The sequence below is a fragment of the Eschrichtius robustus genome, chromosome 3 (assembly GCF_028021215.1).
Source record: "Eschrichtius robustus isolate mEscRob2 chromosome 3, mEscRob2.pri, whole genome shotgun sequence".
Classification (NCBI taxonomy): domain Eukaryota; kingdom Metazoa; phylum Chordata; class Mammalia; order Artiodactyla; family Eschrichtiidae; genus Eschrichtius; species Eschrichtius robustus.
The window spans coordinates 53,024,873-53,601,588 of NC_090826.1; the positions used below are offsets into that span (position 1 = coordinate 53,024,873).

The 576,716-nt window shown below is 40.4% G+C and overlaps 3 protein-coding genes, 2 long non-coding RNA genes, 1 other non-coding gene and 2 pseudogenes across 15 annotated transcripts; 5 read left to right on the top strand and 3 right to left on the bottom strand.

The window, feature by feature from the left end:
• The first annotated feature begins 4,884 nt into the window (after nucleotides 1–4,884).
• PATJ (PATJ crumbs cell polarity complex component) lies at nucleotides 4,885–358,080 on the top strand. Of its 8 annotated transcripts, none has more exons than XM_068540005.1 (46): nucleotides 4,885–5,005; nucleotides 16,352–16,408; nucleotides 16,507–16,673; nucleotides 18,325–18,519; nucleotides 19,844–19,983; nucleotides 25,266–25,461; nucleotides 27,465–27,593; nucleotides 39,213–39,431; nucleotides 41,637–41,739; nucleotides 44,061–44,152; nucleotides 46,082–46,223; nucleotides 50,230–50,373; nucleotides 53,410–53,486; nucleotides 55,517–55,573; nucleotides 73,929–74,063; nucleotides 78,702–78,863; nucleotides 82,092–82,223; nucleotides 103,278–103,487; nucleotides 112,964–113,080; nucleotides 114,842–115,237; nucleotides 121,148–121,271; nucleotides 126,726–126,900; nucleotides 137,044–137,115; nucleotides 138,381–138,558; nucleotides 151,601–151,711; nucleotides 156,550–156,627; nucleotides 165,729–165,828; nucleotides 215,852–216,048; nucleotides 242,523–242,614; nucleotides 260,195–260,267; nucleotides 269,290–269,370; nucleotides 284,896–284,970; nucleotides 289,851–289,965; nucleotides 293,029–293,162; nucleotides 312,433–312,516; nucleotides 317,157–317,350; nucleotides 319,925–320,072; nucleotides 321,181–321,267; nucleotides 324,684–324,798; nucleotides 325,545–325,582; nucleotides 328,668–328,790; nucleotides 329,538–329,642; nucleotides 348,939–349,045; nucleotides 352,255–352,378; nucleotides 356,107–356,164; nucleotides 356,611–358,080. In XM_068540005.1, the coding sequence occupies exons 2-46, from the start codon at nucleotides 16,387–16,389 to the stop codon at nucleotides 356,613–356,615; spliced, it is 5,628 nt and encodes a 1,875-aa protein (XP_068396106.1). In that variant the 5' UTR covers nucleotides 4,885–5,005; nucleotides 16,352–16,386; the 3' UTR covers nucleotides 356,616–358,080. The 8 variants fall into 8 exon arrangements, with proteins under 8 accessions (XP_068396106.1, XP_068396104.1, XP_068396107.1 ...); XM_068540003.1 differs by having other exon boundaries at nucleotides 356,620–358,080; XM_068540006.1 differs by having other exon boundaries at nucleotides 356,107–356,140.
• LOC137761699 (ATP synthase subunit epsilon, mitochondrial-like) lies at nucleotides 47,248–47,532 on the top strand (annotated as a pseudogene).
• A 13,430-nt stretch (nucleotides 358,081–371,510) lies between the features above and the next one.
• Nucleotides 371,511–377,665, top strand: LOC137760582 (endogenous retrovirus group PABLB member 1 Env polyprotein-like). The gene is given in 3 exon segments (XM_068537544.1): nucleotides 371,511–371,754; nucleotides 372,231–372,454; nucleotides 376,916–377,665. Coding segments are annotated over 3 exon segments (1,218 nt in total).
• Nucleotides 377,666–433,123: 55,458 nt separating this feature from the next.
• On the top strand, nucleotides 433,124–433,505 carry LOC137761088 (phosphatidylinositol N-acetylglucosaminyltransferase subunit P-like; annotated as a pseudogene).
• Nucleotides 433,506–435,127: 1,622 nt separating this feature from the next.
• Nucleotides 435,128–447,713, top strand: LOC137762304 (uncharacterized). Its single transcript, XR_011073536.1, has 3 exons — nucleotides 435,128–435,214; nucleotides 435,781–435,861; nucleotides 445,230–447,713. It is a non-coding gene; the product is annotated as an uncharacterized lncRNA (long non-coding RNA).
• On the bottom strand, nucleotides 442,211–442,885 carry LOC137762303 (uncharacterized). The gene is made up of 3 exons (XR_011073535.1): nucleotides 442,649–442,885; nucleotides 442,471–442,572; nucleotides 442,211–442,367 (listed from the first exon to the last, which is right to left on the bottom strand). It is a non-coding gene; the product is annotated as an uncharacterized lncRNA (long non-coding RNA).
• Nucleotides 447,714–481,201: 33,488 nt separating the features above from the next.
• Nucleotides 481,202–549,257, bottom strand: KANK4 (KN motif and ankyrin repeat domains 4). 3 transcript variants are annotated; one of them, XM_068540011.1, is made up of 11 exons: nucleotides 549,113–549,257; nucleotides 519,389–519,554; nucleotides 513,783–513,870; nucleotides 505,777–507,702; nucleotides 504,380–504,491; nucleotides 500,860–501,078; nucleotides 499,305–499,392; nucleotides 496,998–497,217; nucleotides 491,639–491,781; nucleotides 488,211–488,411; nucleotides 481,202–483,092 (listed from the first exon to the last, which is right to left on the bottom strand). In XM_068540011.1, the coding sequence occupies exons 3-11, from the start codon at nucleotides 513,796–513,798 to the stop codon at nucleotides 482,988–482,990; spliced, it is 3,030 nt and encodes a 1,009-aa protein (XP_068396112.1). In that variant the 5' UTR covers nucleotides 513,799–513,870; nucleotides 519,389–519,554; nucleotides 549,113–549,257; the 3' UTR covers nucleotides 481,202–482,987. The 3 variants fall into 3 exon arrangements, with proteins under 3 accessions (XP_068396112.1, XP_068396111.1, XP_068396113.1); XM_068540010.1 differs by having other exon boundaries at nucleotides 519,385–519,554; XM_068540012.1 differs by lacking the exon at nucleotides 519,389–519,554.
• A 12,432-nt stretch (nucleotides 549,258–561,689) lies between these two features.
• LOC137763269 (U6 spliceosomal RNA) lies at nucleotides 561,690–561,795 on the bottom strand. The gene has a single exon (XR_011073811.1). It is a non-coding gene; the product is annotated as a U6 spliceosomal RNA (small nuclear RNA).
• Between the last annotated feature and the right edge of the window lie 14,921 nt (nucleotides 561,796–576,716).

The window sequence follows — 576,716 nt, forward strand, 5'->3', positions numbered from 1 at the left end:
AGAAAATTAACCATTAACTTTGAGTTTTAAAAATTACCAATAATGTGTATAACATACAGCTCAACACCATCCCTCATCCTCATCCTGAGATGAAATTTAGGAAAGGGGTTGGGGCCAAGGATTGGGTAAAACCCAGGGATAAGGACTGGAATATCTGTTACACAGAGTATCTGGTGATAAAAGATAGTGACTTTGCATTTTGACTACCATTTTGACGCTTTCAAAAAGTTCTGGTTTGATTTTCAAAATACAATCTAAAGGAAATCAGAAGGTGAAAGGAAGCAACTTTCTAGTTTGAGTTTATTGAAATTATGACAAAATTAGGTATTTTCCTGCTGACTGCAGGAATATTGCTGATATTTGTGTCGTTTTTCATATAGATTTTGAACAATTAACTATTTGAAAATGCTTGTGCTTTGCTGATTAATCCCACTACAAAATCTGTTTTTATGGTTCTATTGATTATCTTTGTTCTCTCCTACAATGTATAAACTGAAAAGAACAAGAGTCTTCCCGTGAAAGTAAAGAAATACAAAATTTTTGACTCTTGAAGTGATTCTGGTTCACTTTCTCTTCTTACTGCCCCTTAATCTATTTTCTCATGGCTCAGTAAAATATATTACTTTATATCTTTGCAAGTATAGTCTCTGATAACAAGATACTACATTGTCTAATTTTAGTAAGAACGTTAAATCTCAATCTTAGGCATGTTTTCAATGCAAAATTTCTTTGTCTCATAAAAATTCTATAGGATTCTATGGAAATCCTATAGAAAGTAAAGGATATGAATAACACAGCCCAATACGGAAATTGCTATGTAGAAACATTAGAAAGAGGTTTGCCAGTGAAGCTTGAAGCAAAGCTTCCTCTGGGATTCAAAGGCTCTGAACATTGGATCTTTTGATTCCTAAAATTCTAGTATACACCTAATTACATTAATAGATAGTTTTGCCCTGAGCAACCCGATCCCTGTTTCCATGATTAGAACAGAATCATTAAGAGATAAAAGATGGTTACTCTCCCCAAATTTATTTTTTATTTGAGATGGGCATTTTTTTTCCTCTGGTGGTAAATTCATAATATCAGGTCCTGGTAAATCTTTATTATAGTCTTCTGCACATTAGGAATTTTTCTACATCCATGCTGTCTCTCAGGTATTTCTGTGTCCTCTCTTTGGTGCACCAGTCTAACTGCCATCCAATTCAATTAACTTTGACTCATCACTTAATAAGGCCTACTCTATGCCAAGTATATTTCATCGTGAATGTCAAATGTAGGATCTAAAACTGACTTTAGCAGAGTCCTACTTCTCAAAAAAACAAAACAGAATAAATTGGCTTTTCTAAGTTTCAACACCAACATCCATTTTATCAGTTTCAGAGCTTAGAATCATCTTTGTACTTCAGTTTTCTCCTTGTTCTTCTTTATCCCTTTTTCTAATCAGTAAGCAACTGATATTTTTAAGTGCTCAGTTTTTTAATCCTCTATTTTCACCCTATTTCAGGTGTACGTCATTTCCTATGTACCTTGCTATAGCAACTTCTTCCTTCCTCTTTTTGATTCTAGGCCTTCTCCCCAACTTTGTCAATCTATTCTTCACACTGCTTCCAGATTAATCTTTCATTTAGGAAAACATAAAACCTATATCATATTCAAAATCTTATTCAAAATCCTATAAGCTCCTTGTATTTCACCCAAAGGAGTTAAAAATGTTTGTCCAGATAAAACCTGTACACATGGTCATAACAGCTTTATTCATAATTGACCAGACTTGGAAGCATAAGATGTCTTTCAGTAGGTGAACAGATAAGTAATCTGTGGTACGTCCAGAAAATGGAATATTATTCAGTGCTAAAAGAATTGAGCTCTTAAACCGTGAGAAGACATGGCGGAAACTTAAATGCATCTTACTAAAAAGCCAATCTGAAAAAGCTACATACTGTATGATTCCAACTATCTGACCTTCTGGAAAAGATGAAAATATGGAGTTAACAAAAAATCAGTGGTTGCCAGGAGTTGGGGAGGGAGGGCAGTAGCAGGGGTATGCATAGGCAGAGCACAGATGATTTTTAGGGCAGTGAAAGTATTCTGCATGATACTATAATGGTGAATACATGTCATTATACATTTATCCAAACCCATAGAATGTACAACACCAAGAGTGAACCATAATGTAAACCATGGACTTTGGGTGATTATGTGTCAATATAGGTTCATCAGTTGTAAGAGAGGTACCACTCTGGTGGGGAATGTTGGTAAAGAGGGGGGCTATGAATGTGTGGGAGAAGGGGGTACCTAGGAAATCTGTAACTTCTGTTCAATATAGACCCTAAAACTGCTCTAAAGAAATCAAGCATTTTAAAAAATAAACACCAATCATTAAATGTTTTTTAAAAAAGCAAAAAATAAAAATCTTATTCAGAAATTTTCAGTGGCTCTTTAATTTCTTAGAGATGAAGGATAAAGTCTTATAACCTAAAGTTCTCCGTAGTATTTTCAGGTCCTCCAACATCTGCTCTGGCCTCACTTTATTTACTACTACTCTTGGCTTTCTCTTTGCTGTCACAAGTATCTGTCATGTTCATGCCCATCTATGTGCTGCTTCATTTATTCAGTACTTTCTATGTGCCAGGTGTATGCAATACATGTAATTTCTTCATTTAACCTTCAAAACTACCATATGAAGTATTGTAAGTATTGGTACTGAAATTTCACTAATGGGAGTTAGAAGGTTTAAGTAACTTGTCAAAGTCGCATATTTTAGGAAATGGTGGAATCAGGATTCAAGCTCAGATCTTCTGACTTCAGAGATGTGTTCTTAAAACTGTGTTCATCTTCATCATTCTGTGAATAAAACACTCTTGAGGGTTCGCAGAGGTTGAAAAAACAAAAAAACAAAAAAACTCTGTGCCAGAAAATGTTTACCACAGAGTATGTGCCTTAAAAAATGTATTGAATAAGTCAAACATTTTTTAAAATTCCAGGTAAGAGCCAGAGGAAAGCAGAAATTAAAATAACCACACTAAAATATGGAGAAAACGGGATTAAATGTGGTGGAGATGGATGTTTTCTGGGAATGATCACTGAGGCCCTGGGGGAAGGGTAGGGCTCATAGGACATTCCAAGCATGGAAAAGGGGATGAGTAACAAACGGAAAAGTCATGGTGTGGTTATTCCAAGGGCATAGAGTAGACCAGATCATTTGGCCAGCGTCAGATCTTGGAGGGTGAAATGGAAGAGTAGGTTGAAGAGGCAACAAGGAGAGAGCTTAGAGGGCCTTGGATACTAAGAAAAGGAGTTTGAACTTTATTTCACAGTCAATTAAAAGTCACATCGTTCTTGTTGTTATTATTTTTGCCCAAGCCACTTAGCCTGTGGGATCTTAGTTCCCCAACCAGGGATCAAACTGGGCCACTGCAGTGAAAGTGCCAAGTCCTAACCACTGGACCGCCAGGGAATTCCCCAAAGTCACATTATTTTTTGAGAAAGGGGGAATATGTTCATGACCATCATCAAATGTTAGAGTAAGAAGAGACCTTACTCTATGTTTGCAAGGTGATGCTTTGAGATAATTGGTCTCCACCTGTATGCTGCCCCTCTTCCCCCCCCAACCCCAATTCAGGAAGCATTTCCTTCTCCATTTTACCTTAAGCAAATCCCAAACACCTGTTAGACCTGTTTAAATCCTAAGAGGTGCTTTCAACAAGCATAATAGATCTCTTTGTTTTCTGAAAGTTCTGGCTTCATTATACATATTTGGTAATTTAAGTTGTTGTATAAGTTTATTTCCTTCGATAGTTTGTTCATTCTTAAGAGGCAGAGACCATGCTGAAATTTTGTATCCTGTGTATCCTTTTACCAGGCCTAACAAGTGATAATTTCTTAAAAACAAGCAAACAAAAAAACAACTAACGATACACTAAGAGGTGTCAAGTGCATGATCTTACAACAGATGTCCTTACATTGCAGCTGTCTTGTACATACCATCTTCCTTGAGGACAGGTATCCCCCATATTTAACATTTTACAAAGTCAATCACAGTGCTTAACAAATACTAGATTTATTTAATGAACACATACCTGAAGATTGATTCTGTTTACCGTTAATGTGTGGACTGTATTAGACAAAATAAAACGCCTATCATCAAAATTCTAGTTAGTTACATTAGAGAGAGTCGAATAAAGCTGTTGTAGGTTCTACACAATCTTTCTCAAAGTCAAGTTACGATATCAAGAACAAAAATGTTAAAACATATAGGGAAGTCAACACTGGACTTATAGTCATAAGATCCCATCTGGGTCCCAAATTTTGGGCAAATTACTTAACCCGTAGGTGCGCAGTTTCTTCATCGGTTTTTTCACAGGGCAAATGAGGTAATGTATATAAGCTAGCGCCCGGCATATCGCAGGCAAATACTGCTAGATTGGTTTCTTTCCTTTCCTCAACTAAATGAGCAAAAAATAACCCCCAGTTATACTTAGAATTTAGTGTGGGGTCAGCGGATGAAGACAACACAAGGAGGGATGACAGAACGGGAAAGGTAAGGGACAAAGAGGGACCAAGCAGATTTGACGAAATCCTTTCATCAATGTCCTCCTTCAATTTCCATGATTTCAGGTCTCCTCTCAGCCCAGCCAGCCTACACCTGTCTAGCCGGATCTCCCCACCACCTGGCTTTTCGTCTGCCCACTTGGCCCTCAGATCCCACCTTTTTCTGGCTCTTTAACCCTCCCTCGCCCAGTAGAACTTTACCTGCATAAAGTAGAGAAGCCCACCGCCCCCGGGTTCCCCCCCAGAGTCGGCGTCCCGCGGCCCCAGGCTACCCCGCCCGCCCCTCCCGCGCCACCTCTGCGCCCCGCCCAGGCGGAGAGGGTAGGAGGGAGGGGAGGGCCTGCCAGGTGAGGCGCGGTCCTTCTGGGCCTCTCACTTCCGCCCAGGTGAGGGAGGGCTGACGCCGAGTCCGCCCGCCCGCTCCGGGCTCCCACCGGCGCCGCCGCCGGACCAGGTAAAGCAGGGGTCGGGCGTGCGGGCGTGCGCTGCGCGGCGGGGACCCCTCGCCCCGCGTCCGGAGCCTCCGCCGCTGCTCCGGCGCGCTCTCCGCCCGCCCTCCGGGAGGAGTGGGCACGGGAGACCCAGGACGCCGCCGGGCGCTCTGCCGGGCCCGCGGAGGGTGGGGGGCGCCGTTCGTCTGCGTCGGGCCCGGTGACCCCGCCGTGGTCCGCGCCCCTCGGTGCAGGGCTTGCCGGAGGCCGCGGGCCGCGGAGCCGCCCCTCCCCGGCAGGCCCTGGCGGCACTCAGATCTCGGCCCGGGTCTGTACCGGGAGTGGCCGGGATCAAACTTTGCACTCAAGTGGGTGCCTGTGCTTCGCCCCTAGAGCTGGGCGGAGTCTTTCCCCAACTGGTGACGGTGAAAGGAGTGAACAGGTGGTGGCCTGTTCGGGGTCCCGGAGGAGGGGGTACTCAGATCCCAGCTGAGGGGCCACTTGGCCCCGACCCCATCTGGGAGCCTGGCGGTCACGTAGACGAGTTCCCAGGCCGACGGTCAGGCCTGGGCTCTGCTAGCCTCACTTTATAGATGGGGAGGACCAGGCGGAGAGTGCTCTGGCTCCAGGCTTTGGGGAAATCGCTGGATTCCTGCTTTATGTCAAGCTCAGGAAAGCGTTTTCAAATCCTTTCCCCCCACCCCCTCCAAAGCGCCTCAGCCCTCCTGGGACACCTAGCAGGCCGAATTAATCTCCCCCTGGAGTGTTCTTTTGGCAGTTTGACATTATCTCCAGATGGCTCTTATCACTTTGGATTCGAATTAGTTGTTTACTGGCTTGCGCGATTGAGAGGGTGGCCTTTAAGGACAATATTTCCCTAGGTTGCTTCTCAACTGCATTGAGAGTCTGGCCATGGGTAGGTGCGCAATAAACAAGTGTTTCTTGAAAGAACGAAGAAGCCTTCTGGAGATCTAGAAGAAAAATCTGTTACACCGAGGATGGTAATACTACTTCTAGGCCGTCTAAGCTCCTATTGGTTGCCAATTCATTTGCGCATAACTTTTTAAAAGTAAAGCTAGGGAGGAATGGAGGTAAAAACTCAAATTGGTTCATTTTGCAGCATCAGAAAAAGGTGAGGTCGGGGCTTTTAGCTAAAATGAGCTTGACGTTTCTAGGCCCCTAACAACCTTTATAAGGAGAGTTCAAAATTTAAAATAATTAGAAAGTTAATAAATAACGGAGCTGGAAGGTACTTTACAGATAGAATTTGTAAACTGAGTTCTGAAGACATTTGCCCTTTGCTAATTGAGGTCCTATTAACGGTCACATAAGGTGAGCTTGGTATATCAATAGTAGTTGTGTTTAAGGTTGAAGGTAAATTGTATTAATCCCTCATTTGTGTTTAAAGATGCTTTAATAAGTTCAAGTCATGTATTAATATTTTTTATAACTATAAAACTAATATATTCATTGTAGAAAAATTGGAGAGAATTTCCAGAAAAGGAACTAAAAGCACACCCAGACCCACCTATCATTGAAATAATCACTAATAAAATTATGGTATCTTGCCTTTCAGTTAGTATTCTTAAAAAGAAAAACCTGTATATTTTCCCATGATGAGTTCACTTTTAGAACCTTGTGATTGAGACAGAGGCTCAGCATTCAGTAATCCTTGTAATTACATATTTATTTAAAAGCACGTAATAATTATCCTTAAACTAAACAACCAAGCAGTCTGAATTTCCTTGCTTTGTTAAACTTTAACAAAATTACATTAGTTTGGGGAAACTAAAGTGGGGTTTAATTTGTTTACTTAAGATTTTGCTCACCTTGGTAGTAGAGTAAAATTTTGGGAAACAGGACTCTTCCACCTTAATTTTTGGGATCGCTTGACCATTGCTCTGTTTTTTTTCCCGTACTCTGATGTTTTTTAGTAGACTTGGATGCCTTTTTTCAAAGTGTTCATTCTAGGTTCTGGTGCAAATGGAGAGAAAAGATGGAAAGCCTGCTTATTTTTTGCATTTGTACAACTGTGTAGCCTGTGGAGTTTGGAGACATGGGATTGGGTCCACCTACTGTGTAGCTCTTGGCAAGTCACTTGACTCTGCTTCTTGTTTCCCATTTGTAAATGATCTACCTCACTGAGTTTGGGGAAGTCGAAATGAAATAATGTTCAAGGATGAGTCTTGTAAACTGTAAGCCACTCTTTGCCCACTTTTTGCTGGTTCACTGAGATGTTTAATTCTGATAAAACTAAGGAGCTTTGCTGTTTTTATTGGGAAGAACTCAGATTTGGGAACGGTCTCATACTGATAGTTACTTTGATAAAAGGTATAGAGGCTGCATTAGCTGATAAACAGGAGTCTTTGCTAAAAACACTGTACAGGGCTCTTTTTGAAAAGGCCTAGGTTAAAACTGCACTGTCAACATGGTTAGCCAGCCGCCCCTGTGACTAGGCATTTGAAATAGTGCTAGTTGGGATTGAGATGTGCTGTAAATGTAAATACATATCAAATTTTGAAGATTTAGTGTAAAAACCCAAATACCTTGTTATTTTTTATATTACTTACATATTGAAATGATAGTTTATATAAGGGTAATTAAAATATATTATTTAAATTAATTTTACTTGTTTCTTTTTACTTTTCATGTGGCTACTAGAAACATTTTAAATTACATATGTGGCTCACATTTTATTTCTGTTGAATAGCACTGGGTTAGGATTCAGTGTATGTTTATCCTTAAGAGGGTTTGGTTTACTGAAGCCCTTACATTTCTATTTATAAACCAATTTTTTTTTTTTTTAAACTCTCAGCTATAGGCCTCCCCACTGCCACCTCCCTTGTATTCATTGCACTGGTGACATTTTTTGTTGTTCAGTCTTTTGAGAAGCAACCACTATTGATTACAAAGGAAAAATCTCAGCTAAAATAATTATTAGCTTTTTTGAAGCCCCCAAATATCTTAAATAATTTTGATTGAAAAGAGTTATTAATGATAATAGTAGCTACCATTTATTGAATGTTCACTGTGTGCCAGGCTGCTTTATAATATCTTATTTAGTCCTTTCAACTGTAAACATTTAATATTTTTTATTAGCTATTTTATAAATGAGGTAACTAAAATATAGAGAGATTTAAACAATTGACTGCAACAGCACAGAGCTGGTCCCAGGAGTAGAACCCAGCTCTCTATGATTTCAAAGCTCGTAAGCTATGGATTCTCCCATATTTCGAGAATTGGTTATTGAACCAACTGGAAGAAAGTTGGTTATCAAAGTAGATATTTAGTTCTAATCCCGTTTTTGTGTTAGTTACCAATAGGAAATGCTCATCAACAGGAGATTAGCTGTGTATGTCATCATGACTAAATCTTTAAAATGTAAAGTTGAGTTAAAAAAAAATTGCTGAAGGATAAATATACAGTATAATTACCATTTATATAAACACCTGCCAAACAATAATACTGTAAACAAAGATAGTGTGTTTTAAGAATTTCAGATTTGGATTCTGTCTATATTGATTGCATGCATTTGTGAAGCTTCCTTGTGATTGAATGAAGTTAGTAAAATCTCTGTGAAATGAGCATTCTCTAATGTTGATCTTACTCTTAAAAGAACAAAACCAAACTGGTTCTTTGCTTTGATGCTGTGCCCACAGTGTCTGGTTGGTAGATAGCTTTGAAGCCCAGGTCTGCAGCCTTTCAGGGACTGTCCTGTTTTCATTTAGCTTTAGCCTTTAATTGATGGGCGTGACTTTGATAATTGGGGCTGGGTAAGGCTTCTGCCTTGAGAAAGGCAGTCCCTCTCCGTATTATTTTCTGGAACTTGAAGCTCCAGGGCAGAGTGTGGTAGAAGAGGAAGATGAGTTAAGTAGATGCTGACAGTCAGGTTTACAAACTTTCATTCCCTCTCTATTGAAAATTTGTAATATCTGACTCTCAGTTTTAAAGTAGTTACCTACTAAAAATGTCTTTAACCGTTGACCGTCCCTCCCCCCAAGGTGAAATTAATTTCACTCAGTTGCACTGTCTTCCTGTCATTACCATTTTCAAAGTGCTTTCCCCCTTGTTTTTTTGAAATTGTAAGAAGTTTAATGCATTTGTGAAATGGAGATTATACATTTGTTAAGAAGATAAATGAGATATTATACAGAATGATCCTGCAATGCTCACAGTAGACACCAAAAAACTAGTTACTTGAATTAGTGACAGATAAAATGGATTTTGGGAAAAGACCAAGAGAAGGAAGAATGGTGAACATTAGTGGGAAGGGTGTCCAAAGCATAGTTTGGCCTAGTTTGCAATTTGTTAGGATTGTTTTGAATATCACAAGCATGCCAAAAGTGGCATGACTCTATTTCTGGAGAGAAGCTAAGGGCACACAGTCTGCAATGTGGGGAGAATTGAACAGAATATCTGAGGTGGAAACTAATCATTAGTGAGGAGCATGAATGCCTGGTTCTTTCAGTGAGTGACTGGCTACACATCAGAGATCCCTAAGTGTGAAAATTGCCCAGATTTGTATTTTTTGCTGATCATTGGAGAAAACTGCCACCAACAGGAATACAAGAGCACATCATAAAACAGTTTAACTTTGTTCATACACAGTGGCCAAGTTACAGGCAGAAACTGATATGCATTGGTTAACTTTGAATAGTTCAATGAGAAAAATTAGTATATAGCTAATTGGATTATTCTGATGAAGTGACTCAATTTTCAGTTCTGATTCTGAGTTTAACATGGTATCTTTCAGCTTTCATGTCCTAAATATCCAACATTAAGTGGACTTAAAATTTGCCTATGGCTTAGGCACATGGCCCCAAAATATCAGGATGGTTTTGGAATTTATATATATCTTTTTCCAAAATTCCAGGAGTACAGTGTTTTGGCAGCAGCCAAAAATATAGTATTTTTTTACATCTAAGGGGTTTAGAAAAGGCCTTGCCATTTGATAGGGACACAAGGCCAGGACACCTGTCTTGACTATACATTAGGATGACAGCAGATGTGTTTATGTGTAGTTTGAGTGAAGAGCCGCCATTACTCTCTGGCAAGGTGGGTTTGTGTTCCATTTAATCAGTACCTCATAAATGCTGAGCTTTGAGGACAAAGCCATGGTAACTAAACACAATCTGAGCTTTGCACTCCAAAGGAAGCAAAGGAAATTTAAAGTTGTTCATAGACTTCAATTTTTGAATAACTTCTGAAATCATGACTTCATCTACAGTTAATAGCATTTAGATTGTTCAGAGTCTCTAGTTCCCTTGAGCTCTGGGGAATTGCCATTGAGGAGTTACATGCAGTCTAATTGTGATCTATCCAATTCACACCTGCAGTTACAGGCTGACTACCTGTACTTCCCCAAACAGATTGCCAGTAATCTTTTCTCTCAGTTTTTTAAGATAGAAGTATAAGATGTCTTGTTAAACCAAGTTTTCAAGGTATAAGGTATCTTGTTCAGTTCAAGAAAGAAACATAAGATGTCTTAGGGAGTTACATTTTTGTGTGCTGCTGGGAGTCAGGAGAGTGTGTTTCTCAGGGTCCTTAATTGGCCTACATTCTTGAACTGAGGAGGTTAATAAATCTTTTCAATAAGTTTCCTCCACCTAGAAATTTGAATCAAATTAAATTTCTAACTCTGCATCAGCTTTTCTCAAATATTGCATTAATTGGTGATGGCTAAGGGCATGGGTATTTTTTAAAAGCCACAATATTATAATAATTTCCTTCAGTCAAATACCACAGTGAACCAGACATGAAAAATTCATGGCACAAACTCTCTTGATCAGTGATGGAGTGGAAGCTGTTAAACATAATAAACTACTGGTTCTCTGGAGGCTGTGCAACTATGAGGACAGCGGCACACTGTGGCATTTTAATGTCTAGGCTCTGACTGATTGTAGGTAGCCTATCTATGACAAGGTAGACTCAGCTTTACCATGTTTAAACAAACTTGAAATTCCTTGCTGTAAGCCCTGTTAGTTTCTTAGCCAGGCCAAACAGGTCAGAATTGTTTGGTTGAAGATTTCCTACGACCATAAAATGAGTGAATCGTAGGTTCCATTTAGTGTACGTGCGACTTCCTGGATGTTCAGCTATAGAGTTAATTGCATTTCTTCTTCTGTCCTCATATACTCTGAAGGCCTTAGTGCCCTTCCCTATATATTACCCAACGCCATGAAATTGTAGTACTTTTCCAGGCCTGCTTTGTGAACATAGTTTAGCTTTTATTAAATATGAGTCATAGGGTTGGATGGCCAACCAGTTGCTAACCTTAACCCTTGCCGAGAGATATCTACTACCATGGTTTCCAAAATGTGCAGGACAATCTACTGGGAGAGTAGGAGAATGACAATAAAATCTTGCTTTTTAGTTTTTACCTTACTCTCATGATATTTCTATTTTATATATGTTTTAAAACACATATGACATATAAATATATTAATATGTTTATAATTATAAAAAACAAGGTGAGTGGTCAACATACATTTTTATTGATAGGAATGTGTGTTTAAAAATGTTTGAAGACCACTAGTCTATCCTGTTACCAGAATCACCTTTTTAAATAGCAATCTGGACTCAATACTTCCCTACTTAAAAGCCTTTGATTACTTCCTGCTGTTTACAGGATAAAGACCAGTCTACTTAGCGTTATTTATAAGAACCCTCTCAAAATAGTCTATCTAAACCAGTGTTTCTCAAACTATCGGTGGTAAAAGATTATGGTTCCCCTCCCTCAGTCTTTCAAGGACTGACATTTTTATAAAATTATTACAAAAATGAATTGTTGGAAAAATGAAATTACAAAAATAAGTACAATGTAAGTTGTGTTTTGTATTACTAAATTTAATAGATCTACATGACTCTGCCGCATTCCACGATTTCTAAATGCTTATTCCCAGTTTTGGTACTTACCTCTGTGTGGGTCAAGCATCAATCCACAGTCCACACTTGTAGTAACACTGGTCTAAATTACTTTTTTGCCCTTTCTGTTGCTTTTAGAGACCTTATAACAGTTCATTTAGAGCTAGTTACTAGTTTCACTGACAGTCGTGCACTTTCACACCTTTATGCAGCAGTTCTCAAATTGTGGTCTCTAGACTAGCTGCACCGGGATCACAGGGGAACTCTGTTAGAGACGAGGTTCTCAGGGTTCACCTTAGACGTACAGAATAAGAAACATTGGGAGTGGGCCCTGCAATTTGTGTTTTAGCAAGCCCTCAAGGTGATTCTGATGCACACTAAAATTTGAGAAGCACTAACTTAGGGCAGCCCTATATGTCATTCAAACTAGAACACTTTGAGAGTGAAGTGGACCACTATTAATAATGATGCTGGGTAATCTGAGACTATTTTAGGCAAATGAGGCCAAATGGTCACTCTGCTTTTACACTCCATTCTTTTTCTTTTACGAGAGAGGTCTCTACTGTGTTCTCATTCCAGCATTCCCAAACTTCCCCAGGCCGGGGAGTCACTCTGCTTTTATGATTTCTCTGAGCACATGGTACACACCTTTGCCATTGTATATATGTGCCTTACAATATAATTATCCTATTGTGTTGTCATTATCTTGCTGTGTATCTGTCTTGCTCTCTCATTAGGCCATCTTAGCCATTATCTTTTTGTCCCTTTTACCTTTCAAGTTATAAACATAATACATGCTTTTTAAATAAAATTCAAACAACGCTAGTCTCTACCAAGTAAAACTCTAATTTTTTATGTCCCCATCCCCACTTTTCCTTCCTGTAAGTTAGCAGTATTATTAAATTGACTATTTTTCTAAATCTAGAAACCTATGCACCCACAAATATGTATTTTTTTTCCTTACAAAAAGGGGCAAATAATGCATATATCATGAAACTTGCTGTCTTCCCTGTTGGGTTGTATATATTAGATAATGTCCCTGTGTTAACACAAAGGTTTGAATTGCCAAAGCATCCTCCTGTAAATGAGAGCTCTTACCCAACACCATCCTTAGTCATGACTTGAATGTTACAGGCAGGAGGCTAACACAGGAGCTAGGCACCAACATTCCTTGCCGGAGGGGCCCCCAGCCAGTAGACACAGCTTCCAAAGAATGTCACTTTCTCATATTAGGACATATTATCAGCATGCTTAAAATACCTACTTATATATAGACTGATGTGACGTCACTTATACACATATTCATAACAGACTTTTACTGTGATTTTTAGTGTGTTTACAGGAGCAAAATTCAACCTTGGGACACATTTTTGTTTGTTTGTTTTGGGTTATCAGACAAGTTGTGAACAATATATACAGAAACATTTTCTTAAAGGAAACCTCTTCTGTTTGGGGAATCCCAAGGTTTGTACTCCATTAGTTACCCAAATAGAAAATGTCTTTGTGATTACCTCCCATGTTCCAGCCAGCCAAGCTCTATAAATCCATATGTTCTCAGATTATTTACAAAAGCAATTAAGATAGATCAGGTATTTCCTGACATTTTAAAATGAGGACTCTGTTATCTATTAAAAACCTTTAGCTTGTTTGCATGGAGGTCTGGTATCAAGCTGGGAATCCCCAGCTGAAGGATTGAGCCACAGGCTTGCTGTTAACCGTTTCCTACCCATTCCTGTTTCAGTACTTTCCGACCAACTTTATTATTTTAATGGCTGATTACGTTTGATAGTTGAATTTTTCTAGGAGTTTTGTTACCGAAAACAATGCAGTAAATATGCTTGTACACACATCTGTGTGCCTTTTTGCAAATACTTCTTTAGGAGAGACACTCAGAAGAGAGATTCTGGCTAGAAGAGAATATAAATTTAATATATTGATAGGTATTGCTCAGTTGCTCTCCTAAAAGAATGTGCAAGTTTATAGTCCCACCTGTTTTTCTGTGATATCTGGAATACAGTCTATTATTGAAAAAAATGCCAATCTAACAATAAAAAATAGCACCTCATAGTTTTAGCTTACCTTCTTTGATTTAGAGAGGCTGATGTATTAATGATCACAAAACTGCTCTTGTCAGTCCTTTTAGGCTAGTGCTGCTACAGAAAAGGACAGTGCCATTGTGACTGCCCTTCCGTTATTCACAGTTACCTGTCAATGGGTGGTTTTAAGGGTTTCACAGTTGAGATGCTGAGCACGTCAGAAGTGTTTCTGTGATGCTCTATTCAGCAGTTCTTTTGGTAGTTCTCATGGAATCCCGTGAATATTTTGATGGAATACATGAACCTTTTATCAACGCCAAAGGCATTCCTTACTGGTTTTTAATATGCTTTCTTACTTAATGACCTTGAATTAGAAGATAAAGATTGTGTTTAGCAACTGTATCCAGGGATGATGTAAGAACATTTTGACTGTATAGTGCTCATATTTCTTAGATGGTTTATTATAACAGTGTACCACTAGTGAAAATGACCACTGTGAAAGTGCCAGTTTTGACACAGCAAAGGGTTTGCTAGCTTTTTGAGGGTTTTTTAAAATGAATTTATTTATTTATATATTTTTGGCTGTGTTGGGTCTTTGTTGCTGCATGCAAGCTTTAGTTGCGGCGAGCGGGGGCTACTCTTCATTGTGGTGCGCAGGCTTCTCATTGCGGTGGCTTCTCTTGTTGTGGAGCACGGGCTCTAGGCACGTGAGCTCGAGTGCAGGCTCAGCAGCTGTGGTGCACGGGCTTAGTTGCTCCGTGGCATGTGGGATCTTCCCGGACCAGGGCTTGAACCTGTGTCCCCTGCATTGGCAGGTGGATTCTTAACCACTGCGCCACCAGGGAAGTCCCAGCTTTTTGAGTTTTGATTACATGTTAGGCTAGTTTTCAGCAAATCACTGGAATTAAAAAAAAATTATCCATGGAAAATGCCATATTGGGATTACCTTTTGGAGACTCTCTCAGATGACTAGTTTGAGGGTTTTTTCCCCTAATCTCTCTAATATCTTCTTGATCCCTTGTATCCCTTTTTTGTATATTCCTTTCCAGTCTAGAGTCTTTTTTTTAAAAAAATTAACTTTATTAAAGTATAACTTACATACGATAAAACAATTAAAAATATAGAGTTCAATGAACTTTGACAAATGTATACATCTGTGTAAACAATACTCCTTTCAATGCATAACATTCCCATCACCCCCAAAAAATCTCCCTCAAATGTCTTCCCAGTCAGCTCCTTTCCACCCTGCCCAGGTAAACTAATCTATAACTGTAGATTCAACTTCATATGAATGGAATCATACAACTTACATCCATTTTGTCTGTTTTCTTTCCCTCAACATACTGTTTTTGAGAGTCACCCATATTCTGTGTGTCAGTAATGTTTTCCCTTTTTATTTCTGGGTATTTTATTATGCTTACATACCATAACTGATTTATCCATTCATCTATTATTAGACATTTGGGTTTTTCTAGTTTGGGCTTTTATAAATAAAAATTCTGTGAACATTCTTTTTTGTTTTTTTTTTTGTTCCTTTTGTTTTTTTGGCCAAACCCTGTGGCTTACTGGATCTTAGTTCCCTGACCAGAGATTGGACTCAGGCCCTCGGCAGTGAAAGCACCGAGTCCTAACCACTGGACCTCCAGGGAATTCCCTGAACGTTCTTTTATAAGTCTTTTGCAGGCATACATTTTCATTTCTCTTGGGTAAGTATTTAGGAGTGGAAGTGCTGGGTCATATAGTAAGTGTAGTTTTAACTTTCAAAAAACTGCCAAACAATTATTCAAAGTGTTTGTGCCATTTTACATTCCTACTAGCAATGTATCAGAGTTCCAGTTGCTTCACATCTTTGTCAATGCTTAGTATTATCTGTTGTTTTGGTTTGCTTCACATCTTTGTCAATGCTTAGTATTATCTGTTGTTTTGGTTTTTAGCCATCTTAGTGGCTGTGTAGTGGCTTTTAATCTGAATTTCCTGAATGAAGTTTCTTGTTTTTTTTTGGGTGGCTGCGTTGGGTCCTTGTTGCTGTGCCCAGCCTTTCTCTGGTTGCAGTGAGCGGAGGCAACTCTTTGTTGTGGTACAGGGGCTTCTCATTGCAGTGGCTTCTCTTGTTGCAGAGCACGGGCTCTAGGCGCACGGGCTTCAGTAGTTGCAGCACATGGGCTTCAGTAGTTGCAGCACATGGGCTTCAGTAGTTGTGGCTCACAGGCTCTAGAGCGTAGGCTCAGTAGTTGTGGCGCACAGGCTTAGTTGCTCCGCGGCATGTGGGATCTTCCCGGATCAGGGCTCAAACCCGTGTGCCCTGTATTGGCAGGCGGATTCTTAACCAGTGTGGCACCAGGGAAGCCCTGAGTGAAGTCTGTTGATGGAGAATGTTCTTGAGGTTTTCTTTAATTTTTCTATAGGGCTATAGACTTGTATACACTAATGGTAAATCTTTTTTTTTTTTATTTAAAATTTTTTCTTTAGGTTTCTTTAAAAGTGATTGAAGACAATAATTCACAATGCCTGAAAATCTTGCTACAGGTAAACTAGATATATACTTCTATCACTAAATTACTTATTCAAAAGTGGAATATAAGATGGGATTTAACTTGTACTCTTATTATCCTTCTTCAAACAAGATAAATTGCAGGTCCTGCAAGTTCTTGATCGCTTGAAAATAAAATTGCAGGAGAAGGGTGACACTTCGCAGAATGAGAAGCTCTCTATGTTTTATGAGACACTAAAGAGCCCTCTTTTCAACCAGATACTCACTCTTCAACAGTCCATCAAGCAACTGAAGGGGCAAGTAAGTTACCCATCAGGGTTTTACATGTTGATATATTCAAACCAGCAAAGAAATATAGAAGGAGATAGGTGCAAACTGTCTACTCTTAATTCAGCAAAGAGACTGTATTGGGACTTGTGACCTGTGGGTTGCATTGGCATGGATAGTTTAAAAATTTTGGTAATAAATTTTGTGTTTGGCTTTGGAATATGGTTTTTGTACTTATTTATGTAATGGTCAGATGCTTTGAGAATTCTCAACATTTTCTTCAAAATTACAGGACTCATAGCACCTCTGCTTAGAGTGACGTAAATTAAGAGCTTTAACTGTCCTCTTGGTTGTTCTCTTTTGGGGTCAGGGATGGCAAATTGATTTTAAATCATCTATTCTAGAAGCTGAACTTGAATAGTAGCTATCTCATAGATTAAATTTGGGCAGAATTTTAAATGTAATTGAAGATAATGTAGCAGAGTTGTTATGTGAAAATTAAAATTTGGAAAAAAATGCTTTTTGCTGATAAACCAAGATGCCTATCCATAAGTATTTAGCAAGTGATTTTTGTATAACTAAGGATTAAATTCTGCACATATGTCTTACTGTGAATTTCTGTCTTTAGATCAAAATTTATACCAGAATTTTAGCACTCCCCATATTGAAGGTTAGATTTCTGTATTCTCTGATCATGGAATGAGTACATCACAGCAGTGAATGCTGTTGGTAGGAATAGAAATTAGGAAAGGTCACTACAAATCAATCACCGTTACTGGACTAAGAGTGGACTTAACCAGCCTCTTCATCATAATAACAATCTTTTATATTTATATAGTTTGCAGTTGTTATATAAATAATCATATCGTATTCATTCAACTATGAAATCCCCGTGATTTTTTTCCTGTCATTGTTTTCGTAGAGTTTCTACGGGTGCTGATTTTTTCTATGAAGTCCTTTTGACATTTGTTCTTGATGTTACCTTTGTTCCATTGTGTTGGCACTCATTTCAGCCAATGATATTTTAAAAATTAACTTCTGTTTTCCTTTTTCCATAATTACTGGATGCTCCCCCAATTTTTTTTTTTTTTAATTAGTGTTTAAGTGACTCTGAAATTCATCTGCTACTAATCTTGGGCAAGTTACTTAATCCCTGTGTGCCTCAGTTCTTATGTTCACAAAAAGAAATAAGGATATCTCCTAGGGCTATTGTAAGGATTAAATGAGATATTACGTAAGAGTTTTGGTATAGTACTTTGCTTATAGCGAGCACTTAATAAATACTGAGTTATTTTTGTTATATACCACCTGCAGATCTTTTGTGCCTCTCCACATGGAAATGTATAGATAAGTGCAAAAGGGCTCAGTGTCTTACATGCATGTTTATATGACTGAATGTGTCTGTGTATCTGAAGTGTAATAAGCTGTTGAACATGCTATTAACTTGAGGTAATCGTAGAAGGCAGGAAATGAGAACAAATTAAACATTTTGTGTAATACTAAATAAAAAATTTATAGCCTTATAAACACAGATTCATGTATCTGTATCTTATTTCTTTTGTGTGTATGTATTTAGCGTGCCATTATTCATGTGATGGACAAAAATAATATTTAATAAATAGAAATATTTTTTGTCTATAGGTTTCTGTTGATAATTTTCTCTCTCTTTTTTTTTCTCCAACAGCTCAGCCATCTACCCTCAGATTGTTCAGCCAACTTTGATTTTTCTAGGAAAGGTTTATTGGTGTTCACGGATGGTGCCATTACTAATGGGAATGCCCATAGGTCCTCTAATAACTTGACTGTATCTGGGTTGTTTCCTTGGACCCCAAAGTTGGGAAATGAAGATTTTAACTCAGTCATGCAACAGATGGCTCAGGTAAAGTTATATCTTGTCATGGGAATATTTAGTTTTATTTCTCCTATTATAGGTTAAAAAAGAAACCTACACTCACTCTTTTTGCCTTTAAAATGTGTTAGTCTGTGTTTTGTTTGCTTGTGGTTTTATATTGTTAGGAGGAATTGATACTATTTTCTAATATGTGTGTTGGAAATTTATTTGTATAAAATTACATAAGGAAAATATCCATGTGTGGTGAGGAGAGTTTTCAAGACACTGACTCCAATTTGACACATCTGTACACTTGTAAGGAAAAAGATTCTTATGGTTTTGCTCATAGGAGGAAAATTAATATGTCTACCAGAAGTGATGTAACTCCTTTGAAACTATTTTAAATTTTATGTAAAAAAGAATTCATGGGAGTTAGAACTAACATACTTTGGAAAATCTAGGGAAACATTTGAAAGAGTAATCCATTTTATTCTTAATACCTATTAAAAATTAAATAATAGACAGTTGAATTTTTGGATGTTAGTTTTCTGTTTGTTCACCATACCTTCTAACAAGTATCCTAAAAAATGAAACTTGAGTTTGAAAGTTAAAAAGAATCTGTTTAAGGTGTAATAGTTAAATAATGTTCTATACCTAATTCCTTGTTTGATCTTACTGCTCTATACCCTTAATTTGACTAATAGTTATTTTTATGTGATGCTTTTATTAGTTGATTACATTTATGATGTTTTCATGTCATAAGTGCAATTATTAGCCAAAGTAATAAACTACTTGTTTGTCACAGGTAAACCCATTTGAATGGTGGCCTTTCCATAATCTTTTGAATTAACCTAATAAAATGGAATATTAATTTATCATGATAGAATTAAAAACAGAACCCTAAAAAAATGCAGCTTTTTCTGACTTAGGGCTCAACACTAGTATATTTTTGATAAATCTAATTTATTTTCCTCGTTTAAAAATTTATTTTGCTTCAAGAGAATTTGAGAAATTCCGTGTACAAAGTAATTTAGAATTTACTGTGGGAAAAGACATTTTTCTCAGGAATTTTCATCCAGCTAGGAATTCACCTCATACTGTGAATGAAGTGTGAAAATACCTCTCCAATTCCCTGAGGTTGCAGAACACTGCCCATGTCCTCTTGTGTTCTCCTGAAAATAATCAAGTGAGAGGATTTCCATAAATAATTTATTACTGAAATGCTGAGTTTATTTGGTTTTCTAGAAATGACTTAGGAGAAGTTATTTTGGGGCTATTCACAAGTAGAAACTTCAGTTCTTCGGAAAGGGTGTGTTGGTTAAATGTAAACTTCACTGACTTTTTTTTTTTTTTTTAAATCCCCCTTCATTAGGGCCGGCAAATTGAATATATAGATATAGAACGGCCCTCAACTGGAGGCCTTGGATTCAGTGTGGTGGCCTTCAGAGGTCAAAATCTGGGAGAAGTCGACATTTTCGTGAAGGAAGTGCAGCCAGGGAGTATAGCTAGCAGGTGAGGAAGGATGTTCATTTTGTGTTTTGCTAATTTTTTTTCTGACAATTCTGAAAACATTATTATAAAGAGAATAAGAAACAAGTCATACAGAACAGTTAACAATAGCAGCTAACATTTTCTCTTCCTATGCAGTTTTTAGGCCTTTTGCAGGTATTCTCACATATACTTGTGGCAGCAGTCTAGCTAGTAGTATCATTAGTCCATTTTATAGATGAGAATGCTGAGTTTCAGAGTTTCAATGGTTTACCTATAGTCACAGAGCTATTAATGCTGGAACCATGATGTGATTCCAAGACTGTCCAATGGCAAAGCTAGTGTTCTTTCTACTCCATCACACGCTCTCACAATTGAACATGATATTTTAGCTATGGTCTGATCAATAAGATAGGCATATTGAAATTCACATTCTGCATACTATATTGTTTATTTATTTATTTAAAAAAATTTTTTTTTAAATTTATTTATTATTTATTTATTTTTGGCTGTGTTGGGTCTTCATTGCTGCGCACGGGCTTTCTCTAGTTGCAGCGAGCGGGGGCTACTCTTCATTGTAGTGCGCGGGCTTCTCATTGTGGTGGCTTCTCTTGTTGTGAAGCATGGGCTCTAGGCCCGCAGGTTTCAGTAGTTGTGGTGCGCAGGCTCAGTAGTTGTGGCGCACGGGCTTAGTTGCTCCGCAGAATGTGGGATCTTCCCGGGCTAGGGCTTGAACCCACGTCCCTTGCATTGGCAGGCGGATACTTCATCACTGCGCCACCAGGGAAGTCCTATATTGTTTATTAAACTTGATATTACAACAGCTTTTTTGGTGGTCATAACACACTGTTGATTATTTCACTTATTGTCAATGAAAATCCCTCTCAAGTCTATGTGACATGCCCACCCCCTCACCCCCACCCCTAGCCCATTGCACTTGTGCCTGGGCTGTATTTTTTTAAGGGTTGTGTGCAAGACTTGTATTTTGTTTCTATTTGATTTCAGATCTTTAGTTTATTACTCATTTAAAAAGCACAGTATTCATTATATTCCTGTTGCCTGTTAGAAAACTAGCAGCAGTAGCATAACTACTACAAAAAATTTCTCAGTTAATAATATATTTTTGAATTCACATTATCCATTCTTGGGGATCAGAGTTATAGTCTCCCCAACTGAAAGTTCAGAAATAATGGATTTCTATGACTTTGTATTATTCTACCACCTAATGTAGCATTTCCTCAAGTTTGTTCTGAGGAGCCATAGCAATGGTCAACTATATTTGAGAAACTCCTGTTCTTGGAGATTGGTTATACATACTTAGGGTAATCATATAATTTATTGTCCAAGTTGGGACAGTTTTAGGGGTGAGAGGGTGTGCTATTAATAATGACACTAAGACAGCAGGTATAAACTAGGACTATTCTGGCAAACCTAGACAATCCAGGGTAAACCTGGACTTAGAGTCACTTAATATTAGCTTCTTTAATACTATGAAGTCCCTTGCCAAAAGCCTATTTAACTTTGATTGGCCCAAATTTTCTTTTTAATTTTTTTAACTTAAAAATCATTATTGAGATATAATTCACATGACATAAATGTCACCATTTTAAGGTGTACAGTTCAGTAGTTTTTAGTGTATTTTCAATGTTTCAACATTTTTGTGGTCCATTCTTATATCTCAGTTACTCTGTACTAATAGTTCTGTAAGTACAAATTGAGATGAGCACTTCCAAAAAGAGGAGTTTCATATTTGAGTATGTAAAGATCCTTGCCCAAGGTTAAGGAGTCAGGTGGCTTCCCATAGGCAGTGGTGCTTGAAGGGGCATTTGAGAGGTGATACTGGAGTCCGCAGAGGGCAGAAGGTGTCAGGGAGAGGAATAGACGCTTTACTGGTAGCCCTGGTAAACTCCATGTTTGGAGTATGTCTGGTATTTACCTGGTGTGGGAGCTTAGTGCAAGGCTGTGTAAGAAGGGGCTGGAGAGAGGAAGGGGCCAGCCATGCAGGACCTTCCAGATCATCTTAAATGGTCTTCCTTTCTTCTGAGGACTTTCCACATAGAACTGTGTTATTTTATGAGCTTGCCTAGCCCCTGTTGGCTCTCATAGTCATGGAAATCCATCATTTCTGAATGTTGCAATGGAGAGACAAGAGCTGGTTTCCCCTTGAATGGAAAGTGTGAATTCAATTATATATATAGTATGAGAGAGTTAAATTAGAAGTAATATTAGCAGTAAAATGAATACTATTCAACTTTAGAATGCATCAAAATCATATTTTCCAGGAGACTTCTCCTCTGCAGCTTGTTTATTTTGGGTTGAGTTTATATTTCCTAGGCAGATACTAACTGGAAAGAAATGAGATGTTCTAGAAGTCTACTGGGTAGAGGGAAAGGTAGATTAAAATAGATTGATTCCCAGAAAATAGAAAATTTGAGTGTGAGTAAATTAAGGACTGACTTATGCAAAATGAGTTATATCAAGGTTAAAAAGTTTTTTAAGAGTAACTTATTCATTTGGGATTAATTAAGAAATTTCCCTTAATGAACAAGCTGTGAATAGGAATTTAGGTGATGAAGTTAGAGAAAGGACAATGTAGGAGATGGGAGAATGGAAGGTATTCCTGGATATTGTCCTGTAGTGGTCACATTTAAAAATAAATGTTTCTTGGCACAGTTTTTGAAGGTGCTAGCCTCCTGTGTTCCCTCTTTGCCTGGCAAAGAATACAACTACTCTTTCTCTTTCCTCCTTTAAAAGAATAATGTTTCTTAAAAAAAAAAAAAAAAAAAAAAGCAGTTTCTTTAGGACTAGGGAAAAGTTCACAAGCAACTTTCGCAATTTTAAAAATATATATTTCAAAATGATGAAAATCATTATGAAAATAATATATTCCTATAATATAAAATATAGAAATATAATTACCCCGTCCCCCCCCCCCCCAAAAAAAAAAGCTCTTGGACTTTGACCGCCCTGAGACAACTATAGGAAATACATTAGAAAGGTTTTTTTTTTGTTTGTTCATTTGGTTGCGTCAGGTCTTAGTCACAGCAGGTGGGTTCCTTAGTTGTGGCATGTGAACTCTTAGTTGCGGCATGCATGTGGGATCTAGTTCCCATACCAGGGATCGAACCCGGGCCCCCTGCATTGGGAGCGTGGAGTCTTAACCACTGTGCCACCAGGGAAGTCCCTAGAAAGTTTTCTTTTCTTTTCTTCTTCTTTTGTTTTTGGCCGTGCTGTGCAGCTTGTGAGATCTTAATTCCCCAACCAGGAATTGAACCCGGGCCACAGCAGTGAAAGCGTGGAGTCCTAAGCACTAGACAGCCAGGGAATTCCCTAGAATGTTTTCTTTTTATAAAGACAATGTCTTAGAATATATGCAATTTTATATCATTCTTATTTTCTAATATAACATAAGCCTTTCCTAATAGTCATAAAAAAATATATGAGCAACATTTTTAATGCAACATGATCTATTGTGAGAGCCACCCACAATTTTGGCATAAAAAATTGAAATATCCAACTTGTTAGTTCCAAAGGAGAATCTGAAATGTCTGAATCCCTGTCCTCAGAAAACTTAAAATCTAACAGAGAAGGATATAGTTAGCTCTGTGGACAGCATGCTTAGTATAAATGGATGGTCAGTGAGTGATAAACAAGTGGCTCAGCGCACCATGATAATGAGGTAAGTGATGAAGGGAGAGAGAGACAGAGACGAGACACTCAGTTGCAACGTGGAGGGTGGATTGAATTTGGCTGAGCAGAGTGGAAGGGCATTAGAGATGGAGAAAACCATTTACACAAAAGCAGGAAATACCAGACATGTTTGAGAGGGAAAGGGTAAATCAGGATAGTTGGAAAAGAGGTTTATATAGGGAGGAAGCCAAGTTGGAAGAGTACTTTGGGGCCAAATGTAGAGACCTTTGAATACCAACCAAGTTTACATTGTGTCCTAGAGGTCAGAAGTTAACCAAATTCTGGTCCATGATAAAGTTTTGCTGAATCTGCTGTGACCTGAGAAAAAATAAGGGCAATATAATGGAATTTTCATAATTCTAAATTTATGAGTTAGACTTCCCTGTTCTGAGATGAATCCCTTCTCAGGGAGATTTTTTTATATTGAAGGTTAAAGATATTCTTTTATAAAATAGTCATGACAAGAGTTTGTTTTCTTTCCTTTGACTCTCTCCTTATTGGTCAACAACTATAGATAATCATTATATACTTTCCAGTTGGGGAATACTAGCATGAAGAGAGCCTAGAAAAATAAACCTTGAGGAATTTTACAAGTTAGGTTTTAGGTATTCGATAAGGATCTCAATTGGATGGTTGACATTGGGAATGGAAAGGAGGAGATGGGTGGTGCAAGAGAGATAAAGAAAGATAAGAAAGAATTGTGGTGATAATGAAGAAACAGGAAGAGCAGGAGGGGTGTATAGGAGATAATGAAGTCAAATACAGCAAACCAGAGTAAATCCTACTCTTAGTATGCACTTTAAGAAGTTAAAGAGTCAGACTACTGTCAGGTAGTTGGGTTTAGAGTCAGACTACTTAGATAAGATGCTAAGCTTGCTTTAATTTCCTGCACATCAAATTTAACTAAGTACTTTAAAAGGTGATTGTGAGGAATAAAGGAGATGATGCCTATAAAGCATTTAGCACAGTTCCTAGCTCATAATAAGTGCTCAGTAAATATTAACTATAATAGTACTTTTTTTCTTAAGATTTTGCTAATTTCTTTTAAAAATTTCTTTTAAAAAATCCTTTTTACTTTGGTTAGCAGTTGGGAAATTTGTGATTGGGACAGAGAGAAGGGCTCAGATACAGATTTGGAAATCATCTCTATTGATTTTCATAGAGAGTTTGGCCTCTGTTGACAAATGTTGGAGAAGTAAAGGACAATGGGGATGGGATGAATCTGTTAGAGAGGAGGTTATTGATGAACATATAGCCCTGTATGGTACATGCAGAAGTCAGATTGGAAGGGTTTCAGGAGTACAGGTTTGGTGCCACAATGAGGACAATGTCCATACTTGTAAAACCTTAGCAATGGGGCCCTATACATTGTTTTTGCTTATTTTTCTAGCCATATGGCTTTTAAAATGTGTGTGTGTAGGGATGCACTACTTAATTGGTTAATTAGTTAATAAGTGCTTTAATGAAAAGCAGTCTGAAGAGCTCTTTTATATTATACAATTAAATATTTCAGTAAATGTACTAAGTGAAGTAGTACCATAACATATAAACTACCTGAATAGTAGATTTTAAGAATCAGGCTATTATGTCACTTAAAATTTTCTTATTTCATCAAGGGATCAAAGGTTAAAGGAAAATGACCAAATATTGGCTATTAATCACACACCACTGGATCAGAACATTTCCCACCAGCAAGCAATTGCATTGTTACAACAAACCACTGGATCTTTGCATCTGGTTGTGGCCAGGGAACCAGTCCACACAAAAAGCAGCACTTCTACCAGCCTAACTGATGCAAATCTGCCTGAAACAGTGAGTTGCAAATTTGGAAAAACACTTAATTTTGAGTTACGCCTTTGATTTTAAGAAGTGTAAAGACATTTAGAAAATGTCGTTTTATTTGTCGTAGTTCAAGAAAGATGATTATATCTCCAAATGCAGCGTTAGCATGTTAAACAAGATATTTCGTGGGGGGTTTTGTTTTGTTTTTTCAATGTCCTATGATTCTCCTTGTTTAAGATTATTATTTAATATAGAGGGCAAATTGTAGTATTGGGTGTAATTTGGTGATGGAAGGAATTCCCTGGTGATGTAACCACTTAATTAAGCTGGGAGTTTTTATTAGAGATTTACTATTGAGTTTTTAAATTAAGATTTGGTTATTTGTTTCAAAAACATTTTTTAAAATTATATTGGGTGTTTATGACTAGATTATGGATACTGCACAATTATAGAAGTTTTTCTTCTTTTCATGTAAGGATGTATACTGAACAATTTAAAAGAATAAAAGTTTATGTTCCTTTGGGAGTCTTTAAACTTGCTTTGTAACATTTACAGATTTTGGCCTGCATCTTCAAAATGCAAGCTAATAAATCTTATTTTCTTATAACACTAAGTGCTAGCTGATTTATTTAATTTCCATTCATTGGACAAAAGAAAAAATAGACTGGGTACAGTACAAGGTCACAACACTAATGTATAGACATTTTCCCGGTTGTAATCAGTAATATTTATATAGCACAATTTACATAATAAATAGAATGAACAAAGTGGGAAGTTGCTTGGCATAGTGGTTAAGAACAAGGACTCTGGAGTCAGGCTAAGGTGGGTTCAGGTCCACTTCTTACTTTGTAGCTGAGTCTTACTGGGCAGATGCCTTGACTTCTCCATACCTCAGTTTTCTCATCTGTTGCTTGGAACTGATAACAGTGTCTAGTTCACAGAGATGTTGTGAGGATTAAGTGAGAATGCATGTGAAGAGCAAAACACAGTGCCTAGGGCAGAATAAATACTCTATGAATATTAATTGCTGTCCCTAATTTAGGCATTTTTAGCAAACATTGTTGCTTCCTGGATACTAGGTATTGTTCCAGGTGTGAATTTATTAAATAGTCCCAATATCTCTGGTTATTTTAACATTGCATAGTAACTTTCCAATTTAGTGTAATAGAAGAACTAAGTAATAAGTATGCCCTGATGTCTTGAGGGGGAGACTTTTGCTCTGCAGGCGCATTATGTGAATTTAATGCGTACTTCTGATGGAGCCTGCTAGTAGAGGAAAAACGCTTATGTCTCTTAGTCTGATTTGTATAATCCTATTGCTAATATCTTCAGTTAGGCCTACCTTTCCTCTCCTTCATCAGAGTCTCTTCAATTATTCTGGTCACTCTGTGTCCTCACAATCGCATGCTTCACGTTGCTGCTAGATTAATCTTTCTAAACCACTGCTTTGTTCCTGTTGTTCCCTCTTCTAAAACCTTCAGTTATGCCCACTTATCTGAGCCTAGCTTTGCTCTTAAATTTCCCTTTTGCTTGAATGTCTTTTTTCTCTGTAGAGCAATTAAAATGCTACCTTTTCCTTGAAGCTGTCCGTAAGTTTTCATTGGATTTGACCTCTTGTCTCTACATTCCTCCCATCTTTATAATATTTTATGATTCTCTTTTAATTCAGATAAACACATATTTATTGGTTTCTACTAGGTGCTTGGCACTGTGCTAGGTATCAGGCATAGATTGGGGAATGAGACAGTGTGTTTCTGTCCTCTTAGAGCTACAGTGTCCCATGGTCCAATATTCTGTCTTACATTTTAATTGTTTATGTTTTAGTTTATCTCTCTATCGGATTACAAAATCTGTAAAGGCAGGGACCATATGATCATCTTTACGTATCTCTGAGCCTCTAGAAAGTTGACTTGATTAATTGTATGAATATTAAATTTTTTGTCTACCTGTTACCTTAGTAATTACTGTATTGGTAAGCGATGAATGTATGTGCTTTGCTAACACTTTGCTTCTTACTTGCTATAAATTTGTAGGTTCGTTGGGGCCGTATTGAAGATGTTGAGCTCATTAATGATGGCTCTGGATTAGGTTTTGGAATAGTTGGAGGAAAATCGAGTGGTGTAGTTGTGAGGACTATAGTTCCTGGAGGATTAGCAGATCGAGTAAGTTGACCTTCTTTGATTTAATTTTGGTTTTTTACAATTTAAATTGTATGGCTTGAAATGTAATTTTATAACATGGGTTACTAGGATATATGTTTCCATGACCAGAATTTAAGTATAGCTAAATATGTTTTTTTCTATAAGTGTTAATATACACTCACTCTGCTTTATTTTAAAAAGCTCCTAAATCAACGTTTTTGGGGGTGGTTTTTTTTTTTTTTGGCCTGTGATTGACAGTCATCTTGATTTTTTCAAAAGACAATATTTTTTATTGAAAGGAATCATTAATGGGTATTGTATTCTGAATATCTATATTATTTTCTCCCAGTGTATCTTTCAAGGTCCTAAATGTTAAAATCAGATGGTACAGCGATTACAAACTTTTACCTCAATATTGTTTGTGGTAAATTTCACTAGAATTACAAATTTCTGGCATTATAAGTAAAAATACTACCCTTCATTATTTAGCAGTGTTCAAACTGAAAGTGGGCCATTTTAAAACTTATCAACTGTTTCTGCTTAGTTTTATGTTGAAGAAAATGTTAAATACTACATTGAGTTTTTAAAAAGTAGTTTAGAAGTTTGAAGCTACTTAATACAGTAATGAGTTCATATTATATAGACTGTCCATGATAATCAGAATGATTTGTAAATTTTAATGATTAATGTCTAGTCACATGTAAAAATTTATCCCTTCTAAAAAACATATAAAGTAAAAATGAACTTGCTGTGCACATGCAGCTTTGAGGCAAGTTCCTCAGCTCTCTATTTCTAGTCAAGATTGCTCCACCTTGGGTTAGGACTCCGTGCTTCCATTGCAGGGAGCACAGGTTCGATCCCTGGTCAGGGAACTAAGATTCCTCAAGGCATGCGGCCAGGCCAAGAAAAAAAAAAAAAAAGGTTGCTCTACCTTATACAAATTGTGGAGCTATTAATATTCCTATTATCCTTTCAGCAGCTAAGTGTATTTATTTAGCATAATGGCTCTCAGAGTTTTGTCTGTGGGTCCCTGAGTCTTTTGCAGGGGGTGTACAAGATCAAAACAACTTACATAATAATAGTAAGATGTATTAGCCCTTTCACCATGTTGACGTTTGCACTGATGACACGCAAGCAGTGGTAGGCTAAACCTGCTGGTGCCTTTCTGTGACACAGGGCAGTGGCACACAACTGTGCTAGTAGTCATTGCATTCTTCTCCACATGTGCTTGCCACTGCAACAGCAACAATGCCAGTCTCACTTAAGAAAGTGCAATAAAAACGAATTTAAGTAGATATGACCTTTGAGCGCATGTCTTTTTAATACCATGTGACAAAATCGGATGTACTGTATAGCACTTCTGTCATGTACTGAAGTATGGCGGTTTTCTTGAGGGAAAACATTCGTGAGACAAACTAGCCATGTTTTAATATGGAACAGCATTTTAATTTTTTAAATTTATTTTTTAATTTTTTGCTTTTTTCCCACAAGTTTCTGAGATCTAATTTTTTGGAAATGCATTATTTTAGTTTCAGGATTACAGCATAATGATTTGATATTTCCATATATTATGAAATGATCACCACAACGCGTCTAGTTAACATCCATTTCCTCATAGTTAGAAATTTTTTTTTCTTGTGATAAGAACTTTTTTTTTTTTTTGGCTGGTTGGGTCTTGGTTTCTGTGCGAGGGCTTTCTCTAGTTGCGGCGAGCGGGGGCCACTCTTCATCGCGGTGCGCAGGCCTCTCACTATCGCGGCCTCTCTTGTTGCGGAGCACAGGCTCCAGACGCGCAGGCTCAGTAGTTGTGGCTCACGGGCCCAGTTGCTCCGCGGCATGTGGGATCTTCCCAGACCAGGGCTCGAACCCGTGTCCCCTGCATTGGCAGGCGGATTCTCAACCGCTGCACCACCAGGGAAGCCCCGTGATAAGAACTTTTGAGATCTACTCTCTTAGCAACTTTCAGGTATACAGTACAGTACTGTTAACTACAGTCACCATGCTGTGGTTTATATCCCTATGATTTACTTATTTTATAGCTGAAAATTTGTACCTTTTGATCTTCTTCACCCATTTTGCCCTCCCGCCACCCCCCTGCCTCTGGCAGCCACCAATCTAGAATACCATTTTTATTTTTGAAAGGATAACTGACAGAAAAATTATGATTATTCAGACTTGGTTATTTGGTAGACAGTTCCTTGAAACGAATGAAGTGAGCCTGTTACCTCAAGGAAAAACAACTGACAGCATTTGTTGCTGATGATAAAATTTGAACTTTCAAGCAAAAATTAGAATTTTGGAAAAGTTTGTGTTTTACCATAAGCTTGAAATTATCCAATATTTAAATACTTCTCTGATTAGATTGTTGGTGATATTAATAAATATGATTTTTTTTGATATTGTATAATGTTATATGTCAGTATTTAGAAAATCTGCATAACTCTAGGAATCAGTATTTTCTGAAGATCAATGTGTAGTATGGCAAAATAATATATAGGTAAAAAAATCCATTCAGAATTCAAGATTGATCAATAGATTTTAATGAAACAGTATCTGAAAGTTTGTTGATGTTGTTTCAGATTCCACATTGCAACTGATTTTTAAGAAATCAGTTTTTAACTGATCTTTAAGAAATCACCACTTGTCATGTTTTGGTGTGTTATCAAAGAATGGGCTGAAAGGGCTATTGAAATACTCCCCCATTTTCCAAATATATATCTGATTGAGACCAGATTTTCTTTATATACTTCAACCAAAGCAACATATTGCAATATACTGAATGCTGAAGCAGATATGAAAATTCAGCTGTCTTCTTTTAAGTCAGATATTAAAGAGATTTGTAACAATTTCTTTAAGAATACCACTCTTCTCACAATTTTTTTGTTTTAGAAAACATAACTTTTTAAAATTAAAAAAAAATCAACATGTAAAAAGTATATATTAATATATTACATATCTTAAATATTTAAAAAGTTTCTCAGTGCTGTTTCCCAATTCAGTTGATATCAGCAGATATCAACAGAGAGAACTACATAAACAAAAGCTCTGAGATTTCAGTAATTTTTGAGATATAATTGACAGACAATAAATTGCACATATGTAAAGTATACAATTTGGCGTGTTTGCTGGCGAGTCTGAAATCTGTAGGGCAGACCAGCAGGCTGGAAACTCAGGCAAGAGTTGACATTAAAGTCTGGACTCTGAAATTTGTAGGGCAAGTTGGCAGGGTTTCTGTTATAGTTTTAAGGCAGAATTCCTTTTCCAGGAAACCTCAGTTTTTGCTCATAAAGTCTTCAGCTGATTAGATGGAGCCTATCCATGTTATCAAGGGTAACATTCTTTACTTAAAGTCAACTGATTGTAGATATTAATTACATCGACAGAGTACCTTCACAGTAACATCTAAACTAGTGTTTGACCAAACAACTGGGCACCAGAGCTTACCCAAGGTGACACATAAAATTTAACCATGATACCATCTGTCACTACAGTCAAGAACATATCCATGACCCACAAAGATTTCCTGTGCCCTTTTGTAATCCCTATTCCTCCATCCTCAATTATTTTTAAGAATGTAAAGGAGTTCTGAGACCAAAAAGGTTGAGAATGCTCGTTATGGGGTCTTCAAAAGACATCTGCAGCACAAAACAAGTAATAATCTTTAAGGATTTTTTTGAAAATTTTTGAAACCTGGAAAGGGATGAGATATTGTGGAGTATTTTGGCGTTTTTTCTCACCCCAACCCCCCTCCTTTAGCAATTGTAATAGACTTATTTGCTATAGTAGCATTTTCCAAGATGCAAAGTGGAGTAGTAATTATTAAGAACAAAGGGTCAAATAAATTTGGAAAGCACCAAGTTAAACAAAATCAAATAGATTTCTTTACCTGTACATTAATGTACATTATGAATTTTCACAAGAAGAATATGATGTGCAGAGTTTCCCTTTGTGGCACTGTTGGTAAAAGCCCAGGTCTGATTTTCACCCTTTCCTGGAAGGGATTGTCACTGTTTCAGGTCTTCAGGATGGGGGGCATGTGCCTGTCAGGGTCATAATGGAGAAGTGAGTGTTTATGCCAGATATGGTCATCTGCCTAATACACATTATTCTCGTGTAATCCTCAGAACAGTCATAAATTTTATTCACAAATCATAGATATGGAAACTTAAGAAATTGCCCAAGGCTACGCAACTAAGAAATGACAAAGTCAGGATTGAGCCCACATCTGTTAGATTTACTGCTTAAATCTACTTATACAAAGTTGATCCTGATGTTTTCATTTTCCTGGTGTACACCTGTCCAGGGTTGGTCAAGCCTATGAGGGAATTGCCAGCTCTAACAGCAACATTGCTATTGGTCCTTTCCTGTAGGGAATATGATGAGACCTAAACATAGGGGACAGAGCAGTATTCACTTCTCTCTTCCCCTCATCCCAGCCAAATGGCAGATAAAATCTCTTCAACTAACTCTGCTTTGTTGCTAAATCTTTAGAGTTGTTGCTCACGTAGCCTGATCATAGCTTTAAAATTATTAAAGGGAATATTGCTTTTCATTAAAATGTACTCATATTTTGACTGTTAATGCTCACTGTTGACCATAGCAATCTTCATGGTAAGGGAATATGGATGTCTTAGGTCATTAGTTAGATGTGATTAAGATTGATCATAAAGTGATACCTACATTCTGCTAAAGGGGTTAACTAATACTACTTTCTTTAAAGACTATAAAATTGTATAACAGAAAGTTAGAAAAGCAAGTCAGTATTTCTTATTTAAAAGGGTTTCATAAAATAGCCCCTTCTATTTCCTTTTGTGTACAGATAAGTCAATATGGGGTAGAGTTGAGGGGGCAAAGAATACCTAACTGAGCCTAAAGAAGTATCAGAAATGGATGCATTTGAGGACTTGCTGTAAGGAAGGCACTAGGCTAAAGCTTTTATATATAGTATTTTTTTAAGCTATTTATTTATTATATTTATGGACTTTATTTTTTTTTTAATTAATTTATTTATTTATTCTTGGCTGTGCTGGGTCCTCGCTTCCGCGCGAGGGCCCTCTCCAGCCGCGGCAAGCGGGGGCCACTCCCCATCGCGGCGCGCGGGCCTCCCACCACCACGGCCCCTGTTGCCGCGGAGCACAGGCTCCAGACGCGCAGGCTCAGCAGCTGTGGCCCACGGGCCCAGCCGCTCCGCGGCACGCGGGATCCTCCCAGACCAGGGCTCGAACCCGCACCCCCTGCACGGGCAGGCAGACCCCCAACCACTGCGCCACCAGGGAAGCCCCTATGGACTTTATTTTTGACTGCATTCGGTCTTTGTTGCTGCACGTGGGCTTTCTCTAGTTGCGGCGAGCAGGGGCTACTCTTCCTTGCGGTGAGTGGGCTTCTCATTGTGGTGGCTTCTCTTGTGGAGCATGGGTTCTAGGTACGTGAGCTTCAGTAGTTGTGGCTCGTGGGCTTCAGTAGTTGTGGCTCGCGGGCTCTAGAGCGCAGGCTCAGTAGTTGTGGCGCACGGGCTTAGTTGCTCCGCGGCCTGTGGGATCTTCCCGGACCGGGGCTCGAACCTGTGTTCCCTGCATTGGCAGGTGGATTCTTAACCACTGTGCCACCAGGGAAGTCCCAAACATATAGTATTGAGTTTAGTGCTCACAACTCAATGAGAGAGGAATTTATCCCCATCTTACTTAAGAGGGATCTGAGATTTAGGTAGGATCAGTAACTGACCTGTGGCCCTACAGCTTGATCAAAGTAGTGCCAGGATTTGAACTTGGGTGTGTCTGACTCCAAAGCCTTTACTTGTCTTTCTGCTGTCTACTGCCTCTACTGTTGTAAAGTAAATGAAGTGGAAAAATATTGACTTATATGGGTTTTTTAGAAATGTTTATTGAGACCTAATTACAGTGAGCAATCAGTAAATGTAATCAGGGCCAATTTCCTGAATAGGGAAATTATATGGTATCGTGTAAGGGGAGCTAAAAGACCTATCTACCTGTAATCCTTAGGTACTCTCCAAAATTCACAGTGCCTGAAACATCTTCTGAGAATTCTGTTCAGCTATGGCAAAAATTTCAGAATTTTTCAGCAGTTAGAAGTTTTGTTTTGTTTTTGGTTTTTTGTTTGTTTGTTTTTAAATAAATTGATATGGGCAGTGTAAAACTTTTTTGTTTTGCAGAAATCTCTTTTATGTGGTCTGGAGGAATTCTAGGGAAATCAGTTACATTGAGTTACCCCGTTGTCTCCCAAAGGTGATTATTAAAGCACAACCTACTTAAAAGTTGTCATGAATTATTGACTTTTTGGTATCAGGCAATTATAATATGAGTCCTATTACCTATCTAGTAACCTTTAATACTAAGAAGGAATGGAACCAACCAAGGATTGGAGAGTAGGCGTGGACTATGAGGAATTTTTAGTCTAGAATAATAAAGGCCCAGCTTGAGGCCACTGAACAGTTGGTTATTCCCAGTAATTTTGCTTTGAGTGTGTCTATAAACTGGTATTTTCCTTATCCTTAAAAATCATTGATGAGGGCTCTGGAAATATGAGAAGGATAGGATAGATGTACTTATACTTAGTACCTTTAATTCCTTGAGGGAAAGAGCATTTTTTTATGGTTCTAGTAATATAAGTTATACCTTTATAAAAGCCTTGCAATATTCTTACTAGAAGTCAAGATAAAAGAATACCAAATCAAACTAGCCAAGGATCTAAGTTATCCATCTACTGATTTTTGGTCAAAATACAGGATTAGGATTATTATCCTTTGGAGATTCAAACCTGAGACACTTGCCATGAGGTTGACATTTATTTATTTTTTTCTTTTCTTTTTTTTTTTTTTTTAATAGCTACTTTATTTATTTATTTATTTATTTATTTATAGCTGTGTTGGGTCTTCGTTTCGTGCGAGGGCTTTCTCTAGTTGCGGCAAGCGGGGGCCACTCTTCATCGTGGTGCGGGGGCCACTCTTCATCGCGGTGCGCGGGCCTCTCACTATCGCGGCCCCTCCCGTTGCGGGGCACAGGCTCCAGACGCGCAGGCTCAGCAGTTGTGGCTCACACCCAGCTGCTCCGCGGCATGTGGGATCTTCCCAGACCAGGGCTCGAACCCGTGTTCCCTGCATTAGCAGGCAGATTCTCAACCACTGCGCCACCAGGGAAGCCCTTTTCTTTTTTTTTTTAATGTGCATTCTTATTATTTGTTTATTTATTTATTTAACATCATTATTGGAGTATAATTGCTTTACAAGTGGTGTGTTAGTTTCTGCTGTATAACAAAGTGAATCAGCTATACATATACATATATCCCCACATCCCCTCCCTCTTGCATCTCCCTCCCACCCTCCCTATCCCACCCCTCTAGGTGGTCACAAAGCACCAAGCTGATCTCCACCTGCAATGCAGCTGCTCCCCACTAGCTATCTATTTTACATTTGGTAGTGTATATATGTCAATGCTACTCTCTCACTTCATCCCAGTTTACCCTTCCCCCTCCCCATGTCCTCAAGTCCATTCTCTACATCTGAGTCTTTATTCCTGTCCTGCCCCTAGGTTCATCAGAACCATTTTTTTATTTTTTATTTTTTTTTAGATTCCATATATATGTGTTAGCATACAGTATTTGTTTTTCTCTTTTGCCTTTTGATTAAAGACCAATGATAGAAATGGCCTGGAATCAGAAGTGGTAATAATTTCATTTTCTGAGTTGTGGAAGTATTTGGTGCCATTTTTTAATTTTCAGAGAAACAAATTAGATTTCTTTCTTTTGTAGCTCAAGCCTGAAATCCTTTAGGTTTTCAAATATTTTTTGAATTGAAATTATCATCTACAACAGCCTATCAGAGAACTTAAAAGTGCAGAGTAATAAATGCTTTTTTAGCCAATAACTGCTAACTTGGATTAAAGTATTTTTTCTTTAAAAAAAAAAACTATATGAATGATACTGTTAGTGTTTTCACTGTAATAGTGTGTTACCCTGTTACATCAGCTATTTTAAATTTTTGCCTTCCATACTATCTTTTCCCGTATGCATAATTTTTTCTCTCTTTTGAAAGAATCTATGGGTTAATAAACTTTTATATTTCACTGTTTGATTAGCATGCTATGACTTTGAATCTTGGCATAGCTATTTGTTGGCTATCTACTTATGATTTCTATTAAAGAACAAAAAGGACTCTATACCTTTTAGTTTCCTTCCAGAGTAGACAGGTTATGAAAGGAGAATATTGATCAGAAAGTATCAGTAAAATGCAATGTTTGGGGCTGCTGGACTTTTAAAAGTTAGCTGTCATTTTGGTGTCTTTCCTATCAATCTGATTATGATTGTTTTGCACTTATGAATTCCTTAGAACACCTGTTTTTCTGGAATAAGAAAATGTTTGACTTTCAGTGACAGGTGCAAATTATCTACATCATTTTAAATCGAGTTGAGGTAATATAGGAAAAAAATAGTGCTTAGGAGGTGACTCTGTACTTACAGTGAAATGTCCTTTGTCCAAGCCAAGTATGAAAACACTCGCCATATTCTTTATTCTGTGGTCAGGCCAAAATTCTGTTCAAGAATGGTTTATTCACAGAGGCATCTTACCCTTATTTTTCATCATGAACACTTGACTGTCTCTTAAGTAGTTGTTTGTTTTGTTTCAAGTTTGTTGCATTGATAAAAATAGAACATCAAATTATCAATGCTTAAAGTAGAAATCTAGCAATTCTTTGTTCCTTTTTCCACAATAATTTCTTCCTTGCATCTTTCTAAGTCTTTCCAAATGTTTCTGACTTGAATTGCATTTCTGTTTCACCGCTCCTCTTTGCTTGCAGTAGCTTCTAGTGCCTTCTGCAGAATTCACAACAAAGCATATAGTTTTCTACTGGCTGTTTTGATCTAACACCTTCTTTCATACAGGTTTCTGCAAAATTGGAGAAAAGGAAGGATGGGGAATAGACTTTTAGTTTTAAGGCCCTCTCCCTTTTGCTCCTTTCCCTCCCTCCCTCCCTTCCTTTCCACTTTTTTTCTTCTGAGTTCCATCTGGAACTTACAGATGGTGCCTCCTGAAGCCAGGAGTATGAAGCTTAGAACTGTACTAACCCAGTGGTCATGGCTCTATTCTCAGGTTGTCCTTTTCTCCCAGGTGCAAAATATCTATTTTCATCTTCATTTTATTTCAGGCTTTTTGACAGTTATAGGAAATTTCTTGGAGAATAGGAAACAGGTTATTATCTACTGATATTACTTTGGAGATATCAAAGTATAAGACAAATGACTAAATAAGAACAGGTCTTCAGTGACACAACTTGGGTTGAACTTTGGCTCTGCCACTTACTAGCTTTGTGATCTTGGTCAATTCAGTCAACCTTTTTGAATCTCGGTTTTCTCATTTTAAAGCTGTTCTTCACTGAAAGAGATGATATATGAAAAGTGATTTTTTCATCCTGTAAAGTGCTCTGGTGGTGTAATTTTTCATAACTGGCTCTGTTTACATTTTGGAATCTTTAATATATTGTAGTAAAGATAAGTAAAGAGAATTCAGACTTTCTGATGAAACAAATTTAGTGAAAATGCAGTGGATCAGCTATTCAAAAATTTCACAAACAAAGGTAGAATGGAACTGATATACTTTTTGATGTATTATGTTTTAAACTTTTCCATGAGTGAAATATACAAACATATAAAAGTGTATATAATGTCTGTGCACATTTTAAATAATAATAATAATAATCACCAATGTACCTATAATCCAGTTTAAGAAATAGACCGTTTTAAATAATAATAATAATAGTAATGATTACCCATATATATATCACCAGCTTAAGAAACAGAAGATAGCATATCCTTCCTCTAAACTCATCCAGAGTCATGATGTTAAATACCTTCTATATGCTCATGACTCCCAAATTTAAATGTGTAGTCTGGACTTCTCTCCTGAACTCCAGACTTGTATATCCAGCTGTGTATCTGATATATCCACTTGCAATGTCTAATAGGCATCTCAGTCTAGACATCTCTAAAACTGAACTCCTGATTTCTGTTGCCACACACCTGTTCCTCTGTAGTCTTTTTTTTTTTTTTTTAATCTCAATAGCAACTCTATCTTTCCAGCTGCTTAGGCTAAAACCTTAGAGTTTTGATTCCATTTTCCCCTCACACCCCATGTAGAAGCTATCAGCAGAGCCTGTTGACCGTTCATTAGAAATACATCTAGAATCTCACTTCTCAACACCCCAACTGCTAACCTAGTCCAGGCTCTTGTTGTCTCTTTCTAGATTATTGCATTAGCCTCCCAACTGGTATCTCTGCTTCTGTTGTTTTCTCTCCTTTAGTCTATTTTCAGCACAGAGGCTGGAGTGATCTTGTTAAAAATAAGTCAGATCATGTCACTCCACTGCTCAAAATCCTCCAATGACTTCCCTTCCCCCTGGCTCAGAGCAGGTGCTCTATACTGCTGACCCCCTGGTAATGCTCCCATCGGTTCTTTTTTTAAAAATAAATTTATTTATTTATTTATTTTTGGCTGTGTTGGGTCTTCGTTGCTGTGCACAGGCTTTCTCTAGTTGCGGTGAGCGGGGGCTACTCTTCGTTGCAGTGCGCGGGCTTCTCATTGTCATGGCTTCTCTTGTTGTGGAGCACGGGCTCTAGGCACGCAGGCTTCAGTAGTTGTGGCACGTGGGCTCAGTAGTTGTGGCTCATGGGCTCTAGAGCTCAAGCTCAGTAGTTTTGATGCACGGGCTTAGTTGCTCCGAGGCACGTGGGATCTTCCCGGGACAGGGTACGAACCTGTGTCCCTTGCATTGGCAGGCAGATTCTTAACCACTGTGCCAGCAGGGAAGCCCTCCCATTGGTTCTTGACTGCTCTCCTCTTTGCTCATTCTCTTCCAGCCACACTGACATCTTGCTGTTCCTCAAATATGTCACTGGGCTTGTTGGCCCTTAAGGTTCTTCACTTTTTGTCGGTGGCCTCTGATCTGACTTTCTTCCTTTCCTGATGCCCAGGACTTTCAGGTCTCTTCCTTATGTACGTGGCTATTTTTACCTGGCTCTAGGCCATTAGGCATGAAGTGATACCCTCAAGCAAATGGCCATTTTAAAAATCTGGTTACTCTTTTTTTTTTTTTTAATTAATTAATTAATTTATTTATGGCTGTGTTGGGTCTTCGCTTCTGTGCGAGGGCTTTCTCTAGTTGCGGCAAGTGGGGGCCACTCTTCATCACGGTGCGCTGGCCTCTCATTATCGCGGCCTCTCTTGTTGCGGAGCACAGGCTCTAGACGCGCAGGCTCAGTAATTGTGGCTCATGGGCCTAGTTGCTCCGCGGCATGTGGGATCTTCCCAGACCAGGGCTCGAACCCGTGTCCCCTGCATTGGCAGGCAGATTCTCAACCACTGTGCCACCAGGGAATCCCAATCTGGTTACTCTTTTCCTTTTGAACTCTCTTCCTTTTCCCCCCACCCCTCCCCTTCTTTTTTTGTCTTTCTTTTCTCTGTTGCCAATTCAACTGTTCGTTAAAAGTATTATATTTTATTCAGCATTTTTTGATGGCTTCTTTATCAACCATTTTGCCACGACTCAAAGTCTGATGAATTGTTATTAACTAGTGAAGTTAGACCAATGATTTCTCATAATAATTTTCTTTTGTTTTTTTCTTGGATTAAAGGATGGAAGACTCCAGACAGGAGATCACATCTTGAAGATTGGTAGCACAAATGTGCAGGGAATGACCAGTGAGCAAGTTGCTCAAGTGCTGAGAAACTGTGGGAATTCTGTCAGGATGCTTGTTGCAAGAGACCCAGTTGGTGAAATTTCCATAGCCCCTCCTACCCCTGCAGCCTTACCTGTTGCCCTGCCTGCTGTGGCCAACAGGAGCCCTAGTTCTGTGAGTATACAAATTGCTCTTTCATCATAAATTCAGTACTGGGTGTGATTTACTGCAGGATTAGAAATGTTTTCCACTCCAAGTGTCGCATGGGTGTGAGTTGTGTCTCAGTGCTCAACAGGGAAGCAGAGGAGAGCCCAATTTGTAGACACTAGACAAGTTTGATTTTCTTTTTTTTGTCATTTCTCAGGGTTAAGTCGTTCAACTTCCCTGAGCCTCAGCTACTCATCTGTAAATTGGAGAATAATAATACCTGCATTTCTATTTCATAAGATTGGTGAACAGATATCCAGATCGTGGAGGGGAAACTGTAAATACTGGTCAATGTATGTGTGTTATCACTGATAAGAATAGACTGGCCAAAGGGAATAGACATTAATAATAATAATATTTATTTTGATTATTAACAATCATTACAGTTATATAATAATCATTACTATTAATCATTATCAAGCACCTGGAATTGTCTAAGTCATCTGAATTTTTCATAAGAATTCTGCAAGGTAGGTTTTATCATCCACTTAATAGATGAGGAAATGGAAGTCCAAATAACTTGTTTTAAAGGTCATATAGGTAGTAGGTTGCAAAGCTGGGGTTTGAATTTAGATCTTTCTGGTCCATTCCAAGTTCTTTTTTTGGTTTTTGTCTTTCAGTCTTATTAAGATAAAATCGACATACAGCACTTTATAAGTTTAAGGTGTACAGCCTAGTGATTTAATTTACATACGTCATGAAGTGATTATCAGAATAAGTTTAGTGAACATCCATCACATCATATACAGTTAAAGAAATAGAAAAAAATTTTTTCTTGTGATGAGAACCCAGGATTTACTCTCTTAACTTCCATCCATAACATACAGTGCTAATTATATTTATCATGTTGTATATTACATCCCTAGTACATATTCATCTTATAATACAAGGTACAAATGGAAATTTGTACCTTTTGACTGCCTCAATCTGGTCCCCCCATCCCTCAGTCCCAAGTTCTTTCCAGCCATCTCACAGGCTCTGAATCAAGAGATAATAAGGCAAAAGGAAAAGAAATAGTTTTTAAAAGGACGAGCCAGGAAGAAGAAAAGACAAGTGATTATGGTGAGAAGGGGGTGGGAAACCACCTTTCACATTCATTTGAGGAACCATTCGATGTCTTCTGGAAAGCCTTTCCCTACTTGGAACCATGTGAGTGGAAGTTTTCTGTCAGAGGTATTAGAATCATTTTTGTTTTCTTCTCCAAACTAGTTAGAACCATTTTCTTTTCCATCCATTATTCTGGTTTTCTGAAGCCTTCTACTTTGTAGTGAGGGAACAGTGTAGCTGTGTGATAAGTGAGAATTTGATGCAATCAGTTATTTACTTTCTATTATTAATGTTTTGAATTGAAAGCAAGGTATTATGTTTTTAGACACCTTACTCTTTTACAGAAATATTTTAAATTAGAAGACAAGAATGATAATCAGTTTTAGGTCAATATTTTTTGCTTACAATAGTTAGTCTTACCATTTGTTTCTAACTTTCTTTACAGTAAATTCTTTCAGATACAGATTTATGCTGAGTTTTTTCTAAGTGGCTGTATTAGTCTTCTCTTGTTGTATAACAAATGATCACAAACGTAGTGGTTTGAAGCAGTACCCTTAGTTGGTCCACAGTTCTGTAGGTCTGAAGTCTGGGTGAGCTTTGGTGGGCTCTTCTTAGAGTCTTACAAAGCTTAAATCAAGGTGTTGGCCTGGCTGGGCTCTTATCTGGATGCTCTGGGTACAGTCCATTTCCAAGCTCTATCATATTGTTGGCAGAATAGTTTCTTATAGCCATAGGACTGAAGTCTCTGTATTAATGGCTGTCAGCTAAGGACCTCTTTCAGCTCCTTAAGTCCCCCTGTGTTACTTCTCACATGACCCCTCCTTCTTCAAACCACAAGTCCAGTCCTTATGCTTCAAATCTTTTTCACTTCCCTTTCTGCCATCAATAGGAGAAAACTCTGCTTTTGAAGGGTGCCTGCTTAGATTAGGCTTACCTGGATAATCTCCCTTTTCCATGATATAAACACAGGAATGGCACCAGGGATCAAAAGTCATAGAGATAATCTTAAAATTCTGTGTACCACAGGTGCTCAGAAAATACTTGACAAACCATGCACAAATTGACTATGTACACAAGCTAGATAACTAAACGTTGTATATAATTAAAATTATTTTTTCCTTTCAGGACAATTCTACTCTTTTTGAAACTTATGATGTTGAACTCATTAAAAAAGATGGACAAAGTCTTGGAATTAGAATTGTTGGTTATGTTGGAACCGCTCAGACAGGTAAATGAATCATTTCTATTTTACATTTGGAAATAATTGTAAAGGATGTTAAGGTTTCTAGAGAGTAAAATTAAATATCTGCAGATTTTAGTTTAAACATTGAACAATAAAACCATGAATCTGTAATAGCAACCAATTACAAAAAATGATTAGAGAATCACAGTTTTATCTCAGTAGTTTTATAGCTGGCTCGATAGTCATTAACAAAAGAATTTAATTTATCCAACATAGTGTATAACATTTGAATTGTACCTCCTCTTGTTTCTAAGATAGATATATTTTGAATATTGACACTGTTGCATATTATGACATTTTACATGTGATAAAGTAAAATGATTACTGCATATATTTCATATTGTGAATGTCAAAAAAGTATTACTATTATGTTTAATTATCAAAAGAAGGTAAAACAAATGCTTTAATTAGAATTATTTTTCTTTCATATAAAGGGAATACATTGTAAGGATAAATGCATGGCCCAAGTATCTCTGAATAATACTCCCTGAACTCCGACATGCAAAGCTTTGGTAACTTTCACTGTAAGAGTTACTCTATTATGATAAGAAATCACTACAGTAAGGAAAAATAAATCTTTTTCACAAATATTTGCTAGTAAGATGAAAAGTTAAAGTTATGAAATGTTCTGGTTTTTTAAAAATTGCAAGGTTAGAGAGTTAATTTTTTTAAAAGTTATTATTTTGCATATTTACAGCAGGTGGAAAGATTAAAAGTGCTAATGTATTCAAAGTCCTGAATGAAATTCATGTCAGACCACCTTGTGCTATTTTAGCCTAATGAAATAACTGTTTTCAAACCTTTAGATTTTTCTAAGTGCCACCATTTTTACGTTCAGAATTTAAATGAGTTCTAAAGAGCTAAGTATGGATTGTATACTAATGTTGCAAAAAAACCCTGTACTGAGTAGCTCTTAATATGCTGTCTGGTTAGAGAAATCATAAACTTGTGGTTTATGAACCTTTATTACATTAAGTTTTCAAGTTGTAAACCTAGTGATATACATGCAGAGTAAAATGAAGTGAATGATAGATAACTGAGAAAATTTGATGTTTATGTTACTGAATAAGAAAAGAATCATTTTACTTCTTTACCCTCAAAAGAAGCTTTTGGGACTGGAGCAAGGGCTGGGGGAGCAGTGTTGAATCCAAACACTAGAACGTTTTATAACTCAATATGCTTTTTAAACATGTAGTCTTTCAAAATAGTTTTCGCTTTATTCCATTCATTGGAACTTTTGAGCAGTTGCTTTGCTTAGTTTTGGAGGGAGTAGAAAAATGAATATAAGAAAAGTCTATTCAGGGAGATAAACATGTAAATAACTCAGTTGTTTGAGGATAAATGAAATGTATGTTTTATCAGAAATGCAAGCAAACTATCATCATATGGCAGATGAAAGACTCATTATGACAGAGGGAAATGGAGAGTTCACAAAGAAAGAGGCATTTGTACTAAGCATGGAAAAGGAGAAGGATTTAGATAGAAGGGGTTGAGATCGACAGGAATAAAAAATGAGAAAGGGGATAAAATATAGAAAATACTTGGTGTTTTGGTGGAACATCATGAGTCTTGTTTGTCTGGACTTTTGTCTTATTGGAGCGGTAGTTGGAAGATGAAGTAAAACAAGAAGTTTGGGGCAAATTATGGAGGTCCTTGAATGTGATTCTATGAAATTTACATTTTATCATGTAGGCTATAGGAATCCATTGTTGTTTATATTCCTTCTACAGACAGTATTTTAAGTTCATTTGAAATTGAGATAAAAATATAAAATCATCCAGAGCTATGGTCTTTCTTTTTCTAACTTTTCTTCCAGCCCTTGCCCATAGGCATACATACTTTTTATATAGTTGTAATTTTTATATACATTTTATGATATATATAGAAGCTAACATGAGTAGTGAACTAAATGTAGGAAGACCTGTTAGGACCCTCTTGTCTTAGTGCTGCTGAGAAATGATGAAGGTTTATGGCAAGTCAGCAGTGAGAAGGGAGATGGACCAAGAGAAGAGAGTAAGACTTAACCTGAGCTCTCCTGAATTCCAGCTGATACTGGTATGCATTTCATCAAGGTTCCATTACTGATTATTTTTCCAAAAATAGGCATCAATCAAATCATTTCAAATTTGGGTCACTTGTTATGGTGACAGTTTGAAATAATCCATCAATTTCTCTGCTTGCATTCAGAATAGTATTTATCAAGCCTTCAGTCAGCCCCTTTAGCTAATTAACCACTTGATATGAATTTTGCAATCAAGGCCTAATTAGAGCCTTCTTCCTTTTTCCATATGTTTTGTGCACCTTAGGAGAAGCTTCAGGGATTTATGTGAAAAGTATAATACCTGGCAGCGCTGCATACCACAATGGTCAAATTCAAGTGAATGACCAAATAGTTGCTGTAAGTAACTGCCCTCTGTTTTAGAATTGAATCAAGTTGGGGGAAAAAAGTTATCATTATTATAATATATATGCAATGGGAATGGCTTAATATAGTCTCATAATGTTTTAAAAAAATTAAGTTTGTTAGTACAGTGAAATCTCATTAATTTGGACTCTCATGGTCCTAAATTTTTTTTAATTAAAAAGAAAAATTTTTTAATTGAAGTATAAGTTGATTTACAACGTTGTGCCAATCTCTGCCGTACAGTAAAGTGACTCAGTTTTACACATATATACCTTCATTTTTTAGTATTCTTTTCCATTATGGTTTATTCCAGGAGATTGGATATAGTTCCCTGTGCCATGCAGCAGGACCTTGTTGTTTGTCCATTCTAATTCCTTTTTTTTTAACTGCCTGTGAAGAAGGGAGTCACTAATGATACTGGCAGGAAAAAAATACTGTATACATATGTATATTATAATATACATACACATATATTTGAAAGATGCTCTAGCATTCTCTTACAAAACATTTCAAGCACCTCTTTGTGTTCTTTAATTTCATCAATTTTATATGCAATTAATAGGCCATTTACTAGAACTATTTATCTCTTTGTGAAAGTAGTTTTTCTATTAATAGTAATTTTGAGTATATACAAAATTGAGATATTTTTTGTTTTTGAGAATGCAGTCATTGCCTTTTCTCAATTCGGATTGTAATTGGTATTTCCTCCATTTAGTAGAAATTAGTTAAATTTTGCAGTTTATTTTCTTTTTCTTTTATAAATTTATTTTATTTATTTTATTTTTGGCTCTGTTGGGTCTTCGTTGCTGTGCACGGGCTTTCCTCTGGTTGCGGCGAGCGGGGGCTACTCTTTGTTGTGGTGCGTGGGCTTCTCATTGTGGTGGCTTCTCTTGTTGCGGAGCACGGGCTCTAGGCGTGCGGGCTTCAGTAGTTGTGGCTCGCAGGCTCAGTAGTTGTGGCTCGCAGGCTCTAGAGCGCAGGCTCAGTAGTTGTGGTGCATGGGCTTAGTTGCTCTGCAGCATGTGGGATCTTCCCGGACCAGGGCTTGAACCCGTGTCCCCTGCATTGGCAGGCGGATTCTTAACCACTGCGCCAGCAGGGAAGCCCTACAGTTTATTTTCATAATTTTGAAGCATGTATACACACACATACACACACATTTAATTTATTGATTTATACAGAAACAAATGTTTGTTGGTATAATTTGAATGTTTGTCCTTCAAGTCCATCTAAGGAAGCACCTTTCATGACCCTTGGCTTTTCCATTATTGGGCTTAGGAAATGTCTTGTGATTGGCAGTTTGGAGATGAGTGATAAAACTTTGGAGAAGATATTAGGGGGAAAGCTAAAGCAGTGGTTTGGCTAGCTTGAAGATTGAGTGAGGAGGCCTGCTGGTCATGTTGCACTTAAGAATGTGTGATTGGACTTGACTGAGATTAGTAAATACCTTTCTTGCATGTGCTTTTTCAGAATACTAGAAAACCTAATGGAGGGAGATCAGTTTCTTCTGGAAAATATCACATAGTGATGTATGGTAGAGGGGTGAAGTATTGGATGGCCTCTTCACTTTTAGTAATAATGGCTTCTAGTAATACGTCTTGAGAGCTCTGTATAACAACTGACCACCTTTTATGGCACTTTGAATTTTGAATAGCATCAGAGATTAAGACCCTCTACCTTTCTCAGGCTATAAGTTAAATGTATGACTTAGGAATACAAGTTTCAGTTTTCTTTCTAGTTTCTCAGGAAATCTGTCAGCATGTTTTACTACTAATTTTTCATCCTTATTCAAAAATACTTTCTTAGGCCTAATACAAATTATTTTGGGGATGAAATGAATTGCCTAATTTTATACTGCCTTGCCAGAATTAAAAGTGGTAGCTAACTTGGAACTTCTGTTTAATGTATCTTTTAATGTTTTAGGTCGATGGTGTGAATATCCAGGGTTTTGCCAACCAGGATGTTGTTGAAGTGTTAAGAAACGCAGGGCAAGTGGTACACCTAACCCTAGTTCGAAGGAAGACATCCTCATCTGCTTCTCCACATGAAGGGCCCTCCGACAGAGGTAATTAATTCCTCTGTCCCTCCCCCTACCTTGTATGGGTTTGGAAGATCAGCTCATTTATGGAAGTTGTTCTATAAGTCTGGGAAGGAAAAACTGCCCACCTTGTGAAACGCAGCAGTGGAGAAGTGAATCAATTCATTTATGCCTTGAAGAGTTTCCTTTGCCTATTATAACATGCCAGTCCAAATTTTAGAATGTGAACCCTGACATGCATTAAGCTTTGAGAGCTTCTCTAAATGGAGATGGAAGTCATTTTCCCAAAAACCTTCCAAATTTCATTTATTTCTTATATTTGAATAATAAAGCTTTGCCACATTTTGTTCCAGGGGCTCTCAGTTGTCTAATGCTTTGACATTTTGCAAACCGCAGGTTTCATATTACTTCTAATGATGTATTTGATTCTAATATTTCTTGATTTACTTTGTGAACTATAGCAAGAGAAAATAAAACATGGACTTCTATCAAGGACACTTTTATTTATAAAATAATATTTGTTACTTTGATTATAGGAATAGTAAATTTTCATTATGGAACAAATGCATAATTGTATGCATGACAATTTTTAATTATCAACTTATAAATGTAGATAGAGCAACAAAATTTGGCAATCATGGGAACACATTCAGTTTAAAATGAATGACTGGGGCTTCCTTGGTGGCGCAGTGGTTAAGAATCCGCCTGCCAATTCAGGGGACATGGGTTTGAGCCCTGGTCTGGGAAGATCCCGCATGCCGCGGAGCGGCTGGGCCCGTGTGCAACAACTACTGAGCCTGCACTCTAGAGCCCTTGAGGCACAATTACTGATCCCATGTGCCACAACTACTGAGGCCCGTGCACCTGGAGCCTGTGCTCCGCAACAAGAGAAGCCACCTTAATGAGAGGCTTGCATACCGCGGTGAAGAGTAGCTCCCGCTCACCGCAACTAAAAAGAAAGCCCGTGCACAGCAACGAGGACCCAACGTAGCCAAAAATAAGTAAATAAATAAATAAATTTATTTTAAAAAAATAAAAATAAATAAAATGAATGACTGGCAGGTCTGGGGCCCCGCCCCTTACACTTCTCAGGCCTGACCTTCTGGCAGCCGGGCTGCACGCTGAGCCGACATTGACAGGTCCTCGCGATGTGGCCGGACGTGCCCCCTCTCGTGACATCACGGTGGCATACTGGCGACAAGCTGGACTCAGCTACATCCGATACTCCCAGATCTGTACAAAAGCAGTGAGGGATGCATTGAAGACAGGATTCAAAGCAAATGCCGAGAAGACTTCTGGCAGCAGCATAAAAATTGTGAAAGTGTAAAAGGAATAATTTACCCTGACTACAGCTTGAAATGCTGCATGTTCAAGGTGAAGATGCGTGGGCACGTGTTATGGCAGATTGAAAACGATCTCCCTTCATGGAAAGAAAAAAACCTGTCTTGTTCATAGATTGAGAATGCCAATAAATTAAAGTACGGTTCAAAAAAAAAATAAAATGGATGACTAATTATATAACTAGTGGGTAAGAAATAATTCCATTAGAATTTGTCAAAAGTTGAATACATTTTTTTCCCCTCCTCTGAAGATATAATGAGCCTAGAAATGTTTGCTTTCAACTGATATTAAATTGTATTTACATTGGAACTTTTTTTTTTAATTTTATTTTTCATTTATTTATTTATTTATTTATTTATTTGGTTGCACAAGGTCTTAGTTGCAGCAGGCGGGCTCCTCAGTTGCAGCTCGTGGGATCCTTAGCTACGGCTCATCGGTTCCTTAGTTGTGGTATGCGAACTCTTAGTCGCGGCGTTCATGTGGGATCTAGTTCCCCAACCAGGGATCAAACCTGGGCGCCCTGCATTGGGACCACGGAGTCTTAACCACTGCACCACCAGGGAAGTCCCTATGTTGGAACTTTTTAAGTTTTATGTGGTAGTGGAAATTCTGCTGCTGAAAGATAGATGCCCTGTCAACTTCATTGTGTGTATGAAATTTAAAATTGCCTAAATAGTACAGAATGTACAAATGCTATATTGACCTTAAAGGTTTACATAAATATTTATACCATTATAATGGTTTTTAGTAGCTCTCATAGAGCCTTTGGCTTTAGTCTGCTGTATCAAATGAACTATGTCATCTGCGAATTAGCAGTTCTTTGCTGGGCGTGCCTACATTTTAAATTTGTATTGGGATAGGTTTTGACTCTAAATCTGCACTTCTTCTTCCATGGTTTGGGTGTCCTTCCTGTGTGTTTCACTAGCACCCTTTGAAGAGCGCTTTACTGTAGCATTTATCACACCGTGTTGTAATCACCTGTTTTGTGTGTGGTCACTATAATGTAGGGGAGTGGTTATGCCTGTGTCCCCTGCCCCATTGAACACATCTCTGTGTGCCTTCCTCATAGTCAGCATTTAAGTTTGTTTTACTGAAACAAACTGCACAGCTTCTAGCTCTTGTGCAGTACCTTCCTCTGCCATTCAAAATCTTACTGTCTTTTTCTCCTCTAAACTCTTATTTGCATACCTTGTATATACTTATTTGTGTACCAATTTGTATACTACTTGTAGCGTACAACCAATCATGTATTGCTTTGTACTCTGCACACTGTTTAGTGTGTAACTCTTCTCCCCAGGCTACATTAGCAGCTTCTGGCTGGCATTTGTTTTGCTGGCACTGGGCTGTGCATTTAGTGTGTATCAAGAGATTAATGTTCTAAAAAATCCTGTGTGGTTTAAAATGTCATGTTAAGATCATAGGAACTTTTAACTGGTTATATTTTTAAACTTTTTATTATAAAATTTTTTGAACATACAGGAAAATTGAAAACTAATGTAACATACCCACAAACCCACCATTTAGATTCAGCAGTTAACATTTTGCCATGTTTGCATCATCTGTTTACCTTTTTCTGAACCATTTTAGAGTTAGTAGTAGATATCATGACAATTTAGCCCTACATACTTCAGTTATAGCTTCTAAAAATAGTCATGAGATCATTATCACACCAAAGAAGATTAATAGTAATTCCCTAATATCAAATACCCAACACATACTTAAATTTTCCCAATTGCTCCCAAATGTCTTTTGTAACTCCTTTTTCCACTTCCCTTTCTTCCCCTCAAAAACCTCATAAAATCAAGATCATTGATTTTTATGCATTGAGCCTATTGCATTGTATTATGCTTCTTTGTTTTCTTAATCTCTAAGAATCCCTTGCCCCTGCCTCCATGGCATAGACTTTTTGAAGGGATTTGCCCATTTGTCACTAGAATGGTACATTCAGAATTTGATTGTTTCCTTGTGGTGTCATTTGACTTGTTCCTCTGTCCCCTATGTTTCTTGTGAGCTAGGAGCTAGAGCTAAAGCCTTAAATTCAGGTTCAATATTTTTGATAAGAATACTTTATAAATTACATGTGGTTATTTAAAAATAACCTAAAATGATTCTTGTTCAACCTTTCTTATGTTTAAGAGATACATAGTGACTGGCATGCTTGAGATTGAAAGCTTACTTAACTCAGTTTAGCTAAGGAAGGAAACTCTGCAACCAGGGGAATACTCTCCCTTTTCCTTCCCATTCACAAGGTTACTTATGTAGAGTTGTTTGTAAAACTCATGATGATGTCATGCCAGAACCTAGGATTGCCCAGAGCAACGGAACCGGTTTCTTCTGCATATCTTGTTCCCTGCCCACCACAGCAGCAAGAACATATGGCCCCCAGTGTTCTCCTCCTTCCCCCCACCCCCCAAGGCTATATTGAAAAGCATCTCCTCCTGCTTTGTCATTGACTTTACCTTGCTTTTCTCTTCCCATTGCCTAGTTCCTTATTCTTTTCAATACTACTACAAGTGTATTTTTTAATAAAGTGAGTGGTTATCACAAGTGGCATTTTAAATAAAGGAATCATATGTGTAAGTTACCTGAAAAGTTTGTAAGGAGGTTGTGAAATGGGACAATAGAGTGGAATTAGCTTACTTAAATATGGCCTTCATCTGATAGTGATTCAAATTAACAATTCTTACTTTAGGAACGGTGGTAGAAGCACCGAAAACACCAGCCCTCTTTCTGACTGGAGCAGTGGAAAAGGAAACTAATTTCAGTGAAGATGAGGAAACTGAAGAAAGAATGGATAATCTAAAAAATGACAATATACAAGCCTTAGAAAAACTGGGTAGGCACAAAGCATTCAATTCAAAGCTTTCTCTCTTTATAGTTAATATAATATGATGAATTTTAGAGGCATTTTTAGAGATATAAAATAAGATATTCTTAATATCAACATCTTAACGCTTGTGGCAGTTGAGAATCGAGCATATTGTTGATTAATCATTGTTTAATTATGTTGATTTTGAATATATTTTATTAGTGTGATAACTTTTAATCTTGTCGGCGTTTTTAATTACTGCATACTTTAGCTTGTATTATTATCATCGATATAGCTATAGATATACAGCTGTCTGTATACATATAGCAGTATTTCCTTCTTTACCATGTATAACAATAATGTATACATTTTTATATATTTCATCAAATTTCCAGGTTGCTATATATTTATTGTTTAATTTTCTTTTTAATTGATGTGCACCTTTGTCCTTGTGCTTTGTTCTTTGATACCTCATCTACTCTAGTTGACTGTATTCTGTAAGCATGTTGAGTAACAGTCTCACACAGTTTCCTGTACAAAGGCACTCAGGGAAGCCTTGCCAATTCAATGAAATGGACTACTTAAACTTCATCCATGTCCACGTTGGCTTTTGGCTTTGATTGCCTTCTCTTGGGAAAGAATGGCCTGAAGGAAGGAGTAAACCCCTCATTCAAGTTTTAAAATTTCCTATAGTTTGGAAATTTAACTTGTTTTTTTTGACCCAAGTAGATTGCCGTTAATTTTTGCTCTTTAAATTCATGTGAACCCAGAGAGATGTACAGTGAACTGTCAGGTGAAAATCCAATACATTCTAAAGTTAGAAATATTTTTAGAAATATCTGCTCTTTTTGGATCAACCTCACTACTTTTTTTTTTTTTTTTTTTCATGAGTATGTATAATTTCAGCTAGAGAGTTAGACCAAATTCTTTCAACTGTTATGAAGTTAACTCTCTTTTTGCTGTAGGGGCAAAACTGTTTTCCCTTCTTCTCTTCTAGTTTTTTTGGCTGGTCTAATAATTAAATTGACATAAGACAGATTAACACAGGAGAAAAACTAATTTCCTATGTGTAAGAGTCCCACAAAAATATGAGCCCCAAGGGCAAGTTGGGCAACTGAGACTTCTATGCTATCCTGAGTTAAGGAATGGGATAGGGGCCTGGGCCTTCCAAGGGGAGGAGAGTAATTTACAGGATGATAAGAAGAGCAGATGTTTGGTAATTAGAAGTTTGCCCAGACATGCAGATAGGTCTTTCAAATAAAAAAGTTATCTCTGGTAATAGCTGTCTTTCTGGTACAGGTTCCCTATCTAAATTCTTTTAGGTAGTTAAGGGAGAGGTGAAAGTTTTTCCTGAGTCTGCTGGGTCTTGATTGCCTTCAGCTGAAAATAATCCACATGCCAAAGTGGCAATATTTGGGGGTGGCATATTCTGCTCCCCTTCATTGCCATTGGAATAATCGTTTCAGAGCATCATAATATTCATTTTTTTGTGTGATCATTTTGTGTAGCCAAGGATTTATTGAGCTGCTTAAATAAATCTCTTTCCTCTGGTACTTAGGCCTTTGTGCTGTGCTTTAAAACTCATGACTATGATTTCACTGTATGACTGAAAGGTAAAAATATAGTCAAAAGAATTGTGAAATATCAACATTATTTTATATGTGTATAAAATATCTTTAAATATCATGTTTTTAAGCTTACAGTTCAACCAATGCATTGCAAATTTTATTCAAATTAGCCTACCACATAGGAAACTGCTGCCTGTAAGAAATTTAATAGAACTCTTAATGTAATTTCTTATGGAAATGTTAACAGAGTAGGCACAAAGGTGCAGAGCCTACATGAATGATATTTTGTTTTTAATAGGATCTTTAGTTAGTTATCCTCGAAATGTAATCTAGCATATCAGTTAATATAGTTACTTTATGGATATGCTTTTGTAAATCTAGTAATTTTAAGTTCTTTAGTGTTCATTAGTCTTAGTCTCTGATTTTTGAGGTTAGCCTGTTTTACTTAATGATTTGTATTATGTAATTAAGCATGATATGCATCCGAGATTAGATGTCTGCTGAAGGCTTGAAAAAACTGATATTGCAAGTTATGTTTGATTTTAGGCAGATGGTTATATCAGTTGTGGTGTTTTGCGACTTGTCCAATCTTGTGACAAAATTGAGTTTTTCTTAAAGAAAAAAGGTGGAGGTTTGTTTATTTTCTGCTGCTACTGTGGATCTAAATTGAAATTACAGTTTTAGTACTTTGATTTTTGTCTATTAGGCATTATTCAGACTACAGACTGCACAGAGCTTCTGGCTAAGATCATACGGAGGACAGGCAGGACACTTAAAATCTGTCTGCGCTCTTTAAAATCATCTGACCCATGCAAAAAAGGCAATATTACCCTTAAGTAAGAAAGTTATAAAGATATGATAACCACGTAGCCACAAAAGACCAAAGTAAAACAAAGTTTCTATTATATTAAAGCTCATGCAACTCACTGGTTGAATTAAACCAGAAAAGCTTTTATATCTGCCCAAGTGAAAAGTTTGATTGGGTCATGTTGATATGCCTTATTTATAGTAAAGATATTTTGATAAGTTTTTACTTTTCCTATGGGTGAGTGGAAGGTACTACTCTGAAGTGATTAACATTCACCTTAAATCCTTGTTTGTCCTAACATAGCATAAACCAAAGCCAGATGCATTTTACTTGTAAGCCACAGGATGTTTGTATACAAACTATATAATTCAAATTTCATTTATAACTCATCATTTCCTCTTCCCTTTAAAATATTCCTTAACAGCAAAAGCCCCTTTATAATTTGGTCACAGACCAAATTTACATTTTACATTTTTACATTAGTAAAATGTAAAATTTTACATTTTACATTAGTCTTACAAGTCACCTCTGATTTACTTTACCTAATAGACCTAAGTTAATGCACTTTCCTTTTTATTTATTTCCCTTTTACTTACTGAAGCTGTGCTGTTATGGAAGAATTTAGTAGTTTAGTGTGTTTAGCTCACAGTAGTTTCAATGTTTTGTTTATTTATTTTTTTAATCCAGAAGGAGTCCCAGTCTCTTTAGAAAATGAGCTGAAATCCAGATGGGAAAACCTACTGGGCCCTGATTATGAAGTAATGGTATGTTAAAATCTTCTAATAAAAAACACTCATGTCTCATCTCATGTCAATGAAATGTAGCTCTGAATGCTACAATTGAAAGAAATGGGAGAGTCCAAGAATAGCCGGCCGGCCTTTATTTTTTCCTCCTGTGTTTCTTCCGTACTGGATCAATTAATTGATTTTTTTTTTTTTTTTTCATTTTAAACTGCAAGGACAGTTAAGGACTGCACATAAGTTTCAGTTACAATTAGCAGACACTCAGTGCATGTGGAAACAATTTAAGTCAACAATAGGCAGAAAAATGTTAGGAGAGAAAGGACTTGCCTTTAAATTTATAACCTGTATCAGCTGCTTAAAATTGCTGGCATTTTTATGATTGCTTTTATGATCTGTTTGTTTTATTGTACACTGAAAGGGCTGTGGATATTAGTCCTATGTTTCACAAAGAATCTTACAGTTTTATGAGAAAAATGAAAGAATGATTATCAAATGTATTTGGGAGAACAGGAAGTAATTTAGGTTAGGTATAAGTTTATGTGCCAGTGGTCCATTAGGCTTCCTTTCACCTGTTATTAGATTCACTGAGTAAGGGATTGATTACATTTCCCCATATGAATCCACATGAAAACAGAAAGCTGCACTTAGAAAAGCCTCTACAGTGTTCACTAAATGTGTTAGTAATAAAGTATTCTATTAAATTTCTTTTGTCTTTCACGTTTTCTTACATATGTTTGTCATTAGTACTTGTTGGCTGGTTGGATATTTTTTTTTTCTCTTCTAGCCACTATCTCTTGTTAGACATTTTCCAGTGTCATTAAGATGAGTCAAAACAGTCCATACTTCCTCTTCTTACTCGTTTTGTACTTGCATGTCGGTCCTCATGAACTGCTGCTGCTTTACTTCATAGATTTCAAAGCTGTTTTTTCATTAGGTTATCACCTAGCAAGTGACCTTTTCTGCTATCCTGAGTGGTTGATATTTAAAGTAGTTTGGTGTACCAGTATTTTTAAATGGTCTGTTTTGCGATGATCTCTTTTCAGTTAAAAATTTATCCTCTTTATAACCACCTTTCCAAATTTTATTTATCATGTGGTGAGGTCATAACAGAGGGGCTAGAAAGAGGAGACAGAATTTGAAGTTGGAAATTTTAAGTGACAGTTTATTCATTAAGAGTTGTAACATGTTCTGAGGGACGAGGCGACAAAAGGAGAAGCCAGGCAAGACGGATGAATGAATGCATACGTGCAAATATGCGTACATACATTCATGCATGTGCTCCAGTGTTTCTTACTTTATTTTCTTCCAGAATCTACTTATCTGAAGTGCAGTACTTTTAGAAGCCTTAGTTGGACCACTGTTTAACTTATCCCCTCCCTCCAGATGAACCATATTCTATTAACAACTTACAGATGCAAATCATCAGTGCAGTATTTTGCTTGCACGGAATTCACTTCTGTGGATGTCCACCATTGAAGCTCAGAACAATAGTTTTAGGCCAGGATTTAAAGCTTTCAGTATTCCACGATCTTTCCACCAGTCCAGGTCTTTTGTTTGTGTCCTTGCCAGCTCTTTCTCCTAGGGAAATGGTTTGAGCTTGCTGTAGAAAGTCAGATGCTTCAGTTTTTCCAAACTTGTCTGATTTTTCTGACCTTGCAAACTTTGTTTCAAGGCCTGGGTTTAGAAGTAAAAATGACCATACTCTTAGTTTTGTCAAAAGAATAAAAATTTTATGGCTTTAATACAATGGAGGATTATATTAAAATTATAGGGGTCATGGATTTTTAAAAATAGTACATGTATTTGCCCATCACCTTCTAGTTCAACTTTTGCGTAATTTATGAAAAAAGATTGCTGTGGAGAACAATAACAACAAAAAAGCGAATATTCTCTGAAATTTTACATTATGTATTATGGATTTCAGAAACGTGGAAAAGAGTTTAGATGGAGTTATCAATGTATAGGTTTTATAAAGATTTTTTCAGAAAGCCTAGGAAGAAATAAAGTTATGCTTTTACAAATATTGGAAATATTTTTTCTTATGAATTTAGATTGCTATTTTGGACACACAGATTGCAGACGATGCTGAGTTACAGAAATATTCAAAGGTAAGCATTATTTTTTATTTTTATTTTTTATAAATTTATTTATTTATTTTTGGCTGTGTTTTGTCTTTGTTGCTGCACGCGGGCTTTCTCTAGTTGTGGCGAGCGGGGGCTACTCTTCCTTGTGCTGCGCATGCTTCTGATTGCGGTGGCTTCTCTTGCTGCGGAGCACGGGCTCTAGGCACACGGGCTTCAGTAGTTGTGGCAGCCGAGCTCAGTAGTTGTAGCTCGTGGGCTCTAGAGCACAGGCTCAGTAGTTGTGGCGCATGGGCTTAGTTGCTCTGAAGCACGTGGTATCTTCCCGGACCAGGGCTCCAACCCGTGTCCCCTGCATTGGCAGGCGGATTCTTAACCACTGCGCCACAAGGGAAGTCCCTATTTTTTAAACTGTTGCCAGTTTTTTGTTGTTTGAAGAACTTTCTCTAAGTTCTTGTCAAAGAAACTAGATTAGTGCTGTGATCTAAAGTTTTCAGAATTTAGTTTTAGAGGTTTTCTGGACATGTAGTAGGTTCTGACTGTTATGAAACGTGATGGTTAGATATGCCTGGGAAGAAGGTGGGCCACTTCCAGAAGCCAAAATCCTTGGTTTGATTGCTTTGCCCACCTTAAAGGTAGTATGCAGAGCGGCCTTGTGCAGAGCGTGTTAGCTTTTCAGATACTGTATGTCCTTTTTAAATGTTTCCTAAAATTCAAGACCATGATATAGACTTAAAAAAAAAATCTTCCTGGTCCAGATGTTTAAGAACAAAAAAGTGGCTTATCTTTTGAGATAGGCAATGCCTTTTCTTGGACTTAAAAAATTTTGTATTGAGACCTTTATTTCTAATGGCAAAATGCCAGAAGGTAACTTTCACAGTTTTTCCTAACATTTTTAGTGACCTCTCACTACAAATTAATTTCATAGTCCCCACTCTGGATAATCAAAGGCCAGGGTAATTGAAACTTAGAGAAGCCTTCCAGGTGGCTTTCTCAATAAATGATGAGAAAGGAAAGGTTTTCTTGTCCTAACAGTTTCAAAAGTTATACTGTAATCCCACCTGAGGTATACGAGCTGAAACCAGCTTAAACTCTGCTGTCATATGCAGTATTCAGAATGAGTTTTCTGTGTCCCATGTGGGTTTTGTAAGAAGTCATCTCTTTAGATAGTTCTACCATTTCCTTCTTTGGGTATTTGTGATGAATATTTTCCTTCTAAAATTTTATGTTACATGTGCTGTTATTTTTAGTTTGGAATTTTCACAGCCGATGCCATGGAGAGTATTTCTTTCCTTGTAAGCTAGCCTACATTTGGAGTCACTTCCTTGCTGGGCTGTGTGGGCCAACTGACCAGGCTTTCCTCAGATGTGCAATATGAAAGAACACGCACAGCTTGTACTTAATTTCAAATTATTTACAATATCATATTTAGGTTAGATTAGTCACTGATTACTAATTCCATCTAAATTTGTTGAGAGGAGTTTAATTCAAAATAAGAGTAAGAAATATAAATACCTCATCAAACTTCACATGTTATTAATTACTGCAGTATAGTTTACTGGTGACATGGACTCTGGAGTCAAACTGCCTGGGTTCAGATTCTGGCTTATCCATTTACTAGCTTGTAAAATTATCTAGACTCTATGTTTCAGTTTTGTTGTCTGTACAAGGAAGATATTAATAGATTAGTACGTATCTCATGGGTTGTATAGGAATTAAATTTAATGTGCCTAGAATAGTTGCAAGCACATAGGATATTGTTAATATTTTTACTATCATTCATAAAAATCAATGATGCTTTTCCTGAAAATTGTTCTTTAATTTACACTAAACTCTTAGATAATAGATATTTTCTATTTACCAGTCTTCCACTTTACTACATTTCCTGTACCTAATCTGCCCGTCTATTGAGTCCTTAATTTTAGTTGTTACATTTTTCTATTCTAGAATTTATTTTATCCCTTTTTAGATCATAATTCTTTTGGAGGAGTTCTCAATTTTAAAAAATCTGTAGTTGCCATCTTTTTCTCTATTTCTTGAACATATTAATCATAGCTTATAAGGACTTAAAATAATTAATTCCAATATGTGGATCAACTTTAGATGTGTTTCTGTGGTTTGATGTTTTTCTCTCGTTATAGTTATTTGGTTGTATATCTCGTCATGCCATAATTTGACTGAATGTTCGATATTATGTACGCCAGCTACAAAAGGCTTCAGGTGATGTCATCTCCATCCAGAAGAGCCACTGTTTCTTCTAATAAGGAGATACTCTGTGTGTGTGTGTGTGGTGGGGGGGGGTACAGGTGGGCGATCATCTCTGAGGCGAGGCAGAGGTACCTTTCGGGTAAGGTTCAGACTCTCTTGTTGCCTTTGCTCCTAACACATGGCCTTCCAGGTATTCCAGTGAGTCTGGGGTGTTTACCAATCCCTTCTCCCTGGTGGGACCTGAACTCCAATTCTCCCTTAGTACTTTGGGACTGTAGAAATCTTTGCTTAGCTCTTCAGAGGTTTCCTGAGGAACTTTTAGCCTCCTTGCCCGTTAGAACTCAAGAGACGTCCTTGGAGGAAAACATGCCCTTGCTCGGGCTCAGTTCATCGTGCAGTTCAGCTTTAGTTGTCCTTACATGTTCAAAGCCGTAAGACCCTGTATCATCATATTCTATAATAAGAAAAAAGGGTCATAACCACACTTGGTACATCTTAAAGAATGTCATTGTCTTTCTCCAGGCAGAACATGTTCTCTTTCACCTTCATCCCTAGTTCCTTGCCACCAGTCTAACTTTATCTTCTTCCTGATCAACTTCTATGAATTATGCCTACTTGTACTCAGTTACTCTGGTATAATGATATGGAAAGTCTTCGAGTCAAACAGACCTTCAGGACCACCTCACCAGTACATTCAACTGTTCATTCATTCATCAATTAAATATTGATATCTACTCAGTGCCAAGTCCTCTACTGGGTGCTGGGGTTTCAGAAGAGAACAGAAAAAAAAAAAAATCGCTGTCCTGTAGAATTTACATTTTAGTAGGGGGAGATACAAAATAAGTAATAATTTCTATAGTATAGATGATGTGTGCCATGCAGGGAAGATGGATAAGGAATTCAGGAGAGAGTGTGGGTTTGCAATTTTAGATAGGTTGACCAGGAAAAGCCTCCTTAAGAAGGTAACATTTGAGGAAATACTTTAGGAGGTGAAATAAGCAGCCTAATTTTTCTTCTACATAATATGAACAATAATACCTATGTGGTAGAAGGTTAAATATAAATATATTTAATACATGCCCTAATTAATATACCTCAATGCCAACACGTAAGAACCGTTTGATAAATGGTGGTTTTGTTTCCCAGTTGTATACTTCTAGTACTTTTAGTCTCTGACCTTCTAAAGGCTCCTTTAAAAAAAAAAAAAAAAAAAGCTATTTTAAAACATTTAATTATTTAATTGAAATTTTGTTATAGCAAAAAGGTTTTTTTTTTTTTGCACTAGAAGAGTCAGCCATAATTGCACTATTCTCTTTTCATATTTAGTTGTTGCCTGTATATGTTTACATATCTGTAGTTGGTATACCCATTCTTTTGTGTAATATACATGTCAGAGAAGGGATGTATGCTTATTCTATGTAAAATTATCACACATATTTACTCTTTTGTACATTGATTTCTTAATTACAAATGTCCACAGATTGATTTTGTTGTTTTTTTTTTTTTGAGCCATGCTGTGCAGCTTGTGGGATCTTAGTTCCCCAACAAGGGATTGAAACCAGGCCATGGCAGTGAAAGTGCCAAGTCCTAACCACTGGACTGCACAGATTGATTGTTTTGATGAACTATAATTTTTAAAAATCCTCTTAAAATTGGAAGTTTAGTTCTTAATTCAGTAGCTTCTAATTTCTCCCTACAATATATAAAGAAGACTGGCCTGTCCAAACCCATTTCACACATGAGGATGCTAAAGTTTGCATAGGTCGAATGAATCACCTTAAATTACACAACTGGATAGTAGCAGAGGCAGCTTGCAGCTTAGAGTGCTTTCTTTCCTTCCTGAAATATTTACAGAGCTCCTACTCTACGCCAGACACTGCACTACCAACTGTGGGAAGCAAAATAGAAAAGGTCCTTCCTCTCCTAGAGTCTGGGTTCTGGGCTTCGGTCAGGGCATGATAATAAACAAGTAAAAAATAACCTGAGAAGATAGTTATAAACTGTAAAAAGTGATGCAAAGAAGTGCTTGTAAGAAGTGATGATGATTCAAGAAGCATAAACAGGGGGATGAGTATATAACTGGGGGGCACCTTAGAGAGCTGGGGAAAGCCTTTCCGAGTTCAGACTTGCAGGATAAGAATGTGGTGAACGGCAGGTACAGGTGGAAAAGAGCTGTCCTGTGGGAGGAATGGAAGTTGTTTGTTCAGAGTGTCTCAGTCAAACTAAATGAAGAGTAGGATGTTGTTAGGTGAGGAAGACCAGGTGCTTACAGGGCCTCAAGATCCACGCTGGTAAGCCTGGGTTTTATTCTCAGTGCCAGGTAATACTGGTGGAAGGTTCTAAGCAGGGTAGTGCCATGCTCTGAGGTCAAGGCTGTAGGGTTTTTGTTTGTTTGTTTGCCTTAAAATATTTATCTATTTGGTTGCTCCAGGTCTTAGTTGCGGCTTCTGGGCTCCTTAGTTGCGGCATGCACGTGGGATCTAGTTCCCTGACCAGGGATCGAACCCGGGCCCCCAGCATTGGGAGTGTGGAGTCTTAACCACTGCGCCACCAGGGAAGTCCCAAGGCTGTAGGTTTTTCCTCTATCCCGACAGCTTTCTGATTAGGAAAATCATGTCTCACAGCTATAGCTGGTGTTTCTAAGGGTTTAACTGTCTTTAGTTGGTCACTCCAGTTCCCACCTCATAGCCGCTTCTCTTGAAGGGATGCTGCTTCAAGAAGCATCTTCCTATATTACAAGCCAGTGTTAATAGACCAGATTTTCTTTTGAGGTGGATGGAGTTGTACGGAAAGAGAGAGGTGAAAGCAATTTACAGTGGTTTGAACATTAGCTGTACTGCTTCTAGGAAGCTGTTAATCATGACACAAGAAGTTTTTCCGCATCTGGGGAGACTTGCACTTTTAGGGATGGCTTTCTTGGCAAGTGTTTACTGTTAAGATAATCACAGCACTATGAGGGAGAAGCATTATGCTCATGCCAGCGACCTTTCTGCTGGCCATCAACTGTAATATGAAGTGAGCATTAATAAGATCCATGGTGTGGGAAACAAAAGACCAGGCCCTGTTCTCTGGTTTTGACAAGACAGACTGACAAATTTCACTTTATTTCCTTCCTGAATTACATTCTCTGAGCCAAAGGGCATTAAGATGTGAGTCCGCCTCTCACTCTGTTTCAGCAAGTAGAACTGTGAAGGCAGTGGGATGTACTGGGCCCCCACTCAGCGACCAGGGTCAGTGCTTTGCATTAAAGACATGTTCTCCTTTACTTCCCACAATAACCCTATTGGTCAGCAGCTATTTCCAACTCTCCATTTTTAATATGTGAAAACTGAGTGTCAGGTAGGTAAAGTGACTTGCCCAAGATCATACACAGCTAGTAAGTGACAAAATTTAGGAAGCAAATCAGGGTTATCTGACTCTTAAGTCTGTGCCAGTCTTTATGTTTTTCCTTTTGAATAGATAATATATGGACAAGACACAAAATTTAAAAGTTACAGAAGGAAGTACTGCAAAAAATAAGTTTCCCTCTCACCCCAGTCCCTTTGTTCTCCTTCCCAGTGGCAACCAACCACAGTCACCAGTTCTTCAGTGTGTAATTTTATACTTTTCTGGTCTCTCTTTTGAGTGGAGGACATAAGATACAGAATCAAATAACTGTAGTGACAGTGGTTATCCACTAGGGCAGATGGCTTTTCAGAAATATCAGAGGAGCCTTTTCAAAATACACATGCCCTATTTTGTTCCTCCTGACTAATATTCTGATTTTGTAGGTTTGGGGTGAGGTCTCTAAAGGAAACTGTGATTCCTTCCTTGCCTCGCTTCATTGAGAATTACTGTTCTGGTATTGCTAACATGCCTTATATGTACAGTTGACCCTTGAACAACATGGGTTTGGACTGCATGGGTGCACTTATACACAGATTTTTTTCAGTAGTAAATACTACAGTACTACACCATCCTCAGATACGGAGGAACCTCAGATATGGAGGGCTGACTGTAAGTTATACCCAGATTTTTGACTGTGGAGGGTCAGTGCCTCTAACCCTGAATTACTTCCTCAAGACAGATGAAGGAGGCTTATTGGAGAAATAAGAACAGTGGATATTCCAGGAGGAGGAAATACAATGAGCAAAGGTAGAGAAAGAGTCATAAATGCAAAGTGTTAGATTAGGTGTCAAAAGCTCAAATAGGGATCTCAGTAGCTCTCAGGGAGCCGGCAGGGGAATCCTGGAAAAAGAAAGTCAGGGCTGCCGTCGCTGCCCACATCCCGGGGTCTCAGAGTTCTCTGTGATGAGTGTGGCTCACGTCACCTATCAAGCAAACCCCAAACCTCCTCAGTGTGACGCCAGTCCCCCTACCTTCCCTGCTCAGAGTCACAGTGAAGCGGCACCTAGCTCCAGAGGCCTGGCCAGGTTGGGGAATGGAGCTCTGGCCCAAAGGCTGTGGAGGGGTCCGATGTCTTGAACCTTAAGGTAGTTTATTCTGATTTCTGCCTGAAGGCTCTTTCATCAGCCACCTGCCAAAGATTGAGTATCGCACAAAGGAGACTGTCTCAGAGCCCCACGGAAAAGGACTATACCAGGATGTTTCCTTAGCAATACCTGAAGATGCTTCTGTGTAGAAACAAGAGACGTGAAGTGATCTAAAAGGTTGTTATTAATTTTCATTTGATGGAGATAATGCCCACCTTTGTGAATGAAGAGGATAGAATTTTAATGGGAAGAATGAGAAAATGAAAATGCTGTACTCAGAGAAACCTGAGGATTATTCAACAGGTTTGTAAGGTGCCTCTGCTTCAGTAATCCTTGCAGTGCTATAAGTCTGTGATGATGCTAGAGGCTTGCGTCAGCTTCTCTTAAAGGACTGTTGTTACCCTACCCAGCTATCTCCATTCCTTTTCTCCTCATTCTCAGGTTGACTCCTAAAATTTGTGAACATCTCCCATGCCGTGTGGCTGACAGGGTCTTGGTGCTCCAGCCGGGTGTCAGGCCTGAGCCTCTGACGTGGGAGAGGTGAGTTCAGGACATTGCTCCACCAGAGACCTCCCAGCCCCATGTAATATCAAATGGTGAAAGCTCTCCCAGAGATCTCCATCTCAACGCTAAGACCCAGCTCCTCTCAATGACCAGCAAGCCACAGTGCTGGACACCCTATGACAAACAACTAGCAAGAAAGGAACACAACCCCACCCATTAGCAGAGAGGCTGCCTAAAATCATAATAAGTTCACAGACACTCCAAAACACACCACCGGCCGCGGTCCTGCCCACCAGAAAGACAAGATCCAGCCTCATCCAGAACACAGGCACCAGTCCCCTCCACCAGGAAGGCTACACAACCCACTGAACCAACCTTACCCACTGGGGGCAGACACCAAAAACAATAGGAACTATGAACCTTGCAGCCTGTGAAAAGGAGACCCCAAATACATTAAGTCAAGCAAAATGAGAAGATAGAGAAACACACAGCAGATGAAGGAGCAAGGTAAAAACCCACCAGACCAAACAAATGAAGAGGAAATAGGCAGTCTACCTGAAAAAGAATTCAGAGTAATGATAGTAAAGATGGTCCAAAATCTTGGAAATAGAATGGAGAAAATACAAGAAACGTTTAACAAGGAGCTAGAAGAACTAAAGAGCAAACAAACAATGATGAACAACACAATAAATGAAATTAAAAATTCTCTAGAAGGAATCAATAGCAGAATAACTGAGGCAGAAGAACGGATAAGTGACCTGGAAGATGAAATAGTGGAAATAACTACTGCAGAGCAGAATAAAGAAAAAAGAATGAAAAGAATTGAGGACAGTCTCAGAGAACTCTGGGACAACATTAAAAGCACCCACATTTGAACTATAGGAGTCCCAGAAGAAGAAGATAAAAAAAAGGGACTGAGAAAATATTTGAAGAGATTATAGTTGAAAACTTCCCTAATATGGGAGAGGAAATAGTCAATCAAGTCCAGGAAGCTCAGAGAGTCCCACACAGGATAAATCCAAGGGGAAGCATGCCAAGACACACATTAAGCAAACTATCAAAAATTAAATACAAAGAAAAAATATTAAAAGCAGCAAGGGAAAAGCAACAAATAACATACAAGGGAATCCCCATAAGGTTAACAGCTGATCTTTCAGCAGAAACTCTGCAAGCCAGAAGGGAGTGGCAGGACATATTTAAAGTGATGAAAGGGAAAGACCTACAACCAAGATTACTCTACCCAGCAAGGATCTCATTCAGATTCGACAGAGAAATTAAAACCTTTACAGACAAGCAAAAGCTAAGAGAATTCAGCACCACCAAACCAGCTTTACAACAAATGCTAAAGGAACTTCTCTAGGCAGGAAACACAAGAGAAGGAAAAGATCTACAACAACAAACCCAAAATAATTAAGAAAATGGTAATATGAAAATGCATATTGATAATTACTTTAAATGTAAATGGATTAAATGTTCCAGCCAAAAGACATAGACTGGCTGAATGGATACAAAAACAAGACCCATATATATGCTGTCTACAAGAGACCCACTTCAGACCTAGGGACACATACAGACTGAGAGTGAGGGGATGGAAAAAGGTATTCCATGCAAATGGAAATCAAAAGAAAGCTGGAGTAGCAATTCTCATATCAGACAAAATAGACTTCAAAATAAAGACTATTACAAGAGACAAAGAAGGACGATACATAATGATCAAGGGATTAATTCAAGAAGAAGATATAACAATTGTAAATATTTATGCACCCAACATAGGAGTACCTCAATACATAAGGCCAATGCTGAAAGCCATGGAAGGGGAGATTGACAGTAACAATCATAGCAGGGGACTTTAACACCCCACTTTCACAAATGGACAGATCATCCAAAATGAAAATAAATAAGGAAATGCAAGCTTTAAATGACACATTAAACAGTTGGACTTAATTGATATTTATAGGACATTCCATCCAAAAACAACAGAATACACTTTCTTAACAAGTGCTCATGGAACATTCTCCAGGATAGACCATATCTTGGGTCACAAATCAAACCTCGGTAAATTTAAGAAAATTGAAATCGTATCAAGTATCTTTTCTGACCACAACGCTATGAGACTAGATATCAATTACAGGAAAAAAACTGTAAAAAATACAAACACATGGAGGTTAAATAATGCACTAATAACCAAGAGATCATTGAAGGAATCAAAGAGGAAATCAAAAAACAACTAGAAACAAATTACAGTGAAAACACGACAACCCAAAACCTATGGGATGGAGCAAAAGCAGTTCTAAGGGAAGTTTATAGCAATACAATCCTACCTCAAGAAAGAAGAAACATCTCAAATAAACAACCTAACCTTACACCTGAAGCAATTTGAGAAAGAAGAACAAAAAATCCCAAAGTTAGCAGAAGAAATCATAAAGATCAGATCAGAAATAAATGAAAAAGAAATGAAGGAAACGATAGCAAAGATCAATAAAACTAAAAGCTGGTTCTTTGAGAAGATAAACAAAATTGATAAACCATTAGCCAGACTTATCAAGAAAAAAAGGGAGAAGACTCAAATCAATAGAATTAGAACTGAAAAAGGAGAAGTAACAACTGACACTGCAGAAATACAAAGGATCATGAGCGATTACTACAAGCAGCTATATGTTTATTGGACAACCAGGAAGAAATGCACAAATTCTTAGGAAAGCACAACCTTCTGAGACTGAACCAGGAAGAAATAGAAAATATAAACAGACCAATCACAAGCACTGAAATTGAAACTGTGATTAAAAATCTTCCAACAAACAAAAGCCCAGGACTAGATGGCTTCACAGGCGAATTCTATCAAACATTTAGAGAAGAGCTAACACCTATCCTTCTCAAACTCTTCCAAAATATAGCAGAGGGAGGAACACTCCCAAACTCAACCTACGAGGCCACCATCACCCTGATACCAAAAATACACAAAGATGTCACAGAACAAGAAAACTACAAGCCAGTATCACTGATGAACATAGATGCAAAAATCCTCAACAAAATACTAGCAAACAGAATCCAACAGCACATTAAAAGGATCATACACCATGATCAAGTGGGATTTATCCCAGGGATGCAAGGATTCTTCAATATACGCAAATCAATCAATGTGATATACCATATTAACAAACTGAAGGATAAAAACCATATGATCATCTCAATAGATGCAGAAAAAGCTTTTGACAAAATTCAACACCCATGTATGATAAAAACCCTCCAGAAAGTAGGCATAGAGGGAACTTACCTCAACATAATAAAGGCCATATATGACAAACCCACAGCCAACATCATTCTCAATGGTGAAAAACTGAAACCATTTCCAGTAAGATCAGGAACAAGACAAGGGTGTCCACTCTCACCACTGTTATGCGAGATAGATTTGGAAGTTTTATCCACAGCAATCAGAGAAGAAAAGAAATAAAAGGAATCCAAATTGGAAAAGAAGAAGCAAAGCTGTCACTGTTTGCAGATGACATGATACTATACATAGAGAATCCTAAAGATGCTACCAGAAAACTACTAGAGCTAATCAATGAATTTGGTAAAGTTGCAGGATACAAAATTAATGCACAGAAATCTCTTGCATTCTTATACACTAATGATGAAAAATCTGAAAGAGAAATTAAGGAAACACTCCCATTTACCACTGCAACAAAAAGAATAAAATACCTAGGAATAAACCTATCTAAGGAGACAAAAGACCTGAATGCAGAAAAGTATAAGACACTGATGAAAGAAATTAAAGGTGATACAAACAGACGGAGAGATATACCATGTTCTTGGATTGGAAGAATCAACATTGTGAAAATGACTATATTACCCAAAGCAATCTATAGATTCAGTGCAATCCCTATGAAACTACCAGTGGCATTTTTCACAGAACTAGAACAAAAAATTGCCTAGTTTGTATGGAGACAGACCCAAAAGATCCCGAATAGCCAAAGCAATCGTGAGAAAGAAAAACGGAGCTGGAGGAATCGGGCTGCCTGACTTCAGACTATATCACAAAGCTACAGTAATCAAGACAGCATTGTACTGGCACAAAAACAGAACTGTAGATCAATGGAACAGGATAGAAAGCCCAGAGATAAACCCACGCACCTATGGTCACCTACTCTTTGATAAAGGAGGCAAGAATATACAATGGAGAAAAGACGGCCTCTTCAATAAGTGATGCTGGGAAAACTGGACAGCTACATGTAAAAGAATGAAATTAGAACACTCTTTAACACCATACACAAAAATAAACTCAAAATGGATTAAAGACCTAAATGTTAAGCCAGACACTATCAAACTCTTAGAGGAAAACATAGGCAGAACACTGTATGACATAAATCACAGCAAGATCTTTTTTGACCCACCTCCTAGAGAAATGGAAATAAAAACAAAAATAAACAAATGGAACTAATGAAACTTAAAAGCTTTTGCACAGCAAAGGAAACCATAAACAAGATGAAAAGACAACCCTCAGAATGGCAGAAAATATTTGCAAACGAAGCAGCTGATAAAGGATTAATCTCCAAAATATACAAGCAGCTCATGCCGCTCAATATCAAAAAAACAAACAACCCAATCCAAAAATGGGCAGAAGACCTAAATAGACATTTCTCCAAAGAAGATATGTAGATTGCCAACAAACACATGAAAGGATGCTCAACATCACTAATCATTAGAGAAATGCAAATCAAAACTACAATGAGGTATCACCTCAGGCTTCCCTGGTGGCACAGTGGTTAAGAATCTGCCTGCCAATGCAGGGGACACGGGTTCGAGCCCTGGTCTGGGAAGATCCCACATGCCTCGGAGCAGCTAAGCCCGTGCACCACAACTACTGAGCCTGTGCTCTAGAGCCTGCGATCCACAACTACTGAGCCGGCGTGCCACAACTACTGAAGCCCGTGCACCTAGAACCCGTGATCCACAACAAGAGAAGCCACAGCAGTGAGAAGCCCATGCACCGCAATGAAGAGTAGCCCCCGCTCGCTGCAAGTAGAGAAAGCCTGCGTGCAGCAACGAAGACCCAATGCAGCAAAAAATGAATAAATAAAATAAATAAATTAAAAAAAAGAATGAGGTATCACCTCACACCAGTCAGAATGGCCATCATCAAGAAATATACAAACAGTAAATGCTGGAGAGGGTGTGGAGAAAACGGAATCCTCTTGCACTGTTGGTGGGAATGTAAATTGCTACAGTCACTGTGGAGAACAGTATGGAGTTTCCTTAAAAAACTAAAAATAGAACTACCATACGACCCAGCAATCCCACTACTGGGCATATACCCTGAGAAAACCGTAATTCATAAAGAGTCATGTAACACAGTTTTCATTGCAGCACTATTTACGATAGCCAGGACATGGAAGCAACCTAAGTGTCCATCGACAGATGAATGGATAAAAAGATGTGGCACATATATACAATGGAATATTACTCAGCCATAAAAAGAAACGAAATTGAGTTATTTGTAGTGAGGTGGATGGACCTAGAGACTGTTATACAGAGTGAAGTAAGTCCGAAAGAGAAGAACAAATACCATATGCTAACACATATGTATGGAATCTAAAAAAAAAAAAAGTTCTGAGGAACCTAAGGGTAGGACAGGAATAAAGATGCAGATGTAGAGAATGGACTTGAGGACACAGGAAGGGGGAAGGGTAAGCTGGGACGAAGTGAGAGAGTGGCATGGACATAATATACACTCTCAAAGGCAAAATAGATAACTAGTGGGAAGCAGCTGCATAGCACAAGGAGTTTAGCTGGGTGCTTTGTGACCACCTAGAAGGGTGGGATAGGGAGGGTGGGAGGGAGACGAAAGAGGGAGACATGGGGATATATGTATACGTATAGCTGATTCACTTTGTTATACAGCGGAAACTAACACACCATTGTAAAGCAATTATACTCCAATAAAGACGTTAAAGAAAAAAAAAAGCTCAAATATCACATGGGCCAGACAGGTAACATCAATGATATCTGAAATGAAAAAATGGCAACTGATGCTTGACCTTGGTGTTAGGTAGCTGAAGAGATCCTTCAATATATTTCTGTACAACGGCGTGTAATGTGTGTTTTTTAAACGTTCAGAGTTAAAATTTTATTTTTTATTTCAATTTTTTTTTTTTTTTTGGATGCGCCTTGAGGCTTGTGGGATCTCAGTTCCCCCACCAGGAATTGAACCTGGGCCCTCAGCAGTGAAAGCATGGAGTCCTAAGCACTGGACCATCAGGGAATTCCCCAGAATTAAAATTTTAGATGGGTGAGAAAAACTAATATAAATCCAAGCTTTACTAGATTGTTTGATTGTCTTGCATAACCTGTGCGTGAACATAGCTAACTTTTGAGGGTATTATCCTGTGTCTCACCATTGGTTTAAAAGTTGTAGCCTCATTCTTGGAAAGTTTGCTTTTCATTTGTGGTAAATTTAGTAACTCTTTGTACCTGATCTTTAAACATAAATGGTTATTTAATATCTGCACTGACAGAGAGAGAGAGAGGGAGGGAGGATGTGTGTCTGTGTGTGTGTGTGTGTGTGTGTGTGTGTGTGTGTGTTATAAGCACCAGTCATAGGGTTCTTTCTGTTGTGTTTTATTTTTTGTTCAGATTTTTTGGAAACATCATCCCGCATCCCACTGACATAGCTATTCCTCTGCGGAAGGTTTTTTTCCCCCTGAAGCAACATCATTTATATTCCTACTTGAGCATTTTGATATCTTGTTTGAGGGACCTAAAAGTAGAGCTTCTAGTGAAATGAATGAGCTGCAGCTTGTTTCCTGACAGCTGTCTCCACTCATAGGGTCAGGGCCTCTAGCTTTCTTTCTTTTCTAAAAAAAAATAAATAAATAAATTTATTTATTTTGGCTGCGTTGAGTCTTCGCTGCTGCACGCGGGCCATCTCTAGTTGTGGCGAATGGGGGCTGCTCTTCCTTGCGCCGTGCGTGCTTCTCGTTGCAGTGGCCTCTCTTGTTGCAGAGCACGGGCTCTAGGCGCGTGGGCTTCAGTAGTTGTGGTGCACGGGCTTAGTTGCTCTGAGGCATGTGGGATCTTCCCGGACCAGGGCTCGAACCTGTGTCCCCTGCTATTGGCAGGCAGATTTTTAACCACTGTGCCGTCAGGGAAGTCCTCCTCTAGCTTTCTTGATCTCATTTGATCTTCATCATTGTAGTGCTGATAGTAAATCACACAGTGGTCACACTTTACTTGGATATATTTCCTTGTATCCTTTACTTGTCATATCAGGATCATGAAAATCCCGCTGCTCATTAACTTTGTAGATTTAAATAGGACCCCTTGCAAAGCGCATTGAATAAGCATCGAAAAGCATTAACGTGCTCTGTGTGTGAAGGCATCAATCATCTGTCTGTTGCACCCACTCCTGTCATTTTAGCCCTTTCTGCTCTCAGAATTCCGAAAGGGTGGAAAACCGAAAGAGACAGATGAAACGGTTGATTTGTTTAGTTGCAAAATGCAGCTGGGACAGGTAATTAAACAGTCCTGCTCCCACAGAGAAACCTGCAGCCATGTAACATGAAGTCTCAGAAACCCAGCTGTACTCAGATTTAGATGCAGAATGAATATTAGGTAGGCGTCTTTTAGATTGACAGATTCTGTAAACATCGTTTCTGGTTTCTTTGTTCAGTGTGATGGAAGATGGGGCACGTGTGTTCTGTTCATGGCGCACATTTCTAGGCAGCATGTGGTGTTTATAGATGTCGGGGGGAATAGCCTAGAAGGGCACAGTCCTGTATCTGGTGGGCAAGGGATTCCGTGGGTGAGCCTCTGTGGCTCTTCAGTGCTCCAACCTGTTCCTGACATCAGCTGCTCCATAGATGTGGGGAATAGAGCAGGATTGATTAGTAAGGGGCTGGCAGGGGAGACTGGAATCAGTTCCCTCCTTAATCCTTTTATTTTTTTATGAGGGCATGCTACTATATAAGTAGCAAATTGTGTGTACAGCAATGTCTTTTAATTTGGGCACTTATATCTATGCAGAAATTGCTACCACCATCTACTCAGTTGCTCAAACCAAAAATTTTGCAATTACCTTTTTCACTAACCTCCCACAAGCAGTCCCCAAGCAGGCTCTTTGTAGGGCTGACTCATTCTTTTTTTTTCTTTTTTTTTTCTTCATCTTTGTTCACCTTTATATCAGTTGAGATGAACTTCTTCCCCTTAATTTAAAAAAAATTTTTTTTATTATTATTATTTTTCATATGCTTATTTTCCATCTGCATATCTTTTTTTTTTAACATTTTTATTGGAGTATAATTGCTTTACAATGGTGTGTTAGTTTCTGCTTTATAACAAAGTGAATCAGTTATACATATACATATATCCCCATATCTCTTCCCTCTTGTGTCTCCCTCCCTCCCACCCTCCCTATCCCACCCCTCTAGGTGGTCACAAAGCACCGAGCTGATCTCCCTGTGCTATGCAGCTGCTTCCCACTAGCTATCTATTTTACATTTGGTAGTGTATATATATGTCCATGCCACTCTCTCACTTTGTCCCAGCTTACCCTTCCCCCTCCCCGTATCCTCAAGTCCATTAGGTCTGCGTCTTTATTCCCGTCTTGCCCCTAGGTTCTTCATGACCATTTTTTTTTCTTTTATATTCCATATATATGTGTTCTCACCTTAAATGTCCCCATCTCTGTGAAACCTACTCTGACCAACTTTTCAAACAGCCTCCACAGTTGTGTCTGATGTCCTGACCCTGATTAGCTCCTTCATAGCACTTATCACAGTTGGTAACTTGGGGTTTATCTTTCACTTGTTTGTTGTTGCATTGTTTATTGGCTTACTTGTTTTGCTTGTCTCTGCTCGCTCTCTTGCTTGTTTATATTGTCTGTCTTCCATCCTAGGTGTTAGTTCCAGAGGGTAGAAACTGTTTCTTTTGTTCATCCTGTAATTCCAGCCCAAAGCTCAAATCCTTGCACACAGTTTACACTCTATAAATATATGCTGGATATCATGTCCAAACTAGATTGTAGATCAGTGATATGCTGGGAAATGTCTAGCCCTCAAAAAAAAAAAAAAAGGCAACCCTGATTTGTAGCATTTACCAATACCTGTGGTATAAATAGTTCCACCGTGGCAGATTTCAAGCAACCAAAATGACAGCAGTGAACACTGAGTTAGGTAACGATTCACAGTAGCACTTCATTGATGCAGGTTTCTCCATGGGAGCAGGACTATATTGTTACCTGACCTACCTGCATTTAGCGCTAGACAAATCAACCATTTCATCTGTCTTTTTCAGTTGTTCATCCCTTTGGTATTCCCTAAATTCTTAGATAGAGAGTGTTTCCACCATACATGTATAACAGATAGAAGTCACTTCAAGAACATAGATAAAATGTGGTCAAAATAATTAGGAAGTGATGGATTTTGAGTACTTACTACATTTATTTTTAATATTATTTATTTAATTGTAATCTTATAATTTCATATTTAATAATGGCTGTCATTAACAACTGGCTTGCAGGATTTGGTACAATGACTAAACAGAATGAGGTGGCAGCAGTGAGAAATAGAGAGATCACAGAGAGGGAACAAGAGTAAAAGCAGTCTTACCCTCACATTGCTAGAATATCTTATTGCCAGAGATGGCTGTAGATCCTGAAGTGCTTGGTGGTCAAGAGCACTTAATTTTCAGAAAATTAGCCCAAGGCCAGGAATCCCTCCTGCCTGTTTTAAGCCATTGAGGCCTTAGTCAGCTGGACGCCTTGCCACTTCACATTTGTCTGTTTGTAGTGGGATGGAAATGAGCCCCAGGTGGTGTCTGAAGCAAGGCCTGTGGAACTCTGAGGACTCAGAGCAGATGACTAAGGGGAGGTGACAAGGATAAGTGATCACAGAGGAAAGGAAGTAGGGAAAGAGCCATGTTGTGGATGCATTGCCACCTTGTGTAGGGTTTTCTCCTTAGCAAATATACAGTTAGAGATGGGCCTGGTATTTTGGATAAACAGACTATTGTAGTACCATTTACCACGTTTGAGTTTATATATCCACAATGAGAAATCATTAGTTCCAATTTTGAAAGTCAGGGGAATGGAGTTTGGTGAATGCCTTTGACCTTTAGAGCCAACAACACTAAGACACATCTTTTTACCTTGACATTGGCTGGAGTTTCTTAATGCTTGGCTCATATCTGAACCCATATGAATCCTTCTAAGTCAACAGAACCAATCCTAGAGTGGAATAATGATTGCCTTCCTTATCACACACCCGTACCTCCCCCAAATCAGAAATTGTTCTCTCTTAAGCTGGTGAGATGGAAAAAGACATCTTGAAAGAGGTACCATCTTTCATGGATTAGTTCAGATAACATGTAATGAGCCCATGTTCAGATGCCCGGTACTATTCTAGGGCCTGAGGTTATAGAGAGAAAAGATACCCTCAAGCAGTGGGGGGGCAGTTAAGAAAATAGGAATTTTTTTTTTACATACATATATAATATATTTATTCCTTTTCAGATTCTTTTCCATTATTGGTTATTACAAGATATTGAATGTAGGTCCCTGTGCTATACAGTAGGTCCTTGTTGTTTATCTATTTTATATATAGTAGTTTGTATCTGCTATACAAACTAAATCCCAAAGTCCTAATTTATCCCCCTTTTCCCATTGGTAACCATAAATTTGTTTTCTATGTCTATGAGTCTATTTCTAAGGAAAATAGGAATTTTAAAAGCAGTGTATTGTGAGCTGTGATGGAGATGTGTACAGGGTGATCTTGGACCCCAGATGGAAGCAGATTAGCTCAGATATCAGGAAGGGCTTCCTGGAAGTGATACTGCTTTAGTATTGAAGTGTGAGTGGAACTTAGGTAACATAAAGGAGCTAGATGTCCTGAGGGATGGGAAGCCCTGCAGAAAAGTGAAACACAGAATACATACTGGGAACTATAGGAAGTTTGGAGCTTAGAACTGGAGACTTTGTACGTCTGTCTCTCCATTCCCAAGGAATCTGAGAGGACAAGAGTGAGAACAAGATGACAAATGACTTCATGTTTTACTTGAGGCTAGTTTTCCCCTTATTGTCTCTTTTGGGATTTTGGTGATCTGATTCCGGGGATGGGGCTTCTGTGTCAAAAAAAATACTTGATAGAGGATTAACAGCCAGATGTGTCCTTGCCGTGTTTATATTACTGTTCTGTGTTTTGTTTCAGCTGCTGCCCATTCACACTCTGAGGCTCGGCATGGAAGTGGATTCCTTTGATGGGCACCATTATATCTCTTCGATTGCTCCAGGTGGTCCTCTTGATACACTGAACCTCCTACAGCCAGAAGATGAGCTTCTTGAGGTAAAATTTTTGAGAGGAAAAAGACACAGGGCAGGAATTTTTAAGTTGTAGGAGAGTGTGTTCTCACCAGAAATCCACAGAGTTACATCATCAATACCAATGTAATGTGAGCTACTTAGATTGAAAAATAATTGGTGACTGTACTTAACAAAATTGTGTTGTGTACTTGAAAGTTGCTGAAAGAGTAGATCTTAAGTGTTCTTACCACACACATAGACAGACACACACACACACACAAAATATGGTAACTATGTGAGGTGATAGATGTTAACTAACCTCACTGTGGTAATGATTTCACAATATATATATATCAAATCATTACATTGTACACCTTAAACTTTTACATGTTATATGTCAATTATATTTCAATAAAGCTGGGAAAAATAAAATAAAGATGAAGAAAAATACTAACAACTTATGTAATGATAAATGAAGTAGATAACATACTTTCAGTTCATTTTCCCCGTCTTTTGGGACTCCTGAGATGTCCTTTTGAGTGCTTATTTAAATGATTAACTAAGAAAGAAGCTAATGTCCTGTTTTAGTTTGATAGCATAATTAGTATTTTTTTTTTTCAAAATTCTTTTTAAGAATCTAACCCCTGACCCTTGTTTGGAACATGTAGTCACATTTATTTGCAGGTTTTGTTGATTATTTCTCATAAGGATTAGAGCTGGGTAACCTCAGGCTTATGTGTTACTGACTAGCTTTCAGATTGTCTCCTTGGGACTCCCTCCCCGCCATGGTGGCAGCCTCTACTGGGCTCACTCAGGCTTCTCAGCCTCTCTTCAGTCAGAGCAATTCTAGAGCACTTCTGCTGTGACATGACGGCCTTGAGAGATTTTGTTAGATTGGAAAGTTCTATAGCCAACACAGCAGACAAACCAAGCAACAACCCTTAATTTTACAGATAAGAAAACAAGGCATTGATTTCCCCTAACTTTATACACTGGTAGAGTGATGACTTTAGTTTATGTTTTCTAACTCCCATTTCACTGGTTTTTCAATATATCACACTACTTTCTAAGCTTCTAAAAAAAGATACGGGGAATGGTCAAACTTTGAGAAGGCCGTGTAGAAGAGGGTTCTCCCAAGTGTTAGATCCACAGGAAGTCCTAGGTTGGGTTTAATAGAGTCAACCTAGTTGCTTTAGCCAAGATTAGAATCCCATGGGCCTTGAAGTGGAGATTTCTCTCTAAAATTTATATTTGCTTAAAGTGGGATGGCAAGAATAGCAAATAGGTTTCTTGCTGGGTTTTTTAAGTAGTGTTCAGTCACCTGGAGGGGTATGTTGAGAACTCCGAGTTGAATTTTGAGGTCGGAGAGAAAAGTGCTGTGACTACTGGCAAATTTTATCATAAGCGTGGGAGGCCAGGTCCTGTTTTAAGATGTAGTAAATGGCTTATTTTTAGAGGTGTTCAAGGAATGATATTGGGATGCTTATTGTGGATTAATGCCCTAGACTTTACTCTGTCGCTTATGAGTTTTTGGTGCTGAATCATGTCTTTCTCTTCTGATTTGCAGAGTATATGACATAACTTTGTGGTGTCACACATGATAATATGCAGATTGGAGACCATTTGGAAAACATTGCCATAATATGTAGTTATTAGGTATTGAGAAATGAGATATATTTATTTGAGAGATATGGAAATATGAGTAAAAACCAGTTTAGTTTACTTTTTTGTGGTAAATAAACATAACATAAACTGTATCATTCAAAGCATTTTTAGTCTACAGCTCAGTAGCATTAAGTATAATTCACTACTAGTACCTGGTAGGTGATAAAGAAATGTTGGCTGGATCTGAGTAGAGCAAGTGTAGGTGATCTCAGCCATCAACTGAGTCCTTTGTGCCTTAGCCGAGATTGGAATTCCATGGGCCTTCTCCCTTGTAATAGAATGTGATGTAATGAGGTAGCATGAAGACTGGTTGAATTCCTAAGTATAGATTTCTAGTGAAAGAACTTGGGATAGGGAAAGAAGCACAGGTTTGCAAGTCAGAGAGCTGCTTTTGGTTCTGAGTTTGCCACAGCTGAACCGTATGTCCTAGCATGTCACTTTTTTTGAGAATCATTTTCTTCATCAATAAATGCCTACTTCACTCTATGTTTGTGAGGATCTAATGGAATATTGTCCATGTAAAGATAATGCTTTATACATTATCTCACTGTGAGATACTGGCAACATGACCACCGTGAAAAGACATAAGCAACCTTTATAGGATAGGGTTGAATGGGGATTGAATGAAGTAGTGGGACAATACTTGTCCAGTATTATGTACTCTGCAGATGAATACATGTGTATGTGTTTTCTAGTCTCTAGAATAATTGAGACTTGACAGTACTTAAGAGGTTTGAAGAGTCTAGAAAAATATTGTGAACTCTAAAATAAAAATTGGCTTCTTCCAGCTGCATAGCACAGGGAGATCAGCTTGGTGCTTTGTGACCACCTAGAGGGGTGGCATAGGGAGGGAGGGAGGGAGACGCAAGAGGGAGGGGATATGGGGATATATGTATATGTATAGCTGATTCACTTTGTTCTACAGCAGAAACTAACACAACAATGTAAAGCAATTATATTCCAATAAAGATGTAAAAAAAAAATTGGCTGCTTCTGAGCAACTGAATACAGAAATTAAAAAGTCTCTGTAAAGTTAGCCAAATAAACTCCTGAACTGTACGTACGTGTGTGTGTGTGTGTGTGTGTGTGTGTGTGTGTGTCTGTCTGTCCAGTGTACTCCTTACAGCTTAAAACTAGGAACACAAATATGCTTCAGGGTTAGAACACTGTGCCAAGTCTCAGCCCAGAGCAGCTATTTACAGCAGCCATAAATCCCCTTAGATAGGAGTTGCTAATGGGAAATGTGACCAATCCCTTTAGCCATATAGAGTGGTGAGGAGGACTACCAGGCATTGCTATAATAATTGGAGACAATTCAAATGAATAAATAATGAGCTAAATAAATATTTAAATGTACACCAAGATAAAAACCTGAAAAGTGATTTTCAAATTTGTTGAAGTAATGTGAAACACAAGCTAAAATATTTGTGCATGAGTAGCATTCCTGCTTTGATTGTATCTATCCGCTTGCTTTATTTTCAGTATGTTACTCGCCATTTGGTTGATTTTAGAACTTTCTGTGCTTACGGCACTGGTTGGCACCATGGACATGGTGTGACCAGTGGCAAGTACCTCCCTCCCCATTTTTGTGTGAAGATTGACTTGCAGTTCTTCCAGGAAAAACCTTTCATGTGCTGCTGAACTTGCTATCCTCTGGACCCCTTCCTCAGTCATAAAGTCCTGGGAGACAATGTTTACTTTTTAGGACTAGCTCCCTGAAACACATGTGGGCCTCTTTACTATGTGGTGATTTCTTTGTAAATAATTAAAAGGCAGGGAGATTATGTCTTGTCTGATGGCTAAGTGCTGGGTATGTTACAGGTGAGAGTGGTTCCAAGGGATGAATGACTCTGGGCTCAGACCACCGTTGATGGGATGCTTCCAAAAACCCACTGTGCTCTTATTCTCTGAGCAATTTTGACAGATTTAGTGGAAAGGTTCCTCCCAGGAAAGTCAACCCTGCCAGTTATCTGGACATTAGCACTGCACCTGTCAGAAATTAAGGCCAGACCAGAAATACTTTTAAAACAAATAATGCTGCTGAACCCTGGCAGGAAGGTAGGAGTCAGATGTGAAAAGATTATATGTTGCCTGGATTGTGTTTATGCCTCAGCTTTTTGGGAGTGGCAGACAGATGAGCGAGCTCCTTGAGCTAAAGTCATATATATGAAAAATTAGAATAGACTTATGCTTCTAAATCATCTTTGGTGCAAAGAATTGTTACTATGCACTATATATAATATGAAATTTAGATAATCTTTTGGTGATAAGCATTAATCATTAATAAGGAATAGTTGATTATCTTTTTGTTCTTCTAAACACGTGGGACCCTTGTATAAAACAATTTGAAAATCTGACACACTTCTTACCCTTGATGGCTGTGTCAGCAGAGTACGTAAGAATGGATCTGAGGCAAAGTTATGTGTATTTCTTTCCTACAGAGGTGATTTTTCTAGGATGGTATTAAGGGTTTATGGCTGTGAAAGAAAATTGTGAACTGCTGCTAAATTTTGACGGCCAAGTATCCTAGATTTTGTTACCTACACATTGTAAGTTGAGCAGTTTTTAACAGTCTTAAAAATGTGTTAATATCTCTATTGATATGCTTACAAAATGAAAAAGCAAAAGGAAGCGGTCTCAGGAAGGCTATCATTGATATTTAGTGTGTTTAAGGAGAGATGGGGAGTAGATGAGAGAATACAACATTGTAGTATAGAAAGGAGAAAGCAGGGAGGTGTGAAAAATTAGGCAAATCACATACCCAGTAATAGTTGTACTCTGAGCACATTTTATACTTTATTCACCCAAGTTCAGAAAAACTTTAGCCTTAATTTTTATAAATTTTAGGGATTTCTGTTTCTTTGTACTACTAAAATGATTAAATTTAGGCCGTTTGTTTACAGGGAAAATAAAACGATTATCCTGTTTTCACTTTGATAGATTGACGTAAGAAAGAGATTTTTGTTTTTTTTCATTTGGGGGCTCCTCAATTCTGACTTATCCCTTATCTTTCTAGGTCAATGGCGTGCAGCTCTATGGGAAATCTCGCCGAGAAGCAGTCTCCTTTCTTAAAGAAGTGCCGCCCCCCTTCACCTTGGTTTGCTGTCGACGGTTGTTTGATGATGAAGCCTCTGTAGATGAACCAAGGACCACTGACACCTCTCTTCCTGAAATGGAGGTACTAAATGAATACTCGCACTGTGGTTCCCATAGGCATGCCCCTTCATCAGGGATGTCCCGAGAGTGTATTGTGACATGAAGGGGGAGGGGAAAACCTTCCTCTTTTGTTTGACAACAGTAGCTCTCAAAGGAAACAATGCATAGCTTTTCAAATTGTTACTTTTCTTTAATGTCATGAAACTTTACTCTTTTTTTTGGTAACTTGAAAAGTTGGTAACATTAATGTGCATGCACTTTGATTTTAGAAAACCTTTTTTTAGTAATTACCTGAGCTCGTTACTTTTGGCTCCCAGTTCAAGTCAGTTCATCTTAACAAGTTTAAGATGTTGGGAAGTATTGAATATCTAATGGGCTTCCCTTTTTCAGAGCTTTAAAAACACGAAGATCTATGACCAATTTTGAAATGAGTCTAAAAATTGCTGTAAAAGCCTTCAGAAGGTCAGAGAATAACACTTTCTGTGCCCCTGGTAGTCTTTTTTTTTTTTTAAAGAACATTGTAATTATGAAAACAGTTTTAAGCACATGCTTTTCCAAATTATGTTTTTGTCACTTTTATGTCACTTTTCCCCTTTCCAGACTCTTTTAGATTATAATTCCATTAACACCAGTTTTGATCCACAGGGCCTTCCCTTTTACCTGCCTACGGTCTGATTTTCAAGATACGTAGACCCTAATGTTGCCTCTACTACTTAATGATTTGAATGATTGAGCAAATAACTTGACTTTCTGTTGATCTTCTTCCTCTGAAAAACGAAGATACTTATTGTACTTACCTCCTCTGTGGTGAGAGAAGGAAATGAAGTAATGTGTGCAAAGTTCTTAGCACAATGCCTTGCATAAGGACAGTGCTCAGTAAAAATTAGCTATGGCTGTTCTCAACTTCTCCTGTCCACCTGTCCTTTTTTGTGATTTCCTAAAATACAAGAGTGTAGCACTGTCCTGTAGTCACAGATACTTCAGTGTATATTAAGTTTGTTTTTTCAAGAAGACTGTCAGCTCCTGTGGGCAGAGGTCAAATCTTACAATTATTTTGTATCTCTTGGTGTTTTTATTCTTTACTGCACATATACGAGGTGCTTGGTAAATTATTGATTGTTGATTGATAATTTTTTTAATACTTATCTTTGGTAAACATATTTCAAGGAAGGGACACAAATGCCACACTTTTATGATTCTTGCAATCTTTACTAAAATTAAATGTGGGTGATAGCTTACCTCTATTGATAAAAATGCCGTTAATCTAATCTTACAGGGTGTGTAAATCACCAACTCCGCTTGCTGACTCTGTGCTCCCATCTGTCATACTTTACCACAATGGGTAAACAACAGCTTTGAATTATGCTCAATATCATCCTTGCTGCCCATTAGTTGATTGCTTTCTATTCTGTAAATACAGGAGTTATGCAGAATTAATTGTATCAAAGTGATATATTTCTGGTTGGAGTATAATATCTTATATATGTTGGATGCCTTGAAATTTCTATAAACTTGGGTTTTAAAATTATATGTGGTTTCTTAAAATCCCGGCTCTCTTTTCTGTCTCTCTTTTTCATTTATCTCAATACCATCTTAGGTTCTTAAACCCTGTATTGTTAAGCAGCTCAGACAAAATTCTAATGCTTATTAATCAGTAGAGGTATTAAATGCCTCAGTAAAACATCAATCGTATTGTATTACCATTGTAACTTTACTTTTTATTGGAAAGTATAAGTGTTTTCTTTTTAAATCTATCAGTTCCTCACATCAGACTGATATAAACAGATGTTTATTGATCCAGAACGTTCCCACTAATTTCAAGTTCTGTAATTCAAGAACCAAGAAATCGTTCCCATGTTTAGATTTAATCCACCATGTCCTGCAGGGACAGTTCGAGATCTGGTCCAGCCCTAATTTTAAGATGTTTTTGTATTAGCTATGGTGCCTTACTCTTCCGTAATAGAGGGGTCCCTCTGCCTGCCACATCTGCCAGCTTTGATTCCGTTAAATGGATTTTCTTACACAGGTCACTCAAAATTATATTCATAGGAAGTACATCATTTTATTTTATTTACTTCCATTTTATTTACTAAGATCATTCAAAGTTTTTAGAAGTAGACTTCTTAAAGACTATTATTTAGTCTATAGCTTTATTTAAAAAGAGTTTCAAGGGAAGGCCACTCAAAGATGGGTGATTGATTCATTATGTATTGAACAAACATTTATGGAGTGCCTACTATAAGCCGCGCACTGTTGCAGGTTGAGGGGATAACCATGGTAAACTCTATGACAGCCCGCACCATTCTAGCCTAGAAGCCAGGCATTTTGTTAATTGCTAGGACCACAAAGAAAAAGAAGATAATTCTTGAGCCTCAGATAGAAGTTCAGAGTATTTGGGGAAGATAAATCACATGAATATAATCTAATTCTATAAATAGTATAAAAGCAGAAGGTTGGAGCAGCTATTCTCCTTCTGCGTAGTTGACTCATTGACCGTCTGTCATTTAGCTTCCTAGAATTCCATGTGGCAGTGACTCTTTTCCCTGAAAGGAGGGAGCTTGGAATAGGGGATGTGCGGGTGTGGAGTCAGGGAAAGCAGCTGAGGATCTGTGTACTGAGTAGTTGTGTTGACCTCCTTCCTCCAAGATCAGGTTTTCATTATTTCAACTCTGATTTTTACCTGTTTTTAGACTTAGATGATTCCCAAAGACTTGGATTTTTTTTCACCTTATTTTTCTAGTAAAGTTTTTCTTAAAAACTAGGAGCCAACAGAAGTGGTATCTCTGTGTCCTGTCCTGGCCTCTGTGTTGGTGTCTTTCTCTCTGTCTCTCACTGTAATTATGAATTCAGGTATTGCTACTTAAATATCTTAAAAGCTTTGATTTTGTGTGATGTTTTCATATCTTCTTAAATTGCATATTTTTCCTTTTATGCTTCTACTGGGATGACAGAACTCATTTTAGTATAAGAGGTCAGTGTTAATGCTTTGAATGAAACAGACACTTTAACATAAAAAAAACCACAACTATATGAACAACCTGTTTTTTTAAGTGCTTGAATTTTCATGAAGGTTTTATACTAAAGTATATGTGCCCCAGTGCATGCCCCTTTTAAAAGATTAAAAAGAAAACCTATGCATGCCAAAGAGTATCCTCATTTTGAGAAGAAGCTATGAGATTCCTGATACGTTAATTCTTTTCAAACTTGAAAGGACAGTATATTGAAGCATTTATGTTCTTTGGTATTTCAGGCTGACCACAATATAGATGTCAATACTGAAGAAGATGATGATGGGGAATTAGCCCTGTGGTCTCCTGAAGTCAAGATTGTTGAACTAGTAAAAGATCATAAAGGCTTGGGATTCAGCATTTTGGATTACCAGGTATAAGAACCTATACAGAGCTTTTTGGAGCAATTAATTTGTATTAAAGTTATATGAAGTAGCAATTGTTTAAGGCATCCACTGACTTAGGCAAAACTGAATTATTTGATGTATAATGCTACTTTCCAAAGGTGGGGTGTTATAATTTCCATTGTTACCATTACAATTGATAGCTCCCTTAGTGAATAAAATGGTAGATGATATAATAAGTGGACATAAGGGAAGCAATAGTTTTATACCCATGGATGCTTTTAGAGACTGGAACTTGATGAATTTTTTTTATATGGAGGATTTTTTCCTCCAGCTTTATTGAGATATATTTCACATACCATAAAGTTCACCCATTTAAAGCATACAGTTTGGTTGTTTTTAGTATATTTGGAGTTGTGCAACCATCACCACAGTCTAATTTAAGAACATTTTCATCACCCCAAAAAGAAACCCCATACATATTAGCAGTCATTCCCAATTCTCACTCTCCTCTCCCTTCCCTTCACACGAAGGTTTTTATAGTTTTGCTTACCTATTAATCTCAATGAGCGTAACTGAGTAGAAATGTTCTTGGTGAAGTTTATATTTATATTTAATATAGAACATATAATATTTATGTATTTATATGTACCCCAATTATAACTACGGTAAAGTGACTGATGCATTTGGTTTGGAGGTGGCAATGTGAAAGGTCACAATATGACATCTATATGTTATACCAGTTTACCAGTTAAAGTATTTTTAGACCATCTGACTATCATGGGGAATTAAAACTGTTGGCAAGAAATCTCTTCACTTTTAAGATGCATATTTTAATACATTAGTGCTGCCTAAAGACATTGTGGTTTAATAAAGCAAAATGTACTCTATCAAAGTACATAAAATGCCAAGTGATATAAAAATCAATTCTTCTTTTTTTTTTTTTTTTTTTTTAATAAGGCAATCGGGAATAGATTGAAAGAAAAATACTTTGAGCATTATGTAAGAACATTAAATTCCATATTTTGGCAGTGTGCTTTAAGATTACTGAAATAGATTATATCTATTTTATTTTTGCTGGCATATTTCTGTGCCAGATAACCCTCTTCGTTATTGGAAGTTCTCTTTGGAATATTATTGAATTATGAGTTGTTGATTCCAAAAAATGCATATTTTTGGAAATATCTTTTTCAAGAAATATTAATACTGTAAGATTCTGGAAGTTTATATATTGATTAATTATTAGGGCATATAAATATAAAGCAAATGGCACGTATTGATACTTTTTCTTTCCTCTCCAGTGTTGCTCTATTACCTAGCACAAGGTAGGTGATTGATAAATATTTACAGAATGATTGAATAAAGTTTAGGTTAGCCAAAATTAATTGGGACTAAATGAACATATTCAATGGCTTTTTTTTGTTAACATGTTGATAATTGGGATTTAGTTTAGAAAACACTTTTCAGATGTTGTTTTAGATATTCAGCTACATTTTCATTATCATTGGAATCTATATGTTTTTGCATTCTTATAAATATATCATAATGATTGCTCTTCCCCTCTTAAAAAACATCTGCAAGTGTTATATTTTGAATATTGCACATGTTAGAGAAGTGCTTCAAAAATTAAAAAGAAAAATAAAAAGTTCAGTAAAAGATGGAAAGAAAAACTTGATAGTCTTTAACAGTGTAATCCCTGGTTAAGAGAAAAATTCCTCTATCAGTTCTGAGTTTTACACTTAAAAAAATATATATATATATACATGTACACACACACACACACACGTATATATATATATATATATATATATATATATATATATATATATATATATATATATATATGCATTGTAACATACCTTTGGGTTTTTTTGGATCTTATTTTTATTTGTAAATTTCTAGATATCCCCCATCCCATCTTCCTCACAATCACCATTACACATACTGATGTTTATTTCTGCACAAATTATATGAAGTAATTTTGCTGCAAAAGAAGTGTTAGATATTCTTGCTTTTGTGCTTATTGGAGAACTGATAGAAAAAAACTTCATTTTCTAAATGCTACTTTGATTCACATTAAGGGGCTCAGCTTATTTATTTCTGCAACTAAACCTTGGAAGAAAAAACATTCAGTCTTAAACTGAATGTTTTTCTTAAGTCAATCTTAAATATACTTATAGTTGTACACAGCACGTTCTCACCATTTGTCAGTGGTATGTAGAACTGTTAGCCCCATGACATTTAGATGACGCGTAAACACAATTTAAAATTTGGTTTTGGGCAAGTTAATTAATTGGTTATACCATCTCTTGTTGTAATTAGGTAATAAATTCTAAAGTTCAGAAATATTTTTTGCGAGGCCAGATGAAGTTTTAGCAGAAGGCATGAAAGGCCACGTTCCTGGTTATTATTGAATTTGATGCTTCTTGTATGAATTTATTAGGCAGCTGAATAGGGCTGATGCAGACCTTCAGGCTCACCCCCAAGCTTAGAATAGTTTGTATAAGAAGTGCTGTAGAAACATCTTAGCCACAGTGAAAAGATTTTAGTATAGTGGGAGAGTTTCCAGGTTATAAAGGACCTGTATTAGCAGTATTGAAGAGATTGAAAATTTACTTTGGTATTTTAATTTCAGTTAACCACTTTTCTCACTACTGAGTTTTTCTCTAGAAAAATAAGAACTCTGTCAAAAGCCTGACAAAATTATATACGATATATATTTTGTAGGTGCTTTTACAATCTCTTCATCTATAAAATGGGGATAATAATGTTTAGCTCAAAGGATTATTATGGTTTAAGTAAATTTACATGTAAAGAAGTGGGAAATGTTAGATTATTATGGAAATGTATTATTAGTAATAATCTAATTTAGAAAATTAACACAAAGTCTTGATATTGTCCTCAAAGATGGAGCCATACTACAATATGTTTGTGTTCTATCAATTTTTAACTAGTTAGATTAGGAAAATTAATAAGTAGATGCTTTTGTTTAGTGAAGTCTAAATTTAATTGTAAAATTACGTTCTAGAATGCAGCCAGCTCTTGATGAGGCATATGTGAATTACCCATTTGTGGATTATTGGCCAGAAATTTGCTTTTTACGTAAATTGAGCCAAGCTTTAGGAAGAGATGAGTGAGAACATAAAGGATCTTGAATTGGCCACGGAACGATGGGATGGCAGTCTGGATAGGGGATTCAGTGATTCACCAGTGATAGAAATTGTGTAGTTGAGCAGAGAAAATAAGCAGGTCTTTGTACCTGCAATGAAAGAGCTGAATCTGATATACAGTTCTACAGCTCAGTCATATGGCCAAAGAGGAATGTGTGGCAATTCATTTTCATGAAAGGCATTTTAAATAAATTGGGGCAAAGAAAGAGGAGAAAGCAATAGGGAAGACTTAGTAAATATGATTCAGGTTGTTAGGGTGAAGTGATTGTAGCTTTTTTGGCTGTGATTTGAAAGGAGGTAGCATATTTGTTAGTCTCAACTGTGCCTAGGCATTGCTTCATGTCATGGCTAGTTAAAATCTGGCCCTGTAAGTATACCATATTAGAAGAGTCGTTGGTCACTGTAACGTCATGCCTTATAAGATCATGTCATAGAAAACAGCGATGTGCATAGTTTGTCAAAAGCATGAATATTATGGCTTAATTGTGTACTCTTGTTTCTAAGCAATATAGAACTCTTCAGAAATTTGGTTATAAGTTTTTATAGTATAGTTTTTTGCCAGTTTCTAGGTATGATTACATACTGTGCCCTAGTTATCTTTGTCTTGATTCCCCATTATTTATGTGTAATGTCTTTATTCCTTGGAATATCACTAATGGTCATATTGATACTAATCCTAATATTAATCCAAATAATTAATACAAATCCAATAATAATAGCTAACATATAATGAGTGTCTGCTGTTTGCTAGGCACTGTTCTAATTACTTAATGTTTTCCTCACAAGAACCATGTGAAATATGTATTATCATTATCCTCATTTTAGAAGTGAGGAACCTGAGGCACAGAGAGGTTAAGTAACTCGTCCAAATTCACACAGCTAGTATATGGCAGAAATAGAGTTTGAACTCAAGCAGTCAGCTGCCAGAATCTAGGCTTTTAATCACCACACATACTGCTTCTTTACTTATGAGTGGTATTTCCGTGGGTATTTTATTACAGGGAGTCCCTGTAATAAACTTATTGCAGCAGATCTTCCTGTTTTTTCAGCTTGCAAAACATTTCATGTCTTAAAGACAAGCTGCTAGATACTATCTCATTTTCAATGCTTATATGAAAGTTTAGTAAGTATTAAAAATTAATATAGTTTGCTTATATGCACTGTGTAAGAGCTAGTGTTTATTGCTTCAAACAAAAATAATTACAAATTATTGTCCTAAATTAGTGCAAGTAATTTGTTGTGGGATAATGTTCAGTAATGAAGCAATTATTAGGTAGTCTGAGAGTCTGTAATTTTTAATTTCTACCAAAAAGCTTGAAATAAATTTGTAACACTGTGGATTTTACCTTCATTTGACCTTATAAGTTAAACATCGCAAGTGGATATTTTCTGGTGTTTTGATTTATGTTGAACTTTGAATAACCCCTCATGATTATAATTCACTGAAAATGTTTGACATTAGCCAATTTTTGAACATTAGCCATGATATTGCCATTCTTGATACTTTTGAATTTCAGTGATTTAGCAGGTAAAATTTATTAACCAGTAATTCTCCTCCCTCTGACATCCCATTCCTCAGTTCTCTCCCTTCCCGATATGGGGACTGAACTCAATTTTTGCCAAAGTAGATATTTTTGAAAGGCTTTGGGTTTATCTCGGACACTGAGAGAGGTAAAAATAGAAAGCATAATAGCACAGCCATTGAGAGGTGATTCATGTATAAATACTCTTAGTAACACTTTAAAAAGCTGTTTGAAAGACCAAAGGCAAAAGATGGCTGATTAAAAATAATAGTGAAAATATTCCTCCCTGTAAAAACTAACAGTGAGGGCTTCCCTGGTGGCGCAGTGGTTGAGAGTCTGCCTGCCGGTGCAGGGGACACGGGTTCGAGCCCTGGTCTGGGAGGATCCCGCATGCCGCGGAGCAGCTAGGCCCGTGAGCCGCGGCTGCTGAGCCTGCGCGTCTGGAGCCTGTGCTCCGCAATGGGAGAGGCCGCGACGGTGAGAGGCCCGTGCACCGCGGTGAGGAGTGGCCCCCGCTCGCCGCGGCTGGAGGGGGCCCTCGCACAGAGACGAAGACCCAACACAGCCATACATACATACATACATACATACATACATACATACATACATACATACATACATACATACAATTAGTAAAACTAATAAATGTATACAGATAGCAAAATAAAATATAACATGCAAAGTCTGGTGTATTTAAAAAAAAAACAAAAAACAGTGATTCATTTTTCTGAGAAGAAATGGGTTATAAAACTTAAATAGTATAAATATAAAAAATTGCAGTATTGCTGAGTCTTGGATATGTTATGCCTTAGTATTTGTGAGAAGAACCCAGTGTGCAGTTTCTGCCTGACTACTCTGTTAAATGGAATTCTCCTTAAAAGATTTTTAAAAATTATATGATGGGAGTGTATACATTTCATGCATGTGGTTTAAGTTGGCTTTTTTCTTATCATATGTGCAACAGAATGACTTTCTGTGCACATTAGAAATATTTTAAAAATAAGTAATATATACATAGGGCATAAAAATTCAAAGGTACATAATGGTACCCTGTGATGAGTATATTTACTTCTGACCATAATCCCTCATTTTTTATCTCCCAGATTAAAACTCCTGTTTTTCTTGTCTATCCTCCCAGAGATATTTTATACAGACACGATTATATAAGCGGTAGTTTGCTGGTTGTTTATTTTTTAATACATAAATGGAATATGTCGTACACGCTTTCAGCATATTGCTTTTTTCCCCTCAATTATATGTTCTTTCATTTTGGTATTTATAGAGCCATCTAATTCTTTTTAATGAGTGCATAGTATAGTATTGTTGTTGTACAATAATTTATTTAACCAAGCTCCTGTACCCAGTTGGTGGGTATTTCAAATGAGCCTGTATTGGATATCCTTGTCATATTCTTTTATAAAAAGGTGCGAATAAATCTTGTGATAAATTCCTAGAAGAGGAATTGCTCATCAAAAGAGCATTTATCTTTTAAATTTTGGTACATTTTTACCAAACTGCTTGCACATAAATGTTTGTGAGACTCATGTATTTAGACCACTTAAAATTGTTGCCTTCTTATGTAATTTCCTTGTTTAGATAATTCTCCTGAAAAATAAAGTGTAAGTAAGTGCATAATTCATGGATTTGCTAATGGTTTTCCATGATATAGACAGATTAAGTGATAGCAATATACAACTATCAACTTTGTTTCAACTTTATATTGTCAGTAATTAATTTATTGACCTTTATAGTTAAGAGAGGGCATAAACTATTTATATTCAGACTATGATATTAGTGCCCCAAAATCTATTCCTATTTTTTCCACCAGTTTTAATCTTCTTTATCAGAAGATTGAGTTTAAAAATGGAAGAAGTTAAGGACTCTAATTTTGCCACAAGATTTGAGATTTTGGGTGAATGCTACTATCAGTATATATTCTTTAGTAACTTGTGGAAGCCCAGTATCTTTACGTTCATTCCAACTGATTAGTTTATAGAATCTGGGATATAGAATTTGATAGGTATTGATATAATTTTAACATGTAGTAGTACCTATATTATTAACATTATTAAGTTGGGTTCAGAATCTAAGATCTACAGGACAGTAATATATTGTAACTTATTATATAGTTCCACTTTAATGCTCATGGGATCTCATAACATGGCCACCAGTATCTGTTTTTTGGGTTTTTTTCTTTTGTTGCTGTTTTTATCTTCTTCTTTTTCATCTTTTTTGTTTTAAAGGAGCTCTGGTTCCAGTTCATCCGTGTATGATTAAGATATTGGTACTGAGCAAAATGCAGTCAGTCTGCTACTAATGGCAGTATCCGTGTTCTTGGAAATATATTCTGTAGCCTACTGTTGAACAAACCACACAGCTGCATTTAAAGGTCACTTTTGCTTAATGGAACTTGGGACTGATAAAGTCCCAATCTTTGCCCATCCCTGAATCCTATCCACATTTATTTTTATTAACATCAAAGTACTGTAAGCTCCAGTGCCAACTGGGCTGAAGATTTCTTTTCACAGAGGATTTGCTTCCTTTCCCTCTATGGGAAAGTTCTGTATCCTTTAAATCATTTTAAGCTGCTTCATTTGAAAAATAATTCTTAGTAGTGTGTTCATGGAGTGGATTGATTGTGGCTACTGGGGAAATTCTCTCATGGCTTAAAGATTGCTTTTCAAGCCTGCGAAGTGGGTGAATGAAGGGGGCCCACTCCTGGTGTGTGGAGTTTGTAGTGTGCTCAGGATGATGACTGACTTCCAAACACCGCAGTGCAGCAAGACTAAAGGCATCAGGAGACCAGAAGCCACTTAATAAGAGATCAAAGAGGCTGTGTGTATATCAGCTTGAAATCCAGATAGTACAGATCAAAAGCTCGCCTTAGCGAGGCAGCTGCAGGGGGATGAAATTAGCAGGAGGCCTCAAAGATCTTAAGTCAGGCCTGATGTTGAACTTTGAGGGAATTTCATGGCTCCTCTGGAATACGAATTTGGCAAAAAATCCCATTGTGTCTAATGGGGGAGAGAGAGAATAGAGGGCAAGCAGCAAATGCTTGTCAACTGGATGCTGCTTTCTCCTAGGGTAGCTCTCCTTTTCACAAATGTTTCATAAGGACTGTTTCTGTGTCACACTAGAAGGCATTGCTGAGGAGGAGGAGATTCTGAAAATGATATATTTGTTATATTAACTTTAGTGAGTATTCCAGAGATGGCCAACCGTTTATATTAGTGTTTATGAAACGACCATGGAGAGCTAAAATATAGGCATAAAGGTGCTCAGGTTTACTGCAATACTGGTACTTCTGTCTCTCCTATGAAATGCTCAAGATATTCCAGGAAGTTAGTGAATGTCCAGCTATGCATCTGTCTCCCATGTAATTAAAAACAGAAAAATAACTTTTTTTTTTTTTTTTTTAAAAGGAATTGGTCTAAAGAGGAAACAGTCTCCAGAGGTGTTTCATGGCCAGTGTTCCTCTATCTCTAGGTGTGGGTGTGTTTTGAAAGTTCCCACTGGATTCTGGTGTCAGCGTTGAGAACCGTACTAGTAAATGAAAGACATAGCCCTTCCTAGAGTATGGCAGAAAGATGGAATCAGATCCACCAGCAGGTGCTGAGAACCTGTTTTCCTAAGGCGTGGTCCTCTGTACTGCTCTGACCTGTCTGTGGGTGTCATTTGGAGGCAGGCGGTGATCCAGAGGAGCCTTGCTTTCCCCAGTGAGGGCCAGGAAGTGGTGTTGCCTCCTTCCGGTACCAAAGGCCTAATTTGTTAATGATGCATGAAAGGAGATTGGCTGCCCGATCTGGACACACCACTTTCTAGGGCTCAGGTTCCCCTTTCAGCTCTTCCCTCTGTGTTTTATTTTAATCAGATATTTTGTTCACCAGTATGGCACTTTGAACATAGAGTCAGAAAGGACCAGGATTTGCCTTCTGGCTATGACACCCTACTAGGACTTTGGACAAGCCTGTTAGTCTTTCTTATATAATAATCTCTAAAATAGAAATAATATTTTCCTTATAAAGTTATAAAGACTAAATAAAAGATGTATATAAATGCCCACACTTTTCTGGGCATAAAATAATGTGTTACTAGTTACTGAAAAATGATGATGGTGATGGTGATGATGATTTTTAAAAATAGAATCTGAGCACAGACTTGCTATACCTGTTATTCATTATCTCCTTCCAAAAAATTATTGTTCACTTATGAGCTAGTATGCGGGATTAAAGATGAAAAGATATACTTCCTTTCAAGTGTATATTTAACAAATGTACATTGGGCATCTTCTGTGTCAGGCACTGTTCCAGACACTGGGAATATAGCAATAAACAAAATAGACAATAGATCCTGTGTCCTCATGGAATTTAAATTCAATTGGGAGTAGAGAGACAGTGGATAAATAAGCATATGTTAAAATATAATAGATGAAACAGACTCGGGAACAACTCTCTATAATACATTATGATTTTAGCAGTGGTAGAAGTAAGACTAAGAGATTTCGTGATGATTGTTTCTTAAGACCCAGAGAGGCCTGATGGGGAACTGAGGCATGACTTGCACACAAACAGGTAGTGGACATTCCAGAAACAGAAGTGTCCTGGAATTGATAACTTGGCCCTGATTTTATGTCTTGATTTTCTTTAGTAACTGTGAGCTGTTTAATATCTATCTAAGCTTTCATATTTTATTCCTTTTAATGAAAAATCCTTTGAGAAATTTTCTGTTCTAACATTTATAAAATATGACCACCATTTCCCATTTTAATAATAGCTAGTAATTATGTACTGCTCACACACAATGGTTTAATTATCTCTACAACCTCATGAGGTAGGTCCTGTAATCATCTTCATTTTATAGATGAGGAACCTGATGATAAGAGGTTAAAGAATTTGTTCAGGATTATCCAATTGTTAAGTAGTGGAGCTGGGCTCCTAAGTCTGTGGTCAAGTAGAGTGAAAGTACAGTCTTTAGACCAGAAACAACACTGATTCTTCATACTTGTGGCTCTAGTGAAAGATGATAAAAATTTCTGATTATCTTTCCAGAGAGGAACACTTACTACTAAAAAATTTACTTCATATTCTCCTGAATCCTTGTGGTCCCTTGCCTTAACCGCACCCCCCCCCCCCCCCACCAGTCAAAGCTCTTTAGAGACCTGATGGCCTTTTCACTGCCAGAGAGTAGAAACTATGTGTGTTTTACCTGATATTTCCCAGCAGGACTCCTTAGCCTTTTTCCTGTGCAGTTTCAAAGTTGGAAAAGTTTTGTTCTGCATTTTGTGTGCTACATATCACAGAGTATTGCTTGCCCTTTCAAGGATTGAAAAGAAAAAAAAAATCACAGAATCTTTTCAGAAGAATGAAGTTCGTCCTATGTCCTTGATGTGGCAGTGGTTGTCAGAGGAGTTTCCGGTGTAGAGATGGCTCCTGTCCCTTAGTGTCGGCTTTTAGGGGGAGTGAGAACTGAGGACACCATGCTTCTCTGAGCCTCTCTTCAGGTGCAGAGGTCCATGTATCTGGAGAGTAGAAGGTCAGCACTTCATTGTCATGTGTTAACACTTAAGTGTAATATCAGGGATGGTTTAGCAATTGATAGCACTGTTGGTCTAAATTACACATGCTCAGTTGAATTGTTAACTCCTCAAACACATATGTCCTATCAAATTCTTTTCCATTATCTTCATAGTAACAGAAACAGGAGTAATAGTAAGAATGAGAGTAAAAGCACGTATGGAGTGATTACTATGGGCTTTCCAAGCACTTAATAATGCCTTATCTCATTTAATGCTTTTAACAACTACACAATCTGTATTATTGTTATTTCCACTTACAATGAGAAACTCGAGTCTCAGAGATTAAACAACTTGAACAGTACCACTCAGCTGGTATTTTTTTTTTTTTAATTCATTTTTGGCTGCGTTGGGTCTTGGTTGCTGTGCGTGGGCTTTCTCTAGTTGCGGCGAGCAGGGGCCACTCTTCATTACAGTGCGTGTGGTTCTTATTGCGGTGGCTTCTCTTGTTGTGGAGCATGGGTTCTAGGCACGCAGGCTTCAGTAGTTGTGGCACGAGGGCTCAGTAGTTGTGGCTCGCAGGCTCTAGAGCACAGGCTCAGTAGTTGTGGCACACTGGCTTAGTTGCTCCACGGCATGTGAGATCTTCCCGGACCAGGGCTTGAACCCGTGTCCCCTGCGTTGGCAAGCAGATTCTTAACCACTGCTCCACCAGGGAAGTCGCTCAGCTGGTACTTGTAACTGTTTAGCTTAAGTTGAGAGTGATTTCTTTGGAAAATTAAAATAAATTCCAAAACTAATACTTAAAAAGCTTTTAAAAGTTTTGTGTGTCTGTACTTTCCTTGCATCATCAAAATAACTTTCAACTAATATAGTTTTTTTCTGGAAGATAATGGGGTATTTCTTATTTATAAATTCATTTTCTTCGTAAAATTTTTTTGGATAAAATACACATAACACAAAATTTACCACCTTAATTTTTAAGTGTATAGTTTGGTCGTGTTAGGTATATTCACATTTCAACTAATGTAATTTTAATAGAGGGTGTGACTTTGTCCTTGAATACTACCATCAACCTGGTGGAACCCCAGCCATTTCAGCCAGGAGATGGGACTTTGAGATAAAGGACAGTTGTGTGGTTTGGTTTGTTTTGTTTGCCTCACAACTAGCAAAAGTCCTGGGCCAGGAGTGAACAGTAGGTACGTGAACAATTACAGCATGACGTAAAATTTTCAAGAGATGAAATATGCAAAGATAATGTTTAGTGTCCAAGGAGAATGTCAACTAGGAGACTAGAAGGGGATGAGAGAAAGTCGTGGACCTCTGCTTGAACCAATTGAATTATTATGATGTTTAAAATAGATTTTTAAAGTATGAAATTATACAGAATAAAATTATGTGCAAGCTTATGTATTTTTTCCTCCATTTTAGACTATATTTTGATCTTTTAGCAAGTTTCTCTGTGCACCTCTTTTGCATTGCACTTTTTAAAATTTATTTATTTAAATTTATTTATTTTTGTTTGCGTTGGGTCTTCATTGCTGCGCATGGGCTTTTCTAGTTGCGGCGAGCGGGGGCTACTCTGTTGTGGTGCGCAGGCTTCTCATTGCAGTGGCTTCTCTTGTTGTGGAGCACGGGCTCCAAGCGTGCAGGCTTCAGTAGTTGTGGCATGCAGGCTCAGTAGTTGTGGCTCATGGGCTCTAAAGCACAGGCTCAGTAGTTGTGGCACAGGCTTAGTTGCTCCACGGCATGTGGGATCTTCCCGGACCAGGGCTCGAACCTGTGTCCCCTGCATTGGCAGGCAGATTCTTAACAACTCTGCTACCAAGGAAGCCCTCCATTGCACTTTTAATTGCCTTGTGTGCTGTGCTTACTGTGCTACTCAGAGACTGTTTTGTTCTATGTATGATGCGTGAAAAAATCTATTCTTAATGTCTAATAGTATTAAGGAAGTAATATGACACAAGGAGCCAGGAACCATATCAGTTTAATTTATCTTGAGTGCACTGAAAGTATTTTGTGGGCACTTACTTTTTGAACGTGATGGTGTTGTGGTAATTGGTATGATTCGTGTAAAACTTGGCTATATTATAAAATAGTAAAAAATGGGGTTAGATTCTGATAAGATAGCTTAGTCATTATTCATTAGAATCATTTACTTATTGCCTTGCATTAACTATAAATACATTTATTTCTCTTTCCTAAAAGTAAATGCTTAGGTTGTTGGTCAAATCAGAAGATGCTGTTTTAGTATAATTAATTACATCCTGCATTCTTAAACCAGAACTATTCTAGTGATTTTAATTCAAGTAATAGTCTCTGACATGTCTTTGTTGCTATCTAAAAATGGCAAAAAAAGGTGTTTTAATATTCCTTTTATAAAAAAGAGTACATGTATATATTTTGTTATATCTTTTGTTTTGATGGTAGAATACTCAGAAGTTAGATATTACGTAGTTAGTGGCATTTTTATGAGTTCTTAAAAGACATCACTAACTACAATTATACCATGTTTGTGACCAAAGTGTAGTCTTTTTCATTGCTGATGCTGTGTTTTGAATTAACTTCTGTCATTCCCTACTTTTTATAGTGGTTTTGTGAATGTTTTGGTAGAAATTAATGACAAATTTGACTCAAGATATTCTGTCAAATTTAGTTATAGAATTTTGAAGTTAGGGGAACAGATCACAACTGTCATGTATCCAACTTTCTCATTTTGCCATTGAAGAAACTGACTCAGAAAAATGAAGAACTTGTGAAACTGTACACAGTCAGGCTGGGGGCTCAAAACTTGTTCCTTGACTTCTAATCGACACCCATCCTACCACTAGTGGATTGAATGGCTGTCTTCCTTGTCTCTCTCTCCTATGTATATTTTCTTCTTTTTAGAAAAATCTTTGGATTCCTGTTTTCTGACTGACATCGTTCACAGTGGACATTTTAATTCATGCCAGCTGTGCATCAGAACTTCTGCAGATCATTGTTTTTTCCTTAAGATGTGTACGTCTGTGTGTGTGTGTAAAAGAACATTTGCTTTGCCCTTCTTTGTACCCAATTCCTTTTTCTGCCTACCTCCAGGATGAAATAGCTAGCTGTCTCCCTTTTAAACTTAATGGTTTCTTTCTGTGTTCTCCATTTCAGTAACTTCCTTGGGATCTTATTTTAAAAATTATTTAGCTGTTAATTCATTTAGATTTTAACTTACTACTCTTTAGTTCAAAAAATAATTGCCACATTTAAGAGTATACTCTTCAAACCTAGAACAAATTCATAGAGACAGAAAGCAAAATAGTTGTTACCAGGAACTGGGTGTTGGGGGGAAATGGGGACTCACTTAATGGATATAGAGTTTCAGTATGGGAAGATGAAAAATTTCTGGAGATGAATAGTGAAGATGGGGGAATTCCCTGGCAGTCCAGCAGTTAGGACTTAGCGCTTTCATTGCGTGGCCTGGGTTCAATCCCTGGTCGGGGAACTAAGATCCTGCAAGCTGCGCAGTGCAGCCAAAAAAAAAAAAAAAAAGTGGTGACGGTAGTACAACAATGTGAAGGTACTTGCCACTGAGCTGTACGCTTAAAAATGGTTAAAATGTAATAAGAACCTGCTGTATAAAAAAATAAATAAAATTCAAAAATTCAAAAAAAAATGGTTAAAATGGTAAATTTTGTTATATTGGGCTCTTTGCTGCTTTCATAGTCTTCTCTCAGTTGACCATTATTAAGTTGGAGCAATTCTCTTATTAAGTAGTATGTGCTAGCTGCCTCATGTTATCCAGAAATTTATGTAGGTCCTTTCAAATTATCTTTGAAACATAATTCCTCACACTAATGTGAATAACTATTTGTAGAGTGAAGCTCAGTAGCCCAATTCTGTAATAATGTCACCACAACATTGAATTCATTGGTTAGGAGATCTGATTTGTAGAGCGCTTTCTGTTTCACAGTTGTTTGAAGTTGTTTTTCTAGTCATTCTTTGGAATCATTTCATTTGGGGAAAGGACTCCTGCAATACAGGAGAGCAGGTATTTTGGTGTGGTGAGCTGTCTAACAGCGCAGAACTTTAATGACATAGAATTAAGGCTGTATGAATGAACCGTATTTCCTCTCATGAGTTTACTGTAGGCCAACTTTATGTTTTATTGTACTCACTTGTCAATAAGTGTCAACATTATCAAAGGTAAATAATTTATACCCAAGTTTTTATCTGTAATAAACTATTGTCTATCTCTTTGCCATCCTATTGTGGTCACTACATTCTTATTCCATTATTTTTTTTTTAAGTGAAAGTAAGCCTTTTTAAAAACTTAATTCATTCATTAAAAAAATTTTTTTTGGTTGCATTGGGTCTTCATTGCTGCATGCGGGCTTTCTCTATTTGCAGCAGGCGGGGGCTACTCTTCGTTGTGGTGCGTGGGTTTCTCATTGTGGTGGCTTCTCTTGTTGTGGAGCACGGGCTCTTGGCACTTGGGCTTCAGTAGTTGTGGCACGCAGGCTCAGTAGTTGTGGCTCATGGGCTCTAGAGTGCAGGCTCTGTAGTTGTGGTGCACGGGCTTAGTTGCTCCGAGGCATGTGGGATCTTCCTGGACCAGGGATCGAACCCATGTCCCCTGCATTGGCAGGTGGATTCTTAACCACTGCGCCACCAGGGAAGTCCTCTTATTCCATTATTTAACGTTTTTAAAAGTTTGGGTGATAGAATAGATTTTTAAAACAAGAACAACCCAAAAGTTATCCTTTATTTTATTTTTTGTCTTTACTTTTTAAATTTTAGTTTAAAAAATTTTTTATCTTTATTTTTATTTTTTGGCTGTGCCACGCAGCATGCGGGATCTTAGTTCCCTGACCAGGGATCGAACCCACACCCCCCCGTAGTGGAAGCGTGGAGTCTTAACCACCAGACCACCAGGGAAGTCCCAGTTATCCTTTATTTTGAATCCATGTAGTCAAGTCCTTGTAACACCTTGATTTTTGTTTTCCTTCATTGGAGTAATACTGCAAACATATAAATGTTTGGTGTATGTCTCATATTCCTCTTATTTTAAAAAATGCCTTTTACTGAGGCATTGGCCAGTTTATTAAATGTGAGCACTTTTCTTCATGTTCATTTCCTCTGTCTCCTCTTTATGTAACATTTTCTGCTTCATGCCTTTCCACTGAGTTTGCCATGGTTGCTTACCTGTATTTATAGTTTTAGTTTTGGAGCAGCTTTAAGACTAGAGCTCTCTACATCTTCTGGTTGATATCCTTGTCTCTGAGAGAGCCCAGTTTCAATTGAACCACCTCTCTGCCCCAGGTGACACCGCTGTACAGTGCTTTAGTTTATGTGAACCCTCGTCTCTTTGATCTGTGGGAATGTACACAAATATTCATATAATACATTTTATAGACACTTCTGAACTTTGAATTCCATCCATTTGGGAATAAGGATTGTCACATGTTTGTATGTGTTCATGTGAAGGTGTCCAAAGGACACCAAAGGAATGGATTCTTGAGAACGTAAGTGTAAATTAAAATCTGGCAAACAAATGCATGTTTTAGCTGTCCATGGAGGCACGCTGCACATTCTGTGCTAACTTTCATCAACTAGGTACCAACATATAAACCTCTAGTGGCCAAGTGTGGTACTTTAGGGACTCAGTTTTATACACTTTGGCAAGGTAATAAATATATATTCTAACAATTTGCCTTCTTTCAACATTCATTCATTTAGCAAATACTTACCTTAAGAAGCTGCATGACATAGTGGATAACAGCATGAACTCTGGGGCTTGACTGGCTGGTTTAAATTCTGGTTCTACTACTTATCAACTGTGTGTTTTGGTTAAGTTATTTAATTTTCCTCTGCCTTAGTTTTCTCATCTGGAAAGTAGGGATAATAATGGAACCTACCTCATGTTGGTGTGAGGATGAATTAAATAGGTTCAATGAAGTAAGATATTTAGATCATGCCTGGCATGGCAAGACCTCAGTAAGTGTTAACAGTTGTTGTTATTCACATATGACGGGATGTAGCCTTTGCCTTATAGCTGTACTTATAGTCCAGCAAGGAGAGAGAGCCTAAACAGATTCAGTCATTTGATATTTCAGCTATTATTCAGTCCCTTCTCTGTGGCAGGCACTGTAGTCGGCCCTGGAAATAAAGTAGCAAATAAGCAAACATATCCTTGCTCTCATGAAGCTTATTTTTAGTAGGGAAGATGGTTAAAATAATTTCAGCAGAACGTCAAAAGAGTTGTAATAGGAAAAATGCAACATGCTGTGTATACATCTAGCAGGAGGGTCTAACTTATTCTAAAAGGTCAAGGACAGTGAGGAAACTATATTATGACAAATGCTATAATGAGGGGTCTTTTTTTAGGTTTAGAGATAACCACAGAGTAGGAAGTGCTTGAGTCTTCTTCGGGAAGTCAGGGAAAGCTTCTCATTGGAGGAAATATGTGAGTTGACTCTGGTGGCAAAGATACAGATAAGTGGCAGTGTGGCAGGAAAAACATTCCTGGCAGATGGAATGGTTTGTAGAATATCGTGAAGCATACCAAAGCCTTCCACAGTCCTGAACTTCAGTAGTTCTGGATTGTTGGGACAATGTGTGGGGCAGATTGGGGGTGAGCAGTGGTACATTGGGAAGAGCAAGGGGAGATGAGACTAAACTGCAGATCTGAAGGAATTTTTCTGCCAAAGAGCACTTTATCGTGAAGGCAGTGGGTGTCACTGAAATATTTTATGCAGGGGAGGAATTGCAATCCCATTTTTATCTTTAAAAATCATTATTTTCTCTCTGTTGACAGTAGACTGAAGAGGGTAAGATTGGAGACAGGTAGACCTTTGGGAAGACTGAAGCAGTTGCATAGGCGAGGAATAATGAGAAGCTGCACCAAGGTAGTGCAGCAGAAATGGAGAGAAAGGATCGGATAGAAGAGACAGAAGGCCAATTGACGTGCCTTAGCCAGCAACCCAGTGAAAAGGTGAGAGAGAGCGAGTGAGTGCTTGGGTGTATGGCAGTGCCACTCAGGGACTATGGGAGGAGAGAAATCTGTTTGTCACCTTGGATTTCCCCCGACATTGAAACTTCCTGTGTTTGTAATAACTATCAAACATTAGGATCACTTCAAGAGACCTCAGAAATCCTCATATGAGCTTTTCTTCAGGCACTTTTATTCACCTGTGAGACAGAGCAGTTAGATTGGTTCTCTTCGGATTTCATAGCTAAGTAGTAAGGAGAATTCAGGTTTAGAGCTCCTGTCTTCCCACGTAGCATTCTGATGAAAGTTGGCTGTGCCTAATTGATTGTAGGAGTTTTTAAGAGCTGTAGGGAATGACTTTCATAAATGGTTGAGTTAAAGCAGACATACGAGATACTGTTAGAACATGTGTAAGAATATAAGGATTTTGCATAAATAGGAAAAAACATCTTTCAGAAGAGGAGAATGGCTTGCATAGTAAAAGATGATGTATCTTGTGTTCTGTGGCTGGTATTTAGTACCCCCTATTGGCTGTTTAGTCTAAAACAACATCTTGATTCTTGAATACAATGTTCCTTACAGTGTTGTTTACCAAAACAAGAAAAATTAGAGATTTTAAAATTATGATAAAAGGTGATAAAAACTGATGGGGACTTGAAAAAATCCGGATAGGGTCTAGAAGTTGGGTAGAGGTCTTGAGAAATATCTTTATAACATTTTGTTGGACTTAACATGGGTATGATATTGTAGACTACATTTTCAGAAAACAGACTTTTCTGATGAGAAGCAGCCTGGTTTTTAAGCATATCGTATGTGGCAAAGCCTCAAGAATAGTAGCCGCCCTGGTAGGCAGTAGCAGCTGCTGTTCTTCCATAGGGTGGCTACTACATGTGATGACCATGAAAGGAAATGACTGTTACTCATTAAAGCAACTCCATTTAGCTACGTGAGAGATCACCTGGTCAGAAAAGTCATCATAGAAAATGCAGTGGTGATTATCCATAATGGGGTATCTTCAGTAGTGGGTGGTTTGTCTTTTTTTAAGTGACAAAGAAGCTGCTCTTGGCTTCTGTCCTCCAGGAATAGGAGTGGTAGATTGGATTTAGTGTTTAGAATAACTAGGAAACCCAAGCCTGAATAAATTTTAGTAAGCAGGCACACCTGGTACTAGTTTGTGGTCTAAAGAAGGTTGCATTTTGTATAAATAAGTGCTCACCATGATTTTTCTATAATAAGGGAAATCTATTAATCTATTTTCTATTTCCATTATTTCCTGGTAGTCTTTCTTTGAAATGTTTCTAATTTTCATTTCAACTGGTTGCATTTTGAAAACCAATTCACTATTTATTTGGGTAGAAAATAGTACTTTTTGATTAGGTGTTATATGAAACTGCAGAGATGGCTCACACCCACCCAGTGAAATCATTTATTTGCTTTTGGTGTATTTTACTGTTGCAGTTTTCTCTAAGAAAGTTTAGTAATTACTAATATGAAGTAATGCTAGCTGCTTTCTGTGCATTTCATGAGGGGAATAAGCTATTTTATAGTTTCCCTTCTCCCCCAATAAAAAAGCCTTCCATCAGAAACTGACAACCTAAATGAAGGACATAATTGTACAGCTTATTTATTAGTGTGTCAAACTTAAAATGTAATGGTTTCATATTTCAGAATGAAAAAGTGTGTTGTGATTCATGGTTGCTGGTGACAAAATAGACAGCTCTTTTATATTACTGCACTGATCGCTGCTGATATCCCACAGTACTTTTTTCTTTTTTTTAGGGGTTCCTTTCTGTTCTCTTCCTATGCAATAGCTCCCTCTACTTGAAAATATTGGTGTAATTATAGTTTAACACTGTACTTTATTAGTGAGTTACCATGACTATTTTTACTTTCAATCCTCTTTATTAGTGTGTGGTGTTATTACAACAGAGCATGTTAGAAATTTACCAAGAATCTCTTGACTTGGTAGTGGAAAAGCAAGATTTAGTTAAGAAAAGTAAAATAAGTTGTTTGAAGGCATTTTTCAAGGAATTTGCTCTATAGCCTTTGTTGATTTAAATATGGTATATTTGATTAAGATTCCATGCAGTATTGAAAATAAGCCTTGATGTCTACAACAGAGAGGTATAGAAAACTGCAGCAGAAACCTTCAAAAGAACCATCAGCCACTTCAAACAGAAATAGCCTGGAACTTGGCAAATTCTCACTTTACTAATTCCGAAGTCTTACCATTCTAACACAAAACGTGGTAGTTTCTACTTTCTCAGGAAGGGTTTAATAGAAACTAACAGTAGTAGAATTTCATGTTACTACATCTTGCCTTTATGGAACAGTATGTACATAATGAAACAGTAGGAGCAAAATAGACAAACCAAGCAAGTGATGTTAAGAGTGAGATTTATTTTTTTTCTCTCCCTTATGAAGTTTGAGGTTTAGTAATTGTATCATATACCTCCACCATTAGGACGAATAAGAGATTCTACTCAACCATAAGATTTCCACGTGAATGTTTCTTTTCCATTCATAACTCTTTATTTCCAATTTGTTCTGATTATTATTATGGTGTAGAGCACAGTGGTTAAGAGAAGGGCTTAGGCGCCAGACTGTTTGAGTTTGAATCCTGGCTCTGCCACTCACCAGCTGGGTGATCTTGGCAAGTTTCCTTAACTTTCTGACCTTCAGTTTCCTCATTTGTAAAATACAGACAATAAATCTACCCACATCCTGGAATTTGTTGTAAGGATTAGCTGAATTAATGATTGTCAAGCACTTAGAACAGAGCCTGACACATAGTAAGTGCTATATACCAGTATTTGTTGAATAACATAAAAAATAATAGTGTGGCTATAAATTGGTTTTTATTAGCCAAATGTATTTATAGAGTGTCAGTGTTATCTTCTGTGCTTAATGAAAAGAAATATGGGGCCCTCCCAGTGGATGAGAGAGATTTGCACAATGGTTTTGTTCATGAAATGATATTCAGTTCCTCTGTATTAGAATAATTCTCACCTAGGGGTACCTATACCATGTCATAATTTTAGGTTATGTTATTTTTAAACATACTTTTTAAATGCAGTGGTATATGCCATGGTTTCCATGTCTTTTTGGAACTTAAGTGATTTAGCAAGAAGGTTTTATACTGGTGGAATGCCTAAGAATGCAGTATCATTTCCCATAGTACACTACTTTTGGAGCCTACTTATTGCCCAAGAGCAGTAATAGATGGGCTTGTCTTTGGTCCACAGTATGACTATGCTTAAGGATGTCAGAGATTCTTTTCCAACTCTCCCCAGATCTCTTGTGGTCCAACAAAATGTCAATCATCAAAACTTTAGAAAAGAAATTTATATGTATTGAGCACTCAGACATGCAGCTGAAGTTGTTAAGGTTATGTCTTTACCTTGATACAAGCTGATATTTGTGTGGATGTATAGAGTGATATTTTAATAGATTTTGTTTTTGGAAGAATACCACCAGAATACTGGACACATAAAGTAAATAGTCAAATGAGATTCATGAGTCAGATGTACCCTTTTCTATTGTGCTTAGCTTTATTTGCACTTTCCAGATATTGCATTTTTTTACATATTGAAGGTTTGTAGCAACCCTGTATCATTTAGATGATGGTTAGCATTTTTTAGTAATAAGGTATTTTTAAATTAAGGTATGACATTGTTTTTTTAGACATAATGTTATTGCACACTTTGTAGACTACAGTATAGTGTAAACATAACTTTTATATGCACTGGGGAAACCAAAAAACTTATGTGACTCACTTTATTGTGATTTCGCTTTATTGTAGTTGTCTGGAACCAAACCCACAATATCGCTGAGGTATAACTGTCCACATACTTGTCTTAAGGCTATATATTTGTTTTTAGGGAACTGACTCATCTTTCTTTTTTGCTTGATCCTTAGGACCCCTTAGATCCCACAAGATCAGTGATTGTGATTCGCTCCCTGGTGGCAGATGGTGTGGCAGAAAGAGGCAGAGAACTATTACCTGGAGACCGCCTGGTCTCAGTCAATGAATACTGTTTGGACAACACCACACTTGCTGAAGCTGTGGAAGTGTTGAAAGCTGTGCCACCAGGCACTGTACACCTTGGCATCTGTAAGCCTTTGGTGGTAAGTGTCGAATTTTGTTAATATAGGAAATGATAATACTATATTATTATAGGATATTGATAATATCAAGAGTTGAGAACATGGATTTTGCAGACAAATACACCTGGCTTTGAATCCCTGTTCCGCTGCTTACTATACATGTGTCTTTGTGCAAGTTTCTTAACGTCCTTGACTTAATTTTCAGAAAAAAATGTCTACCTCATAGGATTTTGAGGATTAAAGATATCTGTTAAGTGCTTATTAGCACATTACTACATCAGTGCTAGCTGCCAGCATTACTAGTCCTACTGTTACTACTTTTATCTTTATACTTTTAGCACAGACTTCTAAGTTTTCATTACATTCCTTATGTTATAAATTAAAATAAGTATGTTTATGTGTTTTAACTTTCATTTGGGCATGATGTCGAGATGGGTTGGTAAGTTGAAATCTAGTTAACCATATCTCAGTAAGATTTTAATATGCTTTTCTGACCATCAGTGTGCCTTGTAACCCCTAGCATCTAAACTCCGATATGGTCAAGCCATCCTGAAGTCATCTTATTGTTTTTTGTTTTTTTTTTTTTAATGTCTGAAACATTTATATTAACATATTTCCATACATATTTCCATACAAATACAAATATAAGATTTTTAGAAATTTCATGTAATGTCTGAAACATTTATATTAACATATTTCCATACAAATAACCCAATGAAAGTTTAGTATTAGTTGTTTTGTTTGTTTTTTTATACTGCAGGTTCTTATTAGGCATCAATTTTATACACATCAGTGTATACATGTCAATCCCAATCGCCCAATTCAGCACACCACCATCCCCACCTCACCGCAGTTTTCCCCCCTTGGTGTCCATATGTCCATTCTCTACATCTGTGTCTCAACTTCTGCCCTGCAAACTGGCTCATCTGTACCATTTTTCTAGGTTCCACATACATGCATTAATATACGATATTTGTTTTTCTTTTTCTGACTTACTTCACTCTGTATGACAGTCTCTAGATCCATCCACGTCTCAACAAATGACTCAATTTCGTTCCTTTTTATGGCTGAGTAATATTCCATTGTATATATGTACCACATCTTCTTTATCCATTCGTCTGCTGATGGGCATTTTGGTTGCTTCCATGACTTGGCTATTGTAAATAGTGCTGCAATGAACATTAGGGTGCATGTGTCTTTTTGAATTACGGTTTTCTCTGGGTATATGCCCAGTAGTGGGATTGCTGGGTCATATGGTAATTCTATTTTTAGTTTTTTAAGGAACCTCCATATTGTTCTCCATAGTGGCTGTATCAATTTACATTCCCACCAACAGTGCAAGAGGGTTCCCTTTTCTCCACACCCTCTCCAGCATTTGTTGTTTGTAGATTTTCTGATGATGCCCATTCTAACAGGAGTGAGGTGATACCTCATTGTAGTTTTGATTTGCATTTCTCTAATAATTAGTGATGTTGAGCATCTTTTCATGTGCTTCGTGGCCGTCTGTATGTCTTCTTTGGAGAAATGTCTATTTAGGTCTTCTGCCCATTTTTGGATTGGGGTGTTTGTTTCTTTAATATTGAGCTGAATGAGCTGTTTATATATTTTGGAGATTAATCCTTTGTCCGTTGATTCATTTGCAAATATTTTCTCCCATTCTGAGGGTTGTCTTTTCGTCTTGTTTATGGTTTCCTTTGCTGTGCAAAAGCTTTTAAGTTTCATTAGGTCTCATTTGTTTACTTTTGTTTTTATTTCCATTACTCTAGGAGGTGGGTCAAAAAAGATCTTGCTGTGATTTATGTCAAAGAGTGTTCTTCCTATGTTTTCCTCTAAGAGTTTTATAGTGTCCAGTCTTATATTTAGGTCTCTAATCCATTTTGAGTTTATTTTTGTGTATGGTGTTAGGGATTATTCTCATTTCATTCTTTTACATGTAGCTGTCCAGTTTTCCCAGCACCACTTATTGAAGAGACTGTCTTTTCTCCATTGTATATCTTTGCCTCCTTTGTCATAGATTAGTTGACCATAGGTGCGTGGGTTAATCTCTGGGCTTTCTATCTTGTTCCATTGATCTATGTTTCTGTTTTTGGGCCAGTACCATATTGTCTTGATTACTGTAGCTTTGTAGTATAGTCTGAAGTCAGGGAGTCTGATTCCTCCAGCTCCATTTTTTTGCCTCAAGACTGCTTTGGCTATTCGGGGTCTTTTGTGTCTCCATACAAATTTTAAGATGATTTGTTCTAGCTCCGTAAAAAATGCCATTGGTAATTTGATAGGGATTGCATTGAATCTGTAGATTGCTTTGGGTAGTATAGTCATTTTCACAATGTTGATTCTTCCAATCCAAGAACATGGTATATCTCTCCATCTGTTGGTATCATCTTTAATTTCTTTCATCAGTGTCTTATAGTTTTCTGCATACAGGTCTTTTGTCTCCCTAGGTAGGTTTATTCCTAGGTATTTTATTCTTTTTGTTGCAATGGTAAATGGGAGTGTTTCCATAATTTCTCTTTCAGACTTTTCATCATTAGTGTATAGGAATGCAAGAGATTTCTGTGCATTAATTTTGTATCCTGCAACTTTACCATATTCATTAATTAGCTCTAGCAGTTTTCTGGTGGCAGTTTTAGGATTCTCTATGTATAGTATCATGTCATCCGCAAACAGTGACAGTTTTACTTCTTCTTTTCCAATTTGTATTCCTTTTATTTCTTTTTCTTCTCTGATTGCCGTGGCTAGGACTTCCAGAACTATGTTGAATAATAGTGGTGAGAGTGGACATCCTTGTCTCGTTCCTGATCTTAGAGGAAATGCTTTCAGTTTTTCACCATTGAGAATGATGTTGGCTGTGGGTTTGTCATATATGGCCTTTATTATGTTGAGGTAGGTTCCCTCTATGCCCACTTTCTGGAGAGTTTTTATCAGAAATGGGTGTTGAATTTTGTCAAAAGCTTTTTCTGCATCTATTGAGATGATCCTATGGTTTTTATTCTTCAATTTGTTAATATGGTGTATCACATTGATTGATTTGCGTATATTGAAGAATCCTTGCATCCCTGGGATAAATCCCACTTGATTGTGGTGTATGATCCTTTTAATGTGTTGTTGGATTCTGTTTGCTAGTATTTTGTTGAGGATTTTTGCATCTATATTCATCAGTGATATTGGTCTGTAATTTTCTTTTTTTGTAGTGTCTTTGTCTGGTTTTGGTATCAGGGTGATGGTGGCCTCATAGAATGAGTTTGGGAGTGTTCCTTCCTCTGCAATTTTTTGGAAGAGTTTGAGAAGGATGGGTGTTAGCTCTTCTCTAAATGTTTGATAGAATTGACCTGTGAAGCCATCTGGTCCTGGACTTTTGTTTGTTGGAAGATTTTTAATCACAGTTTCAATTTCATTACTTGTGATTGGTCTGTTCATATTTTCTGTTTCTTCCTGGTTCAGTCTTGGAAGGTTATACCTTTCTAAGAATTTGTCCATTTCTTCCAGGTTGTCCATTTTATTGGCATAAAGTTGCTTGTAGTAGTCTCTTAGGATGCTTTGTATTTCTGCAGTGTCTGTTGTAACTTCTCCTTTTTCATTTCTGATTTCATTGATTTGAGTCCTCTCCCTCTTTTTCTTGATGAGTCTGGCTAATGGCTTATCAATTTTGTTTATCTTCTCAAAGAACCAACTTTTAGTTTTATTGATCTTTGCTATTGTTTTCTTTGTTTCTATTTCATTTATTTCTGCTCTGATCTTTATGATTTCTTTCCTTCTGCTAACTTTGGGTTTTGTTTGTTCTTTTTTCTCTAGTTTCTTTAGGTGTAAGGTTAGATTGTTTACTTGAGATTTTTCTTGTTTCTTTAGGTAGGCTTGTATAGCTATAAACTTCCCTCTTAGAACCGCTTTTGCTGCATCCCATAGGTTTTGGGTCGTTGTGTTTTCATTGTCATTTGTCTCTAGCTATTTTTTGATTTCCTCTTTGATTTCTTCAGTGATCTCTTGGTTATTTAGTAACGTATTGTTTAGCCTCCATGTGTTTGTCTTTTTTACGTTTTTTTCCCTGTAATTCATTTCTAATCTCATAGCGTTGTGGTCAGAAAAGATGCTTGATATGATTTCAATTTTCTTAAATTTACTGAGGCTTGACTTGTGACCCAAGATGTGATCTATCCTGGAGAATGTTCCGTGCGCACTTGAGAAGAACGTGTAATCTGCTGTTTTTGGATGGAATGTCCTATATATATCAATTAAATCTATCTGGTCTATTGTGTCATTTAAAGCTTCTGTTTCCTTATTTATTTTCATTTTGGATGATCTGTCCATTGGTGAAAGTGAAGTGTTAAAGTCCCCCACTATTATTGTGTTACTGTCGATTTCCTCTTTTATAGCTGTTAGCAGTTGCCTTATGTATTGAGGTGCTCCTATGTTGGGTGCATATATATTTATAATTGTTATATCTTCTTCTTGGATTGATCCCTGGATCATTATGTAGTGTCCTTCCTTGTCTCTTGTAACATTCTTTATTTTAAAGTCTATTTTATCTGATATGAGTATAGCTACTCCAGCTTTCTTTTGATTTCCATTTGCATGGAATATCTTTTTCCATCCCCTCACTTTCAGTCTGTATGTGTCCCTAGGTCTAAAGTGGGTCTCTTGTAGACAGCATATATATGGGTCTTGTTTTTGTATCCATTCAGCCAGTCTATGTCTTTTGGTTGGGGCATTTAATCCATTCACGTTTAAGGTAATTATCGATATGTATGTTCCTATGACCATTTTCTTAATTGTTTTGGGTTTGTTTTTGTAGGTCCTTTTCTTCTCTTGTGTTTCCCACTTAGAGAAGTTCCTTTAGCATTTGTTGTAGAGCTGGTTTGGTGGTGCTGAATTCTCTTAGCTTTTGCTTGTCTGTGAAGCTTTTGATTTCTCCATCAAATCTAAATGAGGTCCTTGCCAGGTAGAGTAATCTTGGTTGTAGGTTCTTCCCTTTCATCACTTTAAGTATATCATGCCACTCCCTTCTGGCTTGTAGAGTTTCTGCCGAGAAATCAGCTGTTAACCTTATGGGAGTTCCCTTGTATGTTATTTGTCGTTTTTCCCTTGCTGCTTTCAATAATTTTTCTTTGTCTTTAATTTTTGCCACTTTGATTACTATGTGTCTCGGCGTGTTTCTCCTTGGGTTTATTCTGTATGGGACTCTCTGCGCTTCCTGGACTTGGGTGGCTATTTCCTTTCCCATGTTAGGGAAGTTTTCGACTATAATCTCTTCAAATATTTTCTCTGGTCCTTTCTCTCTCTCTTCTCCTTCTGGGACCCCTATAATGCGAATGTTGTTGCGTTTAATGTTGTCCCAGAGGTCTCTTAGGCTGTCTTCATTTCTTTTCATTCTTTTTTCTTTAGTCTGTTCCGCAGCAGTGAATTCCACCATTCTGTCTTCCAGGTCACTTATCCGTTCTTCTGCCTCAGTTATTCTGCTATTGATTCCTTCTAGTGTAGTTTTCATTTCAGTTATTGTATTGGTCATCTCTGTTTGTTTGTTCTTTAATTCTTCTAGATCTTTGTTAAACATTTCTTGCATCTTCTCGGTCTTTGCCTCCATTCTTTTTCCGAGGTCCTGGATCATCTTCACTATCATTATTCTGAATTCTTTTTCTGGAAGGTTGCCTATCTCCACTTCATTTCATTGTTTTTCTGGGGTTTTTTCTTGTTCCTTCATCTGGTACATAGCCCTCTGCCTTTTCATCTTCTCTATCTTTCTGTAACTGTGGTTTTTGGTCCACAGGCTGCAGGATTGTAGTTTTTCTTGCTTCTGCTGTCTGCCCTCTGGTGGTTGAGGCTATCTCCATCTTATTGTTTAATCTCATGCACTATGTCAGATCACTGTTTGTTTTTCTTCTTCTTTCTCTTTTTTTTTTTTCCTGCAACTTCCCTAGATCACTGTTTCTGACTGAAGTATTATTAGCTATGGTGCTCTTGTGGTTCCCCAATGTAAAAAAAATACTTGATGATAATTTTCAAGCGGCATTAAAGTATTATTGAATGTTTACTATATGCCACTCAGTATTTTAAACTCTTTACGTGCACTAATTTAATCATCACAGAAACTTTAAGAGGAGGTAATCCTCTTATTACCACTACTGTGTATTGAGTTAGTCAAGACACAGAGCTGAGTAACTTATGCAACGTGATATAACTAGTAAAAGGGAGAGTTGGAATATAAACTCAGCAGAGTGGCTTCAGACCCTGTACTCTTAGCCACAATGCTATATGTTCCTATTCTAATTTGTTGTCACAAGTTTAGTTTCATGCCGAATGTCTGAAACAGCATGGTTGTAGTAGAGTGTTGGACTGGATTTCAAGAAATCGGGGCTCTGTTTCTAACTTTGCTACAAGTCAGCCCAGTGGGTCTCAAATTCAGTGATATGTGATAGACATAAGAATCACCTTGGAGATGGTTAAAATGCAGTTTCCCAGGTCCTACTCTTGGAGATTCTGATTTAGTGATTCTCGTCTGCTGTTCAGGAATCTGCCTCTTCAGTGAGTCACCGGCGTAGTTCTGATGCAGAATTTTTGCACTTTGAGAAACACTATACCACTAATTCGATCATAGGTACAGCACTTTTCTGAGCCTACTTTTTCATTTCTGAAAAGACTAAAAAAGACTAGAGAATTCATAAGATCTTTGTTAACTCTGAAATTCTTTTATTCTGTGAAATATATTAGCACACTACAAGTGTTCATATAGATAAATAGGTATATAGATAGAGATCTGTCTATATAGATATCATTACATATGTTCATTTATAGACATAGAGTCATGTATTACACATAGTATTTTTGCATTGGGGAACCTCACATGACCTTCATATATTACTTTATTATTCTTCTTCACATATTATACATCAAGATGCCTATATATTACACCTATCAGATACTTTAAACATTTTGAAATGGAATATAGCACATAGCTAAGTCAAATTCTTGACTTTATATTGTGTATTTGGTGTGTGAGCGTTGCCATAGTCAGTATATACCATGAGATACCCAGTTTGATTTTTGGACAAATTAAGGAGGGGAAACTTAATAATTTTATGGGGACCTCATCTTGGTATTTTGGATTGTGACAAGAACTTTGTCTAGATTTTCCCTGATGATTATTTGCCTGATTATTTGGGTTACCAGAGAAAGTCCCAACTATTTATGATCTATAGGACCTAAACAGTGTGATTTTACTTTGAAGCAATTGAAGGAAGTCTCAGGCAGTGTAAAGAACAGAACTTAGTAACAACTGGCTGTGGATTACTGTGCTATTTCTGGAAGAGGTAGAGCTGCACAAACCTCGGGACCTTGGAGCCTTGCTCTGAGAGGATTTTGGAACACAGTAATTGTGAGGTGGACCTTTGCCTAGGCTTCCCTCAGTGAGTAGAAGGCTGCCGGGATGGTGGGGAGTGGGAGGCCAGTGAAGGAATGAGAGAAGGTCACTTTCAAGACTTAGAAATATTTAGTGGAATCACCACTAAGTAATTCCTTCTTTAACATCTGGATTCTTTTAGCACAACTGTCTGTGAGCTGTAAATAGTAATGCATGGATCTTCTCTGAGGTCTCTCTGTCTCTCTGTCTCTCTCTCTCATGGTCCGGTTGGTGGCCACTTATCTCATCACTTAATGTTTGCTGAGCATTTGCTCAGTCCTCAGGAGAACCGGAGAGAGAGTATGAATAAGAAGGTCCAAAGTCAAGTTGGAGCAGAAAGACTATGAATATGTAACAGGAGAATAGGATTATTTTTTATTAAGTCTTGTACCATATAGATATGTACTATCTATATAATATAGGTGTTATATAATCTTGCATTATAGTCTTATATAGAAACTTATTATCTTATATAGTTTCATGTTAAGCAGAAACGTGACTTACTTTCTCTTTCCTACAAAGTCACCTCAGATGTCACAGATAAAAACTGACTTTAAAAAGTTCATTGTAGGGCTTCCCTGGTGGCGCAGTGGTTGAGAATCTGCCTGCCAGTGCAGGGGACACGGGTTCGAGCCCTGGTCTGGGAAGATCCCACATGCCGCGGGAAGATCCCACATGCCGCGGAGCAACTAGGCCCATGAGCCACAACTACTGAGCCTGCGCGTCTGGAGCCTGTGCTCCGCAACAGGAGAGGCCGCAATAGTGAGAGGCCCGCGCACCGCGATGAAGAGTGGCCCCCACTTGCCGCAACTAGAGAAAGCCCTCGCACAGAAACGAAGACCCAACACAGCCATAAATAAATAAATAAATAAATTTAAAAAAAAAAAACGTTCATTGTATCTTCAGAACTCACAGGACAGAGCTGGCAGTGGAGTTCTTGAGCCAGACATCTGTGGGATTTTGCTTAGTTCTGTGATTTGCAAAGCTGTATGTCCTTGGGCCAGTTATTTAACCTCACCAGCTCCCACTTGGGATCACAAATCACGGTAGCTGAGATCACAGGCTCTAGAGCCAGACAGCCAGGGCTCAAATTCTGGGTGTGTAACTGACTAGTTATGTACCTTTGAGCAAATTACTGTGCCTGTGTTACTCATCTGTAAAATGAGGTTAATAAGAGCACCTACTTCTTAGAATATGTATTAATATATTAATAAATATATTAAATGAATTGATATATTTAAAGTGCTAAAACCTGTGCCTGTGAGATATATATCTATTTGATGTTATTTTCATGTAAGTATAAAAATTCTGACCTAATAGAATTGCTGTAAAGATTAAGCTGAGACAAAGCACGTGAAAGTGTTTACCATAGATTTTGATGTATAGCTAGGACTTGATAAATTGTAGCTGTGTTATTACCTGGGACTGATGCTGAGCTGGGGAGCATCATGATGATTGTTCCTCTTCTGATGGAGAGTGGCTACCCTGTACCATTGTTAAATATTTTGAGTATCACCCTGTATAAACTTAGGTGTTTCTTAATATTAAGGTCTCTTCCTGGGAAAGTGATTTTTTCTTTAAGGAATACCTAAAAAGAATAAAAAGTTTGAGAAGCTTTGACCTGAACATGGCTTTTTTTGGTTATTAAAGAAAAATTTGGTCTCATAAAACAATTTACATAAATTTTATTGTGTACTTGCATTTAATGGAAAGATGAGAATTAATTTGAAAAGCGTTTGAAACTAAGATATTTTCTTCATTACAAAAGTACTTCTTTGGTTGCCAGAGTTGGGGGCTGGGGGTGGGCAAAATAGGTGAAGGTGGTCAAAAGATACAAATCTCCAGTTATAAGTCCTAAGGATGTAAGGTATAGCATGGTGACTATAGTTAACAACACTGTAGTGTATATTTGAAATTTGAAATGTTAACTAAACTTATCGTGGTGATTATTTTGCAACATATACATCTACCAAATCATTATGTTGTACACTTAAAACTAATATAATGTTATATGTCAATTAGAACTCAATAAAAGTTTCATGGTTGACAAAAACAGTTCTTCAGTCATGCTAAAATAATTAAAAATTAAAAGTGCTTCTATTTTCAGGAAGGTGATAAAGAGGAAGAAAATCGTATTTTACATTCAAACAATAATGAAGACAAGACTGAAATTTCAGGAACAGTTCATGATATAAATTCATCTTTAATACTTGAAGCACCCAAGGTATTTAGTACATTTATTTCCCAAGTAAACAGTTGCTATTATAAAGAAGACAAAAGCTTGTTCTCACTCTCTTGGCTAAATAGATACAAATTAAATAATATCCCCCTTATTAATTTTTTTTATTGCAGATATTTATTTATTTATTTTTGGCTGCAGTGCGTGACATGCGGGATCTTAGATCCCCGACCGGGGTCAAACCTGTGTCCCCTGCAGTGGAAGCGCAGATTCTTAACCCCTGGACCTCCAGGGAAGTCCCTATTAATTTTTTTAAAACTGAAATCTTTTCTCTCTTGTATCACATTGCCTCCATAAATGACATAGCCCAGGTATAAGGCATTTTCAAAGAACAACCATACCTCATTTTTTATCACTAATATACTCTTAAAATTTTGAGGGTAGAACATATTTTTGAAAATAGACCTGCATTTAAAAAAAAATGCCGTAGAATAAGAGCTATACAGATCTTCTTATTGAATACTTTGTAAAGAAAAGAGTTATTTAGTCAAACCTTACTTTATGCTTTAATATTAGAAAGTATATTTTGAAGCTTTTCCCTTTTTATTCTTAAAATGAATTGTGTTTATTTTGCTTCTTGCAGTTAGAGTATGGTTTTGCTTTACTTGGTAACAACTGTCTTGATATTCTTTACATAGTTTGTTGACAGTGTCTAAAGCTGATATGTAGTCCCGTAATGTCCATTATATTTTTTTAGTTTAAACATTTTTTGTTACAATTTCATAACTGTGTGACATGTTTAAATATGCCTTCTAAATGCAGTTTTTTCTTTTTTTGAAATAACTAGGTTACAGTATTTGGTATAGTATATTAATTTAAAAGTGTCACTGCAATGATGTCTAGCTGAAAGTGAGGAAGCATTGGGAAGGAGTAGATTCATTTCAGGAATTTACATTTATTGATACTTAATGAATAGGACTTAAAATAGGAAATGTCATTGATCCCTTAGAGGGAATTGGGCCTCATTGTGCCCAGCACCCTAAGGTGCCTTGGAGTTATGTCAAAGTCTCAGCAGATCCATATATTCCTCAAGCGTTACCTAGGAACTCAACAAAGTTTCTGCTCATGCATGACTATCTAGCTTCAGTTTTATGTACTTGCTCTTCTGATTAGTGAAGTATGAATTAATTGAAGAGCATACTGTATTCATTCCTTTTGTTTTATTTTATTAACGCAGATGCAAAAATAAATTTCTATTAAGTGGTATATTATAAAAGAGTCATACTCAAAGTAGTTGAGACATATTCCCCATATCTTTAGTTTATAGAGAATGTTTTGTAAACGTTCAAATAACCATTAATTTCTTTTGAGTTACATAAACCTGAAAATCCTGACCTTTTAAGTCTTTGCTTTCTTAAGTGATAGTATGAAGCGCATCCATATTTATGTATTATTTTTTATATGAGATGCAGGAGTTAAATATTCAATGTAGCAATTTAACAAAATTCCTATTTCTGACTGAGAATTTTAAGGCAGTTGATGTATAGTGAACCTTTCAGACTAGTCAGTCACCTTGCCAAAGGCAGATTTTTGCCTCTTGTTGTTTGTTTCTTTTCAGGGTTGAGGCTCGTGTGGCAGTGAGATTGTATTTCTTCTCATTTGTAATGGAGAGCTGTCAGGTTAACCATGCATTGTCATGTAATACCGTCATTGCAGTTACGTCAGGGGTTAATTTTCCAGTTAATGTGTAGGGTGCAGCTTTAATACAGACGTAGTTTAAAGTTTTTTTGCAATTTTTATTCACAGGGATTTAGAGATGAGCCCTATTTTAAAGAAGAGCTTGTGGATGAGCCATTTCTAGATTTGGGAAAGGCTTTCCAGTCCCAACAAAAAGTGGTAGACAATAGTAAGGAGGCCTGGGAAATGCTTGAATTTATGGCGCCTAGATTGCAGGAAATGGGTGAAGAAAGAGAAATGCTTGTTGATGAAGAATATGAGCTCTATCAAAACCGCTTTCAGTCCATGGAATCGTATCCCTCATCGCACATTCAAGAGGCTGCTCCTGTTCCATCCATGAAGCAGCTGCACTTTGGTGCACAGTGGTACCAGGATTGTGAACTGCCTGAGCCTCAAGAAGCCAGGTCCACGATGCGCGCGTATTCCCAGGAGATGCAGCAGTGTGGCTGTAGCACTGAAAAGATGGTAAGGGATTAGAGCACATCTTCCACATCCTCCCTGACTCCTCCCTCCCAATCTCTGTCCACAAGTCATACAGCTTTCAAACAAATGAACAAAATTCAATGGGTCTTTTTATCATAAATCATTTTTTCCAAAATGTACCATACAGTGTGTTGCTTTAAGTAAACCTCATCATTTCTGTGTTATGTAACTTCTGGCTGGAGTTAATAAACTGTAGTTGCCTTGCTTTTATGGTGGGTTTTATTTTTTTTTACCTTGCTTTTTTAGTGATGTTTTTCTCCTAATGACCGATTTCAAGGAAGAGTTCTTTTGCCATTTGTGATTTTCTTTTAAAAAATTCTGTCAGGGAGACACAGCTCTGTATTTCTCACATAATGTATTTGTCAAGGAAAATCAAGGCAAAATTGTTTAAAGATTATTCTTGTTTCTGTCTTGCTTATCCACACTGTTCTCTGTATTATATATGATACTAAATAGAAAGTCACTGAACTCTAGAAGATTATCTTTACATTTGTGATACTACCTGTTGACAACTTGGCAGGAAAGCATTATATTTTAATAGGTTTGCCCTTGCTATTAAATCACCAGTAAGTTTTTTTAAAAATCAAATTAGAGTTAACTGGTCACCAATTGGAATCTTTCATTAGGGATATTTTTAATGTTTTATTTTTGTTTGTTTATTTCTTTCCCCAAATTAACTTCCAAGCAAATGAAAAGAAAGTTTTTGTATGGGGTGCATAGCAGTGTGTTCAGGTGCAGTACAGTGCCCTCCTCACTGAGGTCAGCAACTTCCCTGCAGTGATGTGCAAAGTAGCCTTCATTTGCTCTCTCACAGGCAGATAGAGCTGGGTTTTTTCCTTGCCTCCCTTAGATCTTCCTACATTTATCCTTTTTGCAAATGCTTGTGGGTCCCTCTGCTATGCAAGATGCTGTATTTCTGTATTTAAGGAACCCCAGAGGATTACCCCTGGTAGTGGACTCTGGGCAGTCTACCAGCGAACAGATTTTTGGGATTATGTGACTAATGTGGGAAGAGGTGACATCGAATCACCTGGTATGTTGCCACTGACATTGGTTCTTTCTATCTCTGCCAGTCCCACTCCTATGTCTGTAAGTGCTTGACCTCAAACAGAATAGTCAGTTATATGGAGCAAGTTAGTAATTGCAGGTTATTGAATATTCATAAATACTGTCTTGTTGTGGCTGTTTTCTTCCATAAAAATAAATTTTTCTAAATACCCCAATATAAGGCAACCTAAAATATAGGCCCATTTTAATATACAAACTTTTAGGGATATAGATGAAATAGTCAAATGTATATTAGTAATATTTACTTTATAAATTTAGTTAAGGATTCCTGTTTTAAAACCTATAAAATATCAATTTTTTAGCCTGTTCTCACATTTAATGATAGAATTTTATTCAAATTCTTTCAATGCATATTAATGCCAGAATCTATATTATTACTAGAATCACTTTTTGATCTTTCAACACTGTTCTTCAACTATACCATCTTCATTTTCATCTAGGTTGTTTCAGATACAGTAATTTTTGAACCCATATTGTCAGTCAAAATTTTATTCTGATCTCAAGCATCATTTGCATAATATTAGGTTTTTTAAAAATTCCTCTTCTAAGTTTTTATTGATGATTTTCACAGGGTAACCACTGCCTCTATTGTTTATCAAAGTGCTCAGCTTGTTTAAACAGCATTCAGTGCTCACGGTTTGAAGGACATGCATCTTAATTACTAACTCTGTTAAATTTCCCAGCTTTCTTATTCTGTGAGGTAACATGTATAGGCTCCCTAAACTGGCATTGATTAAGATTGTTTCAGCCCTAATGTGTCTTACCTAAACAGTATTTTATTTTCTTTAAATAATTATATGTTCTTGCTTTGAGCATTAACTCTTTTTTTAATTTTTAATTTTCACTGAAGTATAGTTGATTTACAATGTGTTAATTACTGCAGTATAGCAAAGTGATTCAGCTATACATATATATATATATACACATTTTTAAATATTCTTTTCCATTATAGAAAATATAAAATATCACCATAAGATATTGAATCTAGTTCTCTGTGCTATACAGTAGGACCTTGTTGTTTATCCATTCCATATATAAAAGCTTACATCTGCTAACCCCAGCCTTCCACTCCATCTCTCCCCCAAACCCCTCCCCTTTGGCAACCACCAGTCTGTTCTCTATGTCCGTGATTCTGTTTCTGTTTCATAGATAGGTTCATTTGTTTCATATTTTAGATTCCACATATAAGTGATATCATGCAGTATTTGTCTTTCTCTTTCTGACTTAGTTCACTTAGTATGATAATCTCTAGGTCCATCCATGTTGCTGTAGATGGCATTATTTCATTCTTTTTTATGGCTGACTAATATTCCATTGTATATATGTGCCACATTTTCTCTATCCATTCATCTGTTGATAGACATTTAGGTTGTTTCCATGTCTTGGCTACTGTGAATAGTGCTGCTGTGAACATAGGGGTTCATGCATCTTTTTGAATTAGAGTTTTGCCCGGATATATGGGCATTAGCTCTTTTCCTCCCTTCCCCACACCCAGCAGTGATGACAGTGTATGGGAGGAAAAGCCCTTTTTCCTCTACCCTCCTAGGTTCCTCTGGCTGGGGCCCTGGAAATCAAACTGACAAAAGACAGATTAAGAAAAGAAAAACCATTTATTAACACCTGCATCATGCATATACACAGGAGAAACTCAGTGATGATTCACTCAAAGGAGGGGTTAGAACTTGGGCTTATACAGCATCTTAACAAAGAACAGTGAACTTGTAGAGAAGTGACAAGACAAAGGAAAAGGGATTTAGGCTTTTAGGGTCAGCATACTGTGGGAAGGTAAATATATGGGGGGAATTGATGGAAGATAAGGATTGTTTTAGTAAGGTTTGGCATGTACATCTCTCTTAGTGCCATCTCTGAGCTGAAGAGTCTAGAGTCGTCTCTGGTGATTGAGAATCAGGGGGGGATAGGAGGCTTTTCTGAGTTCACTCTTTTTCTTCAGTTCAAAATAATCCTTATGCCAAAGTGGCATATTTCTGGGTGGAATATTCTGATCCCCTGTAACAGTTGTACCCACATGATCAGGATGGGCTTGGATCTTTATTTGCCTTTCTCTCATTATGGTGGATCCAGTGACGATACTTTAATATAATAAGCCCTGAGTGGGTAGATTTTAAAAACACAGTCAAATACCTTACAAATATGTAATTCCCAATACTCTTCTATTTAGAGGATGCCCTCCAAAAAGGTAGAGGAACATTATCACTTCTGTCTTCATTGTAATATCCATTTTGGGTTACAGATATAGCTATATTTGTGGAGTGCAAATAGTACCCAACTACTTATAAGTTTATCATTCTCTACCACCCTGTTACTCCATTTTAGTTGAAGGGTGAAGCCATCAAGATTTATAGATCTGGTTCTTTATTTTTAATTGTGATAAAATACACATTACATAAAGTTGACCTTTTAAGCATTTTTAGGCTTATAGTTCCTGTGGCATTAATACACTCACATTATTGTACAACCATTACCACCATCCGTCTCCAGAACTTTTTCATCTTCCCAAATTGAAACTCTGTATACACTAAGCAATAACTGCTCATTCTCACCTTCCCTCATCCTCTGGCAACCAACCACAATTCTACTTTCTGTCTCTAAGAATTTGACTACTCAAAGCACCTCATGTAAGTGGAATCATACAATATTTAGCCTTTTGTGTCTGGCTTATTTCACTTAGCATGATGTCTTCAAGGTTCATACATGTACTGTGTCAGCGTTTTCTTACTTTTTGAGGCTGAGTAACATTCCACTGAAGGTATATATACCACCTTTTGTTTACTCATTCATCAGCTGATGGACATCTGGACTGTTTCTATCTTTGGCTATTGTGAACAATGCTGCTGTGGACACTGGTATACAAGTATTTGTTCAAAAACCAAATTTTGGGTGCTCTACACCCAGAAGTGAAATTGCAGGATCATATGGTAATTCTGTTTAATTTTTTTAGGAATCATCATACTGTTTTCCATAGAAGCTGTGCCATTTTCATTTCTGCCGGCAATGCATAAGTTTCTAATTTCTCTACATGCTCACCAACACTTGTTTTCTGTTTTTTAAATAGGTGTGAAGTGGTAGCTCACTGTGGTTTTGATTTGTATTTCTCTGTTAGTGACCTTGAGCAGCTTTTCATGTGCTTATTGGCGATCTTCAAATATCCTTTGGAGAAATGTCTAAGTCCTTTGCCCTTTTTTAAAATATCTGATTCTTTTTGCCTGAGGATTAGTTACCTGAGAATAATTTTATGTTTTTATTTTCTTCTCTATTTAGAAAAAAACTGAATTGATTTTTTTTTTAAATTTTATTTATTTATTTATTTATTTATTTATTTATTTATTTATGGCTGTGTTGGGTCTTCGTTTCTGTGCGAGGGCTTTCTCTAGTTGCGGCGAGCGGGGGCCACTCTTCATCGCGGTGCGCGGGCCTCTCACTATCGCGGCCTCTCTTGTTGCGGAGCACAGGCTCCAGACGCGCAGGCTCAGCAATTGTGGCTCACAGGCCTAGTCGCTCCGTGGCATGTGGGATCTTCCCAGACCAGGGCTCGAACCCGTGTCCCCTGCATTGGCAGGTAGATTCTCAACCACTGCGCCACCAGGGAAGCCCCCTGAATTGATTTTTCTAAAGATTTAACCTTTCATACCCACTGTATTGAAATCTCAGATTTAGGCATCAATTCTTATTCCTCAGTTACATAATTGCCATTCACTTAAGAAAAAAAAATCCAGACAGTTCAAAAATTGTTGTAAAATTTCTTCTTTTTAAGTACTCAGTGGCTGCCATCTCCTCCTGACTCCCTTCTCTAATAAGTTCTTCTTGCTTATTTTATTCTAGGCAACTAAGTAGTCATATTTCCTTTCTCACCTCTTTTTAATATTTGAGTTGAATTCTATGTACTGTAGCCTCCTTTGGGTATCTGATACAGTTATATACTCAATTATATTCATAATCTATTTGATAAAATCTAGCAGTATTTGGTACATCAGTTTATGAGAGGTTCTTTTCTTATCATTGAAGTATGACCAGTTTAACCATGAAAAAACATGGACTGTTGTAAAAAATATAATTCATTTTTTTGTTTAGAACAACCTAAATTTCCAACAATAGAGAATAACATAGTGTTATTCACCTTAAATGAGTTAAGGTAAATGCCTATGGTGGCCATAATGTTGTCATTTAATTTCATGCATATAAATGTTTTTAAATATCATAATAAAATACATCAATGAAAATTGTATGCTCTGGAAGATTGTAACTTTGGAAAACCATAAAAAACCTGTGTAAAAGGAAGACAAGGAAAGTGTAATAACTTTTGACTGTGCTTACCTGTAGGTTTTAGGTTCGGGGAACAGGTTGTTCACTAGGCAGATAAGTGTGTCAGGGAGGGCATAGCAAAGGCTTAGAACTATGAAAATTCCCCAGGTGTTTCCAGATCAACAGTGAAGCTATTTAAGTTGTGATCCAGCATGATCCAGGACATAATGAGTATCAACCATTGACCTTGCTTGACTTGATAGATTTTTATTCCTCTGCCTTGGTGAATGTTTATTTAAATCTACTTATTCATGTTTATAAAACAATTTTTTTTGTTGTTAAAAAATCCAGTGTTTGGAAAAAACAGATTTTACTAGCCTGTACTCTTGCAGATATTAGGTTACTAACATTTGTTACTGCTTACCACAGTATAAACCGTTACTTGAGAAGGCTTGTTTGCAGGGCCAGTTTTCCGCTATCATTATGATCTGGATTGAACAACATTATGGTGTTCCACATTTTATCATAAAGTACTAATGCATTTCTGTTTTTCTTCCTCTTGAGATGAAAGAAAACTTTGGCATCGATTCCCTATCCTCCATACCCTCAACTGAAGGAAACAGTCAACAAAGCAGATTTGATGATCTGGAAAATCTTAATTCGTTAACGAAAAGTAGTCTGGATTTAGGTTTGTGATTTTCGTTTCTCATAAACACAAATCACATTATTTTGCAATCTCTCAGTTTTATTTGTATATATGATGAATTTTACTGTCACATTTTCACTCATTATAATGTTTTGAATTGAAATCTGCTTATTAATCTGCTTCAAAATATCCGGAAAAATAATGTGAATCATATTTCAACTTAGAGCTTTCAGATTCTGTTTTCTGAGAGAGCTGCATTTTCCCTGCCTCATTTTGCTTTTTATTAGCTTTATGGATTAAAACTAAAACTACGGCCTAATGCCGAATCTGAAATAGGTCTCTACTAATATATATTAAAATCTCTGATACTATTAAGTGATACTGTTAGCTCATTGAATGGGGTTGTTAAATATTAATAAAGAGACATATTTTAAACATTTATGAAACATTTTTATAGCCATATATTACAGTCAATTTTGGTACATTAATAACTTAGTTTCCATTAAAGAATCCTAAAAGTATAGTGCTTCTCCTTGCCTCTTCCCATATTGATTCTTATATATTTTTGAAAACTTGACTTTAAAAAATAATCTTTCCTCATCTAACACTGCAATATTTAATGTCGTAATATTAAGATCCTTAGGTGAGCCTGGTAAGTTCTTTCATAGCATTGGGATTTATAGAGCCATTGTTCAGGATTTATGCTGTCCTTCACCTGTTTTGACTCTACTTATAGGAAAAGTCTTTCTCTGTGGGCAGTTCTTGTGTTGTATGGTAATATGCTGTTAGGAGAGAGAGATAGCTATAGAAAAGTTATGTAACCGTTTTTTATGAATTCAACATTCTGTCAAATAAAAATCTAAAGAATGGAATTCTTAATGTGGTTAAAGATTGAAGGCATCTGTGCGATGATAACAATTGCCAGTTCCCTGTAGGTCAGAACACATCATGAATTATTAATTTAAAAAGAAAATTAGGATAGTCAATTTTGAATATCTAAGATTAAATAAGTCTATTCAATTTTTCTTAATGTATAACTGATTGTGACTAGGAGAAAAATGGGATTTTTCACCAAAACTCTCCTGGTATACTATTTTTTTTTTTTTTTAAATTCACCACATTTCTGTATCCTCTGACTATTAAATACTTAGAGAAGATTTATGGCACAAATGAATTCATAAATGAATTAATGGTCCATATCTGTTTGATTACCGTTGATACTTTATAGCCATATAAGCACTATTTTGGACCAGATAATTCTGTTGTAGAGGGCTTACCTGTGCATTGTAAGATGTTCGCAGCCTCCCTGCCTTCTAACCCTAGATTCAGTGGTATTCCCAGTCATGATCAAAATCAGAATGTCTTCAGACATTGCCAAATGTCTCTTGGGAGACAAAATTGCCCTGGTTGAGAATCATTCACTGTTTTATACTGTCAGGATTGAAAGGAATAGACTAGAAATATGGAGTGGGTGTTTGTGAGGAAGGGCAGTGGAGTTGGGAAAAACATAGGGAAAGGGATTTTGTCCTCATGGGATGATCCAGTCTTCCTCTGAGCCCTGCTCTGGGTATCATCTAAGTGCCTCCAAAGTTACTTCCTCTGCCTTCTGCTGCCTGTATGAGTTTCCTAGGGCTGCTGTAACAAAGAGCCACAAACTTGGTGGCTTGAAACAACAGAAGTTAATTCTCTCACTGTTCTGGAGTCCAGAAGTCCTAAATTAAGATGCTGTGCTCCTTCTGAGAGCTCTAGGGAAGAATCTGTTCTTTGCCTTGTCCAGCTTCAGGTGGCCCCAGCGTCCTTTGGCTTGCGGCTGCATCATTCTGATCTCTGCCTCCGTCCTCACGTGGCCCTCTCCTCTTCTCCCTATCCATGTCTTCTCTTCTTCTCTCTCTTATAAGGACACCTGCTGTTGGATTTAGGGCCCACTTGGATAATCCAGGATGGTCTCATTTCAAGATACTTAATTTAATTACATCTGCAAAGCCCTTTTTTCCATATAAGTTCTCATTTATAGGTTCTGTGGCAGGGATATATATATTTTAGGTGGGCCATCATTCAACCCACCATACTGCCTTAATCTAATATTTGACAAGGCCCTGGGAATTTATTTTTGGAGATTATAGCTTTAGGAATTAAGCTACGCTTGTATACCTTAGGCCTGTCCTCACTAGAAGAGTGTTCATAACCACATGCTTTTTGGAAAAATTTTTGAGAGCTGCCAGAATGCTGTGTGGCAGGTGTGAGTACTTGGGTTTGTGCTAACCATGGGTGGACTAAGAAATTATTGGTACAGAGGCAATATAGTTTCAGTCCCAGGTCCCTCAGTACTAAGCCATTAACTTGCTGTGTCACCAGGCAAGCTGCCCAGTTCTCCAAGCCCCTCCACTTCTTCAGCTGTAAAATGATGGAATTGGGCTAAGTGTTCTGTAAGGCCTCTTTCAAATCTGTAGCCCTTTGACCACTCTGTTAGTAACAGACAATTTTAGATTTACTTATGAGCAATTACATTAAAAATTATTTTTGAGAACCTATGTGTAAAGGGCTATTTTTGACCCTGTACTTAATCTAAAAGTAGGTTTCCTCAAAGAGCCTATGCTCTTCACGGGCTGTGAAACTAAACCTAGAAATTAGCATAATTAATAATGTAAAGCATACAAGATAAATGTCAAATTAGTAATATATTTAGTGTTAAGAGATTTCAGAAGATTTCAGACAGAAAGTAGTTCTGTTTCCCAGTCTTTGACTGGCCCAGCCTGGAATGGGCCTCCAGTGAACCTGGATGAATTTCTGTCATTGCACACAGAGTCAGGCACACTCGCGTATTTGCATGCCTGTCTGTTACCATAAGCTTCTGGAGGGCAAGGCTTATACCTGATTATGTTACCATAGTGGGTGCTCAAGAAATATTTCTTGAATGAGAAGGTGATGTGCTGCTCCTGGGTGGTGATTTAACAGCATACCGATTCCCTACTTTTTTTTTTCCAGTTGCTAAGTTGTGCAGTAACACCCTCTCTTCTCTACTTGGATTCTTCTTGCCTTTATTTTGTTTATATTTCTATTCGTGCACCTCACTAAGTATAAACCTTTTGGAAATTCCCCCCATTTCTCTCCTATAAGCTTTAACTTCCATTTATCTAGGAACCTTTTTTTTAAACTTCCCTGCGGACTTCTCTGGTGGTTCCGTGGTTAAGAATCCACTTTCCAAAGCAGGGGACGCAGGTTCAATCCCTGGTTGGGGAACTAAGATCTCTTATGCCGCGAGGCAACTAAGCCTGCACGCTCTAGAGCCCGCGCACCACAACTAGAAAGGAGCCCGTGTGCCGCAATGAAAGATAGCGCATACCGCAATGAAGATCCCGCAACTAAGACCCGATGCAGTCAAATAAATAAATAAATATTTTAAAAAATAAATAAATAAACTTCCCAGTTTTCCTAACCTGTGTGCTTCTATTGTGGCTGTTACCTAACAACTGCATAGACCCCGAAGGATGCGATTTATTTTATGGGCTCCCAGGTACCGTGGTGCACTTGATGAACAGCACTGTAAGTCTGCCTGTGTCAAGCACGGTGAGAGAGGAGAGATGTGTACCTGAACACTGCCAAGGTGTCTGTGGAGGAGGAGTGGGCAAAGGGTATGGGCAGCCTTGTGTGGAGCAGGTAATGAAAAGTTTTAAACAAACTGAAGCAACCTATGAAACCCAGTGCCGTAATTTAATAGGCTGCTTTACCAGCATAGCTGGATGGGAAATAGCTCTGCAAATAGAGCCGGTTCTCTGTTCTTTCAACTCCTGTTTTAGGCCATTCGTGCCAGAATTTCCATCCCGTCCCTGGCCCCTTCTCAAGGGGGAGAAGATAGACACAGGCAAAGCTAGAGCAGTGCGGCACTGGTATGGATTTGACTGCATGCAGGAATGTAGGCCCAGGGGATGGGAGTGAAGCATGTCTGAGGTACCGGAGACTTCCTTTAATACCACCTGAGCATTACAGTTACTTTCACCCCCTCTTCAGATTCTCTGCTGATTAGATCCTGATTCCAATGTGTCTAGACAAGACAAAAAGCAGAAGTAGAAGTGAGTTTACTAGAAAATTTGTTCAATATGAAGAAATGGAAAGTTTAGGTGATGCTTATAGGAAAAGTTTTAGAAGAGTGTCTGTATCTCTTAGTGATCATTGGTAATTTTCTGATAAGCCAAGTCTCAAAGATATACCATAAATGTATGGATTTAAGGGAGGCATTTGATTCACTATTCATCATATTTGTATAACATGATGAAGAAAGATTGGCTGGGAATTTATAGTGGATGAGATATGATGGATACTGAGGTATATCTTAAGAGTAATTAATGGGTTTATGCCAGTCTGGGTGCAGGTCTCTAAACATGTGCTGGAGGACTGCATGCACAGCTCTGCCCCTGTTACTCCTTTTTTCAGTAAATGGGAAAATGACACAGATGACGTGTCAGGTAAATTTGTACATTCTTTTTTGTTTTGCCCATGCCGCGTGGCATGCGGGATCTTAGTTCCCTGACCAGGGATCAAACCCATGCCCCCTGCAGTGGAAGCACGGAGTCTTAACCATTGGACCTCCAGGGAAGTCCCAATTTGTTCATTCTAATTGGCAAAAATTCCTTGACCTGGAATTCCCCACCTATAAAATATGGTTGCTATTATCTTTTCTAACTCATAGTTTAATGTGAGAATTAAATAAGGTAACAAATGTAAAAGAATCCTGGAATTTATAGACAAAGCCCCTTTAAAAATGTAAGTGTTTTTATTTGGTTATTTGTTATTCTGTGGAATTATTTTTTTTTAATCAGTGAAATGTCAGTATGCCTGTAATTGAGACAGCCTAGGTTGATAAAGGGAAAATTTGTAGTAAGGTAAGAATACCACCGTAGAGGGGATTCTTCTTCTTTTATTTTTTTAATTGAATGAAAGATTCTTTAAATTCTACAGTGCTTTATGGTTTTCAGAAGTTTCACATACATGATTTCATATAATCCCATAATAACTTTTTTTTCTCCCTACCCCTATATTACCCTTCCCCACTTCCCTCTCCCCACTGGTAACCACTAGATTGTTCTCTGTATCTGTAAGTCTGTTTCTTTTTTGTTTTATTCACTGGTTTGTTGTATTTTTTAGATTCCACATATAAGTGATATCATATAGTATTTGTCTTTCTCTTTCTGACTTATAAAGGGGATTCTTTTGATAAAAGATTCATATTGCTAAAATAACATCTTTTCAGTGAGACCATGCTTAAAATTGTAACCCTCTTTCACTGAGCAACCCCTATCCCCCTTCTTTGCAGAATCATTTTTACCATAGTACTGTCACCATCTGACATATTAAATGTTTTACTTAGTTAGTTTAATATAAATAAGTCTTCTATCTGGAAGGGGCCTGCCTGTAGTAGATATCCATAACTATTTATTGAATTAATGAAGAATGAATGAGTGTATCGTGTGCTCACTATCATCTGGGTTTGCTCTTTAGGCATGATGATTCCAAGTGATGTCCAAGGTCCTGGCTTGCTTGTTGAACTTCCTGCTGTGGCTCAAACAAGGGAGCAAGAAGACTTGCCTCTATACCAACTCCCCAGGGCTCTAGCTGTTTCCAAGGCCTCGGCACACACAGGAATGTTGTCTTCTAGATATGCCACTGATGCATGGTATGATATTATTTCTCTTTGTTTTCGCATTATAAAATAGCTTTCTTTTTGCTTCTATTAAAAAAAAAAAAACCATTGTAAAGCAATTATACTCCAATAAAGATGTTTAAAAACAAAACAAAACAAAACAAAACAAAAACGAAAACGACCGGGCATGATTATGGTGGAACATTTGGAAAATGCAAGGAAATATTATGAATAAAACCCACCATACTAAACAATTACTGTGAGAATTTCACATACTTAAAATTGTACCATATATATAATTTTTTTTATATATATACAATTTTGTATTCTTGCAGTTGTCTGCAAAATAGATTATGGGAGTATTTACTTAGAGAATGGAAGGTTAATTAAGAATTTAACAACTCAAGCAAGAAGTACTCGAGGACAAATTAAGGAGGGACTGGACTTAAGAGTTAGAGAAGCTGTAGGAATTGGTGACTGTAACATGTTGGGAGTGAGAAGGAGTAGGAGGATGACCTGTGTTTCTGAATGGGGCAACTAGATGGATAGCAGGACCATTAATTCCTTGGCATAAGATTATAGGAGCATGAACAGGTTGAAGAGGAAAATGATGAGTTCGGTTTGGGACATGTTGAGGGTTCAGGTATCCATAGGACAATAAAGTGAAATGGAGTTAATTAAATACATGACTCTGGGGATTAGTGCTGAGGTCTATCCTGATGTGGATAATTGGGAACAAGATCAAGTGTAGGTGAAACTCCTGGATTTGAATAGTCATCCAGGGGAGGCTCAAGTGATAAAAGAACAGGGCCAAAATTGGAGTCCTGTAAAGCAGCAATATTAAGGGCATGAACTGAGGAAGAAAATAATGAAGTGGAATGAACAAAAAGTAAAAGGAAATTGATGAACTAGAGGTTGATATAGAAACCAAGGGAAGAGAGCATTTTAACAAAAGGATCATTACAGACTATTGTTACATGCTACGGAGAGGTCAAGGTAGATAAAATGGAAGAGTTTTCATGGGGCTTGATCACATGGATGCCCTTGGTAAGCTTAGAACAGTTTCATTAGCATGGAAATCAGAGAGTAGTGGGTTGAGAATTGAACAGAAGATCAGATATTGGACAAAGTAAGAGCAGACTAGTGTTTTGAGGAACTTGATCATGAAAAGAGGCAGAAAGAACACATGTTACCTAGACAACTGAAGGGCATTGTGGAAATGGGACAAGGGGGCAGATATATAGATATATAGATATATATATATATAGATATATATAGACATACACACACACATAGATTGTGAGTGTGAAAGATCCAGAAAAGGAATATGTAGATGTTAGAAAGTGGCTGATTAAGTGTAGTCCCTGGAGAGGGTGGAGGGAGAGGAGGACACTGCACACCTAGAGAGATTAACTTCTAATAGTTTGATAGGAGGAAGCTCATCTCCTCCATGGACACAGGTGCCAGGAATGAAAGGAAGGTACAAATGCAGTACTATTAGTACCTTGAGGACTGGAATCCAAGGAGATTCTTGCCCAATGACCTTGATTTTTTTTTTTTCTGTCATTTAGGAGAAAGGTTATTTACTCAGAATGATGGGGGTGCTAGTAAAGTGGGCCATAAAAAGAGAGGTGTGAGAGTAGAGATTAGCTTTTGAAACAAGGGTAGGAGAGTAATGGCCTAGTGGTGGGAAGGAATTTAGAAAAATATTGACTCCATTTTCCCAGCTTGCCAGGGAGTGAGAGAGGGAGTGTCACCCACTCAAGTGTGGCATCCATGGCAGAGAAGCGGAAGCTGTTGAGAGAACAGAGGAGGTGGAGAGAACACTGAGCGAAGAAGTTAGGGTGTGGGGTGGTTTCTTTACAATTCAAGGAGATTCCTTGGAGTGTGACAGGTAGTTTGGCTGGGGGGCGGGGGCCTTGGGGATGGGGCATGGGAACAGAAGCACCTCTGAAAGAAAAACCAGAGCTGTGTAGCACTGTGAGTACAGGACAGGAGAGGCGAACAAAGGAGTTGGAGGTGTTGCAAAGCATAACAGAGATGAGAAAGGGGTGGGATTAATCAGCCTTAATGCTTTATTTATTTATTTATTTTTATTGGAGTATAGTTCACTTACAATGTTGTGTTAGTTTCAGGTGTACAACAGGTGAATCAGTTATACATATATAGATGTATATCATCCTAAGTGAAGTAAGTCAGACAGAGAAAGACAAATATCATAGGATATCACTTACATGTGGAATCTAATTAAAAAAATGATACAAATGAACTTATTTACAAAACAGAAACAGACTCACGGATCTTGAAATCAAATTTATGGTTACCAAAGGGGAAACGTGGGGGGAAGTGATAAATTGGGAGACTGGGATTAACATATGCATAGAATAGATAACTAATAGGGACCTACTGTGTAGCCCAGGAAACTCTACTCAGTGTTCTGTAATAACCTATATGGGAAAAGAATCTTAATGCTTTTATTGAAACCTTAGTCCAGGAAAGATTTTGTGTTATATGAAGTGTCTCAGACTTATATCACTTCTCTGTTCAGCGACCTGTGGCCTTTGCCTAGAGTTTTAGATAGAACCTTAGTAAAAAGTTGTCTGGCTTCTGTGTAGCTCGTCTCTGAGTGGAAAGGGAAGACCCATAGGCCCAACTAGTTGGAGGAATCTGGTGGCTTTTCACTCAGCAGACCTGGACCAGGGTGTAGAGGGGAGGAAGCTGACAGGCCCAGGGTCCTCGTGCGAGGGATCTAAGCAGCGCCCAGAGGAACGGAACGCAGTGTCAAACGGCCAGGGTTTGTTTTTTTAAGAGAGATGCTTGGCAGTGGAAGTGCTGGAGGAGTCAGGAACATGTTTCAAATTTTTTATGTGATCAAATTACTTTTCAAACGAGATACTTTTTTTTTTTTTTTTTAGAAATTCACGTTCTTTTATTTATTTATTTATTTATTTATTTATGACTGTGTTGGGTCTTCGTTTCTGTGCAAGGGCTTTCTCTAGTTGCGGCAAGTGGGGGCCACTCTTCATCGCGGTGTGCGGGCCTCTCACCATCGTGGCCTCTCTTGTTGCGGAGCACAGGCTCCAGACGCGCAGGCTCAGTAATTGTGGCTCACGGGCCCAGTTGCTCCGTGGCATGTGGGATCTTCCCAGACCAGGGCTCGAACCCGTGTCCCCTGCATTGGCAGGCAGATTCTCAACCACTGCGCCACCAGGGAAGCCCACAAACGAGATACTTTTATTTTTTAAATTTCTTTTGTGCTGAGTGTTAATAATTGAATCTGGCCAAAGAATTCAGAAATGAGGCTGCTTTTCAGGCTATAGAACGGTAATTGTAGATTGGAAAAGATTTAAACAAATTTCCAAGCCCACCCTTCCTTCCTTCTGCAGAAGGTGAAACATTCTGTCAGTTGTGTCTTACTCAAGTCTCCCAGCTTCAGAGAGAGGAGATAACGCTTTACTCCTGAAGTGAGTACTTTGACAAGCTGTTTTCTTGTGCTGGCACAGACATTTAAGGGCTCCAGCCTAATCTTTGTCTTGGGAGATCAGTCTGGCATTTGAATGCTGTTTTTTTGGCTTGCCGTCATAGATTTAAGATATATTTAAATCTCAGCAGGCTCCAGAACAGTTCCTGTAAATCATACTACCCCTTTTAATCTTTCAGGGTATGCCCCATGGAGTTAGGTTCATAGGTGAATATTTATTGCTACTCAGGAGACTTCCTGAGTAATGCATAGATCCTTTTCAGAATATAGTCTTTCAGATCATCAGGGTGTCATCTAGTGCTAAATGCTATATGCTATTTTACAGTTTCTTCTTTGTGTTAATTTTTGTGTAGGGCCCAGCGGAGTTATTCAGTGTGCACTGTGCTTTTGCATCAAGCCAACTTCACCTTACCTTTGGAGGCAGGACTGATATTAAGAGGTTAGATGCACCCTGAAACTGGTGATCTCTAGGAAGGGAGGACGGTAGGCAGGTGGAGCACGGTAACTCTGAAAGGGATCGAAGTGATCTTGTTCTGAGTATCCTTCTTTCTTCATAAAGTCACTTGAGATCAAGTTTTCAGAATTCACCTTGTTTTAGTCTTTTTCTAACTCACTACTGTCATCACCTGCTGCCTGAAGACATGGGTGTGCCCATCAGTGGGAGGCATGGCATTTCTCAGACTAATAGGAGATTTGCAGTATAGATATATTTTGTTGCTGTTCAAATATGCTCTTTGTTATTTATGACTTCATGACCCTGAGAGGGTTTCCCTTGTGTCTGTATTTCCTCACTTGTGAAGTAGGTAGTTCTAAGGTTCAATAAGAGTGAATGTAAAGGGCTTCGTATAATGCCTTGAACATAGTAAATGTTTAATGAAAGGCGGCTGGCAATGATGCTGGATGGCAGTGATAGGATCATGGGCCCTGAGGTGTAACTAGGGTATTCATTGTTGCTGAGTTTATTAAAACACTCAAGGAGATTGTAGAGTTTTTTGTTTTTTTTTTTAAGAAATAAAATAGAATCAAATCACAGTAAGTAAAACAAGGAAGGTGTCAGAGGCTAAAGCCTGGTAGGATGATGAACTTGAGGTGAAAGGCATATTCTAAATTGAAAAAAAAAAATCATGTTGTAGGTATAATAGAATGCAAACGAAAAGAAATACTTTCAGGTATTGGATACTTTGTTTTGAATAGTGGGAGGTGAAATAGGAGGCAGAGTGTCATAGCTGGGGAAAGGATTAAGTGAGTGAATGTGATATTTTAAGTCCCCAGCACTGCCTGGCATTTAGTGCCTTCTAAGTAAATGGTGAGTATCTAATAGTTTTACCTTTGAGTTCCAGTGCCAAAAATTATGTGTAAATTCAGAATACTGGTAGAAGACTGAGGGTAAGGGAGAGAATAAATGTGTACATTTGAGAGAGGACTACTCTGGAATGTTTGAGATGGGAGTAAAAAGGGGGAGTTTCCAAGGAGTTTGTGGCCTCATGTATATGACACTTTCCTGTTTTTACCATGCTGTTGCATGCTGTTGCAGATGCCAGTCACTGCAGGTGAAGATGAATGTGAGAAATTAGGACAAGAGGCACATAGGAATATTACATGAATGCCTATGAAAATATAATTAGATATTTGATTGCTAACCCAGGCTCTACAGAAGGTCAGAAGAGAAAAGGGAGAGACCTAAGGAAGCAACTTACCCTTTATGGCTTAAACTTCTGTTTCTTAACAGATGTCTTAAATGCAATCTTACAGGACAATTTTCTTAATTTTGATAAATGTATACATTCATGTTACCAACACCCCAATCAAGATATTGAACATTTCCATCCACCCAGAAAGTTCCCCCTTGCCCCTGACTTCTAATACTGTAAATTATTTTTTCTGTTCTAGAACTCATGTAAATGTTATCATGCAGTAGGTACTTTTTTGTATATGGCTTCTTTTACTGAACACCATGTCTGTGTCATTTTAAACTTTCATGTACAAGAATGCCTAATTTTTTATGTATACTGGTATCAGGTAATAATTTGCTTTGTAACTTCAAAGTCATAGTGTAACATTTGTATAACTAGCCCTACTGGTTTGGAAAACACTAGTGCCTGTTCTGCCTGGTTCCAAATACTCATATTCCCTGTGGTGTGTCACAGAAAATTGCCATATAGAATCTATATTTTAAGAGGAAAAAGAAATCTTGAGATAGGTACAGCCATAACCCTTCCTGCTTACATCATTTTGGGTGCCGAGTTTGCTTGACCCTCATATGGTTTAGTATATAGAAGTTTCACATGAAAAAAAGGTATATTCTTGCCATCATTTTGAAATTGTTAGACTGGGCATAGTTCAGAAAGCAAACCTGATGCCTTTATGGGAGATGGAGCCACATTCGTGCTCTGGGTGGGATCACCTCTGCAGGAGAACAGTACATTTTCTCATAAAGGCAGAATGCTTGTAGGTTTTGCCTCTTTACTTTGTATTTACTTTTAAAGTTGCACTTGTTCACCTACCAGTGTTTACGAAATCTTATATTTGGGATGCTTTTTCTATAATAAAATATTATCATTTGTGGAAAAAAAAAAAGTCACCTTGGCCATCTAGATTCATCTGATTTTTTTATGATGTTGAAAATTTTATTCTCAAAGACATTGTATATTATGATGAAGTCTTACTATTAATATCCACTTGTTCATTAATGGGGCACTCCATCTTTCATCCCAAATCTGTAAAGAATTATAACTTTGGGCATTTGTTATAAAGGACTGAACTAAAAATAAAAAGCATTGTTTCTATTAGATGGTTAATTCCTTTAGGGAAAAAGTGGTTATAAAACTCTGGTTAAATGTAAAAGGCAAAAGTTCAGTTATTTTAAGATTTGAGATTCTAACTGATTGAGCTATTGACCATGTTTAATCAAAGTGCAAATTATAAAATTAGAGGTTAGAATTCTCTTGTGAAAGATTCAAGTACATTTGTGCGAATTTACACCTTAATATGTGCAGTAAAAGTATTTTACTTTCTCAGTTAAATTTTAATTTGGGTTGAAAGGTATATGCATTTATCAGTGTAAAGTGACTACATTATTTTGTATAGTTGCTTGTATCCTGTGACTGTATTTCTAAAACTAATCACACTATGTTTTTGAAAGTTTTATCCCTCTTTAGGTATGAAGTAATGTGAACAAAATATGTGTTTATCAATTTCCTGAAAAAGGATAATATGCTTTGAAAAAGTCTCTTCTAACAGAATAAATCCTTTTGTCATACATTTTCTTAAAGAAAACTAAAATTGTCCATATTTTAGACAAAATTTTTCCCCCTTTGCTTAATATTGTATGTGAAAGCCAGCAGTTTAGGATACTTTTTATTTTAATTTTTTTTTAATAGAAAAGCATATAGCCCATACTAATGTTAAAGCTTGGTTTCCATTCTATTTTAGGTAATTTTAAATTTAAGAATTTAATTCTTATAATGATATTATACATGTGCCATAATAAAAACACATACTTTTTTTTTCTTAATACCTATCATGAACTGTTTTTGCTCACAAACTGTTGACACCAAATGTGTGAGTTTTTTCCTCCACCCAACAACCAATTCTCTGATTCTCTGGACACTGTGTATCCTAAAATTCATTTCAATTCTGACATTAACTACCTGGAGTTAGTGCAGTCCCCACAGGTTAAGGGCTAAGTCCCGTAAGACCGCCCCAAGTTCAGATGCCAGTCACAAATTCCAGGTTGCCAACTCTACTTCTGACCAACTGGCTATAAGTTGAGGGTTCCCATAACACCGTCCTAAGATTTGATAATTTGCTAGGATGGCTCACAGAACTCAGGAAAGTACTTCACTATTACTGGTTTATTACAAAGGGTGCAACTCTGGACTAGCCAAGTGGAAGAGATGCATAAGCCAGGGAAGGGGGTGTGTGGGATGCAAGAGCTGCCATGCTCTCTTGGGCCACATCACCCTCCCAGCACTTTAATGTGTCCTCCAACCTGCAGGCTCTCTCTCAACCCTGTTGTTTGGAGGGGGTGGGGTGGGAGAGTGGTTTATGGCGGCTCCATTATGCAGCCATGATTGATTACATCATTGGCCATTGGTGACTGAGCTCCATCTCTAGCCCCTTTTCCCTTCCCAGAGGTGGGGGTAGGGCTGAAAGTTCTAACTCTAATCACATAGCTGCTTGTCTGGCAATCAGCCCCCATCCTGAAACTGTCTGTAGTCCTACCTGGAGACACCTTATTAACATCAACTCAGGTGTGGTTGAGAGGGACTTGTTATGAATAACAAAAAATGCTCCTGTCACCCCTATCATTTGGAAAATTCCAAGGGTTTTAGAAGCTCTGTGGCAGGAACCAGGGACAAGGACCAAATATTTATTTCATATTATCACACCTGTCACAATTAGGGTACAGGAAAGTGGAAAACGGAGAGGAGGAAGGTTTCAGTGTTGGTTTGGTTTTTAGCTTTCAATCTTACTTCAATTAATATCTACTTAAAGGAGAATACTAAAATACAGCAGAGCATGAAGATATTCCTTGCATTAATGTCTATATTCCATATAAACAAGACATAATCTAAGTGCATTATATTTTGGGATAGCAGACAAATTAAATTACATCAATACCATGGACTATTAAGATGCTATTAAATAAGAAATGATGAAGCTTATGATAATCTTGGGGAAAATTTTGATATAAATTCAAGTGAAAAAATTGTAAAGGAAATGCATATTGGTTGAGCCTCAGTTAAATGCCAGTCATATCTCATTTAATCCTTGTTACTATTATAGGATAATCAAAATATGAAAGTTTATGCTATGATTACAATTATCCAATGAACGTATATGCATACGTGCCAAGAATAATAATGTGATATGATAAAGTGAAGACTTCACTTAAATTGGTGGAATCATGTGTGTATCATTTAGTGATTGCATTTAGCTGCTTATAAACTGAATCTCCCGCCCCCCTCTCCCCACACACACTTTTAGTGTGGCGTAACTCAACTAGGGCTTAATTTTTTTCATGTAAAAAAGTCCTGAAGAAGTCCTGTTAGGGCCTTAGACATCTTCTTCTTTCTGCTCTGCTGTCATCAATGTATTGCTTTAGTCCTCATGGTTTCTTCATGATTTTAAGATGGATGCTTCACCACCAATAATCACCTCTGCCTTCTAGGCAAGAAGAAGGGGAAGAGCATAGAGCAAAAGGCTCCTGTCAGCTGATTCTCCCTCCATTTAGTGAGTTTCCCAGGAAATCTCATCTGGGGACTTTTGCTTCCTTGTTGCTGATCAGAACTATGGCACACAGTTACCATTAGCTGAAGGGAAGTCCAGAAAATTTATTTTTTTAAAGCTAGGCATAGTGCCACCTGGAATAAAGGGAGGTTATGTTGTTGGGTAAGGAAGATGGGGAGAGAAGACATTAGATAAGTAACTGGCAAGTATCTGCCAAGTTGTTTTTCCTTGAATTCTACGATGCTTTTAATCATAAAAAATAGACTGGCTAAGGCAAGAAGGCTGTCTGCAGTGGGCGAGATGTCAGTGATCCCTAATGATCTCAATTCCTTAACTGGTTTTTAGATTGTCCAAATTTTTTCACTTTCTCCTTTTCACACAGCCTTAAACCATTATATCCTAGAAAGTTGTAGAGTGGCAAGTAGCTGGAGTTTTATACTTTTTATAGGACTTATTTGAGAGTTCAGAGGAGAATGGAGCATTGAAACTTCATGCTGAAAGAGAGATTTGGATACTGTGGAGAGATTGTGTAGTACATCTGAGCCTTCTCTGAGCCTCATGGGGAAAATATAGTAATATGACCTGCTGTGCTTACTTCACAGGGTTTTTGTGAAAATGAAATGGAAGAGGTCGTCCCTACATTTTTGTGTAGAGTAATACAACTGACAATATCACATAAGTTATTTCATTTGGTGGTCCAAAGGCACACACCTATTTTGTGGTACAGGTTAGACTGGAGCTTAGAAATCCTGACTCCTCTTCCAGATAATAGATGGTAGTGTCTCTACCCTATTAGATAACATTACTTTTATAACTACTCTGTAATTCAGCATTTTACAGTATCCCGCTAGGCAGTTCCATATTAACATAACTTGATGGGTGAAAGTATGGTGGTGGTAGGTGGGAGAATCACATTGTTTAAGAAATTTCTCTGTAAACTGAAAAGTGCTGTGTAACTACACAAAATATTTATGGGATACAAATGACAGGGAAATTATTTAGGGTTAGACAGAAAAATCTAGAAAGAACGATCATGTTTACTGACTGTTTAATCATTTCAGCTGTTTGTGTAAGTTTATACTAGACTGTTAGCTGGTCAATCACACCAAATTTTAAGAAATATATTTTATAATATTTAAATGCTGTTATAGAAACAAATGTGAAATCATACAAATTCAAACACAGATTTTTAGAACATAACATCTAGAGTGTCATCAATAAAAGTGTTTATAATCAATGATTTTCTGGTGCTGGGTGGATAATTGTTAAGTTGAATGCTAAAGCAATATATCTTTGTTTTGTGTGGATAGTTAACTATTGATGTAAATACTTTTAAAGCTTAGAAATTAAGAACAATTTAACTACATATAGATTGTGTAATGTAAAACTTTTCAAGAACCTTTAATAGTAAGAGTGTGTTGTAAGTTATATGTGTGTGTGTTTTTGCCTTTCTTTCTCCTCAGTGAATTACCTGAGAGAGAAGAAGGTGAAGGAGAAGAAACTCCAAACTTCAGCCACTGGGGACCACCAAGAATGTATGTTGATGACATTATTGGCTTTCTCAATAGGACAATGCAATTAGTTGCTCTTTTCTTTAACTTCATAGTGTCATTCAGTCGTTCTCTAATGATTGCCATAGTTCACACGTACGCTGGCCTAAATTTTAGTTTCATTTTGTCTTATCTAGAGATTTTTAGCCAGGCAAAATGGCCGTAACCAATATTAGGAAAATCTTTGTCATACTCTTTCAGAGAAAGCAACTTACAAATGTCCATCTGTGATGGACTAAGTATACTTTCTCACTGTATCACTAAGCAAAGCAGGTAGGGCTGCCTTGAATGCAGTAAAGAAGCTCTTTTTTCCAAACAACAACAATAGTTAAGGCTTCTATCACATAGCACCCTCCTCCTCTTGTGTTAGTCCAAGTTTATGCCTCGTTTGCACTAACAGAGTGTGTTGGGCCCATGCTCCCTTGGATACTCTCATGGTTTTAGGTAGTCACCAGGGCTGCGCTTTATTAAGGTTATAAAAGTCTTCCTTTAGCTGCTGTCTATCTTCATGCATTATTCCACCATGCCACCCAAATTGTTTTTTTTTTTTTGTACTTTTGAGTTTTGTCTTAAAAACTCTTAGGAGCTGTTTTCTGAGCTACTTTTTGGAATTAATTATTGGCCATGTCTGTGCAGTTTGAACAAAATTCATAATATTTTGAGGGGCAAGTTTTATTCTATACTTTATGAAAATGATGTGGATGTAGGAAGAAGAGAAAACCTTTCCAGCCTTTGGAGCTATAAAATCTGTCCTCTACGTAAAGAACCACAGGTTAAAACGGCTGACTGGGAAAAGCAGTATGGGCAGTGAGCCTGTTAGTGGCAAGTTTATTTTATTCTGAAGGTTTCTGCTTTTTGCCATAATGATACATGTGACTTTCTTGATTTTTTTTTTCCACCCATTAGTTATTTCCTTAATTCATTCTTTGCTAATGTTATGATATAGATGAAAGGGACTCATCACAGAAAATATATGGTGATGGGAGATGAGAACATTAAGTCCTTGCTAAATCTCTCAATATTAAGAGTTGTATTTGTTTTGGAAATCTTTTTCAGAATTTACACTTTCACATATGCCATGAATTATTGATAGAATCTTATAATTTTGGAGCTAGGTATAACTTCTATAACATTTGTGAAAATATATTTATATAGAATATGAGTCACAAGGGGATGGTACACATTAAACACAGTGACAGTACAACAAATTACCTTGTTCATGAGTGAATTTTGTTTTTTTGTTTTTACAGTGTTGAGATTTTTAGAGAACCGGATGTATCTCTTGGTATTAGTATTGTTGGTGGACAAACTGTGATAAAACGCCTGAAGAATGGAGAGGAGCTTAAGGGTATATTTATCAAACAAGTTTTGGAAGACAGTCCAGCAGGAAAAACAAATGCTCTTAAAACTGGAGATAAAATACTTGAGGTAAATAGTGTTAAAATTTTGTTTTTGTTTGAAATGTACTGTAAGACAGTAAAATGATCATTTAACCAGAAGTCCTTCCTTTATGTGTTGGGGTGTATGTGTGTACAATTGGTGTATTTTATTCAGATGCTTTAGTTTGCATGTTTGCACAATTTTATGAGATTCTAAAGCTGAGCTGATAGCATATAAAATGATAAAACAAAAAGCCTCAGCTGACTGAAAAAACACAATTTGACAGAATGAGGCAGATGGTGGACATCATGCTTCTCCCACAGTCTTTAACAAACTCTGAATTGTATATGTCAGTGGGATAGCCGTGCTGTCCTCCCAGGGTCAAGACTGTATTGGGGGAGAGGTGAGTCCATCCTTTATACATGGCAGGCTTTGCAGAGTGGAGTTTGAAGGGCACATCAAGGCACTAAGAGGTCTGAATCTGATACATTTCTTTGCATTAGGTTTATTGGATGACATCATATTGAATATTTTTAATCCCAGAATCTGCTTGTTGATTCATGCTTTATGATGCTAAACATCAGCTGTGGTGTTTTAGCTCTGAAACAATGAAAAGAGCTCTGGAGATCATGGGTTGAAGTCTAGATTGTCCTGCTTGTTTTTTCTTTGCTCTTGGACAAATTATGAAACCTATTTTATTTTCAGTTTCCAAATAAAATGGAAATGAGATTTCAAAATCCATAGAATCATTGTGAGAATTAAATCAAAGAATTGCATAAAACTACTCTGTGTATACAAATTTGAGGTTATATTTATGTTTGTGAAATTAAAAAAAAAACATTTTTAAACATACTAGGGATATGGCAATGAAGAAAATGACCAAAAATCCCTTCTCTTATGGCGTTTATATGATAGCGGGGTAGATAGACAATGCACAAAATAAGTAATACATAGAATGTTAGATTGTTATAAGTAACTATGGAGAAAAATAACAGGGAGGAGGATAAGGAATGATGTGTGGTGACAGCAGTAGTTGCAATGAATAGATTTCTTATGGAAGATGATATTGGGACAAATATAAGAAATGAGAGAGTGAGCAATATGGACACATGGGGGAAGAGGGCTCCAGACAGAGTGAACTGAAGTGTGAAAGCTCTGAGGTGGGAGTTTGCCTGGATGTGTTGAAGGAACAGAAAGAAATCCAGCACTGCTAATATCCGTAGAGTGAACAAGAGAGAGGGTGAAAGAGAAAAGGTCTGAGAGGTAATGGGAAGCCACATCATGTAGAGATTGGAAGGTTGTCTACTCTGAATGCATGAGAGTCCATTAGAGAATTCTGAACACGTACACATTTTTTAGAAGGATTATTCTGGCTTCTGGGGCAGGTGTGGTTTCTTAGCATTTGCATAGTACATTGTTTTTTTTTCTTTCCTTCATTTTCACCCTTATTTGTGATTTTGTTTTAGTTGTATTTTAAGCAACATAATAACTGGATACTGCCTTTTAAAAATCTAAATTGATAATCTTCATCTAATAAATAAGAATCATTTATTGTTTATTTTGATTACTGACACATTTGAACTTCGAACAAAATACAAAAGACATTTAAAATTATATTTTTTTCTTTATATTTTGAAATAGTTATAGGTTCATAGGAAGTTGCAAACAAATGTACAAGGAAGTCCCGCTTACCCTTCCCTCAGCGTCACCCAATGTTAACATCTTATACAACTATAGTTCAATAGCAAAATCAAAATACGGATATTGGCACAATTCATAGACCTTATTAAGATTTCACGAGTTATACATGTACCATTTGTGTGTGTGTGTTTATAGCTCTACACAGTTTTATCATATGTATAGCCTTGCATAACCCACACAGCAATCACGAAACTCAGTTGAATCATCACCATAAGACTCCCTTGTCTGACCCCTTTACAGCCACTCCTCTCCCATCCCCTCCACCCCCATCCCTAGCCTCTGGCCACCACTATTCTGTTTCTCCATGTTTATACTTATGTTATTTTACAAATTGTTACATAAATGGAATTATGCATTTTGTATCTTTTTTGAGATTGGTTTTCTTCACTCAGCGTAATTTCATTGAAGTTCATTCAATTTCTTGTGTCTATCAATTGTTCATCCCTTTTTAAAAATTTATTTATTTTTAACATCTTTATTGGAGTATAATTGCTTTAAAATGGTATGTTAGTTTCTGCTGTATGACAAAGTGAATCAGCTATATGTATACATATATCCCCATATCTCCTCCCTCATGCATATCCCTCCCACCCTCCCTATCCCACTCCTCTAGGTGGTCACAAGCACTGAGCTGATCTTCCGGTGCTATGTGGCTGCTTCCCACTGGCTACCTATTTTACATTTGGTAGTGTATATATGTCCATGCCACTCTCTCACTTTGTCCCAGCCTACCCTTCCCCCTCCTCGTGTCCTGAAGTCCATTCTATATGTCTGCGTCTTTATTCCTGTCCTGCCCCTAGGTTCTTCAGAACCATTGTTTTTTTTTTTTTTTAGATTCCATATATATGTGTTAGCATACGGTATTTGTTTTTCTCTTTCTGACTTACTTCACTCTGTATAACAGTCTCTAGGTCCATCCACCTCACTACAAATAACTCAGTTTCATTTCTTTTTGTGGCTGAGTAATATTCCATTGTATATATGTGCCACATCTTCTTTATCCATTCATCTGTTGATGGACACTTAGGTTGCTTCCATGTCCTGGCTATTGTAAATAGTGCTGCAATGAACATAGTGGTACGTGACTCTTTTTGACTTATGGTTGTCTTAGGGCATATGCCCAGTAGTGGGATTGCTGGGTCATATGGTAGTTATACTATTTTTAAAAAAATTAGCTAATTAATTTTATTTATTTTTGGCTGTGTTGGCTCTTTGTTGCTGCACGTGGGCTTTCTCTAGTTGCAGTGAGTGGGGGCTACTCTTCACTGCAGTGCGCAGCCTTCTCATTGCAGTGGCTTCTCTTGTTGCAGAGCACAGACTGTAGGGCACACGGGCTTCAGTAGTTGTGGCACATGGGCTCAGTAGTTGTGGCTCGCGGGCTCTAGATTGCAGGCTCAGTAGCTGTGGTGCATGGGCTTAGTTGCTGTGCGTCATGTGGGATCTTCCCGGACCAAGCTCGAACCCGTGTCTCCTGCATTGCAGGTGGATTCTTAACAACTGCGCCACCAGAGAAGCCCTATTTTTAGTTTTTTAAGGAACCTCCATACTGTTCTCCATAGTGGCTATATCAGTTTACATTCCCACCAACAGTGCAAGAGGGTTCCGTTTTCTCCACACCCTCTCCAGCATTTATTGTTTGTAGATTTTTTGATAATGGCCATTCTGACCAGTGTGAGGTGATACCTCATTGTAGTTTTGATTTGCATTTCTCTAATGATTAGTGATGTTGAGCATCCTTTCATGTGTTTGTTGGCAATCTACATATCTTCTTTGGAGAAATGTCTATTTAGGTCTTCTGCCCATTTTTGGATTGGGTTGTTTGTTTCTTTGATATTGAGCTGCATGAGCTGCTTGTATATTTTAGAGACTAATACTTTGTCAGTGGCTCCGTTTGCAAATATTTTATCTCATTCTAAGGGTTGTCTTTTCGTCTTGTTTATGGTTTCCTTTGCTGTGCAAAAGCTTTTAAGTTTCATTAGGTCCCATTTGTTTACTTTTATTTTTACTTCCACTTCTCTAGGAGGTGGGTCAAAAAGGATCTTGCTGTGATTTATGTCATAGAGTGTTCTGCCTATGTTTTCCTCTAAGAGTTTTATAGTGTCTGGCCTTACATTTAGGTCTTTAATCCATTTCGAGTTTATTTTTGTGTATGGTGTTAAGGAGTGTTCTAATTTTATTCTTTTACATGTAGCTGTCCAGTTTTCCCAGCATCACTTATTGAAGAGGCTGTCTTTTCTCCATTGTATATTGTTGCCTCCTTTATGAAAGAGTAGGTGACCATATGTGCGTGGGTTTATCTCTGGGCTTTCTATCATGTTCCATTGATCTATATTTCTGTTTTTGTGCCAGTACAATGCTGTCTTGATTACTGTAGCTTTGTAGTATAGTCTGAAGTCAGGAAGCCTGATTCCTCCAGCTCCGTTTTTCTTTCTCAAGATTGCTTTGGCTATTTGGGGTCTTTTGTGTTTCCATACAAATTGTGAAATTTTTTGTTCTAGTTCTGTGAAAAATGGCATTGGTAGTTTGATAGGGATTGCACTGAATCTGTAAATTGCTTTGGGTAGTATAGTCATTTTCACAATGTTGATTCTTCCAATCCAAGAACATGATATATCTCTCCATCTGTTGGTATCATCTTTAATTTCTTTCATCAGTGTCTTATAGTTTTGTGCATACAGGTCTTTTGTCTCCTTAGGTAGATTTATTCCTAGGTATTTTATTCTTTTTGTTGCAATGGTAAATGGGAGTGTTTCCTTAATTTCTCTTTCAGAATTTTCATCTTTAGTGTATAGGAATGCAGGAGATTTCTGTGCATTAATTTTGTATCCTGCTACTTTACCAAATTCATTGATTAGCTCTAGTAGTTTTCTGGTAGCATCTTTAGGATTCTCTATGTATAGTATCATGTCATCTGCAAACAGTGACAGTTTTACTTCTTCTTTTCCAATTTGGATTCCTTTTATTTCTTTTCTTCTCTGATTGCTGTGGATAAAACTTCCAAATCTATGTTGCATAACAGTGGTGAGAGTGGGCACCATTGTCTTGTTCCTGATCTTAATGGAAATGGTTTCAGTTTTTCACCATTGAGAATGATGTTGGCTGTGGGTTTCTCATATATGGGCCTTATTATGTTGAGGTAAGTTCCCCCTATGCCTACTTTGTAGAGGGTTTTTTATCATAAATGTGTGTTGAATTTTGTCAAAAGCATTTTCTGCATCTATTGAGGTGATCATATGGTTTTTATCCTTCAATTTGTTAATATGGTGTATCACATTGATTGATTTGCATATATTGAAGAATCCTTGCATTCTTGGGATAAACCCCACTTGATCATGGTGTATGATCCTTTTAATGTGCTGTTGGATTCTGTTTGCTAGTATTCTGTTGAGGATTTTTGCATCTGTTCATCAGTGATCCTGGCTTATAGTTTTCTTGTTTTGTGACACCTTTGTCTGGTTTTGGTATCAGGGTGATGGTGGCCTCGTAGGTTGAGTTTGGAAGTGTTCCTTCCTCTGCTATAGTTTGGAAGAGTTTGAGAAGGATAGGTGTTAGCTCTTCTCTAAATGTTTGATAGAATTCACCTGTGAAGCCATCTGGTCCTGGGCTTTTGTTTTTTGGAAGATTTTTAATCACAGTTTCAGTTTCAGTGCTTGTGATTAGTCTGTTTGTATTTGCTATTTCTCCCTGGTTCAGTCTCGGAAGGTTGTACTTTCCTAAGAATTTGTCCATTTTTTCCTGGTTGTCCAATAAGCACATAGTTGCTTGTAGTAATCGCTCATGATCCTTTATATTTCTGCTGTGTCAGTTGTAACTTCTCCTTTTTCAGTTTTAATTCTATTGATGTGAGTCTTCTCCCTTTTTTTCTTGATGAGTCTGGCTAATGGTTTATCAATTTTGTTTATCTTCTCAAAGAACCAGCTTTTAGTTTTATTGATCTTTGCTATCGTTTCCCTCATTTCTTTTTCATTTATTTCTGATCTGATCTTAATGATTTCTTCTGCTAACTTTGGGTTTTTTTTGTTCTTCTTTCTCTCTCTAATTGCTTTAGGTGTAAGTTTAGGTTGTTTATTTGAGATGTTTCTTGTTTCTTGAGGTAGGATTGTATTGCTATAAACTTCCCTCTTAGAACTGCTTTTGCTGCTTCCCGTAGGTTTTGGGTGGTCGTGTTTTCATTGTCATTTGTTTCTAGGTATTTTTTGATTTCCCCTTTGATTTCTTCAGTGATCCCTTGGTTATTTAGTAGTGTATTGTTTAGCCTCCATGTGTTTGTATTTTTTAGAGGTTTTTTCCTGTAATTGATATCTACTCTCATAGCATTGTGGTCCGAAAAGATACTTGATACGATTTCAATTTTCTTAAATTTACCAAGGCTTGATTTGTGACCCAAGATAGGATCTATCCTGGAGAATGTTCCATGAGCACTTGAGAAGAAAGTGTGTTCTGTTGTTTTTGGATGGAATGTCCTGTAAATATCAATTAAGTCCATGTTGTTTAATGTATCATTTAAAGCTTGTGTTTCCTTATTTATTTTCATTTTGGATGATCTGTCTATTGGTGAAAGTGGGGTGTTAAAGTCCCCTACTATGACTCTGTTATTGTTGATTTCCCCTTTTATGGCTGTTAGCATTTGCCTTATGTATTGTGGTGCTCCTGTGTTGGGTGCATAAATATTTACAATTGTTATATCTTCTTCTTGGATTGATCCCTTGATCATTATGTAGTGTCCTTCTTTGTCTCTTGTAATAGTCTTTATTTTAAAGTCTATTTTGTCTGATATGAGTATTGCTATTCCAGCTTTCTTTTGATTTCCATTTGCATGGAACATCTTTTTCCATCCCCTCACTTTCAGACTGTATGTGTCCCTAGGTCTGAAGTGGGTCTCTTGTAGGCAGAATATATATGGGTCTTGTTTTTGTATCCATTCAGCCAGTCTGTGTCTTTTGGTTGGAGCATTTAATCCATTTACATTTAAGGCAGTTATCGATATGTTTGTTCCTATTACCATTTTCTTAATTGCTTTGGGTTTGTTATTGTAGATCTTTTCCTTCTCTTGTGTTTCCTGCCTAGAGAAGTTCCTTTAGTGTTTGTTGTAAAGATCGTTTGGTGGTGCTGAATTCTTGTAGTTTTTGCTTGTCTGTAAATGTTTTAATTTCTCCATCAAATCTGAATGAGATCCTTGCTGGGTAGAGTAATCTTGGTTGTAGGTTTTTCCCTTTCATGACTTTAAATATGTCCTGCCACTCCCTTCTGGCTTGGAGAGTTTCTGCTGAAAGATCAGCTCTTAACCTTATGGGGATTCCCTTGTATGTTATTTGTTGCTTTTCCCTTGCTGCTTTTAATATTTTTTCTTTGTATTTAATTTTTGATAGTTTGATTAATATGTGTCTTGGCACGTTTCTCCTTGGATTTATTCTGTATGGGACTCTCTGTGCTTCCTGGACTTGACTGACTCTTTCCTTTCCCATATCAGAGAAATTTTCAACTATAATCTCTTCAAATATTTTCTCAGTTCCTTTTTTTTCTCTTCTTTTTCTGGGAGCCCTATAATTCGAATATTGGTGAGTTTAATGTTGTCCCAGTGGTCTCTGAGACTGTCCTCAATTCTTTTCATTCTTTTTTCTTTATTCTGCTCTGCAGTAGTTATTTCCACTGTTTAATCTTCCAGGTCACTTATCCGTTCTTCTGCCTCAGTTATTCTGCTATTGATTCCTTCTAGAGAATTTTTAATTTCATTTATTGTGTTGTTCATCATTGTTTGTTTGCTCTTTAGTTCTTCTAGGTCTTTGTTAAACGTTTCTTGTGTTTTCTCCATTCTGTTTCCAAGGTTTTGAATCATCTTTACTATCATTACTCTGAATTCTTTTTCATGTAGAGTGCCTCTTTCCTCTTCATTTATTTTGGTCCAGTGGGTTTTTACCTTGCTCCTTCATCTGCTGTGTGTTTTTCTGTCGTCTCATTTTGCTTATCTTACTGTGTTTGGGGTCTCCTTTTTACAGGCTGCAGGTTCGTAGTTCCCGTTGTTTTTGGTATCTGTCCCCAGTGGCTAAGGTTTGTTCAGTGGGTTGTGTAGGCTTCCTGGTAGAGGGGACTGGTGCCTGTGTTCTGGTGGATGAGGCTGGATCTTGTCTTTTTGGTGGGCAGGACCGTGTCTGGTGGTGTGTTTTGGGTTGTCTGTGACCTTATTATGATTTTAGCTGCCTCTCTGCAAATGGGTGGGGTTGTGTTCCTGTCTTGCTAGTTGTTTGACATAGGGTGTCCAGCACTGTAGCTTGCTGGTCGTTGAGTGGGGCTGGGTCTTAGTGTTGAGATGGAGATCTCTGGGAGCGCTTTCGCCATTTGATATTATGTGGGGCCGGGAGGTCTCTGGTGAACCAATGTCCTGAACTCAGCTCTCCCACCTCAGAGGCTCAGGCCTGACACCTGGCCAGAGTACCAAGACCCTGTCAGCCACGTGGCTCAGAAGAAAAGGGAGGGAAAAAAAGAAAGAAAGAAAGAAAAGAAAAAGAAAATATAGTTATTAAAATAAAAATTATTAAAAATAAAAAAATTTAAAAGTAATTAAAAAAGAAAGATAAAAAGAGAGCAACCAAACCAAAAAGAAATCCACCAATGATAACAAGCGCTAAACACTATACTAACAAAAAAACCCAAAAAAACAAAAAAACGGACAGACAGAACCCTAGGCAAATGGCAAAAGCAAAGCTATACACACAAAATCACACAAAGAAGCATACACATACACACTCACAAAAAGAAAAAGGAAAAAATAAAAAATATATATATATATAAAAAAAGGAAGAGAGCAACCCAATCAATAAAAGAAATCTACTATTGGTCATTAACTCTAAACACTGAACCAAGATAAACATAAAACCAGAAACAAAGTAGATGTAGAAAGCAAACCCTAAGTCTACAGTTGCTCCTAACGTCCACTGCCTCAATTTTGGGATGATTCTTTGTGTATTCAGATATTCCAGTGATGAAGGGTACGTCACGTTGATTGTGGAGATTTAGTCTGCTGCTCCTGAGGCTTCTGGGAGAATTTTCCCTTACCCTTCCTTGTTTGCACAGCTCCTGGTGTTCAGCTTTGGATTTGACCCCTCCTCTGTGTGTAGGTCACCTGAGGGCATCTGTTCCCTGCCCAGACAGGATGGGGTTAAAGTAGCAGTTGATTGGGGGGCTCTGGCTCACTCAGTTGGGGGAACAGAGGGGTACGGGATGCGGGGCGAGCCTGCCGTGGCAGAGGCCGAGGTGATGTTGCAACAGTCTGTGGCGCTCTGTGTGTTCTACCTTGGAAGTTGTCCCTGGATCACAGGACTCTGGCAGTGGTGGGCGGCACAGGCTCCCAGGAGGGGCGGTGTGGAGAGTGGCCTGTGCTCGCACACAGGCTTCTTGGTGGCGGCAGCAGCAGCCTTAGCATCCCGTGCCCGTCTCTGGGGTCTGCGCTGATAGCCACAGCTCGTGCCCATCTCTGGAGCTCGTTTAGGTGGTGCTCTGAATCCCGTCTCCTCGTGCACCCTGAAACAATAGTCTCTTGCCTCTTAGGCAGTTCCAGACTTTTTCCTGGGCTCCCTCCCGTCTAGCTGTGGTGCACTAGCCCCCTTCAGGCTGTCTTCTCGCAGCCAACCCCAGTCCTCTCCCTGGGATCTGACCCCCGAAACCCGAGCCTCAGCTCCCAGCCCCCACCTGCCCTGGCGGGTGAGCAGACAAGCCTCTCGGGCTGGTGAGTGCTGGTCGGCACTATTCCTCTGTGTAGGAATCTCTCTGCTTTGCCCTCTGCACCCCTGTTGGTGCACTCTCCTCCTTGGCTCTGAAGCTTCCCCTCCGCCCAGCCCCCATATCCACCAGTGAAGGAGCTTCCTAGTGTGTGGAAACTTTTCCTCCTTCACAGCTCCTTCTCATTGGTGCAGGTCCCATCCCTATTCTTTTGTCTCTGTTTTTTCTTTTTTCTTTTGCCCTACCCAGGTACGCGGGGAGTTTCTTGCCTTTTGGGAAGTCTGAGGTCTTCTGCCAGCGTTCAGTAGGTGTTCTGTAAGAGTTGTTCCACATGTAGATGTAGTTTTGATGTATTTGTGGGGAGGAAGTTGATCTCCACATCTTACTCCTCTGCCATCTTGAAGGCACCTCCTCATTCATCCCTTTTTATGGATGAGTAGTATTCCATGGTATGGAGGTACCACCGTTTAACCATTCAGCCACTGAAAGACACTTTGGTGGTTTCCAGTTCTTGGCTATTATGAATAAAGCTCCTATAAACATTTGTATACAAGTTCCTGAGTGAAAATAAGTCTTTGTCTCTCTGGGATAGATGCCCAAGAGTGTAATTGCTGGGTTGTATGTTAAGTTCCTTTGTAAGAAACTGTCAAACTATTTTCCAGAATGGCTGTACTATTTTGTATTTCCACCAGCAATGTATGAGTGATTCAGTTTCTCTGCATCCTCATCAACATTTGGTGTTGTCACTGTTTTTCATTTTAGCCATTCTTGCTAGGTATATAGTGATATCATTGTTGTTTTAATTTGTGGTTCCCTAATGGCTAATGAGAAAGAACTTTTCATGTGCTTGATTGCCATCCAATACCCTCTTTGGTGAAATGTTTGTTTGTGTTTTTGCCTGTTTGCTAATCGGATTGTTTACTTTTTTAATCTTTTTGAATTTTGTTTCTTTTTCTCATCTTTCTCTGTTCTCAGTTGAATATAAAGTATTCTCTCATTTAATCGTCATCACTCATACACATACTAATAAGAATCCACTGTTTTATCTCTTATTTAATAATTATATTTCTTCAAATTCACAACAGCCCTGAAATGTTGCACTCTAATATATATTTTGTGAAGCATAATGAGTCATTTGTTTATTTTTTTCTATGAAGAGCATTACTTGTTTGTTTTGTTAGTGAAGTTTAATAATCATTTCTCTTTGTCTTGAAACAATTGCCTGAAAGGTTTAGGTCCATATAAAGAAGAGTTTTTTAAAGTAGGAAGTTAGAATTTAATGTAATTTTTAGAAATGGGTCTTCATCTGTGTGAATGAACATACTCTTAAGTTATAATTTTAAAGCTGAGAAAAACTAAGATTATTTTTGTGTTGTAATATGACAGAATACTGTTTTTTTCCTAACTTCCCGACTTCGGTGATTCCCATTTAACAATGTGGAAATCTCTGTTAGGGAAACAAAAACTGATTATTACTAGAGGAGGAAGTAGTTCTCATATAGCCTCTACTTCTCTTACTGTTGAATATTTTGGGGATCAGGTTATTTGAAAGAAGCTTCATCAAACTGTTGTGACAGCTTTTATGTGTCACTTTAATTTTTGTCTGTATTTTTTTCATTTACTATTATTCGTATCCTTCCTCAACTCATATGGGAAAAGAGCTTTTACAGAGCATTAAAATCTTCATTGATACCTATTAGAATAAAAAGCCAAAGTTCTTGCCATGGCCTTTTGGATTTTGCATGAGGTGGCTTCAGCTGCCTCCCTGACCTCACCTCTTTCCGTTCTCTCCTCTTTCTCTGTACTTTAGACTCACCTGGCTTTAAACCCTTCTAACACACTGGGCTCCTATCTCCTACCTTAGGACCCTCGCTTCTCTGTGTCTCAGCTTCTGGCATGCTCACTTTCTTCCTCACTCTGCTCAGATTCAGTGACTTATCATCCTATCACTCCCTTGTATATACTTCCAACTCCTTTGATCCTCTTTCCTTTCACCGAACTTGCCTGGGAGAACCACATCCTAGTTAAGTGCAACTTTTTGCTTATTTCAGATCTCTAGCACGACTGGAGAAAATAACCACCCATGCTGTCTGGTCTCATTTTAAATTCATGACCACCCCCTCAAGTGGGTCTTTAATTCTGCCCTGTAGCCCTGTAATATTTCCCGAGTTGTTTCATTCTTCTACTTTCATAGGTAACTACTTCAAATCTCCTATACCTCCTGCTGCAGTCTTAATCTCTGTTTATGGTCCTTGTTTCTTATTTCGTTGAGAACATAGAAGCAGTCAAAAGAGAGTTTCCCCTTGCTCCCACTGCATACCAAAGCTTTTTTCTGACTGTATTTGTCACAGCAAATGAACTATTTGTGTTTCTTCTATCTAGAGCCAGTCTAACTTGTACAGTGGAAGACATTCCCTCTTCACTGTCCAAGGATTTGCTTCCACAGTCATCACTCCTCTCTACCCTTCATTTTTCCTCTCCACTGCATCATTATTACTGTAATCTATCCCATCTTAAAAACAAAAACCACACTTGATCCCACATCCCTCTTCACTTACATTCCTATTTCTTTGATCCCCTTATGGCAAAACAATATTCACAAATTGTCTCTATCAACTGACTGTAAACCACCTCAACTTTTACCAAGGCTTCCTTACATTATCAGTTTCAAAAATTGGTTCTTGTAAATATGTTTGATAAATTCAGAATGCTCTTTGAGATTATGGGCATGTTCACAAGTTATGTTCTCTCAGATTTATATAATAAGGAGATGTTTACACTTGCCCCAGCTTTTTAAATTAATTTTTATTGGAGTATAGTTGCTTTACAATGTTGGTTAGTTTCTTGGCTATACAGCAAAGTGAATCAGTTATATGTATACATATATCCACTCTTTTTTAGATTTCCTTCCCATTTAGATCACCACAGAGCATTGAGTAGAGTTCCCTGTGTTATACAGTAGGTTCTCATTAGTTATCTATTTTATACATAGTAGTGTATATATGTCAGTCCCAATATCCCAATTCTTCCAACCCCCCCTCCCCCCTTGGTAACTGTAAATTTGTTCTCTACATCTGTGACTCTATTTCTGCTTTGCAAATAAGTTCATCTCTACCATTTTTCTAGATTCCACATACTCAAATTTGTTGAACACAGAACTCTTTTAGAAAGAACCTATGGGTGTTTTCATACTTCATTTTTGATATAATTTGAGAAATGTTCAGCTTCTCAACTGTGATAATGGGCAATTTGCTTAAAATGTCATTCTTCTCAGTTTACTTGAGAGAAGGTGAGTCCAGAGAGATCCCCAACCCCTGCCCTCACTCAGAATTGTGTACTGTGATGGTGGCAGAGGTGACATTACAAGCTCAGAAGCTTTTTAAGGTTCTGTTACTGACTGAGCTGCCTATTTTGGATAATTATATTTAACCAGGGCCATTGTTATTAAGATATTTACCTTATTTACTTTTCTTGAAGGTGAAACATTAATATCCTTAAACATAATCTAAAACAGCAAAGCTTTTTTCGGTCAATCTTATTTTTTTCTGGCTTTGGTATAATTCATTCGACTCTGTCTGTTCTCATAACTAGATAATACGCATGAACTTTGAATTAACCTATCCACAAGATCTGCTGCCCTTCTAATTGAAATAAATTGCTTCTGTGTTTTTAGGTGTCTGGAGTAGATTTGCAGAATGCCTCTCACAGAGAAGCAGTTGAGGCCATAAAGAATGCAGGAAACCCCGTGGTGTTTGTTGTTCAGAGCTTGTCATCCACTCCAAGAGTAAGCTGTAGTTTATATTTTCAAAAACTTAAAAAATATTCTCTATATCTGTAGACCAAGCTTTTGCCTCAAAGTATTTCTCAATATATTTTTACTGTTATTCTACTATTACTTAAAGGAAGCATTAACTTCATTAAAATTTAGTTATTAACCTCAATTTTCCCTTTTTTCCTCTGATTTTGATTTCCTGGTCAAATTTGAGTTATTCCGGTGTTCAGTGGACTCTAACAGACCCATTTTTGATTCCTTGATTCCCTATTTACCAGTTTTGCTAATTTGGAGGCAAGTTACCTAACCTTTCTGAACCAGTTACTTTGTTTATAAAATACTTTGAATACAGAGTAGGTCAGGGTTAAAAACATTCTAGAGGGACCACCAAATGGTCGGTATTTTTACAGGCATGTAAAAATTCAAACGTGTTGCATTGTTGTATGTTCTGTTGGAGATTCTGAATTCGCAAAGAGCAGTATTTAATCATAGAATTTTTTTTCTGTAATAAATTACTTGTTTGGTATGGAATTAGAACTCTGATACACAGATGTTAGTGGCAGGATGTGTATTTTATATTGTAATATGCAGCCCCGTAAGCCCTGTACCTGGAAGCAATGTTTATTTTTCTTTATTTTATAATGGAAGACAACTGTTCAAAACATAGACACTTCTGAACAGTAGAAAAACTCTGCATATTTTTTAAAAATTTGCTTTTCAATTCTCTAATGCAGTGCTTTTCAACCTTTTTTTATGTCAAGGAATACAGAAAATAATATTTGTATGGCAAACTGTGTAAACAGATGTCTGGCTGTCCCAAGGGCGAAGGCATCAACATGCTATTTCAGCACGCTTGTAGCCTGCCTGCACACAGTGGGCTGCAGCCTCACCCCACCTGGGCAGCTCTGCTGTGGTGCACGGCAGCACAGTCCCTTCCAGTCTTAGTGCTCCGTTTACACCATCAAGACTAATTGAGAGAGGTAAACTGAATAAGGTCTTCACATTTTTTTTTTTTAATATTTTATTTATTTATTTATTTATTTATTTTTTGGCTGTGTTGGGTCTTCGTTTCTGTGCGAGGGCTTTCTCCAGTTGCGGCAAGTGGGGGCCACTCTTCATCGCGGTGCGCGGGCCTCTCACTATCATGGCCTCTCTTGCTGTGGAGCACAGGCTCCAGACGCGCAGGCTCAGTAGTTGTGGCTCACGGGCCTAGTCGCTCCGCGGCATGTGGGATCTTCCCAGACCAGGGCTCGAACCCGTGTCCCCTGCATTAGCAGGCAGATTCTCAACCACTGCGCCACCAGGGAAGCCCAAGGTCTTCACATTTTTATACAATTTGAAATTCTAGATTTATTGGAATCCAGCTTTTAACTCTTTTAATATTGAGAAAGTCGTTGAGGCCATCACTTTTATTTCTGGAAACTGAATTCTGTAGGAAAATTGGCCAGATTATTCCCTGCCAAATGATACTTCCAGAGAAACAGTTTTGAGCGAGAATGAGCCAATCAGATTATACATTTATGTGGCCACTTGCAAATGCCCTGCTGAAAAATATTCAAAGTATTTTAATAGGTTATAAAGTCAGCCAAAATAGCCAAGATTTTAATCCAGCCTTTGTTGGTGAACTGAGGTCGAAATTTTCATTTGGATGACATAAACAGTACAGTTTCTTTCAACTGTTCAAAAAAAGGGAAAATGTCTTCAGCATCGCCCCATGTTCAAGTTACTTAACCCTCAGGCAGCATCACAGACTGTTACATTGTGCATTGGGTTCATCAAGCATTGAACTCTCTGTGATGCTAGCCAAGGGATGGCGATGATATTAATGTCCATGATTTGTTCCTTTTTTTTTTTTTTTTAAGCACAAAGTGATTCCAGTTGAATAAGGAAATGAAAGGAATCAAGTTTCAAATCTTTGCCAAATTGTGCTCTCTTCGGCTTACTTATTCTTGCAAGTTATATTGGTCATCACAGGAATAGAAAATATAGCCAAATTCTTCATCATTTTTGATCAGTTTACATTAAACTTTGAGACTTTCTTCAAAACCCCCAAATAAGTCATTTCCATCAAGACTCTGTGTCTAAACATGCCTTGGTTACATGGAAATTCTTATCAACACCATGAATTGAGCAGTGGTGTTTATATTTGTACCTTTTTTTTGAGTTGTATTTTATTTTTTTATATTTGTGCTTTTAGCAGGTGGTTTAGGAGGATCAACAACACATTACTTTTTTAAGCTTTTCCTCCTGAATTTCTCAACTATTTTTTCAGCCTGCTAGAAAGAAATGTATGTATCCGCTTAGATTTACTTGGTAAATGCTTATTTGAGAGCAAAACTCATGATTTATACTGTACACCTCTATAGAAAGTTTTTATGCCAAGGTAACTTTTTCCAGTTAAAATTGCATTTCACAGTAGCATTAGGGTTTTTTTTTATATATTAAAAAACAAACCCTTTTGAAATTGGCATCATGCCTTCAGTTCATTAAATTTATTATCATGTGTTGTTTTATTTTTTCCTGTATTCCATTTGTATTTCCCTAATATCATTGTTTCATAATGGCACCTAAATTTCTTGGACACGTGTACCTTTTGTGTATTAGTCATATAGAAATATATTTTTTACTTTCATAAGAAACGTGCTGTCCTACTTTTCTTAAAGATGTAGTCTTTTTGGTGGGCCTTTTGTCTTCCAAATTTTGCTAATGATATGCATACAGAAAGATATTTCTCTACTCTTTGAAAAGCAAACAATGTAAACTTTGTGAATGGCAGCTAACATTTTGTCCCATCACGAAGCTTCTGCCATTCAGTTTCAGCTGGTTTTTTCAGAGGAGAAAGTAGGTCCAGTGTAGGCAGATATTATAACTTTCTAGAGAGACAAAATATTTGTTTTAAAATTCTATTTATTTATTTATTTATCTATGGCTGCGTTGGGTCTTCATTGCTGCACGTGGGCTTGCTCTAGTTGCTGTGAGCGGGGGCTACTCATCGTTGTGGTGTGTGGGCTTCTCATTGCATTGGCTTCTCTTGTTGCGGAGCACAGGCTCTAGGCGCGTGGGCTTCAGTAGTTGTGGCTCGTGGGCTCTAGAGTGCAGGCTCAGTAGTTGTGGCACACAGGCTTAGTTGCTCCACAGCATGTGAGATCTTCCCGGACCAGGGCTCGAACCCGTGTCCCCTGCATTGGCAGGCGGATTCTTAACCACTGCGCCACAAGGGAAGCTCCTGGTTTAAAATTCTTTAGGACAAGAAACATATACCTGTAGACCCACTAGTTTTTGAACTCTGACTTAGGTTGTTGTATATATTAAATAGAGAACTTCCCTGGTGGTCCAGTGGCTAAGACTCCGCTCTCCCGGTGCAGGGGGCCCAGGTTCGATCCCTGGTCGGGAAACTAGATCTGTCTTGCTGCAACTAAAGGAGTCCGCATGCCACAACTAAAGATCCCGCATGCTGCATAGAAGATCCCGTGTGCCGCAACTAAGACCTGGCGCAGCCAAATAAATATTAAAAATAAATAAATAAAGAAATAAATATTAAGTACAGTGTCTATTCACATAGGAAGCACCAAAAACATTTTGCTGTGTCACTACTATTGTTTTTTACCTAAGTGAAACATTTCTGAGACCTTCTCATTTATTCCAAAATTAATTTCCTTAGACTCTAAGTTAAAAGTAAAGAAGAATTAATCTTAAATTGCCTTTATTTTTTATTTTTTTTAAAGATTTTTTTTTTTTGATGTAGACCATATTTAAAGTCTTTATTGAATTTGTTACAATATTGCTTCTGTTTTTTGTTTTGATTTTTTGGCCATGAAGCATGTTGGATCTTAGCTCCCTGACCAGGGACTGAACCCACACCCCCTGCATTGGAAGGTGAAGTCTTAACCACTGGACTGCCAGGAAAGTCCCTTAAATTGCCTTTAGAGAGAAGTGTTTTTTTGGTTTTGTTTTTTAAATTATCCCTAGGCAGGAAGTTCCTTTAATTTTCTGAGAAAAGATATTTATTTTTCCTTTTAATTTGCATGTCTGTCATCAGATTTCATGCCAACATTATTTGTGTTAGCTATTTAAGGATCCTTTTAAAAAAATCACTAACGGTTTTGTATTTTCCTAAGATGTTTTATAGATAGTTTTACAAAAAGAAATGAGTCAAAAAGTAATCTATGATGTTGGCACCATTAAGAATTAAAATTATTTCTATGAAATTGAACTGTTTGACTCATTTATAAACATTTATTCAACACTACTATGTATTAGGCTTTTTCTGAACAACAGGGTTATAGTGATAAATAACACTAAATTCCCGCTCTCATTGACCTTTCATCCAGGAGTGTAAATAGCTTTGTAATTTATTTATATGCTAGCAGTGATAGTGAAATATTTATTGAATGTGCACAGCGTGCTAGATATCATACTTGAACTGGGGTACAATGATAAATAAGGTAGATCTATGAAATAAATGTTGCATTCAGCGTTCTAGGAATTAACTTTGCTTACCCTTAAAAGTGTATTTTGCAAAATGAGATGTTTAGATGACAGTAAGTATGGTGGTCTTCTTAGTCTTCATCTTCACTTTCTGGATCTACACAAGCCTGTGAATTTATTGCCCCTTGATGCTACACACACACACACACACACACACACACACACATTTTGGGTTTTATAGCTTGTTAGATTTCCCAAGTTGTATTGTTTGCCTTGAATTGTACTTCTCGTGTCTTTACTTTTTAGGTGAAGTTAGAGAGTTAAGTAGGATTTTAATTGTTTTTTAAAAAAATTAAAGCCACGTAATGATTGTGACATTTAAATGTTTTCCTTCTCCCCCTTCCTTGCTTTTGTGGTGGTAGGTCATTCCTAGTGCACATAACAAGGCCAAAAAAATCACTAATAACCAGGACCAAGACACCCAAGAAGAAAAAGAAAAGGTAACCTAACCTCGCAAGCTTTTAAAAAATGTTTTTGGTTTCTTTTTGCATATCTGAGCTGCAATTAATAAGTGGTTTTTTGATGAATATCAGGATAGAAGTACTGTCGTTATAATATTTCCCTTCTGTGAACATGACTGATTCTGGCCTGGATGAAGGCCTAGTGGAGTATAGGTGTAAAAATGTCATGACGCACCAATCAGCCATCATCATCGTTCTCTGTCTTTCCTGTTCAGCTGGGCTGGTTGTCTGTCCATTCCCAGAAAGTTTCTTGGACTTTGATCTTGCTGCTCCCTCAGCCTGGAAGTCCATTTTCCACATTGCTCTTCCTTTTCATTCTCGAAGGAGCAGGTCAAAGGTCCTGAGAGTTAATCCTCCACTCCTGTTTCCCCACCTCTATTCTAGTAGAATTAGTTGATATAAAATTAGTTGATATTCTAGTAGAATTAGTTGATATAAAATTTATGTTAGGATATGGTGTCAGGTAGGATGGATTTTCATTTTTCCCCATAAAGATAAATAATTATCCCACTCTTTTAAATAGGCCCTCCTTTGCACCACAACCTCTGTCATATCTCAGGTTATCAGGGGAAGATTGTTTCTGAGCTTTCTCTTTGTTCCATTTGTTTATCCCGGCACAAATGCTGCCCTACCTAAATTATTAAAGCCTAATAATAAATCTTGTTTTCTAGTAGAGCAATCTCCTTTACATATTTCTTTTTTCTTTAGAAGTGTGTTACCTATTTGTGTCCTTTTTCTTTTCCATATAAATTTTGTAATTAGCTTGTCAAATTCTACCAAAAAATCTCTTTGGCAATTTTGATTGGAGTTGTGTCAGATCTATAAATTGTAAAGAATTTACATCTTTATGATATTGAGCCTTCTTAACCATTAACCTGGTATGTCTTTCTATTTATTAAATTCCTCTTTTATTTCTTACAATTAATTGTTATCATTTTCTTCAGAAAGGCATTGTAAATCTTTGGTTTATTCCTAGAAATCCTTATATTTTGTGTTGCTTTTAAATATTTTTAAATCGCATTTTCTGTTGCTAGTATGTAGATATGAAATTGAGTTTTATATATTTTGTGACATCTTATAACATTATTCTCTTATTCTTTTATAAAATAATCTGGTTCAGGACACTAGGAAAACCAAAATGCTGAAATAAAAAAGTTAAAATCTCTCATAAACCCACCACCTAAAGATAAACTTATTAAATATTTTATGTAGAAGCTTTTAGTGTCTTGATGTATGCTTTTAGTGTCTTGGTGTATGTACTTCACATATATATATATATATATATATATATATATATATATATATATACACATATATATATGTATATATATATGTATATATATATGATTTTTAATAAGAATATGAATCCCAGAGTCTAGTACTATGTCTGTAGATTTTCATTTCTGAATTTTCTATATGGATAATAATAACCACTTTGGATAAAAGCAGTTTTCTTCTTCCCTTTCCAGTATTTTTTCCCTTGTTTTATTATATCTGCTAAGACCTCTGTGGTGTTTAATGGAAGTAATAAGAGCTAACATTCTTATTGTGTTACCTCCTGATAGTTAAGAAATTGCTTTCAATATTTAACCATTGAATATGGTGTGTGCTGTAAGATTTTGTAGATTATCCTTTGGTTACGGAAGTATTCCCTTTCGTTCTTATTTTGCTAAGAATTTTTATCATGAATGGCATTGACATTGAATTTTATCAAATGAATTATCTACATTCACTGAAATAATTTGTATGTGATTTTTTTTCTCCTTGAATTCCTTAATGTGGTGAATTATATTAATAGATTCTGTAATGTTAAACCAATCTTAAATTAATTTGGTCATGATCTGTTTTGCCTGTTTGCTAGTATTATTTCTTCTAGAATTTTTACATCTGTGATTTTGAACGAGTTTGGCCTGTAATTTTCCATTTATGTACTATTCTGTCTGGTTTTGGTTATAGAAGACTACTAAAATGAATAGTAGGAGTACTTCTTCTTTTCAGTTCTCTGAGAGTTTGTGTAAAATAGTAATTATCCATGCCTTAAATGTTTGGTCAGATTAGCTTATGAAGCCATCAAGGGCCTGTGTTATTGAGCTATTCAGATTTTCTGTTCCTTTTAGAGTCCGTTTTGATTACTGACTCTTTTCTAGGAATATTGATGTCACCTAATTTTTGCATTTGTTGGTATAAAGTTGTTTATTCTCTTAACGTGTATTATCTGTGTTCTCTTCGAAGTAGTTCTTTTTCATTATGAATATAGTTTATTTTTTATTAATCTTGAAAGTAATTTTTCATTTAATTCCTCATTTTGAAGAATTAAGTTTTCAGCTGTTAGTCTTCTCTGTTTTATCTTTATTCTGCTTAGTTAATTTTGTTCTCATTTTTATGTTGTCTTATTTGGGTTTATTTCCTTCCCCCCACCTAATAATCTTTAGATAGTTGTAGAATTTATTAATTTTTAACCATTCTTTTTTTCTAAAATAGTCATTTCAGACCATAAATTTCCTTTTAAGGTCCTCTATTTCTAGATCCCAAGATATTAAGTTTGTTTAGTACTAAGTTGTTTTTTTTTTATCTTCCAGATGATGTATTTTTTACCCAGGTTTATTTTAAAATGTATTTTTAATTTCCCTACAAGTATGTTTAAAAACTTATTGCTGTTTTTTCCTAACATATTTCAGTTATAACCAGAGATTTGTTTTATATAATATCTTTTATATTGGTTGAGACATTTTTATGGCCTAGCACATAGTTATTGTAAATGTATAATTGTGATTTAAAAGAATAACTATTATCTAGTTATTGGTTACAGGTTTTTATACAAAGTTATTAGGGCAAACTAATTAACTGAGTTATTCAGATATTCTATATTCGTAATGATTTTTTTGGTCAGAGTAACTTAGTCTTCCGTTTTGATGGTTAAATTAATCATCTTGTAGTTTTTCAGTTGTTATTTTACATTTTTTTCATGTAGTTTTTCATTTGTTATTTTACATTTTTTTTCAAGTTAATTTATTAGGTGTCTACAAGTTAAAAAATTTTATATCCTCATAGGGATATAATTGATCTTTTTATTAATATGTGGCGTTATTAAGAAATGCCTTAATATCTATTTCATCCAATATCTCTGAAACTAGGCCAGCTTTCTTTTCGTATTTGCCTGGTATTTTGTCTTGGATATTTTTGAGCCACACACAGAATGAATTTAGGTCTCCCGTCTAGTGTGTCTGGGCTTATAATGAATTCTCAGGGGACACCTTTTTTCTTTTCTTTCTTTTCTTTTTTTGGTTTTCTTCCATCTCAAGCTAAGGCCAAGGCCAGGAAATATTCCTACTGTCTTCTACAGTCAAGATTTTGGTTTGTTTGATTTGTTTATTTGCTTTTAACTTCACCCGTTGCAGGTTTCACCCCATTAAAGAAAAAAAAAAAAAAGCTATGACTGAATTGAACACCTGGGAACACTTTATTTACAGAAATGTGCATGGAGGCCAATCAAGACCCCTTGAAGATTTGGGGAGAGGGTTCTTGAAAAGGATTGAATTGGTTACCAAATTATAGAACTGTCGGTTTTATCCTGGTTGGCCACCTTCTTTGAGTGCAGATCTTAATCACAAACATTATATTCAGATTAACAGTAGCATACCACTGGGTGTTCAGGATTCTGTGGTTTGATTTTGGCAACCGCTAATAAACATAGACAATATGTAGATTCTAATAATGACCATGGTTATTGTTTGCAGAAGTGTTAGTTATGTACAGATTGCAAATCATTACTTGCAGAATACTTCAACCTTTTGGAGGTACAGGCTTTATTTGTAGGAATTGGGGTTTAGGAGGGTGATATCTTTAGCCCTACTTCCCACCTTGTTTGACCTCAAATAGAAACTATGGACTAATTAAATTCCTAGCTTTTACTAGATAAAAATGAGTAGATACTGCATGATTATATTTATATAAATGTCTAGAAAATACAACCTGTAGCGACAAAAAGGAGATCAGTGGTTCAGGAGAACAGGGTGCCAGGGGAAGGGGTGGGAGAGAGGGTGATTAAAAAGAGTCACGAAGAAACTTTTGGGTGTGATGGCTATATGTTCATTGTATTGACTGTGGTAGTGGATTCTAATTGTATACTTTAAAATCTGTGCAATTTTTTTTATGTCAGTTATACTTCAATATACTGCAATGAAGCTATTAAAGACAAACAAAAATTCCCTGTTTTTCTGGAGCTTGCATTTTAGTAGGGCAAAGCAAACAATATAGAATTCAGTGACTGCTAACTTTAAAGCAATCTGGGGACAAGACCTGAAGACCCACAAAATATGGCATATGAAAGGGACTGGAATATAAGCTCCATGAGGGCAGTGAGATAATCTATTTCATAATTACTCTATCCGCATTGCCCAGAACACTACTGGGCACCTAATAGGCACACAAGACATATTTAATGAATGAATAAAGAATCCTAAAAACAGAACAAAACAAAATCTCTGGCTTTAGGTCACTAGGGATTGGCACATGCCCTCTGAGGATTTACCTTCTGATTTGGAATTTATGGTTGTTTCTGCCCTTAGTTACAGAAACGTATTTTTGAATTTTTATCTGTGTTTTTTAAAGAAGGGTTTCTCAGAATATTTAGTCTGTCCTATTATTGGAACTGTGTTGATTCATATGTTGATTCAAATATCTGAACATTCATCAAATGTTTATTGGAAACCTATAGTGTGCCAGTTACTATGCTACAGTCAGTGGATATAACATCAAAAAGGAAACAGACAACGGATCAGTCTGTGGGGACACAGACAATAAACACACAGATGAACAAACTGGTTACTAATTTAATTACTTCGGGGAATAAGGTAATTTGATTAAGGAATATTCCGCATAAGATTTCAAGAAGAAAAAGATAAATGTATGATTCTTATCAACTTTGACCTGTTCCATTAAACCAAATTGAATTTCCATACATAGCAAGGATATTTGCATTCAAATTTTAAAAATCCAGTAAGAACCTGGTAATACCAAAAGTCAGTGTAAGTCTATCCAGCTGAGTTCCTTGGTATAGAGGAGAACTAATCACTAAGTTGACATGGCAATAGTTAACATTGCAACCATAAACCCCAAATCAGAAGGTCAAGTAGAGCACAGGAAAGTGGCACTTGCCCAGAGAGCATGTGCCAATCCCTGGTGACCTAAAGCCAGAGGTGTTTGTTTTGTTTTTAGGATTCTTTATTCATTCAGTAAATATGTATCGTGTGTCTATTAGGTTCCAGGCAGTGTTCTGGGTCTCACAGGTAGATGATACTTAACCAAGTAAGTGAATTCTTTGGAGAATTCAGAGGTGATTACTGCCCCCAAAGCACTCCCACTTGTGAGTTAATTGATCATACCAGAATCTACATCTCCATTACAGGATGATGTTTCAGTGATTACAGGATGTACTTTACTATATTATTCTTCTCTGGAATTCTATCTTGTGCACCAAGCATTATTCTACATCCTGGAATGACAGAGCACCTTCACTCCAAGAGGTGCATAGATCAATGTGACATATAGTGAAATAAACAGAAGTATAATTGGTATGACAGAAATATGCCCAGAGTGCTAGGGGAGAACAGGCAGGGAGACTTTCCCAAAGTAGGGAGGTCAGGTGATGACTAAACTATTTTTTTTAACAATTATTATTGATAGAAGTAATTCCTTTTATGCATTTTTTTCCATCAGTGATATTCCATATTGTGCTAATCTTTAGAATTGGCTGATAATACTCAGGTTAATGTGCAAACATTTGTGATACACATACACACACACACACACACAAACATGCACAGCATGTAGACATGTGGGCATCATGCAACATTAGTATAAATATTTTTATTGTCTTATATATTTTTGTTTTATATTCCACACCAATAAGATCAAGGAGATCAGGAAGAAGGTATAGGTGTTTCTAATGAAAATTACCAAATCTCTTTGACTTTGTGAATCTAGATTCGTATATAAAAATGCTTCTGAGTTAGTGGTTTCTGTGAAAAGAGATTTTATTTAAAGGCTGGCACATCTAAAGTAATATAAGTTATAGTTTCACTATTTTCTGGAAAACTCTGGGAATATTAGATTTAAATAATGCTTATTAGTCTCTATAACCAATCAGAAAGAGATTCTTTAAAACAGGGGTCCCCAACCCCTGGGCCACGGACCGCTACCGGTCCTCAGCCTGTTAGGAACCAGGCCATGTAGCAGGAGGTGAGTGGTGGGCAAGCGAGCGAAGTTTCATCTGCTGCTCTCTATCACTCCCCATTGCTCGCATTACCGCCTGAACCATTCCCCGCGGCCCCCCGCCCCGCCCCGCCCCCCCCACAGTCTGTGAAAAAATTGTCTTCCACGAAACCGGTCCCTGGTGCCAAAAAGGTTGGGGACCGCTGCTTTAAGAGACTAAGTTTTTAATACCCCCTGAAGGTAGGGAAATATGTCATGCTCACCATGAGGTAGGAGCTTTTCTCCATTTCAGATACACAGAACACTTTCGGCTTCCATCCTACAACTTTAGCCATATGTCAAATGTAGACACAGAAATGTAAAAACTCTGGTCTGTGTGACAAAAAACTGTTCTCTCCAATGGAACCAAGACGTGTTCTTGTACAAAAGCACAACCAGGCAAACAGAAAGACTAATAAATAAATATGTTTGCTGTTGTCTTTCAATCAAGAGAGAATAGGTGCTTATAGAACAATATATAATAGGTCCTCATCATCCCAACAAATATTAATTGCCAGATCATAAAGCCAAACTTCATTGGTCGCTTCTACTAATGGTGAATAACTTACAGCCAAAGTACAAATCAGAACCAAACTTAGCCTAGTATCAGAAACAAAAACAAAGAATTGGAAATTAAAAAATGGAGAAACAGTCAAAAAGGCAAAGTTCTGTTGCCTCTGGGGATTTACTGTCGGAACCAGGAAATCATGTGTATGAGTTTAAACAGCTCATGGATTGTGTATCTCAGGCATCACAGTTTCATTGGTTCTGGAAGGTGAGTCTACCAAGACTGACAAGTATAATGTAAGAAAAAATTAAAACATGCTCTGTGAAATTGTGCAGACTGTGCAGGTGCCAGGTGTTTATTTAAATCACTAACAAAAGAACCAATAAGGTGGTTAGCCTAGTTCAGAGAGAATTGGAGAGAGTATTTATAATTGCTGAAAGAAAGAATGTTTAAGTAAGACTCAAATTTAGATGCGAAACTGGTTAACATCTTACAGGGCAATGCAACTGTAATAATTTGCTAAAATAATGTACATTTCTACCAGACAAAGCTAACACGCGGTGCTCTTGAACAAGAAGGATTTATGTCATTGTCATTTTTCTAAAAGTTAGTATGTCGGGGAACCTAAACAACATGAGCGACAACCAGTTATTTACTCGTTCAGCAGATAGTTAAGAGCTCTCTTCTCAGAGCTGAGGATGCCATACAGTCTCTGTTGTTCTCTGCCCTCATGGAGGTGCTGTTCTTCTGGCCCTCCCTGTGCATACCCTGCTCCAGCCTTTGTTGCCACAGGGAGAGCCTGGACCTGCCTACACCCTTCGCCTATGTGTGGTAGAAAGATGCCCGGGTATCTGGCAACCCAAATTCATACCGGAGGGGGCCCAGAATATGCTTATCCTACCTTTTTTCTGAGGGTGTTGGTAGAAGTTAAATAAATCAGTTGCATAAAAATTTCCCCTGAAATATATTTTTTAAAGTGCTATTAAAGAGAATTTGTATCTCTTAATACTATTTTAAAAGCTGGCTGTCCTTGTTCTGAGCATTGTCTTTCACTTAGCATGACCTGGTTCTGAGGAAAAGATTTGCTGAAAATTCGTTTGCCTTTATTATTCTTCATTTAACTCACTTTTAAGTTTTTTCAAACAAGAATTAAAGAGACACCATGATCACATTTCTGAATTCTTTTGTTGCTTAACAAGTACTTTGTATTTGGCATCTTCTCTTCCTTCATCACTCTTGCATTTTATTGATTTTTGGATTTTCTATAAATGTACAAAGTACTGTTTTGGTTAGACATTATCTTAAATAAATTTGGGTGTGTGTTTTTCTGTATGGATCGCAAATAGTGTTTTCTATTTTGGAGGAATTTATTACATGCCTGCTTTCTGTAATGGGCCAGTCGTTGCCCATTTACTGAAGCGTATCCTGCCATTAGTGGCTTTGTCCTATAAAGCATAATTGATTGTACTTTATTGAAATCCTGTAGCAAAGCAAATCTTAATCTGGTTATTTTGGCCTTTGTGGAGTGCTTGTGTGTATCGGCGCTCATTCTTTCCAGCAGCTTGGATCTCTCCATAGTTTGGCATGTTTTATTTTTCCCAGCGTTCAAGAAAATGTCAACATTCTGTGAAGGTAATCTGATCATAAAGTCTACTTTAATTAAGCCTATTTGAACCAAATATTGATGTGCTGTATCGTTTGGTGTGTAAATTTAAAGAATACTTATACAGAAATATAAAAAGTATTCATCATAAAGCTTTCTCTTTCTTTTTTAAAACATTAAAATGTGTGTTGACTCTTTATAAATTGTAGATGAATACCTCTTTGGTTAGAAAATCTTGGTATTTCAAGTAGTTTTTAAAGAATGAAATCTGTACCTTCTACAATTGAATAAGAAGTTTAAATAATTGTAGGATTAACACATTGGGTAGTTTTTACATTTAGACTGATTTTTGAAATGTTTTTCATTTGAGTTATTTGGTCAGAAACAAAGAAAACTAAGCCTCAACAGTGTAAAGAAAGTACATATAATTGACTTTCTCACTGGAGAAAGGAATTCATTCTTCTGGGTAGGTTAACAGTCTTAAAAACTGTGCTTTTGAATTCCTGTTTTCTGCATTGGTGTGTTTACATCACAGAGTCACTTTTACATAATAACATAAACATAAGAGAATGAATTGTACTTATTTTACAATCCTAGTGATGTGATGGAAGTTGGATAGAGTCAAAATATTTACAGATTATTTTTTTATCCTGTTTGTCATTGAGGAAGAGGTTATACAAAGACAATTAACCCTTCTCTCAAATTTTGCATCTTCAGAGGCGAGGAACTGCTCCACCTCCAATGAAACTGCCGCCTCCTTATAAAGCTCCATCTGATGACAGTGATGAAACGGAAGAAGAATATGCATTTACCAACAGTGAGTTCCTTTTCATTATTTGGGGTGGATGCAGAATTTATTAAAGTATGCTTTAATGATTGTTGTAAGTTGTCAGATACAGTGGTATAGCTTCTTAGAAAATGTGCATGAACATATCTTGCTGAAAAAGAAAGTTTACATCTCCAAAACTTCTGTGACTTTATTTTCCTAAGTTTTTGTCTTTGACACTAATATAACAGAGTGAGGATCAAAGGCAGCTGGGTGGTAAACTTTTATCTACATTCCCTCCTAGTCTTACTATTTGGTTATGATTACACAAATGCTAAGAAGTCCTTGAAATTGGAGTTTCACTCATAATAATCAGAGTTGAATGTAGATTTTAGGCCTTGATTACGTGCCCTACTCAAATGGATGGTGATATTGCCAATGCAAAATTACAGAGGGCCAACGAAATCATAATTTTTCCTTTAGACGTCATTTCATGACGTCCTTTTGCATTAGTTGTATCAAATATACGTTCACACATATATTTAATGGAGGCTTTATTTAAAAGAATTTACATATCTTTTATGTATGTAAAGTATATGTAGTTTAGATCTGATTGCTGTTGTGTATGGAATTTATTTTGGGGGTAATGAAAATGTTCTAAAATTAGATTGTGATGATGGTTGCACAATTTGTGACTATACTGAAACCTACAGGATTATACATTTGAATGGGTGAATTTCATGGGTTTTGTTTTTTTTTTTTTTTTTTGAAATTTACATATTTTAAAATAATATTTTTCCTTCTATTATATAGAAAAGGAGTTTGATACAGAAATTGAAAGAGTTAAAATTCTGGCTCCAGTACTTCCTAGTGTGTGACCTTAAGCATGCCCTCTTCTATGAAAATAATGGTACCTACTTCAAAGGGGTTGTGATGAAGATTAAAATAAGGCGATAAGGACTTTAGCCTGGCGTATTGTGAATCTTCAACAAGTATTATAAAGTTGACTATAACTTTATATTTTTCTAAATATAATAATATATAAATGAAATATAAAAATAAATATAACTATATAACAATTAAGTTGACTTTATAAAAACTTGGTTTGTACTTTGTGATTTTACAGAACGCTTTCTCATGCATTTTCATTTATTCAACAATCTCTGTTGAAAACCAACTGCTTTTCACTAACAGTGCTAAGTGAGTCTTCTGTGAGATAAATGAAACATAGCTCCTTTTTTTCTCTGTGGGGTCACCAGCCTGGAAGGGAGGATACAAAGGCATGGAAACAAAATTTCATAAAGGTACTGCAGTGCCTTGGTTCTCAACCTCTTTGGAAGAGCAACACATGATAGATACGATTGATATATGTGTGCGTTTGTGTAATGTAATCCCTTGTTTTGATATAGTTATTAGGGCAGCTGCAGCAGAGTGGAGATGGCTTGTTGATTATTCATAATTTCTGGGATACTAGAATGCCCATATTTGCATGGTGGTTAGGAAACCTCGTTTAAGCATGTGACTAAGATTACATTCTAATCCTAGCTCTACCACTTAGTTGTGAATTCATAGATAAGTTTCTTAACCTCTTCAAGGCTCACACTTTCCTATCGATATGGAGGAGTGGGGATGTCTTATAATAATCTGCCTCACAGGATTGCTATGAGCATTAGAGGAAAAAGCATTTAAGGAACTTAGTATAAGGACTGTGATACCTAGTAAACACTCTGGTTTACCATGTGCCAGGTCTTCATATGTGTTAATAACTCTCTCAACATAATAACTTTGTGAGGTCTCTAAATGTACCAATAAAGAAACAGGCTCAGAGAAATTAAGGAATATGTCAAAAATTACACAGCTAATAAATAGTGGACATGGAGTTTAGATCCAGGCACTCTGACTCCAGAGCTGGTATTGTCTATCATCTACTCTTCCCATTACTTAAAACATTACTATCCCAGAAATAGGAACAAAGTGACTTGGGGTTATCTAGTGAATATTACTTTGATACCATTAGATAGACAGAGCAGTTCCCCAGAGTTCCAAGACCATGTGTACATGTGTGTTCACAGCACATATTCACAGAGTTAGAGGGGTTCAGGAAGGGCAATGATTTACACTGAAAGCTGATACAGTAAGTCCCCTACATACAAGTGAGTTCCATTCTGAGAGCACATTCGTAAGTCCAATTTGTTCGTAAGTCCAACAAAGTTAGCCTAGGTACCCAACTAACACAATCAGCTTATATAGTACTGTACTGTAGTAGGTTTATAATACTATTCACACAAATAATACGTAAAAAACAAACACAAAAAATAAACATTTTTAATCTTACAGTACAGTACCTTGAAGAGTACAGTAGTACGGTACAACAGCTGGCATACAGGGGCTGGCATCAAGTAAATAGGCAAGAAGAGTTACTGACTGGAAGAGGGCGAGGAGGTGGGAGATGGTAGAGCTGAAGGATCGTCAGCCATAGGAGATGGAGGGCAAGCTGCAGTTTCACTCACGCCTGATGTTGATGGCACAGGTTCTGGTTCCTTGCTGGATTCCATTCTACCTAACCTCTTGAAAAAAGATCCAGTGATGTCTGGGTAGTAAGTCTTTTTTTCTCGTCATAGATGACACAGTAGCACTGGATTGCATTCTGAACGGCTGCTGCAGCCTTCGTGTACCATTCTACATTCGGGTCCTGTGCCTCAAAAACTAACAGTGCCTCCTCCAATAAAGAAAATCCCCTTGCCACTTCCTGTGTCATGAATCTCTTCAGTTCTTCAGTTACTTCTTCCTCTTGTCTCTCTTCATCCTTTCTCTGGGCCTCCAATTCCATCAGGTCTTCATTAGTAAACTCCTTGTGTTTCACAGCAAGGAATTCAAAGAAGTCATCCTCTTACAGATCTAGTTTGAAATACAGATACTGCACTACTGTACTCTATACAGTACCTTTCAGTAAAGTACACAAAAGCACAACCACTTGTGGAAGATGCACACACGTGACAATGTACATAACACACGTGAACTAACTTATGTGATTGGACATGCAAATGCACGTTCACATCTTTGAAAGCTGGCAACTTGAAGGTTCGTATGTAGGGGACTTACTGTATAAACTTCTAGTATCAAATTCATCTCCTAACTATGACATTTCACAAATTCTCCAGCAAATTTGGGCTGTGAATATGACTTTCCATTCATTTTGCTCCCCATTTTTTCCCTTCCCATTGAATTTTCTGTTAACCTTCTCCAGAAGGGTTTGAACCCTATGGAGCTATGAGATGGTTCACATTTAAAATGTAGATGAACCTAAAGCCTCTAGCTTTCCTGTATTTCTCTTGATATGGATCTGATGAATTTTCCTTTGCCCCTTAACTCTTATTAAATGAATACTACGCTCATCTTTCCAAAACTAAAAGCAAATTGGTTCACTGTTTTATCAGATTCTTATTGTCCCAAAACAAAGCATTTCTTTTTACAGTGGTGAAAGTATGATTACGTAACTTTCCCATGCTCCAGGACTAGGAAGTGGAAGGCTGGAATCCAAGCCGTAGGCCTACCAGGAAGTGATGATTATATTAGAGAGATCACTGACATGAGATACTCATGATTCTAAAGTGTAGTTTAATCTAACTTAGGTGAGCTTTGGTAAGTTACTCATTTACAAAGTTCATCTGGTCAAGAAATACTTATTGAGTGGGTATTTTAGGTGGGCTGACACTGTTTTAAGTGTTGGGAACACGGCAGTGAACAAGATCTCTCATTAACTTATATTCTAGAGGGGGAGAAAGCTTATAAACAATAAGATAGTTTAAATATTGATAAGTACTGTAAATAACTAAATAAAACAAGGTAGTGTGAGAATAAGTCCCTTGGAGGAGGCAACATTAAGTGGAATGGGTAAGGAAGGCCAAGCAAGGTAGGACCCAAATGACAAGAAGGAACAAAAGAGCTGACTTTTTAGTCATCATATCGATCAGATTTTTTTTCAGACTGTGATCCACAGTAAAATAAGATATATTTTATTTAACAACCAAATATAGATGTGCAGCACACACAGACACACACACTAACATGCATATATAAGTGAAACAAAAATTTCATGAAATATAACTTACCTTTATAACATATGAAGAATTTATTCTTTTCCTATACTATTGTTATTTTTTTGGCCGCACCACGTGGCTTGTCGGGGCTTAGTTCCCTGACCAGGGATTGAACCTGGGCCCACGGCATTGAAAGCGCTGAGTCCTAACCACTGGCCCACCAGGGAATTCCCTCTGTACTGTTTTATTTCACTTTTTAAAATGCTGTTTGCAACTCGTTTTTTCTCTTGATCGACTAATGAGTCGCAACCTGCAGTATGAAAACCACAAATTTGTGGTTTTCAGACTTCAGTGTACATCAGAAGCACCTGTTGAGCTTGTTCAACCACTAATTGCTGACCCCTACCCCCAGTTTCTAATTTCTTACATCTGGGAGCACCCAGTAATTTGCATTTCTAGGCGATGCTGATACTTCTGATTCAGGGCCGACATTCTGAAAACTGCTGATCTGGATGGTATTAAACTCACGGGAGCAGGTGAGGTAGAGAAGTGTGTATAGACAGCAGCAAGAAGGGAACCCAGCACATGCCTAGCATAAGAGCATCCTAGCATAAGAACACTCTGAGGAGATTGTAGGATTAAGTAGTTTAAAAGAATGTGTTTCAAGAAAGGTTCTGTCACTGAACCTCAGTGGTCAACTGTGGAATGATTCTGAGAGGCTGAGGAGGTTGGAGACAGAATAGTAACCGTTGAACTTAGCAATGTGGGGTTGCTGAGGAAGAACAGAAAGAGGATACTTGGTAAAATAACCAAGGGAGTTATTGTTCAGGTTGTTGTGAGAATTCAGTGTTACAGCCAACACAGGCATGCCTCCTTTTGTTGTGATTCGCTTGATTGCCCTTCACAAATGATTGTGCCTCTTACTAATTGGTTTGTGGCAACCCTGCATTGTCAGATGACAGTTAGCATTTTTTAGCAATAAAGTGTTTTTTAATTAAAGTATGTACATTGCTTTTTAGACATAATGGTATTGCTTACTTCGTAGATTGCACTGTAGTGTAAACATAACTTTTATATGCATTGGGAAACCAAAAAATTGGTGTGACTCACTTTATTGCGGTGATCTGGAACCTAACACGCATCATCTCCCAGGTATACCCGTATAGAGAGGGTGTTACATAACAGGCATTTATATTATAGATCACTCATCTTGCATAGTTGAACATATGACATTCTAGTGCCTAATTTCCATAAGAAGTCTTACAACCATCTTAATAATGAAAATTTCTTGAACTTTAATTAAGAATTATGAAACAGTTAAAAATTAAGAAACAATATCCACATAAATGCTGAGCTGTTGACCAAACTACTATTATCAGACCTGCAGGATTTGTCAAAGGGAAGTATCAGTGGTGCAGAACTTTTTACTTTATGGTATAGTCTTTAATACCTAAATTTAAAGCTCGATTGCCCTGTCAGAGGTTTAAGATCATTGAGTGCATGAAATGATCACTCAGTTCACTATCACATGGTGACTTTCTAATCTTTGTTTCTGGCCTTAAACTCACTCTGATATCCTGACCCAAATTTTCAATTGGCTGTTGGAAAGATGCCATATCTTTATTATCGTTCTTTCTGACAATGGATCAACACATGTAGATGAATCTTCTTTCCCAATCTCTTCTCATATTTGTAGTTTCCTTTGTATTTTTATTACCACAATTTTAGTAACTATATGGTAGTAGCCACAGTTTATTGAATACCTACTATGTGCCATAAATTCTCCCCAGCTCTTTAAGTGCATTCTCAGAAGAGCCTTTGAAAGGAGATAATATCTCTTCTGCTGATTTCAGCTTCATGTCGCATTATTTGGAAAACCTTGCCTGACTCCTTCTTCTAATACTTATTCCTGTATTTTTCTTTCATCGTATTAACAAAATGTAATTATTTATATACTTATTATATTAATCTGTCTGCCCCACCAAATCTCTAAGTTCCATGAGGCTAGTTACCCTCTGTTTTGGCCTGGCACATTAAAGAAATTCAGTATTTGGGGCAAATTAATGAAAGAAGGTATGTGACTCACGTAGTTACATGGGGATTCACTGAAAACCCAGGTGTGCTCCTGGTGCCTCGGAGGTACCCTTTCTCCTGAACTGTACCATCGCAGTTTCAGAGCGTTCTGTCCAGAACAGCTTGACATCTCTTTCTCAATATGCCACCCATTACTTTATCTAAAAGTTTTGATCCCCAGGGGGATTTGCCGCAGTCTCCAGAAAGTCCTGCTTTGTTCACCTTCGATCCCAGAAGTTAAATGCTTTTATATCACTTGGGTGATTCTATCCTGTTGGCGTTCACTCTTTCAATTATGGTTTTAAACTGCAGGGAGCAGAAGGTTTGGAATGACTTTCTGTGACGTAAGAGAGTGAAGCAATGAGAGTCATACAATAGACATGTCTCTTGATGTCAATTAAGTCCTAGGAATTCAGAATATAATTGACTTGTTTGACACCTGGCTTTTTAGTGCTGTAACAGAGATGTGAATAGAACTTCATGTGGACGGTCTCTTAAAGCCCTTTCTTTATCCTTTAATTTCAGAATAGCATACTCTCCTGAGGTATTTTGTTTTTCCACCTTTTTTTTGTTTTTTTACCTCAGTAAGGGTCCGGTTTAATTATGACAGTGATACATCTTTATGGCATTTTGCTCAGATTCCTCCCTCCCCCCAGTTATATGTCATAATGTAATATTTGGTATAAGGAATATATTTGGGTTATGAAGCATAATAAAATTAGCCCATGAACCACACCATGCAAGTAAAAATTAGATTACAGATACCTTGCATCTTTGTGTTTTACTTTAATTCTTATTGTTTTTATTTCAGTTGTTTTTAAGGATAGGATACTAGCTAAGACCTTCTGAAATGTGATTTATTAGCAAATCACTCAGAGTCACACTATGTGTTAAGTTTAGAGCTTTTTAAAAAACAACAACTTTATTGAGATATAATCCACATTACCATACATACATCTACTTAAAGTGTCCAATTCAGTAGCTTTTAGAATATTTAGAGTTGTTTAACCATCACCACTATCAACCACCCCCCAAACCCTGCTCATTGAACGTCACTCTTCTTTACCATATTTATTCAAAAATTCCTTACATTCATGTATAAAATACACACACACACACATATTTTAATTTTTTAAAAAGACTTCATAAATAGTCTTCAAGTGTTCCCATGGAGTGGTCTGGGGAACCTGTCCCAAACCTCTCTTCCTCTTACAAAAAACGCCCCCAAAACTGCATTTAAATTTGGAAGAAGACAAAGATGCCTGCTAGTCCCACTGTCCTCAAGAATCTAGCAGTGCAGTAAGATCACCTCCTCTTCCCAGCTCAAAAAGCAAACAAACAAACAAACAAACAAAAAACAAATCCAGAAAGAGAAAAAAAATATTATTCACAGATAATACAGTTGTCAATCTCAAAAATTCAAAACCTAAAATAATCTTTTAGCAAGAGTAAGTCAGGCTATATATTAATTGCACATATGAAAAAAATCTTCTAATCAGTATTATCTACTTAGAAAATATGATAGAAATTTCCTAATAGAAATAACAGAGAAACTTTTTAAAAACCCAGTAATAATACAATTAGAAATTCAAATCATGGCAATGACCCGTAACTTTTGAGTCATTTACTGTTTGGCAATGTGATGAAAGCTATAAACCTACCCTCAAGAAATACGTATGGGGGCTTCCCTGGTGGCGCAGCAGTTAAGAATCCGCCTGCTAATGCAGGGGACACGGGTTCGAGCCCCGGTCTGGGAAGATGCCACATGCCGCGGAGCAACTAAGCCCGTGCGCCACAACTACTGAGTCTGCGCTCTAGAGCCCGTGAGCCACAACTACTGAAGCCCACGCACCTAGAGCCTGTGCTCCGCAACAAGAGAAGCCACCGCAATGAGAAACCCGCGCACCGCACCGAAGAGTAGTAGCCCCCGCTCTCAGCAACTAGAGAAAACCCACGTGCAGCAGCAAAGACCCAGTGCAGACAAAAATTAAATAAATGAATAAATAAATTTATAAAAAAAAAAGAAATGTATGCAGATACACAGAAATATTGTCACCCACAACCCCTCCCCCCCCCCCAATTTTAAATAGGCATCATTTTGCCTATTTAGTGGAAGTCCTGAAGCCCGTTTAAGGTAATTCGAATCTAAATCCTAAGAGTATATAAGGCATTTTTATAAAATATGAGAATTTCGTTGAACATTGATTTGGAAATGAAATGCTAGGCAATTTTGGAAAAGAAAAATATTGAGAGGAGGGGGACACATACTTCCCTAGTATATGAATATATTCTAAACTGGTGTTTTTCAAACTCAATCTGGAGCTTTTAGAAATGAGTGGGAGAGTTTTGACCTGTCTGAAACAGTTTTTCTCAACCTTGATTACTGACATTTGAACCTTTAATTCTTTGCTGTGGGGGACTGACCCTTGCCCTGTAGGATGTTTAACAGCATCCTTGATCTCTACTCACTAGATGCTAGTAGCCTCTTCCTCCCACCCCAGTTGTGACAACCAAAAATGTCTTCACACATTGCCAAGTGTCCCCTGGTCTAAATGGATGGGATATTCTACTGTTATATATTAGTTGGGGTGCCAAGGGCACTGCATTGTATGGGATAATCTTGTACAGTAAAGAATTATCCTGCTCAGAGTACCAGTAGAACTCCAGATTAGAAATATTCTTTAAAACTACAGTAATTAAATCAGTTTAGTATTTGCATTTGAAATGATCCTGAAATAGACCCAGGTGTCTTATAAAAAGTCTAAGATTTAAAAAAATATACTCTTGGTACAGGGAAAGGGCTTCCATATTATTATAAAAACACTGTAAAAGAAAATAGTAAGCTGGCTTATATAAAAATTAAAATATATACACCCATATTTTTGTATACATATATATTCAGAGGACAAAGACATGTACAACAATAGAAAAACAAGCAAATATCAGACATTGTGTAATAGATTTGAGCAACAAGTACAAAAAGTCTGTTCAGCCTCCCTAACAATGAGAGATATGAAAATTAATAAAAAATCAGATTTTTTATCCCATCAAATTACTAAAGATTTTAAAAATTACTGTTGCTCATTGTTGGAGAGGTTGTAGAAAAAAAGAGTTCTTTTATACTGTTGGTAGGAATTTGAATTCATGTTATTTCTTTCTAGAGACTCAGCTGGCGGCACATATAAAAAATTTAAATGTGCATATTTGAATAATTCAACTTCCAGTGATATATCTTAAGGAATTTGTTGCCCATGTGAATATGTGTGTCTGTGTGTACATATACCTACAAAGAAGTTTGCTGCTGCATTTTTCACTAGTAGCAATTAGATCAATACATGTTATATGAAATTAATACATACTATAGCCTTAAGTGAGTTAATCTCTAAGCATTTCTAGCCATTTGACCTGGAACAAGTTGCATATCTTTCCCTTAGTTTCCTCATTTGTAAGATGGGGATGATAATAGTACTCCTTTCACTGGGTGCTTGTGAGAGACTGGAAGAAATGATGTATATAACATGCTTATATGAGAAGTGACACATACATAGGAGGTACTCCAGAATATTAGCTGCTACCTTTTATTATTATCAATAGCAATACAACGTTCTTCAGTGTTTGCCAAATATTGCCATTACAGAATGAAATTCTGGCATAAGTATATATTAAAAATTTTATCCAGAAGTTTTTATAATTTTTTTTAATTTTAGAAATCAGTCTTTTGAAGTTTAACATTATTATGTAGGAACATTACTTTATTAACACTGTCTACTACTGACAGTTCCTTGATCACTGTCGACTACTGTGACACGTTATACTTTCACTTTCAATGGAAGTCATTAGAAGAGAAAGATATTTTGGAGTACTTCATTTTTCTTTGATACTTTTTGTCATCTTATTCTTTATTTTCCCTGGACCAAAGGTGGAATTATCATAGAAGGATTTATTTATGATTTTGTAATTTTTCCCTCCCATGGAATTTCAATGTTGTAGGGTTGGCATTTTACTTTCATTTCATTCCTCCCAGTGTGGGAAGAATACACAGGAGAAATTTTTGAGAAAAATTCATGGTCCAAAATGAATGAATATAACGAAACAGAAACAGACTCACAGATATAGAGAACAAACTAGTGGTTCCCAGTGGGGAGAGGAAAGATAACGGTAGGGGATTAAGAGGTACAAACTACTAGATATAAAATAAATAAGCTGTTACAAGGATATACTGCACAGCACAGGGAATATAGCCAGTACTTTTATTAACTTTAAGTAGAGTATAATCTATAAAAATATTGAATCACTATGTTGTACACCTGAAACTAATAGAATATTGTAAATCAACTATACTTCAATAAATTTTTTAAAAATTCATGGTCAAATAGAATTTAAAAACTAAAACTACAGCTTTTATTTATTTATTTATAAATTTATTTATTTATTTTTGGCTGCACTGGGTCTTTCGTTGCTGCGTGCAGACTTTCTCTAGTTGCGGCGAGTGGGGGCTACTCTTCCTTGAGGTGCGCGAGCTTCTCATTGCGGAGGCTTTTCTTGTTGCAGAGCGTGGGCTCTAGGCGTGCAGGCTTCAGTAGTTGTCGCACGTGGGCTCGGTAGTTGTGGCTCTCGAGCTCCAGAGTGCAGGCTCAGTAGTTGTGGCGCACGGGCTTAGTTGCTCCGCGGCATGTGGGATCTTCCTGCACCAGGGATCGAACCCGTGTCGCCTGCATTGGCAGGCGGCTTCTTAACCACTGTGCCACCAGGGAAGTCCCTAAAAGTACAGCTTTTAAAGATTACTTTGTTTAATATGAGTGCTAGTTTGCTGAACAATCTACAAAGTTTATGACGTGATTTAATCTCATGCTTTGTAGTATTTAAATATTTAAAAAATGAACAAAATCAACATTTGTTGGTTCACAAAGGTTATAATGTTCTTTGTAGAGGTAATTTTCAATATTCATATAACTGTCAATATATTTTTCGACTTAACCTTTTAAAAAATTCAATAATTTTAATACAAAAATCAGCTTTTATCCTTATCTTTATTTGTGGTATTTTACTCTTGTAATAGTAAACAAACATTTACACTTTAGTAAGCTGATAAAATTTCAACATGTCAAGCGCATAAAGAAATTTTTCACTCCAAGTTACATCAAGAATGCTAACCTAGCATTTCTATTCTAGTGAATAGAAATGTCAGCCTTGTTTGAATCACTGCCATTAATATACAGTTTTTTATTGTTAATCCATGTTGCCCCAGGATTATTGATCTTTCACTGGTTCAGAGGTGCCTGAATGATACCCAGGTGTCTCTCAGATCTTTGGCCTTCTGGAAGCAAAGCCAAATCGCAGATTTCAGTCAAATTCTAAGGCCAAAGCTGAACTTTATAGAATCCCTTGTATTTTTTCATCGAAAAAAGTCCAGAAGCCTGCAGGTCAAACTGCTTCGAGAGGGGAGTTTTGAGAAGAAGCTTCTACTATTTATTTGATCCACTTGAATTTTGTATAACAAAATATGTTTATTTGGAAGAAAAAAAGCATTTTGTCTTACATCTCAATAATAAGAAAACAAGCAACCCAATTTTTAAAAATGGGCAAAACTTGAAATGACATTTCACCAAAGAAGATATACAAATGGCTAATAAGCACTCGAAAAGGTGCTCAACATCATTAATTTATTAGGGAAATGCAAGTTAAGCCACTACACATCCACCAGAATGATTTCAGTTAAAAAAACAGACATACAGCTAGAATCCTCATACACTGCTGGTGGAAATGTAAATTGATACAGCCACTTTGGAAAATGGTTTGGCACTTTCTTAAAAGGTGGAACATAAGTTTACCATAGAACCCAGCAATTCTACTTCTAGGTATACACCTAAGAGAAATGAAAACCTATGTCCACGCAAAGACTCCTGCATGAATGCTCACAGCAGCATCATTCATAGTAGCCAAGAACTGGAAATAGCCAAATGTCCGTCAGCTGGTGAATGGATAAACAAAATGTTGTATATCCATACAGTGGAATATACTCTTCAATAATAAAAAGGAGCAAAATACTGATACATGCTCATTATCCTAAGTAAAGGAAGCCTGATGCAGAAGACTACATACTATATGATTACATTTATATAAAGTAAACAAAATTTTAGGGCAGAAAGCAGGCCAGTGGTTGCCTAGAGTTTGAGTTGTGTTTGGGCTTGAAGGAATTTTTTAGTAGGATGTTCTAAAACTGGATTGTGGTGATGATTGCACAGCTCTATAAGTTTACTAAAAATCATTGAATTGTGTGCTTGAGTGAATTTTATGTTATGTAAATTATACTAAATAAAGCTGTTAAAATTATTTCAAAGTTAAACATCATCTTACACTAAAGGACCACATCTGTAAAGGATAGTTAAAACTTATTAATTATAAAAAGGTCTCTGTTAAAGGAAGAGGGCAATCAAATAGCAAATTACTATAAAGAAGGGAGCAGAGGTATCTTAATCAGTGGGTTCCTTGATGGTGATGGCATTTAAGAACCATCAAGTTCAACTGGTCTAACTAATTTTACAGTCCAGAATCCTAAGACCCAGAGCAATTAATTTGCCCTGGGTCACAGAATTAGTTATTGTTGAGGTCAGTACTGGAATCTAGGTCTTATTTCTGGGTCACATTTAGGCTTTCCCTTCAGTGCCTTCCTATGTGCACCATGCTAATTTTTAAAATTATTTATTTATTTATTTTTTATTATTATTATTTTGGCTGCGTTGGGTCTTCATTGCTGTGCACGGGCTTCCTCTAGTTGCGGCGAGCAGGGGCTACTCTTTGCTGTGGTGTGTGGGCTTCTCATTGCGATGGCTTCTCTTGTTGCAGAGCACAGGCTTTAGGCACGTGGGCTTCAGTAGTTGTGGCTCGTGGGTTCTAGAGCGCAGGCTCAGTAGTTGTGGCGCGTGGGCTTAGTTGCTCCGCGGCATGTGGCATCTTCCTGGACCAAGGCTCGAACCCGTGTCCCCTGCATTGGTAGGCAGATTCTTAACCGCTACGCCACCAGCGAAGTCCCCATGCTAATTTTTAACATGAAGTACACTCATGATTAATGAAGATTTGTTGAGCAACTAGTCATGCTTTCTGTTTAAAAAAGTTTTTTGTTTGTTTCCTTGTGGGCTCTGTAGTTGATCTCTACCTGGCCTATAGATGTCACTACAATCAACAGCAGTTATTACCAAGGATTTAAAGAATGTTAAGAATACTCACCTCATAAGCAAACAGCGTTCATTAGTGGCTTCTAGTGGTCTTTCCACGTTCATTTTACTACTAAATATATGAATGTATTTGCTCTCTCCTTTTTTTTTTTTTTGACACTGCAAAGTAGGATGGGAAAGATTAAGACATAAAAGCTAAAATTTAATTTTTCAGTTTTCTATAAATTCTTTTTCTCATTTCCTATAGTTAATTATCCTTTTCTGGACCCTTCTCTTTATAATTAAGTAAAATAAGTGGAATTCTTATTCTAGCCCTATAATTGGAGACTGGTGAACATTGCTTTCTATTTCAGTTGATTTTTTATTCTGAAAACTTCTGAAGCTTCAGTCCTTGAAATAATTTGGATGCATTTATGGGAACTATAAGTAAAGAAATGTATTGTTTTAAGATCTCTTGAGAACCATTTAAATTATGTTCAGGTGTTCTTGACCTTATATTACCCATCCATTTATTTAATCAGTGATCAGATAGATGACTTCTTATTCCACATTTTACAAAGAAAGGTCAGAAGATACTGTAGTGATTGATAGAAAGGTAATCCTGAAGCAATTGCGGTTGGTTATATGATTATATTAAGGTCTGCTGGAGTTGGGGTGGGATAGGCGATGCAGTGTAGCATTTTAAGTGAAGTTGAAGAAACCTCAACCATTTCTCTAGTGATTTCTCTGAAGCTTCTGGGTTTTTTTTCCCCCCATAATTTTTTTTTTTTTCCTCAGAAAGCTAACTTGAAGACTTGACTGCTTAAATAGAATCTTTACTGCACGTTTAGAATGTTACTGAGACACAAATGAATCTCGCTAGGGGATATGTGTGTTCAATGTGGTTCACCAGTTTCTTTGTTATAAAAATGATTCAGTGCTGTGAGCAATAAGAGAAAGTTGATGACAGACTATTCCCTTCACTTCAGAAAGGCTAAATCGACTGCTGTTTCCTTTTAATCTGCATTAGAAAGATGCAACTAATGTGAAGAACTATTTCTCAGCAGGAAAACCGGGTCATTAAAATGATATTAATTGAAGCTGGCCACAGAATAAATGGTTGCGTTTATATTGCCTCCTGCTCTGGAATAGAGCGATCATCCTGATGCGAGCAGGGTAACCGAGTGCCACAGTCGGCAGCGTGAAGCATCCGAGGGTCAGATGTTGGAAACCCGGGATTTTGCTTCTCCGGCAGACTTTCCTAGGCAGCTCACCTACTTGACAGATGTGACTGTTAGCTTGAGGGGTAGCTGGAAATTAGCTTAATTGATTGCTTCTTGCGATAGAAATAGACTGACAACTTGCCCTGAAGGAGAATAAAATCTGAGGGGGAAAAGAAAATAGGCCCAAGGTCGACAGAAGAGAGAGCACAGAGTCTGTGGGTGAGGATTTGAGCTGCTTCCAGCACTGAATGTTTATCAGGAATGCAGATACCCTGAAGGGAACACTGGTACAGCAATGGTCCAAGGGGGTTTCCCAGGTAAGAGATCTGTGCCTCTGTGATCTGGGGTTCTTTTGGAATGCAGTCTTCAGCCGTTTTAGTGATGATGCAGAATGTTGTTTTAAAGGTTTGAACAATGGTAAGCTAAGGCATTTATCTTCAGTCAGAGAGTGAGGGTACATATGCATGTGCAAAGCAATTGTATATTAGAAACAAACCTTTAAGAATTTCCTTTCATGTGTGTTGTAACTGGAATCGTCCCTATAATGTTTTTGAAAAGTGGAACAATTTATCAGACTGTCAGGAATATACTAGTAGTTTCAGTGCCAAAATTCTTAACACTGTGTTCATGCAGTATCCTCTCAGAATTGTAACTGAGAAGTAGATCTTGTGGACATTTATGATTGTTGTTGTTATTTGTGACTTCACCAGAATCAAAGGGGATGCTTTACATTAGAACAAGGTTATTCTGATTAATTTTTAAAAAGCTGATCATTCAGCATTTTGTTGTAGATAAAAGCAAAATATCATTAAGAAATCCCAGTAGTCAAAAAAAGGCTGCTTTTTCTTAATTGTAGGCTAGCACCTTAAATAAGTATTATTTGCTAATTGTGATTGAGGTCCCATTCATCAAAACCTACAAATTCAAATTCATAGGGGTGGGCCCACGGCTTAGCACTTGGAAGTATTATCAGGAACTTCCTTGTTAGCATATGGTTCTTGGAATCATTGCTAGGTTGGTAATATAATTACATGCAGTAACATGCTCTCTTTAGTGTATGCTTTTGTCCTGACTTTTGAAAATTAATCTATTAACATCAGAGCTCCTTTTTTATCCAAGTAAGATATGGACTGTTTAGACATAATAGGGGTCTTCTTGTCTAAGCATTTATCGCCTAAGGGAGGCAGTTGTAAACTCAAAGCATTAGACATCCCATTGTAGCCTTTTTCTTTTCAGCAGTGCACACGCAAATTAGGTTATTTCTACTGCAACAGCACGATACGTGCTGCATTCCTGATGTAAGCTAGCAAACCTTATTCCTGGCTATGCTGTCAAAATAACTGAGCCAGAACTTTTCTTTTGTCTAAAATATAATTTAGTGTTGAAGTCCTGAGCTATCTAGTATCCAATTTTGTGATTTTGATTTAGAGAAAAGGTTATAGCTCTTAAATGGATGCGTCACAGATTCCTTGTAGTGACAACTGCCCATAGTATGTTTCTTCCCATTCTATAGTTGGAATTGCTTTCAAGTGTCTAAATGTCATCTTTTTAATACTACTTCTCAAACTTGTATTGACAAGGCAGCTATAGGAATGATCCTGAATATCTGTGGACCCTCCCTACTTTTCATCAGAGTCCCTAGAGCAGTTTGTTCATTTTCCTTTTGTTTTAGGATGTTTCTTTATTTTTTTTTTTTATTTTTATTTTATATTGGAGTACAGTTGATTTACAATGTTGTGTCAATTTCAGGTATACAGCAAAGTGATTCAGTTATACATATACATATATCTGTTCCTTTTCAAATTTTTTTCCCATTTAGCTTATTATGGAATACTGAGTAGAGTTCCCTGTGCTATGCAGTAGGTCCTTGTTGATGATCTATTTTATATATAGTAGTGTGTATATGTTAATCCCAAACTCTGTTTCTCCAGATTGAAAATACATGAGTGCTTTAGTTTTCTCAGTGTAACCTGCTATCCCTGATAATTTCCTTAATTTCTATCTCATCATTGTGAAGTTGCCACTGTCCAGGCTTCATAAACCCCAGTAGAACCCTCAGGATTCCCCACAGTGGGTTTTCCAGAAATCGAATAGAGTACATCTAGTCAGTAGGAATTTCTGTGTCTTTTGCATTTTATTCAAAAAATATATGAACTCAATTTTTAAAGAACGTTATTCACTATAAATATGTCTTATAAATAGACATATGTTTGTGTTATATGTGTTACTTTTCCAGTGTTCCTGCTCAGGATTAACTGTTCATGATTTTCATAATAAATATATTCAGCATTTATTAAAGGTTCCTATTTCTGTATACACTTTTAACTCCAAAGTATTTTAATGCTTTGTAATAGTCTTTATATTACTTTCGCTGCTCAGCGTTTAGTTAATTTCAAAAGCATCTTTCTATTTCATGTCTCTTTTTGACATGTTCTACAAAAAGTTATACCTAGGATGATAAATAAAGGATGAGGCCTCAGTCTGGAGAGAATTTACTTTTTCTTTTGTACTTACTTGGAAACGTTATTTTAAATGGGTTTGTGCTGCTTTGATATCAGTGGTTTCATGTTGCTTCAAAATATTTCAAGTTTGCATATATGAATTTAGGTTATACACTCATCCTTTTAATTGATCCAGTGTTGAACAAAGAAAGTATTATAATTTGAATTAGAGAGAGAGTGTGTCAAAAATTAAGTAGTATTTAAAGTTATTTTCTTGAGAGACTGCCTCTGTTTTGGTGAATATAATGGGGAGGGAAGCTAAGAAATATTACTCTTAGGTTTCTATTGTATTCTCTTTAGATAGTTATGTTATACGTGTGTTTTTTTTTAATGTCACATTTATCTCTTTTCCTTTACATTTACGATATGTCAAGACTGTTAAGATACTTACATGGTGTGAAGGATTCATTTTGTATATTCTGAACATATCCCAAGTCAGTTAGTCTTATTATTCCCATTTTATAGATAGTAAAACTCTTTTTAAAAGAAGGCTTGGAGTGGTTTATCCATGGGTTGGTAGAAGTATGACATAACCTCAGTTACTATGATGATATAACATTAAAACATTTTGGAGCCCAATTCAGTCCTAAGCCTATGGGGAGAAACACGCTAATCTGATCTCTGCCCTCAAGAAGTTTATGATCTTCCTAAAAAAAGAAAATGTGGTTAGGTGCAGAAGCAGATGTATTGGAAGGCCCTCAGGAAGAGACTGAGCTTGAGAAGTGGGTAGGATTGGCAGGAGTGTGACAGCTCCAGACTTGGGAGTCCACTGAAAGGCGAAGAAATATTCCAAGCCAGGTGCATAGGAGGGAGAGGGCAAAGATGATCTGTACCAAGAGGGGATACACGCAGGAAAACAGAATGGGTGAATCAAGATAAGATGTTAGAGGAATAAGAATGCTAAAACTTAAAACACAAGAATTTGCTATTTTCTGAAGTGTGAATTATAGTGATAGCTAACCCATGGAGACTACATTTCAGAATGGTGACATAAAATTTCATTTTATTTATTTACTTTTTTTTGCATACTGAAGTTCTAGGCACTGTTCTGAATGCTTTACATATATTATTTTCTTCAATCCATATACTTTTATGAGTTTCTTTTTCGAAGTCTCATTTTATTGATGAAGTGCAAATCCTGTACTTTTTTTAAAATTTATTTTTGTATATATATATTTTTTATTTTTTGGCTGTGTTGGGTCTTCGTTTCTGTGCAAGGGCTTTCTCTAGTTGTGTCAAGCGGGGGCCACTCTTTATCGCGGTGCGCGGGCCTCTCACTATCGCAGCCTCTCTTGTTGCGGAGCACAGGCTCCAGACGCGCAGGCTCCGTAGTTGTGGCTCACGGGCCTAGTTGCTCCGCGGCATGTGGGATCTTCCCAGACCAGGGCTCGAACCCGTGTCCCCTGCATTGGCAGGCAGATTCTCAACCACTGCGCCCCCAGGGAAGCCCCACAAATCCTGTACTTTTAACAAGTTTTAATTTTACATATTTTCGAGGATCTTCTCAAGTAATCCATTGCATTGGCAAAGACAAATTGATTACTATCATTCTTTTCAGTAATTGGGCAAAAGACATGTAATTAGAATCCACCCCCCCCCAAAAAAAAATGAAGTTCCGAATTCTTAAAAATGTTTATTGTATTCTTCAGCAAACCACATTTTAATGTTGAAAGTTCCAATTTAAAAGAAAAAGTCACAAACCAAATGAAGCTGAATTGGGGAAAAATACAGTAATGGAGACGTGCCATTAGTCTTCAGGGTATACCTCACCATGGCATCACACACAGCACGGCATGAATCAGGCTTCTCAGTGTAAACAAATTTCTTTTCCATTACTGAAAAATGTCTATATTTGGAGAAGAAATAGCAAGTCTCCTGATGCTGACAAGAAGGGAATGGGTAAGTATCTAAGGTTAATCAGATGTTTAGATGAAATTTTAAAAAATTATGAGTCGTTCAGTATTTTCATGTTCATCCTAGGCGAGGTGGGAATGTATTAGCATTTTGGTAAATGTTTTGAATTGCATTTGGGTTTTGGTTCAGTGTTGCCTGTACCTGTTTCAGGTTTTCAATATTTGCTCTCTCAAGTCTTTCAAAAGCCAATACAGATATAAGAGCATGCTGGGAATGAGAGGGTAGCACTTTTTAGCTTCATGAAGCAAAATATCATGAGGTTTAAAAGGTTAAAAAAAATAAATTTACATTTAATGGACAGTTTACGAGCTTCCCATCTAGGTGTTTCCTTGAATGTATCTGATGTTTCTGGGAAACATTTTGATTATACCTGCAAGGATAAAACATGTACATAGTGATAGTCTAATAACAAACAAAATTATATTGGTTATGGCTGTTCATCCATGCCATGCGAAGTCTCTGACAATAGCTCTCTGCTTCTGTGCAGAATTAAGTTAAATGCTTTGGTTCCTCAAATGACAGACGTTGCATTTGATTGGTTGCCAAGGCACATTTATATAATACTTTGCAAGTTGTTAGTCTCCTGTTTTGATTGTTCTTCAAGAAAACTTTTTTTTTGGCAGATAGATAACCTGTGTTTTCACAGATCACAGAACCTACGAAAACTAGCTTCCAACTCTTCAGTTCCTATGGAGTCTATAACCTTCATAATATGTCTGTGCTCTTATTTCATTCAGTTTGTGCTTAAATAATATCACTTGCCCCATATGAATATGGCTCTTAATGCATTTACAGTGCTGTGTTGAGATTAGGTGTTTAGGTTAATCTCCTCCATAGCCAAAGCTTAGGTCATTGTTGATGTTCAGTAAATGCTTTTTGAACTGATGTAGAAAAGCCATTTTTGCATGTAACCTAATGAATATGCATGAAAGAATGGCCAGATCTATTCAATTTGTAAAGTGGGCATTCTTCTGGAACCATGACTCACTAAAGAAAATGAAATAATACTACCATCTACATGTATTACTAGAAGGTTCTTTTTATGGGCTGTATAGTGATAGTATATAAGAAAAGGACATTTTCACCCAGTGGAACAATGGTTTTTCTTGAAAAATTTTTTTTCAATAATCATAAAGAAGTTCTTATGAGGATGGGCAGAAGAGTAATGAGCAGACCAGTTTATTTTCCTACTGTCAGTCTTTTTTTTCTTTTAATTGATCAATCCATCGTGTTTGCTTCTTCAGTGGTTTCTGAATAAATCAGTAACACGATTTATGCATTGTAATGTGTTCAGGGCAAGTAACAGAATAGTTTCTTGGTCAAGTAGGAAAAAGTAGCAGCTTTTCCATTTTGTAACCAGCAAAGCTTTGGTGCAGGGTGAGCTAATTTAAAATTAATCATTTATTCCAGGATTCAGCAAACTATAGCGTTGCGCCAGATTTGGCCCGCTGCATGTTTCTGTAAATAAAGTTTTATTGGAACACAGACGTACCCATTTATTTACATATTGTCTCTAGTGCTTTCGAAATACAAAACCCAGCAGAGTTGATCAGTTGTAACAGAGACATATGGCCCAAAAAGCCTAAAATTTTTACTGTCTAGCTCTTTCCAGAAAGTTTGCCAAACTACTCCATAGAAGTTAAAGCTTTGAATCAGGTGTGGATTCAAATCCTGCCTTACAGCTTGCTACCTGTGTAGCCTTGAGCAAATTACTTATTACAAAATTGTCTGAACTTTGATTTCCTTTTTTATAAATGGGGATAATAACACCTACCCCATATGTTTTTCCTGGTGATTATATGGCATAAAATATATAAGGTTTTTAATGTGCTGATTTTTAACCGGTAAGCACTCTGAAAAAGTTAGCTACATATAAAAAATATGTATTAGTACCTTTTTCCTTTGTGCAAGATTGAAAGTTAACTTTACTGTGGTACACTCTTACTGTGAAAAAATTGTTTACATGTTTATTTTGTTATATTTTTATCTTATAGATACAATTGGTGATATACTCACAACTGTCCGTACTTGATGGCATAAATTTTGTCAACCAAGTTAGTTATTTAGGTTTTTCCCATGCTGTAAAAAAGCCAACTGTAAAAACCTTAAATTAACTTGCAATTAAAACATGGCCCTAATTCTTCTGGTAAATGGTGGTTCTGTCATTAGGGTCCCAACATAGTCCTTTGCACATAATAATTGCTTAATTGTTCTGTGAAATAATAATGTTTTGAAGTTATTTATTCAATATCAATATTAGTTGTATATTGTTATGAAAGTCTAACATCTTCGACCATATATAATTTTATATAACCCGTAAGTTAGTGGTTAAGAGCCTGGGATTTGGAGTGTCATAATTTTAGTCCCAACTCATCTCTTTATTAATCTCTCTGAAACGCTTTCCTTAACTATAAAGTGAAGACAAAAGCACCTACCTCATTGGATTGTTTATAAGACCAAGTGACATCATGTATATAAAATGCATAGCATTCTGCCTGCATGGAGCAGATATCCTGCACATGGTGGTTTTTATCATCATGATCATCCTTTCCCTTGTGCCATCCTATTATATAAATCTAAGCTCATCATAATAAATTGTTTTAGTATAGTTTTTATGGAGAACATTTCATATACCTCTTGATTCTTTAAAAATTTCTCCAAATCTTGATGCCAGTTAGTACTCTAGAGAAGGTAATTGTATGGAGCATTTTTCTCAGTGTTCTTGGTTTCATTCCCAGTTCCAGATGGGGGAAACACTGATTTCTGATGTTTTGGTTCTAACAGGATGGATCTTCACTGAAGGGAGCAGAGTTAAAGACGGAAGCCTTGATATCTTGTTAGCAATACCTAAACGTTCAGATGAAAAAAGATGGAAAGATAAATGAGGGTCCAAGGATATGGTTAAGCTCTCAAAATGGGCCTGAAAAGAAGACTAAAGTTCTCCTTACTGTCATGTGGAACATCTAGAACTCTGTATGCCTTTGTGTAAATTGGGAATAGCTCTTCCTTTTGGGAAAACACTGGCTTAGAAGCAGGCAGATGACTTAGCAAGGTGAAGGCCTTTAAGCAAAGGAAAGAGGAACCCCTTAATACTTTGTATACAACCTCTCACAGGATGGGAACTCCATGAGTGGTGCATGGATCGGAAATCAGCCTCTACTTGCTACCTTAGGCACTCTTGTGCAGTGCACATACCGTGCAATGAAACATGGATGGTTCTGTCACTAAAGTTTCTGAAACTTAGCTTTCTGGCATCCTGACCATTCCTAGCCTAAGCACAAAGCCATGAAAGAAATGATTAGAAGTGGTTTCCAGAGGCCAAAATGAATATGAGTACATTTGCACTCAGCTCATTTTCTGTACTCAAAAATGAATCCGTGACTTGAAGATCTTGTTAGCTACCAGTTTGCAGATAAAATTTTTACTTACAGCCTATCATATTTTGCATTCATATAGAATGAGACGAATACTACTTGGCAAAGAGACTTTAGACAGGCCTGCTGACTGCAGGATTCACAAATAAAAAGTATCAACCTGACAGCAAAAGAGGTAGAAAAACTAAAGACACAAGAAATATGAATACAGCAGACTCTATTTAGTTGGACAGCAAGCAGCCTTTCACACCAAAGCTCAAACCCTACTGTCTTTTCTTCTGTTGGGAAACCTTTCCTGATCGTCTTTGCTGAAAGTGTTGTCTTCTATAGCTATTTCCATTGGTTCTTCTCTTATTTCACTTTTATTTTCACAACCTACAGTGATATTATAGTTATTCATGTATGGTTATTCATTGTATTTATAGCTTAAAGAGAATAGCATGTCTTGATGCATGTTTAATTCAGCATGTCTTGTCCATGCCTTGGACAGAGGACACTCTCAATAAATATTAAATGAACGAGTGAATGGGTAAACATCAGAATATGTCAAATTATTCAGAGGGCATGTGAATGGAAAGGGTTTGGGCATTGACTATATTCTTCTATTTTTTAAATATTTTTCTCTTCTTGAAATATTCATTTCAAGTACCCTGTCTGGAGTTTAGTTTTGAGTTACTGGTACAAAGCAATTTTATAGTTGACAAAACAGATCCAAGGCAAATCAACCTTCATGTGTAGAGGAATTGGATAAGGTTTGTGGTGTGATGCTGCAGGGCTTGGGATGAGGAGAGACTTGTGCTTACAGTCAGGAGAGGACTGTTAAAGCTATTAAGGCCGAGAAAGAATCTTCTGACCATAATGTTAAAGGAGAATTAACTTGATAGTTTATAAGGAAAGAAGATAGAGAACTACTTAGAAGATACATTAGTCTGTATGAAGTTCCAACTGTGAGCAAAGAAACCCCCAAAATAACAGTTATTCTAGAGGAAAGAAGTTTATTTTTCTCACAGGTCTGCATCTGGAAATGGGCACTGCCTGGTGTCTTGGACCCAAGCTCCTTTCCTGTTGTTGCTCTTCAATGTGGGAGCTCCGTTCCGTGCATCACTTCAGGGCCTGGGGGACACTAACTTCAGCTATCAGAGCTTATTCCAGCTGCCAGGAAGGAGAAAAGAGAAGGGAAGGGCAACCTTCTTCCTTTTAATGATAATTTCTGGAAAGTTACACATAACTTAGCTATGTTTCATTATCCAGAGCTTGGTAGTACAACTACCTACAAATGAGACTGAGAAATGTTATTTTTATTCTGGACAGACAGTTAACTCTGTTAACTTATTAACAGAGTTTTTAATGGTAAGGGTTTTTTTTTTTTTTTAAACTTTGGGTTTATTTAGTTATCTATTTATGGCTGTGTTGGGTCTTCGTTTCTGTGCGAGGACTTTCTCTAGTTGCAGCAAGTGGGGGCCACTCTTCATTGCGGTGAGCGGGTCTCTCATTATCGTGGCCTCTCGTTGCGGAGCACAGGCTCCAGACGCGCAGGCTCAGTAATTGTGGCTCACGGGCCTAGTTGCTCCGCGGCATGCGGGATCCTCCCAGACCAGGGCTCGAACCCGTGTCCCCTGCATTGGCAGGCAGATTCTCAACCACTGCGCCACCAGGGAAGCCCTGGTGTGGGTTTTTTAATATTCTAGGAAATATGGAGAGAAAGCCATAAGCTAGTGTAAGTAGAACTCTTCTTAGAAGATAAGTAATGCATGCATTCAGTTATTCAACAAGCATTTATTGAGAGTTGTCCTGAGAGCCTAGAGTAGTTCAAGTTGTAAAGGGAGTTATCGGTGTGAGTCAGTGATCAAAGCTGTGAGAGCAGCTCTGATGGTCAGGGAGAGAGTGTAAAGGCCTGGTACAAGACCCCTGAGGAACATCAGAAGGAACCTTTAAGAGCAGTGCCCAGGCAGTGCGGGAGAGGTGGAGCGTTTAACCTTAGGTAAGATGAAAAGCATCTCTTCCAATTTCACAAGAGGGACTAAAGACCTTAGGCCTGTGGACACCTCAGAGAGAGCCCAGCACCTTCACTCTTCTGCCCCATCAGCCTTATAATTTATTAACTTCTTTTCTGTTCCATTCTGGCCTTAACCATCTTTTTATGTGTATGTTATAGGTTTAAAACTTTGGAAATAAGAGTAGGGAAGAGTCTATGGTATAATATTATGTTTCCTCTGCACACTTTTATATTTGTAGAATGCAACCCAAATATACTTTCTACATAATACTTCAAGAACTTTAAGAATAGAATAAAAAACAGCATACCTTATCCCTTTTTAAAATGTGTTTATTTGCTGGCTTGTACTTATCTATACAAACTAGAAGAGAGTGAAAATTTTGGCCTGTATAGTATTTTTTCTAAAGCTTTCTTTTTTTGTGGTTCTATAATTTATTTTATAATCAGCTGTTAGTCCTCATCCACATTGGCTGTAGATTTTTATTATTTTTTGGCCACGCTGCACATGGCCTGTGGGATCTTAGTTCCCCAACTAGGGATCGAACCCGTGCTCCCTGCATTGGAAGCACGGAGTCTTAACCACTGCACCGCTAGGGAAGTCCCTGGCCTGTATAGTATTTTATATCTCTTGGAGCTATTTCTAAAGGTTTATGATTTTAGATGAATGTTGTTTATTCTAATATAATGATTTCTATAAGGTTAATATGTATTTCATTATTTTTTTTTTTTAATTTTTATTTATTATTTATTTATCTATTCATGGCTGTGTTGGGTCTTCGTTTCTGTGCCAGGGCTTTCTCTAGTTGCGGCAAGTGGGGGCCACTCTTCATCGCGGTGCGTGGGCCTCTCACTATCGCGGCCTCTCTTGTTGTGGAGCACAGGCTCCAGATGCGCAGGCTCAGCAGTTGTGGCTCATGGGCCTAGTTGCTCCGCGGCATGTGGGATCTTCCCAGACCAGGGCTCGAACCCGCGTCCCCTGCATTGGCAGGCAGATTCTCAACCACTGCGCCACCAGGGAAACCCCCATTATTGTTTATTATAGTTTATATTAAGGTATATTAAAGAGCAATATGATTTCTTATGTGTTCTTGACTATTCTTAAAATAGCCAGTAATATAAAAATGTGATATATTGGCAGATTGAAACTTTCAGAGGAGATTTCTTTGACATACAGAAAAGGTATTTAAATTCTGCCTAAGTTGTAATTTGAAAAGAAAATAAGGTAGCATTTACTCTTAATAGAGTTTGTAAGTTAGAGCTAAAAGCAAATCATGTATAAACCCCCTACTTACATACACTACCTGATCATTTGATTATATATCCTTAGAATCATATAAAAATGAATAGGATACTAGAAGACTTAATTTTATAAATAAAAAAATTTTAAAACCTCTACTCTGCGGTTGCATGTATAAATAGGATTTTTATATCTATGCCTGAGTATTAAAACATGCCGTGCTGGTGAATTCTTTTTTCGTTTTTTCTTCTTCCGTTTGTTTGTTTGTTGTTTTTTGTCTGCTACAAAATCTACATTTGCCTGCTTCTTTGGAAATTAACATTATAGTGTTTTTTTATATTTAATTTAATTGTAGTCTTTAAGAAAGCTTTCACTTTCACTTATGACATGGTTGTTCATTTGGAGACCTTCGTAGATAAGTCATTCATCCTGTTTGGCTGACAATCCCTGCCCCCAGTTCGGTGACTTCCCATTGTAATTGTCTAAGGGTTCTCATGATCTTGTCTAGATCTCTTTACACATCCCCCTGATGTCTTCTGTGCCCCTTACCCTCTGGGTTCCCCCTGTAGTGGTAGTTCCTCCAGAACGCCATCCTCTTCCTTGCCTCAGAACCTTTGCACACAGTTTCCCCCTGCCTAATAATACTCTCTCCATTCTCTTAACTCAAACCTTACTTCTTTGAGGAAGACCTCCTTGATGTCCAGTTCAGATACAGATACTTTTACTATACATGCCCTGTGGTGATTTTTCTTTATACCTTTTACCAGAGTTTGTCTTATGATTATTAGATTAATTCTGTCTCTTCCACTAGGTGATAACTTTCCAGGCCGGGTCTCCACTGTCCATCAGCACCTAGCACCATGGTTGTCAAGTGATAAGTATCACTAAAAACTTTTTCGAGTGAGTGAATGAGTAAGCATAATTTTCAGCCTTTATACTTCGTACTGGAGACCTAAGCGAAGTTCACTTTTATATTACTGATTCTGATCAAGAAAAATATGTAAATTTTTTTTTTTTTTAAGTATTTGTTTATTTATTTATTTATGGCTGTGTTGGGTCTTCGTTTCTGTGCGAGGGCTTTCTCTAGTTGCGGCGAGCGGGGGCCACTCTTCATCGCGGTGCGCAGGCCTCTCACTATCGCGGCCTCTCTTGTTGCGGAGCACAGGCTCCAGACGCGCAGGCTCAGTAATTGTGGCTCACGGGCCCAGGTGCTTCGCTGCACGTGGGATCTTCCCAGACCAGGGCTCGAACCCGTGTCCCCTGCATTGGCAGGCAGATTCTCAACCACTGTGCCACCAGGGAAGCCCAAAATACGTAAATTTAACTCACTCTTATCTTTGGAATTAAAAAACCCATATAGTGTAGTCAAAAGCACCTTTTTATATAGAGTCAGAAGATCTGTATTCAAATTTGTGCTCAGTCCCTTTCTAGTTGTGCCGTCTCAGTCAAGCCACTTAAGCTTTCTGGACTTCAGGTTATTCTTCTTCAATATACATAGCTAATGCCTACCTTGAATATTAGTTTGAGGATTAAATGAAAAAAACATATATGAAGGAGCCTGTTGCAGTGCCTAATATAAAACTCATTCTCAATAAATATTATTTGCATTGGAGTATAATTAGTCATTATTATCTTCTGTGTTCATCGTAACTGTTTTTGATAGCTCTAATCTAAAAGTCACATAATTATTTAAGTGAACCCAATGATTTTGAGAGTGCAACCCCCCACCACCACCACCCCTGCATGTCAATCAATGGAACCTTTTCTTTTCTATTCTTCGATCTCATGGGATAGAATTGGGGACCAGTGAGTTAAGGATTTCAGCTGACCAGGGACAGAGTAAACCAGTGACAGGGGTAGAAGTTGAGTAGAAAGGGCACAGCAGTCTGTGGGCTATAGGTAGCCTTATTTTCATGTGGAAAAATTGCAGATGTGGGACGCTCTGGGATTCTGCAAAGTAAAGAAAGTGGAGTGAAAGTGGGAAGTAGCACCAGGTGTTGTGTTATGCTTCAAATGCATTATCTTACATAGTCCCCCAAACAACTCAAACACGTGGTTGCTGTAATTATTTTCACTTTATGCATGAGGTGACTGAGAGAAGTAGGAGGATAATCAGCCCAAGGTTTCCCAACTGCAAGTGACAGAAGCAGGATCTGAATGCACAGTCTGATTCCAGAGCCCACACTCTTAGTCACTAAGTTTTATTGCCCAATTTACTGAGAAGGCATTGCTTTGGATAGTCAGAGTACCAGAGATTTGTACCAGGAGAGCTTGGGAGAGTGACACAGGAAGATGCAAGCTCCCCAGGAACGCTCACCTGAGAATTCACCCAGGAAACAGTTTTATAGGATTTAAAGTGCATTTTCAGTGCCCTTTGTACCAGGTCGCTTGGATTTTCTCCTGCCAGTGCCCCATTGTCTTTATTTTTGAATGATAATCTCTTAGGGCCAAAGAACTCCATCAAGATATAAGCAAAAGTGAATTGCCCGGAAAGACAAACCTGAGAAAATACTCAGTCTCTCATCCTTAAGTTCTCTGAGGCTGAAAATCAAGTATTAATCATTTAACTGAGTGCTTACTATGTGCCAGATTCCATGATAGGTGTTGGGTACAAAAATGAGTCAAACACAGATCTGGTTCTCAAGGAGCCCCAGTCCTATGAGGAAGATGAAGTCAGTCAGTTTTCACAGTGGAGGGAGAGCTTTGATAGAGGAAAGCTCAAAGTACCTTGGAAATAAGAAAAGGAAATCCTGCCTGAGGAGTCATAGAATGCTCCTCTGAGCATTGTGCAAAGTCACTAAGGCAGGGAAAGACAGAGGAGCCATGATGAGGGTGCATCCTGCAAGGGAGCATGGCAGAAAATGGAGCTCCACAGGAGTATTTACTGAGCATTTTCATGTGTTATGGACTACCATGTGTTAATAAGCCTATCAAAAATATAAGTGGTCATTTTATTTTTAGTTGGCTATACTAAATTAAGAACTCTCCTTTTAGTCCTAAAATCTACTTTTTTTAGAAATTTTTTTCTAAACTTTTGATATTTTTTGTTTTACTAATTTTACCTTAAGTTATCTCTTAAGAGTTGGACTTTCTGTTCAAGGAAAGATACTTTAACAAGCATTCAGTACCTGCTCTGTATAGGGTTGACTTGACTACACATTAGAAAAAAGTTGAGTATTAGATACAGTTTCATATTACCTTTTAAAGAAACATGGTTTATAATTTATAAAAGAGGTAGTGATTTATGTTAAAATATTGACTCTGCCCTTTGCTAGCTAATGTTTTTGGGCAGTTCAGTTAATCCCTTCAAGTTTCAGTGCTTCTTATTTCTAGAAAGGACAATCGAAGTATTAAACAAGACCATTTATTTGGAGTAACTGTCCCTCAAAAGGCAGCATTTGTTATTGTTATAAATTTGAGTTCAGAATTGCTCTTAAGAGATTTTAGATTAGTCTTCAGCAGATGTTTCCTTGCTTGCTTTCCTCCTGTGCCATTGCTTTTGCCTTTCTATTATTCTTGTTTCTTACTCGCAGGTCTATCCCCTCTCATTTATCTTTTATCTTGTGAGAAAGCAATTGCTCAGTGACGTGCAAGATCCCATCCAGGTTCTGACTGTCAGCTGCTTTCAGAGTGTGATCAGTCTAAAGAGGAGACACATGAGAACAGATTGGCTACAATGCTTGAAACAGTTCCTTTTTCATGTTATCATCTTCACTGCCTGAAAAAGAGCCAAAAAGATATCAAAGCCCAAGGGGTAAAGTATAAAATGGTGCAAAAATACCAACACCAGAGAAAGAAACAGGTATCAATTCCTCTGTGGGAAGGAGATGAATGGCAAATGTTGTCAGTTTATTTTGACAGTCTCTGGTATCTTTCCTGTATTTTTATTATAATCATCTTAGCTACCAGTTTTTTAGAACTTAATCTTTTTGGTTTTAAATTTATTTATTTGTTTATTTATTTACTTATGGCTGTGTTGGGTCTTCATTGCTGTGCACAGGCTTTCTCTAGTTGCCGCGAGCAGGGCCTGCTCTTCCTTGCGGTGCGCGGGCTTCTTACTGCAGTGGCTTCTCTTGTTGTGGCTCGCAGGCTTTAGGGCGCAGGCTCAGTAGTTGTGGCGCATGGGCTTAGTTGTTCTGTGGCATGTGGGATCTTCCCAGACCAGGGATCAAACCTGTGTCCCCTGCATTGGCAGGCGGATTCTTAACCACTGCACCACCAGGGAAATCCTAGAACTTAAACTTTTTTGTTGGCATCTTCAGGTATGTGGAATACATGCTTCCTTTCATCAGCAGCTTTCCTACAGAATATTTATGTGGTTTCCTTCCTAAATCGCAGGTGTTGTTTTGGCAAATGCAGATCTCGATCACAACATAACCTTGAATAAATTTTCACAGGCTAACTTTTAAAAAAAAATAGACCAGCTTATTTATTTATTTTTTATTGTGGTAAAAAAGTATTGTGAATAGTGCTGCTATGAACATGGGTATACAAATATCTCTTCAATACTCTAGTTTAAATCCTTGTGGCAGGAGTGGGATTGCTGGATCATATGGTAGTTTTATTTCTAATTTTTTGAAGAACCTCCGTACTGTTTTCCATATCAGTTGCTCCATTTTACAGTCCCACCGACAGTGGACAGGCTTCCAACTTATTCACATCCTTGCTGACACTTCTTATTTGTGGTTTTTGATAGTAACCATCCTAATGGGTGTGAAGTGATAATTTATTGTAGGTTTGATTTTCAGTTCTCTGAGATGATTGGTGATGTCGAACATCTTTTCATATGCTCGTTGGCCATTTGTGTATCATCTTTGGAGAAAAGTCTATTCAAGTCCTTTGTCCATTTTTAAACTGGGTTATTTAATTTCTTGTTGTTGGGTTGTAGGAGTTCTTTATATATTCTGGATATGAATCCCTTATCAGATATATGATTTGCAAATATTTTCTCCCATTTCATAGTTTGCCTTTCCACACTGTTGATTGTGTCCTTTGATGAACGAAAGTTTTAAATTTTGATGCAGTCCCATTTGTCTATTTTTGTTTTTGTTACCTGTGCTTTTGGTGTTATATCCAAGAAATCATTGACAAATCCAAAGTCATGAAGCTTTCCCTTGTGTTTTCTTCTAGAAATTTTATAGTTTTTGATAAAATACTTATGTATGTATTTGTTTAAGCCTTTTTTATTCAGAGCAGTTTTAGGTTCACAGCGTAATTGAGCAGGAAGTTAACAGTTACCATATGCTTCCTGCATGACCCATCCCCCCACACGTACAACTTCCTGCACTATCAACATCCTCCACCAGAGTGATACATTTGTTACAATTGATGAACCTTCATTGACATGTCATTATCACACAAAGTCTGTAATTTACATTAGGGTTCACTCTTGGAGTTGTGCATTCTATGGCTTTGGGCAAATGTATAATGACACGTATCCATCATTATAGTATCATACAGAATAGTTTCACTCCCCTAAAAAATTCTCTGTGCTCTACACATTTATCTCACCCTCCCCAGTAAGGAGTTAACTTTTAATCAGGAAAATTTTGAACTGTTCAGAAGATACCACCATCAAAGTATTCATTGTCCAAACTGCAGAACTATAAGACACTGATGAAATTTTCAGTCACCTGGTTTAGTAGTCATTGAAGTAAGAATTTCATCAGGACAATGTTCCCTTTCTCTCAATAAATCTTTATTAACAAAAGCTTCAAAGCTGAAAACTTTAAGAGCTAAAACTTCTTTACATTATTTTAGAGGATGACACTTTTTTAGGGTAGTTTCACAAGTACTCTTTATTTGATCATTTTAAAGATACTGTGAGACAGTTAAGGCAGGCAAGATTATTTTCATTTAACTCATGACCAGACTGAGGCTGGAAAAAGGTAAATGATTCGCCCAAGATTTCATGGTCAGAAAGTAGAGTCCTGGGAACTCCCTGATGGTCCAGTGGTTAGGACTCCTCGCTTTTGCTGCCAAAGGCCTAGGTTCGATCCCTGGTCAGGGAACTAAGATCCCACAAGCTGCGCGGCACAGCCAAAGGGGGGGAAAAAAACAAAGAAAGAGAGTCCAGGTTCTTAACCCCAGGTCTGATTTTTCTCTCCACTATACCATGTTGCCTCTCCTCTTGGACTTAGTAGCGAATGTGAATATGCTATCAGCCTATTGCAGAAGTAAATGAGATCTTTCTAGTGACTGGTTTCTTTGCCTAAACTCTGTTTAAAACATCACAGCATCTGACATGCTCTGGGATGAAATTGTTAAACAAAAGTTTTGCTATTGTTTAAAATTACATGAGCAAAATTAATGATGTATAAATCATATTATGACAAGTTATAGAATTAGTCTTCTTTCTCATAAAACCTCTGGAAGTGTCATGGGATACTATCTTGTCATTATTTAAAAATTAAATATTAAAATATACAATGTACTTTGCAACCTTATGCCTGTTACTTAAACTCTCTTACCCTGTTTCTTTATTTTTAAAATAAAGACAATGATAATAATTTTAGAAAGCAACGCTATGTAATTAAAACTGGTTTGTGTGGTACTTTAAGGAGCTCTCCAACTGCAAGAGCTAAGGGAGGAAAGTTTTAGCTGGTTAGGGAACAAAACTCAGGTACAATGCCTACTATTACATTAAGCTAGCCACTTTGTACTCTGTAATTCTGTCTTCTCAAATTCGTGGGACAAGTGATTGTTCTTTTTTTAAAGATGGGAATGTGAAGTTGAGTGACTTGCAGAAGGTCAACAGATGCAATGTGGCATCAGGGGAATTCAAACAGTACTTCTTTTTGACTTCACCATGTGAAGATCTTTCGAAAGCTTGTGTACTTTTTTTTTGATTGACTCTGGCTCCATATACCTAAAAGATAGTGTTTCTAATAATATTAAAACATGAATTACCCAAAAAAGTTGTTCTCAGCTTAATTTTGGAGTCTTTTATTACAATTTAATTCTTAGGGAAAATAAAACTCTGTGTTTATTAGAAATTTTGATTAACCTAAGTAACCTGTTTCTTGACTAATTAAGATAATGAAGAATTTGTAAGTTTGTGTTTCCATAATTTATTCATACGTTTATGCTGCACCTCCTCTGGACCAGTAACTCTAACTCGACAAAGCAGGTAGTTTCTCCCCTTATGATAGCGGAGGGCACAAACATTAAACTGAAGACACCTACACAAAGTACTGTCAGATCTCAGCTAGAATTCCACTTCTCCCCTGAATCTTACTCTGATGGTTATTGGAACTAATATGTATGTACAGGGCCCTGGGCAAACATAACCAGATGATTTCCTAAGCAGGTATGCAGAGGGAAATTTGCTTCCAAAATATCAGTTCCTAAGGGGGCCAGGTAAACTTGGCAAATATTATGTTATATTCCTTTTTCTGCATTCTACTACAGTTTGCTTTAATTATTGGAAACCCATTTCTCCCACAGAAAATATAATTAAACACCTTAATGCTGTGAGTGCCCCTGCTGATCACCGTGATCTGTTGCCAGTGTGGAGCTTTTGTTGAGCATTATTGCATGACTGGGTAACGACCAAGAAGCAAAATCAGCCCAACTCTAACACAGTTCTACTATGCTATAACCATAATGAACTTGCAACTCTGAGCTTTTATAGTGATTAAAGAGCCATATTCTGTGTTCTCTTGATATTTAAAATGTACAGCAAATGATTGTAAAGAGTGCTTTTTGTTAAATTAATTCTTATTGGAGTATAGTTGCTTTACAATGTTGTGTTAGTTTTTACTGTACAGCAAAGTGAATCAGCTATACATATACATTTATCCCTTCTTTTTTGGATTTCTTTCCCATTTAGGTCACCACAGAGCAATGAGTAGAGTTCCCTGTGCCATACAGTAGGTTCTCATTAGTTATCTATTTTTTACATAGCATCAGTGTATATATGTCAATCCCAATCTCCCAATTCGTCCCACCCTTCTTTCCCCCGGGTATCCATACGTTTGTTCTCTATGTCTCTGTCTCTATTTCTGCTTTGCAAACAAGATCATCTATACCATTTTTCTAGATTCCACATATATGCATTAATATACGATATTTGTTTTTCTCTTTCTGACTTACTTCACTCTGTATGGCAGTCTCTAGGTCCATCCACATCACTACAAATGAACCGATTTTGTTCCTTTTTATGGCTGAGTAATATTCCACTGCATATATGTACCACATCTTCTTTATCCATTCCTCTGTTGATGGGCATTTACGTTGCTTCCCTGTCCTGGCTATTGTAAATAGTGCTGCAATGAACATTGGGGTGCATGTGTCTCTTTGAATTATGTTTTTCTCTGGGTATATGTCCAGTAGTGGGATTGCTGGGTCATATGGTAGTTCTATTTTTAGTTTTTTAAGGAACCTCCATACTGTTCTCCATAGTGGCTGTATCAATTTACATTCCCACCAACAGTGCAAGAGGGTTCCCTTTTCTCCACAACCTCTCCAGAATTTATTGTTTACAGATTTTTTTTTTAATTACTTTTGGCTTTTCTCAGTGTTCTTTTCAAAATCAGAACATTACTGGTTTGTCTCAAGACTTAGTAAAAATCTGAGGTCAGTAACAATCAAACTCTTTTTATACCTTGTTTTCCAACATCTCTAAGGGTCATTAAGGCGTTTTGAGCTTGGTTGGAGACTTCTTTTTTTAGACATTTTTCTTTAATGTGTTTAAGAATTACATAGAGATATGTTTATTAAAAAAAAGTGATGACTCCTTGGCTGTATCACAAGATTTAGATTTTGTAGATGTGACATGGAGCCCAGTCAACTGCATTTTATGCACAACTACCTTGGGTGATCTGTGGACCACACTTTGGGAAACACTGGTTTGGGTGTAATGGTGCTCTTGCAGAAAGGCCTCACTGGGCATATCCATCAAGACTGATGATGTGTGATACAGCCACTATGGAGAACAGTATGGAGGTTCCTTAAAAAACTAAAAATAGAACTACCATATGACCCAGCAATCCCATAACTGGGCATATACCCTGAGAAAACTGTAATTCAAAAAGAGTCATGTACCAAAATGTTCATTGCAGCTCTATTTACAATAGCCAGGACATGGAAGCAACCTAAGCATCCATCAGCAGAGGAATGGATAAAGAAGATGTGGTACATATATACAGTGGAATATTACTCAGCCATAAAAAGGAATGAAACTGAGTTATTTGTAGTGAGGTGGATGGACCTTGAGACTGTCATACAGAGTGGAGTTAAGTCAGAAAGAGAAAAACAAATACCGTATGCTAACACATATATATGGAATCTAAAAAAAAAGAAAAAAGAAAATGGTCAGAAGAACCTAGGGGCAAGACGGGAATAAAGATGCAGACCTACTAGAGAATGGACTTGAGGATACGCGGAGGGGGAAGGGTAAGCTGGGACAAAGTGAGAGAGTGGCATGGACATATATACACTACCAAATGTAAAACAGATAGCTAGTGGGAAGCAGCTGCATAGCACAGGGAGATCAGCTCGGTGCTTTGTGACCACCTAGAGGGGTGGGATAGGGAGGGTGGGAGGGAGGGAGATGCAAGAGGGAAGAGGTATGGGAACATATGTATATGTATAACTGATTCACTTTGTTATAAAGCAGAAACTGACACACCATTGTAAAGCAATTATACTCTAATAAAGATGTTAAAAAAGAAAAAAGACTGATGATGTGAACCTGTATGTTTGAGCATGGGTGCAAATATAACCATCTTCCTTAATTAGGGTGGATTAACTTTCCTGCATGCTAATTTCATTTTATATTTTAAGCCTAAAGGTAGTCAGTGAGCTTGCACTTTGCCTTTGTAGATAGATCATTTGTCAACTGCATCTGCCTCCCTGAATGATTGCCTTGCCCCACATCCCTCATTATCAGAGGGATTTAGCAGACTGGTCAGTTTTGTCATAGCATGAAATAAGGAATTGGGATGAGATTTGTGAAAATGAGAGGCAAAGATGGCCCACCTACAACTTCAGTTTAGGCCTGGCCTAATTGCCCCAGTATCTGAGACTTAGAATAGTGAATCTGGCCTGATTAATGAGGATTTTTGGATTCCATTCCTGGTTTTGCTGTTTGTTTCCAATCGACCTCTCTCATCCTTGGTGTCCTTGATCATGAATGCCCTGGACTGGTTTGTTTCCTTCTCCAAACTAAATGTGATTCTTAAGAGTTTAGATACCGATTACAGAAATCAGATCTTTCTTTGCCTGCTGTTAAGTGACTGAAAGAGCCCAATCATATTTGGAATTTCTTATGCTTTTGATAGTACCTAATTCAGTCTTTATTCCTTTCTCTTTTAATTCACCCTTATATCCTTAGCAGGTAGCCTAATGCCTGGGCCAGAGCAGGCATTCAATATTTTTTTTTTTTTAGGAATAAATAGAGTGGAGTCGCTCCTTTCTCTGATTCCTTAAGTTCCCTTTTCTATTCCAGCTGGCACCTTAACCCAGTTTATATCCATTTCCTGTCACTCTTGGGTTGCATAGTAATGGCCTCCTAAATGGTCAGGTTCCCCATTCCTCTCCTCTGGGCCATCCTCCCCAGAGTTGAGTGCTAATTCATCCTCAAAGAGTGTTCAAAGTGTTTCGTCCCTCTCTGCCTTATCTACTAGCAGTTCCAGGCTTACTTCCCCTTCATTCTTGGGCTCCAAGCCGAATTCAGCTGCTCTCTGTCATTGATACCACAAACCAGCCCATTTAAACTAAATCTTCACCTCCTTGTGCTTCACTCCTTGTCTTCAAGGATCAGACCTTAGTTTCCTTGTTCCTCTTACCCTTCCTTTACCTCAGATATCCAAACATTTCATAAGCCTTATTGATTTTTTCTTTTGAATTATTTCCTACCACCACATGCGAGCTGAATTCTAATTTTTTCTCCACAATTTTTTTTTTAATAGTCTTTCTCTTGGTCTTCCTCTTTTCTCATCTCTCCTCTTCAAGTTGTCCTATGTGTACTGCTGCAAATTAATCTTCCAAAGGCTAGACTATGGGGATTTCCTTTGTGTGTTCTAGGTCTCCCCCTAAATCATGAATTCCAAAAGGACTGAGGCAGGTTTCAGGGTTCACTTCTGCTACTCTACCACATGTGGACACAACATGCTTCTCGATCTTTCTTATGTGCTGGGTAAGCATATGGGATTTGGAGTGAGGCAGACCCAAATCTGAATTCTAGTTCTGCCAATCCCTAAATGCGAGTTTGGGCAAGTTTCATAACCTCCATGATCCTCAGTTTCATCATCTGTAAGATGGGATGATTATACCTTATAGGATTATTAGGAGGGTTTTATTTTGCTTTTCTTTTAGTTGTCAAAATTTTCAAACATTTGCAAACCTGAAGGAGAACAGTGAGTGAATTCCCATATATTGTTCTCCCAGACTTAGTAATTAACCAGGTTTTGCTGTAGTATTTGTTTTACCTATCCTTTATTTTTCTTTATTGAAATAGTTTAAAACCATTCTCAGACTTGTCATTTCATTCATACATATACATCTCTAAAAGTACAACTATAATATTGTGCACTGTATATTATACAATATGTATAATTGTGTATATATACAATACATATACACACAGTATAACCCAATAATTGTTTGGTTTTATCTAATATATAATCCATAATCAAATTTCTTTATTGTCTTAAAATGTAGTTGGCTTGTTCAAATCAGAATTCAAACAAGATTCCCACATTACATTATTTTATTGTCTCTTTTTAAAAAATAAGTTTATTGAAATATATACAAACAGAAAACTGTACCACAGTTTGATGAATTTTCACCCACCAAGCAGAACATTACTACCACCCAGAATCACTTCATGCCCCCCTTTGATTCACTATTTCTTCTCTCTTCCCCAAAGGTCAACACTGTCACTGTCTTGACTTCTAAAACCATAGATTAGCTTTGCCTGTTTTTGAACTTGATAAAAATGGAATCATGTGGTGTATACACTTTTCTTTCTTGGTTTCTTTCACTCAACAGTATGTTTCTCATATTGAAACATGTTGTTGCCTATAGCAGTACTTGTTTGTTTTCATTATTGAATAAAGTTCCACTGTATGGATATGCCACAATTTGTTTATCCAATTTACTGAGAATGGACGTCTTGAAGACTATATTTCATAATACCATATATGCAAAGGGATCAACATAGTGTCTAACAGAGAAAGTTCAATTGATATTAATACAGTGCCTTATGTTTAAAATTTGCTCATTGCATATTGATTCATTTGAATTTTGTTTCATCTAATGGGAAAATTTTAGATTTTCACTATTAAGTATTTTTTTTCTCACAGTATGGTCTCTTAAGGAAATAATTGTAATGATTCTTATTCTAATTGACAGCCTGAATTATGTCACTTTAAAATTATGGTTGCTTTCCTTTTCCATTCATATATCTAAAATGGATTGAATTTTTGTGAATGAAAGGAAGGAAATGACTTAACTTTTCTGTTTTTCTTCCGAGTTCTGTATATACTTTTTGTTTAATTCTAGCCCTGACTCTCACCTGAGATTATTGACTCCAGAGCTGAAGTCTTTGGTTTCAAATCCCTATTTTACCACTCACTAGCTGTGTTACTGTGCAGGTTACCTATCCTCTCTGTGCCTTTGTTTCCTCATCTGTAAATTTGGGGATAATAATACCTATATCACAGGGTTTTCATAAAAATTAAGTGAGTTAAACTATAGTGAAGTGCTTAGAACAATGTCTAGCTGTTATTTTCATACTTAACTGTAGTTCTCATGTTTTGTGTCTCAATTATTAACTTCTATCTGTAGGTCCACATGATATTATCATATTTATATACTGGCAAAAACATCTACTATATTTAAGAGGAAAGTTTGTTTATTTGTCACGTCAAATATGGTTTCTTTACTCATTATTTTCTTTATTTGGTCTGGAATTTCACTTGAGATTTGTTCCTTCCTGCTGGAGTTCACGTGCTGTTTCTTCTGATTGGTGATGAGTTTTTTTTCCATATGTTGTTACTTCTTAAATCTGCATGTACTAACAGAGAACTAAAAGTTGGTTACTGTGTAAGAAAATTAGATTAAGAGATGCTTCTCATAACCTGATTATTTTAAAGTGGAAAGGTTGTATTTAATGTATAAGAAACACATTTAAGTATTTTCTCTGTATTAAGTTATTTTGTGTTGTTTGGAAACAGACCAGGTAACTAAATGCTTCTAAAATTGTACTGGGTCATTATTCTGGTGTGTTGAACATTTGTTATTAAAATACTGGGCAGTGACTTGAATTGTTTCTTTCTTGGGAGAAAGGCTCACTTAGCAACACCTGGTATCCTATGATGATACGAAAACACCCTGAGACCATACTGTAGAAATCTTAATTGGCTTTTGTGGACAAGGAAAAACACTGATGCTTTGATACAGAATTATGAGCAAATTGGGATTCCTTTCTTCAGATAACATTGTCACAGGGCTGGAAAATCCATGTTTAAAGCATGTGTGCCTATTCAGCTGAGTCAAAAGACTGTTCTCCAAAAAATTTCACAATTTGTATGGAGACACAAAAGACCCCGAATAGCCAAAGCAATCTTGAGAACGAAAAATGGAGCTGGAGGAATCAGGCTCCCTGACTTCAGACTATATTACGAAGCTACAGTAATCAAGACAGTTTGGTACTGGCACAAAAACAGAAATATAGATCAATGGAACAGGATAGAAAGCCCAGAGATAAACCCACGCACATATGGTCACCTTATCTTTGATAAAGGAGGCAAGCATATACAGTGGAGAAAAGACAGTCTCTTCAATAAGTGGTGCTGGGAAAATTGGACAGGTACCATGTAAAAGTATGAAACTAGAACACTCCCTGACACCATACACAAAAATAAACTCAAAATGGATTAAAGACCTAAATGTTAAGCCAGACACTATCAAACTCTTAGAGGAAAACATAGGCAGAACACTCTATGACATAAATCGCAGCAAGATCCTTTTTGACCCAGCTCCTAGAGAAATGGAAATAAAAACACAAATAAACAAATGGGACCTAATGAAACTTAAAAGCTTTTGCACAGCAAAGGAAACCATAAACAAGACCAAAAGACAACCCTCAGAATGGGAGAAAATATTTGCAAATGAAGCAACTGACAAAGGATTAATCTCCAAGATTTACAAGCAGCTCATGCAGCTCAATAACAAAAGAACAAACAACCCAATCCAAAAATGGGCAGAAGACCTAAACAGACATTTCTCCAAAGAAGATATACAGATGGCCAACAGACACATGAAAGAATGCTCAACATCCTTAATCATTAGAGAAATGCAAATCAAAACTACAATGAGGTATCATCTCACACCAGTCAGAATGGCCATCATCAAAAAATCTAGAAACAATAAATGCTGGAGAGGGTGTGGAGAAAAGGGAACCCTCTTGCACTGTTGGTGGGAATGTAAATTGATACAGCCACTATGGAGAACAGTATGGAGGTTCTTTAAAAAACTAAAAATAGAACTACCATATGACCCAGCAATCCCACTACTGGACATATACCCAGAGAAAAACATAATTCAAAAAGAGTCATGTACCAAAGTGTTCATTGCAGCTCTATTTACAATAGCCAGGACATGGAAGCAACCAAAGTGTCCATCATCGGATGAATGGATAAAGAAGATGTGGCACATATATACAATGGAATATTACTCATCCATAAAAAGAAATGAAATGGAGGTATTTGTAATGAGGTGGATGGACCTAGAGTCTGTCTTACAGAGTGAAGTAAGTCAGAAAGAGAAAAACAAATACAGTATGCTAACACATATATATGGAATCTAAGGAAAACAAACAAACAAAAAAAGGACATGAAGAACCTAGTGGCAAGATGGGAATAAAGACACAGACCTACTAAAGAATGGACTTGAGGATATGGGGAGGGGGAGGGGTGAGATGTGACAGGGTGAGAGAGTGTCATGGACATATATACACTACCAAATGTAAAATAGATAGCTAGTGGGAAGCAGCCGCATAGCACAGGGAGATCAGCTCGGTGCTTTGTGACCACCTAGAGGGGTGGGATAGGGAGGGTGGGAGGGAGGGCGATGCAAGAGGGAAGAGATATGGGAACATATGTATATGTATAACTGATTCACTTTGTTTTAAAGCAGAAACTAACACACCATTGTAAAGCAATTATACTTCAATAAAGATGTTAAAAAAAAAAAAAAAAGACTGTTCTCTCTCTCTAGTTATTCTAGTCTGATGTTCATTCAGAGGTACTTGAGTAAAGCCTGGTGCCAAAAGAAGTGGGTTACTTATCTCGTAATCTCTGATTTGTATTTAGAAACGGAAGGCATCTAGGTTATTTGGGCTAGGAACTACTACCACATGACTAACACACTGTGGAAGTCAATGAAAGTCAGTATAAAGGTTGGCTGTTTGTTACAAATATTCCTAGGAAATACCAGTAACAGGCATGTTACTAAAAGCTAGTACTTACATGATTTGTGTGTGTGTGTGTGGAGGGGGGTGGGTGTTTGTGTATAGGAAACAAAGTATGGGGTTTTTTTGTTTGTTTTTTTTTTTTCCTTAATTTTAGAGAAGAATCTCATTGGCTTCAAGTAAAATAATACTCTTTACCCCACTTCTTCAATTTTTTTTAGTGAAATCAAAATTAATACGTTTTAGGAAAACTGTTCTCTTTATACCTTTCCCCCCCACATATCCTTTTCCTCACTCACTGGTTGCCATGGAAACAACTCCGTGCAGCTCTTAGAGCAAATGCCAGGCAGTGTGGGTTTCCCCTGTAGTGGGGTCACATGTCTGAGGCTGTAGAACAGTTTGTGCTGACTCAGCCATGCACAGGATGACCTCAGCTATGAGTTCTCTCTTAAATGCTGAGTGAGCAAACTTGCTTGTGGTGTCTTGATTTTTCAAAGATGAGAATTCAGGTCTGCTTTCCCCCCACACACTAATTTTGTTTTCCTTCTCCCCTTTTGAAATTCTAGATCACCTTTTTTTTTTATACACACAGAGTAGAAGCAATTGGTAATGGAAGTTAACGGAAAACATCTGAAATTGGAGAAGGAGAGATGCAGCCTAGGAGGCTGGGAGATAGAGGGAGAAAGACCGAGATTGAGATTTCAAAGTAATCTGTTGTATAGTCAAGATAAATCTCTTATTTAATCCTGAGGTATGATTGTGGAGCCAGAGATAATCTCCATATCAGATTAGTTTTGTGTCAGGCATATTTAAAGGATGCCTTAAATTTGGTATCTGTGAAATTTATGGTTGACTGTCATGTCCACCGTAGAAAAAAATTTTTGCATGGCATGGGAGATTAGTCTGTTATTTACAGACCCAGCTGCCCGTGAGAATCATCTAAGGACCTTGTTGCAAAGAAAACTTTACCCTGTTTCTAAAGTTTTCCCCAGACTTACTGGCTCAGGCTCTGCTGGTGGAGCGTGGTCATGATTCTGTTTTATAGGCTCTAAGGGTAATTTTTAGGTGGCCAGCCTGGCAGATAATCTAAGGAGACTAAGCGTGGGAACCATTGTTTGAGTTCCCTTAATTGAACTTCTTATTATTTAAAATTCTACCAGTCTAAGAGATAGCTGTGATGTGAGAGTACAAAGCTCTTAGATTCAGCAGACCTGGCCCAAACACTGGCCAAATCACCTTAACTCTCTGAGTGTCATTCCACTCACCTGCAAAAGGAGGTGTTTACAAAGGTGTGGGAAGGATTCAATGACATGATGAACTGCGAAACGTTTTTTTCATGTAAGGAGATACACGATAATATGAGTATTCTAAAGATAGCTTCTTTTACTGAGGGAGAAATTGGAGATCATTTTTGTTCTTTGAGATGTTATGGGAGAAATTTAACATGATTTGGTAAAGAAAAATTGAACTACAAACTAGAAGACCTTAGTTTCTAGCTATAAATTAGCAGTATAGCATTATATTCATTTCTTCAGTCTTATTTTTATTTATAAATTGGGGGGGTGCGTGCTGTAAGAGAAGGTAGCTTTACACAATACCTTAGTTTGTTTCGCTTGATTTAAAAGTCTCTGGTTTTATGATATGGTGAAAACATGGCATTTAATTTATCTGAAGAGTTGGACCTGTCATCTTTTAAGTCCCTTGTAGTTATGGGTTTGAATAAACATTGTAGGATAACTCAAATTCTGAGGCCTGAAAATTGTAATACAAATTTAACTGAAAATTAAAGATCATATGTGTTACAGAGCATTTGGCTTTTTTGTGTGTGTGTGTGCATGACCACTTAATCTCCTTTATTACACTTACAAATAAAATATTTGTCCACAACATTTTCTTAAGACTTCATTTTTTAAGAGTAGTTTAGGTTCATAGCAAAATTGAAAAGGAGGTACAGAATTTTCCATATACCCCCTGCCCTACACATACATAGCCTCCACTGTTATAAAAATCTCCCACCAAAGTGGTACGTTTGTCACAATTGATTAACCCACATTGACACATCATATTCACCCAAAGTCAGTAGTTTACCTTAGCATTCACTCTTGGTGTTGTATATTCTAAGTGTTTGGAAAAATGTATAATGACCTGTATGTATCATTATAGTATCACACAGAGTACTTTGGCTGTTCTAAAAATCCTCTGCACTCTGCTTCTACATCATATTGAAACTGGAATGCAAAGTTGTCTTCGTTACTAACATATATTATTATTTTTTTTAACATCTTTATTGGGGTGTAATTGCTTTACAGTGCTGTCAGTTTCTGCTGTATAACAAAGTGAATCAGCTATACGTATACATATATCCCCATAACCCCTCCCTCTTGCGTCTCCCTCCCACCCTCCCTATCCCACCCTTCTAGGTGGTCACAAAGCACCGAGCTGATCTCCCTGTGCTATGCGGCTGCTTCCCACTAGCCATCTATTTTACATTTGGTAGTATATATATGTCCATGCCACTCTCTCACTTTGTCCCAGCTTAGCCTTCCCCTTCCCCGTGTCCTCAAGTCCATTCTCTAGGTCTGCGTCTTTATTCTTGTCCTGCCCCTAGGTTCTTCAGAACCATTTTTTTTTTTTTTAGATTCCATATATGTGTTAGCATACGGTATTTGTTTTTCTCTTTTTTACTTACTTCACTCTGTATGACAGACTCTAGGTCCATCCACCTCACTGCAAATAACTCAATTTCATTTCTTTTTATGGCTGAGTAATATTCCATTGTATATATGTGGCATCTGGCATTTTTATTGTCTTACTGCTCTTCCTGTTTCATGATGCACCAAAAAAAAAAAAAAGAGAGAGAGAGAAAGAAAGAAAAGATAAAGTATCAATCTCTTTGCTTTTCAAGTTTCTTCAGTTTAATAGAGTTGATTTTTAAAAGATATTGTATACATAGTTCCTAATGGATTTTGTTACTTTTGAATACAAATCCAAAGAAGAAACAAACCATTTTTCTACTTCCTTTAACTGAAAGAATGCATTGTCTTTGAAACAAATTGCATGTGTCTAATGGTTTTAGGTCTCAGATGGCTTTTATGTAGCATTGTTTGGGGCATTGGCAGGAATGTAGGCAGAGCAATTGAAGAAGACCTTAGAAATCATCTGTCTATGCTTCCAACAGGCATATATTGTATATATTAACCACCTAATATATGTCAGGCACTGTTAAGTGCAGAAGACAACAGTGTGCTAGATGTACAAGGAACTTCATGGAGTTTATATTATAGGATAGGGCAATAGAAAGAAAGCAGAAATCAGAAAAGATACTTCCAGATAGTACTGTGAAGACAGACAAAACTGGGTTTGCATCCTTATTATATCAGTTTCTAGCTAAGTGACCTTTGGCAAGGTCAGAGTCTTATTTCACACATCTAGAATGCAATGATGATAATTTCTACCTGATAGGGTGGTTTTTAGCTTAAATGGAGAAAATTTACTGGATGATTTTAGTGCAGTTTCTGCAACTTAGCAGGTCCCCAATAAATTATTACTGAAACTTCATAACTATTCAAGGATACTCAGCTCTTAATTGTTCTAGGATTTGCTTCTTTGCTGAGCTTTATTCTGTTGAGCTTACCCCCTTCTCCTATTTAAAAAAAAAAAAAAAAAAAAGATAATTTTAAAAGTCAAGGAAAGCTGAATAACCCATGTTTAGGTAAATAAAGTTGGAAGAAGTTGGATGCAGGATTATTGGAAATGTCAGCTAAAATGAGTTTTGAATATTATGCAGTAGAAGTTATATATGACCAGTAGAATGAGAGTTGGCTAGAATATCTATGATATTCAGTGTAGTTTGCAGACATTGATTGGTTTTCCTGACGACACAGTGAAATGGATGGGTGACTTCAGCTGCTGGTATTTTTCTCATAGTTTTTCTCTCTCTGAATTAGAATTATTGATATGTATGCTTGTCTTCAATGATAGATTTTAAGGTCCTTGAAAACAAATTCAGTAGTGTGCCCTTCACATCACAAGCCTGACATGAATTTGGATTCAATCAATATTTTTTAATTGAAAAAATGGGAATATGCCAGTGTCATAACAAAACAATTGGCCAGAAAAATAGGGCTGGAGGTTTCAAAAGTTCGGGATAACAAATCTACAACTTAGTCCCTTGGTGGAATGCTGATAAGGGAACCAATTTTTTGAAGGTCTTTTAAGCCTATAGATAGGGTTGTTTTTTTTTAGTAATTGTGGTAAAATATACATAACAAATACACCATTTTAACTACTTTTAAGCGTACAGTTCAGTGGCATTAAGTACATTCACATTGTTGTGCAACTGTGACCACCATCCACCTCCAAAACTTTTTCATCTTCCCAAACTGAAACTATGGAAAGGGTTTTAATTCCACACTTGACTGGCACACAATTTTAAAGCCACCTCAATGACCTGTGAACCATGGGACAGTCACTTGAAACAGTGCTGTTATTCCTTTGCTCCTCAAGAAGTTGTCCTTGGGACTCCTCAATATAAGTAACTCAAAGAAGAGAATCCGGGGAATAATGATGCTAGAGCCCCTTCCTCTCCTGATTCCCATTGGAGGACGGTGTGCCTGCTTCCTTCATGCCATCATGGGGAACCGCTGTTTCCTTTCACAAGTCTCAATTTTCCTCAAGATAGACAAAGTTAAAGAAGAAAAAAGTAGCTGTGTCACCAATTTTAACTTAGAACCTCAATATAACTAAATGATGAAAATGAAATCATGGTTGTGTTGTTCCCCTAACATTTGGACCCTATGTCCTAGGAATTTTTAGTTAACATCCATTTTAAGGTAACAACCCTATTTTACAAATAAGTTAGTAGAGGTTCAGTATTTGGTCCAAGGAACCAGTGGTGTTAAGTGCCTCAGCTGGGACTTGAACCAAATTCTGATCCTTTAGCCCTTGCTGTTTCTATTCAGCCACAAGAATGCATTGATAGAGATTCACCTTTTGTAGCACGATTTGAGTTGTTCATCATTTGTGATAGAGCCACATTTTACCAAAGGAGGATCCCTCGTGTCATTAATCATTTACATGTCTAAGCAGTTGAATGTATAGTTAATGGCCATGAAGGTTATTTTTTTTTTTTTCTCTGAAGGTTGAACAAGTCAGACAAATTTTGGAACCTGGAAGTCTTTTTATATTAATTTAACACTAAAACCTTTCTCAGCTCATTCTTTTTTTCAGTCCCCAGGGGCAGAAGATTGCACTAAATGTAATCCTTCATAGTATGTTACCATCATTGGCCATCTGGGAATCCCTGTTTGGTTTTCTTTGCTCCCTTGTATTCCTGTCTCTTTACACCCACTATAATTAACCATTCTAATGTGTTAAGTATCTGTGTTTTTGTATATGCACTTGCAAAATATGTGTTGTGGTTTTTGTGCAGAATGTTAATTCGCATAAATATTATTACATAATGATGTTGACCCCATTCTGTTTTTTCCCCATTTCAGTCAGCACTATTTTGAAAATCTCTTTATGTTAGTACTAACATTAATTTATTATTAATTATTAATTTATGTCAAACACAAGAGAGCTTTAAAGTTGTTTTTTGTCGTTATAGTTTTTCATAGTTTTAATGCACTATGTTCAAAGACACAGCCTGTATGATATTGATTTTTTTGAGACTTATTGAAGTTTCTTTTATGATCCAATACACAGTCTGTTTCTGTAGTTGTTCTGTGTGTGCCTCCCCCAAAATGTGTATTTTCTGTCTGTCAGATGGCACAGTCTCTTACTTATAATACCTTGAGCTTATTGTGTTGTTAGTCTTCAGTTTCTTTTTTTAAAAATCTTTTTCTGCTTTATTATTTTCTAAGAAGGATGTGTTAAAATTTTGTTTTATTTGTTTCCTTAACTGTGGTATCATTTCTTAACCATCTTACCCTATAAATCCTGGAAACAATACAGGTGAAAGTGTAACTGCTCTGGTTGAATCTGGGAGAACAGGTCTTAAATTGAGTGTCCCCTCAAGGCCCCACCCCCAGAGTACCTCAAGGCACCTCTACAGAGTCCCTAAACTGGAATATTATTTCTTTTTTTTTTTTTTAATTTATTTATTTAATTTACTTAATTTTGGCTGCATTGGGTCTTTGTTGCTGCACGTGGGCTTTCTCTAGTTGCAGCAAGCAGATGCTACTCTTCATTGCGTGGGCTTCTCACTGCCGTGGCTTTTCTTGTTGTGGAGCACAGGCTCTAGGCACGCGGGCTTCAGTAGTTGTGGCACACGGGCTCAGTAGTTGTGGCTCGCGGGCTCTAGAGCACAGGCTCAGTAGTTGTGGCGCACAGGCTTAGTTGCTCCGCGGCATGTGGGATCTTCCCGGACCAGGGCTTGAACCCGTGTCCCCCGCATTGGCAGGCGGATTCTTAACCACTGCACCACCAGGGAAGCCCTGGAATATTATGTCTGTAAACAAACTGTCAGTTAATCTTTTAACCTTGTACTCTTATTTCTTGTCACCCACCCACTAACCCAAACAATCTTCCGTTCAAAGCCAGATGGGCTTTCACATTCTCTTCCTCACCCACCTGCATAGATGCTTTTCCCCTTGTCATTACATCTACCAGGACTCTTCTTCACATAACCAAACTCTGTACCTTATTCAAAACCCTTCTTGTTTATGTAAACAATGAAAACAGTAACTCGAAAAGATATACACACCCCAGTGTTCATAGAAGCATTATTTACAATAGCCAAGCAACCTAAGTGTCCATCCATAGATGAATGGGTAAAAGAGATGTGGTATATATATATATATATATATACAATGAAATACTACTCAGCCATAAAAAAGAAGATCTTGCCATTTGTGACAACACAGGTGGACCTAGAAGGTATTACACTAAGTCAGATAGAGAAAGGTAAATACTGTATGATTTCCCATAAATGTGGAATCTAAAAAATAAAACAAATGAACAAACTAAATAAAACAGAAGCAGACTCATAGATACAGAGAATAAACTGGTGGTCACCAGAGGTGGGTGGTGGTTGGGCAATATAGGTGAAGGGGATTAAGAGGTACAAACTTCCAGTTATAAATAAGTCATGGGATGCAATGTACAGCATAGGGAATATGGCCAATAATATTGTAATAACTTTGTATGGTGATAGGTGGTTACCAGACTTATTATGGTGATCAGTTTGTAATGTATATAAATGTTGAATCACTATGTTGTACACCTGAAACTAATATAATATTGTATGTCAACTATACTTTAATTAAAAAAATAAGAGAAAAAAACATTCTCAAATTCTGCTTCTTCCATAAAATCTCTTCTAGCCATATCAATTCTTAGAACTCTGAAAGCAGTTATTGCTAGCGCAATTAATTTAATGTTTATTCACTGACCTAATTCACTAATCATTTAGTATTTATTCAGTGACCAGCACTTGTGGTGGTTGGGATTTCTATTTACATAACTGTAGTTGTTTAATATTTGTTGTATTTGTTTGCTTCCCCTATTTTGCTGTAAAAGCATCTTGAGGGTACCATGTGTTTTGTATGCTCTGTTAAGGTATGCACATAGTGGCTTGTTCTTGGTAGTTGATGAACAAAAATACTTTGAGCTTATTTACTTCATTGTTGATATGAATAATTTTATTTCTAATTAGAGGACAGTTTTATTACATTGCAAGTTCTTTGTTTACTGTTTACTGTATTTTGCTATGTGTTCTTTATTATTAATAATAAGATTATCAGTGAAAGTTCTTTAAGATTCTCTTCAAAATCCTTGTAAAGCAGGCAGATTTAACCTCTTTATAAAACAAGCAGTCGTTAAAAAATAAATAAATAAAATAAGCAGTCATTTATCATTCTTTCAATATAAATTTATGTATAAAATAGCTTTTATGGGTTTAAATTTATCTACTCTTCTAAGGCAGTGTTATATCTGGTAAAGTGATGAAATGGACTAGGCTGTCTTCCTTCCCCTCCCCCTTAAAACTAATTATTCAAGTTAAGTTTTCAATTTGGAAGGTTCCCTCTAAGGACAATGAACTTAAGTCAAGTGTTAGAGCATAGAGAGTTTCAGGATAGTCACAAGCTACTGCTTGCTTATTCAGCTGATAAGATGATTGCATCACACGATGGAGTAGTCAGCAAGCCTCTGAGCCCTGGCAGCACACCTGGCCTGAGCTGGTGCTGTGTAGGGTACAAGGCATGTCTAAAGCAGTATCATTCCCAACACTGACCTGCCAGTGTGGTTTCATTGCACAGAATCGACACAAGTGAAGTATAACCAGCCAAATCCTAAAGTAGGTAATTTAGAGCATAAAGTGAAGATTGCAAGGTGAGACAGAAGATCAAATAAAAGAATTATAAAATACCTATAAGTCATGAGCCGTTAAGTTCTTTAACGTGTATTTTATTTAATTTTCCCAACTTCCGTGAAGTGGGTATTATCATGCCCATTTTAAAGAGGAAGAAGTGGAATTCCATAGAGGTAAAATAATGTATTAATTATTGGACATTGAGTAAGTGGTAGATTTGTGTATTGAATTCAGATCTGACAACTAAATCAACTTCCTTAATTCCCCTTGTTTTTACTCACATAACACCCAATATTGTTTTGTACCCTTTGTATACTTTAAAGAAATGTTATTATTTAGAATTAATTGTTGATTTTCTTTCCTACTGGACTGCAAGTCCATGAGAATAGAACCATGTCTGTTTTGTTCAGCACGATATCTCCAAGACCAAACACTTTGCTTGTTAACACAGCTGGTGATCAGTATATATTCTTTGTTTCCCTTTTTCTTTTTTTGGAGGTGGAGGGGTGGCGGGGTAGTGCAGGGAGGCCAGGGTATCCACCGCATTGTGTTGACTCTCTTAGGTAAGAAAATAATATGTAGAAAGTCTAGGCCAGTGTGAACCTGAACAATCAGGGAAGGTCTTATGGGTGAGCCAATCTTGTTAGATGGAGATGAAATAATTTTTAACTGTAACCTATATATAAGGCTCTGAATGACCTCAAGTACTTTGCTCTCAAGAAGGGACAATTCATTGTAGAGGCATCATCAAAGATGGGGAAATGCCAGTATCTTGCTAATATAGATTCAAGTGCTCTATTTAAATTTTTTTTACCTTTTTTTTTTAATAGAAAAAATCAGGCAAAGATATGCAGACCTGCCTGGAGAATTGCACATTATTGAACTTGAAAAGGATAAGAATGGACTTGGACTCAGCCTTGCTGGTAACAAAGACAGGTCACGCATGAGCATATTTGTGGTGGGAATTAACCCCGAAGGACCCGCTGCCACAGATGGGCGAATGCGTATTGGAGATGAACTGTTGGAGGTGAGGGGCATATATTCTTTTTTTTTTTTCCTACTAGGCTCATTTGATTCTTCTAATAAAATCCGTCCAGTTACTTTCATTATAATCACATAAGGGCAAAATCCATCCATATATATACACTCTGTATCTAATATATCCATCCATCTAGGGGCATATATCCTGAATTTCTGTTCTGGTGAGATGAAGGGGTATAGAGGATATTGTATAGGAAAATGAAGTGAAGGGGAAGAATGTTATAAATTACATTTTCGTCAACTATTTATTATCATTTTCCCAAGCGAGAACAAAAATCATATTGTTGCTTACAGTTGCTGTTTGCTGCTCGAGTAAAAACTAATCTCACAGGGACTTCCCTGGCGGTCCAGTGGTTAAGACTTCATGCTTCCACTGCAGGGAGCACGGGTTCGATCCCTGGTCAGGGAACTGCATGCCGTGTGGCATGGCCAAAAACCAAACCAAAACCAAAACAAAACAAAAACAAAAACAAAAAAAACTAATCTCACAAAATAATTTAGGGGTCCTTAAGTAAAATCTCATGGAAACATATTAAAAGAATAGGGCTTGTTTTTAAATATAAATTCCAAAATGTTCAAAACTAATTTGTGTGTTAATCTAATGTTATTAGTGTTTATCAAAATCCTCTTCAGCTTCTGAATTAACCGTAAGTATGACATTTCTTTTTGTTATTGTTGTCAGTTAGTTTTTTGTGAAGGTGTTATAGCCAACAAAACTTTATGAACTGGTTGTCAAGGATTGGTTAATATCTGTGAAGTTGGTGATGTGGTTAAGGCCACAGGTTAAGGAGTCAGGTGTCTTATTTAGGAATAGGAGAAAGATAAGAGCAGCTCAGAAGATGACTGATCCTCTGCTACTACTCTGGATGATTTCATCAATAGTCTGAAAAGGTTATCCTCATTTTCCTAAGCTTAAAGTCAGGGTTTCTGCTCTGAATTTATCTTAGTTTGATATTTGTTTGCCTGTTCCTCATTCAGCTAACAGTTTTTTGAGTGTCTCTTAGGACTGGACACAAAAAAAGAGATGAATACATCCAGTCCCTTCATTCAAATAGCTCACACTCTCAAGGAAGAAAAGAGACATAAATAGATTGTCGCATAACAAAAATGAAAAAAAAATTATAACAACAATCGTAACAAGAGCAATATATACTTGGTACCAGACATAGCTTTACTGCTGAAGTCACAAAGTAAATGAGGTGTTGGGATTCAGTATAAGGCAGTTTGACTTCTTAGCTCTTTGTTAACCAGTGTGTCCTAAGACCTCTTGGATAAAATGCTCCAACACTTGGACATTTGGGGGAGCTGAATCACAGAGGTACCGAGTGTCAGACTGCTTACTTAAAATGAGGCCATTACTAATTTTTCATTTTACTGTTTCCTCTTCAGACTCGGAATAGAATTCATAGTCATCCACAGTGTGACTTGCCTAATAATATCCACAGCTAAAGCTGATCAGACACAACTGTGAGGACACTAGTATCGCCCTCTGTCTTCTAAGCCCCAGTAGTTTCTCCCCATCTAAAACCTGTTTTCACAAAGAAGTCACTTCTGGAATTACTTTTTTTTGCTTGTTCTTTTGTAATATAGCATCATGAAAGGGACCCACATCGGGTAGTAGCACTGATTAGCATAATCATTATGTAAATAAAAATCAAAAAGTGACAGTATGTATTAACCAATGTAATTCATTGCTTCACATTCATTTCCTTTGGCTTATGTTTAGAGATTTCTTCATAAACGAAACTAAAGTGATAGTGGTGGTAATAAGATGAAAGTAAAAGCTAATTTACTGAGTTATTCCTAGCATTTTACCTATGTGCTCACACATTTGTATTCAGTGTTCTTCTTAAGAGCCCTATATGGTATGTACTGTTGTCATCCCCATTCTGTGGATAAGAAAACCGCATAAGTAACTTACAGGAATAAGTTACTAAGAACCCAGGCTTGCCAGGCTCCAAGAACCATGCTCTAGCCACTGAAGTATACCGCGTTCCCCATGGTGCTTCAACCAAACCCAATCTGTTTAGAGCCATGAGAATCCTGACTTATGATGCCCTAGGCTTTAGGAAATCATGTATATTAAATCATTCTGTTGTATTATATGTACCTAAACACATATTTCCTGTCTCATGTGGTACATGGAAATGTTCCAAAAGCTATACTTTGGAACATGAAGATTCTAGTTCTGTTCTCTCTGCGTTATTAAGACTCAAGATGGAATGGCTGATGTGATCCAGACCAACAGGAGAAGTGGTATTTTATTTCTCTGTCTGACATTTTATTAGATGGAGGTAACAGACGAGCTGTGGCTGCACTGAGAGTGTTTTACAGGCCATACAGAAAAGTCCACACTCTGCAGGGCAGTGAGCACTGGACTAGGAAGACCCACTTTATCTTATCCCAGTTCTTTCGGTTATTAGTTGCATTTCAGAAGGGGCTTAAAGTACATGGCACATGGTTGACTGTTAATTAGATCACATTTCCTTCCTTAAAGACAGAAACTTCAGGTATTTGTTTTTTTGTTTTTTTAAAATTATTTTTGGCTGTGTTGGGTCTTCGTTTTTGTGTGAGGGCTTTCTCTAGTTGTGGCAAGCGGGGGCCACTCTTCCTCGCGGTGTGCGGGCCTCTCACTGTCGCGGCCTCTCTTGTTGCAGAGCACAGGCTCCAGACGCACAGGCTCAGTAGTTGTGGCTCACGGGGCCCAGTTGCTCCGCGGCATGGGGGATCCCCCCAGACCAGGGCTCGAACCCGTGTCCCCTGCATTAGCAGGCAGATTCTCAACCACTGCACCACCAGGGAAGCCCCCAGGTATTTGTTTTCTAGGCTAGAGGCTAGAAGAGCCCTCCTGACTGAAAAAGAATATTAACATCTTGCTATTTCAGGTCCCTCCTACTCCTTCCTTTGACTTTCTGGATTTGGTCTTTTGTTGCTATTCAGTAACTTTATCTTCGTTCAGAGATGTAAAGAACAAGAAGATTAAATATGGTAATAAGTTAATCGCCCTGCACTTTCCACTGAGTCTCTTATTTAAATAAAATAAAATAAAATATGTTGGAACACAGATTCTAGCATCACAGACCTTTGGCTAGTTATTTATCTTCTCTAACCCTCAGTTACCTCCTTTATCAAATGGAAATTTTTCATTTATTCAGCAAGAACTTTACTGTGCATCTGTTGTGTAGGAGGAAGTATGTGAACGCGGCGCGATTTTTCATTGGTGAACAAAATCCATGGTCCTGTTCTCATAGAGCTTACAGTCTAGTGATGGTATAGCCTCAACCTCGGAGGGTGTTATGAGAATTAATGAGAGAAGATATGTCAAGTTTTGCCACAGTATCTGGCACCTGGTAATACCATAATGAATTTCAGCTGATAATATTTATAAAATAATATTTTCATGTGGATTTGTGTATTTCGGTTCCTTTTAGCTTGTTTATATTAATGCATTTGTCTCTGAAAGCATGTTCCAGAGGGAAACCACCTTCCTTTTCTTCAGTAGCTCCATACAGCATCTTGAAAAGCTGAGAGAGTAGAAAAATGCACATACTGAATTCTTATGCAGTTATAAGTCATCTTCTCATATGCTTCTGGCTGTAGGTCAGGGATGACAGGAAAAAATTCATGTGGGAAATATTTTCCTGGTTTCTTTTTATAGCTGAGAAAAAATTTCAATCATTTCTCTATGATATGTGAAGAATTTGTATATAGCATAATATCAAATCCAGTGTGCTTTTGAACTGAGAATAAGACATTGATTTAACGATGAGTACCAGGAAAGCTGGAAGCAGTGTTACAATAGCTTTTCTTTGGATAAGCAGTGTATTAGATTGCAGAAGGACACTGCATCACGAAGGAGGCATTTACAATGGGCTTTTAGATTATGCTTACTAGATTTCTGGGCTAGAGCAAACCTTTTGTATTTGCTTACCCATTCACACTCCATTTATTTTTGTCAAATGAGGTAAACTTATCCATGTCTTCATTATTCTTCCAGCTCCACCATTTGCTCATATTGTTTCTCATAATTGCTTTGTTTTTATCGTTATGTTATTACTTTGCTCACAGCTTCTTTTATTTATAGTTGATCTGACTTCTTTTAGACCCTCAGATGAGGCTAATTTATAGGAAGTAGAAACGAGAATGGTCAAACATACACTGTAGCTTCTCTGAAGTGAGAAACTCTGCATCTCTACTCGAGCCCCATCCGTGACTGATTTTTGGCATGACACCTGCCAGCAGTTTTGTTGCTGTGGGACTGCATCGTTACAGTGCTAGAGCAGTCCGCTAGTTCTGTCGATTTATGGCTCATGTATAAAAGAAATCTTACATTGAGCTCCCAGAAGACAATGTGATTAAATCTCAGCTTCTTTCCCCTTTACTGTGATGCTGGTGTAGGGGTTCTGAATTAATTTCAAAAGGCATTAGCATATAATTACCATGTAGACTGGAATGAGGCTTTCAGTAGATTATTGGCTTTCCCTCAGCAATTAGTCCCAGAAAATACACAGGCCTGGGCATGGTGCTTTCATCTGAATATAGGATTTATTTATAATCTTCCCTACAGTGAAAGTGTGGGGATAGCTGACCGTGCCCTGTGGGGAATTGGCGTGACTTGTCAGGTGACAGAAGCAGCCAGAAGGAACAGTGTGGTGGCACAAGAAGTGCACAGTGGATGGGGCTAGCATGTCTGGCTCCCACACCCTTCAAGACAGAGGAGGAAGTTCGTTCCCTTTGTAACATTTAGCTGCAGCATAGTCTAAATTAAATCTTGTTATTTTTGCGTGTGTATAATAGGTTTATTTAAGAACCATTAAAAATAAAAAGTATGAATACTTCCCATATTTGCCAGGGATAAAGACCTAGAACTACAGGTAAACTCAGATCTTTTTGTCTAGTAATACTTATTTTATAAGAGGAAAAAACTGAAACCGTAAAAGTTAAATCACTGACCCAGGTAGGTGTAGCTGCTTTATGACAAAACTCCCGTCTGAGGGTCCCTACCACCACACCAGTCCCAAAGGTTGAGCCTTCACTCTCTGCTTGTTGCCAGTGAATTATATTTGGAAGACTTAGATGCGATTTAGAAGTACACTACAGTAGTGAATAAATCACCAGCTCTTAGGCATCCATAGATAAGATTCTAATTTACAGTCAGAAGTTTCTATCATCTTAGATTGGCTCTTTTAGATTACCATACATGGATGTAATTTTATAAAGTACGCTTCTTAATGAAGTAATTATTCCCTAAGAGACCTCATGGAATAAAATATTCCATTGTGGAAACACTAGTTTGAGGAGAAGAAAGAAGAGTAAAGGATTTCAAAATTGCAATAAAATTATTTTTCCTATGTTTTATTAACAGAGATAGGTTTATAATAGCTAAAAGTGCAAAAATAAATTGATTGACCAAATTTTTTTATTGTGTCAGTGGTGTCAAAACATATCAAATTTTACATTTTAAATAAGTGATTTATTATATGTCTATTATATCTCAATAAAGCTGCTAAAAATGAATTGATCAAACCTGACAAAAACCGTAAGCATATCCTGAATATGACCTTCCTATATACAAAGCTAAAGTCACCCCATTTTCTGACTCTCAAAATAGTCTCCAGCCTAATTCACAGCTCTGAAAGTCAAAAGAAGAATGTGGTGCTGGCTGAGTGGTCAGCCTCACACAGAAAACTGTCCTGGGACCCCTGATGTGTATACATTTTTTCCTTTCTTCCAAGTGCAGTCTCCCTGGTCATTACAGCATTATAACCAATAGCTGTCTGCGTTTTGCTGAATCATCTTCCCTAAGTAATCCATTGTATTACATTCAATTTGAGTTATAAAAAGATGAGATTATTAAAAGAAATCAGGGGTAGGGGAGCTATATTAGGAATTGAGCTAACATCGAACACTTACTATTTGCTAGGCAGTGCTAAATTCTTTACATGCATTCTCTTTTATAACAAAAGTAGGTGTTATTTTAATACCCATTTTACAGATAAGGAAACTGAAACATGAGGGGCAGAATCAACATGTAGACACAGGCTTTTCTGGCTCTAAAGGCTATGTTCTTGAGTTTAGTTCTGGATTGATAATGATTCTAGACGATAACCAGTGAATTTCTCATCATTTTGTAGTTTTAGTAGATCTAGATTAATGCAGTTAATCCAATGCCAGTTAAAAATATCTGAGATAGGACTTCCTTGGTGGTGCAGTGGTTAAGACTCCACGCTTCTACGGCAAGGGGCGCGGGTTCGATCCCTGGTCGGGGAACTAAGATCCCACATGCCGTGCAGCGTGGCCAAAAAAAAAAAAGATAAAATAAATAAATAAATTTTCTATTAAAAACTTAAAAAAAAATCTGAGATAGTTTCTCACAATGCAATACCCTGTTAGTCTTTTTATCTTCAAATTTAATGCCACTTGGATTCATTAAAAGAAGAATGCAGTCAGTGAAGTTATACGCATCACTTAAGAACCAAAGAAGAAGAATAATCTTTTTTTATTTTTGAGATTGTTCTTGCCCAATTTGAGATCTTCTCAATTAAGAGCTTTCCCCCTCAGTGCCATTATAGAGTTAAGATTTTATTTCAGGCTGCAGTAAATATTATGTAAAACCTTGCTCATATTGTGTGGCCTCATTCTTTTCTGTATTTCCTGGAGTGAAGTCTTTGAGCTCTACTCTTGCCATTTCTGTTTCTGTCTTTGCCTTGTCGGGGGAAGTGTTTTGAATTATTTGGTCACACATCATTATCTTTATGCTGCTGAAATATTTAGGCTAAAAATCTATATTGTTACTGATCTTTTGGAGGAATGGCAATCACTTAATTTTTATTATTGCAGTTCTCATTATTGCTCCACAAAAGCTTTGTATGGGATCGCTAGAGTGAGCCACGTTGTCTTAAAATCATGGAGAGAAAGTGGCATGAAAGAGAAAGTAAAAATGAGGATATTCGAAGGAACTCAATTACTGTGGAAGATTATAAAAAATAGGCATAGGAATGTATGCAGGGGAAGAAACATGCCATTTGGAAGGAATCAGTGGATTTCAGCAGTGCCTCTCAAGACTCTTCTTAATGCAGTTTTCCCTCGGACCCTTACATGACATATTGGGATAGTTGTCCAGGCCTCTGGTCTCTCCTTTTTCCAATTTCTTGCCCACTCCCTTCCAGCCCCACTCATTGTCATACTGAAATGCAGGCTGGAAAGACATGCTCTTCAGTTATGGAAGAGTGTTTCCTTATATCAGCCTCATCATATAATTTATTTCTATATTTTGCTTTATTTGCACAATAGAAAATTCTTACAGTCACCATGCAATCTTAAGACACAAAGCCTGAAAGAAAAGTGTCAATGAAATTCTTATTCCAAGTTTGACTTACTAACAGTATCAAACACCTGCTTGAACTCATCACAAACATGGGTCCTGTATGTGTGTTTTAATTATAGTTTTTAAGAGATAGGCCTAAAATCAGGAATCCAACCTGAAAATCAGGTGTTCCACCCAAAGCAGTAAGCATATGCCAATTTCTCATTAAGTCAGGAAAAATTATGCATTACATGTCAACCCCAGACCACACATCAGTTTCCTAAAATGCAACTAAGACACAGTAAAGATATTGTATATAGGTAACACATAATTATGTTCGGATGTAAAGTGTCTAATATTGCTTCAGAATCACAAAATACTATGATGCTAACACACAGTTGCTTTGTGTGCAGTAACATGGCTTCTGTTAGCTCCGCCAGCATCTAAGCTGTACATCCTCCTAGCTGACACTGAGTTTGTGGCTCAAAATATCTTCCTGTGATTCTGTACTCGAAATACAGCTCTGATCTTTTCCCTCACAATGTTTTGTTTAAAATCTTTTGCTTTGTATTGGGAGTATAGATATAAATTTTTCCTTTATAAGCATTTATTGAAAAATATTGTATTAAGAGAGATGTAGATTCTATGAAGTTTGATTTACAATATTATGCCAATCTCTGCTGTACAGCAAAGTGACTCAGTTTTACACATAAGTACATTCTTTTTTAAATATTCCTTTCCATTATGGTTTATCCCAAGAGAATGGATATAGTTCCCTGTGCTGTACAGTAGGACAAATGTTGTTTATCCATTTATTATTCTAAATGTAATAGTTTGCATCTACCAACCCCAAATTCTCAGTCCATCCCTCTCCCTCCCCCACCCCCTTGGCAACCGCAAGTCTGACCTCTATGTCTGTGACTCTGTTTCTGTTTTGTAGATAGGTTCATTCGTGTCATATTTTAGATTCCACATATAAGTGATATCATATGGTATTTGTCTTTCTGTTTCTGACTTACTTTACTTAGTATGATAATCTCTCGTTGCATCCATGTTGCTGCAAATGGCATTACTTTGTTATTTTTTGTGGCTGAGTAGTATTCCATTATATACATGTGCCACATCTTCTTTATCCATTCATCTGTCGATGGACATTTAGGTTGTTTCCAGGTTTTGGCTATTGTGAATAGTACTGCTATGAACATAGGGGTGCATGTGTCTTTTTGAATTATTTCAATAATTTTGTCCATACTTCCCTTTGTTCTTATTCATCAAAATTGATTTGGGCTATTCTAGGTCCTTTGAATTTCCATATGAATCTTAGAGCCAACTTGTAAATTTCTATTTAAAAAAAAAAAGCCAACTAGAATTTTTATTGAGATTATACTGAATCTATAGTTTAATTTAGGAGCACTAGACATCTTAACAATACTGAGTCTTCCAAATTATGAACGTGATATCTCTCCATTTAATTACTTATCTGCAGTGTTGCATAACTTTTGGTGTAGAACCTTTCCATTTTCAGTTAAGTGAATTCTTATGTATTTTATATTTTCCAGTTCTCTTATTGCTAATACATATATAGAAATACAATTGATTTTCATATATTTCTATATTGACCTTGTATCCTATAATCATGCTTAACTAACTTATTAGTTGTAGTAGTTTTTATTGATATCTTAGCATTTTCTAGAGGTAAACAATTGTGTCATCTGTGTATAGGGAGTTTTATTTCTTCCTTTTCAGTCTTTATGATCTTTTATTTTTCCTTCTTTCCTTCCTGCCTGCCTTCTTCCCTCCTCCTCCCCCACCCCCTCCTCCTCTTTTTCCTTTTTAAATCACGATTTGACATTGTTCTTTTGTCAATTACTTTTTCTGCACCTATTTAACTTATTTGTATATGTTTTAAAATGATATTTAAATATAACACAAAAGGACACTGACTTGTGGGATAGTCAAAACTCTTTACCATAATATTCAAAGTCTTTCAAAAGATATCTTTAACCTACCTTTCCAGCTTCTGCCACTACTTCATCATTCTATGATCCCACTACATTGAACCATTTAAATAAGTTCTCAGTACAGATGTGCATTTCTCTCATTCCATTCTTTTGCCATGTATTTTATTCAGTATACTTTGGCATTTTTAAGACCTAGCTCAACTGTTTTGGCATAAGTTTATGAAATTATTTTTGTTATTATCCTAAATAAAAATCGCCTGCCAATGAAGGGGACATGGGTTCGAGCCCTGGTCCAGAAAGATCCCACGTGCCGCGGAGCAACTAAGCCTGTGTGCCACAACTACTGAGCCTGCACTCTAGAACCTGCGAGCCACAACCATGGAGCCCACGTGCCGCAACTACTGAAGCCTGTGCACCTAGAGCCCATGCTCCGCAACAAGAGAAGCCACCACAATGAGGAGCCCACGTACTGCAACAAAGAGTAGCCCCTGCTCGCCACAGCTAGAGGAAGCCCACGCGCAGCAACAAAGACCCAACGCAGCCAAAAATAAATAAATAAATAAAATTTTAAAAAAGAAAAAAAAAACCTTTAGATCTGATATCTCTTCTTAATATAGAGGGTTTTTCTTTTAATGTTTTTTAACTTTAGGTAATTGGCTTGAAATTCAGTGGTAAAGATTACAGAATGGAAAAACAGATATTATTAGCTATTATTTGTTGAAAATGTACTTTCTTTTATGAGAGATGGCTTCTAATACTAGATATATTTTTAAGTAACTATCTTTCTTGTATAAGTCCCTTAATCTCTCTGATCATCACTTAACTAGAAGGAGAGTCAATAATGTCGAGAACCTTTCAAACTTAATGTTTTGTGATTCTGGGATCTAAATTTTTGCTTCTCAAATTTCAGCATATAATTTAGCCTAAGGTATTTCTTATCTCTATTCTGGGGAACATAAAAGCTGGAAATCCCTTCTCAAAAATTTTGCAAAATAAATCTCTTTAACTATATAAGTTGCTCTCAACCGAGGTTGTGTATCAGAATCACGGGACAGTTTCACCTAAATAACAACCCTTTACCCCAGCCTACTAGATGAGAATCTCTGATGTTGAAGGCCTAGGTGTGCTTTTTGTAAGTTACCTAATTGATATATGGTATAAATGTAATCAGGAGTCTAGATGTGAATTTTTGCTCTTCTTACAGAACATTGACAAAAATACCAGGAGCCTCTGTAACCTTACTGTAGAAAATATAACCATTTGCTCCTCAGTTCAGATTCCACACCAGTTGCATGAAATAAAATGGTGTACTCAGCGATGGAACTAGCAATTTCGACAACCAGTTCAAGTAGCATTGAATGTGTCCTTGAATCTGCAAAGGACAAAGGAGAGATCCCTACATGGTCCATAGTACTTCCTGCCCTTCATTTTGAGTCTCTGTCTCCATCCATTTATTCTAAATGCCAAGAGAAGCAGGACTGATCTAGACATAGGGGCTGTGGCTGGAAAAATGAGGGCAGGAGAGTAGGATGATTTCTCAGCTGAAGGCTCAAAATTTTGCACAATATTTAAATATAATTTAAAATTATTTTGACTAAATTTTATTGCCCATCCTTGTTTCTGGCTATGAGTCAAAAGTATTAGGTTAGCAAATATTAAAAAATAGAAAAAATTCTAATGGATTCCCTAACATACTGAGTTGTTATAAAGGTGTTGCTTCTTATTGTTGTTTTTCTCTTTTTTAACTTAGAGAAACTTAACTTTTTGACATGTTTTTAAAGTAACATGTAATCATAAAAAATTGTAATTGTACAGGTAAAAGTAATAATCTTCCCTCTTTTTCCTCTGTAGTACTACTCCTCCAGAAGAAACCACTGTCAGTTTACCATCCTTCCTACTGGTCTCATGCATGGTCATACACATTTGTGCAAATATAAATTTTATAGTTAATAACCACAAATAGAATCATATTGTACATACCTTTTTTAATGAATGATGTATCATTTTCCATATCACTACAAATAATACTGTAACATACTGGTGTATATGTCTTTGTGCAATTCCTGTGGCATAAATATATCAAATCATCTTTCTTTAGTGTTATACAAATTTTCCACTCCACTACCAGTATGTAAGAGAGTGTTTGCCACCCCCCAAATCTGGCAAAACATTGAATATAATCAGACCTTAGCCAACCTGCCAGGTGCAGTTTTTTTCATTGAAAACATTCTTCACACATATATCATACATATACACATAAGGAAGTGACTGAGAAGATAGTCCTATACTCTGGTGAGGCAGAGTTTTTAAAGTTGACACTTGAACTGGATTTTTCTAGGCCTTCACCACTGTACAGAGTTTGGAATGAGAATTGGTTGCTGGGAATTATTTTGGACAAGGAGGGAGGTGGTTGGGGATGGGATATGGGTGATTAAGATGAGTATTAAGTGAAATAGCAGGAGTCCCATGGCATCAAGTTGAATATACATTTCACTCATACCAAAGGCTGCATCCTTACTGGAAAGAGGCTTTGGGATCGGAAGACTTGAGTTTGGATTCTGGCTCTGCCACTACCTCACCTAGAACCCTTGCACTAGTTACTGAGCTTGTGAGTCTCAGTGTCCTCGTTAAAAAAGTACAGGAGCACCTATCTTGCCTACCTGTCACGCTGAGCAGTGTGGCAGTGCTGGACTCTTTATGAGGTATGCTTCAAAAGCGATAAAATGTGTATGATGGAATCCTGCCTCTACAGAACTGATTCGCTGATGACATTTGTGTTTAAAAAACAAAAAAACAAACAAAAAAAAGAGAAACTGTGGCTTGAAGGAGGAGAATTGGGGACTTTGATAAGGTCCTTTGATGACTGATTTTGTGGCTGTCTGTAGACGCAGCAAGAAAAATGTTTTGAAGTCAAGAGAAAAAAATTCTGGTAGCAGAGGGAATTGGAGTAGAGTGCTAACCAGATCATTTGTTTGAAAGAAGCAACTATTAATCTGGGCCTTACTAGTTTGGGGGAAGTCTTGACTCTTAGTATGTATCGATGTTCTTAGAAGAGGAATTCCAGGTCACTATTCACCTGAGATCCTATTTACTTACTTGAGTAACAATACCATTAATAGAGATAGGCTGTAATGCCTCAACCTCCTAGGAAAGCATGATTCCTCTGCAATATTAATGAGCTGTTCAGGGGTAGATTATACTTATGACTCCATTCACTTATTCCTTTCTATTCCCTGCATGTAATAGGAAACTATCCACAGACACCCTACTTCAGTTGGTCAAGTGAGCCAACCTATAGCAGTTGGGGCTATTTCCACAGAAACACTAAGAATCAGAGCAACACAAAAACATATTTCTCTGCTCACTTCCTTGGAGTTCATATTTTTCAATAGTGTCAGGGTTTAGAATTCAAAGGAATATCTTACTATTTTCCTAATATATCAAATTTGGAGAGATGTGAGCTGCATACTATTACTTTGCCTTCAGAAGTTATTTCAATTTAATTCGTTTTGTTTGAGAGAAAACAAATCTCTCACACTTAAGCCTTGTAAATTAATGTGTTCCTTTGGGAACATTGCATTTCACAAGAAATAAATGAAGTTGCAGAAGACCTTATTTCAACACTGTGTTTATTAAATTTAGTTCTTAAAACCTCTTTTGCCCAACTATTAAGTTATTAGAGGTTGAAGTATATTATTTTGTCTTTTGAGAAAAAAATTAATGTGAAAATTTATCCAGAAATACCTTTTGGTTATAGTGAAATTTTGTTTTCATGTGAGTTTCAGTCATCTTCCCTGTTCCATCTCTGCCTTGGTGCCTCTTTCTTCCCTTCAGTTCTCCCATGTGCAGAACTGAAGGCAGTGGTTTGGAAAGTGAGGATTGTTCTTCATGGGGGCTGGTGCCCAAGATTTTTGGAAAGGGAAAGTATTCTACAAAGTCTTCTTTGAACAGGATCTGGGTATCTTTATTCTGTTACTCTATACTCTGCCCCCCAAAGCTATACCTGTGGTTCCTAGGAAGAGACCCTGCAGTTCCCTACCTACGTATCTTTTTTTTTTAAATTTAATTTTATTTATTTTTTTATACAGCAGGTTCTTATTAGTTATCCATTTTATACGTATTAGTGTATACATGTCAATCCCAATCCCCCAATTCATCACACACACACACCCCCTGCCACTTTCCCCCCCTTGGTGTCCGAACGTTTGTTCTCTACATCTGTGTCTCAATTTCTGACCTGCAAACCGGTTCACCTGTACTATTTTTCTAGGTTCCACATACATGCCTTAATATACGATATTTGTTTTTCCCTTTCTGACTTACTTCACTCTGTATGACAGTCTCTAGATCCATCCACATCTCTACAAATGACTCAATTTCATTCCTTTTTATGGCTGAGTAATATTCCGTTATATATAGGTACCACATCTTCTTTTATCCATTCGTCTCTCGATGGGCATTTAGGTTGCTTCCATGACCTGGCTATTGTAAATAGTGCTGCAATGAACATTGGGGTGCATGTGTCTTCTTGAATTATGGTTTTCTCTGGGTATATGCCCAGTAGTGGGATGGCTGGGTCATATGGTAATTCTATTTTTAGTTTTTTTTTTTTTATTTATTTTCGGCTGTGATGGGTCTTCGTTTCTGTGTGAGGGCTTTCTCTAGTTGCGGCAAGCGGGGGCCACTCTTCATCACGGTGCGCGGGCCTCTCACTGTCGTGGCCTCTCCCGTTGCGGAGCACAGGCTCCAGACGCGCAGGCTCAGTAGTTGTGGCTCATGGGCTTAGTTGCTCCGCGGCATGTGGGATCTTCCCAGACCAGGGCTCGAACCCGTGTTCCCTGCATTGGCAGGCAGATTCTTAACCACTGCGCCACCAGGGAAGCCCTATTTTTAGTTTTTGAAGGAACCTCCATACTGTTCTCCATAGTGGCTGTATCAGTTTACATTCCCACCAACAGTGCAAGAGGGTTCCCTTTTCTCCACACCCTCTCCAGCATTTGTTGTTTGTAGATTTTCTGATGATGCCCATTCTAACTGGTGTGAGGTGATGCCTCATTGTAGTTTTGATTTGCATTTCTCTAATAATTAGTGACATTGAGCAGCTTTTCATGTGCTTCTTGCCCATCTGTATGTCTTCTTTGGAGAAATGTCTATTTAGGTCTTCTGCCCATTTTTGGATTGAGTTGTTTGTTTTTTGAATATTGAGCTGCATGAGCTCTTTATATATTTTGGAGATTAATCCTTTGTCCGTTGACTCGTTCGCAAATACTTTCTCCCATTCTGAGGGTTGTCTTTTCGTCTTGTTTATGGTTTCCTTTGCTGTGCAAAAGCTTTTAAGTTTCATTAGGTCCCATTTGTTTATTTTTGTTTTTATTTCCATTACTCTAGGAGGTGGATGAAAAAAGATCTTGCTGTGTGATTTATGTCAAAGACTGTTCTTCCTTTGTTTTCCGCTAAGAGTTTTATAGTGTCCGGTCTTACATTTAGGTCTCTAATCCATTTTGAGTTTATTTTTGTATATGGTGTTAGGGAGTGTTCTAATTTCATTCTTTTACATGTAGCTGTCCAGTTTTCCCAGCACCACTTATTGAAGAGACTGTCTTTTCTCCATTGTATATCCTTGCCTCCTTTGTCATGGATGAGTTGACCATAGGTGCGTGGGTTTATCTCTGGGCTTTCTATCTTGTTCCATTGGTCTATATTTCTGTTTTTGTGCCAGTACCATATTGTCTTGATTACTGTAGCTTTGTACTATAGTCTGAAGTCAGGGAGTCTGATTCCTCCAGCTCCGTTTTTTTCCCTCAAGACCGCTTTGGCTGTTCGGGGTCTTTTGTGTCTCCATACAGATTTTAAGATTTTTTGTTCTAGTTCTGTAAAAAATGCCATTGGTAATTTGATAGGGATTGCATTGAATCTGTAGATTGCTTTGGGTAGTATAGTCATTTTCACAATATTGTTTCTTCCAATCCAAGAACATGGTATATCTCTCCATCTGTTGGTATCATCCTTAATTTCTTTCATCAGTGTCTTATAGTTTTCTGCATACAGGTCTTTTGTCTCCCTAGGTAGGTTTATTCCTAGGTATTTTATTCTTTTTGTTGCAGTGGTAAATGGGAATGTTTCCTTAATTTCTCTTTCAGATTTTTCGTCATTAGTGTATAGGAATGCAAGAGATTTCTGTGCATTAATTTTGTATCCTGCAACTTTACCAAATTCATTGATTAGCTCTAGTAGTTTTCTGGTAGCATCTTTAGGATTCTCTATGTATAGTATCATATCATCTGCAAACATGACAGTTTTACTTCTTCTTTTCCAATTTGTATTCCTTTTATTTCTTTTTCTTCTCTGATTGCTGTGGCTAGGACTTCCAAAACTATGTTGAATAATAGTGGTGAGAGTGGACATCCTTGTCTCGTTCCTGATCTTAGAGGAAATGCTTTCAGTTTTTCACCATTGAGAATGATGTTTGCTGTGGGTTTGTCATATATGGCCTTTATTATGTTGAGGTAGGTTCCCTCTATGCCCACTTTCTGGAGAGTTTTTATCATAAATAGGTGTTGAATTTTGTCAAAAGCTTTTTTTGCATCTATTGAGATGATCATATGGTTTTACTTCTTCAGTTTGTTAATATGGTGTGTCACATTGATTGGTTTGCATATATCGAAAAATCCATGCATCCCTGGGGTAAATCCCACTTGATCATGGTGTATGATCCTTTTGATGTGTTGTTGGATTCTGTTTGCTAGTATTTTGTTGAGGATTTTTGCATCTATTTTTATCAGTGATATTGGTCTGTAATTTTCTTTTTTTGTAGTGTCTTTGTCTGGTTTTGGTATCATGGTGATCGTGGCCTCATAGAATGAGTTTGGGAGTGTTCCTTCCTCTGCAATTTTTTGGAAGAGTTTGAGAAGGATGGGTGTTAGCTGTTCTCTAAATGTTTGGTAGAATTCACCTGTGAAGCCATCTGGTCCTGGACTTTTCTTTGTTGGAAGATTTTTAATCACAGTTTCAATTTCATTACTTGTGATTGGTCTGTTCATATTTTCTATTTCTTCCTGGTTCAGTCTTGGAAGGTTATACCTTTCTAAGAATTTGTCCATTTCTTCCAGGTTGTCCATTTTATTGGCATAGAGTTGCTTGTCGTAGTCTCAGGATGCTTTATATTTCTGCGGTGTCTGTTGTAACTTCTTCTTTTTCATTTCTAACTTTATTGATTTGAGTCCTCTCCCTCTTTTTCCTGATGAGTCTGGCTAATGGTTTATCAATTTTGTTTATCTTCTCAAAGAACCAGCTTTTAGTTTTATTGATCTTTACTATTGTTTTCTTTGTTTCTATTTCATTTATTTCTGCTCTGATCTTTATGATTTCTTTCCTGCTGCTAACTTAGGGTTTTGTTTGTTCTTCTTTCTCTAGTTCCTTTAGGTGTAAGGTTGGATTGTTTATTTGAGATTTTTCTTGTTTCTTGAGGTAGGCTTGTATAGCTATAAACTTCCCTCTTAGAACTGCTTTTGCTGCATCCCATAGGTTTTGGATCACTGTGTTTCATTGTCATTTGCCTCTAGGTAATTTTTGATTTCCTCTTTGATTTCTTCCATGATCTCTTGGTTATTTCGTAACGTATTTTTTAGCCTCCATGTGTTTGTGTTTTTTACTTTTTTTCCCCTGTAGTTGATTTCTAATCTCATAGTGTTGTGGTCAGAAAAGATGCTTGATATGATTTCAGTTTTCTTAAATTTAGTGAGGCTTGATTTGTGACACAAGATTTGATCTATCCTGGAGAATGTTCCATGCGCACTTGAGAAGAAATTGTAATCTGCTGTTTTTGGATGGAGTGTCCTATAAATATCAATTAAATCTATCTGGTCTATTGTGTCATTTAAAGCTTCTGTTTCCTTAGTAATTTTCTGTTTGGATGATCTGTCCATTGGTGTAAGTGAGGTGTTAAAGTCCCCCACTATCATTGTGTTACTGTCGATTTCCTCTTTTAGAGCTGTTAGCAGTTGCTTATGTATTGAGGTGCTCCTATGTTGGGTGCATTTATATTTATAATTGTTATATCTTCTTTTTGGATTGATCCCTTGATCATTATGTAGTGTCCTTCCTTGTCTCTTGTAACATTGTTTATTTTAAAGTCTATTTTTTAAAATTAATTAATTTATTTATTTATTTATTTTTGGCTGTGTTGGGTCTTCGTTTCTGTGCAAGGGCTTTCTCTAGTTGCAGCAAGCAGGAGCCACTCTTCATCGCGGTGTGCGGGCCTCTCACTATCGTGGCCTCTGTTGTTGCAGAGCACAGGCTCCAGACACGCAGGCTCAGTAGTTGTGGCTCACGGGCCTAGTTGCTCCGTGGCATGTGGGATCTTCCCAGCCCAGGGCTCGAACCCATGTCTCCCGCATTAGCAGGCAGATTCTCAACCACTGCGCCACCAGGGAAGCCCCCAGCTTTCTTTTGATTTCCATTTGCATGGAATATCTTTTTCCATCCCCTCACTTTCAGTCTGTATGTGTCCCTAGGTCTGAAGTGGTTCTCTTGTAGACAGCATATATATGGGTCTTGTTTTTGTATCCATTCAGTGAGCCTGTGTCTTTTGGTTGGAGCATTTAATCTATTCACATTTAAGGTAATTATCAATATGTATGTTTCTGTTACCATTTTCTTAATTGTTTTGGGTTTGTTCTTGTAGGTCCTTTTCTTCTGTTGTGTTTCCCACTTAGAGAAGTTCCTTTAACATTTGTTGTAGAGCTGGTTTGGTGGTGCTGAATTCTTTTAGCTTTTGCTTGTCTGTACAGCTTTTGATTTCTTCATCGAATCTGAATGAGATCCTTGCCGAGTTGAGTAATCTTGGTTGTAGGTTCTTCCCTTTCATCACTTTAAATATGTCATGCCACTCCCTTCTGGCTTGTAGAGTTTCTGCTGAGAAATCAGCTGTTAACCTTATGGGAGTTCCCTTGTAAATTATTTGTCATTTTTCCCTTGCTGCTTTCAATAATTTTTCTTTGTCTTTAATTTTTGCCAATTTGATTACTATGTGTCTTGGCATGTTTCTCCTTGGGTTTATCCTGTATGGGACTCTCTGCACTTCCTGGACTTGGGTGGCTATTTCCTTTCCCATATTAGGGACATTTTCAACTATAATCTCTTCCAGTATTTTCTCTGGTCCTTTCTCTCTCTCTTTTCCTTCTGGGACCACTCTAATGCAAATGTTGTTGCATTTAATGTTGTCCCAGAGGTTTCTTAGGCTGTCTTCATTTCTTTTCATTCTTTTTTCTTTATTCTGTTCCGCAGCAGTGAATTCCACCCTTCTGTCTTCCAGGTCATTTATCCGTCCTTCTGCCTCAGTTATTCTGCTATTGATTCCTTCTAGTGTAGTTTTCATTTCAGTTATTGTATTGTTCATCTCTGTTTGTTTGTTCTTTAATTCTTCTAGGTCTTTGTTAAACATTTCTTGCATCTTCTCGATCTTTGTCTCCATTCTTTTTCCGAGGTCCTGGATCATCTTGACTATCGTTTTTCTGAATTCTTTTTCTGGAAGGTTGCCTATCTCCACTTCATTTCATTGTTTTTCTAGGGTTTTATATTGTTCCTTCATCTGGTATATAGCCCTCTGCCTTTTCATCTTGTCTATCCTTCTGTGAATGTGGTTTTTGTTCCATGGGCTGCAGGATTGTAGTTCCTCTTGCTTCTGCTGTCTGACCTCTGGTGGATGAGGCTATCTAAGAGTCTTGTGCAAGTTTCTTGATGGGAGGGACTGGTGGTGGGTAGATCTGGCTGTTGCTCTGTACATATCTTTTCATATATGAAAATAGCTTTTCCCCAGTCCTGGTGCCCTTCCTGCCACTCAGTTAACTCTGTGCCTGCTAAGCTCTTTCTACTCCTCAATACCCACCCACCCATCTCCAAGAAGAGATGATCACCTCTTGCTTTATGCCTACATCCATCATACAGCAATGCAGTTATTTGTTTCCAAGACTGTGTCACTTATTAGAGTTCCAGGTGCTTGAGTGCAGGAACCAAATCTGACTAAATAAAAGTAATACCAGTAAAGTGACTTTCAGAGAATGGGTATCTGGAACATAGTTGGTGCTCAGTACATGGCAGCTGTGGTGATGATGGTAATGAAAATTCCTGTTTCCTCATCAGTTGCACAATGACTGCTGAATAAGTGAATAAATTGATAGATATAACACATAGCTATTATACTTTTATTGGAATATTTCTTGGTCTGGGGATTCTATTTTGTGAGGCCCTGTTAAGTGGATTTAAAATTGCATAGGATTAAAAATAAGTTACTTACCCTATGGCTTTCCCCCTCCATCCCCATATCCTTAATAATGGTTTTCAGTTATTAATAGGACAGGCTTTTGGACTTAAACAGATTTGGTTATAAATACTGGCTCTAAATATATTGGTCAAATTCCTTAAACTCATTAATCCCCAATTTCTCCATCTGTATAATGAGGTAATAAAGCATTCCTCCACTGATTTGTGTGAAATAATGTATTTAAGACATATGTGTATGTTTGTGTGTAGTGTATATGCCTTGTATGTTGTGAGCATTTATAAATGGTATTGTTGCAAAGTAGTTATAAAACATCAATATAAAAAAAAACAAACTGGAAATCACCTTAAATCCCACCAAAGATACCATCATTGTTGATATTTAGTAGAGATGCTCATAGAGCTTTCTTTAGACTCTGACAGAAACTTTTACCTAAATGAAAACAACGTGATAAATAGATTACATGGTATTTTGTCACTTACTTTTTCCACTCAATAATGATATCTTTTTACAGCAATGGATTTAGATCTATATCATCCTCCTTCACCTTTTAATGGCACAGTTTTCCATTTATCGATGTATGATGACAAATATAATAAACCTTTTGTTGATGAATGTATAGTTTTTTCTATTTTTTTCCGTTATAAGTTATAGCCATGATAGGCATTTTGACACCTTGATTTTTAATCTTTTTAGGATAAATTCTTAGAAATGGAATTGTAAGAAGTGGAATTGTAATTAAGTTTTTTTTTTTTGGTTGCATTGTGTCTTTGTTGCTGCTCGTGGGCTTTCTCTAGTTGCCGTGAGTGGGGGCTACTCTTCGTTGAGGTGCACGGGCTTCTCATTGTGGTGGCTTCTCTTGTTGCGGAGCACGGGCTCTAGGCACGTGGGCTCAGTAGTTGTGGGTCGCGGGCTCTAGAGTGCAGGGTCAGTAGTTGTGGCGCATGGGCTTAGTTGCTCCGTGGCATGTGGGATCTTCCCGGACCAGGGCTCGAACCCGTGTCCCCTGCATTTGCAGGAGGATTCTTAACCACTGCACCACCAGGGAAGTCCTTGGAATTGTTAGATTAAAAATTAAACTGTAAGAAGATCCATCAAGTTATAAACACTTATGATTTGTTTGTTTTTCTCTACATGTGTGTTATAGTCAGTGAGAGAGTTCATTTTAGAAAAAAGTTAACCTGTAGATTCTAATGTCTTGAAATGTAAAGTTTAGAATATATTTAAAAGTGAATTAGGGAGGACTCTCAGATTTCATCCACAATTTCAGTTACCTGAATTCTAACTCAATTTTTTAATAATAATTTATTACTGTTCATAATAAATCATCCTATTTAATAAAAGCATGGGCAAATGGTGTGTTTTTGAGCATAATATATTTTAACATGATATTCAAACCTCAGGCAAATCTGTTGCTTGAACTAAATTTTAATTTTTGTATAATTAGTATTTCTAATCCAAGCTTAAGTTAATTAACTTTTACTTCCAATTTGGTACATTTTTGGGTAGATTTAATTGAGCTGCTCACCAGCATAAATTTATATTCATGTTCAGTTGAACTACGGAAAATTAAGAGTAGTTGAAAAGCTACCTCTTCATGATATTTTTGAATAATTAATTTTATTGAAACAAATCTCATTAAGGACTTCTAAAGTAAAAGTTTATATACTATAACAAAAGGATTTATATCAGTTTACTTTTGCTGAATCGTTGCTGGATTAACCTAATTCTACTTCTTCTACAAATGATAAAATATTGCAGTTAAGTATTCCATCTCTGCTACCTGAATATAGAGGGTTTACCTCAAATCAGTGTTTTTTGTTTTTTGTTCCCCCCCCCCCGCCCTGAGTAGCAGAAACCAACCCTTGAGGGGAAATATGGACCAAAATGAAAACCCATTATAATATGACGTAAGTTTTCCAAATACAGATGTTTCTTATTTGGAGCTATTGTCTTCAGTATCTAGAACTGCTGTAAGTTGCTCCTGAATGACATTTCATTCAGTTGGAAATTCAGAACTTAGGAAAACATGAGCTAACTTACCCATGATAAAATATTAGTGTCATTTGGGACCAGGGATCATAGAGCTGAGATGGAAGTTACTGACCTTGTGGAAGATCTCAGAAAGGCCTTTTTTTGTCAGTAATCAGAAGAGGAAGCCAAACACAGATAAGAAAACCAGAATTGTAGATCAAGAGTATAAAAATCTCCTTCATACAGAAAGTATATAAAGCTCCTTTAAACCCCCAAAAAAGAGAGAATCTTGATGGTCCCAGTCTGTGTTGTATGTCCTCCAGCTTCAGCCTGGAGTGGCACGACAAACAATACTAACTTGGCTGTCAACCATCATGGATGGCATTTGGGATGGGAAGGTTGGAAGGACCATCCCTGGTAAAGGAAGTGGTTGTGTGCTAGCAACAATCCCCAAAGTCTCTACTACATCCTTTCTCATTTAGTAATATGGAAATCAAGATGGAGTATCATAAAATACACTTCCCATAGTCATGGCTGGGTGAACGTGGGAAAAGATATTATTTATCACCCAAACTGTGTTACTTTTGAGAGGGAGCACTATAAATAATGGGAACAACATGCGTAAACTGGACTGTCCCAGACTTAGAATATATAGTTACCCTTTAATGGAAGAATATACGGTTACCCTTTAATGGAAGAATATATGGTTACCCTTTAATGGAAGAGTTGTACATCTCAGATTTTAAGATAATAAATAGACTATTTGGGGGGAGTTGGAATAACAAGTCAGGACGAAGGATAGTTCTTCCTGCAATTATTAGATAGTATCAAAGATAAGGATATATCTAAATAATTTATTATTTTTTCTGTATATCATTGAGTTGTCTTTGGAAGGAGAAACTTTGGGCAAGCACTTAGTTTCTCTACTTCTCAGTTTACTGGAAGTAAATGGAAAATAATAATGTGTTTTCCAATCTCTAGATGATCTGAATGATCACGTATTCTGAAAGGATGAAATATTTTAACTGTTTTCCTTTGGCTTGGGTCAGAAAAAAACTTAAAGGTTAGTCAATCTTTGTCTATTTGTATAATGAAAAAAAAGTGAAATAAGTATATATTATTGTTCAGGGTGTAGCTTGTTTGCTCAAAAGGAAAGGTGCAGTCTTACAGAACTGCATACTGCATTAAGGATTTCAAAAGCCTAACAGAGCTATCGGGTCTTGCCTCTATGCGTTGTGGTGAAATGCTTGATTCTGATTTGTGTATCTCAGAATTCCAGGACCTAAGATGGTAGGTGTCCAGCTCAGAGTTTATTTAATAGACACCTTTACAAAGATGACTTTAGAAATCAGCTGATTTTTATGTGCACCATACGGATGATAATACCTCTAGGTGTGCCTTAGGAAAACAGGGTTTTCAACTAATAGGTAAATCACCTTGGGCAAATTACTTAAGGTCTTGGAGGACCAGTTTCATAATCTGGTGAAAATACATAACACCTAGTTATTCTTAGATTTAACTGACATCCTGTGCATCAAGAGCTTTGCAGAGTGTTTGGCCCGGAGAAAGCACTCAGTGGCTGGTAGTTATTATTAATTAGAGTTAACCTGAAAAACTTCCAGGAGGTACAAAATGCTTTCTTTCTGTCTATGCTATACTTAGAAGACGTCCTCCATCTGTTGTTTAAACAATAGTGCCCTCAGAAAACAGCACCTTCTCAGAAATAGGAAAAGTGACAGTCTGAAGTTAATTTGCATAAAATGCATCATATTCTTTCTAATTACTTACTGAATTTTCTCTGGAATGGGTTTCCTTAGAGATGAGGAAATATAAAAAACCTGCTTATGTCATTGGAAGCTATATACCTTTCATTTAAATAGCGAAATTGTTTTGTATACAATAAGATCTAAGAAAACACAAAAGAGATCTTCCTCTCCTGAAACTCAGAGGGCTGCTAATGTGTCATTTCTGAAGCCAGAAAAGAGACTTTGTCATGGAATATTTTTATCCGGAGATCTGCATTTTTTCTTTTAGATTTAATCCAGTAAAATAAGGTTTCACTCTATCCTGAGTTTCCTGTTCTGTTCCCAGTTTTCCACTGAGTAGCAGAGTCTCTAGAGGCCCCTGATCATTGGCAGGGAGCAGCTGCCTTAGTAGTAAATGCCACAGTTGTTGGCACTGGAAAAAACATTGCCAGCAAGCAAGCTGCCTCGCCTTTCTACTGCCAGGGCCTCTGAATATTCAGAAACAGCACCAGGAAAGACATATAACTTTAGATTTACTCTTAGGTAAATTGAAATTAATGACTTGCTTTCTTTATTTGGGCTATGATTTTTTCCTCTTAGAATAATACTGCCATGGATTCTATTCTATCAAATTGGAGGATCACAGCTAAAAGACAGGCATATCCATAAACATGAAACAGCTCAATTTTCTATATGCTCAAGCTTTTGGTAATCAAAAAAACTTTTTTTTTTTTTTTGAACTTCAATCACTTTGAAGGCTGGAGCCCACCTCAGAGAAAGCATACTAGCAGTTGATTAATGGAAGTGGTACTTCCATTCAGGGCTCTGTGATTCAGTGTGTCCTCACTGAGCACCACTGTATGCAAGCTGTGTATGAAAGCTGGGGAATACCAAGAAGAGGACACCAGTTCCTGCCCTCAAGGAGTTTAGCTCTGTTCAATAAATGTTATATGCCTGCATGGATGCTTTCCACCTGACAAGGGTTGACTTTACCATGTGGGTGAGATGCAAATGGGATAAGAGAAATTTTTTTAAACCTAGTGCCATAGAATTCAAAGACAAGAAGGTTTGATAGGTCGTGGTTTAGGAAAGACTTTCTTTCAGCAGAGGCCAGGCATAGTGGGGAAGATATTCGCAAATAATTACCTGAGTGCCAGGCATTGGATCAAGCATAGTCCATGCATCATCTCATTTTAAAATTGTGATTTAAACTTTCTTATTTGCAGTTCATTATCCATTAAAGAGATTGAAAACTATGGTTAGCAAAAAAGGTGATCATGCTAGACATACTATGTTGTAGCCAGGCTTTGTCACTTAATACATTTTTGATATTTCTTATGTTGTTAAGTATGCTTTTTCACATCACTCTTAATGACTACATGACTTTAACTATTTCCCTTATAACTAAGTTAGGTAAGAAGGTATAAATATAAGAAAAGTAAAACCATAAAGGTATTAGGAGAAAATATGTTATCTGGAGGGTGGGTGCTTAAAAAAAGATTTATTTTTTTAGAGCAGGAAAATTGAGAGGAAGGTAAAGAGATTTCCTATGGACCCGCCTATCCCCAAACATGCACAGCCTCCCTCATTACCAACATCCCCTTCCAGAGTGGTGCATTCGTTACAACTGATGAACCTATATTGACTCATCGTAATCACTCAAAGTCCGTAAGTTTACATTAGCACTCACTCTGGGTCTTGCAAATTCTGTAGGTTTGGACAAATGTATAATGGCATGTATCCATCATCATAGTACCATACGGAGGGTGGGCACATTTTTAAATACATCATGTTAAAAAGGCAGAAACCTTAACAGAAAAGATGAGTAGTTTTAACGCATAAAAATTAAAAATCCTTTGGGTATCAAGATTACTGTAAATAAAATTTAAAGACATTATTTAATTCTCACAATAGTTTTATGAAATAGGTGCTTAGATTCCTTTTAAAGAAGAAGAAACTGAGACGCAGAGAAATGACAGTGTGGCGATCAGTGGATTTCTGGGAGATTGATTATCTTGGTGAAGAACAAAAGCTGATGAAATGAGAGGCATAGTGAAACGGTGGTTCAAGTTTAGTCTTTGCAATAGCCTTTGATATGAGTACCAGCTTTATCACTTTGAGGTGATGGATGAGCTTCATTTTAGACAGTTAAAAATATTATATTTTCATTCCATCCTTTGAAGTGTTTATTTCCAAATACTTTCTCATTATAGCTGTTATGACAAAAATGATACCTTTTCCGGATGTCTTCAAATGCAAAAGTTCAGAGACATCAAGGACAGACAAATTAGATGCTAATTGCAGAAAGCATAATTCCTTTTTACTATCCCTTATATAGTGTACTATACTATCCCTTAAATAATAGAAATTATCAAGGCCTCAGTTAAATAGGGACAGTATGACATAGATCATTAACTACTTATTGAAGAGACAAGAGGGAAAAAGCCAAAACTGTGTGAGCTATTATCAAATGGCTGAAATAAAATAAAAGATGGATTATGGCTATCATCATAGTTTAGCAGTGGGAAAATCTGGAGTGAAGAAATTTAGAATATAAATGTTTTTAGATCGTATTTAGGTGAATTCAATCAAGTTAAAAATCCCACCACATCTTGGATTAGAGTGGATGCCTCATTGATTGGATACAGTAAAATGTTTCAGTGCAATTGCTCTAATATTTGACTTAAAATGGGGATGTAATATTTACGTCCTCTGGAGTAACAAAATTTATGCTATGTAATAACCTTGACACGTTTACAGCGTCATATTTAATGGACACTCCAGAGCTCTGATGAATACCACAGTTTGGTCTGTTTTCTGCATTTTTTTAGGAGTCTGGAAAAGCTGTAGGAAATGAAATATCTATCATAAGGTTTTTGCATCTAGCTCAACTGCTGCTGTCAAGTTTAGCAAAAGGGTCAAAAACTGTATGTTCTTTATTAACTGCATTCAAATTAGAATTTAAGAGATTTTAGCAGCTGCTTGAATTAGTGTTTGAATCTATACTGTGAAGAATGTTAAGATTTTTAGCATTAAAGAGTCCTACATCCACCTACTTAAAAATGAATGAACTTCATTTTTTAATTCCAAGTACATACACATATACTTGTATACATGTATATATACATATATATTTTCATACAAAATGTATATATATTACAATTTTACAAGTGCATTTGATTTTTTCCCCCACAGATAAACAATCAGATCCTGTATGGAAGAAGTCACCAAAATGCATCTGCCATTATTAAGACTGCCCCGTCAAAGGTCAAGCTTGTTTTCATCAGGTAGGACAGATACATCTGGTTTTCTAAAACTTAAGATCTCCTCTTGAGATGTTATAATTTGTGTAAGGCTATTTCATCTTTGGTTTGTTTAACAAAATCACTGTATTCTAAAAATATATTTCCCTTTTGTGACTGTCACTTCAAGAAAAGTATAGATTGTTTCAATTGTGAGGCGTTCTTGTTATTTACGTTTCACATGATAGAACTGGTAATTGAGGCTTGTATTTTTATTTCCATTAAAAAAAATTCTTTCCTTCCTGATTATCCTCTTTATAAATATAATAGAATATTCTAGCTTCTCATCCTACTGTCACCATCTTTTGGTACATTTGCTGACTCATTAATGCCTTCATCAAAGAATACGCAGGAAAAAAAGAACCCAGGAAAATTTTAGGAGCTTCGTATTAAGAGTGCTGGTAAGAAATGCAGAGGGGAGGAGATGTGAGCTCTGCCGTCTGGAGTCATGTGGTCGGTCCGTTTGGGGCTCCACATTTGCCCACATCTCATCTGCTAGCTGACTGAGCCCTTTTGGCATAAATGAGTCAGAATTGGGACTCCTCATTGGTGGTGGCCATCATCAGCAGTGGAAGGAAGCTTGATTCCCTGTTATTGGACTGAAATGACAGATAAGTCTGAGTTATTCTTAGGGGATGTAACTAACCCTGTATGTTAACAGTCACGCTGTTTCTTTTTGCTTTGGGCCTCAGTTATTATCTGTAAAATGGGGGCTATAAAGCACTTACCTCACTCATTGTGGTGTTTCAAAAATTAGAAATGCTTACCACAGTGTCGAGCATGGAGTAAAGGCTTGAAAAAATGTTAGCTGGTCCTTTATGATGGTGATGATCATTGTTATTCTCCCACTTCTCTATAGTTACCTGTCAGTAAGACCAGTCCACTCCCAGGAGATGGCTGGGATTAAGGGGGAGTTTTATTCCCAGATATGGGCACTAATGTAGGTGATTGAAATATTCCTTCCCATGCCATCACTTCAGCCTCACAGGCGTTGCTGCTTTGCTCCTGGAGAAATCCTACATTGATGCCCTTTTCTCTTGCTCAGTAACACTTTCTGGATTTCCAGGGGATTTTACTCTTGTTTCTAGGGGGGGAAACCTTCCTCCTTCTCATCTGTCTTTGTGTATTTATTAAGACGACCACCTCTGGCTTACTCACCTTGAAGTCCTCTGTTAGACACCAATCTCTTTTTTGGGGTTTCTTGGCCCTTGCTGTTGCCAGAGGTTACAAAATTAGAGTTAGATGATGAAAACATGAACAGACTTGAGGAAAGGTCAGCCCCTCAAAAATTTAAGATGTCCATCAAGAGAAGTGCATACAAGTAAAGAGGTGAAGCCATTTAGGCTTTAGAACTTTGTGTAAAGCTGTGTGAGGATCACATGAGAAGACGTTATATAGCACTCAGTAGAGTCTGCACATCAGTGCTCGGCACATGGTGGCGACTGCTGCAAGGGACATTATTAATGATTAACATTACTGTTACCTCTTCAGCATTTGTGGGGCCTTTATTACCCATGCTGGGTCATCCCATTTTAAAGAGAGCAAAAGAAAATTGAGTAGGATCCAAAGGAAATCATTTAATGCAATTAAGTAGTTGGGAAATAGAACCCCCCTCCTTCAAGAAAGAAAGGTTAAACTAACTGAAATTATTTAGAGTACAGAAGAGAAAGCTGAGTAGAATTTTAATAATAGTAATATACTCCCATTAATTTAGTGTCTGGTGGTTTCAATTTTGATTGTTCAGAAGGGATCAGAATCGAGAAAAAAATCTGTTCAGGAAATTAATGGTGTAAGCATGACTGAGGATGCTGCTGAATACTTATTTACTGGAAGTGATTTTAAGCAATTTAGAAGGATCAGACTACATTCAAAATATGTCATCTAATTATGAACCTTTCTTACATGGTCATTAAATTATAGTGCCTAGCACATAGTGGGCATTCAGAAAGCTTTATTGAATAAATTTCCTTTCAGCTCCTACTGAGCAATCCAGATTATTTATTCTCCAAAGGCAACAATCATAGTAAGTTAGTCTGACTTATTTTGTGGATTCAAAAATGCATATAGACATATAACTCATATCTTACAAAATTCCTCATACTTTAGTCCCTCTCCCTACTACTTTCCAAATAATCTAACTTAGGAAGATTTTCTATATCTTCTTTTATGGGGAGAAAAATGATGTGGGCTTGATTCTGAACAATCTAGTCATATCCACTTTTAGACTATCTAAAGGGAAATGAGCTTGAATTGTATCAAGAGAGATGTACGCACTGCTTACAACCTTTTGTTTTATTCAATAGATATGTATCTAATAATTTGTGTGCCAGCATTTTATTAATTAGTTAATGCTTCAGTTTCCATAGGGAAGGAACTAGTCATTTGACTAAGAGCTCTTACCTAATGTCATTTGACTAAGAACTCTTACCTTGTTTTCTAAAACAAGACTGAACTCTAAGGCTTAGTGATTAAAAAAAGAAACCACAGTTCACCCTGCCTGGGCTTGAAACCTACCCTGTGATATCCCAGCTTTGTGAGCTTAGTCAGTTTCCTGAGCTTTAGTATGGGGATAATATAGCTCTCTCTATATTTATAATGTATTTATACATGTCTAATGTATTTATACATGTAAATTGCCTGGCAATATGGACTCAACAATGGTGGCTGCTATAGTGATGAAGATGATGGTGATGATGTTGATGGCAGAAAAAGGCGGGGAGGGAGGGAGGTCAGAGGTCAAAGAGAAGGCAAGAAGTAGTTAGGGAGAAGGGAAGAGGAGGGGTAAAAAAAAGAACCACTTCTCATATATACTTTGTCTAATTCCAGAATCTTGACTATTTGTTGAGTGAAACGCATTCACAGTTTTAGAATGCTTTAATTAACATCATAATGATTAAGCACTGGAAGAGATAGCTACGGACATTATATACAACCATTTCTGGTAAATGTTAGAATAAGAGACGAGGACACAGCCTGCCTAAAATGTCTTTTATTTCCCTGTCTGCTGTTGTTGGGCTGCTGCTGCTTCTGCTTGTTTCTTCTCCGTGGTCTTCTTTTTTTAATGATGACCTGATACTCTAACAAGGAGTAGAACGCTCTTTAATTGAGGATTGTGTAAAGAGAAATCTAATTAACATCAATTAATCCCCATGTCAATAAAATGTATTATAATAGATTTTACTGAGGTAAGTAATATCAAGTAGGGTCGGAATTTAAAGCACTTAAGGAAATCAAAAAAGAAAATATTGTATTGCTCATCAGCTCTGTACATCACCAATAAGGGTATCATGGTAGATTGGTGTCCTATTCATGTGTAGTAACCTGTGCATTTTAGGTGCTATCCAGCACATCATCCTCGCTTCTTCAGGCTAATTGTCTAGTTCATTAATCATTTAGATACATCTTTCAGCCTCTGCCTATAAATTACCTCTTTCAGGCTATTGTTACAAGAACTCTAATTTTGCCTATTTTGGAACCAAATCCTGAAACAATTAAATATTGATTTGTTACCAAGTTTCAGGAAGTTAGCACTTAAATCATCTCAGTACAACAGATGCAATTATACTTTTCTTTAAAAAGGCATAACTTGCTTTGTGTGATACAATGTTACTTTAAAAACTGATTTTTATAAATTGTATTTCTTTGATTAGTGCTTCTATTTGGCAGTATTTCCTTCCTTAGTTGAAATTATTGATTCCCTGTGCATTTCCATTATACGGAAAATTTTGGCTTTTATACCTGAGCAACTCTGTTTCAAATTTATTGACAGTTGACATAAAAATGGGAACTGGCCACAGGTTTGGGAGAATGATTAGTAGTAATCACAGAAAGCTGTTAAAATATGCTGCAGGCAACATTTTAATTAACTAGGGTCTTTAGTCTGTAGTGATGTACATTTGTGTGATCAGGTCCTTATATTCTTTTAACACTTGTCTTTATTCACATACTAATTGATCTATAATTCACAAGAGGGGTCTGTGAGTCATCAAGGAAAATTAGCAAGTTGCTGCTGTGTATACATGACTTACACAATCACTTTTTGCCCTTTTCTCCCCACATTGCTAGATTTTGGACAATCCTGTAATCATGTAATTGTGCCCAATGGCACATGTAGACTCTGGTATACTAAATTATTCTACTCTAGATCATCTAGATGTATATTACAATCTGGGGGCTTACTGTGTACCACACACTCAATTCTGTGAGTTTTCCTATTCCACATGATCCCCTCTACACAAGCACTCCAATTTCAGTACAGGAGGAACACTGTATTAATACGATGAAGAATGAATTGCTGTATTTGGCAGTGCAGGGATCCAAGAAGATTAATGATCTCACCTGCAGCTCTTGTCATACCTTCCCCCACTATCAAAAATTAAATGTCATGTATAACAACTCACTCTCCATTACTTAATTACATGTGGAAAATGTGTACTGTTAAAAACTGCTGGGGCTAAAGGAGGCCAAATGAAACTGAAACCCTTGGAAAGATTTAGTGCTAGCTGTCAAGCCCTAACAAGTGAAAGTGGACTCGCCATGGGATCCACCTTACTGTATCCATTGAACATGTCTTGTTTTTGTAATTAAAAATATGGTGTGACCTGTTATCCTCTAGCCATGTCCCTAAAAGATGATGCTGATTTGAAATTAATGTGAATGTCAAAGTCCATCTGAATAAACAAATTGAAAGCCTGTTTTTAAGACCCTTATTGTGCTCTTGATTCTTTACGTCTAGTTTTGATCAATAGGAGGCAAAAAAGATTGTGGGAACAAGTATGAATTTGACTTAAGAAACATTCATGCATTTATTTGATAAGTATTTGCAGAGTGCCTACTTGTGCTAGTGTTGTGGAGTGAGTGACACAGAGAACAGAGAACACAGTCTCTGCCCTAAGAGAGGACACAGAGAGTAAAACAGTCCAGTGCCTTATCCAGTGGTGTAAGTGCTGTGATACTATAGGAACATATAAGAGACACACCTAACCTGGTCTTTGAAGCCTATGGGAGGGTGTCACAGAGAAAGACGTTTAAGCTCAGACCAGAAGGATAAGTAAGCAAAGTCATAGTATGTATAGAAACCCAAAGATTTCTAGAATTGGATGTTACGCCCAATATACCTGAACATTACTTCTAGGAGAAAAGCAGTCATTCTTTAGTATCTTTAGAAAGTATCATTGGATGAACACAGCTATGTATGTCATTTGATTTGATTTCTGTAAGCAAGCATCTTTCTCACTCTCATAGACCATTAAAGAATGCAATGCCCCTTTTCAAGTGCACAATAAAATATCATCCATGGCATATATGACAAGAAGTTTTGCGGAGGAGGCCTGTCATTAGCACTGAACCATGTTAGCAGTTGTAGGAAGTAGAGGCTCTCCTGTAGTTTCAAGGCTCTTCTGTTTCTTTGTTTAGTTGGACCGTATGGTAGATCCATATAAGTCTCTCAGGTGCTCTGAAATGCTGACGCTTGCTTATTTCTTCCATACTTGTTTCCTGTACTATCCATTTTAAATAGTAATTTTAAATTCATAAGTAGAATTTATAAGACTTTTGGTTCAAGAACAAGGTGAAATTAGAGTGTTTTGATCTTTTGTCAAAAACATTGGAATTTATATATCAAAAGGAGAAACATTGTTCCCTTTGACAGACTATGGTAACCTTGGGAAGCTGTATATTTAATCCAGTTATCATTCCATTGGGTCATACATTTCTGCAATCATCTTGACAGCCTATGACATATTCTTTTGAATATCTACAGTAGCCATAAATTTTTCTCTGAGGGTGGTTGTAGCTAGGTAGTCTGAAGTAACCAAATATTTTACAGAGCCATTCGTGAATTCAGGTGAATTTAGTCAATTAGGTAAAGGGCTGCTACCAAACAGGCCCATCTTTCTTGTATGACTTGTAAAGTATCTTTGAAAACCACTGTTATTATTTCATGAATAGAATTGCTAATTTTTTCTTTGCTGCTCCTATTTCTTAATACCAGCTTGTGGGAATCATGACTATATTTCTTTCAATTCTTTTGGCACTCAGAAACAACTAGTTGTGATAGTCACAGGGATGATGGGATATTTTTTTTCTTTTCCTTTTTTTTTTTTGCAGTAGTTTTACACCTTTCCCTGTAGAATGCCTGTTTTCTTTGATAGACTCCTCTCCCCCAAACACACACACACACAATGTATATAGTATGATGGAACAGTAAAAACAGTAAATCTAGATACCTGTCTCTCTCTGTAGAAGCTGAAATAGACAGATCTCTCTCTCACTGCCAAGGTGTGGCCAGTGGGCAGTCATGCAACCTAAGTTTGGGCAGTATGATACCTTAGGCTTAGAACAGGAAGTAAGTAATGTGAGTGATTTTATATGTATGGTGTTTATTCATGGAGCCACAGGGCCTTGATCGGAGGCTCCTGCTATGACATCATTCTGCATCCTGCTTCCTTGTCCTCTGGAAGTCTCTTAGTTCCTGGTCTGTTCCAAGTCTGATCATATAACCTGCCTATGTTTTGTGAGGTTCCATTATCCCTCTAATAAATTACCTTTTGCTTAAGTTGGCCTAAATTCATTTCTATTGCTTGCTGCCAAAGAATCCTAATGAATGCGAAGGATGCTAAAAGTAGAGCGCTCTGAACAAATCATGAGCAACCAGAGCGAGTTCTCTCTGCACGTATGCTTGTCACATGTAGGCTTTTAGCCTTGATCCTGAGAAGTTTTTATCTTTCAGACTTCTTTAGCAGAGCACAAGACCTCTGAACAAGTCTCTACTGAGGATCTCCAGTATGACAGGTTTCCACTGCCAATGGCTCTTGAAATGAGATTACCGCGATGATTTCAGAGAAATCAGGCAAGATTTTTCCCAGATTTATGCCTGCAGGAAGAGTCACCTTTCCTAGTACATGGCCTTCCGGTGAGGGCTGGATACCTGAACAACATTCGGGCTTTGCCAGCCGGAATAAAGAGGAGAATGGCTGTGGGTATCTACTGTACTATCTTTAGAAAGAGTCTCTATGAGAAACTTGGTAGGCTGTCATTTATCCCATCCAGTCCTAAAGCTCCCCATATTAACTCTCCTGCCAACCTTCACTGCCAAATATTTTATGAGTCAACTTTTCCTCTGTACAAATGGCAACCATTATTTAGAACTTGCCTGGGGCCACCTTTGTAAAATGTGGGTCTAGATGCTGAGTTATTCCCAGCGGCCCTCAATTAGTGATTGACATTGTTAGGAATGCCATAAATAGAGTTCGTAATTCCACTCACTAGACATTTATTTCAGATTCAGCATATTTAGCTATTTTGGTGGTTTCTTCCAGTTGGAAATTGGAAACTATTTAGTGTATTCATATAGTTAGAAATACCTCCTGGAATCTTTTCAGAAAGGAGTTTTGCTCCCACTGAGATATAATGATTTGCTTTGTTTCATATGTTAGTTCTGGTTCATTTACATGGAGCTTTCCTGACTGAATGTTAATTCAATGTCATGTTCCAATTAATATAGCGAATGTAGAGTTTATTTTCAAGTGTCTCACCTCACTATATTTATTGATAATACAGTCAGAAAAAATTATCTGGGCCTGTTTAGTTGTGTTCATGTGTTCCTCATTTATTCAGCTTTTTGTATGTGTACACCTAAACAACATGCTAGCCACTAGATTGTAGTTATAATCATTTTAGAACAGGTTGCAAAAAATTAAATCAACTTACTCAGTACTCCAGGTTGAATTCAGGCACATAACTTCTACTTTTGATATAATGCTGTTTTGTGGACATAAAATAAGATTTATGGGTTTAGTGAAAGTGAATTTCCAAGTGGTAAGAACAGAGCAGTCCCGAAGACAAAATGGTTTTAAGTGATATTCTAAATAATTCAAATGTATTCTCATCACACATGTACTTTTTTTGGTCTTAGTTAATTTTTTTAATTGTGGTAAAATATACATAACATAAAATCTACCTTATTAACCATTTTTAAGTGTACAGTTAAAGTAGAATTAAGTATATTCACATTGTTGTACAGCCATCACCACCATCTATCTCCAAAACTTTTTACATCTTGCAGAACTGCAACTCTATACCCATTGACAAATAATACCCCATTCTCTCCTCCCCGCCCCCACCCCCAAGCTCCTGGCAACTATCTTTCTACTTTCTCTCTCTGAATTTAACTACACTAGGTATCTCATAAAAGTGGACTCATACAGTATTTGTCCTTTTGTTACTGGCTTATTTCACTTACCATAATGTTTTCAAGGTTCATCCATGTTGTAGCATGTGTCAGAATTGCCTTCCTTTTTAAAACTGAATGGTATTCCATTGTATGTTTATCCATTCATCTGTTGAGAAACACTTGGGTTGCTTCTACCTTTTGACTATTGTGAATAATGCTAGTATGAACATGAGTGTACAAATGTCTGTTTGAGACTCTACTCTCAATTCTTTTTCGTATATACCCGGAAGTGGAATTGCTGAATTATATGGCAATTCTATTTTCAGTTTTTTGAAGAACCACTATAGTTTCCGTAGCAGCTACACCATATTACATTCTTACCAACAGTGGACAAGGGTTCCAGTTTCTCTACCACCTCACCAACTCTTATTGTTTTCCATTTTTTTGATAGTAGTTATCCTATTGGGTATGAGGTGGTATCTCATTGTGGTTTTGATGTGCATTTCTCTGATGATTAGTGATGTTGAGCATTTTTTGATGTGTTTATTGGCCATTTGTATAACTTCTTTGGAGAGTTGTCTTTTCAAGTCTTTTTCTTGTTTTTTAATCAGGTTGTTTGTTTTGTTGTTGTTGAGTGGCAGGAATTCTTTATGTATTCTGGATATTAACTCATTATCAGATACACGATTTGCAAAAGTTTTCTCCCATTCCATAGGTTGCCTTTTCACTCTGTTGATTGTGTCCTTTGATCCACAGAAGTTTTTCATTTTAATATAGTCTAATTTATCTTTTTGTTGTTTCTTGGGCTTTTGGTGTCAAATCCAAGATATCATTGCCAAATCCAATGTCATGAAGTTTGTCCCCTATGTTTTCTTATAACAGTTTTATAGTTTTAGCTCTTACGTTTAGGTCTTTGATCTATTTTGAGTTAATTTTTGTATATGGTATAGGGAAGGATCCAACTTCTTTCTTTTGCATGTGGATATCCAGGTTTCCCTGTACAATTTGTTGAAAAGATCATCCTTTCCCCCATTGAATGCTCTTGGCACCCTTGTTGAAATCATTTGACCCTACACTGAGGGTTTATTTCAGGGTTTTCTATTCTATTTCATTGGTCTATATGTCTGTTCTTAAGCTAGTACAACATTGTTTTGATTGCTATAGCATTGTAGTACATTGTGAAATCAGGAAGGGTGAGACCTCCAACTTTGTTCTTCTTTTTCAAGATTGTTTTGGCTATTCCGTATAAATTTTAGGATGCAACACACTTTCACTTTTAAAAGGAGAAATGCTCCTTGGAGATATCTCAGACCCTGATAAATGAAAAGTTATGGAATTCTACAAATACACACACACACATACACACAGCCCATTACATCAGATGTCTTTTTTTTTCCTCATTCAGAAATTGTTGTCATGGGCTCAGTGTGCTTTCCTGAAGATAAGTATGTTCTCCTCATATCTCACTAATCTTTCTTTTAACCACAATTTGTAGCATTCTTTCAGAGTTTACATTAGAGAGAGAATATCATATTTAATCCTAAGGAATTAGTCAATGATTATTGGATTGATGCTTTAAATAACATGTTATTGAAATCTCTTACTACAACTTAATTATGGTTACAACTTTAATGGATAAGGAATAAACATAAAGGGTTTTATCAACAAATCCCTGTATGTGACATGTACATGCTTCTAAGAATGCAGTGAAGTATTCTTAGAAGAATAGAAAGAAGTTGCTGAGAAAAGCCATGTTAGTAGTTTAGAAATTCAGAGGAGAGAGAGATTACTGTTGTGACAGTGGGTACAGCAAGAGCTAGTTAATGCTACCTGGGTAGATTTACATAGGAAAAAATTAAGTCTAAACTGCATGAACAAATTTAATTCAAGTATTTATTGAGTACCTACCGTATCTCAGATGCTATAAAAGACCACGGAGTTAAGTAAGTTATTCAAGAACTTCTAAGACATGCAGATAAATAACTATACATCAGGCAAAACTAACACCAATAGAGGGAACTCTATGATGTTGAGTTATTCAGAGTGCATTTGCAGGCTTGGTTGCAGAGAGGGGTTTTCACAGTTGAGAGGGGAGTGATTTGGATTGACTGAGACACAGAGAAAGCTGTTGTCACAGTATAGACGATGTGAAAAGTGCATGAATTAGGATGGGGACATTGGACTAGAAGAAAAGAGAAAAAAGAATGAAATTTTTAGAATGAAACCTTTAGACTGGATGCTTTCTTTGGGTATAAGAGTTGATGGGTGAATGAATCAAGAGTAACTGAGGTCTTAGCACCTGGAAATGTAAACATCTGAGACTGAACATCATAAAACATTAAATGTTAACTATTGTTCCTATGCTTTAGTGTTATGACATTTATGTTATCTCTCAATTCTGTTAGAAGATAATATCCTAATTTTATAGATTAAGAAGTAAGATTTTTAAAAAGTTGCTTAGTATCTTGCTTACATCTTACTGGTAGAACTGCAGATGGAACTGTACATTTACCTAGGTCTGCTTAGGACTGGATTTCTTTCCAGAATAGCACATAGATGTCTTACACATTATATAATCATGAATTCATTTTTAAACTGGGGTATGATTTATACTCAATGCAATAGATTTTAAGTGTTCAGTTTGTTGAGTTTTGATAATACAAAACATACACCTGTGTAGCCATCACCCAAAACAAAAATATAAGAAATTCATTCACCCCAGAAAGTTTCCTGGTGCTCCTTTCCAGTCAGTCCCTCCCCGCAGAGCCAACACTTCTGATTTCTGTCACCATAGATTAGTTTTAACTATTCTTGAGCTTCGTATAAATAGAATCAAACAACATCTATCATTCTGTGTCTGGTTTCTTTCATTTTACATAATTGAGATTTATCCTTGTCGTCGTATATATCAATAGTTCCTTTAATTACTGAGGAATATTCCAATCTATGAAGATACCACAATTTTTTGATCCATTCTCCTGAAGGTGGACATTTGGGTTGTTTCCAGTTTTTAGCTATTCTGATTAAGGTACAAGCATGACTTCTGGGAAAAAAATTATTATAGAATAAACTTATTTAGAACATCTTTGAGTCAGGATAGACTCAATAATGCTTCAGTGACTAACAGGCCAAATCTCAGTCTCTTAAAACTACAAAGGGATTCTTTCTTTCTCATTTTACGGGTCTACCGGGGCTCAGCAAGGGGGCCTTTCTGCTCACTATGGTCAGTTAGGTACCCAGGCAACAGAGGCTCCATCTCAGCCTGTGTTTCCATGATCACCAAGGCAGAAAAGGAGACGTAGTTAATCGAGAACTGGCTCAACTTTAAAGGTGAAGAAAACGACCAGCCAGAGGATTTAGGAACAGCCCTAATCACTATCAGAGAAGAGTACTGAGGGAATTACACTCCATCATATTATTCACCATCCTACCTGCACTATCAAGCACAATGAGTATTTTAAAGCATTTTATAGTCATTATATTTATTTGAGGGATGAGTAATGTAGCTGTGATACTCCGAACTTAATTATAAAAAGTTGATCGAGTCAGAGTGAGCAAACTTAGAACCCTGCATGCATCTTTACCCTGAGGAAAATTGTGAAATAGCTTTAAGAGTAAATTGTGGGGCTTCCCTGGTGGCGCAGTAGTTGAGAATCTGCCTGCTAATGCAGGGGACACGGGTTTGAGCCCTGGTCTGGGAAGATCCCACATGCCGCAGAGCAGCTAGGCCCGTGAGCCACAATTACTGAGCCTGCGCGTCTGGAGCCTGTGCTCCGCAACAAGAGAGGCCTCAATAGTGAGAGGCCCGCACACCACGATGAAGAGTGGCCCCCGCTCGCCGCAACTAGAGAAAGCCCTCGCACAGAAACGAAGACCCAACACAGCCAAAAATAAATAAATAAATAAATTTTAAAAAAAAAGAGTAAATTGTGACCTAGTAGAACTTTTCCCCAAGATGGATCTGGGGATATTAGCTTGCATATATGAGAGAAGATATTTGTGGCTTTGGGTCAGGCTATTGAAATGGAAAACACTGTAATATAATAGTTGAAAGAGTAGGTTTTGAAACCAGATGGCTGGATTTTAATCTCAGCTTGCTATTTATTAGCTTTGTGACTTTGGTCAGGTAGCTTAATCTCTGTGTAAAATGAAGGAAATAATTGTAACTACTACGTAGAGTTGTTATGAAGGTTAAATGAGTTAACACATAAAAAGCATCAAAACAGCAGTACATGGTAAGAACTGAAAAGTTATGTTTCTGGTGATCGTGTTTTCCAAATCAAAAAGTTTTGTTAGGTATTACTTTTCTCTTGCTGTGTAACAAACTACCACAAATTTAATGGCTTAGAACAACACCCATGTATTAGCTGACAGTTCTGTAGGTCAGAAGTCTGGCACAGAGGGGGTGGGCTCTCTGCTTAGGATATCATGAGGCAGAAATCAAGATGTTGGCCAGGCTGAGTGCTTGTCTGGAGCCTTGGGTAAAAATCTACTTCCAAGCTCATTCTTGTTAAAATCTATTTCCTTGTTGGTTCTTAGATGGAGACTTTTCTTAGCTTTTAGAGGCCATTCACATTCTTTGCCATGAGGCCCCTTTCATGCTCAAGCCAGAGATGGTACTTCTAATCTCTGACTTTCTATCTCTGACCTCCAGGCATTCCTTAAAATTCATGTAGGTCAACCTACTAATTTCAGAGACCAGGACAATGAGGCTCTAAGAAGTGAAATCTCCAGATTTAAAGGGCCCACGTGATTAGGTCTTGCCCAGCCTGGTAATCTGCCTTTATCTTAAGGTCAGCTATGCTGTATAATTTAACCTAATCATGGAAGGGAAATTCATCCTACTCACAACCTGTAAACCAGGGGGCAGGAATCTTGGGAGCCTTCTTAGAATTCTGCCTAACACGTTTTGCATGATTTTTACCAATGTGAATATATTTTTATAACAAGATTGAATTGAAATGTGGATCTAGAATGTGTCTTTGTCATAAATATAAATATATTCTACAAACAAAAAACTGAATTGGGTGTGTTCCTAGCATCCTTTTGGAGAAAAACTAAATTGACAGTCCCTAGGTAGAAATTCCACTATTGTAATTGTCTGTTTACCTAGCTGTGTTCCTCACTAATTGCTAATATCTTCAAAGGCAGGAATCATGTTTTATTCATTTTTGTATTCATAGTATAAATATTTGTTAAACAAATGAATATATTCAAAATGAAATCAGAGCTATATTGTTGAATTTCAACCAATTGAAGTAAACTCTAGCCAGCTTAAATTAAAAGGAGAATGTATTGTAAGAATACAGGGATATCTTGTGGACTCTTAAGAAGAAGCCATACAGCTAAGACTCTGAAGAGAAGGAAGCAGGGCGACTTCAGAGACGTCAGCAGAAGGGAGTTCTGAACCCCCTGTTTAGCCTTGAGCATTTCCATTAGTATTGTCTAGATACCACACTCTTGATCTCTATGAGTCTGTTCTAGATTTTGAGTCCCTGCGAGAGAGAATTGATGGGCACAAAATGAGGCAGGCGTCTGCCCCCTACATCCACTGAGGTTGAGGCCAGCTGTCGGTGTTACACAGTATAGCCCAGCCATGGAATCACTGTGAGCTGGGCAGACACTCCGAGAAATGTCCATTAATGTGGTAAATACCAATAGCTGGCTGACTTCAGGCAGCACGTCGTCTCTAACTTGTGCAGTAGCTTGGAAAGCATAGGGCACACTCTTGATAGTTCTACTTAATATCTTTTTCCTGCTGTGTTAAGACCCCTTTCACTCAACAGACATTTATAGTACACCTACTCTCACTGAGGTATCCTGCTACAAGCTGGGGATATAAAGAAATAAGATCCCATCTCTGTGTTTAGAGAGGGAGAAAGAGCAGCACAAATAATCTGAATAGAGCACGGCAAGTCCAGTGATAAGGGTGTACCTATACAGTGTTCCAAGGTACCCTGGAAACCTTCTCACATTTATCCATGGTGGAATTCCACTCTCTCTCTCCCAACAGCTGTTAAAAAGAATTACAAAAACACCAACAAACAATTACAATTCCTGATTGTATACTGTGTGGGGCACCAGGACCTAAGAAACTTACGTTGATTATACTGGGAAGAAAAGGTTAATTATGAAGCAAACAGATTTCATTCCTTATGAGAATCATGGACTATGAGGGGTCAGAGGGTCCCCAGAAGTCTTTCAGGTTAACTGTTTGTGTGAAGTGTAATTATCTTCTCTCCTTTGGTTTCCCTCTTCCCATTTCTTTCTCTTTAAAATTGCTGCCCTGTCAGGTCTCCACTTGCTTAATGCCGAGGTGTGTGAACACTCACTCACTAGTGGATTATAACGGATTATGAACTGGAACTTTTTATAGCAGCTTTCTTCACTCCATTGAGGTTTTCTATACTGTTATGTTTTTAAAAAATTAATATGGACTTTAAAGGCCGGTAAAGTCATACTAATTTGGGGGAAATTGTTAAATTATGAAGGGATAACTTGGTCCAGTTAATCATAATTTCTCAATAAGAATTTATGTGTAGCTATGTTTTTTAATGCCAGTAACCTTTGAAAGAGATATGAAAAGCCATCTGCTTAATTACTGCCAAATACACTCTGCCCCATGGGCTCTGAATCTGGAGCAGACATGTCCTGTTGGCTTTCAGCTCTAAGCTAGAGCTGAGCTCTATTGTGTTATTCCATGGGGGAGATTGAATGGGAAAGGGAATTACCACTGGGAAAATGCTGTTACTTACCCAGGGGTAATTGATTACTTCTTCTGTGTATGAGCAAACTGCTGAGGAATGGATTGTACTCCCTGAAAAACAATAGCCATCTCTTAACATAATAGTGCATGCTCAAGGCATCTATAATAATGTCAGAAGAAACAGACATATTCTTCATGCTCTGTGTCACTTTGTGATTTTAGTTTTTCTCCCTTTGCTTTGGTTTGGCTGGTGTGCTAGATAATCTAAGAATTTAAGAAGGTTAGAGCAAGAAATGGTACCTAGACTTCATCTCTCTATTTATACTCTGCCTTATTCCACAAGAATTTTTATCAACTTAGAATTCTTACAGTTCAACCTACTTATTACTTAAGAGATCAGGAGACGGATTCTCTTAGAAGTGATTTCCCCCAAATCCCACAGCTAGTTTAATGGTAGTTCTAGAACTGAAACTGCCTCTTGTCTCCTTATTGAAGTGAGTGATCATTACATTTTTAAAAATAACTATGTTAAGTACAGACTATTTTCCAGGCAATGTGTTTGCCCTAGATGATGTAATAGAGAGTAGGAAGGACATGAGTTCTGTCCTTGGAGTGCTTACCATTTGAGGGGAAGACAGATTTGAAGCAGGTGTGCATACAAATCAGTTAGGTACATTTTGAAAGAAAACAGATTTATGATCATTGACAGGTGCTGTAAGCATATAGTAGAGGTCCTGGAAAGCTTGTTTCAGGAAATGACATTTATGGTGAGCTATGAAGGAGAGATAGGAAAAAATCAGACAAAAGATTTGGGCGTGAAGCACGCAGAGCAGAAGAGAAGAAGATGAGAGAAGACCATGAGGTGGATGGAGCTTGGCTCAGCTGAGAAATGGAGAGGAGGCCTGTGTAACTGGGTTGGATCAGAGTGAGGAAGAGAAGGGAGAATAAGAAAAGGCCAGAGGTGGGAGCTGGGGCCAGATTGCTCAAGGCCTTATAGCCTCCCTAACAATTTTGAACTTGATCCTAAGTGCAATAAGGAGCCATAGGAGGAGTTTAAGCAGGAGAAAGAAATATAATCAGATTTATGTTTTAGAACCATAATAACTGCTGGGTGAAGAATGGATTGAACAGAGGAGGAAGAGTGTAAGTAGGGAGACCAAATAGGATGTTCTGAAATATATTAATTCAGGTGAGAAATGATGATCACTTGTACTAGGATAGGATGGAAAGAAGTGCAAAGATTCAAGATACGTTTTGAAGATAGGATCAATAAGACTTCTTGATGGATTAGATATACAATTGAGCAGTGAGAGGTTTCAAGAATGACTTTTAGGTTCCTAGTTAAACAACTGGGTGAATATTGTTGATATTTACTAAGGTGGAGAGGAAGTTGACTGTGGAACCCTCTGGGAACTGAGCGGGATAAAGAGCTTTATTTTCTTTGAGATGCATCTAAGACATCTAGTGGAGATGTAAAGTGGGAGTTGGATATGCAGATCCTAGGCTCAGAAAAAGATCCAGGCTAACTGTGAATTTGGAAGACATCAATATGTAGTCTTTGAACTCAAGGGAATAATTCATGTAGTTGAGGTTATTGAACTCACACTGGAGGAGAAGGATGGGTGGGGTATAAATTTTAAAAAGAAAGGCATTTCAGGTAAAGGCAGTGATATGATTAAAGCCTCAAAGTAGGAAAGACATCGACTGATGGATCTTTTTCCAATTGGTGAGACATAAAACATAAAATGGGATAAAATGGATTTGAGTGCCCTCCTAAGTCAGATAGTGGCTATCCTATGTACACCGGACAAGAGATCTGTGAACAGTCTTAAATCTTTGCACACCAGTAAGAAGCTTCTTTGGTTTATATTGTGAAACCTAAAGTCAAACTTCACATAAATCTTGAGATAATTATTTTGGTTGTGTGTCATGAATGAACAGTAAAGGATAGATCTCCCACAGAACCACTGCTTACCTACCATTTGCTAGTAACATAGTGGAAATAGCCCAAATCACCAGAACTGGTATTCTAGGAGTTGTTCTGTGCCTGTCCCCCTGGTAATGAAGTTTTAGCTCCCACCTCCTCTGCTCCAATTAGGATGATGAGGAGTAGAATTAACCTAACTCACAAAGCGTTGTCTGTCTGGGTCTCTATTCTCCCCATCTATCACTCCTTCTCACACAGTCTGCCCATGCGGGGACTGTCATATACATCCCATCATCCTTCATCTGGCAGAACAAATTTAGAAGCCAAGTGAGGAGGCTGGGAACCTTTCCAGTTCAAAGAACAAAATGCTCTAGACATTAATGGGGCCTAGAGGTTACACACCCCATATGAAAAATTTATACTCCTCGGTATTGAAAGCGTTGATGCCTTTCCAAAAGTATCCTCTGCAGCACCTGACTTACTAAGCAGAAGTTGGCCAACTTCTAGCATCATCACTCTTTGTCACTAATAATTGTATCTTAGTATCCCTTGAGTAATACATCTCTTTTTGTACCTAATGGCTTTGCATGCTCAAAACCAGTGTATATTTACATTTTTTTTTTATTCTGTGGTGCTGTGTGTGCATTTTCAACTGAGAACTGAGGAAGTGATTCTAATTTGAGCCAAGAACTTAGCGTTTACCGTGTACTGATTATGCCTTTTACTGTGTACTGATTCTGCCTATTTTAACATCCACAGAAATGAAGATGCAGTCAATCAGATGGCCGTTACTCCCTTTCCATTACCATCAAGTTCCCCATCTTCTACTGAGGTAAGATGACTCCTAATTAGCTTAGTGAATGAATTACATGGATTTTCAGTATCTGGTGTTCCAAACTCAGAATTTATTAGCTAGGGCATTTCCCTAATTAAAATAGGAAGTATTTGAGGCATTGATTATAAAGTAATATAACAATGTTAAACAAACACATTAGAACTTAACCATATGAGTACTGCCTTCCTCAAAGTTCCTTAAGGTTCATTCTAGATCTGCAATTTGTCCTAACTAGGCATTTCAGAATTTATTAGAAAATTCTCTTTTTTAATGACTGAATCGTACCTTTCTTTGTGGTTTAAAAACACTTTAATACTATGATTGCTGGTGTCTTTAAATATTTTCATCCATTGATGGAGAAATTACTAGTACAACAAGATTGCTAACATAGTAATATGCTTCTAGAGATGGATGGATAGATAGATAGATAGGTAGCTGGCTATATAAATAATCAGCTGAGGGATTCCCAGCTGAGGAATGTTACATTCTCTTCTCATTTTTTACTTCTTAAATTATTTTTAATTCCCTAAAATACACATTTATTCTAACTAATCAAACAATGCAGTTATTAGAAAATTTTATTTTCCTTTCCCTACCTCCTCAAGGAAGTTAAGTTTTACTGTTTAGTATCTTTCCATACTTTTTCCTTTGCTTCTATAACAAAAATAAACTATTTGAATAGCGTCTCTTTTAGTAAATATTTGATCATATAATACTTATTCTTTCCATTCAACAAGTATTCAATGAATGTATATTATGTGCCAGGTACTATTTTGGGTATTTAAAGATACAGGCATGAATAAAACAGATAAGTCTCCCTGACATGGTTCAGCTTACCTTCTAATGAGGAAATTAACTAGCAAATGCATAAATAAACTAAGAGAATTATCAATAGTGTTCAGTGTCTTACAGATAATTAAAATAGGGAATGTGGCTTGTGACTACTTTGATTGGTTATAGGGAAAGCCTCTTGGACAAGGTGAAATTTAAACAAGATCAAAATGGTAAGAAGGAGCCAGACATGCAAAAATAAGGGGGAAGAGCTTTCTCTGCAGAGAGGACAAAAGTAGCTCTCAAGCAAGAATAAGCTGGGGGCGCATATTGGGAGCCCCGGAGAGTAGTGGGGTAAAATACGAGGGAGAGGGAGGGAATGTGACGTGGGAGGGAGAGAGGAGCTTTGTGAGTCAGAGTAAGAAGTTCAGGTTTTAGTCTGTGTGCAGTAGAAGCCACTGGAAGGTTTTTAACAGGGGTGTGAGGTGACCTGATACATAGTCTACCAGGTGGAGAATGGACTAAAGGAAGGTAAAAGTAATACACTAGACGGCAGAAGCCCAGGCAAGACCTGATTGTGGTTAGATGAGGTTTGGGGGTTGGAAGCAAAGAAAAGTGAGCTGATTCTTGATATTTTGGATGTTGAATCAGACTTGATTAAATGTGGGAGCCGAAGGGAACTAGAGAATCGTGGATAGACCTAGATTTTTGGCTTGAGCAACTAGGTAGATGGTGGTGCCATTTACATTTAGGCAGAAATTAAGAGGTCGTTGTAGACTGGTTAAGTTTGAGGTGCATATTATGCATTCTTCTGGAATAGATTCTATACATTAAAAAGAGAAAAGCTGCTTTATTTTGATTAATCTAATAGTCATATTTAATATGCTGTATTATATATTTTTTCCAATTGACAGACATTCAGATTACTTTCCAATTTTTTGCCAGTAAAAGAATACCAAAATAAACATACATGTGTGATGTGCGCACCTGCACACATGTGTATGTCAATCATTTGGTACTGGTACTTCTATTTCTATAGCGTAGATTTCCCCAATGTACAATTGCTGAGGCAAAAAGTACACGAGTTCAAAATTTTAATCTGTATTTACTAGTTACTATCTGAAAAGATTGTAGTGATGTTGACTCCCCACTGATAGCCATTTAGCCACAGCTTTGCTGGCACTGGGTATTTTCATTCTAACTGAGACTAGAGTAGGCAGTTAACAGTGGTGGAAATGAGGGGCCCCAGAGGGGTGCTACTTCAGTTCAAATCCTAGCACAACCATACACCAGACATGTGAGCTTGGATAGTTACAGTAACTTCTATCCCCACTTATCTGTAGGGAGATAACAATAGTTCCTACTTCGTAAGGTTGTTAAGATTAAATGAGAGAGGGAGAGGAGAAGATATCTATATCTATCTGTCTAGATCTAGCTATCTTGTGCCAGGCACATGGTAGCTACCCAATAAGTGTTAGTACTTATTTCCTAATTCTTCTGCGTTTATAGAATGTCATATAAATCCTTTTTGTTTTGGATGGGTGGGGGTCAGTATGTTAGAATAATTTTTTCTATAGTACTGTTAGTTATGAATGTTCCCATCAAAATAGCATCCGCTTGGAACTGAATTTTTCTTTCATTGCCCATATTTTTTCTCAGTGCAGTGAGCAAGAAAACTAGCCTGTCATCGAATTGTAAATCCGCTATGAGATCCGGCTTTTGTGTTTTAGAGTGAGTAAAGGTGTAGTGTTGGTGTCAACATTTAGTTTGAGAAGACCATTTCTGGGGTCCTGTTTGGTTTCTTTTGTTTACTTTCTGTCAGGAATGACTTCTAATATTAACTGTGTATTTTCTCTAGTTTATACCCAGACAGCTGGTTTCTGCTGCCTTCCTGCTGACAAGACAACAACCTAGAAAAGGATGATTGAATATAGTATCTACTGTGTCCACTATCTTGGATGCATTGTCCCAAGTCCTATTTACATCCATACCTCTGAGAGACAGTATTATTATTTCCACTTTACAGAAGAGACTGGGGTCTAGAGCGGCTATGTAGCATACCCATATGCCCAGAGGCAGCTGTGTCATTCAGCATTACAGTGTATTAACGTGCTGTGCGCTCCACATACATCTGTTGATTTTCCCCCTTATGCCTTTGTTCCTATTGTTTCTTCCACTTGGGTTGCCTCCCCACTTCCTCTTTGTTAATTCATAACCACTAAGTCCATGGAGAATTGCTTTTTGGAAGCCTCCTCCAAGTTTTCTATGACTCAAAATGAATAAAATAATGTATACAGATTAATAAGCGTAGCACCTGAAATATAAGTGCTCAAAAATGTGAGATACTATTCTTATGACCAACTTCATCCTACACTGTTCCCTTTAGTAATCTTTACTCCCTTCATAGTTAAGTAATACTCATGATTCATTTAAAAAGTGAAAATTGCCCTTTGTCCTTTATGTGATATCACTTGGGCCTTATAGAAGAAGAGGGACCCATTTCTAAATGGGGTTATCAACTAGGATTCTGTCACTTTTCCTTCCCTCGTTATCTCCATGTTTTAATAATGTAGGACTGTAAACACCACACTAAATTGTATGCTTTTATAAGGCCAGGCTTACTGTCCTCCTGACCGCTGAGTCCTCAGTGCTTAGCATATAGTACTTGCTTAATAAATACTTGTGGAATAAGTGAATGGCTTTTCTGCTGTATCCTTGATGCTTCATGTTAGTGTTGCATACTTACTTCTTATTGATTCAGTTCATTCTGCCATTATTTACCAAATACCTGCTTTGCAGAACATAAAAAGATTAATTGCACATAGTCTTTACCCTCAAGAGCTTGTAGTCTTATAGGGGAAATAAGACATGTATGTTACTAAAACAAAGTGTCCTAAGAGATAAAGCTTTAGGAGGAGTTCACAGAAGGTGAATAGTATTTCCTGGTAGGAGAACAGCTATTTCTGATGGATATATTGGATTTTAAAATATGAATGTGGTTAGATAAGAATGTAGGAATAGCACAAACAAAAGCACAGAAGTAAGAAAAATCTGGGTGTGGAATGGGGAGAAGAATATAATGGGTATGTGAAAGAGAGTAATAGAAGATGGGGTTGGAAAAATAAATTGAGGTCAAATGAGAGAGTCTTGAATTTAAATCTCAGAAGGTTTGGATGTCATGCATTAGGCACTTGGAGCTGTTGAAGGCATTTTGAATAATGAAATTGTCTGATCAGGGCTCTCCTTCATGTAGATTAGTGTAATAGCAAAGTCAAAAATGTCTTGAAGTTGGAAACCCAATTAGGAAGTTACTGCTATGGTATCTCCTGAGGGGTATGAGGGCTCAAGTATACGTGGGAGGCAAGATATTTATTCCATTACTCGACAAGGCAGGCTGAATCTTTTAGAATATCTTTATAGAAGTAAGAACGTTCATTTTTTTCTTTTTTCAGAAGTTGTGCTTTTTTGAATACTAAGTGAAATGGAGCAGGCCTCGTAAAGAATGGAGAGGTTGATTACCCAGGGAGTCCTATTAGCATAATTTCCATTTTATCTTTAATTGTGCACTGCCTTTCTAGAATTCTGAATATCCTTGAAGATATGCTGATAATTGGGAGTAGGAGAAGGAAATTTAATTTGTCACATCAAGTAAACATGACTTTGCAGAAAGAAATATTTGTGAACTTAGGCTAGCAATGAAACTAATAAATCATTTTGTGGTTTTTTGAAGAGAGTATTGGTTTTACGAAATATGGGTATGACAAAATTTAAACCAACATAAGTTTTATTTTGAAAAAGAGAATTTTCAATTATATCAGAGAGGTATAGTTGCTGGGTTTTTTTGTTATTAATTTTGCTTAGTAAAATCTTAAATTAAAAGGAAAACAGTTGTATATACTCTTTTGTCATGTTAAATGAGGAAAGAGGGTAGGGAACAACACTATGGAACGTTTATCTGATCAGAAGTGTTTTTCCAAACCACAATAACATCCTTAACTAATTTAACTTTTATTGATAGCCTACTCTCAAATAAAACAAATTCCTACTGTCAACGTTCTCACTGTCTAGTTGGAGAAAACTATAGACAAACGGTGGGTATGAAAAAAATAAAGTAGTATAAAAATAAAATAAAATTTATTATCACTTTATGTTGAAGATGTTGGAGGAACCCAGCAGAGGAAGTTTAAAACTTTCAGAGGGTTTGGAAGAGACTTCTCAGTAGGGATTGAATAGCATTTCTTATCAGTCCTTTTGTGGGGGAGAAGGGGGTAGAGTCTGTGTTAAATGTACAATCATGAGCCATGCCTTTTCCTTTCATTCATCTGTAAAGCATAATTCACTGTGGAATGTACTGACCACGGTCTTCATGAGGAAAGGTCATTCTCTTTGAGCAGCCTTGGCTGAGCTGGCAGCTTTGGACAGGTGGTTTGAAGATCAGCAACAGAGGAAGGGAACCCAGCCATCCAGATTAGCTGAATCATCTTGGGTGTCAATGGGCCACCGTCCATCAGCCAGATGGTCTTCAAACCACCATGATGCAATTGTGCTTTGGAAATCATGCCTGCTGACCTGTTTTTCCCTTTCCATCTGACTGATTCCTGTTTTTTAAACTCCTAGTCAGCAGGGTATTTTATATATATGAGCCATTCTGTTCTCAGAACAGAACCCACTTTGTTTTTGTTCTGTGCTTCATTTAAGCATGAAAACTCTTTTATACACTTTGGCTCTCCTAGGAAAGTAAATACTTTATTGCTAACCTCTTTCAAGTCCAACTTCCTTTTTACCTGACTCTTCTCTCTATCTAGATTTTGACTTTAAACCCTCCTTTATGGAGCTATCTCAGACTAAACAAGTAACTAAAAACACAAGAAATGCTTTAGAAGGGTCTCAAGGTACAGTTAAAAAGAGCATCAACTTTGAAATGAGACAGACCTAGGGTGAATATAAAAATGAATCAGACCAAGGAGATGAATGAAGCTCATGTCAGTGTCAAGCATCTTTCCATCTCATCAGGGAGATCAATTCTGTACATACATAATTAGGATACAAATGAGATGATGTATGTGACATAAGGAGTTCGGGTAAACTGTTAGGTAAGCTTAGAGGAAGAAGAGACATCTTCCAGCTAAGAAGAAGGAAAGGATTTATGGTGTAAGAGGCATTTGAGACATGGCTTCGTATGATAAATTCTGTGGATGTAGATGTAAAGGGTATTCTTTTTTTGGTTTTATTCAAATCTTAAAGGATATGTAGACCATGTGCAATCTAGACTGCCTTCCCCATGTTTTCTTAAATTTTCTAAGTTAAAGCATCAAACAGCTCTTTTCTTTCCCTCTTTTGTATTCATTTTATAAAGACCAAGAAGATCTCATCTCTTTTACTCACATTGCTGAGAACTGTAAAGACTTCTCTGATTTTTTTAAACAACACTTTCCTTCCCCCAAGGAGACATATATTTAATTGGATGAATGGCATCAGCTAACCACCATCCTGGTGAAAAATCTCCTCTCATCTGGGACAGAGGAGTTGGCCATTTGCAGTGTTACTAGAGAAGCCACCTGTGGATTTGTTTTACAATCCAATGCTACAGTTACAAGCATTGTTTCCATTATATCCTCCAGTGAGATAGCATAGCCTCCCCAGGGCCTCTTCAGGGCTTCCCACAGCTTACAGAACTAGACACACTAAGTAATCAAGGCATTAAAGGTTTTTCATCTATTATATACTGATTTTTAAAAGTATAATTTGTTTCTTCAGAATTTTTCTGTCTCTAGAACTTACCCACTGTCTAAAACACTGAAAATCTATATATTTTCAAGCTTTGTTTTTTAACTTCGGCATGTTTATATTATATGGTAATTTCTTGATTACCCAAAATTCATGGGGAGGAGGATGTATCTACTGAAATTTTCTGGTTAACAAATGCTAAAGTGCTTTTTGTTAAAACCATGGTCTAATGACAGTGATTTTTTTTTTTAAGATTATGAATCCTGTCTTCCATAAGATTAGTTGCCAACACTGAGTACTGAAAAGAAAGAATAAGAGAAAAACAAGAGAATCATTTACTTAGGGCCTGGAGCATAGTTACCAAGAGCATGGCCTTTGGTGGTACTCTTACCTAGCTGTGAATCCTGGATCTGCCTCTTACTGGCTAGGAGTTCTTTAACAGGTTATTTTAAATGTATCATTTTTATCATCCTTGAATTGGGATCACAGTGGTACACACTTATTCAGCCTTTTTATGGTGACTACATGAAACAGGTCATGGACAAAGAACCTGTCTCAACAAAAAGCTAGAAACAAAAATTAACTGTACCTTGTGTTGTGCTGATAGACATTTTACATGTTAGTGCATTAATCTTCAAGGCAACCTGATGGGGTAGTATTTTTAATTTGATATTTTTATCTGTACTTTAAAAACAAGCATAAGTTGACCCTTGTAAAACATGGTTTAAACTGTATGGATCCACCTATATGCAGATTTCTTTCAATAGTAAATACTACAGTACTACCCAATCTGCGGTTGGATGCCAAGGGACCACAGATACAGAGGGCCAACTATAAATTATACACAGATTTTCAACTGTGGGGAGGATCTGTGCCCCTAGTCCTCACATTAAGGTCAACTGTACTCAGATTTAGAAAGTAATTTGCAGAAAATCTCATAGTTCTAATTCTAATGTCAAAGTTGAGATTTGAGTTCAGATCTGACCAATTCTAAAGCCCATGCTACTTACTTTCTTGGATTTTTTTTCTTTTAGATATTTCTCATAGCTCTCCTTTATTGTTTTTAACATGCAGTAATACACACTAATTCTTCTATAATTGAACAGTTTAGAAATAACTAATGCAAAAATTCCCTAATCCCTCGTCCTACTCTCCAGAAGTATGCAATTTAAAAATTTTGTTCTGTGTGCTTGCAGATATTTTCCCTGCATTTATATGTACATGACGTATGGGGCTTTTTTCTGAAAAGATTGTGCTAATTTAATTTTTCAATGGTGTGTAAAAATTCCTGTTTCCCTACAACGTTATTAATACTGAATGTTTTCTTTCTATTCTCTTGTCCATTTGATAGATGAAAAAATGCTGTTATCTTTGCTTTAATTTGCACTTCTTAAATTACCAGATTGAATGTCTCAAAATCAAAACCATTTCTCTACTAACAACCCCACCTGAATTTGTACTAATCCCAGATGGTGGTGTTTTAAAATAAAAATCCATATAAATACAATGCAAATACTCCATTCATTATCCTTATTCTCCTCTATGTGTCCTCAGAAAGCAAAGAAAGTAACTATAATATATAATATATCATAATTCAATTGGGGAGATGCCTAATGTGTTTTGGAATTTTAATGTGGCTTATTATTACCAGATGTCTCATTTACATTAAATAAATATTTTTAGGAATCCGCAGGAAAAAGTCATCAAGAAAGCAAGTACTGCATTTATTGGTTCAGCCAGTATTTATCAAGTGTTTTCCATGTGCCAGGCAGGGTGCTAGGTACCTGAGTTTCACAAATAAACAAGATAAACATAGTCTCCCATCGAACAGTTTAACCTTGTGCAGAAGATAAACAAATGTCTGAGAAAGTTTTGGCTGGAGGGAACAGAACAGCTAACTCAGACTGGCTGAAAAAATAAGTAAGTCGATTAGCTCTCCTTAGAAGATTGCTAAGAATAAGGCTGGGCTTCAGGTTTGGTTGGTCCAGTGGCCCCGTTTTGTCATCAGAGAACCAGTTCTTCCATCTCTGCCTTTGCTCTGTCATTCACAGGCTGCTTTCCTTCTGGTTGTGGGATGGCTGCCCATGGCTATTTGCACTTCATGCTCTCTTGTTAACTTGGGAGGTATGGGGACTTCTTGTGGTTCTTTTAAGATCTACGAAGGACCTTTCCAGAAGTCTCCAGCAAACCTCTCTTGGTGTCTCATTGACCAGAACTGGATCACCTACCCATTCCTGACAAAATCATTGGCAAAAAGAATAAGATTAGCCTTAAGGCAATCAGGCCTCCTCTTGGGGCAGAGAGTAGAGATCAGCTTTCTCTAAGGTGTATCTCTGAGCAACAGGATATTGTAGATACCTTGGAAAAAAAAAAAAGACCTTCTACTGGAAAGGAAGGAAAGAAGAAACAATATCCCCTACAACAGTAAAACAAGCAACTATGATTGAGTATCTGTACTACAGTTCAAGTCAGTGTGAGTGAAGAATTACATCTTTGCCATTTTCTTTTTAATGTCTCATAGGATCAGAGTGGCACCAGTGAGGAAGACAGCAGTTTCGAAGCTGGTATTAAACAATTGCCTAAAAGTGAAAGCTCCAAACTGGTAAGAATCCTGGGTGTTTCATCCAATGTTCTTTTTAGGGATGAACTGTATATATTTTGGATCAGTTGTGTTTGCTTCTCTAGGAATCTTGATCTCTGAGACAGGGGAAGCTATTCCATATAGCGAATGACCCAAAGAACAGTGTATTCTCCTACTTTCTTCATATTTGAATTGTGCTGTCTGGGACTAAAGAAGCAATCTCTTTTAAATCTTGTTTAATATTGGGTTAGTTCTAGAATTAGTTCTAGAGGCACGAAAAGAGATGTTAAATGTATTCCTGTGTTCATAATAAAAGATACTTAAACTTACCCAGGGGCTAGAGCATTAGGAGAGAGGCAGTTTTAGAGAACTCTTCCTCCTTATGTGTCCTAACGTTTCATATCTTGTTATTTAATATTTATGGAACTTTTACTGGGTACCGCGTGCTATCCTGTGTTCTACGTTCATTTTCTGATCCTCATAGCTGTAGGTGGCGATATTTTTCTTCTACATGCATGGAAACTGAAAGCTTGCTTAGAGATGTTAACTGATTTGCCAAAGGCCACTCACTAGTGTGTCGTAGACCTGGAGATTGATCTCATTCTGTCTGACTCCCAAGTCCTTTGCTCATAATCTACCTTTCTGTCTTGCGGCCTAGCACTTCCAGGGTTAGACTGTAAGTTCTAGAAAGAAATGTGAGCTTTTTACCCCTCTGTTTCAAAATATCTTACGAGTCTCAAAGAGTTAATCACTTAGGAGGGTCACTGTGATTTTATGACAGCACAGAGTTGTTCATTTTACTTCAGGGAGTTTGAAAAATCGTCCATTTATCTTCTTTCAACTTTTATATATATCAGGACTGGCTTAGATTCCATATCCTAGAAAATGAACTGATTCTTTCAGGCTGAAGGAAAAGGACATTTCAGCAAGAGTGGAAATTATAATGGTCCACTCTTACAGAAACCCTATGTGAGGCATCAAGAATAGTGGGACCAACAGATTATGACCATTGTTCTTGAACAAGACGTGCCAAAGTTACACTGTTCCCTTTCCAAAAGACAAACTGCATCTTTGCACTGAAGGGGAATGAGGAACATCAACGAATTTCAAACTCCAACTCCTTCGTTCATTTAAAAATACTACTGGGACTTCCCTGGTGGTGCAGTGGTTAAGAATCCGCCTGCCAATGCAGCGGACACAGGTTCGAGCCCTGATCTGGGAAGATCCCACATGCCCGGAGCAACTAAGCCCATGAGCCACAGCTACTGAGCCTGCGCTCTAGAGCCCACGTGCCGCAACTACTGAAGCTCACACGCCTAGAGCCCGTGCTCCGCAACAAGGGAAGCCACCGCAATGAGAAGCCCGTGCACTGCAACGAAGAGTAGCCCCCGCTCACCGCAACTAGAAAAGCCTGAGCGCAGCAATGAAGACCCAATGCAGCCAAAAATAAATAAATTAATTTTTAAAAAAAATTAAAAAAAAAAAACTACTAACTTGTTCTTTTTGGCACTGTTTCTCCAAAGATAGATTAAGGAAAAATCTTTTTGTTTGTTTGTTTGTTTGTTTTTAAATAAATTTATTTATTTTATTTATTTATCTTTGGCCGTGTTGGGTCTTCGTTGCTGTGCGCAGGCTTTCTCTAGTTGCGGTGAGCGGGGGCTACTCTTTGTTGCGGTGCGCGGGCCTCTCATCGCAGTGGCTTCTCCTGTTGCGGAGCACGGGCTCTAGGCGTGTGAACTCAGTAGTTGTGGCTCACGGACTCTAGAGTGCAGGCTCAGTAGTTGTGGCGCACGGGCCCAGCCGCTCTGCGGCATGTGGGATCTTCCTGGACCAGGGCTTGAACCCGTGTCCCCTGCATTGGCAGGCGGATTCTCCACCACTGCGCCACCAGGGAAGCCCTTTTTGTTTGTTTTTGGTTTTTTTTGTTTATTGACTTTTATTTATTTATTTATGGCTGTGTTGGGTCTTCGTTTCTGTGCGAGGGCTTTCTCTAGTTGCGGCGAGCGGGGGCCACTCTTCATCGCGGTGCGCGGGCCTCTCATTATCGCGGCCTCTCTTGTTGCGGAGCACAGGCTCCAGACATGCAAGCTCAGTAATTGTGGCTCACGGGCCTAGTTGCTCCGCGGCATGTGGGATCTTCCCAGACCAGGGCTCGAACCCGTGTCCCCTGCATTGGCAGGCAGATTCTCAACCACTGCGCCACCAGGGAAGCCCCAAGGAAAAATCTTTTAAAGCAACAGGGCTTTGCAAGTAGAGGCCCCCGATTTCATCCACAGAGGAAATGGTAAAACGAGTGAGAACACTCCCTTGCTTGCTGGGAGAGGCAGGTAGTCCCACAGAGGCTCACTTGTAGGCTGCAGGCAAAAGCCACCCGTTATCCACCCTCTGTTCCCAAGAAGGCAACACCAGTGATGGGGCTCCAAGTGCCAAAATAATTGAAGAGCCCCACCCTCAGGCAGAGGAACTGAAGGACTAAGGATAATGTTTAGATTATTTCATACTGCATTTTAATAAGAATAAAAGCCTCCCCAAACCCATTGACTGGTATTTTTCTTTCTCCCCTCCCCCCCTCACCTCCTTCTCTTTTTGGTATTCTGCAATTTCTTTGTCACCATTTCCAATAGAATATCCATGGTCTAGTCAACTGAGGAAAGATAGCCAAATTTGAACAACTTTTATAGCATAAATATAAATGGCCTAGCATAAAGTATTGCTTAAGAGTGTGTCTAACTTGAGCAAGTTAGACCTCACCAAGCCTCAGTTTACTCATCTGAAGGATGGGAGTAACCAGGATGTTATGAGAAACAAATAGGCAATAAAGTATAAACATGTAGTAGAGTATAAGGTACATAGTTGGTGCTTAGTAAGCTCATGCATTAATTCAGAAAATATTTGCCAAATGCCACTATGTTCCAGGCATTGGAGATACAAAAGTGAACAAGATGTACCGGAACACGTGCCTTCATGGAGACTCATTCATGGGTAGATGGGGGAAGGGAGATAGATAATGCATAAATTAGCAAATTATATTAAATCATGAAATTGCTGTTATTGAGGGTAAAAATTTCATCTGGCTCAACCTAACATATTCATTATTGTCTCATTATAAAGTACAGTTGACCCTTGAAAAATGCATTGGTTAGGGATGCTGACCTTCTGCACAGTGGAAAATCCATGTATAGCTTATAGTTATAAGGCCTCCTGTGTTCTGGGTTCCTCCACATCCACGGCTCCAACCAACCTCAGATGGCAGATTGTGTAGTATTATTGTACTTACTATTGAAAAAAATCCATGTATAAGTGGACCCGCATGGTTCAAACCAATGTAGTTCAAGGGTCAACTGTATTAATAACAGTTCCTCATCACTAGTCATCATTTGATTGTTTCTATTATGAGATTGGCACCAGCTCCCGTGCATTGCTGCACCATTCTAGGATGGTTGCTGGATGCACCTTGTCAGAGGACAGCATGTGATCTGTATGGGCCTTGACTCCTGTTACCTTAGTTTATGTCAGTTGGAAACAGTAAGCTCTAACCCTTTAAAGGTTGCATTTCTTGCTTCCTGTGGGAGCATATATCTCATCAGACACTGCTGGCCCCTACAAGAGAGACCAGGAGAAAAACACAGGTCTTGCTCTTAAGCAGCTTACCCTCAAGCATCAGTGAGGATAACAGAATTTGTACCTGGAAAATCAGACCAGGCAGAAGTGTATTAAAGAGTGAGAAAAAAAATGTTACAGGAGTTCAAAAGTGGAAGGAAAACCATCTCGTTCAGGGATTAGGGACGGTTTCTTAGACTCTTGGCCTTTAAGGTGAACCTTTAAAGATGAGAAGGCGATTGACTATTGAGGTTGGAATAAAGAGGAGAGGTTCACCAGGTGAATCAAACAGTGTGGGTGAGGTACAGTGTGCAGAGTTGAACAGTAGAATCAGATAGAAGTTGAACAGTAGAATCACAGAACTGAAGGGACTATATGCTATGAATTATAGATTAACGTATTCACCTTTTTATGCTCACTGCTCAATAAATGTCTCATTAACTACATGGATACACATATATACAAGGTGCTACCTATGAGAAACTATACTCCAAAGGGCTATTAAAGTGCTTCTCCAAGATTACCTGTTTTCCGAGCTAAGACTAAACCATGAGTCTACATATATTCCAGTGCTTATTTCCACTATTCAGTTATGATTGGCTTTCGTCCATATCTCAGTAGTCCCCAGATTCACAGCCAAGGAGTTTATAATAACTTCAGTAGATATTAGATTTCTCTAAAATATTTTTTAAAGGGAGAATGACTTGTTTTTAGACAACCGATCAGGTGATGGTTGGTGAAGCATAGATTCCAATTGTGAGAGACTGGAGACAGGGAAGTGTCTGGAATCTATTTCAGAAGTCTAGGTGAGAGCCTGTTAAGACTATTTTTTAAGCCTTTTGAAAGGAACTTAAAAAAAAATTTTGCACAGAGCTTTGCAATTTGCAAAACTGCCTCATCTATTATCTCGTTAGCTTAAATATTTTAATATCTATTTTTTCTAACATGATATTAGTTCATGATTTTATTCAATTTTATCCCCAAAATAACCCTATGTAAGAAGTAGGGCAGGAGTTATTTAATCCCTGACTTACAGATGAGATCTTAAGCTGCTTAGTGAAAGACCACAAAACTAGAAATTAGAAGAGCTGCACCTCATCCTGAAGGGTCCTTGTCTCCCTGTTATCTTAACATAGAAGAGCATGAATCCCTAAAATAAGTATTTTAATCTTTTGGGTATAAACCTATGTTTCTATCATGTTGGGGATATCTGTGTTAATATAATACACTCTTTTGGGGGCAGTGTAGCTAAATTATTAAGAGTGCAAAGATTGGAGCCATTCTACTTAGATTCAAACCCTGGTTCCACCATTTACTAGCCATACAACCTTAGGCAAACAGCTTAACCTCTCTGTGCCTCAATTTTTGCATCTGTAAAATGGGAGAAAGAAACAAAGGGTTATTGTGAGAGAAAGGAGTTAATAACTATAAAGTACTAGGTAGAACCATCCCAGAGTACCCGGAATGACTGTGTAAGGGGGAGTTGTTGTTAATGATGATGATGATGTTATGCTGATTAAATCATTAAGTGTCAGCCAGATGAGGATTAGCTGTTCTGAGTGAAGCATTACGTGTAACTTGGAAAACTGAAGTGAATTTTTTCAACCCCCAAAATGCAACTGCTGATAATAGATAGTAGCATCCATTGAATGCCTGTGTGCCAGGCATTATTCTAACATCATTCACATAACAATCCTATGAAGTTAGTACTAGTATTATCCCCATTTAAGAGATGAGGAAACTGAGGTACTGAAATGTTAAGTAAGTTGCCTAAATAATCACCTGGTGAAGCCAGTATCCAGGTCCATGCCCTGTGAGGCTGGAGGCTGCACTCTAAACCACTATGCAGTACTGCTTCTCAGAGAGATACAGATATAGAACAAAACTGAAGTCAAGGGACAGCAAGAGAGTTACACTGGGATCTGAACTTTGTGATTTTCATTCCCTAAATCTTGAACTCCAACATAGAAAATTATGACATAGAAACAGGTAGATACTGAAATTTACCTTTCACATTGGTAAATGAAGTGATATAGACCTCCAAACCGATGTTTCATAAAATGAAGGAAACTAAAACATTTCAAGAAGCTAACCTGTGCCAGGCATTTTCATACTGGTTATCTTATTTAACCCAATGATGCACATGTTTTTAGCCCTACTTTACTGATAAGGTACTGAGGCTCAGAGATGCCAAGTCTGTTCCTAAGGTCTCACAGCTGGTGGGTGCTGTGGCTGGGACTCAAACCCAGTTCTCTTTGCCTCTACACCCCATCTTCTCTTCACTGTATATTTCACATAGACAGCCTTTCTTGGAATATCAGAAGTATCACTGTGTGATCTGTTTGTTCAAACAACAGATACTAATTGAGTATCTCTTGCATGTCAGACAGTGTTATGTACAGGGGATTCAGTGATAAGCAAAACTATTAGCATTTCTTAAAGGGCTTGAGATGTTCAAGGGCAGGTGTTCACATCAGCTTGCTGTCTTTAGAAGCTCAGTAGTTAGGTGGGGAGGAAGGAGCAAGAGAAGGAAAGGAAGAGATAGTACTGTGTTGTTCTTATAAATATCTAACCTCTGTTCTTGCTACCACCTTTGGATCTCTAACCTTGTCTGACTCTATAATTTTCTGCCTTGATGTAAAACCAATTTATGTTTTCTTTGGTTCTTGTCTGTCTCCTTCTCCATGTTGTTATAGATACTAATAGCCAGTAAAATAATTTCAGAGCTACTAGCTTACAATAAAATAATAAAAAGACAAATAACTCAATTAAAAGATGGGTAGAGATCTGAACAGGCATTTCTCCATACAAATGGCCAATAAGCACATGAAAAGATGGTCAACCTCATTAACCATTAGAGAAATGAACATCAAAACCACAATGAGATACCACTTCATACCTGCTAGGAGACTATAATCAAATACACAGACAATGTAAGTGCTGACAAGGATATGGAGAAATTGGAACTCTCATACATTGCTGCTACAGCCAGTTTGGAAAACAGTTTGCAGTTCCTCAAAATATTAACAGAATTACCATATGACCCAGCAGTTTTACTCCTAGGTATATACCCAAGAGAAATGAAAATACACATCACACAAAAACTTGTAAACAATTGTTTACAGCAGCATTATTAATAATGGCCCCCAAATGGAAACAACCTAAATGTCCACCAACGGATGAATGAATAAATAAAATATGGTCTATCCATACAGTAGAATATTATTTAGCAATGAAAGATAAAGAAGTACTGATACATGATGCTACAAGAATCAAAATCTGCAGCATGGCTTCACTCCTATTAATAGGGCTATTATTAATAATGCTGCTGTAAACAATTGTGCACAAGTTTTTGTGTGATGTGTATTTTCATTTCTCTTGGGTATATACCTAGGAGTAAAACTGCTAGGTCATATGGTAATTCTGTTAATATGGGCACACCTGCCCGGTTTTACTTCAAATTCTTACATTTAGGCACCGTTATTTATAGGGGAAACTGAGAGCCAAATATGGTAATGGAGGTTCCAAATGATTATGTGCACTTTGCACTAGAAGACTTGTTAGTAAATTACTAATAAGCTTGCCACAGACATAACAGCAGAAGTGCTTCAGCCACTCACATGTGTTCTTGTGATTTTAGGTTGCTGTAGGTTGTTTAAGACAGCTTATTTTTAAAAGTAGAAAAACAGATTTTGTAAGTGCTTGCCATTAACTTGCTACTAAATTCCCAATGTATTGATTGAATCAATAAAAAGCCACATGTTACCCACCCCCCAAAAAAAACCAGAATCAAAATCTATGGAGACAGAAAGTAAATTAGTGGTTGCCTATGGCTGGGGGATAGAAAGTGACCCTAATGGGTACAAGGTTTCTTTCAGAGATTATGAAATGCTCTAAACTTCAATTTTGATGACGCTTGTATAATTCTGAATGGTAAAACCATTGTATTGTACACTTTAGATGGATGAATGTTACGATATGTTAATTATATCTCAATAAAGATGTTTTAAAAAATTACAGGAGGAAGAAGAAAGAGGGGAAGACAGAATATAGACAATCCACAAACTGAAACCAAATCAGAAATTTGATTCTAGGTAACCTCTACACTGGAAATTCTGTGATTCTGTTAAAGAACTATAATAGGATCCTATGCGAGGAACTTTTAATGTAGTCTCTCCACATTTTGGAATCTTTTTGCAAGTGTTTAATAATCTGCACCCTAGTAGAAAAAGCCCCACTTCTTTGTCCATCAGAATTAAAGCTTGACTTTATCTTATAAATTCCTGTGTTCAGCCTGTTGCTACACTCTGTGCTAGTTCCTGGGAAGATGCTACTGAAGGTAAACAGACATAGTCTCTCTTCTTGTGTTGCTTACAGTCTTCATGGGAGAGTGACATCATGTAATGTTACATATAGATTGAAATCTCACCTTTGATAAAAGCTAAGAACTAGAGGCGCTTGGTGCTAAGAGAGCACAGAATAGGGGGGGTTGACCTTATCAGGGAGGGCTCTCCCAGTGAAAATTGAGCTGAGATCTGAAGAAGATGGCGCTACCCGGCAGTGGGGCAGAGAAGAAACAAAGGAGGGAGCTAGACAACTTTAGAGCCTCAGGGAGTTTGGGGAACTGAAGTTCTGAATGTTCACGGCTGCCAGAACTGGTGAGATTTGAACTAAACTGGAGTGGTTGACAGGGGCCAGGCCACGCTGATAAGATGGTCTCTATGCTAACGGTAGTGGGAAGCCATGGAGGGCTTTCGGAGGTGACTCTAAACTGTAGCTGTAATGTAGCGATCAGGTTGGACAGGGGCCAGAGTGGATGCTGATGGGCTGGCTGGGAGTTTACTGTGGCAGAGGCAATGGCAGTCTGCAAGAGATGGCGGTGGCAGGATATATTCTCATATTCTGTCTTTGCAAAAATTATAATAAAATAAACAGCAAGGTAATACATGTGTTTATCTGGTAAGTTCCACAGAGAGTTGCCAGTCAAAGAATTTACCTTTCTTGCTCCCAGTATGCAAACCTTCTGCTGAACATGTGCTTTAAAGCTTTCCTCTGAACGCAGGTTTGGAGCTATTAAAATGGCAGTTGTTACACCATCTGGGTCTTGAGAGCAAGCATCATCCCAAGGCTTGGCCAGCAGCCCAAGATAACCTTGCTAGGAAATGCCCCCAGCAGATGTGCCCGGCATTCTAGCCCCACTCTGTGACACTGCTTAGCAACAGTGCAGGCAGCCTGTGTATCAAGTGTTCCCTGTCATTACAGACCTAGTTCGTGTACAGCAGCCTCAAGAACATTTAGACTTTTCAGAATTTTTCAAAATGTTTAGGTTTTTTCAAACGGTCTGCCGTGTTTGTCTTTACTGTTGTCTTTCATTATGAAATGTAATTTCTGACCCTTAGGGCAAGAATAGAAAAATGAGAGTATTCCAGTCAGCTCGAGGTGGCATTCACCCTGTAGTTTCTTTGTGGAGATTTTAGAGTTTACAGGGTAGCAAGATGCCTGGGGAAGCATGAATTGTTTCTGAATTAACTATCATTAACTCAACTGGGCTGTGACATGGAAATTCACGCCGCAGCTGACAGTGTATTTTACCATTTCAGAGTCCCCACCAGCCAGAAGAGCAACATTTGAGGAACACTTTTTCCTCTCTACCTTGATACACTTGATCCACCTAAAATTTTCAAACGTACTTACTGAAAAATCAGTGTTAAGTGTTATAAATAATACCTGCATCTCCAAATGGTCTGATAGTACTTGCTTTCTCAGATGAAAAAGGCTGTCAGATGTAAATCGTGGGCTCTGATATCTGAATGGACATAAACATCCCCCCTGCCGTCACTAGCTCTGACCTAGAAAGTGACTTATCCTGTCTGCCTTCCTTTCTCCACCCAAAAATGGGGGAGGAGGAGACCCTCCTATTTTTTGTGAAGATGAAGTGTGATTTTGTACGTGAAACTCTTAATAGTGCTTGGAATGCAGTAAGGGCTCAGTGACTGTAGCTATTGTTAACACCAGATTTTGTCTATATAAAATCAGCGTGTGCTAGAACTCTCGTTATTCAGTACACATTTCCCGAGAACTTGTGATGTATCAAGCTCTAGGAATGTAAAGATAAATAAGACATCTTTCATCTAGGAGTTCACCACATTAGGTCTAATGCAAAGGTTACAAACTGGTTGTCAGGAGATTTTTACATTAAAAATCCTGGTTTCTATTTTCTACTGAGAACAGACCAGCATTCCAAGCTGCCCCTTTCATCAATTATGTACTTCTAGTTTATTTCAGTCCCTACCTTTCCACCATTCTCTAACCCCTGCTTAAAGAATGCCTGCTTCCCCATCACCTGTAAGTACTTGAGTACCTACATCATCCCCATCACCTGTGAGTACCTGAGGCTGCATCCCAGGTCTACTAGCTGTGGCCATGCAGGTGGGCCTGGCAGAAGGTGAAAGCCGAGCAGTAGACAGGAGCTGGGTGGTGGAGGGCCTTGTGGACCAGGAGAAAGGTCTTTATACCAACAGAAGCCCTTGGAATGGTTTTTAAAGGGGGATTATAATGATGAGATTAGCCTGTTGATAAGATCCTTTTGAGCTCCCTGTGAAGAATCTGCTAGCCAATGTCAAAACTGAAGGCAGGGAGTTTAAAAAGCTGCTAGAGGAAATGAGATGAAAGTCGATAGTGACCTAAACTAGGGGATCTGTCAGTGAGTGCAGATTTTCAATAAATACGGGAGTTAGAATTGATAGACTTGATGATTGTTTGAATGTCAAAGTTGAAGAAGAAGGGGGGTGAGGCAAGGATTCTCGGATTACATCATGGGCAGCTGACTGGCTGGTTGGTTGATGCCATTCACTGATAAAAGAATGAGGAGGAAGGGAATTCCCCAGTGGTCCAGTGGTTAGGACTTGGCGCTCTCACTGCTGCAGACCTGGGTTCAGTCCCTGTCCAGGGAACTAAGATCCCGCAAGCCACTTGGAGTGGCTGCACTTGCTCAAAGGCTTAGGGGCAGTAAGTGCCACAGTAAGGATTCAAAACCTTGTGTCTGACTCGTAACCTTACATGCCTGACTCGTGCCAGACTGTCTCTCCAAGAGGTATTTGGTATTAACCCATGAAGAAGCTGAAGTTTAGGAAGTCTAATTTGTCATAGAGCTTGTAACCTATAAGTAGAAAAACCAGGACATGACCACTGTCAGACACCAAAGTCCAAGCTTTCTTCTTTATCCAGATAATACTAAAGAGTTATTAATTAGACCCATGTGGATCTGTGACAGTTCTCACTGGTCAGTGGGAAATATGAAAAGTAATAACCACATGGAGAGTTCTTCATAAAGCTAAATTTATTCAATTTAAAAGACTGTCCTTTAAGATTGTGTCCTACCTAACTTTTTAGTGTTAAAATGGCTTTTCCTACATGACATTGTGGTGGTAATATATGGTGATAGTTGTGGGGAGAGGACTTTAATAGGTTGACCCCTCTTAGATCACTGATATTTGACCATTTCTTGACTCATAAATTAGCAAATTCATATGCTCCGACCTAGTATTCCCTTGCTCTCAATTCCTTGGCCCAAAAAAAAGGTAACTCTATAACCTCAAAGTCCTTTTGAAAAATTTCTGGTCTTTGAAATCCCAAAGTCTAAGAAAAATCTATTTTGCTTCATGTTGTGATCCTAGAAATCAGGAGTACTTTGCAAATGATTAGATGAAAGCAGGCAAAGACAGAGATTAATAAAAGCTGGCTGTGGTTTTATTTATTTATTTATTTATTAAGTAATTTATTTATTTTTGGCTGTGTTGGGTCTTCGTTGTTGCGTGCGGTTCTTCTCTAGTTGCGGCGAGCGGGGGCTATTCTTTGTTGTCATGCGAGGGCTTCTCATTGCGGTGGCTTCTCTTGTTGTGGAGCACGGGCTCTAGGTGAGCGGGCTTCAGTAGTTGCAGCACGTGGGCTTGGTAGTTATGGTGCACGGGCTTAGTTGCTCCATGGCATGTGGGATCTTCCCAGAGGGCTCAAACCCATGTCCCCTGCATTGGCAGGCGGATTCTTAACCACCGCGCCACCAGGGAAGCCCCCTGGCATATACTTTGGATTCTCTGTACCTCCGTTACTTCAACTCTAAAATGAGGATGATAGAAGTACCTAACACATAGGTCTGTTGTGTACATCGACATCTAAAATATGTAACCTGGGCTTCCCTGGTGACGCAGCAGTTTGGAATCCGCCTGCCAATGCCGGGGACACGGGTTCGAGCCCTGATCTTGGAAGACCCCACATGCCGCGGAGCAGCTAAGCCCGTGAGCCACAACTACTGAAGCCCGCATGTCTAGAGCCCATGCTCCGCAACAAGAGAAGCCAGCGCAATGAGAAGCCCGCGCACCGCAATGAAAAGTAGACCCCACTTGCTGCAACTAGAGAAAGCCCGCGTGCAGCGATGAAGATCGCAGCCAAAAACAAATAAAAATAAATAAATTTTTAAAAAATCCCCAGAAAATTTAAAAAATGAAAATGAAAAAAACAATATGTAACCTACCTGGCTTGGTAACTGGCAACCGTGCTCCGTAAGTTCTAGCGATTGTTTTATCACCGTCATGTAATGGCTCCGTCCCTTGGACCAGAGGTTTAAGGGTAATCAGTATAAGAGATGGGACATTGTGGTAGGCCAGATGCTTCTCAGAGCTCTGATTCCATCCTTCCACATTTTGGAGGACAAGGTAAGAGAAAGAGAAGGAAATTAATACCTCTTGGGCACCTGCTATCTGCCGCATACCTTCACACATATATCTTTCAGTTGTAATTCAGCGTTTCCGTAATTATTTCTCTAGTTTCTGTCTCACCAGATACGTACATGTCATAAGTGCAAGGCTCCATTAGTCTTTTCTCACAGCACAGGGCAGGTGCTCAGCAAGTACATGCTGAAGTCAACTTTGACGGCAACGCTTCATTCAGGTAGCGGTTACAGCATTCTCACTGTTGGGAGAAATGAAGGTTTCTAAGCATTACTGCTGCTAATAAGTAGTGGAACCAATCTGAACCCGGATTTTTCTCGCTGCTATTCCAGTGCCCTTTCTTTTTATTTACAAGTGCAAATGATGAGGACAAGTTCTACGATTAGTAGTACCCTATGTCATATGCAAATTGGGTTTTAAAGTGTTTAGCTGGGGAAGTCAGCTCCTTTGTCACATTGCTGGTTAATCTGGGTTTAAACAAAGGTAGAATTGCAGACCTCTGCAGTATCATTTTCAAATAGAGGCACTTTTTGCTCTTCCTAAGGCCATTTGATCCACACTAGAGGGAACAACACCAGTGGTTTCCGTTTATAAGGTAGTTTAGAGTTCTTATTCTGAAAATTCCCATGAGCACAATTTACTGACTTTCCCATGTCTTTCTTCTCTGTTTTCAGCTGTGATCCTTTAAAATAGAGGCCACAGGGTCACCTTCACTGTGTGCCCTTCCTTTCATGGCTGGCTCTGAAATCCACCCAGGTGCATTTAAGCTTTAAGTTCCCGAACTTTGATTCATTTAGCACTAGCCCTTTATCAAGCTTATATTCTATTCTGCCATATGTTTAAGAAACAAATAAGACAAAATCAATGATATTAGTATATGAGAGACAAACACATAAGATTTTTAAATATATATATGTTACAAAAAACAGTGATAAAATAAATTGGTCATGCTGTGAAGGGGCACCACACAGGGACTCAGGGAAGAATTAAGGGAAGATGTAATTTTAAAATTATTATTATTTTTTTTTTTTAATTTATTTTATTTATTTATTTTTGGCTGTGTTGGGTCTTCGTTGTGGTGCACAGGCTTCTCGTTGCAGTGGCTTCTCTTGTTGCGGACCACAGGCTCTAGGTGCGTGGGCTTCAGTAGTTGTGGCATGCAGGCTCAGTAGTTGTGGCTCGTGGGCTCTAGAGCACAGGCTCAGTAGTTGTGGCACGTGGGCTTAGTTGCTCCACGGCATGTGGGATCTTCCCGGACTAGGGCTCGAACCCGTGTCCCCTGCATTGGCAGGTGGATTCTTAACTCCTGGGCCACCAGGGAAGTCCCTAAAATTCTTTTTATATCACATAATCTGTTTAGGAGCAAAGTTAAAAAAAACCAAAAAGCTAGGAATGAGGGAGAGGAGTTCTAGGATCTTTCTTCCATATGGGGGAAATAAGAGAGAATCTAAATGAGAGATAGTTCTGGTCCTAAAAAATGTTACAAGTAAGCAGCTAGGGGTACTCACAGTCATCCAGGGGTCCTAGGCTGTAGTCTCAGGGTATTACGTGGTGGGGCTAAATCTCTCAGGTTAGAAACTAATAGGGAATTGAGGAGACAAAAATGAAATTATAACCTAATCTAATAATAATGAATGGCTGGGCATAATCTGATCATTATCTATTGTATTGTTGCAAATCTGATGGGAGCCTTTTGAAGAAAGAGTATATCAGGGCTTCCCTGGTGGCGCAGTGGTTAAGAATCTGCCTGCCAATGCAGGGGACATGAGTTCGAGCCCTGGTCCGGGAAGATCCCACATGCCACGGAGCAACTAAGCCCGTGCGCCACAACTACTGAGCCCGAGTGCCACAACTACTGAAGCCTGCGCGCCTAGAGTCCATGCTGTGCAACAAGAGAAGCCACCCAATGAGACGCCCGGGCACCGCAACGAAGAGTAGCCCCTGCTCGGTGCAACTACAGAAGAGCCCGCGCGCAGCAACAAAGACCCAACGCAGCCAAAAAATAAAAATAAAAAAAAAATAAAATAAAAAAACAGTGTGTCAATATGCCCAGTAAAGAAACCAGGGTGGGGGTGGGAGTGGTGGTGTCAAATAGTACACCAGTGTTCCCCAAAGGAGAAAGTGTCCTGTCCAGGTAATTGTTTTCACCAACCCTATAGCAGAGTTAGGAACGTGGGTTTATCATAGGTTGATTTCATTTACTATCATCATTAGCATCTTTATTAAATACTTGCTGTTTGCCGGGTACCATGCTTAGTGCTTTTCATGTATTGCTCCATTTAATCCTTTCAACATCCCTATTGTATAACTACTCTTTATTTTTTTTCCCATTTTATATATGAAGAAACTCAGGCTTGGAGAGGTGAGATAACCTGCTCAGGATTTCAGAGCTTTTAAGTTGAGGAGCTAGGGTCACAAACTGCTAACACTCTATTATACAAGTCACACCTTTCCTCTCACCTTGAGATAGCTTACCTATCTGCCAACTGTGTACTAGACCCTCTGCCTGGGTGTCTCTCAGACATTTACCAATGGCCAAGTAAACCCATCCTTTCTCCTATCCAGATCAGTCTCTCTCTGTGGTCCCTGCCTTGTCCAAGCAAAATGCATGGGTTCATGCCTTAGAGTAAACCATCATATAATAATTTCCCCTGTAAATTGCCTGTAAAAAAGATGAGATATGGTGGGAGGCAGACAAGCATCTGGTCAATTTATCACTGTCATCATTTGTTTCAACTAACTGTCCTTTAACTATGCATCAGTTTCACATGTGTTTTGATAGTTTGCGTCTCTCCTAAGTCTGAAGTCTGCACTTCTCCATGGAGTTCAGAACTAACTTTTATCTCCCAGTGTCTTTAGTGAGTGTACATTTTTGCCTCTAATTGGATATTTTAAGGGGAGAGAAATTCTAATAACAGGACTTGAACCCTGAAAGGGTTCAAGAAGAAAAATCTCTGGCTGAAATGACCATCAAAAGGTATCTGATAGGCTTAAAGCCTGACAGATCTGAAAGGGCCAACAAAGCATTTGGAAATGACAAGCCTGTGTTCATTTCTGAGAGTTAGTCCAGGTGGATGAATAGAACTCTTCTGCCTGGTGTGTTGGTCATTTATGTAGTAGCTTCAAGCCCCATTAAATGGTGCTTGACTGCTGAATTTGGAGAGTACAGTTGAGCCTACAGTTGTAATACCGATAACTGGCCGTATCTTTTACATTTTAGGAAGACATCTCCCAAGTGGTTGGTCAAGATGTGGTGGCAGGTCAGCAGAAGGCACTGGAATGTCCAACTGACAGCGTACGTAACTGACCCTTTATGTTTGCTCTACTCGGATGGTGTGTGTTATAAATGGGTTCCAGAAGAAAAGGAGATGGTTGCAATGAAATCTGATCCTTTATTACTTGGCGGGAAGTTAAGGTGTGTCTTTCAACCTGAAGTCAACCCACAACTGTATCACCGATCCTGTGCAGGATGTGTGGAAATATCCTTTGTATGTCTTCCTGTACCAACACCCTAAGCAGGTGTTTAAAAGTGAGGCATCTCTGAAAACACACTTGCACCTAAATTCTGAGAGCCCCACGTCTTACATAATGTCATGAATAAAAATTTTAAGAAGGAGAGTTTGTAGTTTTATAGAATTATAAATGCAGTAACAAGTGTTCCTTGTATTTATATAGTTTTTCTTCTTAAAAAACTATGTTTCTATCTGTCAAATTTTTGTCCCGTTTTTGCTATTGAACTTTTTTTTGTGTTGCTAAAGTTTACATTATTACTATATTAACTATTTTTGTGTTTAAGGAACTATAGATTACTAGAGCTTACAGGAAATATATGTTATTTCAAACATTGCCAAAGAAAATGCCTTTGTAAAGTATCCAAAATTATATGCTAAAAACCTAAATAAAAACAAGTAGGTGTAGAAAGAACCTTAAAGATAAGGTTCAACTGAAAAAAATTCACTTCAACTGAAAGTTGTAAGCAATTTTTTAAAATTTAGAACCAGATTTTTTTTTTTTTACTTTATGTAATATATTTGCAAATAGTATTAATGTGCTAGTACTTTACATACTGCCACTTATCTCAAGACATATATCAAACATCTCTAAAATTTTATAACCATAGAATTTTAGAACTGGCGTGAATCTACACATCCTCTGGCCTTTCTTTTCCCTGCTGAAAAGTGAGCACTTAAATATCTAAGTCATTCTCCTTTCAGAAAGTGATTATTACCCTTTTCTATAGCTGCAGAAGAGAAATGACCCAGAGATCATTGGGCAACATCTGCAGTGAAACTGTGTCAGCTCAGCATAAACAACTTCCCAACCATTTGAGCTGTGACAAAAGGAATGAGATTCCTTGTGGAAATGGAATTTTTCATCCCTGAAGGTTTTCAGTCAGAAGCTGGCTGATCATTTATTAATATGTTATCAGAGGACATAAAAACATTAGTAGCTATTATTAATTGAACTTCTAAGTTATTCCTGGAATAGTGATAGGTTTATTTATGTACTTTTATCTTCAGTCTCTACAACAACCTTGCAAGATATAGAGGTATCACCACCAATTTACAGATGAGGACATTTAGGAGGTTGAGTGGCTTGCCTGTGATCACACAGCTAATTAGTGATAGAAAACTCAGTCTGTCTTCTTTTGAGTAGTGATTTTTTTTTCTTATCATGAAGATCTGATGAAGTGTAGACTCTTTCCCCAGAAAAACACTGGCAAGTATAACTTTGATACAACCGCAGAGGTTTTATAGTTCCTAGAATTCCCTCTATAAATCTCTTAGAAACCCATTTACCTTGTGTTAAGAATCCATGATTTAACTAAAAAATAAGTTTCAACTTAAAAAACAAACACCCCCCCAAAAAAAAACACTTGACTGAGCTCCACACCCCTAGTGCCAATTTCTTTGGTCTAGAATGGGGGTTCCAGCATTCATAAATTTTAAAGGCTCCTTAGCAGTTTCTGTTATGAAGACAGGGTTGAGAACCCCTGGTTTAGTTAGGCTGGATGACTTATAAAGTCCACTCCAACTCTGATGTTCGAATACAGTAACATTCAACAGCAAATCCAATCTGTCTTTTTTTTTTTTTAATAAATATACCCCTTTTTAATTTTTTTTAATTTATTGATTGATTTCTCTTTTTTTTTTGGCTGTGTTGGGTCTTCGTTTCTGTGCCAGGGCTTTCTCTAGCTGCAGCAAGCAGGGGCCACTCTTCATCGCGGTGCGTGGGCCTCTCACCATCGTGGCCTCTCCCGTTGCGGAGCACAGGCTCCAGACACACAGGCTCAGCAGTTGTGGCCCACGGGCCCAGTTCCTCCGTGGCATGTGGGATCCTCCCAGACCAGGGCTCGAACCCGTGTCCCCTGCACCGGCAGGCAGACCCTCAACCACTGCGCCACCAGGGAAGCCCCTGTCTTCTTTTTTTAAAAAAATTTTTTTGACTTTTTGAATTTTATTTTATTTACTTTTTTATACAGCAGGTTCTTATTAGTTATCTATTTTATTATTTATTTATTTATTTATTTTTATACAGCAGGTTCTTATTAGTTATCTATTTTATTATTTATTTATTTATTTATTTTTATACAGCAGGTTCTTATTAGTTATCCATTTTGTACACATCAGTGTATACATGTCAATCCCAATCGCCCAATTCATCCCACCACCACCCCCACCCCCCTGCCACTTTCCCCCCTTGGTGTCCCTACGTTTGTTCTCTACATCTGTGTCTCAATTCCTGCCCTGCAAACCGGTTCATCTGTACCATTTTTCTAGGTACCACATATATGCGTTAATATATGATATTTGTTTTTCTCTTTCTGACTTACTTCACTCTGTATGACAGTCTCTAGATCCATCCACGTCTCTACAAATGACCCAATTTAAAAAAATTTTTTTTATATAATTTTTAAAGGTTACAGTCTACAAATCCAAGTTTTCTAATCTTTCATACTTGGTAGTTTGGTTTTATGTCAGTGGATGAGTCGTGGTAGCTGTGTTCACCCATCACCACATCTACCAACAAGCGGTCTGCCTCTAAACATATGTTTGTTTCACTTGGTTTCTATGGACTGCTTCCTTATTTTTTCAACCCATATCTGTTAGAAACCTACCTAGTACGCACAATGAAATGGATGCTGCACGAACTGGGAAATAAAGATGAGCAACAAACATTCCCTGCTGTTAATAAAAGTCATGATGTAGTGATGACTGTCTCTTGTGCTTTTCTGTTTTAAAATTCACACCATTTTTCATAAAAGAACTCTGTAGCTGGCATTTAGTTTTATTATCAATTTTCTTTCTCGAGATTATACAAAGGAAAGGTGACATAAGTACTGTGTGAGTTAAGATTATGTTCAGTTGCTGCAAGAAGTTTCTCTTTTACATAACGGTGTGGCTGTGATCAGTTTGGGGATGACATGGTGTCTCCATGGTGTCACGGACCCAAGCGCCTCTTATCTGATTACTGTACCATTATTTGATTACTCTGCCATCCTCAAACTATAGCATCCGTTTTTTTGGTCTAAGACTGCTGCTCCAGTTATTAGCATTGCATCCACATTTCATCTAAAGAAGGGGAAGGCAGGATTGTTCTCCTTAAGAAAATGACCTGAAAATTGTACAGTTCATGTTTGTTTACATTCCACTGATCATAGACTAGTCTGTGGTCATGTCTGGCTTCAAGGAGGCTGGGAAGTGTGGTCTTTAGAGTAACTGGATATTTAGGTGGTTCCATTGTTCAGTTTTCTCGTAGTAACCCCTAGTTTGTCATTTTTTCACTTTCTTCTTTTTAAAATCACTGAGAATATATATTCAAAAAAGTCTTTTTAAATAAGTGTACAGTCATTATTAAATGATGGTGATAGAAAAACTGCAGAGAAAAAAAAAATGAACATCAGTAGAATCATAACCTAGCAACTGTTTGATAAACACTTTAAACTTGCAACATTCTTCAAATGCCGACTTTTAGTCCTACTTCTTCCTCTAATTAGCTGTATGATTTCAGATGTCACTTGACATTTGTGTCTTGGTTTCTTTATCTGTAAAACAGAGTAATATTGTCTAATTCTCAAGGTTACTCTCATGATTAAATGAATTCATGGGTATAGAAGTGTTTTTGAAAACTGGAAAGCACAATACAGATATACAACGAGTGGTATTGCTTTTCTTGTTTACATACTGCACAATGCCTTGTATTGAGGCGTAGACTTCCACTGATGGAATCTTGGGGTGTTATTGTTCTGGAGCAGTTACCTTGATCCTACTTCTGGACTCCAGGGACAGCCTGGTGCTTCATTGCCTCCACCAGAATCTTCCAGCTGGAGATGGGTTTCCTGGCTAACTACAGATCCAGAAGGCAGGCCAGGTCACTACCTATATTTCTTAACTGCCTGTTAAGCAAGCATGGAGTCCTTTTGGTTTTTCTTAGTTTTCTAATACTAATATTCATTAGAGATATTATCAACAAAAATTCAGAATTACAAGTTAATTTTCCAAAGCTCGCACAGCAAAGGTCTCTGTACCTTCATTGAATTACAGATTTATTTCCTACTCTGAGTTTCCATGTCTTCAATTTTTCTCTCTGTATTCATTCATTCATTCATCAAACATTTATTGAGGCCCTACTATGTTCCAGGCACTGGGAATCAAAGGTGAATAAGCATTCTTTTAGGTGAATTGAAGTGTAATGATGTACCTGGGTTTGTTGTCTCTTCCTAACCCTAATGCTCAATTAACCTACCTCATGCATCTTTGACTATGTTAATATGTCCAGAAAAGTTGGGCAGTGTCATGTGCTCAGAACATCTGCAGCACAGATTGTTTTTCACTAAGCACAGCACAGATATACAGACTTCACACTGATTTCATCACTTAAAAATGCTTCCTGGCCCCAGCTTCATGCACAAACCACAAAGATAGCTTCTATCCTTCTTCCCTTCCTCGATCCATCCTTCACCAAAGCATTTTAGATATAAAGTTAAATAGGGAAGCATGGGGAATGGGACAGAAATCATCCTAACTTCCCCATGCCACCTCTCCAACTCCGAATTTTCAAGAGGCATTATTGGAGTGCACCATTGTTTTGGTAACAATACACCAATTTTAAAGTCTTCTCCTCTTGTTACCTTTCTCCTCTCTGACATTCATCTAATTTTCCTTTCTTTTGTAGGCCGACAGCCGAATGAAACAGCAAAAATATTCAACGAAAGTCTCTTTCAGTTCACAAGAGATTCCTTTAGCACCAACTTCATACCATTCAACAGATGCAGACTTCACAGGCTATGGTATGAGTCTTTCTCTGAGCAGAATTGAATCCACTCATGAAACCTTAGAAAAGGAAGGGATTGTGATGTCCTGAAGAGAGCACTGGACCAAGAGTCAGGAAGCCTGGCTGGCATCCCTGTTCTGCTTCCTGAGCTTTGGGACTTGGGCAGGTCACTTTACTTCCAAAATCATTTTTCTCATCTCCACTAGTGGGATTGCCTATTACTTATTGAATATAAAAGTAGTAGAACAAAAAAGACTCTCAGTAAATGCTACTTGAATCTGAGGCTTCCAGATTATTCTCTAATCTCTCCAAAATATTGTGTTTAGTTCATGAGTAGTGTCTCTGAAAAATCACATTGAACCAAATTGTAGCCTTATGTAAGCTATTTAAAGACTTGATTTTCAGTGCTTAAAGAAATTGATAATCACTTTCTCTCTTTGAATTCCTGGATTGAATTATGCTGACTAATGGTTGAAAATAGACCTTCAAAATGAATAATGAGTATTTCCATTGTGCTTTTATGCAGTGTAAGTCAGTTTTAAAAGGACTATTTAAAACACATGCTCACCAATGGTAAAGCATAACCCAGCATGAATTTAGCAGACCTGACACCTTTATGGTATTTGTGTCTTACATACTTTTTTCATGAATATTAACTCATAAAAAATTTATGAGGCAGGTATTATTCTAAAGCACTAAATTTTTTGCTAAAAGACTTGATGGATGTGGTCAGCAAACTATGACCCCTGGGTCACAGTTGGCCCACCATCTGTTTTTATATGGTCTGCAAGCTAAAAATGGTTTTCACATTTTTAAAAGGTTGAAAAAAATCAAAAGAATGTTTCATGAAAATTATATGAAATTCAGATTTCAGTGTCCATAAATAAAATTTTATTGGAACATTCATTTGTTTAGGTGTTGTCTATGGCTGCTTTCACACCATAAGGGTAGAGTTGAGTAGTGGCACCAGAGCCTGTATGGCCTGTAAAGCTCCAGATATTTACCATGTGGCCTGTTACCAAAAAAGTTTGATGACGCCAATGTAGACCAATTGAGTTTTGATCATATATATCCCATATCTTTACCTCTATAGCAGAAATTAATCATCCCACAATTTAATCTGTGGAAATTGTATTCATTCAGCCATCCACTTACCAAACATTGATTGGGGGCTTGGTAGGAGTCAGGCTTTGGCCTGGATTCTATGAGAGAAATAAATACCAAGACTGACTCAGGACTGGCTATAGGGTGAGGCAGAAGCAGAGGAGGGAAAGAAATGCCTCCTCCAGTATCTCTTACTATGTTTTCTCTCCTCACTCAAGAGACTAAGCTAGTGATTTACATAAGGAGTATAAACTATTTAAAGCATCCATGAAACTATGACACTGTCATACATTGTTTTTATTGGAAATCAGTGAACAACGTAGCAAGAAATACGTATGTTGCCAAAAGATCTAGAGTCAAATTAGGTTTACGATTTACTAGCCTTCTGATACGGCCTTTTAAAATTGTTGCTGAGGTTGTGTCATTGTTACACGAGAGGCCATTCGATTAATAAATTCCATGTGGTCAGGAGCGGCACCTACGTGAAAACCACCCAGTGCCAGTGTCTGGGCTGAGCACCTCAGGCACGTTGTTCCTTTAATTCCTCAGACAGCCTCCTGGATAATGATTATGTGCATTTTTCTGATGGCGAATGAGCCTCAGCTGCACCCACTATTAATTTCCTTCTTGGGAACTCACATCCACTTCTGTACCACCCCGAAACTTGTGCCCTTCGGTCCCGAAGACAATGATTATCGCTGAATCAGAGCAGAGCCCTCACAGGCTCACCTAGGGCCTGTGTTCTTTTGTTTTCTACCAAGTGTCGGCAAACTTCTTCTGTAAGGAGTCAAGGAGTAAATATAAGGCTTGCGGGCCACGTGGTCTCTCTGTTGCAGCTACTCAACTCTGCTGTTAGCAGCCGTAGACTAGATGTAAATGAATTAGCAGGGCTGTGTTCCAGTAAAACTTTATTTATAGACATTAAAATTTAAATTTCATATAATTTTCACATGTGTTGAAATGTTATTTTTCCTTGGAGTTTTGTTTTTCAACCTTCATTCTTGGTCCTCAGGCCATAGTGTACTGGCCTCAACTTGTACAGAGGTCTGTGGATCTCAGCTTGGCCCCTGTGCATTAGCTGCAGCTGACCAGCAGATGGGGCCCTTTATTATCAGACCTTTACCAAATTATATCACGGTGTAAGAATCAGTACTCATGATGATCAAGACTAGTTATCAAAAAAGATGACGTTCTCTAGAAACTATTATTTGTATAAGAGTCTCTTGAAACTAACATTTTGAATGTTTGGATTTTTCAATGGGCTAGGTTTGACTGAAGATGTATATGTGTTAATATTTTTTTTCCCCCAGTTTTTAGAAAAACCCAGTCTCAAACAATGATTTTTAAAAGTAAAACAGCAATAACTCTTTTCACAAGCCTTTTCAGTTATGGACCCAGCAATTAATTCTACAGTGTTGTGTTTATAACACTTTTTGTTTTTTTTTACTATGTATATATTTGGGGATCATTTTTAGGTGATTGTTATTTTCAGTTGTGTCATACTTTATTGATTAGATCCTTTATACATTTTAATTCATATGATATGCTCTAATTGAAAGTACTTAAGCACTATTTCTTAATTAGTATTTTATAACTGTAGCTCAGAATTTATACCAGTCTTTATTCTCATTATAACGTGTACCTATATGTACTTAATCATTTAATCAACTTAAATTTTTCCATACCAGTTTTCATGGTATATTTTAAGATTTAAAAAATTTCAAGTATAACTAAAATGGTTGATCGTGTGGGTTGGTGGTAGCTACTGTTTTAATCTCAAAAGTGTCATAGGAACGTCATGTTTCATCCCCGGGTGAATGGGCAGTAGTGACCCAGCTTTTCACTTCATGGTGCTTGGGAGGAAAAGAGTGAAATGATAAACACATGTAAACGCTGCACTCCCCGAGCAGTGGAGTGTGCGAGCTGAGCTGCATCTCCTACTTGCCAGTCATTCTTGCGTTCAATCCTTCTCCAGGTGGTTTCCATGCTCCTATGTCAGTGGACCCTGCCACGTGTCCCATTGTTCCTGGCCAGGAAATGATTATAGAAATATCCAAGGGGCGTTCAGGGCTTGGTCTCAGCATTGTGGGAGGAAAAGACACACCCTTGGTAAGTTTCTAGAAGTGAACTATATCCACTGGCACAGAGTTAGATGCTGAGCCTTATTATGGCCTTGGGTCACTTCTGTGGAAGACTTGGCTTTTTCATAGTACGTAAGTATATGAACTATTGTTATTATGATCATTATCATCATTATTATTTAGTGGACTGCTACATAAAAGTGTACATCAGTTACTCCACTCCCAAAATTTAGGCTTGGCTTTATTTTGACCATGTTCACGTCTACTTGTAATTTTTTTTTAATTGGTCTAGAATGTTAATTTTTACTTGGATGATGGATCTTTGATTATTCAGTATTTTGATTGTCACTGATCAACAGTGCCATTAAAATGTAAAACTTCCTGGGTTTTGATTTATAAAAATGTGATTAATCAATGTGCATGCATTACTTGAATAAGTAATACATGCACATTATTCAAAGTTAAACTGACACAGAGGTTATAAAGTGAATGGCAAATCTCCCTCCTATCCTTTTGCCCTAGCGTTGCCCTTCAACCCCACCCCCGATACCAACCAGGGCCTCCCCCTAGAAACAACCACTCTTACTAATGAATATGCTTTTAAATGAACATTTTGGTATTTCTTTTGCTCATTTTATTTGGTAAGAAGTAAATTGTATATGCCAGATTTACAGTTAAAACAAGTATAGTATCAGTAAAATCATTCTTTCCATTTTTGACAGGAATATAATGTTTCTGTGTTAGTACTGCTGGAGGGGGCAGGGAATCCTGTTCTATTTTTCTGTAATGAATATTAGTCCCCTAAGGCACTAGGCAACTCAAGAACAGCATAGGCTGCAGAAACCAGGGTCTTAATGCCTTCTACATGTTTCCTGGTCATGCTCCTTCTCTCTCCTGCTATCCGGACTGATCTAGAGAATCCTATGTTTAGTTTGACCCTACTAGTGAGCCACCTGAACCTGAATGTGCTCAGAGGCTGGTGTTTGTTTATTAAAGGATTTTATTTCCTTCAGCTCAATTAAAGTATTGTTAAAACTTTTCTCCAGGGTTCAGGATAATTTATTTCCTGAATTACTCTCGCTTGGCCTGTGCAGGCAGGAACTGCTGTGTGTAGCTTCCCGTGTGCACTGTGAAGTTTTCATCAGCTTGGGTGGAATTGGGAACACCTGGAATTAGCCAGCTCAGCGGCCAGTTTTAGCTCCCAGCCCTTTCATGGGTCTTTGGCTCCTTAAGGCACCAGAACTTTTCTTCTTTTTTTGTTGTCTGGCTTGGAATCCTCTCTGTTCAGCTCTTGTCATTGAGGAAAGGGGCAAACTCTTCCTTAGAAGCTTCCCTTCAAGTGATTTAGTCTAGGTTATATTTTCAAATTGTGTTTTTAATAATGCCTTCTAATTATATGTGATCTGGCCTTTGAACAGTTCATAGAACCACTTCAGCCATCCAGCAAGCTCCTACTGTACCAGGAGGTAACACGCCACCAGTAGAGGACCAGACCAGTGTTACCCAGACCCACATGCATTCCAGCCCCTTAGACTCTCTCACCTCCCTTCAAACTGCTCTCTTCCTGCGCCACCTACCCGTCCATCAGGATTCTGTACCTCCTCCAGCCCCCGCCCCACGTCTTCCCTTGCTTCTCCAGCCTCCATGATCTCTCCTCAGCTGATCTGAGAGCTGATGGCTGACCATCCCTCTCCTTTAGCTCTCAGCCATACTTCCTCTCTACCATTCCCAGCTGGGGCAGGTTCCTTAACCTCTCAGTCTATTTCCTGATCTATTAAAGGGGACTGTAATACCTTGTAGAGTTACCAAGAGGAACAAAGAGATGACCTTAGCCTGGTGCCTAGTACATGGTAAGCAACTGCACATGACATGTGCCTTCTCCAAGCCTCAGTTTCCACACATACTAAGTAAGCGCAATAATCCCAACTCACTTGGTTGTGGTGAGGATCAGAGACTTTGTAAACAGTAGAAAATTTTATGTATATACATATATATCATTGTTCTACGAAGGCCATCGGGGTAGTTTTCAGAGACTGCTGGTTGACCTTGAACATTAGAGATGTCTGCCTCCCATAGCCTGTTGCCTCGTTTTCCCAAAGAGATGTTCTTGAATAGTAAATAAATTGAATTTGTATAAAGTTCTATTTGAAATGAACCAGAGAAATTACACTTTAAGGAAATTCTTCAGTGAATTCTTTCATAAAGAAAAAGTCACCCTCTGATTTATTTGTTGTAAATATAAGTCTCTTAATAACTGGTTAAAATAAGACAGCACTAGATTTCCCAGAGGGAATTGGAAGACTTTAATCAGCATGTGTGGCCTAGCTGAATGAGTCTGTTGGCTGATTTTTTCTTTTTTTTCCTTTCGTTGTTATCGATTTTGATTATTGCTTTGTGTGGGTTGGTTAGATGTGCCTGTCTGCTCTTGGGTCTTTAATACTGTGTACATTTGTGCTGCTGGCCACCAGCTTGAGGGCTTCCACTGCTTGACATCACCTTCTGCATCCTGGATGAGAGGTTGTTTGAGAAATACTGTGCTCTGCTTCTCTTGCTACCATGAAGCAGCCAAAAAACATTCTTTAAGAGCATCTTGAGGTTCATAATATATGGTTCTGCCTTTTGAGACTGCAAATCCCATTGTCCTTGGAAGGATAAGCACCACTTAAAAATGAGAAATGAGACACAGCTTTTATTTCCTAACCTCAGGTACCTCATCAAAAGCTGTAAGTTAGACTCACAAGTAATATATAGGCATGATATTTTGGTGAGGCTGAACAGAAGGTGGGTGGAAGGTGCTTTAACAAATAAAACCATTGTTTACCACAATGAGGGTCTTTCTTTTTTCCTCCCCCCCCCCCCAACCGCCCGGCTCCAAATTCTGATATGGGACACATAGCCTAATTGACACTCTAGGTTACTTTATCCAATCAGGTCCTGGGAGTGCATCCAGCCAGCAGGAAGTTAGCAAACAAAGACGAGAGCATATTAAAGGAAATCGTGGACAATGTTGAGATCCACTGACAGAAGCACCTTTGCATTTGCTTATTTGCATCCTGATATGCATCCTTATTTCAGCTCTGGTGCTGGCAAAGAGCACATTCTAAGGGCTGGTGACCCTTCTTAAGCACTGGCCCCAAACCCCACCCCACCTCCCCGCGCCCATTTAGGGTTTCTGTGCCCTCTTTGTTGTGTGTCCAACAGATATTTTTTTGCCATCTTTAGAGGAATTAAGCCTCTGGGACTTGGTCTTGACACCACATCAGTTTTATCTGCTATAAATAGTTTCTCTGGATCCAAGACAGATGGTTTCTGAGATCACAGAGGGAGATCTCACTTAGCATCTCATTGTATTTGCGCCCAGTCATCTAAATAGACCTCTTAAAATACCAAGGTAATGCTGAGGGTGACCCCCTTGGGAAGGTTGAGGAGCACACCTGGACCCAATCCTCAATGACAACCTTTTCTTCTGTTGTTTTAACCATATGATGTGTCCCCAGGTCTGCTTTTGGTGAGTGTGGCTCCTCTGGTAGGAAGCATGCATTTGCTCAAAGGCTGCCCTTTGCTTAGTGCTGAGGATACAAAATTGAATGAAATAACCCTGCCCTTAAAGAGCTCACACACTCATTTAAGTTGATTCTACTGCCTTTAATGTTTGTGGTCTATATAGGGGATCAACCAATGAAAAATCCTAACAGGCACTGTTAAAATAGGGAATTTCTCTCGAAAGTGGAAATAAGTAAATCTGTAGTATGAACTTTCTAGATTTAATTAATACAGGCTAGTTTTTATGTGTTTCTTGTAAGCAGGTGTCTTAGTCTGTTCAGGCTGCTGTAACAAAATACCACAGAGTGAGTGGCTTACAAACAACAGAAATTTATTTCTCACAGTTCTGGAGGCTGGAAGTCCAAGATCAGGGTGCCAGCATGGTCGGATGAAGGCCCTCTTCTGGGTTGCAGGTTTCTTGTATCCTTCCATGGTGAAAGGAGCAAGGGAGCTCTGCGGGGCCTCTTTTATAAGGGAACTCATCCCATTCATGAGGGCTTTGCCCTCATGACCTTATCACCTCTCAAAGACCCTGCCTCCTTTGAAGAGGGGCACTAGGATTTCAACAATTGAATTTGAGGGAGGCACGCAGCCAGGAAACCAGATAAGGCACATTACATAAAAGAGATCGTATATTAATTAATATTTTTAAAATTTCCTTCCATCCATCTATCTAGCCATCTTTTCATCCTGTCTCCCTCCTGCCCCCTTTTTGGTCTTGGAGTGGTAATTTGCATGAAATCCAGTGGCTCAGAAGACTTGGCATATTCTGCCAAATGGAAGACCATGGACTCTTACCTCTTATGATGCTTGCATCATATTTCTTACACCTGTCCTGGAATCCCTCAATGCCCCCTTCTCAGAAATGTTTGCTTACTGACTAGAAGTTTTATTTGCAGTGTCCTCAGAAGAAGTAAAGTATAGCTCTCCAATGTCATTTATTGGGGTTATTTTATTATCAGCCTTGGGAATTCTAGAGAAGAGAAAGAAAAACTTAAATATTTTATTTAAGCATATTGGCAGACTTGAACTGTTCTTGGGATTGAGCAAATGAAGTAAAGAAAGAATGAGGAAAGTTGCTCCAGAACCCTCACTCTGCATTTTCCTTTCTCTGAGTACCATTGCAAAGGTCCCAGACTATAGACAGTGTTTCTATTAAACCTAACAGGCAGCATAGCAGAGTAATGATGCTGATTCTGCAGTATCAGAATCCCAGATCTTTAACTGTGATGGGACCTTGGACAAGAGACTTAACCATTCTGCGTTAAATCTGCTTCTTACTTTGTAAAACAGTGGTGATGACCAAATCTAACTCTTAAGGTTGGCATGGAGATTAATTAAGATAAAGAATATTAAGGACTTTTCCCAGTGCCTGTCTACACTGAGTTCAGTTATTATTAATTATTGTTAAACATTCGTCTTAAAGTAGATCCTTTGCTCCCTTCATCTGTGTGTCTTTAGTATGTTTCCTGCACATTGAGAAACATGACTCTGTTTCTAGATAATTAGCCATTTGTTTTTCAGCATCAAACTTTTAAAAAGTGATTCAGGTACTGTTCTTAATACATAATTAATAAACATCATCTCGTTTAACCTTAACAACAATCCTATAGGAGAAGTAGTAGCATTATCCCCATTTTAGAGGTGAGGAAACCGAGACACAGGTAAGCGAGGTAACTTCTCCAAGGACACAATACTAGCAGTTGGTCCAGTTGGAGTTTAATTAGACAGTCTGACTCAAAAGCAGCACTGTTTGGGCCCCTTTTCTAGCACTACCACTCTGTGTCGTCAACCTTCACCTGGGAAAGGGAGTTATCCATCTCACCCACCAGACCCTAAGCTCCTTGAGAAGAGACCTGTTTATACTGTATCTTTCGTACCCCATATAGAGCCTTGCACACTTAAAAATATGACTCTAACCAGCCTCATTGTACTCACTCTGAATTCCAGCCATGCCAGCCTTTTTCAGTTCCTTTAATGAGTCTTGTTCCCACCTGATGCAAAGCTTTTGCACATGCTGTTAGATCTGTCTGGAGTGCTTCTCTGACCGGTTTTAGCTATAGCTAGAGTATTCTGTTCATTTCTGGGCATAATTATGTGGTTGACAAGAACGTTGTTGGAACCACGTTATCTCAGGAAGAATTGAACAGACTGGAAAAGGGAAGACCAGGAGGGACAGCAATGACTTTCTGCAAGCTTGTAAGTTTATCTTCTTGTGGATGAAGGATGAGAGCAATTCAGGTGCTCCCAAGGTGCCCAACGAAAAACAGGTTTCACATTATTTTAAGGAAGAACTTCCTAAACATCAGCTGACCAAAGATGGCATGAACTGCCTGGGGATAGTGAGTGCCCCATCTCAGGAAATATTTTGACAAAGGCAGGCAGCCACTCTGCGAGGATATTATTATTATTAGACTTTGTTTTTTAATCAAGGAACAACATTAACATTTATAAATCTCTTTTTCAAAATGATAGTATAAGAAAATTAATTCTCCTCCCACCCCCTTTGCATTCCTGTCTCACAAATTTCTTAAAACTTCAAAGTCCTGAGTTTTTTAAACTAGAGAATAAGGCATAATTATTGTTCTGTTGTTTTGTTTTAGGGAAGCTATTAATTGTTATCACTTTTGGAAAGGAAAGTTCATAAATATAAGTCCTAGTTGCTATACTGGTATTCTTCTGGGTCCGGAGATAAGCTTATCTCTTTGCAAGAGGAATACAGTTAGACTAGGGCAATTGTTTTATCTTTATATTCTTGGTACCATCCTGTTGTAAATGAGGTCAGTGGATTCCCTGGATAGATTGTAAAATTTAGATATTCGTAGTATTAAAAAGGCCTGGGAATGTCACATTCAGAATCTTGTCATTTATCTCCAAGTTGCACACCTGTAATTTTTTCACCACCTGATTTATTACCAGTTTAATTCATTCTTATTAAACAGAAGTTCTCTAGGGCAGGTCCATTAGCAAGAAGCATCAAGATAGAAGGACTCTCCCATTTGGACATTATGTGGCGAAGTTCTTCCATCTAGAAATTGACGTGAAGAATATCTGTCCTTTAGCTATAACCATGTGTCAGGTTCTGAAGTGACCTGATTTAACACTTCATCATGCTGCATACCATTGTTTAGCTGTTACAGCTTCTGACCATTTAACTGTAGGACTGTGGCAACTTAAAGCACTAGATATTTTTTAAAGTAAGCAGAGTAGAAAACTATTTTACACTTGATTAAGTGTTTTATCTTGCTGTTCTCCTTCAAATGAACTTTGCACAGTCTGTTTCATGAGGAGCGTGGTTTGCTTTGGCGCGTAAACCCCCAAAGCCAAGTTCCTTTTATTGTTATTGCTTAAGTCATATATTTTTATACAAAACATCTTATTACCTTAGTTTTATTTTAAATCAAAGCAGAGTTTGCAAAAAGTCTATGAATCACACTGAAAGAATGTTAACAAATAGTACCTCTGAATTTCCAGATTTGGGCATTTCTGATCTTAAAGGATATGACTGTAAGCAAAAATATTATGCAAGCTGAGTAAAATTTAGATAAATAAGTACCAGATGGAACTATAGGGACTTATAAACTATAATGCAAATATTATCCCATTTCCTTAAACCTATATTTCAGTATGAAAAATTATATTCATATTGATAAGTATCAACTTTTTGCTAAATCAGACTTGGCAAAGGAACTCCATTTTAAGTAAATATAAAACAGTTTCTTTTCTGAGCTTGAAGAGAAAGCTTTTCAAGGTCTTAAAATGTGAAACATTTTTATATATTCGGAGCAATTTTTTTTTTTTTTTGGCCGCGTGGCTGCACACGGGCTTTCTCTAGTTGCGGCGAGCGGGGGCTACTCTTCGTTGCGGTGTGCGGGCTTCTCATTGTGGTGGCTTCTCTTGTTGTGGAACACGGGCTCTAGGCATACGGGCTTCAGTAATTGTGGCACGTGGGCTCAGTAGTTGTGACCCATGGGCTCTAGAGCACAGGATCAGTAGTTGTGGCGCACGGGCTTAGCTGCTCCGCGGCATGTGGGATCTTCCTGGACCAGGGCTCAAACCCATGTCCCCTGCATTGGCAGGAGGATTCTTAACCACTGCGCCACCAGGGAAGCCCTCAGAGCAATTCTTATATTAGCTGTTTTATTGCTGGGATTTTCATTCCACATTTTAGTTACCTATAAATAATGTGCAAGAATTTGCAATCCCTGAGTTTGAGTTTTAGGATAGCTTACCTAGTCCATTGCTTTGACACACACACACACACACACACACACACACACAGATTGGTATTATTGCTTCCTGTGTAACTGATCATTTAATCCTTACTTTTTAAAAAAAATTAATTTATTTATCTTTGGCTGCGTTGGGTCTTCGTTGCTGCGCACGGGCTTTCCCTAGTTGCAGCGAGCAGGGGCTACTCTTCGTTGGGGTGCGCGGGCTTCTCATTGGGGTGGCTTGTCTTTGTTGAGGAGCACAGGCTCTAGGCGTGTGGGCTTCAGTAGTTGTGGCTCACGGGCTCTAGAGCGCAGGCTCAGTAGTTGTGGCGCATGGGCTTAGTTGCTCCGCGGCATGTGGGATCTTCTCAGACCAGGGCTCGAACCCATGTCCCCTGCATTGGCAGGCGGATTCCTAACCACTGCGCCACCAGGGAAGTCCCTAATCCTTACTTTTACTTTTATGTCAAAAGAGCCTCTATGTCTATTGCTGATTTAATGCTTACTTATGTTATCTATAGTTTATTACATGAGAATATTTCAGTATTCCAAAATTATAGGTACTGAACACTGTGATCCATTTTCCTTCTCTTTGAAGGGTTTGGTAGGTGCAAGTCTTCATACCCTACCCCAAGCATATTAGAATAGATGAATAAATTGAGATTAGGATATATATAGACTCTTTGTTTCTTTTGTAGCAGAGTTTTATGGGGACTAATTGAAGTCTTGACTGTGTTCTGAGATTCTTAGAAAATCTGTGTTGTGAACTCTATTTAAAAGGGAGCAGAATAGAGAATCCAGATTTTAAAAACTGTGATTCCAAGTATGATAGATAAGTTCTTTTGACTCTTGCTGACTTCCCTTCTATAACTATAGCCCCTTCAGGTTTTCTGAACAGAAACAATTATATATTCAATCTATGAAGTTGGCAAGCAAAACTACATCAATTTGATAAATACTATACTTCTTCTTAAGTAATAATGTTATTGTATTCATGGTGGGAAAGCAGTACATTAAATGTACTCCAAATTATAAAATTGTTAAATGAGAAAAAAAATCATCTTAGAACAAAGGAAATAAGATAGTTATTGACTATATTCTGCCTTGGGTCCTGCATGTTCTTATGAAATATTGAAAGTAACCTCTTAACCTTTTGCTTCTTATGAATCGATGAAGGTATGCCAAATACTTTTTGCATCAAAGAAGGGGAAAAAAAGTTCTTGGTCTGAAAGTAGGGAAGATTAGCTACTTTGCAACTTGTCTTGGATCATCTTTGCATTTTACCTTTGTAATTGGTTCAAAAAATATAGATCCACAAAACACATTGAGTATAAGCATAATAACACATGCCACAGCATAAGAAAAATGCATTAATTCTTCCCACCCTGGGTTAATCAACCCACTGCCTCAGTGTACCAAGGATAGCCGAGAGCTGCCTTTGTCCACATGAGTCCTGCCATCTCTATTACAGATAGCATATGTCTGCATTTCTACCTTTTCAGCTTTCACATTAGGTTTCCCAGTTTTGTTGTAGTGAAGTAACACCAGGGAAAAGCAACAGGAGGAAGTACAGTCAGTTCTTCTTATTCATGGTAATTATGTTCTATAAAGTTGCAGCAAACACTGAATTAGTGAATACTAAACCATTGCTTCTAGAGGAAAGACGGGGTTAGATTCCTCCTCCAAACCTCTGGTCACAACATTTTTAACCGATGAGAAATATATAACCTTGTTTTATGTGTGTTTCTGATTAAAGATACTTTATTCAGTACATATTGTTAATTCATTAACATTGAATGGCCAACAGCTCTATAACTCATAATCGAATGAAGGTTGTCTAACACATGTAATTTCTCGGTAAGGCACATGATAGCACAAAAATGTGAAACATGTGGCACTAAGAAGACCCTTTAAGGGAAGCTTGTTTCCAGTATGAGAGCTGAAACAAGAAAGCATAATGTTACCTTGTTCTACCTCAGCTAGGAACAAGTGAATCAAGCAACTCAAATTTTTCACCACTCTGCTCATGTCCTCAAATTACCATGAATGCACCAAGAGCATTGATTTGGGGAAGCAGGGGAATTTGCAAATACGGAATCCACAAACAATATGTTTCAACTTGATTGAAACAGAAGAATCAAAATATTTGGGAACAGGACTCTTGTAGTCTGGTTTACATCTTGTTGGCATTTGGATGGTCCATTGGACTTAGCCCTGAACAGTCCATGACTTGAGAAAAAATAACCTAAAATATCCTTGTTGCATAATCTTTCTTGAAAAGAAGCAATCAGTTATATTGTAGGATCAGCATTTTAACAGGAAAATTAGAAATTAAAAAAATGGACCAAGACTGGTGTCATTCATCCTTAGAGTTGTGAATTTTGATCACTCTGACATATATGTATTCCTTCCTTTATGTGCCAGATGTGCCTCTTAAACCTTAGACATATACGTATTGGGAGCCCTCGTTAGCAGTTATTTAACATCTCTTTGGCTGACACTTTGTTTGACATTACATATATAATCTTATTTCATCCTCAAACTCTAACAGGTAGGATTTCTGAGCTCTGTTTTACAGAGACAGAAACACTGGTTCAGACAGGTTAATTAACTTAATAGAAATATCACAAACCTATGATAAGTGGCAGAGCTAAAATCTGAACACAGTTTTATGTGGCCATAGCCAGTACCATTCCCACCATGTGTTGCTGCCTTCCATTGTTGACGGGCTGGAAGATTCCTCTGGCTGACTTGATAAAGTCTGTAGTAGATTAAAATTGACCATAAATTTTGTGCGGCTTTTTCAGATTCCTCGAATCTGAGCTGACCCATTGACTTGCTTTGACCAATAGTAGTGAAAGTGGCATTGTGTGGCTTCAAGAGGCCTTACAGCTTAGCTCTTATCCTGTTGAAATACTGCCACCTTGAGAACAGGCCGGGAGTGGTCTCCTGGAGGATGACATACACCATACGGAGAGAGCACTTGGAGGGAGGGGGACCCAGCCATCCCAGCTGAGGCCCCCGCCAACCTAACTGCAACCTCACAGGAGAGCCCAACTGACACAACGTAGAGCGCAAGAACTGCCCCACTGAGCCCAGCCCAAAGTGCCACCCTACAGAATTATGAACAAACAAATGGTTAGCTTTCGTTTTAAGCCACTACGTTTTGCAGCAAAAGATAACTAATACAGTCCGACCCAGCCCCCATATCTTTCTGATCTCTCTTAGCCTATGAGAGTTGCGATTCTTCTGGTCTGTCATTTAGAAGGAGGTCTTGGGCTTCCCTGGTGGCACGATGGTTAGGAACCCGCCTGACAATGCAGGGGACATGGGTTCGAGCCCTGGTCGGGGAAGATCCCACATGCTGCGGAGCAACTAAGCCCATGCGCCACAACTCCTGAGCCTGCGCTCTAGAGCCTGCGAGCCACAACTACTGAACCCGTGTGCCACAACTACTGAAGCCCGCGTGCCTAGAGCTCGTGCTCCACAATGAGAGAAGCCACTGAAATGAGAACCCCACACACTGCCATGAAGAGTAGCCCCCGCTCACCACAACTAGAGAAAACCCACGCAGGAACGAAGACCTAATGCAGCCAAAGATAAATAAGTAAAATAAATTAAAAAAAAAAAATAGAAAGAGGTCGTATTCCTAGGCGGAGCCTAAGCATGTGTAAAACAGAGGCTTTCTCTGCTTTGCTCTGCACACGGTATGGGTTCATCAAGGTCTAAAGTTTCGGAGCTAGAATGACTTTAGAAGTCACATAGTTCAGCTCTGTGCTTTACTGATGATGATAAGTATCATGAACAAAGGGGTTCATGCAGAACCACTTGCAGAATTGGCTACTGCAGAGCTGTCGGAAAATTTACCTCCTCTCACTCCTAGTTCTGGGTCCTTCTTCCAAACCCTACTGCCTTTTTTTTTTTCAAACCACTTTTTGCATCAAAGTGCAAGTCACATTCTAATTGAAATATAATAGGGAAGCTAGGTTTTTTTTTTTTAAGTATTTTTTATTTATTTATTTATTTATTTATTTATTTATTTATAGCTGTGTTGGGTCTTCATTTCTGTGCAAGGACTTTCTCTAGTTGCGGCAAGCTGGGGCCACTCTTCATCGCGGCGCGTGGGCCTCTCACTATCGCGGCCTCTCTTGTTGCGGAGCACAGGCTCCAGACGCGCAGGCTCAGTAATTATGTCTCACGGGCCCAGTTGCTCCTCAGCATGTGGGATCTTCCCAGACCAGGGCTCGAACCCGTGTCCCCTGCATTGGCAGGCAGATTCTCAACCACGGCGCCACCAGGGAAGCCCGGAAGCTAGGTTTTTGAAGATGTGGTCACAAAGGATTTGGGATAGAACAAAAAACATATTCTAAGACACTCCTCCATTTATTTATATAAATACAGTTTGGAGCCCTTAAACTTTGCTAAAAGTGAGATATACTTTAGCAGTTGTAACCCACACTTTCTTTTTAAACTGTCTAATGGCAGTAGACATCACAAATCAGTAACTTAATACATCTACATGTGTTTTTCAGCGTAGAGTTGAATGTAGTTTTGGTTTGCACATTTTACTACCCCCAGTGTATTATCACCTCTCATTGGTTTGGCTTTCCTGCTGAGAAAGTGGTCTACTGTATAGAAGACATGTCTATGATTTCTGAGCAGTGACAGCCATAGAGGGGAACTTCATTAAATGATGTTTAAAAGTAGCATTAATCCTGTAAGGCTGCAGATCTGAACCACAGTGTCTTCCACAGGGACAAAAAATGCCCATTTTATATATAACATTTTAAATTCTTCTCTTAGTCCTCATAGGTCTTTCTTGTTAGGAGGGATTTTTTTTCCTGTAAAGCAGGACAAAAGGATGTAACACTCTTTTTGCATCATCAGTAAATATGTTTTCCACCTAAATGTGAAATTTAATGTGAAACTTTTATGTGGTTAAAATGTCCCTTATGAGTGGGTGTGGGGGCTTTTATGAGTATGACAAAAATTGGATTTAATTCCAGAGCAATCCAAATTAAGTAAAATGTGCCTTCAAGCAGTAAAATTAAGCCATATATATATATAGTCCTTTATAATAATGTCTATTATACAATTCTTTATCAAAGTTTTGCCCTAAAATGCTTGTTAAAGCAATCCACTGAATATCTAGAAATGAAAACTATAAAATCTCTTTCTATGGAAATAGTTCACCCACACTGCTCATTGGTATCCTTCGGTCCACAGGAGATCCTTAGTTAATTTTTCTAACACATGGCTTCTTTAAGTGTTATAAGCCTATTGTGACAGCAATAAAATTTCCTTTTGCTGAATGATTGGTGTGTTTATGAGTTACTTTATCTACTTGTTGGCAGCTTGAACAGTAAAGAAAATGGTGATTGATGGGCTAAAGTGTCTGATGACTCTGACACTGTCTAAGGATACATTACCATGTGTTGTGAAATTCTTTTCCAGCAATTCAGAGTTTAAATCCCCCTGGAGGTGTTTGTGATTTTTGTGGGGCTCCATGATAATTAATCCCTCATACTTGGCCTTTTAAAATTGCTCTCCAAGCTAAAGTAAATCCTCTGGAAATTCAGATGGATTTAATATCCATGTGTGATGGGTATTTTGGTTGTATATCACTTTTACCATCAGAAACTTGTTTGGGTTAGGGTAAGATTATGACATACTAACCCTGCCAGCTTCCTCTTTCTGGGTCATTTTGATGCCTTTTTCTATCTCCAGCGAATTTCTTGATGATCATTTAGCAAACATTTATTGAGCAGGATACATGAGCAAACACGTATCCTGCTCAGCACCAGGATACAAGGAGGAGTTGGGAACAGTTCCTGTCTGGAAGGGTTCCACTGAGGGCAGGAGGTGGTATAGGAGCTAGATCCATGAACAAGCTATCGTGATACTGTGAGTTCAATAATGCTAAGATATAGTAGTGACCCACAGACAGGTTGATCCACTCTACCAGGGAAGAGAGTCAAAGAAGGTTTCATAGAAGAGGTGATGCTTACCTGGCTCCAGTAGAATTTTGTGAAACAAAGTAGGTAGCAGATAAAAGAAGGCATGACCTTCAAGTATTTGGTGCCCTTAGTACTTTCCAAATATAGATATATAGACTAACTCTGTAAAAATACACAAGAAACTTAATACTGTATGTTTCTGATTAGGGAAATTGAGTGAAGGACAGGTGCTGGTGAGAAACTTCTCAGTGTATACTGTTTTGAGTCTAATACCATATGCATATTTTATATATATTTTAAAATAAATAAATACTTATTCTTTTAGGAATGGGGACATTAAGACAGTGGTTCCTTAAACAACATGATGAATTGGCTAGCCAGCTACTTCTTCCTGGCTCTCTGTTTTTTTTACTGTTGTCCTTAATTGTGGAATAAAGAAATTTTTTTCAAGTTAAACATGTTTCAGATATAGACTGGTGAGGGAGAAGTTTTTAAGCAGAAGATTTTCCTACATCTCTGAAATCCTGCCTTACCCTTCTGCTTAGGGAAAACCCATTGTTTGAGAAACTCTCCAACTCACTGGTCAAATTCTTCTCTGGTTCTAGAGTTGGCAAGTCAAATGAGTAATTTAGAGTTTCTAGGGGACACTATTGGTCTTACCTCAGGCCGTAAGTAAACAGACCATCTTACTCAATTCCTATTGTCCCAGTGAAAGTCACACAACTACCAAGAGGAAATTACTTTTTTATTATATGTCAGTCTTGTTCATCTATAAATGATTCTCAGGTCTGCCATTAGGAGAAATTAATCTGTTTTCTTGGATTGAACACTTTTTATTTTAAACATCAATTTATCACTTGTATATAATGTTGTTCTATTTCTGCTCCTGTAGAAAAAACTCATTCAGTGAATCATATGGGTACACAGAAAGAGGACTGAAAAGGTGAAAGGAAGGAAAGAAGGAGATAAGAATAACAAGTGGAATTAAGAAAGACTTTATGTCGGGTGGGGAGAGGGCCTCCCCATCATGCTTTGTGTCGTGCAAACCCCTAATCAGGTACCAACACTAGCAACTGAGACCCATAGATCATCACCCCACCTCTAAAGCCTAAGGCTTCAATTTTTACTTCAACAGTTGTCTGTTCACTGTCTATAAAATGATCGGCTCATGCCCTCAAGGTTTTTGCTGTGGAGCTGAGGAGACAGTATTTCAACAGAATTGATGCCATATGGAAAATCCCAAGTTTTATTTTGCACTTGTCTTTATACAAGTGCAAAATAAAATATTTAAAGCAGATGAGAAGCTTGCAATAGTGATAGGAACACAGGCTTTGGTGTTAAACAGCCCCAAGCTGGAATTTCATCTTTTCTACTTAGTAGCTGCAAAGACCTGGTCAAATCTGACCCTTCTGAACCTCCTTTTCCCTAACTGTACATGAGACTAATAACACTGAACTTGCTTAGTTGTTATGAGGACTAAATGGCACAAATGGGAAGTATGTGGCCTCTTTGGCACAGAGATGTTAAATAAGTGAGATGTTATCGCTTCCTTACTATGTGCTGGCATTGTACATGAAGCTTTATGTGTAGATAATATTGTTAGAACCATATAAAGATGGGGAAGCTGAGAGGTTAACAGTCTTCCCATGGCCAGAAGTAGCAGGGCCAGGATTTGGACTGAGAAGTCTGACTCCAGAAGCCTAGCTCATAATCATTTGTCTCTACAGCCTCTGTTCAGCATAAGCCAGCAACCCACCCACAGGGAAATGATTAATAGATTGCTTCTAGAAGAGACGCGTTTTAAAAGAAGTCATTGATACTGGTAGACAGAGTCACTGAGTTATCCAGGGTGGAGTGTTATTTAAATACACAAAGATATGAAGGTGGGAGGGAGTTGGTGGAGGAGAAGGCACTCAAAACTGTGCCAACAAGCAGCTTTTTTTCAAAAAGATTTATTATTTATTTCTTTATTTAATTTATTTTTGGCTGTGTCGGGTCTTAGTTGCCGCACGTGGGATCGTCGTTGGGGCACGCGGGATCTTTCCTTGCGGCATGCGGGCTCTTCGTTATCGTGCACGAGCTCTTCACTGTGGTGCACGAGTTTCTCTCTAGTTGTGGCATACAGGTTTTCTCTTCTCTAGTCGTGGTGTGCAGGCTCCAGGGTGTGTGGGCTCTGTAGTTTTTGGCACGTGGGCTCTAGTTGAGGCATGTGTGCTCAGTAGTTGTGGCACGCAGGCTTAGTTGCCCTGCGGCATGTGGGATCTTAGTTCCCCGACCAGGGATCGAACCGGCCTCCCCTGCATTGTAAGGCGGATTTTTTTATCACTGGACCACCAGGGAAGTCCCTAACAAGCAGCTTTGCTTGAATAAATAGCTCAAGAGCATTAAAATTAGGAGGATACAATGAGCAGATGAGAATCATGTGTATAATCAACTCCAAATTTTTATTTGAAATAATAAAGGTCAGTCTTTCATCAATGACCCACTATTTCATCTAATCGCAATTTTTTTCAAAGCAAGAAAGAACTAAAATTTTAATATAGCCTCGTCAAATAGATGTCTAAAATATCCCAAACCAGTGTCTATTTTACTATTCTGTTCTACTATGAACTATATAAGTTTTGAAAAATAAATCTTTTTTCTTTTCCCAATTCACCAGCCCACATTTCTAATTTGGTCCCTACCTCGCACCTCTATCACCCCCAGTTAATGCAACTGGCCAGAACCACAGTTTCATAGAGCACTTTGGGCACACGAGGGCACATGGTAAGAAATGTGACCTTTTTCTATTGACAAGTCAGAGTGCCTCACATTTTCTTGTATTTTCACTGATGACTTTAAGAGAAACCACAACTGTAGTCGAGTAAAAGGAAAGAAAGAAATGGAGTTTTCCATCTAGAAAGACTCATGGACCAAAAACAGATCATTGGCAGTGAATTCAGCATTTATTTGAGCCTATTAACGGTATATTTATTTTATGTATGATAGTTCATTGAGCACCCAAAAAGTATCTAAGAGTTTTGGATTCAGGCTACTTTTACTGATTAAAAACTCCAGTGGGTCTTTTTCTTCCCTTTGAGTATGAACGAAGAGAAATTTCCCATTTGACTTTTGTAATGTTCCAAGATCAAAGGAGTTCATGCTGAAAATTCAGCTCTGTAAAAGCCATGTGTAGCATAAGTTCAGTCTGACTCTCCCAAATCCAGTGAAAACGGGGCATTTGGCCACCAAGCTTTGAAAACCAGCATTACAGAGGGTGTAACCAGGAGCTTGCATTAATTTCTCCCTGAACTAGCTTCATGAAAATGGCCCTTAGTGTCACCTTGGCAGTGTTGTTGGGATCGCCTGAAGCCACTGACCCAGCAAATTTCCTTGAAATCATTCCCCTGAAACAGTGCAGAGAAACAAACTCTTGGCAGTATAAATGCTCCCTGGGTCTGGAAATTTCATAAGTCAGAGTTAAAACAAAGAATGGTCTAAAATCTATTGCTGGTACAGAATCTGAAATGTAAATTGTCTGGATCAAGGAACCTTTCCCGGCTCTTTGGGGCTGCCTCTCTAATTGCTATAATAATAAAGAATGTTTTCAGAACTGTGTGGTGATAAAATGAAAGCATTTATTATTGGGGAGATATTTGGAATCCAGATGGGTCATCTGGTTAAATACCTCTGATTTTCTTTGGTTGCTTCTCTACTAGAGCATTTGTACAGGAAACTTTGTTTTTGAAAAGTGGGTTTGGTTTGGAGGTCTTTACCTATCTTATATTTTTGCAAGAAATATTTCATTTATTTACTTCAAGTCAATTTAATTCTAATTCTGAGACTCCATGCTTCTGGACTGAGGTGGAATCAACCTCAGTCATTTTGGAGGTCCATTGGCTCTCAGGGTTCTGGTTCTGTCACAAAGCTCCCCAACGCTGGGGCCCCTGTGGTCACTGTCATCAGTCCACCCTGGTAATCACCAAGCCCGTGCTTACCCAGGCCTGCATGATCTCTTCACGTCCGGAAGTCCTGCCGCTTCCAGGCCCCAGTGCTTGGGACTCAGGACTTCTTTCAAGGTGGGATCCATTACACCTGTAGGCCGCAGCCCTTGACCACTGTCTGCAGGGTCTTGCAACCTGTGTGTGGGCTGGAGGGGCAGGGAAAGGGAGGGCACTGGGCAGTGCAGGGCTCAAATCCTCACTTCTCAGGGACCCACAGATCTCTGTTTCTAGTCTCCATTTAAAAACGCTTTTCCTCTCCAGTGGCCTGCCAAGACACCTATCACCTCCATTAACCACTGTCATTTCCGTGCCCTTCAGTTTTATAAGCAGCAGAAAGAACCAATGACTTCTGGTTGCTTCAGTTTTCAGCTCCACAAAAATCCCTGAGGCAAGGGATTTCAAAGCTTGACTTCTTGCTCAGCATTGGGGGAGGCGGGAGGTGGGGGGGGAGGAAAATTGTATGAACGTACACAATTGAATATTTTTAAAGTAGTCTCACCAAAACATATAAATAATTAGGTGTACAGGAGTAAATTATTTGGAGGGATCCTGAGGAAACTGTTGGTGGTGGTTGTCTCTGGGGAGTAGGACTAAGGGCGGGTACAGGAGGCAGTCTCTTTGCATGGTCTACTACACCCTGTGGTTTTGCTTGAGTCCTTTATATTGGTACTTGTTATTTTCATGATGATAAAAAATTTAAGATTATTAAGTCAAAGAAAAACAAAAATTTTTAGTTCAGTAACCACGAAACACTTTCCTCAACCAAACCTTACCTACCTTAACTACTGTCCTGCTTCTATGGCTCAGAATCCTGAGTTCAGGAGTTAATTTGCCCAAGATTACACAATGGCAGAGTCAGGATTTGAAACCACAGTGTCTTACACTTAGGTCTGTGAATGCCCTTTCCCCTACTCCATGCTCTGTCCTCCAGGGCCAGTTCATTTCCCTAAGTTCTTATCTTTCATTGCCCAAGTAATGAGGCCTGACAAAACCCCTTCATCAGGCCACACTTCTATGCCAAATCCTTGAATACCAATAAATACCTGAAAACATGTTTCAAAATATACCATAAAACTGAATGTCAATATTATGACATAGTATGAGTGTGTTTCATGTTTGGTAATTGCAATCATTGTTGCTTTTGTTGTGGTCATCCATGTACAATGCTTGGTGTCAGTCTATTTATCTCTTGTAAAAATAAAATACAGTGTGTGTGTGTGAAAAAAAATAAAATAAAATAAAATAAAATAGCAGAGTGGAAAAAAAAATATATATATATATACCATAAAATGTAAATAAGAATGAGACATCGTTCACCTCAAGTTTATACACAGCAGCAGTGTACACAGTTAACAGTAAAACACATGGGGGAAGTTTAACTTGAAATATTAGGCAAAACCAGTCCTAAAAGAATGAAATAATAAACTTAGGAAAAATTGATTATACCTCTCAATATACCAAAACTGTGTATTTTGTTTAGGTCAAATAAAATATGACTTTATTAACAAATAGCAAACTATGGGTTGCTGCCTATGGTTTGGTTGTTGGCTTAAGGAAGCATTTATGGTTGTTAAAAATTAACAAGAATTTGTTTTTTATAGGATGCTATAGTTATCCATGAAGTCTATGAAGAAGGGGCAGCAGCCCGAGATGGAAGACTTTGGGCTGGTGACCAGATATTAGAGGTGTGTGATTATGAATTCTATTTTATACCAGCAAATATGGTTCCTTTAGTGACCTTGATCCACAGTCAGTTTACCTATTCACTGTCTTCTACTCAACTATATCCTTATTATTTCTTTCCCAGTGTAACAAAACATGTACTTTATTCTTTTTTCTTTTTTTGATGTACATCAAATAACTGTCATTAGAATCATGACAGATTACCAACCTAAATCTGTCTGTGAAAACTTTCTTTAATTAAAGGGGAAAGTACAACTAAAGGTTCTATAATCAAATGAAACTGTATAGTATTGCAATTTGATTTTTTTGCCTCTCCACCTTACTAAATTCCCTTCTAAAAACACATACGTATACACACACACATAAACATGCACACCTGATATTTTAAAAGACTTTATTGCAGCTTTAAGTATTATTATTTTCTTATCCCTAATAAGTATAGTTATGTCAAATGGAGGTCCACGCCATGGTACCTTTGTTTCCTAGCTGATGAAAATGTAGAATCTTCTTCCTTTAGGTGGTGTATGGTACTTATTAAAAATTGAAATGCTTAACTTGCCTCTTTTAAAAGGACTCTCATTTAGCAAAGGTGTTAAAGCCTTTTAAAAAGAGCCAACGCAGGCAGTGTCTGAACTAGGAAACGGATGAATGGAAAGTCAATGCCAGGCATTCTGGTAGGTGGAACTAAAGAGCTTTTTCAATGGTGTGAAACCTTTAGGCAACATTTATTTCTTTCATTGGATGAACTTAATTGAATAGTTAACATTTTGTGGTGGGCATGTGCATTTTTGCTTTGCAGCTTTAATGTAGCACATTATGAATGACATCATAGAATTTTATTTTTCCCTTTGGTGGTTCAAGTCTGCCTCCCCAGATGAAACCAGAGTTATAATTAAAGGTAGAAAACATAGGCAAGAAGGGGTTAAAGGAGAGGCCAAGCTGAGTTCAAATGAAATTCAGGGCAAGTTATAGGGTTTCTCTGCAGGCCTTTACTGTGCTTCGTCATTGGATTAGGACATATTCCCAGTGCATTCATTAAGGTGCAAGTGTATGAGGTTAGAAAAATAAATGTAGCCTCTTTGGGAATTGACTTGACTGTTTTAGCATACGACACCATTTTTTAGTGGTCAGGAGTTTTGAGGGCGTTTTTTTCCTCCCTAGATTTTCTAATTAACTGGTGCTATCATAATTGGCTTTATAGAGGAATAGATTGAATATTCAGAAGAGTACAGATGCATACATGTCTTGATAGTTAACATAATTTGTAAGCCCACAAATTTTTCTGTAATGGACACGTGGAACTAAATCTAATATGTGCATTTCTTGTTTATGGCGATGGTTGCACAGGTATAAATTCACATAAATTCACAGTATGAATCTTTAAATATGTAGTGTTTATTTTATAGCAGTTATACCTCAATAAAAGAAAAAATTTTTAATTTATCTATCTGTATTGAATAGACCCTCAGCTGTAGCTGCTGTCTTCCATAAAATATATTCGTGTATAAGTGAACACTCAGGACAGATAAGCATGAAGAAAGCAAATTTGTTTTAACTGCAAGGAGAATTTGAAAGGTCAACTAAACCATTTCCTGGCATCTGGCCGAATTTATTACCCAGTGTGGATGGATGGTCTACACTTCTCATTAAAGATAGCCAGACAGGCTCTTCTCTCACCCCAGACAGGATCTTGTCCACAAAAGCATACTGTGTGTTTAGTTAAGAAATGTAGCTCTCAGGTTGGTCAAGGAACATGTTTCCCTTCTAAGCAGCTTTAGGTTCCACATTTGAACTTGTTCCAGTTGTGGCTGTTGTGTACAGATGCATAATGAGGCATAGTCAGCCTGGGGCCTGCAGGTTGCCTCGAGAAGAAGACAGGCCAGCTTTGGTGATACATTTTGAGACTGTATTTTTTCCAAACAATGGCTTTTCAGCTCATGAGAGTCCTCTGCATGGTGCAGGCTGGCCTTCCATGGTTTTATACTATCCTCATGTTAAATGAGGACACACCAGGTTTTGCTTACAAAGATATAGTCAAATAATTTTTTAGCCTGGTAAGATTTATGATTCTGTGATTAACATGGACTGTCTTCTTTCTGGTTCTTTTTTAAGGTTCAGTCCCTCCTCTTACCCTACACCTATTCCCATTATCCCTGTCTATTTTTGTGCAAGTGGGAGCAGAAAGAGTAGAGGGCTAATGCCTGGTTTTCCCTGGGGGGGTAAAATAATGAGGAACTGCTGCCCTAGTTTGGTTATTCTTTCCTTCCAAAGCAGCAGTTCACCCATTTCCCCGAATGCCTGTCCTCCCCAAGGGACATGATATACTCCCATTGACAACTGGGGCTCCCTATGGCCCTTCTCAAATAGGGAACCCTGCTATTACCACTCCTACCCCTCTACGATCAATGTTCTAAATAATGCATCTGGTGCTTATGTAAGACACTTAAGGTAATACATCACTGCACAATATTCTAGCCACACAGCAATATTCCTCTTACAATTATTGGTGCATTTAATGGTGTCTCTTGATAAGCAGAGGAGAAAATGAAAACTGTGAACTTGGAACAGATCACTTTGATTTGAGCAGACATCTTGATGCTGGCATTTAGTGTGAATTGCTTTTGTAATATTAGAGTTAATGACAATGCTTTTAATTAAAAGCATAATTGTTAGGGCCTTTCAAAGGGTATTTTAGAGGCTTAGAGAATTCACCTTCAATCATGGAGGTAACTTTTTTTCAGTTGAGTAGCAGAAGTGGTCTTGTGTGCCATCTATTGGAATACAGGAAAATAATCAGCTCAGACCACATTTTCTGGAGACATTCTTTTCCCCTTTGTCTGTGGGTTTACCTCACAAACAGTGAAAGTGCATTCGTGGGCCTAAAGTAACAGTGAATGCGGGCACTGAGAAAATACAGCCCTGACTGCAGTTACTTCAATTCCTTTTAAAAATATCAATTCCTAACTTCTGTCAAGCTTAACTGTATGCCAAGCCCTGTGCCGAATGTACTACAGGGTTTATTTCATTAAATCCTCACAACACTACATGGATATTATGATTATTGTTATTATTATTATCTCCAATTTGTGGAAGACAGTTGAAGCTGGCCTTGAGTAATCTATGTAAGGTTTCACATAGTAAGTTAAAATCAGCACTCAAACCGAATTCCATCTGTATCCAAAACCCCTGCTTAAACACTGTTATTCTGGGTGTAGTTAATCTAAGTGAGTTCACAGACCCATCAAGATATACCAGAAAAGAAAAAGCAGCTTGAAAATTAGGCTTTTAAACAATTTCTTGACTCATAGCGTCAGCTTTAAATAATAGCTCAGAAGTCACCACCTCCAAGAAGGGCTCATTCTTCTCTTCTCCCTTCTCTGTAACCATTCTTTATGCATGAGTCCTGAGTCTTTGGAATGTTAGAACTAGAAGAGCCTTAGACCAGCCCCTCATTGTACAGATGAAGGAATGGAGGTCCAGAGGTAGGCTTGACCTGCCCAGGACACACAGGGATGGACCAAAACACAGACTGAAACCAACATCTTGAGAGAACTCTGTCATCCACCTGGCCATGGCCTGGGCCCATCCTTCCCTTGGTTTGGCTCTTTTCCTAGCTGGGACCTTGAAGAAGTGACCCATGAGTCCCTTCATTTGAGCCTGGGCTACTCTGCCTCTTAATTTCTCCATTGTGTCAAATTGAGTTACCAACATCAATACTTGATTTTTGCTGTGGCAGGGAGCTCCAAAAACCCATTCTAAGAATAAGATGAGGCAGCATGGTATAGAGACTAAGGGTGGAAAGATAATCTGGGTTCAAATTGTGGCTCCTCCATGTACTAGCTTTGTAACCCTGGTCAAGTCACTTAACCTCTCCATGCTTCAGTTTCCTCATCTGTAAAATGGTAATAGTATCAGAGAGTTAGTGTAAGATTGAATGAGGAAATTCTCATAAAGGGCTAATACACAAGCATTTATTAAGTAAATAAATAAGTTGGCTATGATTGCCATTTAACAGACAAGGAAATGGAAGCTCACAGAGGTTACATGACTTGCCAAAATTCACATGATTTTCTAGAAGCGGGGCCATGGTTTTACTCAGTGCTGTTTCCAGTATAGTCTGCTGTCTAATGCATGGTCCTGTCTATGCTCACTCAGATACAGATTCAAATGAGTGGACTTCAGGGAGTCTTTGACACTGTCAGAAATACCAGTCCCTCATTTCCTTCTGGCCTGTTCTGAAGTAGTCATGATGTTAGCAATTAAGAGTGAGGATGTCAAATTCAATCAGCAAACTGAGTCCAAAAAATGCTGACCAAATGCTAATGTTTATTTCCCCTTTGACCTCAATTAAATGAGCCAAGTAGTCCCTGCTGTCTCATGTTGAGTTCACAGTAAAGTTCACAGCCACCTAAAATTGCATTATCATGTGTACTAACCCACCCTCTATGCTTATTTGGGGTGGGGGAGTGTAAGGATTACGTCCTTTGTATCTGAAGCAGCTATGACTGCTAGTGGTCACTCCCTGTGTGCTTTGGGAATGGCTGGACATTTCTGGAGGTTTTTCACTGGTTGGGTCAAGGAGCTCCCCCAGACAGAGAGGCCTCTGCTGTCAGCAGCCCATCTTGGATGCCCGTCATTCCAGGTTAATGGGATTGACCTGCGGAGCGCCAGCCACGAAGAAGCCATCACAGCCCTGAGGCAGACTCCCCAGAAGGTGCGACTGGTGGTATATAGAGACGAGGCACACTACAGAGATGAGGAGAACTTAGAGATTTTCGCCGTGGATCTGCAGAAGAAGGCTGGCCGAGGACTGGGCCTGAGCATCGTTGGGAAGCGGTAAGGAAACGCTGTGAAGGTCAGGATTGATTGACCTCGTTCCTTCAGAGTTTTAAGGGCTAAAGCCGATAAACACTGAAAGATAAAGCTTAGTGTAAACTAATGATATGATTTCTAAAATTAACATTTTTATGAATACTTGAATGAGATAGGTCATGTTTCTGAGCAAGGTCTTAGCCCAAAAATGTGTCATATAAAGATAGAACTCTAAGCCCAGTTGACCCAGACTGTTCAGACTTTTATCCCCATGGAGAGTAAGAACAGAGTTTCCAAGGTTCTTTCAACTTGGAGTCACTTAGATCTGAGGCTTGCAGGGGTTAATTAAAGCAACCACACCCAAGAAACAGCTGATATCAAGAAAGAGTTTATATATACAATGTTGGGTTAGGAAAATTGCTTTGCCATAGAGTACCATGTTAATTTCATACTCAGTTAACTTAAACTATTTGAGTAGTTCCTGAGACTAGCTGAGTTGACATAGTCGATAGACATAGATTCTTCATGACTATAGTTTTCTATCAAGACAGATGTCCCCAAAATAATAGCTTGCAGCAAAAATGTAGGTAGATCCTCGTGGCTAGGCTACTCTTTTGAAATCTATGCTGCTTACCCGTGTGATAGGAATTGCAGTAATTACTCCAGAATAATATTAACAGGTTAGAGAAGTAAGTAAAATTTTGAAACTGCAATTCTAGCTTCCACAGTTTACTGGCTTTAGATATCTAGTGTGCATTTATTCCAACAGGGCTGCAGGATTTTCATGTGACACCCCAATATAGCCTTAAATGGCATCAAACATATTCTTAGGAAGAATTGAAGTTGGTTTTATATATATTGTGTCCTGTGCCCTCACAGACCTCTGATGACTAGCCTAGTGGGTTTTTTCCAGCGGTCCAAGCTGTCATTAAGATACTAGCTACCATTTTTGAGCACTGATTTTTGCGCCACGTACTGTGCTCTCATGATCTCTTTTTTACTTCAGCACCATAAAACCATCAATTTGGAAATGCATTACGAAACAAAGGAGCTGAGACTCATATTTCTAAGCAAACTCAGTGGACATCTGGGTACAGAGCAACTGACAGAGCCCATGTTGAAGTTTGCTTTCTTGCTGTGATGCATACACGTGCCTGGAGAGATTCCATTTAGAGTAATGGTTTTTCCTTTATTGTCTCGTAGTGGATTGATGAAATAATCTTCATACAACACCAGCATTTTAGATTGAGTTTGTAAGGAACATTTATAGTCCTTAGCACAAAAGGTTTCATTACAAAAGATAAGATGTAGGGACTTCCCTGGTGGTACAGTGGTTAAGAATCTGCCTGCTAATGCAGGGAACACAGGTTCAAGCCCTGGTCCAGGAAGATCCCCCATGCCGTGGCCTGTGCGCCACAACTACTGAGTCTGCGCTCTAGAGCCTGCGAGCCACAACTACTGAGCCTGCGTGCCAAAACTACTGAAGCCTGTGTGCTTAGAACCTGAGCTCCGCAACAAGAGAAGCCACTGCAATGAGAAGCCCGCGCACTGCAACGAAGAGTAGCCCCCGCTCACCGCAACTAGAGAAAGCCCGCGTGCAGCAACGAAGACCCAACGCAGCCAAAAATAATAAATAAATAAAATAAAATAAACGAAAACCCATCTGAGCTAGAATGAGTTCATCTTTAAAAAAAAAAAAAAAAAGATAAGATGTATAAGCTCTCAAAATTCACAATTCTTTGCCTAGCAATTCCACGACTAGGAATTTATCCTAACGATATGCTTGTAGATATGTTATTCACTGCACATAGTTTGCAGTAGCTAAAGAATGGAAATAACCTATTGATATCTGTCCACCAATAGTTTACTAATAAATGAAATTAAGGAACATTCATAGAATAGTATGTAGCCATAGAAAGAAAACATTGAGGAAGCTCCAAGTGCTAATAAAGACCAGTTGCCAAGGTATTAAGTGAAAAAAACAAAGTTAAAGAAAACAAAACTGAGGGAAAAAAGGAGTGTATGTGCATGTATATCCATTTACAAGCATGTGTACTATACCCACATGCATTTGCTTACGTATACACAGAATATCTCTTGGAGATACCCAAGAAATGAGTAACATTGGTTACCTCTGAGAGGGAAACTTGGGGACAGGGGAACAGAGGTGAGAGGTGAACTCCCCCCCGCCTTTTTAACCTCTTGAATTTTGAGACATTTATTTATTCATCAAATAAATAAACATAATTAAAACCTTAAAGTAATGAAGGCAGGGAAAGAGAGGGAGAGTGAGAAAAAAATAGAAGTAGATCATATGATAATAATTGAGCTGATCTCTAAGGAAATAACCTGTACGTTTTAATAGTACTTAATTCTACTTGTTAAAGTGAATTTCCATTTTATTTCACTAAAATTATCCTCTTGCAAAAATTATGCCCTTGGGCCAATGAAAGTGAATATTACAGGCAGCGTAAATAGGTATAAACTATTTAAAGGACAAGCACTCTGAGGTTTATCATTTGGGAAGAATATCAGTAATCTCAGATTTAATATAGAAATATTAGGTTGTGCCATTACACTGCTTTATGGTATTCACAGAAATGGAAGTGGAGTGTTTATTTCTGACATCGTGAAAGGTGGAGCCGCAGACCTTGATGGGAGATTGATTCAGGGAGACCAGATCTTATCTGTGAATGGGGAGGACATGAGAAGTGCCTCCCAGGAAACAGTGGCCACTGTCCTCAAGGTGAGTCCCTAGCTGCTTTCTGCGTGGCTGGTATAACTCAAGTCCAATGGGAACAGTTCTAATCTGGCTTGTTTATAAAATGTGTTGAATTTTATGCTGATTCTAGTTTCTTACTAGAGACCTAATATCTGATTATTTTAACCAATCAGGAATAGCTCTAAAAGAAAGCTATTATACTGAATAACAGGATTGAAGGGAACCCTGTTTGGGGATTTAAGCTAGTTTTTCATACTTGTGAGAATTCTGAGTATCCTCAATTGTCCTCTAAATGCATTTGATGGGACAGGTTCTCCTGGAGTCACAAAATGTATCCTCCTCCCTCTTGGGCTATATTAACATGAATTCATCAAATCCAGCGTTTATTGCTTGAAGGAACATTAAAGATTGTGAAAGACCAAGTCCTTCATCTCACAGTGAAGTCTGAGAAAGTAGAATGGCATGCCCAAGATCGCAGAGCTGCGCTTGAGGGTTTTTCCTGCCACCCAAGCTGTCTCTCACTGAAGTTGCCGGGAGGCTAAGGCTCAAGGTTCCCTTCCAAGTGTCTCTGCCACATGGACCCTACCTCCCTTGGAAGAAACTGGTTAATAAAAATCCTTGTAAATTGCCATTCAGCTATAACCAGGTGTATCTTATTCTGTTTCACAAATACTATAGCTGTAGGAGCTTTTGCAAAGATAAATGAATTTTATTTTAAAATCCTGCTTTCCTAAAATAGTCAACTATCAGTTATTACTCAAGAGAGGACTTGTATTAGATTACCTCTGTGTTTGATTTTTCTGTCCTCCTTTTCACCACTTTTTCTTAATCATTTCACTGCTTGCAAATACTTTCATCAGAAGGGAAAAGGAAGAGAAAGGAGGTGAATTGAAATGTAATCCTTTTAATGTGTTTAAAGAAGTCGCAAAATCATGAGATGAATAGCATTGAGTTGATAAATTTTTGTGACCTTGTGTGATTTTTTTTGATAACTGAATTTCCTTTCTACCTTCAGCCTTCATCAGCCATTTACAGTTCTTGGCTGCAGAGAGATGAATGGAGGCACTGCCATGAGAATTTAGAACACAAATCCTACTGTTTTTCACCTCTGTTCTTTTCTTGTCTTCCCAAGTGTGCACAGGGGCTTGTGCAGCTAGAGATTGGAAGACTCCGAGCTGGTTCCTGGACCTCCTCGAGGAAGACATCACAGAACAGTCAGGTTGTTGATGGCTTCCCGTTAGACTGGCTCACCTGTCCCAATTGAGAGAAAGTTCCCCATTTCATAAATGATTGTTTGGAAATAATGTGCACTATACAGCATATTCACAACACCAAGTTTGGTGTACTTTAATGTGTTTGAAATAGAAAGTGAAAGGTGGGATGGGAATTCATTAATCCCTAGATTTTTCTCTCCTTTATTGCCTGCAAATGTTTTCTTAGAACCCCTTTTCTCTCCCACTATTAGTTCTATATTGCCTAGGCATTGCATGTACACAGCTGTGTTTATTTTAAAAAGAAAGAAGTAACATCTGGTGGCAATTTGACCCTCATTAGCACAACATTGTTCTATTCATTCAATTAAATATTGCTATAAAGTTAACTTGTGAATAGCCACTCACACATGCTGAGAGCAATTAATGGTATATTCCTGGGAGAGCAAAGTGGGGGGGGGGGTTTCTCCTGTGGGAGGGAGGCCTTAGTGGGTGATATTTTGTGGGTTAGCAAACATCTCATGTTTATTTGCAAGGCTGATGTAAGTGCCACTTTTTTTTCAACAAAGTATATTTCACTGCTTTTTTTTTTTTTTCATTGTAATGGCTGACAAAATCAAGACGGTAGACAATATGTTAAGTCCCATTTGGTACATAATGAAACTATAGAAACTTACATGGGACCCCCAATCCCTTTTGTGGGTTATTAGATGGGCCTTTGTTTTGAGGTTAAAAGCACGACTTTCTGTCTCCTTCCTAATTTCCTTAAAGCCTCTCCAAGACCTTTGTTTAGATGATGTTCTGATTTTATGGTTAGCACACAGGTGCTTCTGGAATTAAGTTAGCTGCCCCTTTTGCCTCATTGGTGTTAGAAAATGAGTGAAGAAAAAACAACATTGTTCAGATAGGATCACAGATTAGCTGGCTTGTCTTAGATAATCATCAGAGCAATCAAACCCAATAAACATCATGTTAAGTTTGGAACTTTTTTTTTTTTTTTTTTGCATTTCTGGTTTATGTAATGGGCAGCAAATATCATGTGTACTAAGAGACAGTGGTGCAGTAGGATTCTAGAGGTCAGTAGTTGGTGAGGACTCTGACCAGACTTGTATCAAAAGTGGGAACCTGAGATGCAAAATAGTTGTCTTGGCTTCTTCCTTAATGGAAGACTCAACTTGAGTGATTTCATTGAAGCCCTATTGTACATAGAGGTTAGAATGCAGAATGAACAATACTGGAGATGAAATTTTTCTTCCTGGAGAGTATAGGAGGGCAACACAGAAGGGGTTCAATTGGGTCTCACTCCAAAAGGAGTTTGATAGATTGAAAAGAGAGAAAAGGTATCCCAGACAGAGGGTGTAGCATAGGCAAAGGCACAAAGGGGTACAAGGAATTCCAGTGTTTTAAGAAAATTTTGGACTGACAGGTGAGGTGGTAGGTAGAACTGGATTTCTGTCCTTGAGGAATGTATATGTGCATCTTAGTGATGAATAAAGTTTACACTCAGGTTAAATACAAAGCTAACACATTTAGAGGCTCTATTATTAAAGGTCAAAAACCCACCATGACCATTTATCTGTTATGTAAATGTGAGCTGTCATATTTCAGAAACCTGGGACGAAGTATCAAACACTTTTCTTTAACCTCTTTGCACAGAATTTTAATTTCAGAGGGTAGAAGTTTAATTCAATTTTAAGCAAAACAGAAAATATATATTATCCTTACTTTGTCCTTAAAATTATGACCTAGATGATATGAGCGTCTGTACTGTTATGTAGCTAATGGGAAGAAGGCTTGTAGCAGGCTGTGAAAAGGAAGTGTCCTCCATCTTCAAGAATTGAATATCAACCCATGACCCAGATGGAGAAAAAGAGGAACCCATTCCCAAACATTTCCCCTCCAAACCTTTTTAAAGCAGTCAGGACTCTCTAGGGGCACAGATTTCCTTCTGGGCAATTATAAGATAGGGAGGCAGATGCCTCCTTTTGAGGGTCTAGGAGAACTTTAACTCGTTGACTTGGCCTAGAGAAAGTGGGTTCATTAAGAGAGCTCTTCTAGCCATGGGGCTACCAAGCCTCTTTTAAAAAAAATTGTTCTCCTACCAACCAGGAAAGAGTATCTTTACTCTGCAGAGGAAAATGTATAATGGTAAAAACACTTGAGAAATCTTTTCCTCAGATAACTGAGGGAGCACTGCCAGGCAAAGTTCATATTTCTAAAGGCCTTGACAAACACAATGTTCTGAGATTTTGTTTAGGCAAAGGTTATAATACGCTGTACTTCCTCATTTCTGAGTAGTTATCTATTATAGCACCATTGATTTAAATCATATCCTTTCAGGAAAAATGTAAAAACACTCCTTTATATATATATACATTGTGAAGTGTACTGTAACTTACTCTGAAATGAATTTTTTTTTAAAGGCAAATTGAGTGATGAATAGATATGTAACAAAAAATATATAGTAAAATATTAATTGTGGAATCTAGGTGGTGTGTCTACTGTATCATTCAACTTTTCTGTATATTTGAAATTTTTCATATTTAAGGAAAGTTAAAATATTAAACAACTTTCATCATACTAAGGAAATGGATCAAATTATAATTTGTCAGGTAATAATTATGGTCTTAGGTTTACCTCAAAATTTTGAGGCAGTTAAAGCATAACCGTGAGAATTCGATAGAAAAAATTCTTTATTCATTAGTGGTGTCATTGTTTTCTGCATTGGAAAGATCCTTCGCTGTGCATATGATTTTCATTGCATATGATTTTCATTGAATAGCCACTAGCCAAACATGACTATACATTATCTAAATTTATTTAAATAAACGTTAGATTTATTTTAAAAAGACAGTAATGGAGGTATAGCAGACTGAGCTGAATTATTACCAACTCTAGGAAAATCTTTGAGGAAAAAAAATTTTAATATTCCTAAAATAACATATTCCCCTGATATTTACTGCTTTTTCTTACAGTTGAGGGTTCTATTTGATCAAGTTCCCATAAATCTAGATTTTATTATATTTGTTTTAGCAAAATAGATCAGTAATTTAGATAAAAAGAAAATAAATGTTGCCTGTAGTCCCAAATGACACTTAGTGGCATTAACTGATCATATGTAAACACTGTGTAACAGGCTAGGAAAATGTTTCTGATTTCATGTGGAACACAAAGAGCTGAAATTACTGCACGTTTTCTACCTTGACGATTGAAACCACATATAAAAGCACATATAACGGAGAAAGCAGTGGAGCAAATGTTAAATGGGATTGTTTAGGGTGATAAGAGAGGGAGTGTGAGTAATTTTTGTTTTCTTTTCTGGCCTCCACGGAATTTTCTATTACATGGTTAGGGCTACTTCAGTAAGTAAAATAGTAATAAGAAGTATGAATTTCTAAGACTGACCACTGAGTTTCCTTTTCAGCCGAGTCAGCACAGCACCCACAGCAGCCTTCATCCTTCCCTTGCTCCTGTTATCACCAGCCTGCAAAACCTGGTCGGCACAAAAAGAGCTTTGGATCCTTCCCCAAAAAACTCAGGTATTACTTGAGACACACCCTCAGCAAAACGATCCCTGTTACCCAATTAAAAAAATTTTTTTTTAAATTTTTATTGGAGTATAGTTGATTTACAATGTTGTGTTAGTTTCAGGTGTACAGCAAAAATATTTTTAAATTTTTGAACATGGCCACATAAGCCCCAAGCTTTCTGAAAGTCCTGTTCTAAGGGAAGGAAAGCCATAGAGATTCGTTTTTGGAATGTGCCTTTAACTTTACACATGAAAAAGAGAAAAGCAGAAATCTAAAGTACTTCATAAAGTAAAACCATTTCCAAAGAGAAAATTTAAAAATTACAGGTCCCTCGAGGAAGGTCAGAAGTGCATATCCCATCATGGGTGGGGTGGGGAAGGCATCTTTTTAAGCCTTTCCTTGGGTAAGATTATCTTTGATTAAGGCGGAAAAATGTTCAGTGAAACAAAAGTGGCTCACTCTCCAAGCCATTTAATCACCATATCCCAGGCAGCAGCTGCTACAGGCCATCAGCTTTTGTCAGACCAAATGATTATGGCCACATCTATCTCAAACAGAGAGGACTTGTTTAAAATAGAGGACATATCCCCTGATTGATGTCGCCAGTTTGAATTTTGAGAAAGGGTATAATGCCTGCTTGCCTCAGTATTCTCTCCTGAAAGACCTAGAAAATGATACCATTTTCATGGGAAAATATTATATCCTAAATATATTGTCTCTTACTTTTAAAAAGTTAATTTGTTGCTTCTTCATAGGCACGGATGTGGGACTAAGGACCATTGAGATAATCAGGGTAAGTCAGTTATTTTGCTTTTTTTCTAATTTGTGTTGCATAATATGTACATCTTTCCCTCAATACAATATATTGGATTGTTAGTGTGTTCTTTTAAGTTACTGAAGGCAATATATGGTCTATGTAACACAAGCAGACTTAGGAAAGTATAGTAAAGCACATACATGACCACTGTGAACTTTTTGGTGCACCACATTCACTTCATTTTGTGCACTGTGTTTAAATTTTAAAAAACAAAAAATGGTATCATATTAGACATACTCTTGCAGCTTGTCATTTTACTTTAAAGCATGGACTTTTAGCCGTGTGAATAACTATTTTTTGACAGCAGATGGTATGATTTTTGTCAGTTACATAGTATTCCATTGTATGAATGTGCTGTAATTTTTCTTAACCAATGTCCTCTTATTAAACAATTAGCATATTTCTCAACTTTTGCCATCTTTTATAGCAAAATGTCTTTGTATTTTCTTTTTGGATCATATCATGGGTGATTTCTTTAGAATTAATTCTTAGAAATGAAATTGTTGAGTCAAAATCCACACTTGTTTAAAGGCTTTTATATATAATGCCAAATTGCCCTCCTGAGAAGATTGTGTAAAATGCGTTTCAGTTCATAAAGTTGTCAAATCCTGATTTTCAGATTCCTGAAAATCCTGTGCGATTTTTCAGACTCCGGTGTGATATCCAGAATATTGGCAAGCAGTTTTATTTTGCTTATTCTTACCATTAAATTTGGGATTCAAGAAATAGTGAAAAAATTATGACCTTGTTGTAATCATGGATCAACTTCAGTAAAGTGATATCCAGCTTAACTTAGTTCTCTGGACTCAATTGTAGTTGTGTTTAAAGACACTCTACCATTATTAGCTCTATGACCTTTGTCAAGTTACTTAACCTCAATTTGCTTATCTGTAGATTGGGGGTGATAACCCTTACCTCACAAGGTAAATCTTGTTGTGTGGATTAAATGAGGTGTAATGCATACAGTATACTTAGCATAGTACTTCATCATGAGTGTCCAGGAATTCATTATTATTAACTACAGCTTTGACTAAATCTGCCTTATTTGTTCCCAGTGTCTTTCCACCAGAGCGGCAACTCAAATGTTCCTCGGATGGGGAAGTTAAATGTACCAACATGTGCATAATTAAGGATAAATTAAGGAAACATCACAATGGATTTGAACAAAGCCAAATTATTCCATAAATTTCTCCTCATTCCACGATTTATAACATATCATTTTATGTTTCCTTAGTCATTTCAGCTGCTTGTTTTTACAGGCTTTTCTAAAAAGGCCTGCTCCTACCCACCCTGTTCTCCCACATACGATCTGAGCAGAAACTTCATAATGAAACGCATCTTACCATTTGCATGTAGGGTTTTACTACTGATGCATTCAGAAAATAGAAGCTGGACACAAACACTTTGGGAAACAGAATATTAAAGTTGTTGTCATTTTGTTCTTTTTCCTTTGTCCAACTTTATCGAGGTCAAATTGAAACACACTAACCTGTGTATATTTTTAAGTGATCAGGTAAAACTGCAGAAGCCTTGCAACCCTATAGGTCCCTTTTCTGCAACCACTCCCCTAACATTTATGTCATTGTTGTCATATGTTTACATCTACATAAATTGAGAACCCCACCAGATAATGGTGTCATCTTGGCTTTAAACTATCCTGCATATTTGAAAAAACTTAACAAGAAATTGATCACATTTTACTGGTTCTCTGCATGTTGAGTAACTTAGGGGTTCTTCCCAGCCCTGGTGAATGTTATGCTGTGTAGACTCTGAGGAATGCTGGTGTTTATGTTTTAGCAGGCATCCACCCAGTTAGGCTCAGACTGCAAGTTATGTCACCTTTTGTAAGTGGTGGTTCAAAACTCAGTTCAGTTCCTGAGTGTGGGTCTGTCCCTCATATGCGTGGCTTAGACTGAGCCTGAGAATTCTGTGGATTCACTCACAGAGGGACAGGATCCCCTTCTCCGACTCTCTCTACTCTAGTTTTCTTCCTTCATTCTCCAGCCATCAGGGCTCCTTTTCCTGGTTCCTCTGACCAGAAAGATGGGAGTTAACATCAAAGTTTTAGCAGTTTGCCCCACCTTTACAGCTCCTTGACTGGGTCTTGTCTTCAGGACAAAGCTGCCAGGAAAACAACTGGGAGATACACCCTCTGCTGTCGTTTCTCCAAGTTTTGGCTCTCCACCACAATTTCTTTGAGTGTCATTACTTTTCAGAAGTCTCAGGTAGTTGTACTTTAAATTTTGACAAGAGGTCTTCATTTTCATCAGTGGGAGAAAGATGCTATAGAGTGTGTATGCCACCATGCTGAAACTGGAACTTGTCATTTATTCTTTTAGTGATTTTTAAAATAGTAACCCTGGGATATAAATGTGGGGGAAACCTGCACAAAGGCCAGAATCTCTTCACCAGGGTTGGAGTGAACAAACTGCCTCATCTCATAATCTCAGAGAACATTTTCGGTCGCATGTTACTTCTCTCTCCAAACTCTGTAGTCACTACAGTGGGTGTCCTCAAAGATCCTTTGTTCTAGCACAGTCCTGCAGCTCTTTCAGAGCCAAGTGTGTTTGTTCACACCCAGAAGAGCATGAGATGTGCAGTAATTTAATTGTAAACACCATATGAGGACATACTTGCCAAGTCTGCATCAAAATTGGCCACTAAACTGAGCAGTAGCATAGGGTTTTTTTCTTTGTTTTTTTTGTTTTTACTCCTCCTGTTGCCTTTTACTGAGCCCTTTCTGTGGGCCAGGACTGCACTATATCACCTCATTTAATCCTCAGATCAACACTGTGAGGTAGGTGGTTTTCTTCCCACTTTATGCGTAGGGATGGAAGCTCTAAGAGGTTAAGGAACTTCTTTAGGACCCCCAGCTTATTAAGTACTGCAGCTAATTAAGAGCTGAAACACTGGCCTTTCTGACTTCAAAGGCGCTATGGTTAACTCCTATGTTACCCTAGCCTCCTGCATCACGGAGGGATTTTATTCAACAGCTATCTGGGGACAGTCAGGTTGTGGCTCTTTGTTAAACATATAAGTCTTGTTTTCCTTCTTTTTTTAGGAGCTCAGTGATGCCCTTGGAATCAGTATTGCTGGAGGAAGAGGAAGTCCCTTAGGAGATATCCCAATATTTATTGCCATGATTCAGGCCAGCGGTGTGGCCGCACGTACACAGAAGCTTAAAGTAAACAAAGGGGATGGTGAAGTGCTCTCAGCATGTGATGCGGTGGGTGGGAGAGGACATGGCAGCCAGGGGCACTGTGTTTAAAACTGGAATTCCAGCAGCCATCAGAGACCCACACTGAGGGCAAAATGCATTGGAGAAAGTTTATACCTGAAATTCATTATGTCCCTGAACATATAAAAATAGTATCGTTTGTGTCAAAGCTTCTCAATGAAAGAAGAAATTGCAGCTCATTTGCAAAGCCTCCCATATCATTTTTAGCACCTCATTCCACCCAAAATTGATTTTCACCTGAGAGATTTGACCTTAGACTCTTCCTTCCACCAAAAGAATCAACATCCTTATGAATTTTTTTCCCCCATCGCTCCTTAATCTTAACTTAGGTAGAAAAAATAAAGCAGAAAACATTTGGCTTCCTCAATAGAGCTTTATTGAACTGGTAATTTGTACACCCCACTATTACTGGCAAATGGATGTATGCAACACTACCATTACCAAGGTACAAAAGTGGCCTGCCGGGCCTTTTAATAATCAAATCTGACCCCTTTCTTGTTTCTCTGATTGGTCTGTATTTGGGGAAAGCCATAAAAATTCCTCATGCTTCTGGAACATGCATACACAATAGAGACACAGAATCTTCACAATAGCCACAAATGGGAAATATGACTTACAAAGAATTTTAAGCATTCTTCTCAAATTTAATTTTTCTTAATGGTAGTGATTTTTCTCGCACTTTTGTACCTCCAGGTTGGAGATCGGATTGTCAGCATTAATGGGCAACCTTTGGATGGGCTGTCTCATGCGGACGTGGTTAATCTGCTAAAGAACGCCTACGGGCGCATTATCCTGCAGGTATTGCGATCAATGGAACTCGCAGCTGCGAGAGGCAGATAAGTGGTGTGCAAAAAAGATTGAGCGTCTCTGGCAGGAGGCATCACCGCCCAGCAGGGTGCCTGCCGATGTGAATTATGAAGGTTGAAAGCAAGAAATTATTATTTGTATTCAGAAATTCTTTAATGCCACCCATACAGGCAGTGAACATGATTATATGAAAGCGTAACAAGGGGAGAAAAATTACCCTTTGCTTCACATGATAAATCAACAAGGCTTTTAGCTTCTGGCGTTCTTTTGTAAATCAAAGTTTGCAAGGAATAGAAAATGATTTCTTTTCTTATGCCCCAAAACTCTGTCTGAACTGCCCAAGTGCTGTTTCTTCCACTCCTTTTAAAGGAAGGGAAAAGTAACAATGCTCTTTCTCCTGTAGCATAAATGATTGCCAACACTGCTAAATGCTCACCACATAGTAGTCATCAACTAAGGCAGACAATCATATTTCAGCTGTGGTCCCCAAGAGTATTGTCCAGAGGCACAGGGAAATATACCAGGAAGTAAAAACGAGGTGTGCTGTTAATCACCCCTCCTTCGATTTCAGCACTTTGAATATCTCTGAGATTGATATCGTGTAGTGAGTGAGAGGCAGCGTACTGGCAGCAAGTTTTGTTAATGAGTTCCCCCCAAAATGTATGATTATAATCACCATACTTCTGCAGGGGTAGTATTAAATGGTTTATAGGTAAAAAGAATAAAATCCACCATTTAGTATCTCAGAGAGAGGGCAAGCCAGCCCCTCCAATCATTCTAGCCTTCAAATAATCAGTTTGAATTGAAACACCATAACTTTGGGGAGAACCAATTTGTGGTGCTTAACTCTCACATCTCAAAGGTCTAAGTCCAAAGTGCCGAAACAGACATTTTAAAAAAAGTCAGTGGCTTTCAGTACATAGGAAAGGAATCGTAAAGTACTGCCAGTGGTTTCAAGGGAGTTTATGTGATAGGCAACATATTATTCAATGATCTGGGTCCCCAGGTTTCTGTTGAACACAGACAGAAACCCTGTGTGGACTGGCTGTAGAGTCGGCTTCCTTTGTCCTCATCCTCAGGGGTTACCTCTCATCCCACCTTCCACTGCTCCGTCATCCTCAGAACCTGCAAATCCTTGCTTTTTCTTGTTTGCAGCCCTTGCTCTTCCTTCGAGTTATGCTGACCCCTAGAGACCGTACAAGTGCAACTCTTCAATCACAGAGCTGTGGCCCATTAGTTATAGGGAATTTTACCAGGAAGTTATCAAATGATAACTATGTCAACCAAAAAAAAGTGTTTCCCTTAGCAGAATCTAGTATTATTAACATTTTTATATACCAATATAATTTGTTCAGCTCCACCTTCTTCACAAAGAAATGAGAAGACTCGGTGTAAAAGTGTAACATTACGTAAAGTACTTTAAGTGGAAATGAACTCATGCTCTCCCATGAAGAATTAACCCTTCATTCAGCCAAATTTGCCACTATTAACATACTTTTGAAGGGACTCCTTATTTTTCCTATTTCTGCATTTTAAGAAAATGACTTTCGGTTTCAGAATGTTCTCTTGTGTTAATCACATCAGTTGGTGGTGGTATTTTGTAACAGGTGCTGTTAAAAGCTTAATGGAATCCTTTGGGATTTTGACAGTTGTGATCTACACAACGCTGGGTATGGAGCACATGTGCTCTCAAAGGCTTTAAACACAGAACTCAGGAAATTCTTACGCCCTGCATCAGACGCCTTTCAGTTGCATAGTCGTATTCACTTTAATTAAAACAATGTGCATGGATGGTACCAGCAATACAATTATCACAGCTGACTTGTCAGCAGGTAATCATTTTTATTATCAGGTGAGCCAGCCCATTGTCAGAGTAATAGAGAAGGTCAGATAGTTGTGTCTGATGACATGGAAAAGACTTATTGTCGGTGCAGCATGGGAAGTGGTCAGCAAGTGCTGATGGCACAGGGAAGATTAGGTCTGGATCAGTGGACTGGAGGGTGCAGAAGGGGAAGAGAGTGGAGGAGACGACTTCTGGAAGCTTCTCCCCGTAGTTTAAATTGCTATTGCTAGGTGTAGTAAGGAAGTAGATATTTCTGCCTTTAAAGTCTTACTATCAAGTTTAGATGGTTTCTTACTGTCAATTATAGATTGGTCAGTGGGGATTGATTTGGGTATAGGGGTCATTTCAAATGTTCTCAACTATATTTGCTTCCGTAGTCTGATAGTTTGCCTGGTTTAGTGCTTTTGTCTATGAACTACCATAAAACCTGTTTTGGACAAAATCAGGTAACCCAGACTCTCTTCTAGAAAATTTTGTTTGTTTTTACCTCTTTTTTTGACAATATAGAAGATAAAAAGAGCACATTAGGGATTTTTATCACTAAAGGAACTTGTGGGGCTTGTTCTGGATCCAAACATTTTAGAACGTAGAATGTGGATGGAGGTAGCACTAACTAAACCAGGGAATATAGGAAGGGCATGTTGGGAGAGAACATTGTATTTTGAGACATCCAGGTGGAGATATCCAGCAGGCAGAGGAAATGGGCTCCCAATACTCGGGGAGACTTCAGTGATGGAACCGGGATAGATAAAGCCATCTGAGGCTTCTTGGGGTCGACATCCCCACTGCCTGGCACATTATACTTCATAGCTATTGGTTGAATAAATGAATGTAAACAGTGGAGACAAAGACAGAGGATCAAGGCTTGGAGTCAGCAGCAACCATGGAGAGCAGGAGAAGAGAGTCTGAAGTCAGGGAGATTAACTAAGGGTCTGTCTACAGAGTAGTTTGGGAGGTCCTTGGGGACACCCTCCAGAACACAAAAAACCTGATGTAAGAGGGCCCAACTGCTGGTTAGGAGAGAGAGATGTGTCATGTTCAAGATAATATAGAGAAAACAGTGATTTCTCTTGTGCACCCTCTTTTGAAAATGGAAGAGAAAAAATAAGACACAGGATTAATTCAGGAGGTCCAGTATCCAACAACCAGGAGTTTAAAAAAGAAAAACAGGAAAATAAAAAAGAAATGAAATAAATTTAACTTAAGGTCCATTAATCACTGAGCAAAATAAATAAAAGAAGAATAATACCTGTATACTACATTCTAAAACTTTCAAAGAGAAAAGTATAAGCTACTTACAAAAGAACAAGAGATTCAAATGTCACCTGACTCATTTTCGGCAATATATTTCTGAGAAAATTACTTTAGGATATACTCCAACAAAAGAGGAAAGTAAGAGAGAGGGAAACAGGTGGATCCAACGCTAAGGAACATGGAAGTCCCAGGACAGCTGTGCAGCAGACAGAGAGAACAACTTGTCCAAATCGGGGCAGGAGAAGAGGGCTCTAAGAGAAATGCCTCTGAATTACAAGGAAAAAAAAAGGAACAGATAGATTACCTTGTATGTTTAACTGAATTGGAGGTTTAAGATCCAATTAAGTTGGAAAGTTTGGGGCTGAATTAGTGATAAGTATATACAAATTAAACAAAATAAGATCATTATTAACCTTGAGGACAATAAACTTATACCAAAAAAAGAGAGACAGAGAAATGTAATCCTAGTATAGTAGTTGGCTCAGTATGAATAACATTTATATAAACATAAGTCATAAAAAAAAAAAATAAGTCATAATAAAACTGATAGAACAAAACATCATGATGCATGAAATATTAGTAGCATGAGAGTTTGAGATGTGTTCATGGAGATGAAAATATAAGAGTTAAATCTTTAAAGTTGAAATAAGAGTTTTGGAAATCGTTAAAGCTACAAAGGTTTAAGTATATCTAAAGAAACATAAGAAACAAGTAGAACTTAAAAATATAAAAGTTAAGTGTCAGATTTTGGCAAGCTAAATTTTCATCTTTGGAATAGGGAGTCTATTGATGTCATCAAGATGATAAATTTCAAAATAGTCTTATAAAGTGTATTATTTAGCCTATACCTCTAGAATTGAAAAGAGAAATGTTCAATCTGTATCCAGGGAGTGAGAGTGTTAAATTTTTTTTATCATGTACTGTAATACTTAATTTTTAATCATGTGCACACAAAAGGAAATATACTAGGAAAATATAATAGAAAAGAACCAGGAGTTAAGAATACAGGTACTAGACCCTAAAGGAGAAAAGAATTTTAAGAATAGCACACTTGAGCAGAAGCAAGAAGAACTATAATCCTGCAGCCTGTGGAACAAAACCTACATTCACAGAAAGATACACAAGATGAAAAGGCAGAGGGCTATGTACCAGATGAAAGAACAAGATAAAACCCCAGAAAAACAACTAAATGAAGTGGAGATAGGCAACCTTCCAGAAAAAGAATTCAGAATAATGATAGTGCAGATGATCCAGGACTTCGGAAAAAGAATGGAGGCAAAGATCGAGAAGATGCAAGAAATGTTTAACAAAGACGTAGAAAAATTAAAGAACAAACAAACAGAGATGAACAATACAATAACTGAAATGAAAACTACACTAGAAGGAATCAATAGCAGAATAACTGAGGCAGAACGGATAAATGACCTGGAAGACAGAATGGTGGAATTCACTGCTGCGGAACAGAATAAAGAAAAAAGAATGAAAAGAAATGAAGACAGCCTAAGAGACCTCTGGGACAACATTAAACACAACAACATTCGCATTATAGGGGTCCCAGAAGGAGAAGAGAGAGAGAAAGGATCCGAGAAAATATTGGAAGAGATTATAGTTGAAAACTTCCCTAACATGGGAAAGGAAATAGCCACCCAAGTCCAGGAAGCACAGCGAGTCCCATACAGGATAAACCCAAGGAGAAACACACCAAGACACATAGTAATCAAATTGGCAAAAATTAAAGACAAAGAAAAATTATTGAAAGCAGCAAGGGAAAAACGACAAATAACATACAGGGGAACTCCCATAAGGTTAACACCTGATTTCTCAGCAGAAACTCTACAAGCCAGAAGGGAGTGGCATGATATACTTAAAGTGATGAAAGGGAAGAGCCTACAACCAAGATTACTCTACCCGGCAAGGATCTCATTCAGATTCGATGGAGAAATCAAAAGCTTTACAGACAAGCAAAAGCTAAGAGAATTCAGCACCACCAAACCAGCTCTACAACAAATGCTAAAGGAACTTCTCTAAGTGGGAAACACAAGAGAAGAAAAGGACCTACAAAAACAAACCCAAAACAATTGAGAAAATGGTCATAGGAACATACATATTGATAATTACCTTAAACGTGAATGGATTAAATGCTCCAACCAAAAGACACAGGCTCACTGAATGGATACAAAAACAAGCCCCAGGTATATGTTGTCTACAAGAGACCCACTTCAGACCTAGGGACACATACAGACTGAAAGTGAGGGGAAGGAAAAAGGCATTCCATGCAAATGGAAATCAAAAGAAAGCTGGAGTAGCAATACTCCTATCAGATAAAATAGACTTTAAAATAAAGAATGTTACAAGAGACAAGGAAGAACAGTACCTAATGATCAAGAGATCAATCCAAGAAGAAGATATAACAATTATAAATATATATGCACCCAACATAGGAGCACCTCATTACATGAGGCAACTGCTAACACCTATAACAGAGGAAATTGACAGTAACACAGTAATAGTGTGGGACTTTAACACCTCACTTAACACCAATGGACAGATCATCCAAAATGAGAATAAATAAGAAAACAGAAGCTTTAAATGACACAATAGACCAGATAGATTTAATTGATATTTATAGGACATTCCATCCAAAAACAGCAGATTACACTTTCTTCTCAAGTGCGCACGGAACATTCTCCAGGATAGATCACATCTTGGGTCACAAATCAAGCCTCAGTAAATTTAAGAAAATTGAAATCATATCAAGCATCTTTTCTGACTACAACGCTATGAGATTAGAAATCAATTACAGGGAAAAAAACGTAAAAAACACAAACACACGGAGGCTAAACAATACGTTACTAAATAACCAAGAGATCACTGAAGAAATCAAAGAGGAAATCAAAAAATACCTAGAGACAAATGACAATGAAAACACGACGATCCAAAACCTGTGGGTTGCAGCAGAAGCAGTTCTAAGAGGGAAGTTTATAGCTATACAAGCCTACCTCAGGAAACAAGAAAGATCTCAAATAAACAATCTAACCTTACACCTAAAGGAACTAGAGAAAGAAGAACAAACAAAACCCAAAGTTAGTAGAAGGAAAGAAATCATAAAGATCAGAGCAGAAATAAATGAAATAGAAACCAAGAAAACAGTAGCAAAGATCAATAAAACTAAAAGCTGGTTCTTTGAGAAGATAAACAAAATTGATAAACCATTAGCCAGACTCATCAAGAAAAAGAGGGAGAGGACTCACATCAATAAAATTAGAAATGATAAAGGAGAAGTTACAACAGACACCACAGAAATACAAAGCATCCTAAGAGACTACTACAAGCAACTCTATGCCAACAAAATGGACAACCTGGAAGAAATGGACAAATTCTTAGAAAGGTATAACCTTCCAGGACTGAACCAGGAAGAAACAGAAAATATGAACAGACCAATCACAAGTAATGAAATTGAAACTGTGATTAAAAATCTTCCAACAAACAAAAGTCCAGGACCAGATGGCTTCACAGGTGAATTCTATCAAACATTTGGAGAAGAGCTAACACCCATCCTTCTCAAACTCCTCCAAAAAATTGCAGAGAAAGAAACACTCCCAAACTCATTCTATGAGGCCACCATCACGCTGATACCAAAACCAGACAAAGATACTACCAAAAAGAAAATTACAGACCAATATCACTGATGAATATAGATGCAAAAATCCTCAGCCAAATACTAGCAAACAGAATCCAACAACACATTAAAAGGATCATACACCATGATCAAGTGGGATTTATCCCAGGGATGCAAGGATTCTTCAATATACGCAAATCAATCAATGTGATACACCATATTAACAAATTGAAGAAGAAAAACCATATGATCATCTCGATAGATGCAGAAAAAGCTTTTGACAAAATTCAACACCCATTTATGATAAAAACTCTCCAGAAAGTGGGCATAGAGGGAACCTACCTCAACATAATAAAAGCCATATATGACAAACCCACAGGAAACATCATTCTCAATCGTGAAAAACTGAAAGCATTTCCTCTAAGATCAGGAAGAAGACAAGGATGTCCACTATTATTCAACATAGTTTTGGAAGTCCTAGCCATGGCAATCAGAGAAGAAAAAGAAATAAAAGGAATACACATTGGAAAAGAAGTAAAACTGTCACTGTTTGCAGATGACATGATACTATACATAGAGAATCCTAAAGATGCCACCAGAAAACTACTAGAGCTAATCAATGAATTTGGTAAAGTGGCAGGATACAAAATTAATGCACAGAAATCTCTTGCATTCCTATACACTAATGATGAAAAATCTGAAAAAGAAATTATGGAAACACTCCCATTTACCATTGCAACAAAAAGAATAAAATACCTAGGAATAAACCTACCTAGGGAGACAAAAGACCTGTATGCAGAAAACTATAAGACACTGATGAAAGAAATTAAAGATGATACCAACAGATGGAGAGATATACCATGTTCTTGGATTGGAAGAATCAATATTGTGAAAATGACTATACTACCCAAAGCAATCTACAGAGTCAATGCAATCCCTATCAAATTACCAATGGCATTTTTTTACAGAACTAGAACAAAAAATGTTAAAATTTGTATGGAGACACAAAAGACCCCGAATAGCCAAAGCAGTCTTGAGGGAAGAAAACGGAGCTGGAAGAATCAGACTCCCTGACTCAGACTATACTACAAAGCTACAGTAATCAAGACAATATAGTACTAGCACAAAAACAGAAACATAGATCAATGGAACAAGATAGAAAGCCCAGAGATAAACCCACGCACCTGTGGTCAACTCATCTATGACAAAGGAGGCAAGGATATACAATGGAGAAAAGAGAGTCTCTTCAATAAGTGGTGCTGGGAAAACTGGACAGCTACATGTAAAAGAATGAAATTAGAACACTCCCTAACACCATACATGAAAATAAACTCAAAATGGATTAGAGACCTAAATATAAGACTGGACACTATAAAACTCTTAGAGGAAAACATAGGAAGAACACTCTTTGCCACAAATGACAGCAAGATCTTTTTTGATCCACCTCCTAGAGTAATGGAAATAAAAACAAAAATAAACAAATGGGACCTAATGAAACTTCAAAGCTTTTGCACAGCAAAGGAAACCATAAACAAGACGAAAAGACAACCCTCAGAATGGGAGAAAATATTTGTGAACGAATCAACGGACAAAGGAGTAATCTCCAAAGTATATAAACAGCTCATGCAGCTCAATATTAAAGAAATAAACAACCCAATCAAAAAATGGGCAGAAGACCTAAATAGATATTTCTCCAAAGAAGACATACAGATGGGCAAGAAGCACATGAAAAGCTGCTCAACATCACTAATTATTAAAGAAATGCAAATCAAAACTACAATGAGGTTTCACCTCACACCAGTTAGAATGGGCATCATCAGAAAATCTACAAACAACAAATGCTGGAGAGGGTGTGGAGAAAAGGGAACCCTCTTGCACTGTTGGTGGGAATGTAAATTGATACAGCCACTATGGAGAACAGTATGGAGGTTCCTTAAAAAACTAAAAATAGAACTACCATATGACCCAGCCATCCCACTACTGGGCATATACCCAGAGAAAACCATAATTCAAGAAGACACATGCACCCCAATGTTCATTGCAGCACTATTTACAATAGCCAGGTCATGGAAGCAAACTAAATGTCCGTCGACAGATGAATGGATAAAGCAGATGTGGTACATATATACAATGGAATATTACTCAGCCATAAAAAGGAACGAAATTGGGTCATCTGTTGAGACGTGGATGGATCTAGAGACTGTCATACAGAGTGAAGTAAGTCAGAAAGAGAAAAACAAATATAGTATCTTAACGCATATATGTGGAACCTAGAAAAATGGTACAGATGGACCGGTTTGCAGGGCAGGAATTGAGACACAGATGTAGAGAACAAACGTATGGACACCAAGGGGGGAAAGCGGCAGGGGGGTGGGGGTGGTGGTGGGATGAATTGGGAGATTGGGATTGACATGTATACACTGATGTGTATAAAATTGATGACTAATAAGAACCTGCTGTATAACAAATAAATAAAAATTAAAAAATTTAAAAAAATAAAAAATAAATTTATAGAAATTTGTAAAAGAACTACCTCAAACCAAACTATATCTAGAGATTAAACAATTGGGGATATTGAAATAATTTTTTTAAAATATAGCACACTTACGAATGAGGCAGAAGTAAATAAAACTGGGGGAAAGTCGTTACAGCTGGCAGGTAAATCACTGGCAATCTTTGTTTTAGATTTTTTTTTTTATGTTGACCCTTTTTAAAGTCTTTATTGAATTTTTTACAGTATTGCTTCTGTTCTATGTTTTTTGGTTTTTTGGCCTTGGGGCATGTGGGATCTTAGCTCCCTGACCAGGGATCGAACCCGCACCCCCTGCACTGGAAAGCGAAGTCTTAACCACTCACTGGACCGCCAGGGAAGTCCCGCTAGCAATCTTTAAAAGAATTGATTTCTCTCTTTAAAGTTTATGGCAAGTCAGTAGAGAGCAAGGGAGTAGTTGGGAGCAAAGGACATAGAAAAAAAGATGGAGATGATGTTACCTCTGAAAAAGAGGATAAAAAAATTTTCAGGGGAGTTTGAGTCGGATGGCTTTCCTTCTAGGATGGTCATTTTCTAAGAATGAATAAAGAAAATATTTTGACATTTGAGAGAAATGCTTCTCAAACCTCAGCATGTTCCAGAACTATCTGGAGGGCTCGTTAGACAGACAAACTGCTGGGTCCCACCCCCAGAGCTGCTTATTGTGTAGGACTGGGGTGGATCCAGGAATTTCCATTTATAACAAGCTGCCAGGTGGTGCTGATGCTGCTAGTTAGAGAGCAACATGAGACCCACTGGAGTAGTGCATTCTTTAGGGATGAACAAAGGTTTGCACATGCTGTTCTCTGTGCCTGGAATACCTGTCTCACCCCACCTGTATCCCCTCTCTATAAAGGTACATGTGAGTAGTTCTGAACCTTGGTTGCCCAGTAGAATCACTGACTCTCGTATCGGTTCCTGGGTCTCACCCCATGGAATTAATTGGTCTGGGATGTGGCCTGAACACTGGGATATTTTAAAGCTTTCTAGGTGATTTATTATGTAGCCAGGGATAAGACCAGATGATCTGTGAGGGTTCATGATGGGTAGAAAGCCAAGTGATGCCAGAAAGAGGGTGATAAGCTTCGGGAAAAGCATCAAGAGCTAAAGGTTTGAAAGTTGAAGCAAAGACCTGGGGTAAGTTCTGTAGGACATGAAGGCTTTAGTGTCAGAAGGTTGTGCATCTTGAATCCTTTTAACTCTTAAGTTTCCTGTAGGAAACTGGATCACGGCTTCTTTCTTTCAAGGTTGCCGTAAGGGTTAAATGAGGTGTAACATTTAATAAAAATAGTGGATTGAAAATGTTAAGCATTAAGTAAGTGATACTTTATTACTCTCATCATAATAACATAGTCTTGAAGTCAGAGGATGCTAAAATTCCTTTTAAAATCCTAGTAGTTTGGTGGTTTTCCAGGTGGCATTTGAGGTGTGTGCCACTAGATGGTGATGTGACTAGGTCACTTTGCTTCTTCTTACTTCACTCCAAACTTAAAACATTTGACACTTCAGACCATTATATTTTGAAAACAGATACATTAAAATCAATATATTCTGATGTCACTAGAATCAGTGTCCCTAGATTCTAAATAAAAACTTTAATCAGATATGCTTTCTAGTTCATTAAGTTACACCAAATGCCAGGCATGGGACAAAGCAAGCTTTTTTTGATTGTTCTGTAATGTGCCCTCATCTTAAGATGCCAACTTTCTCAGGGGTCACCTTAACATGAAAGTCTTCCTGTCTGTTTCCAGCATATCTGCACTATGGATTTAGGATGCAGGCTGGGTGTAAGTGCTGAGTTTGTATTTTGTACTACAAGATTTGGGTCCTAACAAATCTAAAGGCTAATCTCATTCCTTTGCAAGACCAGCAAGTCAGGAAAGTTCTAAGCAAGGAGCTCAAGCTTTTATGCACTGTAATGTCCTACTTACCTGGAAAATATTTTGACTTCTCAGTTCTTCAAAACATAATTCCCCAAACCTATTTTTAAGGAAAGGTACTCATCCTAGGGTCCGTGCAATAAAGACCTGTGCTTTATTACTCAATTAGAAAATTTACCAAGTATACGTGGTTCTATTATAGAACATACAAATCTGATTGAATTTAGTTTTGCTTTTAACATAAATTATTAAATGCCACAAGGAGCCAAGGCACGAGAGAGCATATCAGAACAGATAGCTTTCCAAGGAGAAGACAAAATTTACGGAATTAAATATTGAAGGGGAAACACTCTGGGAGGGGGAAATTCATTTGGAGGGGGAAACAGAGTGGGGGGTAGGTGCAGTTGGAGGGGAAGCACAGAGGGAGGGGTAGGTGCAGTTGGAGGGGAAGCACAGAGGGAGGGGTAGGTGCAGTTGGAGGGAAAGCACGGGGGAGGGGTAGGTGCAGTTGGAGGGGAAACAGAGGGAGGGGTAGGTGCAGTTGGGGGGGAAACAGAGGGAGGGGTAGGTGCAGTTGGAGGGGAAGCACAGAGGGAGGGGTAGGGGCAGTTGGAGGGGAAGCACAGAGGGAGGGGTAGGTGCAGTTGGAGGGGAAGCACAGAGGGAGGGGTAGGTGCAGTTGGAGGGGAAGCACGGGGGAGGGGTAGGTGCAGTTGGAGGGAGAAACACAGAAGGAGGGGAAAATTCATTTGGAGGGGAAAACACGCTTATTGGTTCATCTTCTTCCAGGGATTCAAAGGTCTCTTGTTCCTTAGGCTTAAAGGATAAGGCTTCTTTCCCATCCTTCTTTTCACAAGTCTCGCCCTGGAGTGGAGTACTTTCCTCTTCTCTCCTTTCATTTCACAAGTCTCCTCCTCCTCAGGGGAAGAGATCCCCTCCTCCTCTTCCTTTGGGTCAGCAGCCTCCGTCTGCTCAGGTAGGCACTTATTAAATGTTTGATCATAACAAGGTTGGGGAGATATGAGAAAACAATGTACTTTCATTAAGCGTCTGGTGAGTCTAAACTGATGATCACATGGCAGCTCGGGAAGCTCTGTTAATTTACTGCATGCGTCCCCATCACCCAGCAGTTCCATATCTAGTTCTCCACCTTAAAGAACCTCTCGGGATTTCCGTCGCAGTACAGTGTGCACCATTGAGGAGGAACATAGACTTACACAGCTTTTGAACCAGGTTAATGATTTTGAAGGGTGAGTGGGAGGCAAGGCGCAACATCTGCTGCCTCCAGGCCCTGGGTATGAGGCATGAGAGGAAGGGCTGCTGATCTGAGTGGTGTAATAAAGCCAGACCATAGGCTGTGGATCTCATGAGATGGAGCTGGACCTAGCTGGGTGGAAGGACTCCAGACACCATGGCTCTTTCAAGTTGCACAGACCTTAGTACCATCACCTCAGGACGTCGAAGACTGTCTGCCTTTCCCAGGAATCCCTGTCTGTCCCCTCCCCTCTCCGTTTAGAATGGCGTCCGTATCTGCCTCCCCCGTTAGGTGACAGCAATGGCAAGCCTGCTTGTGGGAGAGTGGGGAACACATTTGCTTTCCCTGGGTTTCCTCTGCTCCCACCCATGTCCTCAGAACCTACCACAGAAGTTTGCACCCAGTAGTTCAAAATTTACTTTAAAAAAAAAATGACCAAACTTCCCATTAGCCTTTTTGCCTTCCCCCTTCCTCAGACACAGAAATAGACCTCTCCCAGCGTCACCTCCAAGCCTAGTCCCCGGTGTTGCTGGACAAAGAGCACTTCAGACACGGGGGCTGAGCCAAGACTCCTAGATCACGGCTCTGTCTCCTCAAACTTGTATCCAACTGAACATGCCCTTCCAAGATCGGGTTATCCCCTTTCACAAGTCATGCCCAGGAAGACCAATCAGCTCTGAGACCAAGAAGGTTGATGCAAATGCCTTGGGGCTGTAGAGTTATCCTGGGGGTGACGGGTTTGTCTCCTTGCTTCCCTGCAAAAGACCAAACTATCAGTGAAAATGCTTCACATTTCCCATCCAGCCCTTTGTATTCCACTCCTACAAAATAGGCAGGAGCTCAGGGATCCTAGGTTTTAATATTATCCGTTATTGAGAGGCCCATCTTATTTCAGGGTTGGGGGTGAGCGAGAGGCCTTCAGATTTTAGAGGGATATGAGTTTTTCTGTAAGGTGGTGCTGTATTAGTGTTTTTATATTTTCTAGCTAAAGAAATTTAATTTTTACCCAAATAGAACTATGGCTTTGGTTTCACAGTTTATATGGACTCCTGAAAGTTTATTAAAGTTCACAAGCTTTCTTCCTAGAACATCCATGGGGGGTATATCTTCTACCTCCTAACCCCTCTCCTTGTAGTACTAGGGGGAGGGGTGCGTTTTTCCCGCCTGTTGCCCAGCACAGCCATGAAGATCAGCTCTACTTGCAGCTGCTTGTTTGACTCTCTGCCCCTCTTTCTTCCCAGCTTCATGTCTAGACTGTACTTCATTATATGCAGGGCGAAGCAGATCTCTAGGTGTGAGGGTCCAAGACCAGGTCTGTACCCTCTCACCAGGCAATTTGCCTCACACTGAATTCAATTAAGAGCACAGGCTTCCAAAAAAAAAAAGAAAGAAAAAGAGCACAGGATTCTAGAGTAAAATGGCATGGGTTTGAATCCAGCCTTCACTCCTTAGCTGACTCGAGAAAGTTACTTAACCTCTCTGCTCCAGGTTCCTCTGTCTGTAATATGGGAATAATTATGGTACCTACGTCTGTAGGGACTCAGAAGAGTGCTTAGCATAGAGGAAGTGCTCAGTTTATATTCAGTATCATGGTGCTGTTATATGTTGAATAAACGAGCCAGTAAAGAAAGGAGCAGGTTGCCATCAAGTCTTGGCTTTTGAAGGTAACTTAGAAAAAGTAATATTTTACTGACTTTCTTCCTCAGCCCCATAACAGATGGTCTGGTTCATGGACAGCTGAGAGTACGTGTCCAGATTCCCACCAAGTATAGGAATCCCCCCTCACCATATGCCAAATTGGTAGATTTTTGAGTCTCTGAGTCCTTTGCTTTGTGGGGGGCTCATGTCCTAACAAGTTGAGCCATTCCTTTCTGTAACTGCCTTAGTTATTAGATTTTTTCTTCTTAAAAAGACCCAGAACCAATCTCCTTGTAACCTCTATCAATCTCAACTCTGTTCCATGGAAATTCAGAATATTGAACCCTGTACGCCCTATTCCTTAGGAAGGTTTTAGGTTCATTCATTTATTCATTCCACAAATGCTTATTAAGCAGTTGTGTGCCAGGCACCTTCACATTGAGAAGCTGTTCTTATCCTCATGAATCTTGTGATTGGGTGGGAAAGACAGCTAACAGTCACACAAATACGTATCATGACGGTTTGTAAGGAATACTTAGAGCGCTACGGAAAGGAAAACGGGGGAAATTAATTTAAACATGGGTAGTCAAAGAAGGCTTGTATAATGGAAGTGACCTTTAAGCTGATGCCAGGCCAACTGGTTTGGTGGAGGGGAGGGGGCGGGAATCCAGGCAGAAAGAACTGTGGGATGTGGGGTGGAGTGGAAGATATAGATGGGATTAGAGGGGTAGGCTAGGAAGGGCATTTGTGTGTATAGTTAGGGAGTCTTAATTTTATTCCAGGTACAAAGAAAGACCACTGAAAGGTCTTAAGCAGGGGAGGGCCATTATCCATTTTATATTTAAAAAGATAACTGGCTGTTGTGTGGAAGAGAGATTAGAAGAGGGTGAGTGGGGATTCCAGGTAAAAGGCAGCTGATGAAGATTGATTGAATTAGGATGGTCACCAGAGAGATGAAAAGGAAACAAACTTGAGAAGTATATTGGAGGTAGAGTCCAGAGGATTTGGTGGTAGATTATTCAGAATAAGCATCAGTTAGGTTAACATTCTAGTACCTTTCCAGCTGGACAGTCACCAGCCAACAATCGGGTATTTTCAATATTATACCTAGTGGGTTTCTAATTAGGCAGCTGGAGGTGCCATCTATTAAGAAGAGGAAACCTAGAGGGAAAATGAATAGAAGGGATTTGGTTGTTGGATCAAGAATTTGGATTCGGTTGTGTTAATTAGGCTTTGAGATATTAAAATGCAGATGTTGAGTTGGCAATTGGATATAACAGACTAAGCTGGGAATTGTTAGCACGTTGTTGGAATTTAAAGCTGTGGGAATGTGTATGCTGTGACCTAGACCCTGAGTGTGCAAGTGGGAAGTGGGCCAGGACTGAGCCACGAGGGGTGAGTAGAATAGCAGAGATGGAAGCAGCAGGAGGTAAGCCGGAGAGTGGGTCATGGAAGTCTGGGTCTGGCAACAGGGATGGAAACTGGAATGGAGTGGGGTTTTGAAAATGATGTAGGCTGAGAGTAAGTAGCATTACATGCAAAGACAGCTCCTCCACTACATTTGCTGGGGAGGAGAGGAAAAAAAAAAAACAGAAACTGGTGGTAAGTGCAGAGGAGTCTATCATTTTCTTTTTTGTTGTTTATCCTAAATATTCCCCCAATTTGTTCATTCTTTATATTATAGTATTTCCAGAAGATCCTAAAACTTATGGATGGAAATGTTTTCCCCCAGAATAGGATGCTTCACCCAAAATGTGTTCTGATCCAGCCAGGGCTGGGGCCAGGGCCAGCCTGTGGCCTTCCTTGTCTAAATACTCGATTAATAGATGCAACTAAGCTTAACTATTTAGGCAGTCATGCCCTCTGTTGGCTTATTCTGAAACTGCAATCAAATCAAGGTCTTGCATTGTTGTCAAGCTAAGTCCCTTCACTCTGTACTTGAGTGCTATTATCTGGAAGAACTGTTAATCAGAAGCAGGGGTAGACCAGGAGTTCTTGAAAAAGAATCTCTGATAACTAGTTGAGGTGGAAGACAACTCCAGGATAAGCAGACAAGGCAGGCTATTTATGATTCCTCTTTAACAGATGAAGAAACTGAAACTCAAGCCACAGTATCATTTAAGTGGCAAAAACTGAACTTCAGATCTTCATTCTGTCAGAGTTATACCATATTTCTTCTTAATTCTTTGGAATGTTTTTGCAGAATAGAAATATAAGTGAATGTTTAAATGTTGGTTGTTCTATACTTTTGTTTGGGACCATCTAAAAGGCAAATCATAGGAAGTAAGAGATAGTCTTTCTTTCATTCACCAAATATTAATTGAACACCTACTATATGCTAGACATGTTCTACATAAGGGGCATACAGTAGTGAATAAAACAGACAAACTTCATGCCCTCACATTCTAATATGAAGTGGTAAGACAATAAATAAGGCAAGATATATAATTAATTAATAAGTAATAATTAATAAGTAATGGTAGTAAGAAGGAAACATAAAGCAGGGAAGGAAGATGTTGTTAAACAAAATGCAACTGAGTGAGTTTGAAGATCTATTTGGCTTTACCCAATGATTCATGAATTGGGCAGCATCCCATTTAACAAGTAGAATGGAACTCCAAGGATCTATACAAAATAGAAGGCTTTTATAGGGAGACGGAGGGTGGGACAAGGAAGTTAAAAAGTGGATTATTTCAGGCAAGGTCACCTTCCCTTCCTGGGAAGGCAGGGGGTCTTATCAAGCAGATCCCCTCACTGGTGTTGATGAGGAAATTCCAGACTGATTGGTTTAAAATTCCACTCCAAGGAGGAGCTGAAACTGCAGTTAGGTTAGGTGTCAAGTCCTCGTAGGGCTTAACATACATGACTATTTTGGGCCTGTTTCTTTTCTTTTTTTTTTTTAATTAATTTTTTAATTAAAGTATAGTTGATTTACAATGTTATATTACTTTCAGTTGTACAACATAGTACTTCAATATTTTTATGGATTATACTCCATTTAAAGTTACTATATAATATTGGCTATATTCCCTGTGCTGTGCATTACATCCTTGTATCTTATTTATTTTGTACCCAGTAGCGTGTACTTCTTAATCCCCTTCCCCTATCTTGCCCCTTCCCACTTCCCTCTCCCCACTGATAACCACTAGTTTGTTCTCTGTATCTATGAGTCTGTTTCTGTTTTGTTATATCCATTCATTTACTTTATTTTTTAGATTCCACATGTAAGTGAAGACATACAGTATTTGTTTTTCTCTGTCTGACTTACTCCACTCATTATAATTCCCTCCAGTTCCATCCATATTGTTGCAAATGGCAAATTTCTTTTTATGGCTGAGTAATATTCCACTGTATATAGACACCACACCTTCTTTATCCATTCATCTGTTGATGGACACTTGTGTTGTTCTGTACTGTTTTCCATTACAGCTGCACCAATTTACATTCCAACCAGCTGTGTACTAGGGTTCCCTTTTCTCCACATCCTTGCCAATTTATTATTTGTGGTCTTTTTAACAATAGCCAGTCTGGCAGGTGTGAGGTGATATCTCATTCAGTAGGTTGTTTTTCATTTTGTTGATGGTTTCCTTCACTGTGCAAAAACCTTTTAATTACTTCCCATTTGTTTATTTTTGCTTTTTGTTTCCCTTGCCTGAGGAGACAGATTCAAAAAAATATTGCCTAGACTTATGTCAGTGAGTGTACTGCTTATGTTTTCTTCTAGGAGTTTTATGGTTTCCAGTCTTGCATTTAGGTCTTTAATTCATTCTGAGTTTATTTTTGTATGTGGTGTGAAAAAAATGTTCTAATTTCATTCTTTTACATGTTCTTGTCCAGGTTTCACAGCATCACTTATTGAAGACACTGCCTCTTCCCCACTGCATATTTTTGCCTCCTTTGTCATAGATTAATTCACCATAAGTGTGTGGGTTTATTTCTGGTTTCTCTATTCTGTTCCATTGATCTGTGCATCTGTTTTTGTGCTAGGGGCCTGTTGTTTCTTTTTAAACAATATAAAATGTTGGGCTGGGGTGTTGGTGTGGGACTTTTAGTTAGGGTGGCCAAGGAGGGTGACTTCAGAGTAAAGACCTGAGGGAAGTGAAGGAGCTGGGGGCAGAGCATTCCAGGCAGAACGCACAGCACTCGCAAAGCGCCAAGGTGGAGATCTCTCTGGCATGTTAGAGGAACAGCCAGGGGCCAGCATGGCTGGAGCAGGGTGAACACAGGGGAGAATGTTTGGAGACGAAAGTGGAGACATAACTGGGCAGATCACCTGCAGATGACCTTACAGACCATCTAAAAACTTCAGTGTGTGATCCAAGGGGCTCCAGATTTCCTTTGGATGGTTTTAAGCAGAGGAGTGAAATAATCTTCTGAATTATAACAGGAACATTCTAGCTGCTATAGACTGAGTGGAGGAGGGGCTGAAGCAGGGAGATGAGTAAGGAGGCTTTTGTAAAACTCCAAGCAAGAGATGATTTTACAGGGACTTCCCTGGTGGTCCAGTGGTTAAGACACTGCGCTTCCACTGCAGGGGACATGGTTTTGATCCCTGGTCGGGGAACTAAGATCCTACATGCCACGTGGCACGGCCAAAGAATAGAAGAAAAAAAAAAAGAGAGAGAAAAAGAGATGATTTTATAGAAAGACCAGTTGAATTTTATGAGGATTGAAAGTGGGTTGTGAAAGGAAGCATCAAGGATGACACCAAGGTGTTTGCTGAGACTGGAAGAATGAAGTTGCATTACCTGAGATGAGGAAGGCTAGGGAGCGGAGGAGGGGGCGGGGGAGTGGCTCAGTGCTGGACAGGTTAGATTTGAGATACCTGCTGGGCATCCCATTAGGGAGGTCAAATTGGTGATTGGGTATGTAGGTCTGGAGTTAAGTAAGAGGTGGTGCTGGAGAGACAGATTCAGGAATTATCATTACATAGATGATATTTAAATTCATAAAGTGGTATGAGGTGAGATAACTAAGGGGATGTCGAGATGGAAAGATAAGAAGCTCCAGGAGTGAGCCCTGTGGCACTCTGATAGAGTTTTGGGAGCTATGAAAAACATGGCCAGAAGGTGGAAAGGAAACTAGTAAAGTGTAGTGTCATAGAAGCCAAATGAAGAAAATAGTTTGAGAAAGAATAGTCCATTGTGTCAAATTCTACAGATAGATTAAATAAGACTGAGAACTGACCATTGGATAGAGTATGGTTTCTCTAATTCTCCCCTGCCTTATAATGGATTGTCTTGTTCTGACTCCTCATCCCCCGCCCAGGTTGTGGCAGATACCAATATAAGTGCCATAGCAACTCAGCTTGAGAACATGTCTACGGGCTACCCCCTTGGTTCACCGGCTGCCAAGCACCATCTGGAGGACACAGAGTGAGTATTCTAGATGCAGAGTGCTTCTTATGTGTGTGGGCAAAGCTCAGTGAGACCTTTTCCAGGTTGTAGAGTGTGCTCCCTAAAGGAGAGGAATGGGAAAGTACACATTACCTTTTCTAACTCCTAGGGAATCTCCAAGAAAGCAACAGGGTTGCCCTACATCTCACAAGGCTTTGCTCCACCACGTGAGTTCTTCACAGACTGTTACCACAGGGCCTGCACACACTGCACCTGGCCACTGGGACTGGTCCCTGTGCCCTCTCCCCTCAGAAGCCTCAGATTTATAGCCCAGATTCACCATTCTTCATTACTCAAGGAACCAGGTTTCCTCAGTTTTCTAAGCTAAAATCTTGTTCTGAGGTTAAATCTTCTTGTCATACTTGCTGGCATTTTTCACTAAAACCTGTCACTGCAGTTAAAGTTGCTCATTAAAGCAGTGTTTCTCAAACTAGAATGTCCACAAGAATAACCCAAACAACATATTTTAAAATTCTAATTCCTCTGGCCCATTCTCAGAGATTCTGAGTAGGTGGTCTAGGGTGGGTTCTCCGGGACAGTGTTGCTACAGATAAGCCGAGGAGCCACACTTTGAGAAATGCTGCCCAAAGTTATTCCTCTCAACTATACCAGTGCCTGGTCACTAGCTGGTGCTCAATAAATGTTTGTTGGCTGATCCGAACCCTTTATTGGAATGATCTGATGGTCACAGCCATTCCCAACTTTTTCCTGATTGTTCATTAACTTAAATGACAGCTTTGAGTTTGTTTTTCTTGAGGAAAGAATATTAAACTAGGCTCATTTTACTTTTTTCTCATTATGAAAGTAATGAACGCTTGCTATTAAAATGTGACAAATACATGAAAGTATAACATTTTCAGGCTACAGTGGCCATTTACTTAAAAAAAAAAGAAAAGAAATCAGGACCCTTATATGAAGAATAGTATACACTTAGCATCCTTTAACGTGTCCATGGAACTACCGAGATGCCCTGTGATCTTGGGTCCTTTGCTATGATTCCACAGCTCCTGGCAGGTTGGGAACTACTAGCATAAAAGAATTTAAAAATCACTTATAATCTGACCACTGTTAACATTTGGAGATTTTTTTTTTTTTTTTTACTAGTCTTCTAAGTGAAAGTAAATTAAAACTAACTGAAAGTGTGAGATAAATGGAGGTAAACTCCATCGAATGCTGCCAGTGGAGGAGTGAAGCTGCATTCCTCCCTCTCCTGGAGAAAACAGGCTCTAATTGTGAATAGGTACAATTATGAAGGTCTCTAATGATTTGGTGGCCCCCAGGGGCTAGCTCTAAAACAATGGCTTTGGACATCTAGGTTCCCATTTCAATAGGGGCTGGCTGTGTTTGAAAGAGGAGACATGAATCAAGTTCATGTCTAGCCAGTGGCCTGTTACTGAGAGTGCTTATAAGGCCACAAAGTGATGAAACGTAGAGCCTTATTCATGACGTCATTACCATTCAGCCACAGGGGATAATACTTCATTATTTCAGCAGATATTTATTGAGTGCCTTCCTAAGGCTAGACACTGCAAGTGCTGGGTCCTGAGGACTCAAACTTAGAAACGTAGGTGAAGGCATTGCCCCAGTCCTCATAGAACTGCCAGAGGATTGGAAAAACAGACCCATAAATCCATGGTTATAAAAGAGTTGGTAAGTGTTGGAGAGCTTAGTTCAGTGAGAGAGAGAAGTAAGCACAGAGTCCTGTGAAGCCATGGAAGAGAGGCATAACTCAGCTAGGGAGGGTCCTTGGAGGCACTAATGCTTAACCTGAGTTTTTAAATAATTGGAAAAAACAGGAGTGGCATTTAAAACAGGTAATAATATATACAGTATAGACGTTCAGCAATTACTATGGATGCCTGCTGTAAACAACCAGCAAGTGCATAGCAAACAACTGGTATCAGTGGGAAGCAGCTGAAAATCAAGCTTAAAATAAGCCAGGCAAAATCGAGGAGGAGGAGAGGGAAGAATATTCTAGTCAGACAAAACAGCATATTCAAAGGTTGCTCATATCCCAGTTTTGCAAATTTCTCTGAGTACACGAATGGCTGCATTTATATCAGATGGCTCTGCCTCTTGGACGTGCATGCTGCCGCAAAACAAGTGACCCTGCCAGGATACGCATACAAACCTCCTGCGGATAAGACGACAGGGCCCAGGTACCAGAGTTCCTTTAGGTTTTTACCCTTTGGACAACCACGTATGGGAATAAGAAATTGGCGTTAGTTAAGCTTAGCTTTAACTCCTTGAGCCCACACATGTAATTTAATTTTTACCCATGTTGTTTCTGAGAGAGATGACTTCCACACTGGACAAAGCTTTGAAAATCTAAATTATGCATTTGAAACAAATTGTCTTTATCCATTTTGCTTCACCTTGGTTTCTCTCTTCTCTCCTGGATTCCAGTTCTCATTTACATAGTCGTGATTCTGAGGGTGTGACAGGCGCAGTGCTTGGTGCTGGGAATGCCCAGAGGGCAGAGACTTAACGAGTTGATAATCTGGTAGAGGAGAAAGATGGTTAAGAAATCATGATACAGTATGACAAGTGCTATATGGAAATCTGGACCAAGAACAAAGGGAGCACAGAGAAGGTGGGGGTGAATGCTTCCAAGGGAGTCAGGAAAGCATCGCATTGGAGATTGGAGGTGGGTTTTGAAGAATGAGTTCCCACACTCAGTGGAAGTGGGGATCAGGTGCAGCGAGGATATTCAGGCGGAATAACAGCAGCCATTACTGAGCTCTAGGGCTGCCGTCACCTGCTCTGTTCAGAGGTCCACCTGTGCACTGCGGTGTACACCAAGCTCAGGTGGTACCCCGCCTCTCCATCTCCATGCACGTTCTTCAAAGATGTAAAGACAGTTCTGTTCAGCTTTAGACAGTAAGTTTAAAAGTTAAAAACTAAGCAAAAAAAAAGAGTGCTTGGACAACTTCAGCATCATGACTTTATTTTCAGTTAAAAAACAGTGGGTTTTATGAAAGAGAAACCTCTAAAACATCAGAAATATTGGCATGGTATAGGAAATTCAAAAATAACTTTCTAGATTGCTTTCTGCCAGTTTGATTTGATAAACTGACCATCATCATTTCGCAGTATGAAAGTCTCTCTCAAATCTGTGTTCTTCCATTAAAATGAAATTCCCTCTCAATATCTATTCTTGAATTAAACAGCGTGCATTGTGTTTTCAGAACACCTCCACCTAAGATTATTACTTTGGAGAAAGGCTCTGAAGGATTGGGGTTTAGTATTGTAGGGGGTTATGGAAGTCCCCACGGAGACCTGCCAATTTATGTCAAGACTATATTTGCAAAGGTATTTTTTTCCTTTTTACTGTACTTTTTTTTTTTTTTTTTTTAAACTTAGGTGAGATTTTTTTTGTGTTTTGCTTTGCTTTACTTTGGGTGATACCTGAATGTGTGCATGTATGCTTGTTTCATTTTCATCTTACAGGAAATTCCCACACCACACTAGTGCAAGAAGCGTTCTTTTATAAAAGTGGAGTCACAAGAAGTGTAATATTCTTTAGACCATTTTACAAAAGTAGATGCTAACAGATTTTAAAGAGTGTCTTCTTTCAACAGCCAGTGTAAGGAATATGGCATGCTCTTTGGAAGAGCTCTTTGGCCTTGGAAGTATTGTTCTTGCTAGAACAAAGATTTAGCTTTCTACTTTAAGATATTGCAGAGGGCCATGGCATAAAGCTTTGTACAAGCCTGGGATCAGTGCAACATTAATGGCTGCCCATCACTAAAACCTCAGGATGCTTTGGCTGAAGGTGGTTTCTCTCTTCCAATAGTCTGCCAAGTACTTGCAGGATCAACCCAGTGAGTTAGACTAAGACTGGATAACGGGGGACTTCCCTGGTGGCGCAGTGGTTAAGAATCCGCCTGCCAATGCAGGGGACGTGGGTTCGAACCCTGGTATGGGAAGATCCCACATGCTGCAGAGCAACTAAGCCCGCATGCCACAACTACTGAAGCCCATGCGCCTAGAGCCTATGCTCCACAACAAGAGAAGCCACTGCAATGAGAAGCCCGTGCACCGCAATGAAGAGTAGCCCCTGCTCGCCGCAAGTAGAGAAAGCCCACGCACAGCAACGAAGACCCAACACAGCCAAAAATTAAATAAATAAATTTATAAAAAGAAAAAAACAAAGAGTGGATAACAGTATCTTTCAAGAATTAAGTAGTCCAATTCATCCTACTTAATACACAGGTCATAGTGTAGGTTTCTGCTACTGCCACTAGATGGCTCTTAGATAAGTTTTTAATTTCATTATTAAAGTTGGAATTTAAATTTGTTATAAACTAAAAGATCTCTGAAAGTATTTAGTTTTGATACTACAACTTTATTCTTCATTGCTTTTGTCACAATCATTTGTTTATTAATTGATTCAATTGCCTCCTAGTGCTTTATTTTCCTAAAGAAATAAAGGCCTTCCAAAGAAGAAATAAGATAGATTCTTTCTCTTTCCAGAAGGCTGTACTATACACTGTATACAAGTTTGCTTTTACCTATGCAGATCTTATCACCTGTTAATTGGGTGTAACCGTGACCTGACATAAGCCTCAAGTCGTTTGGCGTTTGCTTTTGGAACACATTAGGCAGCTACAGAGTTACACACCTGTTTCCATCTTGCTAGGATGCCTGTCAAGGGGGCATGTTATTCCCATACACATATCTGTTGACCTGATGATGGATGAACAGGGAAAGGAAAGGCAGATCAGAAACATTCTGGATGACAGTGCTGCCCCAGTCTGATAATTCCCAAGGTGGATAAACCACCTACAGACCCTCCTTTTCCTAGGATAACTCCATAAGTAGCTGTGATAATGATTCTTTGGGAGGATTGTTATACTTTGCATTTAAAAGAGCCAGCTATGGAGATAATGACAGTGGAATGGCTGCAAAGTGAGCCCCCACTAAGCTAAAGATTCCCCCCATAGGAGTTTTGATCTAAGAACTACAGCTATATGTTTTCTTTTTTTTTTTTTAACACTGAACATACATTCTTTAAAATGTTTATCTCTGATTCAGGTTTCTGGATCTCAGATGTCCACAGGGTGGACACAGGGTGTGGATTATTACGTGACCTTTTTGGTGTCCTAAGCATCTTTTAACAGTTCTCTTGCTCAACTAAGAAATGAATTTGGCCCATCCAGGTCTTTTCTTCCCCTCCAGAAGTAGGAAGCATCACAGACACTTAGGGTGTGTAGGATTTGCGAGGCTTAATCAGTCTGATTAACAAGCTGTCAGGGCCTTCCATTTTCTTTCAGGTGTTTGGTTAGAAACTTCAAAACTTCAAAATCAAAGCCAACTTTAGATCTTAGTCCCTTCAGCAGCCGAATTTTACCATAAGCCAACAAGAGATTGGCCTAAAGACTTCAACAACCCTGAAAATTGAGGGAGCAGTTTTTTGGAGCCTGTGAAATCTGAAAACATGAGTTTGATCATCATTCATTTCATTTTTTTATACTACCACCATGATTGAGTAAATACCGTGTGCCGTACACTTAATCCTTAGAACAGGACGAAAGATAGATAATAGAGCCTATTTTACAGCATAGGGAAGGAGAAGTGACCAAACTAGGACATAGCAAGTGGGTAAGACCACGTTTCCAAGCTAGATGGAAGTCTGTCTGTGAGCCATTTATTTCTTCCTTCCCTTGTTTAGTCTACAGATGCCACATTAATAAAGTAGGAGAGGAGATTCAGGTCAGTGTAATTATCAAGTAAGCACGGCAATACCTGAAATAGTGTACACATCCTAGAAAGTTGAAAAATCGACCTTTTTTGCATTAGTGAAAATGAAAACTTGAAGAGCTTAATGTGCTTTTTAAAGAACTAATTACACAGGTATCTGAGGTTAACTGAAACCCTTAAATCTCAGCATGTAAAATTTATTAAAATCAAGTTAGATTTATCCGTTAGCCTTACTTGTTTAATCCTGTCTTCGGTGCAGTTAACACACTTTCTTAAAAGAAAAAAAAATTTGAATAAAGTTGCAAATTATTTAATCTTGGTATTTTCCCCCCAGTATAGTCCTGGTTTTGAATATTCTTTATTACATCTTTTTACAGGAATTCCACCCTTTTCACAGCTTTGAAATTCTAGATAATTCACCCACCACCTCAGGACCTCCATGCTGTAGGACACAGGTCTCTGGAGTGTTAGTGCCTCTTAGCTCGGCTTCTGTAGGAGGCCATCAGCGACCAGGTGCCTGCGGGCCTTGGTTAATTTCCCCAGTAGTTCGACATCATTTAGAGGACTCTTTTGGCACTAACTTTTCAAGGAGTTCTCACAATTACCCCGACAGATGGAGAAAGCTTCCTGTGAATCATTTTCTAGGTCTTTTCTTTCCTTACTCGTCCAAAGTATTTCTAGTAATATCATGGCGTTTTTGATACTCAGCTTTAGAATGAAGAAAGGCCCAAGTTTCACTTGCTTTGTGCCGTTCTGAAGAGCCATGCATGACTGAATATGTAATGAAACTAGTCATTTAGAAACCTATTTAGATGGATCAAAGGTAAAGTTGAAGCTATTGAATATGATATTGCAAAATTTTAGAAATGCTCCACTTCTGTGTATTTTTATATTTATATATATAGAGAGAGAACAGCTTTATTGAGATATGTTCACATACCATAAAATTCACCCATTTAGAGGATAAAACTAATACCAGATTCAGTTCTGCCTTTGTATGCTACATATTCATGAATGTGACATGATATGACATTCAAATTCCATTCAGTACTGAATATTGAAATAAGGTCCTACTTGTATTAAAAGAAATGTGAACGTCAGGACATTTCTACTAGTATGTTATGTAAACAATGCATAATTATGATTACTATTCAACCATTATTCAAATAACATATCCTACATTTTTCTTAGTTTTCTTAATTTAAAAATATTACCTGGAAATAACTTTAATTGGTAGTTTTAAAAGTTTTTCTTTTAATATGCACACCATAATATTAATATTATTTGAATATTAATTGCATCGTCCTAGATTAAACTGGAATGTTTCTTGTTTGCAGGGAGCAGCTGCAGATGACGGCCGATTGAAGCGAGGTGATCAGATTTTAGCTGTTAATGGTGAGACTCTGGAAGGTGTTACACATGAGGAAGCTGTGGCCATTCTAAAACATCAGAGAGGAACTGTAGTCTTAACTGTGCTATCCTGAGCCTTGGGTCCTGATCACAAGATAGATGTGGTTGTAGAATATCCATAGGAAGACAAAGTTCTGAGGATGAAAAGCAGCCTCAACTAAAACCCACCTTCATTCTTACCATCTCAACCTCTCTGCTTGGGAGAGATGGCCCAGGTTTCACGTGAATTTCCCAAGTTGACAATCTAATGTTTCCCAGATTCTCTCACCTCTTGGTGAGGTTAATTTCTAACAGCTGAGTCTTATGCGTTTTGCATTTAACGTCAATGTTTATCAACTAGTAGTAAGTGGTTCTGATTATATTTGCTGAAATAGAAGTTAACAACCTCTCATTCCTTGTGTCCTTCTCTCCCCATCCTGACTCATACGGAGGCTGAGCAGCAACCAGATCGCATCCGATGAACAGAAACAAATGCTAAGCAACTTGTCATCTCACTCATGATTTACGTATGCTAATTGTCTCTTCAGATACCCCAGAAAACATTAGCAGTGTAATTAACTTAGCAGTGATGCCCATGAGGAAATACCAGATTCTCCTGTGGGAAATTACTGTGCTCTTTTCTGTACGACTTATCGTCAAATAAGCCTCAAATTCATTTCTCTGGGTAGATCTTTATAAGTTAGTCATTGGTGATTATGATGAGTCAATTTGCAGACTGTAATCTAAAAATTCTGAATGGCTTTCTAATTGTTTTCTTAGCTACATAAATGCATACTACTGAGAAAATGCACCTTCTTCTCAGCAAGAACAATTAGCATCCATATTCTGAATTCTAACAATGCTAAGTTATGCTCAAGTCTGGGAAGTTCATCTGGAGTTAACAGCATTTCAGTAGGCAGGCATCATTCCCACACCTCAGGCTTCAGACGAGGAGGTGGAAGCCCCAGAACCACACTGCAGAGATCAGCGAGTTTTTACTAAAGTCAGCCAAGGTCTGGATGGCCTTGGCATTGTGCAAAGTGGAGTGACAAATTTGAGTATCCCTCCGCTTGGCTCCATACCTGTCAGTCGAGCAGCACACAGTGTAGGAACGTAGATGGAGCAACGCACTTAGCCACAAAGTGACTGAACAAATGGACTGAGCCTAGGAATCAGTGATGGCTCCTTGGCGACTGTTTTCTGGTCTCCAGGCAGCCTCCCATTTGCTGAAGTGTGCATGCTAAGAAAGCAACTACAGCAGAAAATACGAGAATACCTTTAAAGTTGGTTCGGGGCCTTCTTATTCAGGTATTAGCAGGAAAAGTGGGGGGAGGGAGATGCTTATCAATGAATGTTATAGGTTCTTCTGTGAAAAAATGCACCACAAAAGATGAGTATCAGAATGGGTAATAGAAGTAGTGTGGCGTTATTTACCTAAAACACAATGCTGCAAATGATTCACAATAATTATCAAAATGTAATGGGCTCCAATTTAAAATGTTATTTAATAAGTATAGATTTTAATTGAGAACTATCTTTCAGTAGATGTAATCACAAAGTGCATTAACTCTTGTTGGAATATTTTGTGGCTATTCCAAAGTATAGAGTGCCTAAATTTCATGTTGAAAATGTCTTTCATTACTGGTATTAAGTTTTCTGAATTTACGCATGGCTTTTGAAATGTCTAATGTATCCCAAGATACGCAGTGTTGTTAGAAATTATTTTTCAATGCATGAGAACCTATCAGCCTCAGAACGTTCTCTGTTAATTGTATCTGCAAGGACACCTCAAGCAGCCAAGAAGAAATAAAGCCCAAATAAAACTTGAAAATGCACCTTAAAAAAAAAATACATACATATGTTATATATATATATACTTTTGAAATGTGATTCTGCTTGATTTTGATGGAATGGCCATTAAATACACATTTTGAAGTAACATATCATTGTTTTGTTTCTTTACACATTATCCTTTTAGGACACGCTACAACAAGTCTCTTGATAAAGGAATTGTGGTGCTTTATACTCCTTGCTGCAGTAAATTGATATAACTATTGCTTCTCATAACTGGTTCTGTCTCTACTTGCATGACTAGTAAATAACTGCCTTCCCAAAAACATTTTTTTTTTTTTTGCATCAGAACTTACCAAGCTAAGAGGATATGAAGATGGGAATTTGTGAAAGGAGTAGTTCTCTCATAGCCACATATATTGTTATAGCCTCATCATTTGGGCCATTTAAGTGTAGTAATGATATCATTTATTAGAGTTAGCATGAGAGGGAAGTAAACCAGGAAAGATAAAACTGCTGAATGTTTGTATGTATAAGATATTTCCAAAAATTCTAAATAAATGTAGTTACCAAGGAGCAAATGGAGTTCTATTATATATGAAAAAGTTTAATTTCTGCATCTGGTGTTGTGTTTTCATCAGCTATTTTGTTCCCTAATAGAAAAAGAATCAACTTTTCACAAAGTCTAGTGTCCTATTAACATCTAGGATCCGTTAATAGCTGTCTCGTATTAATTGCTGCTGTGTTGTCAGGCATTAGAGGAGATACTTTACAAAGGAGGCGGTATAGCAGTCCAGAAGGTGAGTCTTGGCATCACACTGCCTGAGTTTGAATCTTGATGTAGTAGCCATGTGACCTTGTCCAAGTTATTTAGTTTCTTCAATCAGAAAGGGGGGAGAGGAGGGTTCAAAGCACTATAATGAATAACATCCGAGTAGAACTCTTAGTCTAGTGCCTGGATCGTAGTAAGTACTACATAAATAAATATTAACAATAAACCTCTTATCCCATTGATGGAGATGGTCTGAAATTAGACACGTGCTGGTGATTAGTGGTTTCAATAAGTAATGACCTTTAAAAAAAAGATATTTCCGAGAGTGGCTTAGCTCTGAATTGTTGCCCCAAGTCAGATAACAAAAAGTGTGTAACTGATTAAAATGGTACGAGCTTGTGTAACTAGAGCACGTGTTATCAAAAAGCTGAAACCAAGGCTTCCATTGTCAGCCATGCCACTGGGATATAGCTGGATGGGGAGTAATACCAACTCCATATGCCTGCTGCCCACCTCCGGAACCAGGCAAGGCACTTCAATTACCATCAACCCTCGGCAAGCAATTTTAACCTGGTACATTCCAGGAATTTGGAATTGTAAACTATTGTTTTATTAACCCAGCCACACTCCCTTTCTTCCCTTCTTCACACCCATCCACTGTCAAAGAAGTCAGCCACCCCCACCCCCGCCTCCACCAGATGAGATGCTTATTTGAAAACACGGACTAGGTCACATTCACCTTCATGTTAATTTCATCCAGTGTACTTTTCAAATTCTGTATGTCCCATCTTTAGATGTTTTATTTGGGTCTTTTAAAAATATCTTCCATTTCCCTCCTCATGTCCATGTTTTCCTTTACATTAGAGGTCAACAAACTTTTGATGTGAAGAACCAGATAATACATATTTTAGGCTTTTCAGGCCTTTGTAATCTTTGTCATAAATACTCAACTTTGCCATTGTAGCATGCAAGCAGCAGTAGACAAAACATAAATGAACAAGCTGGCTGTGTTCTAATAAAGCTTTATTTACACACACAGGCAGTGAGCCAAATTTGGCCCACAGGCTGTACTTTGCCCCTGCTTTATAGACGTGAATATATTTTAAGACTATAGTAGTTGGGATCCTTATCTACTATAGTATTCTATCTTTGCTATTCCTGGGGTGTTCTATTGATTGAATTTTCTTTCCTGATTATGGATGGGTCTTATCTTTTGGCTTCTTCGCATGTCTGATAATTTTTTATTGGATAGCAAGCATTGTAAAATTTACGTTGTTGGGTGATGGATTCCATTGCATTCCTTTAAATGGCAGTGGACTGTTCTGGCATGCAGTTATGTTAACTCATAATCAGTTTGATCCTTTCAACTTTTGTTTTCAGGCTTTCCTAGGGCAGATCTAATGCAGCCTTTAGAGCTAATTTTGTCCCACTGTTAAGGCATTCTGAAATTTCTATCCAATGCCTGTATATCATGAGGTCTTTCCACTCTGACAGGTGGAAACCATCCACAGCCCTGTCTGAACTCCAGGTGATTCTTTCCTTGAAGAGTTCCCTCTCGTGCATGTGCAGATTCGTATTCCAACCAAGACTTAAGGGCCTCTATAGCTGCAGGGCTCTAATCTCTTACTCCATGCAGCTCCCTCCTGGCCAGCACTCTGCCTTACAGCTCACCCACCATGGCCTCCCTGAACTTGGATCTCTCTCTGCAACTCATGGAGTGTATTCGGTTCCCCTTCCCTGGGTTGTAGCCTGGGTACTGCCTCCAGGCAGTAAACCGGGGCACTTGTAGACCTTCCCTTGTTTCCCTTCTTTTTGGGCATTAAAATCCTGTGCTACCTGTTGTCCAATGCCTGAAAACTGTTTTTTCATATATTATATCCACTCTTCCATTGTTTACTACAGCAGGTGCTAAAGGCAATTCCCATAGCACTTAATTCACGGACAGAAGCAAAAGTCCTTTCTTCTTGATCTAACCAAAAGGATTTAAGGTGGTAATAAGAATCAGTTTCTCACAATGTGATGATTCAATTTTCTGTAAGCATTTTGCACTTAAAGAAGCACTATCCCAGTAATCCCCCTTGGTTTCTCCCAGTTTCTGGAATTGACAGCCCATTTGACTCAGTCCCTGGGTTCCTTCTCCCACCCCTGCCCACAGCCACCCCTTCCCAGGTGACCTAGGGAGGATATCCCTCTTCAGGAACACACTTTTTCAGGATGAGGACTCCCACCATCTTATCTTGGGAAATGGAGCCACAGCGCCTTTCCTTAGTGTTGGGTTTCAAACTTTATAAGAAACTGAAACTTTTTGTCCCCAATTCCTCTCCCCAATTTTATACTTTATTTATACTTCTGTTTTCCTATTAAAGTCAATCAGAATAGTGAGACTGTTTTGAACACACAATTTTAAATTTAGGTAATAGTTCCAGTTTTATGTCAGCCTCCTGCAAATGTAAAATTTTTGACAGCTTGACTCTCAAACTTCAAATTCTCTATATTTAAGTAAAGATGAAAAAAGAAACATTTCACTGTCTGTATAACACCAAGATAAACTGAAATTTGGAAGTGTTCTCTGTGTGTGTGTGTGTGTGTGTGTGTGTGTATGTGTGTGTGTAAGAGTCTCTAACCTGCACCCATTCTGAGCAGTGCTTCCATTTCCACTCACTTTAAGGAGGAAGAAGATGCTTTGGTCTTGAGTCCCGGAGACGCTGCTGTCAAGTATCAGGACCTGTGCTGGGCAGAGCTATTTAGGAGCAAATATTTTTTCTGATCCTCCTTCTAGAATCAGATTTTAGAAATTGTGGCAGCCTCAGAATTGGAGTCTGTCCTGCTTGCCACAATGCCACTCTCATTTCACAGGTGGGAAAAGCATGGCAGAGGGAGTAAGTGGCTTGCCCAGTCCACTCAGCTAATTTGCAGGCAGAAGAGTCTTCAGTAAATCTTGGTGGAAATTCATCAATTTAGCAAACTGTCATAGAGCACCCACACATGGCTTCTAAATTAGCCCCAAATTTTTAAAGCTTATTTCAGTTCTCCCTAACTTAGCTCCACAACACAAGGCACTTGCAAGACAAAAATAAAGGCTAGGAGACCAAGAAAAATAGACGTATATTTTGGAGGTTGACAAAGAAGACCCAGTCTGTCAACTCTCCATACAGCTCTACATTCTAGGAGGAATTCCCATAGCAGTTTAGGCATTCTTCTCAAGGCAGCCATAGCTGATGACAGGTGCAGTGTCACCTGCCCCTCCTGCCTGATGTCTTGACGGGGCATGTGCCCCACTTTCCTCTCCTGGGAGAGCAGAAGAAATGTGATGGAGTGAGGGGTACCAGCCACTCCAGAAACATTTTATTTCCTGGGAACTTCAGGATAGCTGTTTGAAAACAGATTCCAAGGACCCCCACACCCTGAGGGATGGGATTCATCCGTTTGTAAAGGTTAGGAGCAGAAATTTCCTGTCCGACATTTTACTGGTCAGGGTTCTCCAGAGAAATAGAACCAATATGATGTGTGTGTAAAGAGATTTATTATAAGGAAATAGCTCATGCAATTATGGAAGCTGGCAAGTGCAAAATCTTCAGTGTGGGCTGGCAGGCTCACAACCCAGGAGAGTTGACGGTGCAGATGAGGTCTGAAGGCTGCCGGAGAATTTCCTCCTGCTCAGAGAGGCCAGTCTTCTTGTCCTATTCAGGCCTTCAACTGATTGGATGAGGCCCACCCACATTACAGAAGACAATCTGCTGACTCAAAGTCTACTGATTTAAATATTAGTCTCCACACAATGGCGCCTGCCAGCACCACCTTCCTCACGGTAGAATCAGCTCCTAGGAGTGGCCGCTGCTGGTGTCTATGCCCCCAGGGTGAGCTGCAGCAGCTCCCCCCCCTTCCCTAGGAGACTCTCCAAGACCAGCAGCTGTGTGGCTGACAGGGTCTTGGTGCTCTGGCCTGGTGTCAGGCCTGAGCCTCTGAGGTAGGAGAGCCAAGTTCAGGACACTGGACCACAAGAGACCTCCCAGTCCCATGTAATACCAATTGGCGAGAGCTCTCCCAGAGATCTCCATCTCAACGCTAAGACCCAGCTCCACCCAACGACCAGCAAGTTCCAGTGCTGGATGCCCCATGCCAAACAAATAGAAAGACAGGAACACAACCTCACCCATTAGTGGAGAGGCTGCCTAAAATCATACTAAGTTCACAGACACCCCAAAACATACCACTGGATGCAGCCCTGCCCACCAAAAAGACAAGATCCAGCTCCACCCACCAGAACACAGGCATCAGTCCCCTCCACCAGAAAGCCTACACAAGCCACTGACCCATCCTCACCCACTGGGGGCAGACACCAAAAACAATGGGAACTACAAACCTGAAGCCTGCAAAAAGGAGACCCCCAAACAGAGTAAGTTAAGCAAAATGAGAAGACACAGAAATATGCAGCAGATTAAGGAGCAAGGTAAAAACCCACCAGAGCAAACAAATGAGGAGGAAATAGGCAGTCTACCTGAAAAAGAATTCAGAATAATGATGGTAAAGATGATCCAAAACCTTGGAAATAGAATGGAGAAAATACAAGAAACGTTTAACAAGGACCTAGAAGAACTAAAGAGCAAGCAAACAATGATGAAAACACAATAAATGAAATTTAAAATTCTCTAGAAGGAATCAATAGCAGAATAACTGAGGCAGAAGAACAGATAAGTGACCTGGAAGATAAAATAGTGGAAATAACTACCACAGAGCAGAATAAGGAAACAAGAATGAAAAGAATTGAGGGCAGTCTCAGAGGCCTCTGGGAAAACATTAAACACACCAACATTCAAATTATAGGGGCGCCAGAAGAACAAGAGAAAAAGGGGTCTGAGAAAATATTTGAAGGGATTATAATTGAAAATTTCCCTAACATGAGAAAGGAAATAGTCAATCTAGACCAGGAAGCGCAGAGAGTCCCATACAGGATAAATCAAAGGAGAAACACGCCAAGACACATATTAATCAAACTATCAAAAATTAAATACAAAGAAAAAATATTAAAAGCAGCAAGGGAAAAGCAACAAATTACACACAAGGGAACCCCCATAAGGTTAATGGCTGATCTTTCAGCAGAAACTCTGCAAGCCAGAAGGAAGTGGCAGGACATATTTAAAGTGATGAAAGGGAAAAACCTACAACCAAGATTACTCCACCCGGCAAGGATCTCATTCAGATTTGACGGAGAAATTAAAATCTTTACAGACAAGCAAAAGTTAAGAGAATTCAGCACCACCAAACCAGCTTTACAACAAATGCTAAAGGAACTTTTCTAGGCAGGAAACACAAGATAAGGAAAAGACCTACAATAACAAACCCAAAACAATTAAGAAAATGATAACAGGAACACACATATTGATAACTACCTTAGATGTAAATCGATTAAATGCTCCAACCAAAAGACATAGACTGGCTGAATGGATACAAAAACAAGCCCCATATATGCTGTCTACAAGAGACCCACTTCAGACCTAGGGACACATATAGACTGAAAGTGAGGGGATGGAAAAAGATATTCCATGCAAATGGAAATCAAAAGGAAGCTGGAGTAGCAATTCTCATATCAGATAAAATACACTTTAAAGACTATTACAAGAGACAAAAAAGAACACTACATAATGACCAAGGGATCAATACAAGAAGAAAATATAACAATGGTAAATATGTATGTACCCAACATAGGAGCACCTCAATACATAAGGCAAATGCTAACAGCCATAAAAGGGGAAATCGACAGTAACACAATAATAGTAGGGAACATTAACACCCCACTTTCACCAATGGACAGATCATCCAAAATGAAAATAAATAAGGAAACACAAGCCTTAAATGATACATTAAACAAGATGGACTTGATTGATATTTATAGGACATTCCATCTAAAAAAAACAGAATGCACTTTCTTCTCAAGTGCTCATGGAACATTCTCCAGGATAGATCATATCTTGGGTCACAAATCAAGCCTTGGTAACTTTAAGAAAATTGAAATCATATCAAGTATCCTTTCCGACCACAACACTATGAGACTAGATGTCAATTACAGGAAAAAAACTGTAAAAAGTACGAACACAAGGAGGCTAACCAATACACTACTAAATAAACAAGAGATCACTGAAGAAATCAAAGAGGAAATCAAAAAATAGCTAGACCAATGACAATGAAAACACGATGACACAAAACCTATGGGATGCAGCAAAAGCAGTTTTAAGACAGAAGTTCATAGCAATACAATCCTACCTCAAGAAACAAGAAACATCTCAAATAAACAACCTAACCCTACACCTAAAGCAATTAGAGAAAAAAGAACAACAACAACAACAAAAAAAACCTCAAAGTTAGCAGAAGGAAAGAAATCATAAATATCAGATCAGAAATAAATGAAAAAGAAATTAAGGAAACAATAGCAAAGATCAATAAAACTAAAAGCTGGTTCTTTGAGAAGGTAAACAAAATTGATAAACCACTAGCCAGACTCATCAAGAATAAAAGGGAGAAGACTCAAATCAACAGAATTAAAAATGAAGGAGAAGTAACAACTGACACTGCAAAACTACAAATAATCATGAGAGATTACCACAAGCAACTATATGCCAATAAAATGGACAACCTGGAAGAAATGGACAAATTCTTAGAAAAGCACAAACTTCCGAGACTGAACCAGGAAGAAACAGAAAATATGAACAGACCAATCACAAGCACTGAAATTGAAACTGTGATTAAAAATCTTCCAACAAACAAAAGCCCAGGACCAGATGGCTTCACAGGCGAATTCTATCAAACATTTAGAGAAGAGCTAACACCTATCCTTCTCAAACTCTTCCAAAATATAGCAGAGGGAGGAACACTCCCAAACTCATTCTACGAGGCCACCATCACCCTGATACCAAAACCAGACAAAGATGTCACAAAAAAAGAAAACTACAGGCCAATATCACTGATGAACATAGATGCAAAATTCCTCAACAGAATACTAGCAAACAGAATCCAACAGCACATTAAAAGGATCATACAGCATGATCAAGTGACATTTATCCCAGGAATGCAAGGATTCTTCAATATACACAAATCAATCAATGTGATACACCATATTAACAAACTGAAGGATAGAAAGCATATAATAATCTCAATAGATGCAGTAAAAGCTTTTGACAAAATTCAACACCCATTTATGATAAAACTCTTCAGAAAGTAGGCACAGGGAACTTACCTCGACATAATGAAGGCCATATATGACAAACCCACAGCCAACATCGTTCTCAATGGTGAAAAACTGAAACCATTTCCTCTAAGATCAGGAACAAGAGGAAGATACCCACTCTCACCACTATTATTCAACATAGTTTTGGAAGTTTTAGCCACAGCACATCAGAGATGAAAAAGAAATAAAAGGAATCCAAATTGGAAAAGAAGAACTCAAACTGTCACTGTTTGCAGATGACATAGTACTATACATAGAGAATCCTAAAGATGCTACCAGAAAACTACTAGAGCTAATCAATGAATTTGGTAAAGTAGCAGGATACAAAATTAATGCACAGAAATCTCTTGAATTCCTATACACTAATGAAGAAAAATCTGAAAGATAAATTAAGGAAACACTCCCATTTACCACTGCAACAAAAATAATAAAATACCTAGGAATAAACCTACCTAAGGAAACAAAAGACCTGTATGCAGAAAACTGTAAGACACTGATGAAAGAAATCAAAGATGATACAAACAGATGGAGAGATATACCATGTTCTTGGATTGGAAGAATCAACACTGTGAAAATGACTCTACTACCCAAAGCAATCTACAGATTCAATGCAATCCCTGTCAAACTACCAATGGCTTTTTTCACAGAACTAGAACAAAAAATTTCACAATTTGTATGGAAACACAAAAGACCCCAAATAGCCAAAGCAATCTTGAGAAAGAAAAATGGAGCTGGAGGAATCAGGGTCCCTGACTTCAGACTATACTACAAAGCTACAGTAATCAAGACAGTATAGTACTGGCACAAAAACAGAAAAATAGATCAATGGATCAGGATAGAAAGCCCAGAGATAAACCCCCGCACATTTGGTCACCTTATCTTTGATAAAGGAGGCAAGAATATACAATGGAGAAAAGACAGCCTCTTCAATAAGTGGTGCTGGGAAATCTGGACAGCTACATGTAAAAGAATGAAATTAGAACACTCCCTAACACCATACACAAAAATGAACTCAAAATGGATTAAAAACCTAAATATAAGGCCAGACACTGTTAAACTCTCAGAGGAAAACATAGGCAGAATACTCTATGACATAAATCACAGCAAGATCCTTTTTGACCCACCTCCTAGAGAAATGGAAATAAAAACAAAAATAAACAAATGGGACCTAATGAAACAAAAGCTTTTGCACAGCAAAGGAAACCATAAGCCAGACAAAAAGACAACCCTCAGAGTTGGAGAAAATATTTGCAAACGAAGCAACTGACAAAGGATTAATCTCCAAAATATACAAGCAGCTCATGCAGCTCATATCAAAAAAACAAACAACCCGATCCAAAAATGGGCAGGAGAACTAAATAGACATTTCTCCAAAGAAGATATACAGATTGCCAATAAACACATGAAAGGATGCTCTACATCACTCTTCATTAGAGAAATGCAAATCAAAACTACAATGAGGTATCATCTCACACCAGTCAGAATGGCCATCATCAAAAAATCTACAAACAGTAAATACTGGAGAAGGTTTGGAGAAAAGGGAACCCTCTTGCCTTGTTTGTGGGAATGTAAATTGATACAGCCACTATAGAGAACAGTATGGAGGTTCCTTAAAAAACTAAAAATAGAACTACCATATGACCCAGCAATCCCACTACTGGGCATATACCCTGAGCAAACCATAATTCAAAAAGAGTCATGTACCACAACGTTCACTGCAGCACTATTTACAATAGCCAGGACATGGAAGCCACCTAAGTGTCCATCGACAGGTGAGTGGATAAAGATGTGGCACATATGTACAACGGGATATTACTCAGCCATAAAAAGAAAAGAAATTGAGTTATTTGTAGTGAGGTGGATGGACCTAGAGTCTGTCATACAGAGTGAAGTAAGTCAGAGAGAGAAAAACAAATACCGTATGCTCACACATATATATGGAATCTAAAGAAAAAAAAAAGGTTCTGATGAACCTAGGGGCAGGACAGGAATAAAGAAGCAGACGTAGAGAATGGACTTGAGGACACGGGGAGGGGGAAGGGTAAGCTGGGACGAAGTGAGAGAGTAGCATGGACATATAGACACTACCAAACGTAAAATAGATAGCTAGTGGGAAGCAACCACATAGCACAGGGAGATCAGCTCGGTGCTTTGTGACCACCTAGAGGGGTGGGATAAGGAGGGTGGGAGGGAGACACAAGAGGGAGGGGATATGGAGATATATGTATACGTATAGCTGATTCACTTTGTTATACAGCAGAAGCTAACACACCATCGTAAAGCAATTATACTCCAATAAAGATGTTAAATATATATATATATATATTTGTTGAACAACAACAACAAAAAATGTTAGTCTCATCCAAAAACACCCTCAAAGTTGATACATAACAATAACTATCACAGACATTATGGGTACTGCAACTCCTCCAGGGACTGCCTTGCCTTACAGTAAGCACGGAAGTGTTCTCCCTCCTTGTTCTCAACCCTTTTCTGCCTCCTGCCCCTCTGGCGTCCACAGCTGCGGTGCCATCGCCATCACCACTATCACCTTCCCAGATCCCCAGGAGCAGACAGCTGAGGTCTTGCCCCTGCCATCCCGCCACCAGGGACCCCCTAGGTATTTATACCTAATTAGGTAGCTTCTCATTGCACTGAGGGTAAAGTCCAAACTCAGCATGTTTTTGAGGCACTTCATGATTTAGCTTCTATCTAAATATCTCGCAGTAGTATTAACACTAGTGTCACCAAATACCTCCCAAGGTAAGCCAAGCTCTCTTGCCCTTAGGCCTTTGCACACAGTGTTCATTAGCACAGCGAGTGATGCTGCTCAACGTTTAACCACTGACAGGCATCAGTAGCATCGCCTGGGAGACATGCAAATGTGTGCTCGGCCCTGGACCAACTGAATCAGAATCTCTGGGGTGCGGCCCAACAACCTGTGTTTTAACGGACTCTCCATTTGACTCTGATACACACTAAAGTTAGAGAACCGCCAGGCTGGAGCACTCAGCCTCCCTTTTCCTTCTGATCTGTGGTCAGTTACAATTGGGAAGTTCTTTTTGGTAAATATCAGCGGCCTCCAACTGTTACAAGCGGACAGGAAGACAGGCCTCTTCCCTCACCGCCTTGCTATCTGAGGTATGTTACACCGAGACAAGTCTGTGAGTTGGCCACCTGTATAAACATTCATCGGCGGGCAACACAATACACAGCCCCACCTGTCCAGAAAGCTCTCGGTGAGCTGCCTTCTGTCTTTTTAAGCCAATGGTTCCGAACTTTGGCTGTACATTAAAATCACCTGGGAATATTTTAAATGCCCAATGCCTGGGCTACACCCCAGACCAATTAAATGGGGACTGGGGGGGAGAAAGGGTGAGATCCAAGAATTTTTTTTTAAAGCTCCCCAGAGGATTCTAATGTGCAGACAGGGTTAAGAACAAATGTTTTGGGTCCTCCCACAAACACCTGGTTTGAAAAGTTTCAGTCCCAGGCAATTGCAACGACATTCAGACTTTCTGTCCCACCAGATAAACCCTTCCTGAGGAGGGGGTGGAGGTGGGAGGGGACATGCAGAACTGAGGGTTCCAGACCTAGAAGGCTTCCCTGAAGGTGTTGGGCTTTAGATCACTAGGTCCTGTTTAAGCAAGGGGAGAGGGAGTGCCTCTTCCATCCTCCTACCAAACACAGATCTTGTACACATTCATTTCATTAACTTAAAAATTAACCCTAGGTAATTAATGCACTCGTTAGTGTAGTTTTTAGATGATGATATGTGAAGCCATTCTGGAAGTATATCATCTTTCCATTGCTGTTGAAGCCATTCCAGAAATATATGGCGTTTCAAATACTAATTCTCCATCTTTGGACATAAGATTTCTACTATGGGTACAACTTCAGCGTTAATTAACCACCCTGAGGTGTAGAGTAAAGCTAGTTTATGTGTGCATTACACTGTATTACAGTAGTTGTAGAGGCTATCATAAAGTCTCCTTTGAAATGTCACTTCCTCCAGAAAGACTTCCCTGACCTCACAGAACAGGATAAGTCTCTCTCCTCTGCTTGGGGTTCACACTGAGCTTCCCCTATCATGTCAACTATGGGAGAGTTGGTATCTGTTAACCTGTCTCTGTTCATGCCAAATTCTGAACACCCTGAGGACAGAAACAGTGTCGTTCAGACTTGTATCCCCAGCACCTAGCACAGTACTGGCACAACATAAGTGTTCAAATACTTGTTGAATGGAAATATCCAGGCACTATGCCAGATACAATTTTTTTTTAATCTCTCTGCAATTTGAAATGCATTTTTGAAAAGATGGATTCATAGGTGAATAGATGGACGGGTACATGGACAGCTGTGTGATAAAACATTTTAGTAAAATGTTAACGACAATCTTGGTGGTGGATATGCTCTGTGAAAGTTTTCAACTTTGCTGTATGTTTGAAATTTTGCATAATAAAATATTGTGGGGGGGAACCCAATGAACCGTCATAGTCCTTCAGGATAGGTATTCTTGTCCCCACTGTTTACAGAAGGTGGAAACTAACCAAGTAAATTAGAAATCTGCTCAAGGTCACACAACGGGGGGCACGGGGGGTGGGGGAACAAGCAAAAATCGCATTGTCTCTTCCAAACCACCTCCCCATCTGCTCTGGGACAGACTCCCTTTCTGGCTGCCAAATGGAATGCGGATCCCAGGGCCAGATAGACCAGTACCGACCCATGAATTATACAGAAATGTTTTGTTTCCAGGATTAGGAAGGCCACAACATGCTTGTTTCCGACCAAGGCAGAGAGTGTGGGTGGGGCTCCCTGTTTCCTTAGGGGCTAGAAGACTCCCTTCCCCGCCGCCCTTCCTGGAAGTGTCCTGACTGCTCAGTGGACAGTTCCTTACCCGAAAGTTCTGCAGCCACAGCGCAGGCTTCACAAAGCCGTTATGTGTGATCGCTCGACACGACAAAGATGCATCAATTAAATGTGGCTTAAAGAGCAGAGCAGGGGATCAAGGGCTTGAAACACTACTGTGACTTCTCTCCCACAGCTTCGAAAATTTATGTCCACAATTGAAATACCAATATAATTACTCCTTTCAAACCCTTCCTTGATCACTGGTTTTCTAGGGACACGTGAAGATTCTAACCAGGTAGCTTTGCCAGGCGTTTGGTTTGTCTCACGCTGGTGAGGACAGGAGACTCGCTTCCCTGGCACGTGGATTCTCTTTCACCTTCAGAGGCTGGAAATGAAATCCTGGCTCCGGGCCAGGTGCACCCAAACTTGCTGTCGTCCAACTCCATGCACACCCGGGCCAGCAGCAGCCTGCGAAACCGCAGATGGGCACGCGGGGGCGCACGAGAGACACAGCGAATCCCAGGAGTCTATGCAATCGGCGGTTGCGCCAGCTTGGAAAAATGTACATGTAGGGCTTGGCTGAAAGATACTGGGGTTGCTCAGTTGCAGGAGACTGAGTGGTCTGCGCTGAGTGGTTAGGTAAGAGGCAGATCTGATGCTTTTCCTCATTTCAGCTGCCTTAATAGAATTTGTCGGGATAAAAGTGAAGATATTACATGAGAGCTTTTGCTCCGAAGGACAGGGAAAAGACTCCTCCCGCAGGTTACGGCTTCCTCAGGCGACTGAGAAATATACGGGAGTGGTGGAGGCAGAGTCCTCATACCGTGCAGTGGTCCCATAGGGAAATCCACGCATTAATTAAAACACTTGCTCGACTGGGGGTCGTGGATAAGAATTGGCCATTCAGCAATCCGAGCACCCACGGTGGTCTTAGACCCCCCAAGGGAGAAACCGAGACATGTAAGAGGGCTGAAATGACCCCAGGGTGATGCCTAGAGGGGTTAAGCTCACTAGCAGCACACTGCCCCACCACACAGTTTCACTAGTAAATTTTATCCCTGAAAAATTCAACTTTAAAATGGGGAATAGAGCCTCTCAAACACAGAAACAAGGGACGTCAGAAAACCAGCCTCTGACCAACACCTCAGTCAGGTTTATACTTGCAAATACCTACTTAATTGGGGAAATTATACTAAAGGAGATGGCAACCTAAAATGGCCAAATTGGGGTCTTCTGATATTCCAAAATTGCTATTTTTGTGCACACAGTTAGAAAAAGCCGACTGGAATGCTTACTTTAATTGGTACTAGGAGCTTCTAAACTAAAAAAAGGCTGCTAGTGCTCTGTCTCTCCCTCTGCTCCTCACACGTACCCTCTTCTATCTGAACTGCCTGGCCCAGACGCTATCTCTTCTCTCCCAACTCTTCTGCTTCCAGCTGCTCCCCTTTCCCCAGCAAAGGAGGATAAAAAATCAGAAGTGATTATATTTCCCTTTAAGGAGAAACCTATTACAGGGAGAGATGAACCATCCTCGGTGTTTACGTACACACCTTGGACCCAAGCAGAACTTAGAGCCGTGGCTAAGGAATTTCCCAATCCAAGTCAGGATCCATTGGGATTTATATTTCTGATGGAGTTAACCATTGGAGATATAAGCTCAGTTTTCAGGTCTATGTCAATTAATACAGCTATTAGTTTCTGAAAGCAAAGCAAGGGAATGGATAAAGAAAGCAGAATAGAAACACCCTTTAGTGGATTTTGAATCATAGGCTCACACTGAATGCAAGGAATTAGCTCAGAAATAACTCAAAGTTATCCCAGAGCTTTTCCCAAACAAACCGTACACTGGACAGAGATTCAACAGTGCAAGCAAAGATCGGATGAATAAATTCTGGACTGTTGTGAAAGGTTAGAAAAAATCTTTCAAGCAATATTCTGGCTTGACACCTGAGTCATTCTCTAATGACCAAAATGATCCTTTGCTTAACTCTGCCTTTTTAGAAGGCTTAGATGAGGATTTAGCTACTCTAGTCAAAAGACACAATCTAGGTTGGTCCACATTACATACAAACACCCTTGTTACACTGGCTGACCAACTTTTCAAGACCATAAAAAAAAAAAAGAAGAAGAAAGAAAAGGGGCTATCTACGAAAATTATGAACCTTCAATTGTGCCAATTAACTACCCAATGCCAGTTGAAGTTTAACCGACCCCTGTTTAATTCCCAACCAGTAGAGAAAGCTAGCTTGAAGGAGAAAATAAATAAATTAAATTAAATTTTAAAAAATTTCTTCAGAATTCTAACCCTGAGGGAATAAGTCCTACTAGGAGAACCTGATTTTCTCTCCCTGTGCCTTGAGACCAGAGCTCTCAGGATTACTTATCTTTTCTAGATCATCTCTAATTCCTGAGACTGAGGGGGAAAAAAAAAGGATGGAAAAAATTCTTTAACTTATTCCAACAGTTATTTACAACTAGTGAGTTTTATATTGTGATATCTGATTCATGACAGTTTAGAAAATGAAGTTATGAGATCTTTCATTGTGCCTGTCTATATGTTTATGTGTGCATTATTTTTGTTTTTACCTTTGGATGGTATTATCAGAATTAAATTGTGAGTTCTACTTAATTGGACTAAAGGAAATTGTTTATATAAATTCTCAAAAAAAAAATGCAGGAGGTTAATGGCTGGAATTAGTTTCAGTTTCAAGTGAACTGGGAAATATTCAGTATTAAATTAATACCTGGTATTAATGTTTAAGTTTGTTGATCTAATTAATATAGACATGTCTTTAGAGTCATCAACATTAAGTGTAGTACTTTTATTGCACTTAGGTCTAATATAAGTTGAATAAAATCTTGTTATATCTGTAGCAAATTTGTCAGCAAGGAAAGTAACTTGATGCGAAGAAACTTTTAAGGAAAGAAAATGTAAATGAGATAAGAGATTTTAGATAAACTCTGTTAAGAATAATTTTGTCTTAGGAATGTCTGTCTAAAATAGTCTCTCCAGATTTTGGTAACTTGAAATTCTAGAGTTGTGCTAAGTTAAGTGATGGAAGTTTGTTCAACAGTTAGGTCATTTCCAAATAAAATAAGATACTGAAACATTAATTACTGAACATTGGCTTCCTTTTACAGAGAAACAAAAGGTTTAGAACTATTAATAAATATGTTTGGTGCCACACTGAGGTATTTTCTATAAGAAAGCACATTTTTCAAGAAATTATTATTTGGATTTATGTTTACCAATCTACAGAGTGCTGATATAGAGGACAGTTCATGGTTGCTTAAGGAAAGTAGGATGTGTGTTTTCAGTGAAGAACGCATGAGGAACGGAATTGCAGTTTATCAAGGGAAAAGGAAATAGGTCTGATTCACAGCTGTCTGTTTCTGGATGGAAAAAAAATAAAGTGATGGTACAGAAAGTCATGAAAGGCTTATGGAAAGTGGACCCCAAGAAAAGAGTTTTGTGCATGGTCAGGATTGACTAAGTTTAAAATTAATTGAGTAAATGAATTTTAAAAGTAAGCTGGTGCAAAACTTGAATTTGGCTTTTTCTCTCGAGAGGACAAGATTTCTTAAAATGTTGAACTGCCTTTGATAACAGATTTCAAGTTTCTTTACCTTTTAAGTGACAGTGTTCTGTATTTGCCTTTGAAATCTTTTACTGTTACTTTGACTAAGTGAATAACTATTGTTTCACAGTGACCTGTGATCCTATCTGACTGAATGTTCTAAACCCTTTTGATATTTTTTTTTGACAAAACTTCCTAAATCAAATTCTAATGAAGTCCTCTTGACCTCTAGCTAACTTTGGGACACTTCAAGGGGCCCCTGAAACATCCCAAAGAGAGATATTAAACTAATTAGGTTCATTTGGTATGTTAAATTACATGGGAACTATTGCCAAATGAGTAATAAATCTTCATAGGTTATATTGCATGGTAAGTGTTACTAATATAGATATCCTAGAAATTATATAGAGTTCCTAAAATTGGTAAAACGTTATCAGTCATAATTCTAGTTATTATCTTAAAGTGTTGTATGTCGTAGCAGTAACCAAGTTTCTCCGTTAGTTGCATTGTAATCAGATTTTAAACGTGCTTTCTTAAGTCTTTTGTTATTATAGACAGTTGTGGTTTTATTCTGAGGCCTTTGCAAAAATGCTTCCTCTTCAAGAAGATTTATAGAAAGGACCTTTGGATAAATACAACTTTCTGACTTTCAGACCATAATGCTGAACTGGGTAAGAAGTCAAAGAATTCTAATGGGAAACCTGATGGCTTCATAAAACTGTTAACAAAAAGGATTAGTTACATAGAACTGAGTGAACTGCTGAATATGGTTATAATTTTTATGGTTTCTATCTGGAAAATTACTGGTTTAAATCTGTGTTTTCCAGGTATAAGGAAATCTTCCCCTCAAACTAATTATGACTTACAGTAATTTGGTAAATTATACCTTTGTAAGCGAATTGAAACATTTATCTTTTCTATCTGCTCCCTCCAGAGTTTGGAAACTCTTTGGTTCCCAGCAGCTTTATCAGATAAATTAAGGAAGGCTACCTCACTAACAGGTACAGAAATCTCAAGGTATTTTGGGAACCTTGAAAAGGGAAGAATTCACCTAAATATGGGAGGAATTCACCTAGATAAATCTGTGATAAGCCCTTGTCGTGACTTTCCAAGCCCTGAGAGGTCTTTCAAAAGTTCAGTCTGGGACTCCTTATAAAAATTTCAGCAAAGCAAAAAAAGTCTATGTGATCAATTATAGTCACATAAATCATCAGGCCAAGTTTTTGAGACCAGATTTATTTTGCAAACAAATTAGTCTTAATTTGGTTATATTTGGTAGAAACGAGGATAATTTTAGAGAGGAAAAGATGTTTCAATGAATGTTAAATCCCAGTTTTGTTAATGGAGGTCTGTATTTACTAAGGCTCACTTCCTGGATAGTTCCTTACTGTTACATTATATTAATGTAAAGTTTAATTGAATTATTAAAAGGACACTGTAAGTTTGTTCCTGAAGCTTATCTCAGCAATCTATCTTTGGATGAAGATCAGGTGCTCCATGATCTGCAACCAGGGGATTATGCACACTGGAAAAGACATAATTTAAAGGACTATCTATCTCCAACCTAGATGGAAGGACCCTTATCAGGTACTCTTTTTTTTTTTTTTTTTAAACAGTACTCTTTTTTTTTTTTTTTTTTAAATTAATTAATTTATTTTTGGCTGTGTTGGGTTTTCGTTTCTGTGAGGGCTTTCTCTAGTTGCGGCAAGCGGGGGCCACTCTTCATCGCGGTGCGCGGGCCTCTCACTATCGCAGCCTCTCTTGTTGCGGAGCACAGGCTCCAGACGCGCAGGCTCAGCAGTTGTGGCTCACGGGCCTAGTTGCTCCGCGGCATGTGGGATCTTCCCGGACCAGGGCTCGAACCCGTGTCCCCTTCATTGGCAGGCAGATTCTCAACCACTGCGCCACCAGGGAAGCCCCTATCAGGTACTCTTAACTAGCTCAGGCACAGTGAAACTGAAGGGAATGGACTCTTGGATTAATTTCCACTCACAAAGGGCCCCTGCACTGGATTGGCCTATAAAGAGGACGGCTGACCTCAAAATCACTTTAAAACAACGCTCAAACAGAGGAAAAACTACACTCACACCAGGACGAGAAGAAGACGACATCAGAAGTAGACAGCTAGCCCAAGATCCTGGGCCTGAGTCATATGATCATTTATAATGTTTTCTTGACTTCCTGGAGCTTTGCATATAAATCAAATGTTTTTCTATCATGGGCATAACCCTATGCTACTTTTAAAAATCAATCCAATTCTTGGGTTTGTAACCAAGTACCTGTGTCTAGTACTTCTGTGTTACCTTGGTGAATTTCTTCCCTCCAAGGCTCTGATTGGTTGGCCCTTAGGAAATTTATTTTAAAAGAAAAAGTTTATAGTCCTGTTCAGGCCACTACTGATGTTACTAGATGGGATAATTTCACCTGGCCAATCAATAATACCTGCTCTGACCCTGGCCATAAATATGAATTTTCCTTGAAAGTTACTCAAGCTCAATCAGAGCAACAAGCAAATTTCAGCCAAGAAGTAAAACCTCCCACAGTTATGGGATAGATTCATGTGGTTAACACCAGGCTATGGTCATTTAATTTTAAAAGCTCCTCCATGTTGGGAACAATTGAATCATACTAAGGATGATCAGCCTAGTAACATTAGGAAATTAGGCTGAGTGCCTTATGAACAAGGCCTACATATTCTTTCCCTTAGAGACGGTGATTGGTATGGAACTGACTGTGTCAGAGGATCAGAGATTCAGTGGGCTGCACCTAATGGAACTCAGTGGATTTGTGGTGCTAATTTATGGCCTTGGCTTACCCCAGGATGGATAGGAAAATGTACCCTGGGATTCCCTTGGAGTCAAGGTCATATAAGTAACAATTTAGAGATGACCCCAGCCAATCTACCATTGGTACGAGTCCAATGGGTCAAGAGATCTGTATTATGCTGGTATGACCATTTAACAACAATTTTTGTGCCTTCAAGAGGACTGGAGAATGTAATTGGCCATATTGAAGCCTTAACAAAATTCACTCAACAGCCTTTAAATGATAGTAACCAGACTATTAGCTTACTGAATTCTGAGGTCTCCATGATGAGAAGAGTGGTGCTACAAGACGGCATGGCCCTCGACATCCTTACAGCATCTCAGGGAGGCACCTGTGCCATAATTCAAACTGAATGCTGTGTTTTCATACCTGATGGATCCTCTAATGTAACACGTTTAATGAAGCATATGAAAAATCAGATTTCTGCCTTAAGGGACCCACTCCCTAGTCTTGACGATCTCTTCTAAAACTGGTTTGGCGTAGGAAGCTCTTGGCTTAAATATTTACTTGTAACTCTATTAATGTTATTAGCTATGTTATTTGTATTTTGCCTGTTTTACAAGATTGTTGTTTCTTGCATTACCAATTGTGAGACTGAGCCACTGACAAAAATATATGGTTCTGTATGAGATCAATGATTGCAGTAGTGTAGCTCTAGATATGGGAAGATGCAACAAGAGGGAATTGTTTCCTGGATCATAACAGACTAGTAAATAAGAGAGGTGGTCCAGAGACCTTTGACTATTGTTTACAAGGTCTAGTCCAGTAATAGCACATTGAGTGGCCTATCAGCAAAATCTTCATTAGACCTAGGAATGAACCTTCCTAGCACCGTGGGACGAAATGGTCATGAAATGGCTCCCAAAGCATGGTCGAATTTATGACCATGAGAGGGCCCTATCAACTACAAATTGACACTTGCCATCTACCTCTAGAAGGATTAAATCATGTGCTGCGGCAGCTGCTGACTTTCAACATCCCCCCTGAAAGGAGTTCAAGGTGGAGAGCTGAAATGAGGCACTCTGTGCTCTGGGAAAAGCTGGCAGAACAGGTCTTCAGATAGTCAGATATTTTCAGGAGCTGATATTATGAGTCCAATTCTTGCATCTCCTCATATTTGGAAAAGAACTAAAATCCTTCATGGTGACGTCTGCTCCTCATGACTAGCAGAAACCTTCACGAGACTAGCAGAAACCTTCTGCAAAAAATATGTGCTTGATTGCATGAGCTCCCCCTTCACCAAAATCACATATACTGACCTTCCTCCCTACCTCTTTGAGCAGTGTCTCAGAGCTCTCTGAAATGCCGTCTCCTGGGCTGCAGCCCTCATTTTGCCCCCAATAAAACTTAACTCGCAATTCTCACATTGTGCTTTTTTTTAAAAAAATAAATTTATTTTTTTAATTTTTTAATTTTTGGCTGTGTTGGGTCTTCATTGCGGTGTGTGGGCTTCTCACTGCAGTGGCTTCTCTTGTTGCAGAACACAGGCTCTAGGCACATGGGCTTCAGTAATTGTGGCATGCGGGCTCAGCAGTTGTGGCCCGTGGGCTCCAGAGCGCAGGCTCAGTAGTTGTGGCGCATGGGCCTAGCTGCTCCGCAGCACGTGGGATCTTCACGGACCAGGGCTCGAAGCCGTGTCCCCTGCATTGGCAGGCGGATTCCTAACCACTGTGCCACCAGGGAAGCCCCTGTGCATTTTTTTTAAGTTGACCACTTCTTCCGTTTGGTGTGGGTTTTAGCATCAGTAAAACAGCTCAGGAAATGTGCATCAAATACTGTTATCTAGGTACTTCAGAGAGGAACTAAAGCAGAGGACAAGCTGGGAGGGATCTGTTCTGGAAGGCCGCACAGAGTCCAGCATGGTTACAGAGCCACGGAGAGAGAAAGAAGTGGACAAACACAAGGGCTTGTGAATGCTTAAATGTTGGGATTGAAGGAAGCAGAGAAATCAAGGTTGACGCCTGTGGTTATGTCTGAACAACAGGGCAATAAGTGGTGCCTTTATTGCCTCGAGAGCCTGGAGTCGTGGCGGTGGGGTGGGTGTCGGACACGCTCAGCCAGAGGCGCCCAAGAATCGGAGCTGGAGGTGGAGCTCAGGAGGTTACTGGATTGGAAGACAGCAGTGGCTTCAGGCCTGCGTGAGATGTTTGGAGAGGCAGCGAAGGGGTGCAGATTGAAAAGGGATTGGGCCTAGGAATTTGCAAAGTCTGCAAGGGGAGGGAGGAGCCAGCAAAAGATTGGGTCAGTCCTCCAGCCTCCTTCCTCACTTTGCTCAGGGCTGCATCTCAGGCTGGAGCCCCTCTCCAGGTAAGGCTGGCAGAGGCGCGGGGCACGGGGTGGGTGCTGTCCTGGGGCCCCCTAGCTTTACAACCTGCTCTGTCCCTCACTGGCCCGTGAGAAAGGCACCTTCCTAGGCATCCCTTACCCTGAAACTGTGGATATTAAAATAGTAGTGCCATGAGAAGAAAATGAAGGCCAGGAGGAAATGAGGAAGGACTTAGGTACTAACTTTAAAAACAGAGTCAGGAGGTGAAATTGACAGTGTCTTTTGGAAGCAATGGTATAAATGAGAGCTTTAGGTCTTAGGGGACCTTCTCCTCCATTCCCTAGACGTGAGGTCTTGAACTTTATCTCCAAAGTATTTCTTCAGAGTATTTCTGACTGGGGAGAGATTTGGAAGTAGTAACTTTTTCTGCATTTCCTTCATTGTTAGAACAATTGATTGAACTCCATTTTTAAACAACAAAAGGAATAACATGTTTACTGTTATAATCATATAAATTTAAGCAAACACATAGCTAGAAAAGTATCTTTTTGTGTGTGTGTGTGAGTACAAAATGGGATACTTTTCTACATACTAAACCTTAAATTTTGAATTCTGTATCATGGGCTTTGCTTGAATTCTAGACCCTGAACACAGCTGCACGAGAGACCAAGTCCTGCTCTGCAGAGAACTCATCCTCCTTCCAGGACAAGGACCCTCAGTGGGTGAGCAGTGGTAAAAAAGAAAATTCAACCAATTTGAAGGTCGAATCGGACAGCATCCCATCTAGCAACTAGAAGGGTGCTCCCAGTGATTACACAAAATGGAAGGTTTTTAAATAAGAAGAAGGGTGGGACAAGGGAGCCATTAGGGAAAGAAAAGATTATTTTTAGGCCAGATCGTCTTTTGAGGAGAAGGGAATGTCAGTTTTATCATGCAGACTGCTTCTTCCTTTGGGGGTCAGGCTATGGAGAGGGCCCACATGACAGACGACCTCCTTGGTGCCAGTCAGAAAATTCCAAACTGGTTGGCTAAGATTACATTTCTGGGGAAGGTGGAAACTGCAAGTAAGTCAAGTATTAAGTCTAGGTTTGGTGTTCTGGGCTTTAGCATAAGTGATGCCATTTGGGGCCTGTGGTTTTTCTTTAGCAGCAGCTAAGACTTTGTAGTTGAGTGGCTTGGTAATTGGAGAAGTGGAGAGGGGTGTGGGAACAGACATATTTTACAGTGAAATCAGGGGAATTGACCTTCTGAACACATGAGGAATGATTCTAGGGTGGGGACCCTTAACCTGGAGCTTTGGTAGTCTGATATTATTAGCAGAATCCATGACTTTGTCACCACTGGAAATCACAGGTATTTTCATTTCATATTACAGTTTTGCAGGTATCATGAAACAAAGTTTTACACTCTAAGTCAAAATTCAAAAATAGTTTAGATCTGCCACTCAATCTTGTTAAATAATAGATTAAGAAGCTCACATATTCTATATCTCAAATTATTGTTTTGATAACTGTATCATGCTAAATTCCATTCAGATATGAATGAAAACAAATGTGGTCTCTTTCCTGCCCAAGATCCTAGACACCCTGAAATTCTATCCACTCCGGGTTCAGAATCCCTAAATTAAGGTGTAAAGAAAGGTTTAAACACCGAGGCTGGACCAAACTTGGCAAGTTTCAGGTCAGGCTTCAGGATCATCAAAAGGGGTTTAGCATTTAGGAAGACTCCAGAGTGTTGACCTAAAATAAAGGCACAATGTGAGAGTTGCGAGTTAAGTTTTATTTGTGGCAAAATGGGGACTGCAGCCTGGAAGACAGCATTTCAGAGAGCTCTGAGACACTGCTGCAAAGAGGTAGGGGGAAAGGGTCAGTATATATGTGATTTTGGTGAAGGGGGAGTTCATGCAATCAAGCACATATGTTTTTGCAGAAAGTTTCTGCTAGTCACGAGGAGCAGACGTCACCATGAAGGATTTTTGTGCTTTTCTAGATATGAGGAGATGAAAGAATTGGGCTTATAAAATGAGCTCCTGAAAATACATAACTGTCTGAAGATCTGTTCTGCCAGTTTTTCCCAGAGCACAGAGTGCCTCATTTCAGCTCTCCACCTTGAACTCTTTTCAGGGGGCATGTTGAAAGTCAGCAGCTCCAGCGGCACATGATTTAATCCTTGTAGAGGTAGATGGCAAGTGCCAATTTGTACTTGACAAGAGGCTTTTAATCAGTGCGGTGATGAGTGAGGCTTTATGTTCTAAGGAACTTGCTCTAACAATATACAGCAGGAGGGTGAAATTTGGAGACAGGAATCAGGAAGGGTGAGAAACGCTGAGCAATTCACACACCCAAGGCATTGCGGGTGGGGAGGGTTGGCGGGGTGGTAAATGTTTTGGTGTGCCTTTTAATCGTGTGATTCCTACTCATCTTGTATGACTTTAGGCTGTGTTAAGTAGTTCAAAATGGAGTCACAGTGGCCAGTGGGCGCCTCCATGATGATTGTTCTTAAACAGTCGATGTTAGACTGCGAGTGTTTAAGTGTGGCATTTTAGGTGTGTTAATAGGGGTACGGAATTTGTTTGGTAAGGTCCAAGGAGAGACATCATTGGAACAGGAGCAACTGATGTAGTTAAAACCCCCTCACCCCCACCCAGGGCTTAACTGGTGCTCCCTATTGGATGCTCCTTAAAAATGAGACCACTGAGCTGAGCAGCTGGAAGGCTCTTGTCTGGGGACTGAGTCTGTGCAGCTGGAGGCTCTGTGACTTCCTGCTCACCCTAGTCTTAAGACCCGTTGTTCGGGGTCGCCACTCATGAGCGCTGCCTCCTGCCAGATCCCTCTTGTCACTTGCGTGACTAACTTATGGTGCGTGTGTGACTGTGTGCAATAAATGTGATCTCGGGTGGCCTCAACCTGCAGCGGCTTGAAGCGGGGTTTCAGTCCCCGGCCAGAGATTGAGGTCAGGTCGCAGCGGTGAGAGCACCGAACCCGAGCCACTAGACCAGTGATCAGTGACAAGGCCCTGGCCCTTTTGGCTTTGCAGAAAAGGAATTTCCACAAAGACGGAAAGTAGTGAAACAAGTAAAGTATTTATTAGGAGGAAAAAGAGTATACAGTACCTGTGGATAGACACACGGGCGGACTCAGAGAGAGAGAGAGTCGCCCCCTTGTGGCAGTTTAAATCACTTACATGGGAGATTTCTTCCGGGTTTCCTTTGGCTAATCATTTTGATTTGCCTTGTTCAAAGTCCCTATTTGGTATATCTCAGGATCCTCCCATGTATGCGTGCACATCTCTTAGCCAAGATGGATTTCACCAAAGAGGCCTATGGGGAGATTTGGCATCACTTACTATGGGGTGGTGCCCCCTCCCTTTTGACCTCAAGGGAGCCTTTATGCACATGTGTAGCCAGGGAGGTCTCCTGACTTCGAGAATGAGAAATATGTGGTCTCTTATCTTCTCTCTGGGCAGGGCCCGGCCTTCTCTCTCAATTGTCCTGTTATTCTCCTCTTGGAGTATCGGTCCACAGGGAACAAATCTCCAACCGTTTGCCCTGGGGGCCCATCTGTCTCCTGCCTCAGATGGAGCAAATCATAAATTGAATTTGGCTGTGTTTCGTAGTCTCCAATTCCGGGACTCACCTGGCCTTCCTGAAAGGCTGGGCCACCATAAACCAATTTCCCCTTAATCAGGGGTGGAAAACAGCTTGCTTTGATTTTCTTGGTTTGTGACTGCCATCATTTCATATGTTTATTATCTACTTGCATTTCCTCTATGCTGAATTAACTTTTCAGAATAGGCAGGTTGTTCTTAGTGTGATTTTTTTTTTTTTCTGTATTTGCTGGTGGTTTTGTGGACTCCCTTTTCTCGAGAGAAAGAACAGTTCATATTCCCATCCTGCTCTCTGTGACCACCCAGCGTTTGACATTACTGTATACTTTTTACATTTTAATTACCCAAAAGGTCTAACAGTTCCTGCTGCCCCTCTCAAGGTGGAGAGGGGGGATATTTGGCCCAGAACTGACCATCATCAGCTTTCTCCAACACTGGAACCAGTTTTGTTAGCATTCCCCTGACTGCTAAAACTGAGCATGTTTTTATCTGTTTACTGTCCATTCTCATTTCTATGGTTTTGTGTCTATTTACAAAAATGGGACTGTCCTATCTGCATTATCTGCAGCTTGTTTTTCCTCTGATATATCCAGGACATCCCTAACCAGTGCACTGTGTCTCTGATATAGTCACTAATAGTCATCTACCTCTGACTCCTCAGTGGGCATAGGGCTTCTTTGGCTCAATCCTTCTCTTATTAAAGGGCATTGTTTTCTGAGTTTTTGTCACAAAAAGCTCAGTGCTAAACCTTTTTTTGTGTACTGTTAAGTCTAGGTGGTTTTACTCCTGGTGTAGATTCTCGAGGGGAGAGTATATGTATTGTTTCTGATTTTAATAGGTGTTCCAAGTTCCTGAAAAGTTATAACTATTCCCACACCAGATGGGTAAGATGATCCAATTTTTTTCAATTATAGCCACAGTTTCTGGGTTTGGGCAACTTTTCATGTTTAGTATTCATTACTTTCCAATTCCCTCTTTTTTAAATTTTAGTTTATCAATTTACATAAACTTTTACTATAAGAAACATTAATGATTTTTGTGGTGGTTTAGAATTTGTTATTCTCTCTTCTGTGAAATACTTCCCTGTTTTAGCTTTTTTGCAGTTCACAACTCTTTAATGACAACTGTCTGTTCTACATGGTTAAATGGAAAGTTCTGGACATCAAACCTTTTATTAAATGTTGAGCATTTTATTGACTTTTCTTTATACTCATCTGACGAGGACTTTGTGTTTGTTTTTACTTTTGGATCAATATTTGATTATTTTACAGTTTTGCTAGGATATCATTTATTTCATCTAGATTTTTTTCTATGTTACTATACATTTGCAAATTTATCTTTTAAAATCCTCACACTGGGTCCTTCTTCATGCTTAACTTCGCACACTGTAATTTTCTTCTCTTTAAGGAAAATTCTTACTTGGTTTTTGATTTTATTCTTTACAGCTTTCTTTTAAATTTCTACTTTTATCGCAACCTTTTGTCTTTTCTTTTCTTAGTTTTGTCTTAGCCATGTTGTTTGGAGCACAAAGATATTTATATTTGGAGATTACTGTAACTGAAAATTTTTTCTTTGCTTCATTTCATACTTTTGACCTGAATTATGCTTTATTGGTCAGTACTACTTTCTCTGTGCTTTAATTTTGTCAGCATTTATCTGTACAACTTTGCCCTTATTTTCAGTTTTCCTTGGTATTTTGCTTTAATAGTATTTGTAGGACATAGAGAGCAGTCTTCTTAATGAAATGAACTTGGGTTCACTCACCTAACACACAGCAGTCAATCTACTGACACTGGGTTGTGGTAAAGGATAGAACAGCATTTATTTGCAGGGCACCAAGCAAGGAGAATTGGTAGCTAGTGCTCAAAGGACCTGAATTCCTTGCTTGGTACCCTGCAAATAAACACTGTACTTTTCCTTCACCACAGCCTGGTGTCAACAGATTGACTTTGTTGCAAGCGAACCTGAGTTCAATTATGTAACAATTTTGGTGACCATGAAATGACCACCATCCCAACTGGGTGTCTTGACTGTGGCACATTGGTCTCTGACAGGAGGTGGCTGTAAGATTCTGTCCAACAGCTTCCTGAGCACCTTTGTCTCAGGGACAGCCCTTAGCATCTGCCACCACCTGGGTGTCGATGGTCCTCAGTGCTTTCATGGTGAAGGAAGCAAGGCACTTGCTTGAGATGTCTCTGCTAAATAGCAGAGCTCATGTGTGATGGCACCAGGGTAATTTTTCTTTAGGCGCTTGGCTCTGTCTGTGGCAGGGCATTGATTTGGGGGATTTTCTGTATTGGACTAAGGAATCTGTAACCCTGAGAGATGCCTTGTGTTTGTTTGCTTGCTGGCCTCCTTGATATTTGACAGCATGAGCTGTGAACAACTAAAGATGGGTAATCAGAGCTCTGGTCCATCTTGTAGCCTGTTAGGGTATATTCAGCAGAACTGGGAAATTTTTAGTTAAACACCTCTGAAAAGAAAAAAAAATGGTGTTCTATAGTAACATTCCTTGGCCTCAGTACTCTTTAGGATCTAGAGAACACTGGCCCCCAAAGTCTCTCTAAATTATAACACTATCTTTCAACTAGAAATATACTGTGAAAGGAGAGTATAGTATATAATGTGAAAATGGGATGATGTTTCTTATGAAGAGCCTTTTATACTATTGTATCAAATGAGCCTATTCAGAGAAAAATGTATCATGCATAGAATTATGATACACAAAGGAATTTCTTCCAGTAAGGTGATATTAAAAGCTTTACCAGATTCTCAGAAATCAAGAGACAAGGAATTAATTCAACAAATAAATGCTCCTAGAGTTCTGCCACCACTGCCTCTGTATGGTGGGCAGAATGGGGAAGCAGGCACCAGGGCCTAATATCAGACAGTAGCCAACTCACCCCCACCTGCTCTGGCAGGAGCTGAGGAAAACAGACTGGTGTCCTTCTTGTACCTGACAGGGCACCAGTTTTGGCCAGGGAACTACTATTGTTCAGGCAGAGCATTTCTCACTGAGGCAGATTCCTATTGGAGGAATAAATGCCCAAGATCAGCCAGCAGGATTCATGTGGATACACTCTCCCTTTTCAACCTCAGACTTGTTTAATTGGAAAAATAATATACCAACCTATTGGGAAGACCCTAACAGGATGGAATATTTATTCTTCTCCATCTTTGCCACCCACAACCCAAATTGGGCTGACGTTCAGAGTTCGCTAGCTACCCTGTTGGCTGAGGAAGAGAGGAGGATGGTGATAGAAAAGGCTAGAGAAGAGACAGATGGAATGCATGCTTCTGCCCCTAACAAACCCATCCAAGCACCAGCAGCAAATGCAATTCCCACCACAGATCTAGGAAGGGATGAGAATGACATAGGAGATAAAGCTCGAAATGAGCATTACACGGAGTGCATCTTAGCAGGGCTCCGAAAGGGAGAGCTGACACAGGTGGTTTCATAAGGTGCAAGGAGTGTGCCAACTGCCACAGGAGAACCCCTGGGTCTTTGGAGAGAATGTATAGGGCATATTGCCAAAATATAGATGTGGATGCCGATAATCCAGAGAATTTCAAGTTAGTTAATCAGACCTTGTGGCTCAGAGTACCCCAGCTGCAGAACATAGAAGGGCTTTTTGGCCTGCCCATATCTCATTTGGTAGAAATTGCTTTCAGTTTTTCACAGTCGGGAGGATATACAGACCAAAAAGAGACCCGTTAAATGAAGCAGCAGATGTCCCTTTTGGAGGTGACACTCACAGGAGAAAGGGAGAACAAGTCATCTGAGCAGAGGGTAAGATCCCAGGGAACCAAGAGAGTGAAGGGTGGCCCCCAGAAGGGAGACCCCAAAAAGGGACATGTTAAAGTGGGTCCCCAGCAGTGCCTATCGTAAGCCAAGAAGGAAATTTGCCCCAGCTCAAAAAAGAAACTGGAGGAGGAGGAAAAAGCATTGTTCATGCTGTAGTAATGGAAAGTGACAGAGTGAGGAAGGCCTGGCAGGGAGTCTGCTTGGGGGAGACAGGCTCCTTCCCACTTCCCAAGAGGAGCCCTGGGTAACCCATTCGTGGGAAATTAACAAATTGACTTTCTGATTGATACTGGAGCCACTTGCTCTGCTTTGGACACTCGATTAACTAGTTAACCCAAAAAAGCGCAATGGCGAGAGGAGTCTCCAGGAAGCCTCTCCAAAAACTGCTTGTGCAACCTCTAGACTGTCAGATTGAGGCTACTAACTTAAAACACAGCTTTTTGTACATGCCAGAGTGCCCAGTCCCATTGCTGGGGTGACATTTATTAAGTAAATTCAATACTAAATTGACTTTCATACCTGGACAACTGGATATAGAGGTACCACCGGAACAAGCCTGTGCCTTGCAGGCGGCCCTCTTCTGTCAAGGGATGGAGGAGTCACCACCAGCATTCATTTCTGAAGACATCTTGCAGCAGGGAAGCCTGGGACCATGGGCTACTGTAGGCCAGGGAAAGCCATTAGGGCTGTCGAGTAAAGGTGAAACTGAAGCCAGACACTCAGGCTCTGAGCTTAAGGCAATACCCCTTAAAGGAGCAAGTAAAACAGTGATCCAGGTTTTTATAATTGCCTTTTTGAAATGCAAGCTTATTTGCCCCCCTTTCACCATATAATGCTCTCATCCTGCCTTTAAGGACCTACGAGCCATAAATCAGATAGTGGAAGATATTCACCCTGTTCTCCCAAATCCCTATATTCTGCTCATTGTCTTACCCGGAGACATTTGTTGGTTCACTGTGCTAGGCTTAACAGATGTCTTTTTCTGTGTCCCTGGGAGTCCTAATTCCCAAGAGTCATTTGCATTTGAATGGGAAAATATAGAAAACAAAAGCAAGCAACAGTACTGCTGGACAGTATTGCAAGGACTTTAAACCCCACCCCACCCCATGTTGTTCACAAAAGTGCTAGCTAAAAATGTAATGGAGCTCCAGCTACAAGAGGGAGCTCTGCTCACATATGTGGATACCTTCACAACTAGCAAGATGAAGAACTTGGGTAAAAACACTGGGACTACTTTGAACTCTCTGGCCAAATGACGCTATAAAATCTCTGGGAAACAAGCCCAAATTTCCCAACCACCTGTGAAATATCTAGGATTCAAACTGACAAAAGGCCAGAGGAATTTGCTCCAGGACTGCCGGCAGACAGTAGCCTGGGTGACGGTGCCCACCACCCAAAGACAGTTGTGTGGGTTCCTGGAATGGCAGGATTCTGCTGCATTTGGATCCCCAACTTAAGTTAATAGGTAAGCCACCGTGTGAGGCCCTAAAAGGGGCTGACAATAAGCCCTTAGTGGGGACGGGAGAATGTCAAAGACCTTCCAAACAATGAAGGAAAAACTACTGACTGCCCCTGTTCTGGGTTTGCCAGATTTGAAAAAGCCATTTGATCTTTTTAAACATGAAAAACAAGTGGTGAGACTGGAGGCATTGACCCACAATCTGAGAAACACAAAATGCCCAGTATCCTATTTGTCAAAGACTTTGGACATTATAATCCAGGGATGGTCAACATATTTGAGTGTCATAGCTGCTACTCGAGATTTATTGCAAGAGGCAGAGGATTTCACTCTAGGACAGCCAAGCAGGGTGCATACGTCCCACTATGTGCTGCCACCGTTGGAATAAAAGGATGGATATTGGCTCACTTCAGGCCACCTGGGAGGATATCAGGCCATTTTACTTGATAATCCTAATGTGATTCAAAGACTGTGTCTTCCTTGAACCCAGCCACACTGCTCCCCACCACTTTGGGTGGCCCATGCTTGCAGGCCCATGTATGATTTATGCAGGTCATTGAGCAGCTGCTCAGACTTGATTAATGTTCCCTTGGGAAATCCAGACTTGGAGGTGTTCACAGATGGAAGTAGCTTCATGGACCACCAACACTAAAAAACCAGATATTCAGCGGTAACCCTACAGGAGATCCTAGCAGCAGAAGCTTTGTCATCAGGTACCTTGGCCCAAAAGGCTAAAATTATTGCCCTTACTTGACCTTTACATCTCAGTGAAGGTAAGAAAGTTAACATCTATACTGACTCAAAATATGCCTTTTCAGTTGTGAATGCACATGGGGCAATTTGGAAAGAGAGTTTGCTCACTTCTGAAAGAAAAGAAATCAAACATGCCCTCAAGAAGTTTTGAAACTGCTGGACACAGTGCTCAAGCCAAAGGAGGTGGCAGTGGTGCATTGCCCAGGACAGCCAGGACCAAAACACCTTTGGTTATAGTTCTGTTCCTAAGTATACACCTGACCCAATTTAGCCCGACATACTCACATGAGAACTTCGAAAGTTCACAGAATTGGGATTTGATTTTACCCATCTAGGATCAAATGGTAAATGCTCAAGGAGAGTTTTCAATTCCTGAATATCTAATGGAGAAAATAATTGGATCAATATACCTGAGCACCAATTATGGGTATCCAGTGGATCCAGGAGTACATTTAAAGACCAAATATGCAAAGGACAACTCAAAGAATATTACGAAAATGTAAGATTTGTGCTAAAAATAATTCCAGCACTGGCACTCCCCAACCCTGCATGGAGTCCAAGTTAGAGGGGAGGGCCTGAGAGAAGTTTGGCAAGTAGACTTTACAGTCATGCCCAAAGTTAAAGGAAACTTTCACTATGTACTAGTGATGACGAACACCTTTATAGGCTGGCTACAAGCATTCCTTTGCTAGAGTGAAGTAACTTCAGAGGTAGTAAAGGTCTTGCTCCAAGAGATAATTCCTAGATTTGGGCTACCCAGCTCAATTCAGAGTGAGAATGGAGGCGCCTTTATTGATAATGTGATTCAGGAGGTATCTAAAATATGTGGAATAAAATGGAATTTGCATGCATCTTGGAGGTTTTGATCGACAAGAACCACACCTTAAAAAGGATGATAGCTAAAATCTGTCAAGAAACTAATTTAACCTCAGATAGAGTGTTTCTGGTTGAACTGTTTAGAATTAGAATGGGTCATAGAAGTAGACTCCAAGTGAGTCCTTATGAAATATTGTATGGGAGACCCTTCCTCTATTCTGAGCAGTTTGGTAGCCAGACATATGACCAAAAGGTAAAAGAAGTAGACACTGTAAGATATGTGCAAACACTGGGGTTAGTTTTAAATGCTATTCTTAAATTTGCTACTAAAAAAAAAATGATGATTCCCACAGATGTCCCCCTCCAGTGTTTTTTTTTTAATTAATTAATTTATTTATTTATTTTTCTGGACAGGAATATCATCCATTTATTCATTCTACAAATGGGATACATAAGCAAAACAAGTAAATATAAATCCTTGCATTCTTGGAATTTATATTGGTGGAATGGGTGGAAGACAGGCAATAAATAATAAACAGAACAAATAAGTAAAATATATGACATACTACATGGTGATAAGTGGTACAGAAAAAATACAGCAGAGTCAGCAATATTGTGAAGCAGGAAGTGGTTTGTGGTTTTAAATAGGGTAGTTGGGTGAGCTTTATTCAGACAGCAATATTTAAGGAAAGGTTTGAAGCAGGTGCACGTACAACCAGGTGGGTGTCTGAGGGAAGAGCACGGATAACGACAGCTGCCTCTAGTGGATCAGGTGGCCAACGCCAAGGTCCTCAAGCAGGAGGTGCCTGTTGAAGAGGAGGAAGATCAAGCAATCCAGAGTGAACAAGGGAAGACTAATAGGGGACAATGCCAGAAAGACAGAAGTGCCTCCAGTGTTTTAGACCTGGAGACTGGGTGCTCTTCATAACGTGGAAGGATGTACACCCAAAGAACCAACTCCAACCATGGTAGGTGGGGCCTTACCAGGTTCTGCTAGTAACTTGTTCATCTGTTAAATCAACAGGAGTCAAGCCGTGGATCTGCTGCACACGGCTGAAGCTGGCTTCTGATCCAACTACAAGTCCACAGTCCTCGGCAGTTACAGAAAGGACAACCACAACGCTGACTGAAAGCCGGTGCTCCTCCCTACAAGTCTGGACCGGGGCTTCAGTTAAAATTAAAGAAAGTATCTTAGATAAGTAGAGAATGAATTGTGGCCATTCATAATAACATTTGTAATTGGCTGGAGCATTTTTCTGATTTATTATTTGCTTATATCCCTGTGCTTTTTTCTTGATTCATCTAATCATTTTACCTGTGATTATATTGCAGTCAATCAAACCTGTAATTTGTTGTGATATTACATAACCCTTGCTCTATTTTAATTTAACCCTTGTGATAATAGGGTTAATACCAAAGTTTAGGGTCACTGCTATTTTCCCAGACAAGCTGTTGGCCCGAACTGTAATGATGGCTCTTGCTTTTCTTTACTGTCTCATCCCACTGGTATCTGCTGCTTCCTGGGAGGAAAATACTCTCATTAGGTTGTCTCAGAGTATAGCCAGAAGTAGGAATTTAAGTAACTGTTGGATATGTCATTTGAAATCTGAAACCATCCAGGAAAACTATATCCCATTTGTGATCCCTGTAACTGAGTTTTATACTGTGCCAGACCCCATAACCTACTATAATCTTCCGCCTTCAGGCCTCACATTCCAAGTTCAGCTAATTCAAGATGTTCAGAATATCCCAACACCTTGCTTCAACCTGTCTGAAGTAATTTCCATTGGAGGGGAAGTTACCACAGGTCCCCCGCGTTCCCTCAATTTCCTTCTGAAAAAATGTGATGCCCAAAATCCCCTGAATTGTACACTTGACAAATGTGTAAGGGCTAAAACTGACACAAATTTATGCCAGAAAGTCAGACAAGTTGGATATCATGTAAACGGGCTATGGAAGGCTTGCAATGGCTCTCACCCCTGGCTTGATAACATAATCTCTGCACTCCCCAAAAATGAAAGAATTGATGACACTACCATGGGAGGTATAACTTGCTCCCCTCCAGGATATATCTTTGTCTGTGGCATAGGGAGTGACTCACCAACGCAAGGATGGGCATTTCGCTGCTTAGACAGCTGGGAAATTGAAGGGTCATGTCTACTGGGATATTTTAGGATCCCTTTCTCCTTGCACAGCCTGGAGAGCATCACTTCCCTCTCTAAATCAAACACACACCTTAAAAGAGAGATATTGGAAGGATATGAGGACAATATAGGACAAAGTGTTTTTGGCAGCCCCATACCATCTGCCAGACTTTATGTCAATAGAGATATGATCCATAACCTATCTGCCACAATTGGGCAAATTGCTGAGGACATAGCTAAAAGTATTGCAGCCCAACAAACATCTTTGAACTCATTGGCTCGAGTGGTCCTGGATAATAGAATAGCCCTTGACTTCTTATTGGCAAAACAAGGAGGAGTATGTGCAGTGGCTCATACCACATGCTGTACATACGTCAATACCTCTGGAGAAGTTGAAACCCAAGCCAACAGAATAATTCAAAAGGCTACCTGGTTACAGGATGTACGTAAAGAGGACATGCACCAGGACTTATTTTCCTGGGTGCTATCTGGAATAGGGGGACTCTTTTGAGTACTGTTACAAGGCTCCATTTGATCATCATCCTCTTTTTAATGTGTTTATTAATTTTCAAATATTTGTCCAGACGCTATGGCAAAGTGGTCAAAAAGAGAGATAATACGTTCATAATGCAAAATACTGATGCTAGGCCTGGGACTTGAGAATTCTTGGAAAAGAAGGTCCAAGACTTTCTCTCCTCTAATCCTGAAGAATTGACATCGCCCCTGTTCAGCAGGAAGTAGCCAGAACGGTCGTCGCCCCATTCCCCTCAAGATTGAGGAGTATCGAAGAGAAGCGGGAACTGAAACAGAGCTTGACCCTGCAGTGCCCTCCTTCATGCAATTCCCTCTTGTCCCCACTTCTTTTTTGTAGAAAAAGCTAGAGTTTTTGAGGCCTTCCCAGAGTTCTAAAGAGCAGACTCAAGCAGTTAATGATTACAGAAGTGAGGAAATGCAGAAACAAAGCAAAAGCAATCTAGCAAGAAAAGCTCAGCCATAAAACAGAATCACGGGACTCCTAGTTCCTCCTCAAGGGATATAGATAAAAATCTGTTGCAACATATCTCTGAGTTGTTTTACAGAAACCAAGACCCCATGATGAAACCTGATGACCACAGCTAAGGAGACCTAGACAAGTTGGAGCCAGAAGAGTGATGATCAAGATGCCAGATATCACTTTGTTGCTTAACACCCATCCAATCAGAAGAATCCATGAGCTAATCACATGTTTAAGACCCTTATCCTTAATTTTAGTCTTTAAAAACACTTGCCTGAAAGCCCTCAGGGAGTTCAGGTCCTTTAAACATTAGCTGCCCATTCTTCTTGCTTGGCACCCTGCAAATAAATGCTGTACTTTCCTTCATTGCAACCCTGTGTCAGGAGATTGACTTTGCTGTGCCTCGGGTGAGTGAACCGAAGTTTGGTTCAGTAACAACCTGTGTTTCAATTGGGAGAGCTCAGTGGGTTTTTAAAATGATTTTTCAGTTTTTCTGAATGTTAGGAGCACTTTTAAGCATACAAAAGAGTAAACTCTCATACCCATTATGCAGATTCAAGAACAAGCATCTTCCTCACTTGCCTCATCTATTTTTTTTTTTTTTTTTTTGCTGAAGTATTTTAAAGTAAATCCCAGACATCATGCCATTTCACCCTTAAAAACTTCAGTACCTATCTCTTAAAACATAAGGGTGTTTTCTCAAATAATCACAATATTATTATCCCAGTTAATAATGTTAGGGAATATCATATTCCCTAATATTTAATACTCAGTCCATATTCAAAATTTCTTGCTCTTCAGCAACTGATTATTCAATCCAGGATCTAAATAAGGGGCACACAATTCTCTCCATCTGCTAAAGTAGAACAACACCTCATTCCCCAAGGCATTAAAGTATAGGAGCCCTGTTGAAAGTGCTATCCAGTGGACTTTTCCTCTCGCTTCCTCATAGTCACCTGGACAGCTTCAGGTACAACTCCTGTTTTTAAATAGTTTGCTCCATTAAGAGGGATAAAACTAATACTGATCACTTTTTTATTAGTAGTCATTTTTATGCTTTCTCTTTTGACTTTTTCTCTGACTTAAGATCTTTTGTGTACATTTTTTCTTCACCTCCTGTCACTCATAAATTGAGTTATTTTATCATAAATGAATGCTAAATGTAAGGCTTTTTAATAACCACTATAGGTTTTTAATGTGGTTAATGTAGTGAATTATGTTTATAAATTATTTGCTTTTAAACTTCTTGCATTTTTTTAATGTGGTAAAGTATACACAACACAAAATTTACCACAACTATTTTTAAGTATACAGTTCAGTGGCAGTAAATGTATTCACATTCATGCAACCCTCACCACCACCCATCTCACAATTTTTCCATCTTTCCAAACTGAAACTCTACCCATTAAACACTATCTCCCTATTCCCCTCCTCCCCCCAGCCCCTGGCAATACCATTCTATTTTCTTTCTCTCTGAAGTTGACTATTTTAGGTACCTCATATTAGTGGACTCACACAATACTGGTCCTTTTGTGACTGGCTTATTTCACTAGCATAATGTCTTCAAGGTTTATCCATGTGGCAGCTTGTGTCATATTTTCCTTCCTTTTAAAGGCTGAATAATACATTGTACGTATATACCACATTTTGTTTATCCATTCATCCTGTGAAGGACACTTGGGTTGCTTCCACCTTTTGGCTATTGTGAATAATGCTGCTGTGAACATGGGTGTACAAATAAATAACTTAGTCCCTGTTTTAAATTCTTTGGGATATATACCCAGAAGTGGAATTGCTGGAACATATGGCAATTTTATAGTTAATTTTTTTAGGAACACCCTTATTTTCCATAGTGAATCCCCTTGCACTCTTGAATAAACCAACTCGATCTTGGTGTATCCTTTTAAATAACTGTTGAATTTGATTTGCTACTATTTTTTAAAGATTTTTGCATCTCTACATATTTTTGAGTTTGAGGAAAATAGCTTTGTTTTCCATTGTCCTCTGGTTTGTTATTGAAGTTATCTAGCCTTCTGGAGCATATTGAAATATTCCCTTTTTTGCTGTTCTCTAGAGGAGTCTGGGTACTACTAAGATAAAAGTTGTGTATCAATTTTCAAGTTTAATTGTGAAAGTTTGATAATATTCCTGTTTTGTTTTTCTGTGCCTGTATCCCCTTTTTGTTCATAGTGTTATTTATTTGTACCTTTTTTTCTATCTAGGTCAATGCCACCCAGAGGTTCAATGTTTTCAACTTTCTGGGTCCATTTTGTTTGTTTGTTTCTCTCACAATTTAACTCAATTTTCACCTATTCTACTTTTCTAATATTTTAAGTCTATAAATTTCCTTCATTTCATCACTTTCACCACAAGTAGTTATTATGATTGATATCCAATATTTTCAAATTTTCCTTATTTTTGGCTGATGAGTTATTGTAGAATTTAAATAACTGTATCTTTTAGTATTTAAATACCAAACATAGAAATCTTTACCTTTTAATTTTGTGCTCTCTTAATTTTTCCTGGTTCAGTTTTTATGTAATGAGAAAATTTGAACTTCTTGATTGTAAGTATACATCTTTCCTTTGCCCTGACATTAATGTTGTGTTAGCTGCTCCTATGAGTCTTACATCACAGTCTTTTTGTAATACAGTAAGTTCCCTACATACAAACAAGTTCCATTCCGAGAGTGCGTTGTTAAGTCCAATTTGTTCATAAGTCCAACCAAGTTAGCCTAGGTACCCAACTAACACAATCAGCTACATAGTACTGTACCATAATAGGTTTACAATACTTTTCACACAAATAATACATAAAAAACAAACAAACACAAAAAATAAAGAAAACATTTTTAATCTTACAGTACAGTACCTGGAAATGTACAGTAGTACAGTACAACAGCTGGTGTACGGGGGCTGGCATCAAGTGAACAAGCAAGAAGAGTTACTGACTGGAGGAAGGAGAGGAGGTTGGAGATGGTAGAGCTGAAGGATCATCAGCAGTAAGAGATGGAGGGCAAGCTGCAATTTCACTCATGCCTGACATTGATGGCACAGGTTCTGGTTCCTTGCAGGATTTGATTCTATCTGCTTGCTTGAAAAAACAATCCCATGATGTCTGAGTAGTAGCTCTTTTTTTCTCTCATCATGTATGACACAGTAGCACTGGATTGCATTCTGAATGGCTGCTTACACCTTCATGTACCATTCTATGTTCGGGTCCTGTGTCTCCTCAAATAAAGAAAATCCCCTTGCCTTTTCTTGTGTCATGAATCTCTTTGGTTCTTCAGTTACTTCTTCTTCCTCTTGTCTCTCTTCGTCCTTTCTCTGGGCCTCCAGTTCCATCAGGTCTTCATTAGTAAGGTCCTTGTGTTGCACGGCAAGGAGTTCAATGAAGTCGTCCTCTTGCAGATCTAGCTTGAAATAAAGATACTGTGCTGGGGCTTCCCTGGTGGCGCAGTGGTTGAGAATCTGCCTGCCAATGCAGGGGACACGGGTTCGAGCCCTGGTCTGGGAAGATCCCACATGCCGCAGAGCAACTAGGCCCATGAGCCACAATTACTGAGCCTGCTCATCTGGAGCCTGTGCTCCGCAACAAGAGAGGCCGCGATAGTGAGAGGCCCACGCACCGCAATGAAGAGTGGCCCCCGCTTGCCACAACTAGAGAAAGCCCTCGCACAGAAACAAAGACCCAACCCAGCCAAAAATAAATAAATAAATAAATTAATTAATTTTAAAAAAAAGATACTGTGCTACTGTACTCTATACAATACTGTACAGTAAAGTACACAAAAGCACAACCACTTGTAGAGGGTGCATGCACGTGACAATGTACACAACACACGTGAACTAACTTATGTGATTGGACATGCGAACACACGTTCATGTCTTTGAAAGTTCGCAACTTGAAGGTTCGTATGTAGGGGGCTCACTGTAGTCCCTAAAGTTCCATTTTCTAGGCTTCAGCATTGCAGGTAAGATATCTTATACTGATTCTTAAAAAATTAATAAAGTTAATTTTTTAGAGCAGCTTAGGTTCACAGCTAACTGAGTGAAAAGTATAGAGAATTCCCATATACTCCAAGCCCCTACACAAGCACAGCCCATCCTACACGAGAATCACGTTCATTACAAGCAGTGGACTTACATGATACATCTTATCAGCCAAAGTCTCTAGTTTACACTAGTGCTTTACAAATGTGTGACATGTATCCACCATCGTACCATACAGAATCGTTTCACTGTCCTAAAAATCTTCTGTGCTCTGCCTATTCATTCCTCTCCCCACAGTCCCTGTGAAGGACTGATCTTTTTACTGTCTCCACAGTTTTGCCTTTTCCAGAATATCATATAGTTGGAATCATACAGTATGTGGCCATTTCAGATTGGCTTCTTTCACTTGCTAATGTGCATTTCACTTTCCACGATGTAATGTAGTTTGTCTTTGGTGAAATGGCCTCTAATGCAATGACTGGTGTCTTTATAAGAAAATAAACAGAGAACATAGGCACACACACAGTGGGAAGGCCATGTGAAGACAAGGCAGAGGTTGGAGTGATGAATCTACATGCCAAGAAAGACCATGTATTTCTGGCAACCACTGGAAGCTAGAGGAGACAAGGAAGGATTCTTCCCTAGATCCTTTGGATGGATCATGATCCTGTCTATACCTGGATGTCAGACTTCTACCCTGCAGAGTTGTGAGAGAATGTGTTTTTGTTTTAAGCCACCGAGTTTGTGGTACTTTGTTATGGCAGCTCTAGGAAACTTAATATAGTGATCATGAACCCACGTCAGCTCCCAAGCTAGTGCTGTCCCCTAGACTAATAACCCATTCCTGCCTAGATATGAGAGGTGAAGGATTAGAGGAGGTCAAGCCACAGGAGTCTGCTGACACATTTATTTACAGACTAGATTGAGAGACAAGCCTGCACTTCTGCAGCGTCCTCCAACAGGGATGCTTACATTGACATAGCCACACAAACTCAAGCCACCCTGTCCTGTGGGATTTACTTGGGGATAGTAATTAAGGTGGTTTTTTTCCAAGGCTGGGGGAGAGGTAAGAATTTCTACTGTAAAAAGTAAACAGTTGATAGTATCCTTTAGTCTCTGCTCCTCTATCATCAAGTCTACACAAGGTCCCTCTCCATTTCCACTTTTATCCACTGTCCTCACTTGTACTCCCCATCCCCAGAATTCACCCACTCTAATGTGTGTCATGTAAGTCCTTGGATATATCTTTTTCTTCTAAAATATATTATTTTGTGGATGATTATGTCCTTAGTTTATGTAAATAGAATTACGCTTTAGACCTCATTTATTTTCTACAATTTATACTCGACATCCTTTATTAAAAGATCTGTGCTGGTTGTCATGAACGTAGAATTCGTTGTTTCTAACTTGAATTTCACTGTATGCACCCACCATATTTTATTTATCATTTTCTCTAGTGATGAACACCAAGCTGCCTCCAACTTCCCACAACTACAAACAATGCTGCCGATGACCATTCTCACCCCTGTCCCTTTAAGGACCTGGGTGAGGGTCCCTCTGTTGGCTCCTAAAGTAAGCTTATGTTTAATTCTGCTGAGTATTGCCAGTTTGTTCAGAGTGGTTCTAGTATTGAGAAAATGAAGAACCACTCAAATAACTTCTAGTTGTGCCATCTTGGGGAGAGGCTTGCCTCTGCCAGGTCCAAGTCGCCCACTGCCCTGCTCCTCTCCATTTCCACAGGCTTGAGCCATTCAGGGAAACTGCAGGTCCCTCAATTTCTCTGTTTTTGTGCTCAGTGAAGTATGTGTAGACTCTTAGTAATGGTTACATTTATGACCTAGAAGGTTGTTAGCTTAAATACAACAATGTTATTCTTAAATATATATATAGATGTATCTATATGTACGTATATATATACACACACACTATATATATATATATATATATATACACACACACACACAAATGCCTCCATTGTTGTAGATTTGATAAAAGGAAAATATTCATTTCCCACCCATAAATTTTGTTTACTGGGCTTGTAAAATAAAAAGCATGGCATATGAGTGACATCATCAGTATTTATCCTTTTGTAACTGGCTTAATTCACTTAGTAAAGTATCCTTGAAGTTCATCCATATTGTAGCATATGACAGGATCTCCCTTTTCAAGACTGCATAATATTCCACTGAATGAATAGGTAATGTACCACATATTCTTTATCCATCTGTCAATGGACATTTGGGTTATTTATATCTCTTAGCTATGAATAATGTGCAATGAACATTACTGTGTAAATATCTCTTTGAGATACTGTTATGAATTTTTTTGCATATCTACCTAGAAGTGGGATTGCTGGTTAATATAGTAATTGTATTAAAATTTTTTTTCCGGAAGCTCGGTACTGTTTTATATAGCAGGTGTACCATTTTACATTCCCAACTACCTCCAGAGTTTTAAAGAAATATGAACACCCTAGGGGCTAAATCCCCACACACAAGGTGGCCTTGTCTTTACAAGGACTTTACAAGCTTATGAAGAGAGTTAGAAGATACCTGTGGGTCTGAACATCATTGAATGGTTTGCATCCATTCTCAGAAATTAATTGTTCCCTGCAAATTTGCACAGTCTGGGGAGTCAAAGAAGACTTAAAGGACGTGATATCCACACTAAGCCATGAAGGGTCCTAAGAGTTAGCTGGGGCAAGACAGGAAGAAGGGCTTTCAGGTAGATAGGGCAGCCTGGAAAAACCCAGAGAAGAGAGGACTGGACTCATGCAGAGAATTCCTGTCCCTTCAGTATAGCTGGGGCATAGAGATCTTATAAAAATCTGCATTTTTGACTTTCTGTTTAATTGTTAGTTTTTCTTTGGGAGTATGTAGATGTTTAAACTTTTTATGTGGTAATCACCCCAGGCAGGCAGCAAAGGCCAGCCTGTTAGAGACCGTCATGTCCATCTTTCTTTTCGTTGCAACAACAGAAGATGCAAACTGAATACCAAGGGTCTGAACATCTTCTTTAAGAGGCACTCCTTGACCTCATAGAGTTTATGGTCTTAGTGGGAAAGCCAGGCATTAAAAAAGGAATTGCGAGTTCTATAAAGGGAAATACTGTGTGCTCTGGGAACCTGTAGAAAGGGGATAGAGGAGGCTCAGAAGGTTTATCTGAAGAAATGGAAGCAGATAGGGTAGGGGGTCCTCAGAGGAAAAGAACCTGGTAAATCTTTCTGACATATGACAAGCCATTTTAGGGCTTAAGCCATTTTGTGATCTAAGCCTGACCACAGTGCTTGCCCTTGAACAGGTCTCAGTAACAATGATCTTAGGGGAACAAAACAAACTACTATTACCAGGCAAAAGAAGTAAAAATAACAAAGACAACAGATTAGTTTTAAAGACTCCCAGTTGTGTTTCAATGGTAAAGATTAGCCTGAAGCACTTTCTTGAGCTTTGTTGTGGAATTTTAACCCCCCTCCAGAGGTCAACCGCTAGATCCATAGGAACCTAAGAGATGGTGATGTTGACTTTTCCTGACCTTTGTGACTTCAATCAACTAAAGCCTGTGACTCTGTCAACCTTTGCCCCAATTCTATGCTGAATTCTCCTCTGTCCAATCCCCTTCATGGATATGCGTGTACCCTTACTTAAACCTTCCCGAATTTTGCTTTTCCTGGAGACACTGCTTTGGGAAAGATTCATGGTGTTCTCCTTATTTGCTGCAAGTAACAAATCCTTCCTTCTCCTGATCTCTGTTTCGTTGTGTCTTTTTGCTTGAAATCCAGCAAGAGGCAAACCCAGTTTTGGGGGTAACAAAGGCAAGGGGGAATAACCCCTTATTTACCACCGAAACATCACAGCTGTTATTAGGCATTAAGTTTTTAAAAAATTATTTGCCTTATATACCTTGTTTAATTTTAGAGCACAGTGAATTTTATTTTTGCATATGTCCCTTAATAAATGTATCTTGGGACTTCCCTTCCCTGTACCACCACTTCCCTGGTGGTACAGTGGTTAAGAATCCGCCTGCCAATGCAGGGGACACAGGTTCGAGCCCTGGTTCGGGAAGATCCCACATGCCACAGAGCAACTAAGCCCATGCGCCACAATTACTGAGCCTGTGCTCTGGAGCCCACGAGCCACAACTGCTGAGCCCACGTGCCACAACTACTGAAGCCCGCACGTCTAGAGCCTGTGCTCCACAACAAGAGAAGCCACCGCAGTGAGAAGCCTGTGCACCGCAACGAAGAGAAGGCCCTGCTTGTTGCAACTGGAGAAAGCCTGCACGCAGCAGCGAAGATCCAACGCAGCCAAAAACAAATAAATATAAATAAATAAATAAATAAATAAATAAATAAATAAATAAATAAATAAAATGGTATCTTTTCATTAAAAGGCTTTATAACCATCATCTTAATTGCTGCATAATTCCTCAAATAAATGCACCATGATGTGTTAAATCTTTCCCCTACCTGTGGACGTTTGATTGTTTTAAGTTTCTAACCAGCATAAATACAAAGACAGAAAACTTTATGGATAGTGTAGGGGAGCAAATTGTGCCACCTCAAAATGTCTCTTTTGGGCATGAGGATTAATTTAGGCTGATTACTTTTAAGGCCCAAAAGACCAGGAAGAACCTTTTGTTACAGGAAAAAGTGCGGCAAGAGAGGATGGTCACATCCCAGATCTCCGGCGAGTCCCTGAACAGGCTGCCTAGGATGGGTCCTTGGTTTTGCTCAGGAAAGAATTCAAGAGCGAGACATAGTAAAGTGAAAGCACGTTGTTTAGAGAAATACACTTTCCATAGATAGAATGCGGTCAGTCTCAGAGAGTGAGAGCGGCCTTGGGAGAAACATGTTCCACAGACAGAGTGTGGGCCATCTCAGAAAGCGAGAGGCCCCGAAAGGTGGGGTGGTTAGTTTTTATGGGCTGGGTACCTTCATAGGCTAATGAGTGGGACGATTATTCCAACTATTTTGGAGAAGGGGTGGAGATTTCCAGGAACTGGGTCACCACCCACCTTTTGACCTTTTATGGTCAGCCTTGGAACTGTCATGGTGCCTGTGGGTGTGTCATTTAGCAGCTGATGTATTACAATGAGTGTATACTGAGGCTCAAGGTCTAGTGGAAGTTGACTTGTCCACCATCTTGGGCCTAGTTGGTTCTAACCAGTTTATGTTGTGTCTTCAATGTCTATGTCATTCTTTTAAAGGTTTTGCCCTGCCCCCTTCCTGTCTCACTTTGACTTTCCCCCTGACTGCCTTAAAGAATGTAGACAGAGGGGAATTCCCTGGCAGTCCAGTGGTTTGGACTCTGCCATTCCATTTCAGGGGGCACAGGTTCAATCTCTGGTCGGGGAACTAAGATCCCACAAGTTATGTGGACAAAAAAAAAAAAAAATGTGGATAGAGGAACTATTCCAGGAAGGGAGCTGCCACCATACATAAAACTATAGTGTGAACTAAGTGTGTAGACAGGGAGGAACCTAGTAAATTCTGTTAAAATTTCTCTCTGTGTCCCACTGTCTCCAAAGGGCCCAGCAAACATTTGTTTATCAAATATTTGTTTTCCTTCTCCATGTAAATTGCCTTCCTCCCCTTTGAAATCCCAATCCAATACCAATCCAATACCCCTAACATCCTCTTTTGTCTTCAGCTGAAGATGATATTTAATGTGACGGTTTTGGCCATTTTGGTGAGTTACTCAGTTTTTCTTGGTTTCTCTCATGTATACATATCACTAAATTTTTTTTTTTAAATTGGGGTATAGTTGCTTTACAATGTTGCTGTACAGTGTACAGCGTTAGTTTCTGCTGTACAATGAAGTGAATCAGCTATGTGTATTCATATACCCCCTCTCTTTTGGACCTCCCTCCCACCCCACCTCCATCCCACCCTTCTAGGTCACCACAGAGCACAGAGCTGAGCTCCCTGCGCTATACAGCAGGTTCCCACTAGCTATCTATTTTACACACGGTAGTGTATATATGCCAAACCTAATCTCCCAATTCATCCTACGCTCCCTTCCCCGCACTGTGTCCACATGTCCATTGTCTACGTCTGCGTCTCTATTCCTGCCCTGCTAATAGGTTTGTTAAACTTCTGTTTCATTTTCTCCTGTTAATCTGTCTCATGTCAATTTAATTCTTAGAAGAGCCAGAAGAACCTAGAAGGGTAGAGGAAATTTCTTCCTCCCCATCAATAAGCATGTGTCCTTTGTTCAACCCTACCCCCTTCACCACAGAACTCCTACCATAGGACAGTCTAGCGGGAACGGAATGAATGGATCAAAGATCATGGTCATGTTATGGCTTTTGCTAAATATTACCCACATGATCTGCAAAAACTGTTAACGATTTAGATTGCCTTGACTGAGAGGGCCAGCTTCTGGACTCTGCCTGCCAACAAAGGTGTACAGTAGTCCCCCTCATCCATGGGCAATACGTTCCAAGTCTCCCAGTGGGTGCCTGAAACTGCAGATAGTGAAACCGTGCCCCGTAGAGTTAACAGAAGCTGATAACTAATAGGAATTCTTGAACTTGTCTTCCAGAACAATATATAAGGGAACAGCTTGTTAAAACTCCTTTGCTTGTAAATTGCCTTCACAGCTTCATGCAGCTCAGTTGTTTTACAGGATCTTGGAGTCAATTCCTGCCCAGTTTGAGCCAGCTGGGGCTGGTTCGGACCACCAAACCTAAAATTGGGCCTGCGCAGGTGTCCAAAGACTAGAAAACTCCACCCTCAGATCAGCTGAGAGCCTCCATTTTGAATATTCAGAAGTTGTAACTCAGAGACACCTGCACAGAACACTGATTCCCTCGCCTTTTTCCTGCCTCCAATCACCTTTCCTCTCACCTAAGACCATCATGAGTATCCCATAAACACCCCAACTCCTTTGCCTTAAGGGAAGGGTTTGAGAATTATTTCTACCTTCTCTTTGCTTGGCTGCCTTGTGAATAACTCTCTTGGCTGTAAACCTCGGCGTCTCAGCGTTTGGCTTGCTGCAATTTGGGTAAACTGACCTGGTTTGGTAACAACAGTACTAAACCCTATATGTACACTTAACCCTTAAACAACACAGGTTTGAACTGCACGGATCCACCTATACACCTATACATTTTTTTCAGTAATAAATACCACAGTACTGCACAATCGTGGTTGGTTGAATCTGTGGATGTGGAGCTGCGGATACGGAGGAACTGCAGATAGAGAGGGCTTGACTACAAGTTATACTCGGATTTTCGACTATGTGGAGGTGCCCCTAACCCCCACGTTATTCAAGGATCAACTGCATTGTTTTTTGGGTTTTTTTTGATATGATAAAGTTTAATTTATAATTTAGGCACAGTAAATAATAATAAAAGAGAACAATAACAATATGCTGTAATAAAAGTTATATGATTGTGGTTTTTTTCTCTCTCCAAACATCTTATTGTACAAATTTAATGCCTTTACCATCTCAACTAAGCACTTACCATGCACTGTGGCTATAACTTTTGTAATTTGAGGTGCAAAAGCCAAACTAGCACAAATTTCTCTTTCCTTCTTTACAATTACATGGATAAAAGATTCGTTCTTACTGTACATCTTAGGAACTTCAGCGTATGGATTTTTTTCCTTTCCTTATTAAGTCGAGAACTTTCACCTTTTCACTTAAAGGAAGCACTTTATGACTTCTCTTTGGCGTATCCAAATGGCCAGCAGCACCACTCTAATTTGGGGGACCATATTACATAAAATAGGGTCCCTTGAACACAAGCACTGCAATACTGCAGCCAGCTATCTGATAACCTAGACGGCTTCTAAGTGGCTAACAGACAGGATACACTGGACAAAGGGGTGATTCATGTCCCGGGCATGACAGAACAGTACGCACAAGATTTCATCACGTTACTCAGAACAGTGTGCGATTTAAAACTTATGAATAGTTTATTTCTGGAAACTTCCATTTAATCTTTTTGGATTGAGGTTGACCATGGGTAACTAAAACCGTGGAAAGAGAAACCATGGATTAAGGGGTGGGGGGGAGGACTATTGTAATTAAAAACACATTTTAATAAGAAAAAAATGGTGCCTTGTAACATAACTTTCAATGTTGACATCTACTGAGATAACAACACTTCTGTTTGCATTATTTCACTGGGTATTATGTTCAGGCACTGCACCCATTTATCCACTTGTAGACTGTGCTTTTACTTTTATATATTTAAGTGCTCTTTATCTCATTTCTCCTTGTAGGACTAAAGAGCTGGGGCAGTCGTCTTATCTTTCTACCCACTAAATCTTTTATCCCCTCTAGTTTTGTGTTTTTCACTTCTTGTATTGGTTTTAGCCTTTGAATCACTTATGTTAAATATCCTTTATCATATCTCCTAGGGGTTTCCAGTGCTAATTTTTGAATTTTGTTTCTTTTACCAATATTTACCTTTTTCTTATTCTTAATGTAGTTAGTTTTAAGTCACTTCTTTCCTTTTACCCTCATTCTCTACTTCACTTTAGAGTTATATTTGATTATGTGTTTGTTCCCTTGCTCTCCTGTGTTTCATTTTAGTTTGTGTTTAGAGCAAGGGCTAGGAAACAGTTCCCCAAGAAGTATAGAGAGGACCCAGTGTGTTCACAAGCAAACTTGGAGGCCACCACTGTCCTAAAACTCCCCCTAATTTAAATCCCTCTGTCCCACTGGGTTCTCCAAAGCTCCTCACCCCTTGGACCCTCCTCCCACCCACAAGAGGAGTCCAAGGAGCTGAGGGAGGGGCCCACATAGAGAGTCTGCCCCTCCCCCCACTGTCTAGCCAAGCTCCAAAAATTTCCGGGCCAAGCAGCTTGGACCCCCCTGCTAGGGCTTTCCAGAATCACTCACCCACCTAACCCCTGGAGCATAGATAGCCGGTGTGAGCATCCCTGGGCCCTAAAGTTGGCTGAGGCCTGACTTTTTGAGTGGAGCTGTTTGGGGAGACGTGGATGAGTCTGGATGTCCTCCAGTGTATTATGAGAATCCTCCAAATTGAAGAATGAACATGGGGTAGGAAGAGAAAGAGATGGGCTGTGGGCCAGAGATGACCCTCTCCCTGTCTCCAGATTCTAATATGGAACTGTGAGGGGTCTGAGAACACTGAATTTGAACTTGGCATTCTATGTCCTCATGAAGGCACATTTGTAGTAGTTTGTTAGCTTTTATAATTTTTAGGTGTTTAGGTAGGATAGTGGGCCTCCATTTTTACCCTTGCTCCAGAGTTAGGGGTGAGCCATTCTGATTTACTGGAACTTGGGAGCTTTTGAGGGCTTATTTCAGGGGGATGTCATGATGGAAGCTATGCTCAAAGATTTAGGTGGTAAATTTTTTAAAATATGGGATCAAATGAGAATTTATCAGGCAGGATGAAGAAGGAGGTGGTTAAAACTTAGGGGAAGCAGACTCCATAAAAAAGATACAAAGTCCTGGGGCTTTCCTGGTGGCGCAGTGGTTGAGGGTCTGCCTGCTAATGCAGGGGACACGGGTTCGAGCCCTGGTTTGGGAAGATCCCACATGCCGCGGAGCAACTGGGCCCGTGGGCCACAGTTGCTGGGCCTGCGCGTCTGGAGCCTGTGCTCCGCAGCAGGAGAGGCCGCGATGGTGAGAGGCCTGCGCACCGGGATGGGGAGTGGCCCCCGCTTGCCGCAGCTGGAGAGGGCCCTTGCACGGAAACAAAGACCCAACACAGCCATAAATAAATAAATAAAAACATCTGGTTGTCTTTAAAAAAAAAACAAAACCAAAACATAAGGCAATCCAAAAATCTGATTGCATTCCCCTCCTCCTCAAACTATTTAAAGATTTCCCAAGTTGTCTTTATCTCTGTATTAAAAAAAAAAAAAAAGATACAAAGTCCTTTTACTTTTAATTAAATTAAAATACAAACCAATTATTTTTACCTTTAGTCAGAGGTAAAAAGAGAGTAAGAAAACAAAGATAGATGTTTAGAGATTAAGAGGACAAAAAGATGTACACAAACTTATACACAATGTTATATGTCATTATATCACAGAAAATTTTTTTGTCGTGAAAATGGTAAGAAAGAAATAAGTTTTAAAAAAGGACAAAGTTCGGGCTTCCCTGGTGGCGCAGTGGTTGAGAGTCTGCCTGCCAATGCAGGGGACACGGGTTCGAGCCCTGGTCTGGGAAGATCCCACATGCCGCGGAGCAAATGGGCCCATGAGCCACAACTACTGAGCCTGCGCATCTGGAGCCTGTGCTCTGCAACAAGAGAGGCCGCGATAGTGAGAGGCCCGCGCACCGCGATGAACAGTGGCCCCCGCTTGCCGCAACTAGAGAAAGCCCTGGCACAGAAACGAAGACCCAACACAGCCAAAAATAAATAAATAAATTTAAAAATTAAAAAAAAACGAAAGGGCAAAGTTCAACTGAAATAGAGTTAGAAATAGCAGAATGCATCAAGGTAATGCGCTGTGATGCACCGTCATTTCCTGGAGTTCGATCTACCACCTACCAAGCTTTTCCCTGAGCCACTGTGTGACCTGACCTAACAGGGTTTAGGCTGCTGTAAAAATCGAGGTCTTAGTATGTAACACTGGGGAGGGTAGGTATTGCTAGTAAGTTTTACATGCTAGTGAGATTTTGAGTTCATCTTATCAATGACGCTGTCACCAACAAAGCCAATTAACAATTCCCGGGAAATAAAAATAGAATCCGGTAATAAAATAAGGGCTAAGCTTTCTCTCTATGCTTCGTCTGGTGTCACTTGCTCATGGGGGGCTGCGTGCAGAGGCCTTGCACCCAGCACTTCAGACCAGAGTTCCTGGTGCAAAACACCTGCACAGAGACCTCAGCTCTGCAGGCCTTGTGCGTGTGTGGAAGTGACGCCCATGACACCTCAGATCAAGATGGTGATCATGGGCCGTGTGCAGAGACGCCGCGCCTGCCCCTCGAGAGCTCCGCCCCCTGCCCCAACCAGATCCCTATACAGCAGCCCCGCCCACAGCCTCAGGGAGAGGGTGTTCTCTAGAGCCTGAGCTCGCACCTCTCTGTTCTTTTTTTTTTTTTTTAATTATTTATTTATGGCTCTGTTGGGTCTTCGTTTCTGTGCGAGGGCTTTCTCTAGTTGCGGTGAGCGGGGGCCACTCTTCATCGCGGTGCGCGGGCCTCTCACTATCGCGGCCTCTCTCGTTGCCGAGCACAGGCTCCAGACGCGCAGGCTCAGTAACTGTGGCTCACGGGCCTAGTTGCTCCGCGGCATGTGGGATCCTCCCAGACCAGGGCTCGAACCCGTGTCCCCTGCATTGGCAGGCAGATTCTCAACCACTGCGCCACCAGGGAAGCCCCAACCTCTCTGTTCTTTGATGGAAGAATAAAACTTTCCTTAGCTTCTGAACCGAACCATTCTATTGGCGGGAGGGACACCAGGCAGAAGGACCTTTACTGGGGGCTTACTCAGGAGGGTTGGTAACAATGTAAGTACAGATACGCTGCTTTTGGCAGGAGAAAGGCCTTGGATGTCACAGGAAAAACAAAAACAAAAAGAAAAGCAAAACCGAGATTATTATTGGTGTATCCTTGTGGGAGGATAAAGAGCTAGCTTATTACTTATAACAGTGCGCTGGGTGCGAGCTGCTCCTGGAAGACCCGGCATGCTTCCTTGCCAGCCGGCCCCGCGCCCCACGCCCCACCCCCAGCCCCATAACTGTGCCTGGAGGCCCGCATACGGAAGACTAAGTTGCCCAGGACTCTATTTCTCACTCACCGGAGATCGATTGATGTTTGGATAGAGCTAAGTTTGAACCTATGGAGCTTTTATACTAAAATATTGCTGAGAGGCAGATGGGGGATGAGGGAGGACGCTTAAGACACCAGGAAAAATGTAGACAACTTTGCGGAGGAACTGGTCCATTTCTAAGAGGAAATAGCTTTCTGCAGAAAATGGCTTTTCTTTCACAGCCAGATCCCAGCCTTTGTGATCCATCACTGCTCAAAATCAGGCTGCTTATAAGTAAGCCATTATCAGATATTTCACCCAAAAAAACTACAATGGAATTTGAAAGGTGCAATGTGTGGGCAGCCCAGAGTTTGGGACCGGATTCTGCTTCTCCAGGGTTCTGGCTACAAGGAGACCATGAGTCTCGGGCCATCCACCCCAGGATCCCCACCGTGGCCTCTCTTGGAGGGGACCTGTGTGGGCACACACTTCCCTATCAGCGTCTAGAGATGGTTGTCATTCTTGGGCCTTGGAAAAGGTGAGGTCGAGGTAACGTGGGCATGCAAGGTAGGGCCAGGTGGCCACCTAGACTCAGGCCCCCAAACCAACAGCGTGTCACGAGGTCTGATCAGCAGCCCCCCACCTCCTCAAAGCCAAAGGCCTCACACGCCTGACTTCTTTAAAGAAAAAATTTTTTATAAAATTTCCTGTTATAAAGTTACCTATGCCGAGCTTTGTGCATATTTAAACTCCTTGGGCTTACAGCTCCTATACAAGTATAAAATGGAAACAGACTTACATCTGAATTGCAAACAAAGCTGCAAAGCCAATGAAATTAAAAACATTAATATAACCCTATCCACGGTGTTGTTTTTCCGGAATGCAGTAATTGCTCACAGCACCATGATGGTCCCACCCTCTCCAGAACAGGCTCTCTTGACTCTGCCTGTTTTGTGGAGACTTAATCCTCATAGGGCATTTCTCTCTTCAGACCAGCTGGAGACCCTTCTTTCTCTCAGGTGCCAAGACAGAAGCAGCTCTGACACTGTGAGGCAAAGACCCAGAAGATGCTTATAGTGAACTTTGTTCTTATCCTCTCCAAATTAAAACAGAAAATCAAATTGTTCCTGAGACCACATGGATTTCTCCAAACACACTGTTTGAAAAATTCTGAACTCTGCTGCCAAATTTTCAAAAAATTAACACAGCAACTTCTGACATAAGAAATGATCCTCTCAAAAGCAATATCCTTGCTGTGTCACCCAGAGTGAGGGCTTTTGGGGTCTCCCCGCTCCAGCCCCAGAGCCCCTCTCTCCTCTGCCAGGGACTTAGGAGCAGAAGCCTCTGTGTTCTAAGCCGAGCCCATGTAAACCAGGGGCAGAAAACTTACTGCTCTTTAGGACATTTATCATTATGTGTTCATCCTTCTGATGATTCCAAATTTGGGCATGGCTGCCTGGCAGTAGGTCTCTCCACACTAGGATAGGGCTCTTCTGGGAAGAAAGGTATATGTCAAACTCTCTGCCGTCTAAGAATTTATACTCTAATTAGGGAAATTTTATTTTAAAAAATTGTATGTGCTCAAGAGACAGCCAAAGGAAGTTTAAAAATTAAGACAACAGAGATTTAAAGAGACTACTCGGGCTCTCCCTTCCCTCCCTGCACTTCTCCATCCAGCTGTTACAGGAATGAAAGTGGGGCGTGAGAGGATGGTCACATCCCAGGTCTCGGGCAAGTCCCTGGGATGGCTAAGTGTGGGTTCTTGGCCTCACAGCAGAAAGAATTCAAGAATGAACCATAGTAAAGCAAAAGAAGGTTTATTCAGAGAGATACATGGTCCATAGACAGAGTGTGGGCCATCTCAGAAGGGAAGAGGTGCCAGGGTTTGGGGTTGTCAGTTTTTATAGGGGTGGGTAATTTCATAGGCTAATGAGTGGGAGAAGTATTCCAGTTATTTGGGGGAAGGGGCAGGGATTTCCAGGAATTGGACCACCGCCCACTTTTTGACCTTTTATGGTTGGCCTTGGAACTGTCATGGTGCCTGTGGGTGCGTCATTTAGCATGCTGATGTGTTACAGTGAGTGTCTACTGAGGCTCAAGGTCTAGTGGAAGCTGACTTGTCCGCCATCTTGGACCTAGTTGGTTCTAACCAGTTTGTGTTGTGTCTTCAACGGCTATGTCATTCTTTTAAAGGTTGTGCCCTGCCCCCTTTCTGTCTCACAACCTCTCGGGACCAGCAGTTCTCTATACAGAGTTCTCTTTTCCTCTGCCTATCCATCTGCTGTCCCCACTCCCACAAAACTCTGCTCCTTGTGGTCACCTGGAAATTAGTTCCACTTAGCAGTCAGCTTTGCCCCCTCCAGGAAGGTGTACCTGTGGCCGAAGGCCTGAGACCATATGGCCCTTTCATTCTCTTTAAGCCCCAGGCTGGAAGCAAATGCTCAGTGTTGGGGCTCAGTGTGGGCCACCCCAAAATCTGCCACAATGGCATATTGATTATTCTGAATTGGAGTTGCTTGAGAAGCAGCCGATGCAAGAAGGAATCTCTGACCATTTTCTGTCTCCCTGAAAAGCAAGAGATAAACGTCCCATGGGAAAGGTGCACTCCCTGCATCTGGAGGTAAGAGGACACCCTTATCATCAGAAATAGGGAATTCGTAGCTGAGAAGCCTGTATAAACACACCTTGTTACCTCTTTTAATTTACTATCCCAAGCCCAAACTCTGTTCAGATTCTTCACCAATTAAGCACCCAAAGCCTGTTTCTTTGTCCTGTCAATTCCTCACAAATTTATTGTTTCTCTGTCTGAAAAGTATGAAAGCTGCCTGCTTCGGCCACTTCTTAGGTCCCTTTTCTGTGAGACTTCCATGTGCGTGAAATAAAATTTGTTTCTTTTTCTCCTGTGAATCTGTCTTGTGTCAATTTTATTAATCGCCCAGCTATAACAACTCAAGAAGAGTGGAAGGGGAAATTTCCCCCTTCCCTGGCATCAGTAATGGAAGGGCCACATTGGCAAGCCGTGAAAGATTGACGGTCCCGTTTAGACAGCAGGGTACTTGGCTGGAGCTTCTTAATGCTGCCTGAGGTCAGGATTGGCCCCAACCTGGCAAGTTGCTGAGAAGGCAGGTGAGAGTCAGTTGGCCCAACCAAAAGCCTTCCAGCCAAGTGCGGTTTGGTAGTGACAAGCTATCAATTTCCTAGAGAAGCACTTAAAAATGCAGATTCTGAAAATGGAAAGTCTGTACTCTCACCACACTTCCAACCTGATGTCTCTAAATTCCACCAGAAAAAAAGAACAAAATCAAAATGTCCTAAGTGTTTTAGGGAGTGTTCAAATTTAAAAAAAATTTGGGGGGGATATGGACAATATTTTAAGTTTTTATTGAATTTGGTACAATATTGTGTCTGTATTATGTTTTTGTTTTTTTTTTTTGGCCAAGAGGCATGTGGGATTTTAGCTCCCTGACCAGGGATCGAACCCACACCCTCTGCATTGGAAGGCGAAGTCTTAACCACTGGACTGACTAGGAAGTCCCTTGAAATGTCACTGGTTTTTTTTTTGGTTTGTTTGGCTTTTGCTGCTGGATCTTACTTCCCCAGACCAGGGACCGAACCTGTGTCCCCTGCATTGGAAACACAGAGTCTTAACCCTTGGACCACCAGGGAAGTCCTGGGGAGTGCTCAGTTTTCTTGAGCAATGACTTTGTCCCTGACCTGTGAGACTGTGTAGTCCCCTCACAGCTTCTGTGTCTTTGCCCCTCTCCCCACCTGACGGCTTAGCCTTAATTCCATCTCACGGAGCCAGAGCAAGAAACTAAAATTAGATTCGCTCAAAGTAAAGTGTCACAGCATAATCTGTGTACTCTTTGTGTGCCTGATGAGGCAGTTGTAGGCGAGGACACTGGTAACCTTTTCCAAACCTGCTGCTTGTCAGGGAAACCAGCAGGCCTGGCTGGGGTGAACGCTAATGAATGCTGGAAAGGTCAAGCTGACCCAGCAGCACACACATGACATCGGGGGGTGCTGGACATCTTGGGCTTGAATAAAAGCAATGAGACAATTTTCTAGCAGAAAGGCCCCAATTCAATAAAATTAGAGTGAGGCAGGCTTTGCCTGGCTGTGGGTTCCCAGGGATCAGAAAGTGCTTGGGCACAATGGGTCTGAGCCCCGCTTGTATGGCTGGATCCTTGTGCCAATGCTGGGAGCAGAACTGTGGCTCCCCCAAGGCAGTGGATAATACCAGGCCATTCTTGATTTTGCAAGGCAGACTCTTAGGTTTTAGGCACTAGGTTTACTATTGTATATTTTTCTAGAAAATTAAAATGTTTGTCTTCCCAGTTCCTGGTATGCAGAAATGTGTACCCAAATTAAATAAGCTCATATATGCAAATTATTCTGCATATTGAATTGGGTTTGAATTTATAAACAAAATGTAAAGGATGGCTGTTGAGTTGGAATTTTAAAACAACAGCAGACAAATCCGGAAGCAATTCACCATGGAAAAGGCCCTGGGAAGCCTTGAGGGAAGGGTGTAATAGAACTTTTTCTGTGTTTGCATTAAGGTCGCTGCCCCTTCCAGCTCTCCCTTCGTCTGCTGAGCTCTGGATCGAGGGGGCAGGGTGGCTTAAGGAAACAAGGATCTTCTAGGTAGAAATGGATTGAGGCCCTTCTACAACCTTTCTATTAGAAATTCATATTTAGGAAATGCTGTTGGAGTGGATGATGGCACCTTGACATCCAAGTATCCCAAGGGGGAAATCGCATCAAATGGGTAGGGGGAGTTGGGGCCGTGAAGGTGGTCCTACGGGGATCTCGTCTAGAAGATTGTCGGAGAGAACAGATTCTGGCAGAGCAAGTGACTAAGGCTGGAAGCCTTACTGGCTTGAGTCATGCTAGTAGAGTGTCACCTCCTATTTATGCTTAATGGTGCTATTCTTTCTTTATCCACACATCTCAAGTGTACTTATTTTAATTTCTCTTTTAGATTGTTCTAGTACCTTTACTTCTTCAGGAGTGTGTAGATTGTACTTAAATGGCATTGGGCTTCCTCACATGTATATTTCTTGCCCAAGAGATTTCTACTCATGTGACTTGGCTTGTGGGGGTCTCCATTTGGGGCAACTCCATTTGGTTGCCTCTGCTCAGGTCCTATTCTGGATCGCCTGACTCTAGATAATTTTTTTTTTTTTTTTTATGTTAGTGGATTGACTTGGATTTTGCTACTTTGAGAATGCGGGTCCCACATGTATATGGCGCAGACCCAAGTTTCCAATTTCATGATTCCAGTCTGGGAAGACTAACTCTCTTTTCTTGCTGAGAACTTGGGTGAGTGGAAGGACATTCAGATTCCTGTTTGTGGATGGGCAGCTTGGTCCTGGCTCCAGCTCCAAGTCCTCATTAAATGCCAGGCCTGTGGGCATTTTAACCCCAGCTCCTACAGCCTGTCTCTCTGTCCCTGGTCCTTTTGAGGGCTATACACCCTCAGCTACTGCTGTATATATCCCGACACCTAGGGAATCCCCTTTTCTTGCCTTTGAGACATGTATCTTATTTTAATATTCAAATATTTTGAATATATTCTGTCTAGCATTTCTAGGTTTTAGGCATAGAAGGGAGTGTTTTAGAATGTGCCCAATCTACCATCTTGACCTAAAATTTTTTTTTTTTAATCAGTCATCAGTTTTATACACATCAGTGTATACATGTCAACCTCAATCGCCCAATTGACCTAAAATTTTAATAGAAGTTATTTTTAGTAAAATATTGCCTTTTAATATTAAATTTGTAAATAATGTCTTTACTCACCTCTTATTTTTCTAGCAGGTTTACGCTGTTTCTCTTTTTTTTTTTCTTTTTAGATGTACAATCGTATGATCTCTAAATAATGACAGTTTTGCAACCTCTTTTTTATTAATTACACACTGAAATCCCAACCTTGTCTAATTGCACTGTCAGGAACTTCTAAAACAATATCCAGTAATGATGGTACTATCAGGCCCCCTCTTGTATCTGAGTTTATTAGAAATGCTTCTAGTGTTTTAATATTAAACACATCCTGGCTTTGGTTTTGAGAAATGTTTTCCTTAAGATAAGGGAATACCCCTACATTTTCATTTTATTAAGAGGTTTATAAGAAATGGGTGTAGGAATTTCATTACCTGCATTTTCAACATTTATGAAGGCAATCCTATGGTTTTTCTCTTTTGACTTATTTAAAATTAATTTATATTATTAAATTTCCTAATATGCAGCCATGCTTAATTTCTTGATTTTTGAGATGAACCTCACTTGGAATTGGTGTATTACTCTTTTAATGTATTTCTGGTTTGATTTGATATATATGATTTATAGGTGGAGCTATATATTTTTAGACATTTTTTTCTTTTTCATTTCTATTCACAAGTAAAATTATTTTGTAGCTTTGTTTTCATTAGATTAGTAGATTAATGATTTGTTAATTTTTTAAAAATATATTAAGATATTACCTATATTTCTCTGTGCTCTTGAATAGTTTAAACAGCATCAGAAACATCTGTTTGTTTAATAGTTGAAAGATTCATATGTGAAATGATCTGGGACTAGAGTTTCTGAGAAGAATTTTCTTAATTTCTTCTATGTTATTAACTTCTTTAGGTTTTCCATCTCTTTCGAATCCAATTTTGGTAATATGTATTTTCATAGAGGAGCATCAGTTTTATTTGTGTTTTCAAATAGACTAATTATAATAGTATATGATAGCCTTACACCTATCTATATTTCCTCTGTATATGGGGGCAAGTCTCTATCATAATTTTGTGGTTTTGTGCTTTTTCCTCTTTCTGTTTCTTCTTTAAAGCTAGCTACAGAGACACCCATATTTTGCAGGGATCCAGCTTTTAGAGTTACAGATCTATTTTCTGTTGTTGTTTTCTTTTTTTTTTTAAATAAATTTATTTACTTATTTATGGCTGCCTTGTGTCCTCGTTGCTGCACGCGGGCTTTCTCTAGTTGCGGCGAGCGGGGGCTGCTCTTCGTTGCGGTGCGTGGGCTTCTCATTGCGGTGGCTTCTCTTGTTGTGGAACATGGGCTCTAGGCGTGTGGGCTTCAGTAGTTGTGGCACGCAGACTCAGTAGTTGTGACACACGGGCTTAGTGGCTCCGTGGCATGTGGGATCTTCCCGGACCAGGGCTCGAACCTGTGTCCCCTGCATTGGCAGGCAGATTCTTAACCACTGCGCCACGAGGGAAGTCCTGTTGTTGTTTTCTTAATCATTAATTTCTGATTTTACCTTACTGGCTCCTTATTCTACTTTCTTTGGGTTTATTTTACTGCTTTTCTAACTTCTTGAAATAGGTGAGTCCTCATGTATTTTTTCTTTATTTTTATTTTTTATTTTTGGCCACACCGTGTGGCATGCGGGATCTTAGTTACCCGGCCAGGGATCGAACCGTGCCCCATGCAATGGGAGCACGGAGTCTTAACCATTGGACCGCCAGGGAAGTTCCCCTCATGTATTTTTTTCTGTAATGGCAGTTAATATAACTGGGCTTTCCTCTGAAGTGGATGTGTGCCATCTGTTGACCCTCCAGGATATTACACACACTGGAGATGGCCTTTTGGGATTTCTGTACTTTCCAAGAGATTTTGGTACCTTAAACCAGCGGTCCCCAACCTTTTTGTCAACAGGGACCGGTTTCAAGGAAGACAATTTTTCAGTGGAGGGGGAGGAGGTGGTTTAGGTGGTAATGCTAGCGGGGGGGGGGGCGGGGGGGCAGGAGGGGGCTGGTTCAGACAGTAATGAGAACGATGGGGAGCGATGGGGAGCAGCAGATGAAGCTTCGCTCACTGGCCACCACTCACCTCCTGCTGTGCGGCCCAGTTCCTAACAGGCCGAGAACTGGTACCAGTCCACGGCCCGGGGGTTGGGGACCCCTGCCTTAAATCCAAAGGACTAGATAAGAACCCTGGGTGAGGACTGACTATGCAGAAATTGGTCATGAAAAGGTTGTAATAGCTGAGGAAACACTTTAAGAAGTTCTCAGAGGTAGGGAAAGAATAGAGGTGTTGTCTAGCTGGAGTGTATGACAGATAGGGTAGATGTTTGGAAGCCAGACCACATTGAATCTTGAATCTTGAATACAAGGCTAAAGTTTAGAGAACTTCTATAGGCTCTGGGGAGCCCTTGATGGGCTCTTTTAGGGTAGAATGCCATGAGCTCAGAAGGGGTTCTGGCAGATGCCAGGACCAGGGTGTCAGACACAGTGAACAGGGCAGGACGCCAGACGCACCTGCACGATCTGAACTCAAGTCAGGTGGGATGAATGGAGCTCGAGGGGGTCAGGGCAGACATGCAGGATGGAAGTGGTTGGCATGAAAGTAATCATAGAAATTCTGAGTGTTCTAAGGGAGAGGGGGGAAGAGAGGAAGGGTCACGGATGAATCTTTATATAAAGGGATTTAAAGAGAGGAGCCCAGCATGGGGATCTGGAGGGGAGAACCAGGGAGAGCAGACATAGAAGCCAAGGGGCAGAGCCACGCTGAGCTACAGGGAATCACGAGGGCGAAGCTGCCAGCAGGTGGAGGAGGGGAGAACCTCCGTGAAGACTCCTCGATCTAGAGGGCGCCCTCATTGCTAACACTAAACTAGTGAGTGTTACAGAGTAGAATGGAAGCACTGATGGAACATAGGTTCTGGAGAGAATGGGCTCTTCACCCTTCAGATCTTTTCATGTTATTCACAATTAACAAACAAAATAGTAGACAATTGTGGTTTCTGTTGTTGGGACCGGGAGGTCAAATTTAACCTTATCTATCTGGGTAGCATGTATTCAGCGGAAAATACTAACTGGTGCCTTTTTTCAGATAACAGTTTTTGTCAAAGAGAAGTCAACTAGAGGACAAAACAAAAACAGGAGATGTAGCCTTCATTTTAGAGAAGATTAGCTACAAATTTCTTTTAAAAAGAGGTCTCTCTTAGAGTACTGAAAATATTATTCAATTTACTAAGATTGAGGATATGCTGAGATTTCCCATGAAATGATGTGTAAAGAATGCCTTGCAGGCCCTCAATAAATGTTAGTTATTATCCCTCACCTCCCACTCCCAATACATTTCTAGGCAAATCAGGCCTGGTGTTCCGTCACAGGGAGCTATGTTCTTCCTGCTTAGAAATTAGATCAGGTCTTCTTGTCTGGGGCCAGCCGTGCCTGTCTTTCCCAACCAGAGACTGTGTGCTCGCCAGCATTGCTTGACCTTTCCGACACGCATCAACATTCCCTCCCACTAGGCCTGCTCGTTTTGCCTGGTGTCTGCAACAGGATAATCACTTTGGAAGCTGCTGGGCAGGTCTCCTGCTTCCAGAGGGGTGTGGAAAAAGCCACCATGCAGTCATATGTGACTGGCCTACCAGCAAGTGCTCACACTGGCCATGGTGGGCTCTGGGAGAAAAGGGGAAGCCTAACCAGATTTTTGGCACCTAGTCTAGCCCCATGATTGAGTCAAGGCTATGCCAGGGCCAGAAGGAGAGGGAAGGTGGAGGAGAAAGACCAAAGGGCTCCCCCTGGGGTCAATGACGAAAAGTCAATGCCAAGAGAACAGTGAGAGTGCATTCAAATGACATTATTGTGTTATGTGGTTATGAGGGACGGGAGTTTCTCGTTGCAAAATTATTTTTTAGCATCCTGATAAGCAATTGATATGTGTCTGTGCCCACCAGGTCTGAGCATCCCCCACTCTCTCCTCCCTCAGTTGGGCTGCCTGACTTGTGAGAACTTAAACCATCTCCACCCACACATTGAATGTGTACATTCACATGACTTTCCTATTCCACTCTCTGCGTCACTGTAAGTTGACTATTTCACGAAAGTCTTGCCCAGAAGATGAAAGTTGAAGTAACTATTGTTTATTCCTGGAAGTTTCCAAAAAACTATTGAAATGATCATTCAGTTGTTCAACTCTTCAACAGAAAACATCGACTGACAATTTACTCCCCAAGATTCTTTGAACTCTTGCTGCTTCCCTTAGTGGCCATCAATCTCAAACTCGTAATTCATGATCCTTACCCAATCCTAATCAAGCCCCTCATTGAAAGAGCTTCTGAAACCAGACTCCAAAACCTTGTAGGCCTCCCAATTTTGCCTTCCCCTCTGCAAGACACTACTAAGACTCCATCTTACTGAGAAAAGAATGAACTCAGTCTTGTCTTAACAACAGGTTGTCCTGGTGCTATTTGGGGGAAAGGCAGCATTCAATGAAAATCTTATCTGTCATCTCAACCTTCCCCGAGTTCTGGAATCCATTCAGACTTCAGACAAAGGGGATATGGGTTAGAGGGAGCTCAGTAGTTGTGGCTCGTGGGCTTAGTTGCCCCGCGGCACGTGGGATCTTAGTTCCCCGACCAGGGATCGAACCCGCGTCGCCTGTGTTGGAAGTGGATTCTTTACCACTGGACCACCAGGGAAGTCCCTTGCCACCCTAATTTAATCACATCTGCAGAGACTCTTTTTCCAAATAAGGTCAGATTCACAGGTTCCAAGAGAATAGGAGAAGGACATCTCTTTGAGGACCACCATTCAACCCACAGCATCCATAAAAATGAATAAGTAGGACAATGAAATTAAAAACAAACACAGTAGAAGCCCACTGATGGCAAAATGTCAAATTACTGTAATGTTTCTAGCCACAGGTTGAGTGACACTGACGCGGAGTGTACGAGGGATGCACGTCACCCCTCCAGCTGTGTGGGTATCTGTAGTGGTGCTGAGGGCAGAGGTCACAGAAGGCTTCCCAGAGGAGGTTACAATGAGTTGCAACTTAAAGAAAAGGTAGGCATTAGCTGTGAGGAAGGGTGAGAGCTAGAGGGAAGAGCATCTTAAGAAGAGAGGAACAGAAGCATGTCTTATGGGTTGAAATGTGTCCCCATCCCGCCCCCCCAAAAGATATATATTGAAGTCCTAACCCCTAGTATTTGAGAATGTGATCTTATTTGGAAATAGAGTCTTTACAGAGGTAATCCAGTTAAAATAAAGTACTTAGGGGTGCCCTAATCCAGTATGACTGGCATCCTTATACAAGAAGGACGATGATGTGAAGACACACATAGGGAGAAGACGGCCACATGAAGGTGGAGGCAGCGATTGCAGTTATGCTGCCACAGGCCAAGAAGTGCCTGGGGCCACCAGGAGATGGCAGAGAGGCCCTGGCTGAGCTGATCCCTCGTGTCCCATGTCTGCTCCCTGCTGGGCTGGGAGTGCTTTTAAGCCTAGGTCGTGTCGATTGGGGTGGCACTCGGGTGGCTTTATAATTGTGCCATCCTGAATTGTCACCCTCCTTCCTCCCTGGCTGGGCCCCTCCTTGGACCACTGACTCCCTCCTCCTGATTCCTGGATGGGCTCCTGGTGTGCACACCTTGCCCCTTGGTACGGTCTTATTTACTTACATGTCCGTCCACCTGCCTGCCTGACCAGACCTCTGAACCATGAGACCCTGGATGCCCCAAATTCCCCCCCAGTGAGGTCCTGTCCTACCTCACCCTGACCCAGGGCACCCTGTTCCAACTTTACCGGGGACACCATTGTGCCATCTGTGAATGGCAGCTCCTGGAACACAACAGCAGAAGGTGATGTTCACTAGAATACAGCGAGATGGCGCCCCCTGGAGTTGTTCAACAGAAGCGACTAGTATCACTGCAGGCTCAGACAGACTTTGGGTCTGGCAGTGCCCCCTTCAGGCAAGATTCCTTCATCTGCCTGTGGCCACACCCACCCCCCCCCCTTTTCCACCCCATTTCACCAATAAGACCAGGCTGGGCCTCATCCACAAGATCAATGTGCTGACCAGGGAGTGTGGGGGATTTGGGGGAGTTCAGGGACAATAAATACCCTTACTTTTCTCATTTCCAAAGCTGGGAAACCACTGGGAGATGAGACACCAGAGATGTCAACTTTATTACTGATCACAGCTGGAAAGAAGGACGTGGCTTAAGTGTACACAGCGAGTATCTCACACCTGAGCCCAGAATCACAGGTTCACTCTGGTCACAGGCAGAGCCGCAGTGCCCCCTGCAGTGTCCCTGTGATATTGTGATTAATAATAAGAAATATATATTTGAATTTTGTCCTGTTTCTGGCACAGAGCTCCTAAAACCCTTGGAATCTCCTAAGCGATGAGAGCCATAAAGATGTCTTTTGTTATGTTGATGACTGACCTGGGACAGCACCTAAGGTTGGGGACTGATTGCCAGAAGAACAAACCATGGGATTAAAGGGTTGGAACTTTCAGTCTTACTCCTCTGACCTCCGAGGAGGCGACAGGGGCTGGAGATTGAGATCAATCACCAGTGACCAATGATTTAATCAGTCATGGCTGTGTAGTGAAGCCTCCATAAAAACCCAAGGACCAGGGTTCAGAGAGCTTTCCTGTTGGTGAACACGTGGAAATGCAGAGAGTTGCATGCTCCGAGAGGATGAGGAAGCTCCGCCCCCTTTTCCCACACCTTATCCTATGAATCTGTTCCATCTAGCTGTTCCTGAGTTATGTCCTTGTTGATAAACCTGTGATCTAGTAAGTAAATATTTCTCTGAGTTCTGGAGCTGCTCTAGCAAATTAATTGGACCAAAGGAGGAGGTCATGGGAACTTCTAATCTATAGCCTGTCCATCAAAAGCACAGGTGACAACCTGAGCTTGTGATTGGCAACTGAAGTGCAGGGCAGTCTTGTGGGACTGAGCCCTTAACTTGTGGAATCTGATGCTGTTTCCAGGTACATAATGTCAGAATTAAGTTGAAAGGTAGGACGCCCAGCTGGTATGCAAGAATGGCTTGGATGAGGGGAAAACCCCACACACTGGAGTTGGTGATCAGAAGCTCAGTCCCCTAATGAGGCATGGCCAGGCCTGTCCTGCTGAGCCAGCAGGGGGGTGGAAAGCAGACCTGCGTGCATCCTCTCTGTGGGCAGGCAGAGCACAGACAGGGCCTGGGCTTTGCTCCCATCCTGCTCCAGGTCTATAGTTCCCTGTGCTATACAGTAGAACCTTGTTTTTTATCCATCCTATATATAATAGTTTGCACCTGCTAATCCCAAACCCCCAATCCTTCCCTCCCCCACCCCCTCCCCCTTGGCAACCACAAATCTGTTCTCTATGGGTGTGAGTCTGTTTCTGTTTCTTAGTTTCATTTGTGTTATATTTTAGATTCTACATATGAGTGATATCATATAGTATTTGTCTTCCTCTTTCTGACTTACTTTGCTTAATATGATAATTTCTAGGTCCATCCATGTTGCTGCATATGACATTATTTCATTCATTTTTATGGCTGAGTAGTATTCCATTGTGTGTGTGTGTGTGTGTATATATAAATATACCACATTTTCTTTAGCCATTCATGTGTTGATGTACATTTAGTTTGGTTCCATGTCTTGGTTATTGTAAATAGAGCTGCTATGAACATAGGGGTGCAGGCATCATTTTGAATTATAGTTTTGTCTGGCTATATGCCCAGGAGTGGGATTGCTAGATCATATGGCAACTCTATTTTTAGTTGTTTTTTTTTTTTTAATTTTACTTATTTATTTATTTTTGGCTGTGTTGGGTCTTCGTTTCTGTGCGAGGGCCTCCTCCAGCTGTGGCAAGCGGGGGCCACTCCTCATCGCGGTGCGCGGGCCCCTCACCATCGCGGCCTCTCCTGTTGTGGAGCACAGGCTCCAGACGCGCAGGCTCAGCAGTTGTGGCTCACGGGCCCAGTTGCTCCGCGGCATGTGGGATCTTCCCAGACCAGGGCTCGAACCCGTGTCCCGTGCATTAGCAGGCAGATTCTCAACCACTGCGCCACCAGGGAAGCCCTATTTTTAGTTTTTTGAGGAACCTCCATACTGTTCTCCATAGTGACTGCACCAGTTTATATTCCCAACCACAGTGTAGGAGGGTTCCGTTATCTCCACACCCTGCCCAACATTTGTTATTTGTAGACTTTTAATGATGGCCATTCTGACCAGTGTGAGGTGGTACCTCACTGTAGTTTTGATTTGCATCTTTCTAATAATTAGTGATGATAAGCATTTTTTCATGTGCCTATTGGCCATCTGTATGTCTTCTTTGGAGAAATGCGTCTTTAGGCCTTCTGCCCACTTTTCAATTGGGAGTTTTGTTTTTTTTGTTCTTGAGTTGTATGTGCTGTTTGTATATTTTGGAAATTAAGTCCTTGTGGGTCACATCATTTGCAGATATTTTCTCCCAGCCCTTATAACCTCAGCTTTAGACCCTTGAGACTGTCATGGGATGCTGAGTGCATTTGTCCAGCTCCTCCTGCAACAGAGATCCCAAATGTGCAATGGTGTAAACAAGTTAGAGAATTATTTCTTGCTCACATATCAAATGGGGAATAAACAGTCAGGGGCAGATTTGATGGCTTTACAGTGTTGGGGGGCCTAAGCTCTTTCTGACTTCTAATTCTATGATCCCTAGAGAGCTGGCCTCATCTTCATGGATCAAGATTTATCGCTACCACATTCCAGCCAGTGGGAAGGGAGAAATGCACTTTTTTCCTTCTTTAAATGCAGGAGCCAGAGTTTGCACACATCGCTTCACTCACATCTCAGTAGCCAGAACTTAGTTACGTGGCCACATCAAGCTGTAAGGGAGGCTGGGAGATGGAGTCTCTACTCTGGGTAGTGATGTGTCCAGCTAAAAGTTGGGGATTCTATTACTAAGGATGATGGGAAGAATAGATATTAGGGACAGTGACACCACCATTTTCCTGTCAGTCATTTTAGACCCTTCTCCACCATCCAGTTTGTCATCACATCCTGGCCCATGCCCACTCCTGATGCCTTCCCCATAGGGCCCTATTCTTTATCCCTACTGACACCAGGACGAATGGCCCTTACAGCTTTATACCTCGTTTACTATGAGAACTTTTAGCAGATCTTTTTGCCTCCAGTCTCTTTCCAGCCTCCCCCTGTGATCATTTTAAAGTGCAAATCTGATCATATGGCTCCACAGTTTAGAAATTCTTCAGTGGCTCCCCACTGCCCAGAGCAGTGAGATTTTAACTGCAGATTTCTGAATCCCTGAGATTACATGCATATTTGGCACATATGTGCATTCTTCCAAAAGGAGCTTCAGATTTTCCAAGGACTCTGTGATTTCCCCTCAAGTTACAGGCTCAAGTTCAAATCCCTAATGTCAACATACAAGTCAACAAGTGAGATGTGTCTACTGACCTTCTTCTCAGATATCCTCTCCAGTCATTCCTCTTTGCAACCTAAACCCAAGTCATCGTGAAATGACTCTGAAAGAGCTGGCCGTGCTCTTTCACACTACACATCTTTACACCTGCTGTTCTATCTAGAATGCCTGGGAAAACTCCTATGCATCCCGCTGGCTTAGCTTAAAAGCCACCACCTCTGGAGGCTTCCCTGACTCCCTCTGACCGAGTCAGTCTCTGCAGCATGACTCAGACTTCCATTATTCATCCTATCGCATAGCTGCTGTCAGCCAATGTCTGTCTCCTCCACCAAGCCATGAACTCTGGAGCCTCGGACCCAGAATAGATAGTCCACAGATGTTTGTTGAATAAATGTCACTCATGCCCCCCAAAACTCTAGTGTTCTTTCTGAAATGTAAATCTGAGCATCGCTTACTATGTTCCTATTTCCTTCAAGTCTTGTTAGAGTGGCTTTCTCTCTGGTCTCATCTTGCCATCCTTCAGTTTTTCTACTCCAGAAAGACTGAAGTTCTTCTAATGTCCCAAGTCAGTGTTCTCCCTTGTCTTGAGGCTTTATGCATGCTTCCTCAGCTCCTCTTTGCCTGGCTAATGCCTAGTCACCCTTCAGATAGCTTAAACATTCCTTGGGAAGCCTTCCTTGACCTCCTCCCTACCCTCGGACTAGGCTGAGGGTCCCACCTACGTGTTCCCATCACACCTTGTACTTTCCCAGTTGCAACATGCATCATTCTGGGCCAGAAGGAATTGTTTGTCTTTCTTCTCTGCTAAACAGTGTGTTCTGTGCCTAACTTGACTACCAGCATGTCCCCATCCCCAAACACACTACTTGGAAGGGAGTAAGTCCCTGACAAATCTGTGTTAAATGAAAGTTAGTTGCATGAATTTTTCAATCATAACTCAATAACTTCTCATTGCCTTTAGAACAAAGACTCATCACAGCTTTAGGGCCCTTTATGATCTGGTCCCCATATATTTTCAGTCTCATCTCTTCCGAACCCACTCTTTTATCTCAGCATCTCTCTCAAACTCTACATGCCAGTTCTATCTAATTAAATGAAGGTCCCCAAATGCCGGATCTCAAGTCTTCCAGCCTTTGCAACACCGGTCTCTCTGCCTGACACACTCTGTTTTCGCCTCACCTCTCAGTCTTCTTCCTTTTCTGGCTAACATCCACTAATCTTTACATTTTCTTTTTTTTGTTTATAAATTTATTTATTTTATTTATTTATTTTTGCCTGCGTTGGGTCTTCGTTGCTGCGTGCGGGCTTTCTCTAGTTGCGGCGAGCGGAGGTCACTCCTCCTTGCGGTGCACGTGCTTCTCATTGCAGTGGCTTCTCTTGTTGTGGAGCATGGGCTCTAGGTGCCTAGGCTTCAGTAGTTGTGGCTTGTGGGCTGTAGACCACAGGCTCATTAGCTGTGGCGCATGGGCTTAGTTGTTCCGCGGCATGTGGTATCTTCCCGGACGAGGGATCGAACCATGTCCCTTGTACTGGCAGGCGGATTCTTAACCACTGGGCCGCCAGGGAAGTCCCTTTACATTTTCAATTAGACCCCTCTTTCTCTAGTAGCCTCCCTTGACTTCCTAAGACCAGCTCTGGTGCACTTTGTTGGTACGCCTGTAGTGTTCTAGGCTTCCTTCTCACCATTCTGTTTCCCCAAGTAGATGAAGTGGCTGTCTGAACTGCGTCACTGTGATGTTTCTAATTCAAGCCCAGCACCTGCACACAGTGGGGACTCCAGAAATATCTGTGGAATGAACTGTGTTATCTGGTCTTATTCTTTACTGTTAGCAAGTGTGTCTTGTCTTCCTAAAGCCAATTGCAAGCTCCCAGGCAGGCAGTGAAGGAAGCTAAAATACCTGTGGGTCTCTCCCCAGGCCTGAGCTTAATTCCTGTCTCCAGTGAGCCTGACTTATGCTCCTTGGCAGCTGTGCTGTCAGACACTTGATAAATGTATTAATCAGTGGAAACTTGGCTTAAAGTCCTGGAAAGCCTGGGATTGGGATCATGGTAACCTTAGACACTGGTTTTCTAGAGGGGACCACAGCTGCTTTCCAAAAGCCAGTGCTGGGAACAGTGTCAGGCACTGGGCCGGTTTCAGCAGATATTTGTGGAATGAATTCTAGAGCAGTGACAATGACAGGGAGGCAGGCTGTGCTTGTTCATCTCACCATGCTCTGGGCTCAGACATTCCAATGGAATGGAATGGTATGGTTAAGTGATGAGATCATGTATTCACGTTCCAAACTCAACATGAAAAGAAACTTATTTAAAGTCTCAGAAAGGGTGGAGAAATCTTTCTGATAATGACTCAATGGCTTTAAACTCTACGAAAACCAGTTTGCCTTCTCTGGTCAATAAGCAGTTTTTTTATAGCTGGATTCGAATGAGATAATTATAAGAAATATGACCAAATAAAAGTTGCCACCCCAATATGAGATGCAGAGATAGACCCTAAATTGGCAACACAGGACACGGACCCCCTTACTGCTCTCTGCAGAAACACAATAGAAAATAAGACCCATATTGCAAATTCCCAAGAGCTGAGAGCAGAGAAATGCAAGGAAACACTGAGACAGAATATCGAGAGGCAGCATTTTAATATATAAACGGTCAGGATAGGCCAGAGTCTTGCTACTGCACGTGTGGTGTGGCCCTGCAGCGCCAACATCCCCTGGGAACTGGTTAGAAATGTAGACTCTCCAGCCCCCTGTCCTCGCAGACTGACTGCGTTCTAACAAGCTCTCCAGGTGATCTATATGCACATCAAAGTTTGAGAAGCACCCGGCTAGAACATTTATTAATGTGGGGTTCTGCTCTTTAAATGTGCTTTGAGATCAAAATAGACCCACTGAAAGCATTTTAGATCATTATTTGCTCCATTCTCTCTGAGCAACACCGTCCCACATCGATATCCAGCTCTAGGACTCTGAGCCTCTCTTATAAATTACAACGTTGTACTGAAGTTTGCTGTGCCATTTCGGTAGACAGTCTTTATGGATTATAAATTGGATTCCAAAACTTCCATCAACTGTTCCTTGCTCAACACCCCCAGGAGGTAGGTTGTATGATGATTTCCTTTTCTGGAGATGATGAAACTGGGGCCCGGAGAGGTTCCATGACTCACCCACGGGGCAACAAGCAAATTGGTATCTGAGACAATTGAGAACTGAAGCTTTAGAGCTGTCAATGTGAGGCTCACCCAACTTTGATGTCTTTCCTTTTTATATAAGAGGGATTTTTTTTGTTTGCATAATAGGTTTTAAAGGAAGAACAAATGTGTAGGTAAAGCCATGCACATGTGGGCAGCTGGGATCGTAGAAGTTTAGGAACAAACTTTCCAGTAGACAGATCTGTCAGTGCAGAACGGGCCATGCCCGGCCCAGCTTCCACATTCCTCCTGCAGCCCAGGAATGGTCCAGGCCACCATCATTTCGTGCCTGGAACTACTTCTAACTGCTCTTCCAGTTTTTAGTCCCTCAACTTTCAATTCATACTCCATAAAATTGAATAACCTTTTTGAAATGTTAATGGCACCTTATAACCTCCTCTCCTCCCCTGCTTCAAACTCTTGGTTCACCTTAGGATAAATTCAGTTTCTTTTAACATGGCCTAGAATGATCTGTTCTCACTAGTATTTCCCTTGCTGTTGCAACACTGTTTCAGTTCCTCTTGCCCCAATCTCCTGACCCCAGGGCCTGAACTCAAGTTCTTCCCACTTTTGTGCCTAACTCCTCCTCTTCCTTCAGCCCCAGACTTCGTGTTTCCTCAGAGAGGTCATTCATGACACCACCATAACCGAGTACCCCCTCCTCATCCTGGTGTTAGTATTTTTATATTATTACTTGGTTCTTTGCCTTCATGGCACGTAGGCAATTGTGTATTCATTTGTGTTTTATGTTTGTCTACTCTATGGCTGCCTCTCTAGATTGCAAGTGTAGAACAAAGAATGTTGCCCACTCTCCAGTTCTACGAGGATCATCAAATCATTAGCCACTGCGGTCACTGACCAACAGTGCACCCTGAGAGGAATTCAGGACGAATAACAGGATGTGGCACTCTGTGCTTTGGAAATAAACCCTTAGAAAATTAGATATATATTTTTTAATATTTTTATAAGATTTTTATGAACGCTTGCATCTTCCCAAACATACAAAAGCACTAAAATCATTAACTAAGATACTGTCCCTCATGACTGGCAGTAACCTTTTGCTGAGACATATGGTTGACTGCACATGTTCCCCAGCCAAAATCATATTTATACTGGCCTCTTCCCCTTCCTCTGTGGAGCAGTTCCTCAGAGCTTTTTGAGGAACTCTTCTCAGACTATAGTCTTCAGTAAGGTCCCAGAATAAAACTGAACCTCGCAACTCTTATGTTGTGTGTTTTTCTTTATATTGGCACAAGCTTTCAAGAGGACAGGGACCATGACTATCTTTTTCAGCATTGTATGTCCATCCAGCTCTTTGCACATTGCTTGCCATGTAGTAGTTGCTCAATTAACATTAGTTGAAAGTATTAATTTTTTAAATTGTTCTTGATCCTCCAGAGTTTTAATCCTTCCCTCCTTGCTATTACAGAGAGACGTTATTGTTTAGCGGTTACGTGCATGGACTTTGGAGCAGGATTGCCTAGATTCAAATCCTGGCTCTTCGAACTTTGGGCAAGTTACTCTGTCTTAGTATCCCCATCTGTGAAGTAGGGGAGATGATGATAAGAATAATACCTACTTTGTAGGCTAACATAACATAGGATGATTAAAGGAATTGACATAGATATAAAAACAGCAGTGCTTGGCACATAGTAAAATTAACTATTATTACTATAACTGTATCTTGTGCATTGCTTTATTAGTGCATGCATCGCTCCTTTTTGTAATTATTTTCATACCTATGTCACTCTCTAGGTCATGAGTTAGATCGTTGCTTACTTCACACTCATGAGGTCTAACACAGTGCCTGGTCAAGTCAGCACTCAATAACATTGAACTTAACTTGGTATGTTACACAACATTCAATTATGAAAAATGTATATTATTTCTTTTTCTCACCACACTCTCCTATTATTGTATCTCTTCATTAAAATTAGGCTAATAATGGATAACAAATCATTGAAATTGAAGATTTTCTTTAGCTTGGGGAAAAGGAAAATGGAAAACAAAGAACAGAAGTGTAACGTATACCTGGAGAGGAAATATCTCTTGGGTTGCAAAATCCGGAAACCATTTGGAAGGATAGGCTTTATGATTCTACTTAGAGGCCATCATGTTTGTAGAGGAATTGACTCCTTTCATCTCTGCAATCCATGCTTTGGACATTCTACCTAACATATTAAGTCAGGAAACGATGAGCCGGCAATATTATCAAGAATCAATCTGTACCACAGTCATTCCTAGTACACCCGAAAGAAATAATCAAAGTTGTACACAAAGATTAATGTAAATGGATGGTCATACCAATACCATACTATGATTTATCATAGTGAAAACAGCCTAAAGGTCTTCCATAACCCATGTGGGAACAGTTAAACATGACATGGCACAGAGCCACCTAGTTGAAAATGATGCAGCTAGTTCAAACCATATTTTCGAGGAAAATATGTTGGAGACACAAAATTGAAAGGCACAAAAATTAGATTATAAAATGGTGCTTTACATGGGATTATATGTGATTTTAATTTTCATCTCTAATATTTCTGTACTTTCCAAACTTTTACACTTTAACGGAAATGTGGTTTCTTTTCTCTCTTTTTTTTTTTTTTGGCCATGCTTTGTAGCTTGCGGGATCTTAGTTCCCCAACCAGGGACCAGTCCCAGGCCCACAGCAGTGAAAGCGCTGAGTTCTAGCCACTGCATTTCCTGGGAATTCCCCAAAAGTGGTTTCTTTTTAAATCATAAAATAATTTTTTAAAACCCATTATCCATTTTATATTTTGGCATTCATCCCATTATTTTTACTGTTTCTCAAGAGTGTGGGCCATGAACAGTTTACATCAGGATCCTGGTGCAGGCAGGTGCACACTTAGGTATCAGAATCTGCGTTCTCACCTAACTGCTCAGGTGAGTCTTCATTGAATACATGCTGAAGCTGGCAAAACTTCAGATTTAGTAACTAGGGAAGAGGAGAAAAACCTGTGTTTAATATTAAAGAATTATAAATGGAGTATAACCTTTAAAATTGCGAATCACTATACTGTACACCTGTAACTTACAGAATATTGTATGTCAACTATACTTCAATAAAAATGTTTTTACAAGAACAATGTCTCAAGAAAGCTACGTGGCCAGAAGATGGCGCAGGTTTTCCATTTACCTGATCTATGTCATCAGAATGAAATCTTGTTCAAAAGAAATTGCTCGATCTCATTAAGTAAATCCAGGAGAGCGTCCTCACCCTGAAATGAGAAACTAGAATCTTTACTATGGGATGGGATTAGGCATCCTTTCTTCATAGAATCCACTCTCCTCTAGAGAAGGATGAGTAGGTTAGGATATGTCCTCTGGGCTAGAACAGTACTACACCCCAAAGGAAAGCTCTACCCAACCCCTTGTTTTGTCTTGGCTGCAAAGTCAGGGTGGGTTAAGTTAGGGTGGGTCTCTGTGGAATTTAGGGACAACAGGAGTGAAAAGCAAAGGGAGAGGGTCTCTAATTCCAGGGCAGGTAGAGATGGATGCAACAGACTCCCCAGCCTCTCCTCTTCTTTTGCCTCCACTTTGAGTCCTGGCATCAGCGGGAGAGCCCACCACCTTGGTACCTCCACTGAAGTAGTGATGGGAGCACCAACTACAGGTGCAAAATGCCTTGTCTTTCAAGACCCAGCTCCCTATGACAGCTTCCAAGGAACCTTGCCCAGCCCTTCCCTGCAAGTGTGGCTGACAGCCTTCTCTGTCATTCCTAGAACCCATGCTTGCCTTTACCTTTTCGGTAACACGTTGTGTTAAAATTAATCTGCTTACAAGATCTGTCTTTCTCAGGAGATGCTAGACTACGAGCTACTAGCCATAGGCGATCAGCTACTGCTTTCCTCCATATCAGCCATAGACTGGGGGGAAAATATCATTCAAAATGGTGGTGAAAATAATTATTACCCAGTAATAATATTAACCAAAGGAAGAAAAAAAAATGGAAAAAGAAAATGTGTAAGACCTATTTGAGAAAAAAAAAAAAAAACTGCCAAAAGTTTAAACAAATGATAATAACAACATTAAGAGCAAACGTTTATAGGAGTCTTACCATAGCACTATTCTAAGCATTTTTGCATATTTTACTTCATTTAATCAACAATCTATGAGGTAGGTAGCACAGTATTTCTCGTTTTGCAGGAAATGGAGGTACAAAGAGGTTAAGAAACTTGCCTGATGAGATTTCATCTTCACGGCTGGAAAGCTTGAATAATATATGACTCTTCCCCAACTGTTTTTATTTTTAACTCAAATCTCATCAGAATCCCTAAAGAATGAAAGTTCACTGCTGTAAGAGGTTCATATTTTATGTAAGTACATAAATCCTAGAAAAAATCTGAAAGATTGTGCATCAAATGCTGGAGGTCTCTTTGATTCTTTACACTTTCACGTATTTAACAAACTTGTTGCAATATGCATGTATTACTGAATCCTAAGCATCGTGAAAGGCACTTCTACTGAATTATCTCAAGTTCTCCCAACACCATGAGGTAGATACTATTTTGCCCACTTTATAAATTTTAGAAATGCAAGCACAGAGGAGTTTGCTAACTTACTCTAGGTCACACAGCTGGTGAAGTGGAGGTCTCAGCACAACAGCCTGAATCTGGAGGGATGAGTGCCTTAATAGCAGAAGTCCCAGGACTCTGGGACTCAGAAGAGTTCCTAATTCAGGCTAGAGCATCAAGCAAGGCTTCCTCTTAGAGAAGCAGAGAGTCATCAAAGCAGAACTTAGAAAAAACAGTGCTCGGCACACAGTATGTACACACTAAATGTTTGACAAATGAGTTGATTAACCTAGCAAAGTGAGTAGAATTAGGGTGAGGAAGGGCATCCCAGGAAGAATAAGTCTTAGCTCTGGCTCCAAGCTGGGTTTCTTCAACATTCTGGTGCTGCAAGTCCAGAAATGACTCTCCTTTTCGGGTCTAGGGTGTCCTGGCAGGTGGCAGGGGTGTCAACTTGATAATCAAGCTGGAACCAGACAAAAATCTTCATTTCTGACAGTCCAGACAAGGCTGAAGAGCTGGTCAGACTCAAAGATGAACTGGTGCCAGACAAGAAGCCCAGTGCCAGGCTCAGCCTGTTTGCTCAAACCCCCTGGGAAGCTCATCCTCTACTTCCAAAGTGATTCCCTAGGATCATTCTGGACCAGGTAGGGGACTAAGGGGCAGTGGTTTTCCAGGACTTTTTGCTCGTATTCCTCACAAAACACATTTTTAGGTTGACACTTACAATTTTTCAATCATAAATTTAAATATTGATAGTTTCAAAGGTTATATTTTCTAGTGTTTTTGTATTCTGAACATACCTTAAGTGTATTTTTTGGCAAAAACAGATTTAGTTCTTCCAGTTTATGGAAAGTGTTCTCCTTATAACCTAACTGGCAAAGCCAGTCCCATGAGACAAATCATACTTTGTATCAGGAAACGTTGGAGTTCACATTTCAGTTCAAATAATGGTGTTAACGTACATCCTGGGGACATGTATCTCACTTCTGATTCTCAGTCCAGTAGAGACAGGGTGTGTCGGAGGAAGGGAGGGAGGGAAGGGTGGGTGGATAGATGAAAGGAATGGATGGATGAGTGGATGGACAGATGGATGGATCAATGGTTGGATGGAGAGGCTTGTTGCCTGGATGAGATGAAGTACCTCCTCTTTCAATATCTCTCATGGAAGGCTCCAGGTTGGGCTTCTTCGGGATTCCTACTTAGAAGCCGGGACCCTCAACCAGATTTTTATGCCAGGCAGAAATGCCGCCATAATGAATCTAGTAATCATTTTGCAAAGAAAGAAAAGAAAGATTGAGAAAGAGAGAGGGGAAGGTCATACCTCAGTCACCTTCTCAAGGAGATCAGCTTTAGATACATATGGAAGCTGAGACCCTGGAAACCAAGTCTCTTAAAACTATGCGGGAGCCACAGCATGTGGGTGGGGGTCTGTGGCTCCATGATCTTTCCCTTGGGTTTTTCCTCTCTCACCCTCTTGCACAGACACAACACTGAGAATATGCAAAGCCACGGGGGAAATGGTAGAAACTTCACCATGGCTGTTGCTGGGAAGAGCAATTCATAAATGCTCTGTTCTTTTTTTAACCCTCCAATTTGGCATCATACTATATCTCATGTAGGCTTTTATTCTTGAATGCCAGCTAAACTTCTTAGGCTTAACCTTTCGGCCTCAAAAATACTGGGCAGATGCATTACCTGTCTACCTCTTTATAACTATAATAATTGGCTGTGTGCTCTTTTTTAAATTAACATGATGAGTACCTCGCCACTCAACTCCATTCATACAATCACAGAAGAAATACCAAGAAGAAGCCATCTCAGCATTAAGATCTAATTCCTATCAATGGAGTGAACCATATGTTCTTTCCTACAGCCGAGGAAATTTACAACAAAAACTGAATGTAGATATATGAACACTAAGCAGTTATAAGTTTTTGGCCTTATAATTTTGACCATGGTGAATTTGACTGTCTCTCTTATTGAGATGTAAAATAAAATGTAAATTGAACTTCTTAGATTAAGTACCATTAATATTATAAATGTTCTCAAATATTAGTTATAAATGATGTTATAATATGATTTCTTTTGTGTTAGGATCCGTACTCATCTTGTGTGACACAAGGATTTAAGCTAAGACACGTAAAATTGTTCAAAATGGAGTCCCAGTGGTCCCAGTGTGAACTTCCATATTTGTTGTCTTGAAAAGTCTGCTGGAGGACTGAGGATGTCTTAGAGGGATAAACGAAGAGAAGTTTGATGGGTGACGTAAGTCACTGGAACAGAAGAAGCAACTGATGAGTCAAGGCCCCCTCCCCTGGGGTAAATGTTATTCCTTAAAATGAGACGCCTCACTGAGGACCTGACTCTACCTGCTGAGAGCTGTTGCAGAGGGACGCTGCCAGAGGCCCTGTCACAGCAGAGGGCCACTTCCCACTCCCACTTGTCTGGAGGCCCATTGTGGACTGGAGACCACTGCTCCTGCGGAGATGTCTCCTGCCTAGGCTTTTCATTGGAGAGGTCCTTACCCCTTTTTCTATTTTCCCTACTTTGACTAACGTGTCTTGCGTGCTAACTGCGTGCAATAAATCAAGTGACTGGTGAATTGAATTTTGGTGATGTTTCATCTATCTCCAAGCCATGATGCGTGCCTGCCCTTACCGCTGGGCCCTGTGACAAACATTGGGATCTGTTACCGATCAAACTTGGGTCAACTCGCCTGAATGCAGTAAAGCCAATCCACTGACACCAGGTTGTGGTGAAGGAAAGTGCAGGGTGCCAAGCAAGGAGTCCAGGGCAGCTAGTGCTCAAAACACCCGAACTCCCAATGGCTTTCAGGAAAGCTTTTTTTTTTTTTAAGAAAGCATTTTTAAATGCAGGTGAGGGAGTGGAGTCACAGGGTATATGATCAGCTTGTGCACAATTCTCTGATTGGTTGGTGGTGAGGTACAGAACAGTGTCACTTTATCAGTCCTCAGGTACCAGGGGGCTATGTGTTCATGGTCATCAGGACATTAACTTCTTCCATTTGGTGGGGGTTTAGCATCTGTAAAACAGCTCAGGAAAAGCGCATCAAATACTGTTATCTAGGTACTTCAGAGAGGAACTAAAGCAGAGGACATGTTGGGAGGGCTCTGGCCTGGAAGGCTGCACAGAGTCCAGCATGGTTACAGAGCCACGGAGAGAGAAAGAAGTGGACAAACACAAGGGCTTGGGAATGATTAAATGTGGGGATTGAAGGAAGGAAAGAAATCAAGGTTGATGCCTGGGGTTATGTCTGAATAACAGGGCAATAAGTGGTGCCTTTATTGCCTCGAGAGCCTGGAGTCGTGGCGGTGGGGTGGGCGCTGGACACGCTCAGCCAGAGGCACCCAAGAATCGGAGCTGGAGGTGGAGCTCAGGAGGTTACTGGATTGGAAGTCAGCAGTGGCTTCAGGCTTGCATGAGATGTTTGCAGAGGCAGCGAAGGGGTGCAGATTGAAAAGGGATTGGGCCTAGGAATTTGCAAAGTCTGCAAGGGGAGGGAGGAGCCAGCAAAAGATTGGGTCAGTCCTCCAGCCTCCTTCCTCACTTTGCTCAGGGCTGCATCTCAGGCTGGAGCCCCTCTCCAGGTAAGGCTGGCAGAAGCGTGGGGCACGGGGTGGGTGCTATCCTGGGGCCCCCTAGCTTTACAACCTGCTCTGTCCCTCACTGGCCTGTGAGAAAGGCACCTTCCTAGGCATCCCTTACCCTGAAACTGGGGATATTAAAATAGTAGTGCCATGAGAAGAAAATGAAGACCAGGAGGAAATGAGGAAAGACTTAGGTACTAACTTTAAAAACAGAGTCGGGAGGTGAAGTTGACAGTGTCTTTTGGAAGCAATGGTATAAGTGAGAGCTTTAGAGCTTAGGGGGCCTCCTCCTCCATTCCCTAGATGTGAGGTCTTGAACTTTATCTGCAACCTATTTCGTCAGAGTATTTCTGCATTTCCTTCACTGTTAGAACAATTGATTGAATTCTTTTTTCAAACAACAAAAGGAATAACATGTTTACTGTTATAATCATATAAATGTAAGCAAACACATAACTAGAAAAGTATCTTTTTTGTGTGTGTGTGTGAGTACAAAATGGGGTACTTTTCTACATACCAAACCTTAAATTTTGAATTCTGTATCATGGGCTTTGCTTGAATTCTAGACCCTGAGCACAGCTGCACGGGAGACCAAGTCCTGCTCTGCAGAGAACTCATCCTCCTTCCAGGACAAGGACCCTCAGTGGGTGAGCAGTGGTAAAAAACAAAATTCAACCAATTTGAAAGTCGAATTGGGCAGCATCCATTCTAGCAACTAGAAGTGTGCTCCTAGCAATTACACAAAATAGAAGGTTTTTAATAAGAAGAAGCGTGGGGCAAGGGAGTCATTAGGGAAAGAAAAGATTACTTTCTCAGGGAACTCTACCTAACGCACTGTGGTAACCTAGATGGGTGGGAAGTCCAAAAGGGAGGGGATATCTGTGTGTGTATGGCTGATTCATTTTGTTGTGCAGTGGAGGCTAACACAACATTGTAAAGCAACCGTATTCCAATAAAAGTTAATAAAAAAAAAAAAGAAAGAAAATATTACTTTTAGGTCAGAACATCTTTTAGGGGAAGGCAATGGCAGTTTTATCATGCAGACTGCTTCTTCCTCTGGAGGTCAGGCTATAGAGAGGACCCACGTGACAGATGACCTCCTTGGTGCCAGTCAGACAATTCCAAACTGGTTGGCTAAGATTGCATTTCTGGGGAAGTTGGAAACTGCAAGTAAGTCGAGTATTAAGTCTAGGTTTGGTGTTCTGGGCTTTAGCATAAGTGATGCCATTTGGGGCCTGTGGTTTTTCTTTGGGAGCAGCTAAGCCTTGGTAGTTGAGTGGCTTGGTAACTGGAGAAGTGGAGAAGGGTGTGGGAACACACATATTTTAGAGTGATCCAGGGGAATTGACCTTCTGAGCACATGAGGAATGATTCTAGGGTGGGGACCCTTAACCTGGAGCTTTGGTAGTCTGATATTATTAGCAGAATCCATGACTTTGTCACCACTGGAAATCACAGGTATTTTCATTTCATGTTACAGTTTTGCAGGTATCATGGAACACAGTTTTACACTCTAAGTCAAAATTCAAAAATAGGTTAGATCTGCTGCTCAATCTTGTTAAATAATAGGTTAAGAAGATCACATAATCTATATCTCAAATTATTGTTTTGATAACTGTATCATGCTAAATTCCATTCAGATAGGAAAGAAAACAAATGTGGTCTCTTTCCTGCCCAAGATGCTAGACACCCTGAAATTCTATCCTGAACTCTGGGTTCAGAATCCCTAAATCAGGGTGGAAAACAAGATTTAAACACCGAGGCTGGAGCAAACTTGGTAAGTTTCAGGTCAGGCTTGGGGGGCCTTCAAAAAGGGTTTAGCACAGGAGAACTCCAGGGCTTTTAATCAGTGCAGTGATGAGCGCTGCATTATGTTCTAAGGAACTTGCTCTAACAATATACAGCAGGAGGGCGAAATTTGGAGACAGGAATCAGGAAGGGTGAGAAATGTTGAGCAATTCACACACCCAAGGCATTGCGGGTGGGAGGGTTGGCGGCGTGGTAAATGTTTTGGTGTGCCTTTTAATCGTGTGATTCTTACTCATTTTGCACGACTTTAGGCTGTGTTAAGTAGTTCGAAATGGAACTACAGTGGCCAATGGGCACCTCCATGATGATTGTTCTTAAACAGTCGATGTTAGACTGTGAGTGGCTAAGTGTGACATTTTAGGAGTGTTAATGTGGGTACGGAATTTGTTTGGTAAGGTCCAAGGAGAGACATCACTGGAACAGGAGCCACGGATATAGATAAGACCCACCAGCCAGGGCTTAACTGACTTATGATGCATGTGTGATTGTGTGCAATAAGTGGAGAGAATCATAAATTGAACTTTGGTTTGTATCATAGTCTCCAATTCCGGGACTCACCTGGCCTTCCTGCAAGGCTAGGCCACCTTAAACCAATTTCCTCTTAATCTGGGGTGAAAAACAGCTTGTTTTGATTTGCATTTTCTTGGCTTGTGGCTGCCATCATTTCATATATTTATTATCTACTTGCATTTCCTCTTTACTGAATTAACTTTTCAGAATAGGCAGCCTGTTCTTAGTGTGCTTTTTTTGTTTTGTTTTGTTTCTCTGAATTTGCTGATGGTTTTGTGGACTTCCTTTTCTCGAGAGAAAGAACAGTTCATATTCCCACCCCATTCTCTGGAACCACCCAGCGTTTGACATTACTGTATACTTTTTACATTTTAATTACCCAAAAAGTCTAACAGTTCCTGCTGCCCCTCTCAAGGTGGAGAGGGGGGATATTTGGCCCAGAACTGACCATCATCAGCTTTCTCCAACACTGGAACCAGTTTTGTTAGCATTCCCCTGACTGCTAAAACTGAGCATGTTTTTATCTGTTTACTGTCCATTCTCATTTCTATGGCTTTGTGTCTATTTACAAAAATGGGACTGTACTATCTGCATTTTCTGCAGCTTGTTTTTCCTCTGATATATCCAGGACATTCCTAACCAGTGCATTGTGTCATTGATACAGTCACTAATAGCCACCTAACTCTGACTCCTCAGTGGGCATAGGGCTTCTTTGGTTCAATCCTTCTCTTATTAAAGGGCATTGTTTTCTGAGTTTTTGTCACAAAAAGCTCAGTACTAAACCTTTTGTTCGTGTATTGTTAAGTCCAGGTGATTTTACACCTGGTGTAGATTCTTGAGCGGAGAGTATATGTATTATTTCTGATTTTAATAGGTGTTCCAAGTTCCTAAAAAGTTATAACTATTCCCACTCCAGATAGAGAAAAGTGATCCTAATTTTTTCTATTATAGCCACAACATCTGGGCTTGGGCAACTTTTCATGCTTAGTATTCATTGCTTTCCAATTTCCTCTTTTTTAAATTTTAATTTATCATTTTACATGAACTTTTACTATAAGAAACATTAATGATTTTTGTGATGGTTTAGAATTTGTTATTCTCTCTTCTGTGAAGTACTTCCCTGTTTTACCTTTTTTGCAGTTCAGAACTCTTTAATGAAAATTATCTGTTCTATATGATTAAATGGAAAGTTGTGGACATGGAAACTTTTTTAAAATGTTGAACATTTTATTGATTTTTCTTTATACTCATCTGATGAAGATTTTGTGTTTGTTTTTACTTTTGGATCAATATTTGATCATTTTAAAGTTTTGCTAGGATAGCATTAATTTCATCTAGAGTTTTCTTAATTACCGTACATTTGCAAATTTATCTTTTAAAATCCTCACACTAGGTCCTTTTCCACGCTTAACTTTGCACATTGTAATTTTTTTCTGTTTAAGGAAAATTCTTACTTGGCTTTTGATTTTATTGTTTACAGTTTTCTTTTAAATTTCTACTTTTATTTGAGCCTTTTGTCTTTTCTTTCCTTGGTTTAACTTAACCATGTTGTTTGAGGCACAAAGATTTTTTTTTTTTAATAGTAATCTTTTATTTATTTATTTATTCTTATATTTATTTTTGGCTGTGTTGGGTCTTCGTTTCTGTGCGAGGGCTTTCTCTAGTTGTGGCAAGCAGGGGCCACTCTTCATCGCGGTGCGCGGGCCTCTTCACTATCGCGGCCTCTCTTGTTGCGGAGCACAGGCTCCAGACGCGCAGGCTCAGTAGTTGTGGCTCACGCGCCTAGTTGCTCCGCGGCATGTGGGATCTTCCCAGACCAGGGCTCGAACCCGTGTCCCCTGCATTAGCAGGCAGATTCTCAACCACTGTGCCACCAGGGAAGCCCCAAAGATATTTATATTTTTGGATTATCATACCTGAAAATTTTTCTTTGCTTCATTTCATACTTTTGACCTGAATTATGCTGTATTGGTCAGTACTGCCTTCTTTGTGCTTTAATTTTGTCAGCATTTATCCGTACAACTTTGCCCTTATTTTCAGTTTTCACTGGTGTTTTGCTTTAATAGTATTTGTAGGACATATAGAGCAGTCTTGTTACTGAACTGAACTTGGGTTCACTCACCTAACACACAGCAGTCAATCTACTGACGCTGGGTTGTAGTGAAGGAAAGTACAGCATGTATTTGCAGGGCACCAATCAAGGAAAATAGGCAGCTAGTGCTCAAAGGACCTGAATTACTTGCTTGGTGCCCTGTAAATAAACACTTTACTTTTCCTTCACCACAGCCTGTTGTCAATAGATTGACTTTGTTGCAAGCGAAACTGAGGTTGATTTTGTAACAATTTTGGTGACCATGAAGGGACCACTGTCCCAAGTGGGTGTCTTGCCTGTGGCATATTGGTCCCTGACAGGAGGTGGCTGTAAGATTCTGTCCAACAGCTTCCTGAGCACCTTTGTCTCAGGGACAGCCCTGAGCATCTGCCACCAACTGGGTGTCAATGACCCTCAGAGATTTCATGGCAAAGGAAACAGAGCACTTGCTTGAGATGTCTCTGCTAAATAGCCAAGCTCATGTGTGTTGGCACCAGGGTAATTTTTCTTTTAGCCACTTGACTCTGTCTGTGGTGGGGCATTGATTTTGGGGATTTTCTGCATTGGACTAAGGAATCTGAAACACTGCGAGATGCCTCGTGTTTACTGGCTGACCTCCTTGATATTTGACAGCACCAGCTATGAACAACTAAAGATGGGTAATCAGAGCTCTGTTCCAACTTGTAGCCCATTAGGGTATATTCAGCAGAATAGGGAAATTTTTAGTTATGCGCCTCTGAAAAGAAAAAAAAAATGGGGTTCTATTGTAACACTGCTTGGTCTCATTACTCTTTAGGATCTGGGGAACACTGTCCCCTTAATGGCTCTCTAAATTATAAAACTATCTTTCAACTAGAACTATTCTGTGAAAGGGGAGGAAAATGGGATGACGTTTCTTATGGATAGCTTTTTATGCTATTGTATCAAAGTGGCACTTATTCAGAGAAAAATGTAACATGCATAGAATTATGATACACAAAGGAATTTCCTCCTATAAGGAGATATTAAAAGCTTTACCCGATTCTCCAGAATGAAGAAATGAGGGATTAATTCAACAAATAAATGCTCTTACAGTTCTGCCACCTCTGCCCCTGTATGGTGGGCAGAATGTGGAAGCAATCGCCAGGGTCCTATATCCCACGGGAGCCAACTCACCCTCACCTGCTCTGGCAGGAGCTGAGGAAAGCACACTGGTGTCCTTCTTGTTACCTGACAGGAAACCAATTTTGGCCAGGGAACCACTATTGTTCAGGCAGAGCATTTCCCACTGAGGCAGATTCCCATTGGAGGAATAAATACCCAAGATCAGCCAGCAGGTTTTGTGTGGATACACTCTCCCTTTTCAACCTCAGACTTGTTTAATTGGAAAAATAAGATACCAACTGATTGGGAAGACACTACCAGGATGGAAAATCTATTCTTCTCCATCTTTGCCACCCACAGCCCAAATTGGGCTGATGTTCAGAGTTTGTTAACTCCCCTGTTGGCTGAGGAAGAGAGGAGGATGGTGATAGAAAAGGCTAGAGAAGAGGCAGATAGAATGCATGCTTCTGCCCCTAACAAACCCATACAAGCACCAGCAGCAAATGCAATTCCCACCACAGATCCAGGAAGGGATTGAGAATGACCTAGGAGATAAAGCTCAAATTGAGCATGGCAGGGAGTGCAACTTAGCAGGGCTCCAAAATGGAGAGCCAACACAGGAGGTTTCATAAGGTGCAAGGAGTGTGCCAACTGCCACAGGAGAACCCCTGGGTCTTTGGAGAGAATGTATAGGGCATATTGCCAAAATATAGATGTGGATGCCGATAATCCAGAGAATTTCACGTTAGTTAATCAGACCTTATGGCTCAGAGTGCCCCAGCTGCAGAAGATAGAAGGGCTTTTTGGCCTGCCCATATCTCATTTGGCAGAAATTGCTTTCAGTTTTTCACAGTCGGGAGGAAATACAGACCAAAAAGAGACCCGTTAAATGATGCAGCAGATGTCCCTTTTGGCGGTGACACTCACGGGAGAAAGGGAGAACAAGACATCTGAGCAGAGGGTAAGATCCCAGGGAACCAAGAGAGTGAAGGATGACCCCCAGAAAGGAGACCCCAAAAAGGGACATGTTAAAGTGGGTCCCCAGCAGTGCCTATTGTAAGCCAAGAAGGAAATTTGCCCCAGCTCAAAAAAGAAACTGGAAGAGGAGGAGAAAGCATTGTTCACGCTGTGGATAACGGAAAGTGACAGAGTGAGGAAGGCGTGGCAGGGAGTCTGCTTGTGGAAACAGGCTCCTTCCCACTTCCCAAGAGGAGCCCCTGGTAACCCTTTCATGGGAAACTAACAAACTGACTTTCTGATTGATACTGGAGCCACTTGCTCTGCTTTGGGCACCCGATTAACTAGTTAACCCAAAAAAGCGCAATGGCTAGAGGAGTCTCCAGAAAGCCTCTCCAAAAACTGCTTGTGCAACCTCTAGACTGTCAGATTGAGGCTACTAACTTAAAACACAGCTTTTTGTACATGCCAGAGTGCCCAGTCCCATTGCTGGGGTGAGATTTATTAAGTAAATTCAATACTAAAATGACTTTCACACCTGGACAACTGGATATAGAGGTACCACCGGAACAAGACTGTGCCTTGCAGGCGGCCCTCTTCTGTCAAGGGATGGAGGAGTCACCACCAGCATTCCTGAAGACATCTTGCAGCTGGGAAGCCTGGGACCATGGGCTGACTGGAGGCCAGGGAGAGCCAGGAGGGCTGTCGAGTAAAGGTGAAACTGAAACCAGACACTCAGGCTCTGAGCTTAAGGCAATACCCCTAAAGGAGCAAACAAAACAGGGATCCAACCTTTGATAATCACCTTTTTGAAATACAAGCTTATTTGCGGCTCTCAGTCACCATCTAAAACTCCCATCCTGCCTTTAATGTGCCCGGCACTGAGGACTAACGGTTCGTTCAGGACCTAAGAGCCATAAATCAGATAGTGGAAGATATTCACCTTGTAGTCCCAAATCCCTATATTCTGCTCACTCTCTTACCTGGAGACCTTTGTTGGTTCACTGTGCTAGGCTTAACAGACGTCTTTTTCTGTGTTCCTTGGAGTCCTAAATCCCAAGCATCGTTTGCATTTGAATGGGAAGATCTAGAAAACAAAAGCAAGCAACAATACTGCTGGACAGTATTGCAAGGACTTACGCCCCCAGCCCATGTTGTTCACGAAAGTGCTAGCTAAAAACGTAATGGAGCTCCAGCTACAAGAGGGAGCTCTGCTCACATATGTGGATACCTTCACAACTAGCAAGATGAAGAACTTGGGTAAAAACACTGGGACTACTTTGAACTCTCTGGCCAAATGACGCTATAAAGTCTCTGGGAAACAAGCCCAAATTTCCCAACCATCTGTGAAATATCTAGGATTCAAACTGACAAAAGGCCAGAGGAATTTGCTCCAGGACTGCCGGCAGACAGTAGCCTGGGTGACGGTGCCCACCACCCAAAGACAGTTGCGTGGGTTCCTGGAATGGCAGGATTCTGCTGCATTTGGATCCCCAACTTAAGTTAATAGGTAAGCCACTGTATGAGGCCCTAAAAGGGGCTGACAATAAGCCCTTAGTGGGGACGGGAGAATGTCAAAGATCTTCCAAACAATGAAGGAAAAACTACTGACTGCCCCTGTTCTGGGTTTGCCAGAGTTGAAAAAGCCGTTTGATCTTTTTGAACATGAAAGACAAGTAGTGAGACTGGAGGTATTGACCCACAATCTGAGAAACACAAAATGCCCTGTATCCTATTTGTCAAAGACTTTGGACATTATAATCCAGGGATGGTCAACATATTTGAGTGCCATAGCTGCTACTCGAGATTTATTGCAAGAGGCAGAGGATTTCACTCTAGGACAGCCAAGCAGGGTGCATACGTCCCACTATGTGCTGCCATCGTTGGAATAAAAGGATGGATATTGGCTCACTTCAGGCCACCTGGGAGGATATCAGGCCATTTTATTTGATAATCCTAATGTGATTCAAAGACTGTGTCTTCCTTGAACCCAGCCACACTGCTCCCCACCACTTTGGGTGGCCCATGCTTGCAGGCCCATGTATGATTTATGCAGGTCATTGAGCAGCTGCTCAGACTTGATTAATGTTCCCTTGGGAGATCCAGACTTGGAGGTGCTCACAGATGCAAGTAGCTTCATGGACCACCAACACTAAAAGACCAGATACTCAGAGGTAACCCTGCAGGAGATCCTAGAAGCAGAAACTTTGCCATCAGGTACATTGGCCCAAAAAGCTAAAGTTATTGCCCTTACTTGACCTTTACATCTCAGTGCAGGTATGATAGTTAACATCTATACTAACTCGAAATATGCCTTTTCAGTTGTGAATGCACATGGGGCAATTTGGAAAGAGAGATTGCTCACTTCTGAGGGAAAAGAAATCAAACATGACCCCAAGAAGTTTTGAAACTGCTGGACACAGTGCTCAAGCCAAAGGAGGTGGTAGTGGTGCATTGTCCAGGACAGCCAGGAGCAAAACACCTTCGGTTATAGCTCTGTTCCTAAGTATACACCTGACCCAATTTAGCCTGACATACTCACCTGAGAACCTCAGAAGGTCACGAAAATGTGGATTTGATCTTACCCATCTAGGAACAAATGGTAAATGACCAAGGAGCATTTTCAATTCCTGAATATCTAATGGAGGAAGCAATTGGTTCAATATACCTGAGCACCAATTATGGGTATCCAGTGTATACAGGAGTACATTAAAGACCAAATATGCAAAGGACAATACAAAGAGTATTATGAAAATGTATGATTTGGGCTAAAAATAATTCCAAGACTGGGGCCCCACCCTGCATGGAGTCCAAGCTAGAGGGGAGGGCCTGAGAGAAGTTTGGCAAGTAGGCTTTACAGTCATGCCCAAAGTTAAAGGAAACTTTCACTATGTACTGATGATGGCAGACACCTTTACAGGCTGGGTGGAAGCATTCCCTTGCTGGATTGAAAAAGCTCCAGAGGTAGTAAAGGTCTTGCTCCAGGAGATAATTCCTAGTTTTGGGCTACCCAGCTCAATTCAGAGTGAGAATGGAGGAGCCTTTATTGCTAATGTGATTCAAGAGGTAGCTGAAGCATGTGCAGCAAAATGGAATTTGCATGTATCTTGGAGGCCTTGATCAACAAGAACCACACCTTAAAAAGGATGATAGCTAAAATCTGTCAAGAAACTAACTAAACCTGGGACAGAGTGTTGTTGGTTGCACTGCTTAGAATTAGATTGGGTCCTAGAAGTAGACTCCAGCTCTGTCCTTATGAAATATTTTATGGGAGACCCTTCCTCTATTCTGAGCAGTTTGGTGGCCAGACATCTGACCAAAAGGTAAAAGAAGTAGACACTGTAAGATATTTGCAAACACTGGGGTTAGTTTTCAATGCTACTCCTAAATTTGTTACCAAAAAAATGATGTTTCCCACAGATGTCCCCCTCCGGTGTTTTAGACCTAGAGACTGGGTGTTCCTCGTAACATGGAACCATGTACACCCAAAGAACCAACTCCAGCTGCAGTGAGTGGGGCCTTACCAGGTTCTGCTAGTAACTTGCTCTTCTGTTAAATTGACAGGAGTCAAGCCGTGGATCTGCTGTACACGGTTGAGGCTGGCTTCTGATCCAACTACAAGTCCACGGTCCTTGGCAGTTACAGAAAAGACAACCACAACACTGACTGAAAGCCAGTTCTCCTTCCTGCAAGTCTGGACCAGGGCTTCGGTTAAAATTAAAGGAAGTATCTTAGATAAGTAGTGAATGACTTGTGGCCATTCATAATAACATTTGTAATTGGCTGGAGCATTTTTCTGATTTATTATTTGCTTAGATCCCTTTGCTTGCTTCTTGATTCATGTAATCATTTTACCTGTGATTACATTGCAGTCAATCAAACCTGTAATTTGTTGTGATATTGACAATAGGAGATATTTCATCCTTGCTCTATTTTAATTTAACCCTTGTGATAATAGAATTTGTACCAAAGTTTAGGGCCAGTGCTGTTTTCCCATACGAGCTGTTGGCCCCAACTGTAATAATGCTTCTTGCTTTTCTTTACTGTCTCATCCCACTGGTGTCTGCTGCTTCCTGGAAGGAAAATTCTCTCATTAGGTTGTCTCAGATTATACCGAGAGGTGGGAATTTAAGTAATTGTTGGATATGTCATTTGAGATCTCAAACTATTCGTGAACAGTATATCCCATCGGTGGTCCCTATAACTGATTTTGATACTGTGCCAGACCCCTTAACCTTCTATAATCTTCCTCCTTCAAGCTTCACATTCCAAGTTCAGATAACCAAGAGACCTCAGAATATCCCAATCCCTTGCTTCAACCTGTCTGAAGTAATTTCCATTGGAGGAAAAGTTACTACCGGTCCCCCGCGGTCCCTCAAATTTCTCCTGGAGAAATGTGATGCCCAAAATCCCCTGAAATGTACACTTGACAAATGTGTAAGGGCTAAAAATGACACGAATTTATGCCAGATAGCCAGACAAGTTGGATATCATGTAAATGGACTATGGAAGGCTTGCGGTGGCTCTCACCCCTGGCTTGAAAACATAATCTCTGAACTCCCCAAAAATGAAGGAATCAATGACGTGACCCTGGGAGGTATAACTTGCTCCCCTCCAGGATATATCTTTGTCTGTGGCATAGGGAGTGACTCACCAACACAAGGATGGGCACATCGCTGCTTAGACAGCTGGCAAATGGAAGGGTCATGCCTATTGGGATATTTTAGGATCCCTTTTTCTGTGCATAGTCTGGAGAGCATGACTTCTCTCTCTAAATCAAACACCCGTCTTAAAAGAGAGATATTGGCAGGGTAGGAGGACAATATAGGACAAAGTATTTTTGCCAAACTCACACCAACTGCCAGAGTTTATGTCAGTAGAGATATGATTCATAATGTATCTGCCGCAATTGGACAAATTGCTGAGGACACAGCTAAAAGTATTGCAGCCCAACAAACATCTTTGAACTCATTGGCTCGAGTGGTCCTGGATAATAGAATAGCCCTTGACTTCTTATTGGCAAAACAAAGATTATGTGCAGTGGCTCATCCCACATGCTGCACATATGTCAATACCTCTGGAGAAGTTGAAACCCAAGTAAACAGAATAATTGAAAAGGCTACCTGGTTATAGGATGTTTATAAAGAGGACACGTACCAGGACTTATTTTTGTGATAGCGATCTGGAGTAGGGGGACTCTTCTGAGTACTGTTACAAGGCTCCATCTGATCATCATCCTCTTTGTAATGTGTTCATTAATTTTCACATATTTCTCCAGATACTATGACAAAGTGATCAAAGAGGGAGATAATGGTTCATAATGCAAAATACTGATGCTAGGCCTGGGACTTGAGAATTCTTAGAAAAGAAGGTCCAAGACTTTCTCTCCTCTAATCCTGAAGAATTGACATCGCCCCTGTTCAGCAGGAAGTAGCCAGAACGGTCGTCGCCCCATTCCCCTCAGGATTGAGGAGTATCGAAGAGAAGAGGGAACTGAAACGGAGCTTGACCCTGCAGTGCCCTCCTTCATACAATTCCCTCTTGTCCCCACTTCTTTTCTGTAGAAAAAGCTAGAGTTTTTGAGGCCTTCCCAGAGTTCTAAAGAGCAGACTCAAGCAGTTAATGATTACAGAAGTGAGGAAATGCAGAAACAAAGGAAAAGCAACCAAGCAAGAAAAGTTCAGCCATAAAACAGAGTCACAGGACTCCTAGTTCCTCCTCAAGGGATATAGATAACAATCTGATGCAACATATCCTTGAGTTGTTTTACAGAAACCAGGACCCTGTGATGAAACCTGCTGACCACAGCCAAGGAGACTGAGAGAAGTTGGAGCCAGACGAGTGATGACCAGCATGCCAGATATCACTTTATTGCTTAACACCCATCCAATCAGAAGAATCCATGAGCTAATCACATGCTTCAGACCCTTACCCTTAATTTTAGTCTTTAAAAACGCTTGCCTGAAAGCCGTCAGGGAGTTCAGGTCCTTTAAGCATTAGGTGCCCATTCTCCCTGCTTGGTACCCTGCAAATAAAGCTGAACTTCCCTTCACCACAACCCTGTGTCAGTAGATTGACTTTCCTGTGCATTGGGTGAGCAAACACAAGTTTGGTTCAGTAACAACCTGTGTTTCGGTTGGGAGAGGTCAGTGGTATTTAATACTCTGTACATATTCAAAATTTACTGCTCTTCTACAATTGATTTATTGAAGCCAGGATCTAAGTAAGGGGCACACAATTCTCTCCATCTGCTAAACCAGAACAGCACGTCATTCCCCAAGCCATTAAAGTATTGAAGCCCTGTTGAAGGTCATATCTGGTGGACTTGTTTGGTTGCTTCATCATAGTCACCTTGATAGCTTCAGGTACAACCCTAGTTATTAAATAGTTTGTTGCACTAAGAGGAATAAAACATGTGTGTAACTAATATTGATCAATTTTTTATTCGTAGTCATTTTTATGCTTTCTCTTCTGACATTTTCTCTTACTTCAGATCTTTCATGTACATTGATTCTTCACTTCCTGTCACTCATAATTTGAGTTATTTTTATCATAAATGAATGCTAAAGTTAAGGCTTTTTAATAACCACTGTGGGTTTTTATGTGGTTAATGTAGTTAATTATGTTTATAAATTGTTTGCTTTTAAGCTCTTCTTGCATTTTTAATGTGGTAAAGTGTACATAACACAAAATTTACCACAACTATTTTTAAGTGTACAGTTCAGAGGCAGTAAATACATTCACATTGTCATGCAACCCTCACCACCACCCATCTCACAAATTTTTCATCTTTCCAAACCTAAACTCTACCCATTAAACACTATCTCCCTATTCCCCTCCTCCCCCCAGCCCCTGGAAATATCATTCTACTTTCTTTCTCTAGAAGTTGACTATTTTAGGTATGTCATATAAGTGGACTCACACACTACTGGTCCTTTTGTGACTGGCTTATTTCACTTAGCATAATGCCTTCAAGGTTCATCCATGTGGCAGCATATGTCATATTTTCCTTCCTTTTTAAGGGTGAATAATGGTTTGTACATATATACCACGTTTTGCTTATCCATTCATCCTGTGAAGGACACTTGGGTTGCTTCCAGCTTTTGGCTACTGTGATGCTGCTGTGAACATGGGTGTACAAATAAATAATTTAGTCCCTGTTTTCAGTTTGTTGGGGTATATACCCAGAGGTGGAATTGCTGGAACATATGACAATTCTATAGTTAATTTTTTGAGCAACCCCCTTATTTTCCATAGTGAATCCCCTTGTACTCTTGAATAAACCAACTTGGTCTTGTTGTATCCTTTTAAATAACTGCTGAATTTGATTTGCTACTATTTTCTTTAAGGTTTTTGCATCTATATATATTTATGAGTTTGAGGATAATAATTTTGTTTTGCATTGTCCTCTAGTTTGTTATTGAAGTTTTATAGCCTCCTGGAGCATATTGAAATACTCCCTTTTTGCTGTTCTCTAGAAGAATCTGGATACTACTAAGATAAATGGTGTGTCTCTAATTTTCAATTTTAATTGTGAAAGTTTGATAATATTCCTGTTTTGTTTATCTGTGGTTGTATATCCTTTCTGTTCATAGTTTTATTTATTTGTACCTTTTTTTCTAGCTAGGTCAATGCCACCCAGAGGTTCAATGTTTTCAACTTTCTGGGTCCATTTTTTTTGTTTGTTTCTCTCGCAATTTAACTCAATTTTCACCTATTCTACTTTTCTAATATTTTAAGCCAGTAAATTTCCCTCAATTCATCATTTTTACCACAAGTAGTTATTATGATTGATATCCAATATTTTCAAATTTCCCTTATTTTTGGCTGATGAGTCATTGTAGAATTTAAATAGCTGTGTCTTTTAGTATTCAAATGCCAATCATAGAAATCTTTATCTTTTAATTTTATGCTCTCTTAATTTTTCCTGGTTCAGTTTTTATGTAATGAGAAATTTTTGATTGTAATTTTTGACTGTAACAACTTCTTGATTGTAAGTATACATCTTTCCTTTGCCCTGACATTAATGTTGTGTTAGCTGCTCCTATGAGTCTTACATTACAGTCTTTTTGTAATACAGTAAGTCTCCTACATATGAACGAGTTCCATTCTGAGAGTGTGTTGATAAGTCTAATTTGTTCGCAAGTCCAACCAAGTTAGCCTAGGTACCCAACTAAGACAATCAGTTATATAGTACTGTACCGTAATAGGTTTACAATACTTTTCACACAAATAATACATAAAAAACAAACAAACACAAAAAATAAAGAAAACATTTTTGATCTTACAGTACAGTACCTGGAAATGTACAGTAGTACAGTACAACAGCTGGCATACAGGGGCTGGCATCGAGTGAACAGGCAAGAAGAGTTACTGACTGGAGGAAGGAGAGGAGTTCGGAGATGGTAGAGCTGAAGGATCATCAGCAATAGTAGATGGAGGGCAAGCTACAATTTCACTCATGCCTGACATTGATGGCACAGGTCTGGTTCCTTGCTGGATTTGATTCTATCTACCCGCTTGAAAAAATGATCCCATGATGTATGAGTAGTAGCTCTGTTTTTTCTCATCATGATTGACACAGTAGCACTGGGTTGCATTCTGAATGGCTGCTGCAACCTTTGTGTACCATTCTGTTTGGGTCCTGTGCCTCAAAAACTAACAGTGCCTCCTCAAAGAAAGAAAATCCCCTTGCCATTTCTTGTGTCATGAATCTCTACGGTTCTTCGGTTATTTCTTCTTCCTCTTGTCTCTCTTCATCCTTTCTCTGGGCCTCCAGTTCCATCAGGTCTTCATTTGTAAGCCCCTTGTGTTGAACAGCAAGGAGTTCAATGAAGTCCTCTTGCAGATCTAGCTTGAAATAAAGATACTGTGCTACTGTACTCTACACAGTACTGTACAGAAAAGTACACAAAACTACAACCACTTGTAGAGGATGCAGGCACGTGACAATGTACACCAGACACCTGAACTAACTTCTGTGATTGGACATGTGAATGCACGTTCATATCTTTGAAAGTTCGCAACTTGAAGCTTCGTATGTAGGGGATTCACTGTAGTCTCTAAAGTTCCACTTTTTAGGCTTCAGCATTGCAGTAAGTAGTCTTATGCTGATTCTTAAAAAATCAATAAAGTTAATTTTTTAGAACAGCTTAGGTTTACAGCAAATTGAGTGAAAAGTACAGAGAATTCTCACATACTCCAAGCACTTACACAAGTACAGTTTCCCTCATCATCATCCCACACCAGAGTCACATTTGTTACAATCAGTGAACTTGCATGATACATCTTATCACCCAAAGTCTATAGTTTGCACTAGGGCTCACTCTTCATGATGTACATTCAGAGTTTTGACAAATGTGTGACACGTATCCACCATTTTACCATACAGAATCGTTTCACTGTCCTAAAAATCTCCTGTGCTCTGCCTATTCATTCCTCTCCCCCCATTTCCTGTGAAGGACTGATCTTTTTACTGTCTCCACAGATTTGCCTTTTCCAGAATGTCATATAGTTGGAATCATACAGCATGTAGCTTTTTCAGATTAGCTTCTTTCACTTAGTAATGTGCATTTCACTTTCCTCCATGTAATGTAGTTTGTCTTTGATGAAATGGCCTCTAATCCAATGACTGGTGTCTTTATAAGAAAAGAAAACAGAAGACGTAGGCACACACACAGTGGGGAGGCCTCGTGAAGACAAGACAGAGGTTGGAGTGATGAATCTACATGCCAAGAAAGACCATGTATTCCTGGCAACCACCAGAAGCTAGAGGAGACAAGGAAGGATTCTTCCCTAGATCCTTTGGATGGATCATGATCCTACCTATACCTTGATGTCAGACTTCTACCTTGCAGAGTTGTGAGAGAATATCTTTTTGGTTTAAGCCACCTAGTTTGTGGTACTTTGTTATGGCAGCCCTAGGAAACTTAATACAGTGGTCATGAACCCACCTCAGCCCCCAAGCTAGTGCTGTCCCCTAGACTAATAACCCATTCCTGCCTAGATATGAGAGGTGAAGGATTGGAGGAGGTCAAGCCACAAGAGTCTTCTCACACATTTATTTTCACTGACCAGTTTGAGAGATAGGCCTGTAGCATCCTGCAACAGGGATGCTTACACTGACATAGCCACACAAACTCAAGCCTTCCTGTCCTTGGGATTTATTTCGGGATAGTAATTAAGTTGGTTTTTTTCCAAGGCTGGGGGAAAAGTAAGAATCTCTACTGTAAAAAGTAAACAGTTGATAGTATCCTTTAGTCTCTGCTACTTTATCATCAAGTGTACACAAGATGGGTCTCCATTTTCCCTTTTATCCTCTGTCCTCACTTGTACTTCCCATGCCCCAGTATTCACCCACTCTAATGTGTGCCGTGTAAGTCTTTGGATATATGTGTTCCTTCTAAAATATATCAATTTGTGGATGATTGTGTCCTTAGTTTATGTGCATAGACTTATGTTTTAGACCTCATTTATTTTCTACAATTTATACTCGACATCCTTTATTAAAAGATCTGTGCTGGTTGTCATGAACGTAGAATTCATTGTTTCTAACTTGAATTTCACTGTATGCACCCACCATATTTTATTTATCAGTTTCTCTAGTGATGAACACCAAGCTGCCTCCAACTTCCCACCACTACAAACAATGCTGCCGATGACCATTCTCACCCCTGTCCCTTTAAGGACCTGGGTGAGGGTCCCTTTGTTGGCTCCTAAAGTAAGCTTATGTTTAATTCTGCTGAGTATTGCCAGTTTGTTCAGAGTGGTTCTAGTATTGTGAAAATGAAGAACCACCCAAATAATTTCTAGTTGTGCCATCTTGGGGAGAAGTCTGCCTCTGCCAGGTCCAAGTCGCCCACCACCAAGCTCCTCTCCATTTCCACAAGCTTGAGCCATTCAGGGAAACTGCAGGTCCCTCAATTTCTCTGTTTTTGTACGCAGTGAGTATGTGTAGACTCTTAGTGATGGTTACATTTATTACCTAGAAGGTTGTTCGTTTAAATACAACAATGCTATTCTTAAAAATATATATATATATGTATCTATATGTACATATATGTGTATATACACACACACACTGCTCTTCTTAAAAAAAAATATGTATATACACATATATATGTGTGTACATATGTATATATATACATATATGTATATATACACACACACACTATATATATATACACACACACACAAACACACACACACACACAAATGCCTCCATTGTTGTAGATTTGTTAAAAGGAGAATATTCCTTTCTCCATCCATAAATTCTTTTACTGGGCTTGTAAAATAAAGAGCATGACTTTAATGCTATTGTATGTCATATTATTTGTGAAACCAATCTGCCATTATTGGACATTTGGGTTGTTTCTTCTTTGGAATCAGTTGAGCACGTGGGCAGCCTGGTGAGGACCAGGGAGGGGAAGAGTGATGACAGCTGAACCTCTGCTGTGTGTTAGACACCAGGGTGCTTTTCATACACACATAGTCTCCTTTAGCATCACTAAAATCTTCTTGCTATTATCCCCCATTTTATAGATGACAAAATGAAAAATCAGGCAGATTATCTAATTCCTCACAGTTACAGAAGTAGGTAGTAATATGAATAATGTGAAATTCCCAATGGTCATCTAAATATCTATTCTTTTTTAAAAAATTATTTATTTATTTATTTATTTTGTTGCGCCAGGTCTTACTTGCAGCAAGCAGGTGGGCTCCTTAGTTGTGGCTCACTGGCTCCTTAGTTGTGGTGTGCTGACTATTAGTTGCAGCATCCATGTGGGATCCAGTTTCCTGACCAGGGATTGAACATGGGCCCCCTGCATTGAGATCATGGAGTTTTAACCTCTGTGCCATGAGGGAAGTACCTATATATATTTTTCAAACTTACACTTTTTGTATTTTAGCAAATTGCCTCCAGGGTTTAAAATGTTATTTTATTTTATTTTTAATTGCAGTTGAAATTGCATAACATTAAATTTACCATCTTAAATGTTTTAAAGTGTACAGTTTGGTAGTGTTAAGTATATTCATACTGTTTCCCAATCGATCTCTAGAACTTTTCATCTTGCAAAACTGAAACTCAATGGCCATTAATTCCCTCTCCCCCTCTACCTTTGTACTTCCTGTCACTATGAATGGACTACTTTAGATCCCTCATATAAGTGACATCATCAGTATATACCCTTTTGTAACTGGCTTACTTCACTTAGTATAGTAACCTTGAAGATCATCCGTATTGAAGCATATGACAGGATTTCCCTTTTCAAGGCCTCATAATATTCCATTGAATGTATATATCACATGACCTTTAATCCTCTGTCACAGACATTTGCGTTTTTTATATCTTGTGGCTATTGTGAATAATGTTGCAATGAACATTATTGTGTAAATATCTCTTAGAGATACTGCTATGAATTTTTTTGGTTATCTACCTAAAAGTGAGATTGCTGGATGATATAGCAATTGTATTAAAATTTTTCTTCAGGAAGCTTGGTACTGTTTTACGTAGCAGGTGTACCATTTTACATTCCCAAATACCTCCAGATTTTTAAAGAAATATGAACACCCTAGGGACTAAATCCCCACACACAAGGTGTCCTTGTCTTTACAGGCAGCTTATGAAGAGAGTTAGAAGGTACCTGTTGGCCTGAGCATCATTGAATGGTTTGCATCCATTCTCAGAAATTAATTGTTCCCCACAAATTTGCACAGTCTGGGGAGTCAAAGAAGACTTAAAGGACGTGATATCCACACTAAGCCGTGAAAGGTCCTAAGAGTTAGCTGGGGCAAGACAGGAAGAAGGGCTTTCAGGTAGATAGGGCAGCCTGGAAAAACCCAGAGAAGAGAGGACTGGACTCATGCAGAGAATTCCTGTCCCTTCGGTATAGCTGGGGCTTAGAGATCTTATAAAAATCTGCAATTTTGACTTTCTGTTTAATTGTTAGTTTTTCTTTGGGAATATGCAGATGTTTAAACTTTTTATGTGGTAATCGCCCCAGGCAGGCAGCAAAGGCCAGCCTGTTAGAGACCATCATGTCCATCTTTCTTTTCGTTGCAACAACAGAAGATGCAAACTGAATACCAAGGGTCTGAACATCTTCTTTACTCTAAGAGACACTCCTTGACCTCATAGAGTTTATGGTCTTAGTGGGAAAGCCAGGCATTAAAAAAGGAATTACGAGTTATATAAAGGGAAATACTGTGTGCTCTGGGAACCTGTAGAAAGGGGATAGAGGAGGCTCAGAAAGTTTATCTGAGGAAATGGAAGCAGATAGGGTAGGGGGTCCTCAGAGGAAAAAAACCTGGTAAATCTTTCTGACATAAGAGAAGCCATTTTAAGGCCTTAAGCCATTTTGTGGTCTAAGCCTGGCCACAATTCTTGCCCTTGAACAGGTCTCAGTAACAATGATCTTAAAGGAACAAAACAAAATACTATTACCAGGCAAGAAAAGTAACAATAGCAAAGACAACAAGTTAGTTGTGAAGACTCCCAGTTCTGTTTCAATGGTAAAGATTAGCCTGAAGCACTTTCTTGAGCTTTCTTGCGGAATTTTAATCCCCCTCCAGAGGTCAACTACTAGATCCATAGGACCCTAAAGGATGATGATGTTGACCTTTCCTGACCTTTGTAACTTCAATCAACTAAAGCCTGGGACTCTGTCAACCTTTGCCCCAATTCTATGCTGAATTCTCCTCTGTCCAATCCCCTTCATGAATATGCGTGTACCCTTACTTAAAACTTCCCGAATTTTGCTTTTCCTGGAGATACTGCTTTGGGAAAGATCCATGGTGTTCTCCTTATTTGCTGGAAGTAACATATCCTTCCTTCTCTTGATCTCTGTTTCGTTGTGTCTTTTTGCTCGAAATCCACCAAGAGGCAAACCCAGTTTTAGGGGTAACAAAGGGAAGGGGGAATAACCCCTAATTTACCACTGAAACGTCACAGCTGTTATTAGAACATTAAGTTTAAAAAAAAAATGATTTGCCTTATATACCTTGTATAATTTTAGAGCACAGTGAATTTTATTTTCTACATATGTCCCTTAATAAATGGTATCTTTTCTTTAAAAGGCTTTATAACCATCATTTCAATTGCTGCATAATTCCTCAAATAAATGCACCATAATTTGTTAAATCTTTCCCCTACCGCTAGACATTTGATTGTTTTAAGTTTCTAATCAGCATAAATATAAAGATAGAAAACTTTATGAATAGTATAGGGGAGCAAAATGTACCACCCCAAAATGTGTCTTTTGGGCATGAGGATTAATTTAGGCTGATTATTTTTAAGGCCCCAAAGACCAGGAAGAACCTTTTGTTCCAGGAAAAAGTGGGGCAAGAGAAGATGGTCACGCCGCAGCTCTCAGGCGAGTCCCTGGGACAGACTGCCAAGGATGGATCCTTGGCTTCAGGCAGGAAAGAATTCAAGGGCGGGCCATAGTAAAGTGAAAGCAGGTTTATTTAGAGAGATACACATTCCATAGACAGAATGCGGTTGGTCTCAGAGGGTGAGAGCAGCCTTGGGAGAAACACGCTCCACAGACAGAGTGTGGGCCATCTCGAAAGCGAGAGGCCCCGAAAGGTGGGGTGGTTAGTTTTTAATGGGCTGGGTACCTTCATAGGCTAATGAGTGGGACGATTATTCCAACTATTTTGGAGAAGGGGTGGAGATTGCCAGGAATTGGGTCACCACCCACTTTTTGGCCTACTATGGTTGGCCTCGGGATAGTCATGGCACCTTTAGTTGTGTCATTTAGCAGCTGATGTATTACAATGAGCGTATACTGATGTTCAAGGTCTAGTGGAAGTTGACATGTCCACCATCTTGGACCTAGTTGGTTCTAACCAGTTTATGTTGTGCCTTCAATGGTCATGTCATTCTTTTAAAGGTTGTGCCTTGCCCCCCTCCTGTCTCACTCTGACTTTCCCCCTGACTGCCTTAAAGAATGTAGATAGAAGACCTTTTTCAGGAAGGGAGTTGTCACCATAGATAAAACTATAATGTGAAATAAGTGTGTAGACAGGGAGGAACCTAGTAAAGTCTGTTAAATCTCTCTGTGTCCCAGTGTCTCCACAGAGCCCAGCAAACATTTGTTTACCAAATATTTGCTTTTCCTTCTCCATGTAAATTGCCTTTCTCCCCTTTGAAATCCCAATCCAATCTCCCTAACATCGTCTTTTGTCTTTGGTGAGGGTTTTGGCCATTTGGCATGTTATTCAGTTTTTCTGGGTTTCCCTCACGTATATATATCATTAAACTTTTGTTTCATTTTCTCCTGTTAATCTGTCTCATGTCAATTTAATTCTTAGAATAGCCAGAAGAACCTAGAAGGGTAGAGGAAATTTCTTCCTCCCCATCAATAAGTATGTGTCCTTTGTTCAGCCTTACCCCCTTCACCAGAGAACTCCTACCATAGGACAGTCTAGCGGGAATGGAATGAATGGATCAAAAATCATGGTCATGTTATGGCTTTTGCTAAATATTACTCACATAACTTTCAATAACTGTTAACGATTTAGATCGCCTTGACTGAGAGGGCCAGCTTCTGGCCTCTGGTTGCCAACAAAGGTGTACAGTAGTCCCCCTCATCCACGGGCAATACGTTCCAAGTCTCCCAGTGGGTGCCTGAAACTGCACATAGTGAAACCGTGCCCTGTAGAGTTAACAGACGCTGATATCTAATAGAAATTCTTGAACTTGTCTTCCAGAACAATATATAAGGGAACAGCTTGTTAAAACTCCTTTGCTTGTAAATTGCCTTCCCAGAGTCATGCAGCTCAGTTGTTTTATAGGAACTTGGAGTCAATACCTGCCCAGTTTGAGCCAACTGGGGCTGGTTGGGACCACAATCCCTAAAACTGGAGCTGTGCAGCTGTCCAAAGAATAGAAAACTCCACCCTCAGATCAGCTATAATTTAGGCACAGTAAGAGATTAACAAGAGTAAGAAATAATAAAATAGAACAATTATAAGAATATACTGTAATAAAAGTTATATGATTGTGTTTTTTTCTCTCTGGAAATATTTTATTGTACAAATTTAGTGCCTTTCCATCTTAACTAAGCACTTACCACACGCTTACCACTGTGCCTATAACTTTTGTAATTTGAGGTGCAACAGCAAAACTAGCAGAAATTTCTCTTTCCTTCTTTCCAATTACACGGATAGAAGATTCGTTCTTTGTAGATGTTAGGAACTTCAGCATATGGATTTTATTCCTTTCCTTATTAAGTCAAAAACTTTCACCTTTTCACTTAAAGGACGCACTTTATGGCTTCTCTTTGGCATATCCAAATGGCAAGACTACTCTAAATTTGGAGCCATTATTACATAAAATAGGGTCATTTGAACCCAAGCACTGCAATACTGCGGCCAGCTATCTGATCACCTAGACAGCTTCTAAGTAGCTAACAGATGGGAGACGCTTGACAGGGATGATTCATGTCCCGGGCATGACAGAGCAGGACGTGCAACATTTCATCACGACTCAGAACAGCGTGCAATTTAAAACTTATGAATTATTTAATTTCGGGAATCTTTCCTTTAATGTTTTTGGATTGTGGTTGACCATGTGATCATGGGTAACTAACTGTGGAATGTGAAACCGTGGATTCAGGGGGGATTATTGTAAGTAAAAACACATTTTAATAAGAAAATCGTGGTACCTTGTAACGTAATTTTCAATGTTGACATCTATTGAAATCACACTTCTTTTTTTAATTTTTTAATTTTTAAAATTTTTTAAAAATTTATTTATTTTCTTTTATCTTGGGCTAGTTGGGTCTTTGTTGCTGCGTGCCAGCTTTCTCTAGTTGCAGCAAGTGGGGCTACTCTTCGTTGCGGTGTGCAGGCTTCTCATTGCGGTGGCTTCTCTTGTTACAGGGTGCAGGCTCTAGGCGTGTGGTCTTCAGTAGTTGCATCATGCAGGTTCAGTAGTTGCGGCTCACGGACTCTAGGGTGCATGGGCTTCAGTAGTTGTGGCTCACAGGCTTAGTTGCTCCGTGGCATGTGAGATCTTCTCGGACCAGGGTTCAAACTCATGTCCCCTGCATTGGCAGGAGGATTCTTAACCACTGCGCCACCAGGAAAGTCTGAGATCACAACACTGTTGGCATTATTTCACTTGGTACTATGTTCAGACACTGCACCCATTTATCTACTTGTAGACTGTGCTTTTACTTTTATATCTTTAAGTGCTCTTTATCTCATTTCTCCTGCAGGACTAAAGAGAGGGGCTGTGGGCTCAACTTTCTACCCACTAAATCTTTTATCCCCTCTAGTTTTGTTTTTGTTTTTTTTTTTTGGTTGCATTGGGTCTTCGTTGCTGTGCGTGGTCTTTCTCTAATTGCGGCGAGCAGGGGTTACTCTTCGTTGCGGTGTGCTGGTTTCTCATGGCAGTGGCTTCTTTTGTTACGGAGCACAGGCTCTAGGCACGTGGGTTTCAGTAGTTGTGGCACAAGGGCTCAACAGTCGTGGCTCGCGGGCTCTAGAGCGCAGGCTCAGTAGTCGTGGCACATGGGCTTAGTTGCTCTGTGGCATGTGGGATCTTCCTGGACCAGGGCTCAAACCGGTATCCCCTGCATTGGCAGGCGGATTCTTAACCACTGCGCCACCAGGGAAGTCCCTAGTTTTGTATTTTTAACTCCTGTATTGGTTTTAGCCTTTGGATCATTTACATTAAAATCCTTTATCATATCTCCTTGGGGTTTCCAGTGCTAATTTTTGAATTTTGTTTCTTTTACCAATATTTACCTTTTTCTTATTTTTAATGTACTTTTAAGTCACTTCTTTCCTTTTACCCTCAATTTCTACTTCACTTTAGAGTTTTATTTGATTATGTGTTTGTTCCCTTGCTCTCCTGTGTTTCATTTTAGTTTGTGTTTAGAGTAAGGGCTAGGGAAACAGTTCCCCAAGGAAGAAGTATAGGGAGGACCCAGTGTGTTCACAAGCAAACTTGGAGGCCAGCACTGCCCTTAAATTCCCTCTAATCTAAATCCTTGTCCCTCTAGGTTCTCCAAAGCCACTCACCCCTTGGACCCTCCTCCCACCCACAAGAGGAGTCCACGGAGCTGAGGGAGGGGCCCACATAGAGAGTCTGCCCCTCCCCCCACTGTCTAGCCAAGCTCCAAGAATTTCCGGGCCAAGCAGCTTGGACCCCCCGGCTAGGGCTTTCCAGAATCACTCACCCACCTAACCCCTGGAGCATAGATAGCCGGTGTGAGCATCCCTGGGCCCTAAAGTTGGTCGAGGACTGACTTTTTGAGTAGAGCTGCTTGGCGAGACGTGTTGACGAGTCTGGATGTCCGCCTGTGTATTATGAGAATCCTCTAAATTGAAGAATGTGCAGGGAGTAGAAAGAGAAAGAGGTGGGCTGTGGGCCAGAGATGACCCTCTCCCTGTCTCCAGATTCTAATATGGAACTGTGAGGGGTCTGAGAACTCAATTTGAACTTGGCATTCTATGACTTCATGAAGGCATATTTGTTGTAGTAGTTTGTTAGCTTTATAATTTTTAGGTGTTTAGGTAGGATAGTGGGCCTCCATTTTCACTCTTGCTCCAGAGTTAGGGGTGAGCCATTCTGGAAACTGGAGATTTTGAGGGGTTATTTCAGAGGGATGTCATGATGAAAGCTATGCTCAAAGATTTAGGTGGTAAATTATTTTTTTAAAAAATGGGATCAAATGAGAAGATATCAGACAGGATGAAGAAGGAGGTGGTTAAATCTTAAGGGGAAGCAGACTCCATAAAAAAGATACAAAGTCTCTTTACCTTTAGTTAAATTAAAATACAAACAAATTATTTTTACCTTTAGTTAAAGGTAAAAAGAGAATAAGAAAACAAAGGTAGAAATTTAGACATTAAGAGGACAAACAGATGTACACCTTAAACTTATACACAGTTATATGTCATTATATCTCAATAAGATTTTTTGTCCTGAAAATTATAGAAATAAATAAATAATTTTTTAAAAAGAACAAAGTTCAACTGAAATAGAGTTAGAAATAGCAGAATGCATCAAGGTAATGCACTGTGAAGCACCCTCATTTCCTGGAGTTCAATCCACCACCTACCCAGCTTTTCCCTGAGCCACTGTGTGACCTGACCTAACAGGGTTTAGGCTGATATAAAACTCAAGGTCTTAGTATGTAACATTGGGGAGGGTAGATATTGCTAGTAAGTTTTATATGCTAGTGAGATTTTGAGTTCATCTTATCAGTGATGCTGTCACCTGTCACCAGCAAAGTCCATTAACAATTCCTGGGAAATAAAAATAGAATCCGGTAATAAAATAAGGGCTAAGCTTTCTCTCTATGCTTCATCTGGTGTCACTTTCTCATAGGGGGCTGCGTGCAGAGGCCTTGCACCCAGCACTTCAGACCAGAGTTCCTGGTGCAAAACACCTGCACAGAGACCTCAGCTCTGCAGTCCTTGTGCGTGTGTGGAAGTGACGCCCATGACACCTCAGATCAAGATGGTGATCATGGGCCGTGTGCAGAGACGCCGAGCCTGCCCCTCGAGAGCTCCGCCCCCTGCCCCAACCAGATCCCTATACAGCAGCCCCGCCCACAGCCTCAGGGAGAGGGTGTTCTCTAGAGCCTGAGCTCGCACGTCTCTGTTCTTTGATGGAAGAATAAAACTTTCCTTAGCTTCTGAACCGAACTATTCTATTGGCGGGAGGGACACCAGGCAGAAGGACCTTTACTGGGGGCTTACTCAGGAGGGTTGGTAACAGTGTAAGTACAGATACGCTGCTTTTGGCAGGAGAAAGGCCTTGGATGTCACAGGAAAAACAAAAACAAAAAGAAAAGCAAAACCGAGATTATTATTGGTGTATCCTTGTGGGAGGGTAAAGAGCTAGCTTATTACGTATAACAGTGCGCTGGGTGCGAGCTGCTCCTGGAAGACCCGGCATGCTTCCTTGCCAGCCGGCCCCGCCCCCACGCCCCACCCCCAGCCCCACCCCCAGCCCCATAACTGTGCCCGGAGCCCCGCGTACTGAAGACTAAGTTGCCCAGGACTCTATTTCTCACTCACCAGAGATCGATTGATGTTTGGATGGAGCTAAGTTTGAACCTATGGAGTTTTTACTCTAAAATATTGCTGACAGGCAGATGGGGGATGAGGGAGGACACTTAAGACACCAGGAAAAATGTAGACAACTTTGCAGAGGAACTGGTCCATTTCTAAGTGGAAACAGCTATCCGCAGAAAATGGCTTTTCTTTCACAGCCAGATCCCAGCCTTTGTGATCCATCACTGCTCAAAATCAGGCTGCTTGTAACTAAGCCATCATCAGCTATTTCACCAAAAACAACTACAATGGAATTTGAAAGGTGCAATGTGTGGGCAGCCCAGAGTTTGGGACCGGATTCTGCTTCTCCAGGGTTCTGGCTACAAGGAGACCATGAGTTTCGGGCCAACCACCCCAGGATCCCCACCGTGGCCTCTCTTGGAGGGGACCTGTGTGGGCACACACTTCCCTATCAGCCTCTAGAGATGGTTGTCATTCTTGGGCCTTGGAAAAGGTGAGGTCGAGGTAACGTGGGCATGCAAGGTAGGGCCAGGTGGCCACCTAGACTCAGGCCCCCAAACCAACAGCGTGTCATGAGGTCTGATCAGCAGCCCCCCACCTCCTCAAAGCCACAGGCCTCACACGCCTGACTTCTTTAAAAGAAAAAAATTTTTATAAAATTTCCTGTGATAAAGTTACCTATGCCGAGGTTTGTGCATATTTAAACTTCTTGGGCTTACAGCTCCTATACAAGTATAAAATGGAAACAGACTTACATCTGAATTACCAACAAACCTGCAAAGCCAATGAAATTAAAAACATTAATATAGCCCTATCCACGGTGTTGTTTTTCCGGAATGCAGTAATTGCTCACAGCACGATGATGGTCCTGCCCTCTCCAGAACAGGCTCTCTTCAATCTACCTGTTTTGTGGAGACAATCCTCACAGGACATTTCTCTCTTCAGGCCAGCTGGGGACCCTTCCTTCCCCCAGGGCGCCAAGGCAAAAGCAGCTCTGACACTGTGAGGCAAAGACCCAGAAGATGCTTATAGTAAGCTTTGTTCTTATTCTCTCCAAATTAAAACAGAAAATCAAATTGTTCCTGAGACCACATGGACTTTCCCAAATCCAATTTTTGAAAAATTCTGAACTCTGCTAGCAAATTGTCCAAAAATTAACACAGCAACATCTGACACAGGAAGTGATCCTCTCAAAAGCAATATCCTTGCGGTGTCACCCAGAGTGAGGGGTTTGGGGCTCTCCCCGCTCCAGCCCCAGAGCCCCTCTCTCCTCTGCCAGGGACTTAGGAGCAGAAGCCTCTGTGTTCTAAGCCGAGCCCGTGTACACCAGGGACAGAAAGCTTACTGCTCTTTAGGACATTTATCATTATGTGTTCATCCTTCTGATGATTCCAAATTTGGGCATGGCTGCCTGGCAATAGGTCTCTCCAGACTAGGATAGGGCTCTTCTGGGAAGAAAGATATATGTCAAACGCTCTGCCATCCAAGAATTTATATTCTGATTAGGGAAATTTTATTTTAAAAAATTATATGTGCTCAAGAGACAGCCAAAACAAGTTTAAAACTTAAGACAGCAGAGACTGTAAAGAGACTACCCAGTCTCTCCCTTCCCTCCCTGCACTTCTCCATCCATCTGTTACAGGAAAGAAAGTGGGGCGTGAGAGGATGGTCACATCCCAGGTCTCGGGCAAGTCCCTGGGATGGCTAAGTGTGGGTTCTTGGCCTCACAGCAGAAAGAATTCAAGAATGAACCATAGTAAAGCAAAAGAAGGTTTATTCAGAGAGATACATGGTCCATAGACAGAGTGTGGGCCATCTCAGAAGGGAAGAGGTGCCAAGGTTTGGGGTTGTCAGTTTTTATAGGGGTGGGTAATTTCATAGGCTAATGAGTGGGAGGAGTATTCCAGTTATTTGGGGGAAGGAGCAGGGATTTCCAGGAATTGGGCCACCGTCCACTTTTTGACCTTTTATGGTCAGCCTTGGAACTGTCATGGTGCCTGCGGGTGCGTCATTTAGCATGCTGATGTGTTACAGTGAGTGTCTACTGAGGCTCAAGGTCTAGTGGAAGCTGACTTGTCCGCCATCTTGGACCTAGTTGGTTCTAACCAGTTTGTGTTGTGTCTTCAACGGCTATGTCATTCTTTTAAAGGTTGTGCCCTGCCCCCTTTCTGTCTCACAACCTCTCGGGACCAGCAGTTCTCTGTATGTGCTGTGTTCTCTTTTCCTCTGCCTATCCATCTGCTGTTCCCACTCCCGCAAAAGTATTCTCCTTGTTGTCATGTCCCACTTAGCAGTCAGTTTTGCCCTCTCCAGGAAGCTGTAGCTGTAGCTGAAGGCCTAAGACCATATGGCCCTTTCATTCTCTTTAAGCCCCAGGCTGGAGGTAAATACTCAGGCTTGGGGCTCAGCGTGGGCCACCCCAAAATCTGCCACAATGACATATTGATTATTCTGAATTGGAGTTGCTTGAGAAGCAGCCGATGCAAGAAGGAATCTCTGACCCTTCTCCGTCTCCCTGAAAAGCAAGAGATAAACGTCCCATGGGAAAGGTGCACCCCCTGCATCTGGAGGTAAGAGGACACCCTTATCATCAGAGATAGGGAATCTGTAGCTGAGAAGCCTGTATAAGCACACCTTGTTACCTCTTTTAATTTACTATCCCAAGCCCAAACTCTGTTCACATTCTTCACTAATTAAGCACCCAAAGCCTGTTTCTTTGTCCCGTCAATTCCTCACAAATTTATTGTTTCTTTGTCTAAAAAGTCTGAAAGCTGCCTGCTTCAGCCACTTCTTAGGTCCCTTTTCTATGAGACTTCCATGTACGTGAATTAAAATTTGTTTCTTTTTCTCCTGTGAATCTGTCTTGTGTCAATTTTATTAATCGCCCAGCTATAACAACCCAAGAAGAGTGGAAGGGGAAATTTCCCCCTTCCCTGGCATCAGTAATGGAAGGGCCACGTTGGCAAGCCGTGAAAGATTGACGGTCCCTTTTAGACAGCAGGGTACTTGGCTGGAGCTTCTTAATGCTGCCTGAGGTCAGGATTGGCCCCAACCTGGCAAATTGCTGAGATGGCAGGTGAGAGTCAGTTGGCCCAACCAAAAGCCTTCCAGCCAAGTGCGGTTTGGTAGTGACAAGCTATCAATTTCCTAGAGAAGCACTTAAAAATGTAGATTCTGAAAATGGAAAGTCCATACTCTCACCCACACTCCCAATCTGATTTCTCCAATTTCCATATGAAAAAAAAAAAATCAAAATTCTGAGGTGTTTTAGGGAGTGCTCAATTAAAAAAAAATTTTTTTTTTTGATGTGGACCATTTTTAAAGTTTTTTTTTTAATTTGTTACAATATTGCTTCTGTTTTATGTTTTTGGGGCTGTGAGGCATGTGGGATTTTAACTCCCTGACCAGGGATAGAACCCATGCCTCCTGCACTGGAATACAGAGTCTTAACCCCTGGACCACCTGGGAGGTCCCAGGGAGTGCTCAGTTTTCTTGAGCAATGACTTTGTCCCTGACCCGTGAGACTGTGTAGTCCCCTCACAGCTTCTGTGTCTTTGCCCCTCTCCCCACCTGACGGCTTAGGCTTAATTCCATCTCACGGAGCCAGAGCAAGAAACTAAAATCAAATTAGCTCAGAGTAAAGTGTCACAGCAGAATCTGTGTACTCTTTGTGTGCCTGATGAGGCAGTTGTAGGCGAGGACACTGGTAACCTTTTCCAAACCTGCTGCTTGTCAGGGAAACCAGCAGGCCTGGCTGGGGTGAACGCTAATGAATGCTGGAAAGGTCAAGCTGACCCAGCAGCACACACATGACATCGGGGGGTGCTGGACATCTTGGGCTTGAATAAAAGCAATGAGACAATTTTCTAGCAGAAAGGCCCCAAGTCAATAAAATTAGAGTGAGGCAGGCTTTGCCTGGCCATGGGTTCCCAGGGATCAGAAAGTGCTTGGGCACAATGGGTCTGAGCCCAGCTTGTATAGCTGGATCCTTGTGCCAATGCTGGGAGCAGAACTGTGGCTCCCCCAAGGCAGTGGATAATACCACACCACTCTTCTTGATTTTGTAAGGCAGACTCTTAGGTTTTAGGAACTAGGTTTACTATTGTATATTTTTCTAGAAAATTAAAATGTTTGTCTTCCCAGTTCCTGGTATGCAGAAAGGTGTACCCAAATTAAATAAGCTCATATATGCAAATTATTCTGCATACTGAATTATGTTTGGATTTATAAACAAAATGTAAAAGATGGCAGTTGAGTTGGAATTTTAAAACAACAGACAAATCTGGAAGCCCGTCACCATGGAAAAGGCACTGGGCAGCCTTGAGGGAAGGGTGTAATAGAACTTTTTCTGTGCTTCCATTAGGTCCTCTACCCCTTCCAGCTATCCCTTCATCTGCTGAGCTCTGGATGGAGGGGCCAGCATGGCCTAAGGAAACAACAGTCTTCTAGGTAGAAATGGATTGAGGTCCCTCCACAACCCCTCCTATTAGACATTCATATTTAGGAAATGCTGTTGGAGTGGATGATGGCACCTTGACATCCAAGTATCCCAAGGGGGAAATCGCATCAAATGGGCAGGCGGAGTTGGGGCCGTGAAGGTGGTCCTACGGGGATCTCGTCTAGCAGTTTGTCGGAGAGAACAGATTCTGGCAGAGCAAGTGACTAAGGCTGGAAGCCTTACTGGCTTGAGTCATGCTAGTAGAGCGTTACCTCCTATTTATGCTTAACGGTGCTATTCTTTCTTTATTCACACATCTCAAGTGTATTTTCATTTCTCTTTTAGATTGTTCTAGTAGCTTTACTTCTTTGGGAGTGTGTAGATTGTACTTAAATGGCATTGGGCTTCCTCACATGTATAATTCTTGCCCAAGAGATTTCTACTCATGTGACTTGGCTTGTGGGGGTCTCCATTTGGGGCAACTCCATTTGGTTGCCTCTGCTTGGGTCCTATTCTGGGTCCCCTGACTCTAGATAATTTTTTATGTTAGTAGATTGGCTTGGATTTTGCTACTTTGAGAATGCAAGTCCCACATGTATGTGGTGCAGACCCAGTATTCCAATTTCATGAGTCCAGTCTGCTAGGGCTAACTCTATCTTCTTGCTGAGAACTTGGGTGAGTGGAAGGACATTTAGATTCCTGTTTGTGGATGGGCAGCTCGGTACTGGCTCCAGCTCCAGGACCTTATTAAATGCCAGGCCTGTGGGCATTTTAACCCCAGCTCCTACAGCCTGTCTCTCTGTCCCTGGTCCTTTTGAGGGCTATACACCCTCAGCTACTGCTCTATATATATCCAACACCTAGGAAATCCCCTTTTCTTGCCTTTGCGACATGTATTCTTAAACTATTTTAATATTCAAATATTTTAAATAATATTTTGTACAGCATTTCTATGTTTTAAGCAAGGAAGGGAGTGTTTTAGAATGTGTCCAATCTACCATCTTGACCTGAAATTTTAATAGAAGTTATTTTTAGTAAAATATTGCTTTTTAATTTTAATTTTGTAAATAATCTCTTTACTCACCTCTTTTATTTTTGTAGCAGATTTAAGCTGTTTCTGTGGTTTGCTTTTTGTTTTTTTTTTAGATGTACAGTCTAATGATCTGTAAATAATGACAGTTTTGCAACCTCCTTTCTATTAATTACATAATTTAATTCAGTCCTTTGCAATTGCATTTTAATTCAGTCCAGTTGCATTAGCAGGAACTTCTAGAATAATATCCAATAATGGTGGTACTATCAGGTCCCCTCTTGTGTCTGACTTTATTAGAAATACTTCTAGTGTTTTAGCATTAAACACATCCTGGCTTTGCTTTTGAGAAATGTTTTCCTTAAGATAAGGAAATACTTCTACATTTTCATTTTATTAAGAGTTTTATAAGAAATAGGTGTAGGAATTTTACTAAATGCATTTTCAATATTCATAAAGGTTCATTCATAATGGTTTTGCTCTTTTTACTTATTTAAAATTAATTTATAATATTAAATTTCCTAATATGGAACCATCCTTAATTTCTTGATTCCTGAAATGAACCTCACTTGGTCTTCGTGTGTTATTCTTTTAATATATTTCAGGTTTGATTTGATACATATAATTTATATGTGGAGATATATATTTTTTAACCCTTTTTTAAAAAGTTTTAATTTCTAATCACAAGTAAAATTAGTTTCTAGCTTTGTCTTTATTAGGCTACTAGATTAATGGTTTGTCACTTTAAAAAAATGAATTAAGATTGTTTCCTATATGTCTCTGCCCTTGAATAGCTTAAACAGCAACAGAAATATCTGTTTGCTCAATATTTGCAAGGTTCACATGTGAAAGGATCTGAGACTAGAGGTTTTTTTTAAAAACTTATTTATTTATTTATTTTTGGCTGTGTTGGGTCTTCGTTTCTGTGCGAGGGCTTTCTCTAGTTGTGGCAAGCGGGGGCCACTCTTCATTGCGGTGCGTGGGCCTCTCACTATCGCGGCCTCTCCTGTTGCGGAGCACAGGCTCCAGACGCGCAGGCTCAGTAATTGTGGCTCACGGGCCTAGTCGCTCCGCGGCATGTGGGATTTTCCCAGACCAGGGCTTGAACCCGTGTCCCCTGCATTGGCGGGCAGATTCTCAACCACTGTGCCACCAGGGAAGCCCTGGGACTAGAGTTTTTGAGAAGAATTTTCTTAATGTCTTCCATGTTATTAACTTCTTTACGTTTTCCATCTCTTTCCAATCTGATTTTGGTAATATATATTTTTATAAAAGAGCATCAATTTTATTTGGGTTTTCAAATATGTTAATTATAATAGTATAAAATAGTCTCAAACCTATCTATATTTCCTCTGTATATAGGGCAAGTTTCCCTTTATCCTAATTTTGTGTTTTTGTGCTTTCCCCTCCTTCTGTTTCTTCTTTAAAGCTAGCTACTGACACCCATATTGTTCAGTAATCCAGCTTTTAGACTTACAAATCCGTTTCTTTGTTTTCTTAATCATTATTTTCTGATGTTAACTTTATTGCTTCCTTATTCTACTTTCTTTGGGTTTATTTTACTGTTTTTCTAACTTCTTGAGATATTGAGGTGACTCCTCAGGTATTTTTTCTGTAATGGCGGTTAATGTACCTGGATTTTCCTCTGAGGTAGCTGACATGCACCATCTATCGACCTTCCAGGATATTACACCCACTAGAGATGGCCTTTTCGGGTATATGTACTTTCCAAGATATTTTGGAACCTTAAACCCAAAGGACTAGATAAGAACCCTAGGTGAGATCTGAATATGCAGAAATGGGCATGAAAAGATTGTAATAGCTGAGGAAAAATTGTAAGAAGTTCTCAGATGTAGGGAAAGAATAGGGGTATTTTCTAGTTGGAGGGTATGACAAATAGGGTGGTGGTAGACGTTTGGAAGGCAGACAACACTGGATCTTGAATCCAAGGCTAAAGTTTAGAGAACTTCTATAGGCTCTGGGGAGCCCTTGATGGGCTCTTTTAGGGTAGAATGCCATGAGCTCAGCAGGGGTTCTGGCAGATGCCAGGACCAGGGTGTCAGACATAGTGAACAGGGCAGGACACCAGACGCACTTGCACGATATGAACTCAAGTCAGGTGGGATGAATGGAGCTCGAGGGGGTCAGGGCAGACATGCAGGATGGAAGTGGTTGGCATGAAAGTAATCATAGAAATTCTGAGTGTTCTAAGGGAGAGGGGGGAAGAGAGGAAGAGTCGCGGATGAATCTTTATATAAAGGGATTTAAAGAGAGGAGCTCGGCATGGGGATCTGGAGGGGAGAACCAGGGAGAGCAGACATAGAAGCCAAGGGGCAGAGCCACGCTGAGCTACAGGGAATCACAAGGGCGAAGCTGCCAGCAGGTGAAGGAGGGGAGAACCTCGGTGAAGACTCCTTGTTCTAGAGGGCGCCCTCATTGCTAATACTAAACTAGTGAGTGTTACAGAGTAGAATGGAAGCGCTGATGGGACGTAGGTTCTGGAGAGAATGGGCTCTTCACCCTTCAGATCTTTTCATGTTATTCACAATTAACAAACAAAATAGTAGACAATTGCAGTTTCTGTTGTTGGGACCGGGAGGTCAAATTTAACCTTATCTATCTGGGTAGCATGTATTCAGCGGAAAATACTAACTGGTGCCTTTTTTCAGATAACAGTTTTTGTCAAAGAGAAGTCAACCAGGGGAAAAACAAAAACAGGGGATGTAGCCTTCATTTTAGAGAAGATTTGCTACAAATTTCTTTTAAAGAGAGGTCTCTCTTAGAGTACTGAAAATATTATTCAATTTACTAAGATTGAGGATATGCTGAGATTTCCCCTGAAATGATGTGTAAAGAATGCCTTGCAGGCCCTCAATAAATGTTAGTTATTATCCCTCACCTCCCACTCCCAATACATTTCTAGGCAAATCAGGCCTGGTGTTCCGTCACAGGGAGCTATGTTCTTCCTGCTTAGAAATTAGATCAGGTCTTCTTGTCTGGGGCCAGCCGTGCCTGTCTTTCCCAACCAGAGACTGTGTGCTCGCCAGCATTGCTTGACCTTTCCGACACGCATCAGCATTCCCTCCCACTAGGCCTGCTCGTTTTGCCTGGTGTCTGCAACAGGATAATCACTTTGGAAGTTGCTGGGCAGGTCTCCTGCTTCCAGAGGGGTGTGGAAAAAGCCACCCATGCAGTCATATGTGACTGGCCTACCAGCAAGTGCTCACACTGGCCATGGTGGGCTCTGGGAGAAAAGGGGAAGCCTAACCAGATTTTCAGCACCTAGTCTAAACTCATGATTGAGTCAAGGCTATGCCAGGGCCAGAAGGAGAGGGAAGGTGGAGGAGAAAGACCAAAGGGCTTCCCCTGGGGTCAATGACGAAAAGTCAATGCCAAGAGAACAGTGAGAGTGCATTCAAATGACATTATTGTGTTATGCGGTTATGAGGGACGGGAGTTTCTCATTGCAAGATTAATTTTTAGCATCCTGATAAGCAATTGATATGTGTCTGTGCCCACCAGGTCTGAGCATCCCCTGAGCTCTCCTCCCTCAGTTGGGCCACCTGACTCAAGAGAACTGAAACCATCTCCACCTACACAGCAACTGTTTATATTGACCTGACTTTCCTATTCCACTCTCTGCTTCAACATAAGTTGCCTATTTCAGGAAACTCTTGCCCAGAGGATGAAAGTTGAAGTAACTATTGTTTATTCCTGGAAGTTTCCAAAAAACTGTTGAAATGATCATTCAATTGTTCAACTCTTCAACAGAAAACATCAACTGACAATTTACTCCCCAGGATTCTTTGAACCCTTGCTGCTTCCTTTGCTGTGGCCATCAATCTCAAACTCTTATTTCATGATCCTTATCCAATCCTAATCAAGCCCCTCATTGAAAGAGCTTCTGAAACCAGACTCCAAAACCTTATAGATCTCCCAACTTTGCCTTCCGCTCTCCAAGACCGTACTAAGACTCTGTCTTACTGAGAGAAGAATGAACACAGTCTTGTCTTAACAACAGGTTGTCCTGGTGCTATTTGGGGGGAAGGCAGCATTCAACGACAATCTCATCTGTCATCTCAGCCTTCCCTGAGTTCTGGAACCCATTCGGACTTCAGACAAAGAGGTTATGGGTTTGAGGGACTCTGGTCCAGTAGGACAAAGGCCCTAGTCTTATGTTCAACACACATGGCCCTAGGTGATCTGCCTGGGCCTACATGTAAATGCAATGTATTATTGTCTGCTATTTGTGAGTTCAGAAGCTAGGCGATGGGAATTAAAAGCTGAAGAAATATCGAGTCACTCTGTCTGCCTTCAGTCTACAGCTTAGTGGGGAGAGAGACATTTAAACAGATAAAGTACATTGTATTATGTACAATGATATTATGCAGAATAGCGCTTCTTAAACAATATGTGGTTAAGAAGTGATTTTTCCTACCAAATCTACTGTGGATCAATGCTTTTGTAAAATGCCATTGTATTCATGTTCTTTGGCTGCTACAACAAATTAGCCCAAATCGAGTGGCTTAAATCAACAGAAATGTATTTTCTTGCAGTTCTGGAGACCAGAAGTCTGAAACCAAGATGTTGGCAGGGATATACTCCTTTGGGGGCTTTAGGGGAGGATAGTTCTTGCTCCTTCCAGCTTCTTGTGGTTCCAGGTGCTCCTTGGCTTGTGGTTGCATCATTTTAATCTCTGCCTCCATCTCTGTGTGACTCTTTTAAGGACTCACAACATTGGACTTAGGGTTCACCTGGATAATCCAAGATGGTCGCATCTTGCCATCCTAATTTAATTACATCTGCAAAGACTCTTTTTCCAAATAAGGTCACATTCATAGGTTTCAAGAGGATAGGACAAGGACATCTTTTTTGTGGACCACCATTCCACCCACAACATCCATAAAAATGAATAAGTTGGAAAATGAAATTAAACACAATAGAAACCCACTGATGGCAAAATGTCAAACTACCATAAAGTTCTAGCCACACTTTGAGTGACACTGACGCGGAGTGTACGAGGGCTGCACATCACCCCTCCAGCTGTGTGGGTATCTGTAGTGGTGCTGGGGGCAGAGGTCACAGAAGGCTTCCCAGAGAAGGTTACACTGAGGTGCAACTTTAAGAAAAGCTAGGCATTAGCTGTGAGGAAGGGTGAGAGCTAGAGGGGAGAGCATCTTAAGAAGAGAGGAACAAAAGCACGTGATATGTGTTGAATCGTGTCCCCCTTTCCCCTAGTAAAGATATATTGAAGTCCTAACCCCTAGTACTTCAGAATGTGACCTTATTTGGAAATAGTCTTTACAGAGGTAATCCAGTTAAAATAAAGTACTTAGGGGGGCCCCTAATCCAATATGACTGGCATCCTTGTAAAAGAAGAAATTTGTTGTGTTTTGTTTATAAATTTATTTATTTGTTTATTTTTGGCTGCATTGGGTCTTTGTTGCTGGTCTGGGCTTTCCCTAGTTGTGGGGAGTGGGGGCTAGTCTTCGTTGCTGTGCACGGGCTCCTCATTGCGGTGACTTCTCTTGTTCCATAGCACAGGCTCTAGGCACGTGAGCTTCAGTAGTTGTGGCACACGGGCTCAGTAGTTGTGGCTCACGGGCTCCAAAGCACAGGCTCGGTAGTCGTGGTGCACGGGCTTAGTAGCTCTGCGGCATGTGGGATGTTCCCGGACCAGGGCTTGAACCGGTGTCCCCTGCATTGGCAGGCGGATTCTTAACCACTGTGCCACCAGGGAAGTCCTAAAAGAAGATATCTGGATGCACAGATAGACATGCACAGAAGGAAGATGATGTGAAGACACACACAGGGAGAAGACGGCCACATGAAGGTGGAGGCAGCGATTGCAGTTATGCTGCCACAGGCCAAGAAGTGCCTGGGGCCACCAGGAGATGGCAGAGAGGCCCTGGCTGAGCTGATCCCTCGTGTCCCATGTCTGCTCCCTGCTGGACTGTGAGTGCTTTTAAGCCTAGATCGTGTCGATTGGGGTGGCACTCGGGTGGCTTTATAATTGTGCCATCCTGAATTGTCACCCTCCTTCCTCCCTGGCTGGGCCTCTCCTTGGACCACTGACTCCCTCCTCCTGATTCCTGGATGGGCTCCTGGTGTGCACACCTTGCCCCTTGGTACGGTCTTATTTACTTGCGTGTCTGTCCACCTGTCTGCCTGACCAGACCTCTGAACCATGAGACCCTGGATGCCCCAAATTCCCCCCCAGTGAGGTCCTGTCCTACCTCACCCTGACCCAGGGCACCCTGTTCCAACCCTATCGGGGGCACCATTGTGCCATCTGTGAATGGCAGCTCCTGGAACACAACAGCAGAAGGTGATGTTCACTAGAATACAGCGAGATGGCGCCCCCTGGAGCTGTTCAACAGAAGCGACTAGTATCACTGCAGGCTCAGACAGACTTTGGGTCTGGCAGTGCCCCCTTCAGGCAAGATTCCTTCATCTGCCTGTGGCCACACCCACCCCCCCCCCCTTTTCCACACCATTTCACCAATAAGACCAGGCTGGGCCTCATCCACAAGATCAATGTGCTGACCAGGGAGTGTGGGGGATTTGGGGGAGTTCAGGGACAATAAATACCCTTACTTTTCTCATTTCCAAAGCTGGGAAACCACTGGGAGATGAGACACCAGAGATGTCAACTTTATTACTGATCACAGCTGGAAAGAAGGACGTGGCTTAAGTGTACACAGCGAGTATCTCACACCTGAGCCCAGAATCACAGGTTCACTCTGGTCACAGGCAGAGCCGCAGTGCCCCCTGCAGTGTCCCTGTGATATTGTGATTAATAATAAGAAATATATATTTGAATTTTGTCCTGTTTCTGGCACAGAGCTCCTAAAACCCTTGGAATCTCCTAAGCGATGAGAGCCATAAAGGTGTCTTTTGTTATGTTGATGACTGACCTGGGACAGCACCTAAGATTGAGGACTGATTGCCAGAAGAACCAACCATGGGATTAAAGGGTTGGAACTTTCAGTCTCACTCCTCTGACCTCCAAGGAGGCGAGATGGGCTGGAGATTGAGATCAATAACCAGTGGCCAGTGATTTAATGAGTCATGGCTGTGTAGTGAAGCCTCCATAAAAACCCAAGGACCAGGGTTCAGAGAGCTTTCCTGTTGGTGAACACGTGGAAATGCAGAGAGTTGCTTGCTCTGAGAGGATGAGGAAGCTCCGCCCCCTTTTCCCACACCTTACGCTACAAGTCTCTTCCATCTGGCTGTTCCTGAGTTATATCCTTTTATGATAAACCCGTGACCTAGTAAGTAAGTGTTTCTCTGAGTTCTGTGAGCTGCTCTAGCAAATTAATCGAACCCAAGGAGGAGGTCATGGGAAACTCTAATCTATAACCTGTCCATCAAAAGTACAGGTGCCAACTTGGGCTTGTGATTGGCAACTGAAGTGCAGGGCAGTCTTGTGGGACTGAGCCCTTAACTTGTGGAATCTGATGCTGTTTCCAGGTACATAATGTCAGAATTAAGTTGAAAGGTAGGACGCCCAGCTGGTATGCAAGAATGGCTTGGATGAGGGGAAAACCCCACACCCTGGAGTTGGTGATCAGAAGCTCAGTCCCCTAATGAGGCATGGCCAGGCCTGTCTTGCTCAGCCAGCAGGGGGGTGGAAAGCAGACCTGCGTGCATCCTCTCTGTGGGCAGGCAGAGCACAGACAGGGCCTGGGCTTGCTCCCATCCTGCTCCGGATCTGACTGCAATGACAGTGGAGGGAGGGTATCTAGTTTCTTCTCATAGCTTTCCCTTCTGGGGAGAAGAGTGGAAATTTCCTCACTTCTAAGGCAAATGAGGATTGAAGAATATTTCCCCGCTCCCTACTCAACAGTAGGGTGGTTCTGTTTGCTTCACCGAGGACTTCACTTAGTCTGGATGTGGAGTTGAGGCGGAGAGGAAGGCAGGTGGGACCCCCTGCATCACCGGCTGGGCCCCTCTGTTCCAGGACCATCTCTCTCTGGGATGGGACAGTGGGTGAAGGAACTGATTTGGAATCATAGGGATTTCCCTACTGAGGGGGCAATTGAGGCAGTGTGGGTTCAGACTATCTGTACCCTGCACAGAAGGCTGCTTTCTTCCCCAGGAATGCTGAGTGCCTGGGGGTCCTGACCCCTCAGCTGTTCCAGTCCGAAACGCTCTGCCTGTTTGTCTCTTCTGTCTTGGGGCCACCCAGCAGGACCTGCAGGTCAGCCACTGACTGAATGCTGGGTCCCTGAAGCAGCTCTGTTCCCTCAGCAGTGTTTACCCCTGCTGTTGGGCACTCGTCCCCAGCCTGGGTCACTGGCAAGGGAGCAAAGAGAGCTCCAGATGTATGGCAGGTGGTGGAGTGGAGTCACAGAGCCAAATCTACTGCTTGGAATCCCAGATCTGCCATTTAGTAGCTGTGTGGCCTTGGATGAGTTACTTAACCTCTCTGTGCTTCAGTTTCTTCATATATTCAGCAAGGATAATATTAATGCCAACTTTAAAGGCTTATTGTGAGAGTAAATGATTTCATACAACACCCTTAAGACTGATGCCTGGGTATTTCTAAGTACTCAGTGAAGACAAGCTTCTATTTTTATGGGGCCAGGTCTAGAGGAAAAGATCAAATGGCCAGCGGAAAGGGGAAGTACTCTTCTGTATATTGAGTTCTGTCACTGGTGCCAAGCGTTAAATGGATGCCTAATCTAATTAACCTCTTACAAGAACAGAGGGGGAACTATTATCCCCCAGTTCACAGATCAGGAGCCTGAGTGGCCAAGTGGTCTAGCTGGGCTTCAGCACCAGAGACAGCCAATTTCAGACACCATGGTCTTGCTCGCCTCCCACCATGCTACACAGCCCCGAGGGGAGATTGGGAAAGAAAGCAAGTAGGGTAGTTATCTCCTAGGGTCTTAGGAAGGAACAAGCGTTGCTCTGGTGAAGCCAGGAAGTCTGTTTCAGTCTTTCTGGCTGAAGAGTCACTTTTGCTCCTCAGTGCACAAGGCTGACCCTGGCCACCAGCAGCTTCTGAGATGAACATGTTATAAGCCAGACACCCAGAAGGAGACTGAATCTCTCTCCTAAATCCCAGCTCCAAAATCCCTTGGAGAAGGTCTGATTGGCCCATTCAGTTCCACGGTCCATCCTTCAGTGGCCAGGGGCCAAGATTTCATGTAGGGACGTGGCTGCTTCTGCTGCAGTCGTGTGGATGCTGGATGGGGCTGGGAAGGGGAGGTTCCTAGGACAGGAGGACCTGGCAGACAATCCACAGGTGTCTACTTGATAGACTTTGCTCTCCAACTTTTCTCTACTCGTAGCTCCCTGTTGCTCATACTTGTTGCCTGGCTTGACCTCTGTGCGTGCAGATTCTACCTGTCCTCCTACTTCACTCCACTTCACAGCTTCTCTCTCTTCTCACTCCCTAACATGACCTTCTACTAGTAGATAAAACTCTACATGTTTCTTCATTCAGATTTCTCAGATAATTCAGTGGTCTTGCCCATATTTCCATACCAGGCCAGTTCACAGGCACTGTCTTGCTTAAGGACTGGCTGCCCTGTGGCCCAGAGCCTGTGTTTAGGAATCTGCTATAGTGATACCGGGCCTCACCTGCAAGACTGTGGGTGGGGTGTTTTCACTGCGGGCATGGAAGAGGGGCCTGTATCTTGAGGACATATCCATTATACTTAGCCATTGAGAGCATGCTGCTTCTGAAGGCCTTCCTGAGCTTTTCCCCCTGAAATCCACTAACCTCAGCTTCATTTATTTGAATTTTTTCATTTTATTGAAGCATAGTTGATTTACAATGTTGTGTTAATTTCTGCTGTACGGCAAAGGGATTCAGTTATACATATATGTATTCTTTTTCATATTCTTTTCCATTATGGTTTATCACAAGATATTGAATGTAGTTCCTTGGGCTATACAGTAGGATCTTGTTGTTTATGCATCCTATATGTAATAGTTTGCACCTGCTAATCCCAAACTCTCAATCCTTCCCTTCTCCCACCCCCTCCCCCTTGGCAACCACAAATCTGTTCCCTATGTGTGTGAGTCTGTTTCTGTTTCTTAGATAGTTTCATTTGTGTCATATTTTAGATTCCACATATAAGTGATATCATATGGTATTTTCCTTTCTCTTTCTGACTTACTTTGCTTAGTATGATAATCTCTAGGTCCATCCATGTTGCTGCATATGGCATTATTTCATACTTTTCTATGCCTGAGTAGTATTCCATTGTGTGTGTGTGTATATATATCTGTATATATATACACACACATATACATATATACCACATCTTCTTTATCCATTCACCTGTCAATGTACACTTAGGTTGTTTCCATGTCTTGGCTATTGTAAATAATGCTGCTATGAACATAGGGGTGCATGCATCTTTTTGAATTATAGTTTTGTCTGGATATATGCCCAGGATTGGGATTGCTGGATCATATGGCAACTCTATTTTTAGTTTTTTGAGGAACCTCCATACTGTTCTCCACAGTGGCTGCACCAATTTATAGTCCCACCCACAGTGTAGGAGGGTTCCCTTTTCTCCACACCCTCTCCAGCATTTGTTATTTGTAGACTTTTTAATGATGGCCATTCTGACCAGTGTGAGGTGGCACCTCATTGTAGTTTTGATTTGCATTTCTCTAATAATTAGCAATGATGAACATCTTAACATGTCCGTATTGGCCATCTGTATGTCTTCTTTGGAGAAAAATCTAGGTCTTCTGCCCATTTTTCAATTGGGTTTTTTGGTTTTTGTTATTGAGTTGTATGAGCTATTTGTATATTTTAGAAATTAAGCCCTTGTGGGTCACATCATTTGCAAATATTTTTCTCCCAACCCATATAACCTCAGCTTTAGACCCTTGAGACTGCCATGCGATGCTGAGTGCATTTGTCCAGCTCCTCCTGCAACAGAGATCCCATATGTGCAATGGTGTAAACAAGCTAAAGAATTATTTCTTGCTCACATATCAAATGGGGAATAAACAACCAGGGGCAGATTCGATGGCTTTACAGTGCTGGGGGCCTAAGCTCTTTCTGACTTGTTATTCTATGATCCCTAGAGAGCTGGCCTCATCTTCATGGATCAAGATTTATCGCTACCACATTCCAGCCAGTGGGAAGGGAGAAATGCATTTCCCTTCGCTTTAAATGCAGGAGCCAGAGTTTGCACACATCACTTCACTCACGTCTCATTAGCCAGAACTTAGTTACGTGGTCACATCAAGCTGTAAGGGAGGCTGGGACATGGAGTTTCTATTATGGGTGGTGATGTGTCCAGCTAAAAGTTGGAGATTCTATTACTAAGGATGATGGGAAGAACAGATATTAGGGACAGTGACACCACCATTTTCCTGTCACTCATTTTAGACCCTTCTCCACCATCCAGTTTGTCATCACATCCTGGCCCATGTCCACTCCTTATGCCTTTCCCATAGGGCCCTATTCTTTATCCCTACTGACACCAGGGCGAACGGCCCTTACAGCTTTATACCTCCTGTCTTATGAGAACTTTTAGCAGGTCTGTTCGCCTCTAGTCTCTTTCCACTCTCCCCCTGTGATCATTTTAAAGTGCAAATCTGATCATGTGGCTCCACAGTTTAGAAATTCTTCAGTGGCTCCCCAATGCCCAGAGCAGTGAGATTTTAATTGCAGATTTCTGAATCCCTGAGATTACATGCATATTTGGCACATATGTGCATTTTTCCAAAGAGAGCTTCAGATTCTCCAAGGACTCTGTGATTCCCCCTCAAGTTCAAATCCCTAATGTCAACATACATGTCAACAAGTGAGATGTGTCTACCGACCTTCTTCTCAAATATCCTCTCCGGTCATTCCCCTGTGCATCCTAAACCGAAGTCATCGTGAAATGACTCTGAAAGAGCAGGCCGTGCTCTTTCACACTACACATCTTTACACCTGCTGTTCTATCTAGAATGCCTGGGCAAACTCCTAGGCATCCTGCTGGCTTAGCTCAAAAGCCACCTCCTCTGGAGGCTTCCCTGACTCCCTCTGGCCGAGTCAGTCTCTGCAGCATGACTCAGACTACCATTATTCATCCTATCACATAGCTGATGTTAGCCTACGTCTGTCTCCTCCACCAAACCATGAACTCTGGAGCCTAGGACCCAGAATAGATAGTCCACAGATGTTTGTTGAATAAATGTCACTCATGCCCCCCAAAACTCTAGTGTTCTTTCTGAAATGTAAATCTGAGCATCGCTTACTATGTTCCTATTTCCTTCAAGTCTTGTTAGAGTGGCTCTCTCTCTGGTCTCATCTTGCCATCCTTCCTTTTTCCTACTCCAGGAAGACTGGAGTTCTTCTTATGCCCCAAGTCAGTGTTCTCCCTTGTCTTGAGGCTTTATGCATGCTTCCTCAGCTCCTCTTTGCCTGGCTAATGCCTAGTCATCCTTCAGATAGCTTAAACATTCCTCAGGAAGCCTTCCTCGACTCCCTCCCTACCTTCTGACTAGGCTGACGGTCCCACCTATGTGTCCCCATCACACCTTGTACTTTCCCAGTTGCAATGTGCATCATTCTGGGCCAAGAGGACTTGTTTGTCTTTCTTCTCTGCTAAACTGTGAGTTCTGTGCCTAACTTGCCTACCAGCATGTCCCCAGCCCCAAACACAGGACCTGGAAGGGAGTAAGTACCTGACAAATCTGTGTTAAATGAAGGTTAGGTGAATGAATTTCTCAATCATAAATCAGTAGACTTTCATTGCCTTTAGAACAAAGACTTATCACAGATTTCGGGCCCTTTTTGATCTGGTCCTCAGGTATTTTCAGTCTCATCTCTTCCAAATCTACCCTTTGATCTCAGCATCCCTCTCAAACCCTACATGGCAGTTCTATCAAACTGAATGAAGGTCCCCAAATGCCGGCTCTCAAATCTTTCAGCCTTGGCAACACTGGTCTCTCTGCCTGTCACACTCTGTCCTCACCTCACCTCTCAGTACTCTTCCTTTTCTGGCTAACATCCACTAATCTTTACATTTTCAATTAGACCCCTCTTTCTCTAGAAGCCTCCCTTGACTTCCTAAGACCCACTCTAGTGCCCTTTATTGGTACCCCTGGAGTGTTCTAGGCTTCCTTCTCACCATTCTGTTTCCCCAAGTAGATGAAGTGGCCGTCTGAACTGTGTCACTATGATGTCTCTAATTCAAGCCCAGCACTTGCACACAGTGGGTACTCCAGAAATACTTGTGGAATAAACTATGTTGTCTGGTTTTATTCTTTACTATTAGCACATGTGTCCTGTCTTCCAAAGCAGATTATAAGCTCCCTTGCAGGCAGTGAGGGAAGCTAAAATATCTGTGGGTCTCTCCCCAGGCCTGAGCTTAATTCCTGTCTCCAGTGAGCCTGACTTATGTTGCTTGGAGGCTGTGCTGTCAGACACTTGATAAATGTATTAATCAGTGGAACCTTGGCTTAAAGTCCTGGAAAGCCTGGGATTGGGATCATGGTAACCTTAGACACTGGTTTTCTAGAGGGGACCACAGCTGCTTTCCAAAAGCCAGTGCTGGGAACAGTGTCAGGCACCGGGCCGGTTTCAGCAGATATTTGTGGAATGAATTCTAGAGCAGTGACAATGACAGGGAGGCAGGCTGTGCTTGTTCATCTCACCGTGCTCTGGGCTCAGACATTCCAATGGAATGGAACGGTTAAGTGATGAGATCATGTATTCATGGTCCAAACTCAACATGAAAAGAAACTTATTTAAAATCTCAGAAAGGGCGGAGAAGTCTTTCTGATAATGACTCAATGGCTTCAAACTCTAGGGAAAGCAGTTTGCCTTCTCTGGTCAATAAGCAGTTTTTAATAGCTGGACTCGAATGACATAATTTTTAAAAATATGACCAAATAAAATTTGCCACCCTCACATGAGATGCAGAGATAGACCCTAAATTGGCAACACAGGACATGGACCCCCTTAATGCTCTCTGCAGAACCACAATAGAAAATAATTTGCAATAATTGCAAATTCCCAAGAGCTGAGAGCAGAGAAATGCAAAGAAACTTTGAGACAGAATATCGAGAGCCAGCATTTTAATATATAAATGGTCAGGATAGGCCAGAGTCTTGCTCCTGCACGTGTGGTGTGGCCCTGCAGTGTCAGCGTCCCCTGGGAACTGGTTAGAAATGTAGACTCTCCAGCTCCCTTCCCTCGCAGACTGCGTTCTAACAAGCTCTCCAGGTGATTTGTATGCACATCAAAGTTTGAGAAGCACTGGACTAGAACATTTATTAATATGGGGTTCTGCTCTTAAAATGTGCTTTGAGGTCAAAATAAACCCATTGAAAGCATTTTAGATCATTATTTGCTCCATTCTCTCCGAGCAACACCGTCACACATCAATGTCCCGCTCTGGGACTTAGAGCCTTTCTCATCAATCACAAAGTTGTACTGAAGTATGCTGTGCCATTTCAGCAGACAGTCTTTATGGATTACAAATTGGATTCCCAAACTTCCATCAGCTGTTCCTTGCCCAGCACCCCCAGGACGAAGGTTGTATGATGATTTCCATTTTTAGAGATGGTGAAGTTGGGGCCCAGAGAGGTTCCATGACTCACCCAAGGGGCACCAAGCAAATTGATATCTGAGTCAAATGAGAACTCAAGCTTTTGAGTTACCAGTGTGAGGCTCACCCAGCTTTGATGTCTTTCCTTTTTATACAAGAGGGATTTTTTTGCGTTAAGAGATTTTTAAGAGAGAACAAATTCATAGATAAAGCCATGCACATGTGGGCCCCTGGGATTGTGGAAGTTTAAGAACTAACTTTCCAGTAGACAGATATGTCAGTGCAGAGCGGGCGCTGCCCAGCCCAGCTTCCACATTCCTGCTGCAGGCTGACAAGTTCTGCAGAGCTAGGAGCCTCAGAAATCTGAGAGCCACATGAGGGCTCATAGTCCGCTCGTAAGGGTGGAGGGGAAAGGAGCCAGGATTACCGTGAGTCCATGGGTACTGCTACAAAGGAAAAGTGGTGGCTTCTGGATGATAATAACCCATCCCAAGAAGTATGCTCACTCTGATTCATCTGTTTCTTTCACAGATTCAGAAGAGCTGACGTAACTGGACGCTGCCTAGATATATGTGGTGTGCTTCACTGGATTGGATAACTTCCTGATTAATTCCAATTTCCTAGAGCAAAGTAGAGCCACTTGGTGACTCGGAAATGGTCAAGACTGTATATCTGGCATTGATGCCAATGTGCTTCTTCCTACCTCATCTGAGTTTCAGATTTCTCTGTCAACGCCAACTAAACAGAGGCCCCAGAGGGGTTTGTTCAGTTTCACCTGCCTGCATGGTGATTCTCCTAGGGTCCTCCAGAGAATGACTGCCAGGGAAGCTGCTTAAATCCCACCCCTTCCCCACCCCCTCCTCTCTAGACATGCATATTCAATGGAATATCTTCATATATAATTGATTAAAAAACAGAAAGATGGCGCACTTTAAAATTCCATGTGAAAAGTATTGCTTTGCTACTGTGCTCCTGCCTGCCTGCTCTCTGCACGGTGCTACAAAGGGTAGAGTCACGAGGAACTCGAGGCTGAAGATAGTCGGGATTTTTTAGCCAACACCAATGCACTCTGTACCTTGCACCCCTCTGCAGCCCGCAGTTTTGGGGCTTGGCCTAAGGCAAAAACTACAAAGCATCCTAATGAGCAGAATTATACAAGAGGAATGTATGTGCATATTTGACATAGTTTCTTCTCTTGCGGGGCGGCCCCCTGGCTATGACCCGTGCCCTCTCCAAGGGCGAGGGAGGAGTCCAGAGAAGGCCCCTTCTGTTCCCTGCTGCCAGCTCTTCCACAGCCCCTACGGCCCCAGGGACCTGCCCTGCTTTGCGTGGGCCCGTAGCAGCCCTGCAATTTCCACATGGGCGGGCGATTTCAGAACGATGGACAAAGCTGTTCGGCCAGCCTACAGGGGAGAAAGAAAAGGAAAAACAAATTTTTATCCCATTTGCCTCCCACCGCAGAAAGGAAGGGTGAGTTGGGAGCAAGGGGTACGCATGGGACATAGAAGTCTATTCCAAGCATTCACAGAGGAGAGGAGGAAACTCGAATGGCATGAGGATCAGAGAAATGGGCCCCCTTCCACGGAAACATCATTCACTCCTGGGAAATCTGTGCCAATGAAAATAATGAAGTGCTGCTTGGTTTTTAATACTTTTTTTAAAAAATTGGAAAACAGAGGAATGAAAACAACTCTTCCATTATTCCATTACACAGACCTAAATGAGAGTTAGGATTTCAGTAAGTTTCCCTCCAGTCTTTTCTCCTGTGCAAATGTGTTGTTGGTTTTTAAATAGAGGAATGATAATGTATATCAATTCTGAATGTACTTTTATTTTTAATTCACCATGATATGCTATAAGACTTTCCCTGCTCTTACATAGTCATCAGGACATATAGGCTTTTCTTACTGGCTGTATAATATTCCATTATTTACTGAACTATTTTCCTTTTATTGGAGATTTAGGTTGTTTCCAGCTCTTCACCACCATAAACTTAGTGCAGAAAGCATCCTCCCATTCCTAACTATTTCCTAGGGACCAACTCTTTGAAGTGGGCTTGCAGCCCAGAAGGACACACTCATTTTTACTTCCTGATGCGTGACACCATGCTGCTTTTCTCACCATGGCTGCTGTGCAAGAAGCTGCCCATTCCGCCGTCTAAAGAAGCTGCAAGAACAGCGGCTCTCAGCAGGCATCACCAACCATTCTCTACCCAGAGATGAGGGGAAGGGCCGCCACGATGCAGTGGACGCTGAGCTCCGAGGGCTCAATCCCGAACCCAGAATTCTGAAATCTAAACAGCTCTGAAAACCACTTTTTTGGCAACTCATTTTGAGGCAAAACCTGAGGTTATCTCTGGTCCTTACTTAGCCCATTTAAGTATCAATACTTTTACATTTTGCTGTATAAATATGAATGGGTTTGACACATGGGGGCCACCCAAGACCCCACTAGAGTGTTCTCTACTCTACTGCAGATGGGGGAAATTACTTTCTAAAATGTGAAAACTCCAAAGAAGCAGGTGGGAAGTGTTCACGCTCAGCTAAAAACCCTTCAGTCTCTTCTCTGTGCTCCAGGATGGAGTCCAGCTGCCATCGGGGCTACACACACACGTAAATTAACTATAATGTACGGCCAAAGGCCAAACAAGCCAGCAAAGGAACAGAGTGAGCTCAAGGGACAGGATGACCACCCTGTGTATATGGGGGGAGGGCAGGGGGTGGGGAGAGGAAGGAAGTGGCATTTCAGCAGACAGGCTTCACAAAACAGGTGAAGTTCTTTCCCTGAAAAGGCCTCGTGATTCCTTGTACCCCCCTTTTACCCATCTTTGTAAGTTGGTATTTGTGGGGTTATTTGATAAATCTCAGTCTCCACAAGGTCAGACGCTGGATCTGGCCTGCTCTGCTGGCCCAGCCCCTGGCCCCGTGCCTGCGGTCTGGTCAGCCCTCAATAAGCACTGTTGAAAGAGGGAATGCTGGAGGATAACAGAGGATTCATTTCAAGTTGATGAAGAACCTGAGCCACCTAAATCCTAATGAGTATGTTCTTAGATTGGCCAAGTCTGGAAGAAAGCAAAGATTTTCCACAGCAGATTCTTGTGAAAGCCCCACCAGAGGGGCCTGGGTTTATTTAGGCCTGTCCCCTGCTGCACTTTGTCAACCCTGACGCTCCACGTAAACAAGGAGACAGTGTGATTAACGTTATTACGGGAAAGAGCCACAGGACCAGTCCCAGGGGACACGTGCACCTTTGAACAGGGCCCACCTGGAGATGACAGCCTGCATCTGTGGGCTCTTCAACTACAGACGTGGAAAGCGGGGGCCCCATTCATTTCAGAAAGTGTGGCCAGAGAGACCACCTAGGGAGGGTGTGTCCCTGAGATGCCTCTGCCCGAGCCCTGGGAACAAGCCCACGGCACGCAGCTCTGGTGGAAGCCAAGCACGGCAAGTCCCTGCTCGGCAGCACTGCAGGCCCAGAGAGCCCGAAGGGGTCAGGCAACCAGCACACCTTGTGTGTGTGTGTGTGTGTGTGTGTGTGTGTGTGTGGTAGGGGGTTATCTCTCAATGTGACAAAAACTCACCAAGAAGCCACTACATATCAGGCAAAGGTGAGCAAGGCATAGTCTATGCTTTCAAGAAGCTTTCACTTTGATGCATGCTTTGGAGTCACTGCCCAAACAAGTCCTTCAAAGGGTAAGCCTTGGGGCCAGGGCTCAGGTCTCACCACCACCTCCTCGTCCTCGTCACTCTGGGGGTCCCAATAGGCTGGGTGACCGATTTCCCGAATTACCTTCTAAACGTGGGAGAAGGTGCCTTGCTGGCTGTTCTGGAGGTTCTGCATTTATAGCAACCTTTACGTGTTGGTAGGATGAGAGAAACCAATTTCAGGACATGATTTCTCTTGCGGTTTTCCAAGGGAGCGCCTAAGTCTCCATAGGAAAGTGAACGTTGAAACGAGATGGTGATCATGATACGGGCTGGACTCCACCCTTCAATGCAAAGCTGGAGGCACAGGGCTTTGTGCTTGCCAAGACCCAGTCAGCGGTCCCCATCTCCCACTGAAACTTTTCACCCAAGTCACCTTTGGGAAATTTGGGTGTGACTCCTGAGTCAACCCTGTCCCCAGCAGGCAGCAGGTGATTGGGCCGTGAGCAGGTTCTAGAAACTTCTGTGGGCCTGCCACCTGTATCGCTTGGGCACCCCCGTGCTCACTGGGCATCCCCTAACCCTCTCCACCTTCCCCTAAGACAGGCTTCCGCTGCCATCTCCGCTTTAGCTGCCTAGTTCCTTCTTCTCAGGCTGCCCCGAAGTGCAACCTGCCTGTCCTCAACCCTGGTCTGGCTCTTCCTGATCCAGCACTTGACTGGGACGGCATTTCATCCCACCTGGATTTCAGCACTCACCTACACCAGGGTTTCTCAGCTGAGGCACTACTGCCATGTTGGGCCAGATAACCTGTAATTCTTCACCGTTCCTGCACTTTATAGGATGTTTAGCAGCTTCCCCGGCCTCTACCCACTAGATGCCAGGACTGCCCCCACACATACTTATGACAGATACAAATGTCTCCAGACACTGCTGAATCTCCCCTAGAGGCCGAAATCACCCCCAAATGGGAGTACTTCTCCCTTTGGGCTCCAGCTTCCTCTGAATGGCTCCTCTACCTCCAGACCTTCATCCTCCCTACTCCCTCCAGACGCTGCCTGCAAATGCCCAGGTCCCTACTCATTCGTGCTGTGGCTGCTTCGTATTTGCTATCATGGGTCACCTATTCCCAACAATAACAGTTGCCATCAACTGAGTACCTCCTAGATGTCAAATAGGGGCTTTACAAACGCTACCGTATTTAGGTCTGGTCTATTACTATCCTCATTTACAGACGAGCATGCAGAGGCTCAGAGTGGTTAAGTGACCTGCCCAAAGGCACACAGTCACGGAGCCCTGTTTCAAACTCATGAGTGTTTAATTCTAAAGTCCATGCTTCTAACAATCACTCGATTTGTCCGAAGTTCAGCAGAGCCCTACCTCCACCTACTGAAAGCAGCTACTGGGCTCTCTAATCTGGGGCAGGAGACTCTCTCAGTCTCACTGCCTGATGACCCCCGCTAACCAGGGACTTCCAAAGCTCCTGCCCCCCCGTCCCACAGGCCTGCCCTCTCAGGCCTCCCCTGGCCAACTGCACTGGTCACTCCTAAGAGGGCCCTGGGCCTGTTCCAGATGAAGGGGCCAGCTCCTTCTGCCCCAGGGTGACCCTGCAGGGAGCTCATTAACATAGAGCCTTTATCTGACTGTATCACATTTGGAAAAGGAGGCTCTTATTTCCAGAGCCCACCACTGTTCCCACAGGCATTTCAAGAGGGTCTGTGCTCTCTAATGATCACAGAAATGGCTTTGGGCAGAGCTGGAGTTCGTGGGACCTGAAGATACTGGGCCTGGGTGCCTGCTGCCTGGGTGTGGTGCAAGGGACCCAGCAGCTTGAATCAGTGATGGAACAGCGGCAGGGCATTTTCAGATGTGGCCTGGTAAGCGGGGCTGTCCCTGGGCGGGGAGGGGACTCTCTTTCCCCCCTCAGGCCTTTGTTCCTTTTGAAGTGTGGATGTTAAGAAAGTACAGAGAAGTCTGTTTAAAGTGTTAAATTATAGTGTCAGCATTAAGTCAGACCTGGGCTCGAATTCTTGCTTCAAGAATCAGCAGCTTGTGACCTTATGACCGCTATATAAACGCTCTAGGCCTCTGCTTCCTTATCAATACAAAATGGGGATGGCAGTATCTACCTCACTGGATTACTGAGAGGATTCGTGAGGTAATGCATGGAAAGAGTTAGTTCCTGTGAGTGCTCTTAGGACTTTGATGGAGCTGGTTCCACTAGCTGTGTGATCTTGGGTATGTTACTGAACCACGCAGGGCCTCGGTTCCCCCAGGAGCAAATGGGTGGCATCAACAGAGTCAACCTAATAGGATTGTTGTGGGATTTAAACTAGAGAGTCCGTGGTAACCGCTTGGTACAGTACCTGGCACCAGGCCAGCACATGATACAGGTTAGCTTTTATTACTATTGTTATCCCATCACTGTCACCACCACGACCACCACCATCATCACCATCATCGCCATCAACGCCATCACCTTACAAGAAGCATGTATCTGGCAATGCAACTTCAAGCAGGGTGGCTTGATGAAATGGGCCACCCCGTAAGGTAGGTCACTGTCCAAGAGTGGACACGATGTGTACTTGGTTCCTTCATCCAGCCTTTGGGAGCCCCATGGACAGCATAGCTTCCCTACTCAAGCTGCTGCCTCAAAAGCCCACGTGCTGTTGTTGCCATGACCACATGTGGTCATGGGGTTTCTCAGCTCCAAGTCTCGCAGCATTTACATGGGTCGTCTCATCTAAATCCAACAACAGCCTTAGGAGGTCAATTCTGTTCCTACTGCCATATGGTTCCTTGAATTTTGCTGGCTGGCAAGGTACTTTTCAGGAAGGGAAGTGAAACACCCACTTGTTAATCGCCTGTAAGTCTCACCTTGTCGGTCAGGCTGCTGTCACAGGCCGGGTGTGCCAGGAGCAGTCGGACCATGTCGACGTTGCCATGGCGACAGGCCAGCATGAGGGCTGACAATCCATCATGGTCCTGCAGGTTGACATCTGCCTGGCAGCTCAGTAGCGCTTGGACCATGTCCTCCCTGTCGTGGCTGACTCCCAGCATCAGCGCAGTCTGGCCTCCCTACACACAGAGAGCAGGGGTGTGGTGAGGCTGGGGCTGATGGGGAGGACCCCCTCCGCAGCCTGGGTGTAATCAGGAGAGACTTCTCTGGAAAATGACAGTTGACCTGAATCTCTGTGGTAAGGGACACATCCTCCTCGGCCTGGTAAACTTCTACTCCTCTTCCAAGACGCTAGTCAAATGCTGCATCCTCTCTAAAGCCCTCTACTAACACCTCAGGCACAGGGTTCATAACACAGCATTTACCACTTGGCATTTCAACCTGTCAACCTCTCTTTCTCATAGACTGTGACATCTTTGATGGCAGGAACTAAGTCTTTTTCATCTCTGTCTCTCCAGTGCCTAGCACCAAGTACATGCTGGTAAGTGCTGAATGATGGAATAAACGAAGGGTTGAATACTTCAGGACCATGGTTTCTGACTCCCCGCCCCAGCCTAACTTCCTACAGGAAGTCTTGGGCTGCTCTGAACACCTCTGGTATTTTCAGCTGAATGATACCCAGAACCCTCTTTTCTCAAGAAGCTCTCTGTTTACATGTTCCTGTGGTCATTTCTAATCCATAGCCATTGACAACAATCTTTCACATCCCTGTAATCATCAATGCACATGGCAATGGATTAGAGTCAGAAAGTAAGACCAAGCTCTGGTTCTGCTGTTTCCTAGTGCGTGACCCTGGCCACGTCACTTCGTGTCCCTGAACCTTGGTCTTTCTTTCTTAAAAATTAAAATAATTATGATCCATCCTCTATACCTCACAGGGCTTTTGTGAAAATCAAATGAGATAAAGGGCATAAATATAAAAATGTGTGGCAGTAACTTTTCTGATTACAAAGTGATCATCATTTTCCCTGAGTTTTCCTGTATATACATAGTCCTCTTATACGACTTGATTATATACTTTGCCCTCGTGGTTCTTTCTCTCCTGGGTTCCAGGCAGGTCAGGCGTGTCTCTCTGACTGTCGGGCTTTGTAAGGATGTGAGAATAGGTAAGGACTGGTTTCTTTCTTCTCAGATCCCCTGTGGCTCTGACCACAGTGTCTTACACGTGAAATATGTTGGCTGATGTGTTCACTGATTAAAGCTCCAACCTGCAGTCACTGATGGATTATGCTTCCCTGCCTGCAAGGCTGGGGCTTAGAGAAAAAAAGGGGGTTGCAATCAGAAAAATCCTGGCTTTGCCGCATTCTGTACTTATGTGAATCTGGACAAGTTAACCTCTTGGTGACTCTTCCTGATCTGGTAAAGCAGGAATGCTTAACGATATTACCTGCCTTCTGGGGCTGGTGTGAGGCCTGAGCGCGGCACAGATGCTGTGTACACTTTAGCTATTATTGGATTTATGAGCGTTAGAGATGATGTCTGACCATCGCCTGGGACGTGCGAATGTATCGTTAGGTGTCCTGGTTCCCCATTTCTCTGGAACCCAGACAGATCTTTCCAGAGACGCTTGTTTGCTCTTTGGTTTGCTTATGCTCAGCCCTGAGGTAATGCTTGTTTACTGTACTAACCAGACCGTAGGTTTCCCTCCAGACCCCTCTCTTCGAGCGGTATTAAAGCCAGATGACATATGCAGATGTCTTCCTGTCTGCCCCCTGCCTGACTTGGGGCCCCCTCCCTCCTGGTCTGGTTCCATAAAATTTAATTCAACAACCATTTACAGAGCACTGCTATGGCCCGGTGCAGCGCTGACCCTGGAGATACAGAGAGAAATAAGTAGTTTAGCCCAGGAGACTCCTGGCCTCCCAGCTCACTCCTATTTAACCTGGTACCTGCAGCTCCCCTCATACGTAAAGCCCCCAGAGGGTGCTGAAGGGTGCAGCTGCACTATGAATTCCCATCCCTCTTTTGGTGACCTGGGATGGGTCCCTTACTCTACTAGAGCATTGGTTTCTCCTCTATAAGAAGGGCACTGATTTTGATCGTTAGTGAGCATTCCCCCTTCAAGAGGACCAATTTAGAAAAAAAAGATTTGATATGTTTATGGAAAACATAATATTTAAAATGAAAACAGCTTTACTGAGTCCTACGGAGTAGGTGGGTGAAGATACTTTGAAAACTAGAGAGTAAGCTACAAATGTCTGTTTCTTGCCACCAATAGAATTGCTAGTATGTGACGTGTGCAAAGAGACTTTGCCATCAGGTTAGGCTACTGTCTGCAATCACTTTGGGGTCGGGGTGGTGAGCAGATTTAAATAGGTTGTTGGGAGACAATTTTCTATGGGTCTCTTGGCTTTCTGCATATTTCGTGAGTCAGGCAATATCTGACCTTTTGTTCTAGACTACCTTTTTAAGGATGAATGTACAATGAACAGCGTTGGAACTTAGAGACAGTGTCCCCTCCAGAACAGAGGGCAGACGCATTTACTATCCAGTATGAAAGATTCAGGTTCCCTAAGCTCAGGGTTCCTCCCCAGTAACACAATCCACTCTGTGTGCAGGGATCTGGCCCTCCTCGCACTGCCCTGTGGGAAGTGGGAATTGGGACTTGGGGAACTGGTATAAATACCAATGCTCTGACTATTGTTACTGCTGTGAGTAACACACTGTCCTTTGTCTCTTGCACAAGAGTCCTGGGTCATCTGCCAGCATCCATGACACTTGCTAGCTTTAAGGTAGAGTAAAATCTCAGACCCTTTACAGTTCTTGAGAGTTAGGCTACACTGATGATCACTCTAGGGGGAAATGGAGAGTGGAATGCACTCTACTTGTTCTTCTATTGGTCAAAGATGGATAAGTGGCCTTTCGAGGAATACCCACTGTTCCATATGGAGCTTTGTCTACTGGCTAAGAGCCACACCCCTACTCTGTGTTCTCTAGTAGAAGGGCCCAGAAGCTGAACGGAGACATCCCAACCCTCTGAACTGCTTTGTAATTTATGATCGAGGTGGATCTCCTGCAGGGGCTTTCTACACAACTAGCGAACGCCTTCTCAAGGTGCTAACTGTGGGAGCATTCGGTTTGAGGAGTCAGACCCAGATGGAATTTACCCAGTTTCAGACGGGGACATAGATTACAAGCTCATGACCTCTGTCCTAGCCTGTCTGGGTCTCAGGAGGCTCTGAGGAAACTGAATGTCCAGTCTTTGGACAGATGCCATTTGGAGGGCCCAGACTTCTCGGGATAAAAACTCTACATGGATCTGCATGGAGTTTCTCACCCCAGTGGCAGGATAAAACTGGGAGGTGCCCGTGTTCATTAAAGAGGAGATCATGTTCACACCTCCTACCTGAGCAGCTTGGATGTTCACATTTCCTTCTCGTAAGAGCTTCCAGACCACAGCCATGTCTTCATCAGTCTCTGCAGAAGCCAGGGGAGTGATCATCACGGCGGTGTAGCCAGCTTTGTTCTGATGGTCCACGTTGCAGACGCCTGCAAGAGAAACACCGAAGCTGGAACAGCTCCCAAGAGGCTGGAAGCCAGGCTTTAGCCTGTTCAACAGGATGCTGCCTGCTGGTTAAAGGGCCACAGAATAGAGCAATCCTTTCCCAGTGGTGGAATCTATGTTCTACATTTTTAGCAGCCTTTAACAGTGGCCACTTTTCTTTACAAGTTTTCTGAGGATACCCAGCAAGAAAGGTCCACATGAGAGTCAGAGGTGGCCAAGGGGGCCAATGACCTTGACTTTATTTCCTAAAGTGTAGGACAAACATTATTCCTATTTTACAGATGAGGACTCTGAAAGTCAGTGAAGCTATATCAACTGCCCAAGTGAAGGAGAAGTGAGACCAGGACTCAGATCTATCCGGCGCTAGAGCCCATCACTCACATGGCTTCACGTCACCCACAGGTGTGTATTTCAGGTCTGGTTCTATGTCTATGTGTAACTCTTAAGCAGCTGGCTATGGTTGTAGGTCTTTTCCAAAGGCTAGTGATATCTTGTGCAATGGACCAGGGGACATGAAAAACACCCCAGGATAAACATGGGAAATCTTCCGGGAATAACCATTTTCATTTGAAAAGCAGAGCGGAAAATAAAACACTCCACAAATTTTTATATTAAAGCAATTAAGAATATACATTTCACAATAGAATGAAAAACTGGCATATTTTTAAGATGAAGTATTAAATGAGAACTCAAAAGAAATTTCTGCTTTGTAACCCTGGGGATATGCATTCATATCTGTTCCCACCAAAGGAGATGTAGGAGATCTTCAGCCTGTTATCTGTTGTCTGAAGGCTCCCACTTCATAAGGGCGGTACAGTGTGGAAAACCAAATCTTCCCTGTACTGTTGGTCATGCAAAAAATCTACATGTCTCTTTGGGACAATAATAAAGCTATCTCAGTAAGGCAAGGCTGAGATTTTCTTAGCATTTCTTCTGTAAAATGGGGATAATAACAGGATCTATAAGGTTACTATGAAAGTTAATGAGCTTATGTATTAAAAGCACTTAGAACAGCTCCTAGCACATAATAAACACTCAATAAGTGTTAGCTGTTATTACTATTATTGTCCAGAATGGTATTCTTGTCTTTACATCCTTGCTACTTGCTCTTGAAGACTTAGAGCTTCATTGTAACAAATCTGGTTTACGACAAAATGTCAGGGTTACTTATAAGTTCTGTGCAAGGGAAAAAAAAAAACAACATTTGTTTGACATTCCCTCCACTCCACCCCAAACAATTTTTCAGAAATGTGTCACACTGGACCAGGATGCCAATGGATACAGTTGGGCTCATGTATCAGCAGTTTCCTCCCCGAAGCCTCTCTGGCCACTGTCATGACAAGCTGGGCTATGAAAGCCGAATAATAACTCTATGCATCGCCTCACAACTCTGTTCTGATAAAGACAGGAATATCTGCGTTGCCACGTTAATGACTTTAAAATTTTTACCCCGTGACTATTTTATGTTTGCTTTTAAGATGCGTAAATGAGCCTCAGGTTACGATTCTCTATACTCTCTTCAGAAACGTGACCTATAACTCAGTAGAGTGAGAACTAACTCCTACCCAGGGGCTCTGAAAAGGGGCTGAGGACCCCTGGCTTTCACAGCAGATGTTTCTGAGCAGCTCCAGGGAGCAAACCAACCTCCCCAGAGGCGAGGAGAAGGCTCTCGACTGAACATCCTCCAACTCGGCCAGCTTCCTCTTCTGCAGAGGCGTCCTGGCGAAATAGAGGACGGATCACAACGGACTAAAGGGTTGGAGGTGCACCCATGGCTTTATTCTCAATAATGATGAGTCACTTCTGTGCAGCCCCTTACAGTTTGTAATGTGCTTTCCAGATGCTTCACAAATGGCTGGGAAGGGAGCCCAGTTTGGAGTGGGACACATCTGCCCTCCTCAACACCCCTACTACAGTGAGGGAAAGGAATGGCACTTTCAGACCGTCTTCCCAGCCCCCTTCATTCTTTATGCTTGCAGCTGTTGTGCTATTTCAGCATGTTAAAGGGAAAAGCTTCCAAACCACTTTAGGGTTGATGAGTATTGACTGGATCTTGGACAACATCAGCAGAAATTTATAACAACCAAATCAAAGGTTGTCTGTTCTCCAGCCTGGCCTGGCCCAACCAGAGGACTTCTAACAGGCTGCAAGCCTGTGAGCTCCTTAGAGATGCAGGTGCTACATTATGGGTCTTTAGAGTTTTTGTGCACATAATAGGTGTGCCTAAGGTCTCACAGTGTCCCTGGAACCTAGCTTCGGGTAGTAGAAAAAAGCCCAGGTTGGGAGGGTGACAGATCATGGTTAGAATTCTGGCTTAGCTACCTACTGGCTCTGTGACCTTGACCACATAACTTGACCTCTCTGAGCCTCAGTTGTCTCACTTGGAAAATGCATTAAATATCTGCTTCACAATCCCCGCAAGGGCTGCATATGGTAGTATTGCACTGTGTCTGGGTTGGGGAAGGCACTCAATAAACAGTAGGTGGTGTTGTTATTCACATTCTATAATGAAAGGCCCTAACACTGAATACAGTAAATGCAACCCAGAGGCATGCTCCTTTAATTATGTGCCTTTCTCAACTGAGCTACCATTTTTAGGGTATCCATGAATCCCTGAAGAATGTTAGAATTGTAACTTCGTCTTCCTCTGATGATGCAGAAAGAACTTTAGGCTGTCATTATGTACATCACCTTTCCACGCAGGTAAAGAGCCTCAAGGCTGCTTAATGGACTTTTGGAGAACGAAAGTTTACTGGAATTTAACCTAGCTCCCAGGAATCATCCATCCACTCGTTCATCTAACAAATATTTTCACTCGACACCCACCATGAGCCAGGAACTGGTCTAGGTGCTGGGGATACTGAATGGAAGGAGACAGACAAGAGCCTCCCTCAGGTTAACTGAGTTCTGTTAGACTCAGATAGAAGTGACAAGCAAAGATCACGTGAAGAAAGAAACTGGGTGTACTGCTAGAGAGAGATGGGGCAGCCGCTTTAGATGTATCACCAAGAAGCCTTCTGCGGTGACATTTGAGCTGTGACTTGAATGATGAGAAGAAGCCAGTCATGAGAATAGTTTCAGGGAAAAGGGTCCAGATGGAAAGAAAATGCAAAAGTCCTAAGGAGGGAATGAGCGTGGTGAGTTTGAGGCCCACACGTGGCTGGAATGGAGGGAAGGAGGGTGCATGGTGGTGGCAGAGAGAGCAAAGGCAGGCAGGACCAGGCCATCTGGGATTCCTGAAGGCCAAGAGCAAGGGGAAGCCGTGGGAGGGATTTAAGCGGGGGGCGGAGGACAAGATACAAGTTGGGGGGGAGCTGTTGGATCCAAAATTCAGACTTCCTGATGCCTGTTTAAACTCCCCCTCCAGCTTCCTAAGTAAGGGTGTACAATTCTAGCACGTGCCTAATTCCTGGTTGCCACGGTATCGACTTCAAATCCCAGCAACACACTTAGTCATTGCATGATCTAGAGCACGTATGTTGACTTTTTGGAGTGTCACTTTCATCACCTATAAAACAGGAATAATCGTCCTAATAACAGGATCGTTATGACGATTAAATGACATCTCAGGTGCCAGGTGCTTAGCAGAGGGCCTAATCCGTGTAGATCATTTGCGGTTTTATACCTCTTGTAGGTACCCTCCTAGATATCCCTCATACAGCCTTCCTAAGCTCACAGATGACATTCGACTGGGACCCACACACCTTCAGTCGGTCCCATCCCCCTCCTGTCCACACAGTCACTCCTAGGCTGCTTGATGTTGTCACACGCTCTGCAGAAACTCCACTATAAGCCCTGGGGTGTCGTCTCAGCAGACGTAGAGTTCTTTGTTTGACTATTAACCACTCTTTCCAGCTCCTAAGATGATCAAGGCCATTTGCAATGATTCTCCACCAGAGGGAAGAGTCTTCCCTTCCTCCAGACTTCCAACAATTAAGAACCTAATGCTCACTTCCCTTGTCTCCTCCTCAAATCCCTCTGGACCTTCACCCACCCTCCCTTCCTTTTGCTTCCATCTCAGAGGAGTAAATATCCCAGCAGCTTGCCTATGCTGACCTCGTCTGCCTCTGCTGTGGATTCCAGGTTTTTCCAGCTCCTCAAAAACCTTGCTCCATCAAGCATCTTCTCTCCTTTGTATCTTTAATCTCTCTCTCTCTCTTTCTTTGTCTCTCTCTGTCTGCCCCTTTCTCTCTCTGTGTCTCTCTCTCTCTCGGATTCTTCTTCTCAGCCAACAAACATATTCAGGTCTCCTCCATCCCCATTCACTCAAAAATAACTCTCCCCATCCTCTCCTGCTTCCTCCAGCTATTGTGCTACATCACTGCCTTCCCTAGCCCATGAACGTCACTCCTTTCACTTCTGCAATCTGTTTTCCTCCCAACAGGCCCCTGAAACAACTGTTTCCAAAGTCACCAGTGACCCCTTCCCGAATCTGCCAACCAACCCCAGGCATCATCCTTCGGGGACACTACAGTACAGTATTTGACCCAGCGGACAATCTTCTTTCTTCCTGACATTTTCTTCTTCAATGGCCTGGGACTTTTCTCTGTCTGCCAGAACCTACCCGCTGCAGTGCACATTTCCTGCTCTCTAAACAGGGTATTATCTCACTTCCTTGGAGCCCTGAAATCACATTCTGCACCTCTCTCTGGTGAGCCATCATCCTGCTTCATCCTGACTGTCAGGCTGTAAGCTCCTGGGAAGAAGAGGCTCACACCTAGCTCACCTTTGCATCTCTGGTGGTAGTCAGTATGGACCTCATACACAGTTCACAAATATCTGATGAAGGGTGAATGAATCAAATTGAGTCAAACTGATCAAATGGAGCCATGACTTTTGTTACAAAGTACTGATGAAGATGGAAAATGTGACCTTTCCTAGAGTCAGTGTGGTATAGCTCTGGAGCTGGACAAACTGAATACGAAATGTGACTCTACCACTTACCAGCATTGTGACCTGAGCAAGTTTTATAACTCTCTCAGCTTCAGTTTCCTCAACTGTAACATGAGAACAATAATACCTACATCACAAGAGTGTTGTGAAGAATAAATGACATAAGAAAGGAAAAAATGGTCTAGCCCAGCTCCTAGAACACAGGAGGAACTCAGAACAGTGAAGAATCTCCTCGCTGGAAAGAAGTGGGAACAAGAACTGCCCGTCACAGAGGGACCCAGGCTGCAGAGATGCAGCCATTTCTGACCTGTTTCCAGCAGCAGCCTCACGATGGAGAAGCTGGAGTGGGATACGCTGTAGTGAAGAGCTGTGTTGCCATTGCCATCAGCCAGGTTGACAAGCAGCTTTAGCAAGTGTGGGGAGTGAGGCTGGACCCCGCGGAGGTAGGTGGCCACCACAGCAGGGCTGGATGACTTCCGGCTGGAGACCCGGAACCACTCTTGACTGATGGTATTTAAGCTCTGCTTCTGAAAGATCAACAGATTCCAGTTCCAGGAGGTTACCTACCCGGGTGCTCCAGCAGGGGTGTTAATTTCCACTAGGAAAGGTCAGCTTAGGATGCTTCCACTTCTATCCCTTCAGCTCCCTCCAAATCTCCACGTGATTTACTCCTAGAGGGCTCAGAGCTGTGGGGTCCCCATGCAGCAGCACACTTTGAACCCGTGGGATCGGTCCCCCATATGAGGTAGACAGGAGGATTGGGAGAGCAACACAATAGCCAGTGACACAGCACATTACTTGGGGACAGTTTGAGTCTACTGTACGTTTCGATCACATCCCCCATATGCACAGGATAACCATGACCCCCTCTTTCATGCGACAACACCAGCCTATGTAACCCTAGCCCAGACTCCACCAGGGCATGTGCATGTTTTTAACAGGCACAGCTGGAAAGTCACAACATTTTACTAATGGGAAAAATGCACACTGAAAGCTAAGACAAACAACATGCCCAATTTATGCTTGAAGTAAAACCCAAACAGATGTGCTCGAATTATTTTTGGCATTTAAGTTTTGCTAGGACCTTCAGAGAAAATGGTTTAACAACCCATGGCAGGACCGCACTATCTGCAGTATTCAGCTCCTTTATAACCATGAATGCAAATGACACCAACTCTGCATGTGACATGACCTAAGTGTTTAAAATGGAACATGACTAGATTATTTTTCTAAAGGGGAGGAGAAACGATGAGGCTGTGACTATTAGAGATGATTTCACATTCATTCTGGAAAGGGCGCTGAATTAGGAGTCACTACACCCTAGGGGCCGGGCATAAGTCCTGGCTCAGCTGTGCGACCTTGGAAGTCCTATAACCTTTTTGAATCTTTCCTGTCTTGTCTATAAAATGGGGGTGAAAAAAGGGCTGGGTCCCTAACCTCCCATGCTCTACAGAGTGAGGTCCTTGCACAACCTGCTTTGTCTCTAAGGTGGAGAGGGGGTGTCCTGTGCTTTGATCCTAAAGTGGGTGTGATGTCAGGTTTGTATGTCCTCTGATCGATTTTCTAGGCGGAAACAGTGGACCCTTTTGTGGCTGAAACACTTCTTATATATCAGAATATCTCGTTTACCCGTGGAATCTTCAGGAGAATCTGGAGAAAGATCCTAATATTAAGGAACATAGTGGTAGATTTTAAATGAAGATCTAAGCAATAACTTAGCTCTGTAATTCATTTAAGAATAAGTAGCAGGAGTTTTAATCAACATCCACCTCACATATTGGTTCTTTAACAATCTGGGAACAAGTTATTTGCCAAATCAGCGAAGATAAAATACTCATGAAAATGGGCTAATCAATCGGTTTTACTCTTAAGGCTCTTCCGCAAAGGAGAACAAAATGGGCTTTAAAATGCTTACAAGCTGTTACACATTCGGTCTTATCAGTTGCTCTCACGACTTGGGAAAATGTGTCTGTGCCAGTACCTCTTGATTCAAGCAGAAACTAATCCTTACATGTTTAAATCTCCATGGGCCATGATGGTGTTAAGGAGCAAACAGATGTATTTTCTTGCTTTTGGTCTCTTGACCCATAGGTGCACTTCAAGAAAAACAGTAAAGACTACAGAATGAAAAGCCAGGGCTTGAGGGTAGTGGAGACATGCGGTCCACCACCTTCCTTTTTATTAATGAGGAAATCACGGCCCTGAGCGTTGAACTGACTCACCCAATATCTCACCGCTATCTAGCGGTCCTGGGAATAGAACAACGGTTCCCATTCCACCCGCTCTTTTCCACTCTACTCACGGTTCTCTCAAACTGCGAGGCAATTTTGAGCCTAAGCCACAAAAGTTCTATGACACATTCGGGTTGGGACGCCTAATTACACTTGGTAAATGCCTCTGAGCCGCAGGCCTGGTTCCTGTGCACGTGCATGGGTTCCGCTTTCTCAGCACAATCCATCACCTTGGGCAGCAGAGTTTGGGCAAATGAGAGAACAGCCAGCGGACAGGGGCCCGTGCACACCCACACCGCTGCCTCAGGCACAGGACCCAAGTCAACCCAGGTGAAACTTAAACAGTATAGAAATCTTTACATGATGATGAAAAATCAGAGTACCAAGAGCTGGTCAGTGGTCGTCCCAGTTTCTGGCAGATGTTGGCTCAATGCCCGGCATGCATTAAGGAATTCTTCTGAGGGTTTATATCTAAAGAAAAAAAATATATATGTATGTATGTGTGTGTGTATATATATATCAGTCTCCATGTTGATAAAAAAAAAAAGTCCCCTACCTTGACTTTCACTCTCATCTTTTACCTCTCAGCAACTCAAACACCCAAACTGGGCAACTTCCCAGGTTCAGGGGCATTCCTCAGAAATACTGGGTGAATACAGCCTCCTGACGAGGAGGCTTGGCTTCTGAACTCTTCTGAAGAGTGAGTTAAGCGCGTTGCCCTTTAGATCCTGCTGTTTTCAGGGGGCAGGAGCAGACCACCAAAGCCTTTTGGGGGCCACGGGCCCAAGTGCCATTCCTGACACGCTGGGAAAGGGAGAGTTATCTTTCTGACTTTGGAGCCAACATTTTCTGCCTGAGTGACTTGACAAATCCAAAGGACTCAATGCACAGCAGCAAATTTCTTCCGGTTATTCTTCCATGAAGGATACAGTAAGTGCTAATTGAGTCAATAAAATGAAAATCAATTAAGCTGGGGCGCTCTCAATGATACTCACTCCTCCTGTGCTAGTATAAGGGCAGACTCAGCACTGAGAGGCCTAGGTTGGGAGTCAATGGCATTGGTCACCGAGAAGCTCCGCTCTCATCGCGTCCTTACAGCGCTGCTATTTTGGAGCAGCCCTGCGGCACTGCTGGACAATCAGCTGCCATTCACTGCTCATCACTCCTTCAGCAACCAGGCTGGGGATGATGGTAACGATAATGAATGGTACTTATTATTCTCATTTCCCCCATTTATCAAGAGCCTACTATGTGGCAGGCACTGCAGGAAGCATTTTGCATACTTTCTTACATACTTTTTCTCATCCAGTCCTCAGATCAAATCTATCAGGTTGCTACTATCCGCATTTTACAGACGAGGAAACTGAGGCAACTGCAGCTAAATAACACCGTGGCAGACGTAGGATTTGAATCCAAGTGTGTCCAACCCCAAAGTCAGTACTCTCTTCATCATGCCATGTGACCTCTCATCACTTTCAGAAACAGGGTTATGTCAGTATGGCCAAAGGGAGAGGCAGAAAAACATGTGGGAGAATCACAAAAGACATGCGTTGAAACACCATCTCTGCTAGCTGTGTCATTAACTTCTCAAAGCCTCTGTTTCCACATCTGTAAAGTGGGGCTTATAATAATTTCTACCTTACAGATTGTTAGAAGGATTACATCAAGAGAATACCTGTAGAGTCCTTCACATTTTCAGTGCTAAGGCCATGTTAGCTTCATATGCAGAGCTCTGTCTATGACAGTATATCCCATGAAGGCAGAAGTTAGATCTGTTTAGTTTAACCAATGCACAGTACCTGGCATAGATTGGAAACTCAATAAATATTGGTGAATGGATGGATAAATGAATTAACAAACGACCAGATGAAAGGGTGAATAAATGCCCTTGCTCTTTCTCAGAGGATCAAGTGCCCCATCTGTCCCCATCTGACTCACCTCTCAGCCTTGGGATGGGGAAGCTCTTCCCCAGGCCCGCGTTCCTGGTCTGTGTCACGGGTGCCCTCGGGAATGCCCTGCCCCGCCTTGTAGCTGAAGTGGGCATCCTTGCCCCGCCTATGTTCTGGGCCATCACATTTCTTCTCGGCCTCGCTGTCAGACAAGTCTTCTGGGGAGGTGTCCTCACTGCTGGTCTCCTCACTCGAGGTGGTCTCATAGCTGGGAAAGGAGACAAGGTCACTCGTTCCGTGCTTCCTGCCCGATGCTCGTGTCAACACTAATGGGAACTCGGTGGGCTTTAAATAACACTTCCGTGCTTGCTAACCTCGCCCTCCATTCTCTACACTTGCAGTGCTGGGCAAGGGGACTCCCAGGAAACCTACTGTCAGAGGAACATGCTTTTAAGAGCTCTGTTCCTTTAACGCTGGAGGCCATTTGGGGAAAAGGGTAATTAACTAAGCTCTTTGCAACAAACACACAAACAGCCCATGGCCTAATTGGTCGATGCATTCAGGTGATCCAGGTATCCAAGGCTCTCATGAAAGCATTTGATTCTGGAACCCTAACGTCCTGTCCTGAGAGGGACCCAGATCTAGGCAAACATCCCCCATCCTGAGTTCTCTGAGTTGCCTAACAAATCTTCACATCTCTGGGTGACTGTGAAGCCTCCCTTTGGCCGCCCTGTTCTATCCCAGCTTACAGCTGACAAGGGAGGAACCATCTGTGTTCACTCCTGGCAGGGTTCCATGGGACACGTGAACGGTTGGGATACTTGAGCCTAGCACCTGCCTTTCTCAGTTGCTGTTTCAACCACGGCTTAAAACAGCAAAAGTGAGGGCGTGGGCCACTTGACTGGCCTTCCCTCCCCAGCAATGATCCTTATGTTCAGTTATATGCAACTCTATTGCGGTGGCAGACCAGAGACCAGAGAGGAAAGTTCTGGAAGATGTATTGATCCCTCTGCTGATGGTCAACAGGAGACCTCCGATGGAGGTTGCTCCAGTTAAGATGAAGATTTTGGGTTCTTGGCTTACTGGCACTGCCACAGAGACCAGGGGAGACCAGGGGCCACAGCTTCTCCTGAACCCCCTCATGCCCTTTATCTGAATGGTGGTCCCTACGTAAAGCCCCTGTGCTCACTGGATTTGCAAACCCAGACTGCTCCCTGGTATGCTCACATTCTGTCTTGTTCAAACCCCAGATATTTCTTCCTCTACCGTGCTTGGAACAACATTTTCCTTTTGTGATTAAGAAAACGGGGCATACTAAGTTTACCAAACGGTTCTTCTCTTAGAATTGCTTCATAAAAGCTCCACCTGGAAGTTCATTCATTCATTCAACAGACATTTATTGAATACCTACTATGTGCCAGGCACTGTTCTAAATGTTTATTAACCAAAGTCCCTATCCTAACTGAGCTTAAACTCTAAGTAGGGAAAGGCAGAAAATAAACACGTAAGCAATATATTCAGACAATGATAAGAGCAATGAGTAAACTAACAACGGGCCATGGGATAGTGTGCTGGGAGGAGGGGCTACTTTAATTAGAGCAGAAGTTTTTGTTTTTGTTTTAATTTTATTTATTTATTTATTTTTGGCTGTGTTGGGTCTTCGTTGCTGCGCGTGGGCTTTCTCTAGTTGCGGTGAGCCGGAGCTACTCTTCGTTGCGGTGCGCGGGCTCCTCATTGCAGTGTCTCCTCTTGTTGCAGAGCACCGGCTCTAGGCGCACGGGCTTCAGTAGTTGTGGCTCACGGGCTCTAGAGCGCAGTCTCAGTAGTTGTGGCGCACGGGCTTAGTTGCTCCGTGGCATGTGGGATCTTCCCGGACCAGGGCTCGAACCCCTGTCCCCTGCATTGGCAGGTGGATTCTTAACCACTGCGTCACCAGGGAAGCCCCCAGAGCATAAGTTTTTAATGTTGGCTGCATGTTAGAATCACCTGAGGGTGTTTTAAGTTCCCAATACCTTTACTGCACCCGAGACTAATTAAACCGGAGTTTTCCAGGAGGGGGAGCCAGGCATCAGTATTTTTAAGCCTCCCCCAGGGTTTCCAAGGTGCAGTCACGGTTGAGAACCACTGCACCAGACTGACAGATACTGAGGGATATCTGGGAGAGAACGTTAAGTGGAGGAAACAGCCAATGCAAAGGCCCCAAGATCAGCCTGACTGAGCATGTTTAAGGGAAGAAAGCCCGGAGCCAGTGATGGGGGATGAGGCAGGCTGTAGTCACGAGATGGACCGCCAGGTTTTGGTACAAAGCTGGCACTTTTGGGGACTTCCCTGGTGGTCCAGTGGTTAAGAATCCATCTTGCAATCCAGGGGACGCCAGTTCGATCCCTCATTGGGGAACTAAGAATCCACGTGCCACGGGGCAACTGAGCCCGTGTGCCGCAACTACACAGCCCAGGCGCTCCGGAGCCTGCACACCGCAAGGAAGAGCCCGTGCCGCAACTAAGACCCGACGCAGCCAATAAATAAATAAATAAATATTAAAACAAAAAACACAAAGCTGGCACTTTTACAAGTATTTAAGCAGGGGAGAGAGAGGACCTGCTTTAGACTTTGAGGTTAGTCTGATTCTGCTTTCTGTACACAAACTGGGGAAAGCTCAGAAAAAAATGGTTTCTCCTCTGGCCAGTGTCTGGCGTCAGCAGGAGTGAGAACAGCAACGCTCACAGAACCTGCCACAGTAGTGACGTCACCCTTGTCTGAATTGGGTGTCTTCCTTCTGGTCTCACCCAAATTAGCAGGGGTTCCGACCTGTTCTGGGCAGCCTCCTGGGCCCACGCCTGGCTGGGCCTGGTGCCCCTGCTTTGGGCTTTCCCACCATCCTCCATTTCTTCCTCTACTAGAGTTCATCTCAGCCTGTCAGCATTCTCCCTTTACTTCTGTCTTATCTCTGCCCATGTCCAAACTGTGAGTTAAAGGCAGGGACAATGATTTATTTGACCTTTTTATCCCTACCACCAAACACATCATCGGTACTTAATAAATGTTTGTTGAATGACTGATTTAGAAAATATTCTAAATCCAGTGATTTACTCTCTACACTATATAAGGTCTGGTTCATGTTCTGAGTCAATAGACATTGATCATTTTTCTTCATCCTAAAAAACGTTGGTCTGGTTTGCCGTAAGTTAGTTAAAGGAAAGAAAAAATTAAAAGGATGAAATTTGAAATTCTACAAATTAAGAATTTGTCCTAGGTTCAGTGTTACGGTTCAGATTAAAAGTCTTCCTTAAAGGGCTCATGTGTCCCCAGACTAGCAGAAGGCACCAGAATCCTGGCCCCAGGGAACACCAAAGCCAAGACATATTAAAAGCACAGGATCCAACAGACTACCACAGCTGGCAAGAAGCCAAACACATGCAAACCCGAAAGGGAGTTTTAAAGGGCCGTTGAGATTAATTCCCTTGAAGAAGAATGAAAGCCAGATGCTTCCCCTAGGAAAAGAGAGTGCTCAGGACAACAGCAGGAGAGGTAGTGTGGAGGGCAGTCTGGGCTTCACGAGCGATGCTTACCCACCGTTAACCCCAACAAACTGAAGGTTCTTTTTGGTCCCATTACCTCCTGCACGGAAGCCATAGTCTTTCTTTTTCATTATGGATTTAAGGCTGGTCGACGGGGAGATCTCTAGGCAGACACAACATCACAGGTTAGCATGACCTTGGGGATGCCCCAGAATGCAGCAGAACTGGGACTCTTGCTTTGAGGGCACACAGGCTGAAGGTGTGTGAAGAGGCAGAAAGGGAACTAGATAATTTCAATCAAATATATTGAGGGTCTCTGAGGTGCCCCAGCCTTCTGGTCAATGCCAGCCAAATTGTTCCGGTTCACAAACCCTCTACGTGTGGATTACAGAGTAGAGTTATCGGAGCATTCTTGAACCATGTGGTGTGAGTGCCATTGTTGTCCCTATCTTAGTCTGGGGAAATCTGAGGCTCAGATTTGCTCAGTGAATGGCAGAGCAGGAGTAGAACTTAGGCCTCCCGACCCCTGGTCCAGCACCCACTTCTGCTCGAGGGCACCCCAGCGGTCCTTCCTGACTCACAAGCCGGATGACACTTGTGATGTGGGGTAGGCACGGAAAACACATGAGCAAGAGCACGAGTCTTCTTTTGCTGGGCTCAAAGTTACAGGAGGCAGTTCACAATCAGTAAGACTAGCACTAGCACCGAAATAATGAGAAAACAGCCAATTTGTGATCTGCGGCAGGAAGCAGACTAACACGCTGCTGCCCGTTGAGCAAAGCAAAATATGGTTCCACTTAACTCCAGAGTGTGTGATCTGTTATAGGAGGAAGAGCCGCTCAGCCAAAGGGTCGACTTCCACATGTGAGTATGACTCAGTTTCTCTCTCTCTCTCTCACACAGACACAGAGAGAGAGAGAGAGAAAATAATTCAGTAAAATATTTCAGCTCTCAATATAATAATCCTCCAAAACAAGGCTACAAAAAACCTCTAATGTGCAAGAACTGGGCAGGACCACAGGAATGCAAGAGGCCAAGAAACAATTAAGGAAGGCAGAGGTTTAAAGCACTCACAGCCAGGGCTTTTCTTCACCCTAGACACTGCCTTCGCACAATGCAAACGAGAAAGAGGCACCTCTCTGGGCAGACACAGTGCTGCAGGCTTGGCAAGTGTGGGCTGGGTTTCAGCTCCCATTTACCCTCTGGCATCTCTGTGCCCTGTGCTACGTGAACGACTGTATGTGGTGGCCCTGCAGTCAGTCCCAACGTTAGAGCAAGGACAAGAGCAGAGGTTCCAAGCCTCCACTGTCACAGAGATCAGTTTTTATTCCACTGGGTTCCTGGATGTGCTTAAACCTTTTAAAAAAACATATGCATGCAATTAAAACCCTTTTCCCCTTTGACTCGTCAAGGAGCAATGGTCCCCCGTCTCAGGCACCAGTATTTACCCGTCGGCGGGGAGGAAGAGGGGCCCGGGGGCTCCTTCTGGGGTGGAGCGTGGGCCGAGTAGGCGGACAGCAGCAGGTTGAGGGAGCTCTGTAGCTGGCTCTGGATGCTGCTGAGCTTGGAGGCAGGCTGCTTGATGGCACGGGCCAGCTCCGGGTACCCATGCTCCAGGCAGCTCCACTGCTCCTGCAGGAGCTCCTGGATCTTCTTAACATACTGCCCAATAGTGGCATCGGCGGTGGGCGAGCTCGGTGGCCTTCCTGGGCGCTCCTTCCCCGGGAGCTCTGAACCGGCCTCCTTCCTCCCTGCTGGGGGAGCCTTTCTCTCGCTGCTCCTTGGAGAGCCTCTTGCTCCCCTGACTGGACCCTCGGCTCCCACCTGATGCCCTCCCTCCTGCTCAGAGCGTCCTTCTTCGATCCTGAGCTCAGTGGAGAGGCAGCTGTGTAAAGAGGGGGTGAGGACCATCTTGGATCCCTGTGGCAGTGACAGCTGGGATGGTGACACAAATTCTGCTGGGCTCCGATCCCCCCATCTGTGACTTTCCTGCCTCCACAGGACGCCATTCCCCTTTCCCCAGGCCCCCCAGCTTTCAGATCTTGTGCTGCCCATAAGGTTGACCCCAATGCTCTTGTCACACGACTCCGTGGTCAAGAGTCCGTGCAGAGGGTCAGTGTTGACCATGGCATCAGTCTGGCCCTGAGCCTCTTTGGTGTTCTCGTGGCTAAGCTTTTCTGTCAGTTGGGCTACAGTGCACTCTAGCTCTCGAATCCTCTGCCCCCTAGCCTTGATTTCCTCCTCCTGCCGCTGGAGGGCAGCTCTGACTTGGGCTAGTTCCTCAGTTCTTCCAGACAACTCGCCCTCAAGGCCCGAGAGCTGCTGCTTCAGGCTGGAGATGCTGCCAGGATCCACGGAGGTAAGGCCCAGGCTTTCCTCCGTGACCCGGATGCCGATGCTTCTCACGTCTACTTCTACAGGTGGCGGCGGTGGGATCTCGCTGATGTTGAGCTCGATTTCTTCTAGGGGGAGCTCATTCCCAGGGACGGGTGATGGCAGAGGTGGGGGGCTTGGTGTTGGGGAGCTGGGGGTCGTGACCGCCACCTCGGCTTGTCTGCTTTCCTGTTGGTCTTCTGCATCCTCTAGAACTACAAGGGATGAGAAAGGAGGACTTGAGAAAGGGAGGTGATCTGGAGCTGCTTTTTCACCCTCTGGACACTCAGGCCCCTTCCGGATCAGCTCCGGTATTCCTGGCACCAGGTCTCCAGACTCTCTGACTTCTGGTTGGGCTGCTGTTCGTTGGGTGGAGTTGGAAAAACCTGCAAATCCTTCCGCAGGACCAAAGGCACCATCACAGACACCGCCTTCGCCCTGAAGTGGCGGGAGGGCGGGCGGGGTAGGGGGCCCTGAGTTTAGGCTCGGGTCCTCTGAGGCCCTGTTTTGCAGCAGCGTGGCTGGCATGCTGGATGCTCTCAAAAGCTGGGGCCGTCCACTCCCGGAGGCGACCTCAGCCTCCCTGGGGCCAGCAGCCTCCAGCTGTCTGGCGGTCTCCGTCAGTAGGGCCTTCCGGTGGTAGCTCGCCTCGCTCCCGCCGGCGGCTTGGGGGGGATCACCGAGCGGCAGCGGCTGGGCTCGCGCCTCTGTCCCGAGCGACACCTTACTTGGCACCACTGGGGGCCAGTTCGGGTGGGAAAGAGCAGCATGGGGGCGAGCCCCGCTGTCGGGAAGGCTGAAGTTTCGGGGCAAAGTGCTAAATTTGGCCTGCTTGGCCCTTCTGTGGATAGGAATCCTTTTGATGGTGTTTCCCTTCTCGATGTCATCCACGTACTTGAGGAAGTCCAGGTCTAAATGGAAGCCATATGGGGTCTCCACGGAGTAGGGGTGGCTCTTTGGAGGGTCTTTCTCTTCATCCCCCTGAGAGGACTGGTCTTTGGCTGGGAGACATAAGACACGTGAAAAAGAAGCGCAACGTTAATGAGAAAGACAGGCGGTGAGACCTAATATCTCTCCCATAAGCGTTCTCCTAAATGTTCCAGCCTCTGAATTATGCTAAGATGCTCACCGTCTTTTGGCTGGGCTGAGAAATCCTGTTATTAAATCAATGTGGACTTAGCCAATGTCTCCAAGGAAATAGGTAGAGGGAATAGTTTCCAATTTGCAGTATGGCATTTCAGTTACCACTGTGGCCAGGAATTTGCCAAATCAGGGTACTAATTGGTAATTATGAATATGGACGTTTTCAAAGGATGAGATACACGATTGTCTCAATATTAAAAAAGGACCTTGCATTATTCAAATAGTTCCTAGTAAATCTTGCTAAAGCCAGAGATATCAAGGAGCCATGCCTCCTGCATTATTTAAGCTTCCTCTGATGGCTGAGCCTCTAGGTACATGAAGCTCAGAACGGGCACCCATAATCATGCACAGCCTATGCTCTTTTCCACTGGAAAACTGCGCAGTGCTTAACAAACAAGTTTCACTTTCAAAAACTCATGCCAGGTAAGGAAATACCACCTTTTTTACAAACTGGAAAAAAAGGTGGTGGAGGAAAATGGGACAATCAATGTCAAAAGGGACATTGGCAAGCATCCTCCAAGAGGTGTGGGACTCATGATTTTTCAGAGCAGCCCAAAGTATCAGGAGAATATCACGATGAGAAAGTTCTCCATCACACCAAGGCACCACTGATCTTGACTCCAGCAGAGGAGTCTGAGAACAAGTCAGTCCTTTGATTATTTGAATCCATAGGAATTTGTCTCCAATTAGCGTCTTCCTCAGGTTAAATAATATTTGTTGTTTTGATGTTCCTAATGTGACACCCTTTATTATCTCTGACATTCTGCTAAACATGCTCTGAAAATGCTGAGTTCAGGAGAGGACATTAGTGGAGAGCACAGAGGCCAAGAATGCGGACCCTGGAGCCTGGTCTATATTTCAGCTCTGTGACCTTGAGGAAATTACTTAGCCTCCCTGTGTCTCATCATCCATAAGATAGCAATAATAACAGGTAAGATGAGATTGTGAGGACTGATTAATACATATGAAGTGCTTAGAACAATGCCTAGCACATGATGAACATTCAATACACACTCAATATTGTAGTTATTATCTTTGTGGAAGTCCAAATTACAGAGAACTGAAACCCCCTAATGGAAGCTGTCTTGCTGGATACATAGGAGGGGATCCTCAAATTCTTTGTGTCTGACTGATTGCTTGACTCCAAGAGTAATAGGCCCTGGGGGCAAAATGACAAAATAGCAGTAATTGAATTCACTTACCTCAACCACTATTTATTGAGCACCTCTGTTGGTTGCTAAGATAGATCTTAAGGACACAGATATGAATCAGGTATAGCTCTGCCCTCAAAAAAAAAGTATGGTCAAGTAGGAGAAACACCAACAAGTACGATGCAGTGTGACAAGGATGGTAACAGATACATGCTCAAGGACCAGCATTCCTTCTTGACTTATTTTCCTAGTTTCTCCAGAAAAACTTTCTTGGACTTAGAGGCTAATTCTGCCTTGGTTGGAGAGGGATGACTTCATAAGAGTGACATATAACTGGGTGTTAAATGAATAAATAGCAATTTGCCAGGAGAACACAAGAGGGTGAAAGACATTGTAGCTGTTTATCTCCAAGATGGCCATTATCAATTCCTACCTTCTCTAGACAGGCAAGGGAATCTTATATTGAGAGGTGGGGTCCATTTCTCTATGCTTTTGAATCTCAGCTGGCCTGTGACTGCTTTGACCAAAAGAAAATGGCAGAAATTACACTGAGAGAATGCCAAGACTAGGTCATAAGAAGCCTCTAAGTTCCACCTGGGTCTCTTAGAATGCACACTCAGGGGGAAGCCAGATGCCATGTAAGGAGTCCAACTTCCCTGAGACTGCCATACTGTGAGGAAGCCCAAGTAGCTCCAGAGAGAGGTCATGTGAAGAGATGGTGAGAGATGCCTCGCCAGCCTGAGCTGTTCCAGACATCCTAGCCCAGGTGCCAGGCATAAGTAAAAGAACTTCAGATGACTCCAACCTCAGCCATCATCTGATTTCAATGACAGGAGGGACTCCAAATGAGAACCACTCAGCTGAACTTGTGTTAATAATGCATGATTGTTTTAAGCCACTAAGTTTTGGGGTGGTTTGTTATGCAGCAATAGATAGCCAGGACAGATCAGATATATGTCAGAGAATGGGCAAATGCATTAAGGTGTGAAAATCCATAGTAATCCAGGGTTCTATAAACACAGTTGATATGGTTGGAACTTAAAGTGTGGAAGAGAAGGGTGAAGAGTAGAAAAAGACAAAATTGGAAAGGTCAGCAAGAGCCAGATCAGAGAGCCACTTGTATGCAGGCCAAGAAGCTTTGACTTTACTCTCTAGGCAGTGGGAGTCATCAAAGGGTTTTACACAAGGGAGTGACTTGATCAAATGTGATTTCACAGTGAGCATTCTTGCAGAGGATTAGAAGAAGAACAAACCAGAGGCCTGAAGACCAGTTGGGAGATTGCTGACATGGTCAAGGTGAAAGAAACTAAGGGAATGGAAGGAAGGGGCAGGTTCAAGAAGAGGTGTAAGTGATGGCATTACCTGGGGCACATATAGGGCTACTTTTTCCCTAAGAGTGATGACATATTTGGGCTGAGCTCTTCCCACTTGCCTGTCTGATGTATCCTTCTGGCCAGTGCTACATGCTTGGGGCACAAGAACTGTGCTTAGGGAAGTACAGTTATCTCCAAAGAACTAAAGAAGCCAAGTAGACACATAAAGGCTGAACCCTTGAACACTGACACAATCGACCCTACCAGCCTCAGTGCTAAGTAAAGTTGCGGGGCCTGTGGGTGAGTAAGTCACAGCCTCAGCAGGGAACACAGCAAGGCACTGGTGCTGATCCACAGGGTTGGTCCAAGTTGGGTTCCAGAGCTTCTGTGCAGATACCTGGACTCCAGGCAGATAAGGAGTAAACACTCCTCCAGCACCCAAAAAAGTCCAATTAGTTCCCATTCACCCACATGATTTTTTACAAACCTGCTTTCTCCCAAAGAGGCACACTGGTAGTCTCAGTGACAGCAATTGTTCTCTGTTAGTTTCCCAGCTGCACTTGGCTATACTCTTAGGCCTACTGGCCAGTTCAGCAGCCTCCTGGATTATAGGAACAAGCCAAATCAGAGAGGAGGCATTTGTCTAAAGTTAAATAGGGAGCAGATTTATGACCCAGAAGGCAAAGAGCACTCCAAAGGAGAGACTGCATTATTTATCTGCTTACTGCCTCAATTCGGTAGAAATGAACTGATTTGCCCATCAGCCTCTGAGAGCAGGTCCAGAGCACAAATACAATAATAGCATCAAATGAGGAACAGCAGGTTCCAAGGGAAAATATTCCACAAGGGAGACTGAGGTGAATCAAAGAAGTCTGTGAGACTGAGCAGTTATCCAGGATGACGGGTTTAATAGGTGCTTTCCTAAGCTACACTACGGGGTCTCTCTCCTCTCTCTCTCTCTCTCTCTCTCTCTCTCTCTCCCCCTCTCTCTCTCACACACACACACACACACACACACACACACACATTGTGCTGCTGTGCCTGCCACCCACCGTTCTGCATTCCTTCTCTTTCTCCCAGTGCAAGAGGAATGCTGGACCTTGAATGAGGGAGCTTGATCTGATATGCTGGGAGATCTAGGCTCACATTAAGTTCTGCTCCTTTTAATTCTACCTGGTGATAGGTATGCAGGAGCTCAGAATTCCAGGCATTGGGCCAGGGTGAGAATTAATTAGGAGGACTGTCTCTGCTCAAAATGAACTTCAGACCTGACAAACCAACACATAACTGGTTGGAGTTGAATCCTGCCTCTTTTACCTCCTACCTCTGTGATTCTGGGCAAATTATTTAAATTCCCTATGCCTCAGTCTCTGCATTTGTAATGTGGTGATAAGAATACCTAACTCACAGAGATGTGATTATTAGCACCGATGCAGTAGAGAACATGGCATAGGTACTCAACAAAGGGGCCAAAAGATGAGGATGGGCTGGTTCTGAATGGGGCCGGGGGAGATTCACTGAGAATGTGTTCTTTCTTGAATATTTAACTCTGTGTTGGGCCTAGAGCATCAAGAGGGAGTGAGAGTCCAAGAAAATAATTCTGGAGAAACTGGGAAAAACGAGTCAGGGGAGAAGACAAAAGTAGGATATATGAGGCTCAGAGCTACCTAGAATTCCCTACAGAGTCTCGGTCTGGAAGCACCCCAGATCACTAGACCCTTGGAAAGGACCTGCAAACACAGTCATGAGCCTAAGACCTACAGGTAGGCATGAGAAAAGGGATTAGAAGGAGACAAGGGAAGGAGGAAGGGGCCACAGTCATTACCTTGAGGGAAAAAGTGAAGTGGGGGGCAGGTAAGGGAACCCATCAGAGGCATTTAAAATGAGAAAAAAAGTCCAAAAGCCTATACTCAGTTTCTGAAGGAAATGGGAAAAACAGAAACTAGAGAGAAAGTGGCCAAAAATACAACCGGAAAGAAGGTGAATTAAATGAATCTCTTTAAAAGGCCAAGACAGCGGAAGCTGTCTTTTCCCTCCTCTGCCTTTATTTTGTGAGATGTGTGTGCTTGAAGGGAGGGGTGCCTTTCTTAGCTAGTTGTGGGTGATCACGTGGAAAGCAGCCATGCCAAGGACGCTGAGCGGGGACAAATGAGGCAAGCAGGAATGACAGGCCCCCGGGGCATTAAGGGAATTAGCTGGTGTTCTGTGGGACCACTTTCAGGGATGCGCTGAAAAGGCAGCTCTCTGGGGAGAGAGGCAGACTTTTGAAATATATGGTAACTGCATTTGGAAAGAAAGATGAGGCAGGGCTGGAGCTGCTGTCCAGTCCTTGAGTCCTGTACCAGTGAAGGGCCATATAGGCTCTCCTGTTTCCTGACATTTGGTGATCTGGAAAAAGCATTTCATTAGAAGTCAGGGGATCGGGGTCTAGTCTATGATGTTTGGCAAGTTTCCTGGGGAGGGAAAGGGGAACATTCATCGAGACATTCGTTGGGCTAGATAGTTATTACTTAACAACCTTACATGCATTATCTCATTTAATCCTTTACCAACCCTGTGAAGTAGGTATTAATACCTGCTTATAGACGAGGTGTGGCAGACTGTTTGCAAAAATAGCCACAATTATAACCCACCCTTGTGTACTTCCCTCCCACACTGACCCTAGGCTTGGCCTTGTGACTTGGTCAACAGCAAATGTGACATATGCAGAGATTTGAAAGTTGCTTGCACAGTGGAGTTTGTCTGTTCTTGCTGTGCTTGGAACCCTTCTGTCATCATGTGAACAAACGCTAACTAGCCTGCTGGGCAACAAAAGACGCATGGCCAAATCATCACCAATGCCCTAGGTGACATGGAGTCAACCACCAGACATGTGAGTGTAGCCATTCTAAACCATCAGGACAAGTCACCCAGAAGACCACAGACATGTGAACAAGTCCAGCAGAGATCAGTCAAGCTGGCCCAGCCCAGAATAATGGCTTAGCCAACCCACAGAATCTTTTAAGAAATAATAAATATCTTTAAGTCAATACATTTTTGAGTGGTTTGTTACACAGCAAAGCTAACTGATATAGGAGGGAAGTGAAGCTCAGAGAAGTGAAATGCCTTGGAAAATCACACAGGTATGAATGTAAGCTCTTTTACCAAATTGTGCCTCTTTTTTAGACCTCAAGTTCCTCATCTCTAAAATGAGGTTAATGAGTGAGATCATCCTGCTCCCTTCTTGCTGCTTGGAAGGGATGAGAAACACTACAAAAATTACACAACTCCAATATAAACATAAGCCTTCATTTTCATTCCCTACTACCTTCTCTTGTTCATGTCTGAAACACACAGTTTGGGTTTCCCAGCACCGCCTATTTGGGGACGGTCTCCCGTAGGCCTCCCCTGAGCTATTTCCAGGATTTATGGTAATAATCGCTTTCCAACCCAAGTGCTCACTGTAGACCAGGGAATACAAGGGAGCCTGCCTACCGTCTGTCTTCTCCATCTTAGAGAATGCTGACCGCCAGTCTCTTGGGCACTCTTCTTCCGATAAGCCTGTAAAATTTGTTGGAGAGTTCTGAAAGAAAGAGGATGGAAAAGTGGAGAGTCTCATTACAATTAGAATAAGTATGGAGGGAACATAGCACCAAGAAAAAAAAAAAGTAACACCCCCTCCTTGCCTTTCTCCCAGGATGCCCATGTGCTCATAGCTCTCCAAGGAGGGAAATTAAAAGCCTATACACACTCCTAGAGTATAATCTTGCGTGTGTCTTCGTGGAATGTTAGCAGTGGTTGACACCAAAGGAAGCCTCTGGTCCGACTTGACAGATGAGAAAACTAAGGCTTAGAAGTTAATTGTTCTGTGCAAGGCCTCTCAGCACATTCGTGAAGGAACTGGACCCAGGGCTCCGACAAGCAGCATGGTGCTCTTTCCAAAATATCAAGAGCTGAAATCTACTCACTTCCCGTCATGGTAAAAGAATTATAATCCATTTTTTTTGGAAAAGCTGGAACCAGAGTACCCATAAGGGATCTGTGACATCCCAATCAGATTCAAGAAAAAGATGAGCTAATTGGAAGGACTGACTAGGAGCTAATAGTTTGAGGTGATTTCTAACCAGGGGCAGAACAAGGGGGAGTTCAAGCCTGGTAGCCAGAAGACATCAGTAACTCTGCAAGCAGAGTACCCTCCTGACTCTGAATTAGGGTACCTTGAGGTTTGATCATAAATTCTCCCCAAAGTTTCAATCCTTTTCCAGGACTATTTCTTCAAATGGTAAACAACCTGGATCCTGCCCCCAGTACAGTAAATCACCCAGGAAATTGGTTTTTATGATTTAACTCCACACACATCAGAATCATAAATTATCTGTGACACCTCAGCAGTGGAAGCGGAGTTGTTTTAGGAATTCCAGTGTGCTCGACCACGAACTCCAGATCAGAGAAGCGTACCAGGGATGAGGGAAAGGTTGGGAGGACGTGAGGGTGAGAGAAGGACAAGGGGTGGCCCCCAGCAACCTGGGATGGAAAATGGGGAGCAAACAAGCAAACTGGGGAAGAGGCCTGGGAAATATCAGGCCTGCCAAATAAGAGGAAGTCTGAAGTCTGCCCGACAGAAAGTTTGGCGTACCCTCTTTCTGTGAGTGCTGCTACTGCCTCCGAAGCTAGCACCCTGCTCCTGTCTTGGTTCCCCCATAACCACGTTCCATGCAGCGGCCTTTGCCCATGCAGGAGTGGCAGAGCCTGGAAGGGCAGGCAGGGTTTCTATAGGCAGAGACACTCCTTGCAGAAAGATCACAGACGCTAAATACCTCACTCACCTTTGTGGCAACAAGGACTTGAATTTGGAGCTGGAGCGGAGAAGTTAGGGAGCAGGAGGATGAATGTGGATGGTCCTGGAGGCTAAAAGCGGCCACTAAGGAGGCCGACAGTGGAGAGGCATGGAAGCTTCTAATCAGGGGTGAGGGAGGGTCGCCCTTGTTAGAAAGAGGAGGCTCTGAAACAACCTAAGTGTCCATCGACGGATGAACGGATAAAGAAGATGTGGCGCATAGTATATATACGTAATGGAATATTACTCAGTCATTAAAAAGAAGGAAATCTTGCCATTTGTGATAACACGCACGGACCCTAAGGGCATTATGCTAAGTGAAAGAAGTCAAAGACAAACACTGTATGTGAAATCTTTCTTAAACAAAAGAGAACTCATAGATATAGAGAACAGATTAGTGGCTGTCAGAGGCAGGGGTTGGGGGGTGACGGCTGGGCAAAATGGATGAAGGGCATCAAAAGGTACAAACTGCCAGTTTTAAGATAAAAAGTCCTGGGGATGTAAGGTACAGCATGATGACTATAGTTAACAATACTGTATTATATTTTTGAAAGTTGTTAAGAGAGTAGATCTTAAAAGATCTTGTCGCAAGAAAAAAAACTGTAACTATGTGACATAGTGGATGTTTACTAAACTTATTGTGGCGGTCATTTCACAACATATACAAATATCAAATCATTACGTTGGACACCTGAAACTAATACAATCTTACATGTCAATTATAACTCAATTGGAAAAAAAAGAAAAGAAAGAGAAGGTTCCTGGGCAGAGGACAGTGCTGCCGATCTCAGTGCCCCAGGTCTGCAGTCTGCAGCCGGGGGTGGGGCCTTCCAGATGCTGGCAGGCAGGAGAGGCCCGGCAGCTTCAAGGTGAAAACTGGGGAAGAAAAGCGTGAGGATGCCAACCCCACACATGGCCCCTCCATCATCACGGCCTCTCCTCTCCTCCTGCTCCCTTCCTCCTCCCACCTCAAAGCATTACTGAATAACAGGCAGAGCTCGGAGCACTTGACACACTCGAATTACCACACGCAAGCCTCACCATAACCCCAAGAGGATTATTATTGTCCCCATTTTCCAGGTAGGGAGACTGAGGCTGAGAGAGTTTGAAGGCCTGCCCCAAATCATATAACAAGCAAGTATTAGAGCAGGATTTGCTCTCAAGTCTAGTTGACTCCAAGCCTGTGCTGGGAACAGAAGTGATTTGTAAATGTTTTTCCACCCCTGTAAACCAGGCCCATGCTATGACTGATCCCCAGCTCTCTTTGTGAGGGGAAACGTTTCTGACTCTGATGCTTCTCTGCTTTTTCCCCTAGTATATGTGATGCACCTTCTGGGCGGGCAGAAGGAGAACCGCTCCTTTGGTAAGTCCTCCTGACCAAAGTGCGATCTGCTTCTCCGAGGCTGGACACCAAGCAACAAAGTTCCTCCTAAGCAGGAGGCGGCCACCTGGGTGCAGATGGACCTCTGGCTGCACGAACGCACCATCACCTCGGGGAGTTCAATCACACCCACTGCCCTTGGTTAGAGTTACCGTTCAGCCCTTCATATATCAGATCACAGAGCTTCAAATAATTCCGCAGCACACTTGGGGTCAAAGTTCATTAAAAAGAACTCTATAGAGACCTCTAATCGTTCTCTTAGACTTGAATTTTTCTAAAATGAATCTTTCCAAGGGTACAGAAATTAATCAGTTGATACCCCAACTCTCTGAAGAGGGCCGAGCAAGCTTTCACGGTAAAGGGCTCTGCAGGAAAGGGGGGACTATCATGCCCACGTTATGCCACTTCCAGCTCCACCCACCCCAGCCTTCTCCACCTTGGCCCGTGGTCCTTCGCGCGGACATCTCGGAATTCAGCTAAGGGGGTTTTCTTCGAGTGGGTGGATGTTTGATGTGGTTAGGGGAGTGGAATCAAAGACTAAATGCTACGTCGACACATGCTACTTTGTTTGCAATACAACAGAATATGAAAAATAGCTTTGTTGGACACAATTTCCCTTTAAAATGGAATTTTGCAACTTCCTGGAGCATTTAAAATTTTGACTTAGAAGCAATTTATTACTCGTTCTGTTAAGCTGTATCCCCAGTGTTCAGAATTGTAATACCTGGTGTTGTTATGTAACTTTTCATTTGTTTATGGCCTATCCCAGGATCAAGAATGCCCAATTAGGTCCCAACCTCTCTCGTGAGCTCATCATATTCTAGATGTTTTGAGTATACATAGCTGGATCTTTCTCTAGTTCTTCTCCCCTATTAAGCTTGTGAAGGTCAGAACTCCTACAGGACTCATTTCTGTGGCCACATGTCACCCTCACCCACTGCCCAGCTATATCCGAACATGTGGCAGATCATCTTCAAGTTCCAAATGAGGAACAAAGACACAAAGAGGCTATGTGGCCAATCTAAAGTTACCCAGTTAATTAGGGGCAGGACAGTTTGTGCGACTCCATCACTCCACACTGCTTCTCAAAGCCAATGGGCAGTGAAGAGGTGAGGACTGAGGCTGCCAGCACAAAATCCACCAAAGAGGCAGTTGCTGGAAGACAGCAGTGTTAGCCCATATGAACTACCAGGCCACGTTAGAAACGGTTCCAGCAGGGTCCATGCCCAGGAGCGTGGATTTCCCTGGGCCAGACCAACTCCGGCAATATGTACCCACACCCTCTCCCTCTCCCCAGTTATTCTTTTTATGATGCCATTTTCAATCTCACTTTTAACCTCAAATCCAAATACAAAGAAACCTTCCTCTACTTAGCCCTGAAACTGAAACCTAGTTCTGTACGTTTGTTCTCTTCAAACCTCTCTTTATTCTGCAATAATAAAAATGCCATATTTCATCCCAGAACAGGCTGCATGCCAAAATAAATAGCACCTTGGATTTCCTTAAAAAGAAAGCTTGGCTCAAAGCACAGCCTTATTGCCATGAGAATTCTTGGAGAATTCAACCTTACAAAGTCAAATATTTAGCAAGGTAGCACACCAAACAGCAATCTGTCAATCCCTGCAAGACCTCTTGCAAAGACAAAACGCTCTTTCTGAAAGAGAGGGAAAAAATTACTTATACCTCATACTGATCTCCCCAGATGATGAGAGCTTCCCGTTTCCCCACTCCAGGGCCCCATGCCTCCAAGTGGGAACGTCCCCTGTGCTAAACAGCAGGAGGCATATGACAGCACTGCTTAACATTAAGAGGGCTGAAGTCCAGGCACTGGGGAAGTGAGATGCACTCCCAAAAAGGATTCCATCAACCGAGTTCTCCAGCCAGCTCACTTCCCACCAACCCAGGAAACAAAGAGATAACTCATGCTCAATAAATGACACATTAACACAATCTCATTAACTCCGTTCCCACATTCTTCTGCAAGTGTCTGTCATTTTTGCCTGCACTGCAGCAGCTGAATCTGGAGTTTCATGAAGAAGAGAAAACCGTCGGGAGGAAAGCTGGGACCACATTACCTTCCCTTGGCATCCTCCCCCCTGCCACAGCCTGGAGCTGGAGAGGAGTCACCTCCTCCCGGAAAGCGAGGTTTTGCTGCTGGACCTGAGCCAATCGCTCGTGAGTTCAGCACAGCAGCACTGGCTCCCCAGCTGTTAAAGATTTGGTCAGGTGATCCGTGACCTTGCTGGAAAAGCAAATACTGACTTCCTTTTCGCTCACGGGAAGAGGGGACTGGGGTCAGGACGGAATTCAGTGCTCAATAAGCTGATACTGGATCTTGCAGAAAGAGGAAGAAAGCTCAAATCACTCAATCGGAAAGTTAGTTCCCAGAGCTGCTCCCAGTTCAGAGGGACACATCTAAAGATGCTGAAACGGTGCATGCCTTCCTCTGCACACTCCCTCAAAGCTAGGCGCTTATCTGGGGTGGGGGGGGGGTCATAATTAATTATGCTTTTCCTCCTCCTTCCCTGCAGCTGAGTGGCTCATTAATAAATTTGCTCCTAAAGAGAACTCAGCGTCCTAAGGAGCTGAAACCCTCCAGTGGTGCATCTCTTTCTTCCAGGCTCTGCCTTAGCAACTTCCTCCCCCGGCTGCCTCCTGGGTCCCACGGCCAAGCAAAGCTTCTGTGAGCGATCCCCAGACTACTCGCTGCCCTGATCAATCAGTGACTGGAAGTCTGTCGGGGCAGAGCTAGAGGAAACAATGACCAGTGAGTTCCCGGGGCCAGACTGGCAGCTCCTGCTTCCTGCCGCTATGTGAATCTGATGCCCCAGCACCAAAACGCACCCAATTCTGGCAGAAAGAGAAAAGCAAGGAAGTACCTACTGTAAGGATCCAGCTCCAGGCAGGGCTTCTAACAGCAGAGCGGACCAGTGACTTCCGAAGGGCGGGTGCAGGAGCCGGGGAGAAGGCAGCTGTGGAGGAGGAAGGTCCCAGAGTATCCCAGGCAGGCGCCGTGAAGAGTCTCAGCCAGCCCACTGCAGCTGCAGCTCTTTGGAACAGAGGCAGGTGTGAGGTGCAGGCACAGAGGCTCCAGGCTCTGCAAATCCAGCACCACTACTAGAACTGAAGGAGATACAGGGGGGTGGGTGCAATCCAAACGGGGCCAGGACAGCATCTGGGCTCCTGTATGCAGGCTCAGCAAAAGGATTAGAGGACCTTATCCCCTTGACCTTCTGTGGCTCTAGCCAAACGAGGCTGTCCTCAGAAATGAAACCCCATCAGCAAGACATGTCGAAGCAGCTCTGACCTTTACAGACACTGCCTGTCGAGATGTGCTCTCAGAGGCGAGGGCAGATTCCTGTCTAACCCACACTGAAACTGATGCCAGAGCTGAGTGTCACCCTGAAGCGCTGCCTGCATCCAGCCCAGGACACTTGGAAAGCACTTCACATCCAGGGCCTCACACCAGCTTAAGGCAGACAGGTAGGGCTGAGCGTCCCCATTGTACAGGTGAAGGAAATGAGACAGACTCAGCGAATTCCCTTGGCTCACCCAGGAGTGAATCTGGATTAAAATGAAGATTCCGGGGGTGTAGAATTCTGTGTTCTTCCCACTACACTGGATCAAATTTCTTATTTTCCTTGGAAGACTCTGGAGCATCTTGCTCAAGACGGAGGTTAACAAATTTACCGAAAGGCGTGGGATGATGCGATGGACGAGACTATGGAACACCAACATTCACTTTTCTCAAATGCTAAAAGTATTTAACTAGTACACAGACCAAACCATCAGAATGTTTTTAAAAAATCAGAAATGTACCTTGAACTCTGAGGTTATATTTAAAACTATACTGAGGAGCAAACTGTCTTTCTGATAGATTTTAAATGATCATCGACCATCCCCTCTGAATTGGCTAGAGAACGGCTAGAAGCATAAGACATTTCACCAGGAAGCTGAGTGAAAAAGAGCTCTCCATTTCACCAGGTCCCATGACCTTCTAGCCACCCACTCTTCCTCTCTGGTTTATCTGTGTGACAGAGGTAAGCCTTCTCATTTCCTCTCCCAGGATAAATTCTTCCTTATCCAAGACAAAATGGTGAGAGGCTTCCTTGCAGAGCTGAGCCTTTCTTGAAACACCCAACATTCTTCCAGGAACACTGGCCAGCTCCCGCCTGTCCCCCAAGCTCCGCTCAGCATCCGCTCAAGTGCAGTGGCCAGCCTTCCTACTTACACTGCTCCTGTCGGCCCTCAACTGCCGCAGGTGTCACCTAAATTCTAACTGCTGCCTCTGTGTCTGTCTCCCTGACCAGGATCACGGGCTAGATGTTCCATCAAGTTTGTGAAACTGAACTCATCCACGACACCGACGACTCTAAACACAAGTGACCTCTCCAGATACTCCCTTAGGTACCAAGAAAGCACCTCTCCTTTCCAACAGGTGCCAGGCCTCTCATCAGATTGAAAAAGACAGCAAGCAGAATGAGGGAAGGAAATACTAGCTCCTAGCAGTGCCATAGATCAGCTTGGCTCAGATGCCAGGACAGAAGATCCACAAACACACACACACACACACACACACACACACACACACACACATACACCTCTAACCCTCCTTCTTCAGCTCTCTTTCTGAAGATGGGTAGCACTTTCAGTTCTCTGAGCTCCACATGAGATGCAGGTTCAGGCACTGTACTGACAGCCTATGTCTCTAATAGGAGGAGAGTTTCTTCTGTCTTTTCTGGCTTTGCACTTACCCAGTACTCTCCATTAACTCCATGGTCAAGCAGGGAGGTGAGCAGACCCGGGAATGTTACCCACCATCTTCCGGATGAAAAAACAAAGTTGGTTCCCAAGGGTATAAAGCTAAGAAAAGGCAAAGGCTCAACTCAAACCCAGATGTTCTGTCTCCCAGTCTAATACCCTTTCCTCTAAACCACGCAGCCTGAACTGGACATGCAGGTGAACGCAGGAGACACACAAACTCCAGGACGTAAGCTTCAATGCTGGTGCTGTCCAGGCAGAAGGTGACCTCACATTTAGGGAAGGTGTCCATGAGAAACACCAACAACTTTCTCTAGGGGAGTCTGAGCTTCTTTGGGGGGGATCCCCTCCATAGCCTCTGGCCCTTGCCATGCTGGGATACTGGCATGTCTCTACCCCTACAACTCACTCATGCATATGTCTTAATATTAGTAGCCAATTTCATGTTACCACCTATATACCCAGAAAATTCTCCTGGACCAAACACACTTATCCACCAGAACTTTTCTGGCAGGAATCATTTAGCCGAGGGGAGGTTTGACTCCTTTCGCAATTTAGAAACCTCCAACTTTTATGGCCCAGGTCCCTTCTGCCCCATGATGGGAAAAAGGTGGACCACCTAAGTCAGGCAAGATGGCGCCAGGCAAGAGGGAGAAGAGGTGGAACTATCGGAAGAATGTGCCCTTTATCTAAGTGGTCCCTTAGGCTTTTGCACTTTGCTCAGAGAGGTCAGCTATCACGCAGGGCCGGGGAGCAGTGCGCTGCTTAGGTACACGTGCTGCTGAAACAGCCTCTCAGAGCAGACTGGTTACAGCCATTCTGACCAAACGCAACTTCACTGGACAGAGAAAGAAATCACACACGGGAGATCTGTGGGTGTAGGGGTCCAGTGGGAATGAGCTATTCAAATGATTGCCCCTTTAAGGCAGATGAAAATTTCTCAGGGATGAAACAGGGCCAATTGCAGGGAGAGAGGAGCCTGCAGTAACCAGTGAAAAATGCTCCTTAGAGAAAAAGAAAGGCGTCAGGCCCATGGGGGAAAAGACCTCTACTCCTCATCCCTCTCTTCACTTAGACCCTTCCAGAATGCTCTTAGTCTTTGACTCAAACACTCTGTTAGATAAAGATGCCAACAGACAAATGATGAAGGGGCACAAGCAGACAATTCAGGAAAGAAGAAATACCAATGGTTAATATTAAAAAAAAAAGTTAAACTGCATGAATTAATAATAAAAAAGATGCTAGAAAACATCGAAATGCCATACTATTTATTTACCCTACACTGCACCAGGCAGTATAGGTCCATTCCAAAACCAGCCAATTTAATTCCCACAATGACCCTATAAAGTAGTATTGTTATGTCCATTATCTGAGGACAAAGCTGAGGCTGAGAGCAGTTGCCCAGTTACTGAGACCACCAGCGCCAAGACTGGAATCCAGGTAACGTGCAGCTCTTAACCATGGTATGACACAGACTCTCTAACAAGTTAGAAAAAACAGATTTTTTTAAAGAAAGGTCCTCAGTGTTGATAAGAATGTGATAAGGGGACACACCCTCCCCAGAAAGTTGCAGCAGAGTCATGTCCATCTATTTTGCATATTTTAACATAATTGAAGAGCAAGTTCTAGAGTGTCTAAGAGTCTGGACTCCAAGTCTTGAAGCCAGGGCTAGAATCCCAGCTCTGCTAGTGACTGTGTAACCTTGGACAAATTATTTAACCTCTCTGTGCCTTAGCTGCCTCACTGGTAAAATAGGAATCGTAATACACCTTACACATCATGGATCTGTCAGGAGAATTAAATAAGATGACAATACATGTCAACAACTTAGAGCAGAGGCTGGTATACAGTCTGTGTTCAATAAATAATAAATACATTAGCTAGTAACATAATGATATAAATTAAATTATGAATTCAATTTTGTATTTAAAATTCTAATCACATAACATTTAGGAAATATACCTGCTTTATAATGATTACTATAAATGGCTGTGCAAGGTTCCATGGACTTAGGTCTTATTTTCCAAACCCAATCCCTCCTAGAGCTCATTTCATCTCAAGTTTAACTCTCCCTGCAATGCTACTCGATCAGCCAGCCTGACAGACAGGTCTCTGGGCAGGTCTCCAGGGAATACCCCAATTCCAGGTGCTGGAACCCGGCTACCACATATAATGATGAATGATTAAGAGCAAAGATTTCAAGGTAAGATAGACCAGGTTCAAATCCTGGCTGTGTGACCTTGAGCAAATTTCCTTATTCAAGAAGAGCCCAGCTCAGGACACGGTTGTGAGAACCACATGAGATAAGGTACATTAAGTGCTTGTGCCAATGCTCAGTATGTAATGAACACTCAGTAAATGTTAGCTATGATTACTTCTTTTTTTTTTTTTTTTTATATATATATATATTTTTTTAAACATCTTTATTGAAGTATAATTGATTTACAATGGTGTGTTAGTTTCTGCTTTATAACAAAGTGAATCAGTTATACATATACATATGTTCCCATATCTCTTCACTCTTGCATCTCCCTCCGTCCCACCCTCCCTATCCCACCCCTCTAGGTGGTCACAGAGCACCGGGCTGATCTCCCTGTGCTATGCGGCTGCTTCTCACTAGCTATCTATTTTACATTTGGTAGTGTATATATGTCCATGACACTCTCTCACCCTGTCACATCTCACCCCTCCCCCTCCCCATATCCTCAAATCCATTCTCTAGTAGGTCTGTGTCTTTATTCCCGTCTTGCCACTAGGTTCTTCATGAATGATTACTTCTTAAAACCCACAGTTTTTTAAGCAAGAAAAGGCTAGGGATTGCATTTATTTTATTTATCACCCTATTCCTAACTGTTGGCATGGTAGAAACGCAACAAAAATGTGTTGAATTAATGAATAAATAAACAGATTAATAGATAGATCATAGAGACTGACAGAGCTGGAAAGGATTTTTTTAACAGTCTTATTTAGGTATAATCTACATACCATACAATTTACCCAAACAAATTGTACAATTCAATAGATGTAATATACTCAGAGTTGTGCAAACATTGCCACAACCTAATTTTTTAAATTGTGGTAAAATATACATAACATAAAATTTACCATTTTAACCATTGGTAAGTGTAGAATTCAGTGGTATTCACAATGCTGTGTAACCATCACTACCATCTATACCCCAAACGTTTTCATCACCTCCAACATAACTCTGTAACCTATAAAACAATAGCTCCCCATTCCCCTTTGCTCCCAGCCCTGGTAACATCTATTCTACTTTCTGTCTCTATAAACTTACCTATTCTAAGTACCTTCTATAAGTGGGATTATGCAATATTTGTCCTCCTACGTCTGGCTTATTTCACTTAGCATGTTTTCAAGGTCTATCCAAGTTGTAGCATACATCAAAATTTTCATTTCTTTTTATGGTTGAGTGATATTCCATCATATGTAATTATCACATCTGGTTTATTCATTCATCTGTCAATTGACACTTGGGTTGCTTCCATCTTTTGGCTATTGCGAATAATGCTGCTGTGAACATTGCTGTACAAGTATCTGTTTGAGTTCCTGCTTTCATTTATTTTGGATATATACCTAGGAGTGAAATTTCTGGGTTATATGGTAATTTTATGTTCATCTTTTTTTAATATATAAATTTATTTATTTGTTTATTTATTTATTTGGCTGCATTGGGTCTTCGTTGCTACGCGTGGGCTTTCTCTAGTTGTGGCGAGCGGGAGCTACTCTTCGTTGCGGTGCGTGAGCTTCTCATTGCAGTGGCTTCTCTCATTGTGGAGCACAGGCTCTAGGCACATGGGCTTCAGTAGTTGTGGCATGCGGGCTCAGTAGTTGTGGCGCACGGGCTTAGTTGCTCTGCGGCATGTGGGATCTTCCCAGACCAGGGCTCTAACCCATGTCCCCTGCATTGGCAGGCGGATTCTTAACCACTGCACCACCAAGGAAGTCCCCTATGTTTAACTTTCTGAGGAACTGCCAAACTATTTCCAAAACAGCCGCACCATTCTACATTCCCACCAGCAATACATGAAGATCCCAGTTTCTCCATAGCTTCACCAACATTTGTTTTTTTCTCATTAAAAACAAATCAATATAGACATCCTAGTAAGTATAGCAGGTGTGTAGTATTATCTCATTGTGGTTTTGTTTTGTATTTCCCTAATGACTAATGATTATTGAGCATCTTCTCATGTGCTTTTTGATCATTTGTATATCTTCTTTGGAGAAATGTCTAAGTTCTTTGTCTATTTTTTAAAAAATTTTGTTTGGTTCTTATTTATTAGGATGAAAAAGTATCAGATATTTGTCTGTAAACATCATCCATCTAATGAGATCATCTAAATGATCCTAGTTTTAATTTCATACATGAGAAAATGGAGACAAAATAATTTCCTTAAAATCACCGTCACATTTTTTTTTATACAGCAGGTTCTTATTAGTTATCTATTTTATACATATTAGTGTATATATGTCAATCCCAATCTCCCAATCCATCCCACCACCACCACCACCACCACCACCACCTCCCCCCCACCCCACCCGCTTTCCCCCCTTGGTGTCTACACATTTGTTCTCAACATCTGTGTCTCCATTTCTGCCTTGTAAATTGGTTCTTTGTCCATTTTTTAATTGGATTGTTTGTTTTTGTTGTTGTTGTCAGTTCTTTATATATTGTGGCTATTAACCCATTATTAGATATGTGATTTGCAAATATTTTCTCCCATTCTGTAGTATGTCTTTTTGCTTTCTTGATAGTGTCCTTTGATGCACAAAGGTTATTTGGTGAAGTCCAATTTATCTATTTTTGTTGTTGTTGCCTGTGCGCTTTGGTATCATATCCATGAAATTGTTGCCAAATTCAATGTCATAAAAATTTTCTTCAATGTTTTCTTCTAAGAGCTTTACAGTTTTAGCTTTTAAGTCTAGGACTTTGAACCATTTTGAGGTCATTTGGTTTAAGATAAAGGCCAGCTTCATTCTTTTGCATGTGACTATTCCCAGAACCAGTTATTGAAAAGTCCACAATCAGATTTTAGAACATTTTCGTCACCCTCAAAGGAAACTTCATACATGGGATTTCATTTTTATAAGGAATTAGGAACGTAATGAGTTACTGAGAATTAATAAACCTTGGCATTCATAAACAAAAATTAGTTTATTAGAGTTTACTGAGAATATGAACTCTCTGTTCTATAAAAATGTGTGGCCTCCATCCACTGGTAAACAACACTGCAGAACTAGGGTGTATGCATGCAGGTGAAGAGCTGGAATTCCCACAATTCTCAGGAAGGGTGCTTTGTTATTACTGCAAGAGACATTTGTCATGCTATTTTGGGCTACCCAGCACCATGTGAACACCCTTCCTATGTCTGGGTTATTTCCTTCCCTAGGAGTTCCACCTCCTCAAGGTTGAAAACAGAATTTACAGTGCCAGACTCCTTTACAGCTAGGACCCAGTCGTGGGACCTGCACTCAGCAGGCAGAGGCACCCAGGCCAGACCTCAGATTGGAAGAAAGTGCCCTGGAAAAGGAAGGACTGCAGACAAGTGATTCTGAGGAGGGTGGTGGAGTGACCTGACATCCTCTAATAAATTCCTCTTTTATGTAAGCTTGCTAGAATCGGTTCTATTGTTTGCAACTGTGACCCTTGACTGCTACAATGCAGCATCAGCGTTGGCTTGGTTTTAAATTTCTCTATTCCATTAATTTACATTACTTGGAGAATTACTCTTTGGAGTTTCTGTTGATTGTTGTGTCCTGAGGATTTGCTGCATGACCATTTCGATTATTTTTCTCTTCCCCTTTAGCCTTTGTTATTACCAAATTCTTTCTCACTGGAAAGTGGGAATCAGTGGGCTCGGTGGGCCACAAGGTCTTTTGCTTGGCTGAACTGGGCCACAGTCCAAAGAGCTTGGAAACCACAACTTGGAGTAAACCAAGGAATTCAGCCTCCCCTCCTCCCTCCTGGGTAAGCTCAGTGAAAGCATCTTAAGGGTAAGCACACACACACCCTCTGCAGTGGGGCACCCCTGCACCCACCCTCTTTGGGCCGCCCCCGGTCCCAGCATCATGGTCCTGGTCAGAGGCCAGCGGAAGCCTTCACAGGCATCAGGCTGGCTTTGGAACATGGCTGCAGGTGCAGACACTTTAGGGCTTGCGTGGGCTGTGGCATCTGCCTTCTGGGTTGGGAGGAAGATTTTGCTTGGCGCAGGGAATTCAGTTAAACCAAACCGAACCTGATAAGTCATCTCCAGACACCTGGGTGAAGCCAGTGATGTTTCCAGATTTTTCAGGCAAGTTGGAAAGCTTTTTATTATTATTTCACAAGGCCCCGCCTGGCTCTCTAGCAAGCACAGTCCAGAGAGGAGCGGGCATATGTGATGTGGGTCAGACAAGCATGGCGAGCACTCAGCCTCAGCAGCATGCGACTGAGGGAAGGTTGGGCATCTTTAGAGATGAACCAGAGAGAGGCAGTGAGAGAAGAAGGTCTCTAGAAACTTCTATCAACCTCAACTTTCCTTAGAGATCGGGTTCGTTGTCAGTGTACCACATGGCAATACAAAGGAAGGTCATACACTATTCTGGTTTGGGTTTTGTTTTGTTTTGTTTTGTTTTAATGTGAGTAAAGTCACTAAGAAAAGGTGTTTCCAAAATTGACATCCCATGTTTGTATCACCCCATAGTGGTTGCGAATTGGTAGCAGAGGACAGGCAGACTTTCATTAGGTAACTCCAAGTAAAAAAATAAAGATGCTCACATCTTTTCTTTCTCTTTTTATATTTTATTTTAATTTTTTATTTAAGTATAGTTGATTAACAATGTTGTGTCAGTTTCAGGTGTACAGCAAAGTGATTCAGTTATGTGTGTGTGTGTGTATTCTTTTTCAGATTCTTTTCCCTGCTCACATCTTTTCTTCCAGCCAGATTTTAGGGCTTTTTTTTGTTTTTCAAGTTGAGGCCCCTCTTTCATGCTTTTGGGTATCCTTTAGGGCACCAGCCCATGGCCTTGCAGGTGGCGAATGTTCAATCAGTCCTGCTGATTATCTACAGTTGGGAGCAGAGAAACATAACACAGGACTTTGGACCTTATCTTCACTTACTAATGGGGAAACTGCAGCTCAATGAGTTGCCCATACCATACAGCAGGGCCAAGGTCAGATTCTGCTTTCTAGACTCCTGCTTTCCTTTATAAATTTCATGCTGATGGCCCTGGTCTGCAGTAGGCATTGGAGGGCACCAAACTGATGGCTTCTTTGAAAACAATGTGGCTGGTGTCCCTAGTTTAAATGTGGGATAATGGCCTGATGTTGGTAAAGAGAGCCAGAGAACTGCTCATACTCCTATTGGTGACCTTTGCTTGCAGCTTCTGGCAACAGACAAAGTATGATGCACAGCAATGGAAATAGTTGCCAATGGCAATTAAGCATGTATTCTGTACTGACTCCTTTACCCATCCTCACTCAGCCCTGGGATGGTCCTATCACGATTCCCCTGTAAATGAGGTAAAGATGGCCACCTTATGGCCCGGCCACAGCTCAGGGCTGTGTTCAAAGAAACAGCATTTAAGTAGAAAAAAATGAACTGGAGGCAATCCAAAGCTTCACTGCATTCTCTAGAGAAAACACAAAAGGGGAAGTGCATTCTTAGCACAAAGCAAAAGTCTTAAATTTTTCCTTTCCTATCTCTGCTATTCTCAGTATCTATTTCCAGCAAAGTAACTGCTCCAGAAGCAGCGTGCTCTGATCCCCAACATCCCTTATGCAATCCCTTCCGCCTGGATCTTCACTCCCTCACCTCTACGCACCCGTCCTCTGCCATCTCTCTCTATCCTCGTCACAATCCCAATATTGGCTCCATTTGTCCAGAGCTTTCTCATCACTGGATGACCCCAGTCGGCATAATAGTGGAAGGGTAACAGCCAAGCAAGCCATGCCAGAAATTTTCCTAGAAGGGAATTACTCGAAGGCTCTATGGGCAAAGAAGTTTTGAATACTCATGTGTTTATGTTTTTATTCCCCATCCCACCCATTTCACAGATTAGAAAACTGAGGCAGCATCATCATAACAGTGACTACTCATATTGTTATAATAATGATATCATTGTTAGCCAGACACTCTCCAATATTGTACAATGATAACGTTTAATTTCACCATGATCATATTGGGTAGGTACTATTATTGGGTAGGTACTGAGCCCAGATGATAGGCTCAGGGCACAGGCTAGTCAGTTGCAGGACTGGAATTCAAATTGAGGTATGTCTCACTCCAGAGACCAACCTCTTAACTACGGTGTTCTCTGTCTCTCAGGTTCTAGTTCTGCACTTGTCTATGAAGTAAGTTGCCAGTGGAGTCAGAACAGAAAGAGAAGGAACCAGATAGGATTTAGCAAAGGAACTAATTTACTGTTAAATTCCATCACCAGCCATGCCCATTAAATATCAGATGATTATCAACATATAAACAACATTTGGGAGGCATGCAATAGGACTATAAATACGATAAATTTATTTGCAAAGGAATAGACTAAGAAATGCAGTGGCTTTCTGATTAACTTAAAATTATTTAATCAATACAACACAATTACTTTTCAAATAATCTTTGAAAGTTCCAAGGCGGCTTGAGCTGTTTAATTGCTATTTAACCAGATAGCAGCAGTCAAGTCACACAGATGTCAATTTCAGAGAAAATACTCTTTGCAGATCTATCGCTCTGTCAAATTTTCCATTAGAAAGATGTATTTTTCAGGCTTTTAGGTTACAAGTTAATTTCCTTTCTTTGTTGTTCCAAGGGGCAGGGAGGGTGGTGTGGCTGCTGCAGGGGTGCATGGCTCCTTCCTCGTGTAACTCAGGAGAGAGATGTACCTCCCTGCCAGTGGGGCAGTTTCCCCCAAAGCAGAGGGGTGCTGCTGCCAGTGACTCAGTGCAGCCCCAAGCCCAGCCCAGATTTCCCCTAATGGCTCTGCGTGCATAAACCATGAGCAGCCTTGTGCCAAGACTTGAGCCAGAAGTTTGCCTGGATCCTACTCACATCCACTACACCTACACCGAGGAACCCACGAAGTGAAGGCAATAGATAAGAATGGAAGGAGCAATGGATACAAAAATCAGAATCTCCGGGGCAGGAATCAGCATTTTAACAAGCCCTCCCGGTGATTTTTATGCACTCTATAGTTTGAGAAGTCCTTTTCTAACTTACTTTAAAAAACACTTTAGAAACTCAGTTCACTGCTTCTCAAATTGTATTATGCACACACAGCGACCAAAGATCTTGATAAAATGCAGATGCTGATTCAGTGGGGGGGGGGCCCTGAGAATCTGCATTTCCAACAAGCTATCAGGAGATGCGGATGCTTCAGGACGCAGCACCAAGAAGCCAGGCCTGTGATGGGCATCTGTCTGGTTGGGAAGGGAAGGGAAGGGGTCCAACAGACCTAGGCACAATTCCTCGCTCCGGTGCTTGCAAGCTGTGCGACCTTGGCCACATCGCTCTACCTCGGAGCCAGTTTCCTCAGCTATGAGAGGGTATAAGAAAGAACCAAGCACTTTATAGGCTGTTCTGATGGCGCTATGCCTGGACTTAACACAAAACTTGGCATGTAGAGAACACTCAAACAGAAGCCGCGGCTGCTGTTGTTTCTGAGGGAAGGATGAGACTAGTAAGCGCTCAAGAGTTGTTCATTGTTTGGTTATCGTTAATTGGGAGCTGCCGTGTGGCAGGACAGGCCTGGTGCCAGGCAGTACAGTACCATTTCCTCCTCCCAATGGCTCTGTGTGTGAGGCCAGGTATCGTTTGTTCTGGTGTGCAGATTAGGAGGCCGAAGCCCAGAGAGCTTGAGTAACTTGGTGCAAGTCACAAAGATAGTGAAAGGCAGAGCTAGGGTTGAATCAGGTCTTCCTGCTTAAGTCTCTAACCGCCCAGACTGCGCCATGGTTCTGACCACACCTGCCTGCAAGGCCTGGGTGGGGGTAGGTGGGTGGCCTGATAACGCGTGCCTCTGGGAGGTGATACAATGCAGGGCCAGGTCGTGGAGGTGGAGGACAGGCAGGGGCAGACGGAGGCCTCAAGGCGGAGTCCTGAGCTGCAGAGGGACATCGGGCCCCAGAGAAGGAGCAGGGCCAGGCTCCACAAGGATTTGGACACCCGGCAATCCCAAACTGAGCCTCAAAGGGACAAGAGCTGTCTCCCTCGTGCCCAGTACAGTGCTGACCCCTAGCAGTGCTCCTTGAAGACATAGCAGTCACATGAACGAATTGATGGATTCGCAGATTGATTAATATTTTGAAGGCAGCAACTGAATTGGAATTGGTGGACAGGATGTGTTGGAGTGGGAGAGAGATTTGCACTTCTGGACTTTTCCCCTTTAAAAAGGGAGCAGTTCAAAACAGAAGAACAACAGGAATATTTCCCTTGGAGCGCAGCCAGCGCACACAATGCCTCCTTTTCTTCCCAGGGCAGGAGCCGTTAGGGGCCCAGGCCCTCGGCGGGTGTGTGCAGCCCGGAGCCTGCCCGACATACTTACACACTTGTGCTCTGGAGCACAGAGCCCCCTGCCTGCCAAGCCCAACACAAAGGCCTCCTTCACCGCAGCCCTCTGCCAGGTATGGTGTCAGCGGCCACTGCTTTTGAAAGTCCCCCTCCAGGGCTACAGTGAGGCTCTTGTGGCGGTGTGTCCCCACTACTGTGTGCAAAGGGGAAACAGTGATGCTTTCTCAACCATCCCGTCTCCTTCGCAGGCCACGAGGCATGGAGTTAAACAGCCCAGCAGCTTGAGAGAAAGCAAGGGAGCTTCCTGTTCAAAGATCAGCCCCTATGGATGGTATTCAATCAGCCATTCATCAGAAACTATCGTCCAGGCTCAGGGCTAGGTTCTGTGGATTCGTGGATGATGAAGACAGGGGATAAAGACCCTTTAAGGAACTCATGGTTCAAAACAGGAGGTGGAGACCTAAACAAGGACACATGGTGTTATAGGGGTGGGCAAAGGCATGACAGAAGACCGTGAAAGCATCACAGTGTGGTATCTGAGTTGGGCTTTGAAGAATGAAGAGAAGTTCACTAGGCAGGCTGGGTAAAGCAGCCCTCTAGCCAAGAGACGAAAACAGGTACAGTGGGCTTGAGGAATGACCAGTGCACCAGGCCTAGCATGCAGGGTGAGGGACCCAGGAGGGAGAAGGCAGGAGCCGGAAGTCAGCTCGTTTTATTCTATAGAGAGTAGGAAACCCACAAAGGTTCTTCAGCAGGAGAGGAACCAGACGAAGGCTGGGTTTTGGATACAGCTCTGGCTGCAATGAGGGAGTGTGTGTGTCCCTAGGGCCTGGCCCATTAGTAGACAGTAAATATTTACGGACTGATTTCGAGAGGGAAGAGAGAGTAGCAAATCTGACGAGAAGTCTGGCCAGACAATGCTTTTCACTAACGGCTCCTTTTATGTATTTTTTTTTCTTTGAAAAGAACAGCAGTTTTTCTTCTCCTTTATTGAACCATCACAAATGTATATAATCTGAGATTGCAGGCATAATTACATAATGTCTTATACTGCTGGCAGTTTCCTGAATGTTGGCTTGTTTTCCGGAATAATTTTGTCAGCTCCTTGACAGCTGGGGCAATGCCTCTTGTGCTCTCTCTGCTTTGCCCACAGCATCTATCATGTGCTAAAGGATTCAGTAGGCCCCAGGTAAGCAGAACCATGAAACAGATTCATGGAGCATAAGAGCAGGACAGGCTCTTGCAATTAACTTGTGCAACTCTCTCATTTTACAGATGAGGAGCCTGAGACCCGAGAAAGGGAAACATATGTGTGTTGTGTTGACATTCCTACTTCTAGGCTCTGGCATCTCATGGTGGGGACCTGGGCTCAGTGAAGGCTTTCAAGCGCTAACGCTGAGGGTCAAGGCAGAGACTCTGAAATAAACCAGCGATGAGCCTGGGTAACAGCAGGGTAAATAGAACACCAACACGCAAACAACACAGGCACAGAAGGATGTGTTCATGTACATACACAATACGTATTCAATTCTGAAAAGAGCATAGCCTGGTACAGGAACTGCTAGAGGCAAGAGAACATAAAAGGAGGGTGGGCTTTGGAGAAAGGCAGGCTTGAGTCCGAATCCCAGCTCTGCCGCTTACTAGCATATGTTTAGCAAATCTCCTAAACTCTGCCAGCCCCAGTGTCCACGTACATAAAACAGAAAAAAACACAACTTCTTCCTTACAGGGTTGAACAGATGAATTGGGATGGAGTATAGCAAATGCTTACCATAGGGCCTGTAGTGGGAATTGAAAAGTGATGAACTAGAGAGAAAGTAAGAAAAGGGCAGGACTTGGCAACCAATGGGATTCATTGATTATAACCTTTGGTTACTAAACACTTACAGTAAGTCCCCTACATACGAACGAGTTCCATCCCGAGAGCACGTGCGGAAGTCCAATTTGTTCGTTAAGTCCAACAAAGTTAGCCTAGGTACCCAACTAACACAATTGGCTGTATAGTACTGTACTGTAATAGGTTTATAATACTTTTCACACAAATAATACATAAAAAACAAACAAACAAAAAATAAAGAAAACACTTTTAATTTTACAGTACAGTACCTTGAAAAGTACAGTACCTTGAAAAGTACAGTAGTACAGTACAACAGCTGTCATCCAGGGGCATGTTTGCACCTTTGAAAGTTCACAACTTGAAGGTTCGTATGTAGGAAACTTACCGTAAGTGTTTAGTAACCAAAGGTTATAATTTGGGAGGCGAAGGAAGTGTCAAAAACTGTAGGGTTTCAGACCTGGGTATCTAGAGAGTGGTGGGAACCACAGCTGAGTTAGGGAGGTCAGGAGGGAGAAGAGATTTGGGAGTAGGAGACTGGACTGTTGTCTCCTCGGGCACGAGTGTGCCTGCCTAGGGGTTCACCCACAGAGAGGGGTTTATCCTGTGAGGGTGGCCCAGCAGAGAGTAGAAAAGGTGGGCCTGGGGCAGAGGAGAAGCCTGAAGATGAGAGTGTAGATTCTAGAGTCATCCATATCAGTGTGATGGCTGCAGAGGTGAGAGGGGCAGTGGGGAGCTGGAGCGAGCATTAGAGGAGTGTGGGGAAAGTCACAGTGGGGATCGGGGGGGGGGGGCGGGGGGGGGAGAAGAACCAGTGTGGCTCGCAGCCCAGAAATCCGAAGGAGGGTGAGTGGAGAAAACCAGTGAGCACAGTGTCAGTAGAGCAGGGGGAAGATGCCTGGGGTTGACAAGAGGGCAGAGGCAACAGGTGGGGCTACTCTTCGATACTCCAGTGGAATTCAGGAGAGAGATGGGCAGCCGCTCAAGGGAGGGATGAGGTGAACTACGAGGACAGGGAGAGTGTTTGCAGGCCGAGGGGAGAAGCCAGGGGAGAGGAATGGGCTGAGACGCCAGAAAGAGAAGGGAACATAAGTCAACATTTACTCCAGGCTCTGTGTTAAAACATGTCACAAAACTGAATTTCACCTTCGCCACCACCATAGGCACTAGGTGATTTTATGAGTCATATTAGTCATATTTTGCAGTGAAGAAACCAGGCACAGAGCAGTTAAACAACTTACCCAGGTTAGCAGTAGGTAGACCTGAGATTTGAAGGATTTGAAGCCAGAGCTTCATGGCCAGTTTGAAGTAGAGTGTTTCTGGAGGTGGGAAGGGAGGGTTTTTAAGGCTCTGGCCAGGGACAGGAGAGCACAGATGAAGAGAAACAGCGAGGTGGAGATGAGAGCATTCGAGCCACATGACCTCCACCTTCTCAGTAAGGGAGGAACTGCCCCTGTGCTGAGAACGAGGACGTGTGGGTGGATTTGAGAGCTCAAGGGAGCAGGTGAGGTTTGCAACAGTCAGCGAGGGGGATGAGAGACAACTGAGACAAACGTGAGCGTGACAAGTAGCAGCTGAGGTCAAAGGGCATGGATTTAAAATGAATCCAGCAGTCCCAAGGCAGGATCAGAGAAAGGGAACAGCAAAGTTAAATCTAGGATTGGGGTTTACAAAAGTCAAAGGTGTTAAGAGGGAAGACGGGAGAGGGCAAGGGAGAACACAAATAGTGTGGGTGGTGGCACAGTGGGCGAGGGGAATATTTTCAGCATCATGTCGCCCATGACAACAAGCACAAAGGTGAGGACAGGGCAAGCAGCCACGATGTGCTGTAACTGAGGTCTGCTGATGCGCCGTCCCACCCAAAGACACCCTGATCACAAAGGGGCTCAGAAGCACCCCATTACCCATCCCCAAATAAGCCTTCTCGGCTTAACAGTGAATGAAGCCTCATAACTACACTGGCCAAAACCATCGCCACAAACTATTCAACACATGTGGCTACTGAGCACTTGAAATGCGGCTAGTCTGAATTACAATGTGCTGTGAGTGTAAAATGTGCAATGGATTTTGAAGACTTAGGATGAGAAAACAAATGTAAAAATATCTCATTAATTTTTTTGGTATTGATTGCATGTTAAAATAATGATATTTTGGATATATTGGTTAAATAAAAATATATTATTAATGTCACCCGTTTCCTTTTTATTTTATTTAATGTGCTGCTAGAACATTTTAAATGTGACTCGCGTTATGTTTCTATTGAGAAGAGCTGGCCTGTAAGGCTACTGTGATACTAAACGTGGGCTAGATAAATGCATCCTGCCAGCATGCTCATTAAAGCAAATAAGGTTATCTGAATAGCTCTCTCAGCTATTCTCTGAGAGAATGGGAAACAGAACTGATAAGTTTTGATTTGTTGGATGTGGAAATAGAGGGCCAGGGAGATGTGACCTGAATTAGGAAAGGGTTCCTCTGTGGGGTATGGAAGAGGATTTTACAGCATGCTACTAACTGAGGCAAAACAAGGGCCGAACATTCCAAATGAGACCAAATGTTGGAAAAGCCCACAAACCTGCCAGTGACCACAAAGGCCAGCCTCCCTTTTGGTGTCCAGGCTCTGCACCAGGCCATTCTCAACCTTCCCAGCTCCCGGCTCCCCCCTCCACTGACCTTGGGGTGACCTCCAAACCCATCCCCTTCGTCTGCTCTCACCAGTCTCTCCCAGCACCCTAAGCCCTACAACCGCACGCATTCCAAAAAGTCTTCCCCACTGGCCAGAAGGAGGGCCCCTCCTGTAGCCCTCCCTTTCAGGAGCTTCCTGCCAACAATGAGAAAAGGAGGCAACATGATACAGCACGACTAGCATGGCTTGCGAGCCAAGAAATCCAGATCTGTCCAATTTTTGCTGTGTGAGTTTGACTCCTATCACAGCTCCTCTGGGCCTCAGCTGCTTCATCTGTCATATTATACGGACCTAAATTTACTGACTTGTTGGAGGGTTCAATGAGATATCGGAGTAAGCGGTCTTTGTTAAAGACGTGTTACACAAATGAAAGAGAATATGGTACTCTAGCACCAGAAGGGGAAGGAGAGAAGTGGGGAAGGAGAGAAGTGGAAAAGGGAAAGTCCATAGCAGGAGGGGATGCCATTTGCGAAGACGAGGTATGAATCCCCCCTTGTACTAAGAGGGGCAGACTTTCCCCACTGGCAAGAGGGCGCCCCTACGAAGGGCAGGCACAGGTCACAGCCTTCCTATCAGACATACCTTCCTGCTCACATACCTGACTTCAGGAATTTTCCTGCAGCTGAATAAATAAACGTGGGTCCGGAGAAAATGTCTTAAACAAAACCGAATGCATCTGTTAATGAACTGCTTGAGATTTTAATGTTACTCAGCACTGAAAAGAGGGTTTTAAACTCCATTGAGAAAAGCTGTAATTTGCCCCAGATTCACCCTCACCCCCCAACGCCCCACCACTCCTCTCCCAACGGGGTGAAGGGTGGAGAATGACGAATCCAAGGAGTGAAAGACATTTTCTCGATGGTATAATGGGCTCTGATCACCCAATATCCAATAAGCTGTGCTGAGTACATTTGCATTCTATTTAACCCTAATTCTAACCTTTGAAGGAAGAAATTATTATCCTCATTTTATAGAGGAGAGTACTCGAGGCTAGGAAGAGCACAGGGAGGGCTCAAAACTAGCCCTTTCTATCCAGCACTCTTTTTCATTGTACTCTCCTTACATAGGCCTGGAGGTGATGTACTGATCTGTAATATGTTCAAGATAGAGGATTAGGAGAAAAACATAGCAGAACAGTATGCAAAACCTCATTTTTATTAAAAAATTTCTATCCAGATATATATGTGAGCATATACCTAGGTCTATGAAAGGATATAGCTATATCTCATTTAGGTATAGTGCCAAGTCTAGAACAATACACTCCAAACTCTCCCATATGCCCTAACCACCAATTCTTGACAGTTTGTGGAGTTTACTCCTTCATACATTCTTATATCATTCTGAATGTTTGCTACTAACTGGTATAATCTTTTAAATAATTAATTAATTTAAAATTTCCCAGTCGGGTTTATTGAGCCTTTCAAACCATAAAGACCAGCCACTCCCACATACACACACACTCCAAAAATTATTCAAAACATAGAAGAACTTTTCTCCTTAGCATTATTTTCCTTATCAATTAAAAAAAAACCACACAAATTTCACCTTGTCCTTCAAGAGTCCAATTTTTCAAGCTTAAAATTCAGTAAAACAGGTAGCAAATGTCTTACAATGCAATAAATATTTTTATTTATAAAATAAATAAAAAGGACAGGTGTTTTGGTGTCCTTCCCCAGCAGACGGCAGACGCCACGGCTGAGAGGAGTGGGCACAATGAGTCACCACAGGGCCCCACCATCTTCATCTTTCCAGGTGTCCACTCCCACCCTTCACTTCTTAGAGTTTCCATCTCAAACCATCATGCATCAAGCATCCCATTTTCTCCCCCTAACTGCTACTCCCCAGTTAAAATTTACCCAAGGAGTAGTAAAATTCATCCCCTAATCTAATAAAGGAACTACAATGTTAATGGCTTAGAATTTTCTTTCTGCTTCCTTGTAATGTATTAGCATTTTATTAGGAGCTTTCTGAACATACTGTATTAACTCGAGAGTGATTTGAACAGTGGAGAAGTCAAGCTAATTCGCCAGTGGGAGATGCAACCTGTGACTGTGGGCTATAGTGACATCCTGAATGTCCACCACTCACCCTCCAGCCAGGTGTTGGGATGTGGGGATTAATTCAAGGCTAGTGTTGCCAGACTTGATTTTTTTCAAAAGAAGCCAGGAATGTGGATTTATGTAAAATCTGATCTTTTAATGTCGACTTAATTCTTTTTTTTTTTTTTAATACTGCGCAGGTCCAATAAACCCACATGCACACTAAATGTTGCCCGTGTGCCCACCAGTTAGGCATCGAAGTGGTCTCAGCCCACCTTTCCAGCCTCACCCCCAACTCCTCTGGCCCTGACAAATGCAACCCCACCTCGCTTTGCCTTTGCTCACTGGACCAGCCCCTTAAGATGCCCTTTTCTGTCTTCTCTACCAGAGTCTTTCCCACCCTTCCAGGATCTTCTTAAATTGTGCCAACTCTTCCTAATCCTCAATATCAATCTCAATTAGTATTGCCCATCCTTCAAAAAGCTATAACCCGCCATCGTATTTCCGTTGACTCCAGCACTTTGCACGTTCTGCCTCTCATTGCCATTATTTCCACATGGTTAAATCTTTCCGGTCAAAAATAAAATAAATTGGAAAAAAGGAAGGAAGGATTTTGTGTGTGTGTGTGTGACAGCTATGACTTTGGTCCTATTCTCATTTTACAGGAGAGATAACCAAAACTCAGTGAATAAGTGATCACCTTGAGCTTTCTGTATATCCTCTAGCTGTGCATCTTCTGGACTTCCTTCTGCTTCCGCTACCCAGGATCCTACTCCTTCCTTCTCCATCTGGTAACTCCTACTCAACCCTCAAGATGCTTTACCTACCAGTGTCTTCTCCTTCTCTACACACCAATCAGGATGGGTCCCCCTCCCCCCAATTCTGTGTTCCCACAGCACTCTGTAAGAACATCTGTCAGCGCACTCATCAAACTATCCTGTCATTAGCTATCTGATTCTTGTCTCTGTTGAACTGGAAGCTCCTTATCTAGCCTGATACCTGGCCCAGAGCAAGTGATCAGTCAGTATTTATTGGATGGCAGGAAGGAAGGTAGGGAAGGAGGAAAGAGGGAAAGAGAGAAAAAAGGATAGTAACAGTCCACAGGCAATCAACGAACGTGAGGTATCATGAACTGCATGGCTCCGAGCCCCACTTCTGGGGTGAAATTGACGCTGGCCCTTTTGTGCTCCGCCCCAAAGCAGATGATTGGGAAGGCTCCCATTGCACCCCCTTCTTCCCCACCCCCAGAGTGGGGCAGGCAGGTGGCAGGTTGCTGCTTGGCTTCGGGGTGCCAGGAACCAGCATTCACCTCCACTCTTTGTTCCTGGCCTCCAGCTCTAGGGAATGTGATTTTCTGCATCAGTCAGGCTCTGCTTTGGAAGGATAACTTCAGTTATGATGGATGATGGTGGGGCTGAGTCTTCCCCAGAGGCTGCCAGGAAAGCATACTGGAGAAGGCCAGCGCTCAGAGAAGGGCTGACAATTCTCATTGCCCGTGGCGGACAAGGGAGAGGGGAGCGTCGTTTTTTCCGAGAACGCTGGAAGTAAGGCGCCCTGCTCTGGGGGTTGCTGGAAAACTCCTGTGCCCCCCACCCATTCACCCCTCCTCATTCACAGGCCAGGAGGCTGGGCCAAGCAGCTTCTGCTCCTGGACTCTCTCCCTGGTGCAAGCCAAAGAGAATCATCCTGCTCTCAGGAGACACTGCAGAGAATCTAGCCTGGGTTGATGGTCTCAGAAGCCCTACTCCACTCTCAAAGGAGCAGTTTACAACACCCAGTGACACCCACTATGAGATCAGAGAGGTAAGGAAAACTCTGGTCTCCTCACCACTACTCGACCAAAGTCAAGCTAGGGAGGGGGGCCAAGGGTACCATTCCTACAGGGAATTCAGAACCTCAGAGAACTCACCTAGAAGGCAAACGATCTGGGGAAAGGTCACAGGGTCCAACCTCTTCCAGGGCTGGGGCAGGATTCCCAGGTGCCCTACCACCCAGACTCTACATCCAAGCAGCTGGGGCAGAGGAAGCAGGGTTCCCCTCATTTCCCCTTTCTCCTCCCTCCTCATCCCCCATCTCCTCCCTGGGACCCACCCAGAACCTCCCCCCAACTCCCCAAGGGCTTTCGATCCCCACCTCCAGGTTAACTGAGAATAGCAGGCTCTCTGTGAGAGCCTTGGGCAGGCCCGGCATCCACGGTCAGCACTTTAGGCTCAGTAAATCCTCAATAAACCAATAAGGTAGGATCTTTTACCCTATTTTAAAAGTAAGAAAATGAAGGTCAAAACCATCTTATAATTAGAAAGGAAAAAAAAAAAATCTTAAAACAAAAGGAGACTACATTAAAACAAAATACTTAAAAAAACAAACTAATAAGACCCAGAACTTCAGCTAGAGAACTGACCAAATAATTCTACAGCTTTAAAAAGAAAAAAAAAAAAAAAAAAAGCTAATTTTATTGACTACTTATTATGTGTCCAGTGCTTCATGTGCACTATCTCATTTCATCCTCGGGGTAACCCCATAATGCACTCTCTTATTATCTCCATTTTACAGATAAGAAACTGAGGGCCAGGGAGGTGGTATGACTTAACCAAAGCCCAGACATTCTTCTCTTCCAAGGGGCCACAGTACTGGGGTAACAGGTTACCCTGTGGGGTAACATATTTGCATTTTAACAATAGCTCTCTGGAGAAGACAAAGTAATCCAAAGGAATGAAATGACTCTAATGCCAGGAATTTCAGGCCTCAGCTCTGCCTGTGGGCAGAGTTCTTAGGGCAAGAGCCTTCTGGCATCACCGGGCATCACCCGAAGGTGGCCACCCACGAGCCCGGCTAACACAAGGCTCCATTCAGCAGCCGGCAAAGCCCAGGGCATGGGGTTAGAATGAGAGAGAAGATTGGGTCAGAAGGCCAGCCCCGAGGCAGGCACAAGAGTGGAGCAAGTGAGCAACTGCAGAAGCATGTGATTCCAGGTGCTCCACGTACGTCCCCTCATGCAAAAATATCAGCCTGCTTACCAGTGTGGAAGAGGCACTTCCAGCATTAGTGTCAGGACCAGGCAGTGTGCTGGTGCAGGAGGCCTGGGTTCCCATTCCAGCTCAGTTACGTACTCCCAGGCCACCAGGACCTGCCACCTGTCCTCAGTATACTCATCTGTGAGACTGGAGTAGGCGCCGGTGTCTAGGTAAGCAGTGAGGTTTCCTAGAGACAAACTCTAGGTGATGGGACCCAGAATGGGTGCCAAGGATGGGCAATGGGGTCCTGAAAAGACACTGTTCATTGGCTTTTATCAAGGCTCTACTGAAAAGCACTCCATGTCAGATGCTGCACCAAGCACAGGGATGAGGACGGGAGCTTATACCCAAGAGGGGACAGCCTCCCAAGTAACGCTCATGAATCCTCCACTAAGAGGAGTGATGCTTGCTGCCCACGGGCCAGGTTTGCGGAGGGTTCAGGGAAGCCCTCCTAGAGCAGCCCGTGTGTGAAGAAGATGGGGACGATGACTCCCTGTAAGCAGAGAGTGGAGGCACTTACCCAAAACAAAGCACTAGAGAGAGGACATGCAAATTTAGGAAGGGCGCGTCATTACCTCTGGAGGTAATGAGGTTGGGCATGGTCAGAGCCAGGTGACAGAGCCGGAGTTAGGACCCCATCCTGCCTGACCCCACAGTTTTCGCTCTTAATTTTTATCCTGTCCTCACTCCTGCAGCATGTGTGCCTGTGAGTGGATTCAGGGTGGAGAGGGGAAGGGAGGAGGTGTGCGAACAGGCAAAAGGCTGGAGAGAAGGATGGGGAAGACAGGAATGGATAGTAAGCACTTTCTTACCAAAACAAATTGGCAGCCACAGTTTTTCTAGACAGACTCTCCTGTGGTTGCCTATCGTGGTTTTTAAGAGCACAGGGTTCTGGGATCAGGCAGATCTGGGCTGAGCCCCTGGCTGCACCACTTAATACCTCTGTGACCTAGAACAAGTATTTAACCTCTTGGAGCCTCACTTTACTCACCAGTACAATGGGAATGATAGCAATTATCCCTTATTGGGTACTCGGTAAAGATTATATCACTGCTATATTTAAAGGGCTTGGCAGAGTGTCTGGCACATGGTAAGAATTCAATAAAAGATAGCAAAAAACCAACCACTATTCTAATGTTGCTCTGGGGGGCTCTCGTCTCTCCAGGCATCCTCCTCAAAAATCAACATCTGGCCAGTTCCCCCACATCCTCACTGACTCCCTCCCTCCTCCGTTCAGCCTCCTTTGCATTCTCGCCATTTCAGAACCCACTTCAAAGCTATTTTTTCCCAGTGGTTCTCTTCCCTCCTAGGATTCTAGCTTGCATTTGATCAAGTGATTCATCACGTAATCTACACAAACTCCTTAACCTCTCAAGAACATAACTGCCCATTCTGTGGCTGTTTCAATGGACTGGTTTGCATGGGATTGGCAATCAAAGCAGAAGCTGCTGGGTTTGCAGGCTGATGGGAATTACGGAACCAGTTGCCCATGTGTGCCTGCAATTTGTAAATTTACTTCTCGATATATATTAAAACCTTCTACCCAAACTACAAAGTATGTGCTTTTGCAAATTTGCCAAACTATTAAATGAAATTTACTACTGCTCAAGAATGTCTTGCACTAATTGGACAGAGATAGGTGGGTATATGAAAGATTAGGGCGAGGGACGGTGGGAAATTGGGAACTAAAGCTCACTGACTTTCTGGGGGGGGGGGGTCTTAACCTTTTTTGTGCCATGGACCTCTTTAGCAGACTGATTAAGCCTATGGACCCTTTCTCAGAACGTTTTAAGATATATAAAATAAAATACATAGCTTGACTACAAAGAAAACCAATTACATTGAAATATAATTATTAATTTTTTTAAATGAGTGTGTAATATAGTAGTATATGTTCCTTATTAATGCATTAAATAATAAGCTCTAGCAGCAGGTATAATAACTGCTGTAATTTCAAAGCTGTGATGGGCATAAGTCATGTTCCAGATATACGCAGCAACTGAAATTTGATATGAAAATATCTGTGATTTCTACTGGTGACAATGTCACAGATACTGCAAATACACTGTGGTTTGTTGCCTACATTCATAATCGAAGAAAATGCTAAATAAAGATGTTATTGTTTTCCCCACCCAAGTTCACAGACTCCTCTGAATTCTACCGATGGGCCCCCTGGGGCTGTTAACCCCCAAGTTAAGAATCTCTGTTAGATCCTTCATAACTCAGTAAGCATCTGTACTGAGCATATTCCTGAGTTCCAGCTCACTTTCATCTCTTTCTCAAGGAATCTCCACCCTCAGCCCTTCCTGCCTAAGAAGGTCAAGTTCTGCACATATGACCCTCCTCTGGCCTCCCCTCCTATCTGATTGGCCAAAGCTGACCAGAGACTGGCCTGGAGAGAAAACCTCAGCTTCTAGAGAACCAAGCTCAGACAACAGGATCCTCTCTGGAACTTGAACTCAGAGACAAAGGAGAGTGTGATAGTACAGTGAGGTGGCGGGGAAGGGGCGGCGGGGGGAGCGGGCACAGGTGCTGAGTTGAGCCAATGGTACTCAAAGTGAAGACCAGTGACCACTTGCACCGGTGGAATAGCCTCGAACTCAGAACCCTCTCCCTGCCACCTCAAGGATGCCTGGCCTCCTTCCAGGCCTCTGCTTAGATATCAATACTGCATTTTATAGCTCCTCACTCTCTTCATTAGAACCAGCTTAAGGGAGTCTCTGTTTTCTGCCTCAGAAGAACCCTGAGTCAGTATTACCAACAGCATGTACAGGTGAGGAAGCTGAAGTTCTTCAGTCAACGTGAATCACTTGCTCCGGCCCACAGGGCTAGTAATCCTTTTTTGAGGAAGAGAGGGGTGATGGCCTTTATTATTTATTTATTTAAAAATCATACAGATGATACCTGAAAACGATCTCTTAAAAAACTTAACCATTACTAATGAAATGGCCCCCTGCTACACACTTGGTATCGCACCTAAGAAGTGTAGACCATGATCATACTAGGCTCTACTCAGCCGCCACCCAACTTGATGTTCCTTGTCTTTTAAACCTTTCCCCAACTGTAGGATGGCTACATGTTTCAAGGCGGATGGGAGTGGGGTGGTAAGGACCAGCCGATGAACACAGCACTTGGAAACACTCAGCCCTGATGTCTGGTGCCCTGCTATGAAAATCAAAATTGATTTCACTGAGAGCCGGCATCTCTGGCTTCTGGGCAGAAACCAGGCTGCGGAGGAGAACCAGCATCGAAAGCTGGAGCAAATTCTTCCCAATGTCATATTTCTCTCCCCGTTGTCCCTTGACGTCAGAGCAACAAACATCTCCAGCCAATAAGTTTTATTTACTTTGGAGAAAAAAATCGGAAGGGGGGAGGGAATCAGGATTTGTGTCTTCTTCCACAATGCCTGTGTCCCCGGAAAGTTAAGTGAGGGGCAAGGCCCAGGCCCCAGAGCCCCGACAAGACAGTGAAGCGTTCCTTTTGAAAACAGACTTCTTTCCCTTGGAGAAGGAACCTTCAGCCAGCTTCTTCAGACACCACCAATCTATAACTGCCTGCAGATCACATTAACCATCTACTTGAAATCTTAGGGCAGCACTTATTTTATCAGGGAAACTGCGACAAGCCTATTTTTATTGGGAGGGCCCCTCTTCTTTCCTTTAATCCTACTTTGAAATATTATCCGTGTAGACTGGAAACTTCACAGAAAGGTCTATTAGAAGCCTCTTAGTCTAAACTCTGGGTCTGGAAGATTAGCATTCTGAAGCACAGAGAGGTTAGCGGTCCAGCTGTAAATCACACAGCTAGTTAGCAGTAGATCTAGGCTCCAATCCCATGATGCCCTGGCTTCCAAGCCTGGGCCTCTTCCCACATAGTCTACTACAGAACAGCACGAAGTGGCCAGCTGTCTGACCCCCAGAGACAGAGAGCTCTGTCAATCCCAGTTTTATCATGTATTAGTTCCATATCCCCAGGCAAATCACTTAACCTCTCTGAGCCTCATTTTTGTCATCTCTACATCTGAGATTATGAGTGTACCTATCTCTAGGATTACTGCACGCATGAAATGTGCCAGGGTTTGACACACACGGACCCTATTATTATACTGTACTGCTCCTGCTTCACATACTGAAGTGAACGGATCTGCCATGTGAAATGTGATAACTGTATCCGCACAGCTGCCCAGAGATAAGCGAGAAAAGATGGTTATCAAACCCATTTTACAGTTAAGAAAATTTAGTCCCCCGCAAAGATGACATAACTTGCGTGAGATCAGAGTTTTAAAACTGAGCACATTCTTAGCTGCCCTAACTGTCCTCCCTAGCACACCATCCGAGGAATGGGTTGAATTAGAAGTAAAGGTTACCTCTTTCCCCACCCTCCACAGAGCAGAACCGTCTATCACTGGCTCACACTCTACGACCCTTCCTTATAAACTGGAATCAGCACAGTGCCTGGCACAAAGAAGAGACACAATGCAGTTTTGATGAATGAGTGAATTACTGTATCATTGAAGATCCTGATCGGCAGATAAGCTGGGCACTGCGTGGGCCCAGATGCCTGAAGCACAGGTCTCGTTGCAGAAAGCAGGAGGCAGGCACGCAAGGGCTCCAGGAGCGGGGAGCAAGAACCCCATTCTCTCCATGCCTTCCCATAGCCTGCTCTACAGGGAGGAAAACTTTGACAAGACCGAGAGCTAGGCCCCTGATCTCAAGGGTCCCATCCAGAGCGTTTCCAAACCTAGCCCACATGGCTCAATCCAGGGCCCAGAAGACAACTGTGAAACACACGTGACCCTCCTCCAGCTAAAACAGATGTAATAACATTGAAGGCAAGGGGCAGTGAACAGGCCAGGGAGATGGCCCATCTGTCTTCCTAATTGTCAACTCTGCCCATAACAAAATTTGTCTCCCTGTCACACCTTAGGCTGCTACTGAACTGAAGCAAAACCAAGATATCCATCTTCCAGCCACGAGCAGCAGCCTTCACAAAGTGCCAGGGACAAAAAGAGGCTGTTTGACTAAGAGAAGCAGAGAGAGCTGGAAGGAGCCCTGGCGTGAGAGTCAGGAGCTGGGGTGGGGTGAGGGTGTGTGTGTGTGTTGCAGGGGTTACTTGGGCAGTTACTGCACCTCACTGGGCCTCTGTTTCCTATAAAATTAAAGTCCAAAGTTCTGGAAAGTGGGGTCAATGGGGGAAGAGGAGGGCTGTGAATCATGTGACATTGTATGCAAAATATTTTAGGTTATATGCATTTGGAAGAGAGTATCCATAATTTTCATCAGAATCTCAAAGATATACGTAACACTCCCCCCCCATCAAAAAATTAAAAAATACTAGACTAGATGGTCTTCTAGTCTAGTAAGCATTTACTGAGCACCTTCTATGTCCTTCTCTGTGTTAGGTACATGATAGGAGGGTCCTGCCTTTACGAAGCTCAGGTGCATTTTATACTCGCTGTGATAGAAGCCTGTCAGGGGAGCTTCGGAAGCAAAGAAGAGGGAGCATTTGACTCTCTGGTCAGGAAAGGCCTTCGGGGTCGTGGGGGAACCTTAGGTTAAATGTTGATGTTGAAAGCTGAGTGCGCATTCGCTGGGTGAACAAGGAGGAAGTGTATTTTAGAGAAAGGGCAGCATGTGCAAAGGCAGCAAGTGTTCCAGGAACTGCCTGAAGTGTAACTGTGAGTAGAACATAGGAGATGCTCACTGGGGTCAGCGGGGGGAAGAAGCCAGAAATGAGGCTGGAAAGGCAAGCAGGGCCCAGATTAGGAAATGCCATGCAAGCCACCCTAAAAAACTTTACATTGTAGGCAATGAGTTCATTCTAGTTTTAAAAACCTAGGGTGAACCACCACGCCCAGCATGAATCTTTCTGATTTCTGGCAGAAGCCTTGGTCAGTCGTGAACACAGTGGGCAACAGGGAACAACTGGAGGAAAGAACTGCTGCCTCTTGGCGCCCTGAGTGGGCATGGGCTGTCTGCAAAGGTGCTGGTAGTAAGTGCATGCATGGGACGGGTAAGTCCCACACCGGCATGTTAGTCTCTCCTTCTTCTCTTCCAGCCAGGGGGACCCCAACTGCCCGTGATTATGGATGAGAAAAGAAGGTACTGATTGGCCCAGGTGATGGGATGCAGAAGTAAGGCACATGCCCATTTGGGCCCCTGTTCATCACTTGGTAAACAGTCTTTCAGTCCCTCCAAAGGACTCTGCTACTTGCCTCAGGGCCCTCTCACATGCTGTCCCTTCTGCCAAGAAGACTCTTTCCGCCCTCTTGAACTAGTTACTTCTTATCAGCCTTCCAACTAAGCGACTACTGTATGTGTCACAGATTCTCATAGCACCTTATCCTTTCCTTTCAAGCAATTCAGCACTGTTTGTAATTCTATATTTATTTGAGTGAGTTGATTCAAGTCAGTCTTGGCCACTAGACTGCAAGCTCCATGAGGCCGTCTAGACAGTGCCAGTTTTGTTCATATCTGTATCCCACTCCCTTGCCTGGTGCCTGGCACAGAGCAAGTATTTGTTGATTGAATGAAAGTCTGGTGTGGACCCTGAGCCATTGCCCATTCTCACTGCCCTTTAACATTCCCCATAACTCAACTCACATTATGGTCCAGTGAGGAGGAGGTTTGGACATGGGCAGGAGGGTTGGACTCGAAAAGGCAATATCAGAGTGAACTCTGCCTTTATTCCAAATGGAGCTCTGTGTTCTCCTGTGTCCTGTCTTGAAAGGCTCTAAGGGAACCCACATTTGGTTTACCCAGGCAAGTCCTTGGGAATCGTGTTCAAGATGCTTTCTCCCCAAGCCTCAACCGCGTTACTGGCTGCATCTGATCCTCCCCTGACCCTACTTGGTCAATAGGACTTTGCCCAGGCTTCACGGGGTCATCCTCAGAAAGAAGGAGGCGCCTCCATCTCCTTCTCCTGCAAAATACCTCCTCCCGGCCCGCCAAGCCCGAACCCTAGGGCGCCTGGGAACCAAAACCACTGGTTCCTGCAGATGCTCAGGGCAAATGCAAATACAGACCTAGCGTAGGGGCCATGGGGTTCGACTTTCCAAATCCCATGCTAAGTAACTGGCCACTCTGCAGGGACAAAGTACTTGGGGTCAAAAGTTTGACCTTAAGGGAGAGATGACAGGGAGGGAATCTCACCGAGTGGCGTACATGCTCAGCAAAAGCGCCCTCGGCGGGGCGGCGGCCAGCACATCCGGCCCCCCTAGAGGCCCCCTTGCCTCCACCCAAGGTCGTGGTCCAACAGGAGCGCTGGAAAGTTCAGCCAGGGGCCGAGGGGTACCCGAGTAGGAATCGGGGGACGGCTTTTGCGGAAGAAGGGAGACTGAGAGCTCGATTCTTGGTAGTCCTGGGAGCCGGCGGCAGGGTGCCCCAGTCCCGCAAGCTGCATCCCGGACCGCAGCGCCGGGCTCGGAGGCTCTGGGCGGGGGCTGCACCATCCGAGCCGCAAGGACAACGCGGCCTCCCCGCTCCCCAAACTCCTCCGTCCCCGGCACTAGGGCGCGGGGAGCGGGTGGGGCGGAAGGCGAGTGGCGCCCGCCCTTGGGCAGCCCCCTCCCCGCGCGGTCTCGGACCCCGGTGGGGGGCGGGGGGCGCCAAGTCGGCCCAGGCTGCCGCAGCCTCTGCTTTAGGGGAGCCGGGGATGCGGCGCGGGGAGGCGTGAGGCGGGTGGCGGAGGCAGAGGAGAGTGGCCGAGCGCCGGGGCCAAGACCCGGGTCGCGCCGGGCCGGTGCGGGCAGGGCCGGGGTGGCGGAGCGCCTTACCTTGGAGAGACGCGGGAGGCCGGCGGGGGGCGCCGGCTGTGCCTCGGACTTCGGGGCGCACGCAGCCTCCGGGTGCACCGTCCCCGTCCCGGGCACGCTCCACCAGGCTGACGCACCCTCGTCGTCCGGGGCGCGCACCGCCTCGGGCGCCCTCTCGCCGGCGGGCTCGGCCTGAGCCCGGGGCGCACACCCAGCGGGGCACACCCACCGCGGCCGCTGCGGGACTGGCCAGGCGCGGGCGGCCGAAGCTGCGCCCGGCGTCGCCGGCTGCCAGCACCACCCGAGTCCCCGCCTTCGCCAGGGGAAAAAAAGACTCCTGACGCGGCGCAGGCTTTGGAGTGTAGGAAGGGGCGGCATTGCGAAACCGAGGGGAGGGTCTTAGACTTGATAAACTCAAAAAGCTTTTGGATGGAGTTTGGAAGAAAAACTTTTTGAAAAAAGAAAACTCCTAACCTGTGTATAGCGATTTTCAGATTTCCAAAGTGCCTTCACATGCATTTACCTTAGTTCATCCTTACTACAACAGTAACTAACCGTTGAGGCATTTCTATCCTCTTACGGATGGGAAGACATCATCACACAAGGTAATGATTTGCCCAAGCCAGGACTAGAACCCAGTCTGGGTAACGGAGTCCGAGTGCAGTGAGGGGATGTACATCGCCCCGGGGATTTTTTCATTGCAGAGGTGGATGCAGGGTAGGGACGGATGTAACCGACCTTTTCTCTCTCCTAAGTCATTTCCTTTTCCTTTTGCTTTTTTGCTTCCCACCATTGCTTTAGCCCCACTAAGTCTTTCACTTCACACTTTGATCTACCACAACGCCTTTTATCAGTTCACAATATTTGCATTTCAATCACTAACCTTGAGTGACCTGCTCACTGAGTGCCATACCGTGCACAATAAACCTAGGAGAAAAGAGCTGGTACCGCCCCATTTTACGGATGGGGACAAACAGGCATGGGAGGGGTAGAATGTATGGAACCTGCGGGACTCCAGACCCCAGCTCTGACCCACTATGCGCACCTTTCAGAGGGTCCATTGGTGCCAGGTAAAACCTAACCAAAGGGGTTTCATTTTTGACACTGAAACTGTGAAGAGGGGAGATAATTTGGGGCAAGGGACACTTCTGAGACTTTCTTTTTCCCATTTTGATGGAAACATGGTTGTTATAATGATTTACTTCCTCTAGGGCACCATTAGAAGCAAATCAATGGCCCTAGAGCCACAATAAATGGCGCAGTCTTGGCCTCGGTATTGGGAATAATAGGGAGCGGTGGGGACTGTGGTGCACTTGAGGGCAGCTCCAGGCTCCTGCCCAAGTGAAGGGGCTGCTGCCACCCAGCTCTCGCCAATTTTCACCATTCAGAGCAACAAGTTAATATGACCAGATCGACCCATTTTTCAAGAGAAGCTGTAAATCCAGATCTCTAAGTGAAGTTTCCCAATTTGTTGACAACTCATTTTTAAAATGCTAAGCACTTGATATATAGGTCAATATTGTTCAAGCCAAACGAAATTAGTTTATGGAACAGACCCAGCCCATGGAGCAGGGGTTTGTGCCCTTGAGTTTTGGGTACTTCACACTATTTCATTTGGGCCTCCCATTGCCCCTACAGGATGGACCCAGCATGGATTACTATTTCCATTTTATGGAAGAGGACACCCCTATTCAGGAGGTTTCCCTAACTAGCTCAAGGTTGCACAAGGTAATTGCTAGAGCTGGAACTGAAAGCTAGGCATTCTGATTCCTGATCCTGAAGCCTTTTCTCTCTGCATCCTCTGATCTCATTAAGATTTTGTTTCTTGGTTTCTAGGCATTGTGAGCCAGGTTAGGCATGGGGCTGGCACTGGGGTGTGGAGGCAGAGCACCTTTCCTGGGAGGATGGAGTAGGAGTGCCAGACTGCTGTCCTCGAAAGCTCAGCCTGATGACTCAGAGGTGAAGCTCTGTCTTGAGGGTAAAGCTGAGTCAGAGGAAACAAGGTCTGAATTGGGGCAGCTGGGGCTTCTGAATCCCAGATTCGTGTATTGAGAAACAGGATGAAAAACAAACTAAGCAAATACACCCACCCCCTTGCCCCTCACAAAACCAGAATCCATGGACTCAGAGACACGGGCTAGAGCATTGCCTATTTTTCCTGTCATGACAGGAAAGCAACAAGAATTAGACTGGAAAGTGGACCCTTGGGCGGTCCTGAGAAGAGAGAACCCTTTGCAGACAGCAGGTCTTCTAGAATCTTAGGTTTGGGCATCTCCACTGCAAGACTCAGCCTGGGCCTTTCAGACAGAGTGAGTCTGAAAATCCGATTTAGAATGACTGCACCACACTGCTGGAGCCTGGAGCTGCATAATCAAGGAACTGAGCAGCAGACAGAGAATGGAGTGCCTCCTTACCCCCACCTTTTCTTGGAATTTGGGGTAGAGTGTAGGAGGATTAACAGTTATTCACCGTCTGCCATGTATGTGCCAGGCACTGGGTTGAGGATTTTACATACATGATCTCATTGGGACAATAAAATCTGTGAAATGGCTCTTATTCTCCTTTCAGGGATGGGGAGGCACAGTGTCACTTGCCTGAGGGCACACAGCTAGTAAATTGGGGAGGTGGGTTCAAACACAGGTCTTGGTGACTCCAAAGACTGAATCTTCTCTAACTGGGGGCCTAGAAATTACAGCCAGTGTGGAGGTGGGTCACTCAGATCCTGCTTCAAGAAAGGACACACCAATCAATGGTGTGTTGGTAGTGTTTAATAACTGGCTCCCAGGGCGCAAATGTGTGCATAGGTACAGTCAATGCTCATTATTCCAGGAAGTTTTATAAAGCGGCAGCAAACACTGAAATTGCTAATATTGAACCATTGCTCCCAGGGAAAATACAGGATTAGGTGCCTATAAGCCTTTTGGCACATTTTCATCAACTGATCAATACATAGCTTTGTTTTATGTTTTTGTTTAAAGAAAAAAAAAAAAAATATATATATATACACACATTATATTTTTAATATGTATCATTGATTCATTAACATTGAACTAATGGCCAACCGTGCCATAACTCACACCTGAACAAAGGTTATCTAACACACATATTTTCTCCAAAAAACAGCCTTCTTGTGCTTAGGAACACTGGTAGCACTTCAGCAGTATGCTTTGGGGCTGTCTTAAACAGTGAAATCACCTGCAAAAAGTGTGAAAATGCAAAAAAGTGCCACCAAATAGACCACAAAAAGGACGCTTGTTTACAGCATGAGGCTGAAATACGAAAGCAGAGGGTCACCTTGCAACCTCAGCTGGGAATGTGCACACCAGTTGACTCAAAATTTTGGTAAAAATTTTGCACATATCCACAAATGACTACAAACTTGCTGCAAGTATTGATGTGGGGTTACAGATAAATTTTAGCAAGTAAGTGAATTCGCAAATACAGAATCCACACATTATGAGGAATGGCTGTACATATAGGTATCCATGTATGCCTTCTGGGCCCTTCATATCCGCTACCTATCCCTCCAGGTTTATCCCCCATTATCCTCCAGCCAGACTGGACACTTAACCATTCTCCAAACATGTCCCACACTTATCTAGCCTATGACTGAGCGCAGGCCACTGCCTATACCTGGACTCTTTCTCCTCTGCCTCCCAACACGCACGCGCGCACACACACACACACGCACACTCTGTCTTCTCATGTCCAAATAATTCTGCCATGCAACTGTACCTTCTCCATAAAGGCCTTCCTGTTGCCGCAACAATGGGATTTCTCCATCCTTGGGACCACCGTGGCATTTTGAAGCCTGTGTCAGACACTGCTCATGTTCTACTGTATGGTTAGGGCCCTCAAGATGGCTGCTGTCTTGCTCTCTGTACATCCCCTGCTGTCTAGTCCCTGCTTCACCTACACCCTACTCACATGACTATTCAATCCTCTTAATCATAGGGCTTAATCAGTAACGGCCTATGGCGCTTGACCTCCGTCCCAGCTGCTGGTTTCCCCGGTAATTGATGAGCCAACCTGACGTCAACACCCCCTATAACTGGTAGATTCCATCCTCTCCCCTCTAGAAGACTGCTGCTGGGTCCTGCCACTGTCTGCTGTACATGGTGAGGTGTCACTCCAGGACTTCACTTTGGACTTGTAAGATTCCCTATCCAACATATAGTTAATGTCTCTGTCGTTGTCTCCAGGCTCTTTCTTCGGCCTCGCAGCTGGACTATTACAAGGTCTGCAGGTCTGTGGAGTAACATCTACCTTGCAGGCCTGCAGCCTAACATCTATCTTGTATTACAAGGCAGCCTTAGTGATCTTCAAAAAACACAAATCTGATTATGCCACTCCCCTGCTTAAACCCTCTGAAAGGCATCCCATTGCTCCTGGGATAAAATCTGGATTCCTTTAAGAAGGCTTACAAGTCCAGCCCCTTCCTACCTCTCCAGCTTCATTTTGTGTCTGCCTCACCCTCACTTCTCTAGCCACATGAGACTCCTTTATTATCTCTAACATGCTGGGTTATTCCCTGCCTGGAGTTCCCTGCACATGCTGTGTTTTCTTCTGCCTGGAATTTTCATCCCTCCAATTCTTTGTCTAGATAATTAGTATGAGTCTCAAGCATCACTTCTGTAAGGAATCTCTCTGATGTACCCCAACCTCCCGCTGGACTAAGTTAGGAGTTCCTGGTCTCCAGTAGCATCTCTGCTTTTCTCGTAACACTCAGCACAATTTAAATTACGTGTTATTGCCCATTCTCCCACAAGATTGTAATTACATGAAGAGAGGCCTATATTCAGCATCTAGTTCAGAATCTGGCACATATAAATGTAAATCTCTCAATAACTGTTTTATGAATGAATAAGTAACTAAATCTCCATTGTCTTCAGACCTATTTGGGGAGTGATAGGTTAGCAGATAGGTAAAATAATTATGGAGATGTCAAGTTTTCTCTTGCTTACTTGTGAGGTTAAATTACTACTATGTTGGTGTTTTATACCACACAATTTTAAATACAAAAAAGTTACTATTGTTATTAAATTCAAAAAGAATATGTCCCCACTACATTATATCATACACAAAAATCATTTAGATAATGTAGATTAAAGTGTGAAAGATAATCAATAAGCTTCTAGAATATAACATAGAGAAGACTCATGTCCTAGAAGGAGGCCAATTGGTCTTAAACAAGGCACTAAACCTAAAGAAAAGTATTGATAAACTTGGAATACATTAAAATTAACAACTTCCGTTCATCAAAACTTATTGACACAATGGGAATTCCCTGGCGGTCCAGTGGTTAGGACTCCACGCTTCCACTGCAGGGGGCACGGGTTCCATCCCTGGTTGGGGAACTAAGATCCTGCATGCCTCATGGTGCGGCCAAAAAAAAAAAACTTCTTGACACAAACAGCAATCATTTTATTCCCTCTTACGAAGGTGAGGGTCGGCTGGCTTAGCTGGGCAGGTGCTGGTTGGGGTTGAGTCATCTAAAGCTCATCTGAGATGGAACATCCAAGGTGGCTCTTTTATATGACTGGTTCATCAATGGTGGTTATTGATTGGGAGCTCTGCTAGGGCTGTTGACTTAGGAGTACCTCCACACGGCCTCTCCATATGGCTCGGACTTCTCACAGACTGGTGTTTCAAGAGCAAGTCTTCCAAAGAGGGAAGAAGTAGAAGCTGCCCAAGCTCTCAAAAGCCAGGACCAGAACTGATGCAGCATTGCTTTCAACGTGTCTTATTGATTAAGCAGTCACAGGGCAAGCCTTGATTCAGAGGGAGGGAGTAATAAACACCAATTCTCAATGGGAGAGTGAAAAAGAATTTATAGTCACCTTTAACCTACCACAATACTACTAAGAGAGTGACAGCAAACCACAGACTAGGAGACTAATGTTCAAACAACGTTATCAGTTGAACTGTGTCCCTCTCCCTCAAATTCATATGTTGAAGTCTTAACCCCTGGCACCCTAGAATGTGACTTTATTTGGAAATAGGGTCATTGCAGATGTAATTAGTTAAGATGAAGTCATATTGGAGTAGGGTGAGTCCTTACTCCAGTATGACTGGTGCCCTTATAAAAGGGGAAATTTGGATATGGAGACACATACAGTGGGAGAATACCATGTGAAGATGAAGTCAGAGATTTACAAGCCAAGGAATAACAAAGATTGCCAGCAAACCACCAGAAGCTAGGAGAAAATTGTGAAACAGACTTTTTCTCCTAGCCCTCAGCAGGAAACAACTGTGCCAACACCTTGATCTCAGACTTCTAGCCCCCAGAATTGTGAGACAATACATTTCTGTTGTTTAAGCCACCCAGTTGACGGTACTTTGTTATGGCTCTCCAAGGAAATTAGTACAATATATAAAGAATGTCTGCAAAGCAATACGAAAAAAAATCCAATAGAAAAATGAGCAAAAGTTTAAGCAAACACTTCATGATAGAAGACATTCAGAGGTCAACCATATGAAAAAATGCTCAATATCACTAGTTATTTGAGAAATGTAAATTAGGCCTCAATAAGGTCTCACTGTACACACTTCAGAATAACTTATAGTAAAAAGGTTAATATCAATAATACAAAGTGTTGGCAAGAATATAGAGCAAATGGAACACATAAACATTGCTCCTGGAGTGTAAGCTGGTAAAAACCACCTTAGAAAACTGTCTGAATCTACTAATGACCCAGTAAGTCCACTCCTAGGCATAGACCGAATAAAAATGTGTACATATGTACAACATGGGGCATAATCATGAATGGTTATAACACTACTATTCTTAATTTCCCCAAACTAGAAACAGTCTAAATTTATATCCAGTACAGAATGGAGAAATAAACTGTGTTTTAGCCCTGCAATGTAATACTATACAGCAGTGAGGATGAACCAATCCCTGCTACATTTAAACAACAAGAATGAATTTCACAAAAACGAATAATGAGCACCAAGAACAGAGCACAGAATATATGATTCCATTTAATAAAGTTCAAACACAGGAAAAACTGCTCTGATGAGAGAAATCAGGGTAGTGGATATCTTTGGAAAGGAGAGAGCGACTAGGAGGTAGCACAATGGAGATCTTGGGGGGAGGGTGATATGTTTTTTTTTTTCAATCTGGGTGATATTTTACTTTGTGAAAATTCATTGAATGTACTTTGTGCGCTTTTCTGTGTGTGTTATACGTCAATGTAAAATTTTATTTAAAAATTAAATAAATACATTCCAGAGTGTCAAGTCATCTTTACCCACTGATAACTGGAAATACTAGTCATGTTTTTCACATTTGTAATGATTTATAAATGTGTTCTACTGGAATATCATTCTGAGCATCTTTGAGGTTTTGTAAAGAAAAAAGAGATTGCAAGTTCAATTTCTTTATCTTTTTATATAATGAAGCTTTGTTGTGTATGTGAAATATTCAATGTTGATTAACTATTTAAAACTTGGTTAAATCATAAAGTGGACAATAGCATATTAAGCAAGGATTTGACACTAAGTTGGGAGGCACAGGCGATCCATTGGATGACAGAATTGGTCATCAAACAGATCTCAACATCAGCTTGCATTCTAATCTCCATATGGATGGCAGCCTCCACTCCAACCTTCCTGAACATGTAATTCCTCCAACTCCAGGAGCTCTCTCTCCCTCACTTCCAGGTTATTTCACATATAGCATTCTCTGCTTAGAACGGTCTTACATAGCTCTTCACCTATCTAACTCCTTCCAAGTCTAGTTCAGGTATCACCTGACCCTTGTGATAGACCGTCTCTGAGATGTTCCCCAGTGATCCCCTCCTCCTGGTCTTCATGCCCTGTGAAATCCCTTCCCTTGAGTGTGGGCTACACCCAGTGATTCACTTCTAAGAAATAGAATATGACAAAAGTGATGGGATATCACTTATAAGACTAGGTTACAAAAAGACCATGGCTTCCATCTTGGGCTCCCTCTCCTCTTGCCTTATTCTCACTCTTTTTCTCTCAGAACCCTTGCTCAAGGAAGTCAGGTGCCTTGTTGTGAGTAGCCCTAGGGAGAGGCCCACATAGCAAGAAACTGATGTGTTTGGCCAACAACCAGTGAGGACCTGAGGCCTGCCAACAGCCGGGTGAGTGAGGTATTGATTCAGAATGAATCCTCCCCAAGTCAAGCATTGAGATGACTGCAGTCCCAGATGACACCTTGATTGCAGCCTTGTGAGACCTTGAGCCAGAGGTACCAACTAAGAAGTACCCGGATTTCTGACCCACAGAAATGTTGATCTAATACATGTTTGCTGTTTTAAGCAGCTAAAGTTTGGTGTAATTTGTTACACAGCAATAGATGACTAATACAGCCCCCACCTTCACTTCTCCCACCCCCAGTTGGACTCATTGCCCCTGTTGTACCCAATACTTCCCAGAATCACAACATTTATCACACATTATAGTAATCTACTGCTTACTTGCCAATCTCTTCCATGAAAATGACCAGGGACCATGTCATAACTTTTTTTTAATTCCACTTCCTAGAACTTAGTTGTACTCAATAAGTGTTTGATTAACACATGAAAGACGAAATAGATGCTAGCTGTTTAACCTTGGGAAATAATAACCTCTCTGATTCTCAATCTTTTCATCTGTAAAATGACAATAAAATTTGTAGAATGATTTAAGAGACAAAAAGAGCATGACTTGGTAAGTAATTAGATGTGAAAGGTGAGGGAAAAGGAAGAGTCAAAGTTTGGACAACTGGGTATTCCTAAGAGAGAGAAAGAATACCAGAGGAGGAGACGGTTTAAAGTAGAAGATGGTGAGTTCAACTTTGGAGACGCCGAAATTGAGGTATTTATGAACACATCAACCAGGCTGATGGGTATATAGTCCAATGCTTGCAAGGTCTGTGGTGGGATACTTTTGGGAGTTAATGGCATGTAGATGGTAACCGAAGCCATGGGAGAGAAGCCAAAGAGTGAGATAAGCTGTGGGCTGAGAATAGACACTTAGGGAATATTCTCATGAAGGGGAAGATATAGACAGAGGTCTGTCTAGAATAGGAAGGCTGTGGTAACCCAGATGGATGGATGTAGACAGTTTCATGAAGCAGGGAATGATCAGCAATAACAAATACAGCAGCGATCAAGATATTAACATCCTTTGGAATCGGTCATTGGAAGATCATTGAAGACTGTTGCAGATTGTATCGTTCAGAGATGACGTAACAATATTTCCCATCCCATATGCTCTTCTACAATGTGACCTTGCCTCTGTCCCATTGAGAGATGGGGTCTATACTATCTCCCTTTGATTCTGGGAGGGCTTGTGACCACTTTGATTTGTGATCATGGTGGAAGTTGTGCTATGGGACTTCTGAGGCTGTAAAAGTCACAATTTCTGAATCATAAAAAGCGATGCTTCTTCCTCCTCATTTCCTGGAACACTAGGGCATGCCATGTAAGAAGCCAGGCTACCCTGAGGCCACCATGCTGTGAGGAAGCCAAACCACATAGAGAGGCGTGTATAGGTCTCTGGTCACCATCATGGAGCAGAGACAAGTGATACTTTGTGACCAATCTGACTTCCAGACCCTCAGAATGCACAAGCATAATAAAATGGTTGTTTTATGCCACTACATTTTGGGGTAATTTGTACTTTATTACACAGTAATAGTACCTAGAACAATGACTTTAGGGAAAGCAGTTTCCATGGAATGGTTAGGACAGAAGCCAGAGTGCAGTGGGTTGGGGAATGTGTAAGAGAAAGAGGGGACACGTGAATAGATTATCGTGGGGGGAGCTCAAATTGGAGGATGATAGAAAGGGACTTAGGAGAGTTCTTGTCAGATGGAATAGACTGGACAGATTTATAGGAAAAGAGGAAAATATCAGAGGAGTGAGAGTGTTGAAGCAGAGAGGAGAGGTTGTAACAGAGGAATCAGCAGGGGAAGTCCCAGGCACAGGTTGAAGAGCTGGACTTGAACGGTCTCCATGGAGACTGGAAGAAAATAACTGGAATTTGTTGGGGCAGGAAGGCCTGGCAGGATAGCATGCAAGGAAACTGGTGGTACTGGTGTGAGTGCAGTTCACATGATCACCTATCAAGTCTGGACTTCCAGCTGGGGAGACTGATAGACCGAAGGAAATGGAAGGAACAAAGAGCTGGGGTCTCTTGGAGGTCAGAGTGCAGGTATCATGGGTATGAAGTCTTGAGATAGCCAAAAGAATGGGAGAATGCAACCATAAAGGAGGTTACTAGAATCCAGATGACACAGTCCTGGGTCATGACAAGATCAAGGGTGGGGTCTGGGAGTGGTGGCTGAGGCAGAGGAGAGGTGAAGTCCCTTGGAGTTAAAGAGATCAAGGAAGTAACAGTCCAGTCAGTTGTCTGCCTGGGCACTGAAATCTCTTAGGGTGACACAGGACTTGAGCAGGACAGGAATACTGAGAGCCAGGCCATGAATGATTCAGTGAATGAGCATCGGACAGTTTTCAGTATTGGGGAGGAGAGATGTTGGATGGCATGAGGCTCAAAGAAAGCTATGAGTCTGGCCAAGCAATGGTGTGGAAGTGACAGAGGAAAGCCAGGATAATCCAGCCACCACTTCTACTTCCGAGGTGCAGGGTATGGGCCTGAGAGGGTGAGCAACTTTCTCCTGAAGGGCTACATAGAAAGTGAAGACTTCTGTTAAAACAAAAGATGATGAGAGCCTTCTAACGAGGATCTGGGGATAAAGGGAGCGTGTGTCCATAGTGGATGGAGGGTTCCTGAGGGTGTAATGGCTAAATAGGGTTTGGGAGTGGGGTGAGTAAGAAATACAAGGAGGGCAAGTAATGGTGCGTGTGGGGGGGTGTGGAATTTGAGGTCGCGGAAGGGACTTTTTGTTACAAGGCCCTTGTTCTAGGCAGAGACCCTCTTAAAGTATTTAGAACTTTAGTATTTAGAGCCTGAGCTATGCAGGCGGTGGGGCCTTGTTCTAGGCCAAGGTTCTTGCTCTCCAAGTCCAGTGCCCCTCCCTTGGGCAGGCCCCTCTCATTGGAGCCAGGAGGCCCCTATGCCTTGCAGATGACTGTCTGCCAGGGACACTGTAAAAGGGGAGGGGGGGGTGGACGGTGGGTGGAGCTGGCGCCTGACTGTGAGACCCCCTCAGACGGCCTGGGCATTCCTGACTCAGGAAGTCACACATAGCAATGGATCTTCCTGTTATGACTGTTCTGCTATAAATAAAACAGAAAAATGTGAGAGTTCTTGAACCCTCCTGAGAGGAAGACAATAAAAGCAATTTGACCACCCACCTGGAAGCTCATATTAAATAACTTTTTTAAGACAGAAATGGACATGCTCCTATTAATAAGCCTGGCGAAGTAAAGCCTGTCTGCGGCCAGAGTGACTCTGAAAGCCTCTTTCCCCACAGAGGCCCTGAGGGGAGACAAAGAGAAGGGGTGTGATCCTGTCATTGGACAAGCCCACGCTGGTCACTGCAGGTAGAAAATTCTACAGGGAAAGAGTCCTCAGCCTCTAATCCACCTCTTGCCCTTCATGGAGGAATTTACGCACATAATTATAGCATCTAAAGGAGAGACCAAGTATGTTGTTTTCCAGGCAAACCCTGTGAGACCCCCAACAACCTGAGGGAGGAGGGTCTGTTTGATGCCCATTTTACAGATGTGGAAACTGAGACTTAGAAGAGTACCTTTACGCCCAGGTTCTCACAGTTAGAAAAAGCAGCTGGGATTTGAGGCACTCTAGCTGCCGGATCCGGGGAAATAACCACTCCACCGTTTTCCCTGCCTGCCTGAGGCACAATGTAGTTGTGTGAAGGCTTTCAAAGTCAACTTCCTCTTGCTTCACCTCAGATGTGGTCGGGAGGCAGCTGATCATCACGTCTACTCTGCTCCTTGCTCACACCGTCCTTCAGTGTCCTGGCTGTAGTCTGCAAAGCCACTGTGGACTGAACATCAGGTCTCCTTCAACCCAGACGCCCCTAGCATCCTGCAGGGAGGTCACCCTGGCCATCAGACACTCGGGATTCCTGGTTCCATGGAACAGAGAGCCCCTCAAGAGAAAGGGAGTCAGGGCTGGAGCTGAGACTGAGGGGCCCTGGGGGTTCTGTGGGTCGTGGTGTCCACCTCTGTCGCTGCCTTTCTCGCCGCCTTCTCTAGAGCCTCACTTCTCGCTGCACACCTTCTCCTACCCAGGTCTCTGCCTGCCTCCTCCTGGCCTCTCCCCCTCCCACGGCGTCTCCGACTCCGCCACGTGGGACCTTCCAACGCATTCCCGTGGCCCCCAGCCCCTCTGCTAACTGCCTGCGCATCTCAGCATTCTTGGTTCAGATTCCTGAGGTGGGAATATGATCGGCCCGGCTCCCTTTTGGGGCTGGACCATAGGTCGTAGGTCGGTGGCTGGCCTGAGTTGGCTCAGATGACCTCCCGGCTGTACTGAACACCAGGGGTGGGACAAACACGGCTGAGGAATGTCCCTCGGCTCTTTCAGCCGGGGCTCTCTGTTGAAGTGTTCTTTTTATTTTATTTTAACATCTTTATTGGAGTATAATTGCTTTACAATGGTGTGTTAGTTTCTGCTGTATAACAAAGTGAATCAGCTGTACATATACATATATAAAATTATGGAACGCTTCACGAATTTGCGTGTCATCCTTGCACAGGGCCATGCTAATCTTCTCTGTATCGTTCCAGTTTTAGTATATGTGCTGCCGAAGCGAGCACGAATTGTTCCTTTTAGAAGAGATGATGGCCAACATTTGTACTGTACTGCTAAAACCTCCACCCGCCCTCAGGCAGGAACACAGGCTTTTGGTGCATTTATAAATGAGGGCTTTCAACTGCCAGAAATGATAACATACAGTCAGCATACTCTCACTCCAACGTTCACTAGTGTGTGACCCTGTTCCCTTTCAAACTGCTCCCCCTACCAAAATGTCTCTGTCTCTGAGAGCTCCCAGATAGTGACTCCTGTGTGAGCGATGGGCCCAGTCTGTCGCCAGACGACATCTGCATGCTGTCCTCTTGCCACACACACCGCTGGCCCTGCCGCCTCTGGCACTGGCGTTTTTGCAGCTGTCACTGTGTCCCCCAGCCTCTGCTGATGCCCTCGGCACACCTAAGCCCTGCGGGGATGTAAAGAACACCCACAGGAGGAGTTCTTCATCCTGTTTTTGTCACCTGTTATTAAGGGGCATCACCATGCTCTGACCTCTGATGGCTTGGGAGGGCTTGAATGAAACTGCTCTTCCGGTTTGTCCTCGCCAGCCACTTTCCCCAGGATCCAGGCACAAGGGCATGGGGGGAGGGCAGGGGCGGTGGCTCACAGGCTGGGGCAAAGTTGAGGAGAGACAGCAGGCCTTACTCTGCATCGGCCTCCATTTGGTTCCCTGGGGTTGGGTTATTCCCCAGGAAATTCCTGGTCTCTCAGGCTAGTAGACTTGGGCTAGACCTACCCCAGAGTCTAACCCTGATGGTGGAGGTGGCTTAGAATCGAGGTGGTCGTCATGGGCACAGCCTCCCAGGATCAGCAGGACGGAGGACTCTGGGGTGAAAAATATAACCAATCTGGTGGGTAAGCTGATGGCCAGAGGGCAGATGAGCCCTTAAATTTACACTGGTCTCCTCTCTATACCTCTCGCTGCCTAATCTTGGGGTGAGAAGTAGAAAAGGGTAAGAGCTGTAGGGAGAGGAATGGGGCAAGAGATTGGGCCAGACAGCAGTGGACCTAGGGCAACGGGTTAAGCATTCACAGATGCTAGAGCACCAAGCCTCTCAGGGGTTGGTTTCTCCCTGGCAGCCAGTCCTTTACAAGGCACGTAGCCTAGCCCTGTAGGTCATCTGGGAACAGATGGTATAGACTTGATGTGACACTTAAGAGCACATTTTCAGGAGCCAGACTGCATGCATGAGAATTCCAGCCCCACTCACAAGCTGTGTGACCTTGGACCAGTTACAACAAGTCTCTGTGAGGTGGGAGTCGCTATAGGACAGATCATGTAGGGTCATTGTGAGCAGGCCACCAGATGGTACACACAAAGTGCTCAGAACGGTGCCTGGCGCTCGGCATGGGGTTCACTATTGTTGCTGAACTCATCTGTGTCTTACCTTCTTCAACAAGATTGTAAGTCCCTCAGAGATTTCAATATTTTTTTTTTTCTCCCTGTACGTCAGTGTTGACAATGGGAAAATAAATGAGTGAATGATTGGAAAATAAACTTACTTACAAATTTCCAGGGAAGAAGACCTTGTTAACAATGCTTAGACCTGTGTGATTTTATGCATCTGCTGAGGCTCATGCCCTCAGTGTGATGACCCAGGCCCACTCCCCTCCCCATGCTCTCCCCCATCCCCATGTACCTACCCACACCTGCACACCCCTATACCCAATCTTCTCCCCACACGCCTCCCACACATCCACACGCATCTTCTACACTCCCCACAAGCACACATACAGCCTCTCACACGCAGCCACACCCACTTCCCTCACAGACTCCCCTCTCCACACACCCATCCTCACAATCACACACTCACACGCACACTCCTATCCTGACACAAGGTAAGGAATATATTTTCCTTCTATACCCTTCTTTAGGGTAAGTCAGGAAAAGAAGATGAGCCTCCTAGCTGCTTTAGGTCTTCAGCCCTTCGCCCTTTCTGTCCCCGCCTCCCCTTCTCTCTACCTGTTCCTCTCTCGGTTGAAAGAACAGAGCCCTGGGAAGCCTGGACCTGAGTTTCTCAGATGCCACTGAAATGAAGCCATAGTTCAGAGGTCACTCAGAGTCAGAATCACCTTCGATTTCCTCATGACAAGGGGAAACTCATTTTCTCCTTGGCTACCTGAACAGAAACGATTCTTTTCTCAATCCCAGAGGAATACAGCTCTGCCTGCTCTGGAGCGACTCAGCTGCATCTGGAGTCTTCCCCCCGCAGGGGAATTTCTAACCACTCTCAGCTCCCCCTCTGCAATGGTTTTCACGTTGCCTACATGACAGAGAGGAGAAAACTGACTTATATTTAACACAAATATTTGTTTAAAATATTTAACAAATATCTCTATTCGAGCAATATAATTTAAACCTCACAGCACTATTAGGGCTGGGTAGTCCTCCATTTTACAAATGAAGAAACTGAGCACAGAGATGTCCAGTGACTTGTCCGTGGTCACACAGGAAGTAAATGGTGGAGCCAAGACTCAGATTCTTCTGACTCCAAAGCTGCAACTAAAAATTGAAAGATCCTCCCTATACTCTTAGGTTCAGGGAACAGCTTTGCCATCACATGGCCTTGTCTTCCACTGGTCTAGTGACACGCATAGCCTTTTCCTGTGATGGGCTTCGATATGAAACCAAATGTGACTTGGCAACTCTGTCTTTTGGGGGAGATACAAGTACTTCCTCTTGTCTCTGGCAAGAAGCCTCTCCATCCATCCACCCAACCATTTATCTATCTATCTGTCCAGCCATCCACCCATCCATCTAACTAAAAGCTTTCTGAGCACAATTTATTCATCTATAAAATAGGGATAGTTGATGTAAAGTCTGAGTGTTACAAAACATGTTAAATACCTGACATATAGTGGGTGCATTAATATTTATTCCATGATGTCTTTGCCTTGTTAAGGAGTCAGTTTCAGGGTGATTTTAATTCTTCTTTGGAATGTCCCATTCCTGCAGCTGGATAATGTTCAAAGAGCTCTATCCTTTGATTTATGGCTCTGGGGACCTGGGGTTATGGGGATGCATTGGGTCCCTTTTATTAGATGTGCCTCTCTGGCTTCCACAGAGAACAGTAGGAAACTCCCACAAAGGAAAACCATGGGCAGGGGGATCATGAATGATATAAACAAAAGTCAGGAGCAGCCTACAGGCTTCATCTTAAAGGAGGCAGGCATGGTATGGGGAGGGGCTGGAGAGCAGGAAGTTTAGATTAGCTTCCCACCTTTTCTCCAGACTCCGTATCTCTCAAGAAGGAAGTTTGTGCAACATTGAACTATAAAAATCCTCCGTTGGGCCTTTGATGCGTCTTCTCTGTAAAAAGACTGGCCTGGCCCTTAGGGAGAAGGAGATGGAAAGCTTAAGGTCTGGGTTTGGACGGCAGTTAACAAAGCTGGCAAGCCTGAAGCCTGGACAGTTTCCTGGAGATAATGATCATGGAACTAGTTATGCATGATATCCACACAGTACTTTACAGTTTGCACAGTTTCCATATGTGCCATCACATCACAACCCTGTATGTCAGGAAGGACAGGCATTTTTAGACTGTAGGGGATCGAAAATATGCCACCTCAAAATATGCCACTTTGGCAGAAGGATTATTTTGAGCTGAAGACAATTGAGACACAGCAGACACAAAAAAAGCTCTCCACCCTCACCCCCTATTTGCCTAAAAGCAGAACATAAATTTCCATTTGCAGAGGTGTCTCCTTCTCCTGTACTAGGAAGATGAGGACCCAGGAGGACAACTCTTAGACTCTTAATTGCGGGAGACAATTCTATACTCTTATCAGCCCAGAGATGGCACCACAAGGACTCTCCATAACACATCTTACTAAAATAATCCTTATCTTCTATTAGTTTCCCATGTATTTTCCTACCCAGTCTTTCCTTTGTCTTATCACTGCTCTACAAATTTATTGTTTTTCATTAAGATGCTATATAAGCCCCTTTGAGGCACTCATCACTGCGTTTCTCCCACATGTACGCATGCTGCACTCATTCATAAACTGTGCTTATTTTTTTTTCTTGTTAATCTGTCTTTCTTCAGTTTCTAGGCCCCAGCTGCAGAACCTAGGAGAAGAGGAGAAGGCTTTTCCCTCCCCTACAAGACCTATTCTACAGATGAAGACACTAACATAGCGACAGCTGTGGTCCAGATCACCAAGGCTCCAAACCCACCTTCTGACTCCCAGTCAGAGCCCCCTACCCCATTCCAGAGCACCTCTTTTCACAAGGCCCCTAGACGGGAAAGAGTTATTTCACCATGTCTTAGGCAGCTGTGACTTCCAAAACAGCTTGGAGAGACTGCTGTTAGTTTTTTGCTGCTTTTAAGTTTTTAATTCATTCATTCAAATTGATTTTACAGAGCACCTGCCTCGCGCAGGGAGCTGCCCTCCTGAGCAAGCGCAGGCCATTGCAATTCGGTAGGTGAGGGGCGTGGTCAGGAACAGTTTGCCCCAGGAGCATCAGGTTACCCTGCCAATAACCTCTTGGAGGAAGTGACTCAGCATCCCAGATCTAAAAGATAAGTCAGAGAGCCTCAGGCAAAGGGAGCCCGAGGAGACGGTTCTGGGTAGGGGAATCCCCACTGCAAAGACCAGCATGCAAAGAGCTTGGTGAGTTTGGGAAAGTGAAGAGGTTCAGGAACTGGGAGGGTGGATGGGAAGGAGGAGGAAGGGGAGTGGTGAAATTCAAGGCTGTTGAGGGGCGAAGGACAGAGGTCAGGGGGTTAAGCAGCAACGTTGAGGAGTTAGTCTTCATCCTAAGAGCAATGGAAGCCTTCGGAAGGTTTTAGCAGGGGCTTCAGAAGGTTACAATTGCATCTGACTGAAGTGAGAAGAATAGGTTGGAAAAGGTGGGAGGTGAAGAGTTAAACCTGGGGGGTTTTTGTTTTTCAGTGTTTTTTCAACATGTCTTCACCACTAGATCTAGAACTCCTGAAAGGCAGAAAATGAGTCAGAAATATGGTCCTGAAGTTGCCAGTGCTCCCACAGAAACAAGCTTCTGGAAGAAACAAGCCTTTATTAGTATCACTAGACTTTGGGTGCCCACCACGAGCCAGGCAGAGCCTATAAAGACCTGGGCCTGCCCTCAGGAACCCACAATCTAGTGGCATATAGACATGTAAACTCCACCTAGGTGTCTGCACCAAGTCCTACAGGAGCACCTTGTGGGGCATGGCTGGCTTTGTAGAGATCAGGAAGGCTTCTCAGAGGAGGTGACATCTGAGATGGGTCTTGAAGGATGGAAAGGAGTTTGTTGGGTGGCTAAGTTTTGATCAAAGAATAAAGATCTAAACTTTCTTTAAGGACAGTAAAGTGAGACATTAAAGTAGCTCCTTGGGAGACATTTGTCAGGACTGCCTCACACCTGCTTCCCTGCTCTTATAGGTGATGACTGAATCCCCCACCCCACCTCATCCCCAGCTGCCAACTCAACAACACTGGAACTTCAAAACTGTTCTATTTTCTGACATTTTCTTCACATAAAAATGTGAAGGAAACTTGGTATAGTATTGCCATTAGAGCAGATGGACCTGGCTTCAAATCAGGGCGCTGCCACATCAACTTATTAGGCAAGTGCCCTTGACTTCTCTAGACCCTCGGTTCCTCATCCGTATAATGGGAGTAATAGCAGTTCCTGCATCACAGCATTGATGGGCAGACCCCTGTACCAGTTATGACACCATGGTGTCTCAGCTCCAAAACCCTTCTGTACTCTTCTTTGTCACTTTTGTCATGTGAGTCACTGCAAATTGTGTTTTTGCCAGGCCAGCTGACTTCTACTTAAGTTCTGCCAGTAGGGGTGCTAGAGAGGGCTGGTGAGGGAAGACAGGACTTGCTCCTTACTGTCTGCTTCCTGTGGGTTTCCTATCTGAAGAAAGAGACCAGGAGGGCTTCTAAGGGGAAGTGATATCTGAACTGGGTCTTGAAGGATGGAGAGGAGTTTGTTGGGTGGCTATGACCATCACCCCAGCCATGCTTCTTTACCCTGGCAGCAGCAAGGCCTCCCCATAGCAGCAGCTGAAGCCATTTTGCAGTTTTTCAACACAGAATTAGCTCCATCACATCCAATCAGAGACATGAGCACCAGCCCAGCCGTGCTCCCTCCTCAGTGGTCTGAATTTCAGCTCACAGCTTCCTTCCACTGAGCCTCTAAATTTTACTAATTCTGACTTTTTCCCCTGCACTCCCTCATACCTAGGGTGATAGCTGCTTTCTGCAGTTGCTATCTCCATTACACCTTATAGTTCTCAATTTACCCTTTCAGTTATCTAGTTAACAATGTTATACCTAGTTAACAATCCTTTATATTGAATTCATTCTTTTCAAGTAACTGATGTGGTTTCTGTCTCCTGGCTGCACCCTGACTGTTAATAATTAATTAAAAGATATGTTACCAACCCTTTTGAGTTAGTTGGTCTCCAACAAGGGTCCTTCTGCCCGGTGTTGCTCACCCCAATAGAACAAGAGTTCAGTTCAGAAGCAAAGGAAAGCTTTGTTCTCTGATCAAAGAAGGAGAAGTATGAGCTCACACTCTAGAGCACATACTCTTCTGGACAGGCTGTGAGCAGGGCTGTTTTATAGGGATCTCCCATGGGGAGGGGGCAGAGCTCTCATGGGGTAGGCGGAGCCATCCTGCTCACGTGCCAGATCACGGTGCCTAACACAGCATCTCTGCACACGGTCTGCCACCGCCATCTTGCATTGAGGTGTCTGGTGCAACCATCTTGCTCTAGGAACCCTGGTCTGAAGTGCCAGAGCAAGGCCTCTGCATGTGGCACTCTATGAGCAAGTGACACTAGACCAAGCACAAAGGAAAAGAAGAAGGTCAGACTTAATTTTATCACCCAGATTCTATCTTTATTTCCTGGGAATTGTTAATGGGCTTTGCTGTTGACAAACCCCTCTTCTCTTGTTTGTCCTGCTCCTCATTCTTGAGGGGAGCTGAGGGGCGAGGGTCTGTCTTTTGCAACTGCTTCCTGCTGATTTGGGTGTCGTCATAACCCCAGGTAGAGGAGCAGAACTTCTCCCCAGCTGCCTTTAGTTATGTTTGATTGTCACCAGGACATAGCCCTAACTCTTCGTATCCCTGAGTGACCACCATTTGTTTAACCCTTTGGAGACAAAGGACACCAGACAGTTTTTACATGGCCCAAATATTAGCAAGAGAATAATGGTCACATGTCAAATTTTTCCCAAAAAATGAAGGTCTTTTGCCTGTAGGTAAAAGTGTGCCCTGATATTGAGGATCACTGCCAGGGCCTGAATAGCCCCAGTCACACTTTTGGTTGTTTTTTGGAAGATAAACTGCAGGTAAGAGAGCGGTTCACACGAGTAGTCAAGGGGGCCCTTTGCCCCAGGTTGTCTCTCCAGAGGCTGGGGGGGCTTGGGGTCCTCTTCACTTCAGTGTGATGTGTCCACAGATTGACCCCTGCAACTTCAGGGCAGGATGGGTGGTTAGGGCCAACAAATGGGACCCGTTCCACTTAGGAGTGACCTGATCTCTCGGGCTGCAGGTTTTCCAGGTTTTAGGTTCACCCAGTCTCCTGGTTGGAGGGGGTGGAGGGCTGGTTAAGTGGGTGCAGGCAGCACCTGGTTACCATATTCCGTGAGAGCTTTCATGGTTTCTCTTACCTGAAGGGCATACTGAGTTGTTCCATTTCCAGAGAGTTAAGGTATCCTTTCTCTCGGGCTTGGGGAATGGATCTACCACACCTGAGTTCAAATGTACTTAACTTTAACTTATCTTTTGGGGCTAACCACATGGGGAGCAGGGCAATGGAAACAATTGGATTTTCTTGAGTTTCCTGACATAGCTTGGCTAAGGTCCATTTCAAGTCTGATTGGATCTCTCTACTTTCCCTAATGATTGGGGTCTCCAGGCTGAGTGCAAGGTCCATTTTATGCCCAGGGCACTCGTTATCCCCTTCATAACATGAAACACAAATGCTGGCCCATTATTGCTTTGTAGGGATCCTGGGAGGCCAAACCCGAAGATTATTTCTCTCAGCTGCCATTTCAGTTCTAGTGGGGAATGTTTCTATTCACTCAGAAAATGTGTCTACTAGCACCAGGAGATAACCTGAAATTGACCAGTACTCTCAGTATGACACTGAAATCAATCTGCCAGTCTTCTCCAGGATATGTCCTTCTGGTCTGAATGGGCCTTATCTAGGGGCCTCTGGGGAGTCTGGTTTGGGGGTTGTTCATTGTGCAGATGGGGCAGGTCTCAACTATCTGAATGATTATATTTTTCATACCAGGGGTTACCATGACCTCAACTAACCAATTATACAGGGCTTCCCTCCCGTAGTGAGTTCCTTGATGAGCCTCCTTGATGACTTGACAAGCTACAGTTTGGGGAAAGAAGTATTGCCCATGTTCATTAACTAGCCACACATGGCCTCCTAGATCTCTATTGAAGCCTCATTTTCAGGCTTTGTCTAATTCTTCCTTAGTGTAGATTGGGGAATAATTGGATGGATCTGGCCTTTGATGTATGAGGGGTAGTTGCCAAGTTATTGGGTTCTAGGGCTACTCTTTAGGCAGTTGCATCCACCTTGTTTCCCTTTATTACCTCTGCCTCCCCCTTTTGGTGACCCCCAACCATGAATCACTACCACCTTTTTTGGAAGCTGTACAGCTTCTAAGAGCTTCAGTATTCTTAAGCCATGTTTCACCTGTTTGTTCTCTGCAGTAAGCAGACCTCTTTCCTTCCAAATATCCGTGTGTGTGTGTGTGTGTGTGTGTGTGTGTGTGTGTGTGTGTGTGTAGGATGGCATATGCATACCGGGAATTAGTGTAAACATTTGGGATCTTCCCTGCCCCAAGCTCTAAGGCTCAGGTGAGGGCAATCAGCTCTTCCTTTTGGGCTAAAATCCCTGGGGGTAGGCTTTGTGCCTCTATGACTTAGGTCTGGGAAGTCACCGCACATCCTGTCAGGCTCTTTCCCTCTCTCATAAAACTGCTTCCTTCTGTGAACAATTCCTTTTTTGCCTTTGGCAGAGGCTCACTTCCTAGGTCGGGGCAACTGGAATACATTATGTCTATGGTTTCTATACAAACATGCTCCAGGGGCCCTGTTTCCGTAGGTAGCGGGGTGGCAGGATTTAGTGTCTGACAGGATTTTATGGTAGCCACTGGGTTGTCTAAAAGCACAGCCTGAACTTGAATAGACCTTAGAGGGTTTAGCCATTCTGTTCTCTTAGAACTTACTAAAGCCTGAACCTGGTGTGGAGTCCATATAGTGGTTGGCTGGCCAAATGTTACTTTTCAATTAAAGGAAGGTTGTAGGTGCTAACACCCATAGGCAAGGAGGCCATCCTTTAGTGGTGAATTTAATTATTTAGAGAAATAAGCAACCACCTGAGTAAGGGGCCCCAGTTTTTTAGCTAATACCCTAAGGGCGATTCTCCTTCTCTTTTGAATGTAAAAGTCAAAGAGTTTAACTAAATCTGGGAGGACCAGGACAGGGGCCCGAAGTAATTGCTTTTTAAATTCTTGAAAGGTCCCTTCACATTCTGAATTCCATTCAAAAAGATCATCATCCTTTCCTTTCCACTTTTCATATAGAGGCCTATCTATTAGATCAGAGTTAGGGATCCAGGTGCAGCAAAACCCAGCCATCACCAGGAAACCCCTACGCTGTCTTCTAGTTTTAGGAGGGGCAAGGCTGCAAATGGCTTCTTTCTTTTCCTGGGGTGGGATTCTCTGACCTTCTGTGAGAACGGAGACTAGGTAAGTCACCCTAGTTTGTGATATTTGAGACTTTTTCTTGCATAACTTATATCCTTTATCAACTAGGTGGTTCAGAATGGTTACGGTATTTTTGTCAGAGGCCTCCTTAGTAGAGCTGGCGATCAGAATGTTGTCTGGATACTGGAGGCAGATTCCCGACTCCAGATGCAGATCTTTTAGGTCTTTAGCTAAAGTTTCCCCAAAGATGGTGGAGTTTTTGAACCCTTGGGGCAGGATTCTCTAACAGTATTGCTGTTTTTTGTTGTCTTTGGGTCCTGCCACTCAAAAGCAAATATTTATTTAGACTCTGGGGCTAATGGAATACAGAAGAAGCCATCTTTTAATCTAATACAGAATACCAGGTCCTGGTGGATGGTAGTGTGGCCAGCAGAGTGTAGGGATTTAGGGACTACTGGATGTATATCCTCAGTGCCTTCACTGACTGACTGCCCCAAGGTCCTCTGCCATCCGGTATTCCCCATTGGGTTTCTTTATGGAGAGAATGGGGGTATTACAGGCTGATCTGCATGTTCTAATAAGGCCCTGTATAACAGGGGCAATGCCCAAGAAGGCCTCCCGACAGAGAGGGTACTGTTTTCTCTTGGGCCATGTATGTCTGGGTTTTAGATAGACTATCACGGGACTGGTTCCTACAGCTTGTCCTACCCATCCCTGGTCCCAGACCTGGGGATTTACTCCAGGGAGGTCAACTTGCTCTGTTCAGGGAGGTTTGTCCTCAACCATTAACATTATCATCTTGTGCCCCCTGTCTAAGGGAATGCCAATCTCCAGTTTGTCTCCCATTAGGTGGATAGTAGCCCCCAATTTAGTTAATATATCTTTTCCTGCAGAAGTATAGGGCATTCAGGGACATACAGGAAAGAATGGGTGAGTGTGTGTTCATCCAATTTACATTCTAATGGCTTTATGAATGCCCGTTCTTGGACCTTCCCTGATACCCCCATAATTTTACAACTCTTGTGACTGAGTTTGTCTGATCTGGCTTTCAGAATTGAGTAAGTGGCACCAGTATCAACTAAGAATTTGACAGGCTTTTCCCCTATGTCCAATGTCACCCGGGGCGCTTCAGGGGTCAATTGAAGTGCCAGCTTTGGAGCCCTCTGGCCCCATTATTTTTCATCTATTTGGACCATCTGCCTTCAAGGGTAGTGGCCGGGATCTGCCATTTCCATCCCCCTTCAGGGCGGTGAGGGCATTCTCTCTTCCAGTGTCCCTCTTGTTTACATATGGTGCACTGATTGGGTTCAAATTTCCTTGGCTTGTTATCCCCCCATGGGGGCCGGGAGTTCATTCAACGGAGTCAAGAGTCTCTGTGGGCAGTTAGTCCAGATTCCTGTGCCAACTGGTTGACATTGGAGCATGACAGCCAGTAGGTGGGCTTGCCTCCAGGTCTTTTTATCCTCTGACTTTTCCTCCTCTATATCTCGGTTATTACTCAGTAGGCAACCATGACCAGGTAAGAGGAAAAGATATCTGGTTCTATTTTCAGTTCCTGAAGTTTATGCCTAATATTGGGGGCACTTTGGGAAATTAAATACAACCTCAGGATTGCATTTCCTTCCAATGACTCGGGGTCAGTGGTAGTATAGATTCAGAGGCATTCCCTGAGGTGTTCTAGGATTGCTGAAGCGTTTTCCATTGGCTCCTGACTGATTTCCTTTATCTTATTCCAATTGACAGTTTTCTTTCCTGCTGCCTGGGTTCCCTTTAGGATCATATTTTTATAATGGGTCAGCCTCTGTCTTCTACCCCATTCTCCATTGTCTCAGTGGTCCCAGTTGGGTTCATTATCTGGCACCACTTGATTTCTCAGTTTGAAAATAGCATGACCAGCACTGTTTCTGTTCTTTGTCTGCTTCATCTCATGCTTTTGAAAAGACCATGGCCTTTTCTGCCATTAGGAATACGTTGAGGAGGCTACGGATGTCAGTCCAGGTGGGGTCTTAGGTCTGAAAGATTCCCCTAATCATATTCAGGAACCCCTCTGGATCTTCCCTCAGCCTCGTACTATGACTTTTCCAGTTATACAGATCAGAAGTGGTAAATGGGACATATACCTGGATGAGCCCTCTTGCCTCAAAGGGAGTACTTTTCCTGGCGGGTTGTTGGACCCTGGCTAATAATTAGGTCCACTTCCTGTAGTTGCTGGACTGGGTTCTGGGAAGGGGGGCTGGTATGCAGGGGGCCCCTCGGGGCTTTGGCCCAAATTGGGACATATGAAGGAAGGGGGTAGGGAGAGAGCAGTAGGAAGAGGGTTAGGGAGGAGATCAAGAAGGTCCTCAGAGGGAGGGTGAAGGACTAGTATCACCTCAATGGAGGAGAGCCCACATCCCTTGTGAAGGCCTTTGTTCGGATATAAGACCATAAAAAACTGGACATAGGGAATTTCATCCCTTTTCTTTTGTCGCTGGCAGAGCAGGTCCAATTGTAGAGTGGTGTTGTAATTTAGAGACCCATTGACAGGCCAACGATTCCTGTCTCCTAGCTGGTATTGGGGCCAGACTGTATTATATAAGGAGATTAAATGTTTTGGGGTCAGGGGTGATACCCCCAAATCTTCCTGTTCTGTAGGATGCACCCTAACAGGCTATCCTTTGGTAGGGTGGACCTTTGGTTTCCCCATACCTTAGATGTTCTGTTTTGGATTTGCTTCCAACTACCAAAGGGGCTGTTGGAGGAATTTGTAGGCACACAAATGTCACAGATTTGATTTCTGATTTGAGAAATTTGGAACCAGCACCATAGGAGACATCAAATGGCAAGAACTCTGGTAGAGCTGGGGGTCTCCCTTGAATTTGTAACAGCCCGTGCTTGAGACAGTTAGTCCCTCCTCATCAGGATACCCCACAGGAGGGTATAGGGGCTGCCTCCACATCACAGTAGCTTAGCCATACTAGTTCCTGACCAACTTGGTCCATCAGGCACTGGCACAACTGTCTGAGGTAGGGGTTGTCTCCTTGCACCTTTTGGCTGAAAAGGAAGAGTTTTTGGACTTCCTGCCAGGTGAAAGCGAAAAGTATGAGGGATTCCCACAGGGTAATCACCAGATCTCTGGAGCAGCTGATATTCTGTGCTGTTACAGGGAGGAGAGCCCGTGAACCCTCAGTCAATAAAGAATTACCCAATGTTCCCCTCAGAAGCAGAGGGGGAGGACAAATGGGGTGGTGGGTGTTTCCTATTATTGTCAGCAGCTCACAGGGTTTCCTGGTAATGGGGTTCCTGGTCTTATGAGTGGCTCACAAGGCTCCCCAGCCCACTTCAGAGAAAAGAGCACTCACCGAAAGAGGTCAAGTCGCCAGTCACATTACCTACCTTTGGAGCCTTTCCCACTCGGGCTTCCTGGTGCCTTTTCCTGAACTCTGATGGAGCATCCACATCCTGTTTTGTCAGATGGTCCTCATTACCTGGGCCTTTTCCTGGTCTCTCCTCTTGGCTCACAGGGCTGGCCACTTTCCTTTCCCAAACTAAAAGTGATTATGGAGAATGTGGTTGGCAAGTAGGGCAAAAAGCCCTGGTGTGGCCATTACTGCCTTGTAGAGGGCCAAGAGGACAGCACTACTGGTGAGACAGTGGGCAAGACTTCCATGGCTTCTTCCCACCCACAAGACCCCTCTGTCCCCTCCATTCCCCCACCTCCACTGGGCACTGTGGGTAGACCAGCCAGAGACAATGGGCAGGCATGAGTGAGTTTCAGTCTCCAATTCCCAAAGATGTTGCAGTATGATCCGCTCAAGGGTGTGCGGTCAAGATTATTCTGGGGGCTATGTTGTGTGTGCCTGATACCCACACCTGGGTATCAGGTTGTTGGGCAGAGTTGCTCTGAATTCGCCTGAAGGCTGCCATTGTTCTACCCCAGAGCGAACTTAAATACCAGAGTCAGTCATCCTCACTTGAACCTCCCAAAGCCTCCACCATCCTCCTGCTGGAGCTGGGGCGAGCCTGGAGCCTAGAGGATAGGTACAGGCAAAAAGGCCATGATCTGTCCCTTCATGGTTGCCAAAATTTGTGATTGACCCTTTCAAGTTGGGCCCCAACAAGGGTCCTCCCACCCAGTGTTTTTCAAGCCATTAGAACAAGACTGAGTTTGGTTCAGAAGCAAAGCAAAGTTTTATTCTTTGATCAAAGAATGGAGAGGTGTGGTCTCATACTTTAGAGTACATGCTCTCCCCAACAGGCTGTCAATGGGCCTGCTTTATGGGGTTCTTGTCAGCAGGGAGGAGGGCAGAGTTCTCATGGACCAGGCATAGCTGTGCTGCTTGTGGCTCCAGACTGAAGTGCTGGGTGCAGCATCTCTGAATTGTGGTGTTGTGGGCAGCACTTCTGCACACAGCCTGCCGAGCTGAAGTGCTGGGGCAGTCATTTTGTACTAGGAACTGAAGTGCTGGGTGTAAGGCCTCTCTCTGCACACGATACCCTATGAGCAGGTGAAACTAGACTAAGCACAAAGGAAAAGGAAAAAAAAGTTAGACTTTATTACCTAGATTCTATTTTTATTTCTTGGGAATTGTGCATAGGTTTTGTCAATGATATATGTGTGTGTATATATGTGTATGTATATATATATATATATAAAATTTGGTACATACTAAACTCTCAATAAATGCTTCTTCTTATGATTCCTTATGGGTTCCTAACATTCATTTATTCATTCATTCATTTATTCAGCATATGTTGTTTCCTACTATGTGTCAGGCCCCATGTGAAGTATTGGGGTGCAGAGCTGAATAAGCTACAGTCCTGCCCTCAGGGAGCATACAGTCTGAGTGGAGGAGACCACCAAGAACAGGAGCCCAGCCCAGGAATCGTTCTTGGCAGCTCCTCCAGGACTCCCCCATTGATGATCTCACTGCCCAGCTACTCCATCTCCCAGACCACCCAGAATCCTCATGTCCAACCACACAAGCACTCTTCATCTGGCACATTTTCAAACACCTGTTTTTGACAGGCCTCCAGAATGAACGCTTATGGTAAGGTTAATTTGATACTATCTTATTATTTATTTGCATATCTTACCATCCTTAGATGGTAAATTACTTGAGATTGGTTTCCCCAAATGGCTTGGTTCTGTATCAGTTTATAGGCCTAGTACAATGCCTGGGCCATGATAGGATATCCAAAAAAAGATGATAAATGAATTAATTCATCTAGTCAGCAAATATCCCTTGAG

Excerpts from the sequence above, each read along its gene's own strand:
- PATJ (XM_068540002.1), top strand. The coding sequence starts at position 16,387 with ATGCCTGAAAATCTTGCTACAG. Across the intron at positions 25,462-27,464 it reads ATGCAAATCTGCCTGAAACA|GTTCGTTGGGGCCGTATTGA; the intron begins GTGAGTTGCAAA and ends ATAAATTTGTAG. Across the intron at positions 44,153-46,081 it reads TGAATGACCAAATAGTTGCT|GTCGATGGTGTGAATATCCA; the intron begins GTAAGTAACTGC and ends TTAATGTTTTAG.
- KANK4 (XM_068540012.1), bottom strand. Across the intron at positions 504,492-505,776 it reads CTCTTCCTCCCCGCCGACGG|AGATCTCCCCGTCGACCAGC; the intron begins GTAAATACTGGT and ends GTGTCTGCCTAG. Across the intron at positions 488,412-491,638 it reads TGAACATCCAAGCTGCTCAG|GGAGGCCAGACTGCGCTGAT; the intron begins GTAGGAGGTGTG and ends CTCTGTGTGTAG.